Here is a 548,657-nt window from a genome sequence, read left to right as displayed (position 1 = left end):
GAGTCTTAGCCAGTAATAACTGAGTTAACAGTCAAAGCCAAGAAAACCCAGGAGGGTGGCCGCCTCACAGTCAGTGATTTGAATAACAAAGGGTGCAGAGCAGCCCCTGGGAGGACTGAGGAAGCCTTGATGGTTTTTGAAAGAACGGCCTGGACACTCACTGGCCCCCGGGGAACTCCTTCTAATTTATCAGCAGAAAAAGAAAAGCACAAAAATAGAGGGGAAGTATTTGATGCATTCTTTGTTCTAAGATGCAGCACTTATTTGCCATTATAACTCACATGTGCTAAAATATAGCATAAAATCAATGTTTTCCTAATTTTGAGTTTTATTTCCAGATCGAGTCCCAATCAGACCTGACCCTCACTTTTTGATCCGCTCTTCGGGAAGTCGCTTAAACTAACTTTGTCTTAAGGAGCCTTTGCCTGGTCCCAGGTGGAAAAGACCCTGATGCTGGGAAAGATTGAGGGCAGGAGGAGAAGGAGGCGACAGAGGATGAGCTGGTTGGATGGCATCATTGACTTAATGCATGTGGGTTTGAGCAAACTTGGAGAGATGGTGAAGGACAGGGAGGCCTGGCGTGCTGCAGTCCACGGGGTCACAAAGAGCCGGGCTTGGCTGAGCAACTGAACAGCGCTAACAACAAAGGCCGCCCTGGGGGCGGGGCCTCCTTGGGCGGGAGTCCACGCTCACTGTGGGGCCGGAGGGTTTAGCAGGATTCAGATGCCCACTCTGTCATCTCGGGCACCTGTCTTTCCTCTCCTGGCCCCTCTTTCCCATCTCTAAAGTGGGATATAAATGAACTAGTCTCACGGGATGGCTCAGAGGGGGCCGTGTATGGCGGGAACGTGGTCACTTCCACGCCCCAGGAGTCCAGCTATCAGGGTGGGTGGTGCTGACTTTCCAGCTCCTGCTGGTCCCTTGGCTCTGGGGACATCGTGGCTCTGCCCCTGCCCTGGGCTTCAGTCTGACCCGGGTCCCCACCCAGGACCATATCCCAGCCCTGCTCTCTGGCTGACTTTCTGCACAAGCCAGCCTCCTGACCACATCTGTGTGCACTCCGTCTCCCCAACCTGTCAGGCTCCTGCCCCCTAGGGGAGCTGCCTGTCCAAGCCAGGGATGGACCCCATGAGGCTGTAGGGGCTGTCTTCCCCCTGAATACTGCCCCCCCAGCTCTGTCACCGGGAGGGGTACACGGGGCGGCATACTTCACCACCAGCAGTTTGCAGGTTCTCCAACGGAGCATGGGCAAGCGAACAGGTCCAGCACTGACTGGTGGGGCTTTGCAGAGGCCACCTCCTCCTGCATGCTGGACATCAGTACCTGCGGGGGCAATGGGGCAGTGAACGCTGGGGCCATGGCCCTGCCCCACTCCCATGGAGAAATGGTGTCCAGGTGGGCAGAGGGATGGGGAAAGCCTGGCTTTGGCCCCTGGAGATGGAGAGCCCTGGGGGTGGGGTGGGGCTGAGGGCAGAAAGGCTTCTCTTTGGCCCTGCCTGAGCTCTCTTCTGCAGACCCAGTTCCCCTCTCGGAGCCAAGGCGCCGTCTTGTGTCCCATCTCTGGCTGCTAAGCTGCCTGCTGCAGGGAGCCCTTGGCAGTTACCCCAGGAGGCCCTCCCATCCCTCTTCATTCCCCTTGGCTGGCTCCAGGGCACAGCTGCCCAGTCACATTGGCTCCTTACTGCATCCCAAGTGCCCATCCAGTCTACACCTGCACCCTGGGCCCTGCCTGCCCCCTGCTCAGCTCAGTCCTGGCCAGCTCTAGCGCACCTCCTCCTGGAAGTCTTTTCTGATCCTTCTGCCTTCAGGGAACTGAGTCCCCTTGTCTCTGTCCACACATCCTCCCACACCTACTTCCTTGAAATAGCCACCTTCAGATAAGCACATCGCATTTCGCCAAATACGTTGAAGAGCCTTATGAGGTAAGCGGGCAATATATGTGGGTTAAGGCAGTGAATAATAGATGTGGTGATGTGGGTGTGTGGCTGTTATCGGTTATGGTTGTTTTGTTGCTAACTGTGGCTGTGTTGTTGGTGGTGGCTGTGGTGGAGTTGGAGCTAGTGATGAAGGTGACGGTGACTGTCTTGGTGGTGTGGATATTGATGGTGATGTTGATGGTGTTGGTGGTGGGGATGGTGCTGGTGCTGGTGGTGGGGATGGTGATGGTGATGGGGAGAGTGATGGTGTTGGGGATGGTGATGGCGGTGGGGATAGTGATGGTGGTGGGGATGGTGATGGTGGTGGGGATGGTGATGGTGATGGGGATGGTGATGGTGATGGTGGTGGTGATGGTGATGGTGGTGGGGATGGTGATGGTGATGGGGAGAGTGATGGTGTTGGGGATGGTGATGGTGGTGGGGATAGTGATGGTGGTGGTGATGGTGGTGGTGATGGTGATGGTGGTGGGGATGGTGATGGTGATGGTGGTGGGGATAGTGATGGTGGTGGTGATGGTGGTGGTGATGGTGATGGTGGTGGGGATGGTGATGGTGATGGTGGTGGGGATAGTGATGGTGGTGGTGATGGTGGTGGTGATGGTGATGGTGGTGGGGATGGTGATGGTGATGGTGGTGGTGATGGTGATGGTGATGGTGGTGGTGATGGTGATGGTGATGGTGGTGGTGATGGTGGTGGGGATAGTGATGGTGATGGTGATGGTGGTGGGGATAGTGATGGTGATGGTGGTGGTGATGGTGGTGGGGATAGTGATGGTGGTGGTGATGGTGGTGGTGATGGTGGTGGTGATGGTGATGGTGGTGGGGATGGTGATGGTGATGGGGAGAGTGATGGTGTTGGGGATGGTGATGGTGGTGGGGATAGTGATGGTGGTGGTGATGGTGGTGGTGATGGTGATGGTGATGGTGGTGGTGGTGGTGGTGGTGGTGGTGGGGATGGTGATGGTGGTGGGAATGGTGATGGTGGTGGTGGTGGTGATGGTGGTGGTGATGGTGATGGTGGTGGGGATAGTGATGGTGGTGGTGGTGATGGTGGGGATGGTGGTGGTGGTGGGGATGGTGGTGGTGATGGTGTGGATGGTGATGGTGGGGGTGGTGGGGGTGGTGGTGGTGGTGGGGATGGTGGTGGTGGTGGGGATGGTGATGGTGGTGTGCATGGTGGTGGTGGCGGTGATAGTGATGGAGATGGTGGTGGTGATGGTGGTGGTGATGGTGGTTGTGATGGTGGTGGTGGTGGTGATAGTGATGGAGATGGTGGTGGTGATGGTGGTGGTGATGGTGGTTGTGATGGTGGGGATGGTGGGGATGGTGATGGGGATGGTGATGGTGGTGGGGGGGGGATGGTGATGGTGATAGTGGTGGTGGTGTGGATGGTGATGGTGGGGATGGTGATGGTGGGGATGGTGATGGTGGTGATGGTGATGGTGGTGGTGATGGTGGTGGCGGTGGTAGGGATGGTGATGGTGGTGGGGATGGTGATAGTGATGGTGGTGGTGGTGATGGTGGTGGTGGTGGGGATGGTGATGGTGGTGGGGATGGTGATGGTGGTGGGGATGGTGGTGGTGGTGGGGATGGTGATGGAGATGGTGGTGGTGATGGTGGTGGTGATGGTGGTGGTGATGGTGGTGATGGTGGTGGTGATGGTGGTGGTGGTGGGGATGGGGATGGTGGGGGGGATGGGGATGGTGGTGGTGATGGGGATGGTGGTGGTGGTGGGGATGGGGATGGTGGTGGGGATGGGGATGGTGGTGGTGGTGGTGATGGTGGTGATGGTGGTGGTGATGGTGGTGGTGGTGGGGATGGGGATGGTGGTGGTGATGGGGATGGTGGTGGTGGTGGGGATGGTGGTGGGGGGGGATGGTGATGGTGATGGTGGTGGTGGTGTGGATGGTGATGGTGGGGATGGTGATGGTGATGGTGATGGTGGTGGCGGTCGTAGGGATGGTGATGGTGGTGGTGGTGGGGATGGTGGTGGGGATCGTGGTGGGGATAGTGCTGGTAGGTTTGATGCTGATAATTACGGTGATAATGGTAATTATGATGCCAGTGATGGTAGAGATTGCGAAGGTGATAGTGATGTTGATGCTGGTGTTTTGACGTTATGAGTCTGTTGATGGGGGTGGTGCTGGAGTGGATAGGGGTGATGCTAGTGACAATTTAGATAAAACATCAGTAGATGTCCTTTCCTGGGTCATACCTCACACTCTGGGTCACAACAACAGCATGTCACCTCTACGGTCAGTGTCTTTTGGGCTTCCTTGTGGCCATTTATCTTGGCCACCTTTTTGAGTTCCTGAAGCATTTGATCTGGTTTGCCTATGATAATCAGCCATCAGGCGGATTCTGGCAGCCACCTGTTAAAGAAGCAGGTGCTGACTGGGTCTTTGCTTTCTTTGTTCAGACTGGTGGCCAGGTGCCCAGGTCGGGTGGGGAGGGGGTGGTGGGCAGCAGGCCCTCTGGCTACAGCAGGGGTGGGGAGAAGGCAGCTGCTTCTCCCTCTGTCCTGCTAATGCCAAGCTGGGAAGTCCCTGATGGTCGCAGAATAAGGATAAGTCCCAACGCCTGGCCACCTTCTCCACCAGCCGCCACTCCCTGCCACCCCATCTAGCTTCCCTGCTGCCAGGAGCATGCCCGCCCAAGCCCCACATTCAGTCAGTGCCCAGGTGACTGGACATGGGGTGATTCTAGGGCCATTTCTGTGACAGAAAGCTTGTATCATGCTGAATTAAACACACACACACACATTTAAAACATCCCCAGCCAGAACCAAGTGGTTTTATAAAAGTAGTCAGCTTCTTTCCAGCCTCAGGGGCAGATGGACAGGGAGAAGTATCTCCCTGGTGAAAGGGTCCAGAGTTCTCCCGGCCCACAGGAGCTCAGCTGGGTTCACGGGGAAGCTAAGAAGAATTTCTGGAGGCAGTATGTCATGGTTAGAAGAGCCAGCCCACCCGGGGATACAAATCCTGCCTCTGGCACAAAACAGTGGTGTGGCTTTGGGCAAGCCACGGAACCTCTGAGGGCCTCAGCCCCTCATCTGCAAGTAGCAGTAATAACATCTTCCTTCCTCATTAGAGGACGTGTTGATGGGCCTCCATTGTGGCCCAGTGGTTAAGACTCTGCTTTTCCACTGCAGGGGTTGCGGGTTCAATCTTTGGTCCGGGAACTAATATCCTTCCCCACAAATAAAAGCAAACAGGTGATTTAAATGACACATTAAAAAAAGCAGTGTTGATGGACATCTACTGTTGCAAAGAGCTCCTGGGACACACCCAGTCAGTGTGATCAGGGTGGCTTACTCAGTGTAACTACGGAACAGTCTTCTTCCTTTCTTCCTGGTCCGGTTGATACAATAAATCTCCACATTGTCAGCGACTTCTGGTCTATTTTATTTTCCGACGGATCCCCAGTGCCTAAAGCCAAGTCTAGCACAGAGCAGGAGCACAATAAACATTTGAGAATGAGTGAATGTGTCCTTATCCTCCTCTACCTGCCCACAGCAGACCAGCTCGGCTCTGGCCCATGGGCACAAGAGAACTTATAAGGACAGGAATTTGTGATTATTCCCCTGTGTCTCTTCCTCCAGTCCCCACCCGCGCAGGTATTTTCAGACCTCAGAGATTTTCGAAGCATCAGAAATAGTAACGATAATAACTTTCCATATCCAATGCCTGACTTGGATGTCTGCAAGCTGGGCAAGTGCTGTGAAGCAGTGAGGCTGGTGGGTGTGGGGAGCTGGTGTCAGTGTGAGTAAAGGATGGAGCCCTCAGCCTTGGGCCAGCGGGCTGAGCTGGAGGGAACCTCGGACCCCTGGCTGAAATGCCTACCCCAAAACTCTGAGCCTCCACAACGTCTCTCCCAGTGGGGTCTGACCACATCACTCTCTTCCAGGGTCTCGGCATCTTGGGAGCCATGGCCAGCCAGAAAGGCAGGGGTGAGGGGCACCCTCTTGGATTCCCCTCCCGCTTCTCCCCAAGGGAAAAGGCCCCACACTGTACTGACCAGGATATCGGGAAGATGACAAAGAAAGGCACCGACACGGCCAGCTGGAGGGTTCGCCAGTCCTGCAGGGTGAAGGCCAGGCCACCCACGGCCATCTGGCAGATGCTGTAGGTGGACCCCAGATCGCCATGGTGACAGCCCTCGTGCTGGTCGTGGTCCACTCCACCAATGAAGGGCGGTGCAGACACGCAGGTGAGGGCCCTGTGAGGTGGGCCCTCAGGCCCCCTCTTCCCCACTGCACCCCATCCCCACACCGTGGCTGGGGCCGGCGATCAAGAGACTCACTGAATATGGCGGAGGTCAGGAGGATGCTAGACAACCCCAGAGCGCTCAGAAACCGGAGGCCACAGTAGACAGGGAAACGGGGCAGCGACGGTGCTGATGCTGGTTGCGGCCACCCACGGGCAGCACCAGCTCAGAACTGGCTTCCGCCCAAACCTGTTCTGGGGAGACAAGCATGGTGGGCACCTGGAGAGGGGCCTGGGGACTTGGGCACAGAGGCAAGGGCTTGCCGCCAGAAGGCTGAAGGGGATCCTGCTGGAGCCTCCCCCAGGTGCAGGCAGGCAGCACCTCCTCAGATCTCCAGGGACCACGTTCAGGGTGTGTTTGTTATAAAAATGGCAGACGTCTTGCTCTCGTGGGGCAGTGTAGCCTCATGGTCCAGAATAGACTGGCATTGGATGCTTGGGTCTGAGCCCAGCTCTGCCCTTCCTGGGTGACCTTGGACACCTGGCTGGGTGTCTGCGGGCCACGATCTCTCTGTCTGTAAAATGTAGGCATTCATGATGAGATGCTGAACAAGGGGTAGCATCGCAGGCGGCTCGGGGCCTGTGGCCTTGGGGAGCCTGGCGACACACTGGAGCCCACACGCTCATGGTGCTGCTGCCACCCCGAGGTCAGTCCAGCCCGAACCACGCAGGCATTGAGCTGAAGTCTGTGTCAGGCCGGGGCCTTTCCTGGTGGCTCAGCGGTAAAGAATCCGCCTGCCAAGGCAGGAGAAGCAGGTTCGATCCCTGGGTTGGGAAGATCCCCTGGAGGAGGAAATGGCAATCACTCCAGGATTCTTGCCTGGAGAATCCCATGGACAGAGGAGCCTGGGGGGCTACGGTCCATAGGGTCACAAAGAGTCGGACACGACTGAAGCAGCTGAGCATGCACACACGTGTTGGTCAGACTGGAGAGACGCGGGCCAACGTCAGCCTCGCCTGTCTGGGCAGTGCCCAGAAGCAGGAACACGCACCCCAGATCTCAGGGTGAGACCAGGAGGCTGAAGCCTGGCGCTGACCCCAGGCTCACCAGGCGGCCGGAGATGGATTGCGATGTGGCTCCCGGTGTGGGCGGCCCCTGGGGAAGGAACGGTGGCTGCCGGGTGCCCAGTCCTCTGAGAGTGCAAACTGGAGGAACTCCTCCGGTGCTCGGGCTCCCCACTGCGCTCGGGATAAGGTAATGTAAGGCCCACGAAGAGCCGCCACTGTGTCGGCCCAGCCCGGGCTCTGCATGTGACTAACTCACTTCATCATCGCAGTCCCCTGGGCAGGTGGTAGGGTGCCCACTGACAGGAGGAAACCAAGGCACAGAGAAATAACACACCCATCTTCTAAGAAGCTGGGGCTCAGGACGCCCCAGAGCCCGAGCTGCTGGGCATAGCGGGGGCTCCATTTGTGCCTTCAGCATATTAGGGGTAGTAAGCTGTGTGCTGGGCACCAAGGATGTGACCCCAAGGCCTCTGCCTCCTTGGAGCTATGGTCTTGTGGGGACATACAGAATCAATGAGCTAACGAGAGCCGGGCACTGGCAGAGAGCCAGGAGCTGTGAGCGGACAGCTGCCAGGGCCGTGGGACCTGTGGGCCCGAAGCTGGGAAGGCCTCTGCAAGGAGCTGCCTGGAGCAGAGTGACCTGCATGCTGGGCACAAAGGGGCCATGAGTGGAAACCTCTAGGCGAGGTGAGGGCTGGGTGGGAGCAGGGCTGCTCCAGGAGGGGCTGGCGAGGCCACCAGCTAGAAGCCAAGTGCTGAGCAGGGGTGGCGGGGTGGGTGGGGACTGTCCTCGGCGTGGGGGCCCAGGGGACCTCAGGCTGGGCAGTGACAAGATCCACACACAAGCCTTTGCCGAGTCACTCTGAGTGCTGCGGCAGAACGGAAGGCCCAGTGGAGGCAGGAGACCCCAGAGGAGGCTGTGGCCAGCCCAGGCCAGAGAGGGTGGTGGTTTGGGCAAGGGGGTGGCATGTAAGGCAGGGCCCTGGGCTGGGAGCTGTGCTTTGGAGGAGCCCTGTGAGCGTGGAGGCTGAGGGAGGGAACATGGGGCTGGCTCCTAGGGAGGTTGTCCTCCAGGATGGAGTCTGGTGGGCAGGGCTTGGGCTGGGTGGGGGTGGAGGTTCAGGGGTGCAGCAGGGGCCGTGGTAACTGTGAGGTGCATCCAAGTGGAGACTCCAGGCCGGCAGTTGGGTTTGCAAGCTGAGGGGGTGCGACGTGGGCGTTTTCAGCACTGGACAGCGGCGCCTGGGGCAGGACCTGAGCACAGACTGAGCAAGGTTCCCAGAGAGGGTCCTGGGCGCTCCACCTCAGGAGAGGCGTGGAGAAGAGGGGAGGGGGCACTCAGGGAGGGGCAAGGGGGGTGGATCTCTTTCATTACACTTCACGTTGTTGTTGTTGAGTCACTCAGTCATGTCCAACTCTTTTGCGACCCCATGGACTGTAGCCCGCCAGGCTCTTCTGTCCATGGGATCTTACAGGCAAGAATACTGGAGCAGGTTGCCATTTCCTCCTCCAAGGGATCTTCCTGACCCAGGGATTAAACCTGAGTCTTCTGCCTTGGCAGGTGGATTCTTTACTGCTGAGCCACCAGGGAAGCCCTGGTCAAAAGAAAGAGGGTTCTGTCTCTCTCCAGAGAGCCCTCAGCTCCCCGAGGGCAGGGACTGTGCACACAGTAGGTGCTCAGTAAAGTTTGGTGCAAACGCTGAAGAGGAGAGTGAATGTTCAGGGTGATTTCTCAGCTCAGCCCAGCATCAAGGTTCAGACGGTGGGTTCTCAGCCCCCTGGGAACTTGGGGCTCAGACTCCAGATGGGGGAGACTCTCTCCTAAGAAGCACGAACGTCCACTGCACATTCCTCACCTCTGTCCTCACAACGCTCATTCTGCTTTGAAGGAGCTGGAGGGGAGGAGAGGAGATACTCACCGGTGGGAGAGGAAGCCACAGACGATGCATCCCACCATGGCCCCAGCCATGCAGATGGACTGGCCTAGGGGCTTCAGGCCTTGATGGTCACACACCAAGTCCCACTGGAAGAAGAGGAGGGTGTGTCAGCCTGGCTCAGGGGGTGTGGAATAGTGGCGTCAGGGTGGCAGAGGAAGGTCCAGAACCCCCAGAGGGGATCTGGCCTCCCCCAGTGGGGTCCCCAGAATCTTAAGTCCAGACAACCATGGGGGAAGGGGTATGTGGGCAGCGGGCCTCACCGCTGACCCCTGCCCCACTTATGATCAGCAGGGCAGGACACATGGGACATGGTTCTGGGTCTAATGGCGGGACAGGCCCCTCCTAGTGGACAGTGGTGGGTGATGGTTAAACCACAAGGCTCAAATTTCGAGTCAGCTGATGACTGACCAGCTGGTGACCCCAGCTGTGTTCCTGCACCTGGCTGAGCCAGTCTCCTCCAGGAACAGGGCTGTATGGCTGCCTCTCTTACAGAATGGTGAAGATGAGCACATGTCATTGTGAATTTTTCCTGCCATCTGCTGGGGACCAAGCAGCCATTGCCTGAACATCGCCCTCACCGCTCCCCCCCCAAAGTCTGCCCTTCCCTTCACCAAGGCCTGCCTGCCTTGCCCACGGCTCTGCCTATTTCTACCTCTGCTGTCTGAACCACTGCAGGTGGAGCGCTCCCCCCACCCCCAAACACACACACACATTGCAGGGCATTCTCCACCCTGCAAAGTCATCTCTTGAAAATGCAGATCAGATCACAGCACTGTCTTGTTCCAAAGCTTCTGGGGACTTTTCTTTGCACTTAAGGAAAAGCCAGGCTCCTTCCACATGGGCCTGTCCATCTCCTGACCCCTTACCCTCTGTGCCAAGTGCTGCTCTCTCAACACCCAGACACACTCCCACCTCTGTCCTGACCCGGCTCTTCCCCAGCCTGCATGTGACTGATTCCTCTGCTTATAATCCAAGTGTCATCTGAAATGTCGCCTCTTCCCTGCCTGCTCTCCTTTCCCTACTTGCGGAAGATGCTTTCTCCCTTGTGCTCACTGATGACGCAGGGGCCTTGAGCCTCAAGGCAGGACAGAAAGTGAGGGAGATGTTCCGGCACCTGGATCCCTGGGTTGAATTAGAGTACACTTCAGCTGTGTGTCCTGGGGCAAGTTACTTAACCTCTGTGGGCTTCTGTTTCGTCACTTATTAAACGGGGTCAATCATAAGACCCACCTCAAGAGATTGCTGTGAAATAGTGACGACAGGGAAAGCATCAGAGCGGTGGCTGCTGCTTTAAGGGCACAAGGTGTGGACTCCACTGTTATTCCTGGCTTGAAGGCTGACTGGTTCTGGATTCTCCTGCAGAATGTAAGCTCCCCGAAGCTACCTGTAACCCTAGCCCCACATGGGAATCCTGGCCATCCCAAGCCATCAGTAATTAATGTCGAGGGAGTGCACGTCATTTAACAGCGCTGATGGAGGCGTTCTAAACCTCTCAGTCATTGGGAGACTGGGAAGGGGGAAGAAATGGTGGGCGTGGTGGTGGGGGGACCCTCACCTCGGTCACATTGGGGGAGGTGAAGGTGCTGCGGTCGTAGGCCCAGCTGTCCATGCACAGCTCCGTGTCGGCCTCGCTCCAGTTGGTGGCCGTGGCGTTGGGGTCCAGGAGCTGCCACTGTGGGTGGCGGAAGCAGAGACACTGGTGGGGCCCACGATTGGGGCCCGGTGTAATGGAGACTGGCAGGAGGGCCTTGGGGCTGAGGTTGGCGGGGGCCCCGGAGCCATTGTCCAGCAGGTCAGCCCAGCAGGGGTGGCCTGGGACAGCGGCTGAAAAGTTCTCTACGACTTACTGGAAGGGCACCCAGACCAAGAAGAGGAAGAAGGTGAGGATCTGGAGGGCCTGGAAGAGCCCCATGCCCCCCCTGCCTGCTCCAAGAGCTCAGTGAACACCATGGACAGAGCTGCGGCCCCCAGGGTGGGTCTCCTGGGCATCGGGGAGCTGGTGAGCACCCGGCCTGCTGCCCAGAACCACGGGCAGGCGCAGGATCGCCGGATCTTCTACCTCCGCTCGCCGCTCCGCCCCACGGGGGCAGGCCAGCAAGTCCAGTCTGTCCTAAGATGCCCGGGAGACTTTGAAGAAACCCCTCATCCTCCCCCTATTTCTAAGAATGACTGCTCGGATGCCCCTCTGGTCTGGAGTGGAGACAAAACTCACAGGGGCATCTGGGGCATCCAACACCTGAGAGTGGAAGGTCAAGAAAATTAACAAAAAATGAGTCAGTGCTGCGATGTTACTGAATTACAGCTGCAGGACGAACATCACCCAGGCTGTGGCTTCATTGCTCGGGTTAAAGTTAAATCCCAAAGAGGAATTCCAGGGAAGAAAGGTGGGCTCAGCCTCTCAGGAAGGCCTCAGCGTCTCCCTGCGGGCCGTGTGATGGCATCCTCCAATCTAACTTCTTTTTCACTTGCTCTGGATCTCCGTTGTGTTGTGCAGGCTTTCTCTAGCTGCAGCGAGTGGGGGCTCCTCTCCCCTGCGGCACGTGGGCTTTGTGTTGCGGGGCTGCTCCCTGCTGCGGAGCACGGGCTCCAGGTGCCTGGGCTTCCATAGTTGCGGCACACAGGTGGGCTCTCAGACTGACGGGCTTCAGTTGCTGCGACGCACGGTCTTAGTGGATCCCAGGCCAGGGACCGAACCTTTGTCCCTGATATTGGCAGGCAGATTCCTAAGCACTGTACCGCTGGGAAAGTCCCCAGCATGCTTCAGTCTGAACTGTCAGAACTCTCTGCATGTGTCCCTTTGAATCGGGAGACTGTTGGCCCAACTTTCACCCATCCTGGGCCATTTCATTTCATTTTGCTAAAGCAGAGTGCGGATTGAGCAGCACCCGCCCACTGCCCCACCAGCTGGGGTCCAAGGCCCTGAGGTTGCAGGGAGGCTGGGGGAGGTGGGGTGGGGTGGGTGTGCAGAGGACCCAGGCCTGGGCTGTTTCCCTCCCTACCACGCATCTCCTACCAGACCGCCTGGGAGACCAGCTCGCAGACGCACTATTTCGGGAAGTTTCTATTTCGAGGTTCCAGGTTGCCTTTATTAGATTGTAAGCTCCCCCAGGGTGGAAACCATGGCTACCATTTCCTGGCATCCCTGAGAAAGCCCTCGTGGGCCTTGGAGCTGAGCAGGTGTGCAGACTGGGGAAGTGAGTAAAGTCAAGCCTGCCCGACCCAGTGTCTGATGGCAGCCTGGGTGTGAGGAGATGGGGAGGCCGCACCCCAGCACCCCGCCCTGTGCTGTGCCTCCTAGTAACAGCTGCTCCTGGCACCTAGGGCTCGCTGTGTGCTCAGCTCTATGCTGACCACGCTGCCTGCAGGCTCTCGCTCATGCCTCATAGCAGCCCAGGAGAGAAGCAGTGCTGACTCCCCCAGACAAGGAAACCAAGGCTGAGAGGGCAGGCAGCTTGCCCAAGGGTCACACAGCATAGCCAGGATTCGAACCAGACACCGCAACCCACACTCTCTCTGATGCCCCTGGCCAGCTGCTAGTTGGCCTCTAGCCTGTCATGGACCAAGTGCTAGCTAAAGGCTGGAATTCAGAATTTGGGTCAGAATCAGGGCCAGTCACTCCCAGGATGCGAGAAGAATTGGCTGAGTCAGTTCTGGAGAGAAGTCTGAAGCTTGCTGGAAGTATGGGTGGGTGAGGTGTGGGTGGGCGTCTGGACCCTAAACTTCCCAGAAGCTCCCCAGAGGGCTTGGGGAACTCAGCCAAGATGGCGCCCAGCCAGCACACTGGGAGTCAGGGCTCTGGGCCTGGATTTCAAAGTCTGGGCCGCTGCCTCTCTGGTAGGGACTCATTACGAATTTTAAAATAGCAAGTGGAGAGACGTGGGGAGATAGGCAGCTCAAACGAAAGCCCAAGGAGGCCAGGAGAGAAGGGCTGATTGGGAGCAGCCCCCTCTAGAACAGCCCCGAACTGAATCTGAATTTTGCATGAAAGAACTGTGCTTCATGCTTGGGTTTGTGCAAACACCATCCTCACAAGGGAAGGCTGTGACCTTGAGCAGTGACCTCCCCTCTCTGGACCCCCATTTTCTGACCCGGAAAAGGAAGTGTTGCCCTGTTGGTACTTCCAACCTTAGCAGGGATCAGAAACCACAGGGGTGCTGGTGAAAATGCAGATCCCCAGTGAGCCCAGGGATCTGCATTTAAAAGCACGCCCCCAGGGGCTTCCCTGGCGGCCCACTGAAGGTGACAGAGGTTCCGTCCGTGGTCTGGAAGCTGGGAAGCAACTAAGCTTGTGCACCACAAACACTGACGCCCACTCCCTGCAGCCCAAGCTCTGCAGCAGCAGAAGCCACCGCAATGGGAAGCCCAGGCACCACAGCCAGCGATCATCCCCTGCTCCCCGCAGCTAGAGAAAGCCCGCTTGCAAAGACCCAGTGCAGCCAAAAATAATAAAGTAACTAATTAAAAAATATATAGCCACTCTAGCCTTCTTTCAAAAAACAAAAACAAAACAAACAAAAAAAAAGCCCCCAGGTGATTCCGCTGCACTCGGACCCAGGCTCCCTCAGACAGTGGCTGAGCAGAGGTGGCTGCTGAAATCCCAGGGTTCCCGAGAGAATTCTTTTCTCCTTCTCCCTTCTCCCTCCATATGGTTTAAACAATGTTCTCTTCCTCCCTGCCCTTTGCCTGTCATGGACGCCCCTAGGCTTTGCTTACAACAGAAGGTCAAACCTCCTGGATTTGCCAGAAGGCTCCCGGAATCTCCAACTGACTTTCCGCTTCCAGGCCAAGGAATTTTTAATTTGTTTTTTTCTGTTTTTCTGGGGCTGCTGGGGGCAGGGCTGGGTGCGGCAACGGCGCCACCTGGTGGTCACACCCGGGACTGCGGCATGCCCAGCTTCACCCTCATTCTCACTTAGGTGCCCATCCCCCAGGAGTTCCCGAGACCAGGTGCGAAGAGCGAAGAAGAGCGTGGCTTCGGGGTGGGATGCAAGCAGCCTCAGACTGTAGCCGCCACGCCCGCCAGAACGTCTCATTAAATTAATCCATGTAAAGTGAACCCCTGGGTCTCATAGAACCAGAATTGCCCTTAGGGTTGACTTTTCTAGCCAAGAGCTCCATCAGTTAAAGCCAAGGCCAAACCTGGCTGCCAAATGATCTTAGACAACCCACTTCCCTTCCCTGAGCTCCAGGTTCTCCAAATCTCTAAGGTGGAGGCCTTCTGCTTCTAGTGAGATTAGACGAGCTTGTGAGTGTCCTGATGGTGGGTATTAGCCACCGCCATCATCACCAGCACCACGCTTCTTCTTCCCTTGCTCTGATCTCTTCTTTTGCTTCTTTTCCAGTTGAAATCACAGCATTCGGATCCAGCTGGGCACCCTGGATTTGGCCCCTCCCTGCACTCCTAGAAGAACCTGGGACAGGGAGGTGAGGGTCTCTCCTGGGCTCACACAGCAGGGCAGAGGTAGGGCCTTGTCACAGACAAAAGGGGGAACAGAATGAAAGCCTCTTCTCTGACATTCTGACTCCAACACCCTCACTTCCCCAAGGAACTCACTCAAATGCTTTTGTCTATGTTTTCACAAATACATCAACATTAATAATTAGCTGTCTTTGGGAAGTTGTATGTGTACACAGCAATCGACCCAATGGCCCAGAAGTTCATAAAATGATAAAAGTCCATTTCCCCCCACCACCCTCATGAGCCCATGAAGTGGAAAGTCAGCCACCAACAATGTATATTCTTCCAGAAAAAAAATTTTTAGAGCATCTTCAAATATATGCATCAAAATTTAAAACTGTTGAATAGTCAAGCTGAAACGTCACAACTCCAACTGGGACTTGAACCCATGGGTCAGGACTCAGACTCAGCCAAGACTCAGACTGGGACTTGAACCCACTGTCTTTTATTGAGATTGAACCCCTGGTGTCAGGACTTAATGAAGCTCATCGCAGAAACAACTGGACAAGAGAAAAAGTGATAGATAAGCCGCTGGATTTATTTAGTGAGATACACATTCCATAGACAGAATGTGATCCGTCTCCAAAGGCAAGAGTGGCCCCAGGGCAGGGGTCATCTTGGAGAGCCACAGCAGCTATGGGAGAAACGCACTGCACACTGTGAGCCATCTCAGAAGGAGAGAGGCCCCAAATATGAGCTGCTTGGTTTTAATTGGCTGGGTAATTTCATAGTCTAGTGAGCAGGAGAATTTTTCCAACTATTTTGGGGAAGGGCAGAGACTTCCAGGAATCTGGGCCACTGCCCACCTTTGGACCTTTCGTGGTTAGCCTCGGAACTGTCATGGCACCTGCGGGTCTGCCATTCAGCATATGCTAATATATCACAATGAGTGCACGCGGGCTCAGTCACTTCAGTCGTGTCCGACTCTCTGCGACCCCATGGACCGTGGCCTGCCAGGCCCTCTGTCCATGGGAGTCTCCAGGCGAGAATACTGGAGTGGGTTACCGTTTCTTTCTCCAGTGAAAAAGTATGAAGTGAGTGAAGAGAGTGAAGTCGCTCAGTCGTCTCCGACTCTGTGCGACCCCGTGGACTGTAGCCTACCAGGCTCTTCCGTCCACGGGATTTTCTAGGCAAGAGTACTGGAGTGCATAATAAGGCTCGAAGTCCAGAGGAAGTCAAATCTTCCAGCATCTTGGATCTGTTCGTTCTAACAAGCTTTTGCCCCCGTCCGCTATGTCACTCTTTTAAAGGCTGTACCCTGCTTCCCTCCCTCCCTGTTTGACATTCACGTAGTTCAAACTAGAAAATGTGAAAAAGAGAAACAATGAAAAGGCTCTCTCTCCCATCTCCCTCTTTCCACAGAGTTCCCACTTGCCACCCCCCACCCTCCAGCAGCCTTTTTTAGTTTCCTATGCATCCTTTCAGATTTTCTTCCTAAAACATAAGCAAGGACAACTGTGCATTCTTACTCTGTTCCCTTTTTGCAGAAGGTAATTCTGTACTTTGTGTTTATATCCCCACCACGGTATCCCTTATGCATCTGAGAATATCCTGCTTCGTTTTCACAGTTGCATAGTATTCTATTGCGTGGATTTCCATAATCTAACTGGTTTCCTGTAGATGGACAGCTGGATTTCAACTAGTATTTTGATATCACAGAAAATGTTGAAATGACGTCTTTTGAATGCTACTGTATCTGTAGAATAACATTCTCACAGTGGGATTATGAAATTGCTCTGTCAGTAAGCTGGTGGCTTTGGGAGGCAGCCCCAGTGCCCTCCCCAGGGACACCCTCATGTACACTGCCTCCAGCTTCCTAACACACGGCGCTGAAAGTGAAATCCACTCAGTCGTGTCCGACTCTTTGCAACCCCATGGACTACACAGTCCATGGAGTTCTCCAGGCCAGAATTCTGGAGTGGGTAACTGTTCCCTTCTCCAGGGCATGTTCCCAATCCAAGGATCAAACCTAGGTCTCCCACATTGCTGGTGGGTTCTTTACCAGCTGAGCCACAAGGGAAGCCCAGGAATACTGGAGTGGGTAGCCTATCCTTTCTCCAGGGGAACTTCCAGACCCAGGAATCGAACCAGGGTCTCCTGCATTGCAGGCGGATTCTTTACCCGCTGAGCTAACACGAAAGACTGACACACGGCAGCATGACCACACTTGTAGGGTTTTGCCAATATCTTGGGCAACGTGTAATAATTCAATGCGGTTTTATCTTTATTTTCTTATGAGTGAGGTTGAACATCTTTTAAAATATTTAAGATGTATTTGTATTTCTTTTTCTATGAACTGTTTCTTCATATCCTTGGTCTATTTTTTTAATTACAGTCTGTGGCTTCCTTATAATTTCTACAAGCTTCTTATATGTTAGGTTTTATCTCTGACTAAGGAGTACGTCAAGGCTGTATATTGTCACCCTGCTTATTTAACTTATATGCAGAGTACATCATGAGACATGCTGGGATGGATGAAGCACAAGCTGGAATGAAGATTGCTGGGAGAAATATCAATAACCTCAGATATGCAGATGACACCACCCTTATGGCAGAAAGTGAAGAAGAACTAAAGAGCCTCTTGATGAAAGTGAAAGAGGAGAGTGAAAAAGTTGGCTTAAAACTCAACATTCAGAAAACTGAGATCATGGCATCTGGTCCCATCACTTCATGGGAAATAGATGGGGGAAAACTGGAAACAGTGTCAGACTTTATTTTTGGGGGGCTTCAAAATCCCTGCAGATGGTAACTGCAGCCATGAAATTAAAAGACGCTTACTCCTTGGAAGGAAAGGTATGACCAACCTAGACAGCATATTAAAAAGCAGAGACATTGCTTTGCCAACAAAGGTCCATCTAATCAAGGCTATGGTTTTTCCAGTAGTCATGTATGGTTGTGAGAGTTGGACTATAAAGAAAGCTGAGCACCAAAGAATTGATCTTTTGAGCTGTGGTGTTGGAGAAGACTCTTGAGAGTCCCTTGGACTGCAAGGAGATCCTAAAGGAGATCAGTCCTGAATGTTCATTGGAAGGATTGATGTTGAAGCTGAAACTCCAATACTTTGGCCACCTGATGTGTAGAGCTGACTCATTTGAAAAGACCCTGATGCTGGGAAAGATTGAAGGTGGGAGGAGAAGGGGACAACAGAGGATGAGTTGGTTGGATGGCATCGCTGACTCAATGTACATGAGTTTGGGTAAACTCCAGGGGTTGGTGATGGACAGGGAGGCCTGATGCGCTGCAGTCCATGGGGTTGCAAAGAGTCGGACACAACTGAGCAACTGAACTGAACTGATGATAAAAGTTAGGACTGTTTCCCCCAGTTTCTTTGGACTTGGTCATCATGCTATTTTATTGGTCTTTCTGCATGGAAAGATTTTTTTGTAATTGAATTTTCAATCTTTTCTTTTTTGGCTTTTGGATTTTCATGTCATAATCAGAAAAGCCTTTTCTACTCCATAGTGATGAAGGAATTTTTTTCATGGTTTGCCTTCTTAAACCAAGGATTGTTGAGTTTTGTCACATGTCTTTTCAATACCTATGGAGTTGACAGTATGACTTCTTGTTAAATCAACTAATATGATGAATAATTTTAATAAATTTCCTGAATTATATGAATGAGTTTTCCAAAGAATGCTGAACCATCCTTTCATTCCAGAAGTGAATCTACTGAGACAAAGGGTATTATTCCCTCAATGTGTAACTAGATTCTGCTCGTTAATGTTTCAGAGTTTTCCACGAATCTTCACATGTGAGATTGGACTGTGGTCCCCTCCCTCCCTCCTTCCTTTCCTTCCTTCTTTTCTTCTTTCCTTCCTACAATCTTTGTTAGGTTTTGGTATCAACGTGATATGCCATTAAAAATATTTTGGTCATTTTCTCTCGCCCTTGATGAGGGTGAAGGAGGAGAGTGAAAGAGCCGGCTTAAGACTAAATATTTAAAAAAACTAACATCATGGCATCCACCCTCATTACTGCATGGCAAATAGAAGGGGAAAAGTTGGGAGTAGTGACAGAGTTCCTCTTCTTGGGCTCCAAAATCACTGAGGATGGTGAGTGCAGCCGTAAAATCAGAAGACGACTGCTTCTTGGCAGGAAAGCGATGACAAACCTGGAAAGGGTGTTGAAAAGCAGAGATGTTAGTCTGCTGACAAAGGTCCGTAGAGTCAAGGCTATGGTCTCCCCAGTGATCACGTGCAGTTGTGAGAGAGAGACTGTAAAGAAGGCAGAATGCCAAAGAATTGCTGCCTTCGAACTGTGGTGCTGGAGAAGACTCCTGAAAATCCCCTGGACAGCAAGGAGATCAAACCAGTCAATCTTAAGGGAGATCAACCCTGAATATTCACTAGAAGGACTGATCCTGAAGCTGAAGTTCCAATATTTTGGTCATCTGATGTGAACAGACAACTCATTGGAAAAGTCCCTGATCCTGGGAAAGGGTGAGGGCAGAAGGAGAAGAGGGCGTCAGAGAATGAGATGGCTGGATGGCATCACCGATGCAATGACCGTGGACTTGGGCAAACTCTGGGGGATGGTGAGGGACAGGGAGGCCTGGCGTGCTGCAGTCCATGGGGTTGCAAAGAGTCAGACATGTCTGGGCGACTGACCAACAGTCTCTCGCCCAACCTCAGTTTACACAGTGGAAGGCTCTTACTCCAGCCTCAGTGTGTTGGAAGGCCAAGAAACAGGAGGCTCTGGGACCAGGGAAAAGAGATGGGAGAAGAGGGTCTGAGCTGTGCCTGCAGGTTCCAGAAGGCAGAATTTAACGAGATACTCCATGTCTGAGCTTGACCTCCCCAGATGACTCCAGGCTGCCAAGTGCTCATGTTCAGAGGCTCTCCTCTCCAGTGAACCCTCACCCCTGAGGCCCCCTCCCCATGCCACCCCTATTTGTGCTTTGATCAGATGCAAGAACTGAGATATCTGGAAACTGCTGGAATTGTCCCACAGCCCTGGGCCTTGTCCACTGGCCTGTCTCAAAGCCGGTGGCCTGCGATTGGGTTTTCCCTGCAGCCCTTGCTCTTTGCCCTCAGCTTACTTCCTGGTGGGGAAGGGCACCATGGCCTTCTCTTCTTGTACCTTCTGACGGCCCTGCTGTGCGCACCCGAGGGTGTTCTCCAGCTGCAGGAGCTGGAGGGGGCCACGTGGGGCAAGCTAGAAGCTTCAGATATATGGCCCCCAGAGCAGCTTCCAGCCCGGAGCTGGCGTGTCCACCCCAAGCTTCCCCGGCCCCAGTGCCGCGAAGGTAGCTGGCCTGACACCATCCCCTGTGGGCCTTCTTCTCTTCCCTGTCTCTCTTCTCCTCCTGAGATCACCTCCAGATTAACGGTTTACACTCAGACCTTTACAGGAACCCAACTGAAGGTGGGGGGCCCCAACCCTCTTTTGTGAGACAGCTGGTCAGCAGGGCCCCTGGGACTGTGTGCAGATGCTGGGCTGATGTCTCGGCCGCAATCCAGATGGCTGCAGAGGTGGGTGACTGAGGAGTGAAGGAGGCTTAGAGACGGCGGATGATGCCTGAGGCCTCAGAGGGTTACCGGGGTGCTGAGCCCCACTTCCAACCCCACCCCATTCCTCCGGGGTGTCTGCTGCATTCGCCAGTAGACCAAAGGGACCCAGGACAGAGACTTAGAGACGGAAGGGTCCTGAGATGCATCCTCCCCTCGTCTTGCCACAGTGGAGAAGGGCCTGGGAGATGTCAGTGCTGGCCAGGGTGGAGGGGTGACGGGCGACGGGTACAGGTGTCCCCGCTCCTTTCTCTCCACACCAGCCTCTGGGGAAGGACCGTGCAGTCGCTGGCCACGCAGGCTCTTCCTGCCTGGACGGACCCACTCCCAGCTGTTAGGAGACCCACTCTTGCATTTGTCTCAAAGGGGCTGGAATCCACCCCATTCCACACTCTAAGTGGCTGAATAGTAGCCCCCAAAGTGATACATCCACGCTCGCCCCTCTAGAACCTGTGGGTGTGACCTGATTTGGCAAAAAAGCTCTTCTCAGATGAGATGAAGCAAGGAGTCGGAGGTAAGGACATCTTGGAGTACCCTAAATCCAATGACAAGTGGATTTAAGAGACACACAGAGCAGAGGAGTCAGGTGACGACAGAGCGGAGTGATGCTGCCACGGAGCCCCGGAAACTGGAAGCTGCGTGGAAAGATGGCCCTAGAGCCGGTGGAGGGCCGTGGCCCTGCAGACACCTTGACTTTGGACTTCTGGCCTTCGGAACTGTGAGACACTAAATGCTCGGGGCTGTTAGCCACCTGGTGTGTGGTGTTTGGCTACTGCAAGCCTAGGAAACTCGTACACACATTTATTTTTTCCACTTGACTCTTTAAATTGTTTCCCAGCAATTCCCCTCCACCTGCCAAGACTCAGATCCCAAAGGCTGTGAAAGAACGCATCGTCACTTCAGTTCTGCAGAGACGTATTAGACGCCCACCGAGTGTCAGGCCCCACACCGGGCCCTGGGGACCCAAGGCGAGTCAGCAAGGAGGTACATTCAGTGGGGAGATGGAGGGAAAGCGTCATCAGGACACGGATCACAGGATGTCAGAGGGGCAAAGTGGAGGATGTTAACGGTTGGCGACCATGCTTGGAAAGAACCGAGAGAAGGTGCAGGTGTGAGGCGGGGGGTGGGGGTGGGGGTGGATATTTGCTGAAGGAGAACAGCACGTGCAAAGGTCCTGAGGCTGATGGGGGGTGGTAAGAAGAGAGAGTTTGGGCCCCGGGAGGATGTGTACAGATGGAGGGCAGCAACACTGGAGCAGTGGGGCCCTGAGCACAGAGCCCACCCTCTGGCTCTGCCCCCACGGGTGACAAGCTGGTTCAAGCAAGGGAGCATGCTTATGGTCACCGTTTTAAGAGATCTCCTTGGCCAGGGTGGGGATGGACTTGGACAAGACGGGACTCAAAAGAGGAAAAGCAGCAGAATGCTTTCTGCCAGGTCCCACCTGACTCAGCTGGTACAGGAACTGCCTGCAATGCAGGAGGCCCCAGGTTTGATGCCTGGGCGGGGAAGATCCCCTGGAGAAGGGCATGGCAACCCACTCCAGTATTCTTGCCTGGAGAGTTCCATGGACAGAGGAGCCTGGGGTGGGCTACAGTCCACGGGGGTCACAAAAAGTCATACACGGCTGAGCGACTGACAGACAGTTCCTTGCTTCCTTGCCCGTACCAGGCTTGGTGAGAGTGTCCACAGACCGCAGCATCCTTGCCACCTGGGAGCGTGTCGGTTTGTAGAACCTCAGGCCTCGCACAGACCTCCCGATTCAGAATCAGCTCTTACCAAGATCCCCAACGAATGTGTGTGCCTGTCCAAGGTCAAGAGGCACTGGTTTAGACTGTTCTCCAGAGCCCCTGATGGTTCAACCCTTCCACTTCCTCCAAGGGCTTTCAAGGACGGCTTTTGTTATTTATCTGACTGCCTCCTCTTCAAACATAATCTCTTCAGGAATCTTGCCTCGTCCTTAACCTCCCCAGCACCCAAGCCTGCCTGTGCCGAGGTGTTTGCTGTGTGAAGGAGGGAACCTGCTCAGGAAGCTGCTGGAGTCCAGCTTCTTACCCAACGCTTTATTTTATAACTAGCATCTCATAGAGAGCACTCATGACTGTCCTTCCTTTTCTTCCTTTTCTTCTCTCAGTTCAGGTCAGTCGCTCAGTCGTGTCCGACTCTTTGCGACCCCATGAATCGCAGCACACCAGGCCTCCCTGTCCATCACCAACTCGCAGAGTTCACCCGGATTCACGTCCATCGAGTCAGTGATGCCATCCAGCCATCTCATCCTCGGTCGTCCCCTTCTCCTCCTGCCCCCAATCCCTCCCAGCATCAGAGTCTTTTCCAATGAGTCAACTCTTCGCATGAGGTGGCCAAAGTACTGGAGTTTCAGCTTTAGCATCAGTCCTTCCAAAGAAATCCCAGGGCTGATCTCCTTCAGAATGGACTGGTTGGATCTCCCTGCAGTCCCAGGGACTCTCAAGAGTCTTCTCCAACACCACAGTTCAAAAGCATCCATTCTTCGGCGCTCAGCCTTCTTCACAGTCCAACTCTCACATCCATACACGACCACAGGAAAAATCATAGCCTTGACTAGACGGACCTTAGTCGGCAAAGTAATGTCTCTGCTTTTGAATATGTTATCTAGGTTGGTCATAACTTTCCTTCCAAGGAGTAAGCATCTTTTAATTTCATGGCTGCAGTCACCATCTGCAGTGATTTTGGAGCCCCCCCCAAAATAAAGTATGACACTGTTTTCACTTTTTCCCCATCTATTTGCTATGAAGTGATGGGACCAGATGCCATGATCTTTGTTTTCTAAATGTTGAGCTTTAAGCCAACTTTTTCACTCTCCTCTTTCACTTTCATCAAGAGGCTCCTTAGTTCCTCTTCACTTTCTGCCATAAAGGTGGTGTCATCTGCATATCTGAGGTTATTGATATTTCTCCCGGCAATCTTGATTCCAGCTTGTGCTTCTTCCAGCCCAGCGTTTCTCATGATGTACTCTGCATATAAGCTAAATAAGCAGGGTGACAATATAGAGCCTTGACGCACTCCTTTTCCTATTTGGAATCAGTCTGGTGTTCCATGTCCAGTTCTAACTGTTGTTTCCTGACCTGCATGCAGATTCCCAAGAGGCAGGTCAGGTGGTCTGGTATTCCCATCTCTTTCAGAATTTTCCACAGTTTATTGTGATCCACACAGTCAAAGGCTTTGGCATAGTCAATAAAGCAGAAATAGATGTTTTTCTGGAACTCTCTTGCTTTTTCCATGATCCAGCGGATGTTGGCAATTTGATCTCTGGTTCCTCTGCCTTTTCTAAAACCAGCTTGAACATCTGGAAGTTCACGGTTCACGTATTGCTGAAGCCTGGCTTGGAGAATTTTGAGCATTACTTTACTAGCGTGTGAGATGAGTGCAATTGTGCAGTAGTTAGAGCATTCTTTGGCATTGCCTTTCTTTGGGATTGGGATGAAAAATGACCTTTTCCAGTCCTGTGGCCACTGCTGAGTTTTCCAAATTTGCTGGCATATTGAGTGCGGCACTTTCACAGCATCATCTTTCAGGATTTGAAACAGCTCAACTGGAATTCCATCACCTCCACTAGCTTTGTTCCTAGTGATGCTTCCTAAGGCCCACTTGACTTCACATTCCAGGATTTCTGGCTCTAGGTGAGTGATCACACCATCGTGATTATCTGGGTTGTGAAGATCTTTTTTGTACAGTTCTTCTGTATATTCTTGCCACCTCTTCTTAATATCTTCTGCTTCTGTTAGATCCATACCATTTCTGTCCTTTATTGAGCCCATCCTTGCATGAAATGGTCCCTTGGTATCTCTAATTTTCTTGAAGAGATCTCTAGTCTTTCCCATTCTGTTGTTTTCCTCTATTTCTTTGCATTGATCACTGAGAAAGGTTTTCTTATCTCTTCTTACTATTCTTTGGAACTCTGCATTCAGATGCTTATATCTTTCCTTTTCTCCTTTGCTTTCCACCTCTCTTCTTTTCACAGCTATTTGTAAGGCCTCCTCAGACAGCCATTTTGCTTTTTTGCATTTCTTTTCCATGGGGACGGTCTTGATCCCTGTCTCCTGTACAATGTCACGAACCTCCGTCCATAGTTCATCAGGCACTCTATCTATCAGATCTAGGCCCTTAAATCTATTCCTCACTTCTACTGTATAATCATAAGGGATTTGATTTAGGTCATGCCTGAATGGTCTAGTGGTTTTCCCTACTTTCTTCAGTTTAAGTCTGAATTTGGCAATAAGGAGTTCATGATCTGAGCCACAGTTGGTGCCTGGGCTTGTTTTTGTTGACTGTATAGAGCTTCTCCATCTTTGGCTGCAAAGAATATAATCTATCTGATTTTGATGTTGACCATCTGGTGATATCCATGTGTAGAGTCTTCTCTTGTGTTGTTGGAAGAGGGTGTTTGCTATGACCAGTGCCTTCTCTTGGCAGAACTCTATTCGCCTTTGCCCTGCTTCATTCCGCATTCCAAGGCCAAGTTTGCCTGTTACTCCAGGCATTTCTTGACTTCCCTGGCGGCTCAGACGGTAAAGTGTCTGCCTATAATGTGGGAGACCCAGGTTCGATCCCTGGGTTGAGAGGATCCCCTGGAGAAGGAAATGGCAACTCACTCCAGTATTCTTGCCTGGAAAATCCCATGGACAGAGGATCCTGGCAGGCCCCAGTCCTTGGGGTGGTAAAGAGTTGGACACGACTGAGCGACTTCACTTCACTTTCTTCTCTAGCCCTGATTAATTCTTTCTCCAAGGCAAACTTTAAAATTATTTTGTCAGATTGTAAAAGAAAGCATTTTTGGGTCAGAATTAGATTTTTAACCTTTATTTTTAGTGGAAAAAAATGTATTTCTATAGACTACTTAATAGGTAATTTTAGGAAGTGATTAAAAATTATTACATACTGCAGTGCATTTATGAAGTTCGTGTATCTTTTTTTAGAATACAGGGAGTTTAGGAGCCTGGACAGCTGGTGAAGGCGATGGAAGGCGTGGACCACACCAGCACTGGGCTGGAATTTCTGCTTTGCACACAGAACCACAGAGACACCTGGGGATGTGTGTTCCCCATCCCCTTTCCCGGTCTGCCCTTGGCAGCAGGTAGATCCCAAACTCTCCTCTGTGTTGGTCGCAGCCCAGCCTCCAAGGGACCTCACACAGTCACGGCCTCCCCAGCTATGGAACCTGCCATTAAAGAACCCACTGGGTGCCCTGACCCAGGGGATGGGGGTGGCCTGTGGCCCTGCTTCACACAGGTCTTCTGAGCTCTGTATCTGGTTTCCCCGGGTGATGTGGGCGGGCATAGGGTTCAAGATAACCTGCAGAAAACTTGCTCATCTTCCTTTCCCTAGATTCAAGCGGATTGAGAGGGCTGGCAAAAGGCAAAGGAGGAAAGGAATATATGTAGGATACAAAGACCGGGGAGCGACAGACAAGGAGACCCCACCTCACACAGGAGGGGAACGGGGAGCTCTTAGGAGCAGAACGGTGCCATGTGGAGGCGGGGGAGGGGAGGAGCAGTTGGGTGATCAATAGGAGTATCAGCAGAGTCAGTCATGTGAGCGCCCCTCCCTACCTCCCCTTAGCCACAGACTCCAGTGTTTCCCAGGGCCAAAGCCTCAGAGACCCATAAAAGGGATTCAGAAACCTGGTGCTAGGTCCAGAGAACAAGGACAGCACCCCAGCAATGCAAGGGTCCCACATCATCGTGGAGCCCTTTACTCCAAAATTCCTGTCTACTCACTCCACGTGCCTATGGGCCCTGACCAGTGGCCCCTGCCCGCAAGGACCACAGCCAAGGCTCCGACAGTCAGAGGTCTCACTCGTGGCTAGGCGGTAGGAATTCCCACTGGGCCTGTGGAAGGATGTTTTAGTAACCAACAATCTTGTCCAGACTGTCTTCTTCAAATGTGAATGAACAACCCAGAGACACCAACACTTAACTGAAAGAGAGACACCGGATCAACCAACAGAAGAACCAGCTCAGGAGGTAAGTGAAGCAATGCAGGAAATAGACGGAAAATCTAAAGGAACTATAGTTTATATTTTCAGAGAAATTTGAGGACATCTGTTTTCTAAAAACAGACTGCTGTGAAAAGGAAGCATTTTCAGCATTTTGGAAATTGCAAACATGACCGACAAATTCTGAAACTGTCAATGAACTGGTTGAACAGTGAAGTGGATGCAATGACCTGGGAGATCCTGCTCAGGGAATTTCCCAGAACACAGTGCAAAAGGACAAAGAGATTAAAAATACAAACAAAAAGTTGCAAGTTGTACAAGTTAGGGTTTTCAACATCTAATAGGTGCTGGAGAAAACACTTAACACAGGATTTGAGATAATAGAAAAAGAGGAGAAAATGTCTCTGAGCTGACTGGTTTAGACTGCTGAGCAGAAATAAAGGGAAAAACGACACACACTTGGTGAAATGTCTAAACTTCAAGAATAAAGGTTGGTTTATACATCAAATTCCCACCATGACTATATGACTCCTGCAACATATAGGTGACCTTGGCCATCATTCATTATTTCCATCAAAACTCTTTATCAATGATCTGAGCACTGTGCCAATTACAGGTATTCCCCCCCTTTAAAAGTTCACCTTATGCCAGTTCACTTTTGCAAAGAGCTACATTAGCACCTGTTTTAATTAATTTTAAAAAATCCAAAGAGGATTTTCGCTTTTATGGGGAAAAAAAAATGAGACTAGCAATCAGGACTTGTTTTGCAGTGAGCCCTTATGCACCCCAGGGAGTGGCTGGGCCTCCTTGTGGGGTCCTGGGGCCCTGAAGGTGAGTGCGAGTCGCTCTAAGGAGGTTTCCGGCCCAGGTTCATTTTGGCCAGCACCGCCGCCTCCTCACCAGGGCCAGGGCCTCCCTGTCCACTTTGCTCATGGAAGGACAGCAGGCCAGCTTCCCAGGGTCCTGGGCTTGTCACATCCTGTCTGGGTGATGCTGACAAGGCTGGCGGTGGCACTGGTGCCTGGAGGCACAGCCCTGGCACTCTGGATGCTTCACACCTCATTACAGAGCTCTGCGCATCCACGTCCTGACTTCTTTTCAGGACATCAGTTTCTCAGCCCCAAGGCCAAGGGCCAGGGCCAATCTGTGGGCCAGGAGGGCCCTGACAGATGGAGGGGGTGGGGGAGGGGCTGTTCCACTCATCTGGAATCCTGGCAAGGGATGCGCTGCCTCTTGGACTCTCAGTGGAAACACAAAGAGAGTCAGGGCATCTGGGCACAGGCAGCCAGGAGAAGGGGCTTGAGGTCAAGTTCTCCCCCGAGGGCCAGTCCTTGGGACACAGGATCGGAGGTGGTGGGGAAATGCCACCTCTGGACGGGGTCTCCAGAAGTGAGGCTTGACTCTGGATCTCATGAGGCCCCAAGAAAAAGACAAACCCTGGCTGACTTGACAACTCTTTTCTTCTCTTGGAGGGTGCTGCTTCCTGCTTCTGGAACAGTGAATACAAAAGGCAAACGTGGCTCCCAAGCAGCTAGGCTTGAGGTCAGGGGGCAGGCAGCCCCGAGGCTCTAGGCCAGCCCAGGGACAGGCAGGTCCCACGATGCACAGATGATCTGAACGCCCCCACGGCGGTCTTGGGTCACTGACTGCAGCTCTCCCGGGACAGACCATGACCCGCAGCCCAGGGGAGAGCTAGACCCCGGAGCCTGTCCTGAGACCAAGGACATTTCCTGGTCCGTGGGGACTCCAGCACCTCTGGGATTTCTCTGTGACCTCCAAGGAGCCCCTGCCCCATGATTTTGTCACCAGGACTTGCCCTTCTTTTTCCCTTGGGGTCCTACTCACCGTCCTCCACGCGTCTTGGATGGTACCTAGCGATGGAAGAAGTTTCAAGAAGGAGGAAAGACACTAGACCGGCCACAGCAAGAAGGACGCAGTAAAGGGTGTGCAGGAGGGAGGGAAAGCGCCTCTTGACACCTTCAGGACTCGGGCCAGGCTGCTCCCCAGGCCCACTCCCCTGCAGTGGGAAGTTGGAGCATCCTCCAGCACCGCCCTCCCCAGCCTGAAGGGGAGCCCGCCGTGACCTGTGCTCAGTAACCAGCTCTCCCCTAACTCTGCCCCAGAAAGACAGACAGACAGAAAGACAAATGACCACTCTTACTGCTGTCAGCTTTCCCCAAGTGGGGGACACCAGCCGAAGGAGTGGTGACTGTCGCCTAAAGAGAGGGTTTCCACCCAAACCCTCTGAGTCTTCCCCAGTTTCCGAAACACAGGGGGCCCCTTAATGCGGCGGCCCTAGTGCACCTCTGCAAGAGGCCTGGCGACGGACCTGCATTTCTGCAGAGCATCCTCTGCCCAGAAACACCTTTGAAAACCTGGGAACCAAGCTGTCACGCCGACACTGAGCTGCTGCGCGAGGGCTAGGAAGCCGGGACCCCATGAGAGTTCACAGCACAGACTCTGGAGCCAACCCTGTGTGCGCGCGCCTGCTCAGTCGCTTCAGTCGTGTCCACCTCTTTGAGACCCCATGGACTGTAGCCACCAGGCTCCTCCGTCCATGGGATTGCCCGGGCAAGAATACTGGAGTGGGTTGCCATGCCCTCCTCCAGGGGGTCTTCCCAACCCAGGGATTGAACTCGCATCTCCTGTGTCTTCTGCATTGGGAGATGGGTTCTTTACCACTAGTGCCCATTGGGAAGCTCAGAGCCAACCATATTGGGTTCAAATCCCAGCTCTGACCTTTGCACAGTTAACGAACCTCCCCGCATCACAGTTTCTTCATGTGAAATGGGACAGTGGTACTGATCTCATAAGCTGTGAGGATGAAATGAGATACACTGGTAACGCACATCGAACAGTGCATAGCCTCACAGAAAAGCCTGGCACGTGTTTAATAAAGAAACACTTGATCCGGGTTTCCGTAATCCTTGAGACCCAGGTTCAAGCGTCAAAAAAGAAAGAAAAAGACACAGTACTAAAATGAGTTTCTGATCCAGCAGGTGATCACCATCTTGCTTCAGAGCCCTGTTTTTTCCAGCTTGAGTAATTTACACGTCTTCCTGACTTCTGTCGCATGCTCAGTCCCCTTGTACGATTATTTATTTATGCTTTTCTTTCAGTCAACAGACTTCTAAATAATTTATCTTCTGTGGGATGTTTGTCAACTACCATAACTGGAAAACCACTATCACTTGTCACCAATAGAAAGAAACTGTAAAAACACATCCTGAGGAAACAAAACAAACAGTATGATGTTTCTAGCTGGACCCTTTTGCCAGCCGAGGGCTCCGAGCTGTCTCTGTTTTTAAGAATAAAGCATCAGCAAGGGTTAAGAAGATTCTCGCGTCAGCCCATCAGCGGGGCAGAAAAGGGAAGTGATTGGGGAATCAACTTCTTACCCCGGGAAAGGCGTATTTACCCACGCTGGGACACCGCCTAGAATGATCCCTTCCCCGCGGAGCGCGCGCCCCCACGGTGGATGGAGCGATCCGCCGCAGCGATTTCCAACCAGCACGGCCAACGCTCCCGGCGGGCGGCCCAGAACAGGTGGGGCGGCCGCCGCTCGGGGCTGGGTTTGCCTATCTTGCGCCCTCTGGCGGCTGCTTCTTTGGGCAGGAGGAGCACGTGCGCTCCGGGTCCGGGTGGAGGACCTGCCTAAACAGCTGGGCTTCCTCCCGGGACCCGCTGGACACCCCAAGATATGAAGTCATCGAGCGCCCACGGGGATGCCCGCTCGCCTCGCCTTCATGGTCACCTCGTGACCGTGGCCAGCACGGGCCGACCTCTGGCGCCCAGACCCCCTTGGGAGTCCTCGCAGCTCCCAGCGAATCAACCGGGCTCTACCCTTGGCATCACAGTCCATTCTTTCCTACCAAGCAGGAACAACAGACGGGAGCCACTACCAGTTGGCCAGCTGCAAGTGGAAGGAGCGGCTGCCGCTCAGGGGTAGGGCGAGGGTGCCCCGCCTGCCCTGAGCGCACAACGGGGAGCTCAGGCAGCAGGTTTGCAGGCGGCCTGTTGCCCTTGGCGGAGCCCTGTGGCTCCCCCACAGCCTGCAGGGCCGCGGGAAGCGGGTGCAGACAGCCTCAGGGCACCCCAGCTACCACCAACCCCACGGAAAGGGAGGAGCCGGGCACCAGGCAAGCTCAGGGCGCTGTGGATCGTGAGAAACTAGTGTACACTCCCACCAAGGCCAGACCACGTATAAAAATAGCACCCAGCGCCAGCCGCAGCGAACCTGCCAAACTTCAGCTTCTGCAGCATCAATCCCAAAGAGACAGAACTCGCTCAGTAACTACCAGTGGCCCCTGTGTTTTCTGCTCTCTAACTTAGGAGCTACCAGAGAAAGCCAAACCTTCTCCCCTGATCACATAGGATCGGGGGAGACAAATTAGCCCGCCTCCAGCTTTCCCATGCTGACAACCTCCAGTCCTGGCACGCCTGACGCCTCCCCTATGAAGGACGTGTGATGGGGAGCAGATGGTGTGAGACAGAGCGAGAAGGGCTCAAGGCCCCCAGGTCTATGCCCTCCCTGGCTGGTGGCCCTGGGGTCCCTGCATGGTCCTCCTCCCTGGGAGCAGGCAGAGCGCTGGGATGAACTCTACGCTCATCCGTTCCTTCCTGTTTTTCTTGGGTGGCCTCAGCCTGCAGCGGCTTGAAGCCGGATTTCAGTTCCCGGCCAGAGGCTGAGGTCAGGCTGCAGCACTGAATCCTAGCCACTAGACCAGTGGTCGGTGACAAGGACCCAGGCCCTTCACCTTTGCAGAGAAGAATTCCCACAAAGACAGAAAGGAGTGAAACAAGTTTATTAGGAGGAAAAGAGCATGGAACTTGTGGACCGACACAGAGGCGGACTCAGAGAGTCACACCCTCCCGGTAGTCTCAATCACTTTTATGGGCATCTCTTCCGGGTTTCCTCTGGCCGATTATTTTGATTTGCGTGGTTCTGGGTCCATTCGTGGTGTATCTCAGAATCCTCCCATGTGTGCCCATGCATCTCTCAGCCAAGATGGATTCCAGTGAAGAGGCCTCTGGGTAGCCTTGGCATCACTCCTCTTTTGACCTCCAAGGAGCGTTCTAGTCAACAAGGTCTCCTTGACTTCGAGAATGAGAGATACGTGGTCTCTTATTTTTTATCTCCTCTCTCCATTGTCCTGCTGTTGATATTTTGGAGCTTCTCTCCACAGGAAATGAACTCCAGTTGTTCACCCAGGGGATATAGGGGAGGGCATCTACCTCCGGCCTCAGTTTATTCATTCAACAGACATCTCCTGTTGGGTAACAAATGGCCTAAGATGGTTAGATAGCATCACTGACCAAATGGACATGAATGTGAGCAAATTCCGGGAGACAGTGGAAGACAGAAGATGCTGGCAGGCTACAGTCCATGGGGTTGCAAAGAGTCAGACATGACTTATAGAACGTGCAATGCTTCAGTCACGTCCAACTCTTTGCAACCCTGTGGACTGTAGCCCACAAGACTCGTCTGTTCACAGGGTTCTCCAGGCAAGAATACTGGAATGGGTTACCATGTCCTTCTCCAGGGGATCTTCCCTATTCAAAGATCAAACCCGCGTCTCTTAAGTCTCCTGCATTGGCAGGCAGGTTCTTTACCACTAGGACCACCTGGGAAGCCCCTAGACACAATTTAGTGACTAAACACACACATACACACAGAAAGACAGCTATGGCCTAAGGCTATGCACCTAAGACTCCATCTCTCAGAGCCTCCATGCCAGCAGAGGACGAAAGACAGCACCGACTCAAAAATAACACTTGGACGGGGAATGCCTCTAACTCCAGGGATGGAAAGCCTCTCTGAAGGGTAGTGTGGCATTCTTCCTCCTTGCTTAGGGCAACTGGGGAGAACTAGGGGACTGTGCCCCTCTGTGCTGCGTGGCAGCCCCTCTCTGCTCCCCTGGGCTGGGCAGCATCTCCCAGCTGCTGTCCAGGACAGCTGCTTTGCAGCCCGCTTCAGCCGCGTGCTTTGTTCCCGAGACACGGGAAGGACAGACCCGCAGCCAGCATCAACCCATGGGACAGCAGAGCCCATGAGGCTGCAGCCCCTTCCGGAACTGGGTGCTTTGGGGGACCCCATAAGAAATAGCAACATACCAGCCCAAATGTGTTTGATGTCTTACTGTCCATAAGGAAAGGAATATGGTTCAGCTTTGGATAGCTCAGTTGGTAAAGAATCCACCTGCAATGCAGGAGACCCCAGTTCAGTTCCTGCGTTGGGAAGATCCCCTGGAGAAGGGATAGGCTACCCACTCCAGTATTCTTGGGCTTCCCTTGTGGCTAAGCTGGTAAAGAATCTGCCTGCAAGGTGGGAGACATGGGTTCAATTCCTGGGTTGGGAAGATCCCCTGGAGAAGGGAACGGCTACCCACTGCAATATTCTGGCCTGGAGAATTCCATGGACTGTATAGCCCATGGGGTCACAAAGAGTTGGACATGACCCAGCAACTTTCACTTTCACTTCACTTGGAAAGAGAGAGAGCTAGGTGGAAACTTGCTTTGTCACTGTGTGACATGAAATTATTTAACCTCTTTACTAAGCCTCACTTTCAGCACCTGGAAACTGAGATGCAGAAAGCAGCCCATTCACGGGGCTGTTGTGAGGTTTCTGTGAGCTAATCTATGTGAAGCCCAGAGCACAGAGCCTGGTGCTGGAAAATCCCCAACTGACAGTGAACTACTGAGCCTGTGCTAACCTGGCGTCCAGCGAGCCCAGGGCTTAAGGGCTGGGCAGTGTTCGCTCCCAACAAGGAAACTGAGGCTGGAGAGCTTAACACGGCCCCTGTGAAGACCTGGAGCAGGGCTCTGTGGCTCCTTTTCCAGCTCGCTTCCCTACCTATGCAGGGGTCTGACCTGTTGTGGGTGTGTGTGTGCCTGCTCAGTCACTCACTCGTGTCTAGCTCTTTGCAACCCCATGGACTGTATGCACAGACAGGTTTCTCTGTCTATGGGACTTTCCTGGCAATAATACAGGGAGTGGGTCACCATTTCCTTTTCCAGGGGATCTTCCCAACCCAAGGATTGAACCCGCATTTCCTGCATTGGCAGATGGATTCTTTACCACTGAGCCACCAGGAAGCCCATCTGAACATATACAGCTTCCTAATTCTTTAAGCCCAAGTGATAGCCCCCTGTATGGATGTATGCAATTTATTTGCCACAGGCGTGTATATTGGTAGGTAAATTCCCAGAAGATGAGTGGCCAACTTGGAAGTGTGTGTGTGTAATCCTGAAGCTGCCACCGTCGTGACGGATGACCTGCCTCCCTTGCCATCACTAGCCCCTGCTCTCACATTGTGGATCTTGGAAAACATGATGGGGGGAAACTGGTATTTCAGGATTCTTTTGACATGTGTCCCACTTATGATGAGTGAGCATATTTCACATGTTCAATGGCCATTTATAGTTAATTTCTGTGACTCTCCTCTGCCCAGCCTCTCCCCTCCCCCAATTGGACTGTTAGTTGTTTTCTTGTTGATTTGTAAATGCTCTTTATATTTTAGGGAAATTAACCCTTGGCTCTGGTGTGAGTTACAAATACTATCCCTAAGCTGTCCTTCAGAGCAGCACTTCTAACCTCTCTGCTAGAAACCATATCCTATGCACTCTCTTTTTAAAAATCCGCCCCCAGCATCTAGCATAGTTCTTTGCCTATGGTAGATAATTAATAAATGCTTGACAGTTAGACTAGTGGGGTAAAAATGTTCTTTACTCATCATCTTCATTAAGTGAAAAGTTTAAAGCATTGGTCTCATCATTTCATGTTTTTTGCTTTTTTTTTAAGTCACTCAGCTGTGTCCAACTCTTTTGCTACCCATGGACTATAGCCAGCTGGGCTCCTTTGTCCACGGATTTCCCAGGCAAGAATACTGGAGCGGGTTGCCATTTCCTTCTCCAGGGGATCTTCCCAACCCAGGGATCAAACCCACATCTCCTGCGTTGGCAGGTGGGTTCTTTACCACTGAGTCACCAGGAAAGCTGAATTTCATGTTATCCAGTTGTAGATGTATACTTAAACTTCTAATACTTAAAGCTAATATAAAAGATATTAAAGAAGCAGACATTTAAAAGAATGAGCTAAAAATAAATACAAACGGGAGTTCTGATATTTCTTTCCTTACCCCAACAGATTGATTGTCTTGTGCCTCCCCGAGAAGCAGGTCAGTGCCCTTTGGAGATCTCTGGATCACACTTTGTTGCCTGTGAACTTCAGCTTAACTGCAATGTGAATTGGTGTGGCCTCTGGGGTTGGTTGTGAAATGTTTGGCTTGTCTCCCCTGATATAACAGCAGGCATTCCTGAGAAGTCAGGGGAACCAGACCACGCCTGCCAGGAGTGCAGGAAGCAGGTGGAGACGGTGAGGTCCTGGAGGCGCCAGTCTGGCATGCAGTAGCCTAGGGTCCCCGGCGGTCTGAGGCTCACCGGTAGTGACAGGTGATGATGGCCACCACTGTGGTTCAGCCCCAGTGTGCAATCCACTCCACCTCAGCAAGGAAACCTGCAGGGGAGGCTGCACTAGGGACTGGCAGATGAAGAAAGGGACCCACAGCCAGGCCCCAGTGTGTGCCGCCTGCAGACTTACAGAGGCTCTGAGCTCATTCCCACGCTAGCCACGCCCACTGACAATGGTACCACGGTCCGGCTAGGGAACCCTGCACCAATGACTGGGACAGGTGCCAAGATGTCCTCCCCTAAACACTGAGATGTCAGCAGCTCTCTGGGGAAGAGGAGGGACTGAAATCTCCCCAGGCCCCTCACTCGGTCCAAGGGGTCAGCAAGGGCCGTGGGCCGCCCCCCCCTCCGCCGAGCAGAGCGGCAGCATCACAGGGAACCAAGGTCAAGAACGTGCTCGCTGCTGGCGTACCTGTTTCCTTCTGCTGCTGGGACGGTGACCACCAATGTGGCGGCTTAAAACCACACGCTGCTTCTCTGACAGCCTGGAGTCCAGCAGTCACAGTCAGTGTCTTCCTGGGCTGAAATCAGGAGGACGGCAGGGACTTGCTCCCTCCAGAGGTTCATAGAAAAATCTTCCTCTTTGCCCTTTCTAGCTTCCGGAGCTCGATGTCTTGCGCTTGGGAGCGTAGCCTCCTGCTTCAGGACTCTATTGCCACCTCTTCTCAGCAAATCTCTCTCTGCCTCTCTTACGATGACATTTGTGATCACATTTAGGGCCCACCCAGATAATCCAGGATAATACTCCTTAATCACAGAAACCTTAATTCCATCACACCTGTAAAGTCTCTTTTGTCATTTAAGGTAATACTTACAGATTGCAGAGTTTAAGACCCGGATATCTTTAGGGGTGGCATTATTCTGTCCATCAGGGCTTCTCTGGTGGCTCAGACAGTAAAGAATCTGCCTGCAATGCAGGAAACCTGGGTTCGATTCCTGGGTTGGGAAGATCCCCTGGAGAAGGGAATGGCAACTCACTCTAGTATTCTTGCCTGGAGAATTCCATGGACACGGGAGCCTGGCCGGCTACAGTCTATGGATGACAAAGAGTCAGACAGGACTGAGCAACTAACACACAGACAAACATATTCTGCCCACCACAGAGGGCAACGCCAAGCAGACAAGAGGCTTTGAAGACCAGAGGGTGTCAGGGGGTGTCCAGGCTCATTTCTCACAGAGACTGTGAGGCACAGGGCCTGGGACACCTGGTGACCCCAGGTCTCTGCAGATCCTAGAGGCTGCTTTGGGGGAGTATCTCCGAATTGGGGATGGAGAGAGGAAGGTGGGAGCCTGGATCCAGGGCTCACATCACCCCCTCGTCAGCACCACCTCCCAGACCTATTGCCCCATTGGTCCAGGATGTTGGCTGGGCAGGTGGCTGCTGAGTCATCGCCCCTCCAGCTTCCTTCTGGTCCCAACCCATGGATTTTTCTGACATGTTTGAGGGCAGTTCTGGGCAGAGAAAAGACTTTCAGAAATACTTTGGTTTTTAAGTCCCAGTTCTTCACTGAGCTTTTAAATGCAATTTACAAATCTTATTCTATGAATAGATCCAGCCAATTTTAACAATCATTTTTAAGGAAAACTTGATTAATGTTTGCAGCATTTACCTACTTAGTTAATTAAACTCCTTTAAACATTTTAAGCTGCAATCAAAGTGTATTGTATTTCGTTTTCTAAGTTTTTCAATTATCTGACTAACAAATCTTCCCAAGTCCTTAAGTGATCCTTATCAATCAGGTATATTAAACTTATAATTATGGCGATTTTTAAATATTCAAAAACTGTTTACCACTTCATAAGATTTAAACTTTACAATCACAGGTCGAAACCAATGACTCAAGAGCACATTTAAAATTAGAATCACAAGTCTGATGTTAACACTCAAATCTGCTCAATTTGCTTAAACTTTCTAAGTTCTAAAAATGCCAAAGATACAAACAGATTTCTGATCCCAACACGAAAAGATAAATGCTATCGTTTTTATTTGCTTCATCATCTAAGTTCAATTCTAAGTTCCCGTAGTTTAAAAGTGTTCCCCAAACAGATCTGGTATTTCCTTCTTAGCTGGAGGAGGGTTCTCAATCCCCAATTGATGTACAAAGAGCCAATTCTAACACGAACTTTCCATTTTGTGAATAGTCCACAGAGTCCATTTCACCGAGAGGGACATTAGGATGCTTTCAAGTTTGGGGCTCTTGTGAACGAGGCTGCTCTGGGGCCTCCTGCAACATCTCAGTGGGACGCACGCTCATTTTGGTTGTGTCTACAGGATGGACCTCTGGGGCCTCGTGTAACATCTCAGTGGGATGCACGCTCATTTCGGTTGTCTACAGGGTGGACCTGCTGAACAGAGCGGGAGCACCTGCCTAGTTTTCCTAGACATTGTCAAGCACTTGCCCGAAGAATGCACCACCAGTCTCCCCTGTTCTCGAGAAAGAAAGTCCTGAACAGAAAGAACCATTTCCCATCCGTCCGCCTTGGCCTCAGGCCCCCTCGCAGCTCCCAGACCTCTCGGTTCATTGTTTCTGAGTTTCTAACTGCCCCTCAAACCCCTGCCACATCCACCATCTGGGGGCAGCTGTGTGCTGGGCACTGTGCCAACCCAGAGGGCCCAGCTGAGCCAGGCCGGGCCTTCAACAGGAGCTCACAGGGATGGGGAGGCAGGCAAGAATCCAGCCACCAAGGATGCGATGTGGTCAGTGCCAGGACTGGTGTGCGTTCCCACAGGAGCTCCAGGCCCATGCTGGTGGCCAGAGAGGGCGGCATAGACTCGGGCAGTGTCCCCACGTGTCCACAGTCCTTTTCCATTGTGACGGCATCAGCCCTTTGGGGACCACCCCTCCCGTTTGTGTGGACCAGACTGAATTCATTTCTGTGGCATCCTCAGGATCCTGGCCTATCCCCAAGTATCCCTAGGAGGTGACAGTCAAGCTGGGTTCCGAAGGATGAATGAAAAGTGAACGTGAAAGTCATTCAGTGGTGTCCGACTCTTTGTGACACCAGGACTACACAGTCCATGGACTTCTCCAGGCCAGAATGCTGGAGTGGGTGCTCATTCACTTCTCCAGGGGATCTTCCCAACCCAGGGATCAAACCCAGGTCTCCTGCATTGCAGGCAGGTTCTTTACCAGCTGAGCCACCGGGGAAGGATGAATGGGAGTTGGCAGATGAAGGATAAGAAGAAGGTCCTCAGGCAGAAGGAACCACACCGATGAAGGTGAAGAGGCAAGAATCAGCCTGGAACAACGGGAGAAAGGCAATTCTCTCCACAGCCTGGGAGATGAAGCGAGAATGAGCACCAGGTCCTGGAGAGGGGACTGCAAGGCTGGGGATGTGGGACTTCATCCTAAAATGTAACCCAGAGCTGTCAGCAGGATTTTCAGCTGAGTGACTCACCCAGATCTCCACCTTGGAAAGCTTACTCTGGCTGCAATGCTGGGGCCAGATGGAGGTGGAAGACCAGCCAAGAGGCAGTTGGGATGGAGAGGGGCCAGGTGGAGCAGGGGGAGGGGAGAGGCCTGACAGGGAACAGGCTTGTAATAGGGGCGGGGCAGGTGCGGTCTGTAGCAGCAGCTCAGCCATTGGTCAGCACGCCCCTTCTTGTTCCTCTATATAGAAGCCTGAATTTGGACTAGGACAAGATGGTTCTTTGAGACGCTAGTCTACACCTTCTTGGTCTGCTAGCTTTCTGATTAAAGTCATTATTCCTTGACCCAACAACTCATCTCCCATTATCGGCCTGTTGTGTGGCAAACAGAGCAGGCCTGGGCTTGGATCACAGGCTGAGGACCCTCCAGACCCAGATCACAACAAAGCTGAGCTGACAGCTATGCCCCGAGTCTAATGAGCCTTTCTGGAAAGTTCCCAGCTCCTCTGCCCTGCCCCCAGAGCCCTTCCTGCCCACCCCTCCATCCGCCACTTCCCACAAGGAGAATAAGCTGCGGCCCTTCCCCTGGGACAACAAGGAGTGATACTTGCTCCTAATCCCCGGGATCTGTAATGATACCTTATGGGCAAGAGATTTTGCAGACGTGACTAAATTAAGGATCTTAAAATGGGGAGATTATCCTGGATTATTCCTGGTGGGCCTGATGTAATCAGTTGACATGAAGACAGAAGCAGAGAGGGATTTGACGATGCTACACTGCTGGCATAGAACACGGAGGTGCAGCCTCTAGAAGCTGGAAGAGGCAAGGAGTACTCTCTCCAGGAGCCTCCAGGAGGAACCGGCCCTATTGATACCTTGATTTGAGCCCATTAAGACCCATTTCAGATTGGGTTTTCTACTTGCAACCATATACACTCATACCGCTTCTGTTCCTGAATGAATAGCAGTTCAGTGAACAAAACGGCCTATCAGAAATAACAGTGCATCATATTCACTCCGAATATGAGTGAAAGAGCAGGAGTGTCCTTAGCAATAGTTCCAGGACAAGTGGCTACAATATGGGAAGGAAAGTTGGATCCATGCCTTGCATCACACATGAAAATAAATTGCACATGAATTAAAGAAGAGAAAAAAACAAACCCCAGAAATCTAGAGGAGACTAAACATTTATCAATGGAAAGCAATCAATAAAGATAAAGCACAGATCAAGTAGACTGTGTTTGGTGGTCGGAGGGCACAGTGGGCATGCCCCCATCACAGGGGTTTTTCATCCCATATTAATATGACCCTAACCCCTGCAAGAATGAACACTCATACACTTAATACCAGACCATCAAAATATGTGAAGCAAAAACTTATAGAATTGAAGGCAGAAGTAGACAATTCTACAATAATAATTGGAGACCTCAATATCCCACTCTCAATAATGGATAGAACAACCAGATGGAAGATAAGTAAGGAAACAGGATTTAACACAATGATCCAACTAGATTCAATGGACATATACAGAACACTCCACCCCACAACAATGGCATCCATGTTCTTCTCAAATGCACAAGGGACATTTTCCAGACTAGACCATATGTAAACGAATTCTGAATCCAATTTCAATTTAAGGGGGGGTCAGAGGTTCCCTCCACATCACTAAGCTATTCTCCAGAAACCTGCTGGGTGTATTGCCACTCAACTCAATCCTGCCTACCTGGAGTAGCATGAGATCCCACAGATAAAGGGCTCACTGGGTCCCATGAGACACTTTCTCTTCCCCCATTTCAGACGCAAGTCACAGACCCAGGTTGTCACCTGTGCTCCTGACCAACTAGCTATAGATTGGAGGTTCTAGTGACCCCCTGCTTGGACTTCCAGGTCGTGACTTCATGGATTCAGCCTTTCCAGGGCCTGATTGCTGTTGTTTGGTCTCTAAGTCATGTCTGACTCTTTGCAACCCCACAGACTGCAATACCCCAGGCTTCCCCGTCCTTTACTATCTACTGGAGTGTGCTCAAACTCATGTCCTTTGAGTTGATGATGCCATCCAACCATCTCATTCTCTGTTGCCCCCTTCTCCTCTTGCCTTCGATACTTCCCAGCATCAGGGTCTTTTCCAATGAGTTGACTCTGCCTATCAGGTGGCCAAAGTATTGGAACTTCAGCTTCAGTGTCAGTCCTTCCAGTGAATATTCAGGGTTGATTTCCTTTAGGACTGACTGGCTTGATCTCCTTGCTGTCCAAGGGACTCTCAAGAGTCTTCTCCAGCACCACAGTTTGAAAGCATCAGCGCTTAGCCTTCAGCACGTAGCCTTCCTTTATGGTCCAACTCTCACATCTGATGACCTGAAGGGGTGGGAAAAGTAAACAGGTAAGTACAGATGATGGAGATAAAGCAAAACTGAAGTCTGAGACCTGGAGCAATATAGTGTTTTATTTATTTGTCTTTTTAAAGAAAAAAAGTCTTTGAAGTGGCCCAGAGAGTGCTGACCACAGTGCTGAGTCAAAGTCTGTGTCACAGGTCATATAGAGGTCAGGGATTAGGAGGGAAACACCAGAGAGATTCCCTGGAGAAGTGGTACATCAAAAGAAGACATTTTTTAAAAAATAGAATGACCAACTTGAGTTCGGGAAGGGAACAGTTGAAGATGTCCAGTTAGTTGACTCAAGCCATTTTCGACATTCTCACATAAAAAGATTTCCGTGCATAGAGATTCCTTTGAGCTTATGAATTTCTCTTGGAAAATGTAAAGGATCTTTAAGGGTCAATTCTTCGAGCTGCTCCTATTTAAATTCCTCTCAATAGCAGAGACCCACTGGGAGAGGACTTGATTGGGATCAGGGAAATGGGATCTTTGATCAGGGACAGTTCATATAGTTGGAAGTTAAGGACTGAGACAGGAGACTGAGGTTCTCAGGATGCAGGATGGGAAATGGGGAGCAAAGACCCAGAAGGTGGGAGCAAAGGATCTGGATGAATTGGTGGGAGAATGGCCCAAACCCAGGCCACCCACTTTGCAGTGTCCATCCCTGCGGTGAACCCCTTCAGGTGGCAGTGTATACACTTAGAAGCACACAAAACATCATGACCCATAATGTCCCATTGGTTTCTCTTTCTTTCTACAGCTACCAACATAGCCAAGGTGAATTTTAATCTTAATCATCACAAACTCTGAAAATGTCCCTGAGGGTCCCAGAGTACACATAATTTGAGTGTCCACTAGTTTAATCATAGAACAATCTTTTGGGTCATTCCTGCTCCAGTGATTGAACCACCACCTAAGTAACTCAGCAGTAGGCTGAGCCCCATAGGCCCCCAGAGCAAGCAGGTTGACGTCATCCACAAAGACAACCTGAGAACAGAAAGAGAAGAGGTATCAGGAAATATTAACATCTCCCCATAGTGTCCTATTGGGCAAACAAGGTTCAGGCAAAGGATTAAATTACTTTCTTGTTGAGTAACTAGGTGGAAAGTGATGGTTTCTCTTCCAATCAAGAACACTGTCCCTTTGCATCCATACTTTTAAGGAGTAGGGAGACATTCTCATTACTAACCTTCATAGGTTAATAGTGTAAGACTCCTTAATCCTCTTACACAATTTATTTCTCAATATATCTTGTCTTTTCTTCCTTGTACAATGTCAATACATTAAAACAGATGAGAAAGGTGTGATTTCAAAATGAGTACAACTTTTGAGTGGTGAGGGTGAAGGTGAGAAGGGTTCTTTGCAGAGGAACACAGATGAGTCAGTGGATAGCGGAGCTGTTAAAAGGCCTGGATGAGCAGGCAGCCAACTCTGCTGAAGGTAAAAAATTCCCCAGATGAATATCCTACTTTTAATTCAAAGGGCAGCTGCTTGTTTTGAATGTCAAGTTGTCCAATACACATACAAATATGACCACAATTTTAGGAAAACTTCTAAATCAAAGTTTGTGATTTTAAAAACTGTTCACAAAGCACTCAAGCTCAAGAATAGTTGTCTTGTTGTTGTTTTGACCACAGATGTATACTGAACAGGACCTTTGTGGTGCTATGTAGATAGTAACAGAGGACAATCTCTTGCCCAAAGAGGGACCCAAAACTCCCTTTATTCTTTTGTCCCATTTTGACATGAAAATATTCTCAGTTTGAGGTGCTGTAGTTGGTGCTGTGAAGTTAATCAGAGGCTTGTAAGTTTCCTTGTTAAGTTAATCACAAAAAAATTCTATCAATATGTTACAGAAAATAATAAAGTGAGCCATACTTGGAGTTGTGCTTTGACATTTCAAAATAAACACTAAACATCTTTGTTGACAGACTCAAATTTAACCTTTAAGGGTCATAAAAATGTGAAAAGAGATAGAATCTTTGGGAATGACCATCACCATGTCAGCAGTGTCTCTATGTGTCCAGGGCATGTATACAGCTTCTCAGATATCCATAACCACCATTCAGAGTGCAGATCCTTCTTAACATGAAGTCATGGGACTTGGAGGTTAAGAAACTTGCTTAAGGTCTCAGAGATGAGGCAAGATTTTGACTGCCGTTTGTTTTTCCCCAAATCAGTGTCTTTTTAAATATACCTTATTGTCTTTTCACTTATATATCAAGTTGAAAAGATAATCAGTAAAAGAATGACAAGTAGGTTGAAAGCATACTTATCACCAGCTACAGCAGAAGCCAGAAGCCAGTGTAATAATGTTTTCCAAGCGCCACTAACGTGAAATAATGATTTTACGAACAGACAGTAATTGAGAGTTTACCAGCAACAGATACCAACCAAAGGGGGTTCTGAAGGAGGTACTTCAGGAAGAAGGAAAATAATCATATATGAAAAGGTCTGAGATGGAAGAAAAAATGGTGGGCAAATCAATGAGTAAGCATGCAATATGGCAAGCCTACACTAATATCGACTCATTTCAAGAGATTAGAAAACAAAGGCAAGGCACTTTTCTGTAGCCACTGTAGTTTGCTGCCCGACTGTAACATGGAAGAGGATGGACTGAAGTGTGCAAAAGCCACTGAAGCAAACAGGTCAGTAATGAAACTGTTATCTCAGCTCCAAATCAGCCCTCTCTATTTGGCTTTGTGATCCCACGGCTGGAACTCTGCTGACGCTTCTGCTCTGTCAGCACGGTCCATGTTAGGTTCTGCTCAGAGCGGGCACTAGAGAGACACTGCAAAGCTAGAGGAAGAAGAGAGGGCTAAATACTTCCTGTTTGCTTCCTGTTCTGGAGAACTTCATCCTAGCAAATCTTCAGCTCAGCAGCAGCAGTTCCCACCTACAGCAGCAGTGGGATCCAGGACGCAGTTGTGAAAATTAATAAACAGAAACTTCATTTGAAACAGAGTCAGGTGGTCAGAAGGGGTAGCTCTCATACCCTGCCACTTGACCTCAGTTGCAGACCTAGCAGGAAGAAAGTTGTTACTTTCCACCCATCAGGAGAAGGGAAGAATTTCTTTCTGCCTGGCAACAGCCCAACCAATGAGAGGCTGCCACACTCAGCCAATGAAAAGTCACTACACTCTGAGCTCCCAGTTTCCTCCAATGGACTCTCTGTTTATAATAGCCCCGCCCAGAGCCCTCTTCTCTATAAAAAAGCATTCCTCTTGTTTGTTCTTAGACGTTCGTGTCATTCATAGTAGGTTGTGTGTGTGAGTTGCAATGTTTTGCTGTTCCCAAGTAAACTCATTCTGCTGGTAAAATAACGGGCTGTTTTGTTTTAGGACAACAGTTTTTCCTAGCACTTGCAAACCAACTCCATGCTTTCACTTTACCCCTCAGAGACACCAGGGTAGCCAACAACTCTCAGAGGCGTGGGTCCCAGGTCTAGAGGAGGGGCCCTCCTCTGAGCTTCTGAGGGAGGGACCTTCTTCTGAGTTTAATAATTCCAGTCTCTACTCTGTGTTCCTTCAGCCCTGGGAGGTTTAGCTGCTTCCTGTGGTTGTTAATCACCCAGTACCTTAAGTCCTCTCTTTACTTTGTCTGTTACCGAGTTAACAATTTTGGATGTCTAGTTAAGAAATCTTTATACTAAATTCTCCCTGTTCAAATAACTAGAGTGGTTTCTGTCTCCTGACTGCTCTAACTGATACAGTTTTAGAAATCAGAAGTTTGTATCATATAATGTTGGAAATATATGAAAACAAAACACTTCTTAAGGAAAAAGCACTTGAGTAAACTATGGGAGAATTATTTTATAATTTGGGAATGGGGAAGAATTCCCAGATACAACACAAATTTAAAAGCCATGAAACATACCAAAAAATGAATAAATGTGACTACATAAATTAAAACATTTCTGGGTGGGAAAAAATGACTGTTAGTAAAATTTTAAAAAGAAAGCCGAACTGGGGAAAATATGTATAATTCACATTACAGCCAAATCCTAATATATAAAGAACTCCTACAAATAAACAAAAAGATTTACAACAACAACAACAAAAAATTGACAGAGGAGATAGCCAAACTCTTCATTAGAAAAATAAATACAATAACTTTTCACAGTTAAACATGTTATCTAGGAATAATTTTAGAGATACAGAAAAGTTGCAAATGTAGTCCAATACTGCATTTAGCTTGCTGCTCATATAGTTCCAGATTTGGCCACTGGGAGCTTTTTCAGTTGGCTCCTGCGACTCTTTGACAGTCCCCTATTATTGTAGGTTGTTTGGATTTTTGTTTGTCGGTTAAGCACTTCTTTAATTCTGACACTACAAGATGCTCCAGGCTTGTCTTGCATCTTCCCTGTCCCAGGGAATCAGCCCTTTATCCAAGGAGTGCTAATTTCTTTTAATGGAGAATAGCATTTAGAAACCAAGATCCATGTGAACAACTTTAGAACATATAGAAGTTGCTCTACTTTATTCAAAATAAGAGAAACTCAGGTTAAAGTGAAAATATACCATTATTCACTCATAGATCAACAGAACAAAAATTTGGTAGCATACTGTTGGCAAAACAAAGAGGTGAATAGAACTTCATGCTTCTGTGTGTATAAATGGGAACAGCCTCAAAGAAAAGCATTTGGCAGTAGCTATCAAAATTGAGATGCACATACACTTGACCCAGCAGTTCTACTTCTAGTGATACACTTGCCCAGTGTGAAACAATCTCTGTGAAAAGAGGTGTTCTTTTTTAAGGCAACAGTTTATCAGTTTGAAAAGCCATAGACAACATAAATGAAAATCAGTAGAGAACCAAATTGGGTTTAGAAAATGGTATGTGTTTAAATGATGGAATACTACACAGCTGTGAAAACAAATGAAGATGCTCTTACATACTGATGTGGAACAATCCTTAATATATATTGTTAAGGACAAACTAAAGCACATTTCAGAACTAAAGGCATAGGATTTGTCTAAGAAGGGGGAAAGGAATATATGTTTATATGCTCATCTACACACACTTTGAGCTATACCTGAGATATAAACTCAGTTAATGACAAATATTAGTCGCTTATGGGTGTCTGACTGAGGGGAACGGGGAAAAAGGGGTAGTTTTTCTTATAGACCTTTTAGGCCTTTTGGATTTTGAAACTTTGACTGCACTGCCTATCTCCCAACTAGAAAAGAAAAGAAAACAAAACTTTTTGACCCTATACCTCTACATCATTTTTGAGTCAATGGAGAAATAATAATGGAAATTTTAAAATAAATAGAACCGAATAGTAGAAAACATGGGTGGAATGCAACTAAAGCCTTACTTGTAGGGAACTTCAGAACCATAAATGCATTTATTAACAGAGAACAAAGGCAGAAAATGGATGAGCATTTCAAATGAGGTCACCAAAGGGAGAGGGGTCTCGGAAGTTTGCGGAATCTGTCTGATAACTACTGTTACATAGACAAACTCCTTAAAAAGAATTTCCTCATTGTTTTCAAGTCTTCCTGTATTTCCATTTTAGTAGTTAACTTCTTTTTCTTTTTTTGCCATGCCACAGGGCTGTGGAATCTTAGTTCCTAGACCAGCGATGGAACCCATGTCCAGCCGGAGCCCTAACCACTGGGTGGCCAGGAAACCCCATAAATAAACTTGATCCCATCTCCAAGTAGTTTTTAAAGCTTAAAGGGTCTTTAAGGTTGGCCAGTAGGACCACTCACTCTTGGCTGGAGACTTGGGGTGGGAGAGGCCGGTGGGAATTTCCTGGTGGTCCAGTGGTTAGGACTTGATGCTTTCACTGCCAGGGGGATTCAATCCTGCAAGCCTAAGAAGGCCAGGGGGAGTTTGGAGACAATCCGGGCTCATGTCCCCACCTTCTTCTACCTCTGTCGTGGGACCTCCATACTTGCCCATACCCACACACTCCCCCCCACCCCACCCCCCGCCCCCAGCCCTGCATGCGCATCCCTGTGGAATGATGCTCTTGGAAGGGTCTGAGATACTCGACATTCAGGAATACGGTTAACCAGGCCATAGACATTGCCCGGCATTCAGGAATACGGTTAACCAGGCCATAGACATTGCCCGGCTCGAGGAAACTGCACTCCAAGGACAGTGAGCTCAAGCTGGGACAGAGACATTTCTGGCAAGTGGAGGGGCCGCTTTCCTTGAGGAACAGGGAGCAGGGACCGGCAAGAGGGTCTGACCGGTTAATAGGTGGAGGGCACTGCAGCGGGGTGCCCAGAATCACAGCCACTTGTCCACCGCTCAGCCCGGGTCCCTCCCCAGCTGGGGCACTTCTGAGTCTTAGAGAGGAAGCCTGAACAGCCGTCCCTGAAATCTCCTGGGCTCAGAGGGCTCAGTGGCAGCATCAAACCCCTTCTGCAGACCAGGGAGGAGGGCCCTTCTCCCCAACCCGCCTCCTGGAACACTGGGAGGGCAGAAGCCGGGAGGCCAGGGCAAGGGAAGGGACCGCTGTGTACTGTGTACTGGGACCGCTGTGTAGCAGGTGCTGGAATGCTAACTGGTGCTGGTGCTCAGCAGAAGCCGGCTGGTAGCTCCCTGGGGTAAGCCCAATGAGCTACCCAGGAGTATCGGGGGGATGCACACTGAGAGAACAGTGCAGCTGGCTGCGACCCCCAACAAGGGTGAAGCCACAACCCATTACAGGTTTTACTAGATCCATGACATCAGGCGCCCCAGGTGCCCCTGATGCCCACAGCTGCAGAGGCCTGGGGTGGTGCCGGACCCTCTAGCAGATGTTTCAAGCCTCTACAGCCCAGAGAACAGCTTTGGAGCCCTTCAAACCACACAACCAGCAATTCCAATCTCATGAAAACATGGAGCAACTGAGACCTGCTCAAAGAACAGAGAATAAAACACTTTGTGATTTACAGTATGGACAAGATTGCACATAAAAGGTTACTTTCGTCCTGGATTTAAAATTTACACTGGTTCTAAAAAGTACACATTTGCAAGTATTTTCAATTTAGAATATTGCAAAAACAATTTCCCAAGGACTTAAAAGATTCTGATTTTGAATTACAGAAGGAAAAGTGGAAGAAGCTGCTATGGGAAAATTGGAATAAATGTCAACAGAATGGTGAAAATAGCAGAGCCATGATTTTATGGGCAAAACAGATTTCTTAAAGCAATATCAAAGGCCTGAGTTGAGTAGTTACTTTGAATATCCTAATTTCAAAGGAATTTGCCTCCTCTCTGCCAAAACACTTTGCCTTGTCAGAACACATGAGCACAAAGACACTTCACAACAAGCATATTATTAAGCAAATAGTCTTTTGTTTGATGCCGATAAATCTGCCACACCAACTGCCAGCAAATTGACTGAGCCTTTCTCGCCTGGGATGAGCAAGACACCAACCCCAGGTTGGAGCCAGCCTTGTTCCCAGGGGCAGGTTGGGGCCGGCATGCATCTTCCCAGAGGGGACAGCCAGGGCATCAAGCTGGTCCTGAGGATGCCCCCACAGGCAGGAACAATTTGCTGTCAGCTGGACAGAGGAGCCTGGTGGGCTATTTTCCATAGGGTCACAAAGAGTCGGACACGACTTAGCATGCGTGCACGCAGGCTGCCCCTGCAGCCTTTATATACAAGGGGCTTCTTGCAGCAGAAATAAGGGGTTCACTCCAAAAACATCCTGGCTGAGGGATGACTGAAAGAAGCTTTGGGAAACCACGCTCCCACTAACACCAAGACCAGCCAAAGAGGATGCTTGTTTCTGAGAAGGCAGCTGTGGCCGAGGGGGCATCTGGTTTGGGGGTGAATTTGAGGGCTAGGAGTCAGTTCCTCTGTCTCAACAGGGACCCTTATGTTTGCTGCTCAAGGTGCAAACTGGTACCTTGGTTTGGAGAAAAGTTTGGCCAGACCTGAGAAAAGAAAGACGCACTTACCAGTGTCCTAAGTCCCCCAACTGGGGCTGCCCCTCAAAATGGACACACACACACACAAAGACACACACACACACAAATGCGTGCTCACGTTTTAGTGAACTAGGAAACACTTGGAATGTCCATCAATAGGAGATTAATATGGAAATTAATGTAAATGTAAACAATGGGATACTGAGCGCTCAAGGAAAATGAACACATTACAGCAGCCTCCTTCAACATGGGGGAATCTCAGACAGATCATGCTGAGCGGGAAAAGCGCACTGTTGCGTATATCATATAATGCTGTTTCTACAAAATTCAAAAATGTACAAGACAATACCATATACTCCTTCCTGTGGCCAAGTTGCACCCCTGCTGGGATGGATAGTACTCATGGAAGAGAAAGAACCACCCTGGAGGAGAAGGCAGGTAGGGACACATGTCATGTCAGTACACAGTGTCAAGCGGCTGTCCAGGGGTGTCCATTATCTTATTGTTGCTACTTCTTTCTGCATACTTGAAATATTTAATTAAAAGAGCAACAACAGGCAGAAGACAGAAACAACTCAAACATCCTCAACTGTCCACCAATGGATGGATGGATGGATAAATAAAATGTAATTTTATGAAAACACGCCTTGGACTTGTTTTAATCAGGTTTGGTAAGACCCTCAGACTCAGAAATGATTGTCATGAAGGAAGAGCTTTCTACTCACAGATCCCTAAAAATAGGAGGTGTGAAACTCCATAAAGGGCCTTGTGGGGAAGCACCAGGGTTCAGCCGGAAGGCAGAAGAGAAAAGAAAAGGAAGAGCATGGCCCTGAGCCTTTATTGGGGTTTCTGTGGGAGGCATTGGGAGGAGGGGGGGTCCCTTGAGTCAGCTTAAGGTTGGATAGTTTGAATAATTTCAGCAGGATATGGGCTGTAAAGGTGATCCTGAGTTATCCAGCACCTGGCCTTGGGGTGATTTAGGGCAGGGAGAGTATTGGCTTGGTGTGAGAGCTTGATGAAGGAGGTGGTTGCGGGTGTGGTTCCTGGCTTGGTGGTTTGTGCATCAAAGGTGCACTCACAGAGGTGTTGTTCTCTGTCTCCAGGAATCAGTGAGCCCTGGGAGAGGCAAACTTTCCAGGATCAAGACCCCAGATGCCAGAGTACCAAGAATATGGGATACATGAGAAGATAGTCGATACAGTGTTATCAACATGCAATGGACTATCATTTGGCCTTAAAAAGGAAGGAGATGCCGACAGGCTACAACACTGATGAACTTAAAGGCATTATCCCAAGGGATAAGCCAGTCACAGAAGGACAGAGACTATATGATTCCATGCATATGAGGTCCCTAGAGTCAAATTCATGGAAGCAGGAAGTAGAAGGGTGGTTATCAGGGGCTGAGAAAGGGAAAATGGGGAGCTGTTGTTTAGTGGGTACTGAGTTTCTGAATACATTTAATGTCCCTCAATGGTTAAAAAGTTAACTTTAATGTTATGTATATTTTGCCCAATTTAAAAAACCTGCAGTGTCGAAAGACCTCTTTTACATACATAAATGTATGTGATCCTTTTGGTTGACCTTTTTATACGTAGGTGGGATATTTTCTGAGATTATAGAAATTTTCAGACTATACTCGCTCGATTAAACAAAACCAAAATGACAACATAGTGCGTTACAAGGCTTACTCTCAAAGGTCAGGAGGGCCCATCTGATCTAGGGTCCTGGCTGAGATTTTATCTTTTCCTTCGTAAAGACATCTTCCAGACACCAGATAAGGACGTGCTGTCACATTTTGAGCTGCAGGGACACGCACGCAGAGAAGCTAGAGTCCATTCCCCCCACCCTGGCCTGCACGCGTCAGTCAGGGCTGGGCTCTGTTCCAGGGGAGAGTGAAGTGGATCAGGCCTGGCTGCTGCCCTCAGAGGACAAAGGACATAGGTCAGGTCTGCCAAAAAGTATTCCAGAACGACGGGATTCGCTGAAGGCTCGTGGAGGCTGAACACAGAGCACAGAGGGAATACAGAGGAGAAATATGGTACTTCCAGGCGGGAGGGCTGGGGAGACGGCGAGGGGGAGGCACTTGGAAGGGCTCCCGAGATATAGATGCTGGCGCCAGCACTCAGCAGTGGGGACAGGGAGGCCCGCTAACTGGGTCACACAGCAGCATCTGGGCAGAAACGCACTCAGCCTGCTCAGGGCAGAGAATATCTTAGCAAGAGATGAAGATGGACAATGGCAGGCTACAGGCAGGAGGACCCCATTTCTGGTTAAGGCCCCTGCACTCCATTCAGGAGCTTTGGGGACCAATGCACCAGGCAGGCACAGATCAGTCACAGTGTGTCTGTGGGAGCTCGTTTCCCCATCAGGCACAGAGGAACAGGGGAGAGGGGTTAATGGCAAACAAAACCCACCGAATCATACACACAGGTGTAAACTGACAACCGCGGCCGTTGTTCCCACAGAGGGTGAAGTTCGCAGGGTGAGGTATGCAGGGGGGATTTGATGTGGTTGCAGAGGTCAGCTTCCCCAGAGGAAGCCATGCCCAAGCCAAGGGTTTAGGTGAGGAGCAGAGGCAAGATGCTCCCAGCAGACAAGCAGCATATGCCAAGGCCCTGAGGCAGGATGGAGCGTGGGGCATTCTGGGAGATGTGCAGCCAGATCAGAGCAAGGGGAAGAGCAGAGAGAGGTCAGCGGGGTCCTTCAGTAAAAGACGCACCGTCACTGGTCTGACCAGTCACCTCCGGATATGCCAACCATGCCCTGACGGCTCCCAGGTGTGCACCTCCAAGCCAGAAGCCAAACTCACACCAACTTTGACAGCTGACGTGGGCACTGGGCTGCCTAACAGGGCTCTCAAACTTAACTGGCCCCATCCTGGATCCTCCCCGGGTCTTCCTCCATCTCAGTACTGCCAGCAGCATCCGCTTGGATGTGGTAACCTTGGTGCCATCCTCCTCTCCTCCTTTTCTTCTCCCCTCTTGCCACGAACACTGCCCCTGCTCACCGGATGCCCTCTGACTCTCTTGCCTCGTTGTGTGCCCCTCCCCCAGCCACTGCGAGCTTCCTTCCTGGGCAGGGGCTGCCATTTTCTCCAGCTCCTGGAGCCACTTTAATTGAATATCCCCTGATTGCACCTTGGCTGGCTTCATCTCCCTATTCTGCTTCTCTCGCCCTCCTAGCTTCTCCTGGTAGTGCTTCCTCAATCATGGGCCCCATGGCCCAATCTGCATCTATGTGCACCTCATCTAAACACCCCTCATTCAATCTATTACCCAATCCTGCTGTCCACCTCTGACGCTTCTCCTCATCTCTCTGGCTACCCGCTAATGCAGGGAACTATCAGCTCTCAGCTAACCGAGTACAGTAGCCTCCTAGCTGCTCTCCCTGAGATCTCTCTTATCCCCCCACCTTCTCCACACAAATCATATCACTGCCTGAGGAAACCCATCACTGTCCTCTTGGAGTAGCCAGGAGTATCTTCTCAGGCTCCAGCACACACATACACACACCAGCCAGGACAGAGATGAATTGCCCTGGCACTGACATTTACCAGCTGTGTGATCACAGGCAAGTTGCTTAGCCTCTCTGGGCCTAGGGTTACTTGTTTGTAAAGCGAATTTATTAAATCTTTCTTCAAGAGTCATTGAAAGAAGGTAAGGTACTTGTTGGCACAATGCCTAGCCCAGAGTAAATCTTCAATAAGCACTAGCCAGTCTTCATTCATTCAATTCAACCAGCAAAAATCCATCAAGTGCCTGCTATGTGACAGACACTGTTGTAGATGCTGAGGATGTGTCCAGAAAAAAATAGAAAAGGTCACTGCTCTCCTGGAGCTCACAGTCTAGCAGGGGAGACCGGCAGTAACAATAGATAAAACAGAGAAATGACCTAGGACGCTGAGGGTGAGAGGCACTAAGAGCAAAGACAAAGCAGGGTGGTGCGAGGGGGATTAGGGTGATCAGACTGCGATTTTAGGTAGGATGGTCAAGGCTGGCATCAGCAAAAGGTGGTATGTGAGCAGAGACTTAGAGGTGAAGAAATAAGGCGCTCAGACGTCTGGGAAATGCATTCGAGGCAGAGAGAAGAGTAGTGCAGAGGTCTTGGGATGGGAGATGGGGTTGACGAAGTCCAAGGGTACACGGATGAGACGATGAAGTCATGAGCAGTGGTAAGAGATACGATTACAGAGTCTATAAGCCATGCCGTAAACAGAATAAAATGGAAAGACATGCATAATTAACTTTTTTCCTTTTTGTATATTTTCCAGTTTCTTTAATGGACATTTAAAAACCTGTTTTTAAAGTCATACATTACAAAATTTTCAAAGCTTGGAAAAGGGACTCTTTTTACAATAAAGAAAGCTCTAGAGTTGTAGGGAAGGAACAAAGCGGACATTGTCCTTGGACATCTTCCCTTTAGTTCTCAGAAGAATCTACAACCTGGGGCCATTTGGGGCATTAGGGTGACGTGGGTGCAGACTCCTAGGCTCTTGGAGATGCTACTTCCCTTCTCCCCCCCCCCAGGCACGCTTTGGGCGCCATTTTGGATCCTCAGTCTACGGAGCAGGCGTCAAGGACCACGTGACCCAAGTCCACCAATCAGAGGGCTTGGTCCCGGACACCAGCTTGTGAGTCAGCCCTAGATCGCTGTGAGCGGAGGCTAGGGAGAAACCGGGATAAAGGGGCGGATTCACCGGCAAGGGGAGGTGGTCAGAGTTGGTGGGACTGGGTGTTTCTTTGAATGAGGTCACTATATCTGGGTCTGACTTAGTTGGGAAGTTCTTCGTATCTTCTCTGGTGCGTTACCACAGTGATTTGTCACTAGAAGAAAACCGTAAGGGGATTTCCCTCCAAGAATGCTGTATTCTGCTGAAATTGCAAAATACCTTTGATAATTAATCAACCTGTACTTCCTAACATCTCTGTTCTGAGCTTCTCCTGCCCAGATCGCCAGCCTATTCCTATCATCGTCCCACGCTTTCCTCTTTGGGCAAAGACTTTTAGTGCTTTCCGGCTCCCAGCCAGTACATCGCTGTCGGTGTTGGCAGGAGACCCGCAGCCTCAGGGACAAGGGCAGCTCGGGCCCCTCAGTGCCCTTGGCCCCGCCCTGAGAAGTAACCTCGAGGAGAGAACAGATCTTCCTGCAGCCACCTCCCCCAACCTTCCCTCCTCAGCTCGAAGTGGCCCCTGATTCCTTCTGTTGTCTTTTTTCAGGAACCTGTTCTTTCCCATGGAGGCAGGAAAGACGGCTGGGCCTGAGGCAAAAGATAGATGGGCCCCAGGCTAGACATTTACAACCAAATTCTTGTTAATCCCAGGTGGCCCAGTGGTAAAGAATCCTCCGATTCTTGCAGGAGATGTAGGAGATGTGGGCTCAAGCCCTGGGTAGGAAAGATCCCCTGGAGGAGAAGGAAATGGCAACCAACTCTAGTCCATGCCTGTGGTGTCCCAAAGAACCAGACACGACTGAGGACACATGCGCCCTGTTCTCTCTTGTTAGTGCTTAGAAATACCTTCTGTCTCTTTGTCAAATTCCTTTTTTCTTTTTTTCCAAGGCAGACAAGAGCCAGGGCCCCAATTCCAGCCACTGGCCCTTGTGGTCTAGTGGTTAGGATTCAGCACTGTCCCCACCACCACCAGGGTTCAATCCCCCGTCACGGCACTAAGATCTTGCTTCAAGCTGCTTCTCACTGCTGTCTGCCCAAAATAAGGCATTAGGCAGAAGGCAAAGCCTCTTCTTTGCTTTGCCCTTAATGAGGCCATGACACGTGGAGGAATGGCATCTGAAACAGATACCTTGTAGCCTCTGAACAAGAAACTCTTGACCGTGAAAATAGTGGAGGACATGCAATAGAAATGCACAGGCTGCTGAGGACCCCGTATGCCCTTCTTTGTGTGGTGCTCAACTAGTAAGGGGAACCACGGGAAAAACAGCTCTTAGGGTGCACACACTGTGGCTACAGGAGACAAATGCATAAGGCTGGGGGACTGACGCAGCCTGGTACGATCCAGGCCATACCTTCCCCTCAATGAATGTTCCACCCTAATCGAAAAGGCCTCAACCCATTCAAAGGGCTAAAAATACGATTTTAAAAAAGCCTGCGGGGGCACCCCTCACTCGTGAGGATGCCCACGCACTTCTCGGAGTGTGTCCTTTCACGCTTGCCACAATAAACTGCTTCTTTGTTCTCTTTGCTCCTCAGCCTCCGTGTGTTTTTTTTATCCCCCTTTGTGCTCCTCACCCAGATTCTTTTTGGATGAGTTGAACAAGAACTTGTACCTGTTTTTTTTTTTTTTAGTCTTTATTGAATTTGTTACAATACTGCTTCTGTTTTATGCTCTGGATTTTTGGCCCTGAGGCCAAGATGTGGATCTTAGCTCCACACCTCCTGGATCAGAGGGCAAAGTGTTAACCACTGGATTGCCAGGGAAGCCCCCAACTTGGACTTTTGATAAAGCTTTTCCGGTATCAACATAATAGTTGATGTGCATATATTTACTTGTTTTCTTATCTATCGTCTGTCTCCCCACCCCACCACACACACACCCAGGCCGTCCGCTTTACGGAGCAGGACTATGACTGCCCCACCGCACACTCTGAACCATGGCAGGCACGGCTCTGGATGTGTTTTATGAACAAATGGCCACGGGCATCTTCTCTCACTGAGAAAGGTGAGGGAGTGCCTTTTCCTCCTTTAATCAGGCCCTTCCCAGGCTTTCTCTGTTCTACATCCTTCCCTAGTGAGCTGAGGAGAACTCTGGCCTTACACGTGTAATAAGGAAGAATCTTTGCATTCTATTACAAGTTAATAACCAAAAGGATATTGCCTATAAACTTAAATTATACATAATGGCCCATCTCTAAGATCTCTACCTCCCAGGTAACCTCTGCCTCCTTAGGTAACCAGGTAACCTAAAATAGCTTTGTTTAGCTCACAGGAAACATCCTAACCAGGCCCACCTGTGAGTGGCTGTTGGAAGAAGAAATTAACACAACTCCTCCAGAGTCTGGCTGAAACCAGGACTTTATCCCCTCCCTCCTTTTAACAACAACAACAACAACAACAACACGTATTTATTTATTTGGCTGTGACGGGTGTTAGTTGCAGCACGTGCGGTCTTTGATCGTCGTTGTAGCATGCAAGATCTTTAGTGCAGCGTGTGAACTCTTAGTTGAGGCCTGTGGGATCTAGTTCCCTGACCAGGGATTGAACCTGGGCCCCGTGCATTGAGAGTATGGAGTCTTAGACACTGGACTACCAGGAAAGTCCCATCCCCTCTCCTTTTAGTATAAAAGAACCCTGAATTCTAACTCAGAGAAGATGGTTCTTTGGGACAGTAGTCCACCATCTTCTCAGTCTGCTAGCTTTCCAGATAAAATCACTATTCTTGGCCCCAACAATCCGTCTCTCCATTGGCCTGTTGAGTGGTGAGCGGTACAAGCTTAGACTTGGTGACACAAAGGCTGAGATTCCCCAGTTGCCAGAGCTGCCAAAGCCAGGGGTCCTGTCTGCAGAGAAGCCTGATGAGCACTGTTGTTTCCAAGGCTGTGACCCACTTTGCTCCACAATCCAAGCCACAGCTTTATAAAAGCCCCACAGTGGTGGCAAGGTCCGCAGGCAGTCAGAAGAGCTGGTACCACTCACACTGTCAGCCTAAGAGCTGGTACCCAGCATTGTATCATGCTCTAAACCCGGCTCTCAACCTGGAGAACCAGAAACACAGATGGTAGTGAGTTCATGGAGGCATCTGTATCCATCACAGTGACTGGGTGGAGGCCTGCGATGGGCAAGAATCACCCCTTCAATCCTTCAAGACTTCCAAAGGTCCCAGGACTGGATTTTCAAACATTTTAAATCATTATAAATGTTCTGTGGTTTTTCAATGTTACAGAATTATAATTCCAAAATTAATTTTTATTATAAGGCTGTTTATAATTATTCAGCAGCTAAAACCTAACATCATTTTATGTGGAGTTTTTTTTACCTAAACACTTGATTTTTCAGCACTGCAACTATCATGTAAAATGCTGGAAAACTGTGCTGCGTTGTGTTCTGATTTTTACCGAGGTTTGGTCACCAGTTTGGGAGCCCATGTCAGAAGCAGCAGCAACAGTGTTTCTGATCGTTAAAGTCACCGAAACAGCACACCTGTGTCTCTCAGCACCTGTCACCTCTGAGGGGCATGGGGCAACTCAGTGGTAGACAGGTTACCGAGAAGAGGTTGATCAGATAAGTAAAATATGAAGAATACCAGCAGTCCAGGTTCTCACTGTCAGAGAAGGAGCTGCAAATATTGAAAGGGAAAAAACTGGCAGGAACCCTGTGTGTTAGAGATGTGAACCCATGGTTTTCAGCACTCATGGACAGATATGAAGTGGGTATAGACATAAATGTGTGTACGCACGCACATCTGCCCTAGTTTTACCCACCGACAAGGTCTGGCAGCAATAGCAACCGGCCTGCCCAGCACCCAGAGCTTCTCCCCTATCAGGAACCAGGGCTTCTTGGGAAAATGGCCAATTTGAAGATAGAGGCAGGAAAAGTACAGGATGAGCCTATAACATCTTTTGTGTCAGAAAATAAGGATGTGTGCAGAAATTGATGGGGATAAAACAAAAGGACAGGGGAGCCAGCTCTGAGGGGCTCCCACTGGCTCTGAAACAACTGAAGACGGAAATAAATAATGAAAGTAACAGGTTGAAACCTATGGAATGAACCAGAAAAGCACACAGCTAAAGATGAATGAACAAATACATGGGAAGAAGGGAGAACTGTTTACACTACAATGCCAACTCATGGACTTGCCTGGTGGCGTGGTGGATAAGAATCCACCTGCCACTGCAGGGGCCGTGGGTTCAATCCCTGGTCCAGGAAGATTCTGCATGCCGTGGAGCAACTAAGCCCCACGCACCACAACTACTGAGCCCGGGCTCTAGCGCCTGTGAGCAGCAACTATTGAAGCCTGTGTGCCTAGATCTTGTGCTCTGCAACACGAGAAGCCACTGCAAGTGCGGGCCCGCGCACTGCAATGAAGAGAAGCCCCTGCTTGCCACCACTAGAGAAGGCCCACGTGCAGCAATGAAGATCCGCCACAGCCAAAAATAAATAGACAAAAATCAAGTAACTGGTGATATCTCTAAAAGGTAAAATGCCAACTAATAAATGCAGCAGGAATGATGAGATTAGAAAATGGTCACTTGGCAGCCTCCAGAGTTATTAACAATTTAGCCTAGAAGTGTCAATAGATGCTAAAACCCAAGGGGTAAAAGGGTCTGGGAGTTCTCCCTCACAAAACGTTCATAATTACAAAAAGAGAACCTCCACAGTGGAGACACCTGGCAGACACCACCTTAGTCAAGTGATCAAAGTCACAGTGTCACACCGCCCGTCATGGGACAAATTAAAGTTGTGTTCTGATCACACACAAACTGGGAAACATAACACAAAGCCTGTGAGGCTGCAGCCAAAAATGCTTCACCTGAATCTAATCGAAAGGGAACAAACAAATCCTGGAGGGACATCCTGCAAAGTAGCTGACCTCTACTCTGAAAGTGTCAAGCTCATGGACATCAGGGAAAGACTGAGAGACCACCACGGACCGCAGGAGAATGTTCTGGTTCGCAGGGAACGCACTGAAGTATCTGAGAGGATGGGGCAGCAGCTTGGCCATGCATTCTTGAATGGTTGCCGGGGGAGCTATTTGTACCGTTCTGTACTATTATAATCTTCTATAAGGACGAAATCACTTCAAAATTAAAATTATCTTTAGCATTAACAAATATGAAGGAACGACGGGGGACTTCCCAGGTGACCCAGTGGTTAAGAATCCACCTTCCAGTGGAGGGACATGGGTTCAATACGTGGTCAGGGAACTAAGATTCCAGATGCTATGGGGGCAACTAAACCCATGTGCCGCTACTACAGAGATGGCGAACAGTGAGTGAAAAAAGAGTCCCACCTCCCGTCCCACCGCCGAAAAGCCATGCACTGCAACGGAGATCCTGTGTGCCGCAACTCAGACCCGGTGCCGCTAAGTAAGTAAATAATATTCTAAAAGAAAACAATACAAAGAAAGAACTATGAGCAGAGAAATTGGTAATTATGTGGGCAAATCCATGTACTGACTATGAAACAATAATAGCAATGTCTAATTTTACGGGTTACAAAGAAAGGTTAAAAGACAAAAGAGAAGGCAAGCCCTCGAGCCACTACTATGCTGCAAAAAGACTCAGTGCAGCCAGAATTTAAAAATTTTTAATTAAAAAAATCAAAGCACTAACTAGAAAAAAAAAGCCACTATGTTATGAAGAAAATGAAATTGTTGGGAACTTGAGTCCAGGAAACAGCATGGCAGCTAAATATAAACAAAAACTATTAGAAATGGTAGAACTTGAGAGAGATATATGTATGTATACATATACATACCCATATAGTAATCAATATATATACATACACTTGTATACACATATATGCAAGTGTAGCAGAAAACGTCAATAAATATGATAAATGCAATAAAACTCTTTATTTAAGGAAAGTATGAGCTTTGATGGTGGCTCAGACGATAAATAACCTGCCTGGAATGCAGGAGACCCTGGTTTGATCCCTGGGTCAGGAAGACCCCCTGGGGAGGGGAAGAGCTACCTACTCCAGTATCCTGGCCTGAAGAATCCCATGGACAGAGGAGCCTGGCAGGCTACAGTCCACGGGGTGGCAAAGAGTCGGAGATGACGGAGTGACTAACACTTTAAGAGAACGGTAGGTCTTCCCTGGTGGTTTAGTGGTTAAGAATCAGCCTGCCAGTGCAGGGAACATAGGTTCAATCCCCGGTCCAGGAAGATCCCACATGCCAAGGAGCAACTGAGCCCCTGAGCCACAACTACTGAAGCCCTAGGGCCTGTGCTCCACAAGAAAAGAAGCCACAGCAATGAGCCCAGGGACCGCAATGAGGAGTAGCTCCTGCTCACCGCAGGTAGAGAAAGCCCACACGGCCAAAAATAAATACATAAATCTGTTTGTCTCTTAAAGAGAGAAAGATAAATCTAGAAGTTTATACCACCTGAGTGGTGTGACAGGACATGCCCATAGGACAAGTTGAGAATATTTTAAAAGTAGAGATTTAAGACCACATCTTCTAAACATGATCCAAAATGATTAGGAAAAGTTAATAGAGAGATGACTCAAAACATTCATGACTTTGAAATTGAGACATGTTCCTAGTTTACACTTAGCTCAAAGAAGAAAAAAACACCAGTAACATACTCTCTTGAAAACAAAGAAAAAGAGGACATTTCATCTCAAAATCTCTATGAATCCTCAATAAAAGACACCCAGAAGGAAGTTTATTACTTTAAATGCATATACTATTCAAGTAGGATGATGAGTGAAAGAATTAATATCTTATATGCATCATGATAAATTAGGAAAGAAAAAAACACTGAAAAGAAACCAAGGGAGAAGAGGAATTCGCTGGCAGTCCAGTGGTTAGATTCTGGGCTTTCTGCCAGGGGCCTGGGTTTGACCCCTGATCAGGGAACTAAGATCCTGCAAGCCATGCGGCATGGCCAAAAGAAAGAAGCCAAGAGAAGAAATCAGCAAAGGTGAACAGCTGTTGCTAGAGGGAGGCATGGGCAGGCCACTTGAGGAAGGTCTGTGTATTTACCTCCATCCTTGGGGCACGGAGTAGCCACTGAACAAGGCGATGCGATCTTAAGGTGGTTCCTTAAAAATGGCTGTGGCTGCAGGGCGGAGGGTGGATGCAGGAGAGGGCAGATAGGGACACACAAGAGTGCAGGTGGCCCGAGCAAGCCAGATCACGCGGATGGTGGTGGTGAGGGCATGCGAGAGGGCACTGATGGCCCCTCTCCAGGAAGGCTCGCAGAGATTGGATTTAGCAGGAAGGCTCCCAGAGATTGGATTTAGCAGGGCTCAGGTGTATTCAAAAGCAGAGACATTACTTTGCCAACAAAGGTCCGTCTAGTCAAGGCTATGGTTTTTCCTGTGGTCATGTATGGATGTGAGAGTTGGACTGTGAAGAAGGCTGAGCACCGAAGAATTGATGCTTTTGAACTGTGGTGTTGGAGAAGACTCTTGAGAGTCCCTTGGACTGCAAGGAGATCCAACCAGTCCATTCTGAAGGAGATCAGCCCTGGGATTTCTTTGGAAGGAATGATGCAAACGCTGAAACTCCAGTACTTTGGCCACCTCATGTGAAGAAATGACTCATTGGAAAAGACCCTGATGCGGGGAGGGATTGGGGGCAGGAGGAGAAGGGGACGACAGTGCATGGGATGGCTCGATGGCATCACTGACTCGATGGACGTGAGTCTGGGTGAACTCCGGGAGTTGGTGATGGACAGGGAGGCCTGGCGTGCTGTGGTTCATGGGGTCGCAAAGAGTCGGACACAACTGAGCGACTGAACTGAACTCAGGTTCCTGCTGAATCCTGCACTCGGTGACCTGAATCACTCAGGATCCTGAAAGTGTGTTTTTCAACAAGATCCCTTGCAGGATTCCCTCAGAGCCACAAATTGCTAAATTTACACAGGTTACTACACAGCTGTGTAAATAGATGGCTGTAGAGCACAGAACAGACCAGAGGAATCACAGGAGCTGAGGCCCAGGATTTTATGAGTGTGTAAGGTGTGTGCATGATCATGCATGTGGTCAGGGGTGTGTGTGTGTGTGTGTGTGTGTGTGTGCACGCGCGCATGTAGCTTCTAGGAGATGATCAAAGAATGGAACACCCATCAGGCAGGTGCCTTGGTCATTAAGCAGAAATATAACCATCATTTTTGAAAACGCACTGCTCTCTGGACGCATGTATCAGATGTCCCAGTGTCCAATACTGGCCAGTGTGAGGGTGAAGTAAGACCTCAGCATCAATGCGCCAAGTTGAGGTACCAGGAAAGGAGGGCAGAGGAGACTTCTCCTTGATCTAAAGCCTGTAGGGCCACGGGCTCGCTCTGAGTCACTGCGAAGAGGGATTCGGTCTCTCCAGTTTGGGAGATACCCTGGGGCGGGTCCCAGAAACTCCGAGTAAGTGCGGCCAACTTCATTGGACACCCAGATGCTGTCGGACCATCTCACGGAGGTTGAGCCAGGAAAGAGCTCGTCCATTCTTCCGCCTTGATATCCAGTGGTTCCTTCCGGGGCAGTTTATTAACAGAGGTCTCCTAAAAGGCTGAAGCTGAACTGAAGGCCTAAAACCTGCAAAGCCCGTCAGCCCTGAGACCCTGCTCTGGCGGGTGGCCACGAGTATCCATGGCAACCATGGAGGACCACAGAGGTGAGTGCAGACCTCCGTGGAAACAAATCCAGCGGGAACGTGGATCCGGCTTGCGTGGGGCGCCCCCAAGTGGTGAATCGCGGCAGAAGCGCTCGTGCTTCCTGGAGACAGAGAACCAGGAGTCTAGGATAAAGTGGCCAAAGCTGGGCTTTTCCCGAGCTCGCGGCCACGGAAGAGGTGAGTTTGCCACACTGCCGCCCCCACCAACCCCCGCCCCACCTTGGCACCCAGCAGTGTAAGTCATTCTCTGTCTTTGTTCATTTATCCTCTACTCTCTGGACCCCGGGGACCCAGAGATGACACAACTCGTCAAGTCCCTGCCCTGGAGGAAAGTGTGTGACGGCCGAGTGAGTGTATCTAGCTCGCTGGGGTGAAAGCGTTCGAGTTGTCATTTTCCATTGTTATCATAAAACGAAATAGAGTTTCTGGAGTAGCATGAACAATGCCTAAGAATTTTCCAGGTAAAACAAGAGACTGTCAAGCAGTTTCACACTTGGGAGGGCTGTTTTCAGCTCCTTCTCAGGGGTGTGTGTTAGTCCTCTGTTCTGAGGATGTGTCTGTGCGAACATTTGAAAAGAGTGAGGCAGGCTTTAGAATCCGAAAGACCTGAGATCACGCCTCAGCTCTGCCTGTAACCAACCAGCTGTGTGTCCCTGGGTGGGCTGCTCAATCTCTCTGAGCCTGTGGCCTCATCTACAAAGTGGAGCTTTTATCTCTTTCCCACAAGACAAAGAAACACATTCCTAAACTTCTTAGGAATTTCAGATTATAGTTGACTCTTGTTTTTCAAGGCAGTTACGTTCTATAAAGGGCTTCCCAGGTGGTGCTAGCGGTAAAGAACCCACCGCCAATGCAGGTGACATTAAGAGACACAGATTCGATCCCTGGGTCGGGAAGATCTCCTGGAGGAGGGCATGGCAATCCACTCCAGTACTGTTGCCTGGAGAATCCCATGACAGAGGAGCCTGGTGGGCTATAGTCCATAGGGTCACGAAGAGTCAGACACGGCTGAAGCCACATGCACACACACACATTTGCTCTATAAAATCAGCACAAGAACTGAATTATCAAAACCCAACCAGCGGGCTTCTGTCACAATGCAGGGGACAGCGGTTCAACCCCTGGTCCAGGAAGATCCCACATGCCGCAGGGCATCTAAGTCTGTGAGCCACAACTACTGAAGCTGGTGCGCTCTCTGCAACAAGAGAAGATCGGCTCGCCATAACTAGAGAAAGCCTGCCTGCGGCAACAAAGGCCCAGCGCAGCCAAAAATAAATAATCAATTTTTTAAAAAATTTCAAAAATAAAGAAACCCAACCATTGCCCATAGGGGAAATACAACAGTAGGTTCTCCTGGCAGCCTCTGGTCCCCACATTTTGTCAACCCGCCACTAACATAACCTTGTTTTATGCGTGTTTTTGTTTTGTTTGAAAACACCTTATTTAATATACATTGTTGGCTCAATATTGAGCTCACAGCCCAAAGTGTATGCTTAAAGCTTCCCTAACACAAATGTTTTCTCCCCAAGTCACATCCCAATCTTTTCGTGCATGGCAACAGCAGACAGCCTTTCAGCGCTACCTCGGGAGTCATTTTAAACGATAATATCACTGAGAAAAAGCACAAAGGTGCAAAAACTCGGCAGTAAGTAGACTTTGAAAAGGATACCTGTTTACAGTGTGAGGAGTGAAGCCCAGAAGGCAGAAGTCGCCCTGTTGGGCCTCAGCTGGGAGCTTGAACTTCAGGCAGCTCAGAAGTTCACGCTGCTTTTCGCATGACCTCAAAAACACAGCAAATACTGATTTGGGGCTGCAAAAAAAAAATCTATTGTTTTACTTTTTTTTAAACTGTTTATTTTGTATTGGAGTATAGCCAATGAACGGGTCTTCCCTGCTGGCTCAGGGGTAGAGACTCTGCCTGCCAGCGCAGGAGATGCAGGTTCTATCCCTGGGTCGGGAAAATCCCCTGGTGAAGGAAATGGCTACCCACTCCAGTATTCTTACCTGGGAATTCCCAGGAACATAGGAGCCTGCGGGCTACATTCATGGAGTCACAAAGAATTGGACACGACTGAGCAACTGAGCACACACACACACACACACACACACACACACACAACCAATCAACAATGTTTTGATAGTTTCAGATGAACAATAAAGGGACTAAGACATGCAGGCACATATACCCATTCTCCCCAAAACCCTTTTCCCATCCAGCCTGCCACACAGCACTGAGCAGAGTTCCATGTGCTACACAGTAGGTCCTTGTTGGTTATCCATTCTAAATATGCTGCTGCTGCCCTGTCGCGTTAGTTGCGCCTGGTGGACTGGGGCCCACCAGGCTCCTCTGTCCATGGGATTCTCCAGGCAAGAGTACTGGAGTGGGTTGCCATGCTCTCATCCAGGGGATCTTCCCGACCCAGGGGTTGAACCTGCATCTCTTATGTCTCCTGAATTGGCAGGCAGATTCTTTACCACTAGCACCACCTGGGAAGCCCCCCTTTAAATAGAGCAGGCTACAAATCAATCTTTACAAGTAGGCAGATTTGCAAATATTGAATCCGTAAGTAATGAGGCTCAGCTGTGTCTGCATTTGGGTGGGGTAGGGGTGGGGGTCCATCAGCTGTCACCGTTTGGAACACCAAACATTTTGTAGTCTTGCTTTGGGGTGGGGGGAGGTGTTGTCCCTGGACTGGGACTGCCGGTACAGGCTTCTCACAGAGCTCACTCAGGGGCAGGCCTGCCGCAGGCTCACATCAACCTTGGCAAAGCCATGATGGAACACCAAGGGCTTGATTTTCCTTTTGTCTTCATGGGGCTTAGAGCAGGCTGCCCCCAGACATGCTACAATGGCTTATTGATTATTTTGAATTAAAGTTACTTGAGAAATAGCCAGTGGGGAAAAATGATATAAAAAACCACTCTGACCTTCCCCAACTCTTTTCCCCCTGAAAGCGAGAAATAAATCTCCCACGTGAAGGTACCCTCCATAGGCCAGGATAGAAAGCCTCCTTATCACCAGAGTTAGGGAAGTCAAGCTAAGAAAGCTATATAGACAGACACTGTTACTTCATTATCCTGCTACTCCAAGCACCAGTTCTTTTGTGGTGTTAAATCTTTACAAGTAACTGTTTGTATAAAAATGATATGTAGGGACTTCCCTGGTGGCCCAGTGGCTGAGACTCTGTGCTCCTAATGCAAGGGCCCAGGTTCGATCCCTGGTCAGGGTATTAGATCCCACATGCCGAAACGGGAAGGTAGCACAAGCCGCAATAAAGATCGAAGATCCCTCATGCTGCGACTAAGACCCAGCACAGCCAAATAAATAAATTAGATAATGTTTTAAATAATAAATAAAATGATTTTAAATAAATAAGATGATATATAAATGGTCCACACTGGTCACTTCAAGGGTCCCATTTCTATGAGACTTTCTTAAGTAAGAAGACCTTCTTAAGTAAGAATTGTTTTTTCTTTTCCCTCCTGTTGCTCTGTCTTGTGTCAATTTAATTATCGGACCAGCCCAAGAGAACTCAGGCGGGGTGGTGGGGAAGTCTCCCCCTCCCCTCCACACTCAGCCTGAGGATCACTTAGGTGATCTTCACTCCTAGGTCTTCTCTCTTCGATTTTTCTCTCTAATGAGAAAAGCAATAAAAAGAGATCAAAGTCCACCACTGGAGCCTGTGCTCATCCGTGTTCTAGAGAGACACCAGGGAGCTTGGTCCCCATCATGTGGGAGGCATGGTTTCCTGATCCAGAGCAGAGAATATACCAGCTAAACCCCATCCCCCATGCACCCAAGCCCCCCTTGCCCAGAGCTACTTCTAAACAGCCCCCGACACCAACCTCAGCGAATTCCTCAAAGCAGGATCAGCTATGTAATTTGTGCGATCCAGGCAAAATGAAAATGCAGGACCCCAGTTCCAAATTATTAAGAATTTCAAAGAGCATTAGACCAAGTCCAGGCCCCTTTAAGTGTAGGGATCCTGCCTCAAAGTCCCAGTCCCCCAGGCCCTTCTGCCCAACTCCTACCACCCTGGTGGTCCTTGCTGCCCTGTCCAGCACCCCAGTCCATTCCCCAGGGGCAGGGGAAGGGGCAGGACCCAGGTCTCCAGTGGGAGATAAGTCCTTGGTCTGGTAACCACTCCTTCTCTGCCTCCCCTTCCCACTCCTGGGTAGGATGGGCTTGTTAACTATATCGGAATCTGAGCCTGAATGTGGTGTGGCTATGGGGGGAGTATGGGTGTTGGGGAGTAGCTACCAGACCATAAAGAAGGCTGAGCCCCGAAGAATTGATGCCTTCGAACAACGTGTGGTGTTGGAGAAGACTCTTGAGAGTCCCTTGGACAGCAAGGAGATCAAATCAGTCAATCCTAATGGAAATCAATCCTGCATACTCATTGGAAAGACTGATGCTGAAGCTGAAACTCCAGTACTTTGGCCACCTGATGCGAAGAACTGACTCACTGGAAAAGACCCTGATGCTGGGAAAGATTGAGGGCAGGAGGAGAAGGGGGCAACAAAGAATGAGACGGTTGGATGGCATCACCGACCCAATGGACATGAGTTTGAGCAAACTCTGGTAGATAGTGAAGGACAGGGAAGCCTGGAGCACTGCAGTCCATGGGTGGCAAAGAGTCGGACATGACTTAGTGATTTAACAGCAACAACCAGGAAACGAATGGTCTTCCCAGTGGCTCAGTGGTATAGAATCCGCCTGCCAATGCATAAGACACAAGAGACGCGGGTTGATCCCTGGGCCGGGAAGATCCACTGAAGAAGGAAACAGCAACCCATTCCAGTATTCTTATCTGGAAAATTTCATGGACAGAGGAGCCCAGTGGGCTACAGTCCCTGGGGTGGCAAAGAGTCAGATAGAACTGAGCACGCACACACGCAGGAAACTAACACACCCACTAAAGAAATTGGAGTCAGGCAGTGATGGGCAAAAATAAAGCTGCTTTCTGATGCCTACCGGCTGACTCAATCAGCAAAACAGTCAACTGCAGCCTCGTGTTTCATCTTTGAAGTCTCCAAGGCCTTGCCAGGCCCATTCGTAGAAGAACTCCAAGCTCAACGTAGGAGAACTCCAAATTCTCAAAAGTCTGAAGCAGGCCTGCCGAGCACAAAGCCCAGCTCTGCAGTGTTCCTTTGCTGTCCAACCCAGGGCCTCCCAGGCTCTCCTTATCAGCCTGTCTTGAGGGTTGATCTCCACATTTGGATTCAGTTCATCGATTGGTATAATCTAAGATGCCCAGGCTTAAACAAGAGCCCTTGATTCTAATTAAAATCTCGCCAGCCGCAGAGCTGCTGTGACTCCTGGGAAATGCCCACCTCACACCACACTTTCTTATCTCAGGGGTCAGTGGGTCACTGGCTTCTTTTCTCATTCATTTGTGCTGGTTTTCTGTGCATTTTTAACTCCAGATCTTGTTGGCCCGAGGCAATCAGCCCAATGGGAGACCCTTCCAAACACCCATTTGGGCTCAGATCTCCCTGAGAAACATTTAAGGCAGCTCACTGACATCAGCAACGGCTGGATGACTAACACCCACAACAAGGAAGCATTGCCAGCAGCCTAGCGCGTCAGGGTCTACAGTGTCAGCCTTGTGCACAGATTCTAAGTCAGAAGTCTTTCAATGAAATGATTAGAGCCCAGAGCAAATGAAAATGGGTGTGAATTCCACAGTTCCCTGGTGGCTCAGATGATAAAGGATCTGCCTGCAATGCAGGAGATCTGAGTTTGATCCCTGGTTTGGGAAGATCCCTAGGAGAAGGAAATGGCTAACCCACCCCAGTACTGTTGCCTGAAGAATCCCATGGACAGAGGAGCCTGGTGGGCTACAGTCCATGGGGTAGCAAAGAGTCGGACATGACTGAGCGACTAACACTTTCACCGTTTTCTGTTTCAATCTGTACTGACTCTCTTTTTACAGATATCAGTGGTGCAGATTCTGTGTCTATTTCTTTCTTGCTTCATTTTGTTTTTATTTTGAATGTTCATAATGCCTTTCGTTTATGGCCCAGACAGCAGGGACATCCCCATTTTGTAGATACGGCCCGTTTCAGCTACTGCTTAGGAAGCCAAACTTTGCAAAACCTCCAGGCTCTCATCGAAAACTCAAGGCTTTGTCCCCTGTGTTGCTTCTTCCTAAAGCTAATGAATGAAAATTTGCAGTCAAAGGACCTCGAGAGTCCACTTATTGGAATCTCTCTGGAAAACTGGTCAGAATCTATGAACTGGAAGATTCCTTGCATCAAGGCTGGTAAAATGATCCAAGGAGAATTCCTCCTCCCTCCCAAAGGAGCGGGACTCTGGGGGAGAGAATCCCCTGGTGATGTCTGTCACTTCTCCCAAGCCAGTTTAACAGACACACAGCCTGTGTTTGTGACTCGCCAGCTCCTGGAGGGTTCCCGGTGTGGACTGCACGGATCACAGTGCTTACACTCAGTCCCCAGCCCCTGCCAGAGGCCTGGCTCTCGGAGAGAGGGACAGTTCTCTCGCTTCTGTGGGCTGAATTGTGACCCACCCCTGAATTTTCATGTCTGAGCCCTAACCCCCAGGACCTCAGAATGTGACTGTATCTGAAGACGGGGCCTGTAAAGAGCTGATTAAGGTAAAATGAGGCCCCTGGGGTGGGCCTAATGTACCTAATGTCCTTATAAGAAGAAAATTTGGACCCCAGGGAGGCCCACTCACAGAAGGCCATGTGAGGATACAACTGGAAGATGGTCACGTACAAGCCAAAAGAGAGGACTCAGTTGAAACCCGCCCTGCCGGCAACTGGATCTTGCTCTGCTCGCCTCCAGAACTGCGAGGAAGAAAATGTCCGTTGTTTAAGCCATCTAGTCTGTGGCTCTTTGTTACGGCAGCCCAAGCCGACTAATACACTCACTGCCGGGGTCATTTGACCTTAGGTTTCTGATCTGACATAGGGATGGGTTTCTGCCCTCTCCCCCTCACATGGTCAGTGTTGAGGCTGTGGACACAAAAACCCTTTGTAAGTCACAAAGCACTGGACACCCAGAAGACTGGAGGGTGTGTGCCCGTGGACACCACATCCAAGGCTGGGGCCAGGGAAAGCTGGGGTCAGACTTTCCCGAAGCATCTGCCTCTGGCTTGAAATGAGCTTGCAAAGCCAGTGTGGGACTTTCAGAGGCCGATTGGTTCAAAAACCCTGAAAATATGCATTGCCTTAGGCTCAATAATTCCACCTCTAGGAGAGAAGCAAACAAATGAACTGACATAATGGAAAAAAGATGTTCATCTCAGAATTGTTTATGGTAGGAAAAAAAACTCCAGCAGAAAATGAGGGGGAAAAAAACATATGACAGGATAATTTGCATCTGTTAAAAACCACGCAGTATAAAGAAAAATGCACTAGGAGAAAAATTATCAGCCTTTAAACATGGTGATGATAGATTGCTATCAGGAAAAAGCTACCTGACAACAGAACCATATGTAAAAACTAACTACTTTTGTAAGACTCTACCTGTATCTACCTGAAAAAAAAAAAAAATATATATATATATACATATAAAGAAAAAGTAGGAAATACATCAAATGCTAGCAATGGGCAGGTGATTATGATTTAGGGATGTACTTTTCTTAAACTTCTTTGTGTGTGTGGCTGCACCATATGGCATGCAGGATCTTAGCTCCCCAGCCGGGGACTGAACCCATCCCCCCTGCAGTAGAAGCATGGAGTTCTAACCACTGGACCACCAGGGAATTCCCCTGAAGCTTTTCTATGTTCTTCAATTTCTTTTGCATTGAACAAGCAGTATTTTTGTTTCTTAAAAAATGTAGTAACCAGTATTTTAAAATAAATATATAAGTAGCACCTAGAGTCCAGAAAGCAAGTCTCAAGATTATATGGATGATTTGCATATGTAATAATAAGAGTGGTTTTGATGAAACTTAAGAAGATTCCGTGTAGACCTGGGGTAGGTATGGGGCAAAGGATCCTCTTACAAACTGCTGGTGGGGGTTGTAAAGTGATATAATCTTTCTGGAAAGTTATTCAGCAGGATATATTAACAGTTTAATATGCATCCCCTTTTGTGCAAGAGAAATGTATCCCCTGCAAATCAAGGCAGCAGCATGCAGGGATATGTGGCCGGGAGGATGGGCAGTGAAAATACCTGGGACACGCTGAAAGTCCAGCTCACAGGGTGAGTGAGGGGGAGCAGAACCTCATCATGGGCTTCTGTGCAACAGCAAAAGAGCGAGCAGCATATACAGGTGGCTTGGAGGAGTTCTGTGATGCATGAAGTGAGGCAAGCAGAATGCAGAGAAGTGCATATGATGTGGCTCCAATATCAAGATGTTAATCACGGATTCTGTCGAAAGCCTCTCTAAGGTCTATACATGGTGACTTTGGGCATGATTATGAATGTGGAAGGAAAGTTTTACTACTGAGTACCTGGGATGGGAGAAGAAGGAGGTATGGGGGAAAACTATGAAAAAATTAACACAAAGAGGAATCGACAACAAAAAGCAACATGTTTAATATGATCCACCATAAGTAGAATATGAGAGTGATGCATAGAAAAATGTATAGAAGGGCACACTACAAACATCCATGGTGGTAGCACTGAGGTGGCGGGATTTCACGTGATCTTTACTTTGTTCTTTATATTTTTCTGTAATGTTTGATATATTTACAATAAGCATGTATTTTTAGTAAAATCGTGACAATATAATAAAGGTCATATATCTGGGTGAAAAAAGCAACCCCTCCATTCCCACCTCTCTCCTAACAAGTCTGATTTTGAACTAAGTTTTAGAGTGAGACTATGGGGGTATATTGGAGAAGGCAGTGGCACCCCACTCCAGTACTCTTGCCTGGAAAATCCATGGACGGAGGAGCCTGGTGGGCTGCAGTCTATGGGGTCGTGACTAAGCAACTTCACTTTCACTTTTCACTTTCATGCATTGGAGAAGGAAATGGCAACCCACTCCAGTATTCTTGCCTGGAGAATCCCAGGGACGGTGGCGCCTGGTGGGCTGCCATCTATGTCACACAGAGTCAGACACGACCGAAGCAACTTAGCAGCAGCAGCATGGGGGTATATATATATGGCATCACTGACTCAGACATGAGTTTGAGCAAGCTCTGGGAGTTGGTGATGGACAGGGAAGCATGGCATGCTGCAGTCCATGGGGTCACAAAGAGTTGGAATGACTGAGCAACTGAACTGATGGGGGTATATCAGAATTTGGAAGGCTTCAACCTCTCTCCATCTCCTCTTGGTCCTCTTAGCTCAGGAAAAACACAATTTATTTCTCAATTTAGCTATTTTAAATTAATCTGTTAAATAAAACCTTTATATTTTCTCAAAAATGAATATTATTTTCATATGGCTTACATGAATATGTGATCCAGGGAAATATTTAGACCTTGATTATATACCTTGGTAATGCTACGCTCTCTAATCTGAACAAGACCCAGCACCTTTGGTGACACATGCCTGAAGTTGGAACAACCATGGTTCTGAGAGTCGACACTTAGAATAAGACAGAAGAAGAGTGTTTAGGGCCCTGTGCCCAACCATTTGCTCTTGACCATCAGTCCTTAGCTTGACAGCCTGCACTGACCTGGGGATCACAAAGGAGGAAAAGTAAGGGCCAGAAGTGGCCAGCAGGAGCGTGGGCCAGTCTGGGGAGCCATAGGCTAGGTGCCCAGCAGCCTCTGGCCCGCATTCAGGCTTGACCTAGTAATGGCTGCCATCTGGGCGTGAACTTGGCTTGTTGTCCACCACTGAAAGGAAGAATCTAAACACGGGATGATGTGGTGTCATTCCGAAGGACCCAGGGAGGAGATTTCAGGGTGAAAGATGGGTCCCAAGCAAGGACTTACGGAGAATTAGAGCGGTGACAGGTGCTCTGTTAGGTTATTAGGGTTGTCATAACAGATGCCATCAACTGGGGAGCTTAAAATAACAGAATTATATCATCTCATAGCTCTGGGGGCTGGAAGTCCAGAATCAAGGTGTTGGCAGGGCTGACTCTTCTGAGGGTGTAAGGAAGAATCTGTCTGATGCCTCTCCACTAGTTTCTGGTGGTTTGCTAGACTTCCTTGCTATGTCTTGACTCAGATGCATCATCCCCATCTCTGCCTTCATCCCCATATGATGCTTTCCCTTTGTGTCTGTCTCTGTGTCCAAATTTCCCCTTTTTATAAGGACACAGTCCTATTGGACTAGGGCATGTCCTAATGACTTCATCTTAACTTGACTACCTCTGCAAAGACCTTATTTCCAAATAAGGTCACATTCCCTGGTGGCTCAGCTGGTAAAGAATCTGCCTGCAATGCAGGAGACCTGGATTCCATCCCTGGGTTGGGAAGATTCCCTGGAGAAGGGAACAGCTACCCACTCCAGTATTCTGGCCTGGAGAATTCCATGGACTGTATAGTCCATGGGGTCGCAAAGAGCTGGACACGACTGAGCAACTTTCACTTTTCTAGGACTTAGGACTCAATACAGCTTTTGGAGGCAGGACACAGCTCATCCACAACAGATGCTATTCCAGGCAGTTTCCGACGGGAATCACAGGACACAGAGGCAGGAAGGCAAGAGCAAAGGCGCAGGTGTCCAAGAGCACGAAACAGGCCCATAAGCGCAGCACCAGATTCTGCTCCTTCCTGCAGCCATGCCACCAAATTGCTGAAAACCACTCACATGTAAGGAGACTCACTTCAACCTTCCATCGTGCCAGGACCAGTCTGGTTCAAGGGCCACCTCCCCTGATGCACATAGGTGCTCAGTCACTAAGTCATGTCCAGCTCTTTGGGATCCCGTGGACTGCAGCCTTCCAGGCTCCTCTGTTCATGGGATTTTCCAGGCAAGAATACTGGAGTGGATGGCCATTCCTCCTCCAGGGAATCTTCCTGACCCAGGTGTCGAACCCACATGTCCTGCGTCTCCTGCATTGGCAGGTGGATTCTTTACCACCATGCCACCTGGGGAGCCCTAGCCCTCTTGACACTGACGTTAAATTCCCTGATATAAGATATAGTGAGTCAACTTGCAGATAATCAGGAAACTGAGGACATGGATCAAGACCTAAAGATGGAGAATTTGTCCCACTCTGTGCATGCTTGTTCCCCATAGATGCCAAGGGAGCTCTGTACTGCTATCCATATCAATCAATTTTGTTAGCATCTTTTGTGGACTCAGCACCATATAGACAGTGACCGGTGCAATCCTGCTAAGGAAAAAGCCTATTAGTGGCTCTCATGCAGGGATGGGATACCCTCCACTCCCCCTGGAGGTGTTGGAAAACATGCTGCCATTCTGCCCATCAGTTGACTGAGAACGGAAATCCCTGAGCCTGCTTTATGGGCTTACAGAGCAATGAAGCCCCTGTTGGAGAAACCCTGAAGAACAGTGGAGGAGGGAAGTCTTCCCACTGGGCAAAAGGATATTTTGGAGGAGAATATGATCATCCACTGTGCCTGGAAGGAGAGACGGCCGGAAGTATAGATCTGCACTGGCTCCTGGACAGAAGCTCATGATTTTCCTGGATAGACAGTCAGTCAGAGATTTTTATCTTCCTGACACCAAATGTGTGGGATTTTTTTTTTCTTACACTAACTGCAGGGGACTGAGTATGTCTCTCCATATTCATATGCTGAAACCCTAATCCCAGTGTGATGGTATTAGTACTTAGAGGTGGGGCCTTTAGGAGGTCATTAAGTCACGAGGAGGAGCTCGCGTGAGTGGGGTCTTGCCCCGGTAAGAAGAGACCACCTGAGGGTGCGATGGTTCCAGACTGCAACCGGGAGAGGGCTCTCACCAGATCCCAGCCCAGGCCGGCGCCTTGAGCTCGGGTCTTCAGACTCCTGACGGACAAGAGACCGAGTTCCATTGTTTATAAGCCATCCAGTCTATGGTTCTTTGTTACCTCCGCCCAAACTAAGACATCAACCAATTCTCTGATGCCAACCAGGTGTCCAGCCATTCAATTCAATCCTAACACCGTCTACCTGGAGTTAGCATCAGATCCCACAAGACTGTCCCCTCAGACTCCAGTTTCAAGTTCACCCCCATTTCTGATGGTGTGCGTAAGTCACTTCAGTCATGTCCGACTCATTACTGGAGCGGGTTGCCATTTCCTTCTCCAGGGATCTTCCTGACTCAGGGGTCGAACTCGTCTCTTATGTCTCCTCCATTTCTGATGGATTGGTTATAAATTGAAGATTTCCACAAGTTCCTTCTTAGATGTGACAATTTGCTAGAACAACCCACAGAATTCAGAAAGTTACTTTATTTACCATTATTACTTTATCATAAAGGACATAAAGTAAGGGAGAGCCAAATGGAAGAAATGGTGTGCGTGTGTGTGTATGTGTGTGTGTGTGTTTGTGTGTGTGCGCACAAGCTTCCATGCCCTCTCCAAGGAAGTCACCTTCCTGGCACCTTGTGTTCATCAACCTGGAAGCTCCCCAACCCTGTCACTTAGAGGATTTTAATGGAGGCGTCACCATATGGACATAATCAATTATTAACTCAATTTCCTGCCTCTCTAAGGGCTTCCCAAGTGGCTCAGTGGTAAACAGTCTGCCTGCCAATACCAGAGATGTAAGAGACGCAAGAGGTGAGGGTTCGATCCCTGGGTCAGGAAGGTCCCCTAGAGGAGGAAATGGCAACCCACTCCAGTCCTTTTGCCTGGAGAATCCCATGGACAGAGGAGCCTGGGGGGCTGCAGTCCATGGGGTCGCACAGAGTCGGACTTGACTGAGCACGCACGCATGCACCTGCCCCTCTCCTCCCAGAGGCCATGGAGGGTGGGGGATGAAAGTTCCCACTTAACAGTTTTTATTCATTTGTTTTATCTAGCTATGCCAGGTCTTACTTGCAGCACGCAGGGTCTTGCACCTTTGTGATGGGCTTGTGGAATCTTTGGTTGCAGCTTGTGTGATTTTTAATTGCAGTATGTGAACTCTTAGTTGTGGCATATGGGATCTAGTTCATTGGCTAGGGATCGAACCTGGGCCCCCTGCTTTGGGAGCCTGAATTCTTAGCCACTGGACCACCAGGGAAGTCCGGAAAGTTCCAACTTTCTAATTGGGGTTTGGTCCACCTGGTGACCAGCCTCCATGATGAAGTGACCTAGGAGTCCAGCAAGAGTTACCTGTTTAAAACAAAGGATGCTCTTATCACCCAGGAAACTCCAAGGGATTCAGGGGCTCTGTGTCAGGAACTGGGCCTCCACGGTGGCTCAATCTGTAAAGAATCCATCTGCAATATGGGAGACCTGGGTTCGATCCCTGGGTTGGGAAGATCCCCTGGAGGAGGGAATGGCAACCCACTCCAGTGTTCCTGCCTGGAGATTGCCCACGGACAGAGGAGCCTGACAGGCTCAAGTCCATGGGGTTGCAAAGAGGTGAACATGACTGAGCAAATAAGCACAGCACAGTGGCAGGAACTAGGAATCAAGAACAAACATATATTTCTCATTATGCCACAGCCGAGGAGGCAGGGAAAGAACAAGAGTGGATCACTGGTATCAAGGACATCTGGGAAAGGGGTACATGGGTGGGTCTCTGGGAGTGGACACAGACAGAGGATGCTGTGACCCATGCAGATGGTCACTAAAGGGCAGTCATCGCAGTGCAGGCTCTCAGGGATCAGGTAGGAAAGTTGGCAGCCGAGTAAGTTGTTTCTCACACGGGTGAACTTTATAGCACACTCCAAGAGTTGCTGAGCAGGGAACTTATCTGTGTGATACGTTTACGGAGTCTTCCAAACAACTCCAGCTGGTTTAGCCAGCTGGTTTAATTTATAGTAAAATTCCAATTAGCTGATAACAGGATTTATTATTCAGTGAAAATTTTGGTGTGATTATCCATTTGGAAAGAAATAAAGTTGGATGTCCACTTCACACCATACACACAAAAATTCCTAATCAAGTCAACATTCATGCACACACACACACACACACACATATACATAAGTTACATGAAACATAAGAAGGTGTATTTATAAGTTTGGGGTGGGTAGGGGCTCTTTCTAAACACAGCACATAAACCCAGAAGTCCAAAAAGAAAAGGCTCACATATTTGATTACACTACAATTTTAATTTCAGTGCAGCAAAAGACATAACTATAGTAAAAAGATAAGGGGCAGATAGGAGAAAACCTTTGGAGCACATTTATCAGTCAAGAAACATTTAGTGAGTACTATGTCCCAGACACAATGCTAGCTACTCATAAAATTATTCAGAAAATATTCACAATTTGCATTTTTATTCCAATTTTTAATGTATGTATGACTAAGCAAAGCATTTATATCCAAAATATGTGGACTGATACTCCTAAAATAAATCGACATTGAAAATAAACAATAAAATAAAAATAAATAAAATAGAACAACAAAAATTGAAAATGAAGGCACATACGCAAAATATATATCTGACATATGCTAGAATTAGTTTCGGCTATCCATGACAAGTCAAAACAGCAGTGACTTAAATGCAGTAAAAGTGCATTTCTCTCTCACATAAAAAGGTGCAGATGAAGACCATCCAGAAATAGTACAAGAGCCCCACTGTCAACAGGGACCCAGCATTAAACCTTCTTTCTGTTCCACTATTCCAGTACGTGGTGCAACCCTCAAGGCAACTTCATATTCCAAGATGGCTGCCAGAGTTCCAGCCATCCAATCAGCAACCCAGGTAGCCGAAATGGGAAAGGGAAACAGAACAAAAGGGTGTCATCCCTGCTAGACTGATTGCCTTCAAGCAGCCTTTCTGTTCTGCCAACATCTCAAGGGCCACACCCTACTGCAAGAAAGGCTATTTAGTAAATGCACCTTTTGGTGCATTTTCACCAAAAACACAACTGGGGTCTGCTACTAAAAAAGAATGGGAAAATTAATACTGCATGGCAACTAGAAACCTCTGCCACACTAGAGAAATACTAACCAAGGAAAGCTGGCCTGGCAAAAAGAAAATAAGAATTTATGGCGGAAAGCATTATTAGGCATATATAAATAAATATACAACATAATGACCAAGTGTTGAGTTCAGTTTAGTCACTCAGTCGTGTCCGATTCTTTGTGACCCCATGAATCACAGCACGCCAGGCCTCCCTGTCCATCACCAGCTCCTGGAGTTGACTCAGACTCACGTCCATAGAGTCCGTGCTGCCATCCAGCCATCTCATCCTCGGTCATCCCCTTCTCCTCCTGCCCCCAATCCCTCCCAGCCTCAGAGTCTTTTCCAATGAGTCAACTCTTCGCATGAGGTGTCCAAAGTACTGGAGCTTCAGCTTTAGCATCATTCCTTCCAAAGAAATCCCAGGGTTGATCTCCTTCAGAATGGGCTGGCTGGATCTCCTTGCAGTCCAAGGGACTCTCAAGAGTCTTCTCCAACACCACAGCTCAAAAGCATCAATTCTTCGGCACTCAGCCTTCTTCACAGTCCAACTCTCACATCCATACATGACCACAGGAAAAACCATAGCCTTGACTAGACAGACCTTTGTTGGCAAAGTAATGTCTCTGCTTTTAAATATGCTATCTATGTTGGTCATAACTTTTCTTCCAAGGAGGAAGCGTCTTTTAATTTCATGGCTGCAGTCACCATCTGCAGTGATTTTGGAGCCCCCCAAAATATAGTCTGATATTGTTTCTACTGTTTTCCCATCTATTTCCCATGAAGTGATGGGACCAGATGCCATGATCTTAGTTTCCTGAATGTTGAGCTTTAGGCCAACTTTTTCACTCTCCTCTTTCACTTTCATCAAGAGGCTTTTTAGTTCCTCTTCACTTTCTGCCATAAGTGTACTATCATCCAAATCATGAATATGCATGCACCTATCAATATAACTTCAACATTCCCAAAGCAAAAAAAACTCATTTATAATAAGAAATTATAAAGTCACAGGCATGAGGAAGACTTTGAAACTCATCTATCAAAAACTAATAGATTAGCCAGATACAAAATGTAATACTTTATAATGTCTGAACAACATAATACACAGGCTTGATCTACTTTATATATTTAGACCCAGTAGATAGTATTTATTCTTTTTAAGCACACACTGAACACATGTAAAAATTGACCATTTGCAAGGTCACAGAGGAAGTCTTAAGAAATGTCAAAGAATCTGTATCTTATAGACAACAATCTTTGAATACAAGGCAGTTAAACTGGAGAGCCTCTATTTAAAAATCTTTTAAAAATCTCACTCATTTCAAAATAATAAATTAGCCTTAAATAACTATAGACTATAAAGGTACCTAGAAACAAATGACAAAATATTGAGAACTACATATCGACAGAAGTAATGCTTTTCAAAGCTTGTAGGATGCAGTTAAAGTGCAGTGATGCTTAGTTTTAAGTTTATACTTTTAACTGTATTATCTTTTTTAGAAACAATGAATATTGAAAACAATTATTGAAAGCACTCAAGAAGCTAGAAAAATATTAAAGGAAAAAAAAAAGAAATTAGCAGGAATGACATTCAGTTCAGTTCAGTTCAGTCCAGTCGCTCAGTCGTGTCTGACTCTTTGCAACCCCATGAATCGCAGCACGCCAGGCCTCCCTGTCCATCACCAACTCCCTGCTTCCTCCCTGCTTCTAAAGGAGTTCACCCAGACTCACGTCCATTGAGTCAGTGATGCCATCCAGCCATCTCATCCTCTGTCGTCCCCTTCTCCTCCTGCCCCCAATCCCTCCCCGCATCAGAGTCTTTTCCAATGAGTCGGCTCTTCGCATGAGGTGGCCAAAGTACTGGAGTTTCAGCTTTAGCATCATTCCTTCCAAAGAAATCCCCAGGGCTGATCTCCTTCAGAATGGACTGGTTGGATCTCCTTGCAGTCCAAGGGACTCTCAAGAGTCTTCTCCAACACTACAGTTCAAAAGCATCAGTTCCTCAGTGCTCAGCTTTCTTCATGGTCCAACTCTCACATCCATACATGACCACTGGAAAAACCATAGCCTTGATTAGACAGACCTTAGTCGGCAAAGTAATGTCTCTGCTTTTGAATATGCTAGTATAAACGAAAACCTAATGAAATAGGTACTTTTAAATATCGGAGACAATTAGTGTCAGGGGAGACTGTTTATCCCTTACTTCCTCCCTGCTTCTGAAGGAGGAATATGGCAGCCCTCTCTCCTCCCCGTTCACCTCGTACTTCCTGGAGGGCCGGAGCAGGCCTCCTACCTAGGCACAGACACTCAGCACGTGTGAATCTGCCTCTCCCCTCTTCCCTCTTGCCCTCTGTCTCCCTGTCTCTGTCTTTCTCTCTCCCCATCTCCCCACGCCAGTCAAGAGTGTGTTCACAGAGCTTCCCTGGTGGCTCAGTGGTAAAGAATCCATTTGCCAACGCAGGGAACATGCATTTGACCCCTAGTGTGGGAAGATCCCACAAGCCGAGGAGCAGCTAAGCCGGCGCACCATCGCTATTCAGCCTGCACTCTGGAGCCTGGGCACGTCAACTACTGAGCCTGTGTGCCCTAGAGTTCACGCTCCGCAACAAGGGAAGCCTCCGCAATGAGAAGCCCTTGCACCACCACCAGAAAGTGGCTCCTGGTCGCTGCAAATAGAGAGAAGCAACAAAGATCCAGCACAGCCAAAAACACTTAAAATTTAAAAAACAAACAAACACACACACATTTTCACTACTCTTCTTGACCACAGAGTAAGTTGAGCATAAAAACCCACGGAGTCTGCCTCACTCCAGGGTTCAGTCCTAGTAATACCTTTGCCCGCATATGTACATTTCATTCCATATCAAACTCATCAATAATAAAGATGATACTGATAATTTGGTGCTTTCCTTTTGTGCCTAATTTCTCAAGTGATCATAAATTCCGGAAGAAGGACAGATATTATTTATTGTATCAACAAACATCAAGGGCTTTCCTGGTGGCTCAGCTGGTAAAGAATCCACCTGCAATGTGGGAGACCTGGATTCGATCCCTAGGTTGGGAAGATCCCCTGTAGAAGGGAATGGCTACCCACTCCAGTATTCTGGCCTGGAGAATTCCATGGACTACAATCCATGGGGTCACAAAGAGTCGGACACAACTGAGCGGTTTTCACTTTCATCTGCTAAGAACTCATTGCAAATTATTTACTTAATGTGAAAATATTAAAAGCATTACCAGCAAAATTCAGAAATAAAATAAGAATGCCACCAATCGCTCCTCTTTCAACATTGTACTGAAGATGCTAGCAAATTCAGTAAGACAAGAAAAAGAAATAAACAGTATAATAATAGGAAACAAAAAGCCCGAACATTGTAGATCACATGTAGATTTCATAATGATTGTCTATATACAGACTCCAGAGCTTCTACAAAGTTTGAGAAGTAATTAAGTCCCAGCAGGACTGCCAGATACAAGTTTATTATAAGGGATAAATAATATCTTTGTCCATGGAATTCTCCAGGCAACAATACTGGAGCGAGTATCCATTTCCTTCTCGAGGGGATCTTCCCAGCCCAGGGATCAAACCCAGGTCTCCACATTGCAGGCAGTTTTGTTTCCTTTTTTTAACCATCTGAGCCACAGAGAAGCCCAGTAATATCCTAGACCCAACAATAACCAATCAGAAAATGTAATATAAGACGGCATCATTCACAATAGCAAAAGCCAATAGGAATTGCAATTAAAGGGAGACCTTACGGGAGAAATTATAAAATATTACTGCAGAACACAAGAAATATGAGCAAATAAAGATAAATGACGTGTTTGTGGATAGAAAGACAACATCATCAGCATAACATTTCTTCCTAAATTAATCCATAAAGTGAATGTAATTCCAATCAAATTCTGAATAGGCCTTTTCAGGGAACTTGACAACTAATTCTGACATGCAAATAAAATACTAAGAGATCAAGAACAGCCAAAACAATTTTGAAGGAGAAGTAGAGGTAAGGGGAAGGATTTCCCTACCAGGTATCAAGATTCATAAGGCTATGATGATTAAAACAATGGGGTAAGGACCCAGGGATATACAAATACACCCAAAAAGTGAACCCAGAAATTTGATATAATAAAAGTAATAAGAAAATGGGTGGACTATTGAATAAATTGTACTGGTCGTCCACTTGAAATGAAACAAACATAGCTTCCAGCCTTACGCTGCCATGCCCACAGAGGTGTCCTGCCCTTCACACTCTTGATGCAGACATAGAAAGGTGCCCACCTGCAAACACCTCTGAGACCCAGGGGCTTCACACAGTCTGCAAGAAGAGCAAGCTGGAAGGGCAGGCTGAGTTAGTGCCCCAGGAATGATGCTCTGGTGGTGATGGGCAGAGTTAAAGGATAAATACCACACTTCCTCACCACTCAAGCAGGACAATTGTGAGGCAGGTTCTACACCATCTCCCCAAGGTCTCAGGAGGTGTTTGTTCATCAGCATTCCCTTCCTTGGCTTTCTCCCTGCCCCTTCCCATTCAGTTCAGTTCAGTCGCTCAGTCGTGTCCAGTTCTTTATGAGCCCATGAACTGCAGCACGCCAGGCCTCCCTATCCATCACCAGCTCCGGAGTCCACCCAGACCCATATCCATTGAGTCGGTGATGCCATCCAACCATCTCATCCTCTGTTGTCCCCTTCTCCTTCTGCCCTCAATCTTTCCCAGCATCAGGGTCTTTTCAAATGAGTCAGCTCTTCACATCAGGTGGCCAAAGTATTGGAGTTTCAGTTTCAACATCAGTCCTACCAATGAATACCCAGGACTGATCTCCTATAGGATGGACTGGTTGGATCTCCTTGCAGTCCAAGGGACTCTCAAAAGTCTTCTCCAACATCACAGTTCAAAAGCATCAATTCTTCAGTGCTCAGCTTTCTTTATGGTCCAACTCTCACATCCACACATGACCACTGGAAAAACCATAGCCTTGACTAGACATTACTTTGTTGACAAAGTAATATCAAATTTCTGGGTTCACTTTTTGGGTGTATTTGTATATCCCTGGGTTCTTACCCCATTGTTTTAATCATCATAGCTTTATGAATCTTGATACCTGGTAGGGAAATCCTTCCCCTTACCTCTACTTCTCCTTCAAAATTGTTTTGGCTGTTCTTGACCTCTTACTATTTAATTTGCATGTCAGAATTAGTTGTCAAGTTCCCTGAAAAGGCCTATTCTGAATTACTTTGTTAACAAAGTAATGCCTCTGCTTTTTAATATGCTGTCTAGGTTGGTCATAACTTTTCTTCCAAGGAGTAAGCGTCTTTTAATTTCATGGCTGCAATCACCATCTGCAGTGATTTTGGAGCCCAGAAAAATAAAGTCTGACACTGTTTCCACCGTTTCCCCATCTATTTGCCATGAAGTGATGGGACCGGATGCCATGATCTTCGTTTTCTGAATGTTGAGCTTTAAGCCAACTTTTTCACTCTCCTCTTTCACTTTCATCAAGAGGCTCTTTAGCTCCTCTTCACTTTCTGCCATAAGGGTGGTGTCATCTGCATATCTGAGATTATTGATATTTCTCCCGGCAACCTTGATTCCAGCTTCTGCCCTTCCCATTGCTTGCACTCAAATCTTTCAGGTGGGCTCCTAGAGAAACCAAACTTAATATAACACCAAACCAAAAAAGTAAACCAGGTACGTAAGGGGCCCAAATATGAAAAGATGAAAAGCAAAGTTTTTAAAAATTCCTAAGAAGAATATATAGTAGAACCTGTTTTACGACTTCTTCATGGGTGAAGAACTTCTTAAGCAAGTTGCAAAAAGCATATTAAAAAGGAAAAGATTGATAAATGTGATGTCAGAATGTAGTATTTCTGTTCAACAAATGACCATAAACAAAGTGAAAATGCAAACTACTGATTAGGAAAAGATATTTGAATCACGCTAAAGGATCGTGACTGGAATACATAGGAATATTCTAGAAAGAATAAAGATAAGACAAAATTGGAAAGATGAACCAAGGATAGAAATAGGAAGTCTACAAAATAAAAAACAGAAGTGATCAAGAGGCATTAAAATATGTTCTACCTAAATAATGCATAAGGAAATGCAAATTAAAACAATGAGAGAATCTTATTTTATCCACCAGGTTGGCAAAATTTTAGAAGATGGAAACTTCTAGTTGGGAGAAGGACAGGCTTGGGAGAACAATTTAGTGATGCCTGCAAACATTTGAAATGCTTATCCCTTGTGACCCAGCCATCCCACTTTGCGAAATGTATCCTACAGAAATTAATAGCATGAGTATATTAAAAATATTTAAAGGGTGTGTTTTTCTGCATTGTTAGTAAATAGAATTGTTTGTAAAAATTTTAAAGGAAACCTAAATGTCTCTCAATACAGAATTTTTTAGTAAATGAAACTATATACCACTCCATCATTAGAAGCAAGGGAAGAAGTGTGGTTACATACACAATGGAATACTCTCTGGCCTTAAAAAGAAAGGCAGTTCTGACACTTGCTACACCACGGATGAACCAGAGAGACATTAGGCTAAGTGAAAGAGCCAATCACGGAAGACAAGTGCTGTGTGATTCCACGTACACGAGGTCCCTAGAGTAGTCGGGTTCATAGGCACAGACAGCAGAAAGGCGGGTGTAGGGCTGGGGGGAGGAGGCGGATGGGGACTTCGTGTTTGATGGGGACAGAGTTTCAGGCTGGGACAGTGAAGACGTTCTGGGGGTAGATGATGGTGCCACTGAACTGTACCCTTAAAAGTGGTTCAAATGGGAAATGTTATGCCGTGTACATTTTATCACCACTTTTAAGGTAAGAGGCAGATAACACATACTGACCTAGAGAGAATTGCCCATTTGCTCAGTAAATACCGGGGCCGGCCGACTTCCAGTGGAAGAAACAGATGATAAATAAGTAAGCAAACAAAAAAATAAGTAAACAAGCATGGACATAAAATAATTTCAAGTTGTAAATGTGGCAGAAAAAGTACAGGCAATGAATGGGGGTGTGTGATGGTGAGGGGCCCTGCGAGATGGAGAGCGGGCGAGGGGAGGCTCAGGGAGAAGGGGGCCCCTGAGGCCTGAGCAGGGATGGCACGTCCTGCACTCCCCCTCCCCCGCTCTCACCCTCCAACGCTCTCAGTCCCATCCCCCGCCCCCACCCCCCCAGAGTCGAGAGGTGACTCCTCTCTGGACATCATGCTTGTCCATGAGAGAGGGAAAGCTTTGTAAATAAACCAGGTGGTTAAAAAGAGATGAAGCATTGAGCTGTTCACAGGGAAGAAAGTAAACATTATGCTAATGAAGTGGTGGCTTTCAGAGACACAGAGGATCTCAGGAAGGAAGTCAATGCCCCACGTAGCCCGTGCAGAGGAAGAGCAGGGCCTGGGCTGCAGCCCTGTGCCTTAGAGAATACATCATCCCCCAACTCCTATGAAAAACCTACAGCCAACAATAAACCTGACGGTGGAAACGTATAGATGTGGTCAGTCATATCTGACTCTTTGTGACCCCACGGTCCACGGAATTTTCCAGGCAAGAATACTGGAGCAGGTTGCCATTCCCTTCTCCAGGGGATCTTCCTGAGCCAGCAGGCAGATTGTTTACCACTGAGGGCCTAGAACAGTCTTGGAGAAGCAACTGCCACACCCAAGACCAGGTAATAGTCCACCGAAGCTGAAGCTCCAATACTTTGGTCACCTGATGCGAAGAGCTGACTCATTAGAAAAGACCCTGATGCTGGGAAAGATTGAAGGCAGAAGGAGAAGGGGATGACAGAGGATGAGATGGCTGAACGGCATCACCGACTCAATGGACATGAGTTTCGGCAAGGTCTGGGAGACAGTGAAGGACAGGGAAGCCTGGTGTGCTGCAGTCCATGGGGTCACAAAGAGTCGGACACGATTGAGCGGCTGAACGACAACATATCACTTAAGGCTGAGGCTTGGCCCTCAGCAAGCTCTTGGGCAGTGGGGGTGGGGGTTGTGTGTGTGTGTGCGTATGGGTGTCCGTCTGGGTGTGTGGCACGGGAGAAGGGGTTCTTACTTTCCATACACCACTTTTTAATTAAGGTGAAATTCCCATCCAAGTACTAACCAGGCCTGACCTTGCTTCTGAGATCGGGTGCGTTCTCAGATGAGATTGGGTGCGTTCAGGGTGGTATGGCCGTAGACTAAGATGAAATTCTGATAACATAAAGCTAATTGTTCTAAAGTATGCCTTTCTGTGGCTTTTAGTAACTCACAATGCCACACAACCACCACCTCTATCCAACTCCAAAGTCTTTCTGTTATTCAGAAGAAAGCCTTGTCCCCATTAAGATTGGGTTGGAGGACATGTGGTTTAGTAGGGCGCATGCTGCAGCAAAAGCTGGAAGGTGATGAGGGGGAGGGAAAATGGCAGAGCAGGGGTCCCAGCTCCAGCTGAACATGACCTGCTCTGGCCCCAGAGGGAAGGCCCTGCGGAAGACACAGCGATTAGGCCAGTGCTCCCACCCCCTCATACTCCATCTCTTGGGAGCTGGGGACCCCTGCCGGGCCTGAACACAGTGGCTGCCCTCCTTGGCCCACACTAGCATACCGAGCTGACTGAAACGCCAACCCACCTCCCCTCCCCTCCTCTCAGCTGGTTCCTGGGAGGCTCCCCCCAGATGGGAGCTGGCACGGGAAACTGGGCCACCTGTTCACGCACTCTGAGACCTTAGTGTGCCCAATCCACTTCCGTCTTAAAGGCCTGGCTTTGTCATCTGGTGGGTGATTCATCAGCCTGTGATGACAAGTTGAGGCCACTTGGTCTCAACAGTCTCAGCAGTGGCCAGTTGGTCACTGGATGCCCCCTAGTCAGGCGCTCAGTTCCTGCAGAGCTGATGGCACGCTAGGAGCCCTTCTCTGCTGGAGGCAGCCCAGCCTTGCTTCAGCTCCTGGGGAGTCTCCCATAGAGCGATTTTCCTATCACGGACACCCCTAGTCCCCTGGGGTCTGGGGGGGGGTGGGGTCACCTGTCCCACGCATGGATGCACACTTCACTGCAGCTCCGAACCAACAGCCTCTGTGTCACCTAAACAACGCGCCAAAGCAGTGCTGGACACGTACGAACACCCAGCAGCGACGCTGTCCCCCGAGCCACGGAGCCCCACCAGTACGACTGCTTCCTTCCTACTGGTGGGAGGTACTGGTGCAATAAGCTGACTCTCGCTTGGGAGGAGATGACCCGGCACACGGGCACTGCCTCGAGGGGCAGGGGCCTGAGTCTTGGTTTGCCTCCTTCCAGCCTCCAGGGCACACCTTCTCCCAAGGCTTGCCGCACGCCTGCCACTTGTCACTCCTTGGCTCTGACGATCATGCTGATGCCGCTGGACTGGACAACGGTGGCTGCCCAGACGGGTCAGTGCCTTTGAAATGGACCACGGTGGCTGTCCAGACAGGCCAGTCCCTTGGGATTATATCGTGTAGACAGCAGGAGAATGAATGCAGCCCTGGGGAAAAGCCAAGATGCATGTGTTGGCCAAATCAAGAGCCACATCGCATAACCCAGGATAATATTAACCCACTCTGGCAGAGACACAGTCCTTCACAGAAGCTGCACTGGGGACCACACCGTGGCTGAGCCTCTGGTCGTCCATTGTGGTCTGCCATGACACATCCGGTTTCTGCAGGGGCCAGTGGTGAATTCAGCAGGGGTGTGATGAAGACCCCTATCCCGCATCCTTTAAGTCTCTGAAGATGGCTCTAGTCTCTGTCATTCCTCCAGAAAAGCAATGTTGATTTGGATTTACTATCTTAGCCCGGATGGGGCGGGGAAAGGAGGATCAAGAAGGCTGTATCAGGGGCTGCCACGTGGTCTTTCCTAATACCGCTGCTCAGGCTCTGCAGCTCAAGGGACCGTCACGAAGGTTCTGCCAACTGCCGAGCACTGTATTTCATTCACAAGTTCAGGGAGACTGAGAAACTGACCACCCAGGGGGTCTCTGGATATGATAGGCTCATTGTGAGATGAACCTAGACCAGGCCTCTATTTATCACCTGATCCCTCTGCATTCTTCCTCTACTGTAACCATAAGGCCCTTGAATCCATGAGGGTCAATGCCAATTTGGCCCCTAAATCCGACAGCCCTCCAACAATCTCAGTGACCCATTGTGGCAGCCTGGGACACGTGCCACTCAGCTCTCCCTTCAAGAGAGAAGCCACGGGACTTTCCCAGTGATCTAATAAGCTAAGACTCCATGCTCCCAACACAGGGGGCCCAGGTTCCATCCCTGGTCAGGGAACTAGGCCCCACATGCCACAGCTAAGGGCCTGCATGCTGCAACTAAGACCCAGTACAGCCAAATAAATAATTTAAAGAGAGAGAGAGAGAGAGAAGCGACCACAAGGCAATGCACGCACGGCCTCCACGTGCAGCCACAATGTTGGAGCCAAGGCCAAGTCCTCCCCTGGCAACTCAAGGTCAGGGACCACACACAGCAGGGCCAGCAGGGCCTGGCATCCTCTCCCTAGTGAGGGACTCCTCTAAAGGGCAATTTTGGGGCTCTGGCTCCCTCAGAGCTGCACTATGATTGGGGCAGTTCTCCAGAGTGTCTCCCCGATAGCTTCACTGCAAGCCTCAGGGACCCCACCACTTTCCCTGGGGGCCCTAGCTTCAGAAAGGAGACTTCCCTAGGCTGGAAACTCAGTCTTCTCTGAAATTCTGTTACAGTTGAGTCCCACGTCTGTCTTTCTCCAGCTGCCCTCGGGCTGAAGAAGAGGTTTCCTTAAATGCTGCCAAAGAATCCTGATTTTGCTTTAAATGGGTGATCAGTGGCCTGAACTGTTGGGTTATTTCCTTCAAAGCATCAGTGGTCCCCAGCAACAGGCTCCCCACCCCATAGTCCACATGGTTACTCTCTGCCCCGCTGTCTCCCAAGCACCAGGGATACCCAGGGCGGCCCTGTCCACCTGAGTTCTGTCCGAAGTGTGGCCAAGCTGAGTGGCGGGGACCGTCAGCTCTCCACCCTCCACCAGTGATGGGGCTTCATCACGTCGGGCCAGCAAGGCATCCAGCGCAGCACCTCATCCTTGGAGTCAGCCTCCGAGGGCCACTCCGATACCACCTGCCTTCAGGAGCAGGAAGCAGAGCCAGAGACCAGGTTTCAGGAGCAGGGATTTCCTAGAGGGAGATTGTCAGGACCAGCCTGTCTGAGAGTGAGGGGAACAGGGTGGGGAAGAGGGAAGGCTATGGCCAGCCTCGGCGGGCCTGATGCACAAACTGCACCCTTGTCCATAGGTGAGGGGACAGCCTCTCACTCTCTGTAGCAGCTAGCCATTGGCTCTGGCCATCCCCTAACCTTCCAGGCATTGTGGCTCCGACAGCTGAGGGCACTTCTCCAGGGAAGGGGGCAGGGGCACCAGCCCAGGAGAGGAGGTCTGGTCAGGACACTGCAGCATCCACCAGAAGGACAGCCCTCTCTTCTGCCTCAGGCTGACTCACTAGGCAGGCACCACCATTTCAGGGTCTCCGGTGGAAGTCAGTTGCCCACCCAAGCTACAGGGGGCACAGACCAACCCCTCCAAGCGGATGTGTGGGTGCCTCTCCACAGCCCCTTGAGATAAGGTGGGTGGGGGCACCACTGGCCACACGGTTCTGTTCTACAGAAAATCCCCTCAAACTCCCACTGCACTCACAGCCTCTCTGACCTCTTTGAGAAGTTGGACAGCCAGTGCTTATCTAGGAGTCCCAACGCCAGTTATCCATGACCAACTCTGCAAGAATGGGCGACTTGTTGGCCTGTTACCTTAAATGGAGCCGGAAACTCTGACGTTAACACCCCGTTATCTTAGTGTGTGAGCTGCATCTGATTCCAGCTCTCCAGTCCCCACCCCTTACCGTCTGCATCTGGGCTCACTGCCCCCACCCCCCCCACCCCCCAATTCAGCAACAACGGGACAGAGCTCTGCCCCTCTGCCCACCGCCAGGAGGAACGCAGAGGAGGAGAGCGCCACCTAGTGGACGGCAGGGGAGGTGGCGTCTGCAGGTGGCTGAAGGGACTTGTGAGACAGTGTCCCGAGGCTGCTCAGTCGTGTCCGACCCTATGGACTGTAGCCCGCCAGGCTCCTCTGTCCATAGGGATTCTCAAGGCAAGGATACTGGAGTGGGTTGCCATTTCCTTCTGCAGGGGATCTTCCCGACCCCGGGATCGAACCTGCATCTGTCTCCTGCGTTGGCAGGCGGGTTCTTTACCACCAGCGCCACCTGGCCGACCCTGGATGCGCAGGACGGAAAGGGGAGGACCGGTACGTGGAGGAACCGAGGCGCTCCCACGCGAGCGCCAGGAGCCCTGGCCCAGCCCACCTCTGCCCACACAAGGGAGTGGATGGACCCACCCGGGGCCACGACCTGCAGCCTCTGCCCCACCCCTTGACTCCTGGGGGAAACTTCCTGAACATGCCAAGAAAGAGAAACTTAAAATCCATGTGAGTTGTGCTTGCATTATTCCACGAAAAGAGGAAAGGAAAATTCAGAAAGGGGAGAGGCTGTCCCCGCTGCATAGTGGACTGGGGGGCACTACTCCGCCCTCTCAGCAGTGAGCGAAGGGACGCCCAGAAGCGGAGCTGGAAGATGGGTCCTCCAGCCTTCCCCTCCAGACACCCCTGCAGGCAGAAAGGAGGCAGCCTCCACAGTTACAAGATACATGTTCTTCTCAGTACATGAAAGGGTCTGGAGGAAACTACCCAGCTGTTAATAGAGGCTCCGGGAGAGGGGAGTGGCATAGAAGGGGCAGGAGACGCTTTCACTTCTCAGTTTACACACTTCCCCAAAAATGTGGTGGGATCATGGGTGAACGGTCCACTTTCAGTTTGACCTCATTTTGTATTTTTCAAGTTAAAAAGCAATGGGACAGATAAACAACAAGGACTTACTGTACAGCATCAAGAATTATTTTCAATATCTTGTGTGTGTGTGTATGTCAGCCACTCAGCCGTGTCCAACTCTTTGCCACCCTATGGACTGTAGCCTGCCAGGCTCTTCTGTTCATGAGGTTCTCCCGGCAAGAATACTGGAGTGGGTTGCCATGCCCTCCTCCATGAGATCTTCTCGACCCAGGGATCCAACCTGCGTCTCTTAGGTCTCCTGCATTGGAAGGCAGATTCTTCACCACTAGCGCCATCTGAGAAGCATATCTTGTGAAAAGTGAAAGTTGCTCAGTCAATGTCCGACTCTTTGTGACCCCACGGACTGTACAGTCCTTGGAATTCTCCAGGCTGGAATACTGGAGTGGGTAGCCTTTCCCTTCTCCAGGGGATCTTTCCGACCCAGGAATCAAACCAGGGTCTTCTGCATGGCAGGCAGGTTCTTTACCAACTAAGCTATCAGGGAAGACCTGATATGAAACCATAATGGAAACCATAATAGAAAAGAATCTGAAAAAATAGATATAAACATATAAATAACTGAATTACTCTGCTGTACACCTGAAATTAACACAACATTATAAATCAACTGATTCAAAAAAGTTTTGTTAAGAAAAGTAATTGGATCATAAAGACAGAACGTATCACGATGGTTGCCAGGGGCTGGGGGAGAGGGGAGTGGTGAGCGAGTGTCTAATAGGCACAGTTCCTGTTTTACAAGATAAAAAGGTCTGTGGGATGGATGATAGTAATGGTTGCACAACAATGTCAGTGTGTCTAGTAACCACCGAACTGTACACTTAACATGGTTAAAAGGATACATTCTACGTTATGTGTATTTTATCACAATTTTTTAAAAAGAGGGAGGAAAACGTTGGAAACAATGGGACATGAATTGCCTCCTTAACCCAGTAGCGCCAAAGACGGGCTGAACCAAACCTGGACCTGACCGAGCCTTCGATCAAGAGTCTGTGAGCTGAGGCCCCAAGTCTGTGTACGTATTGTCTACACTGCTTGCGTGGTACAGTACAGGTTTGGGGAACTGCGACAGAACCCAAGCGGTACACGAAGCCTGAAATATTCACCATCTGGTTTTTAACAGAGAGCGTTTGCTACCACCCCCATCCCCGCTCTAGATTCAACCACCGAATTACAGGAAACACAGGGGCCAGAGGAACATGGCTAACGACGCCAGTGACACGCGACCTGCAAAGCCCAGACTGCAGGGAAACACAGGACAAGCCACTAGCTTCCTCAGTGTACAATTTGCAACAACAACAGAAAACAGAGCGGGCCTATGGGTGTGAAAAGGCCTGGGCAGTGACAGCTAATAGACTTGGAAAGTCTTTCTCTCCAAGTGGAGAGAAAGAACGTAAGACCTCGTTTTCCATGATAGCAAGTAAAGCGATATATCTAAAGCTGAAAACCAGGAATTAAAGTAAAACCACTTCATTGAGATGTGGTGATTTTAAAAAAAAGGAAACACCTATGAAAAAACTGAACACCTCAGGAGAGGTTGCAGGAATCAGAGAAATGAAGCCGAGAAATAATTTGTTTCAAAGTCCACTGATGGTGTTTGACTTTAAGTATGTGTATATTTAAATGCAAAATATTTAAATACAAATATTTACGTGAAAGAATAAGTTGAAAATTTTAAATTTAACATACAGGTGAACAGTTTTATACTCTTGGATTATAGTATGCCTTTCTAAACATGACTTGAACATCAGAAACAAGGACTGCCCTGATGGTCCAGCAGATAAGAATTCGTCTTCCGATGCAGGGGACACAGATTTGATCCCTGGTCGGGGAACTAAGATCCCACGTGCTGCAGGGCAACTGCTGAGCCTGTGTGCCTCAGTGAGGAGCCTGTGTGCTGCAACAAATACCCACACAGCCAAATAAATAAATCAATGTTATTTAAAAAGAAAATCAGAAACAATTATGCAAATGGTAGACCTATTTGCATAAGAATCTAAAATGTCTTTCTGGGAAAAGCTATTTTGTGTGTAAGGTTGCAAGATTCACCACAATCAGAAACGAAGATTTGCAACAGATGCTGTGGACAAAGGGTTAACGTCATGGTTAGGTTCTGTTTTTGTTCTGTGCAACAGAAAGTGATATTAGCTGATTTAAGCAGAAAAGGGGTGGATATTGAGTCCTGTACAGGCTCACTAGGAGGGCTGTTCTCCCAGACAGGAATGGCAGTTGGGCTATAGTGGGTCAGGGAACAATCGCATGCTTTCCCCCCATGTTGGGCATCAGCAGGGCCACGGGTCAGCTGCCATTGTTTCCATCCTTTGCAGAATTAAGTCTGCACAGTTCCGCTCCCTCCCATCACTAGTCCAACTGCATTTCTGAGAGGAGAGATTTGGATGGCAGAGTCTCAATCACAGGCCTGCATCCTTGCTCCAAGGTGGGGGCTGGAAGGCGAGCTCCTGACATTTAGAGTTTTCACTGCAGAAATTAGGGGATATTCCCAAGGGAGGAAGAGGAATCGGATGTCAGGAAGACAAGAATAATGGTAGATGGGCACTACAATTCATGATACATCAGAATACTTTATACATCATTATATAAAAGATGAAAACCTTGATAGAAAAAGAGGCAAAGTAACACAGGCAATTGACAAAAACTGCAATTAGTACATACATATATAAAAAGCTGTTTAGCCTCACTAACGTAGCAGGCACTGGTGGTCACCGATTCCAAACCAACTCCCTCCTTCTTCGTTGCTCACAAAACCGTGATGTTGTTCGGCTGTCACCTCCACCTCCAGACAACCCAGAGGAGAGAGCGGGCGATCCAGTTATGGTCAATGAGCTCTAGCAAGAGACTTCCAGGAAAGGTTTCCGAGTTAGCACAGGCTAGGTGCTATAACCGGAGAAGGCAATGGCACCCCACTCCAGTACTCTTGCCTGGAAAATCCCATGCATGGAGGAGCCTGGTAGGCTGCAGTCTATGAGGTCGCTAAGAGTCGGACACGACTGAGCAACTTCACATTGAATTTTCACTTTCATGCATTGGAGAAGGAAATGGCAACCCACTCCAGTGTTCTTGCCTGGAGAATCCCAGGGACTGGGGAGCCTGGTGGGCCCATCTATGGGGCCGTGCAGAGTCGGGCACGACTGGGGCGGCTTAAGAGCAGCAGCTCCTGCTGCTGCTATAACAATCATGCTCCACATCCCTATAGCTGACACAGCCAAAGCCTACTTCTTGCTCATGCAAAGTCCACCATGGGCCTTCCTGGTTGGGTACTCCTCTGCCCTTGCAGTTCTGCTCTGCGGAGTGATTTAGGCACCTAAGATCCTTCCATGGTGTGGTTTCACCATCCTGAGGCTATGCTCCCAGATCACTCCACCCATGACTCTTGCTCACATTCCATTGGTCACATGGTCACTAGGACCCACTCAGCTGCAGGGGATGCTGGGAACTGTAGTTTGTGTGCTGAAAAAAAGAAGCCATATTTAGGCACCCCAAGCACTGTCCTAGCCACTGTCCCTCTCTGGTCGTCACATATCCATTTGGCTCTCCCTCCCACATAAAGGGCGCTCCTGGATAGGGCCCTAGTCCTCTCTCAGGAAAGCTCTCTCTCCGGCACTCCTCACGGCCTCAGGGTCCTTCTGCCTTAACCTCCTTGCCCAGGACTGAAGTGGGGGCGGGCGGTGACGCCCACGTCGGGATCTGTGCAGCTTCTGCCTCTGTCTTTCTGCTCCTTCGGTGGAGGCCAGAGAATATTCCGTGCCCTCCCACAGCACGGCTCGGTGGAGGGTCCCACCAGCCTTCCGTCTACCGACCAGACACCCCGTGCTGCTTCGGGCGGACAGCCCCACCGGAGGGGGCTTCCTTCGCTCTCAGCGCCAAGAGAAGGGGCCTTAATGATACGGATGAGAACCACCAGGGAGATGCTCACAGCACTCAGAAAGGAGACAGTCAAGATCTCAAAACAGACACACATGCACACACGCAATGTCCAGAATTAAAATTTAATAGAGGAAGTGAAAAAAGGAAAGGTCCTCTGAGAGCAGAAGCTGTATTCTAGAAGATGAGATGGAAGGGCTCGCTCCCAGTACAGAGCCAAGACGCAAAGAAACCAACGTACAAATAGAATCATCAGAGCCGGGATCCCAAAGTGCGAGGAACAGGGTTTCTAGAAGGAGAGAAACGACAAAAGGAGATGTGGTAATTGAAGAAATAGTCAAGTGGAAGAGAGACACGAATCTTGAGATTTGAAAGGGCTGCAGACAAGAGGGATGAATAAAAAACACGCACTTAGACGCAGCCCGGTGAGACGTCTGAACTCCACAGATAAAGACTAAGCCTTCGGGGTTTCCAGACTGAAAAGTTCCTGACAGACAGAGAGGCAGGCTTCTCCTGTGGTCCCTGGAAGTGAGCGGAGAGGGATCCATCCACAAACTGGTGAGAGGAGACAGCAGACAGGAAAAGAAAGCCTCCTTCACCACCGAGGAGGGAGACAGACCAGGAAGCACTCTGACAAGTTGGAAATCAAAGAAGTCTTGAAAGAGTAGAAGACAGAAAATGCAAAAAACGGCAGTGAGCACAAAGCTTGCTTACTGTCACATTTCAGGGGATGGTGCTGTGCCTGAGAGACAGAATGTAATTGTTCAGGAAGGATTTTTTGAAAGCCAGGGAACAAGCTATAAGAGAAATCTTAATAACAAATAGCCTGAGACTGGAACTAAAATTTATAAATGACCAAATGTGGGCATGGAGGTGGTGGCAGTGACAAGGGAGCAAGAGAGGGAGAGCGAAGTGTCCCAGAAACTTCTTTTTGGGGGGTGTGGACAGAGTGAGCAAGTAGAACATTAGTGAGTAGGGTATTTTTAATACCGAGCGAGGTTGGCTGTGGCAAGAGGGAATTCCAGGTTCAAACAAGGTTATTTAGGATGGAAAGTTAACCACTAGTAGAATCCAGGAGCTCAGTGAAACTTCTAAATCGGGAGCAGAAGGGGTGGGGGAGAGCAGAAATAAAAACAAAGTTGTTCAAGCCAATGAAAATGAAAAAAAGAAAACAGCAACAGAGTCGAGTAACCAGGAAAGTCCCATCATTCCAAGCCCTCCTAGAGCTCCTTGCTGATGGCTCGAAGGTGAAATGCATTTCCCAGCCTTCCTGGCAGCTCAGTTCTGCCTGTGACCTTGCTTCCACCATGCAGACACAGCTGAGATGAGGGCCAAAGTGAGCCCAGGCCCCACTTCTCTTTCAGACAAACAGGGAACCAGCAAGTCCTTAGAAAGAGACATCAAAGCCCCCCAGATCCCTGTTCCAGGCTCCTTCCCACCTCCACCCAAGGGAAAATCTACTTCTTTTACTCCTGGACAGAAGACAGGACGTTTGGACTTAGACTCAACTTCTTTGATTGAACACTGAGTAGGCGCCTACTGCATGCACCACACCACCAGGTGTCTTTCCCTCCCCTCCCCACCTTCTGCACAGAGAAGCCAGATCTAACCATTTGCTTGGGTGGCTTGTCCCTCGTCACAGCGATGGCTCCCAGCAGCGTCCTGGGGCCTCTCAGGAGTTTGTGCCCCGCAGAGTCAGTCACTGTGATGAGATGTTGACCCAGACCAGGAGGTGCCCATTCCATCCTGTAGACTGAAGCGTTGGCACCAACCCACACCCTTGCTATGGCCTGGTTGTGGGTGAGGGCACTTTTCTGCTCCTTGGCTTTGAGGTTGTCCACGCCAATGGCAGTCGGCCGGGTCCTGAGAGGTCTCATGTGTCCTGCTCACCTCTGGTACCTCTGTCATAGAGATGCATGCCCGACTGGCCCACCAGCCCGAGAAGGATGAGAGGCACGTGAGGCTGATGGAGCTGACCCTCCAGTAAATGCAAGGCCTGAGCAGCACAGCACAGCTGGATTGGCCAAGCCAACCAATCCACAAAGTCATGAGAATAAGTCGTTGTTCAAAGCCACTGAGTTTGAGGATGATTTGTTACATGGCAGTAGCTGACCAATACATCCCGTCACTCAAGGACTATGTGATCAGGACCATGTGAGGCCGTAACAGCTGTTTCAGCCATTCAGAGAAGGGTGATATCAATGTGGAATAAGAATCTGGAAGCTTCCCAGAGAAGGTAGTTCTGTATATTGACAGCCTGCTCTGTGAGGTACTGTGTGTAGCCTCTCGTTTATCTTCATCACTGTCTCTGCAAGGTCCTGCTGGGGATGCTGAGCCTCTTCACTCCCACAAGACAACAGTCAGCTAGAGCTAAGCGGTGTGCCTGTCCCCTCCACAGGCCCCTCTTCCAGTTCACCATAGCCCCTTCCACTCCCTCGTGCCTCCCACAAGGCCCCGGTCACTCCTCTAAGTACCTGCTCAGCCCTTTCTGGCAGTTTGAGACCCCTTCTCTGCCAGGTCGCTGAGTCTCTACCAGCGCTGCAGTGAGTCACAATCTGTCTTTGCAGCAAGGGGACTGTTTCTGTGTTGAGAACTCACAACTCCCCAGGGGTATCAGCGCTCTCTGCAGAGAGCAGGGACAGCTGGAACTGTAGAGAAGGTGAAATGGTGAAGAGGCACCTGTGGAAGACAGCCAAGGGCAGATGGAGGGGACTCCCAGGGGAGGAAGTGAGGTCCCAGGCCCTCAGAAGAGAGACAGATGTCCAGAGGTCAAGAGAAGCCTTGTCTCCAGAGGGCAGGATGCTGCAGACGCTGCTGAGGGGCTAAGAAGAGGCCATCTCAGCAAAGACCCCACATCGGGCAGTAGGAGAGGGACCATGACCTCTGAGAAAACTGATTCTGCAGCATAATAAGCAAGGAGCCAGGCTGCAAAGGGTTTGGTTTTCTTGTTGTTTTTTAAGACCAGAAACCAGCTGCGTGAAGACTGATTGGACAAGGCTTCAGCTTTGTCTGCACACTGACTGGTGTACACCCAAAGATACTGTATTGAAAACAGGTTCTCCACTCCCTCCAGAAATGCTCCTAAAACCGGATTTTTTCCTCCATTTTCCCCCAGGTCACTCCATTCTGCTTTGTTCCATATTCTTTAGTACAAAAGAGGCTAATGTACATGAATAAAGTTGGGAGATTTCCCAGACTGAAAAAAAAGACAGAAACACTTTGGTTTCCATAGCTGTGAAAGTTTTGCTCCCTAAATACCTGGGTCCATCACCATTTGTCTAAACAAATCCCAGGAGAGTAAGCCAAAATGCCACCCAGACTTATCCCATTCTACTTCTACCCGGATACCCAACCCTGATGGAGCAGGGGGCATGAGTGGAGCCAAAGGTCAGACAAGACACAGCGTTCCGTCCAGTCCAGTCTCTGTGCTGGGCCAGACTCGTATTCCTGAAGTCATCAAAATAACCTCAGAAAATGACACTTCATGAAATCTCCTCTCTTGTTCTCTCACAGGTTGTCTATGTCCCAGGCCTCCCCGCTCGCTCTCCTCTCCTCTTCCTTCCTACCACCCCAAATCTCCCAAGTCCGCCAGGGCACCCCCCATCATCTCCTGGGGTCTCTTTCCCACCCTCTCAGTTTTACATCAGAGGGCCCAGGAACTGACGCGGCAGGGACAAGCTTCATCTTGAAGGACAAGAGCAGAGAAGGTGACCCAGCCAAGACAGAAGTCCCTTCAGGAGGCAGAAGGACAAGGGAGAACCGTCCAGCAGCACTCACATGCTGGAGAATTCTGCTCTTTAACAAAAATGAACTCTCATTGGTCCAGAGGGAGTGGCCTGGGGGCTGAAGTCCTGCCCTGGTAATACCCCACCCCAAGCAATATCAGTTAGGATGCCCTCAAGAAAATGGGGAAATGTAACCCAAAAGTCCAGAGGCAAAGTGTGCTCAGGTGAGCTAAAAGCACTCCCTTTCTAGCACTTCCCTGGCTAAGACTCTGTACTTCCACTGCAGTGGGCATCAGTTCACTCCCTGGCCAAGGAACTAAGATTCCACATGCTGCAAGGCACAGCCAGAAATATTTTTTTAAATTAAATTTTTAAAAAGCATGCTCTTTCAATTTTTCTGCTGTCTTCCAAGGCACTAGCTTCATCCTACCATCAGCCCCTCTGAGGGTCCTAGAGTGGCCACCAGCCGCAGCTGGGGCTGCCTGGCTCCTGGGTCCCAGTTGGTGGATCAGTGGGGTGCTGCTTAGCCAGCTCTCAGGGGCAAGGTTTGGTGGAGCTCTGATCTGCAACTTTCACTAATTGCTGTGGTGTAAATGCTCCCACTACAGTTGATTGCAAGCTACCAACTTGACAACATAATTGAGAAGAGATGTTCACAGTAGACTCTCGCAAGCCAGTCCTAACCGATGCATCCTTCCCTGGAAAATCCTCATAGACAGAGAATGGGATCACATGGATTGGTTTAGACCCTGGCATGGGAGCAGGGTCACCTCCACCCAAACCTTTTGGCAGCTGCACAGTGGGGGCTGGAAGAGGGAAGAGCAGATGTTGGGAGAGGCCACCGTGATGAATACCTCTCACCTTTCCAGAATTCCCTTCCCAACACTCCCACCCAGCCAGCATCTTGCAGCTTTCAGCAGGCCCCACCAAGGGTGGTGGTGGGCAGTGGCTGATTTCTGGTTTGCGGGACAATGAAGCCATGAGACAAGCAGACCAAAGACTTCAGGGATAACCAAGGACAGCAAAAGCCAATATCCCGTGAAAGTTCCAGGAATTGTGGCACGGATCTTCATCACGGCTGCATGGAGACAGGCTGCCTGCTGGACAGTAGAGACAGCCACTGCCCGGTGCAATCAGCCTGGTGATGGCCAGGCCAGAGGAGGCAACTGGGACCCCCTCACTCTCAGTCTGCAGGTTCTGGGTCTTTTGGACTATCTCTGAACCCACTTCAGGTGCAGAAAGGTTTGAAGCTGGTATCCCAACCACCTCTGCCATGATTTACGACCATATTGTCAGGCGGCTCATTTTTCTCTAAGCTGTGTCTGTGCCACTGGGAAGCCTGTTAGAATAATGGCTTGATAAGACGTCGACAGCCCAGCTCTAATATGGCCGCCCAAGCTGGAGGTTCCGGCACGCGGCGGGGGCTGAGCCTGCAGACCTGAAGCCCCCTTCCAGCACCCGCTGCCTGGCCCAGAGCGTGTGATGGGCTGGAAATGATTCTTCCCACATCATCTGTGCGGAAACCTGTTTCTCTTTGCTGCCAACAGAGCTAATTGCTGAGTTAATTGGCAATGTGTTGTTAGGTGAAAAAGAGCGAGTTACAAAACCGTATTTCACGTTTGACATTCTTGAGGGAAGGGAAATATATATGTGTCTGTGAGAATGTGTGTCTGTGTGCGTTTGTTGCAGGAGTGTCTGTGTGAATATAAATGGACAGAAGAAACAAGAACAGAGCAGGGGTTCTCACTAGGGGCGATTTCATCCCCCAGGGGACATTTGATAATGTCGAGACATTTTGGTTGTCATTCTGGGGGGAGGGGTGCCGCTGACTTCTAGTGAGTAGGGCCCAGGGATGGCTGAACATCCTGCAGCGCACAGAACAGGCCCACAACAGAGCTGTCAACAGTGCCAAGGCTGGGGGAGCCTGAGATGGAGCAGTGGGATCCTCGGAAGGGCAGGATCACCTGGGAACTCGTGAGAAATGCAGATTTTTGGCCCCACACCCCAGACCTCCTGAAGCAAACACTCTGGGGTGGGCCCAGGCCATCTGCATCTTCACAAGTGGTGCTAGTACACTCTCCAGCTTGGGAACCACTGGCCTGAGAAGATACATGTTTTATCTCTGGATGAGGGAACACTTTCTCTTTCTATTTCTTTTCCAAAATCTCTATATTTAGGTAGGTATTGCCTTTGTGACCAGGCAAACTATAATCTAAGGGCTTAACTAATCAGCAATGCTAAGGCTTTCTTGTTAGGGGAGGAGAGGACTGGGGGGGTGGGGGGGTGGCAGTGGTCCAAGAAGTGAAAGTGAAAGTGTTAGTTGCTCAGTCATGTCCTCCTGTTTGCGATCCCATGGACTGTAGCCTGCCAGGCTCCTCTGTCCGTGGAATTCTCCAGGCAAGAACACTGGAGTAGGTTGCCATTTCCTTCTCCAGGGGATCTTTCCAACCCAGAGATCAAATCCTGAGTCTCTTGCATTGCAGGCAGATTCTTTATTGTCTGAGCCACCAGGGAAGCCAAGATCGGATAGTAAATCCTGGCTCAGTTTAACAAATAGACTGCACCACCTTGAATGAGCAGGTGCCCCAAGCCTCAGCTTCCTCATCTGGAAAATGGGTAGAAATGGTCACGCTCTCTCAAGCCTATCGCAGGGAATGAGATAAAATATCTCAGGCAAAAGCACCCAGAATTGTTCCAGATTAGTGGGAGGTGACCAGCAATTCCCTGCCCCTTGCAAGGTATGAACAGTAGGAGGCTAGGGACAGGAGGAGTCCTTGAAGAAGAGGGTGGCAGCCCCTACACCCCCTCTTTGAGGGCAGGGTCTCTAAATGGAGGTCAGCAGGGTTTTGTTCGGTATTTCTGGCTCCCAAGTCCAGGGAGGAAACCAGGCATTAGCTCTCTTACCTCTGCAGGACACTGATTGGACCAAAGCTGAAGTTACCTGCAAACAGTTTCTTCCTGTAAAAGTCTAGACACAGGGAGATTACCTGGGAGTCCTGGAGGGGTGGGGGCAGAAGCAAAGACCCTGGAGCTGGGGAAGGGAGCACCGCCAGGTCCTCTGAGAAGGGGGCTCCCGGAGGCCCTGACTCCCAGAACCCAAGGAAGGGGGTGGCTGTGGTGTCCACAGAGAGCCTGGACCCTGACCCCACGGAGCCACAGAAATACGGGACTCCAGGAGACCACTGAGCATGGCAAAATGCATCTCCATGGTGACAGTGTAGGCCGGAGACTGGTCCTGAAAGCTGCGAGCTGTGCGAAGTCCCTGTGGCAGGGTCTGGCGAGGAGGGGCCATTGGCGGCTGGGACTGCATTCGCTCCCACCCTCTGCCGACTTCGCTGGACGTAAAGAGAGCCCTGACAGAGTGACACCCACTTAAGCTTGTGGCATCCGATTCTTCCAAGTCACCGCACACTCCATCTTCTGATGTGCATGTTCAGGGGGTTTTCTCTGGGGTGGGGGGTGCCTTCTCCATGGTCCAGTTTCTGCAGTTCGGGTGGTTTTTCCGCAGCCCCACTTTTGCAGCACATGGCAGCCAGCAGCCTCCAGTAGCCATCAGTTTCCACTGGCATCCACCCCGGGGTGGTTCTGTAGCGGACTGTGACCCTCCCTGTGAACAGCTTCCCACAGGCCCCTAGAGAGCTTGTGTGCTCTGCTGTGCTTGGTCGCTCAGTCGTGTCAGACTCTTTGAGACTCCATGGACTGTGGCCCGCCAGGCTCCTCTGTCCATGGGATTCTCCAGGCAAGAATACTGGAGTGGGTTGCCATGTCCTCCTGCAGGGGATCTTCCCAACCCAGGGATCGAACCCAGATCTCCCGCATGGAGGCAGATTCTTTACTGTCTGAGCCACCAGGGAGCAAAATTCCAGCAAATTCCGAGGTGGATTTCCAGCGAGTCCCACTGATGTGGCACCACAGCAACTTCTCTGCCAGGGCCGTGCCTCTCCAAGAAGGTCCAGACCTCTGAGCTCACCGGTCCTCTGGGTCTTCCTCCTCGGGTACCCAAGCCCCTCTGAGGGATGAATCCTTGTGCCCACTTGACAGATGACAGCAAGACTCGAGAGGCAGCTGCCCCATCTAAGGCCATACACGGGGCAGGCCTATGCCTGAGCCCATAATCCCCAGGCTGTATAGTCTCCAGCCTCAAGGAGGTGATGCTTCATGCCCAGCTCTTCCCATATGACCCTCTGAAGCTCCTCACCCACCAGCATCACCCAGGGGGCTCCCAGTGCCCCCAGCCCCTCCCAAGAAGGCCTCATTTGCAGAGACATGAAGACAAGTGGAAAGAGCTCCAGAGCAGCTCACACCACAGAGGGGTGCTTCCCAGAAGAGGAGAACCAGCCAGGGGGCAGAGGTCTGGGAGTCAGAAGACAGGTGTCTACCATTTACAACAGGGGACAAGGACTGGGAAGGTCATGGAAGCGGCAGAAATTTCCAGGAAGCCAGCATATGCAGCCCAAGGAGAGACGGCCCGCAGCAGGCCCAGGATCCCCGCACAGGGCGGAGACCACGTTGTCCTAAAGTGAACCAGGCCGCGCAGGGACAGGAGCCTCCCTGGGCCTCCCCGGGCCCCTCCCTCCTCCCCCAAGAGCCGGGACGGTGCAGCTGCTGTGGTTGAAGATACCCCCTCCCACGGCCTCGGGAGCCTGTTAGTGCTCCCGACACCACGTCAGTGGTCATGTGTGCTCCTGGTGATGAGGACATCGTGTGTAGGGACATTTCCTCCACGGAGCCACTGAGCTGGATGCTCTCAGGTACTATTGTAGAGCCCGCGAAGCCTGTCCAGCACTGAGGAAGCTGTCAAGGATGCAGGCCGGGCTCCACCACCCAGCACTTACTTGTGTGACCGCGCCCAGGCTGGGTCCACCGCGGCAGCGCCCACCTCCCCTCCCACCCCACACATGCTGGTACCCGTCTGAGCCACGGTCAGAACTCGGCACCACCCCGGGTTGTGTCACAAGCGGACCCTTATACACATTAATGATCAACTGAAAAATCCAGATACACGCAGTTAGAGATGAATAGGAACGCCCATCACCAGACCAGCTCCCAGCAGAGGGGACCTTGACAAGGGCAGCCGATCTGGAACCAATTCTACAGGTAGGCAGCAGCGGGTGCTTTAAGTGACCTTGGACAGGTGACCCGACCTTGCGGGGCTTCCATTCCTACCTCGGTAAAGGAGGGCGAAGACAGCGCCCCCTTCTGGGAGTTCTTGGGAGGATTCGTGAGATTACGTGCCTGCCGCTAAGCCTGGCGAGCTTCAGTCCATAGGCTCGCGAAGAGTCGGAGGTGCCTGAACCTACTGAGCACGCACAGCACAGCTCTGAGCCCACGAGGGAAGCGCGGGTGACATGGGGGCTCCTGGCAGCTCTTGCAAAGAGACCACCTCACCTCCAGCGATCACCGGTCACCAGACACTGCATCTGATGTCAGGTGTCCCTGACATTGCTTTTTTTTTTCTGGTGGATTCGAAACTCAGGCCTCCCATCCCTCCACTCCTGAACCAGGCTGGGCCCTCAGTCTCAAATCCTTGAAGATGAAGTCCCAGGGTGGACTCTGAGCAGAGACACCCTTGTTCCCCGAGCCCCAGGGAAGACAACTTTCCATGTACCCCTCACCCTAAACTAGGTTCTCCCCATGGCCCGAGGAGATCTGGAGGTAAGGAGGGAGCTTTGAGAAGAAAGGGAGGGTTTATGAGAGGCAGCCAGGACCCAGGGGAGGGAGCAGCCCCCCAGAGGCTCTCCAAGCCTCATCTCCTCTCTTGGGGACCCATTTGATGCTGTGCAAGTGTCTGAGCTGGCTTCAATGGTGACAGCATCTGGCTTTTAGCAGGGCAAAGAAATAATAATTCTCAAAGGACCTGATGGTTACCTTGTGGTTTCCTTGGAAACCAAGTCCCCTGCTCACCTTTCCTCGGCTTCTTCTTCCCCCTCTGCCGCCTTGATCTGGGCCATGAATTCAAGAAGGGCCAGGTGGCTGCTGTAAAAAAAAAAAAAAAAAAAAAAGGTGACCTTCCACCAATCGAGAGAAAAGAACCCCACAATTTCCCTGTCTTTCATGTAGGTTCCATACTTCGGGGTCACCAAGGAATGCTAGCTGCTGAAGGAAAGAATTCCTGCAAATAAATCTGGGACAAATGGTAGAATTAGAAAAGCACCTTTTCATAACTTCCAATAAAATACTGGATTCAGCCAGTAATCATCAATAGTTGAAACATTTTGAGGATAAGTCAGTGGGCGTTCCGGTCAATAACAAGCCATCCAAAGCACTGTGGCTGCAACAGCCATTCCATAGGCTGTCTCACAGTCGGAGTGGACCCGGCTCAGCTGTGTGGGGCTCACTCAGGGTCTCTCAGACATTTGGGGTCAGATGGAGGCTGGAACTGGAGTCATCTAGTCATCATCTTTATCCATCTTATGGTCTGATGCCTCAGCTGAGATAATGCTGCCAAAATCTTGGCCCTCTACATCAATGCCAAAAAGAAATACGGAGACAAGAGTTTTGGAGGAGAGAGAAAGAGTATCTTTATTTCTTTGCCAGGCAAAGAGGTAACACAGCAGGCTCAGAAACTGTGCCCCCATGGAGGAAGCAGTGAGGAGTTTTACAGTGTTCAAGGAGCAGGGTGTGATTAGTTCACGGACAATTTTCAGACTGGTTGGCATCACAGTGAAGTTTCAAGCTTCATCAACTTTCTGGTTTCAACCAGTCTAAGTCTATGTTCTTGTGGTCAGCAGTTGTCATCTGGAGGGGGTCTGCTTCCTGTAAAAACAGCTTAGGTATGTGTGTCAGGCCTTTGTCTTTATCTTTCAGGGAACTGTGAATTCAGAGATTGTGCTGTGTGGCAGATTTATAGTCTAAAGTTGTTACCAGTTCCCCAGACCAACAGCTATTCTTCGTTTCTATGTCTACACATTTTCCAGTCATTAACTCTTGAGACAGTATTCTGCTTCAGAAGACAAGGACACAGGGGCTTGTACACGGTTCCAAAGACAAGAACAGTGGGGACTGGTGGGGTATCCCTCTCGTCCACATGGCTAGCTTGGGCTTCCTCCCAGCATGGCAGACTCAGGGCAGCCAAGCTTCTTGCACAGCAGCCGGCTGCCCCCAGAGTGAGGTTCTGAAAGACCAGGGGGAAACCCCAAGGCTTCCTCGGAAATCACAGTGTTGCTCTCACTGCATCCTAGGGTCGATGACAAGGCTGAGAGCCAGCCAGATCTGAGGACTACAAAAAGAGGTAAACACTGGGAGTCAGCTGGGTGGGGGAGCATCATTGGAGACCAGCTGCCAAATGAGGGGCTTTACCACAGAGGGGACAACTGTCCCTCTCGGAGCCCACGAATCATTTTTTAGCATCACTGAAAGGGACAGGCTGATGCGCGTGCCTCCTGATGTGGGGCAGTGGAAACCGCAGCCCCACCATGGAGTGTTGGTTGAGCCCAGTTCCAATTGAGACCTTATTTCCCGGAAGTGCAGAGGTAAAGAGGTAGCAATACCGTGAGGGAGCAAAGGGGGATTCGAGAGGCGGAGCAATCCTCACGGATTGATTTGTAGACTAGGCTTCTACAGTAAGTCAGCAGCATTCAATTACAAGAGAGAAGGGAGGGAACCAGCCTTAGAATGGAAAGACTTTAAGAATCTTAGGGGCCTCACGGGTGGCTCAGTGGTAAAGAATCTGCCTGCCAGTGCAGGAGACACAGGTTTGATCCCTGATCCAGGAAGATCCCGCAGTGGGACGCTGCGGAGCCACTGAGCTCCTGCATCACAACGATTGAGCCTGTGCTGTAGAACCTGGGAGACACAACTACAGAAGCCCGCGCACGCTACAGCCCACGTGACGCAGCAAGAGAAACCACTGCGATGAGAAGGCCACTCACCACAACCAGGGAAAAGCCCGAGCAGCAGTGAAGACCCAGCACAGCCAGAAGTACATAAACAAATAAAATCTTTTTTTTTTTGTAAGAACCAGAAAGACAAAACCCTGCATACGGGGCTCTTCTGGATCCGGAATCCAAACAGACCAACCATAATATAAATAGACACTTTTGAGCCAAGCAGGGAAATTTGATTATAGACTGGGTATGGAATGACCCCAAGGGGTTATTATTCCTTTTGTTAGGTATGATCATGGTTTTGTGGTTATATAAGAATGTATGTGTCTATGTGTGTTAGAAAAATACATAGAAGTGAAGTCACGTTATGACTGAGGTTTTATTTTAAGTACTTCAGCAGAAAGAGAGAGAGGAGTAAGCAGATGAAGTAAATGTGGCAAAAAGCTTGCTAATGAGCCGCTCTAGCTGGGGATGGGCATATGGGGCTTTATTGTACTATGCTTTCCACTTGTGTGTACGTTGGAAATAGCTCAGAATAAAAAGGAAAGTTTAAAGGGGAGCCATTGAGAGGGAGCCTTTTATCCCTGCTGCTCCTGACAGCGCGGCCTCTCACTGAAATCATTTGTCACAGTAAAAGCTCGGCTGCCCAGACCTCGTCGGGAACACAGGCAGCCTTTCAAAGTCACCTTTCGCAGAGCCAGAGGCCGAGTTTCTGAGCTCCTGCCTTCGCCCCTCCTATTGTTCAAGGAGGCTCTGCTCAGCCAGACTCAGCCAGACGGCAGGTTTTACCTCCTAAGGAACAGCGGGGTCCCCCCAGCATGGCCTGTCCCCAGTGTTCTCTCCCCACTGTGGGGGGTGGGGGGCGGGGAGTGACGCAGGCGTCACATGGATCCTGCAGGTCACACGCAGCATCAGGGAAGAAGGTCAAACACTTGGCATGTGCAAGCTCGTGTGTGCACGTCCTTCCCAACACACACGACCAGGAGGGCGTAGGGTGCAGAGAGGCACTCAGTGCGAACTCGCTAGAAGGGGCCAGTCCTTCCTCAGGCTGGGTGATGCTTCTTCCTCTGTTAAAAGAGGGGTATGAACTTCCCTGGTGGCCCAGCGGATAAGAATCTGCCTGCTGATACAGGAGACACAGGTTCGATCCCTGGTCTGCAAAGATCTCACATGCCATGGGGCAGCTAAGCCCGTGTGCCACAGCTGCTAAGCCTGAGCTCTAGGGCCGTCACACCACAACTACGGAGCCCACGTGCTGAAACTTCTGAAGCCTGTGCACCCTAGAGCCTGTGCTCGGAAACAAGAGGAGCCATCGCAATGAGAAGCCCACACATCACAAGGAAGAGTAGCCCCCGCTCGCTGAAACAAGAGAAAGCCAGCAAGCGGCAATGAAAACTCAGATGACATAGATAAATTCCTACAAAGACACACACTGCTGCTACTGCTGCTGCTAAGTCGCTTCAGTCATGTCCGACTCTGTGCGACCCCATAGACAGCAGCCCACCAGGCTCCCCCATCCCTGGGATTCTCTAGGCAAGAATACTGCAGTGGGTTACCATTTCCTTCTCCAATGCATGAAAGTGAAAAGTGAAAGTCAAGTCGCTCAGTCGTGTCCGACTCTTAGCGACCCCATGGACTGCAGCCTACCAGGCTCCTCTATCCATGGGATTTTCCAGGCAAGAGTACTGGAGTGGGGTGCCATTGCCTTCTCCAATGACACACACTACCAAAACCAACTCAAGAAGAAATAGAAAACCTAAATACACCTATAACAAGTAAAGATGTTGAATCAGAAAACTGTCCTCAGATTTCTCTGGTGGCTCAGTGGTAAAGAATCCACCTGCCAATGAAGGGAACGTGAGTTCGATCCCTGGTCCAGGAAGATCCCGCGTGCTGCAGAGTAGCTAAGCCCTTATGCCACAACTCCTAAGCCTGTGCCGTAGAGCCTGGGAACAGCAGCTACTGAAGTCCACACGCCCGAGGTGGAGCCTGCGCTCTGCAGCGAGAAAAGCCGCAGCAATGAGAAGCGTGCACACCACTGGATAAAGAAAGCCAGTGCAGCAATGAAAACCTGGCTCAGTCAAAACAATTGATTTCTTTTTAATTCAACAAACTAGGAATAAAAGGGAATTCTCACAACTGAACAAAAGTATCTAGGAAAGTCTCTCAGTGAACATCATACTCACTGTCGAGAGACTGGAGGCTTTTTCATAAGATCAGAAACAAGACAAGGATGTCTGCTCTCAACATTTCCATTCAATGTTACTGGATTTCTAGCCAGGACAACTGGCAAGAGAATTAAACAAAAGATGTTTATACTGCAGAGAAAGAAAACTATTTCTGTTTGATGATGACATGACCTTGTATATAAAAAATCCTAAGAAATCCACTAAAAAGCTGTTAGAACCAATAAACAAGTTCAGCAAATTTGCAGACTACATGATCACCAACAAAAATCAATAGTACTTCTATACATTTTCAATTAACAATTCAAAAGTGAAACTTACCCAAGAATTTACAATAGCATCAAGTAGAATAAAATATTTCATAATAAATTTAGGAAAGGAAGCATAAAACATATACTATGGAAACTACAAAATATTATTGAAAGAAATTAAAGAACTAAGTAAACGGAAAGACACTCATGTTCGTGGACTGGAAGATTTAACACTGTTAAAATGACAATACTCTCCAAGTTGACCTACAGATTCAATGCTATCTCTATCAAATCTCAACCTGTATATTTTCAAAAATCAATAAGTTGATTTTAAAATTACTGTGGAAACTTAAGGGACTCAGAATAGCCAAAACAACTCTCAGAAAGAAGAAAAAAATTCAAGAACTCACGCTTCTTAGTGTCAAAACTCACTGCAAAGTAACAGTATTCAGGACAGGGCACTGTCATAAGGATAGACATAAGAGCAATGGAACAGAATTGAGAGTCCAGAAATAAATCCTCACATTTATGGCCAGTTGATTTTCAACGAGGATGGCAGTACAATTCAGTAAGAAAAAAAAAAATAATCATCTCAACAAATGGTGCTGGGACCACTGGATATCCACCTGCAAAAGAATTACATCATATACAAAAGTTTATTCAAAATGGATCGAAGACCTAAATGTAAGCACTAAAACTATTAAACACTTAGAAGAAGACATATAGTCTCATAACATTTTAAAAATAATTTTATTTACTTATTTTTGGCTGCGCTCGGTCTTCATTGCCACATAGGATTTTCCTGCATTGCAAAAAGTGGGCGGCTACTTGCTAGTTACGGGGCACAGGCTTCTCATTGCAGTGGCTTCTCTTGTGGTGTGCAGGCTCCAGGCCGTGTGGACCTTAGTAGCTGCAGCTTGTGGACTTCAGCAGTTGAGGCTTTTGGGCTCAAGAGCACAGGCTCAATAACTGTGGTGCACAGGCTTAGTTGCTTGCTCCACGGCACGTGGGGTCTTCCTGGATTAAGGATCAAATCTGTGCCTCCTGCGTTGGCAGGAGGATTCTTTACCACTGAGCCACCAGGGAAGCCCTCTGATAACATTTTCTTAAAAAAAAGAAGAAGAAAACACAGGCATAAATCTTCATGACCCCAGGTTAGGCAATGATTTTTTGATATGACACAAAATTACAATCTATAAAAGAGAAAAGGCAGATACATTAGACATAATCGAAATTAAAACCATTTGTGCTTCAGAGAATGCCACCTAAGAAGTAAAAAGACTGTCCACATAATAGAAAAACATAAGAAAATTTTTGCAGATCATATATTCCATGAAGGGCTGGCCAGGATATATAAAGAACACTTACAACTTAATAATAAAAAGACAAGTAACCCAAATAAAAACTGGGCAAAGGGGCTCAATGTACATTTCTCCAAAGACTATATACAAATGGTCAGCAAAGATGAAAAAAACACTCTTGACATTATTAGCCATTAAGAAAATGCTACTAAAATCACCATGAGATACTATTTCACTCCCACTAGGAGGACTTATAGGAGAAGGCAATGGCACCCCACTCCAGTACTCTTGCCTGGAAAATCCCATGGGCGGAGGAGCCTGGTGGGCTGCAGTCCACAGGGCCGCTAAGACTCGAACATGACCAGCGACTTGACTTTCACTTTTCACTTTCACGCATTGGAAAAGGAAATGGCAACCCGCTCCAGTGTTCTTGCCTGGAGAATCCCAAGACGGGGGAGCCTGATGGGCTGCCATCTTTGGGGTATCACAGAGTCGGGCACTACTGGGGCGACTTAGCAGCAGCAGCAGCAGCAGGAGGAGGACTTATGAAAATAATCATAACAGTAACAGTGTTGGCAAAGACGTGGAGAAATCGGAACCTTTGTATTCCACTGGTAGACATGTAAAATGATGCAGCCAAAAAGAAAATCTGGAAGTTTCTCAAAAGGTTAAACATAGAGTTACCGTGCGTGTGTGTGTGCCAAACCGCTTCAATCACATCCAGTTCTTTGCAAGCCTGCGGGGTGTAGCCCGCCAGGCTCCTCTGTCCATGGGATTCTCCAGGCAAGAAAACTGGAGTAGGTTGCCATGTCCTCCTCCAGGGAAATCTTCCCCACCCAGGGATCACATTTCTTGTGTCTCCTGCATTAGCAGGCCTGTTATTTACCACCAGCTCTATCTGGGAAGCTCATAGAGTTACCATGTATGTATGTATGTGAAAGCTACTCAGTCATGTCCAGCTCTTTGCAACCCCGTGGACTATACAGTCTGTGGAATTCTCCAAGCCAGAATGCTGGAGTAGGTAGCCTTTCCCTTCTCCAGGGGATCTTCCCCACCCAGGGATCGCATTTCTTATGTCTCCTGCATTAGCAGGCTGTTATTTACCGCTAGCTCTACCTGGGAAGCTCACAGAGCTACCATATAATCCAGCAATAATTTTTCTCAGTATACCCAAGAGAAATGAATACATCCACACTAATTAGCTTCCATTCAAAGGGAAGCATCATCCGACCTACCCAGACTCTAAGTAACAGCCTCACCTCAGGCAGGCCAAACCCTTCAATGGTCAGAGATCTAACAGGACTTGGAGCTGCAACTGGGACAAGACTGGCAACTTCAAGAATGTTCCAGGTCTTTTATCCTTGGCTTCCAAAGGACAGCGTCCATCCTTCAAGACACAACTCTTTGCTCAGGAGCCATTAACCTCACAGCCTCTTCCAGAAACGGATCTCTCTCTTCCTTCCATGACCACTAAACCTGCCCATCTTCCTGTACACTCTTTCCCTGTGCTTGGCACTTGGTATCTATTTTCTCATGTTCTCCTACACTAATCCTGGGAGATTAGTGTTTTTATAGATCCACAGATCTTGCTCCAAAAGCCCTGAGGCTGGAAGGATTGCAGAAATCAGATTTCTTCAAATTAGAAAGGTAATGTGAGGCATACACTGTGTATTATGAAATACCCCCAGGGGAGCCTGGGCAGTGCCCTGTAATCAGACATATTAATATTTCCATAGTGAGATGTATGAATATTCACATTGAGTGAAATGAATAAAAGCTATAAATAGCCTTTCACCAGCTCAGATCACATTTTACAGGGTCATATTTCTAACCTGGTCTGTCTGCTTTGAAACCGCTGCCCTCATTCGCTGCAGTAACCGCCCCCTAAACACACACACACACACACACACACACACGCCTGTAAAAATTCTGCCACATTCATGTCCTTTCTCCATCTTTCCACACAAAAGCCAGCCTTTGCTATATTCTGGGGCCCCAACCTATGTGTCCAGTCCTAGGGGACTGAAGAAATTTGATGCTTAGAGTCCATCAGATAATAAACAAATAAATGTATAACATAATGTCAGGTGGTAAAAAGGATCATGAAGAAAAATAAAACAGGATAAGCATATAAAGAGAAAATGGGGGACTTCAGGTTCAATCCCTGGTCCAGAAAGATCCCACATGCCTCGAAGCAGCTAAGCCCGGGTTCCGCTACTGCTAAGCCTGCTCTAGAGCCCACGGGCCTCTGCTATGGAAGCCCACGTACTCTAGAGCCTGTGCTGAGCAACAAGAGACGCCACCGCAATGAGGCTCCCAGGCACCACAACTAGAGAGCAGCCCCTGCCCGCCGCAACTAGAGAAAGCCCGTGAGCAAGAACAAACTTTGCTGTCACAACTGAAACTGAGCAGGACGCTGTGGGGCTCCTGGCTCCAGGCCCTTTCTATGTCCCTTGTTTCTTGTTTGTAGGGAATAGACTTCAGCCTCCGTGACCTTCCCTGAGATCCAAAAGGCAGGTTCAAGCAGTCGCTAATCAGGGAAGAGAGGGGATGGAAAGACAAAGGAGGAGCAGCCAAGAGACAGTTGTGCAGGGACTGCCCTGGAAGTCCAGTGGTTAGGACTCCTCACTTCCAATGCTGGGGGCATGGGTTCCATCCCTGATCGGGGAACTAAGACCCCACAAGCGACAGAAACAGCACAGCCTCGGGACAGGGTCTTGGTTCCACCACAAGGGATACATGTAACAATATCTTCAAGTTCTTCTGCAGAACTAAAACCCCCAACAAATGTTAGATGTTAACTACTTGATGTTAACTACTTTATTTTCTTGTCTCCAAAATCACTGCAGATGGTGACTGCAGCCATGAAATTAAAAGATGCTTGCTCCTTGGAAGGAAAGCTGTGACAAACCTAGACAGCATATTAAAAAGCAGAGACAGTACTTTGCTGACAAATGTCCGTATAGTCAAAGCTATAGTTTTTCTGGTAGTCGTGATGGATGTGAGAGTTGGACCATAAAGAAAGCTGAATGCCAAAGAATTGATGCTTTTGAACTGTGGAATTGGAGAAGACTCTTGAGAGTCCTTTGGACTGCAAAGAGATCAAACCAGTCAATCCTAAAGAAAATCAGTCCTGAATATTCATTAGAAGGCCTGATGCTGAAGCTGAAGCGCCAATACTTTGACCACCTGATGCAAAGAGCTAACTCATTAGAAAAGACTCTGATGCTGGGAAAGATTGAAGGCAAGAGGAGAAGGGGACAACAGAGAATGAGATGGCATCACTGGCTCGATGGACATGAGTTTGAGCAAACTCCAGGAGCTGGTGATGGACAGGGAAGCCTGGTGTGCTGCAGTCCATGGGGTCTCCAAGAATCGAACATGACTGAGGAACTGAACTGAACTGAACTGAATTACTTGATGAAGCGTTCTTTATTCCAGAAGATCAGTTTGATAACCTCAAGACCCACAGAAGCTCATCAGGAAACCACCTGAGTTCAGATTAAAGGAATACATACACCCTGATCCTTATCATCAACCTTGCCCTTTGAACCTGAGCTATAAAAATCCTTACCAAATCCCCTGGGTGGGGACACGCAGTTTTTGAGGTCATGAGCCCACTGTGTCCCCCTTTGCCTGGCAAAGTGATAAAGATATTCTTTTCTACTTCACCCAGAACTCTGTCTTCGAGATTCAGTTCAGCACTGAGGATGCAGAGAGGTGCAGAGAGGATCCAGAGAGGATGACTTTCTGGCATCATGACCACTCTGTTTTGATCACTCAACAAACCCAGCAAAAGCTGATGGATGATGTAGTTACACTGCATCGGCCTTGTGGGAGTCTGTCTTCCGAGCCTCCTCTCCTGGCTCTGGCTGATCATTCTTTCTCAAAATGTGGCTCCCGGGGCTCATCCCGATGGTGTCTGAGCAGCTCAGAGCAGTGGCCCGGTCCCTCTCAGATCTAAGTGTCACACAATCACTCAAAAGCTTCCTGAAACTTGGGGGCCTCTGCTCTCTGGCACCCTCACAGTCTGGAACATGGAAACCTCCCACACAGCTAGAGAAGAATGTCTCTGGGGACCAAAAGACGTCATCATGAGTCCACGCTCTGAGGCTTGGGAACCTGACCCTGAGGACAGCCTTCTAGCCTCCTCAGAGCCAAATTAAACATCTTAACCTACAACCTAAGGAGCCTGATGATATGGCTGCCGAGTCCACAGCAGACCCAAAGGAGCAAATTCGAGCTGAATGGCCAGGCCAGGCAATGAGGCTGAGTCAAGGGAAAAAACAATAGATTCTGCAGGCCAGACGGTGCCAGTGTGTTAGTCGCTCAGTCATGTCCGACTCTTTGTGACCCTGTGGACTGTAGCCCGCCAGGCTCCTCTGTCCACGGGATTCCCCAGGCGAGAATACTGAAGCGGGCTGCCACTTCCTACTCCAGGGGATCTTCCTCACCCAGGGATCGAACCTAGGCCTCCTGCATTGCAGGCAGATTCCCAGGCACGACCCAACTCACAACCGCTCTGCAGGAGCAGTATTTACATGCCCATTTTACAGGAGAGGGAACTGAGGTTCAGATAGATCAGTAATTTGCTAAATTCACAGGCTTGTCAGTAAGGATCCAAACTGGCATGTAGTATGGACTCTGTGGACAGTAGATCCTGATGCTGATGTTGACCTTGGTGTTGTTTGTAGGTAAAATAGAAAGAATCAGGGAGAGATTAAAGGGTAACTATAGATTTTCATGGGGTGATGTCCCAGGTGAAGGGGAATCATCTAAAGAGGAGGGCACTGGGAGGAAGGGGCACCTGAGAGCCCAGGAAACCGTCCCCACCTCAGCGAGGCCCTGCCGTGAACAGGCTGCCCCTGCCCTGCTCCTCCAGAGACCAGCGTGGCCGACCCTGCACTGTCTCTCCTGGGCTCAGGCAGGCTCTCTCATGTCTGGCTGCCGAGGCCGAGGGTTCTGTACGGACTAGGACGTATGTACAGGACCAGGTCGGATGTCAACCTTGGTTTGTTGCTGAGAAAGCCAGACTGGAGAACTCTCTCATCCTTCTGAACCTAGCTTGCCAGGCAAGATGCAGGCCCCTGACGAGTGGTCCCTGGGGGCTGCCCCCGGGGGAGAGGAGACTGGTGCCGCCTATACGTGAAGACCCAAGAGTCACAGAGACTAGGGCCTGGGGACCCCTGCTCCCCCTCCTTCTGCCAGGCCCCGTGATGCTCTGGGTCCTGTCTCCTCCTGACCCAAGGAGAAGGGCAGAGGCGCCCTGTTCCCTCCGAGGAGGTGGAGGGGACCCGCGTCCCCCTGGGTGAAGTGGTCCATGGGCACAGGGAGCTGAGAGAAGCAGCTGGGGATGCACGCTCCGTCTGGAGACCCGGCCAAGACCAGACAACGCTGGAACTTTGGAAGCCTCCCCCTCCCATGGTGGATTTAATTTTTTTTATTATTATGGTAAATAGACATAACATTAAATGTACCATTTCAAATATTTTGAAGTGTATAGTTCAGTGTGTATTTTGGCCTCCTGATGTGAAAAGCTGACTCATTGGAAAAGACCCTGATGCTGGGAAAGATTGAAGGCAGGAGGAGAAGGGGACGACAGACAATGAGATGGTTGGATGGCATCACCGACTCAATGGACATGAGTTTGCGCAAACTCCGAGAGATGGTGAAGGACAGGGAAGCCCGGTGTGCTGCAGTCCGTGGGGCCGCAAAGAATCAGACACAAATGAGAAACCAAACAATGGCAACATGGTTCAGCGGCGTTAAGTATACTCACGTTGGTATATAGCCATCACCAGCATCCACCTTCAAACTTTTTCCGTTTTCCCAAGCTGAGACTTTGCACGTGTTAGACTTTGCACGTGTTAGACTCTGCCTTCCCATTTCCCCTCCCCCCTCCTCTGACACCTGCCCTTCCGCTTCCTGTCGCTGTGGATCTGACGGCTCTTAGGGGCTCGTCAAGTGGACTCGTACGGTGCTTGTCTTTCTGTGTGGCTGTCTTATGTCACTTAGCCTTCCTGGCGTTATTTCACTCAGTTCTTCAAGGTTCAGCCTTGTGTGTTTCAGAATTTCCTTTCTTTTTAAGGCTGAACAAAATTCTATCATATGAATAGACCACACTGTTTCTCCACCCATCTGTTGATGGACACGGGGTTGCTTTTGCCTTTTGGCTTTTGTGAGTATAAGTATCTCTCTGAGACCCTGTTTTCGAATCTCTCGGGTATATAACCAGCAGAGGAATTCTTGCATCATATGGTAATTCTGTGCTGAATTCTTTGAGGAACCACGAAACCATGTTCCACAGTGGCTGCATCATTTCACATTCACATCAGCAGTGCACAAAGATTTCCATTTCTCCACATCCTTGCCAACAGATGTTACCTTCTTTTTCTTTCTATTTTTTTTTTTTTAAGTAATGGGATACTAATGGGTGTGAAGTGGTATCTCATTGTGGCTTTGATTCACACTTTCCTAATGATTAGTGATACTGAGCATCTTTTCATTTGCTTATTAGCCATTTGTACATTATCTTCAGAGAAATGTCTGCTCAAGTAATTGCCCATATTTTGATTGGATGGTTTGTTTCTTTGTTGTTCAGTTGTAGGATTTCTTTTTATATACTAGATGTTAACCCCTTAGTATCTAGAATTGAGACTTTTGAATTGTGGTGCTGGAGAAGACTCTTGAGAGTCCCTTGGACAGCAAGGAGATCAAACCAGTCCATCCTAAAGAAAATCAACCCAGGATATTCATTGGAAGGACTGACGTTGAAGCTGAAGCTCCAATACTTTGGGCACCTGATGCGAAGAAACAACTCATTGGAAAAGACCCTGATGCTGGGGGAAATTGAGGGCAGGAGGAGAAGGGGACGACAGAGGATGAGATGGCTGGATGGCATCACCGACTCAATGGACATGAGTTTGAGCAAATTCTGGGAGAGAGTGAAGGACTGTGAAGCCTGGCGTGCTGCCACGGTCGCAAAGAGTCGGACACGACTTAGTGACTGAACAACAATTAGCCTCTTATCAGATATACGGTTTGCACATATTTTCTCCCATTCAATGAGCTGACTTTTCACTTTGTTGATAGTGTCCTTTGATGCGCAAAAGCTTTTAACTTCAATGTCCAGTTTATCTCGTTTTCTTTTCTTTTGCCTGTGCTTTTGGTGTCACGTCCATGAATCATTGCCAGATCCAATGCCCTGAAGCTTTCCCCCTATGCTTCTTTCCAAGAGTTTTATAGTTTTAGCCATTAAGTTTAGGTCTCTGCTCCATTTTGAGTTCATTTTTGTCTGTGGTCTAAAGTAAGTGTCCAACGTCATTGTTTTGAATGTGGCTATCCAGTTTTCCCAATGCCATTTGTTGAACAAATTCTTTTTATACAAACAAAAAAAGCTATGTTTACCGTTCTGACAGAACTGTAAGCCACAGTGAATATACAAATGAAACACAAACAAAACCAGCAACCAGTAAAATTCAAACAGCACTAAATTAACACAAGAGATGATGTTATTTTGCTGAAACAAAATCCCCGTTGCTCAGCAAGAGCACAGCAGGTTCAGCTGAACGGCTCACCACGGTTCTCCACTGGAACCACTGCCTGAATACATCTGCCCTACATTGCTCCACCTCTTCTGTTCCCATCAGCTGTGACATTTAATACTCCAATATGGTCACAAACACACACGGTGATCACGAAACCACATGGCCATGTGCACTCACACGTGGTCGTGCAGGTGAACCAGAATCGAGTGTTTAAGCTATTGTTAACGTGAAACCCTAAATTAAGAATCCTTGTTTAAAAAACTCATGAATCTCAGACATAAAGAAAAGACTGGTGGTTGCCAAGGGGGAGGGATTTGGGGGAGCGATGGAGTGGGAGGTTGGGATTAGCAGATGTAATCTTGTATGTATAGAATGGATAAATGACAAGGTCTTACTATAGAGCACAGAGTTCAGTTCAGTTCAGCCGCTCAATCGTGTCCAACTCTTTGAGACACCGCGGACTACAGCACGCCAAGCTTCCCTGTCCATCATCAACTCCCGGAGCCTGCTCAAACTCATGTCCATCGAGGTGGTGATACCATCCCACCATCTCATCCTCTGTCATCCCCTTCTCCTCCTGCCTTCAATCTTTCCCAGCATCAGCATCTTTTCCAGTGAGTCAGTTCTTCGCATCAGATGGCCAAAGTATTGGAGTTTCAGCTTCAGCATCAGTCCTTCTAATGAATATTCAGGACTGATTTCCTTTAGGATTGACTGGTTTGATCTCCTTGCTGTCCAAAGGACTCTCAAGAGTCTTCTCCAGCACCACAGTTCAAAAGCATCAATTCTTTGGTGTTCAGCCAGGAGAAATATATTCAAAATTCTATGATAAATCATAATAGAAAAGAGTATTTTAAAAAGAATGTATATATGTTTAAGTGAATCACTTTGCTGTATAGCAGAAACTAACACATTATTAATCAACTATATTTCAATAAATTAATAAGTAAGAACTCATGAATCTTGAATGTTTGTCCAGGACCTCAGTGAGCCCGTGGACTCCAGGTTAGAAACGTGTTAAGTGGAGGCAGCTCAAAAGCTTCTGGAATAGAGAGGTGGCTTTTCTATGGCATCTAAAGGGTTCTGTTTGCAAATGTAAATGATTAACTTTCCAGGGAGCAGAGCTGCATCTCTGCAGGTTATGCTCGCTGAAGACAAAAGTGTCTTTTCTAAATCTGGATTCCTGGGATCATTTCAGGTGGGCCGATGGTGCTGCCCGGCTCTACTGCCCTGGTGGGGGAAAACCCTCTTCCCACCCAGTGGCTACTTCATCCTTCCCTCCCTTCCTTTCAGCCTGCCCCCTTGCTTCCTTTTTCACTGAGAACTTCTCAGCACCCACCTGCACATCCTCGCAGCCTTCTCTCCCAGTCCTCGGAGGATCTGTCTGTCCTCCAGAGCCTGTCCCCTCTCTCGGGCTCAAGGACATCCTTCTGGTAAGTCTCCCCTTCCTTCAGCATCCACGTCTGTCCTCTCTGTTCAAGCATTCTCGTCAGCAGCTCACCCTCCCGCCTTGCGTTCTAAAGATTCCTCTTGATCTCCCTCCCTCTTCAAGTGCCAGCTTATTTCTCTCCTCCCTTCCCTCAAAGCCCCTCGGAGGCTTGGTCTCTGCCCTCTCCTAAACCCGCTCCAGGCGGGCTCAGAAGCCCAGCTGCTATTCAAGGTCGCTCCATCAATCCCACGTTAGCAAGCCGATAGTCAGCCCTGTGGGATCACACCTCCAGCTCCTTCCTGATCCCTCTCCCGTCCTGAACGGCCCCCTCCGCTGGGCCTCCAGGTTGCTGCTCAGCTGGGTTTCCTCCTTCCTCACGGCCCAGCCTCCGCTGCGGGTGCCCCTGCTGCGTCTTGTGGCTTCAGTGCCACCATACGCTGATCACATCCCAGTTGACACCTCAGCCCAGGCCTCCCCCTGCACGCCTGCCTCACAGCCAGCTGCCAGTCCCACGGCTCCACTGGGGCTCAAGCAGGTACATAAAGTTTAACCTGTCAAAATGAGCTCGCTTCCCACCGCCTTCACAGTCTCACTTATCGACAGTTCCACACTCTTGTTATTCAGACCCTGACTTTGGCTCCACTCATGACCAAAAAGCACAAGAAAGGATACTCAGGCATCATTAGTCATCAGGGAAATGCAAGTCAAGTCCACAATGAGATACCCTTTCACGCCCACTAGGGCGGCTATCATGTAAACAGGCAACAGACAATAACAAGTGTTGGCGAGGATGCGGAGAAAGTGGAACCCTCACACACTGCTGATGGGATTGCAAAAGGGCACAGCCACGGTGGAAAAAGAGTTCGGCAGTTCCTCAGCAAGTTAAGCATAGAGTTACCATACGACCCAGCAATTCCACATCTAGGAATATACCCAAAAGAATGGAAAACAGTGCTCTAACAAAAATTTGTACATAAGTGTTCATAGAAGTGCTGTGCACAGGAGCCAAAATGTGGAAGCAACTCAGATGTCCATCAATAGATGAATGGATAGACAAAATGCAGTATAACCGTACAATGGTGTGTTACTCAGCTTTAAAAACGAAGGAAATTGTAGGAACTTCTCTGGCAGTCCAGTGGCTGAGCTTCTGTGCTTCCAGTACAGGGGGGCATCGGTTCGATTCCTGGTCTGGGAACTAAGATCTGAACATGGGCAGCGGGGCCAGAAACAAGGAACGGGAGGGGAAAGGAAATTATGACGCGGGCTACAGCACAGATAAACCTGGAGGACATCATGCTGAGTGACATAAGCCGGACACGAAGGCCAGCCCACTGATCGCACGAATAAGAAACACCCAGAACAGATGAATCCATAGATAGAGAAAGCAGGAGCTGAGGGAGGGAGCGCGGGGGGTGATTGCTTAATGCAGACAGGGTTTTCCTTTCGGGATAAGGAGGATGATTTGGAACGAGATCTGGGTGATGACTGTACAACACTGTGAATGTACTAAAGGCCGCTGAGTCACAACCTGGAAAATGCTTGACTATATTGTTGTTTAGTTGCTAAGTCATGCCCTACTCTTTGCGACCCATGGACTGTAGCCCGCCAGGCTCCTCTGTCCATGGGATTCTCCAGGCAAAAATACTGGATTGGGTCGCCATCTCCTTCTCTAGGGGATCTTCCCAACCCCAGGATTGAACCTGAGTCTCCTGCATTGGCAGGTGGATTCGTTACCATTGAGCCACCAGGGAATACCCATTTAATTTTATACTGTGAATTTTGCCTCAGTAAACAAGCTTCACTCCTTCCCCTTATCCTGCACCCCACATCCAAGCGCCATCAAGATCTGTCCCCCCACCCCTGTCCTAGCCACTGTCCCCTCTCACCAGAGGACCCTGCTAAGTCACTTCAGTCATGTCCGACTCTGTGCGACCCCATAGACGGCAGCCCACCAGGCTCCCCCGTCCCTGGGACTCTTTCAGGCAAGAACGCTGGAGTAGGTTGCCGTTTATTTCTCCAATGCATGAAAGTGAAAAGCGAAAGTGAAGTCACTTAGTCGTGTCCGACCCTCAGCGACCCCATGGACTGCAGCCTACCAGGCTCCTCCGTCCGTGGGATTTTCCAGGCAAGAGTACTGGAGTGGGGTGCCATTGCCTTCTAGGGCCCTCCTAATGCCTAGCTTTGGCCTGCGCTCCTCACAGCATCCAGGGATCCTGTTAAAACACAAGTCAGATCACGTCCCGCCTCTGCTCTAAACTCTCCCCAGGGCCAGCATCACACCCAGAGTCAAAGCCAAAGTCCTCTTTCATGCTCAGCGAGGTAAGTCAGACAGAAAGACAAATATCATATGATACCGTTTATATGTGGAATATTTTTTAAAAGGTTACAGATGAACTGATCTACAAAACAGAAGTAGAGTTGCAGATGTGAAAAACAAGCTTAAGGTGACCAGGAAATGGGGGACAAGTTGAGATTGGGGCTGACACGTTCACACTACTGTATAGAAAGTACGTGACTAATAAGAACCTGCCATTTAGCACCGGGAACTCTACTGAACACCCTGTAATGGCCTCTATGGGAAAAGAATCTAAAAAAAAAAAGAGTGGATGTATGTATATGTATGACCGATCCACTTCGCTGTACAGCTGAAGCTAACAGAACCTTGGAATTCAGCTACAGTTCAATTAAAATTTTTTTAAAAGCCAAAATCCTCATGGAAATCCAAGGCCCACATAGCTTTCTGCCCCTGTTTCCCCTTACCTCTGCTATTTCAGCCCTGCCAGCCCCCTGCTACCCCTGCCCGTGCCTGCCACTCCCCCCAGCCCTGCAGAGACCCTGCCCTCTCCCTGCAGCCTGTGCCCCTGCTGTCTGCCTGGCTAGCCCACGGCCCTCCTCCATCACTTCCCTTCCTCTCAGCACCACGCAGCCAGCAGCTGCACCCCCTTCTCTAATGAGGCTTTATCTTTATCACTTACTATTGTCTCACCTATAATACAGTTTACCTCTTAACCTTGTATTCAGTCTGTCTCCTCCACTGAAATATAAGCTTGGGCGGCAGGGGGCAGGGTGGGGGGTGGGGAGGAGGGAGGAAATTCCCTTGAGAACACGCCCAGTAGATATTTGTCAAATGAATGAAAGGGTTCAAATTCATCTGACCCATCTATTTGTATTTGTTTTATAGAGGGTGTGTGTGTGTGAAACTGTTGCTTGTAGGAATTTGGTAAGAAACCAACAATGCAAAGCTGGGAAGACTTGCCACCAAAGAGGGAAGGATGTAAAAGGAAACGGATTGGCTTAGCATGTCCCTTATGGGATGTGACTCAAAAGCAGATTACTCAGACTCAGGGAATGTTCCACGCCAGTGACATGTGCTGACATCAGCTGCCCTGAAGGAAGCAGACATTCTCACCGTCATCCTGAGACAGGCAGAGCCTGGGCAAAACGCTGAGGGCCTTTGTCTGGGGTGAGGCCACATGGAGGGAAGGGGCCTCTTGGCAGGTGGGCCTCTGAACGTGTTCGTTTATCCCTCTTTTAGTCTGACTCTCTGCAGCCGGATGGATGGCGGCACGCCAGGCTTCCTTGTCCGTCACTGTCTCCTGGAGTTTGCTCAAGCTTGGGGCTATTGAGTCGATGATGCCATCCAACCATCTCATCTTCTGTCACCCCCTTCTCCTCTCTCCCAGCATCAGGGCCTTTTCCACACTTGATCTTAGCCAAAAGGCCGAGAAGCGATAGGGCCTTTTCCAAACAGTCAGCTCTTCACATGGGTACCTCCTTGAATTCCTTCCTTCTCAACCCCTCATTTACCTCACCCTAACCCCGCACTACCCACCCTTCCACCACCAGAGCTTCCTTTCTGCCAGTTCCCAGGTAAGTTAAACCTGTGAGCCAAGCTAAGGTGTCAATTTCATTTCAGAAGCCCTGCACGACTCTCCAGAAAGGATGTTTTCCTGGACAGATGTTTCATGGCAGCAACTTGAGAAAGGCTCATGTTTCTTAGGCAGCTGGTCCTCCTCTCCCCCCCAGCTTGCAGAGGTCGAGGGATGTGGGGTACCTGCAGAGCTAATCATGAGATCTGTCAGTCAGAGGACACAGGTTATGGATGATTTATATCAAACTCAGTGGTCAGAGAGCAGGCGTATGTGGCCTCATCCAGCCTTGGTCCAGATGGGATTCAAGGTGGCTTAATGAGAATGTATAAACTACAGCTAGAGAATATAAGTTGGAAAAGGTTGTGAATGAAAATAACTGAATACATGGAATGAGCCAGGGAAATGGGAAGAGTGTACAAGAATAGAGAGAGGGACACCCAACCATCCTGAAAGTGGGGAAGGCTTCCTGGAGGAAGTGGTACCCAGGCAGACTCTTGAAGTGTCGTCGTTGTTGTTATTCAGTCACTAAGTCACATCTGATTCTTTGCAACCCCATGGACTATAGCCCTCCAGGCTCCTCTGTCCTCCACTGTCTCCCAAAGTTTGCTCAGACTCGTGTCCATTGAGTCAGTGGTGCCATCCAACCATCTCATCCTCCTTCGCCCCCTTCGCTTCTAGCCTTCAATCTTTCCCAGCATCAGAGTCTTTTCCAACGAATCGACTCTTCACATCAAGTGGCCAAAGCACTGGAGCTTCAGCTTCAGCAACAGTCCTTCCAATAAATATTCAGGGTTGATTTTCTTTAGGATTAACTGGTTTGATCTCCCTGCAGTCCAAAGGACTCTCAAGAGTCTTCTCCAGCACCACAGTTTGAAAGCATCAATTCTTCGGCATTCAGCTTTCTTTATGGTCCAGCTCTCACATCCATACATGACTACCGGAAAAACCACAGCTTTGACTAGATGGACCTTTGTTGGCCAAGTGATGTCTGTGCTTATGGGTCAACAGAAGTTTAATAAGCCAAGACCTGGAGGAAGGGCCCTCTAGGCTGAAGGGCTAGAGTGTACAAAGTGTGAGAGAGTGACAGCCCAGTGGGTCATGGGACCCCCTACAGGTGAGACTCCACTCCCTGCTCACAAAGTCCTAGAGAGACGCCTTTGACCTGGCTTCTCAGGGAGTCATCCTGTACAGCCTGGTTCCCCAGGGCCAGTACCACACACTAAAAGATGGGGGTCTGCTCCCACCCGTCCTTGAACCTGCCTGAACCCCAGGAAATCAGCCTGCACCACCGGCCTGTGAAGACAAGGCTCGATTCAGAGGTGCTGGCAGAGACCCTTGACTCCACAGTCCAGAAGCTACCAAGTTCCACTAAAAAGCTCTGAGACTCACTTGGGTCCCTGGGTCGGTTCTCAGAGCGGAAGTGATGCTGAGTGATTTCAGTGACCTCTCCCTCTCTGCACAGTGACTCACAGGGACTGGGATTCTGGTGCCCCAGTACCACATGGAAGGGACCCTGTTCTGGTCATCCATAGGCCTTGAGTCTGCACAGAATGTGACTGGCATTTATGACAGTCACTGCTGATATGGGAGGGTGTGCCAGGGCAGATAATGTCAGGTGGAATAAGGAAGGATTCAGGAGGAAAGAGAAAAACCACATATGGGGAAAGGGTTTCATTTTAGGACAGGTCGAGACTTGTCCAGGAACTCTGCAAGCACAGACAGAACCCTGGGCTAAGATAGAGCTCAGGCTTGAGTGAGCGGCAGCTGACCTCTAGGGACAAAGTTTTATGGAGACACAGGCCCCAAGAGGCAGTTGGAATAAGTGGATTTTCGCTTGCACATTTGTCTGTTTTCCCTTTTCGTTCAGTTTCTAAGCCAGCTCACTCAACACAACTGGAATTTCAGTTGTGCAAGCTCTAGGGACTTTGGCCATGGGAAAAAGCGGGATTCATCCTGACGTCAACAGCCCCCTCCCTTGAGCACCCCCTTCCAAATGCCAGGGAGGGGCTTTGGGGAGCTAGCATTTGCAGCCTGAACCTCACTCAACGTGGGGCTGGGGGTATCCTTAGAAAAAGAATGCAGAAGTGTGAGTACAGATTGCTCGGGTTTGGGGGCAGGAGGGGAAGGATGAAAATCAGCAAAGGAAATAGGCATGTAGGGCAAGATCAAAGAGAAACCTGGTGCAAGCTTCCAGCTGTCTTTCCCCAGTGAAGAATTTAATGGGGTGCAAACTGGAGAAAAGACAGTGTTGAATTCTCCCAGTAACAACCTGGGGCAACATCTGAAGTATTGCCAAGCAGGGAGCTCACCGAGCCTTGAGAGCTGTACTGGGGGTCAGTCCTGCAAGCAGGCAGCACCCCCATGGCTGAAGTTAACCACTCATGCACAGCCTCCTGAGAACCCAGACTGATACAGTGTGGCCAGGGCCCCAGGTGAACAAAAACAGCCACCAAAAACGTTGCTGGCAGAAACGAGCTAGCAGGCCTGAGACCCCAGATGAACAAAGATACTCTGTCAGGAAGGATAGTCCGAGGACCCAAGGATTAGCCCCCAGGAGCTGGTCAAGGCCAGTTCTCTCTCTGGCTCAGGCAGGCTTGGAGCAGCCCTCTCCTGCTCTTCTGCTGAGTTAAACCTTTATTGCACAGACCCCTGCTATGTAGGCGGAGTTAACATGCTGGAAAAAACCACGACTGGGCCCAGCACTATTGCAGAAAGGAACAGCTGCTGCTGGGATGAAGGGTTTGTGGGGGCGATGTTCACAGGGACAAGAGGGAGCAAGAGCCTTCCTCCTCCAGCCTCGTAGTCACTCCCTCCAACATTCCCAGAAGGACCAGAGTCCCAGCCCGGGCATCACATCATAGATGAGTACTAAAGGGTAGATACGAAGCTGAAAGGCGCTAACTTGATGAGTGACGTCTACCTTTTGCCTATTCGGCATCCATATACACTCCCTGTTCACATTTGAACTTCCTTACAACAACAAAAAATAACTCTCTGTTAACATACCAAGGTGAAACGATCCTTCATGCAAGCTCATCCTCTCCCCTAAACGGGAGGACGAAAATGCTAACAGACACCATGTTCATCGCCAAAGGCAAGCACACTCTCAGTCTCCAGGACTTGCTAATTTCTCCTCCAGGACTTGCTAATTTCTTGCTAATTTGGTTGCAACCCCATCTAAAAATTCTGCAAATAAATTAGAAAATTAACCTTGTTGTTATTGCTGCTCAGTCTCTAAGTTGTGTCCTACTCTGCAACCCCATGGGGTGCAGCACACCAGCCTTCCCTGTCCTTCACTACCTCCTGGAGCTTGCTCAAACTCATGTCCATTGAGTCGATGATACCATCCAACCATCTCACCCTCTGTTGCCCCCTTCTCCTCCCACCTTCAATCATTCCCAGCATCAGGGTCTTTTTCAATGAGTTGGCTCTTTGCATAGGTGGCCAAAGTATTGGAGCTTCAGCTTCAACCTCAGTCCTTTCAGTGAATATTTAGGGTTGACTTCCTTTAGGATTGACTGGTTTGATCTCCTTGCTGTCCAAGGGACTCTCAAGACTCTTCTGCAGCGCCGCAATTCGAAAGCATCAAAATTAACCTCCAGCTTGTCAAACAATGATAAAATCAGGAAAAGGGGGAGAAAGAACAAAGAAGAAATGTGTATTACAGAGCAGAACCCCAGTTTCCCCTTGGTGGTCAGGCTCAGTAACCCCAGGAGCAGAGTAACTAACCCCCTTTGTCTGTTGGTTAGTAGGAGAGGAGTCCAGGGGGGCCAACTCAGTTCACTAATTGCATTCCCTGAAAGAAGCAGTCCGTCCTTGGGAACTAAAGACTCCAAACCAGCAGAATTCAGAGTTGTTGGAAGGAGAAGGAAAAAAAAAAAAATCCGAGTGGGATATTAGGGGTGATGAAAACTGTTCTCACTCCATCCTTTGATTCCTGGACCCTTGTATTCCAGCCATGGAAAAACAACCCCCGTAGTGGGTCCCGGGGTCAGTTAGATACAGCATCCTGTAAGGAAGAGCTCCATCCTCTCAGGGTGACGTGAGTCTTCAGAGACCATCCCACCAGGCAGCGGCTTCTGGGTGGTAATGTTTTTGGTAAGACCAGAGAGCCCCCATGAGCATAAGGCCATTGCCACCTTTCTTTTGCCATGAAACAAATTCTATGTTTCATGTTTCATGAGTAATCCTGTACCACGGCAGTAGATGAAGTACCTGCAGAGTCCACAGTGTTGGCGCTGGCAGAAGCAGGATGGCCAAGAAGGCAAATCCATCTCCAAAACGTGTATCTCTCCCAGAGGAAACACCATTGCCACATGAATGTGCTCTGTGTGAGCAGGCACTGACTAGGGGGAAAAGACGCTGGACATCCACAGAAAAACCCTTTCCTTCCGTCCCATGTCATTCCATCCACCTGACTCCTGAGAGCCTCGTCGGCAGTAGGGGCACCCCTTGGGAGCTGTCAGGGTAGTTTGCTCATCCTGAAAAGTCCCGCCACTGATTTCCTACCCAGACCGCCTTGTTTTTTGGCTGCACTGGGTCTTCTTGGGGCACGTGGGCTCTCTAGCTGTGGCGCACAGGCTCAGCTGCTCATGGCATGTGGGATCTTCGTTCCCTGACTCGGGATAGAACCGGTGTCTCCTCCTGGAAGGCGATTCTTAACCACTGCACCACCAGGGAAGTCCCTCTCTCACCTCTTCACCACCCATCTTCCAGTTCTTTCCAAAGCCCTGGTCATTCCGCTGGAGCAGGGGCTAGCAGACTTTTTCTACGAAGTTATAAACACTTCAGGCTTTGTGGGCCAGAAGTTCTCTGTCACCACTACTCAGCTGTGTCGTAATGACATGAAAGAAAGCAGCAGAGACAGAAAGCAAGCAAACGGGTGTGGCTGTGCTCCGATAAAACGTGGTTTACAAAATCAGACGCTGGCCGGATTGGGCCTCCTGGAACTAAACCATTAGCAGCTGCCCATGAAGAACTCTAGGTCCAGAGTTCTGGCTTCCCATCAGTCCAAAACAAAAGCGGAAAACTCAGTGTTTTGCTTGAATGTCTGCCACCCAGAAGGATTTCCTTTCACCATGTTCTTCAGGGCAACCCTGGACGGGGCCACAGTGCGGCAGGCATTCGCTTCCAGTCATTGTCAGAACATGAGGCAGAATCATCCAGCTTCCCCGGCGGCTCAGTGGCAAAGAATCTGCCTGCAGTGCAGGAGACATGGGAGATGTGGGTTCGATCCCTGAGTCAAGAAGATCCCCTGGAGGAGGAAATGGCAACCCACTCCAGTATTCTTGCCAGGAAAATTCCACAGACAGAAAAGCCCGGTGGGCTACAGTCCACAGGGTCGCAAAGAATTGGACATGACTGACCACGCAGCACGCAGATGTGTAAACCAGGTTCACAGATATTTTCTCCACAATCAGATGTTCATAAGGCCACAGGTGCAGATCGGGGGAGACTGAATCTGGAGTCAACATGGAAGCAGACAGATCACATGCTCATCCAGTATCCTTATGCTGAGCACATCCCCACTTGGGAGCTGGTCCTGCCGCAAGTGCTCCCTCTTGGTTCAGTGGGTCCAAGGACACCCGATTTCCACTTGGATGCTTTAGAAGATGCTGAGCTATTCAACAAGGCCCCTACCTCCAGGACTGATTCCTCTGTTCCCCAGCCACAGGGACAGTGCTTACTAATTAATAGCTCACAGCTAAGTCAGCAGCAGCAGCAGCAAGTCTGTCCAGGACTGGCCTCCACCCAAGGACATGACTTCACCCTGGAGGAAGCCTGAAGCTGATGGCCAGGCCAGTGGAGGGGACGATGGCCCAGCTCCCCTGCCTCACTGTGGGACCTCGCTGAAAGGTCAGCCCAGTTCCAGAGCTGCCCTGGGCCTGGCTGAGCCTTCTGTTGCTGCTTCATTGTAGTTCAACCTCTTGTTGCTGGTTAATCAGTCAGTCCTGTCTGACTCTTTGTGACCCCATGGACCGCAGCACACCAGGCTTCTCTATCTTCACCATCTCCTGGAGTTTCCTCAAACTCATGTCCATTGAGTCAGTAGTGTCATCCAACCATCTCATCCTTTGCCACTGTCTTCTCCTCCTGCCCTCAATCTTTCCCAGCATCAGGGTCTTCTCCAGTGAGTCGGCTTTTCACATCAAGTGGCCAAAGTACTGGAGCTTCAGCTTCAGCATCAGTCTTTCCAGAGCGTATTCAGGGTTGATTTCCTTTAGGATTGACTAGAGAAAGGAATGGCCCCATGAACCCCACGAACTGTAGGAAAATTTCAGCATTTCCCTCTGCCCGATTTCACCTTCCTCACTGCCATAACATGGCTTCTTTCGTCTTCTTTTTTTTAAATATTTATTTATCTATTTAACATGGCTGTACCGGGTCTTGGTTGTAGCACAAAGGATCTTTTTTTAGTTGTTGGCATGCTAACTCTTGGCTGTGATATGTGATATGTGGGAGCTTAGTTTCCCAACCAGGGATTGAACCCGGGCCCTCTGCATTGACAGCACAGAGTTTCAGCCCCTGGACCACCAGGGAAGTCCCCAGGGGGTATTCCTAAGAGTACTCCCCAAGAAACCTCCTGCCCACAAATCTCTGCCCCAAAGTCTGTTTCAGGGGCCCCTGGCCTGAGACAGAAGCCCAGCCGTGTGGCCATGTGATGCCCAGTGTTCAGCCTCTGTCCAGCCCTCAGACACCAGGGGATGCTTAAAGGAGAACAGGAAGTGCTGGAAGAGGGCTTGGGTTTGCTCCCAGGTCCTGGGGGCCTGCGCCATGGCTCTCCTGCCAAGGTTTGCCAGCAGCTCCGGCAGCGTTCCGCTCCTCACACGCACTCGGAGTGCCGTGGGTGGGCTGGGACTTAAGCCCCACGCAGAGCAGCTTACAGTGCAGTCTGGACTTGCCGCCGAGTCTTCTGATCTGGTCCCCATGCAAAATGGACACCTCCAGGCTCACTGAGTAAACAATCAGCATAACTCAAAAGTGGTAATGTCATCTCCAGATTCAACAAAGAAAATCTCCATCCCAGAGGGGTAGGCCAGGCTGGGAGGTGGGAGGGAGGTTCAAGACGGAGAGGACATAGGTATACCTATGTGTAATTCATGCAGATGTATGGCTGAAACCAACAGAGTATTGTAAAGCAATTATGCTTCAATTAAAAATAAATAAACAGCATACGAAAACAGAGAAAGAAAGAAAGCAAATCTCCATCCTTTTTGTGGTGGGTGGTGCAAAATGCAGCAACTTGCCTTTCACCTTGGAAGGATCCTGACCCCTGGATCCCAAGAAACCTCACTGAGGCAGCTGGCCCCTGAATTTTTATGGGGTTGGTCTCTTCCCTCTCACCTGCATATGTCTTACTCATGCATCTAAGAAGCCCTTGCTTCCGGGCCCAAGCAGCACACTAGCCAGCATCCAGGTAGCAGACCAGCGTCATGTTCTTCGGGTTGTTAGAGATGGAGGTCTCTGCCGACCACACTGTGGCAGACAGCAGGAGAGTTGGGGGCTTCCCTGGTGGCTCAGTGGAAAAGAATCCACCTGCCAACGCAGGAGACACAGGTTTGATCCCTGGTCTGGGAAGACCCCACATGCCACGGAGCAAATAAATTCGTGCGGCCCAACTATTGAGCCTGTGCCCTAGAGCCCGGGAGCCGCAACTTCCAAGCCCACGTGCTGCAACTACTGAAGCCCACCTGGCTAAGAGCCTGTGCTCTGCAACAGGAGAAGCCGCCACATCGAGAGGCCGGCTCGCCACAACTAGAGAAAAGCCCGCCCAGCAACGAGGACCTAGCACAGCCAATAAATAAATAAAACTATCTTTAAAAAAAAAAGAAAAAGAAGAAAGCAGGAGAGCTGATCTGACCCTGAGGCAAGCCTGGGAAGGGGGCAGGTAAGAGCAAACTGCCACTGGCGAGCCTTGGAAATCCGTAGAGAGAAACAAAGTGTCTGGCAGGTCCAGTGCTGCTTTCAGGGACCAGGGGCGAGCTGCTTTGCTCTGTGAAAACTCTACCTGGAAAAGCACCTGTATTTGGAGTCACCACCTGATGAAGTTCACCCAGAGATTCCCCAAGATCCACCCACCTTCGGTGCAGAGCGACAGACAAGGTAAATGGAGTGCACAAGGAATCACTTCCTCTGTAACCCTCAAGCCTTTGATCTTGAAAACTGCCCAGGGATCCACACTAATCTGGTTTACTATTCATTCCAGGGGGTGGAGAGGAAGCTCCAGAAACTCCTACTTTGCCCTCCATCCTCTCGTCTCTTTCTTCAGAAGCCAGAGGGGCTAGGTGAGGAGTCTGCCTGTCCCCAAGAATGTTTCCTCCAACTGTACATTCAGGAGCTAGGGAAGTAACCTCGGGAGGAGTCCATGGGTCCACCATGACTGGAACTCAGACCCAAACTCTATCTATCACTTGACCTACTTTAACTGGGGGTCCGTAATAAAGAAAATAATTTTTTTAAAAGGAAGGCTCTGTAACACAACAAAGAGTGTAAGACTAGGCAAACAAGGAAAAGAAAGGACCAAGTTGGTTTTGATGTTTAAAATCCTCCCTAAACCCACAGAAAAGCCCCAGTTCTCAATTCCAGCTGCTCCACGCATCTGAGAACTTTACTAAGACACTGATACGCTCCCTGCATCCCATCCCAGATGGATTTATCACAGTCACCCAAAGAGGGACCTGAGCATTGGTGTAATTGTGATTTCAATTGCTTCCAGAGTTGGGAACGTCAGTGGGAAGGAACCTTGGGTGGAAATAGACTCTGGAAGCCTGACCTTCTGCTGCAGGCATGGGAGGGGCAGAAAGGAAGGTTTCTGCAGTCCCTATATAAATAACCCGCATTGCTCAAATCCTAGAAAATTCAGTGCAGGCATACTAAGCCACTTCAGTCGTGTCTGACTCTTTGAGACCCAATCTACTGTAGCCCACCAAGTTCCTCTGTCCATGGGATTCTCCAGGCAAGAACACTGGAGTGGGTTGCCATGCCCTTCTCTGGGGGACCTTCCCAACCCAGGGATCGAACCCTCATCTCTCTTGTCTCCTGCATTGGCAGGTGGATTCTTTACCACTAGTGCCACCTGGGAAACCCCAGAGAATTCAGACACTCATGGGAAAAGGTACATTCCAGCCCCAGGGCCTCTGGGAACACCAGGATTCGAATGCTGCTTTGGATCAGGCACATATTCCATGGTGATCCTTCAGCTGAGACACCTGTGGGACATGGTCCCCCAGACCTGGGATGCTCAGGTCTGGGGGATTCCTGGGTGAGCGCAGCTGCTTTGGAGCCTTGCAGTAGGATCTCCAAATGAGACAGGAGGCCCTGTTCTCTGGGAATGATTTAATGAAGCTCAATCCCCATTTGGTGCTTCCTGTGTGATCTCCACTGGTCAGAGATAGAAGGGAGCAAGAGAAGAGGAAGGAATGAATGGCTCGGGATTCCCTGGTGATCCAGTGACTAAGGCTCCACTTCCAGTGCAGAGGGGTTCCATCCCTGTTCAGGGAACCAGATCCCACATGCTGCACTTAGGGCTGGCTAGCTGGGGGTGGGACTTAGGGCTGAATAGCCGGGGGTGGGGGGTGGGCTGACTGGGTAATAAGAGATCAGTCTGTCAAGGAAAGAAGGCAGATAGTGTCAGCTCACTCAAACCTCCTTTTCCCTGACTTCCTCTATTAGAGACCCTGCAAACTAGAGGCAAGCCTTCCCAGACTCCCTTGCAGCTTGACTGGCCATAGGGGCCAAACCGACCCACCAGACAAGGAGGTCTGTAGGAGATTTCTGAGAAAATAACCTTTCCTTTCTTCATCCAAGAGTCACTAGGGGTAATATACAGGATTCAGTCACCGGCTGATCAGAATGCCACTTGGGAACAGAGTCTCTGAGCCCCAGCCGTGCCTGGAATTAATCCTATCATTACCAAGTAGTGAGGAAATGGTTGGGTGTCCTCAAGGGCAGAAGAGGAGCGCTGGGGTTAGCAGCTCTTTGCCAGCTGATCAGAGATGTTTCAACATCAAAGCAACCAGAGGATGGGTCCCACCAGAAGGTACTTGCTGAATCTCAGCCTTGGCACTGCTCCTGCCAACCCTGGCCCTTCTCCCTTCTTCTTACCTTAAACACACACGTGGTGTGACCCTTTTAAAGGTAGGAGGAGGGACTTCCCTGGGGGTCCAGTGATTAAGAATCCACCTTGTAATGCAGGGGACACAGCTTCCATCCCTCCCTGGTCTGGAAAGATTCCATATGTCTCAGAGCAACTAAGCCCACGGGCCACAACTACTAAAGCCTGTGCCCTAGAGCCTGTGCTCCACAAAAAGAGAAGCCACCGCAGTGAGAATCCCGAGTACCGCAGCTAGAGAACAGACCCCGCTCACTGCAGCTAGAAAGAGCCTGAACACAGCAGTGAAGACCCAGGGCAGTCGAAACCGAATTAATTAATTAATTATTATTTTTTAAAAAAAAGGTAAGAGATGGGGAGGGATGAGTCTCACCATCCTGCCTGGACCACTCCAGCGGGGAGGGGGATAGGGCCATTCCTGATGGCAGGGATGAGGGTCTGGTGGCCACGCTGATTGTATTCCCGGCAGGTTGAGCTGGAGATGGCTGTAGGGCATCCTGAGGTGGGGAGTATGTCCACAGTAGGAGGGTGGACTCCCAGGTTGGAGTCCATTCGTGGAGTTGGGGCTGGAGGTACAGACTGAGGTGGCATCTGTGTCAAGGGGACATTGAAATCATAAGAATGCGTGAGGCTCCATGCTAAAGCTGCAAGAGAATGCGGTTTGCCAGATTTCTCCTTGCTGTGCTGGAGGAGTCCAGAGCCCACATCGGGGTGCATTTAAGCTGAGTCACTCTGGGCGCCATGGAACGACATTTGTCACTTTGGCCACACCCTACCCATCTCTGGGGCATCCCTCACCATGAAGGTTGGATAAGAGTCAGACACTACCATCCTCTCTAGAAGCAGAGAAGCAGCCCCTCACTCTCCCAGCCTCCATCCCTCCCTGGCCCGGCCTCAACCAGCACACACACCTGCCCTAAACTGAATCAAGACAGTGATGATCAAGGACAGTGGGGGCTGCAGGGTCAGGGTGGTACCTGGGCACAAGCAGGGCCAGATGTGGTGCCCTGTGTTCAGCGGTGGCCTCAGCAGACAGGTCCTGTGCGTGATTTTTCCTGGGTCCTGGAGCCCCCATTTCTGGTGCCTGGTTCTCCAGCCTTCTTACTTATACCCAGAAGAATCCCTTCCAGCCCATCGGTGAGGTCAGGTGCCCCCCTCCTGGTGCTCCCTAGGACCACTTCCCTCTCTGTCCTCTCTTTGTTCCCCCACCAGACTAACAGCCCCCAAAGCAGGGAGCATGCCTTTGTTCACTTCTCTGCCTCAGCCCCCAGCCCCCAACCCAAGAAAGGCTTCTATTTTTGAATGAATGTCTGACTCTTTGGGAACAGAAACAGCCTGGGAGTGTGTTGACCCGAAGGCCCCATCCTGCAGGGATGCTCAAGGGATGAAGGGTGCAGGCTTTGAGAGTCCCCCAGACCCAGCACTGCAGAGGCAGGGCTCAGGAAATCAGGAACCAGATCAGTGAAGGCCTTTCTAAGACCTGCCTGAGATTCGGGGGCCTCTGTCCCCTCTGCATCACCCAGTGAGCTGTAAGAACCACACAGAAGCAAGAGTTTGGGGATAACAGTCTCTCTCACATAAAGAAATCCTAAGAAGCAGAGTAGTGAATAGTGAAAGTTGCTCAGTCGTGTCCAACTTTTTGCAGCCCCATGGACTGTAGCCCGCCAGACTCCTTTGTCTGTGGGAGTCTCCAGGCAAGAATACTGGAGTGGGTTGCTATTCCGTTCTCCAGGTAATCTTCCCAACCCAGGGATCAAACCCAGGTTTCCTGCATTGCAGGCAGATTCTTTACTGTCTGAGCCACCAGCAAAGCCCCCACGAAGCAGAGGAATGACAACTGTTTCCAAAGGGAAGGCCGGTCTCCCAAGCTTGTGGGGGAGGGGAGGACTGGCCAGGACCTAAGCAGCATGGGATGGTGATGCACTTGGGCCCTGGGGTCCAACAGGGTTTTTACAGAGCCTCAGCCCTGACCCAGGCCACAGGAGATGAAACCTCCCTGCCCCCATCTGTAAATGGGGCTTGTGTGAGGCTCACCGCGGGCTGAAAGCAGGTAACACCTGTGAGGTGTGTGGCATACAGCAGGTGCTCCTACTGCTTCTTGCCTGCCAGTCACCACGAGGTTCCCAGACGGTGCCACCTGAGGATGGCTATGTAGGGAAATCCCGCCAGGAGGAGTCTGTTTAGCCACTGCCTGCCTAGGAAGAAGCAGACTTGACTGGAGAACACCAACCCCCTATCTCCTCCTCGAGCTCCCCCAGCCAACTTCTGAGCCCTCCCTGGCCTCTGCATTCAATTCACCGCCAGGAGGGACCGCCTCAGGCAAATTGCTGCCATCGATCGATTAGGTGGACAGAGATAGCTGCCCTGCAGATTAATGAATTGGCTCGCAAGCCCATAAATCACCTCCAGTGACAAGCTTGGCCTGTTCCCAAGAAAATGTAGAGCCTCAGAGTGAGCCACCTCCTGTGCAGTTTCTCAAACCTCATTCCAGGGAACCCTGGTACCTTACAGGCGTTCCTGGGTGTTGGGGTGGTGGGGGGGCGCGTGGTGGGAAACTCTGAGTCAAACAGGCGTTGTGGTGCAGGACTTATCAGATCCTTGAATGTACTAATAAACTTCATGACTTTCAAAAGAGGGGGCAAAGTAGACAGGACGACAAAAGCTCTGCACAGAGTATCTATTATTTCTTACAAATACCTTGAGCTTCACGGAACACAGTTTGCAAAGCGTTCACTGAGGGAAGTTTCCCACATTGTTCTTGTTGAGGACACTGAAGGCCCACCTCCTGCTGGGAGCAGTGGGAGGTGAGGGGGTTGGCCAGCTGTCCCCAAGCTGGGGCTTTCCCAGTGACATGAAATCTCAGAGCCCACTGAGCCAAAATGCAGGCTTGGGGTGTAAACGGGCCTCTGCCTCCTCCTCTGGGCCCTCCTCTGCACCCCCTTAGCTCCAGCCAGGCCACCGAGCCAAAGAAGCCCCCGGGCTCCACAGCCACCCACTGACATTCTGCTTCCTTCCAGCCAAGACTCTCTCCATCCTTGCCTTGCCCCCTGCCTGCCACAGGAAGGCCCCTCTGCAGCACTCACTGAAGATAAATGGAGAAGCTCAGCCCCCTCCGGGAAGCCCCAACACCTTTCCTGCTCATCACACCTGAGGCTGGGAGTGGGGCGCAGGGGAAGGCATCCAGCCCCACCCCCGGCCGTCAGCTGTCTTCTGCAACTCCAGGCCTCTGGGCTGGCCGGTGCTCACATCCTATCCCCCAACCGGGCCAAGCTGCCTTGGGACCTTTGCCATCGCCGAGCCTACTCCCTCTGCCAGCCACACACACACCTGCCCAGATGGGACTTTTTGTTTACGGTCGTAATGTGTCTAGGGGCCATAGACTGCGTTGGGGTCGTGTGCTTCCTTGGCTATGACTGGTGGAAACCTGGGACTGTGTATTCCATGCACTGTGACTTTGGCCAAGGAGTGACCGAGAATGGGCTTAGACTGCGGAGGGATGGAGTGGATGCCTGCAAGAAAATCAGTCTTTTTTAAGGAGGTGTAAGTGGGAGACAAGGACGCTGAGTAAGCTGTACGTGCTAAATGAAATCACATCTCAAAGGCGCTTGGTGCTGTGCCAGGCTGACAGTTGATGCTCACAGATAAGTAACACTTTTATTCTATTTAAACACATATTTGGCTAATAGTGAGTCTATCTTCCTTTGATGCCAATAGTTTGGAGGGTGGTAGAACATGATAAAAATCCCTAATTTATTTTCTTTTAATCAGTGATCAATCATTGTCTGCCTCATCACAAATAAGACCCAACCATGAGGATTTCCCTGGTGGTCCAGTGGCTAAGACTCCACGCTCCCAAAGCTGGAGGCCTGAGTTCAATCCCTGGTTAAGGTACTAGATCCCACATGCTTCAGCTAAGAGCTTGCATGCCAAAACTAAGACCCAGTGCAAAAAAATAAATCAACATTTCTTTAAAAAAGACCCCACCTTTGATTCTCCATCTGCGAAAATGAGCATTAAAGTAATTCAGAGAAGAGATCAGACTTTATAAACTGCAAGAGGTTAGCTGTTATGCTTCTGACTTCACTGTGTATTTCAGATCCTTATTATGAGCATCAGTTGGCAAAGGGATGTTTCTGAGGACTGAGTCCTTTGGCAAATGCTACGCTAGACAGAGCTACTTGGGCTGAGGTAGAGGGTTTTGCTTTAAAAATAAAAGTGGTATATACCTTTAAATCCATTCAGTTGAATTGCCAATTCAATAAGCAAATATAGAACAGACGGAGAAAATTTACAAGCTCCAAGACAGCAAAGAAGGCTGTGAACTTCAAGGATGTCAACGGAGCAGTTGCTGAAACCACCTTTGCCAAGGGGGTAAGTCTCTACCAGGTCATAAGAAGGCTGCCACACTGGGAGCCTGGCAGGATTTATGACGTTAATTAAGTTCACCCGATTCCAACTCCCAGTATAACCTACTCAGCTGTCTAAGGCTATAAATGAAGTCTCATCCATACCCATATCTAAACTGCCAAGCATCTTAGCGCCCAGCTGTACACTCGCAGGGACATGGCCCATCTTAGCGCCTTCTTGTGAGTTTTGCAAGTGCTCAGGTATAAGCCCCAAACTGTCCACCTCCTTGGCCTCATCCTGTGTCTCCTGCTCCAGCTGACCCATCCTCCAGGAAAGCAGCCTCCCGCTGCTGGCCATCGGGATCCCTCTCCACCACTTCTGTGATGCAAGGCTGCTGGCAGGCCAGGCAGGGGCTGGGGCGGACATGCAAAGCTCTGTGCCCTTCCCAGAGCTGTGCCAGGCCTGGAGGGGACACTGCCCAGGCCCAGAGGCTCACACCTCTCCCAGAAACAGTTCCACAGATCTCTAGCCCCAAGCCCTCCCCTGCCCACCCATCATGCTCCATCGTTCTTGCCTCCTCTTCCTCTCTTGAGTCCTTCTACACCAAACGTCTTCATTCTCCCCTTCCAGTTCTAAGAGATGAAACCACATGGGTATCTGTTCCTACAAAGAGGACCAGGCTGACACAAGCCCGCAGGCCTGCAAACTATAGGCTCTGCTTCCTGGTATACACAGCTAATGGATACCCCCCTACATCTGTATCGAACTCCTCTTTATTCATGAAGAGAGGTGGGAAATTGGTATCAGTTAAGAACTGCACTTGGTGATAAGTTACAGTAGCTGGAATAAGAAAGAGATTAAACTTTTCTTACATGTAAAAAGAAATCTAGAGGCAGCCAGTCCAGGGTTAATATAACAGCGCCGTAGCCCATCCATGACAGTCCCCTCTATCCTGCTCCCTGCCACCATTAACACGAGGACCCTGTCCTTGAGGTCACCTCATGATCCCGGTGTATTTACTGTAGCTCCAGACATCACATCCAAATTCCAGGCAGCAGGGAGTAGAAATGGGGCACAGGCAAAAGGGCATGCCTCGCAACTAAGTCAGCCTGCTTCAAAGAGCCTTCCCAGAAACCTCACCCAATAACTTTTGCTTACATCTTCTTGGCTTCTTTCTGAGCGGCAAGGAAATGTGGTATTGTAAAAAGTCCATTGACCCACCTGACACTTTGAGTTTTCTATTGCTAAGGAAGACAGGGGTGTGAATTTTGGATAAGCAAATAGCAGCCCTGGACACTCTTTCTTGAAAGTTAAGTGAAAATCAAACTAAGTTCTTACCTAGTTTCTTGTGGAGGGCCATAGATGAGTATAAGTCCATAAGCAATGATTATAGCATCAAAAAAGGAGGCTGTGCAGGGTATTCTCAGCCCATTCTACACTTGAGATGGGACACTGTTTTGTGGTGCTCACCTTGACAATTCCACTACCATATTCCCCTGATAAACAGGTGTTTAAAACAGGAGCTAACCTGCTAACGCTCAGCTGGTGGCCTGCTAGGACCTCGGGGTCTCTGTCTCCTAAACTTTTCAGAATTCGCTCCACCTCGTCCATCTTTCGTTCACGTGGTTTGCTCTTCTCCTTGAAACAACCTACTCGAGAATCCTGTTTCTAGTCTTTCTGGACCACAGTCTTCACATTGCGGTACCAAGTTGTTGATCAGGATGGAAAACTGAGCTCAGATAAGGGATGCGGCAAAGTCATGTGATGCGCAGCATGATTTATTTTTAAAAGGGCCGCCGCCGTATCTGTCTTTCTGAGCTGTCACACCTGTCTCCAATAAAGAAAGTCCAGGCTCTTCAGGCTCTACGAACTGAGGCAAGAACCAGACTCTGGGTGCAAAGAAAGCTAAAACTTTTAGACAGGGGAGCAAATAACCACATATCTTTTAGGGGGAAATGTCTTAAAGGCCAGAGATAACTTTGGAAGACAGGTTGACATTATGATTAAGACCTCAGTACAGAAAGCTGGGTTCCAGGGCCAGCACCCCTGGATGCAATTGTGTGACTTTAGACAGTCTGCCTCTCTGAGCCTCATTTTCCTCATCTATAAAATGGAACAATAACAGACAATTACAATAATGTAAAATCTATTCATGAGATGAAATCATCCATGCACAGTACCTGGGCCAGTGCCTGGCTTCTAGTACAGGGCAAGTGCCCAAAACATCAGCGATTACTATCATAATAATGTTGTCTAACAACATTATCAGTGATAATAAGGGTGTTGACTTGTCCTGTATGGCATGAACGATTTTAGCACAGGGTCTTGCCTGTAAATCTTGATAAATGGGTTCAGCATCAGTGTTGTCCTTGTTGGTGATGGAGGAAATATCCAGAAAGTGTTTCCTCTTTCCACAGGCAACAAACGACAGCGCCTCCCAGACTTCTGTGGTGGTCCAGCGGTTAGGACTCCACACTTCCTCTGCAAGGGATGCAGGTTCAGTTCCTGGTCAGGGAACTAAGATTCCACACATTGTGTGACACAGCCCCAAAAAACAAGAGACACCACCTCTGGATCTGGTTACCTCCAACAAGAAGAACCTTCCGGTGTGAGACTCCAAGCCTCAGGCTGGGAGAAGCAGGACATGGCAGCCCCTGCAGGGAAGCTTGAGGAATGCTGAGCTGCAAAGTCCCCTTGACATCTGCAACTCCCACCCTCCGTCCCTCTGCAGACCCGGCAGTGCCCATCTGGGTTCATGGCCTCAAAGGCAGCTTCTCCCCACTCGCTTCTGTGTCCAGCATCCTCCCGAAGCCTGCTTTGTGACAGGGTTTCAGGGACACAGTCAGCGAGCAAGCCCTATTGGCATCTGATGGGCAGAAAAGTAACTTACATAGAGGATCTGGGGGTGGGGGCAGGGGCACGGCAGACACCCCTATACCCCAAGGATACCCTCCTTCCAGTAGAGCTGTGATGGCCTGAATCTCTGGTAGAGGATACTGGTTTCTGAGAGCTCCTGCCATAAAATTGATCTGTGTCCCTACAGAAAATTCCACATTACAGAAAGCACGCCCGATGAGGCAGGAAACTTGAGCTGGGAGCATCAAGAGACCCAGCTTTGCCCCTCTGCAGCCCCATGGCTGTAGCCAAGTCTCTTCCCCTCTAGATGCCTCGGTCTCCCCATCAGGAAAGTTTAGGGGGTGATCGGATCCGCACTCTAGATTTAGATTCAGCTCTAAAAGCTGAACATGCAAAATAAAAAAAATTAAAAATTAAAAAAAAAAAAAGCTGAACATGCATCAGGGAAGCTTGTTACAAAAGCGGATTACAAGACCCAATCCTATAAATTCAGATTCAGCTGGACACCCTGGGCCCAGGAAAGCACCCAAGCCCACTCCCAAGGGACAGGGCATCTCCGGCTGCCACTCAGCGGGTAGTTTCAGGCATCCCAGAGGCTCACTCTGAGCACAGCTGTCTCCCAGGCCCCAGGGAGAATCAGAGGGAGTGGAGGGTCTAAGAGGGGAGCAGTGAGGGGGCAGAGGTCCCCAGAGGCCCTGGCCTGGTGACTGTTGTCTGCACGTCACCCACAGCAAAGCCTGGCCAGGTACTCCCAGCCCACCTTCCCTGGCACCATTAGGGCAGCTGCAGGCACCCCTGGAAGATGCACCTTATGGAAATTGGTCTCCTTGCCTTTCCTGCAGAAAAGTCCTTACCTTTGAGGTTTTTAGAAATCTGAAAAGAACAGCTATCTGGACTCCATCTGCCCTTAAAGCAAGAAGCAAGGGTTTTCTTTCAAGGGAGATATGGTGCAAGCCCACACTCACAAGCAGGCGTGCACTGTCCTGTGGGAGCCAGCCTGGGTCACTGGCTTGGACAGCAGCAACCTCCCGGCCTGGCCCCCAGGGACCATCCTGCCCTCTGCCACCCATCCAACCCCGACTCTGCTCCGTCACCTGCATTGAGTGCTGCCTTGGAGGTATTCTACGGGCTTTGCATGTTTCACCCCATCTAATCCCCACAACAAGCCCTTGAGGTAGCTGGTATCATTGTCCCCATTTCACAGATAAGGTAACTGAGGTGCAGAGAGGTTCAGTAATTTGCCCCAGGTGACCCAGCTAAGAATTGGTGGAGCTGGGCTTTGCAGTCCACCAGTGAGGCTCCCGGAGGCTGAGCTCTGAGACCGCGTGCCCTCAAGCTCTCACGTCTGCAGCCCCACCCAGGACCATGAAACCATTCATCCTGGTCCAGGTTGAAATCCCACACACCCCTGTTATTAATAAAGCACATCCAGGAATCTGGTGTGGGCGGGGGGAGGTGGTGACAAATAGGAAAAATAAGGTATTTGCTGCAAAGCTTCTTCCCAGAGGCTCTGTGCCTCCCTCAGAGAGCCCAGTGTGTACACACTCATACACACTCACACACACATATATGTGCACACTCTCACTCACATATACTCAAACTCACCCAACACATGTTTTGCTCACACGTGCATACACATTCACACCCTCACACTCAAACACACTGACAGCACAGTCATGGTGCACAAGACACACGCACACGTGCAGACACGCTTGCACACATTCATATGCTCTCAGGAGACACACCTCCTCTCACAGTCACATACACTCACATTCAGACACAAATCCTCATGCTCACACACATATGTCCTCACACACACAGTCCTGTACTCACACGCACGCGGGTGTGTTCCCAACCATCACCCACGCCCAGATGGTTGGTCTGTTCTCAAGCTGCTGACAGCGCGTCAGTGAGGAGAGCTGAGAGCCGGACTCGCGCTGGAGGGTGAGCGGCAGAGGAGGGGCGCCCATCTGGTTCCCACACCTCGGGGAGGCGGGGATGCCATCAGTGCTGGTAGAAGCTAGAAGGAGGATGGGAAGAGCGTGCCCGCTGTCTTGCCAGGACATGGGTCCCTGTCCCGGGCATGCCTGAGCCGGTCCTCATCTTCCCAGGGTTCTCTTCATTTCTTTCCAGCCAAGCTGCTGTTTGTGGAGGGCTCACAGTGTGCCCAGCGTCTCCCCAGGGGCCCTGCCAGCTGCCTTGCAGCTCTCCATGGTGGGCGCAGCTCTGGTCCTGCTTCACCCAGTCAGCAGTGGAGACCCAGCCTGGTGAATGGCTCCTTGGTGTCCCAGCCACGTCCTGCCAGCCCTCACCATTCACCAACTCCCCCAGACTCCCAGGGGTTCACTGCCAACCTCTCCACCCAGACACCCCAGCCCATCCCTGCCTGGAGGGGAGAAGGAGGGGCTTCGCACCATCCCGCTCCATGGCCTTGTGCCCCCACCACCACAACCCAGCCAGCCTGCAAGCAGAGGAGAGAAGGGCCCCCTGGTGACCTCCAGGAGCTCTGCCAAGAAAAACGCGGGCGGGCAAGGACACACTCAGTTGCTGAGACGCGTCGTTTCATTTTCAAGGAGACAGCGGGTACTGGATCTTGCCCACGCTGCTGCAAGCCATATAAAATGATAGGATCTCTCTGAAGGGTAGTTGGCTCATGTATATAGAGGCCTTTAAAGTGTGCAAGCAAGGGCATATCCTTTAGCCTGTTAATTCCACTTCGAGGAAACGTATCCTAAGGAAATATCTGGATAGTTGAGCAGAGACGTAGTACAAGGATGTTCATTGCAGCACGGCTTAAAACAGCGAGGAATTGAGAACAGTCCAAGTAGCCAAAAATAGAGAACAGCTTAAGTAAATCATAATATAATCACACAACAGAATATTATATGACTACAAAATTTTTTTTCATGTAATTATTGATGTAGAGGTTCACAATCTATTTCTGAGTTTAAGACAGGCTATAACAACTTATTTAGATTTGATACCATTTCCTTTAAAAATTTCTATCCAGAGACTTCCCTGGTGGTCCAGCGGTTAAGAATCTGCCTTTCAATGCAGAGGACTCGGTGAACTAAGATCTCATAGGCTACAGGGATACGAAGCCCACAAGCCACAACAAGGATTGCACATGCTGCCGCTAAGATCTGATGCAGCCAAATAAATACACATTTTTTAAAATAATTATCAATAAAGAAAAATCAGGAAGTGAATACATCAAAATGTTAGCTAACACGGGTTCTCCATGGAGAGTCATGCCACCAGTAATGAGTTTCATTTTTTCCTTTTTGCATTTTCTGATTTTTTTCTAAAATTGACATTCAATGAAGGTGAATTTTTTCAATCATATGTACATATTACTACATTGGTTTGACTATACATGAACTATTACTGAAAGACTGCATAAGAACTGGCAACACTGGGGCCCCTGGTAACAAAAGGTTGATGGCAAAGGGTCAGGACATAGGGAAGGAAATTTTTTTCACTATCTACCTTCGTAACCTTTGAATTTTGAATCATACGAGTTGATGTCTTTTTACAAATATAAACTATATTTAAATTTTGGAGCCAACAAATGAAAGATTTAAGGGGCATCTTCGACATTTCACAAAGCCCCTTTTTGCTGCACAAAAAAAAACGTGGAAGGAGATTATTCATATTGGAATTGCTAACTCAGATGCCTAGAGGGCTCAGAAAGATAAATGAGGGATGCAGCTGGTGTGAGCAATAAAGAGTGGCGGGGACTGGGGCAAACCAGAAAGTGGGGGCCCTCTCTATGAGGCAAAACAATTCTGCTCCAGCTAATCAGGCCATCAGCAAAAGTCAAATATCCAGGCTTTCACATGCATTTTCTCATTTTAAAACATGTGCTGTCCCCTCCCCCCCAAAAAAATAAGCCTCTATAGGCCAGGTACTGGCATCAGTTTGCAATCCCTACTACATTTCGGGGGCGGGGGGGTTTGCTGGGTCTTCATTGCTGAGTGTGGGCTTTCTCCAGCAAGTCGAGCAGGGGGCCACTCCCTAGCTGTGGTGTGCGGGCCTCTCACTGTGGCAGTCTCTCTTGTTGCAGGGTACAGGCTCTGGAGCACACGCTTCAGGAGTTGTAGTCATGGGCTTAGTAGCCTTGCGGCGTGTGGGATCTTCCCGAACCGGGGACTGAACCCGTGTCCCTTGCATTGGCAGGCAGCTTCTTTAACATTGAGCCATCGGGAAAGCCCTGGCAGGCAGATTCTTAACGACTGGACCACCAGGGAACTCCCTTACTACATTATTGTGGAATATTCTTATTGAGAGACGCAAGGAACATTAAGGAGGGGCCAAATGGTGTGTGGGGGGCACAGACTAAAAGCCAGCGCCCCAACTTCAGTTTTACCAGCTGTTGATTAACAGTCACTTGGAAGCAGGTGAACGTTTACGGGCTCCCAAGCCTTCTCAGAGACATCAGGATTTTAACAGAACTGGGAGCTCAAGCTTGCTCTCAGAGGCCATATAAGAGTGAAACGTGAAACTAGGGGACCTCCCAGGTGGTCCAGTGGTTAAGAATCCCCCTTCCAGTGCAAGGGACAAGGGTTCAATCCCTGGTCGGGTAACTCAGATACTATATGCCATGAGACAACTAAGCCTGGGGCAGCTAAGCCCATGTGCCACAACTAGAGAGAAGCCCACACCCGCAGTGAAAGATCCTGAGTGCCCCAGTTAAGACCTGAAGCAGCCAAATAAATTGTTCAGTTGCTAAAGTCATGTCCAACTCTTTGCGACCCCATATACTGCAGCACACTGGGCTTCCCTGTAGATATAGAAAAAGAATGGAATTATAAGTCTGGTGTAGAAAGGTGAGCCCTTCTAGCTCTCTAGGAAGAGACAGCCTCCACATAAGGCTGACCTGGTCAGAAGCCAAAGTCAAGGCCAAAGTGAAGGTGCAGAAGCAGGCTGCCAGACCGCAGGCCTCGATCACTCGCCTTTGAGCTCCCCACCTCTCTGCTGGGGCCGCCCTCTCCCCGCCCACTCTGCTGGCTCACACCCAAGTCTCCCGTCTGCCCTGCTGACTCCCTGACCACGTGGGGCGGAGGCAGGACTCAAACCTGCTCATGCCTCTGAGCCCCAGCACTTTTCATCCAACAGGCTCCCTCCTTGGGCTTACTCCCATCCTGAGTCCCATGAAATGAGGCTAGGGAGACCTCTTTCTTAAGTTGACTGTGAGTTGTGTGAGGCGAATGGTAAGGAAGCTGAAGATAACGACTATATTTTTATGCCTCAAAGTAGCAAAGGTTTTATCACTGAGTGATAACACTCCAGGCTCATGAGCATATAATGGGACGTTTTTATACCCTGCTTCTGAGACTGTATGCCAGTACATTTGCGAATGGCTGTTTGAAAGTATATTTCAAAGTATATATCAAAGTATGTAGTCAAATCTACAAAACAAGGGTAGATGGATGGCTGCCTAGGGCTGGAAGATGGAGGGGAGAGAGAATGACTGCCAGTGGGTACCAAGTTCATTTTGAAGGTGAAAAAAGTGTCCTAGAACTAGGTTGCAGTGATAGATGTACAACTCTGACTATTCTAAAAATCACTAGGGAATTCCTTGGCAGTCCAGTGCTTAGGACTTGGCAACTTCACTGCCAGGGCCTGGGCTCAAACCCTGGTCAAGGAACCAAGATTCCACAAGCCATGAGCCAGTGTCAAAAAAAAAAAAAAAATTGTTGAATTGTGCTCTCAAATGGCTGAATAATATGGTATATGAATTGTATCTCAATTTAAAATTATATATCAATACATTTCTTTTTCTTTTTGCCAAACCTCGTAGCTTGCAGCATCTGATTAATAGTTCCCTGACCAGGGATTGAATCCAGGCCCCAGTAGTGAAAGCACCAAGTCCTAACCCCTGGACCATCGGGGAATTCCCTCAATAAAGCTATTTTTTTTAATGCACAGGTTTATGTACAAACTTGTCTCTGCATAATTTATGAGAGAAACAAAGTTTTAAACAATCCAAACATCCAGCTTTGGGGTAATATTAAAGCCCATCCTCACTGCAGAACTCCTATGGTTGAGGGGAGTCTGGAATTGGACCACTGGGATGGAAGGCACAATTAGGTCAGTGACCTTGAGCAAGCTGTTGACCTTCACTGAGGTTCACTTTTCTCATCTCTTGAAGGGAAATGGTGCTTTCTTCATCAGCGAGCTGCGGGGAGACAAGGAGATCACCCGTGCCGAGTGTTCAGTGTGGTCCCTGCGCACTGGAAGACCTCAGTCAATCTCAGTAAATGCTGATGATCAAATGACCCCACCTGCACACAGTCTCTAGTTCAGGAGTCCCCAGCCTCTGGGCCAGGGACCAGCACCCGTCCATGGCCTGGTTAGGAGCAGGGCCACACAGCAGTGGGTGATCAGCAGGCAAAACCGAAACCTTCCCTACCCTAACCCTGGTCCATGGAAAAACTGTCTTCCAGGAAATTGGTCCCCTTTCCTGCCAAAAAGTTTGGGGACCACTGCTCTGGTTCATCCTAACAGTCACATGACTCCCTTTTGACAAATGGGGAAGCCTGGGGGTGTTAGGTGGCTTACTCAAGTTACACAGTCCGTAAAAACAAGAGTCAGAATTAAGAGTGTCTTCCCCTCCCTTCCCTAAGCCTTTCTCCTGGGCCCCTCCCTCTTCCTTCAGACCCATAGGATGGGGTACAGTTGTGTGTCCTCACACCCCCAATGACCCTTGATCCACACCCATGAGGTCCCACCTACCCACCAGGCTCACTCAGCTTTACCCTGACTTCAGCATCAGTGGGGTCCCAGCACCCATCCCCATGCCTCTAGTTACCTCCTTCTCTAAGGGGCAAACTTCAGAAAGGGAAGGGAAAGGTCCAGCCTGAGATGACCCCACTGGGTGGCTATGGGGAGAGAAGGCCTGACGCAGCCCAAGCAGGTGGGGGCTCTCAGGATAGCTGTGCCATGTGGACAAATAGCCCTGCCCTGGGGGGCACAGAGGTGCTCGGGCCAAACTGCCCTACAGCTACAGCCACCCAGCAGGGATCACACAGGGGCAGTCTCGGTCCTCCTGAGAGGACCACACTCTGATCACTACCAGGGCCATGGGTATGAGCTGCTTTTCTGCTCCTCTCCCTCCCTGACAGGCACCAAGCCCTGTCCGACTGACCTCTCTCTAAGGACCACCAAGGGATGGTCTTCCCCATGAGCTTGCAGGGGGGAATCCACGACCCAGGTCTAAGCCAATCAGCACTGCAGCCCAGGCCACAGTGACTGATTCAGGGTAAGCCTCTGACCTCCCAGAGTACCGGGATCCAATCAGACTACATCTCAGGATTCCTGCTGGGAATAAAGATTCTCTTTATTACCAGATCTCAGTTTGTAGCAACCTGGAGCACCTGCCCCCCATCTTGGGGCCGAAAAGGGACTCTTTCAGTCTGTAGCAACCACCAAAACACACGCACACAGAACAGAAAGCTGAGATTGGGAAACTAAGTCCTGATCATATGCTTACATCCCGATCAGTTCAGTCCCAGGGTCGGGAAGATCCCCCAGAGGAAGGCACAGCACCCATTCCAGTATCCTTGCCTGAGAATCCCGTGGGCAGAGGAGCCTGGCAGGCTACAGGGTGTGAGGCTGTGGAGTCAGAGAGGACTAAGCAACTAGCATGCTCACTCTCCCTTCTCCACTCACAGGCCTTGCCTGAAGCTGCCCCTGGATTGCGCAGTTCAGAAAGCCTAAAACTCCCTTTCCGCTGAAGCAAGTTTAAGCTGGGTTTTCCTCTACTTACAACCAGGAGAATCCTAAATGATACATGGCAGAGCTGTCAGATAAACACCTAAAATGACTGTTTGACCCTCATGTCAAAAGCCAAGAACAGACACACAGATGGCAACAAACACATGAAAAGATGCTCAACATTGCTTCTTATTGTTGTTCAGTCACTAAGTCATGTCCAGCTCGTTGCAGCCCCATGGACTGCAGCAAGGCAGGCTTCCCTGTCCTTCACTACCTCCTGGAGTTTGCTCAAACTCATGTCCATTGAGTCAGTGATACCATCCAACCATCTCATCCTCTGTCCCCCACTTCTCTTGCCCTCAATCTTTCCCAACATTGGTATCTTTTCCAGTGAGTTGGCTCTTCATATCAGCTGGCCAAAATATTGGAGCTTTAGCTTCAGCATCCATTGTTCCAGTGAATATTCAGGGTTTATTTCCTTTAGGACTGACTGGTTTGATCTCCTTGCTGTTCAAAGGAGAACTGCAAGTCAAAACTATAATGAGGTATTATTTCACACTAGTTAGAATGGCCATCATCAAAAAATCTACAACAAATAAATGCTGGAGAAGATGTGGAAAAAAGGGAAACCTCTTGCTCTGTTGGTGGGAAAACCACTATGGAGAACAGTATAGAGATTCCTTTTAAAAAAAAAAAAACTAGGAATAAAACTACCATACGACCCAGCAATCCCACTTGGGCATATGCCCTGAGAAAACCATAATTCACAAAGTCACGTGTATGCCAGTGTTCCCTGTAGCACTATTTACAACAGTCAGGATATGGAAGCAACCCAGGAGTCCATCAGCAGATGAATGCATAAAGTTGTGGTACATATATACAGTGGAGTAGTACTCAGTCATAAAAAGGAACAAACCTGAGTCAGTTGTAGAGAGGTGGACGGACCTAGGGTCTGACATACAGCGTGAAGTCAGAAAAATACCGTATAGTAATGTATATATATGGAGTCTAGAAAAATGGTACTGATGAACCTATTTGCAGGGCAGGAATAGAGATGCAGATGTGAAGAGCAGACCCATGGACACAGTGGGGGAGGGAGAGGGTGGGATAAATTGAGAAAGGAGCATTGACGTCTGTGTACACATCACCACGTGTAAAGCAGAGAGCTAATGGGAAGCTGCTCTATAACACAGGGGGCTCAGCTCACCGCTCTGGGATGACCTAGTGGGGTGGGATGTTGAAAGGGTAGGAGAGAGGCTCAAGAGGGAGGGGATATACGTATACATATGGTTGGTTCATGCTGTTGTACAGAGAAACCAGCACAAATTGTAAAGCAATTATCCTCCAAATAAAAATAAATTTAAAAAACACCAAGGACAAAGGGTATCATCTTATCCAGAAGGGTCTGCTCTGTCCCTCCACTTTGAGGCCCAAGGGCCAACGCCTGGAAGTGAACCCCAAGACCTCTGCCCCCACACCCCCCACACATACACACACAGATGCCACACAGCACTGAGTAGACTTTTATTTTAAAGTCAAAGGCACAGCCTGGATGGGCGGAGGCAGTGACTGTGGAAGCCCAGCCCGGAACCCCAAGGCCCCACCCCCCAGCTAGGGGCAGCTGTGCCAAAGGGGAGGGGACGGATGAGAAGGGGGCAGCCCCTTTTGGGGGGGTCGCCTACCTCCTAACTTAGCCCCAGTAGGGGGAAGCAAGTGACATAAAGTGAGGCAGAAATGCTTCAGGGGGTCCCCCAGGGCCTCTCGCTGAGCAGCCCCCCAACACAGGTCTTTGGTGGACGTAATTGCACAGACAGTCCATAAAGTGACAGCTTGAGAGGTGCCCCCTCCCAAGAGCAGGTCCTCAGGGGAGGGCAGGGGAGAGGTCCCAGTTTCTCCCTGTGGCAACTCAGTGCTTAGAAATGGAGGAGCCCTTCCCAACCGGGGCAGCCCCTTGGGGTAGAAGGGCCTTCCACCAGATGAGGCAGTATCTTGGCAGAGGGCCCCACACCCCACTCCCCAGCAGGCCCCCTTCTTCCCTGCATCTATAACTCTAATCTGGTAAGACATTTTTTAAAAAAGAATTCTCTGCTTATAAAAATACTTCTGCTCTGTCTGGGGGTAGGGAGGGGGAAAGGGGGGGAGAAGGGTAACAGTCCTGGGGAGGGGGCCAGCGCCGATGCAGGAGACAGTGAGCCGGCCTCCTAGATCACAGACACGACGGGGGGAGGCGGGGGTCACAGGGGCAGGGGCTAGGAGGGGGGTAGGGGGCCATTGGCTCGTCGGGGGGCTCCCTTGGCGGCCGGGGCCCGGCCCGGGGCGGCGGGCGCGGGGGAGACGCGGCGGGACGTGGCGGCGCTCCGCAGCTTCTGTTTCCGCCGCTTGGCCAGCGGCGCGTTTTCCACGCTCTTCAGGAAGAAACCCTCGCGTTTGCCCCGGTTGAACGCCTGGCGGAAAGGAAATGGTGACTCCCACGGGACCGGCCTCGACTTCCAGATCCCGGCTTTGGCCCCGTCCCAGGCCCTCCTTCCCATCCCACTAGGTCAGGGCCAACAGGTCTTTGGGCTCCACAGCCTCTCAGAAGCTCAGGGCCCCGGCAGGTCACGGGTCTGGACTCCGCAGAACTCAACGGGGCAGGACTCCGCGGAGTCGCCTCCCCGAGGCCCCGCCCCCACGCTCAGGCCCCGCCCCTCACCATGAAGGTGGCGTTGAGCCCGGAGCGCACAGCGGACCCCGAGGACTCCAGCACGTCCGGCGTCCGCAGCGGAGGCGAGGAGCGCGCGCTGCCGTCCTGCAGCCACGAGCTGCCCCGCAGCCCCTCGAGCTTCAGCCGCTTGGCGGGATCCACAGTTAGGAGCCCTGGAGGCGGGCGGGGGAGTTTTGGCGGGCCGCGTGTAGAGGCTGCACCCACTCAGAGAGGGCAGCCCCACTCCCCTCCCCGAAAAGCCTCCCACCGAGACACCTGACCCGGGGGCACTCCTTGCCCCATCACGACCCCATGGCCTCCCCCTCCCCAACCGTAACCTGTGACCTCCGGCTCCGCACCTCGGACCAGCTCCTTGGCTTCCTCAGACACGCCTTCCCAGGCCTCTCCGTCAAGAGAGAAGCGCCCCTCGCGGATCTTGCGCATGATCTCCGCCGCCTGGCTCTGCCCGCCCTGGCCTGAGGCCCCCTGGAAGGGGACCTGGCCCGACAGCATCATGTACTAGGGGTGGAGGTGGGAGGGACAGGTGAAAAGTGAGACCAGCCCAGACTAGGGGCCAATGGAGGCCAGGAGACTGATTCAACCCACCACAGAACCATGCACTGTCTCCAAGAGGCTAACTCCTGAGGTCCATGGGTGATGGACTCTACCCCTCAAACTAGGGTGCCCAGACCCCAGCACCAGAGCGACCCCGCCTATGTATCAGGACATCTTATCCCAGCCTCAGACCAAATCCTGCCACCCCCACCAAGAGGACTGCTGTCCCCAGGCTCGGAGGACCCTGACATCCGCTCAGAGAGGCCGTCCCCATACCAGAATAACGCCGAGGCTCCAGAGGTCGCAGGACTCGTCGTAGCCCTGCTGGGCCAGCAGCTCGGGGGCGGCGTACTGCAGCGTGAAGCAGGGAGTCTGCATGGGCCCCGCGGGGCTCTGCGGGCGCAGGCGCGCGAACCCGAAGTCGATGATCTTCACCGGGGCCCCGGGCGTGTCATCGGCGTACAGGATGTTCTACGAGGGAGGCGAGGCGGCCGTCAGAACCTGGCCCTCCGCGCCGAGGCCCTCCCGATGCGCTGAGGCCGTGCGCTCACCTCGGGCTTCAGGTCGCGGTGCACTACGCCCGCCTCCTCGTGCATGAAGCTCACTGCCGACACGAGGCTGCGCAGGATCTGGCTCGCCTCGGACTCGCTGAAGTGCCGCTTCTTGCGGATGTGCTCCAGCAGCTCCCCGCCCTGCAGGAGCTCCAGGACCAGGTACGTGTGCAGCTGCGGGCAGCGCGACGGGCCGGGGTCACCGCCTACTGAGACCCCGCCCGCCCGCCGGATCCCGCCCTGAGGTCACCATCGAGCCCCGCCCCCAGTTTCAGGCTCCTACCACATTCAAACCTGACCTCAAGACTATCACCACGCCCCTCCAAGAACCATCTTAGGACTCGCTTGCCGTTCTACCCCGTACTGTTCCTTCCCAGTGGCGCTAGTGGTAAAGAACCCGCCTGCCAATGCAAGCGAGGTAACAGATGCGGGTTGGATCCCTGGGTGGGGAAAATCCCCTGGAGAAGGGCATGGCAATCCACTCCAATGTTCTTGGGCCTGAGAATCCTATGGACAGAGGACGTGGCTGGCTTCGGTCCACAGGGTCGCAAAGAGTTGGACATGACTGAAGCGACTTAGCAGCAGCAGCAGTCCCTTTGGCCACCTTGAAGTTCAGTTCAGTCCCTCAGTCGTGTCCGACTCTTTGTGACCCCATGGACTGCAGCACTACCAGGCTTCCCTGTCCATCACCAACTCCTGCAGTCTGCTCAAACTCATGTCCATCAAATCAGTGATGCCATCCAACCATCTCATCCTCTGTCCTTCCCTTCTCCCCTTGCCTTCAATCTTTCCAGCATCAGGGTCTTTTCCAATGAGTCACTTCTTCGAATCAGGTAGCCAAAGGATTGGAACTTCAGCTTCAGCATCAGTCTTTCCAATGAATATTCAGGACTGATTTCCTTTAGGATTGACAAGTTTGTCTCCTTGCAGTCCAAGGGACTCTGAAGAGTCTTCTCCAACACCATAGTTCAAAAGCATCAACTCTTCGGTGCTCAGCTTTCTTTATAGTCCAACTCTCACATCCATACATTACTACTGGAAAAATCATAGCTTTAACTAGATGGACCTTTGTCAGCAAAGTAATATCTGCTTTTTAATATGCTGTTTAGGTTTGTCGTAGCTTTTCTTCCAAGGAGCAAGCGTCTGTTAATTTCATGGCTGCAGTCACCATCTGCAGTGATTTTGGAGCCCAAGAAAATAAAGTCTGTCATGTTTCCATTGTTTCCCCATCTATGTGCCATGAAGTGATGGGACCCGATGCCATTATCTTCATTTTTTGAATGTTGAGTTTTAAGCCTGCTTTTTTCACTCTCCTCTTTCACTTTCATGAAGAGGCTCCTCAGTTTTCGCTTTCTGCCATAAGGGTGGTATTATCTGCATATCTGAGGTTATTGATATTTCTCCCAGCAATCCTGATTCCAGCTTGTGCTTCATCCAGCCCGCATTTTGCATGATGTACTCTGCATATAAGTTAAATAAACAGGATGACAATATATAGCTTTGATGTACTCCTTTCCCAATTTGGAACCAGTCCGTTGTTCCATGTCCGATTCTGTTGTTTCTTGACCTGCATACAGATTTCTCAGGAGGCAGGTAAGGTGGTTTGGTACTCCCCTCTCTGTTGTGGCCACCTTAAAACCCACCCGCAAAAATTGTCTCCCTGCCCTGTTCCTTTGTCCATTCCCATATCTGCCTTTGAGTCCTCAGGCCCTCCTAGGTGCTTAGTCCCTCAGTCGTGTCTGACTCTTTATACATATGTAGCTTGTAGCCTGCCAGGCTCCTCTGTCCATGGGGATTTTCCAGGCAAGAATACTGGAGTGGGATGCCCTCTTCCAGGGGATCTTCCCAACCCAGGAATCAAACCCAGGTCTCCCACATTGCAGGCGGATTCTTTACTGTCTGAGCCACCAGGGAAGCCCAAGAACGCTGCGGTAGCCTATCCCTTCTCCGAGGAATCTGTTGAGTTGCTGAGCTACCATAATCCCGCCTCCCTCACCTCCAGGTCCTCAGGCCCCTCCCGCGGCGCGCTCAGGCCCCGCCTCCTGTCCGCCTCCCCGCCCCCTTCCCGCCCTCCTCGGGCAGCCTCCAGCGCCCCTGCGCTCCGCCCCAGCCCAGGAAGGGGTCACCTGGTCATGATGCACTTCGTACAGCTTCACCACGTTGGGATGCGACTGGCACAGCCGCAGGGCAGCCACTTCGCGCTGCGTGTTCTCCTCCAGCCTGGGGGCAGGGCAGGCGGGGTCAGAACAGCCGACCTCCGGCCCCACCCTCCCCGAGTCCGCTCTGCCGGACTCCGCCCGCCCCGGGCCCGCCCACCTGCGACTGAGGATCTTGACAGCGAACTCTTGGCCGCTCTGTAGCTGGCGGCAGCGGCGGCACACGGAGAAACTACCCTGGCCCAACGCGGGTTCCCGCAGGTCCAGTTCGTACTGCTGGAAGAAGGGCGAGTCCTGGGGGCAAAAGAGAAGCGTCAGAGGTCCTAGCGGGAGCCTTGCGGCTATGCCACGCCCCACCTCGGAGAGGCTCCGGGCCTCACCGAAGCCACCATGTGCGCCGGCTGAAGACAGGTCTGGAGTCCCCACGCCCACTTCTCCCCACCCTGGCCCAATCCACCTGCATCATGACGCTCCTGGCCAGCGCCGCCGGGCCGGGCCGGTCTCCAGCGCCAGACGCTTCCAGCACATCGGTCATCACCGCGTTGTTGCGGTCAAACAAGATGGATGGCGCCACGAAGGAGTATCCCTGATGGAGGAGGGGCTAGTCAGGGATGGATGGGCATCGGGGGCTGGAGGTGCAGAAGGAGCCCCTGAAGGCCCAGACCCAGCCGGAAGGGCAGGGGGCAGAGGAAAGGCCTTGCAGTAGGGAGTTGGGGGTGTTGCTTTTGCATCCCGGTGTACACAGGCTGTTGTGGACATTTTTATTCCACCTTGGTCTGTGATCCCTTGGAACCATGTCTATCCCCTCAGCAGTCCGGGACTCCACCTTTCTCGTCACAGCGGTCCCCCAAGTGCCAAGGCCATCATCTGGCACAACATAGTGGCCCAGAATATGATGGCCTGAACGAATAAAAGAACTGTGGCCTGGTATCACACGCTTAGCTTAGGAGAATTCAGCTCTACCCATCTCAGGACAAAAAGTCTTCATTACTTTCAAATCAAACTTTGGCCTCCTCTGCAAGGGGGGGCTACTGAGGAAATGTAAAGAGAAATCAAAGTTAATCTTTTTGCCTTTCCTAAGGATCCATGTCCTGGCAAGTCAAGGAATTCTCAAGGGTAATTTTAAGGATGTGTTGTTTTCTCCTAAAAATGCAGCGCCACTGTATGCAGAGCTAACTAGGATGCACACAGGTGGGATTTTTGTCTATTAAGTTTGTTGATATGTCCCCAGTACCCAAGTCAGTGCCTGGCACGTTGAAGGCACTCAGTACATATTTTTGAATCATTAAATGAATGAATGAAAGTAACCATTGATCCACAAGAAAACTTGCTCATTAGGACTGTGAGATCAAAGATAGATCCCAGTAGATTGAGGGATATTCAAGCACAGAGCTGTCACTTGTGTGAGCTTCACAGAGGGGACTGATCCATCCATAGTTGATACTGGCCTATTATTTACTATTTATGGACTGCGTCCTACCCTGCCATGACCCCCAGCTGGACTTAGGGATGCAGAAATTAAACACATAGTCCCTGCCCTCTGAGAATTTCAGACCAGGTGAGGTGGTCTCCATCAGTGTCAGTATACAACCTGACAAACTGCTCAGAAGGAGGTTTTGTCTTCAGAGGGCTGGTGCACAAGAAAAGGGCAACCCAGGGCCAGAGGAGCAGGGAAGTCTTCACACAGGGCAGCGCTGGACAACAAGGCTTGAATTTTGCCAGGTGGCCAACTGTAGGGAAAGAACTCCAAGTGGGGGAAACTGCATGTGCAAAGGTATAGAAGTATGTTCTGGAACCTCTGAGAAGTTCCAAGGTGCTGGAGCACCAGGGGAAATAAGAGAGTACTGAGCAAAGACCACATCATATACAAATGAACTGATTTACACAACAGAAACAGGCTCACGGACTTAGTGAATGAACATCTGATTACCAGCGGGGAAGGGTGGGAAAAAGGGATAGTTAGGAAAAAACTGACACAGAACAACGGACTGGTTCAGACTTGGGAGAGAAGTACGTCAAGGCTGTATATTGTTACCCTGTTTATTTATATGTAGAGTACATCATGCAAAATGCCAGGCTGGATGAATCAAAAGCTGGAATCAAGATTGCATGGCAAAATATCAACAACATCAGATATGCAGATGATACCGCCCTAACGGCAGAAAGAAACGAGGAACTAAAGAGCCGCTTGAAAAAGGTAAAAGAGAATGAAAAAACTGGCTTAAAACTCAACATTCAGAAAACTAAGATCATGGCATCTGGTCCCATCACTTCATGGAAAATAAATGGGGAAAATATGGAAACAGTGACAGATTTCATTTTCTTGAGCTCCAAAATCACTGCAGATGGTGACTGCAGCCATGAAATTAACAGACACTTGCTCCTTGGAAGAAAAACTATGACAAACCTAGACAGCGTATTAAAAGCAGAGATATCACTTTGCCAACAAAGGTCCATATAGTCAGCTATGGTTTTTCCAGTAGTCATGTACAGATGTGAGAGTTGGACCATAAGGAAGGCTGAGCACCCAAGAATTGATACTTTCAAACTGTGGTGCTAGAGAAGACTTGAGAGTCCCTTGGACAGAAGGGAGATCAAAACCAGTCAATCCTAAAGAAAATTCATTGGCAGGACTGATGCTGAAGCTGAAACTCCAATACTTTGGGTTCCTGATGCAAAAAGCCGACTTGTTAGAAAAGACCCTGATGCTGAGAAAGATTGAAGGCAGGAAGAGAAGGGGGCAACAGAGGATGAGATGGCTGTTGGTGCCACCAACTCAATGGACATGAGTTTGAGCACACTCCAAGAGATAGTGGAGGACAGGGAAGCCTGGTGTGTTGCAGTCCATGGAGTTGCAAAGAGTCAGACACGATTTAGCGACTGAGCAACAACATGGGAGTTTGAAATTGATATGTATATAATGCTATATTTTAAATGGGTAACCAACAAGGACCTACTGTTTAGCACAGGGAACTCTGCTCAATGTTAGGTGGCAGCCTGGATGGGAGGGGAGTTTGGGGGAGAATGGATACAGGCATATGTATGGCTGAGTCCCTTTGCTGTCCACCTGAAACTATCACAACATTGTTATATGGGTATATTCCAATATAAAAGAAAAGAAAAAGTTAAAAAAAAAAAAAAGACCACATCATGCAAGGCCTTGTATACCAAGCAAAGGAGCTTGGACTTGTCCAACAGGCCCAAGCTTCTAAAACTGGGTAGAGGGGGCCTGTGTCCCCAGGAAATGATATGGCATGCCACAGTATAAACAAAGCATCTCTTCGTAGGTGTCCCCTTAAAACAACAGTTTTACCTAACAATAAAGAGAGATGATGGAGAAGGGAAATCAGCATGAAACTTCAAGATAAACCAAGAAATTCAAAGTCATGTCCTGCCAAGGCAGTCTCGATGACTGACAATTCCAAGTTCGTCATGAATGGAGAGCAAGGGAGCTGCTGAGTCCCCCTCAGGACACAGGGCTATGTGGTGTCCACAGGTCAGCCGGGGCTGAGGCTGGCAGCAGCACCCCACTTCCTCTGCATCTCTGGTTCCATGAGCTCTCACTCACCTGGAATATGCGAGGGTCCCCAGGTGGGGGGCTGCCTGGGGGTGAGTAGACAGGCTCCAGTCGGGTAAATTCCTCTGCAAAGTTGCCCACATCCAGCTCTGAGCGGATCTGGGGTCGGAATGGGGCTGGAATCTTCCTAGCAGCCAGAGCAGCCCAGTCCAGACCCTGGAGAAAAGGAATGAAAGATAAGGGATCAAAGGGCAGAAAGTGGAAACACTGTCCACTCGGGCCACCCTCACTGGGCAGCTCCTCAGTGAGGCAAAGGTCTCGCTGGCAGCTGTGTGCAAAGCTGTTCTTCCTGCCTCCCCAGCTTCTGTTTCCCTTCCTCTGATAACAGGATCCCTGTTTCCCTTGGAGAACCACCCCTCTACCACACTCAGCCAATTCTGGGACTTTTAATAGAACTGGTATGCAAAAAAAGAAAAAAAATCTCTTTCTTCTACTGGACTTAAATCTGGGAGGATATGGGTCTGGAACTGCTGAGGCCCCCTCAGTGTCTAGTGATGAAATGCCCAGGCAGAAAAGCAGAAGCAAGAGACAAAGTGAGAAATTCCTAATAACACAGGCTCAGCACCTAGATCCATCCTTGCCTGAAATCAGGACGTTTTTCCTGACTTTTCATTTATGGTAGCTAAAACATTCCTTTTTATGTTTAAACTAGTATGGCATAGCTTGTTCTTGTTGCCTGTCCGACACCCATTCTCTCTGTCATTCTTAGTACTATAGCCCCTATTTTATTTCAGGAACCAATGTACAAATACTGAAAAATAGTATTTTACAAACCTCCTTGCAGTTAGCAGTGACCAGCTACTTGTAAGCAAAAATTATGTGGGAGGAATCCAGAGAAAGAGCCTGAAGAAGAGGGTGAGCCGTTGTTAAGTACCCTTTTTGCCCTTCCCTCCTTCTTCCTCATGTTTCCCACCTGGAGAGCAACCTAGACAGCAAGAGGTCTAGCAGTCATTTTGATACCAGGAGGCAACCGTGGGAATGCAGGCTGTAGCGTAGTGTTAGTTGCTTAGGCATGTCAGACTCTTGTGACCCATGGACTATAGCCCACTCGGCTCCTCTATCCACTGGATTCTCCAGGCAAAAATACTGGAGTGGATTGCCATGCCCTCCTCCAGGGGATCTTTCTGACCTAGGGATTGAACCCTCATCTCTTGTCTCCTGCATTGGAAGAGGGGCTCTTTACCACTAGCGCCACCTGGAAAGCCCTGGGAATGGAGGCTACGTGCTAAAAATGAAGGAGCATTTAAAAAGAAAAAATCAAGCTTGGCTCCTTGAAGACACCACAGCAGCCCTAGACTGCTGAACCTCTGCATTTCTTTTATGTAGATAGATAGACAGACAGACAGATAGATATAGATCTCTAGCTTTTTTAGACTACCATTCATTTCAATCTCTGTTCTTAGAAGCCAGACTCTATTCCACAGATATCACCGTCTTCAGTGCACTTTTTGTCACATGCAGCCTAGAGGCATGGCTTGGGCTTAAAGGCCCTAGTTCTGGCACCAGGGACCTCAGCATTGCTATCAGCAAAGAGATTGTCTCGAGAGAAGGGGAAATAGCATCAGGCCTCAAAGACCTTGGGGGGTGCGGGCGCTCTCTAGTCTGACAACTGGTTCACCTGCTCCCAAGCACCCAGGGCCCAGGATCCACTCAGGGTGGGCTGAGGGATTCACTTAAGGACACTGACCCTGCTCAGTCACTCTGCCCATAACGGAACATCTTCACCACGGAGGCTTAAGAATCCTGTCTGAGAAAGTTTCTCTGAGGGCCCTTCCAGGCAGAACTTGCTGGGAAGATTCAAGGAGGTAGTATTCATAGCAAGGGTAACTGGGTGCCCGGCCTACAGTAAGTGCCCATAAATGGATGCTTTTGTTACTACATCAGACAAGGCAAATTTAATACCCACGTGTAAACAGAACATGACACTTCAGAGCATGGGCCTTCAGGCCACCTAGACCTGAGCTCTATCACTTCGCTCACTGATCTTGGGCAAATTACCTAACCTCTCTGCCCATGGACTGTATAGTCCATGAGGTCACAAAGAGTCAGACACGACTGAGCAACTTTCACTTTTTCCGAACCTGTTTCCTCATCTGTGAAAATAAGGATAATTAGGTTGGTTCTGAGGCTTACATGAAATTATGCAAGCAAGGGGCCAAGACACATTCACTGTTACAGGGTCCTGCTAGGCAACGGGGGCTTCCCAGGTGGCTCAGTGGTAAAGAATCCGCCTGCTAATGCAGGAGACACAGGTTCAGTCCTTGGGTCGGGAAGATTCCCTGGAGCAGGAAATGTCAGCCCACTGCCATGGACAGAGAAGCCTGGTGGGCTAGAGTCCAAGGGATCGCAAAGAGTTGGACCTGACTAAGCACCTGAGCACGCACACTGCTGTGCAATGACTCTGGCCACACATCGTGCCCAAACCAGCGAGGCTCACAAGGACAGAATTCACCCTGCACTGCACCCTAACACGCGTGCAAGTAGCTTAGGACAGATCCCACGTGGCTGATCAGACACGTCCATCTGAAGTACAGGCATACCGACTGTACAGGTAGACCAAAACCCTGAGCAGATGCTAACAGTCATGGGACTGGGGCCGAGAGCAGACCTGGGGCCTGTTCCCAGCTCTACATTTTTACTGTGTGATCTCTGGCAGATCACCACGCCTCTCTGAACTGTCCAGTGAAGAGCCCATTCTCAAGTCCCTGCCAGCCCTGCCAGGCAATGAACCTAGAATTCTTTCCCACGAGAGCAAATTTTAATAGAGATGAATGAGAAGACAAGCCTGCTTTCTTTACCTGCAAAGTTTCCTAAATCAAGTGAAACTGGCCAGTCTCAGACCATCCCTCCAGTGTCCCCCAACCCAGAGCAGTAGCCCAGCCCTGGTGTGTGCAGAGAGCTATGGGGGTGAGCCAGGAGCCTCACCTGGAAGAAGGGGTGGTCCTTAACTTCCTGTGCCCCCTGGGGTCCTGCACCCAGTCGCTTCCTGGGGTCCTTGCAAAGTAGCCGCTGCAGTAGGTCCTGTGCCACTGGCCCGATCCGGGGGGGGAAGGGAGGGGAGCACTTCAGGATCCGTCTGGGAGGATTGGGGGGGGCGTCAGGGGCAGCGAGCCCCTCCTCCAGCCCTGCCCAGGCTCCTCAGCCGCCCTCTGCTTCCAGCCCTGCTCACCGAGACACCTCTGCCTGCGTGTTCCTCTCGCCCTCCAGGGTGAAGGGGGAGGCCCCCGTCAGCAGCTCGAAGAGCAGGATGCCAAGGCTCCACCAGTCCACAGCCTGCCGGGCACAGCCAGGGTGAGAGCCTGCAGCCACCCCCACGTCACCCCACACCACTCCCGGGCCAACCCACCTTGCCATGGCCCGACTTGCTGCGGATGATTTCAGGGGCCATGTACTCGATGGTGCCGCAGAAGGAAAAGGTCCGCTCTTTCTGGGAAGAGAAGAGGACCCATTTTGACATCCAGCCCCACCCCCTGCCCCACGGCCCAGAGTAAGACTTGCTGGACTTGTGAGAGTCGGAGCAGTGGGAACTTCCTGAAGGCAGAGCTACTGCACCCCTCCCAGAAATGCAGAGCCAGGCATGGAGCTGCAGCCGGGGGTTCAGGAGGCTGAGACCACCCTTCGCTCACCTCCTCTGTCAGGAACTCCTTGCTAAGCCCAAAGTCGGTGAGGACAATGTGACCCTCGGAGTCCAGCAGCACATTCTCCAGCTTCAGATCTCGGTAGATGATGCCCAGCTGGCAGGAGGGAAGAGGGCACTGAGCGTCCCTCCTCCGACACCCCCACCCCCGGCTCCTATGGCTCCTGTTCCGCACCAGATCCCTGGGGCAGGGGATCTCCAGTGGAGTGGGGGGCACGATGAGACTGGCCCATTGGACGGGAGAAGCCACTTAAGATTCACCAGCATAGGGACTTCCCTGGTGGTCTAGTGGTTAAGAATCCGCCTGCCAATACAGGGGACATGGCTTCCAGCCCTGGTCCCGGAAGGTGCCACATGCCGTGGAGAGCAACTAAGCCCGTGGTCCACAACTACTGAGTCCGCAGCAAGAGAAACCCCCGCAATGAGAACCCCGAGCACCGCAACAAAGGGTAGCCCCTGAGTGCAGCAGCAAAGACCCAGCACAGCCATCAATCAATCGATCAATTTCCAAAAAGCATGGAAGGGGCGGGGAAACACCACAGAGAGACCCCCAGGAGGAAAGCCGTGTGAGGAGCCCCAAATCACGACAGCTCTGGGAACCAAGGCATGAGGTCTCCGTTTGAGGAAGTTCTGTGAACGTGGCCCCAGGAAGCAGCCTGTGAGAGTTCCCTGTGAGAGGAAAGCCCCCTCGAGGAGGCGCCAGCGGAGGAGACCCCAGAAGGCCTTCCTCCCAGGAGGCTAGGGGAAGTGGATCCAGTCCCCCCAACCCCCGTGGCCACCCCCTTCCAGGAAGCCCGAGGCTGCCAGGTTCACGGGCCCCTCCGGGGCCGGGACCTGGTGCCCAGGGCCACAGCCAGGCGGCCGGGTCCTCACCCACCTTGTGCAGATGCTCCAGGGCAAGCACGATCTCGCCCCCATACAAGCGCACCTCGGCCTCCTTGAAGTACTGGCGCTGGTAGAGGTGGGTGAACATTTCGCCGCCGTTCACATAGTCTTGGGGAGGTGGGAGTGGAAGTTGGGAAGCAGCCCCCATGGGTGGCCCCCCCACCCCCACAGGCCTGCCCTTACCCAGGATGAGGTGCAGCTTGGCGTCAGTCTGGAAGGCGTAGTGCAGCGTGACCAGGAAGGGGGCCTGGCGCACCAGCTCTAGCACGGAGCGCTCGGTGCGCGTGTGCTCCTGTGTCTTGGCACGCTGCACCAAGGCTGCCTTGCGCAGCACCTTCATGGCATACAGCTTGCCCGCGTCGTGCCCGCCCACCTTGCGCACCAGGAACACCTTCCCGTAGGCTGTGGGGGCAGTGAGTGGGTGGAAGGTAGGCCATGAGCAGAAGGGTGGGTGGAATGGGGGGGTAGCAACGCCCACCCAGGAGGGTGTGCAAGGTGGGGGAAGGAGCTGGGCCGGAGAGGCAGGTGTGCACAAAGCTGGCAGCGCTTTCTAAAGCAAAGATGTGCACACCCCCAGGAGGGTGCTCAGCAAACCTAGGGAGGGGATGTGCAAACCAGGCTGGGGGGGGGCACGCAACTCTCAGGAGGCCTGCAGCACAGGGTGGGGGCGGGGTGCGTGCAAACCTGGGGAAGGTATAGAGGATGCAAAGCTGGGGAGGGGATGCAGAGGGGTGGCAGACGGAAGGGCAGTCAGCCCCGAGGCGGGGAGTTTGCACAGTGGAGGAAGACGGCTCTCATATCTCGCAAGGTGGGGGGAGCTGTGAAATCACACGGCGGGGGGTGGGGGGGGGCTGCAAGCCCACAAGAGTGTTGGCACCTGGGAGGAGTGCTCAATGTGGAGCAGCCCTGGAAGTGGGCATGCCAACCCCGGCAGGGCAGGGCCAAGCAGGCAAGGCGGGCTATGCCGGGAGAGGGTGGGGGGCATTACTGGTGGCCTGGCCCAACCCAGGCGGGTGTGCCCGCGCGGCAGGCCCAGAGCACCCTGCGGGGGGGAGGACACTTGCCGGTGGATAGGGGTCCTCACCTCCCGTGCCCAGCACCTTGAGCAGCTGGAAGTTCTCCACGCCTACCTTCTCCTCGTGCCCCGTCAGGTTGGCTGTGGGCACAGGGGGCAAATGAACCCAGCCAGTGCATGAACCCTCCCCCGCCCGCCTGGGCAGCCATCACCCAGCCAGCACCCCGGGCCACCCTCTGCCCCACCTTCGGTGATCTGCAGCTCCACGGCACAGCCCTCGTCCTCATCCTCGTCCCCCATGGCCGGCGGGTCGCTGGGGCCCGCGCGGCTCGGCTCGGGGCGGGCGGCGCCGGTTACATGGCGGCTCCGGCCGGGGCGGGAGCTTCCTGGTGCCGCCTCTGGGGCCGAGGCGGGCGCCGGCGCCGCCTCCCGGCTCCCCAGCTCCCCGCCCCGCGCGGCCTGAGTCAGGCGCTGGAACGTGACAGCGCCCGGGCTGCGAGTGGGCGAGGGCGGTCTGGTCTCCCGCGGGCGCAGGGTGCTGCCGCCAGGAGTGTGCGCTCTGGGACCCCGGGCGACCCTCCGGGGGACCTGGGAGTGCCCCTTGGGAGCCATGCCTGGGGTTTGTGGATAACCCGGAGCCTCTGTGGGGCACACACTCCCCAGCTAGGTATCGGCCCCAGGGCGGTAAGTCCACCACAGGCTGTGCCCCAAGGGAGTGGGAGTCCCACTCAGGTGCTTTAGAGCTGCCTTCCTCGCCAGGGTGCCAGCCCTAAGGGCAGCCAGGCAGCTCTGTCCAATTCTTAGCCACCAGTGAAAGTGAGGAACTTCATACAGATCACAACATTCTTGCCTGGTTCTTCTTGATCACTTCTTGACTGCAGCAAATAGGGGAGGGGATCTGTCAGTCCCCTTGACGGATGAGCAGTGTGAGGCCACAGGCCACTTCATCCAGCTCTTGCCTCCATAGCCCCAGCCCTGCACGCCTCACTCGGTGTGTCTCTTTGCTCTTGGTGCTGGGCAGGCTAAGAGGGTCCCAGAAGCCACGTGGCCCAGCCCAGCTTCCTGTCTGTATTCCCTGCCACTGGCGAAGCCCTCTTCCCTGTGGACTTGACTTTGCAGGGGAGGCCTGGTGGGGGGAAGGCACCCTGAGGGCCGGGCCTTGTCTCTGGGCTCCCCCTACCCATGAGGGTGCCTACAGGAGGCACTGAGAGGGAGCCCAGCCCGGCCTCCAGCAGACATGGGCGGCCTGTTTTCTGACCGAATTTCTCTAGAGCGAGCAGACCTTTAAAAGCACCTCAGGGAACTCCCTGGTGGTCCAGTGGTTAGGGTGTGGCTCTGCCCCTGTTGTCCCCAAGCCTGGTACAGAGTGGACCCCAAAAAGGGGTGTCAGAGCCACATAGGGATGCCCTCCCCCACCATCAGACTCAGCGCCCCTGGCCAGCCGGTCCTCCAGAGCCTCATCTCCCTCCCTGACAGCTGACAGGGGCCACCAACGGTGGGGCGGCCATCAGAGCCCCCACCCGGAGGCCCTATGGGAATGGGGCTTCCAGCTGCTCAGACCCCCTGGAGGCCACGGGGTGTCCACTCCCATGCCACCGACCTCAGAAACTCAGTCTGACGAGGGCAGAGCAGCGGGTGAGCCCCAAGGGGAGGGTTGTGGAAACCCAGTGAGTCAGGCTACATAGGTCACCCTGGGGAGGCAGGCCTGGTCACCCCTCCCAGCTCTTGCCACCCCCAGATTCAGGCTGCCTCACCTCAGCCGGGCAGCCCCACCCTACTTGGGGCGGCCCCAGGTGCCCTGACTCACGTCCTGTGGCCCTGTCGCCCAGCCCAGTTGCTCCCCTCCCAGGCATCAGTCATCCAAGAGGCCCTGGTCAGAGACCCCCGGCATCCTTCCCAGCTCCACAATAGCGCCTCACTGCCCCCAGGCTGTAAACTCCCTGGGGAGGGGCTCAGCCCCAAAGGGGTGGAGATGAGAGGATGAGGAGGCAGGAAGCAGTAAAAGGAGAGAAGGGGGTGCAGGACAGGGTGGGCGCAGGCCCTCTGAGTATTTCACTGCCCCCTCTCAGGAGCCCAGGCCCAGACCCCCACCCACTGCTGGCCGCTCAGAGCCTCCCCACCAGCCCAACTGGCCCCTCCCCTGAGGAAAGCCCTTTGCTGCCCCATGCAGGGCAAGGAAGCCAATAGCTACCAGGCCCCTGTCAGCAGAGAACTCCAGGCCCCACGTCCCTGGCAGCGAGTGGCTCCTGGCTGTGGCCGGTAGACACAGAGCGCAGAGTAAGTGGTTGCATCCCAGTTTTATTCTCCTGTCCCTCACATCTGAGCCAAGGTTCAGAAATGGACCGAGGTCACCGTCCTCAGGGAATGGTCCTTGGCTCCCCTCCTGGGCCGGGCTGGGGGCTCTCTTGCCCACTCCTGCCTGCCTCCCTCAGCTGAGAGCTTCCCCGGGGACCGCCTCCTCAGGGATGGCTGCAGGGCCGAGCCCCAACAGTGAGCTGTTTGTGGGGGCCAGCCGTCCCCCCTGTCCACAAATTCATCCCAGCTCCAGCTCCGGCCCCCAGTGCAGGCCGTGGAGGATCCGGGGGCCCAGGTCTCCTTGTCTAAGGACTCGCCGTGAGTGCCCTGCCTCCCCACATTATTGGGCTGCCTGGGGTCCCCACCGAGACTCCAGTGCTGAGAACACTCCGCTCCCAAGCTCTCCATCCATGCGGTGTCACTGGCTGAGAGAAGGGGCGAGAGTTCGCTTCTCCGGTTCCTGTACCTCGAGGCCTGGAGGGAAAAGCTCAGCTCAGGCTTACCCTCTCCAAGGGGCTCCCAGCCGCCTGGCCGAGCCTCGAACATACCATGCCTTCGCTTCAGCTCTTCCCTCTGCCAGGAACTCAATTCCCCAGACACACGGACAGGACACACCCTCACCTCCAAGCCTTTGCTTCAGCTTCACCTCCTCTCGGAGGCCTGCCCTGAGCTCCCTACCTGACCTCGCCACCTGCCCACCCGGGGCTCCTGATCTCACCCACCTTGCTCTCCTTTTTTTCCCCAGGACACTGTCACCTCCTAATACTGTAGGGCTGAGCTCCCCAGGACAGGACTGGGCACCTGAGATGTGGCCAGTCTGAACTGCAGTGTGCTTGGGTGTAAAATACCACTGGACTTCAGACTTAGTGTGAAAAAAGTGAACTATCTCATTAAGGATTTTTTACACTGACTACATGTCTAAAATGGTAATAGTTTAGGCATACTGAGTTAAACAAAATATATTACTATTCTAATATTAATATGTGCTGTGATATTGAAATGTATTAATATATAATATCAATATTAATATGTATTAATAGAGTATGTTGGTGTGTTGATGTATAATTTATTAAATGTATTAAATATATATAATATATAGTATATTAAATATATACCATATATTTATATATTAATATGCTGCTACTGCTGCTGCTAAGTTGCTTCAGTCGTGTCCGACTCTGTGCGACCCCATAGACGGCAGCCCACCAGGCCCTCCCCGTCCCTGGGATTCTCCAGGCAAGAACACTGGAGTGGGTTACCATTTCCTTCTCCAATTAATATGCTAATATTAATTAATTTTACATGTCTCATTACTTCCTCTGATGGGGGTTTCCCTGGTGGCTCAGGTGGTAAAGAGTCTGCCTGCAATGCGGGAGACCCAGGTTTGATCCCTGGGCCAGGAAGATCCCCTGGAAAAGGAAATGGCAACCTATGCCAGTATCCTTGCCTGGGAAATCCCATGGACGGAGGACGCTGGCAGACTACAGTCCATGGGGGTCGCAAAGATCCTCTGATGAGGCTACCTAAACATTTTAAACCACACATGGAGCTCACGTCATAGTTCTATTGGACAAGCTACTGTAGATAATTATTTTTATGCATATCATGAGCTGTCTCCCAGCTCCCCATACCAGAACGTTCTCTGTTATATTCCCAAGTAACACGTCACCTGGCATTCCAGAAAGGCTCATGGTCAAATGAGTGAATGGGTGAATGAGGCCTGCCAGGGGCCCAGGAAGGGCAAACACCCGCCTTCCTCCCAGGCCCTCACTCACTCTCTCTGTTGGCATCTGCTTCGTGTTCCGCCAGGGTCTCGATGGAGCCGCCCCATCCCACGCCAGGTCCTGGGGGCACAAGGTGGCCACTGGGCCATGAGGGCCAGAACAGAGGCAGCAGGATGGGAGACACAGGAGCCAGGAGGGAAGCCCCCTCCCCCAGGGAGCCAGAGGGCCCCCAGCGACCCTTCTCCCTCACCTTTGCCATGGGAGCCAGGTGCCCCCAGGGGCCCTGGGCGCCGCTGTCGGAATCGCTGCCGGGGGGTATCCCCAGGACTGAATGACTCAGAGCTTCGCCCCACGGGGAATCTTGAGCTGAGTTTCCGCCGCTGCCCACCCGCCAGTGTCTCATCCCGCAGACACAGGGAGCTCTGTGCCCGGCGCATGGGTGCCGGTGAGGGGGACCCTGCAAGAGGCACGGGTGGGGGGAGGTGTCCGAGCAGTGCTGGGAGAGCTGGGGGGGCGGGGGGGGCGGGACTGTCAGGAGGAAGCCGCGTGGGCGCCACAGGGGACACGAGGCTGCAGAGATGGGGGCTGGGAGTGGGGGCAGGCAAGGTTGAATGGATGGAGGTGGCGACTGGAGGCAGGACCCTGTGCTGGCTCTGACACTAACTCACTGTGTGACCTTGGGCAAGGTGCTTCCCCTCCCTGGGCCTCGGCTTCCTCGTCTGCTGTCTGGGATAAGTGATCTCTGACTAAAGTCCCTGCTGCTCCGAGGTCCTAGGCACCGCTCTGGATGGGTAGGACCGGGTGGGTAGCAGTGCGGGCGGGAGGGAGGTGCCAGCCGAGAGGGACACAGCAGGGACCCAGGGCAGAGAGTCACCAGAACCATCTGATGGGGGGAGGGCGGCGGGGGGGGGGGAGCTGCAGCAGGAAAGGCCAGTAGGGAACACATGCGCAAGCCACACAGGAAGACCAGGGGCACTGGCAAGCCCCTGGGGACAGCGGGACCCCAGACCCACCTGTCCCATCCGCCTCCCTGCCCTCGGGGAGCTCCGTCTCTGGGGGGCCCCCCAGGCTCTCAGTGCTGCCAGCCCCATCGGCCCCCAGGCGCGGCCCCCCATGGGGGCCCCCCTCCCGCCGGGGCCGCATCAGCCTCTTCACCTTGTCTGCCAGCCAGCTGCCCTTCCTGGGGGCAAGAGGGCACAAGAGGTGGGGTCAGGCCAAGGAGGAAGGAGGACAAGAGGGCCATGTCGGGGGTGGCAGAGGCCAGGCCAACCCTCACTTGGGCCTGGACCCGGGCTAGGCCAGGGCTCAGAGGGCAGGGCAGGGCAGGGGCGAGGTAGGGAACACCTCGGGCCCTCCAGGGTGGAGCGGCCTGCTCACTTGGTCCGGGGCAGGGGCCCAGGCTCCAGCACGCGGTACTGGTCCATGATTTTTTCCACCAGCTTCTGCTTCTCCCGGCGCAGGGCGTTGAGCTGGTCCCTGGGAGCATGGGGAAGGAGGAGGTGGACTTGAGGCCTGGGCATGAACGCAAGGTACACCCCTGCTGGTTAAACAGCAACATGCCCCAGGATGGGTTGATACACCGTGCTACCCGAGCCCCCGGGAGGTTCAGCCTCCTCTTTCCCCCAGGCCTTCCCAGGGAATCGCCCATAGAGGTCCCAAGGGGCAGCCACACCGGCCCCTGCAGCCCCTCACAGGTACTCGCGCTGCTCGCGATGCAGGTGGTCCCGGCTCTCCAGGCTGCGCTCCAGGAGCTCCCGGTTCTCCCTGCTCAGCGCCTGCACCTCGGCCAGCAGCTGCCGGTTCTCCTCTTCCTGGGCGCTCCGGAGCTCTGTCAACAGCTGTCACAGGCAGACGGCAGGACAAACAAGCGGGGGCGGTGGGGGACGCTTAACCGGGCTCAGGGCAGCTGCCTTCCACCCGATTCTGGGTCTTTCCAACCCCACCCTCCCCTGCAGCCGCTCTCCCTCCCCTGCCACCCACCCCTCACCACACCTCGCACTGTGTGGTCAGCCGGCAGGCACTCAAGTCCAGCTGCTGGTTGGACTCCCGCAGTCGCTGGCTCTGGGCCTCCAGCTGTGCCCGCTCCAGCTCCAGCCTCGCCAGCCGGCCCCGCAGCTCCCCGCGTTCCCCCTGTAACTCCCCGCGCTCCCGGGACACCTCCGCCAGCATCATCTGAGCCCTGCAGAGGCAGGGAGACCTGCTTTCCAAGAGGAACACCCCACCCCCCCGGCCCACCTCAACTGGGCCATTCATGATGGCAGAGGAACCAAAACGAGGAGAGGAGGCAAAGCGGGACCCCGTGGGGAAAGGGACTAAATCACCATCAACCCACTTCGCAGATGGGAACACTGAGAACTGGCCGAGGAGGGGAGGGGCTATGCCCAGGCTGGTACCTGTCATGCTCGCTCTGCAGCCTCCGGAGCTCCTCCTCCAGGCCCCGCTGCCGATGCCCATCCTGCACCAGGCGTTCACGCTCTGCCAGCAGGGCCACCTCCTGCGCCTCCACGTTGGCCTTCTGGGCCTGCAGCTGTTCGTGCCTGCGATGAATCAGGGGCTCAGGGGGCTGCAAGGACCGGGGCCAGGGCAAGCAGGCAGCTGGACCATCTGGAAGTCCTCCATCTCCTAAGCATAGGCCCCAGGGGGCAAAGCCACGGGGCAGAATGCTGTGCTGGGTGCCCACCACTCCGGACCACCGATGAAGCTCCAGGGTGATCCCACCCTGGAAGTGCAAAGAGCCCTGCCGCACAAGAGGGCACAGCCAGGGAGAGGGGCCTGCTGGTGGTTCCCAGGGAACAGGGAGCCTGCTCTGGGCGGACAAGGGGCACCCGGGAGAGGAGCTGCGAGCTTGGAGGGGGCTGCTCACCGGCCCTGCAGCTCCCGATGGGCCAGCTCCAGCGCCCGCATGTTGGCCTTGAGGTCGCGGTGCCGGGCCAGCAGCCCCTCCAGCTCAGCCTCCTGCCGCCGCTGCAGCTGCGCCAGGGCCTCGTGGTCCCGCAGCAGGGCCTGCTGCTGCCCGCGGGTCTCCTCCTGGGAGCGCCGCGCTGCCTGCACCTCCTCCTCCAGCAGCCCCAGCTTCCTGTGCAGCTCCTGGCCCTGGGTCTCCAGTACAGACTTCTCGGCCTAGGCCAGAGGGGAGAGCGGGGTGAGGGGCTGCTGTGGGGGGCCATCCCAGACTGGCAAGGGGGGTAAGGGACAGGGGGCAGAAGGCAGAGGGCGGAGGAAAGGAGAGAGAACCATCGGGTGGGGGCCAAGGGCCAGTGGCACAAGGCTAGGACGGGACAGATGGGGCTGGGGTCGGGGCAGGGAAAGCCAGAGGGACGGATGGCCGGCCGTGGAGGGGAGGGCTCCTGGAGAGGGGGTGAAAGGGGCACTGATGGGGGGCTGGAGGCCGGCAGGCGTAGGAGCAGGGGTCAGGTGGAGGGCCGTGGGCGGGATGGGATGGGGGGCCGGGCCCACCTGCAGCCGGCTGCTGTTCTCCTGGGCCCTCTGACTCTGCAGCAGCAGCTCCTGGGCGCGTTCCTGCAGGCTCCCCAGCTGCCCCTCCAGGTGCTGCAGCTGGCCCTGCAGAGCAGCCTTCTCAGCTGCCAGCGTGGCATTCTGTTGGGGGGTTGGAGGGAGGTGATTAGCAGGGGCCCGGGTCTCTGGGGCACTGCCCCCTGCCCCCCCAGCCCCGCGCCCACCACAGCCTGACACTCACACTGCGCTCCACCTCGATGAGCCGCACGCTCTGGGCCTCCGTGCCCTTGAGCTCCGTTTGCTCCTGGGGCCCCAATCCCGCGGCACCCTGGCGCAGCTGTAAAGAGAGACCCTGGGAGGTCACACGAGGGCATCGCAGGGGTCTGGGGGCAGCCCAACAAACCTCCCCTGGCAATCCCACAGCTGCCGGCTGGGCGGTCTGCTGGGGGCCCACTGGCTATGTTCTTGTCTCCTTCCCAAGTGGACAGCGAGCCCCCCGAGGGCAGTGGCAGCCTGGTACGGGGCCCGCACCACACCAGGGCCAAGCCGGTGTGCAACAAGAGAGTCAGAAATGATCCCTAATTTATGACTGTTGGCGCTGAGCTCAGGAAGTGGTGGGGCCCCCGCAGGAGAGACACAGCAGGTGCCTCAGAGTCAAGCAGCCAGGCTCAGTCAGGTTGAAGAATGGAAGCAACAAGGCCTGGGCAGAGCTACCTGGCTCCCAGCACAGCACTTCTTCCTAGAGACCCTGAAAGGGCGCGCAAGGCAAGCGACTGGCCAAGAACTGAGGGGCAAGACAAGAGGGGGGCCCTGAAATACCTACCCGAGGATGGAGACAGGGGTGGGCTCAGGCCCCAGGAACCCGGGCGATGGCCTCACCTTGAACAGCTCGTCCTCCAACAGCAGGGCCCTCTTTCTGAGCTCCATCAGCGCCTCCTCCTTGCTGGTGGCCGCCGCCTGCAGCTCAGCTTCCAGCCGCTGCTCCAGGCCCTGGTACCTGCCGGGAGAAGTCTTAGCACCCAGCCCTCCCCAAGTCTTTACCTGCCCCTCTCTGCCCCTTGGAGAGTGCTCCACCTCTGGTGCTGGAACTCCTGTTCCCGCAGAAATTCCTGGCGTTCCAGGGCTGCCCGTTCCAGCTCATTCTGCAGACGCTCCAGTCGGGCCCCCAGCTCCCGGCCCCGCACCACGGCCTTCTCCAGCTCCTGAGGGCAGGCAGAGCAGACTCAGGGCCAGAAGGGTAGACCTCCACCCTCACCAGGCCTGAGCGTCAGGAGACCTGGCCTTCTGTCCTTGATCTGTCACCCTGAGCAAATATCTTTAACTCTCTGGGCCTCTACGCCCTGATCTGTAAAATGGGAGCAAAGCCTGATGGCCTTGCAGACGGGGTATGAGAGAGCCGGGGATTATAAGCCTGCCAGGGAGTGAGGGGAGCCCGTGGGCCAGGGCTCAGAGACGCTCGCTGGGCACATGTCTTCACCTCTTTGAATCCATGGTTCCTCATGTGCCCAGTGACAGCTGGATGCTCCCTGCGTGCTGAGGCCACACGGGGCAGGTGAGGGGAAGAGGTGCTCAGAGGCGGCGGGTCTGGAGAGTACTCTCAGCCACAGGGGGATGGCCACAAAGGGCAGGAACCTGGTAAAGGCCAGGCCTAACCACAGTGGGAGCTGGGAAGGGGAGGGCCAGGATGCTTGCTGCTGGCCAGGCCTGTGGCGGTTGGGCCATACCATTGAGGAAGTGGGTGGGAGACCCGCTCTGGCCTGTGGCCCCCGCCCCCAGAGTGGTAGATTGAACCATTCTGAGGTTCAGGGTGGGGGTGGAGGGGCTCCAGCAGGACGAAACCATGGGGAAGGGCCAACCATGACAACCGCCCACCAAGTCCTGCCCTTGGAAATGGAGCCTACCCATCTTTGCTCTGATCTTCCTGGCTTAGCAACTCCACCCGGGCCAGCCCCTACGGTCACTGCACTTCCAGGTGGCTACTGCCTCTCGCTGAAAAACTAAAAGTCCCACTAAACTTTGATGCCCACAGCCCCCAGCCACAAGAGCCCCAGGACGGAAAACAGGGATGCCCACGAAGACCCGCATCTCAGGCGGGACCCCTGCCCTGCCCCCTCCAGGCCCCGGCCACAGCCCCCAGGGCTCCAGCCACTGTGCCTCCGCCCCCACCGACCCCTGCAGTGGGGAGGCCCACTCGGACAACCCCCTTGGCCCCTGGTTCCCTCACCTTCCTCCCCTGGCCAGCCACCTCCCCCTGCACCACACACAGTCATCACCAGGAACGGCTCCTCCAGGAAATCTCACAAAATTCCCCTTTGTCCTTAATGTCTTCCACCCTCTTGGTCCTCAGAGCCAGCTCTTTTGGCCAGCCAGCCCTGCCAGCTCTTCCCCACCCACTGGCTGGCATTCCCTCTCCACTGATTAAGCCCATACTGAGTGCCAGGCGCTGCCCCAAGCATTCTGCGTTCATTATCTTACAGGATCTTGTGACACAGGTATCATTTTTATTCTGGTTTTACAAGTAAGGAAACGGAGACTCAGAGAGGAGTAACTGGCCCCAAGCCACACAGCTGAGTAGGGGAGCTGAGTTATAACCCAGATCTATCTGCCAGCATCTCTCAGCTCCTACAGAGTGGACCCCAGAGACAAGCTCTTGGCCTTACCCTCTCACCCACACTCTCAATTCTCACATGCCCCAGACCAAGCCAACAGCATGTTCCTGACTCCTCACCATCAGGAGGTGTCTCAGAGCAAATAACTTCTCCTCTCTGAACCTCAGTGTCCTGCTCTGTGTAACAAGGAACCTGCTCAGCTTCCAGAAGATCTGATACTTCCCAAGTGGTACCAATGGTAAAGAATCTGCTGCCAATGGAGGAGATGCAAGAGATGCAGGTTTAATCCCTGAGTCGGGAAGATCCCCTGGAGTAGGAAGTGGCAACCCACTCCAGTATTCTTGCCTGGAAGCTTCCATGGACAGAAGAGCCTGGCGAGCTACAGTCCGTGGGGTCACAAAAGGTCAGACGTGACTGAACACGCGCGCGTGCTGCAGCATACCCTCGCCCCAGCCCTGGGCCGCACTGGCCCGGACACCCATCCCCTTGCCTCACGGTCTCTTCCGCTTCCCCTGAGGGGCCTCCAGACCTGCAGATCTGGCCACTCTGCTCACATTATACCCTCCACTGACTCCTCGTCTTCCTCGTGAAAACAGCTGCAACTCCTCCCTTTGCTCAGAAGGAAGATGAAGCCTTGCCCAATAGGACACCTGCTTAAGGAAGTCTTCATGTCACCTCGCTCCACTCCCTGCCTCACACTCCACCCCTGCAAACGGGCCTGCTCCTCTTCCTGGCTCATTGCCACTCTCTCTACTCCTCCAGGAAGCCTTCCCTGATGAGCCCCAGCCTGAGTCCAGCGTGCTTCCTAGACCCCTACGGCTCCCCGCAGAGTCCTGTCTCCACCCCAGATGGTGAGGGTGAGTGTCTCCCAGAGGCTGCGAGTGCTGGCTGCCTAGTACAGGGCCTGGTGCCAAGAAGATGCCTGCAAACATGCTCGAATGAATGAATACAGGGGTTTCCAGGTTTTCTCTCTTCTCCAACCCCCATCCCAGCTCTGGCCAGCCACACCTGCCACTTCTTTTTCTTTCTTTTTTTGCCACGCCATGAAACTTGCAGGATCTGAGTTCCCTGACCAGGGATTGAACCTCTGCTCCCTGTACTGCAGGCACAGAGTCCACTGGACCACCAGGGAATTCTCTCACCTGCCACCTTGACCACGGGCACTGCCTTCCTACGGCCCCAGGTCCCCTTGTACACCAAGGTGACTCTCCCCAAATGCAGCATCACATAGGTCGGCTCACACCCTTGGGTGAATTTCCCCGTCTGGGGATGAAGTACCAATACCCACAAAACTGGCCTGACACACTTCTCCACCTACCCCCATGTTGCCCGGGCCCCTGAGCATCTCTAATACCTTCAAGTCTTTGCACTTGCTGTTCCCCCTGGATGAAATATCCTTCCCCACCTAGTGAGATCTCGATCTTTCCTTAGAACCCTCCCCGAAGCCTCCCTGCCCCGACCCTGGCATCAGTTCCCATTCCCATGGATTGCAAAGCACTCTGCCCGTGACAACCAATGTATCTTGAGCCTTTGCCCACCATGAACTAGACTCTTCACACCACTGTTTCCATTGGCCTTCCAAAGCCCCAGGAAGGCAACTATGAAGAGCACCCCCATTTTACAGAGGCAGGCACTGGGGTGCAACTGAGTAAACTGCCACAGTCAGAGAGTCAGGATTTTCACCCAGGCCATCTAGTTCCACGCCCACCACCTCCTACAGCCACCCATCAAAGGCAGGGGACATCTGCCCTAGTCCCAGGCCAGGTGCGCATTTGGGAAGTGGGAGTGGACTTTGCCCTTACCTCTCCAGACCCAGCTCAGTGCTGGGTACTCAGTGGCTGCCAATGAAATTAATAACCCCCAAACCCCGGCACCTGGCCTGGAACCCTGTCTTCTGGCCATGACCCCCACCATACCTCCTGGAGGGCCTGCCTCTCCTGGCGCTGTGTCTCAGCCTCCTCCAGGTGCTGGCGGCCCTCACCCTCCAGCATGTGCAGCCGCTCCTCGGCCTCCTCGGCCCGGGCCCGCAGCCTGGGCGCCTCTCGCTCCCACTGCCTCCGCTCGCGGCCAGCTGCTGCCAGCGCCTCCGCCAGTGCCTCTCGCTCCCGCGATGCAGCCTCCAGCTCCCGGGCAGAAGACTCCACTGCCTCCCGCAACCGGGCTAGCTCCCGGGCCTGGACCTCCACCTCCCGGTGGGCCTCAGCCTCTGCCCTCCGGGCCTGAGCCAGCTCCTCCGAGAGGCGGGCAGCCTCCGTGCCTCGGGCCTCCAGCCTCCGGGCTTGGGCCTCCAGCTCTGCTCGAAGTGCCTCAGCCTCTCGCTTCAGCCGCGCTGCCTCCTCCTGGAGGGCCTCCCGCTCGGGGACACCACTGACCAGGATCTCCTCGGGGGCCTGTGCCTCCCGGGTCCGGACTTCAGGAGCCCCTTCCAGTTTCTTCTGTGACTTTCGTTGGGTTGCATCCCCGACCAACCCCCCCAACCTCTGTTCATGCTCTCTGGCCTCTGTTTGCCCCTCGGGTAGGTCCAGCCTCTGGTCTAGGGTCCCCTGCTCCTCCAACTGCACACACAGGCTGGTCTCCGAGGGTCCCGGCTTGCTCTCTGGGTCCTCCTGTCTCACCCTCAGGGCCTCTGGCACCGACTCCCCAGTCTCTCCTCCCAGAGACAGCTGGGCCTGAATGTTAACCTCAGGACCCTGAGGTAGGGTCACAGAGGCAGGGGTCCGGAGAGGGGCTCCCAGGCCCGCCTTCTTCGGGAACTCCTGTGCCTCTGCGTCTGGGTCTGACTCGTGGGGCATGGAGTCTGCAGAGACCACGACATCTGTCTGGAGAGGCCTCTCCACCACCTGTGGGTCCAGATCAGATGCCGACCCCTCGAGGGCTGACTCAAACTCCAGGGGAGCGGGGTCCGAAGCCTGGGAGCCTTCATCTGCTGCCTGAGCAGCCAAGGCCTGGGGGCCAGGGTCTGAGGCCAGGCAAGTCTGCGGAGCTGATTCCGGCTCTCGAATCACCGAGTCTTCATTCTGCTCCTCCAGTAGGCGGGGCTGAGGGCACATGAGTTCAGTTCAGTCACTCGGTCGTGTCTGACTCTTTGCAACCCCATGGACTGCAGCACGCAGGGCCTCCCTGTCCATCACCAACTCCCAGAGTTTACTCAAACTCACGTCCATTGAGTCGGTGATGCCACCCAACCATCTCATCCTCTGTCATCCCCTTCTCCTCCCACCTTCAATCTTTCCCAGCATCAGGGTCTTTTCAAATGAGAGCACAGGGTCTTTTCATGAGATCACATGAGAGGGATGGTCAAACCCAGAGGAGGTGGCCAGGAAGGGCCTGCTGATGGTTGGAGGGGACTCACCTGGCCACCTGGCTGCCTCTGCAGCACCCGGAGCAGGCCTCGAAGCTCCTGATTCTCCCGCTCCAGGGTCCGCAGCCGCCCAGCCTCTGCCTCCCTCACTTCATCATGTAGCGAGGGAGCCACTCCGGGCAGGGGTTCTATGGTGTGGGAGATGAGGTCAGCAAAGTCCACTCTGCTCCCTTGGGACTCCTCACATACACCCCCGCCCCTGACACCAGACCTGGGGGAAGGGGATGGAACCAGAAGCCAATCCCACTATGAAGCAAAAGAGGGAAAGTGTTAGTTGCTCAGTCGTGTCTGACTCTGTGACCCCTTGGTCTGTCGCCCACCAGGCTCCTGTGTCCACAGGATGCTCCAGGTAAGGATACTGGAGTGGGTAGCCATTTCCTCCTCCAGGGGATCTCCCCAGCCTCGGGAATGAACCTGGGTTTCTTGCACTGCAGACATTCTTTGCTGTCTGAGCCAGCAGGGAAGCCTCAATAGCTACAGGAAACAGAGGCAGCTCCCACCTGCAGCCCTGCCGCTTGGGGCCCTGCTCACCTTCCCCAGGGGAGCCCGGGGGGTGCTCCAGGCACCGCTGAAGCTCCAGTTCCAGCTCCACATTCTCTTCTGCAAGCTGGTCCACCTGATGCCGCAGGGAGTCCAGCTCCTAGAAGGGAGAGCAGGGTCAGGCAAGCCCTCCCCGCTACGGAGAAGCCCACTGTGGGCGCTAGAGAGTCACTGGAAGGAAATGGCAACCCACTGCAGTATTCTTGCCTGGAGAATCCCATGGACAGAGGAGCCTGGCAGGCTAGAGTCTGTGGGGTCGCACGGAGTCGGACATGACTGAGTGCGCACACACACATACACAGAGGAAACAGGGAGTAGGAGTCAGTGACCACCAAAGAACCCTGGGGCCTCTGAGGTCACGGATCACTGAGTGACCGGGGGTCTCACCGCGTGGGCCTCGCCCAGCCGGGTCCGCAGCAGCAGGTTCTCGCGCTGGGTCTCGTGCAGCCGAGCACAGCGCTCCTGAGCGGCCTCCAGCTGCTCCTCCAGCAGCGCCTTGGAGGCCTCCAGAGCCCCCGAGAGCACCCGCTCCTCCTGGTGGGGAGCAGAGAGCCAGTGGCGGGATGCCCGCCCCTCCCCTCACTCCAGGCTCCCCTCCCCAACTGACCCTACACCCTAGTGGCTCTCCAGGCCCCGCCTCTCCCCTCCATCTGCCCCTCCGCCTCCAAGTTCTCTCCAGGGACCACTTCCCCAGCACCAGGCCCCGCCCTTCTCCTGGGTAGGCCCTGCCTCTTCTCAAAAACGGCCTTCCAAGGTGGCATCCTTCTAGGCCCCCACTTAGCCTAGTGTTTTAGACGTTGCCTAGGTGCTGGGGAAGTGGTGCTTCCCCAGCTTTAGACGCTGCCTCCCCTACCGCTCCCACCCTCCTCTCCAGGACCTAGCCTTGCCTAACACCTCCACCTTGCCTACCGCTCCCCTCTACCTGCCCCATCCTTCAAAGGGCCTATCCTCAGACACCCCTTCACCCCGTTATCCTAGCAACACCTGGGGCCTCCACTAAGGCCTGACTCTCGGCCAAACTCTCTCCTCTCTTGGCCCACCCTGTCCCCAGCGGCCACGCCCACCCTGTCCCTCAGAGGCCACGCCCACCCTATCCCCAGCCCCGCAGCCCGACCTCCCGCCTCACCTCTAGCCGGCCCTTGCAGGCCTCGGCCGCCTGGAGGCGCTCTCGGCAGCGTCGCAGTTCCTCCTGCAGGCGGGGCAGGCGGCCCGCCCGTTCCCGCAGCGCCTCTGCCTCCTCGCGGTACAGCTCCGCCCGCTTGGCCTGTCCCGTCAGCGCCTGGGCCTGAGCCAGACGGGTGCGGAGTTAGGACCGGCCACCCGCCAACCAGAGGGATTGGGACGGGAAGGAACCAGGTTGGAGGAGGCAGGAGGACGGGGAAGGTGCGGGGAAGGGGTTAAGAAATGCGCGACCATGCCTGGGGACATCTGAGCGCACCTCCTGGCGGAGCCTTCGGATTTCGGCCTCCAAGCCCTGCACCTCCGCTTGGGAATCCAGCAGCAGCTCCGCTTTCTCCTCGCTAGAGGGAAGGCACGCAGGAGGGGTCTGGGGACCTGCCCCTTCCAGCCTTTTTCCTCCAGCCCTGATCCCAACTGGGACCCCATCCTGCCGCCTGCCCCCCAGGTCCCTCCCAGCACTCACAGCTCCTGCCGGAGGCGCCGCAGCTGGGCCTTGGCATTGGCCAGCTGCAGGGCCAAGTGGTGCGAGGCCCCCTCCGAGGAAATCCTGGCGGGAGCCTCAGGCAACAAGGGGGCAGGCTCACGGTCCAGCAGCAGTTCGGCCAGCCGCTGTGGGAGGTCAAGGGTCAGGAGCAGCCCTTCCCAGGACCCCCACATCTGCTCCCAATTACCCAAGCTGAATCTGGCTGTTGCAGCCCTTCGGACCCAAGACCCACAGCCCCAGCCCCACATCTGGACCCCAGTGCCCCCTTCCCCACATGTCTGGATCCCATGGTCCTCCTGTTCCTTGACCTGCCGCCGCCTACCTGGGCCCCCAGGTCGCGCTCCCGTGCCAGCTTCAGCAGGGTCCCCATCAGGCTCCGGGACAGCATCTCCAGCTCCGGAGGCGCCAGCTCCCCAGGCTCTGGCCCAGTTAGCACCAGCACCAAGCCCGCCCCTGGCTGGGTCACCTGGAACCCAGGGAGAGCAGTTCAGCCAAAGAAGAAGGGGGCCAGGTGTCCCAGAGGGCAGCCCAAGTCATGGTACCTCCTGGATGGCAGCAGCCAGCTCGCTCTGGACCTCCAGACTGAGGCCCTGGATGTGGCGGATGAACAGTTCCCGGTGCTCGCACTGCAGGAGGGTGAGGAGAGGGGCGATGAGACTGGCTCCAGAGGGCACCCCGCCCCCTCTGCAGCCAGAGCTGGACCCTGCCCTGCCTTGCGCTGCTCACCTGCACTGACGCCCCCAGCAGTAGCCTAAGTATGCCTTCCAGCTCCTCCACCGCCTCCTCTGCAGGGCGCAAGCCACAAGGGGTTAACGGGGAGGGACAGTGGGTAGAAGCAGGAAGGGGTGGAGGGGTGGTGGGGGAGAGCACCTGAGAAGGGGTCAAAGCCCAGCATCTGGAGGTCTGGGGGCGGCGACAGGATCAGCAGCTGCAGCTCCTCCTGGGGTGGAGGGGGCGGGTGATAAGAGATGGGCCTCCCCCAGGGAACAGCCTCCCCCTGCCGACCCCTCACCTGGTAGAAGTCCCTCAGTCGGCCCCACAGGTGGTTGAGGTTCCGCACCCTCCAGGCTGTGGGGTCGTCACGGCCTCTGACCATTCGAGGGCCCCCTCGGGAACTGGGAGCTCTGTGTGCACAGGGGCAATCGGTGGAAGGGAAGACTGAGGACCTGCCTCCCCTGAAGCAGGCTCTGCCAACCACCCCTCAGGCTCCTCCCCCCAGGAGGCCTGGCCCCCTCCCCTCACGGCCCACCCCACCCCAGGTCATCCTCTGATGCCCCTTACATGATCCCCAGCACCCGCAGGAGCAGGGCCCCATCGCTGAGACGCAAGAACCTCTTCTCCGGACACAGAGGCCCCTCTCCTTCCTCCTCCTCCTCCCCTTCTGGTTCCTCCGCCTCCCCCACCAGCCCGGCTAGTCCCAGCGCCTGTGGGAACACAAAGGAGTCATCTGGCCTGCCCAGGTGCAGGGGGTGGAGACCCTCACCATCAGAGTGAATCCTGAGCCCCTCTGACCTGCCACCCTGCGCCCTGCGCCCTCCTCACCAGTTCCCTGAATGCCAGTGGCCCTGGGTCTGGACTCCTTTTCCTGCCCACAGCTGCCTGGACTTCTCTGTCCCCACTTGAGCCCACCCCTCCCCTCAGTCCCTTTCCCACCCCCAACGCCCCACTCTGCCCTCTCTCCCCCCACCGCCACACCAGCCCCTCCCTGCTGCTCGTTTCCTCTCCCCAGACCCCCCTCCCACTGCCCTCTCACCCAGGTGGCCAGGCTGCCACTCAGGAAGTCTCTGATCCTGGGCCCCTTGCCCCCATCCATGACGGGGTCAGGGTGTTGGTCCTACTGCGGCAGCTACACCTGCCCTGAGAGGAAGAGGAAGTCCCCGAGTGGGGGATCCCAGGCCCAGCCACAGACACCCTGTGCCGCTTCCTCCTTCCGGGTGCTGGCGGGCCTATGCACCCCCAGAGTCCTGCCGCAGCCCCTCTTTCGCCACTCCACATCCTCCCAGCATCTCGGGCAGGGCCGGCCCAGAGGTCAGCCGGGGAAGGTGGAGTCAGGGCCACCCAGGAGCAAGGCCCACCACTCCCCTGCCTCCATGGACAATGGCGGTTGAGTCCTCCCTTTATCTGGGCCTTGGTTGCCCAACTTGAAACCGAAGAGAGTGACCTCAGCCCTGCATCTTCCAGGGCCCCAGAAAGGGTTCCAGGCCTTATGTGGTGACTCTAGGCACCCGCAGTGCATCTTCCAACTTGCCTGGCTTTCCTTTCTCAAACTTACCAAACCACCCTCCCAACCTGTGACTCTTGGGAGGGGCCGCCTCCCATGTCAAGCCTCCTCTGAATCCCCACCAGAAGTGAGTACCCCTCCTCAGACCCCACCCTCCCCCAGCCTCTTTATACACCAGACTGAGACAGGACGTCTGCTCCATGTGCTAGTGACCTCGCAAGCCTTGATTTCCCATCTGTAAAAGAAGTGGGTTAGAGTCCAGCATCTGAGGGACGCAGTTCAATGCAGAGACCAGTGGCGTGTCTTGGGGATAAACCAGAATACCCCAGTTTCCCCACTGCTCACTAGAGGGCGCCGTGTGGCACACTGCTGGGTACCGAGATGTAGTAAAAAGTCACATTGTCCCCCCCCTGTCACGCTGGGGAGACAGCTATGCAGAAAGTCGCACACACACCCAAAAGGTAATGTTGCAGCTGTGCTACATGCTCTGACAGGGAAGGGATTTGACTTCAGTGGGATGATCAGGAGACACATGGTGGGGAGGAGGCCAGGGACAGTGCAGCTGAGATCAGGGATGACTGGGATAAGCAGGTGACATGAGGATTAAGGAAGGGCATTCCCAGAGTCCCAACCAGAATGTGCGAGGGTTCTGTGGCAGCTGGAAGTGTGGAGTCCAGAAATTATTCATGTTTCACTGATTTCCAAACACTTTATTTCTCACATTTCAATCTCTAAAGTCAGGTTACATGGTAGAGTCACTGGCTAGCTGGCAGCAGTCCTGATATCATTGTCATTGCCTGCACGTGCCTACACTTCAAAAGCATCCAACCCTGCAGAAAGGGCGTCAGCAGCCTGGAAGAAAACCCCAGAGACAAGAGCAGAGCACTCTTAACGCCAGGCTCCAAATAGTGGGGGCTCCCAGTGGAGGGGAACCAGACTTGTCAGCAGCACTCCCAAAGCAGGAATCCAGAGTCAGCCTGCTCTGCAGTCCTGCATGGCTGCCTTAGGACTCCAGTGGCTACTGGTGGGTTTCTGCCTGCAATGCAGAAGATGGGGGTTCAGTCCCCGGGTCAGGAAGATCCCCTGGGGAAGGGAATGGCAACCCACTCCAGTACTCTTGCCTAGAGAATCCCGTGGACAAAGGAGCCTGGTGGGCTACAGTCCATGGGGTCTCAGAGAGTCGGACAGGTCTGAGAGACTAACGCTTTCACACTTTCACTTATGAATTAGGGGGTGGTGGTGGGGAACAGTGCTCTCTCAATTCTGGATACCTCACAGGAGGGGCTGACAGGGAACCGCACAGACATCCCGCCTCTGCCAGATTCCAAATGTGAAGGAGTTTCCTGAACACCATAAACTATTTTGCTTCTATTTTCCTTTTTATGTGTGCATTCGAATTATGTATGATGAGGATCTATGTCTAAGGCAAAAAGAGCTCCTTCGGGAGGTATAAAATAAAGAGTCTAGTGATAAAAGAGCCATGGGACATAGTTAACTGTCAGCATTCCTCTTTTCTTTAGTGGCAGCTTTTACAGTTGTTGACATTCTGGATTTGCGGGGCCATAGTGAAAACACGGGCTTATCACCAGCCAGTCCTGATTACAAGTATTTTATGATTACTGACTTATTTGCATAGGACTAGGTTATGAAACAAGGATTGTGGATTATCTCCAATTCACAGAGGAGGAAAGCGAGACTCAGAGAGGTTAATAACTTGCCCAAAGTCACACAGCTCTCAGGCTGTAGTCTGACTGGGCAATGGGAAACTGCTTGGAGTTGTTAGCAGAAGAGAACATCTAGTTGTTTAAGCCTCCCTAGAGGCATCTGGAAATGCAGATAATCCGCTCAGAGGGCCCTTAACGAGGATTCCACGAGCTGGTGCCCAGCCTAAGTGTTCATTAAACGGTCCCTGGTGTGATTATTATCTTTAGTGTTAATAATATCAAGTATCCATCCAGATTTGACCCTCTGCGAATCTTACACCTATTTGCATCCCTCAGGGATTCCAGCCCAGGAATCTCTCCGAAGCGCCTGCTCTGGGTTAGCCAAGCGTGGTAACGTGGTAACGGGGCGCCCGCAGCCAAGGGCCCCTGCCTTGCTCAACACTCTGAGTCACACCCTTCTTCCAGCCGCCTTGGAGGCCTGGGCCGTGTCGCCCCATTGCTCTTGCTGATTGCTCTCACATTCATCACCCCAGACATGCCTGGCTGCACCTCAATCTCTGTCTGGCTCTATGACTTGGTTCAGCTGAGTCAGCCAGAGGGAGGGTCCTGGGGGAGGAAGAAAGTTCATCAGCAGACAACAAGATCCTGGGATTTCAAGGCTTAATTAACCCCTGAGAGATGCTCATCAGAGGCTGGCTATCCTCATCCTTAGGCTAGATTCTTCCTTTAAAAAATTGTTCAGGAACTTCCCTGTGGTCCAGTGGTTAAGAATCAGCCTTGCGATGCAGGGGACATGGGTTCAATCCTTCTTTGGGGAACTAGGATCCCACATGCCCTGGAGCAACTAAGCCCATGCGCCACAACTAAGAATTGATGCAGGCAAATAATATTCTTTTAATGTTTTTTAAAACAGTGTTCAGGTGCATGATCAAAATGTAAAGAAGGATTTCCCTGGTAGGCCAGCAGCTAAGACTCCATGCTCCCAATGCAGGGGACCTGGCTTTCAATCCCTGGTCAGGGAACTAGATCCCACATGCCACAACTAAAGAGTTCACATGCAGCAAATAAAGATCCTTCATGGGGCAAAGAAGGCAGAAGATCCTTGCGTGTGCAACTAAGACCTGGTGCAGCCATATATATATATATATATATATATATATATATATATATATATATATATATGCGATGTTGCAGGAGGATTCTTTACCATCTGAGCCTCCAGGGAAACCCCCATTAAATAGATATAGATATAAATGTGTATATATGTATGTGTACAATGTCACGAACATTCAGAAAACTAAGATCATGGCATCCAGTCCCATCACTTCATGGGAAGTAGATGGGGAAACAGTGGAAACAGTGTCAGACTTTATTTCTTTGGGCTCCAAAATCACTGCAGATGATGATTGCAGCCATGAAATTAAAAGACACTTACTCCTTGGAAGAAAAGTTATGACCAACCTAGACAGCATATTCAAAAGCAGAGACATTACTTAGCCAACTAAGGTCCGTCTAGACAAGGCTATGGTTTTTCCTGTGGTCATGTATGGATGTGAGAGTTGGACTGTGAAGAAGGCTGAGCGCCAAAGAACGGATGCTTTTGAACTCTAGTGTTGGAGAAGACTCTTGAGAGTCCCTTGGACTGCAAGGAGATCCAGCCAGCCCATTCTGAAGGAGATCAACCCTGGGATTTCTTTGGAAGGAATGATGCTAAAGCTGAAGCTCCAGTACTTTGGACACCTCATGCGAAGAGTTGACTCATTGGAAAAGACTCTGAGGCTGGGAGGGATTGGGGGCAGGAGGAGAAGGGGATGACCGAGGATGAGATGGCTGGATGGCATCACTGACTCGATGGACGTGAGTCTGAGTGAACTCCGGGAGATGGTGATGTACAGGGAGGCCTGGTGTGCTGCGATTCATGGGGTCGCAAAGAGTCGGACACGACTGAGTGACTGAACTGAACTGATGTGTATGTGTGTATATATGTGGTATATACGAGTTTATATGTTTGTATGTATGTGTGTGTATATGTGAATAAGTGTGTATATACGTGTATATGTATATATGTGTGTATATGTGTCTGTGAGTATATGTGAGGTATATATGTGCTTATGTCTGTACATATGTATATGTGTGTATACATGTATGTGGTTTTAGGTGTGGATGTGTGGATGTGTGTATATGTGTGTAATGCGTGTGTGTATATGTGTGTATATCTATATATGTGTGTACATATATATATATCAAGAATACATTAGTATATGGAGAAAAAAATTAAGTCATTCTCCCCCTCATCACTCCTAACCCCACTCCCCAGGGCCCCGTTAGCATTTTCTGTGTTCTTTCGGAGAGGCAGCTGCCCAAGTCCGTCTATCAGAGGTGGTTGCAACCACACGTGGCTGTGCACCTCCACGCTTTGAAATATATTTCCCAATCTGCTTCTCTTCTGTTCAGAACTATCGGCCTTGGTCTTTTGAATGGCTGCATAGTATTCCATAATGTTATCCCGTCATCATTTCAGCTATCTCTTTCCGTCATCATTTCAACTCTCTTTTTTAAATTAATTTTTACTGGAGCATAGTAGCTTTACAGTGTTGTATTAGTTCCTGCTGTACAGTGAAGTGAATCAACCATACGTGTGCAAAGATCCCCTCTTTTTCGGATTTCCTTCCCGTTTAGGTCACCACAGAGCGCTGAGTAGAGTTCCCTGAGCTATACAGTAGATTCTCATTAGTTATCTATTTTATACACAGCAGGGCATATATGTCAATCCAATCTCCAAAGTCCTCCCATCCCCCACTGTCCCCCTTGGTCTCTATTTCTGCTTTGCAAATAAGTTCATCTGTATCATTTTTCTAGTCAACTGTCTCTTATTGACAAAGATTTTAAATATTTGCATCTTTGGGGCCATAATGACTGCTCTTCTCAAATATCTTTTTCTGGAGGTTTTTAAGGGTGCTCACTGCTGCCAACATGTGGACCCAAGAGACAGGCAAGAAGCAGAGACAGACAGATGCATGAATGGACAACATCTTCTATGCCTGCAACCTCCTCCCTCGGAACTCAGCTTCCCCAGCTGCACAGAGAAGGACTCCCACTTCCCTCTGGCTTTGAATTCTCTGGGTATCCCTGGTCCAACCCCAAAGGCCAGAGACAGGAGCGTTCTGGAGCTCTGGGAAGTAGAGGCCAGGGAGGCCAGGGCAGCTGGCAGCCAGGTTCTGCCAGAGCCCAGGACTGACCAGGGCTGAGTCAGAGAGCAGTTTTTCTCCCTGCCTGTGGCAGCCCCAGTGCCCTGCCTGGCACCCCAGTGGCTTGGCTGGGGCCCAGCTCCCTAGCCAGATGGTAAGGGCCCCAGGCTCAGGAACTAAAATCCTAAGTCAACCTCCAGGGACTTCTGGGCACCTGGCCCTCCGGTGTGGGATCTGAGGGATGCCCTCCTCCTCACCCAAGTATCTAGGAAGGGGTGGTTTTCCCACTCCCCATTTAGGAGTGGAAATAGCCAGAGCTGGACAAGAGCAGAAATGCATAGGGCCGTGGCCCAAACGAGCTGCCCAGGTGGGAGGAGGCAATGGGAAGCCAGAGCCAGAGAGGTGAGGTCCAGGGCCACCTGCCAAGCACAGGCCAGGTGCCCAGGGACTCGGGGTGTGGCCCCAGCACTGAAGAGGGCCTGGTGCAGCCCAGCCCCCACTGCCTAACCCTCAGACAGCTCTCCCTGCTCTCCCCAGGGTGCCCGCCCCCACCTGGGGGCCCTGCCTTGCCCCAAGCCTCTCACCAAGCCTGGCTCCCTGACACCAGACCTCCTGGTAGACTCCACCTGTGCCCAAGGAGCCGCTGGGAAACACTGACCGGCTCATGAGCCTTCCGCTGGACTCGGAGTCCATTTCCAGAGTCTCACCATGACCTCTGAGGCCCTGCTAAACAGCCCCAGTTCTCCACCTGAACCCCCGACCCCTACCTCCTCAGCCGCACACCTGCTCCAGCTTCCTCAGTCTCTCTCTCACCCCCAGCACCTTTGAGTTTGCTGTTCCCCTAAAGAATCCGCCTGCCATGCAGGAGACCCTGGTTCGATTCCTGGGTTGGGAAGATCCTCTGGAGAAGGGATAGGCTGCCCACTCCAGTATCCCTGGGCTTCCCTTGTGGCTCAGCTGGTAAAGAATCTGCCTGCTAATGCAGAAGACATGGGTTCGATCCCTGGGTTGGGAAGATCCCCCTGAGAAGGGAAAGGCTACCCACTCCAGTGTTCTGGCCTGGAGAATTCCATGGACTGTATAGTCCCTGGGGTCTCAAAGAGTCAGACACGACTCAGTGACTTTCACTCTCACTTTTCAGCCTGGAACAACCCTGTCTGCCCAACACCTGTGCACACCGTCTGCCTTCCCTGTCTAGCTCCTTACAACCCTACTTGCGTCCCTAATGGCCTCTTTCTCAGAAAAGATCTTCCACTCGTAAAGGAGACACCAGTCTTTCGGCGAGGCCTTCTCTTTGCAGTGGTGTCTCTTGTTGCAGAGCAGATTCTAGGCGCACAGGCTTTGATAGTTGTGGTGCACGGGCTTAGTTGCCCTGTAGCCTGTGGAATCTTCCCAGACCAAGGACTGAAGCCCCGCCTTGCCAGGTGATTCTTAACCACTGGGCCACCGGGAAGTCCCCCCCTCGTAGCCTTCCTGCACTGCATCTGTCCTTGTTTGCTCCATCTACTCCCCACTAGAACAGAAGCGTCCAAGGCCAGGCACGCCATGGGGCTGTCCAAGGCGGTGACAGAGTATGCTGGCAACTTGCCCAGATCTGTCCTTCATACGTGTTCATCAGTGTGAACACACATGATGTGTTCAAGCCCCTCTACAGCCATAAAATACAGATCCTATTATCACCATCCCCCTTTTATGAAGAAACCGAACACCAAGAAGGTAAGTCACTTGCTTCAGGCCATGCAGCCAGCAAGTGGTTTTGAACAAATGAACTCCTGTTTCAGAGATGTGGAAAGTGAGGCTCAGAGGGGTGTGAGAGTCAGTAGGGTGGCTGAGGGTAAGCCCAAGGCCTCACTCTGGGAGCTGCTGCTTCTCCCCACCACCACCACCACACTGCCATCCACATTGCCTTGTTGCTGCCTGGTGGGAGGGCAAGGCTGGAGCCCAGAGCCCGGTTAGTGAGCGCAGGGAGGCCCAGCACCAATTACGAGGTTGCCTCGTAATTAAAGACGCACGCATTGAAGACAGCGCCAAGGTACAATTAAATATTCATTAAACAAGGAAAAAATAAATCCAGAAGGTAAAATGGGTTGGCGCACTGTGAGGAGAGGAACACAAGAACACGTCCCCACAAGACAAGTAACTGGCTCTTAAAACAGCCTCGGGGTTTCCAGACACCAGTAAAACCATCAGCACCCTTTGACCCAAGCGCTCTCGGCATCTGGGAACATGCCCCCAGGAAGGAGCCCAGGAGGAAACAAAATCGGGAACGTGTGTGACGTTGCCCTAACCAAATCCCGGAGACGCGCAGATGTCCACCAAGAAAACCCAGCCGTGCTTGTGGACAGAATCCCCTCACCTGGGCTGCTCAGTCCAGGACTCTCTCACCTGCCTCACCTTTAACCTTTACACAGGCTGTTCCCGCCACCTGGAAAGCCGGTTCCACCTCTGCTCACCTGGCTATCGCCTAACCATTTGTTTAAAAGGAGAATTCCATTTTTTATTCTATTCGTTGTATTCTGGGTTGCGCTGGGTCTTCTTTGCTGCGCTCTGGCTTTCTCTAGTTGCGGTGAGCAGGGTCTACTCTTCGTCAAGGTGCACAGGCTTCTCGCTGCGGTGGCTTCTCTTGTGGAATACGGGCTCTAGGCGGTGGGCCTCTTGGGCCCGCTTCTTGGGCAGCTCTTGGGCCCTAGGGCTTAGGCTCAGTAGTTGTGGTACATGTGCTTTAGCTGGTTCGTGGCACGTGGGATCTTTCACACCAGGAATCGAACCCACGTCTCCTGCATTGGCAGGTGGAGTCTCATCCAAGGTAACACCAAGCAAGTCCGCCTAGTCATCTCTTGGCTGCAGCTAGAAGTCCTTCTCTCCCTTCCTCTCCCCCGTGGGAAGGGCAGCTAATGGGCAGGGTCCTTCTGTGACACCCCAAACCACCCGACCGGTGCTGCCCCCTAGAAGCTTGACCACACTGATGGTAAGCACTCTCCCTCTCCAAGACTGTAAGCGCATGGAGGTGGGAACCAGAGCTGCCCGGGTGCTGCCAAGACCAAGAGACCTGTGCTGGGAGTCGTGTCTGGCAGTGGTGCCCGCAGGGCTCAAGCCCGGCATATTCACTACTGTGTCCCGGAGCCCCACACGGTGCCCAGTGCGGAGATGGCTCTCAACAAACAGTGGCTGGATGCAAGGTACTGATGTGACGCTGGGGGTTCACCTGGGCAAGCGGAACCCCTGAAAGTCCAGACCTGCTTTCATAAGTACACAGAGACACACACGCACTGCGATGCTCAGCAAGATAAGCATCAGCTTCATCTTGGGCGAAGTCACTGAGATTAAAAACCCGTCTCAGTAGCGGTGATGGCTGAACAACTTGGTGAGCAGATTGAAAACCACTGACTTGTTCATTTTTAAAGGGTGAATTTTACGATGTGTGAATTATACGTCAAAAAAAGCTTCATCTGTCGACTTCTCTGCTGGTCCAATGGTTAAGATTCCGAGCTTCTGCTGCAGAGGGGCTTGAGTTCAGTCCCTAGGACAGCTTAGTACATGCCCTTGCCAAGGCTGATGGAAGCACCCAGAAAGTGACTCTGTCCACTGTGAGGCCATGAAGCCGCTAACGTCTCTGCTCAGAGGCAATCGCCCCATGTGGCCCACACTGTTTTTTGTCCACTTCAAATCCTTTCTCCCTGAATAACAGAATCATGGCCTTTTTAGTTAGACACAAGGCAGTGTGGAATAAAATCAATGTTTCCCATGTGACTAAGTTCTGGCCAATGAGATTTCAGCATAAATAATACATGGCAGCTTCCAGGAAAACTTTTCTTTTTTAAATGTATTTATTTTTGGCTAGGCAGGGTCTTCCTCGCTGTATGGGCCTTCCTCTAGCTGCGGTGCATGGTGCCTGGGCTTCTCGTTGCAGCGGCTTATTTCAGAACACAGACTTTACAGCACGGGGGCTTCAGTAGTTGTAGTACATGGGCCCAACCGTTGTGGCTTAGTTGCTTCATGGTATATGGGCTCTTCCTGGATCAGGGATCAAACCCATGTCTCCTGCATTGGCAGGCAGATTCCTTACCAGTGAGCCACCAGAGAAGCCCCAGAAGAATTTCTTAAAAGACAGCTGCGGCAACTACAAATTGGCACTTGACGTGGGTGCTTGCCACCTACCTCTACAAGGATTAAATCCTGTGCTGCTGCAGCTGCTGACCTTTAACATCCCCTGAAAGGAGTTTAGGGTGGAGAGCAGAAATGAGACACTCTGTGCTTGGGGGGAAATGCTGGCAGGACAGGTCTCCAGATGGTTAAGATATTTTCAGGAGCTGATTTTATGAGCCCAATTCTCCTATCTCCTCATATCTAGAAAAGCACTAAAATCCTTCATGATGATGACTGTTTATCGTGGCGGGAAAGCTTCATCAGACTAGCAGAAACCTTCTAGAAAAAATATGTGTTTGATTGCACGTACTCTTCCTTCATCAGAATCACATATATACTGTCCTTCCCTCCTACCTCTTTGGAGCAGTTTCTCAGAGCTATCTGAGGTACCGTCTCCTGGGCCACAGTCCTCATTTTGCCCCAGATAAAACTTAACTCGCAACTCTCACATTTTGCAATTTTTTTTTAAGTCGACAGCTAGTAGGGGCCTTTTATCTCCTGTTCCCCATCTCCTCCATCCTGCTGGCTGGATTTTGACTGTGATAGCTGGAACTCAAGCAGCCACCTTGGATTGTGAGGTAGAAGTCCCTTGTTAAATTTGGCAGAGCAACAAGATAGAATTAGCACAGGGTGGGAATAATCATGGAGCTGCCCGATGTTATCAGCCTTCCCACTGGGTGTCTGTGAGCTAAGCCTCTATGTTAAGTCACTGGTATTTACATCACTCTCAAGAAAGTCTAGTTCTAATTCAGAACCACAGTAGTCAAATGTGCTTCCCTCGTGGCTCAGGAGGTAAAGAATCTGCCTGCAATGCAGGAGACCTGTGTTCAATCCCTGGGTTAGGAAGATCCCCCTGGAGGAAGGCAGGGCAACTCACTCCAGTATTCTTGCCTGGAGAATCCCATGGACAGAGGAGGGTGGTGGGCTCCAGTCCATGGCGTTGCAGAGTCGGACATAATTGAACGACTGAGCACAGCACAGCACATAGTCAAGTTTATGCTGAAACAGTGGCGACCAATATCCGAGAAGCTGAAGAGAAGATAGCTTTCTCTCTCCCTCCCTGCACTTCTTCCCAAAACACGTTAAGCAGGTTATCTTATCTGTGTTAAATTTAAAAAAAAAAAAAAAAAAACCCAAGCTCAAACGGGAAGAGTTGGTGCTAATATTAATAACACAGCAGGGGATTCCACGGCAGTCAGTAGTTCAGGCTCATCTGCTTCCCCTGCAAGGGGCACGGGTTCAGTCCCTGGTCAGGGAACTAAGATCCTACATGTTGTGCAGTGCATCCTACATAAGCGGAAAAAAAAAAAACGTAGCAGACAATATGCATGTTTGTGAACACCACAAAAGCTGTGCATTTACGCAGATGGTACTCAAACTGGTCTAGAAGTTACAGACACACATGTACATACACACACACGTACATGCTCTCCTCTGTCACTCCTTGATGCCTGTGCAGCTAAACCCCAACCAAGATCAGCAGGGTGTGTTCCCCTGGGGCCAGTAGCCTCCAGGGCTCCCAATCACGGTGGCTGCATGGCTGCAGCCCAAGCCTACTCTAGGCTAGAGATGCTGGGACCCCCTCCAACCCTCTCTTGATATCAGAAGCTCAGGTTTGATTCTCTAAGAGATGACAAAGACTCCCCCCAGAGATATCGTCCCAGCTCCTTCAAGTGAGCCTTCGAGTGCCAGGCAACCTAAGGAGAATACTGGGGGCCTTGCCCTAACAGCATCACTAGCCCCATTATACTGATGAGGAAACTGAGGCCCAGGGAGCCACAGAAAGTAATCACCAAGGACAGGTCTGGGATTTGGCCTCTCTGCTACCGCCCAGCTCTTTCCCTACCAACATGCAGGCTGAACGGTGCACAGCAGGGGTTCTTTTTCGTTTTACAATCATTCATTGAGCACTTACTGTGTACTAAGCACTGTACCAAACGCTTTACGTAAACCGTCTCATGTGTTCCCCACAATGACCCTACGAGGTCAGTTGGATTATTTCCACTCTAAAGATAAGGGAAGTAGGGTCAGGACTTCCTTGGTGGTCCAGCAGTTAAGAATCCGCCTGCCAATGCAGGGCACACGGGTTCAATCCCTGGTCTGGGAAGATTCCACATGCTGCCGCAACTACTGAGCCTGTGCTCTCGAGCACAGAAAACGCAACTGCTGAAGCCTGCACACCCTAGAGCCCGTGCTCCGCAACAAGAGAAGCCACCATGATGAGAAGCCTGAGAACCACAACGAGAGCGCAGCCCCGGCTTGCCGCAACTGGAGAGAAGCCTGCGAGTAGCAACAGAGACCCAGTGCAGCCAAGAAGGCTGCTGCCGCTGCTGAGTCGCTTCAGTCGTGTCCGACCCCATAGATGGCAGCCCACCAGGCTCCTCCGTCCCTGGGGTTCTCCAGGCAAGAACACTGGAGTGGGTTGCCATTGCCTTCTCCAACAGCCAAGAAGAAATTAACTTTAAAAAAAGATGAGAGAAGTGGGGGTCAAGGAAAACTAAATAGCCTCCCCAAGGTCCCCAGCTTCTCAGTAGCAGGCCAGGATTCACAGGTGGTCTGAGCCCGAAGTCTGCTGACCCACTCTGCTAGGATGCTTCCCGGGTCAGGGAGGGGGCTCATCTGGAAATCTGGTAGGACCATAGGGGTTCCTTGAAACTTTTAAAGAGCATGTAGGTGTCCACGTGTGTACACACACGTTCAGATGTGTGCTTTGTAAGGAAAGAGGCATTGCTTTTAGCAATACTTCAAAGGAATTTTTGGCCCAGAAAAGGCTCAGAATCGCTGGTATTGAGCAATATTCTTGACCATCTAGATTTTACTTACCAATATGCCAGTCCTCCACAGGTACCCAGGGATGGCTGAACTTGCCTCTCTACTTGTACACGTAAAAGGAATAATTAGGGTAAACAGGCTTTCCTTGTAGGTCAGTTGGTAAAGAATCTGCCTGCAAGACAGGAGACCTGGGTTTGATTCCTGGGTTGGGAAGATACCCTGGAGAAGGAAATGGCAACCCACTGTAGTATTCTTGCCTGGAGAATCCCATGGACAGGGGGGCCTGGCAGTCTACAGTCTATGGGGTCACAAGAGTCGAACACAATTTAGCGCCTAAACCGGCACCACCATGTCCGGTGGACGTTGGAGGTCTGGCTGACTGACTTTAACATTGGCCCCTTGACCACCAACAGCCCAGGGGGCTCACACCCACTGCTGTCAGGTGGGCTTGAGCAGTTGTGGCACGGGGGCTTAGTCGCCCCGCGGCATGTGGGGTCCTCCTGGACCAGGGGTCAAACCCGTGTCCCCTGCATTGGCAGGCGGATTCGCACACCATGAGATGGCTGATCTCAAGCAGTCCTGCACCTGGAGCAGCGCACAAGACACCCCCAGCCCCCCGGCCAGCAGCCAGGGCCACTGAGACCGAAGGCCCACTTCCACCCACACCCAACTCCCATCATGCTGTCCAAAGGGGTCACCTTGGCCCTAGAAGACCCCTCACCCTGCCGTAAAGGCCCAGCCAGTGGCAACGGGATCCTGGAGGGGACGCTTCCTTTCGGAGGCCTCACTGGACCTCAGCCTGTCCAGACATGAGGTCAGGAGTGGAGGCACAGAGGCAGCTGAGTGGCATCGATGGAGACTGGGCTTGCCCTGATGGTGAGGAGCTGCCAGGGTGGCCTGAGGTCTGCTGGGAAGAGGAATAGGGTGCCGGCCCGCAGGGGCCCCACTTGGCCAGCAGACTCCAGGCTCCGAGAGCCCAGCTGCCAGCTCAGACACTCACTTCTCTCTCGGGCTTGTGGAGCCTCCAGACCACTCACAGGGTGCACACAGTGACGTCTACATACACCTCTGTGTCCTCATCTGTACAAGAGAATTGAGAGATGGTGTCTGGAAAGAAAGGGACTTCCTGCCATCCAAGCCAGGACAGTGCTGTGACCTAGGGCTTGGTGGGGACAGGTCACAAGGGCTTAGGAAGCTGGAGGGGTGGTCAGCCCTCTGTCCTGCCCCAACCCAGGACTCCTGAGCGGTGACAGGTTGTGGAAGAGAACTGAGGAGACAAAGGTCAGTGGGTGAGCTGGCTCAGGCAGGCTGAGCAGCTGGGACCCCTGCAGGGAGGCTGGCCCCCTCCCGAGGACCCTCCTCTCCCACCCCTTAGACCTCCAGCCAAGCACCCCCGGGACTCACCCTTCCAACACCCCCAGGTCGCCTGTACCAGCCCCCACCTCCTGGACACTCAGTCATCAATCCTGCCGCACACTGGCCTCTCCTCGGCCTCCCGCCTGCCCCTCTCCAGCTCTACCTGCACAGAGGAGTCCAGGTATGACTCTGACCTGTCACTGCCCTACAGACATCCTTCGCTGGTCTGAAGGGCCCGCAGAGTGAAATGTAAGCAGCTTACAGGGCTTCAAAAGCCTCCCTGCCCTCACTCAGATGCTCCACCACCTTGGAGCTCTTCTGCCCTCTGTAACTATGGCCACATTGTTCCCGCCGCCAGGCGCACCAGCCCCACTGCCTCAAGGACTGTGTCCTTCAAGATGCCTTTCCTTGATCTTTCCTGAGATCTCTCAGCCTGCTTTAGCCAGCTCTGAGCTGCCCTGAGCCTCCCCAGATGGCCTGGAAGGGCAGGGAGAACCCCTTGGAGCCTGGTGCTGACGGGGCCCAGGGCGGGGCTGTAAAGCTCCCCGAGGCCAACTGACTGGCTCAAATCCAAACTCCTCTTACGTGGCTGGAGGAGCCAGGTCCACTTGTTTAACCTCTCTGTGGTATAACAGTTCTCACCGCCCAGGATCGTGTGAGGATTTTTAGCATACCTCAAGCATCTGCCTCCCTTAGACTATGAGCTCTTTAACACAGCTGGTGCCTAATAAGCCTGCTTCCAAGCACAGGGCTTTCTGAGGACAAGAGGCAGAGGCCCAAGGGCAAGGCCTGCAGACAGAATGCTCCTCAGCCTCAAGCCCTGCTGGCCTCCCTGACTCTCGGCCCCTAACAACATACAACACACTCACTGCAGGGCCAGCCTTACTAGTGTCTCCTCTCTTCCACAGCTTACCTAGACTTTGCCCACGGGACACTGCACCACCCATCACCTCCCACCCCTGGGGCTGAACCAGCACTGGCTCTGCCAATGGAGCCCTTTTTGCCCATCAGATGGTCCCAAGGTGCCATGGGCCCTTCTTGGGATGTGGGTGCTCCCAAAAGGGGGGGATGAGGGGGGGATGCCTTGGGCCAGTTTCTACCCTGAGGTCTGCAGTCAAAATGAGATCGGCTATCATCCAGATATCAAATGCAAAAGGTCACGGGCCCTAGCCAAGCTCGGGTCTATCCAGAGCCTTTCCCGAGGAGCTCCCTCAGCAGGACCGCTCCTTCCCTCACTCTTCAGACCGCTGGCCCTTTCTCAGCTTGTAGATGGATGCTTCATGAAACCTCCCTCAAGAGGCCTTCTCTGACTAAGTTAAATCAGAGTCCTTTATGAGTCCCCACTTCAGCCTCTGCCCACTACCCTAACAGCTGGACTGTCAGTGAGGCCTGGCTTGGGCAAAGCAGCAATTCAAAACCAAGAAGACAGATATAAACCAGAAGTGTTTATTGCAGAAATTTGGCCAAGATTTCAGCTGAGTGATCACAGGCTAGGCTGGGGCCCTCTGCCCAGGACTGGGCAGGTGAAACAGGAAAGTGCCGGAGGAGGATATCTGGGCTCCAAGCCTCAGAGCTGTGAGAGGATGTTGGGAGCCAGGGTGCAGGTGAGGCCTGTGCCATCTGGCTCCACATTCAGGAATGTGACGATGCCATCCTCTATCACCATGGAGAACCTGCCAGAAAGAAGGGCCGGGCCACGTCAAACAGCCTGGGCCTGGAGGCTGGCAATGGAGTCAGGCGGGGTAGCAAGCAAACCCCCAAGGGGGACCCTCCCACTTTTACCTCTTCAGTCGGTGATTCCCAAAGAGAAACACCAGTGAATCATCAAGTAACAAATCTGTCTCCTGAAAGGAGAAGCAGAGGAAAGGTCAGGAACCCCCAGAACAGGCCAGGTCCCCTGGCTGCTCCCCATACCGGCCGTGTCCCTCCAAGTCCCTGCTTCCAGGATGGAAGCTGGGAGTGCACTCACCTTCCCAAAGGTCCCATTGGGGTCTGCCAGGAGCCGAACCTGAGGAGAAAGCAAAAGTCACAAAAAAACCTCCACCTTGGCCCCAGATCCCCTGCAGGATCCACAGCTCACCTTGCCCTCTGCCTTGTGGGCACGTCCCCACTCTTCAGTCACAAAGACATCATTAACGGTCAGACATGCCACCACCTGGATCCCCTTGGCCTTCAGAGCGCCAGCCTGCTCCACAAACCCTGGCAGGTGGGTCTGGGGAGGAGAACCAGAGAGTCAGCAGGTAGGTAACAGCCTCTGCTCCTCAGCCTACCCTTCGTCTCCAAGCCCTCCTCATTTCCCAATGCCAACAGCTTTGATCAGACAATGAAAATTGGGTAAGCCACAGTTCCTTTTTGCTTCCCTGGTGGCTCAACAGTAAAGAATCCACCTGCCAACACAGGAAACGCAGGTTCGATCCTTCCATCAGGAAGATCCCCTGGAGAAGGAAACGGCAACCCGCCCCAGTCTTCTTGTCTGGGAAATCTCATGGACAGAGGAGCCTAGCGCGCTACAGTCCATGGGGTTGCAGAGAGTTGGCACGACTTAGTGACTAAACAGCAACAACTAAGCTCGGATCCAAATTAAAGTGTTCCTTGCTCAACACTATGAACGTCCCGTGAGCAGGACCGTCTCATTTACCCGGGTCCCAAGTCCCTTCCACAGCCCCGTCACCCAGCAGGATCGATGAGAGCTGTTGCACCACCTTTTCTCCTACATCCCTACACTCAGTCACCACTTATTTCTTAAAAGCCTGATAAGCTTCTTTAACTGTCGTATCACCTACGTCCCATTGGTACAAGCGGTCCCGGGACCATGCGGGACTCGTGAACAACATAAACATGCACATAAGATCCCAACTGCGCAGGCCTCACCTTGGAACAGCCAGGGGTAAAGGCACCAGGGAGCCCAAACAGCACTCCCTTCTTGCCTTTGAACAGCTCCGCCAGGTTCACCTTGTTCCCGGGCTCCTTTTCAAATACCTCCACCGACGGAATGGCATCTCCCACCTAGAAGGAAGGACTCCAAGGTAAGGGCAGGGGCAGGGCCGCAACAGCGGGGTGGGGGTGCCCACTGAGGGCTGAGCAGCCCTGCCTGGTCCTGTGGAGCCAGGCTTTACACCCGGCAGGGAAGTCCACCGCTGTCAGAGATTCCAGTGGCCCCTTTCCTGCGACCGCCTGGTTACCCCACATCCTCCAAGTTTCAAGGTGGCCCTATTCCTCTTAAGGGCCAATCTGTGACCACAGGAAAAAGGAGAGACGGCCTCTCTGGGTGTCACAAGAGGTTGAGTAAACAAGGTGAGTTACAGGAAAGAAGTGGGACAGAGGGGCAGGAGGAGGCCCTGACAACACGGAGGGAGAGGACGCCGGGCACAGCTGAGCGTCCCACACTCAAGACGAGACAATGGGAGGGCAGCAGAAGGTGGGACAGTTGGGGAGCATGAGTACAGAAGGACTCCCTTCAAGGGAGAGGGATCAGCGTTCCTGGGAGTGTGTGCAGGCTTCACGGGCCAGAAAAAGTAGACAAAGGGGGCAAAGGCAGGAGTGAGGGAGAGCCTGGAGAAACACAGCAGTGGGTTGTAGGATGAAGTAGGAGGAGGGGCTCTCAGAAGACTGTGAAGCAAGGGGGAGCCCCAAGGAGCTGGGGATGGTTCCAGAAGATAAAAGGGCTGAAAAACTCAGCAGAAGGGTGCAGTGGGAGAGACAAAACAGGGTTCTAAGAGACGTCGTCACCTGTTTCAAAGGATGGGGTGAGAGTAATACCCAGTAACTTGACAAAAGCAGCGGAAGGGCGTGTAGACGAGCACGTATAGGGGTTAAAAAGGGTAAAGGAGATGGTTCCATAGGTGGGGGAAGCCATGGCACGCCACCTGAAAATGGTGGAGACTGGTCACAGGTGTCCAGAGTGGGTGCGGCAGGGAGACGAGGGGAAGGCCCCAAAGCCTTGAGAACTGTAGAGGAGATGGGGCACGAGACCCCTAAAACTGGCGATATCGTTGCAGCTACCGGGGTCTTGTTGAAGGAAACAAGAGGAACGGACGGCGGGAGGAGCCTCTATGGCAGAGGGAAGGTAAGAAAGACGGTGACTCTCCCAGAGACAAGCGGAACGAAGGGGCGTGCAGAAATGAGTGGAGTCGGGGAGGCAAAGAAGTCAGGCCTGGCTGGGCCCGCGGTCACCTTGATAGGGGCCATGGCTACAGCAGCGCTTCTGAAACCTCGGACCCCGCCAAAAGTCCAGTCGAGGATTCCTTCCAGGCACCCTCGGGCTCCCGCCGCTGTCGCTGACGCACCCTCAACGATGGTCGCCCGGGACACCACCGAGCCCGGTCTGCAGCCCAGGACTCGTAACCACCGCAGACTCATGCCGAGTCATAGAGTCAGAACAGCCCCGCCCACACCTCGAGGCAGAGGTAGTACGCTGGGCGGAACCGGAGCGTTAAGACGCAATCCTGCGAAAGACAGGGCAAAAAGTAGAACGGCGCACGTTACCTGGCCACCGCGCAGGCGTGGACGGCGCACGAATGGGCGGGGCTTCCGACCAGCTCCGTATTAGGGGTGGATCACCGGCGCGCGTGCGAGCGGGCGGGGCTTATTTGCATACAAGGCCGGGTTGCCGCTATTTCGATTGTGTAATTTACGGATTGGGGCAGTATTTCCATTTCTTAACAGCAAGCAAGTGGCAGGAGACGGTGGTGTTAGGCGCCTGGGTAAATAAGTAAAGCGTACTTATTTTGCATTACACGAAGGCCTTTGCATTATAGCAGTGTTACGTATAATTTACATTGTACATGATTTGTAGCATTAGCTCAGCCAAAACCACTGGGCCTGCGCCTTTGCAATCTCCTGCCGAGACGCTTCCAGGAGCTGCGCATGATACCAACCAACCTCGGCTCCGGCGAGGACCGGAAGTCCGGAAGGTTCGCCGTTTCCGCTCCTCCCAGGCGTCCAATAGGATAGAGCGGGACAGCCCCGGAAATGATGTAGAGAGAGACCACTGTCCTTCCGGCTCCGGCTGTGCGGGAGCGCGCAGCGCAGACATGAGGCTGCTCACCCACAACTTGCTGAGCTCGCACGTGCGAGGGGTGGGGCCTCGTGGCTTCCCCCTGCGTCTCCAGGTACTGGCCGTCTCGGGCACCTCTCCCGGGGGCGAGGGTAGGAGAATCAGGATCCGGTCCTTGCCTAACTAAATCTCTGCGCCCCTCAGGCCACGGAAGTCCGTATCAACCCTGTGGAGTTCAACCCCGACTTCATAGTGCGTATGATACCGAAAGTGGAGTGGGCGGCGCTTCTGGAGGCTGCGGACAACGTGAGGACCCACCTCCCCAGCCCCGTGCACACCGTGGGTGGCGGGGGGTTGGGGGGATAGTCTTAACTGCAGCCCTTTACACCAGCCATCAAGGCGAGCGTCTGGGAAGCCGAGATGATTTAAGCCTCTTGCCCACAGCTGCATCTCATCGAGGTGCCTAAAGAGCCGATTCAGGGATATGAGCATAACGAGGAATTTCTGAGAAAGATGCACCACGTGCTGCTGGAGGTGAGAACCGACCCGTCGCTTGCTTCCTGGCTGTACACCCACACCTGACAACTGCCAGTGCTCAGTTCTGGTCCCCTCTTCCCGCAGGTGGAGGTCTTGGAGGGCACCCTGCAATGCCCAGAGTCGGGACGTGTGTTCCCCATCAGCCGTGGGATCCCCAATATGCTGCTGAGTGATGAGGAAACTGAGACTTAAACTATGCCAGGCGCCGGTTTTTCCCTCTGGTTGGTTGTGTGAATCTTTGTTTACACGTTATCTTGTTTGTTAGCCCTATCCTATGTGTCTCTAACCCTTGACCCAGTGACACGCCACACACAGTGTTTCTGAGCTCGATAGTATATATATTTTTTTCTCATTAAAGGTTCAAAACCAAAAGCGGTTTCTCTTTGCAGCAAATATACATTAAAATAGAGTCTCTGTACAGCCACGGGCTCTGGGCCCTGGCTTGCCCCATATCCCTGCGCCTCCCTGGCCAAACCCAAAAATAAATATAGTGTTATTGCTCTGCAGGGCATAGAGGCAGTGCTCCCCCTGCCCCCTGAGGAGACTGGGTGGAGCTGATGGGGGGCCCTGGCCACCCCAGGGGTCCAGGGGCTGGAGCCTGCTTGGAGTTATTGCTTCAAGGTGGGGGGGGGCAGTAACGCCCAATGCAAATGATGAGAGAGGAGCAAAGGGAGCAGGAGCCTTTGCTCTCCAAATCCCCCTCCGATCTGGAGAGGAAGTCGGATTAAGCAGCAGCAAAAGCATCACCCACTGGGAGACTGTGGCCTCCACTCCCTTCCCTCCCTGAGATCAGGCTTCTGCCCACCGACCCCCCCCAACACACACATGTCCCCTGCAGCCCCCTATGGCTTCCGCAAGGCCCCCTACACCCTGGGGGCACGTTATGGCTTGCGAGGGGCAGCACTGTGCCCAGAGCCTGGGCGCACATGTTCCCAGCTTCTAACACCCCCAAGGAGGGGGGAGGGGAGGGTGTAGGGCCTGCTCCCAGGGGCTGATGGTGTTGCCCTGGCCCTGCCAGCAGGCTGTGGCACTACCCAGACCCCAGCTCTGCCCTCTTGGGGCTGACCCCTTGCTGGGCGGGTCCTGCCAGCACCCCCACCCATGCCCACCCCTTGCCTCAGTCCATCATGGCCTCGAGCATTTCCAAAAACAGCTTGTGCATGGGCACCTTGCCCTCCAGCTTCACCCCATAGAAATGGGCCAGCACTTTGCCCGCTGTCTGGCGAAGGAGCGGTAGTGTGAGCAGCAGCCTGCCTGCCCGCCTCCGCTCAGCGCCCCCTCCGGGGCCTGCCCGGCCAGCTTCGTACTCCAGCAGGGCCTCGTGTAGAGCTTCTCGTAGCTGCTCCACCGCTTCAGCATCTTCAATGTGCACAGAGTCTGCAAGGCAAGATGACAGAACTGTTGACATGGGCCATCTCCAGAAGGGGCAGAGCCACATCAACCTGGGCACTGCCAGGTAGGGGCCCAAGAAGGAGCCACACCAAGATTTGCTGAAGCACTACTCACTGCTCCTGCCCATGAGCCAGGGCCCACTCCTCCTTCCTCAGCTATGGCCACCTCTGGTCCCCTTCCCCTTCCCTCCCACTAAGTGGATCACCTGTCTACAAAACCACAGGCACTAGGGCTCAGAATTCAGCATGCATTTCCTGGACCTGTCCTCGCCTGGCTTCGTGACTTTCAGCAAGTCACTGTTCTTGCCTAAGCCTGTATTCCCTGTCTGCAAAGTGGGAGCGTGCCACCATCACAGTTAAAAAACCAAAGCGCCTTATAGAGAAACCCATCAGTACAAGCCCCAAACTCACCTGAATTGGCGAGGGCCAGGGCCTTCAGCAGAACATACTCCTCGCGCTCCAACCGCAGGGCCTGCAGTCGCCGCACCAGCTGCAGCAGGGCAGCCCCCAGTTCCCCCAGGCCAGCGGCTCGCGCCCCCTCTTCATCCAGGACCAGGTCCTCGGCAAAGGCCAGCTCATCCTGCAGTGGCAGGGAACGCTGGGCCACACCCAACACCAGTACTTCCATCCACACGCTCTGCAGCACTGACATCTGGTCAGATAGTGACAGTGACGAGAAGCCTGGGGGGCAGGGGGCCAGAGCCGGCTAAGCAACTGCACCAGAGCCAGGCAGGGCCCAGCCTACCCAGGGGAACCCCACATTGCCTGGGCCCTTTACCTGGGATGCTCTTGGCCCAGCTGATGGTGACCACGATCTCTCGGTCAAAGAGGTCACAGAGGGTGGCCACAGCTGGGAGGTGTCCGTCGGGGCCCGCTGGGTCGGGCATGGCATACAGCTTCTCAGGTTCAACCACCAGCAGATGGGACACCAGTGCGTTCACTGGGGCTGTAGCGACAGTTGGAAGAGGCACGCATTCATCCCTCTGCCAGCCCTTCAGGGTCAAACATCTTCCCAGAGTCACTCCCCCTGTGGCCTTCCTCAATAGCCACTGGCCAGCCTGGCTCGGACACCTCTCTCCGGGAAACACCGCACTATCTCCTAGGGAAAGCGTCTGTCTGTGGACAGGTTCTGAACGTTAGAAAACCTTCCATGCTCCCAGCTGTACTGCTCGAGGTCTGACACACAAAAGGGTATTTTCGTAAATACTTCTTGAGGGAATTGTGTGAACAAACAGATGAAGGGAAGACATGGGTCCCAGCACCCAAGATAACTACTGTCCCGTGTGAATGACGTCAGACAGACTGCCCACCCTGACCCCAGAGCCCCAAGGACCCCACTGCGCTCTCACCTGTCTTCCGAGGGCCTCCAGCTACTGCCAGAGGTCCAGCAGGGAAGGGGCCTGGGAAGGGCAGTGGGTCCACCTCTGGCCGCCGCTTGTACTTCTGTCGCCCACCGCGGACGCGGTCCAGACGTACCCCTTGAATTGCAGGACAGCGCTGTGTCCACGGGGCCTGCTCTCCAGAGCCCGCCTGCCCAGCCCGGTCAGCCAGGACTTCCCAGGCCTCACCCGGCCCGACCCCATGCACCCAGCTCCCCAGCCTCATCCAGGCCCCCGCCAGCGCTCACCCTCCTTGAGCATGCCCACCCGCAGGCACTTGGTGAAGCGACAGGCCTGGCAGGCCTTGCGTCTCCGCTTGGTGATCTCGCATTCGTTGGAGGCCGGACAGCTGTACTCGATGCTGCCTGCCAGGGAAGAGGCAGGGCTCCAGTGGCGGCCTCCTGGGGCCCAGAGGGGGCCTAGCCAGTGGGGAGAGCCCTGCCATTCCAGGCAAACACAGGTCTGAGGAGAGCGGGAGTGCTGTGAATGGGGCAGGGAAATCGGGGCACTGAGGGGAAAGGTGGCTGGGCTGGGAATCCCGGCCTGGGCAAGGGAGGGGCTGGGACCAGGGGAGTCAGGCGGCAACCGGCCCCAGCCTCCGGTCCAGTCACACCTCTGGGCTGTGCTGCCCTCATCTGTTCTCATCAAGGGCCACAGTGGCCTCCACACTGCTACATCCAGCGGTCAGTTCTCGTCCCTCTATTACTAACATCTAACACTGCTGATCCCTCCTAGAAACAAACACTTTTCTTCTTTTGCTTCTAGGACACCACACTCTGGGTTTTCCTCCTACGTCACTGCTATTTTGTGGCTTCTGTGCATCTGCCTACACTCCTTCCATTGAAGACCCCCTGGGCGGCCCTCCAACCTGTCTCCTCTGACTCATTCCCATGCTGATCTCACCCAGGCTTTCATATCTGTACCTCTAGCCTAGACCTGTCTGAACTCTAGACACATCCCACTGCCTCCTCGGCATCCTGCGTGTCCAGAAGGCACTACAAACTTATCTTGTCCTAGATGGAGCCCCCGACTTACCCCTCCAAAACCTGCAATCTCATTTGTCCAGCTGCTCAAGCAGAAATCTTTTTATAATTCCTTTCCCACCCCAAATCTAAGCCACTGACAGGTCCTGGTGGGCTTTACCTCCTAAAACATTCAGAAGCCCACCCGTTCCTCCCCTGGCAACTGTTTCTACCCTTGACCAGAGTCACTGTCACCTCCCTTCCTGCTGTCTTTGTCACCTTCGGTTACTATCAACACAGAGGCATCCTCTTAAACCTAAGACAGGGAACTCCCTGGTGGTCCAGTGGCTAGGACTCCACACTTTCACTGCTGAGGGACTGGGCTCCATCCTGGTCAAGGAACTAAAGCCAAAAAAACCCCCTAAGACTGATCATGACCCTTCCCTACTTAAAACTCTCCAGGTGTCGGGGAGGGAGGCTCAAGAAGGAGATACATGTATGGTTACGGCAGATTCACATTGTTGTACAGCAGAAACCAACACAACACTGCAAAGCAATTATCTTCCAATTAAAAATAAATTTTAAAAACCCTCCAGGCGAACCCCATGGCCTATGAGACCTGCATCCCAGCTCCTCGCCACCTTTCTGACCTCATCCCCTTTGCCCTCTGTCCGGCTCTGTTGGCCTACTCAATGTTCCTCAAACAGGCCCTGCCTCAGGGTGCATGGCTCCCTTACCTCCTTCAGATCTCTGCTTCCTGGGGAGGCCTTCCCAGCCACTAGATAAGAATGGCAAGAGCCCCTCCACAGACACCTCTGGTCACTTGCCCCTGCTGTGTATTTCCTGCCCTTGCTTTATGGTTTCTCGAGAGCTCTTAGCACCGTTTAATATGCAACATCTGTACATATTTATCTTCTTCGTTACGTCTACCCATTTTAGTGCCAGTTCCCTGGGGGCCAGGACTGTGCCCAGTGCTAGGAACAGGGTCTGGCTGAATGAATGCACGGTGGCCCTCCCAGCTCCTGGGCTACCACAGGACTGAAAGGCTCAACCGGCCAACATACCCAAAGTGAATTTCTCCTCACAATCTGCTCTCTCCTCCACCCTACCTGGGCTTCTTCAGCTTAAGACGCCTCCTCAGGGAGGCCCTCCAGCATCTCAGGCCCAGCCAGATTCCCTGGCACACCCTGCTCCTGACCCCCCAGCACTTACCACAGCTGTTAGTAACAACTGTGCTCAGGTCACTGTTTTCCCTTCTCCTCTGCTGGGATGTGAACTGAGGACAGGAGCGACCCCTAGTCCCAGCTGTGTCCCCGCACCTGGAACAGTGGCCAGGGCAGCAGAGCACAAGTTCATGAGGAGGGAGGATCCTGGAGGCTGCCACTTACCAAGTGGGTGACCTTGGGCAAGCCCCACAACTACGCCTTCGACCCTCAGTTTTCCCATCTGTAACACTGGGATGAGTAAAAACTACTTCCTACAAAGGTGGGTTGTGAGAACAAAATGGGATAATCGAGGTTAAGACATTTAGCAGGCTCCAGCACCTAGATATTCCATAATGATCACTGTGTATGGCTAATGCTCGACAAATACTTGTCAACAGAGAACCAAGTGTTCCAGGGTGGGTAGGAGACATTTGAACCCGGACCTGTTGGCTCAGGTCTGCAGGGCCAGAAGCGAGCACAGAGCTTTTAGACCAGCGGGTCTCAGCCAAGTCAAAACTTGCTAGAATGTCACAACCAGACATGAAGCATCTGCCCAGAGTTATTTGTAATAAGCAGAGGCAACAGTCTGGCCTTTATGAGCTTAGCTCTAGACCGCAATCGACCCAAGTTCAAATCTTGTTGCTGCCATTTTCTACCCATGGGACCTGAACCAAGTTTCAAAAACCTCTCTGGGCCTCAGTTATAATAGTGCTAGTACCTTAGAGACTGCTGTGGGGGGTAACAGAGCTTAAATGTAATAGGGCACGGTGCCTGACAGTCAAGAAACACTCTGAAAAAGCCTACGTATTATAGCCCCAGAGTAACCACTGGTTTATATAAAAATATAAGTAACAGGTACATCCAAAATAATGCTTCTTACATCGCCATCTTGCTCACTCATATTTTGATATGCTTTCCTGAGTGGAAAAATTCACTGAGTACTATTGGCAGGGATGCCTAATCTTTTTTTTTTTCCTGACCACACCATGTGGCTTCTGGGATCTTAGTTCCCTGACCAGGGTTTGAACCTGGGCTCTTGGCAGTAAGAGTGAGGAGTCCTAACCACTGGACTGCCAGGGAATTCCCTGCCTAAGTCTTTTTAAAGGTAGATGCTGAAATATGATGTAGCCCCCTCTCAGTTAACCATAAAAACCTGCCTTGTGCTGGGGCTGCTTCAGGAAATCAACACAAAAAAGGGCATGTTCTCTGCTGGGGAGAGGATAGCAGCGGCCAGAAGACTCAAGCTTAGAAGCAGGCAGGGGCTGCTGTAGAAGGTGCTGGGCCTGGGTACCAGAAACCTAGGAGGCATCCTGAGTCCCACTCTCACATCCCACATCTGATCCATCAACACATTCTGGCGGCTTTATTTAACTCTTAAGGGAAAGGGCATTCCTGGGACATAGGAGGACCTGGGAACTCCAGGCCGCCAACCCCAAGTGGTACCACGGCACCCAGCAGTGCACCAGTTAGGCAGCCCCAGGCCCAGAGGACAAAGGGCACAGGAACGGGGTGGGGGCTCACCCTGGATGGTCCTCTTGAAGAAGGCTTTGCAGGCCTCACAGGATGCCACACCATAGTGGTAGCCGGAGGCCACGTCCCCACAGACCAGGCAGAGGCGTTTGGGCAGGGAGCTGAGCACCAGCTTCCCACCACCCTGCTCCCCAGGCCCAGCCCCCTCCCCATCCTCCTCTTCCTTGTGGCCTGGGAGGCAGCGGGTGGGAGCTGGGCCAGGAGCCAGAGCCACGGGGGGCTCAGTCTCAGTCTCCGAGGAACCCTTTGGGCTGTCAGGGCTGGCTGGCTCTGCCTTGATGTAGAGAGGCTCAATGCCCACCACCTGGCTGGACATGGCGCTGGTCACCTGCGGGAAGAGACCCGTCAGGTCACAGGGAGGAGCTGGGATGGGGGATGGAGACACCCTGTCACCCTGGTTGCCCAACCCCAGGCCTAGGCAGGCTTCCAGGCTTAGCCAGAGGGTGGAGGGGGGACAGAGTCCAAGGAAGGCTGCCCATGAAGAGGGCCCCCCATCTGTTGCCATAGCAACAGTCTCCAGCGCCTCCAGGGCCAGTAACTAACAGCAGATCTCCCACTTGGGAACCTACAGGAGGTTTGGAAAACCCCTACCCCACCCAGGCTAGGCAATAGGGAAAGCTTACCCCCAGGCACTCTTCAACCCTATCTGGAATCCTCAGCCAAGAGTGGGATACCTCTCAGTTTTCTCCAGATGCTGGTGATCTCAGCGGTCTCCCCCACACAGGACCTCCCCTGGGGATCCTCCACTCAAAAGCCAAGACACAGACATACACACCAAAGGGCAGTCCATGTGCTCACACAAGGGTGCGTATACCCTCACCCTCCCACTCACTTGGGTCTTCAGATGTCCTCACCTGCACACACACACTCACGTGCCCACTCAAGTGTTCACACACAGTCACTCTACCGAGCAGGTTCACACTCACATGGCCTTCTCAAACCCCAGTTCTCATTCATGCTCCCATTTGCCTTCACACACTCCTCAAGTGCATACTACATAACAAAGTCACACTCAAGGTTCATAATCACACTCTCGCTCACAAATATGCTTACACTCTCTCCATGATCTCCCCCCCCCCCCACACACACACACAGGCATAGACCCTTATGGAAAGATATTCAGAACCTCTCACACCTGACACTTGCCCTCTGGCCCCAGGCACACCCGCTGGCGCGGCTCCACCTCCTTGCACACTTCCTCACATTCGCTCCTACACTCCTGCTGCCGCAGAATCCTACACCATGGGGCGCCCAGCGCGCCCCCCCAACCTGCGCGCACCTACGGGAAGTTGCCTAAAGTTACTGCGTCTCCCCTCCCCCTCCGCCCGCGGGGGCCCTCTATCAGGTTATCAGGAAGTAATGGGGGAGCGCCAAGGAGGAGGAAGCTCTCCCCAGCCAGTGCGATGACCTTTGACCCAGAGAGAAGGGTGGCCCGAGGCCCCTTCGAGCGCCCCCACGTGGTCTTCAAAGCCCCTTCCCCGACCGGGAACCCTTCCCATCTTCCACCCTGGCCCGCCCCCGGGACTCCGGCATGCTCCAGGTGCCGGATTGAACCCTGCCCTGGGATTGGATCCGAAGCCCGAGCCCGACCCTGGCCAGAACCTGCAGCCCGAGTAAGAACCGGCCTCGGGTCTCGGGCCGGGGCCTTAAGCCCTGGGCGCCAGATCCCGCCCGCACCCTCACCCCGTCTGGCTTTCGACAGGGTGTCGACCGTGACCTGGGCCGGACCCAGAGTCGGACCCCGCCTGGAGCCCGCCCCCCGCCCCCCGCCCCCAGCCCGCCTCCCAGCCGCGCTCGCACATGGCCCCCGCGCCCCGCCCGCCCGCCCACCCCACAGCGGCGCTCCCCTCCGCCCCCGGACCTGGGGCTCCGGCAGGGCGGGCGGGCAGGCATGGGGGCCGAGCGGCCCAGAGCGCCGGGTGAGCCGGGGGCCGCGCGCGGCCCCTCCTCCGCCGCCTCCTCGGGCCGCGCCGCCCCGCCGCGCCGAGTCCCCTCACTCGGCGGCGCCGCCGGCGGCTTGTAGGACACAAAAGGACATCGCGGCCGCTTCCTACTCCGCTTCCTCCAGCTGACAGCGGGGGCGGGGCTGGCCGTGCGCATGCAAAGCAGGGGGCGTGGCCCAGCGCCCTATGCTAATCAGGCAAGTGGGGCGGGCAGCGCCTGCGCGCTGGAACGTGCCGGGGCGGAGCCAACGAAGCCGGAGGACCGGCCTTCGTGCAAGTCCGGGCCGCGCCGCCGCCGAGCTCCGGCGGCGCACCTGCTTGCGTAGGAAGCGGCCGAGGGGGCGTGCCCATAGGAGACGCGGAGAGGCTCCGGGGAGGGGGTGGGGCCAGGAGCCTTCTTACGTAAAGGGGGAGGCGGGGCGCGCTGTTCGCGAGAGGAGTTGGAGAGGTCGTTGAGTGGCCGCCGCTGAGGGGGGAGACTTCATACATATGTAAATAGGAGGGCGGGGCGAGCGCCGGGGCTGGTGTATCTGCATATGCATGAGAGGCGGGGTCTAGCGCGCCTAAGTTAGAAGGGAGGTGCTGCCCCTTTCCTTTTCCCCTTTTCCCCCAAGATAACACTAACGGGCACTAGCACCGCACACCCCATATTCCCGCAAAGCTGCTGAACCCGGAGTGGGAGAAGCTGACCTAAGACATGAAATAAGTCCTGGATTTCGAGTCCTGGGAAGGCGGAGCCCATAGGGCCCGAACGCTCAAGGTCACTGCGGTGACCGAGTGAAGGTCACAGGGAAAGGCGGGGCCACGTGCGTCCGCCTCTAGCGGGCAGCCACGCATTGACTCACGGACCTTGTACAGATTCTTTTATTTCTCTAAGGGCTCAAATTCCACGTGGGCAGGGTCGGGCTTGGATCTGGGGACTGGACAGGGACCAGGGCTGGAGTCGCTGGAACCCGAGGCGGTGCTCTCAGATCGCCAAGACTTGCAGCCTCCTGTTCCGGCGCCTTTTGAGCCCCTCGATGTATCGCTGCAGCTGTTTGGTCAGGGTATGGCCCCGGCCGATCTCTGATTGGTAACCTGGAGGGCAGAGCTGTATTCAGGGCAGTGAGCAGGGGCATGGCCTCCCCATCAGCCAGTCTATATTAGTTCGGGAAACTCTGGATCTTCAGGGTACTGGAACCTGGTGGTTTTGTTTCAAATGGTCAAGTCAGAGACCTGTGCTCCAAACAGACGGGAGATTCAGAGTGGGATGGAGTGCTGAGGTGGAGGATGGATGAGGAAGGCAAATGTAGAGAAGATGTTGCCGGCCTGAATTAGGCCACTGAGAGCAGGAAGCTTTGGGGACACCTCTTGGACCACCCCCTCTAAGTCATTAGCTCTTAGCCCTCCCCACCCCACCCTGACTTTCATAAAGTAAGCAGGGAGACCAAAGGAAATTTACTCCAATAATCCACTGTCCAAAGGCTCTGGGAAGGGGCCAAGGCCACACAAAGGCTGTCATTCCCAATAGGCAAGGGGAGAAATGGCCTTAGAAAAGCCATAGCAGGTTAAGAGGGACTGCACTGCAGCTACAGCCCAGTCCTGACAGTCACTCCACACTCTGTCCTTTGGGTCTCCCTGTGCCCAGCCTCCTAACTTTTTACTTTTCCTAAAGCTTCTGGAATATTTGTGGGTGGTAAGGGAATCTGACAAGGCAGATCCATCCTGAAACCCCACTCCTATAGGATCAAGGCCTGCAAAATCCCCCCAGGGTCTCTTGTGGAAGTTGAGGGCAAGAGGAGGGGTGCGCGGGAAGTAGGGGGCGGGGAGGCTCACTCCGGAGGGCTTCGGTGAGTATTTCCAGAGCTTCATTCTCCATCAGTTCAGTCAGGGGCAGGGGCAGCTAGAGAGGCAGCAAGAGACTCAGATGAACAAGGGACCCCAGCTCTGCCCACAGCTGAAATGCCCCAGCTATGCCCTCCAGTTCCCCAATTGACCTGCCTGCCCCTCCACCCTACAAAGCACCCCCACCCTCTCACCCTCCACCCCCCACTATACTCCCAGTTTCCTTGGTGCCTCCAACCCTGCTCTGCTGTTCCACCCAGTAGGCTCGATGGGGTGTGTGCCTCGAGATATCGAGCGATGACACTGAGGAAGGCTTTTCTGGGAGAAGAGAAAAGAGGGATTAGTCATCTGTAGACTGCTCGGGCTTCGCTGGAGCAGAGAAGATGTAGGGGTAGGCTGAGGGTCAGAGGGCTCCAGAGACCAGCTCCAGATACCACCTGAGTGGGAAACAGGATGGGATAGTGGTTTACAAGCCTGGGCTTTGTTGTCCCACCCTCCGAGGTGCCAGTTCGGACTACCCCACTTTGTGAGACTTAAGGCCAGTGACTGACTTTCTGACCTTCAATTTCTTCATCTGTACAATGGGATAATAAGACTGGCCCCTTAATGGAGGTTGTGAAGTTTAAAGGCGATCATGCAAGGGAAGCTGAGTGCCTGGCACAACAGCAAGTGCTCAATAAATAGCATATTGTTGTCTGCTCCAATTCCGTGATGAAGGCCTGGAGAGTGGAGGTGGCAGGGAGAAGGGCATGCCCCAAACAGCCCGGTAAATAGTATTTACTAATGGAAGTAAACAGTATAAAAACTGTAACCAGTGACAATAAATAAAAGGCAGGCACCCCCTCGAATAGCTAAAAATCTACAGAAAAGGCATTAACTCCCTCCTTTCAACTATTCTGTGATTCCATGGAAAACACTCCGTGCGGCCCGTCTCTGTGGCCCCAGGACCTTGTGCGACTCCTGCCCGGTAGGGGGCGTTCCTAGAATGTCTTGTTGCTTTAAAGCGAGAAAGATTAGCGTGGGGCGCCCCTTCCAGGGAATCCTAGAAACTTGGGTCCTACTGTTTCCCCCCATTTTACTGCAATAGAAATTGAGGCTCTGGCCAGGCCCCTGTCCGGTGGGCGCCCACAGCCCGGTGAGGCCACACACCGTTGTCGGTCTTGGAGTCGTCCTCCTCTAAACGGCTTCCCTGGGAGCTATCGCCGCCAAGCTCCAGCTCCTCTGGCTCTTCTGGCTTGAAGCGGTCCTTGTCCTCTCCGCCATCGGATGCTTCCCAGCCACCCTCTGCGTCGTGGCCAGCCTTCTCGTCGAACCAGAGAGTCTTAGCGCTTACGCTAACCTCCTCCAGTTCCGAGTCCTCACGGACCGTGGGCAGCTGCACATTCAGCTTCGGCTGAGACAGAGTAGCCGTGGTCCACATGTTCCGGATATCCTGCAGGCTCGACCCGCCCGAGCCATGGTGGCTCGAAGACTTGGCCGACGCCTGTGGGCCACACACAACGAGGGAAGCCGAGGGTCGTGGGGAATCGGGAGGGGAAGGAGAGCAGGCTGGGAGTAGGGATCCTGAACCCAACCAGGGCCGACACTCCCCTGCTGAGGGGTGGGGGGAGATGGGGGGCGTGGGGGTGATTGTTGGGAGCTGCCCTGAGCCAGGGCTGAATGAGAGGACAGTCAGGGGCCCAGGGTGAGCCTGGGGGCTGGCAGGGTGAGGAGGACCAGGAAGAGTTCTTACTTTTAAAGGCTTTCCCTCCATGCTTCTGCCCCAACGGACCCAGTTGCCACAGGCCTCCGGGCGAGGAGGGTGGGGGAGGGGGTTCACGCTCCAGGAAGGGGGAGGGGCAGGGTCCCGTTGGGAACGGCCCATGGGAGTCTCGCGGGCAGAGAGTTCAAGCTACAAGCCTCCGCACCTAGATGCCCTTCTGTCTCCCCATCCCCTGCCGCATAGCCGCACGGGGGATGGACGCCCCGCGCATCCAGGCTGATTCCCACGCCAGACCCTACCGGCAACCTCCAGGCAGAAACACCGGTCCAAGTACCCCTGAGAGTGCGGTCCCTTGACCGACGGGAGGGGCAGGGGTTCGGCCTGGGGACCCTGGCGGGAGGAGAAGGAGGGAGCAGGGCCTGACTTGCCCGGGAGGTGGCCGACGACGCAAGCACTCGCACACCCTCTCGCGTTCCCGCAGCTCCACGCCCGCAGCCGTGCAGACTGTTTCCGTTTATTGATGCGGGCTTTGAGGCACAGTCGTGAGGTGTTGTGAGGGACAGGCCCGGCCGGGACAGCGAGACAGAAAGCCGTGGGAGTCTGAAAATGGATGAAGTGACAGGGCCAGGAGCAGGGGGTGGGAGACAAGCAGCCCGTGGCCTCCTCCCCAGGTTTCGGTCCGGTCGGTCGAGAGAGGGCTCTTTGGTTAGACAAGCAGAGCATGCCGGGGTGAGAGGGCGAGAACGAAGCCCTTTGAGAGGCCGGGGCCGGGGTCCTCCCTCTACGCGGGCACGCCTTTGTCCCGGGGGCGCCCCGGGCCGCGGGGCCGCGACGGTTTCCTGGGGGGATTGAGGGGGCGGCGGCGACCCCGTGGCGCGCGGGGCAGCGCGCAGCCGCGCTCGCTCTGCGTGTCCGAGGACTCGTCGATGAAGGCCAGATTCTCGCTGGGGTAGTCCAGCGCGGAGGCCGTGGGCGGCGTGGGCGGCGTGGGCGGCGTGGGCGGGGAGGACGGCTCGGTCTTCTCCGGGGCAGTAGGGGACAGGGGCCTGCTGGCGGGCTGCGCCGGGCAAGGCGGTGGAGGCAGGGGTGGCCGCTCCTTCTCCGACGGCGGTGGTGCCGTGGGCCCAACTCGCTGGGTCACCCGCGCGGTCACCGTGCCCGTCCAGCTGGCGGCCTGCGCCGTGAGGCCACCCATCTGCGCGGGGAGGAAAGGCAGTCCTCTACCAGGGATCCTCGACCGTCTCTCCGCAACCCCGGGAGCCTGCGCCGTCACCCGTCAGGCATGGCCCCTCTTTTTCGCCTGGTCCTCCTGCCTCAGGAGTGGGAAAAGGCCGGAGGAGGGAGGACAAAGCTCATCACCAGCCACATCCTCTCCTTTCCTCCGCCTGCACTGAAATGCTCCCTTCTCCAGGAAAGACCCGAGGTTTTGTATCAGCTCTCCTGGGTCCCCAGAGACCTTTGTGCCTCCACCTACTCCACGGCCAGGAGAGGGGGTTACAAAATACAGCAATAAATAAAACTACAAAGACGAAACGCAGCAACAAATAAAATTTTAGTATAAGTATGTCCCACGCCGCATTTGAGACATACTTGTACTCAGATAATATTTGCAATTTATCCGAAATTCATATCCAACTAGGATTCCTTCATCTTTATTGGCTAAATCTGGTAACCTTTAACCATGAGAGTAGAGACTGGAGTCAACTGCAAACCTGTCCGAGCTTATCCCTTTGATCCCAACCGGTGCACACAGTGGCTCCCTCAGTCCCCATCTTGGGGAGCCCACACTCTGGAAGGGAAGGCGGGGTGGTCCACCGGCTGCTGGGGAACAGCGCGTCAGCACCAGGGCGCAGGCGCAGGCGCGGCGTCGAAGCAGGGGCGCCTACCTCTGCGCGAGTGCGGCGGGACACGACTCGCAGCCAGTTCCCGATGGTGGTGAGCACTGAAGCGAAGTAGGCCAGGCCGAGCAGGATCCAGAACCACACCAGCGGCTGGTAGGCTGCAAAGTTCTGGTTGGGACTGGCCCCTGGGACACCGCCAGGGAGGGGAGAAAGAAGTTGATTGAGACATGCCTTGAGCCCATGACTCTCGGGTTCACTGTCCTCAACTCCTGGAGAGGATCCGCCCTCCCCAGGGCCAAGGGTCTGAGCTAGAGTGAGTGGATGCAAGGAGACAGACTGGGAGTGACTTTAAGGTGTCCAAGAGAAGAGTAAGTGGAGGTGCTCAGGCGCAAGAATGTGAACATGTGTGAGGGGTGCACATGTACAAGAATGTGGCACGTGTGAAGGGGTCACTTAATACACGTGTGAGCATGCATGGGGGTGCAGGCATGCAAGACCGTAAGTAGGCAGGAGGTGTCGCAGCCCTGCCAAAACGTGAGGGTGCATTCAGTGAGCGGATGTAGGGCGTGGAGCAAGCGCGTGTGAGCGCACAAGCGCCCTGTGGGAGGGGAAGAGCAACCCAAGAAAGGTGGCCTCACCGGCCACGTAGTCCCCGAAGCCCACCGTGGTGAGTGTCACCACCACGAAGTAGATGGCCTCCAGCTTGCTCCAGCCCTCCATGTAGCAGAACACGAACGTGGGCGTAAGGACAAAGAGTAGGCAGCCGATCAGCAGGAAGAGCACCGCGGATAGAATTCTCACCAGCCCCGGTGGCACGTGCCACTTCTGCAGGGAGGGGCCGAGGAGTCACCAAAACCTCCACGCTCACACTCCACACCCCCTCTTCTCGGAACCAGCGTTCGAGGTTCGCGGGATTCAGGCGCCCCGCCCCTGCTCACATGCCGGGGCTGGGCCGGACGGACGTAGGAAAGGGTATCCCGAACCCAACGCCAGGGCGCACAGGGCGTGGAGCAGCTCACCAGAAAGATGGCTTCGATGTGACCGATGCCGCGGCGCAGGGAAGAGCCCAGCCGGTCCCCGACCCCGGCCAGCAGTATCCCAAACAGCGGGATCCCCACCAGCGCATAAAAGATGCAGAAGAGACGCCCAGCATCTGTGCGCAGGGCTGCGTTGCCATAGCCTGGGCAGAGGGGCCGTGCAGCAGGTCTAGGGGCTACCTGGCACACACACACACACACACACACACACACACACACCCCAGCTCTCCCTGCACCTTCCCCCATGAGAAAGCCCAGCCACCCCTTGCCCCCTCTCCATGCCCAATCCCTTCCCCCACCGATGGTTGTGATGATGGTGCCTGAGAAAAAGAAGGCACTGCCCAGGTCCCAGGCTGAATGGTTGCTGTTACTGGTTGAGTTGGTGTCAGGGTTCGCGCCCCCTCCCAGGGCATCAGCCACATCCTGCAGGACAAGGCACAGAAGGAGGAACCTCAGTCCTTGCCTTCTATCCTGGCCAACCCCTGGCCCTCCAGTCTCTGAGTGCTTCCCTCCTTAGCCCTCCCAGCTCTCCCCTACCCTCTGGTCTTCTTGAAGGCAGTCCCTTAGAGCAGACATTGCAGATTGGGCAGCCCAATTTTGTTGTTTGACCAACACATTGTTGTAGAGACGTTTGAGTTATCAGCCCCTTAATTTCGCATAACAGATTTCCAGTTTTACAGTGGTCGGGAGCACAGACTCTGGGACCAGACTGCGTGGTCGGGAGCACAGACTCTGGGACCAGACTGCCTGGGTTCACATCTCGGTGCTAACTGAAGCTGAACTGTGCTTCCATTTCTGCATGTCAGTTGGGGGTGGTGATAATAGTACCTTCCTCAAAGAGTTATTGTGAAGAGTTAAAGCATTCACAACAAAGCAAGCACTGTGTATTTGTTAAATGATTACCCATGTAGACAGCATGCTCAAGTTCAGCTTTCCATGAACCCCACCACCTCTACTTCCCCTTAGGAAGCTGACTTTGAGTCAGTCTCTTGCCTTCAAAAATATGATGAAAGTTAGGGACCCTCCCTCCAGGAAGGTTCACATACCAACAAATTTTGCATCCAGTTTGGGGAGGGTCATGGACAGACAAACCCTTCCCCACCCTGCTGAAGTCCAAACCAAATCCTGTGCTACACAGTAGATGCTCACTGAAGGTGAAAGTGAAAGTCACTCAGTCGTGTCCGACTCTTTGTGACCCCATGGACTATACAGTCCATGGAGGTCTCCAGGCCAGAATCCTGGAGTGGATAGCCTTTTCCTTCTCCAGGGGATCTTCCCAACCCAGGGATCGAACCCAGGTCTCCCGCATTGCAGGCAGATTCTTTACCAGATGAGCCACAAGGGAAGCCCAGATGCATATTAAATACGATTACATTTGTGAAATGGCCATGTGTCTGCCCATCTTGCCAGCCAGTTGGCCTTCCTCCCAAGGCGGAGTCTGTGTTTTGAAAGTGCCTGCCCTAAGTGATGGAGGTCAGAGCACAGTGAGGAGAGAGCGCAGAGGACCCTTCCCTAAGCAGCACCAAGCCAGGACACACAGGCGGTAGTGTGAAGGAGGTCATAAACCACCTTCTTTCTCTCTGACTGCAGTCCTCATTAGCAAGACACAGTCCAAATTAATCTTCCTAAAGTGACAGCCCCAAATCTTCTATCCCTCTCTGCTATCTGCAGAATAGAGTCTGAATTTCCGAGCCCAGCCTGTAAGCCCCTTCTCCATGTGGTCCCAACCTCCTTTTCCCGAGTCTTCTCTCTTGGGACTTCCATTTTGGAGCCCAAGTTACAGTGACCTTATCCCCAGATTTTGAGACGATTACATTTCCTGTAATAATCTCTTCATGAAGCCAAGAAGTGAAGTGTATGATTAAAAGTTATTTAATTTTATTTTGCAACACTTTTCCAATAAATTCACAACTTGGAAAAAAATCCTTTGTCATTCTGGGTGTTCTAATTTTTGCTTCAAATGACTAGGCATCTGCTAAATCCGAGAACTGCAAAACACTGAGCTTTCCAGTTTCCACGCCTTTTTCCATGCTGTTCCTCTGCCCGAGAGTCTCTTGCAACCCAATCACACATCTCTAAATTCTACCCATCTCATCTGCTTCATCAATTACCAGCTCTTCCCAAAGACCCCGGGGCATGTCCCTTCTTGCCATCACCCTCACCCTGCACTTAGGCCAGGGCTCAGCATACAGCTGGCAGTTAACAAAGAAGGAAGTAAGGAAAGCTCCCCTTCTACTAAATCCTACAGTGAACTTTCCCTGGAATCAGTGCCTTCGCCTAGATGTGACATCCTCTAGGCTACAGCCTGCATCTGTCCATCCCAATATCAATTTCCCTGCTCACCCTATCCTGGACAGCATGGCACCTAGCACACAGTAGGTGCACAATTGCTGCATGACTGGCTAATTATAGGAGAGAAATAAAGCAGCTGTTGCCCGCCTTGCATGGTTCTGCCCTTCCTTTTCTTCTTTTTTCATATCCAGGAAAAAAGCAATTCCTTTGTGAAGATAAAATAGGTCAGGTTCCCTCTCTCCTCCTGCCCTGTTGTGTGGTCAACACTCTCCTACCCAGAGTATCAGAGAGCCTTTCTGGGCATTCTCTGGGTCAGAGACAATGTCAAGCTGCCTGTGTCCTGGCCCCACCCCACCCTCAACTCTGCTTCAGGTCCTGCCACTTTGGGAATCAGCTGGAACACTGAGTCCCCATGCTGATGCCTCCTCCTTCCATAAGAACAGGCAGGAAAGGAAAGTGGGGGGGGGGGTAGCTTTTCAATAACATAATACACATTAATGTAATCAAGTGAAATGTTAGGTGTTTTTATTTATTTTTTTAATATGACAGTGGCTCAGAAATCAGAGAGAGAGCAGAGGCGCTTGCCTGACAATAGCATGAAAGGCTGCGGCCCACTCTTCCTTGAGTCACTGGACCAAAGCCCACCCCATCCCTGACTTGCACTCCCTCTAGCTTTCACTTCACAAGCATGTGTCCTGGCAGGAAGGTGTGCTCAACCTGGCATCCATGATGGCATGGATTGGCTTAGGGGAGCCTGGAACCCTCCGAAATCAAGGGTATGTGTTTATATGTGCACTTTTCTGGAGGTAGGGGGTGGGGAAGTGTTCACAATGTTCTTAGGCTTCTCTGAGGCATCTGTGACTCCAAAGAAGCACAAGAACTAGTGTAGAAATGCCAGATTTAGCAAATAAAAATACTGCATGGGACAAATTTGTATTTTAAAAGTATTCATCCTGGAGCTGAAATTTACATTTAACTGGGTGTTCCAGCCTTCATCTGGTAACCCTAAACCTGTGAGTTAGACCTGGGAAGACATAACATATCTCATACGCTACAGCCGTTTATTCATTTCTTCCCTCATGGGTTCCTTCACACAATCACTATCACACGCGGGGATGAGAACCCAATCCCGGGTGCAGCAAGGAAAGCAAATGCAGCCCCTGGCCACCATATTGAAAACACAAGAGACCTGGATGCCAGCCTCTGCCCTGCACCCCTCCAGCTGCACCCTGCCTTCAGGGGTATAGGCCAGGAAGCAGCCCTCCAGAACAGGGCCCCAGCGGCATGCAGCTAGTGTCAGGGGGTCCCAGGCGACTGCTGCGGGGTCTCCCCCCACCCACGCACCTTGATGAAGAGCCCCAGGTCATGGTCGCTCACACTTGGATGGGCCCTCAGGAACTTCTCTCGCGCCTCCCCCAGCTCCCTTTGGGCCTGCTGCTCATGGGGCTGCTCCAAGGCCTGGAACACCAGGGCACCAGACACCAGGTAGAGCAGGACCAGGGCCAGCAGTGCTAGTAGTGTGGTGCTGCGCATGGCGCGCCCAGGGGCCCGGCCAACTCCACTGCCCGCCTGGGGAGGCTGGGCAGGGGGTTCCTGGGGAGCTGCAGTCACTGCGGGCAGAACCAGGGATGCCGGGGTCAATCACCTGGCCTGACACCCCTACACCCTCCTTCTCCAGCCCCTACACACCCAAAGGTCCTGGGAGCCCCAGGCCCTACTACCTGCAGAGGGTCTCTCCTCACACCCCTCTGATCAACCCGACTCCTGGTACCAGGACACACCCAGTGCCCAACCCACCCCACCCCCACCTCGGTCCTCCCCCTTACCTCCACTGCCCGGCCCTCAGCCCCAGTCCGGGACTCCAAGGTGTGAGAAGAGGGCACAGGGAAGGGAAAAGACGGAGAGTGGAAGGTGGAAACAGAGACAGCCTGCCCAGGGAGAGGCGGGGCCAGAGAGGAGATGCTGGGGGCCTGGAGGGGGACCCCGCCTTCCAGCTGGGGGCTGAGGGGGCGCAGAGGACCACGCCGGACGGGGACGGGGATGGCGGTCCGGCTCGTCCGCCGAGGTTGCAGCAGCATCTTCGCGGCTTCTCCCTCCCCTCCTGCCTCTCCTTGCTCGGCTTCTAGAGGTGATAGGCTGGGCAGGGAGCCCCCAGGGTCCCCAGCGCCCCGCTGGGCTTTCGAGGAACCCAGGGGCGGGTCCCAGTCGCTGCGCAGAGGCGAGGCAGGGTGGCGGGGAAGGGAGGGTACCGGGTTCCGGGAAGGAGCGGGATGGGAGCGACGAGGGCTGGACCAGCGCGGCATCCCCCAGGACAGCTGCCGGCTCCCCCGGGACAGCGCGCGGCGACGCCCACGCGCACACACGCGGGCACAAAGACCCGCGCGCCCACGCTCCGCCCTGCGGCTCCAGGCGGCCTCGCTGCCCCGGTTGCACGCACACCGTCCACATGCACACACCCCGGACTCCCGGGCACACCGGACCTTCAGGGCCGTGCGCGCCAGGCCAAGGCCCCCAGAGGCCCACACACATGTGTGCACAGACTCACGTCCACGCACACCCAGATCGCGGGGCCACCGCGCAGCGCCCGCCGCCCAGACACTGCACACCCGCCACTCGCTCCCACCGCCTCCCCGCGTCTTCACGCCGACGCCTCGGAGCGTGACTGGCGGCGGGCGGGACGCACGGCTGCAGGACTCCCGGAGGTGGGCCCCCTCCCGGCCGGTCTCCCCCTGCGCGCCCCAGCCCGGGAGCCCGGCCTGCGGCCCCTGCCGTCCCGCACGCCCGCCCCGTGCCCGCGCGCCCGCCCGCTCCGCCCCGCACTCACTGTCGGCCCCGATGCGGCTGCGGCTGCGGCTGTGGCCCGGGCTCCCGTGCGGCCTCGCCGGTGCCGGCGGGGCCGCGGAGGCGGCGGCAGGGGCGGAGCGGGCGGGCGCTGGTGCTGAGACCCCCCTCCTGCCGCCAGAAGCCCCCCTCCTTCCGTGTTTAACCCCTCCAGCACCGCGCTTCCCTCGGTGCCTCGCCCTCGCCTCCGGCTCGGCTCTCCGCAGCCCCTTACCTGAGGTTGCCCAGCCCCCCAAACCCAGCCCGTCCAGGGAGGTGAGTGGCAGAGGAGCCCGAGAGGGGTCGCCGCTGGGTCAGGCCTGGAATCTCAGACTGGGGCCCTGGTACTGCCCTGTGGGCCAGCCAGTGTGGCCAGCGGCACGGCCCCAACTTGGACATCAGCCGGCTCACTTCTCCGGGCCGGCTCCACGCTAATTTCCCAGCATCTTCCAGGCCCACTACCAGATCAGAAGGGCCCTCAACTCCCCGCCCCGAGGGACAGTCTGGCCCTTGGGCTCTGCACTCCTGAGGGAGAGACCCCAGGGGACAAAGGGGCGGGGGATCCACAGAGGAAACCTGGAATTGGCCGAGGTAGGGTTGGGACCAAGCTCTGAGAAATCAAGCTGGGCACCACCTGCCTCTACTCCTGTATCCCCATCGCTCACTCCTCAGTTCCATGCCCATCCCAGCCTGGAAGGGGTACCAGCACTCCCTCCCCCACTGTCTGAAAAGCAGGGCCCTGAACTTAGCTCCCCTCTTCTCTTGCTTGCTTCTTAGCAACTCTCATCTTGCCAAAGATCCTTCCCTCCTCTGGGGTCCTCAGCCTTCACTTGGGTGGTTTTAAGTATGGGCTCTAGGGCTGACCACCACCAAACAGTAGGGGGCCTAGACTGGTGACCAGACTCTCCAGGCCTCCCAGTCCCACTTACAGAAAAGGGATGACTAATTATCACCTCAGGATGCTGTGCTGAGCATTAATGAGGTCGGTATTTGTAAATGCTCGAAACGCAGCCTGGCACTCACAATTGAGTGCCCTACAAATGTCAGCAATTTCCCTTTCAACTGAAAGTGATTGTTCAGCTTTGAGCTGCTTCCCTTGAGTCTGAGGCCTGTCTCTGGAGGTACTGAGGCTTGGGGCTCAGGACAGTCCCAGGTGAAGGGTTTCAAGGTAGGCTCAGTGCTAGGCCCCAGGAACTCCAAGGAGCTGGACCAAATGGCCAGATACATGGGCGAGATAAATGACTCTCTGATAAGTGACTCCCAGCCATGGGACAGAGGACAGATCTGTAAGGCCTGCGATTACAGAGGGCAGCGACTGCACTATCAGGGACAGTCAGGGAAGGGGCTCCCCAGGCAGACTCTGTGGGGGCAGCCTGGCCAAATCCACACAGGGTAGGGAGAGGGGGGCTGCTTTTCCTCCACCAGTCCTGGACTAACTCCTGGACCTGAAGGCCAGGTTGGGCATAATGACAGGGAAACAGGGTCTTTAGAAATCCCGATCCACTGAGGGTAAGAGGCATAGCAGCCATGCAGTCACAGTGCCAAGGGACCTGGGGTGGGGTGGGGAGGGACAGTTCCCTGACCTGGAAATGGCAGGGTTCATAAAGGAGACGACATTTGAGGCAGTTCCCGAAGAAAGAACAGAAATTGTTCAAGCAGGGAGGGGACTGGAGTGGGGGCTGGATTCTTCTGGTCTCTCTTTCTTCTTTGGACTGCAGGCTCATCCCTCTCCTTACCCACCAGCCTTGGGGGAGGTAAATGGCCCCAGCCCAGCCCAGTAGCCCCTTCGAGGGCCAGTGTCCAATCAGCTTTAGACCGAAAAGATGATGGTGTGAGAAACACAAGCAGACAACTGACGGACAGCGAATGGACTTGGGGCACAGACACTGTTTATTGAGTGGCAGACGCAGGAGAGGTAGCTGGCTCTGGCGTGGAAGCGGAGGCGGTGGGGTGGGTTGTGCCAGGGTGCCGTGAGCATCTGGCAGCCAGGGCCATGCCCCCCCATCCTAGGGGACAGCACAAGCTCACTGCATCAGGAGTAGCAAGGGGCCGGCCTGGGGAAGAGGCAGCCATAGCCCCCGGGACCCTGGGCAAGAAGCAGCAGATGAACTTGGCACAGGGGTCTGGGGTGGGAGGGGCTTGGGTCTGGGTGTTCTGCGGGGAGATGAAGGGGGATCACGTCTGTGGGGTAGAGTAGAGACTGTGGTGGTGGCCGCCTGGTCCCAGAACCTGGGAGAAGAGCAGGGGCGTTGTCCGAGTCTGGCTGCCTCCGTACCAGCCTGGTTCCCGCCCGATGGTACCATACCAGCTACTGGAGCCTAGGCTCCCTGACATGCTGCAGGCAGAGAAACAGGGTCAGTCCCCCAGCAGTCTCGAGGACCAGTCACCAGAGTTGGGGAAGGAGAGAGACTGACAGAACAGAGCTCAGTGACCCAGACTTCTCTGACTATGGCAAACTGCATCTTGGGCGGTGAGGTGGGGACTTTAGCAACAGTAAACCAGAGAGGACCTCACCCATTACAGACCATGGCATGGGCAGGGGTGGGTGGCAAGACCCAGCTCTAGGGCCCTGCGGCTTGGTGGAGCAACCTGGGAGCCCAGGGGTCCTCAGGTGGGCCCGGGACTCCTACCTGGTGCTCTCGCCCCGGCTGTGTTCCCAAGAGCAGCCCTCATCCTCGCAGTGTGCCCGGTCGAAGAAGTAGGAACGGGAGCCAAAGACCTGCCCGTTGAGGATGCGGCTGGTGCTCTAGGGAAGGGAGCCACCATTGATGCTTCCTTCTGCCCCCCCCACTGGCCTCCCACACCCCCAGAACCCGGCCCAGGGACCGCCAGTGCTGCCCCTCTCCACTGGCCCTCACCAGGTCCTGTGGGGGCCGATGCACCCGGAAGAAGCCCACCAGCAGGGTGGTAGGCAGCAGCTCCCACACAAAGAGGATGAGGCCAAACACCAGGTAGCCTTTGTTCCCCAGGTCGTTCACCAGGTCCGCCTGTGGGGAGGCAGGGGCTGTGCCAATCTGCAGTCATACCAATGGGGCTCACAGACAGGACCCAGCCTAGCTGGGGTCCAAGAGTAACAGCTACTGGGGAGGCAGCAGATGTGTCGAATGCCCACCTGATCAGAGACGTTGTACCAGTCGTAATCGAAGGCATCCAGCCGGCTCCGAGGGGCCAAGGCCAGGGCCGCCAGGTTGTAGCAGGCCCGGCTGGCATAGAGCAGGACCATGGCGCCACCCATTGCAGCTGCCTGGCACACACTGGTCCCCTGGCACAGATGACAACAGGGGACCCTTATGGAGGGGAGGTTCCAGCTTTCTCTCTACTCTGAAGACCCCAAACGCCCCAAAGACACCCAGGCATCAGCGCCTGTGGCCCTACCTTGGCCTCCAGGTAGATGCTGGTGGAGGGGGCCCGCCGGGCCACAAGGCAGAGGCAGGCGGCAAGAGAGAGTGCGCAGATAACAAACAGGGAGTCGCTCACCAGGACACGCACCAGCAGGAGGGCCCAGGGCTGTGCCCGGCGCCGGCGGGACAGCACTGCGCACAGCACATTCACCAGCAGAAAGAGCAGCGAGGCCCCCACGAAGGCCCCTCGGACAGCCAGCCTGCGGCCCACAGCACAGTCAGCCCCAGGTGGGCACCCTTGCCACTCCCCAACCACCCAACCCTTCCCAGGAGACCCAAATGTCAGTCAGAACCTCAGGCCACGCAGTCTGAACCCCACTCCTCCAGTCTTACAGATGAGGAAACTGAGGCTAAAGAGGTCAGAATATGACTGACAGCTGTGGTACAGCAGAAAGAGCACTGGATTGGGAGTCAGAAGTCTGGGTTTAAGCCCTGGCTCTACCTCCTGCCAGGTGTGCGACCTTGAACATGTTGCTTAGCCTTGCAGGGCCTCAGTGTCTTCATCTCTCAAATGGGGATACATCAGCTTCGAAGGTAAGTTGTAAATATTAAAGATGTCTGTGAAAGCTCTTAATAAACTGCAAGATGTTGTACAAAGGACAGGAGTTACCACTGCCCAAGGTCACCCAGAAGTGCCCTTTGGAGCTGCCGAGGACTGGAGCCTCCAGCTCTTCCTCCATCATGGATGACATTGGTACCCTCTCCCTTCACCATATTTCAGCGGTTTTTATTACAGTCGAGCTTCACATATGTAACACCTCTACGGAGCCATCTGCACCAGACGCCTAATGTTCCCCAGCCGTCCCCAGGCATCCTGGGCTGTACTCCCCTCAGCCCTACCAGGGAGAAGGAATGGACACTGGGCTTCTCCCTGCCCCTGACCTGGGGACTGAACCCACCAGTACTTACAAGCCTCGGCTCATCTCTGGCCGACGCTTTGCCTTGGCTTTGAACACCACCTGGGGGCAGAGAGGCCCATTATTCTTTGGGGCCCTGGGGCTTGCTACCCCACGGGCCCACCCTCACCCATCACCATGGTTACCTGAGCAAAGTAGAGGTTCATGAGCGTCAGTGTGAAGAACTGCAGGCAGACAGGACAGCAGTAGAGAAGCCAGAAGGGCAGGGGCCCCAGGTGGTTGGCTCGGGGTGTGTCTCGAAAGTAGAAGGAGAAGAGGGTGGTACGCAGGGCAGCCCAGAGCAGACAGAGCGCCAGGAACACCGTCTGATAGCTGAGACGCTTGTGCCCATACAGGAGCACCAGCCAGAGCTGGGCATAGACGGAGAAGAAGAGCAGGGCATACAGGGTGGTGTAGGCTGCAGTCAGCCCCAGGGTCACGGCGGGCGGCAGCGCAGGTACCAGCCCAGCAGCAGGCACCAAGCCAGACAGGTTACTCTCCATGTCAGGGAGGGAGGCCTGAACCTGAAGACAGAGATGGAGGGGCCGGCAGGGGGCCAAGGAAATAAATACGGAGGGGTGGGAGTTGTAGGGTGCTCAGGCGGAAAGAAGTGGTGGTTGGCCGGGCCCTCCCGCCCTCGACAGAGGGCCCCTTGCCTTTGCGGGGCACAGGCAACCTGGGTCCCTCACTACGGGGTGTGGAAAAGACAGCTCTTCCTCTCCAGGGCACAGGCGGGTGGGGAAGTGGGGAGTACTCCTCTCCGGGCCAGGCTCAAAGCCGGGGATGGGGGGATGGGGGTGAAGAAGCCAAAGGAGTGGGGGTCCCTGGCCTCGGTCGCTGAAGTCGTCCCGGCAGGAGGGGGAGAGCCGGCCAACGCGTCTGTTCAGAGCAGCGGCCGCTGCTGGGGACGCTCAACGTCTGGCTCTCCCCCTCCCCAAACTGGAGGGCTCTCTCCCCTCCAACAATCCGGATGGGGAGGGCCTCTGCCTTCCGTCCTTGGATTCCGGACGCTGGCCCACCCCACCCCCCACTGCGTCCACTCTCCAACTGCGGGGGGGCGGGAGGAGGCCGACGCCCGGTCCTCAGGCCGCGGCTAGGGGAGCCGGCTCCGGTCGCTGGGACCCGGGGCTCCGGCTCCCCGGCTCCCGCTGCTCCGCCCCCTCCTGCGCCTGCGCGGCCGCCGTTCGCTACGCAAATTGCTCAGGGTCCAGTCCTGACTACGCAGGCCCGCGCCGCGCCCGGCGCGGAGCTGTTCGAGAATTGGCGCAACTTGCGCCACCGCCGGGTGCCAAGGGTTATAAGAGGCGGCGAGCGGCCTTGACTTTCCGGCTGCGCAGCATCCGGCCGGCGCCCTGGTGGGCATTGCCCAGAGCTACAGGCCCTCGCTTCCATGGGAAGCTGGCGATTCCCATGCTTCTCTTCCCCATTCCCAAATCGAGATTGTGCCGCCCGACCTGGGGCGGTAACGACTTCCCTTCACTCGGTCTCTGAGGGAAACTTCCGCCCTCAGCCAAGATGGCCTCCGGGCCCCGCCCCCCGGGCCTTTACCCGCGGGGGCCCCCCGCGTCCCGCGCAAGCCCGCCCGCCCATTCCTTGGCTGGCTGCGTTTCCCGCTCACCTGGCCTGCCGTCTGCCAGGCGCGAGGTCTCCGCAAGTCCTATTGTCACCCTCCTAGGGGCCCCTTTCCCTTCTGCGCCGGGACAGTCATCCTGCCCCGGGTGGAGGCTCCCTCGCTTATCTCTAGTGCCCCCGAGTTGGTGCGGGGAGTGGCGCCCCTGACGCGGGCGGTGCGAGGTTTCCACCGCGAGGAGGAGGGAGGGGCGCTTCCCGAGCCGGTCACCCGGTTCGGATGGAGCAGTGACAACAGCAACAACAGTTGCCTCCGACGGCTGAACTTCGATTACGGCTTTGCAAAGTGCTTTCACCCACAGTAATCACCGCCCAGTTTACAAGGATCACTGACTCCTGAAAGAGGTGTCATTATCCCCATTTTACAGGAGTGGGAATTAAGTCCCAGAGGGGCTGAAGGATTTGTCAGCAGGAGCTGCCTTCCAAATGGGGACCCCGGAGAATCCCTCAGCGGCTCCCACAACGCCCAAGGCATAAGGAAGTCAAGAGCTGAGCATCCGGAGACGTAGAAGAGAATCAGAAGGAAGGCAGTGGGCGGGGCCCCGGGGAGTGGCCCCGCCTGCTGGCCAGCTAGTGACATCTCAAGAGCTGATTGGGCCGGGCCGGTGACAGTTTCCGTTACCCAGGCAACTAGGGCCGGGCTCTCTTTTTGCTAGAGGGACGCGGCGGGCCCGGGTCAGGGGCCTCGTTATCGGGCTTGGGGTGAGATCTGTGTGCCGTTACCGCGGGCGGGTCTGGCTGAAGCCTGGGCAGGGGCCTGAGGCTTCTCTCCAGCCCTAGAGCTCTGAGAGTTTTAGATCCTGGGTGGATAAGTCGAGCTTCTTGCCGGGCCAGACTCAACGGATAGATGTGCGCCAGGGAGGCAGGGTGGACCTGGGGTGCTGAGGTGGGAGAGGGAGCCAGGGACACCCGCGCCCCCAACCCTGCCAGCCACCCTTAGCTCCTGCTGTTCTCTAATTACTTGTCATCTTGCCCCCCTGCAGCCCAGAGCATGTTCCAGATCCCAGAGTTTGAGCAGAGTGAGCAGGAAGACTCCAGCCCTGCAGATAGGGGCCTGGGCCCCAGCCCCACAGGGGACAGGCCCCCAGGTCTCAGCAAGCACTGGCTAACAGCCCCGGGCCTCCTGGGGGAAGCTGGTCACCAGCAGGGGCAGCCGGCCGGCAGCAGCCACCATGGAGGTAGGCAACCCCCACCCCCCCGCCCAACAACCACCTGCCTGTCCAGCTTGCCTCCAGCCCAGTAGTTCTCTGCACCCCAGCCACATCCACATTCTGGGGGGCTTTGAGTAAGTCCCTCACCGCTCTGCACCTCAGTTTCCTCTTCTGTAAAACAGCAATTCATCACCACCCTGGTAGTGCTGTGGGAAAGATTAACAAGCATACCTTAGAAGCACTTAATTATAGAGCTGGTGTTTAGTAAATGCTCCAAGTATGTAGCTCTTAGCTTAGGACCAGGAGAGAATCACTGAGAGGCCAGAAAGGGGAAATGACTTGCCTAAGGTCACACTCACTTGGCATTTCCTTTGGGCTAGAAGATTCTGTGGTGCCTTGCCTCAGGCTAGTGCTTTCCTTAAGATCTGGATCCAGTTCCCAGCTCTGTTCTTTCCCGCCCTGTGGCTCACACCCACACAGGGCTGTCCTTAACATTGCCAGGGCCAGGTAATCCCAAGAGGCAGATGGCCCTACCAGGCAGCAGGTCTGTGTGGGACTGGGAAAGCATCAGCTGTCCTCTGTATCTACTGAGGGAGACCCAGCGGAGATGGAAGGATGGGCCCTGGAGGGCAGCGGCCACGTCTTAGTAGTCCCTACCACCTGGGTGCCCAGTACAAGCCTTGGCACCTGGAACAACCACAGACATCTTCTGAAAACAAAACTCATGTCCCTTAACTGCTGCCAATGTGACACCCTTCCATTTTCAGGAGCAGGAAGGCTTATTAATGCCCCCACCCCAGGGAGTTCCCTGGTGGTCCAGTGGTTAACGCTCAGTGCTTTCACTACCAAGGACCCCGGGGTTCAATGCCTGGTCAGGGAATTAGGATTACAGTTAAGAAAGAAAGAAAAAAGGTTGATATTCAGTTATTAGGGATACAATCTCTAAAAAAAAACAAAATTAAAAGAAAAAAGGCCCCACCCCCACCACCCAGCCTGCTGTATGTCACACTGAACTCCACAGGCTTTAACTTCGAGATTTTTGCACTTGGAGTTCTGCTTGAAACTTGCTTTCCACCCTGTATCTGGCTGTCCCCATCTTCTGTGTCAAGTGCTGAATGTGTGTACCAGCTGCCAGGGGTTCATCAGGGACTAGAAGAGAAGCTCTTGCCCTTGTGGTTGCCTACATTCTGGAAGATAGGGGGAGACAAGTCATAAACAAAGAAACAAACAAACTAGTCAGTGATACGGTACCTTAGCAGGTGATGCCTTAGGTGACATACCCTTGACTTTCTCTTTGGAATCCAGAGTGCTTGGGGGCTCGATGGAGTGATTTGAACTGAGGTGGTCAGGGTGGGCCTTGGTGGTGGTGGTTTAGTTGCTAAGGCATGTCTGACTCTTGCGACACCATGGACTGTAGCCCTCCAGGCTCCTCTGTCCATGGATTTCCCAGGCAAGAATACTGGAGTGGATTGCCATTTCCTTCTCCAGGGGATCTTTCTGACCCAGGGATCGAACTCACGTCTCCTGCACTGCAGGTGATTCTTTACCAGCTGAGCTACTAGGGCCTTGGTAAGAAGCAACATTTGAGCCAAGGCTAGAATCTGATGAGGGCTGAGCCAGACAGAGATCTGTGGGAAGACAGATGCTGGCAGGGATGCCCGCAGACAGAGGGCAGTGTTAGTCACTCAATCAAGTCCAACTCTTTGTGACCTCATGGACTGTAGCCCACCAGGGTCCTCTGTCCATGGAATTTTCCAGGCAAGAATACTGGTGTGGGTTGCCCTTTCCTTCACGAAGGGGAAGGCAGGGCAAATGCAAAGACCCTGAGGGTGCTGAGGGGAGGGGCTTAGAGACTTCTCCAGAGTTCAGGGAAGGGGAGGGGCTGATGGGCAGGGCCTTGAAGGCCCAGGTCAGGGGTCTGGCTTTCAGGTTGAGCAAAACCCTGGAGGACTTTGACCTGGTTTGGACCTCAAGAGAATCACCAGGGCCCCTGGGTGGAGACGGGTCTCCAATGGGCAAAGGTAGGGGTGGTGCCACGGGGGAGGATGGTAGCTGGTGTGAGTGTGGTGGTGATGGAAGTGGTAAGTATTAGAGCTGGGCTCTGGGTTTCTTTTGAAGGTCGAGCTGGTGGAGTTTGCTGATAGACAGATGTGTGAGGCCCAAAGAGGGACCTAGAGGGATGGAGTCGCTCTTAACTGAGGTGGAACTGAGAAGGTGTGGGGTGAGATCAGGAGCCCTGCTTGGGCCAGGTCAGGTTAGAGGTGCCTTTTGGGCATCCAGTTGGAGATTTCTAGTAGGGATAGATCCATGTAGGAGTTGGTCATTGCTGATGAAGTGTTCTGTGGGCCCTGGGAGACAGTGTAGACAGGGTAGGGCTTGGGCTGAGTCTGGAGCTCTAGGCTGCAGAGGGCAGCAGAAGCAGAGCAGCCCACACTGGCGTCTGAGAAGGAAGGAGCCACCTGGTAGGGAGAGGGGTGTTGAACTGGGCGATGCTCCTTTGAGCGCTGCTGGAGGAGGGCTGGGAGTAGAGTGCTGGACTGGACTTAGGGTCGAGGCAGCTTGGGTGGAGAGTGGGGAGGGATGATGGGAAAAGAATTGGAGGTTGAAAGGAGAGCCCAGTCTTGGCAGCTGAGCTCTGGCAAAGAGGAACAGAGGAGCCAATGGCACCGGAAAGCCCAAGGAGAGTCAAGGAAGGATTGTTTTATTACTTAAGATAAAAAGGACAAAGAAAAAAGAGGTTCTTTTCTTTTTTGGCTGTACCATGTGGCTTGTGCGGTCATAATTCCCTGACCAGGAATCAAACCCATGCTCCCTGCAGTGGAAGCATGGAGTCTTAACCACCAAGGAATTCCCAAAAGAGCATGTTTATAAGTTGATGGAGTAATCCAATTAGGAAAATCCTGGAGGATGCAGGGGAGAAAGGAAGCTTACTTGAGTAGGAGAGAGTGGTCCCCTGGTGTTCAGGGGAGGGGCAGCTCAGCTGAGTGCAGTGGAGGGGTGGAGGAGGGCAGGGAGATATCTCATGGGAACTAGTAGATGTTTCTCTCGTGGATGCTTCCAATTTCTTGGTGAAAGGAAGCCAGGTCTTGAGCCAGAAGTGAAGGTGGGGAGAGGGATGGAGGTTGAGGCCGAGAGAGGGAAGAGCACGTTTGAAGTAGTTGTCTGGCCCAGAGGATGGAGCTGGAAGGTGTGCTGGGCAACTCGCGGGGCCACTGGGTCTTATGGCTGTGAATTTGAACAGAGGCGGCACGGCTGTGCTTTTCTCCAGCCATGTTGGCTACCCGGGTGCCTATGGAAACTGGCAGGGAGTTGGCCTTAACCAGAGCTGTGTTGGTATCAGCCCAGTGAGGGAGGCTTGGCTCGTATGCAGTGGAAGCTGGCCAAGTGTGAGGAGCCCGGCATCATCAGAGCTGGGGTGCCAAGGCAGGGAGCTGGAAAGGACCATTTCTGTGCTATGAATGAATGAAATAGGAGCGGCAAAACCTCCTGCACCCACTAGGGGCCCATCCTGCGGGGGGGGGGGGGCACCTGAGGCCCCAAGGGGGAGAGGTGGCACAGCCCAAGAAACTAGATTTGGGGAGGAGGGAGGGAGAATAGACTTGTTAGGTAGGTAGAATAGGGAAACGGAGTCCAAAATGGCGGTGGCTAAAAAACAAGGAAGGTCAAAGGAAGGTCTGAGGACCAGAGTGAATACTTCAGGTAGAACAAACAGCGCTCCTGGCTAAGCCCAGTTTGCATCGGGCAGGCCCAGGGGGAGGCAGGCCCAGGGGAAGGGAAACATACAAAAGGAGGAGCCAAAGTGCGCGCTCTTCCTCGTCCTCTCCTGCGTGCATGCGCTCTTTCTCTCTCTCTCTCTCTTCCTCTCTCTCTCTCCCACGTGCTCCTCCACTCTCTTCTCTTCAAGTCTTTGGGTTGGCATGCCCTCACGCTTCGAGGATGTATTCTGCTATCTTCTAAATAAAATAGAGCTGTAACACTGATTTGCCTAAGAGCTATAACACAGACAGTTTGTCCAAGACCCGAAAGCTGTGACGCGCCGAGGGCTTTAATGTCTGTTGCTCCAAATCTTTGTTGTGACGAGACAAAGAACTGAGGAACATATACTCACGTGACAGGCTGAAGCAGCAATAAGCCAAGGGGATGCCTACCCCAGCTCCAGGCCCAGCCATGAGAAGGCCTGCAAGGGATGGAAGAGACCCGCCCTGGATTCCTTTTGACTTAGTTTTCAACATCTAAAAAGCAAGTGGTTTTCCATGAAAGACCTGCAGGTGCCGATAACCTGCCAGAGCCACCGGGCCTGCCGCCCTCCGCATGGGCAGGGCACTGTCACTCTTCCTGTTCCCTGCCTCCAAGCCCCTGCCGCGGCGAACTGTGTGTGTCTCCAGGGCAGGCCTGCGGCCACTCGTGTGCCGTGACAGCTCCAGTGCGTAGCTGGGTGCCTGGAGCGGCTGGTGTGTGAATGGTAGAGAAGGGAGGAGGAACACACAGTGAGCAAAGCAGCCCAGTGCCAGGCCCCGGGCCAGACTGCAGGCTTCAAACCCAGCTTTTTTCTTTTAACTGAAGTATAGCTGATTTATGTGCTCAGTCGTGTCCGACTCTTTGTGGCCGCCATGGACTATAGTCTGCCAGGCTCCTCTGCTCATGGAATTTTGTAGGCAGGAATACTGGAGCCGGTTGCCATTCCCTTCTCCAGGGGATCTTCCTGACCCAGGGATCGAACCCAGGTCTCTTGCATTGCAGGCAGATTCTTTACCACTAGTGCCCAGTGGTAACTATGGGAAGCCCATAGTTGATTTGTGAAAATGAAAGTGTTAGTCTGTCAGTCGTGTCTGACTCCGTGACCCTACGGACTGTAGCCCACCAGAATCCTCTGTCCAGGCAAGAATCCTGGAGGGGGTTGCCATGACCTTCTCCAGATTGATTTATAATGATATGTTAGTTTCAGGTGTACAGCACAGTAAGTCAGTTATATATATATACATATTCCTTTTCAATTCTTTTCTATAATAGGTTATTACAAGATATTCAGTGTAGTTCCCAGTGCTGAACAGTAATCCTTGTAGTTTATCTACTTTATATATAGTTCAGTTCAGTCACTCTGTCGTGTCCGACTCTTAGCGATCCCATGAACCGCCAGGCCTCCCTGTCCATCACCAACTCCCAGAGTCCACCAAACCCATGTCCATTGAGTCGGTGATGCCATCTAACCATCTCATCCTCTGTCATTCCCCTCTCCTCCTTCCCTCAATCTTTCCCAGCATTAGGGTCTTTTCAAATGAGTCAGCTCTTCGCATCAGGTGGCCAGAGTATTGGAGTTTCAGCTTCAACATCAGTCCTTCCAGTGAACACCCAGGACTGATCTCCTTTAGGATGGACTGGTTGGATCTTGGACTGTCAAGAGTCTTCTCTAACACCACAGTTCAAAAGCATCAATTCTTTGGCACTCAGCCCTCTTTAGAGTCCAACTCTCACATCTATACATGACCACAGGAAAAACCATAGCCTTGACTAGACAGACCTTTGTTGACAAAGTAATGTCTCTGCTTTTGAATATGCTGTCTAGGTTGGTCATAACTTTCCTTCCAAGGAGTAAGCGTCTTTTAATTTCATGGCTGCAGTCACCATTTGCCGTGATTTTGGAGCCCAGATAAATAAAGTCAGCCAGTTTCCACTGTTTCCCCATCTATTTGCCATGAAGTGATCGGACCAGATGCCATGATCTTAGTTTTCTGAATGTTGAGCTTTAAGCCAACTTTTTCACTCTCCTCTTTCACTTTCATCAAGAGGCTCTTTAGTTCTTCACTTTCTGCCATAGGGTGGTGTCATCTGTGTGTACTTATCAATCCCAAAGTCCAGAATTCTCTGGTGGTCCAGTGGTTAGGACTTAGCGCTTTCACTGACATGGCCTAGGTTCGATCCCTGGTTGGGGAATTGAGATCTCCTAAGCCATGCAGTGCTGCCAAAAAAAAAAAAAAAAAGAGCAATCCCAAAGCCCACATTAATCCTCCCCACCCCCACTCCCCTTTTTTCCCCTGTGGTAATCATAAATTTGTTTTCCATGTCTGAGTCTATTTCTGTTTTGTAAGTAAGCTCATTTGTATCATTTTTTGTTTGTCTTGTTTTGTTTTTGGCAGCACCAGGAGGCAGTTTGTTTTCTATGTCTGTGAGTCTATTTCTATTTTGTAAATAAGTTGATTTGTATCATTTTTTTGTTTGTCTCAGTTTTGTTTTTGGCCACACCAGGAGGCCTATGGAATCTTAGTTCCCCCACTAGGGATCAAACCTATGCCCCCTGCACTGAATGTGTGGAGTTTTAACCACTGGACCACCAAGGAAGTCTCCTGTATCGTTTTTTATTTTCCCTGTATCATTTTTTAGATTCCCTATCTGTCTGACTTACTTCACTTAGTATGATAATCTCCAGGTCCATCCTTGTTGCTGCAAATGGCATTATTTCACTTTTTAAAAAATGGCTGAGTAGTATTTCATTGTTTATATATACCACATCTTCTTTGTTCATGGAATTCTCCAGACAAGAATACTAGAGTGGGTTGCCATTTCCTTCTCCAAGGAATCTTCCTGACCCAGAGATCGAACCCAGGTCTCCTGTGTTGCCAGGCAGATTCTTTACCATCTGAGCCACCAGGGAAACCTTTATCCATTCTTCTGTTGGACATTTAGGTTGCTTCCGTATCTTGGCTATTGTAAATAGTGCTGCCATAAATATTGGGTGCCTCAGTTTTTTTATCCCAGTAAAATGGGACTAGAAGTAGTCCCACCTCATTGCGTTGCCATGAGACTCTGATGCGTTAATACAGGAAAAATGCTTAGAAACAGTGCCTAGCACGGAGGAGGGTCTGCTATTCTTATTATTACTGCAGTTGTTGTTGCAGTGAGTTGGCCCAGGCCCTGAGCAGACCTGGGGATTGCCATTCATTTAGAGGGACTAGAGAGACATGAATAACCAATGCCCCTCTCATGGCAGACAAGGGAGTGCAGGCTGGAAGTTAAGAATCTAAGGGCCCTGAAGGCCATGCCCAGGAGTTTGGAGTTTATCTCATAGGCAACTGGGAGCCATTGAAGGTTTTAGGCAGAGGACAGACATAGTTGGGTTTAGAGCAGAGGTTTGGCAAACCACATCCAAAGGCTAAATCCCTCTGTTGTATAGCCCATGAGCTAAGAATGACACTTTTTTGTGTGTGACACTTTTAAACAGTTGACAAAACTCCAAAGAACAGTATTTTATGTCAGTGTTCCAAATACAGCTTTCGTGGAACACAGCAGTGCACAAGCCCTTGGATGGTGTTTATGGCTTCTTTCAAGCCATGGCCACGGTGTTGAGTAGTTGTTACAGACTTTGTGGCCTTCAATGCCCCAAACATTTCCTCTCTGACCCTTTACAGAAAACATTTGCGAGCCTCTGCTTTAGCGTGTTTTCTGCCTATTTCTGAGCAGGGTGGAAGTATGTTCTCTACAGGCCAGTAAGGGGCTTTCGTACTCCAAATGGCTTTAGTGGACACAGGAACCCTGGGCTGAGACAGGACAGGACGCATGCCTGCTCCGGGTGGAGTGCCGAGCCGCTCTCCTGCTGAAGCAACATGTGAACCACCCACGTGGTAGAGCAGCATCCAAAACCCAACCACCCCCCGCCACCCCCCACCCCCCACCCCCACCCCATGGCACAGCCTCACTGCCTCCAGCTGTCTGGAACTGCACTGTTTTAGTGAAGTGTGCAAGGATGCTCACAGGAGCGGGAATGTGGATGTGTTCAGCCCCATCCACTTACCTAGAAAGCCAATGAGTAAAGAACGTTAAGCTTGGAGCTCGGAGCTCCGACACCTCCAGCCGTAGGCCCCTCCCACTTCCCCACCCAGCCCCAGGCAGGCACTCTGGAACGATGGTGAGAGAGCATGCTCACAACCAGAAGCCACACCTCCTCCCTCCTTTCCTTCCCAAGACTGGGAGAGGTCGCCTCTGCACAGTATAGGGGCATGAAGGAGTGACCGCTGATTGAAGATTGGATGGATGGAGTGGGTAGGCATGTCTGCTCCCCGCCCAGGGAGTTCACAGAAAAGTACTCAGACTTTTTTCCTAGTAAATGAGTTCAGTTCAGTTCAGTCGCTCAGTCGTGTCCGACTCTTTGCGACCCCATGAATCGCAGCACACCAGGCCTCCCTGTACAACATGAACTCCCGGAGTTCACTCAGATTCATGTCCATCGAGTCAGTGATGCCATCCAGCCATCTCATCCTCTGTCATCCCCTTCTCCTCCTGCCCCCAATCCCTCCCAGCATCAGAGTCTTTTCCAATGAGTCAACTCTTCACATGAGGTGGCCAAAGTACTGGAGTTTCAGCTTTAGCATCATTCCTTCCAAAGAAATCCCAGGGTTGATCTCCTTCAGAATGGGCTGGTTGGATCTCCTTGCAGTCCAAGGGACTCACAAGAGTCTTCTCCAACACCACAGCTCAAAAGCATCAATTCTTTGGGGCTCAGCCTTCTTCACAGTCCAATTCTCACATCCATACATGACTACTGGAAAAACCATAGCCTTGACTAGACGAACCTTAGCCGGCAAAGTAATGTCTCTGCTTTTGAATATGCTGTCTAGGTTGGTCATAACTTTTCTTCCAAGGAGTAAGCATCTTTTAATTTCATGGCTGCAGTCACCATCTGCAGTGATTTTGGAGCCCCCAAAATAAAGTATGACAGTTTCCACTGTTTCCCCATCTATTTCCCATGAAATGATGGGACCGGATGCCATGATCTTCGTTTTCTGAATGTTGAGCTTTAAGCCAACTTTTTCACTCTCCTCTTTCACTTTCATCAAGAGGCTTTTTAGTTCCTCTTCACTTTCTGCCATAAGGGTGGTGTCATCTGCATATCTGCATATTCCTAGTAAATAGGACACTTTAAATGTTAAGTTTACACATTTGAGTGTCATTTTGACAATGGCTGGCTTGGCATTGCTTAATTCATGGCTTCGGTAAAAATCCCCACTCCAAGGGTAGGCTCCTAGCAGAGCTGGCATTTACATTAGGCCTAGGGTTGCCTTTCCTGACCTGAGCCCCCAGGGGGGCCCATGGTGCTGCTGAAGGGAGCCTGGGGCATGAGAGTTAAATACACAGACCCAGGAGCCAGACTGGTTGGGTTGGAATCTGTCACCTACTAGCTGTGTGACTTTGGGGAAGTTACTTACCCTCTGTATGCCTTAGTTTTCTCCTCTGTAACATGGGGACAGTGAGTAACCTCCCTCACGAGATGTGGTTGGGACCTGAGGAATTAATATACATGACGCGCACTGCCAGCCTCACACAGGCAGTGCTGCTGTTCTGCTGGTTCTGATTCCCAGGCAGGAGGGCAAGGCCCAGGCCAAGTGCCTGCCTACTGCTCACTTGCCTTCTGACCACTGGGCCCTGCATCTGTCAAGTGAGGAGGTTGTGTGGGCTCTTAGTGCTAGTAAAGTAGAATAATAGCTGATAGTTCCTGAGCATTTAAATGACCAAGCAGAGTGTGCCAGCTGTGTGACCCTGGGCAAGTTCCTAACTTCTCTGTGCTTCTATTTCTTCATGTGTAAAATAGGGAGAACTTGGTCTCTCACTGGGAAAATGGGAGGCTTCAGGACATGAAAAATGCAGAGCAGGGTTCTTTCTGTGTCATTTGTCCTCATGGGGGTACTGGGGGCTACTCCCATTTCACAGAGGACAACACCGAGGCCCTAAAGGATTAAAAAGAAAGGGCCCAAGGTCACAAAGCAGGAATGTGGTGGAGGTGGGGACTTGATGCCCATGCCCCATGGAACCGGACAGTCCTCTGCAGACAGGCCTGTTCTCATCAGGGCTCTTGCTGCTCTCAGCTCCTTAGCCCCAGCCCCAATCAGGACTGCTGACTTAGCTGCCTGTTCCCCACTGCCACCTCGTTCCTCAAAGGCTTTATGGTGTCCCAGCCTACCTGAGCCCAGGCTTTGGTGAAGTTTAGGAATTCCAGCCACCCTCTTAGCCTAGGCCTTTCTGGATCCAGCCCCTTCTTTTCTTGGCTTTCCCAGCCCTGTGTTTGGAGCTGGGACCCTTGGAGGCCCCAGCCCTGGAGCTGGCCCACAGGCGTTCCGGAGAGGATGAGACAGTTTACCCCTGGCTTTAAGACCTGGCCTAGATCATACTTTCTCCAGAACGCCTCCCTGACAGACGTACCTTGCTGTGGATGGTGTCCCCCTGCACTTGTTCCATGCCTGTCTTTCAATCCAGCTCTGGATTTGTGCTCCTGGGAGTGTTGTAGGTCTTTGTTGGTCTGGGTATGGGGGTGGGGTTGACAGGAATTCTGGGGATGGGGGGATGGAACACTGGCACAAGGCAGACAAACTCAGGACACACCTCTTTGAATAATGATCCATCACACTTTCAGCTTACAAAGGACTTTCACGCTGTTTATGTGAGGCAAGTCACTGGCATTAAGAACTAGGTTTATCCCCATAAAGAGGTGAAGACACAGGCTCAGGGAGTTGAAGGGTGGTTGGATAAAGGAAGACGTGTAGCTCAATGGATTATCACTGGACTCCGGATTCCAACAAACCTGTAGGGACTTCAAATCTAAGAACTTCCCAGCTGTGTCACTCAGGGCAAGTCTTAACCTCTCCAAGCCTCTGTCTTTTCATCTACACCGTGGAAGCAATACTAGTACTTACCTCCTGGCATGTTTAGGACAATGAGGTAATGCCCAGGACCTAGTAAGTGCTCCATAAGTGTTACCATAAAAAGTCAACAGAACTTTCTGGAGTTTGTTCAAAGTGGGTGCTGTGGGAGGTACAGATATGCTGACAGATTCTTGTTCTCAAAGGGCTCCTAGGTCTTCTGTAGGTCACAACAGTGAAACAAATGGGCCCCAGCAGGTCACCTATGGAGGTGGAGTTCAACACTGTCTGGCTTGGTTGGGGTACCTCCTCAACCAGGAGACTGATTTCCTCCGCAGGGGACTGGAGGTGATGAAAGAGTTAACCTCCCAGGGAGTTGCTGGGAAGCCCCTGGATCTTACACTCACAGCTATAACTACTATTTATGCTCTTATTCTGTACCAAGCACAGAGGTTAAGTCATTCTATAAACCGAAAGGTCTGGCCCGTTGAAAGTGTTACCCGCTCAATTGTGTCGGACTCTGCCACCCCACAGGAGTGTGGCCCGCCAGGCTCCTCTGTCCGCGGGATTCTCCAGGCAAGAATACTGGAGTGGGTAGCCTTTCCCTTCTCCAATGGATCTTCCCCACCCACGGATCGAACCCAGATCTCCGCAATGCAGGCAGATTCTTTACCATCTGAGCCAAAGGGTCTGGCCCATTATTGGGGCTCAATTAAGATTTGTGGGATTAATGAGAAGTTAATTCGAAACTTCACTAACACTGCTGCAGGGCTGGGGGTTCGAGAGGAGCTGAGATTCACGTCATCCCCACCGTCTGATCTTCTCTGCAGGCACTGGGGCTGTGGAGACCCGGAGTCGTCACAGCTCCTACCCCGCGGGGCCAGAGGATGACGAAGGGACGGAGGAGGAGGATCTCGGCCCCTTTAGGGGCCGCTCGCGTTCGGCGCCCCCCAACCTCTGGGCTGCACAGCGATATGGCCGCGAGCTCCGAAGGATGAGCGACGAGTTTCACGTCTCCTTCAAGGTGAGGGCTGGCTGAAGTGCCCCGCAGTCCCGGACCACGCCGGGACCTGTGCTCCAGGACCTCCTCCCACTGGGCTGTCCCAGTGCACGTCGGGATTTGCAGTTTCAGGACTCCTCTCCTGCAGCCAAGCCCTTCCCGAGTCCCAGGGTATTCGGGGACCTGACCCTGCTCCAGCAGGCCAGGGCTCCTGGGCTCCCCAAATCCCCGGAGCGCGAGGCATTTGTGCTCCTGGCCGACTCATTTCGGATATCCGGGTTCTTGGCCTCAAATTCCGAACCACTTCTTTCATTTTCAAATTATGGTCCCATCTTCCAGGTGCTAAGTCTCCGGCTCTGGCGCTTACAGGATCGTAGGCCTCCTTTCTTTCTGCTAGCAACGTGGAGGGACCATGCTTAGTAGTCAGGAGTCTCTCCGTACGAGTCCTGTTAGGATCTACGGTCTTTTATCTCCTGTGGGATCTCACTTGGTGGTGGGATTCTGTAAGCGGAGGGGCCTTGATTCAGGCTGCCAGGATAAGCTAACTCATTCTACCCTTTCTTCTTCCCACCCTGAAGGGGCTTCCTCGCCCGAAGAGCGCGGGCACGGCAACGCAAATGCGACAAAGCCCTAGCTGGACGCGCTTCCTCCAGTCCTGGTTGAGCCGGAACTTGGGGAGAGGAGGCTCCGCCCCCTCCCAGTGACCGTCCGCCCCGCAACCAATCGGTGCTGGTGGCCATCTTGGGAGCGGGCGGAAGTCTTTTCTGCAGGCCTTACGCAAAAGGAGGCTCGGATTCGTTCCTTTCGGAAGACTGAGGTCTGACCCAGAGTCTGATCCCCTTCCGGTGTGTGCGAGGACCACGGAGGGGCTCGGCCCCCATCGGAAGTTGGGAGTTTTTTCTCCCTTACCTGCCGGAAGCGGCCCCGTGACCCCGCCCCACGCGCCTGCGCCAGTTGCGAGCCGAGATTAACCCTAACTTCGCCGGAACCCTTTCCTCCGCGGTAACGCTGCGGACCTACGCCCGATACTAAAATGCTAATAAAGCCCACGTCTGTGCCGCGGAGTCTCCTCTGTCTGTCGCCTGGGGCTTCCAGGGCGGAGAGAGCGCTAGCACTGACAAGAGTTTCAAACGATGTCCCCGCCTTACATATGAGGGAAACTGAGGCACCTGGGGCCGGCATCAGGGAGGCGTTGAGGCGGCGAGCAGAGCTACGGCCGCCTGGACTCCGGGAGGCGGAGCGCGATCGGACTTCGGGACATCCAGGTCCTTATCTCTAATATGGTAATTGAGAACTGCAGGCTGGCTGGCCGCTGGAATTCTGCGCACTGCAAACCGTGCCGCCGTCCCCCAGGGAGGGTCATTTGCTCCTATTTGGGTCAGTCCTTTTGAGCAGCTACTGTGTGGCCGGCCTGGGGCCAGCGCTCCTCAGGGGACTGGCAGGACACATTGGACGGGGGAGGGGACGGAAGGCTCGGCCCAGGGCTGTGAGTAGAGGGATCGCTAGGGAACCAGAGAAGCTTCACCAGGCCCTGGGAGCCGAGCTGAGAGCTCAATTCCAGAAAGGTTTGTTGGCGCCCCCTACAGACTAGCCAGCGCTTTATACTAGGTACACAGACCTGGATTGCGCCACAGCCCCTGTTATTCCTAGCTTCCTGGCGAAGGAGGCTCTCAGTGAGGAGTTAACGCCAGCCCGGTGCTCTAACAGGGGCCTGGAACCAGGGTGAAGGCGGCTCCCTCCAGCAGAGGAAAGTCAGAGAGGGCTTCAGGGAGGAGGTGAGCTAGACCTGGGACTTGAAGACAGGAGGAGGGTGCTGTCATTTCCAGTAGAGGAAATAGCGGACCCATGGAAGGATGGGGGAGCTACAGAGACCAGGCTTTTCAAGAGTTGGAATGTCATACCCAGGAATTTGGAGTTTAACCTGGTCTTTGAGGACCTGGGGACTGACATGCAGTGTTTTATGTGTGAAGTCAGGAAGATGGGAATTGCCTGCTGAGGGGCCTAGATGGGGCAGATGTGGAGCTAGGACAAGGCCTGACTGCAGAAACAGGGAAGGCCTGGGCACTGGTACTGACCCAAAGGGAGTGGGGCCCAAAGCAGAGGTCCCCAGCTCTGGGAAGGCCTTGCTCTGGAAGCCCTGTTCTCTGGGCTCCCCACCCTATCTGTTTGCCTGAGGCTGCAGCAAAAACAAAGAAAGAAAACAACTCAATTGGCAGGAGATAAGCCCAGATAAGAGGCTGCCTTCCTGCGGAGGAGGCAGGCAGTCAGCCCGGGAAGTGCCAGGAAGCTGGGAGAGGCCTTGAAGACATGCCAGCCTGACCCTGCTGTAGAACCCAGCCGCACCCTCACTGTGGGGTCTCTGCCACTCCACGCTGTCCCAGAGCAGGAGGGGGAGGCATGGAGCAGGTCCTCCAGGCTGGCCGAAGACAGTCTGCCCTAGAGGGTCCATGCCCCCCCTGCCTCCAGGTCAGGATGTCTTGACTTAGATGTGACCTCAGTTTCCTCATCTGCAAAACAGGCATAACATCTCCCTCACAGGGAGGAGGGGGATGCCGCGTCTCCCCTGCACATGCTGTGACCATCAGCGCCTCTTTTCCCAAGGGTCACTTCCAGGCCCATCTATTTCCTGCCCATCGCTGAGAGCCCAGGTGCCCTGAGGTTGGGCAGGTTTTGAGCTGCCCACCTGCACCCCAGCAGGTCTATCCCCTGATAACGGAACCAACTGCCTGTGTGGCCAAGAGCAGCCTTGGCGGAAGATGCTGGGTGCCTGGGTCATATCAGACTACAGGAAGAGGGGGAGGGGAGGCTTCCTGAAGCAGAGGCCTGAGCCTCTATGAAGGGAGGACAAGAAGAGCCCAGGAGGGAGAAAAGTAACCAGAGTAAGGGGCGGGGGAAGCAGAGTGAGAGCCCAGGGCAGAGGGCAGAGAGGCGGGAGAGCCTGAGGGAGGCCAGAGGGCCTCTGATGTCAGGCCACTGGCAAGACCTCCAGGCAGTTCCTGGGCAAGGAGGTCTCAAAACCCTTTGTTGGGGGCCTGACCCACAATGCCCACAAGCCCATTTTATAGATGAGAAAACTGAGGCTCCAGAAAAAGCAGAACCAGATCTAGGGCCCAGAATCCTCTCTAGCACTGCCCCAAACCACACTGCACACAGGGTCCCTGAAATCCACATTTATTCACATAAAAAAAAAAATCCCCAAAGGAAAGAGAAAGAATGTGACTTCCCGGAGCTCGAAGGCTCCACCCACTGTTCCCTGGGGAAGTGAGGGAGACAACTCCCACTCTAGGGTGTGGGTGTCATGGGGGCGAGGCCCTTCTGGCCAGTGTGACCCACCTAGCACCTTCCCTAGGACTGAGGGCAGGAAGGAGGGGCTGGGGAATGGGGTCCCTGGGGGGTAAAAGGAGGGAGTTAGTGTGGGGTGCTTGCCCTGGTTTAAAAAAATAAAATTTCTAAAGATAAAAAGTTTAAAAAAAAAAAAAGAGCATTTAGTGTCTTAGCCTCCTGCCCTCCTCCCAGCACCCACCCTGGCCTGGTGGCCACCTCTTGCTCAGCCAGTTCAGAGCTTTGTAGTCTCCTCCTGGCTCTCTGAGTCAGCGCCAGGCAGGTGCCCGCTGCTCCCAGGCGCGTGACCGTTGCTGGCACAGGCGACCAGATGCCCGTCCCCCAGTCCCTCCGGTGTCTCGCCCAGCAGGCTCCAGCGGATCTCCTGGGGCAGCCTCTCCCGCTGCTCCTGACACTCCTGGACCAGCTGGGCCAGCAGCTGCAGGAGGAGCAGCGTCAGAGAGGCCAGGCCAGGCTACCCAGTGCTCTGCCCACCTGCCACCTGCCTGCCCCTCACCAATGGCCTCACCTTGGGCTCCTCTTCTGCTAGCTGTTGGAGGACCTGCTGCTGCCCGGCCACAAGGCGTTCCTGCCGCTGCTTCTGGGCCTCCTCCAGCTGTGTGTGGGGGACAAGGGCTCACACAAGGGTCTCTAAGGGAGGGGCCTGGGCCCCGGGGCTCTGTGGGGGCAGAGAAGTCAGGCAGACCCTCTTTCTGAGCAAGAAGGCGAAGGTTCCCGGGGCTGTGTGACCAGGGTCCTGAGATGACTCTAAACAGCAGACTCACAGAGAAAGGATCTAAAGTTCCTCTAGGGTGACGGAACAGCAGGTTGGCACCCAAGATACCAGTTTAGGACGACTGAAGGAACAGGGGTGGGCTAGGGCGGCACCTGAGCTTCACTCACCCGACGGATGGAGTTGACTGACTCAGTGATGTGCCGCCGGTTAATTTCTGTCAGTTCCCTGCACGAAAGCAAGGAGGATGGGCTCAGCGCCCAGGTACGCGCCTGGCCTGCCCAGCACACAACTGGCTCCCAGCCCTGACGCCCTTACGCCTCCTTCTTGTGTTTCTCCCTGGTCTTGGCCTCTGAGATACTGTTGTGGCGCTTCCTGTCCAGGATCTTCTGCAGTTCCTTCTTCTCCCTGGAGGAGCCAGTGGGAGAACAGGCAGGGTCAACGGCAGGACAGGGGTGTGTGTGTGGACACGTGCTTGCCCACCTCGTGGCACCAGGGAGTACCCCCCTCTCCGTGCACGCGTGCGTGTGTATCTGTGTGTGTGTGTATGTCTGTCTCTGCCCACCTCGTGGCACCAGGGAGTACCCCCCTCTCCACGTGTGTGTCTGTGTCTGAGTGTGTGTGTGTCTCTGCCCACCTCGTGGCATCAAGGAGTAGTAGCCCCTCTCCGCGTGTGTGTGTCTGTGTGTGTCTCTGCCCACCTTGTGGCACCAGGGAGTACGCCCCCCCACCCCATCCCGCCCACGAGATCCCCAGCCTTCACCTCTCGTTTATCTCCTTCAGTTTCTTCAACTGAGTCATGTGAGCGTCCAGGACAACCTCCCTGAGCTTCAGCTGAGCCTACAGACACAGGTGGCCGACAGGTGACCCGGGCTGTGACAGGCCTGTCCCAGAGGCAGGTTCCCCCCGCCCCCCACCACATGCCACCCCCCACCTGCTGCAGATGCTCCAGCCTCCGCTCCGCTTCCGTGTCCACCTGGGCCTCCCTCAGCTCCAGCAGACACTGCACCTGTTTCTTCTGGAACTCTTGATACCTGCTAACCTCTTCCTCTTCTGCCCTCTCGTCCTCCCCGCTTCTGTGGGGAGAACCCCTCTGGGTAGTACTCAGGTTGTCACGTGGACCTGGGCCGGGAGGGCCAGGGGACAGGGCAGATGCCCTCCGACCAGCCCGGAGAGGTGGGATCGGTTCCAAGGAGGAGGCCTGTTAGCTCCACACAAATGTTAGGAGCCTCTCTGGGCAACAGTCCCTGGAAACACGCTCTTATGGGGACTTCAAAAAAGGTATCCCTCCTGGTGGAAAGGGGCTTCCCTTGTGGCTCAGCTGGTAAAGAATCCACCTGTAATGTGGGAGACCTGGGTTCAATCCCTGGGTTGGGAAGATCCCCTGGAGAAGGGAAAGGCTACCCACTCCAGTATTCTGGCCTGGAGAATTCCATGGACTGCATAGTCCACGGGGTCGCAAAGAGGGTGGGACCCAGAGTCCTCTGTCTTCCTTGCAGCAAACCTCCTTCCTGGGGGTCAAAAGGGCAGCCCTGGGCCATCCATCTATGCCCACCTAGTGCAGAAGCCCTCATATTCATATTCACATTCACATCCACGCTCAAAGCACATGGGCAGGCGGGACACTCACAGGACACCGGGCCGCTGTCGGCACCTGCTCCCCGCGCGGGCCTGGGCCAGGTTGTCGAGCAACCGGCGCGTGAGGGCAACAGCCTTCCGCTGATGTTTCTTGTACAGCTCCCGGAAGTCTCGCTCTTGCCGGCTCCGGAGCTTCACCAGGGCCTTGTGGCCTCGGAGCTCATCCAGCGGGGCCGGGGCCACCTCTGTGGACAGCAAAGGCGGGCTGGGCTGGGCTGGGGCAGACCAGCCCTGCTGGGGTACCAGTTCCCTCCAGAAGTAGCCCTGCCCCCAGGACAGGCCCGCCCCCTACCTGAGAGGATGCTGGCGATGAGATCATCGCGCTGACCTGGAAAGCAGAGGCAGGGCTGACTGTGAGAAGCTGGAGAAGGGCAGAGCTTTTCCCTCTCTCCGCCTACCGCCAGGCCACCCCTTACCTGGGCTGCTGATGGAGGAGCTGATGGAGGAGCTGGTCGGGGAGGTGGCGGGGCCTGGGGGCCGGCGCGGGGAGGCATCCAGTGGGCTGGGCGTGGGGTGTGGGTTCAGTTGGTACCCCAGCTGCTGAGTCTGGGTCTCCTGGCTTGTCTCCGGGCCAGACTGAGCCTGCGAGGGTGGGGTGGAGAAAGTAGAATGCTCTATGCTCCTTCCAGAAATGCTACTCTCTCCAGACCCTTCTTTTATTTTTTTAAATATTTTGGGGGGAGGGAGCCACACCACGAGAATTGTGGAGAACCTTAGCTCCCCAACCAGGGATCAAACCCGGGCCCTTGGCAGTGCAAGTGCAGAGTCCTAACCACTGGACCACCAGGGAATTCCCCCTCTCTAGACCCTTCCATCCTTTACAACCTCCCTCAGCCCATGGCCCTGGACTCCTCTCATCTGTCATGTGGGGGCTGTAAGAATACCTCCATGAGAACAAGACACGCATTTCTAACCCCTTTTTGCACGTGGGGCATGGGGAAGAGAACGTGAGATCGTGTCTCTAGGATGCAAGGCCTCACTGCATATGGTTAGGAACTTCTAGATTGTTCTGGAAAGCCCTGGCCCAGCCCCAAGTTCCCTCCTGTCTCTGAGTCCCCCCTCCACCCTTGCCCACAGCTGCTCATCTTCCTCAATGCTTAGCTCCTGATTAAATCAACGAAGGAAGTGACCGCAGAGGGGGCACTAGTCTCTCCCGCTAATAACTCCAGGCAGCCGGCTCTCTTCCCTGCTGCCGCAGGCCCCCAGGGGACCGGGCCTAGATGTGCGGCCAGCCTCTGCTCCTGACCCCTCCCCGCAGAAGCCACGGCCGTCTCATGGCTCCCAGGACCACGCTTGAAAAGCTTTTAGGGCTTCCAACTGCCCTGATGAAGCGGCTGAACTCTGCACCCTGGCTTTGAGCCTGCCAGCAGCCAACAGAATTCTAGCCCTGGACAGTCCTAAAGGCCTTTCTCATGCAGAAGGGATTTCCACCTCCTTAGAACGTGTGGAGTAACCCCAGGCAGCTGAGCCTCCTGAACGAGAGAGTCCAGAAGCCCCAGCCGTGCAGCGTGGTGGAAGGGCGCTGAAGGCAGAGCCCAGGGCTGGAGGGACAGTGTCGGTGAACCCATGAAGCTGGCATCAGCAGCAAGCAGGGTACAGGCCCCTCGGGGAGAAGCGTCCTACCGCCAGCTGGGACTGGCATGGGCAGTGCAGACGGAGGAGAGCGGAGAAAGCGGCAGGGTGCTTCCCCGCCAGGGCTGGGCCCAGGGGTCAGCTCTGACCACTCCCCCACCCTGACCCCCAGGATCCAGGTGAGCCTGGGCCCTGCTGCCTCCTGCCTGTCAAGAGCACAGGCAGACAGACCCCTCCAGGCATCACTGTGCCTGCCCCTGACCTGCCCGGGCTCACCTCGCTCTCCCCAATGAGGGCAGCCAGCTGCTTGGCCCTCTGGTCCATCAGGCTGACATGCTTGATGGGGTTGATCAGGGCCTCTGCATAGTCTGGGGGTGAAGGGGCAGAGGGCAAGGGTCTCAGAGACAGAACCCCGGGGACCCACACCCTCCCCAGCTCTGGTCTCATGCAGGGACCACAAAACCACCCTCAGATCTGTTTACCACCCACTTGGAGCCACCAGTCCCAGCCACTCCCAGGCCCTGGTGGTGTCCTTGTCCCCACCCTGCCTGGCCTGGCCTGCCCCAGCCCCGTGCGGCTCACCCTGGTGGTCATCAGGGATGTAGTCGGAGGCCTCGGTGTAGATGAGCAGGGCTGGCAGGCACAGTGGCTGGTTGGCCTCATTCCGCAGGCAGATGTAATGGTACCCTGGAAGGGCAGGAGGGAAGGGGGCTGAGCACAGGTCCCCACACACTGTGCCCCCGCAATTGCCCAGAGCCCAGATGGTCTCACCTGAGCGGATGGCGGAGACAGGCAGGATCCGGTGCCCCACGAACTTGCCCCCCTCCTCAAAGGCCGCGATGCGCAGCGAAGCCAGCGTGGGCAGCACCACCTGAGGGCCCAGACTGGTCTGAGCCACGGCTGACCATGGCCAGCAAGTCCGCCACCCAGAGTGGGCCCCTGGACCACATGATCCAACCACAGACCATCAGTCACCATCGCCACTGAGCCAATGGTGGACCCGCACCTCCGCAGCCTGGCCAGAGGTGGCCAGCGTTCCCCAGAGCCCTGAGTCCAGAAAACAGGCAGACAGACCCCTCTAGGCATCATTATGGCGGGACGGGTCTGGTCACTGCCGGCTTAGCACCTAGAGCGAGCCATGCATGAGACAGGCCGCATCCTTGGCAGGCCCATCCATCTGGGAGGCGGGGAGAAGTTGGGGTGAGCGTCCAGCGAGTCCCTCCTGCCTGGGAGAGGAGGTGGGCTATGCCCCCAGGGGGCTATGGGACCTCCTGCCATTTCAGCTTCCTGTCCCCACACCCTGACCCCACAGAGGACAGGGAGCTCCAGCCTGACGTGGGGACAGGCAGGACCTGGGTGACAGGCCTAGCCTCAGCACCCCTGCCTCTGACCCCCGACCATACGGTGCTCCTGTTTCCCCACCAGGAGAGCCCAGCAGGTCTGGGGTGACAGCCCTAGCCTCGGCACCCCCGTCTCTGACCCCCGACCACCCGGTGCTCCTGCTCCCCCACCAAGGGAGTCTGGCAGGTCTGGGGCTCACCTTGGGGAAGTCGAATGGCTCCTCATCCCACACGGGGTTGAACGAGTTCCCCTGTGAGGTCCGCGTGCGGTACTTGCGCCGTGTGTCAACAGGGAGCCCGAACATGTCCACCTCCACGTAGATGCCCACCTTCCTGTCGGACAGGAACTGCCCCGAGATCACCTGGGGGGCCAGGAGGGTGAGGAGGCTGCTCAAAAGTCCCACCCCCAGGACACCCTGGCCTGCGCCCTTCCCGGCCCCACCTTGACCCGCACGGCATTGGCCACGATGCCGTCCACGATGACTTCGGTGAAGGGGTCAAAGGACTTGTCCGGCCGCCGCATGAACTCAGGCTTGAGTAGGTAGCCACTGCGCCCATTGTACTCAAACACCCCGGCGTTGAGCTGCATCGGCACATCTGGGCGGGGGGGGTGCACGACATGGGGAGGGCGAGGGTCAGCAGATGGAACAGGGTCAGGGGTCAGGAAGGACACTGCTGTGCAGAGCAGTGGAGAAACCAGGGGTCATTCAGGTCAGATCAGATGGCATCCAGGATCCAGACTCCAAGAATACTGGACAAGGGACCAGGTCTAGCATCTGCCAAGGTCAGGGGTTAGGGTCAGCCGAGGTCTTGGTTGGATTTGGGGATCTGGGATTAGATAGAGTCAGAGGTCCCTGTAGTCAAGATTCACAGAGTCAGGGGGCAGAAGTTAGTGAGGCTGGGGGCCAGAGGTCAAAGGTCAAGGCAGGGCAGTGCTCACCCAGGGTCTGGAAGTTGAGTGCAACGAGCTGGCAGCCCACGTTCCAGAAGAGCTGGGGCATGTAGTTGGACGAGTCCACGCGGGTGCCCTTGGGGTAGATGCGGCTGAGCTGCTGCTTGTTGTATCTGAAGTTGGCAGTCAGGGACCACAGGCAGGTACCGGCCCCGCATTCTGCCTTGAGCCCAGTGCTCCAGGCCCATCCTCGGCTCCTGTGAACACACCTCCCGGCCTTGGCTCAAGCTGCCCTGCAGTCCCCCACTTCTCAGCTTAGGCCCTGGGCAGTCTCCCAGACCCGCTCCCAACCCAGACAGGGGTGCTCGAGAGTCAGGAGTGGCAGAACCACCCGAGCCTGCCTCCCAGGGAGCAGCCCCACCCTGGCCCGCCAGACCGCCAGCGTGGAAGGATACTCCACAAACTCCATGGGGCTCTTGGTCAGTTGCTCCATGGCCTTGGTCTCCACGAAGGATGACATCTCGAAGCACTTGTTCCTCTCTGGGGGGTGGAGGTGGGAGGGGATCAGAGGCAGAGCCCGACTGCCTCCCCCTCCCCCACCCCTCCCCCCACTCACTTCGAGCAGCCTCGAAGGACTTGAACTTGACAGGCTCAATGTAGTTGACGAGTGTGGACATTTCCTCAGTGGCGTTGACCTCACTGCTGGCAGTGCCCTGCGGCCCCCAGTCGCAGGGTCAGCGGTTCCGTGCCCCCCAGCCGGGACTTGGAAGCTCCCTCACCTGCCCCCGCACCACAGAGGAAGCGCTGACCCTCCTCCCAGCCCGGCCACAGCCTGTCCATCATAGTCCCATGCGCCCCACAACCTTCTCTCTGGGCCTTGCTGACCGGGCCCTGGACCCCACCTTCCCGGTCTGCCTCCTGCCCTGCTGATCCTTGGAAGCTGGAACTCCTCAGCCAACCTCAGGGGTTCAATTATTCACATGAGGGTGAGCCCCCAAATTCCCACCCCTACTCTCATTTCCAGCCACCACCTTGCCACCTTTTCCTGGTTACCTCACAAGATTCCCCAAGCCTTGCGACCTGAGCTTACTCACCTCTGCCCACACCCATCCCCACTCTGGGCCTCTCCCAAACCCAGTCTCAGCACTGACCTTTCCTGTCACCGCCTTTCCCCAGAACTCAGTGCCCCTCCCTCCTCCACACTCTCTGGCCCTGCCACAGGGCCTTGGCACAGCCCCCCTTCCTCAGTCTGCTCACCCAATGTCCTCGAAGAGGTCTGACTCCCCACTCCTCACCCCGGTTCTGCACCCTAACTCACCCCTCCCAGCCCATATCCCAAACACAGTTTTACACTCGTTTCCACACCTGTCTACCTAAGACCCTCCCCCACTCCACACACACCCCCCCATGCGTGAACTGTGGGAGGGCAGGTGGACCCAGTGCTCAGGGCTGTGCCTGGCACAGTCAGGGCTCAGCCCACTTGGGAAGTGAAGGCATGCCGCCACCCCCCATCCCACTCGCAGGCCTGACCTCATCCGTGGTCGGCTTTTTGGGGTCCGTCTGTTCCTCCTCTTCCTCGTCCTCCTCCTCATCCTCCCGGTAGGCAGGTCCAAGAGCATCAGGGCCCCGCTGCAAACCCTCCTCCCCCAGAGACTTCCGAGGCTCCAGGCTGGGCTTCTCGAGGCCCGCCTCCTCCCCATTGCTCAGGCCTGGGCAGCTGTCAGAGCTGGGGGACCCTGCAGAGGACAAGGCCATGGGGTCAGGGGTCAGGGCACACAGTCGCTCAGGAGCCAGGAAGGGTTGGGCCCGGGGGGTGCAGAGCTGCCTCACGGAGTCAGGAGTTGAATGGGATCAAAACCAGTCATAGTGTAGAGGAATCAAAGGTCAAAGGTCAGGGTGCATCTGGAGAGATGTAACTAAGGGAGATAGGTAGGGTGGCTCAGAAGGCTGAGAACTGGGATACAACAGCCTTGACAGTAGCGGGGGGGAGGATGACAAGGTGAGGTGTCAAGTCAGGGGTCAGTTAGGGCCACACCCCATGAAGGGGCTTAGGGAGGTGAGCAGTCAGGGGTCAGATGGAAGAGGGACCTCAATAAAGTGAGAGGTCAGGGTGAGCTGAAGAGGACCCGCTGGGAGGGTATACTCAGAAGGGGTCTCAGGAGAGAGATGGTTCACTGAGGTCAGAGGTCAGAGGTCTGAGTCACAACCTGGTTGAGGGGAAACACCTCTGTGAGGTGCTAGCTGGAGGCTGAGACTGAAGGGTCAGAAGGTGGATGGAACCACATCCCTGGCGGCAAGTGGCTCAGAGAGGGGAGAGGTCAGGCTGGGAGCAGAAGGCACATCTCCAGGGAGGGCTGGGCTCAGAGAAGTGGAGACTTAGGGTCGGGACTGGGGTTGGAGGTCAGGCCAGAATCTCACCAAGCTGGGGCGAAGAGGGCTCGGTGGTGGCAGAGCTCTCGCTCAGGGCCGAGTTGCTCTGCTCCAGCGGCCGCTTGCGCACAGAGCTGTCAGGGACGCCGCTGCCAAGCCGGTGCCGCTTCTTGTTCTTCACCAGGATGCGGCCCATCAGGTCCTGGGGGCTGGGCAGGGGGACGCCCGGGGCCAGCTGGTGGGCATGGACAGGTCAGTGTCTGCTGGGCGCCCTAACGCCCACGCTCCACCCCGGCTCTGAGCCCCATACCGGGTACTTGTCCAGGGGGTCGATGAGCAGAGCATCCCCAAAGATGGAGCGGCAGTACTCGGCCATCTTGGCCTGCTGTTTCGCCCTGTGGGGCCAAGGTCAGAGGTCAGAGGTTCCTGGGGTGAAGCTGAAGTCCCCAGAGTGGGTCACAGGCTGGCAAGATCACTGAAAGGGTCACCCTCTCCCAGGGTCAGAGGTCATAGGAGCAATCCAACAGTGCCATGGTGAGTGGCTGTCCCTGGGTCAACAGGAACTCCCCTCGGTTGAGATCGGGGTCCCACTCACGAGTCCACGTGGTTCTCAAAGGAGAGGATGACGGGGTAGGGCGAGGTCTTAAAGGCGGTCTCCGCGATGGCCTCGAGCACGTCTCTCAGCGGCACCTCCGTGGTCATGGTGAAACCATGTGTGATGAACGGCTCCTCCTCGGGCGGCCGCCCCTTCCACACGTCTAGCTCCACGCAGCGGCAGCCCCACAAAAGCGCCTGCCGGTACATCTCCACCGACGAGGTTCCGGCCAACTGTCCCGCTGGAGGCCAGGCTCCATCACCACCAGTCCCCAGCCAGCCTGGCTCCTCACCCTCCTCCCCAGGCCTGCGCTGAGCTGGGTGGGGCCGTGCCGGGGACGCAGAGCCCTGTGGTGGCCTGGCCTGGGCTTGCTTTGTCTGGCCAGCTGCTGATCACTCCTTGATTCACTGTGGAACCGGCATCACCTCTCCCCAAAGCCCCAAAGCCAGGCAGAGTCAGCATCCACCGGCACTGGCTGACAGGTGGGGCCCTCCACCTCCAGGTCTCACCCTCTCTCAGATGAACTCCCATCACCCCCATCCCACTGGCCTGAACTGGGAGTTGTCCCCAGCACCCCCACGGCCCCCTGCTTCCCTTTCTTCCCTCCACGGTGGCTGCCCTGGAACAGCCTCTGTCACCTCCTCCTGGGGACAGCAGGCTCCTCCCTGCCTCCCATCCAATCTCTGTGGAGCACTGGGCGTCATCCTTCTAAAAACATACCAGGTCACATCACCTCCCCCTGCTCAACACCTTGCAAGAAGCCTTCCCATTCACTCAGGATCAGGGCAAATTCCTTCCATTCTTTCCGTGCCTCCAGGGCCCCTCTCGTGGATACCTGCCCCACCTCACCCCACCCCGCCCCACCCCACCTCTTGGCCTCCTTTCAGCTTAAGAGCACCAGGTGGTCCCCAGTTCCAGCCCCCCACCCCCCCAATATACAGGCTGTCCTTCACAGGGCAGGTGCAGGCCTCAGCCCTTCCCCTGGGGAAGCCTCCTAGACCCCCGGGGAAACCCATGCAGAGAAGCCTGCTCCCCAGGACAGGCTTGCTATTTCTGGCTTGCTTCCGCAGCATGGGCCACCCCAAAGGGAGGGAGGCATCTAAGGACCAGAGGGCAGAGGTCACGCTAGGATGGGCACACTCACCCGTGAGATAGGTGTTATGTGAGGAATTGATGAAGTAGGCACTGAGCGGCTGGGTCATGTCTGCGCTCAGATCCAAGGCCTCAAGCGGCAGGATGCCGTTCTCCTCACCTCCCAGGTAGCGGCTGAAGCCCTCCATGGACATCTGGTCTGGGGGGCAGGGTGGGGTCAGCAGGGTCAGTGGGGCCCCTCCCGCCTTGCCCCCAGCTCCCACACTGGCTCACCTCGCTCCAGGAACTGCTTGTTGGGCTCATACTTCTCGATGAGCAGCCGGGCCTGGGAGGGCCGCAGAGGCGGGTACAACACTTCGTTGAGCCGTGGGTCCCGCTGCTTCTGGTTGATGAAATCCATGAGCTGCTCCAGTGTCAGGTAAGGTTTGCCCTTGGCGCCTCTGGAGGGGACGGGATGCTGGGTTAGGCTGCAGCCTCACCAGCCCCTGCTTCAAACCCTCACCTGGGGAGGAGTCAGAAAGTCGGTGCCTAGTTCCAGAGCCCTCTGATGGGGACGGGGGCCAGTCTCAGCCCCTCCGGGCCTGTTTCCCCATCCACTCTCCTGACCACTTGGTGCCGAAGCTGGTATCAATAAGAGCTTTGGAAGCCACCAAGGGCTTGGCCCACCACGCCGTGCCTGCCTGCAGTTCCTGAGCCCAACCTCAGCTCCAGGGTCACCCACAACACATCTGAGCCAATGCATTCTGGTCCCCAGCGCGGGGGACCTCCTGCTGTCTCAGGAGCATCCCTGGCCAAGAAAGGTCAACACAGAACTGTCCACAGCAGAGCCCCAGGCAGCCTTGAGCACAGCCACAGCCCAGCATGCAGAGACCCCCGAGAGCTCCACCTCCCCTCCCGGGACTGGAAGGAACGCTGCTGCCGGCAGAGGCCAGACGCAGCACACGGGGGCCAGTGGGCAGGTCAGCCCTGCTCACATCTCCAGCAGGATCTTGTCAATGTCCGGCCGCAGACACAGCTTGTTCAGGAACCGCTCGAAGATTTCCAAGGAAAACTCGTCAGGCCGGATGGACTCGCTCTAGGGGCCAGGAGTGGAGAGTCAGAACCCAGGGTCAGTCAGCCCTCAAAGGGCAGGTGCCCGCTGTGACACCCACCCAACCCCTGGCCCCAGGCCCCTCACTCGGTTGAAATTGAGGCCACAGGATTCCAGTGCAGTTTCTACCCGCTTCTTGTCTGCTGAGAACATCTTCAGGATGCTGAGCAGATGGGAGGAGTTAGGGTCAGTGGGGCAAAGGTCACCAAGGTCAGAACAGCAGAGGAGGTGCTGAGGAGGGAAAGGGGTGCTCACTTCTTGACTGGAATCCGTCCATCCTGGTTTACCTGCAGCTTCAGCTTCGTGTATCTGGGGAGACAGGTGGGAGGGTCACGCCCTGGGACAACAGCCTCCTGGACCCCCCACCATGCACTCCTGCCCCGCGCTTCCCCAGGGCAGGCCCAGGGCTCACGCTTTGCGCAAGAAGGTGTTCCGGGAGGCGTTCTGAGCCAGGATGTTCATAGCCAACTTGAAGAGCTCCTCGGACCAGACCTGAGGGGTCAGGATCCAGGAGCAGGGAGTGAATGGGGGACAGAGGGGCTGGCTCAGCCACTGTCGGATACACAGGAAATGCTTAAAAACCGCTTTGTCAGAGGATGATTAGAAAAAGGGGCAGAGAACAGCCTAGTACACAGCAGGTGCCTATTAAGTGATGGCCAACTCAGCAATGAGGCGGTAGCTCCCCCAGGCCCAGCCATCGATCCCAGCCCACCTTGGCTGTATCGTCCTGCACGGCCATGAAGTTCAAGAATGTTGTATTCACTGGGTCTGGCCCAGCCACCACTGTCATCAGCTTCTCCTCCAACCGGGCATCAGGGCCCCCGAAGCCCAACACCTCCCGGATCTTGGGGTCCTGAGTAAGTGAGAGCCACGGGTGAAGAGGGCTGTCCCCTTCCCCTACTGCCTCACTCCCATCCATAACCTGGGCCCCATCACTCACCTTGGGCAGGCGGGCATAACGGCCCGTCCTGGTGTCCCTGATGGAACTGATGTCGAGTGTGTCCACCTCCTGCGGAAACCAGATGCCACGGTGGGTCTGAGAGGCTCCAGGATGAGAGCCGGAAGCCCCCAAGCTCCCCACCCGGGCCAGGGAGTGCTCACCCCCTGCTTTAGCCCCAGTCTTAGCCCCCACCCATAGCACTTCCTGTCCAGGGAACTGTGGGAGAGGTCAGGCAGCAGCGAGGCCCCACCCCCAAGGGCAGGGGCAGGGAATGATTTCGGGGGGTCTGGGGCAGGGGCCCTAGACCCAAGCAAGCTGTGCCAGCGCCGCCCTCACCATGTTGGGTCCCGTCCAATACAGGAAGAAGCCATTGGAGTCCACACGCAGGGTTACCAGGTTCCGACTGGAGGCCTCCTGGGGACGAGATGGATGGCAGGGGTCAGGGAGTGAGGGCTGCTGCCCAGGTTTGGGCCCTGGCAACCCAGGCCCATCCACTCCAATCTTTCTGCAGTGAGCGAAGATGATGGCGCAGCCAGGCCACCGGCCCTTTGTGGCTCCTTTCAGTCCTCAGGACAAAGCTGAGTTCCCAGGCCCCTCCCAGCCCCACCTCCTTGCCCTAAGACTCTGTCCCACGGACCACTAACTGTCCACACCCCGTCCCCAGGTTTTGCATCGTTGTTCCCGTGCAGGGATATCTTCCTTTCTTTCTTTACCCATGAAATCTGATCTGCCTCCTTGGAGAGGCCTCCCCAGACCCCAACCCTGGGCTGTTTCCTCAGAAGGTCTGAGAGGTCCCTGGTGGCTGAAGCCCCCACAGCCCCCTTGGGAATATTTATGGAATGAAAGAAGAGGGTTTGGAAGCCTGACCCTCATGGTCCTCTGTGTCCCTCAGGTCCCCAGGACAGCCAGCCACCCCTTACATTGGCCTCAAAATCCATTACCCCCCACTCTGCACCCCACTGGAGTCCCACAGCTTCGAGGCTCCCCCCACCCATCTTACAGCACAGACTAAGTCTCCTTGGACAGGTACTCATCCTGCCCTCAGGCCTGGACAGTGAATTCAGCCCTCACTCAAACAGCCTGGTGGGAGGGCAGCAAAAGGGTGCACTGGCTCCATTTCTGAGAAGAGCCACCCTGTGTGACTCAGGACCAGCAGCAGTGGGGAGGGGGTGGTGTCATCAGCAGCTAAGACTCAGCCAGGGCCCAAGTGACCAAGTGGCCACAGGCAGAACTCTCCTGTGGCTGTTTAGCTGCTAAGTGGTGCCCGAGTCTTTGCGACCCCTTGGATTGTAGCCTCTCAGGCTCCTCCGTCCGTGGGATTTTCTAGCCCAGAATGCTGGAGTGAGTTGCCATTTCCTTCTCCAGGAGATCTTCCTGGAGGGGAGTTTGAACCCAGGGATCAAACTCGCATCTCCTGCATTAGCAGGCACTGGCAAGCGGATTCTTTACCACTGAGCCAGGAGGGAAGCCCAGAACTCTCTTGCCCCTGCCTCACCCTGGTGCCACTCCCAAGTTACTGCTCACTGGTGGTCAGTACAACAGCTCACCCTCCCTTCTGCTTGCCGGGTACAGGTCTAAGCACTCGTTATCTAGGGGCTCACTTGGTTCTCTAAACATCCTATGAGGTTTGCGCTACTGTTCTTCTCATTTTACATTTGAGAAGACTAAGGCACAGAAAGACTATGCAGCTTTCCCAAGGCCAAGGAAAGGAGCCAGGATGTGCACGCAGGCAGTATGGCTCCAGGGCTTCCCTGGTAGCTCAGACGGTAAAGAATCTGCCTGAAATGCAGGAGACCCAGGTACAGTCCCTGGGTCAGGAAGATCCCCTGGAGGAGGAAACAGCAACCCACGCCAGTATTCTTGCCTGCAGAATTCCACGGACAGACGAGCCTGGTGGGCTACAGTCCATGGGTTCACAAAGAGTCTGGCATGACTGACCGACATTACTAGCATGGTTCCAGAGGCTTTCCTGGTGACTCAGCGGTAAAGAATCCACCTGCTAATGCAGGGAATGTGAGTTCGATCCCTGGATCGGGAAGATCCCCTAGAGGTGGAAAGAGCAATGCACTCCAGTATTCCTGCCTGGGAAACCCCTTGCCTGGCAGGCTTCAGTCCATGGAGGGTTCAACAAGACTGAGCAATTGAACAACAATAACAAGTGTGGCTCCCGAGTCCCAAGGTTTGGGAAGCAGGGAACCAGGACCTCTGCCAGACTCCCAGCTGCTGGCCTCAGCCGCCACCCCACCGTGGGGCCTGGGATCAAGTCTCTGTTCTCCAGACTCAGTTTCCATCTGCAGGAGGATGGGGACTGCACTGCTGCTGCTGCTAAGTCACTTCAGTTGTGTCCGACTCTGTGTGACCCCATAGACGGCAGCCCACCAGGCTCCCCCGTCCCTGGGATTTTCCAGGCAAGAACACTGGAGTGGGTTGTCATTTCCTTCTCCAATGCATGAAAGTGAAAAGTCAAAGTGAAGTCGCTCAGTCATGTCTGACTCTTCGCAACCCCATGGACTGCAGCCTACCAGGCTCCTCTGTCCATGGGATTTTCCAGGCAAGAGTATTGCAGTGGGGTGCCATTGCCTTCTCTGGGGACTGCACTAGCCCCGCCCATCTTAGGCTTTGCTTAGGAAAGATGGGAGACTGAGCTGGAGGCAGAGGGGACGGCAGCTTGGGAACTTTTGGGGTGCTTGGGCCTCCCCACCTCACTGGGCTGACACCTACCCTCAGCCTTCTCTGGGACTACCAACCCTGCCCTGGGGCTCAGGGGCCCCCAGTAGTGTGAAGAGGGGCTAGTCCTGTGGGCACTGCCTCCAGAGCCTCCCTCTAACCCTCCTCAGGGGCCCGGTCTTCAAAGGCAGCCGGAACCCCAGCCTCTCAGGCCCCAAGTCCTTGTCAGCAACCCCCACCCCACCCCCAGGGCCCTCTCCCTGTTCCCACTTCCTTATTTGGGTTTATCACACTGGAAGGAAAAGGAGAAACTTTTCCCTTCAAGCCGGCCTGGGGGGAGGGGTCTACCCTAGTCCCAGGGGCGCCGGGACACCCTCTAGGGCACACCTGTTACCTCAGGCCACGCCCCCAGCCCCTCCCCCAGCTCTCACGCCTACCCGCCCCACCCAGCCGGAAAGGAGCCGGGAGTCTTCCAGGCCTCCGGCCTGGCTGGGAAGGAGCAGCAAGGAAGCTCAGGCCGGCGAGGAGGGGCCCAGGGGGCAGGGGCGGGGGCGCTGTGGAATCGAGCGTGAGGGGCAGGACCCGTCGCCGAGCCGCAGGTGGGAGCGGGGCCTCGGGGATGCAGCAGGGGCAAGTCAGATAAAGGGGGGCCAGGATTTATTGGGCTTCAAAGTCCCGGTGCTAAGGAGTGGTGAGCAAAGTTCCCCCGAGGTGGAAGAACTTGGGGGGCAAAGTCTGCACGTGGGGTGACTTGGTACTCCCACCAGAGCGAGGAGCTGGGCTGGGATCTAGAAGCAGGGCAAACGGGTGCCAGCCAGAACAGGGTGAAAAAGTGATGAATGGAGAAGAATGTTCAAACTAGGGTAAGAGGAAGAGCAGGGTCCCAGAGGCACCCAGTCAGAATGGGGGTACGCTAAGCCAGAGTGGGGGCCATGGTTCTTGAGCCAGACCGTCCAGTGCCGGGCAGGGGTCTGGTGACCAGGCCAGGCTGGGGGAACGAGAATTAGACAGGCAGGGAGAGGTGAGAAGGACGAGTGAAAACGCGGGGGCTAGGATTTATTGGGGTTCGAAATCTCCGAGCCAAGGAATAAATGTCAAATTTTCCGCAGATGAGGGGCTGGACTGGCGGGTGGGGGACAAAGTCTTCCTTACGGGGACGATTGGGGACTCAAGTTTCCGGAGCGCAGCCAGGCTGGGATGGGGGTGGCGCGGTGATCAGGCCAGTCTGGGCCGGGGGTCCCCGGCGTCTGACGGAGCAGGCGTGACAGAGTCCCCGGATCTGGGAGGAGCAGGGGGCCCCTGCACTCACCTCGTCCCATTTGATGAACTTACTCCCGCGCCGCAGGGTCTCCACGACGGTGGGCGGCTCCAGCTGCAGCGCGTGGACGCCGGGCCTGGCGCCCGCCATAGCCAGGCCGGGGGCGGGTCGGGGACCCGCGGAGCCCCGACGGGGACCCGACGGCGCCGCTGTTCCCTCCGCGCGCTCCCGCACGGCCCGCTCCGGCCCGGCGGCGTCTGCGCCCGCCCGCCAGCCAGTCTGTCCCGGACAGACCAGAGAATCGGCGGGGCCCGGCCGGGGCGGGGCGGGGGCGGGGCCGCAGCGGGACCGCCCCCTCCCACAGCGTCCGGCCGGCCCGCTTCGCGTCGGCTCCCCCTGGCGGCCGGGGCGGCGACTGCAGCCAGAGGAGGGATGGGACCCCGGGCGCGCCTGGACTGAGGCACTTCTGGGGGAACTCAGCTGAACCGGCTCGGGGTAGAGGGAGGGCGCTTAGGGATCGGGGTGTAGCTAGGGGGACTGGGTGTAGAGGGCGCTGCTGAAGACCGGCGCTGGGGTCAGCCCACTGTTTCTGAGGGGCAGGGGCGGGGATATTACCAGAGAGCAGTACTTGGGCCTGGGGGAGAAGAGACCTGCTTGCCTTCCAACGACTCCTGCAGCATTTAGCTAAGTGCTGGAAAAGCCACTCCCACCCCCCCTCTCTGCCCTCACATAGCCTCACCCCCTCCACCAGCAGCTCGGTCCCCCTCCCTGAGAGCAATTAGCAAGCTAATGGGCCTCCCGCCGCAGGCGCCCTCCCCCCGTCCCTAGCCCGGGGAGGCCCGGCGCCTGCCGCCTCCTTTGAGGACCCAAGCACCCTGGCTTTGTAGAGCGAGCCCTGGAACAGCGCCCTTCTTGTTTCGCAGAACCCACTCCCAACCCCCACATCCCCAGCTCAGCCTGGAACCTGTCCCTGTGGGGCTCCCAACTGCAAACTGAGAAGGGGACAGCTGGTCGTTTTGCCTGGAGGGGTCAGAAGCCTCCTGGGTGTCCATGAACTAGGAGGGTTGAGGAGGGGCTCTGCCACGGCTGGCCCATAGCAGGTGCCCTGGAATCTGCGGCGTGCCAGGGACCTGAGCTGGAAGGCACATGGGCACTGAGATGGGTGGGGGCTGCAGCCCCTCCCGCAGGGCTTGGCTGGGGGGGCTCCTGCCTGGGGGCCCCTGTGGGAGCCCCTCCAATACAGAGGCAGTAGCAGCAGCAGGTTTAAAGTAGAACTCATCCAGAGGGGCCAGCCAAGTCACCTAGAAACCCAGAAAGAGACGGAGCTGTTTCTGGGGAAGGAGGGGTCAGTCAAGAAGGAGGCAGCCCTACAGGCTGCCTTTGCCCCAGGCTCTCAGACCCCCAAGGGGAACTCTGCCTGGCACTGGCCATCCTCAAAAATCCCCACCATGTTGGGCACCAACTCTAACCTAACAGATCTCCTAGCCTTTGGCCTAGGCCCTGTGGGTGCGATTATTATCTCAACTTGAGGCCCAGAGAGGGGAAAGGACTCACCCAAGGTCACACAGCTTGGTAGGAGGATTGCAGCCCTCTGTCTTGAAGGCTAGCTTCTGTCCTTTCTTCACTCCTTGCTCTTGAAGAGACAAAGAAAGCAGGACTGGACTTGTGATCCTTGTCCTCTCTTATCAGAGCAACAGAGCCGTACCCCTCAGAGACTCAGGGACCACGAGGTCTCACTGGGTAGCCATGCAGGGTAGAGATGGGCCTCTCCTCCCCCTAGCCTGGGTGCAGGTCTACCAGCCAAACCCAGTCTTTGTACTTCCGTCACCTTGCCCAGAAGCTGGAGGTTGTCAGAGGATGAAGTAGGCAAATGGGTATGAGATGATCCCTGGGTACTGGATATCTAAGGAAAGGACAGCAGATTGTGGAGATGCCAGGGAGCAGAGTGGAAAGGACATGGGTCAGCTCTGGGCCAGGGGGCCTGCCAGCCAGTGCCAGGGCCAGCAGGGCCTGGTGCCGTGGCCTGAGCTTAGGGGTAGAAGCTCTAGGCAGCAGCTTCTTGAAAAACAAGATGGGAGCCTGTTTCCTGGGCCTGAGGCCCTCCCCACCCACCGTGTCTCCGGAGGCCAGGGCAACCCCCATTAGAGGGCTTCTTCCTCCTTGCACACTTTCTTCCTGCCTTGGTAATGGTAATAGGGTTTCTCGGCAAGCCGTAATGGTGGAAGGAACGCAGTCTTTCCGGCCTCTACCCTTGATTAAGGGAGCCGTCTCAGCCACAGGACCCTCCCTAGGGCCTCTGCTTTAGGAAGTGCTGAAAGCAGCCTCAGCTGCTCTCTGGGGGAGAGGGGCCAGGACCCCAGGAGAGGTGGGGCTGGGGAGGCTACAGCCTGTGGCTGGAAGGATGAGGAGGACAGGAGGCTAAGGGCTGGGATATGGTCTTGGAGCACCGACCTCAGCCACAAATCACCAGAAGTCAGCGGAATCAGCCCCTTTGAAGAGGCTCAGGGTAGGTAGGTGACTGGCCCAGGGCCTCTCAGCCTAGGGCAGAGGCAGGATTTGCACCCAGTTATTCCACTCCAAGATTTTGTGCTAGGCGGTCAAGCCTCCAAGGCAGCTGCAAGCCATCATGGCCCTCTATGCTAACATAGAGTAGGTGGCCATGGGGAGGGACTGGACAGATAGGGGAGTCAGCCTGAGGAATCTGGGAGTGTCCTGGGGGTGGCACAGAAAGTGGAGAGAGGGATTCAGGAAGAGCAGCCCTGGCTCTGTCTTCCCTGTTCAGCCTAGAGACCCCTCAGGGGACACCATGAAATTTGGAAATGTCAGGAGACCTTCACACTAGCCTTGAGGGGAGGAGGGACAGGAAGATCACTGCTCAGGGTCATAGCATCTGGAGGGACAGAGCTGGGACTGGTCCCCAAGTCTTCACCACCTATAGGTTTCATTCTCACAGCAAACTATAATATTATAGCCTCCCTTTTTACTGCAAGCCTCCCCTACCCCCACCACCCCCAGGCCTGAATCAGTGCTCCAGTTTAAAAAGAGCAAACCCACCCCAATGGGGTAAGGTGGGGCATGGTGGGGAATTTGGATCTGGTAAATGGCTTCGCCCATCAGGTCAAGTTCAGAGTCAGAAGCCAGGCTGGGGATGGGACTTTCTTAGAAAGGGTGGGTCCTGCCTAAACCACAGGAGAAGGGTCAGCCCTTCCCTGGCCCCTGAGGCTGGCTGAAGAGAGACTAAGGCCTGAGGGGGGCTGGGGAGGGAGAAGGTATCAGCCTATCACTGAGCCACATGAGTCATGTGCCCCCTGCTCAGGCCTTCAGGGAGAAGCCCACTGGCATGAGTCCTACCACCACCACCACCACACACGCCATTCTCAGCCACTGCCTTCTCCTTGTCTGTACTCTCCAACCTCAAGGTAAGCCTAAAGTCCTGGGCTTCGGTGTGTGTGCAACTGCTGTCTCTGGGGTCGCAGAGTCAGCACGACTGAAGCGACTTAGCAGCAGCAGCAGCAGCATCACGCCAGCTGTATGAACCTGGACCAGTGTCAACCTCTGTCTGAACCCCATCTGCTGCAGAGGGTGTCTCTGGCATCCAGAGGGGCTTGGACTTAGTGTCTCTAGGACCTGGAGACTCTGCTTGGGACTGCAGAGGGTGAGCCTGTCCTCTGTGTTCTGTGGAAGCATCTGAAACAGAGTTGCACAATCTTGTGAGGCAGAAGGAGCAGTGACTTTGTGTCAGGGGGCCTGCGTAGACAAGCTGAGCTCCATTGCTGTCTGGGTGTGTGACTTAACCTCTGTGGTGCAATCACTGAAACTTCCACGTCCTCTCCTATTTAATCTTTGCCACAACCTTCGGAGGAAATGGAGGCACACAGGAAGCCTTTCATTCGGTCATTTGTTCAACCAATTAAACACCAACTATGAGGCTGACCTAGGTGCTGAGAGTTCAGCAAGGCAGCTAATTTGCCAGATCCATGTGGTCTGAAGCTGAGCGGGTCCACTCAATCATGGGTATCAGCAGTAAACAAGGGCCAGACAGGTCTCAGCCTCACAGAACTCATAGCTGAGAAATGCGAGGCGGACAATGAACCAGTGAATGAGAGACACTATTTAAAAATATAAAAAATCAAACTGGCTGCGGGAACAAGGCACAGGGTCTACTAAAGAGAGGTGGGTCCGGTAAGGTCCTTGTGAGATCTGAAGGATAGAGGAAGCAGTAGGGCTGGGATCTACCGGAGAGCTTTGAGGTGCCCTCACGCTAGAACCGACTATGGGGAACTCGTATTAGGGTCAGCAGTTATTATTATCTTTATTATCCTGAGTACTGGCTCCTCCACTTCCCAGTTCTTTAAGCCTCAGTTTGCACACAAGAGATTGCGGGGTGCAGAAGACCGCGCCCTGTGGAGACCAGCCCTACGAGGGCGCTCCGAACAAGTTTTCCCCGCCCGGGCTCCGCTGCGGGGGAGGGGCGGCCATGCGGGGCAGGACTCTGTGAACTACATTTCCCACAATCCCAGCCTCAACCGCCATCTTGGCCGGTGGGCGGTGGCTGCCTGGGGTCTGGCCCTTCAGGGCGCTCGGCCGTCTCGGCTCACCCCCAACCTAGGCCTCCATCATGGGGTGCGCGGAACCCCAAGGAGGGGGGCGTCCAGTGACCTAGGCAGCGCCTGTCCGTCTTCTCCACCCCTCCACCCCCGGGAGCCCGGTCCACGTGTCTGTCAGCGCGAAGACGCCTCTTGTCCCCCGCTGGCCGAGGGCCGGAGGACCCAGAAGGGAGGGGGGTGGCGCTCCCAGGTCTCCTCCTCGGACCTCTGTCCTGTATACAGTGCCCATTCCCCTCCATTCTCAGGCGGCCCCTGTTTTCCTCCACTGAGGACAGAAGACTAGGTTCCCCATTGGAGCGCAAATCCTCGCACCGGGTGCTTAGAACGCCTAGGGGTAGGGCAGGAAGGTGAAAAGGGAGAGAGGACAGCTAGGCCCAAACCTCGAAGAACTAGATCCTCCCCTATCCCCTGTCCGGGGGCGGGGTAGGGGTGAGGGGCAAGCCGCAGGACTGGCCCTTTAAGGGGGTGTGGTCGGGGGGGCGGGGGAAGCGATCCAGACAGAGAAAGCGGCTTCGGCTGCGGCGGCTCGGGCGGCGGCCGCGGGGGACAAAGGGCGGGCGGATCGGTGGGGAGGGGGCGGGGCGCGGCCAGGCCAGGCCCGGGGGCTCCGCATGCTGCAGCTGCCCCCGGGCACCCCCGCCGCCGCCCTCGCCGCGGAGCCGCGCGGAGCTGAGCTCACGAGCTAACCCGAGCCAGCGGCCCGGAGCCAGCCGGCGGGCGTCCGGGAGGCGGCGGCGCAGGGAGGGGCCCGACGCGCGCACGTGGCCCCGGCGGCCGCCATGGCGGACAGCGGCCCCGCGGGGGGCGCGGCGTTGGCGGCCCCGGCCCCCGGACCGGGGAGTGGCGGCCCAGGGCCCCGCGTCTACTTTCAGAGCCCCCCTGGGGCTGCAGGCGAGGGCCCGGGCGGCGCGGACGACGAGGGCCCAGTGAGGCGCCAAGGGAAGGTCACGGTCAAGTACGACCGCAAGGAGCTACGGAAGCGCCTCAACCTGGAGGAGTGGATCCTGGAGCAGCTCACTCGCCTCTACGACTGCCAGGTGTGTCCCCCACCCTGCGCCGACACCCTAAAACCGGTTCCGATTCGGGCCTCCTGGAAACCCCACCTTGAGCCCGCCTGTCACCCGGAGTCAGTGGGCACCCTGCTTAAGCGCGCTCCTCTGCTCTCTGTGCTCCCCGCCCCCCATGTATGCTCTTTCTTGTCTGATCTAAGTCACTTCTTTCTTATTCGCTGCCTTGGACAAGAGACCTGGGACTAGTCTAGGCTGGCTGGGGAAGGAGAGCTACCTATTGCTTGCTAGCCTAGACCAATTTAAGGCACTAGCCAACCCAGTTTTTGGGGTTTATGTGTCTTGCCTGTTTCTAATGGGCTAATTTGGAGTCCATCTTGGCATGGGGGGCAAGCTAGCCCACTCTCTGGGTTCTGGTTCTCCACCCTGTGACTCTTTCCTTGCTCAAGTGGTGACTCAGGCCCCGGGGGCCAGGGTGGAGGAGTGGGCTTGCCCTGTGCTGCCTACCCTAGCCCAGCCCTGGAATGCAGTTGGCTCCAGACAGGAGAGATGCTTCCTCGGGGAGGAGGGGTGGCAGGCACCCCCTCCCTCGGCAAAGCATGGGCTCTTTGTTTCCCCTTTACCAGGCCTGGGTCCTTCCCACTGACCCCTCACCCTTCACTTCCTCCCCACTCCTGGGAAGCTGTGACAGGTGTTTGGGGGAGGGGAAGGGGGCTGTGATGAGTTGGGGCAGCTGGCCCCATTTGTGCTCTGGTTGAGATGGGGGGCATGGAAGTTGGGGAGACACATCTGCAGGGTTCCCAGGCTAGGATCCCCACCCCTAGCCGTCTGGCACCCAGGGTGCCCAACTGGCAGGGACAGGAAGCTCCCCCCCACATTGGGCAGTTTGCCTTGGCACAGGCCTGATCTGTTTTCTTCCTCGGAGCAGCTGCCGCTGTCTGCTGGGCAAAGAGGGCTGGCTCCCGTCTGCAGTAGGGCAGGGGCCTCAGCCAGAGCCCCTCTCTCCCAACTCAGGCCCTTGTCTCTCCCTCCTCCCCCACCCCACCCCAGGAAGAGGAGATCCCAGAGCTGGAAATCGATGTGGATGAACTCCTGGACATGGAGAGCGATGATACCCGGGCTGCCAGGGTCAAGGTAAGAGGGCCTGGAGGGCAGCAGGGCCAGGTCAGGGGAGCAGAGGCTTGAGGGCTGCAGGGAGGCAGTCTGCCCATTGTTGGGTCGGCAAGCCCCCCTTGATCTTCGGCAGTCAGCTCTGTGATCTTCCTGGACTCAGCTTCAGCCTCCACCAAATGGGGCCAGTGGTACTTGCCAAGCTGTTCAGTAGCCGTGGCATCTCCAGTGCCTTGAAAGAGGGAGTGGGTGAATTCTAAGTCCGTGTTGCAGAGACTCAGTTATCCTTTCTCCCCATGCCCCACTAGGAGCTGCTGGTTGACTGTTACAAACCCACTGAGGTAAGAAGTTGTTTCCCCAGAGGGTGGGGTGAGGAGCCTAGGGTCCTGTCCTCCTGGGGTCTGGTCTCCTTAATGTCCTCCCTCCCTCCAGGCCTTCATCTCTGGCCTGCTGGACAAGATCCGGGGCATGCAGAAGCTGAGCACACCCCAGAAGAAGTAAGGGTCCTCGACCCAGCTGAACGGTGGCTCCACAGGACAATCGCTGCCCGCTGACCTCGTAGCAACAGCAATACCAGGGGGCCCTGCGGCCAGGCCTGGTGCCACGAGCAGGGCTCCCCGTGCCCCTGGCCCAGGGGCCTCTTCCCTGCCCCCTCAGTTTTCCATTTTTGGGGTTTTTTATTATTATTAAACTGATGGGACTTTTTGTGTTTTTATATTGACTGCGGCGCGGGCCCTTTAATAAAGCTAGGATACGCCTTTGGTGCAGTTCACAGGCTCGCCTGGTCTCTTTTAGGGGGGACACACTGCTCTCCAACTGCTGCCAGCTCAGCTTCTCCCCAGGTGACCGCAGGCCTTCCTGAGGGCCACGTAGCCATGGCGATAGCCCAGTGCTGGCTCCCAGACTAGGAGCTGGAAGTGGCTGGGGAGCTGGGGAGGAGCCATGCTACTGCCGGCAGGCAGGAATACTCTTTTACCTTCTGGACAAGGGCCACCATACCACCCAGGGCTTGGCCATTGTGACCTCCATGCTACTGAGCCTACTACACCCTAAGGTTCTGTAGCCTGGAAAGGAGAGTGAAGGATGGGAGGGGGCCGAGGGAGAGAGGAGGCTGAAGCTGCGGTTTCTAAGTCTCTCAGGGCCCACAAAGAAACACAGGCTCACTTCATGGGTTTTAAGTTTTTTTTTTCTTTAAACAGTCTGGTCCCTGATGGGGGCCTCTCCACCGCCCCTCTCCAATTTGGCTACAGTTCTGAACGTCGCTCGATTTTGAGCAGTTCCACCTCGAACACCAAGGTTGCACCACCTGCAGGGGAGAGGTGGGAGCAGAATGAGAACTAGGGCCACCTGGAGATGGAATGGATGAAGCAGATGGGGAGGGGGGCAGAAAGGTCTATTACCTGGAATCTTTGGGGGCGCTCCCCGCTCTCCATACCCTGCCAAGATAACACAAAGAAACAGAATGAGCTGTGGACAGGCAGAGTGAGGTGTTCTGCAGACATCCAGGCTGACGCTAAGCCTCTACCCATCCTAGCACTAGGCCAGAAATGGAGATGGGAAAAAAAAGCAAGGGAAAGTTAGTCGTTCAGTCGTGTTTGACTCTTTGCAATCCCATGAACTGTACCCTGCCAGGCTCCTCTGTCCATGGAATTCTCCAGGCCAGAATACTGGAGAGGGTTGCCAATTCCTTCTCCAGGGGATCTTCCCAACCCAGGGACTGAACCTGGGTCTCCTGCATTGCAGGCATCTTCTCTACCATTTGAGCCACCAGGGAGATGGGAGGGGGCTTGCAAAAGGTCAGAGAGTTGGCACCAGAGCCAAGTGTCCCAGTGGTCTTGCCCTGTCCTCACTGCTGGACAAGGCTAGACTTGGAAATGGCATGGATTGAATGAATAGAGTGGAGATGGATGCAGAGACTAAATCAGCCTTCACCCTTACATGGATAATACACCCTGAACGCCCTATCCCCACTCCGAAAGAGCCTCTTACCCAGCTCTGATGGAATCACCAGCTTCCGCTTTTCCCCCTCACACATCCTGCAGGATAATACACATTCAGCATGTGGTAACAACCAGGCTCCTTGCTCCCTCCCCCCAACCCTGGGGCTTGCCTCCCAGGGTTTACCTCCTGGACCACAGCCATGGCCCCACGACTCACCCTAGCAGCCCCTGGTCCCAGCCCTTGATGACCTGGCCTGTGCCCAAGGAGAAGACAAAGGGCTGGTTCTGGGGCAGGCTGCTGTCAAACTCTGTTCCATCTTCTAGTTTCCCCTGTGAGACCATGGGAAGGCCAGTGAGGAGGGCGGTCTGCTCTGACACCCCCACCCCCAGTGCTCTTCCCATCAAGGTGGCACCCCACAGCTTTGGTGGCCACAGTCCTAGCAGGAGACAGAACGTTGGGCAGCTCACAGTACACTGTCACTGCTTGCTGATGCCAACCCGGGAGTAGACAGTGAAAAGCAAGACAGAACCATGCACAGCAGATAAGAAGACTTGCCCAAGAGATCCACCTTTTGGCAGAGAAACTTGGCTCCCGGTTCCTTTCAGGTCCCCAAAAGCCCCGCCCCCCAAAGCTCCACCCCTTCACCCACCGTATAGTGCATGTGCAGGACGTCCCCTTTCCGCGATTTGATGGGACAGTGGTCTACCCGTTTCTTGACTCCGATCTGCAGCTTCCGTTTGCCCTCGGTCCCTGTGGCCGTGACCAGGGCGCTCAGGCAGATGGACAGTACTGTCAAGACCCAGCTCAGCCTCATCTCTCTGTGGGAACAGACCCCGACCAACCAACCGGGGGAGAGGAACGGGAGGGCATGGAATACCGGCAGGTACCCGGAGGATTCCACCCCACCGTGGACCCTGCCTGCCCCTGGGGATCCCCTTGTTCGGGATCACCGCCCCCTCCCCCAGGCTCCACGGCCACACTTACCAGTCCAGTGAGAAGGGGGCTTGCCCGAGGACCCCAGCAGCGGGGAGAGGGGGTCAGGGGAGGCCACAGCAGCCAGGGTCCCGCCCCTTTGCTCACCCCCTGCCCTTCCGTCCCTCCCGATTCCCAGCTCTGCTCTTCAATTCCCACCCGTCCCCTTCCGCAAAGTCCAGACCCTATCTGGCTGCAGAGCGGTTGCCCCGACCGGGCGACCCCATTCACGCCACACCCAGTTGCCTCCCACCCAGCACACCCACACATCTGCGGCTGCCGCAGGGGGTCGGCCCCGAGGCACCCACACGTCGCCACTGGGTGGCTCCGGGGAGCTCTTGTCCTCCGGGGGTACCCCCCAGGCTGGCCCTGTGCCTCCGCCCGAGGCGCCGCCCCAACTCTGAGCCCTCGGGGGCCTGCGGGGCACCCAGACTGGTCCCGTGTCGGGTGGCCGCCGAGCCCGCTCCACCCACACCACCTCTCCCGGGGGAGTTCTAGGCCTACCGCGTCCCCAGGCACGGCCACCGCGGAGACCGCCCCCGCGTGGAAGCCCCGGGCCATTACCTGGGCCTACCCCTTCGCTAGGCTCCTTGGCCCCACCTTTTAGAGGGTGCGGTTCCGCCCCCGACCCTGTAGCTCCGCCCCCGACAGAACTAGACCCCTTTTCCTGGACCGTAGCCGCGCCACTCACCGGCTGAAGCCCCGCCCCCAGCGCCTGGGTTCCTTCTTCCTCGGCCTCCAAACCCGAGGCTCCTCCTTCCGCCTCTTCTAGCTCCTCCTCCAAGGGCCAGTCTCCACCCCGCACCGGTCCTGGCCCCGCCCCCAGGCCTCGAGCCCCGCCTCCCACCGGCACCAGCTGAGAGGTTCCACCCGCTGCCGTTCGACTTCCCGCCCCAACTCCCGGAGCCCCGCCCCGTGAGGCGTGAGAACCCTCCCCCTGCGGCATCCCCGGACAGCGCGGAGCCCCCCAACAGTCAAATTCCTCGTGACCTATCCCTCGTTGACACTCGGAGCCCCAGCCCGCTCCTGCCCCGCCTGATCCAGCCTTCCCTCTTGTACCCCGGCTCCCCCCAGCCCGGGCTGTGGCCCCCGCTCACCTCCTCGCCGCGCCCCCGGAGTCAACCCCAGTCGTGCCGCCGTCTCTGCGCAGGCGCGTCATCGTCGCCACCAGACCTGGCCACGCCGCCCGCCCTCATTGGACCGTGCAAAACCCGCGGCCAGACGCCCACTGGGGTGGTTTCTTCCCTAGCCACGCCCCTTCTGCACCATGTGACCTATACGTCACGTCCGGTGGCTTTGTAGTCCTTAAGGTGAGGTGAAGTGACTTCCGAAAGGACCGAAGGCACTTCCGTTTGAGGTGAAATTAAGGTCAAGCGGGCGCGGGTTCCCGGAGGGGGTCTCGAGACGCCATTTTATGTCGCCCCCAGCTTGACGCTCCTGATTGCCCTTGGGCCTCTTCTGACCCATAGTCCTCAGTTGCTGTGGAGAGCCTAGCTTCAGAGTGAGCCTTGGGTTTGACTCCTGGGTCTGCCACTCATTGACTGTGTGACCTTGAACAAGCTTCTTGGCCTGGTGACTCTTGGGCTTGATAACATCCACCCCACAGGGCCCCTGTGGGAGTCCCCCAGTAATGTGCACAGCTAGGCCCACAGCAAATGCTCTTAGCTTTTTTCTCTTCCAGCATCCAGGCCTGCTCCTACCCGCGGCACAGTAACCCTGGGTCATGACTGTAGCGGTCTGACTGGGTCCATTCCCCATACAGACTTATTTCCAGTCACTTCAGCACCCAGGAATAAACGTGTGTGCTTAGTTGCTCAGTTGTGTCCGACTCTTTGTGACCCCGTGGACTATCGCCCACCAGGCTCCTCTGTCCATGGGATTTCCCAGGCAAGAATACTGGAGTGGGATGCCATTTCCTACTTAAAGGGATCTAACCTGCACCTCCTGCGTTGGCAGGTGGATTCTTTATCACCGATACACCTGGGAAGTCCCACTGAAGTAATGAACCTGCAGTTGTGCTTAGTGGCTCAGTCATGTCCGACTCTTTGTGACCTCATGGACTGCAGCCCGCCAGGCTCCTTGGTCCATGGGGATTCTCCAGGCAAGAACACTGGAGTGGGTTGCCATGCCCTCCTCCAGGGGATCTTCCCAGGGATTGAACCCAGGTCTCCCACCTTGCAGGCAGACTAAACCTGCAATTGAGAGGCAGCGAAACCTAAGTTTAATGTCAGGGAGACGGATGATCTGAGGCCAAATCCTCAGGTCAATCAGCTTTTCCGAGTTTATCTCCTCAACTGAAGAAGGAAGATAATCCCAACACTGACCTCAGAATTGAGGGCTAGGTGAGAAGACGCACATGAAGCACATGCTCATTGGACAAGCTAAATGGGTTTGGGAGGTAGTAGCTAACGGCCCTAACCCTCATCTGTCTCACTCTAATTGAACTCTCACACTTTTGGTAACAGCATAGCTGAGAAAATGATTTGAATGTAGCAATCACTTGTCAGAAACCGTCTCTTCTGGTTTAACGCCACTCTTGGTTTGAGCCTAACAAGATCACTACCCCTTCCTCTATGACTTCAGAGAAGGCCTCCATTAGGTAGCTGCTTTGGGTTAAACTCTGCCCTGAATGTTCTGCCCTGATGGGGCAAAGTACAGGTACCCAAGGTTGCCTTTCAGTTCACCCCCTCCCCTCACCACTGAGCCCTACGGGCACTAGAGGGTGCAAGCAGAAAGCTGACCACTGAGTTTGGGCTGGGTCAGATAAACGTCAGGAGAATACCAAGTAGAGCATGGGGAGGGAAGCCCAAGGTGCAAGGGAGGCAAGAGTGAAGACTGCAGTTGAAAAAATTTGGAGTTAAGCTACATGAAGCAAAAAGTTGCAAACAGAGTGTAGCCTGGTAGGGAAGATGAGTGTTCTTTTCTATTACATTACTCTTAACTTTCTTGGCACCCAAGGGCCCAGACCACAATGATCATCTGCTCCCTCTGTGTGAACGTGAGGCTCAGGATGAGGGGCAGTGACAGCTGAGGGCATTCGGCAGAGCTGAGTCCCACCTCAAGCTCACTGGCCATCTCCTTCCAGAAAGGAACCCTTGTGATGGACACAGGGGCAGGACCCATTAGCGCAACATGAAAGTGAAGGATGCACGTTTCTGTCACTGTGACCTGTTGTGGGGAGGTCTTTGGACCTCATCTCCTCCAAGCTCCGTGTCTAGGAGGCAGAACAACACAGACATTCATGTCCAAACCAGCCAGCCTGGACAGTGACAGACAGTGACACAGGCAGGGACAGTTCCTTCCATCTCTTTTATCAGGACTGGGGTTCACAGTTCCTGCGCTGAAGCCCAACTCCCACATTTTTGTAGCGGATCGGGGTCTTCTTAGTGAGCGGACAGAGGAGCCAGCTGTTAGATGCTCACTTGTACAAGGTGGTTAAAATCTGAGTCGGGACCCCATTCTCTTCCAGGTTGGTATGTGACCCCCTTGGTCTCCTCATCCAACTCTGTCCACATTGTTGGATGGCAGCCTTGGGGAGACAAGGGACAGCTGGAAGGCCCTCCGAGAGGCCCAGGTCCCAGAGGAGCTTCTGCCCAGGCTGAGGTCTTGGGGACTGGACGGTTCTCACCAGGCTGCGCTCCTGCCCTCTCTGGGGGGAGGGCTGTGAGGCTAGGGGCCCCACTGAGTCTGAAAAGCAGTTTGTCACCTTCGCAGCTTCCGGCACCTGAGAAGGGAAGAAGGGGTCTGTTCATGCTGGCACCAAAGCTCAGCCCATTTCTCTAGACGCACCCGTGTGTTACCCTCTGTGAACCCCATCCTCCCCTAACACTCCTGAGAAGCCCCAGCTGGCCCGGCCCACACAATGCCACCCCATGACCCCGCTGTGGAAGGGAGGAGTGGTGAGAAGTGCCTTGGACGAGGCTGGACCAGGGTTCCACTACATCTCCTGGCCTCCTGGAGCCCGTAAGGTAGAGCATCAACGTCTGCTATAGGTGTTTCTGAGATGGTTCAGAGCCGGAAGGCTGTCTTCCCATTGCCACTCCTGGCGATGTTACCTCTTCCAGGACATCTCTAGCCTCTCAAAGACAATGTCAGGTACCGCTCACCACAGCCCTTGACATCCTCTGTTGGCATCACATGTCTGACTCCTGCATTAGAACAGGAGCCCTGTTTTTGCTGACCCCAGTGCCAACTAGGTGCTGGGTCAATATTTGTTCAACCCGGTCAAAGCTTCCCTTTCCCTGGCTCTTCTCCCACTGGCTGGCTCACCTGGACCTGCTCCAGGAAGGGCCTGGACACCACTCCCGACTCCTCACCTGCAGGTGTCTGGGTTGAGCTCTAAGCCCCGCCCTTGACAACGGAGGAAGCTGCGGCGTCGGCAGCGGCAGTGGCAGGTCCGGGGGTCAGGGCGCTGGCGGCGCTGGGGGCAGCGTGGGCAGAGGGGCCTGGGGCTGGAGTGGGATGGGTGATGTCAGCTGGGGAGGGTGCTCCAGGGGCAGGGTCCCAGCCCGGAACAGAGCGGGGCTGGGGACGGTGGTGGGGAGTGGAAGCCCTAGGAGGAGAAGCAACATGTCTCGGGTGGGAAGGAAGTCTTCCCAGGGGCTGGGGTCAGGGAACAGCACAGAGTCCTGGGGAGCAGAGAAAAAGGGGAGGAGGGTGGGGACAGACCGGGGGAGAAGAAGGAGGGGAGGGGACCACAGCTTCCTGACACACCCTAACACCCCCTGCCCCAGCCACATGTGACTTTCTGGGCACGGAGCCTGGGCTCCAACCCCAGCCCAGCAAGAGCCCGAGACTCACCTGTCTGGCTTCACAGCACTCTCTCGTTTTTTTGGTCTGAAAAGTAAGAGAGACGGACAGAGACAAGGACAGAGAGGATCAGGAAGCCCAGCATTCTCCACTCTCTCGCCCTCGATCCCAGGCCTGCCTGGCTCCACCCTCGGAAACCTTGTCCCCGCTGCGGTGCACCGCCACACCCAGCGCCCCCCAAGCCTGATCTCTGCGAACTCCGAGGTGGGGCCTCCCTGGCACCTGCATTCGCACTGGCTGTGTTCTTCCAGGGACATCTCCCCCAGCTGACTGCTTGGGTACTGGATCATGAGGATCTGGGCTCAGGAGAACAGGGAGAGACACAGTGAGAGAGGGCTGGAGGGGTGAGAACACCTTGCCCACTGCCCAGGGCTCTGGCCGCCACCCCCTCACTCCCCAGAATGCCAGCATCCAGCCAGGCACACTCCCCCGGCCCCCTACCTGCATTCGGACTTGGTGCTGCCCAGTGGGCACGCACTCCAGGCCATCGTCAGGGCAGCAGCCGCCACAGCGCTGCACTGTCACACAGCTGGGCACCAGTTGCTTGGCCACAGTGCCCATGAGCTCCATGTTCAGGGGCACCACCACCTCCCGCGGCTGGCAGGTGGCACGAGCATACACGTCTATCCATGACACCACTAGGGGTAGATGCGTAAGGGTTAAGTGGCCCCAGGGTTTCCCGCAGCTGCCCCCTGGCTCCTACCCCTGCGTCCAGAAGCTGTTCTCCTTAGTTCCCCCGTCACAGCCACCCTCCCCTAGCCCCTGCTTCTGCCCACCCAATCTGTCTTCCTTGCCCTGTTCATCCAGATGCCAGGCATCCCACTGCCTCAATCTGCTCTTCTGTGAAATGGGCAGAATTAAAGAGTTTGCATCTTCCAGAGAGGCTGTGATTACACAAGATGAGAAATACATGGAGTCTGCAATCAGGGCTGGAAGCAAATGTTCTGAGCGCCAGCTGGTGCAAAGTTCTGTTACTATTACCTTTCTTCTGGTGACCAGGGGCATCAGGCTGGGAGACGGGAGCCTGTAGGAGAGAAGAAACCTAGACCAAGATGCACTCCAGGAAAGGCTGGCAATGTCTTTCTCCCCAGGGCTCTGCCCTTGCAGTCAGGAGACTTCAACTCCCCTCTGACAGTTTTCTGAACTGCTCTGTTCCTGGGGTCACTCTAACTTTACCTGACCTCTCCACACTACCTGGGACCTGCCCCGGCTACTACCCACCAGGCCCACTCTGGCAGCAGCCTCGAATCTCCAAGCCTGGGGTCCGGGCTAGTTCTCCAGGCTCCAGATCAGGAAGGGGCACAGTGGGCGCCGAACCTCGTCCGCCAGGCACCGAGGCGGCCCCGCCCCCGGCTGCGCCCAGGGGACGGGGTGGGGCGGGGGAGTGGCCCCGGAGTCGGGCGGGCGGGCGAGGAGGGACTCCTCCCGGGGGATGCCCGGGCTGGGCTCCCGAGACGCCCCCGTGGATCCCCAAGAACCCCGCGTCTTCCCACTTCCGCCAACCTTGAGAGAGGGCACGGCGCGCGGGCGGGATGTCGCGGACGCACGTACCTGGGCGGGGGCCAGCTGCAGGAGCACGGCGAGCAGCAGGCGGCGGAGCAGGGGGCTCATGGTGCCCGCGGGGGCCGCGCGCCGGGGGCGCCCGCATCGCCCTAGCCGGGCGGCGCGGGAGGCGGCGGCAGCCAGAGCCCCATGGCGCGGGCCCGGGCGCGGAGGGCGGGGGCCGGGCGCGGGGGGCGGCTCCTCCGCGGCCCCCTCCCGAGCCCTGGGCGCAGGCAGCGCAACGCAACGCAGCGGCGGCGGCGGCGGCGGCGGCCGGAGGAGCCGAGCGGGCGGGCGGCCGGTGGTGGCGGCGGGCGGCGGGGACGGCGGGGGCGGCGGGGGGCCGGGCCCGGGCTGGCGGGCGGGCGGCTCATGTGACCCAGACACGCGCTCCCCACCGGGCCGCGGGGCGGGGGCGGGGCGGGGGAGGGGGGGCGAGGCCGCCGGCGGGGCCCGCCCCCTCCGCACACACACACCCCCCCGCCCCACTCCTCCCGCCGCTGCAGGGGAAAGGGGATGCACCGCCCAGGGGGCCGGGCTCCCGGGTTGCCGCCACCAAAGCCCGGAGGGCGGGGCCGGGGCGGGGGGCGCTGGGCCTGTAGGAGGGAGCCAGACGAGAGCTCTGAGAATCACTTTATTGCACGCGTTTTGGGGCGTGGGGCGTCCCATAAGGGGGCACCCTGCAGGCCCCATCCAAGGAGAGCTCTCCAAGGTGAGCCGCTCAGGGGCCCGGGGGCACGATCCCGGGGCCTTGGGGCGGCCCGGGTGGTGGCTGCAGCTGCTGCCTCTGCCGCTGCTCCTGCAGGAGTCTGGCTCTGTTGGCCCTGCAGGAAGAGCACCTGGGTGGTCGGGACTGGGATCCTGGGAGGTGGTGCCGGCACAGGGAAGGGAGGGCAGGAAAGAGCTAGGACAGACCTGGCCCGGGCCCGAGTGTCGTTGTAGATGGCTGTGATGATCCTATCCTTCTCATCCATGAAGCTACGATGCAACTGCTCCAGCTTCCTGCAAAGGGGTTACAAAGAACACTGGGACCCCCAATCTCTGCTGTCCCCCAAGTCTCACTCCCCTCCCCTCCACTCCAGAGTCGCATAGCTTTACACCTGTGGGGACCGCAGCCGAACTGCCCGTGCTAGGTGAGGAGACGGGCACAGAGTGGTCGGGACTTGTCCAGGGTGACCCAGGTCCCTGACTGTCATGACAGCAGCTCTGAACGTCAGAGAGGTCCTTGAAGGAGACTAGAAAGGTTTGTTCTAACTCGACCACTGAACTAGGCACACTGCTAGCAGTAGGCACTGGCCTTTAGGTGTCTCTACTGTTGAAGCTCAGTGGCATGGCATGCGTGAGAGGGTGGCAGGAACGAATGAGGGCAGTTGCTGGCAAGGCCCAGCTCGACCCGTTTCCTTCTTGTGCAGGCTTTCCAGTTGGCTCCAGCACTCTGGCGATCAGCACCAAAGATTTAAATTCAAATGATAAAAAACTGAAGTGACACGAGCTCTTAGTGCACAGCTGCCTTTGCCAAGTCAGAAGGGGGCTCTGGAGGAGACCAATTTCATGCAGTTCTTGGCTTGGGACACACAAGGGTGCAGGTCACAGGGGTGGTGGGGTTAGGTGGCTGACAGGGCTTCGCCCACCCTCCTGCCCCCTGCCCGTCTCCCTAGGGAGACACGCACCTGAAGGCGACGTAGTGCAGGCCCATCCCGGCCAGCATGATCAGGAGGCAGTACCCTAGCACTCGCCGGTTGTGTTTGTGCTGCTGCTGCCTGGACTCTGGCCCCTGAGGCCTCACTTTATGAAACTGGGCCCAGTATTGTTCATTGGGGGGGGCCCCAGAACTGCTTGGAGGAAGAAGGGACAGTGTAAGGACGAGCCCATCCAGACAGGCCTCCTGGCTCCTGCTCCCCAGCCTTGTCTCACCCCGCCACTCCCTTCATCTCTCTTTTCACGCCCCTTCCTGGGACTCATCCTGATAATGTCCATACCCAAGGGCTCACCACTTGGGGGTGGTGAGCTGGGGGCTGCACTACTGTACCTGTGTGCCTGGTGAGCAGACCTGGGGTGGGCTGCGGTTCCTGGAGACTTTGGGGAAGCTGCCGAGCGGAGCTGGTGGTCATAGCTGCGGCGGCTCTGCTCACGGCTCAGCACTTGGTATGCTTCACTCAGCTCCACAAAGCGACTGTGCAGGGCTGGGTTCCCGGGGTCCCGGTCAGGGTGCAGCTGGGGTAGAGCAAGACTCCCCTCATCTCTCTTTCCATGCCCCTTCCCAGGACCCATCCTGATAATGTCCACCCCCAAGGGCTCATGTCCTTCCTAGAGGCCCTGCCTGGGGAGTGACCCTCACTCTCAGGCCTGCCCATCCCTGTAAACCACCACAGTCAGGAAGCACAGACTTCTGCCTCCTCCCCTTGTATAAGTCCTTCTCAACCTGCTGCCTGGCTCTCACTGTAAGTCCTGGATCCAACTTTCTCAAGAGCAGGCAGGCCAAGAGAACCAAGCCCAGCCCATCAGACAGGCCTCCTGGCTCCTGCCCCCCAGCCTTTCCTCCCATGTGGGCAGATCTCTCCCTGTGGGGCACCTCCCCGTCCCTGTGAATGCTGAGGGAATGTGCACCAGCCAGCGTGAGCTTCTCAGCCCCGTTTCTGAGAATTTGAAGCATACCCCATCTGGCTCAGACTTCCCTTCCCCCTCTCCACTTAAAACCACTGGTACCTCTTTGGACTTGGAGAAGAAAGCTCGTTTAACTTCTTCAGCGCTGGCACCAGGCTGCACTCCCAAGAGTTCGTAGTAGTTACTGGGGCCAGACCTGTGGAGAGAGGCCCAATCCTGCCAGGGCTAAGGAAGACACAGGGATACCCCTTCCCTACCCACTTGGGCCACCCTTTGACTCAGCATTCTGGTGCTCAGGGTTGAGCCAGGTACCAAGGATAGTCTGTAAATCATCCCTCCCTATTTGAGTGTTCCAGGTATGGGGCAGATCAAAATGTCTCCAAGTGTAGTTTTCAGACTCCTTGCATCAGAAACACCTGAAAATTATATTTTGTTTTTGGTTTTGATCATGTTTTTTAAAATAAATTCTTGGGACTTCCCTGGCAGTCCAGTAGCGACGACTCAGGGCTTCCACCGCAAGGAGCCTGAGTTCCATCCCTGGTCAGGGGAACTAAGATCCCGCATGCCCTGCAGTGCACCCAAAAGAAAAAAAGAAAATTCTTGAGCCCCACCTCATTCCTGCAAATCAGAATCTCCAAGTAGGGCCCAGGAATCTGCAATTTTGTAAGCGCCACCCCCCACCCCCAGCGCCGCCCCCTGCAGCCCTCCTGTGTTATGCACAGTGATGCTTAACAACACCTGAGTTGTAGGAAGGGCACTGGGTTTGACTTGGGTTCAAAATTTTGGATCTGTATGACCTTGGGGGTTATTCCTTAATCTCTGATACTGTGTCTTCAGCAGTGAAGGTGAGAGTAACCCGACAAATCTGTAAGGCGCCTGACACAGAGCTTCCCTAGCACCTAGCGAAGCGCCTAGAATCGGGCGGGCCAGCAACAAGAACCTAATGAACGACCGGGCCCGATCCCGGGGGCCCGACTCACCGCTGCCGGGCGGCCGCTGCGAAGAACCACATGGGAGGGTTGAGGGGCCACAGCCGGCATAGGCGCAGGGGCAGCATGGCGGCAGGAGGGCAGCTGGTAAAAAGAGACCACAAAGAGGAGAGGGATGGGACCCCCTGAATCGGAGGGAATGGGGAGCGGGGTGTACTGGCCCTGTTTAGACGCGAACGAAAACTGAAGCAAGCCCGGGGGGCTCAGGGGCGTTTGGAGCCTCCTTGCTGAAGACCAGACCTGGTTCTGGCCCCGTCCCCGCCTCTGCCCCGTGCGTCCAAGGACGCCCTCTACTTTCGTCTGGGTGTCTGGACCACTAGCCCGGGACGCGGAGACCCCCTCCCCACCCTGGGAGTATTGGGGGGGCGGGTGCAGGAGGAGCCACACCAAGCCCCGCCCTCATTGCACTCACGGACTCCGCCGCGGCCGCCGTTTCCTGCTCTTACCCAGGCCCCGCCCCCGCACTCTTATTGGCTTAGACACCCAGACACGCCCACAGACCAGAAGGGGCGTCCCTGCGGCGAAGCCCCGCCCCCGAGCGCCTATTGGCGTTTGATGCCTCGCCCAGGCCGGAGGGCTTGCAGAGAGGCGCCGGTGCCCACCCGGGAGCCGGCGGGACTGGTCCTGCTCTGAGTGAGGCTTTCAGCTCAGCCTCTGTTGATCACTCCTTCGGACGTAACTGTTACTCCACTCTGCACCGAGACGCATTTCACAAAGCAGTTTCCACCCCGTAAAGTGAAGTGTGAAAATAAGTCGCTCAGTCGTGTCCGACTCATCGCGACCCCGCGCGTAGCCCGCTAGGCTCCTCTGTCCATAGGACTGTCCAGGCAAGAATAGCCATTTCCTTCTCCAGGGGATCTACCCGGCCCAAGGATCAAATCCGGGTCTCCTGCATTGCAGGCAGATTCGGGAAACCCTTCCACCCCATAGTCAGCCTGGAACCTCACTGGAACCTGGCAAAGGGGCACGGCCCTCAGCTTGCAGAGGGGAAAACTGAGGCTGGGCCTTTTTTTAACCCAAGTCACTTGTCCTGTCTCTCTCATCCACCTTGGGCTCTCCCAGTGGCCCCCTCTGTCTCATGGAAACAGCAGATGCCAAAGGAATCCAAGAATAAAGTCCTTTATTGTCTTCCGAGCTGTGGTGATAGGGCTGGGGACTCCAGGAGACTCAGGTGGAACTTCCCTGGACCCGGTTGTAGAGGAAGATGGCACCTTTGGCTGAGGGGCAGAGCTCAGCCCACATTTCAGTCTCCTGCAACCTCTGCATACTCTGTGGGGAGAGACAGTGAGACCCAGACATCTCAGAGTCAGGTTTCTTGTGGGAGCTGTGCCCACAGTTCCTGAGCCTCAGAGCCTCATGTTAAGGGAGCTGAGCAGGTCCCTGGCACTCTCCTTTGGGCTGAAGGCAACCCCATGAGGACTTCTGGCTCTAGAGAGAAACTCTGAGACCTGGGAGCCCCGTCTGACTCAGGCCTGGGAGACAGACGTGCATCACCAGGCCTCTGCAAGCCCCAACCCAGCTGCTTATCCAAATGACACACTTTACCACCTCGAACCTGTTTCTCCACAAAGATGATTCCTGTGGATTCGTGGGCCTCAGGTCCCCCACTCATGTAGTGTCTCCTCACCTGCTCAGAAGTCAGGCTGCACCTGGACAGGATGTGAGAGTGGCCTGGTGAGTGCTTAGCCCCTGGAGGGTCCCTGTGGAGCACCAGCTCCCTCAGCCATGCCCCTCAACCACCCACCTACTCCAGGACCCAGGATTCTGTCCCCCAGAGATCACTCACTGGACGTAGAACTCAGCACTGGCACGGCCGGCACTGGTCTCATTGCAGGCGATGCCCAACAGCAGCGGCTGGCTCAGGGTGAGTGGCGGCACATTCACCTGGGGCCAGGGGTACCACCTGTCAGTGCCCAATTCCCACATCCCTGCCCCCTCAATGAAGAACAGCATGTTACCCTAGTACAGCATTTTACAGTTTGTAGTTCAAGTGCTGAAAGTCACAGAAAGTCCGATCTTGGGCACGTTCATTTCATGTGGGAAAACGAACTGGAGAGATGGAACAGTTTGCCCAGAGTCACCCAAGGGAAGTTGCTTTAGTAACTGGGACTCCTATTTATTCCTCTTTCAACAAACCTGGTGGGGAAGTAGGCAAGACATTTATCATTATCCCCACTGTAGGGAGGAAAACCCTGAGGCACACAGAGGCAAGGGTTAGAATTCCACTTCAAGTGTGCCTAGCTGCAAAGCCAAGCTCTTTGCTCAATGCTGGATGCCTAGGACTTCCCTGACAGTCCAGCAGTTAGGAGTCCTGTACTCTCACTGCCAAAGCCCTAGGTTCAATCCCTGGTCAGGAAACTAAGATCCCACAAGCCGTGTGCCAGTCTGGAGCTGTGGAATTCTGGCTTGTTCTACCTCCTCCCTGCTTGCCCACAGCTCTGTTCCGCCTGCCCCTCACTCACCTCATCACAGATTTCCTGGAGGACACTGGAGAAGAGCTCATGCACCACCAGCTCCCCAGGGAGGTCCTTGTGCAGGGGGCTGTCACCTGGGCACAGGGCCTGTGAGAGGTCAAGCTCAGTCTCTGCTCCCCTCTTTCCGCCCTACTTTTCCCCCACATTCCCTGGCCCTGAGGGCCACTTTCTCTGACCCCAGCCCCCTTTTTCCAGATGCGAAACTACAGGTTCAGCTAGGTTCTCAGTCCCCACCCCCAACCCCACCCCCAGTTCCCTAGCTTCCCATGGGTCTGGGGCAGGATTCAGCGGAGAGGCTGAGAGGCTACCCCTAAGAAGAGACTTTGGAGAAGCACCAGGCCAACTCCCCTTTTAAGAGATGAGGAAGACAATGCTGAGCTTTGTGGCTCTTTGTGCCTCTGCACCCAGCCTGGCATCTCACCTGAGGCTCAGGATGCCCACCGGGCACGTCCACCAGCCCAGGTGCCTCAGCCACCTGGCCAGATCGGCGCAGGAAGACAAGGAAGTCATCAGCAGTGGCCAGTGTAGCGCCCACGCCCAGGGGGTCCGCCAGGTAGGCTTGCTTGTCACCCCAGTCGGTGGCCCCCTGCTGTCGCAGCCAGGCAGCTGAGCTGGCCCAGTTGGTCCCCAGGAAGTCTTGATAGGAAGTAAGGCCCAGGCGCAGGAGCAGCTGTGGCCCTGGCGAGCCAGTGGGCACCAGTGTGGCGGAGTGCAGGCGGAACTTGGGGGCATTAAAGAGCCAGGGCTGGGCCTGAAGCCGGCTCTCCCAGATGGCGGTGATGGCCTTGTCCCCTCCTGGCAGTGGGCGACGATCATAGGCTGGGCTCAGCTCAGCCCGAACCTGCTTCTCAGGCAGCCCCCCGAGGGGGCACTGCAGCAGCAGGGACACCTCAGGGTCCATGGCCTGGAGAGGGCAGTTCTGGGGATGACACAGCCAAGACTGTCACCTCGGGGGGCCCACAGCCTCCCTTGGGCGCGGCAGCTGGCCCCCTCTGTCACAGACTTCCTGAGGGTACCCAACCCCCCGCCCCCCAGCCCTTCTGCACTCCCCTGACCACTCCCTAGGCAGTAAAATGTCTTATCATCCCAGCAAGAGCTCCGAGGCTCCTGCTACCAGACATCCCTTAGACTCCCTGGCATCCTTACAACCCAGAGGTCCTGGGTCCTGTCTCCCCCGCCAGTGCCCCTGTCTCCCCAAACCAAAGGTCTTGCCTCCCCCCAGTGCCCCTGTCTCCGCAAACCAAAGGTCCTGGCTCCAACTCTAGACACGCCGGGACCCCTCCCACCGTCTGGAAGCTCCAGCTTCCAGCCGGCACTCACCGGCCCACTCTCCCGCAGGCTCCGCCCCTTTCCTCGGAACGGAAGTGCCTGCCTACTTCTTTCTCGGCTTCTCATTGGCCGGTCCCGGCGCTCAGGGCCCCGCCGGATCAGCTGCCCGGCACCCCGAGTCGGTGAGCCTTCCTGTCTGTCCCCGCTCCGTCTGTCTGGCCGGCCCAAACAATTCCGCCCGTTAGCCTGGATGCCGGCCGCGCCTCCCGAGGCGCGCCTTGCGGAGCAGACCAGCGAGCCTAGATCAGGGGGGCTCAGCTTCCCTGGGACCCGTGGCTGACATAGTGTGACCTTGGGAAGTTTTGCCTGCTGGGCCTCAGTTTCCCTATCGGCTCCAGGGAGTTGGGGGTGGGAAGTGAATTTAGTGATCTGAATATCCCCCTCCCAGCTCTCACATCTTGAGGCTCTTTGACACGGGGCAGCATGGGGATGTGGGAGGGTCCTTAACAGTCTCCATGTTACTGCTCCCCACAGGTCTTGGCCATGAACTCCACTGGAGGAAGGAGGAGGGAAGCAGCTGGGCCCAAGGGTAGAAGGGCTCACAGACCCCCCCGGGACCAGGTGCTCCCCTCTCCACCCTCACCCCTGCTCCCAGTGTGGGAGGGCAGGGGAGAGCAGCTCTGAGCCCTGCTCCCTGGGAAATGCTGATGGCATGGGAGCGGGAGCTGCTGGTTCATACTGTTCCCAGGAGCACAGGGACTGCTGTCCCTCTGGTCTCCTTCTGCGGCAGGTCACTCAGATTTCAGGGTGAGCAGCTGGGAAGGCAGGGTCACCACTGAGACTGAGGGTCAGCGCTGGGCTCTTTCAGGACCGAGACGTCCAGCTGTCCAAGGCTCTGTCCTACGCCCTGCGCCATGGGGCCCTGAAGCTGGGCCTTCCCATGGGGGCCGGTAAGTGGACGTCTTAGGGGATGGGCCCAGGAGTGCTTAGAGCCCAGGGAGTAGAGTGAGCCGGTCGGTAATCGCCTTCCGCCATGGTTCCTACCACAGTCCTCCGGGCCAGCACAGTAGGTACAGGGAAGGCTGAGGCCCAGAGCCCAGGATCATGTCCAGGGCGGACTGGGAGAGGAGCCTGTGTCTGGCCAGGCCTGGTGATAGCTCCAGCCCAGTGGCCCAATAAACACACCGAGATTGGGCACTAGGGGTGTTGGGGCAACGGATGTTTATTGAGTGTCCACTCTGGGCTGGGTTCTGTCCTCAAAAAGGTCCATTGATCTTTGTGACCCTCTGTGAGACAGGCGGGACCTGTCTCTCCGTGAGACAGAGCCTATTTCATGTAAGGTAAGGGACTGAGGCCCAGAAAGGGGGGGACTTTCTAAAGGTCACATGGGCTCTGGTCTTGCGGTTTGAGGCTCCTCCTGTAAACTCTGGCCCAGGCCGGAGCAAGGTCAATTCCTTACCACCCTGCCTTCCCACAGATGGTTTCGTGCCCCTGGACGCCCTCCTGCAGCTGCCCCAGTTCCGCAGCTTCTCAGCTGAAGATGTTCAACGCGTGGTGGACACCAATGTGAAGCAGCGCTTTGCCCTGCAGCCAGGGGACCCCAGCACCAGCCCCCTCATCCGGGCCAATCAGGGTCACTCCCTACAGGTGGGTACTAAGGGGACAAGTGGCAGAGCCATGTGCGACCCCTGCCTGTGAGGGGAGGTTCACTGCCGCCCTTCCCCCCGCATCCATCCCAGGTGCCTGAGTTGGAGCTGGAGCCCCTGGAGACCCCGCAGGCCTTGCCCCTGATGCTTGTCCATGGCACATTCCGGCAGCACTGGCCGTCCATCCTGCTCAAGGGCCTATCCTGCCGAGGAAGGACACACATCCACCTGGCCCCAGGGCTGCCTGGGGACCCTGGTGTCATCAGTGGTCAGTGCCCCTCCCCCAAGCTACTCCTACACAATCTGTCCTTCCAGGTCCCCCTCCGAGGGTCATAGCCTCTTGTCTAGGGCCAGCCCATACGCTGCATGCAGGAACAAACCCCTTCCCCACCCACTGAAATGAGCCCAGGACCCCAGCCCACCCAGGTTTGATAACTACAATCCAGACACCCCAGGCCCCAGCTCCAATTGTCCACTCAGGCATGCGGCCAAATTGTGAAGTGGCTGTGTTCATCAATGGGCCCCTGGCCCTGGCAGGTGAGTCTGGACACAGGAGGGACCACCCCAGGCCTTCTGAGAGGGCTTGAGTCACAGGTCTGGCTTTGTCTGCAGATGGAATCCCCTTCTTTCGCTCTGCCAATGGTGTGATCCTGACTCCAGGGAATGCTGACGGCGTCCTGCCTCCCAAGTATTTCAAGGAGGCCCTGCAGCTGCGCCCTACCCGTAAGAACTACCACCCCAGCCAGCCTGTTCTTTGTGCCTGAAGCCTGTGCTCTCTGCCCTCACCTCTTTCCCAGCTTGCAACCTCAGACTGACTTAGCTCTCCCTTCTCTAACCAACTCTCCTCTCTGTCTCAGGAAAGCCCCTCTCCTTGGCCGGTAATGAAGAAACAGAGCATCAGAGAGACCCCGCGCATGGCTCCAGAGGAAGAGGGATGACCCAACAATAAAATATTTATTTTTTAAAAAATGTATGAAACTCTGAGTTATCATCCTGTGGCTGCAGCCAGTCTTCCTCGTGTGCTCAGGGACTTCAGCTGGGTCAGAGGTGTTGGTCCTGGCCACTCAGACAAGGGAAGGGCGGGTGCTGTGCAAATGAGGGCCCACCCTCCCGGAGGATGGCAGGGTCTGACCCAGCCAGGACCCTGGTCTACACAAAACCAGTGACAGTGAGTGAATGGGTCCAGCTCGGTCGTTGCATGTCTGGAGAGGGTGTGGATGGTGAGTCCCAGTGGGTGTGGACTTAGGAGTGGTCATGGCAGGTGGTGAGCAGGCGGGGGCAGTGAGACAGTCTTCAAAAGGCCTCGTGGCCTCCCGTGAGCTGCAGGAAGAGGTCCTCATCCAGCTCCTCCCCCCGGGCCCTCTCCCGCGTGGACAGGAAGATGTAGCCCCCAATGTACTCATGCACAATGCGGCAGCTGGCGGACACGCAGCTGAAAGCCACGTTGATGTGCTCATCAAACTCGATGGCCACCTGTGGGGCGGGCGGTCAGAGGGCTGGTGCCTTACCCCTGGCTGGGTCCAGCCCAGTCCCAGGTCCCTCCCCCGACCCTCACTCCAGGCCCACCTGCCGGATGTCCCAGTTGACATTCCACTGGCGCATGTTGCTGAAGCGCCAGGTCTTGACCACGTCGCCCACGGACAAGTCAATGCGGATCAGCCGGTTGTTGGCGATGCCCAGGATCTCATCTTTCCTGCTGCCCTTGAACCTGGTACCCAAGTGGAGAGTGTGAGGGGGAAACCCCCGACTCTGCATGGCCCTGGAACCCACCCAGAGAGCCTGGTGTAGCACTCAGGAGCAAGCTGGCAAGTTAGTCCTTTAGTTTCTCTGGGTCTCAAGTTCCTCATGGAAAATGGGGCTTCACTGATGTAATCACTATGATAGCATTTAGCAGCATCAGCCAAATAGTCCATGCCTTTCAATAGGAACATTTTTTTTTTTAGCATCATCCTCAGCTTGTTCCTGCCTACAGGCTCGGAAAGTGGGCAGTCAAAGGGGGTGCTCCCTTCACAGCAGCCACTCAACCTTGTCCTATAGACCAGCTGCCCAAGGCCCAGAGAGAGAACGGTGTGTGGCACGGCTGGGATGGGTGCAGGGGGCCACCCACTCTCGGCCTGATCGCCGTCTAATGTGTGCTGCACAGCTGCAGGATGGAGGGGGTGTACATGGGCTGCCCTCAGTAAGGTCTACCCTCCGAGGACAGGAAGGAAGGCTTCACATGGTGCCCCCAGGCAGCAGGGGAGGGCTGTGTCTAATTGAGCAGGCTGGGGTGGGGCTCCTACCTGACCACAACATAGGAGATGCCGAAGTCGGGGAGGGACTGCCAGGCCTGGATGAAACGCAGCTGGGCCTCAGACAATGAGAGCTGGGCCACGTTCTGGTGGGCTTCCAGGATCCGTGGAGTGAGCTGCAGGACCATGCTGGTGAGGGGCTGCCAAGGTCCCTGAGACCCCCCTGCCTGTCCCCATCAAGGAGACAGGATGTAGAGCCTGGGGTGGGGACAGTGCCGAGCCTGGGGTGGGGAGTGCCCGGCGTGGGGCCACTGGCGTGCACCCTGTCTGCATTCAGCCGCGTGAGCTGAGCCAGACCCTGAGGAGGACGGGGCAGCTGGACTGTGACCCCTCCCAGAGGGTTACACCCAGTCTCAGGACCCAGGAAGGAGAAGGATCGAGTGAGGGCGTGCATTTCCAGGGGAAGGCTCTGTGGAGATCCAGAGGTCGAGGCTGGCCAGGTAAACCCTCTGGTCATTCCCACCACCCACTCTCCCTGGCACCTGTTTGGCCTTGAACTTTCTCTGGAAGCGTGGGGCCACAAGGCCATAAGGGTTGAGGCCCTCAGCGGAGGCATCGGGACCCTGGGGATGGTTGCCGGAGCCCCCACCGCCGCCGCCTGTCCGCTGCAGGCTGAGGAAGGCCAGGATGGCCTGCACCTCGCTGGAGTAGCTGCTGTCCGCCATGGTGCGGCCCTTGGAGGCCAGTCGGCAGCCAGCCATCCAGCGGGCATACTGCTGTTCCTGGGGTGGGATGGGCGGGAAGAGAGGTGAGGACCCTGGTCTGACCCTGACCCTTGCCCCTTGCCTGGCCCCGTCTCGTGCCCCTGGCTTGGCCCCGCCCAGCACCCATTTAGCTCCAGCCTCCAGGGGCCCTGGTCCCGGCCCTTCACGCACATCCTGGCACCGCAGGTAGATCTCACTCATGCCCTCAGGGGAGGGCACCAGGAGTTTGATGCAGAACTTCTGGCCCGAGACGTTGACATCGGGGACCACTTCACAGCCTGGAGGAAGAAGGGATGGGCTAGGAGGCTGGGGAGAGGAGCCCTGGTGCAAGGGCCCTGGGTGAATGCCAGCCCTGCACAGCGGCCTCGGGTCAGAGGGCATCTTCCGGCCCCTAGTTGGAAACAGGTGAGAGCATTCACCTGGCCAGTCCCAGGTGGGTCAGATGAGGCCCCTGCATGCCCCTGCCCCACCCCTGCCCTTGTCCCGCAGACCGCCATCACTCACCCTTGAGGTTGAGCTGCTGGATGGGGTCCCCGGGGGCCTCTTCCTGGCTCTTGTAGTAGGACAGGGTGGTCTCCTTGAACACCACCCAGTGCTGGCGGTACCCCTTCAGAGTCAGTTTCCGGGGCCTGAGGGTGTGGCGGGAGGTTCAGGACAGGCCACCTCCCTCCCCACCATCCTCTCTCCGCACTGGGCCTGCCTCCAGCAGGGCTGCCAAGGCTGGACCCAGACTCACCGGAAGATCCGGAGATGGTCCTTGAGTTCTGGGATGGTGGTGAGGCTGTCCTGGGGAGAAGAGGTGTCAGGGGGGGGCACCCAGACCCTGCGCTCAGCCCTGACCCCAGCCCTTGACTGGAGCCCCTCCTCACCAGCATGTCCGTGGGTGCCGACCCCTCCAGCTTCACCTCCAGGTTGCTCAGGGCTGCATCCAGGTCGTCCAGCCCTGAGTCTGTGCCCGCCGGTTCGTCCACCTCCCCGCTCTGGGACAGCTTGTTGATGTGGTACTGGAGGGGGCACGTGGCCAGGGACGGCTGAGCCGGCAGCTCATTTGCCCAACAGGGCTTCCCCTGATGCAGGGTTCCCGCTGGAAGACCCTGCCCTGGGCCTGGCCTGCACCCAGCCCCCAGGGGCCCTCCCGGCCTGCCCGGTACCTGTAGGGCTGCAAACACCATCATCTCCTCCTCGGTGCAGTCAATCTCTTCCAGCAGCAGGTCCCACCGAGCCTGCTCGTACAACTGGGTCAGCCGCACTGGGTCTGTCTGGAGGAAGGGGCAGGCTGGGTTGGTTGGGTGACATCTGTCCTGAGCACCCCATGCACCCAGCTCCCCACAAGCCTCCGGCCTCAGCCCGGCCTATGCTGTGCAAGCTCATGGAGTGGTTCCACATGGGCAGCAGACCCCAACCCCAGCCTGCCAACCCCATCTGCCCAGGCAGGCGGCAGCTTCTTCCCTCTAAACCTTTCTGGGCCGATATTGACTATTTGTCTACTGTGTGCCCTGCGTGAAGGGACAAGGCTGGGGCTGAGTAAATCTCTCAATAAATAAGTGATTCAAAGCGATAAAGGAAGTAACTTCCAAAGCAGGGGCTCACTCGTGTGCTCAGGCAAGAAGCCCACAAGTTTGATGGTGATGAGAAAGAATGGAACCAGGGTGTGGGGGTGGGGGGGCTGCTACTCCCCAGAAGGAAGCATTCCGGGAAGGCTTCCCTGGGGAGGTGGCTTGCTGTGCTGACACCTGGGAATGACAAGGAGCCACTGACGAGAAGAGTGGTAGGAAGGACATTCCAGAGAGAAGGAGCAGGGACCTCAAAGGGGCAACCCCAGTTGCCCATGGAAGTAAGACTAAGCCCACACTCCCTCTGAAACCCACCAACATCAATAGCAAAGGCATAACAAGGATAAAGGCAAAAGAACTAAGAAGAGAGAGGGGACTAAAGCAGGTTGAGAGATACTAACAAAATTTTGGAAGACGAAAAGCACAAACATGGACAGGGACTGAGTTGCAGGGACAGAGAGCTGGGTTCTCACACTCTTTTCCCTCTCTTGTTCTATGGCAAAGGCACTAATGAGTTTGGAAAAATCAGAAAGCAAACAGCAAAAAGAACTAAGACCTGAACAGAGGCATCCCAGTTCATGTCGTAGACAGGCTCAGGTCTGGGAGGTGAAGGTGTTAGTCGCTCAGTCGTGTCCTACTCTTTGCAACCCCATGGATTGTAGCCCTCCAGACACCTCTGTCCATGGAATTCTCCAGGCAAGACTACTGGAGTGGGTTGCCTCGCCCTTCTCCAAGGGATCTTCCCAACCCAAGGATTGAACCCTCGTCCCCTACATTGCAGGTGGATTCTTTACTGTCTGAGCCACCAGGGAAGCCTTTCTGTGAGGCAAGGGTGGGCTCAAATGAGGACCATAGAAAGTCTGTAAATGGAACAGTCCCTCCCTACTTCCTGCAGCTGAGTGACTCCCTGCTCCCAGCTGGCACCTGGTAGAAACCAGAGATTTACTCTCTCAAGATGCTGAGCCAGTGCATCTGGCACTCCCGGCACAGCTGGGTGGGAGTACGTGGTACTGAAAACAGCTGAATGAGGAGAAAGTTGGCATTTTGAAAGATGAGATACCCTCAGCCCTTCTCCATTTGCCATCAAAGACATTGGCAATGAGCCTTCTATTCCCCAGTCAGGAGATCAGAGCTTTCACTGCTGAGAAGCCAAAGAGAAATCCCCCAAAATGAGGGGCATTCCTGCCCCATTTTCCCCAGGAAACCCTCCCAAATGCCAAGCCCTATTTATCCACTCAGGTTTCTAATTGGCTTCTTAGAGCCTTACTAAGTATGAAAGAGCAGGCAGGGATTATCCACATTTAACTAAAACTGCTGGCATGAACTATAGTCAGGGGGAAAAAGAACTTGGAGGAAATAAAGACAATGTAGAGAGCAGAAAAAAGCTTTAAACACTAGTTGAAATCCTTACAGAGACAAAATTCTGTGCTCATAAAACAAGAACAGGAAGCTATTTTGAAAAGGAATGTAATCATAAAGGTATAGTAATTAAGACAACATGGTATTGACAGAGACAAATTGATCAGTGGAATCAAAAAGAGTTAGAGGCAGGGACTTTGCTGGTGGTCCAGTGGCTGAAACTCTGTGCTCCCAGTGCCGGGGGCCCAGGTTCCATCCCTAGATCCCACACGCTGCAACTAAGAGTTAACATGCCGCAAATAGTCTCCCGTACTACAAGGAAGATCAAAGGTCCTGCATGTTGCAAACTAACGCCCGACACTCCCAAACAATTCTTAAAAAATATCTAAAAAGAGAGTCAGAGAGAGACTCATGTATGTTCACCTTGGGGCAAGGGAAATCTCGCCATCACTGGGGAAAGGATGTTCTTTTCAATAAATGGACCTGGGTCAATTGGATACCCATATGATTAAAAAAAAATTTTTTTTTAACTAAAAAAAATGTAAAGTATTTGTATCTCTGCCTCTTACGACATACAAGCTCCAGTTGAGTTGCAGATCTGAATAGCAAAGTGAAAACAGTAAAATCTTTAGAGAAAAATAGGACTACATCTGTGCAATTTTAGAATAAAAGGTTTCTTAAACAGGATGTAAAATATATTAATCATGAAACAAAAATATGACTCAGACTATATTAAAATTAGGAGCTCGTGTTTCTCAAAATAAACTACTAAGAGAACGAAAAGGCAAAGTATTCTGTGCTTTGTGAAAATATATTCACAATATATTTATCTGTCAAAGTACTCTGCACAGAATATATGAAGTACTCCTACAAGGCTATACGAAAAAGATAAGTACCTCAGTGTAGAAACTGGTAAAACATTGGACAGCAGCTTCACAAAAGAGGATATCCAAAGGGCTGATAGTCATGTGAAAAAGTTCCCAACTTGATTAGTCATCAGGGAAATGTACATTAAACCCACATAGGAAAGCAAATCAGTGGTTGCCTGGGTGTGGAAGAAGGAATGACTACGAATGGGCACTAGAGAACTTTCTGGGGTGATGGAAATGTTCTAAAATTGGATTGTGGTGATGGTTGCATAGCTGTATCTTACTACAAATAAACTGCTTACAGCGGGTGGTTTTTATGGTATATAAGTCATATCTCAGTAAAACTGCTTGAATAAACAGACAAAATACCATATGAGATACTATTACACACCCACCTGAATAGCTAAGATGGGAAAGGTAGGAAATACCATGCACTGGTGAATCTGTGGAGCAGCTGAAACTCTCATCACTGCTGGTAGGGGTATATGGGGTGTGGTTATCTACTACAGCTAGACCAGTGCCTGCCCCATAACCCCTGGTGGCTCAGAGGGTAAAGAATCTGCCTGCAATGCAGGGGACCTGGGTTCACTCCCTGGGTTGGGAAGATCCCCTGGAGAAGGAAATGGCTACCCACCCCAGTATTCTTGCCTGGAGAATTCCATGGACAGAAGAGCCTGGTGGGCTATAGTTCATGGCGTCAAAAGAATAGGGCACACTTTCACTTTTCAAACTAGTGCATGCCCTGCAACCCAGCAATTCCACCTCTTGGTGTATACCTTACAGATACTATGGTATATGTTCACCAAAAGACATATGCTGGAATGTTCATAGTGTTTCTATTCATAATAGCCCAATCTAAAAACTGTACAATGCCCATCAACAAGAGAATGGAGGACTTGCCTGGTGTGCTGGGTAAGAGACCTCCTGCCAATGCAAGGGACACGAATTCAATCCCTGGTCTGGGAAGATTTCATGTGCCATGGAGCAACTAAGCTCATGCTCCACAACTGCTGAGCCCACAAGCCTGCACACGGCAGTGAAGAGCTGGTGCAGCCAAAAATTAATAATAACAAACAATAGAATGGAGAAATTAAAATCAACTGTGGTGTATTGACAGCCTGAAATATTACACACCAGTGAGAAATATGCTACCCTATATGCAACATGGATGAATCATACAAGCATAATGCTGAGTGAAAAAAATAGACATAAAAGAGTACATAGAATGTGTGATTTCCTTTATGTAAATTTCAAATATGGGCAAAACTAATCTATGGTGTTAGCAGTAACATTAATGGTTCCCCCTGTGGGAGATACTGCTTGGCTTCTGAATGCTGGTAAAGTTCTATTGCTTGATGTGTTGGTGACATTTGTGAGTATTTCTAAATGTATATGACACTAAGAAATAAAATAAAAAACACTAAAAAGGGACAGTCAGAAAATAAGAGCTCTTAAAATTTAAAAAGACAGTTGCAGAAATTATAAAGTCAATCGATCATTTGGAAGATCAGTCAAGGAACTTTCCAGAAAGTAGAACAAAAAGACAAAAAACATGAAAAAGGAAAAGAAAAGATAAATATCTAATTTTTTCTTGTGAAAATAAATCCAGGAGGTGTAATATATACTAAGTTCCAAGAGGGGAAAAAAAAAAAAACACAGAAAAATGGAAGGCAGTAAATTATTAAAGAGTTTGTATTTCCAGAACTCAAGGACCCAGGCTTCTGATCTGAAAGGGCTCAGCAAGTGTGTGGGACAATCAAAGAAGAAAGATTCACATGAGGACATACTATTGAGAGATTTTTTTTAAACATCAAGAGATAAGGAAAAGATTCTTTTGTGTCTTGTTTTTGTTTTGGCTGTGCTGTGTGGCTTGTAAGATCTCAGTTTCCTGATGTGGAATTGAACCCAGGTTATGGCAGTGAAATTGCTGAATCCTAACCACTAGATCACCAGGCAACTCCCAAGAAGATTCTTAAGTTTCTGGGGCCTCTCCTACTCCTCCAAGAAAAATTGAAAGGGTCACATATGGAAGGGCTGAAAATTAAATGGAGTTAGATTCTTCAACAGAAACACTACAAACTCGAGGACAATGAGAGGTTGCTTCACAATTTGGCAGGAAAATGTTTCAAACCTAGAATTATGCAAACTTTCATGTGAGGACAGACCAGCGACCTTTTCAAACACACAGGATTTCAAACCACTTAGGGAAAGCTATTACCAGTTTGCCATTTTAGGGCAAGTCATTGAAACAGAAGCTCCATTGAGATGAGGGAGTCAGGAATCAAGAAGTCAACTATAGGAATTACCAGGAAATAGTGAAGGGAAGTTCAAGGACAGCAGTCAACCAATGGGTCTAGATTGCTGCCATTCCACGGTTCTCTCCAAGATGTAACACTGGTTGATACCCTAAAGTAACCAATCATTTTGAAAGGGGCATTGTGCTCCAGCTGCAGTGTTGGAGGGACTGGGTTATGTTGGAGGAACATCCCACCTCATCACTCTGAAGAGCTCTCATGGCAGGCCACAGATTCACGGAGAGTGTCCAGAGAGACTTTTGGCATCTCACTTCTAATTGTGCACAGATAGGCAATTAACAGATGGTAAAGAATCTGCCTGCAATGCGGGAAACCTGGGTTAGGAAGAACCCCTGGAGGAGGGCATGGAAACCCACTCCAGTATTCTTGCCTGGAGAATCTCCACAGACAGAGGATCCTGGAGACAGTCTATGGGGTTGCAAAAAGTCGGACACGACTGAGCAACTAAGCACAGCACAGACAGTTAACAGAAAATAAATAAACCATGAAAGGAAGTATAGTCACTCTGTGGCTTAGCTCAGAACGCTATTTATATGTGTTACCATTTACAACTGCGCTCATGTTGTTTTAACCAAAAACTACAACATAGCTCAGTTGGGAAGATGCAAAAGAGGTGTATGTTGTAGGGGAAGGAGGGAGGATATAATACAGCTAAATTTTCATCTTTCATACAAAGTGAATAGATAATGCATGGAATGAAAAAAATCAAGGGAATAGACATATCTAAGCTTGTCATATAGAGACAAACACTAGAATAAAAAGCTAAAGACTTAAAACCTACAGTCTCTAGGGATCAGAAATCTGGGATAAGAAGAGGTAGAAAGGAAGTGTTTTTCTGTTGTTGTTATTACTATTGGGACTATTCAACTCCTTAAGCTGTTATTTTGATTAAAAATAAAATTTAAGGGATTTTCCTAGTGGTGCAGTGGTTAAGACTCTGTGCTTCCACTGGTGGGGTACGGATTTGATCCCTGCTCAGGGAACTAAGATCCCACATACCACAGGTGCAGCCAAAACACAAAACAAAACAAAACAAAACATTTAATTTACAAAACAAAGAAAACAGGAAAACCAAATGGATTTTAGATAGTGGATAACAGACCACCCTGAACAGCAACCACTAATTGCTATGAAACAAGTGAATGAATGGTGAGATTTCCCCAGCTTGCTGCCTGGAGCAAGTGTGAGTGCTGCAGGCGAGAGGAGGACCCCAAATGGAGCCCAGCATATTCCCCAAGGTGAGAGGTGAGCAGGTGCAGCTGAGAATTTGGCGAGTCTAAGGCAGCTAGAATTCACAGGGCAGAGGGCTGCAGAGGAGAGAACTGCACAGAGAGAACGTTCTGCATGGAATCAGCAGAGGGCTCCTTTTGAGTCTTTAGCTGATGAATGAGTGTGTAAGAAAACAAGCCCAGGCTGATGGAAGAAAACGTGGACATTTGCCAGAGCTCACACCAGGGTGGGAAGAGCTCATACTCCCAACAGAGACTGGAGAAACCTCATCATATGTATACAACATCAGAATACTCAGGAGGCTCTTGCCTCAGTAATAGGGTAAATTTTTGTCCGGTCTAATTAATAATTGCCTTTGCCTTTGCGCATGCTCAGTTGTGTCCAACTCTTTGTGACTCCATGGACTACAGTCCACCAGGTTCCCCTGTCTGTGGAATTTTCTAGGCAAGAATACTAGAGTGGGTTGCCATTTCCTACTCCAGGGGATCTTCCTGACCCAGGGTTTGAACCTACATCTCTCATCTCTCTCTCTATCGTGTCTCCTACATTGGTAGGCAGATTCTTTACCAATTGGCCACCTGGGAAGTCCTAACTAATTATTATAAATTACAATTATTAATGTTCAAAGCAAACCTTAGAAGGATCAAACTGTTTCCAAGTGCCTTAACTTTATCCCCAAATAAGATTTTAAAGTGTTTAAAAAACCCAGCACGTAAGAGCATAGGATTTGTAGTGTCTGGTATCAAATTAAAAATTATCAGGCATGAAAAGAAGCAGAAAAATACAACTCATAATTAGGAGATAGTCAGTAGAAGTAGATCCAGAAATGACACAGACAATAGAATTAGTAGACAAAAACACTAAAAAGGTTTTATTTTTTTGGCCTTGCTGCATGTGCGATCTTACTTCCCCACCCAGGGATGGTTTAGTCTTAACCACTGGACTGCTAGGGAAGTTCCTAAAATGTTATTTTAAATATATCTCGTATGTTCAAGAAGATAGAGGAAAGCATGACCATGTTAAGGAGAGATGGAAAATGTTGAAAAGGTCAAAACTGAACTTCTAGGCAGGGTAATAATGGCAGATTAGACAAGGGAGAAGAAAAGATTCGTAAACTTGAAGATAGAGCAATAGAACTATCCAAAATGAAACACAGGAAAATCAGGCTGGGGGAAAGAAAAAACTGAACAGAGCTTGTGTGAACTGTGGGACGATTTTCAGTGTCTAATCATCATGTAATCAGACTCCCATAAAACGGAGGCACAGAAAAGATACATGAAGAAATAAAGGTCAAAGATTTTCCAAATCTGATGAAAACTACAAACTCAGATTCCAGAGGCTCAATGGACCCCAAGCATGAGTAACTTGAAGCAAACTAAGGCATAGGATCATCATTCTTTAAAGCCAGTGGTAAAGAGAAAACCGTTTAACAGCAGTCAGAAAAAGACACATTACCTACAAAGGAACAAGCCACAAGACTGTGAGGCAGTATTTTTAAGGAAAAAAAAATACTGACCGAGAACACTACATCAAAGAACAGTATTTTTCAAAATCAAGGGCAAAATAATGACTTACAGAGACAAACAAAAACTGAAAGAATTCATCACCAGTAGGTCAGCTTGAAAAGAAATGTTAAAGGAAGTCCTTCAGGCAGACAGAAAATGATACCAGCTGGAAATCTGAACCTATACACTGGGATAAAGAGCGTAGGAAATGGTGTGTGTGTAGGCAGAGAGGAAAGACTGCTTTCTATATTTTAAAAAATGGATTTGCAGGACAATTGACTGAGGGAACTGTCTTGTGTCTTGACTGTATCAGGTCAAGGTCCTGATCATGATACTGGTTGGGGGTAACTGGGTAACCAGTGGGATCTGATGTATTAGTTCTTATAACTGTCTGTGAGTCTACAGTTACCTCAAAACCAAAAGTTTAATAAAAAATAATGGACTGGCTATTAAAGTTTAAATAATTACAATGGGACTTCCCTGGTAGCGCAGTGGATAAGAATCTGCTTATTGATGCTGGAGACATGGGTTCAATCCCTGGTCCAGAAAGATTCCACATGGTGCAACTAAGCTTGAGCACCACAACTACTGAGCCTGTGCTCTAGAGCCTGGGAGCCACAACAAGAGACGTGTAAGTGCAGGGTTTTTGCCATGAGTCCGTGGTAGGAGGAAGCACTGGGCAGACAGGGAATCAAGAGTTTTGTTTCAAACAGAAGTTGAGATGCCTGTTAGGTGCCAGAGCAGAGATGGCCAGTTGGATATGAGAGTCTAGGGCTTGGACACAAGAGTCTAGAGCTCAAGGAGGAAGATCTGGGGTGGAGGTGGTAAAACTGAGAGCTTCAAGAGCACAGAGATGATCCTGAAACCCAGGAGGCTGGAGCTTCCTGGGAGAGAGGGTGGAGAGAGGAGCCTGGAGAGGGAGCCCTGGGGCCCGCAACTCCCAGAGGCTGTGGAGATAGGAGGAAGGGCAGAGAGGGGCAGGGCAGCTGTAGACCCCTGAGCAGCGCGTGGGGATCCTAAGCAGTCAAGTAAGAAGTGGACTGGGGCACTTCCCTGGTAGGCCAGTGGTTAAGACTCCATGCTTCCACTGCAGGGGCCACAAGTTCCATCCGTGGTCGGGAACTAAGATCCCGCATGCCCTCCATGCGGTACAGACAAAACCAAAACAGCATGGAGGGCTTGGTCACCTCAACAGGACGGGGAAGAAAGACTCCAGGATGGAGTTGGCTGAGGAGAGAGAGGGCATCAAGGAGTACCCACTGGAAAGGCTTCTGGGGAGCAAAGACACGGCACCCCAGGGTTCTGTAGACAACGATGCTTACAAGCTTTGCAGGGAAGTGGGGACAGAGAAGTGGGGCTTTTGAGCCTGTTTGTTGCCATGCCGACGGCAGGCAGGTAGGGAGCTATACAGGCGTCTGCCTGCAAAGCTTCACCCCTCACCTGCCCTGGTTCCTGCCGGTCCCAGTGCCGCTGCCTACAGAAGGCCTTCCCTGAGCCCAGGTGCGGGCGTCTTTCACTTGAGCAGGCTTCCCAGCATCTACCACGGTCTACACTGAGCTGTCTCTCCCTGTCGACCCTTGAGGAACAGGCCTTGGCATCCACGGGGGCCCAGCACCATGTTGGTGGAGCTAACCAACGGGGGTGTGGACCGACAGACAGCTGGACAGACTCCCACAGGTGTCTAACCTTCGCGGAGCCCAGACCTCTGACACAAGGTCCCCCGCGTCCCACTGGCCCAGCCTCCCTTCTCCCTGACCCGGCCCACCTTGGGATCCAGGTCAAAGAAGCTGTAGTACTTGAAGCGCAGCCAGAGTGTATCCCCAGCCTTGACGCCCTGCTGCATGAGGCACCGCGAGGAATCCAGCCACCTGGACCAGAGCACAGGCCGGGGGTCAGGGCCGAGCCAGGGGCAGCGGGGCGGTGCAGGGGGCCGGGCTGGCTCGGGGGCAAGCACGCACATACAGGAAAGGGGGCCTGCGGACGAGACCGAGCAGGCCACAGGGGAGGGGGTGGGCTCTGGGAGCAGGACACGTGGCGTGGGGCACCAGGGCGCGTGCAGACCTGGGGGGCCGCGCACCTGCTGTGGAGCTGGGTTTTGTCCAAGAGGGAGCTGGGCCGAGGCAGGCGCTGCAGCAGAAGGGGGTCCGGCGGAGGCTGCGGCCGGCTCAGCATGTGGTAGCAGGCCTCCGTCTGGGCACTGTCTGAGAAGTGGGCTGGCATCCCCCGGAACGACGCAGGGGCCACGCCTGAAGTGCGGGTGGGGGTCAGTCAGGCCCGGTACGCCTCACCCACTCACCCAGGCCTCTCCCAGGTGGCCCCCTCCCCAGCAGCATCCCTGGGCTGCCCCAGCCTGCGCTTACCCCCGACCAGGACGACCTTGGTCAGGTCATACACCTCCTCCTCCGGCTCCTTTTCTTTCTTCTTCTTCTTCTCCTTCTCGGGAGCCCGGAGCAGAGACAGCTCCTCAGGGTGCCGGATACCTGAGGGGAGCCGGGGCCTCAAGGGGGGGCCAGGGTCCTGCCCTGTGACCTCCCGCCCCACCCATGGGCAGTTTGGGGTGGGTCCCAGCCCCCCAAGCTGGAGGGGGAACAACAGCTCGGCACGGATGAGGTGACAGTGGCTGGGCCTGGCAAGGGAGGGGACCTTCCCCCGGGCTGGACCCTGGCAGGGGGCAGCGTGGGTGCCACCCGGGGACTCACTGAGGAGCCGGCAGATGGCCACCATGGCCTGGAAGAGGGGCTGGGAGAAGCTGGCGCGGAGGCGCAGCGCCCGGCGGTTGGGCAGCCGCAGGATGACGGGCCGGTGCTGGGGCCCGAAGAAGAGACGGGCGTCGGCCAGGATCCCGTATTTGTCCAGCGTCCAGTGGGTCTGCAGCAGCCACTGCCTTTTCTGTTCCCACCAAATGGCATGGTCTGACCAGTCCTGCTTGCGTTCTGTGGGGCCACAGGCAAGGGCGACCATGTCAGGCTAGGTGGGCCCTGTCCCCAGCGCTGAGCACAAGCCTGGGATCCAGAGGTGGTAAACACCCACTCCCCGGCCCAGGCCAGGAGCAGGGCCAGGCTGGAGGCCTAGGACTGAGGTCGTGGCAGGACGGTTGTTTGCTGGCTAACCTGCAGGTCCCCTGGCGGGTGGAAGGTTTCTGACACAGGCACGTGGCCGCGCCGGTACAGAGCACGCGCTTTCGGTTAGAGGTGCGAGCACCTCGAGGTCTCATGCAGCCAGTGACAGAAGACGCGCACTCCCCTCTTGATCCTCCCCCAGGAGCCTGAACCGGTGCCAGGTGATGTCCCCTAGTGTCAGAGCCCTTCCTGGGGAGTGGTCCCATCTCCGGCCCCAACTCCACCTCCTTCCAGCCTCCTCCTGCCCAGAAGCACCCGCTGCGCCTTCACTGTTCTTGGTTTTGCGGTACCCACTCCTGTCTCCTCATGGCCCTCTGCCCTTGTTCTCTCTCGCTGACCCCTCTCCAGGCCGGCCCCTGCCCATCCCCATTGGTTCAGGAAGAGGACCCTCTTCCCTCTGGCCATGCCTTTTCCCAGGGTGAGGGGGAGCCGGTCTCATCTAATCTATGGCTTCATCTTTCTGCTGTGAGCCCCAGGCCAGAAACCCACTGGCTAAGGGGCACATCCATTGGCTTCGATCATTCCAGAAACCCTTGTTCGCCTGCCTGCACGCCCAGCTCTGGGGCTATGAATGCAGCAGTCCTGAGTGCCAGCCCCCCAGGGGCTCCTCTTAACCTTGCTCTGCCTGACTCGGTGGGGGGGGGGGGGGCGGGGAGGTGGCGCTTCCCAGGTGGTGCTAGTGGTAAAGAATCCACCTGCCAGTTCAGGAGACATAAAGAGACACAGGTTCAACCCCTGGGTCTGCCCCTGGAAGAGGAAATGGCAACCACTCCACTATTCTTGCCTGGAGAACCCCTTGGACAATGGAACCTGGCAGGCTACAGTCCATGGGTTGCAAAGAGTCGGACACGACTTAGTGGACAGAGGTGCCCCCTCCCCTCATCAGCTCCCTGTAGACCCTGGGGACGGGGTGACAAGGGCCCTCCTGCTAGGCTGCCTCCCATTCACCTTCAGCCACATTTCATCCACGGCAGTCCCGCCTCCACACTCTACCTCCTGTCCAGCCTTACTGCCTCCAGCCCGCCCTGTTGGGAGGGGCCTGCCTTAGCCCAACAGCCTCCGCTGGGAACCTTTCCTGCTGCTCTCCACCTCCAGGATGGAATCCCAAACAGCCGACAGAACAGTCCCCCAGCCTTGTTCCTTGTCACACTCCAGGAGTCCTCCCTTGAGCCCCCCACGCTCACCCTGTTCAGAACACGCCCCGTGCCCCAGTGTCTTGCCTAGCTCCTCCCTGTTTGCAGCCCCCTCTCGGGATTCATGGGCTTCCCTTGTGGCTCAGCTGGTAAGAATCTGCAATGTGGGAGACCTGGGTTCGATCCCTGGGTTGGGAAGATCCCCCAGAGAAGGGAAAGGCTTCCCACGCCAGTATTCTGGCCTGGAGAATTCCACGGACCATACAGTCCATGGGGTCGCAGAGTCGGACACAACTGAGCGACTTCCACTTCACTTCACTCAGGATTCACACTGTCCCAGGCTGGGTGCGACCTTCATGCTGGCTTCCCCTGTGCAGCAGCCCACCCTGGCCCTGAGCTGGCCCCTAAAGGTCGGTCTCACCTGCCCAGCTGTTCTCCAGGCCCCAGGTTGGCACTGCCGGCTTGGCTGGGCATCAGTGACTCTGACGCCCTAAGAAAGGAGTGGGAGTCGGTGGAGTGGGGACAGTATTTGCTGGGCGGGGGACAGGAGGAGCAGGAGGGACTCGACTCTGGGGGCCCAGCAGCCTGTGGAGGAGTGTCAACCACTCCAGTACTCTTGCTGGGAGAATCCCTTGGACAGAGGAACCTGGCAGGCTACAGTCCATGGGGTTGCAAAGAGTTGGACGTGACTTAGCACGCACGCAGGCCTGACTCTGGACTCGACAAGGAGCACCAGGCTCCTTGCTGAGGCCTCTTGCTTTGCCATGGACCGTCCCCTGGGGCCAGCTGGGCCTTCTCTCTGGGCACCTGGTCTTCACCCTCTCTGTCTTGCTCGGCCGGGCCTGCCTGAGTCTCTTCACCCAGTCTCCTGAGGGACCCTCTGCTGCCCACTTCTGCTTTCACAACCTCCTGGGGCCCTGCCTTCTGGAGGCTCCCCTCACTACCTCAGCCTTGTGGCCGGGCTGTCCGGGGGGGCCCCACACTCTCCACAAGCCACTGACCTCCCTCCTGGGCTGCACGTGGCGGGGTGGGGGCTGGATGGGCCTGAGGCAGCCCGCCCCCGCCCCGCACCCGCAGGGGCCCAGGTCGTGGGGTGGATGGGCCTATCGTGGGCCTGTCTTCCGGCTCTGGTTATCAGAGCCAGCCCGTCGCCCTCCCAGGAAGGGGCAGCCCCCACCCCAGCAGGGAGAGGCGATGAGAAGCCCCCTGTCGCCGGCCCTGCTCCCCTCCAGGGCTGATACCACAGGAGGCTCTGCTGTAACTTCCTGTGGGGGCAGGGCAGTCCCACCCAGGCTGGGGCCTGTCACCAGCATGCTGAGGGCTTCCGCCCAGGGACAGGGCGTGGGCGCAGGTCCCCGAGTCACCAGGAGCCCCCTCTGGCCTCCCCTTGGCCCCCAGAATGGGACCTCAGCTTCAGCCCAGGCAAGGCCTCTCCTGGCCCAGAGGACCGTGGCCGGGTCTGGTCCTTGGGGATCTTAGCAGAACCAGCTGGCATGGAGGAAGGGCGGACGACAGTGGGAGGGAGGGGAAGTTGACTTGGGGAAACGTCTTTTTTGGAACCAAATGATTAAGCTGGCGCCTGAGTCACTATGACTCCATTATCGAGGGCCACGCAGCAGGGCCGGCCCGGAAGCCCCGGGGGAGCCGGTGGGCGGCAGGGGTCGTGGGCACTCACTGATCTCCTCCACAATCTTCAGGAGCACGCCACCGATGTGTGACTCCCCTGTGACGCGGAGGGTGAGCGACTCGGCCTCCGGGTCCTCCTCGCCTATGAACACGCGCAGCTCCCAGGACGAGTCGATGTAGTCCCCGGTGGCTGTCTTCATGCCTGCCATGGCTGTGGTGGCGCTGAGGAGAGGATGGGAAGGAGGCGACTGGGCAGCTGGGAGGTGGCCTGTGGTGCCGGGGACAGCAAGGGGCCAGAGGGCAAGCCTGCAGGTTAGAGCGCCGCGGCAGCAGCAAGACCCGGGAAGCTGGGTTGTTCCAGGTGAGAGACTCAGACCCCTCTCTCCATCACAATGGTTGAGTTTCACAAGGGCCCCTCAAGAGACCACATTGCCCAGCCCTCTCCCTTTGTGCAGATGGGAAGATAAGGCCCCCAAGAGTAGGAAGGGGCTCCCCAACACCACCCAGCTCAGTACCAGAGCTGGGCCCAACGTCCACCTGCTTGCCCAGCCGATAGCCCAGCCCAAGCCCGCCCCGGCAGCTGCCCACCCTAGAAATGGTGAACCCAGGTCAAAAAACAGTCCCCATCAGACCCAAAGCTCCACCCCAAAGCCACTGACGCCTCTCAAGGGCCGTGGAAAGTCCAGGTTGCCGCACGGAGAGAGGCGTGCTGGGCAGAGAGGGCTGCCAGAGGGCGAGGACGAGGAGGGTCCTTGGGCCTCCAGCTGCCCACCGGCTTACCTTGCCTGCAAGGGGCTGGGGCTGCAGGTGTGTGTGTGGGGCGGAGGTCGGCGCGTCAGCCACTCCTGGCCGTGGCCCACACACCTGCAGACCGCTGTGTGCTTCCTCCCTCTCCGCTTTCTCTTTGGAGTTTCCTTCAGAGGGCAGCCCTCACTTATCAGGAGCAGGGCGGGCTCGGCCCCTCCCCAGGGCGGGCGGGCGCTGGGTGCAGGAAGCAACTGCCAACACAGCCCTGCCTCTGCTACCAGTGAGCACAGGAAGCAAATGGGGCTTGTGGACCTAACACCCCACAAAGGGTCCCCTCATTTGGAGGGAGGCTCGATGCAAACTAGAAAAGCCACCAGTTCGGGTTCCCTTGTAGGAAGCCATCCTTCTCTGGCCGGCTATGAGGTGGGGTCTTCCGGCTGCCAAGAGCGAGAGCGGATGCATTGAAAGGATGGGTTATTTAGGGACCTGATAGGTCAAGCCAGAGGTTTCCCAGGTGGTGCAGCAGCAAAGAATCCACCTGCAATGCAAGAGACGTGCATTCAATCTCTGGGTTGGGAAGTTCCCATGGAGAAGGAAATGGCAACTCACTCCAGGATTCTTGCCTGGAAAATTCCATGGAGAGAGCCTGGTGGGCCACAGCCCATGGGGGTCGCAGAGTCAGATACAATTGAGCACACACGCAGGTCAATTCAGCTCAATCCCAAGAATGCCTTTTATCACCACAAAGTAGATCATTAAAGGCCCCAAGGGAAGCAACTTTCTTAAGTCTTTCTTGTTCCCAGTAAGGGACTATTTTCCTGCCAACCTCAGAGCTGCCCAGGGGAATAGCTGAACAGAAAGTGAAAGTCAAGTTGCTTAGTCGTGTCCAACTCTTTGCAACCCCATGGACTGTAGCCTACCAGGCTTCTCGGTCCACGGGATTTTCCAGGCAAGAGGACGGGAGCGGGTTGCCATTTCCTTCTCCAGGGCATCTTCCCAATCCAGGGATCGAGCCCAGGTCTCCTGCATTGCAGGCAGACGCTTTACCCTCTGAGCCAGTGGGCCCCTAACGTTTCATGGCCTGACTACCCCCACGCCTTGAAGTCTCAAGTCTTCAGACTCACCACCTCCCTCTGTCCCTCTACCTGCATCATGCCCATCTGGGGCCAGTGCCCACGAGGCTCACTCCTGTTCTGCCCTTATGCAAACATGACTTGGAGGGCCCCTGGTGGCCTGTCTTCCTGGTGCATCAGGATGTAAGCTTCAGGAGAGCAGGGCCTTATATTCACCCCTGGCTCCCACAGAAATTCAGCCTTTCTAGGCAATCAATTTGGGGATGGAAATTGACCAGAACCTGGAAACCATAGTACCAAAGGTGCTACAGAATCCCTGTGGAGGGTTGTGCCACACAGTCGGGGGAGGCCACCAGCAGGGCTGGGAGGGGGGTAGGGGCAATTCCTGGGTAACACCAGCTTCAACTTGTGCAAAGTCAAGGCAGCAGGAAGTACAGCCAGCTGCAGGCCTCAGCAGGTTGCTAGCCCCAAAGCTTCACTTTTGGAGCAAATGAGGAAGTTTTAGTCCAGCCCCAGAAGCCACCCCAGTCCAAGACGAGGGTTTTTAGAGAATTTCCTGCAGCTGTGGAAAAGTGTAATTAAAACCTACTTTAAGCTCAGTTCAGAGCAGAACTCACACACACCAGCTGAAGGCTTTTGAGCTCTCCAGTAGGGAAATCTGAAGCATCTCCTGCAATGAAAATTGGTTTTGGTTCTTGGATGGGACCCACTGTTCTCTGATCAAACTGGCTTCTGGCTTTGAGTGTGGAGAACTGACAGCATGGGAATCACCTGGAAGTTCATGGGACCCTCTGGAGCTGGGTCGGGCCATCTTCCAAGTTGTCCACTGGGCGACAGCACCACCTAGTGGCCACGTCGAGAGGCAGTGAGTCACTCAGGCGTGTCCGACTCTGCCACAGGCTCCCCTGTCCATCAGATTCTCCATGCAAGAATACTGGAGTGGGTCGTCACTCACTTCTCTAGGGGATCCTCCCAACCCAGGGATGAAACCTGGGTCTCCCTCACTGCAGGCAGGTATTTTACTGTCTGAGGCACCAGGCAAGGCGGTGGAACCGAGAAAAGCTCACACCCACCCCACCATTTAGGAAGAGAGAGACAAGAGTGTGCCTGGTTCCTAGTAGTCAGCTGGCACTCACACCTCTTCCAACGCAGGCTGTGACTCCTGCAGGACAGCTGCTTCAGTCTTTTGGTAAAAAAAAAAAAAAAAAAAATCACTTGGAGACAACAATGTATAACCACGCCTGACTGGCTTGTTTTATTGGAGAAGAGGACGTGGAGTTAACAATGTGAATGAAGACAGTTGGGACTTGAGGTTGGGAAGAACACCCTCCCCTCCCCATACAAGCCCACTGCCCCAAATAAAAAATAATCAACTATGGGAGAGCAGCTGAGACAGCGACTGGGGGGCAGGGGAAGGACCATGCGTGTGCTGGGAGGGCCCAGAGGCAGCAGCTGCACGAATACGCGAGTATAAGTCTCTGAATCTTCCATGTAGGTCTGTATAAATATATAGATATGCTGTTCGCTTGTCTCCCCTTCTCTTCCCTCTGCTCCATGCTGCGTGCCGCGGTCCCAGCTCCTCTTTCCACATGAGGGCGAAGGGAAGGGGATGATGGGCAAGTCATCACCGGATGGCTATCAGACCCACATCCATCAGCTTCTGGATCTTCTGTGCTATCACAGGATTCTTTAAGTGTCTGACAAAGAGGCAAAGTTATTTGAAATGAGACTTAACCCCTAAAAATTTTTACCTGCTTGCAGACAGAGCAAGCCCCAGTGCAACCTGCCCTGGACACTACCAGCAAGAGGTGGTGAGGGGAGTCCTGGTGGAAACTGCCCTGCGGGAGAACCGCACAGGCCTCCTCTGCCAGTGGCCAGAACCTGACCGCTCTCACTGGACACGAGCCCACGGACACAGTAAACTGAGACCTCTCCCCAGCAACACTGGTCTTTCTAACTAACCACTTAGGCCATTATCGCCAACAAACAAAGCCCTTCCAGCTCACCACCACCTGCCAACCTTTTAACTGAGAATTAGACTATACACGCTCCACTTAGGCGGATCACACTGTTGCCAAAGTTGTGCATTCTCACTGTTTCTGTCCACCTTTTCCCTCCAAGGCCGTCAGCCCCCAGCTCAACTCACTCGCTGAGCGCCTGCGGGTCCTTCTGCATCTGCTCCAGGATGAGCCGCATGGCCGGGTCACTCATTATTTGCTGCACCTCCGGGTCGGCCATGGCCCGCCGCTTCACATCCTCAGGGCTGTCGTGTCGGTTGTACTGGGCCATCATGCAGCGCTGGTAACCATCTGCGGCCTCCTGCATTCCGGCAAGGCCAGAAGGGGAGAGCGTTAGCCTGGCTCACTGCTGTAGCAGGCCCACGGTAACAGGGGTCATGGAAGGGGAAGGCAAGAGGGAAGATCAGAGAAAGGAGGCAGGGCAGGAATCCCTACAGGCCAGGGCGGCCCCACCTTGCAGCTGGAGTCCAGGTCGAGCGCTTTCTGGTAGACGTCCATGGCTTTTGTGTAGTCCTTCATCGCCTCCAGGGCGGCTGCCTTCCGGGTATAACCCTTGACTGGAGACAGGAAGGGAGAGAGGTGAGGCATCACCCAGAACACACTTCCAAAGCCCGCTCTCACCTCCTCTGAACACCGTCACTCCTCAGCCCAACACTAGCTTCAAAGCGTTACAACCTCCCAAGACACACAGGCAGAGTGTGCTCTCTCTTCTCAACCCTCTGGCCAGACAGGGGGCAGAAGAGCAGCACAGGAAGACACTCACTGAAGGTCGGCTCCAGCTGGATGCACTCCTCGCAGTCCTAGGAAGGAAACGCAGGACCGTCAGGCTCATTCCTTTCGAGGCGCTCCCCACAGCTGACTCATCACCTGGATCACAAGCCCAACTGCTCACCCAGGGCCATTACAGAGCGCTCCCCTTTTGTTCTAGTGCTTCTTTTACTTATTTTTGGCTGCACGGGGTTTTCATTGCTGCGGCTTCTCTTCTCACAGAGCACGGGCTCTAAGGCGCGTGGGCTCAGCAGCTGTGGTTTCTGGGCTCTAGGACACAGGCTCAGTGGCTGTGGTGCGCTGGCCGAGGCGCTCTGCAGCGTGTGGGGCCTCCTGGGCCAGGGGCTGACTCCACAGCTCCTGCTTTGGCAAGCGGTTTCTTTACCACTGAGCCACCAGGGAAGCCCCTTGTTTTATTTTTAAAACTTTATTAAAGTACAGTTGATTTACAATGTTGGGTTAGTTTCACGTATACAGCAAGGTGAATTAGTTACACATATACATATAATCGCTGTTTCTAAGATTCTTTCCCCATATAGGCCGTTATAGAGTATGGACTGGAGTTTCTTGCGTTTCACAGACGATCCTTATTAGTTATTTTATATATAATAGTGTGTATGTGCCAGTCCCAATCTTCCAATTTACCCCCCCACCCCAGTACTTCCGTTAACTCTGGCCTCAAGGTGATTCAATAGCAGGCTCAGAGAAAGAACAAAAAGAGAGCAGAGAAGCAAAGCAAAGAGAACTTCAAGACACAACAAACCAGATCCCAAACCATCTCACAAGGCAAGGGGTCTGGACTCCTTAGAAGGCTGATGTCTCTGAGGGAAAAAACCCCGAAATGTAGGGAAACTTCTACTTTGAAAAATTAAAGAGGACAATGATCACCAGAGGCAATGAATCGACCCTGATACTGACAACTCCATAACTCTGTTCTTAGACCAGTAAGGAAATCTGAATATACACATATTCAGATGACATTATGGCTTTAGCTTTGCTACTATCAGGTGCTAATAATGTTGCGAATAGACAGAGAGAGTCATTTCAGGAGATGTATGCGCAAACACCTATGAGGTCAAGTGTCAAAATGTATCATTTCCTTTTACAAACAGTTTTAGCAAGCGTCAGTGCTTACTGTTAAAAAACGAAGGAAAACACAGGTATTCTGTATACCTGTTTGACGTGTCTTCAAAACATAAAATTACGGGACAAAGAACGCGATGCAGTGTGCCGTGTGCACTGCAGCCCAACCAACAGCTGCCAAGAAGCCCCAAGACCAGAAGCAATCCTGCTCATTCCTTCCTCTATCTGCAGTTTGGGAAAAGTCCTAGGCTACCTCTCAGATGATTAACAATGTTATTCTTTGCTTTGCAAACCAACTTGGTTTTTTTGACATGGCCCTTGTGCAGTCCTACCAGCAGCAGTGATGTCTCTAGGCCGGACAGACCCAAAAGATCTGGGTCATCAAACAAAACCATCGTGGACCCAGGTACTGGGGTCTCTAGACAGATCCAACTGCCAAGATGCACACAAGAGCTCATGTTCAAGGGCGTGACGGAGAGCAACTCCTCCACTGCTGAATATTAGCATACCTGACCATATGCGATGTGACTTACAACAGCAGACCTGTATCACTGAGTACCGAGGAAAGGAAGGATGGTAAAGTTCCTACAGAAAGCAAGGCAGTTCACCCCTCCCCCAAATCAAACACAGAACTGCAATACCTCCATTGCTGCGTGCAACACCTGGAAGGACCGATACGAGGGACAGACAGACATCTGTACACCCCCGTTCACAGCAGCGCCGCCCGAAGCGGAACAACCCCCACTGATGGGTGAACCGACAAACAGTGTGGTCCATCCAAACAACAGAATACCATTCAGCCACGAGAAGAAAACACCGACATGCTACAACATGAACCTCGAAGACACTATGCTAAGTGACGTGAGCCAGGCACAAAAGGTCAATGCTGTATGATCCCACTTACAGGAGGTCCCCAGTGATCAAATTCAAAGACAGAAAACAGAACACTGGTTGCTAGGGGCTGGAGGAGAGGAATGGGGAGTTTAGTGTTCAGAAGATGCAGTTCCACTTGGGAAGATGGAAAAGCTCTGCAGCAGAGGGTGGCGATGGCTGCACAACAGTGTGTGCGGACTCGATGCCACTCAACTGTGCAATCAAAACGTCAGAAAGGCCAAACAGTTAACACATGGAGAGAGGCAACAGGAAGGGAAAAGGGTCTTCTTTCCCAGGCACTTCCCACGTGCCAAGTAACACTACACGGGCCAGGACAGGGCACACAGGCCCTGCACTTCACAATCTCATACATGCACCATCACCTTGAATCTATGATCAAAATAAGAACGTCAAACTGATGCTAATGAGCACATGAAAAGAGGAAGACACATTCCTCATGGACAGGCTGCCCTGCCCTCACCTTGAGCGCCAGCTGGAACTCCAGGAGCTTGGTGTAGCAGGCAGCTCGGTTGCTGTACAGCTTGGCATCTTTGGGGTTCCGTTTAATGGCTTCTGTGTAGTGCTTCATGGCCTGGGGGTAGTCCCCTTTCTGGAAACACTCATTGCCTTTATTCTTCTCCTCCAAGGCCAGGTCAGGGTTTATGTAGGCCAGCCGCTCTTGCTCCTTCAAGATTTTCTCTGCCTAAAAAAGGTTCTTTAAATAGTCATTTAAACTCTCGTAACACTGGGCTAATAAACAGTCTTATCAGAATTTCAGTTTTCAGAAAGTACTGCTTGGCGGTGGTGGTTTAGTCACTGTCGTGTCCGACTCTTGCGACCTCACGGACTGCAGCCTGCCAGGCTCTTCTGTCCATGGAATTCTCCAGGCAAGAACCCCAGAGTGGGCTGCCATGTCCTTCTCCAGGGGGTCTTCCTAACCCAGGAATTGAGCCTGGGTTTCCTGCACTGCAGGCAGATTCTTTACTGACTGAACTGTGAGGTACTGCTGGTGAGATTTAATTTTGGGATTAATAATTTTACAGTCCTTACACTATGTACAAACTACAAAGATAAACTGTACAGCACAGAGAATATAGCCAATATTTTATAACTTTAAATAGTTTTGAGTTGCTGTTGTATGACTGAAATAATGTAAATCAACCTTACGTCAATTAAAGAAATGAATTTCACATTTCTCATTATCAAGATGTATATACTATGAAACAGAACCACCGGTATTGACATACACTTGGTACAAAGATATGCCTTATATGGAAATGACGGATTAACAGCTCTTATTTTTCCGACCAATCTTTCTGTGAATAAAATCATCCCCCTACATACTTTGGTTGTATAAAGTAAGAAAACATTTCAGTTCGATTCAGTCGCTCAGTTGTGTCCGACTCTTTATGACCCCGTGGACTGCAGCACGTCAGGCCTCCCTGTCCATCATCAACTCCTGGAGTCTACCCAAACTCGTGTCCATCGAGTCGGTAATGCCATCCAACCATCTCATCCTGTCGTCCCCTTCTCCTCCCGCCTTCAATCTTTCCCAGCATCAGAGTCTTAATTTACAATAAAAGCCACAACGCTGTCAGTGCACTGACCCTCAACAAATTTAAGGTCAAAACCCTGGTCGACTGAAAAAGACAGCAGAAAAACTGGGTTATTTCTATGTGTTCTCATCATTAACAGGGGACGCATCATACAAAATAACCGAAGACAACAAATTCATTACTAAATAAATGACTACAATAAATCGAATTAAGAAAACATCCCTCATTCCCTACCCACCTGTTGGCATCTCTTGAGCACATCTGGGGTTCGGTGCTCTGCCAGAGACTTGTTGTAGAAATGGATGGCATCCTTGTACTTTTCTTCTTTGAAATAAGAGTTGCCAATTCGTGCGTAAGCTCTGACAAAGACCCAAGGAAAAAGAATTTGCTAAGGGCAGAGCACAGACAAGGTCAGCCTCTCCAGAGGAAAGACATCTAGACACAAGCCCGCATCGCTGGGCCCCGTACCACGCCCTTCTAACGCCTTCTGTCTCAGCCCCCGCAGCCTCCTTTCCGGCCCCCCCATGCAGACACGGGACCCTCCCCACTACCCAAGGCACTCCAGGGCAAGCGTACTTGGCAATCTGCCGGTAGTCTTCTCGGTTTTCTCGCCCCACTTCAATGGCCTTCTCACAGAGCTCCCGGCACTGACCGTAGTCACCCTTTTCGAAGTACACGGCTGCCAAGCAGAAGGTCAAGAAGGAAGCGTCAGCCCTTGCCTCTTCCCCGGGGCCTTGGGAGCGCTCCCGCGCCCGGGCCCAGGCCTCACCTGCTTGGTTGGTTATGTACGTCATGTTGGTGGGATCCAGGTCCTTGGCTCTGTCGTAGTGCTTCAAGGCTGTGTCAAAGTCCTTCTTCTTATAGGCTTCATTCCCCAGCTCTTTTTCTTTCAGCGCCTAGAGGAAGTGCCAAAGAAAGAGGGCTGAGCACACCTAACCCAGACGGCAAAGGGAGCCAGCGCCTGGGATGTCACAGGCACGCGCAGCACACACACCCAACGATGCTACGGGAAGCAGGTTCTCCACACCCAGAGAGGACTATCAGCTGTTAGGATGGAAAACTGGTTTCCTCTCTGCTTCCTCCGAGACACTCCCTTATCCCACCTACTCTCCTGGACCTTCGTCTGAAAGTGAGGGCTTCCTCAGAGAAGGGGAAATCCCCTCAGCTTGAAAGAGTGGGCAACACAGCTCTGTGCTGGGTTTAACTCTGATAGGCTGAGTAAGTTCGCTCTCTCTCACACGCAGTCTCTGGGTCCAAGCCACCAGGGAACATCGGCAGAGGGGTGAGGAGGAGAGGGAGGGGCTGTCCTGGTGGCAGGAGTCTTCAGCAGACTCACGACCACCCACACCGTAGGGCCTTTTTCCAGCTCTGAGACACCATGAGCAACCAACGCTTACCCATTTAACGGTACTAAATTTGGCAACAATCTGCTGTTCCCATTTATAAGAAGGGAAATAAAACCGTTCAGCACAGGCCTGCTGCTCTGAAAGACTGAAAGTTGTCTGCTAAGCCAGGAAACAAGCATATGAGCTGACAGACAACATTCTTCTGGATCACAAGAACAAGGACCACACAGTCTTCGGGCTGGCCCTGGCTGATTTCCACACTGCCAGAGCCAGGAGCCAGAGCCACAGTGGCCATGGGACCCCGGGGCAGACTCTGAGACGCACGATGCCTATGCAACTGCTCGTTACATGGACCTTTTAATACCCTGAACATTTTAATTACTGAGAACAGTAATTTGACCACACACTGGGGACTCAAAAAACCACCACAACCATCCGAAGTCTGAAGATGGTCCTACCTGACACACATTTCCGGCTACTGGGCAGGTTCTAGATGCATGACAGTTAAGGGTTCCAGAGCGACACACACACACACCAACCTGCTTCTTATTCTCCGGAAGATCTTCTTCCATTGGCTCTGGTTTTGTCTCCTTTTTGGGAGGAGGTGGTGGCGGAGGTGTTGCAACCTCCTCCTCTTCATCCATACTGCCCAGATCAACTCCGAGCAGGACGCTAAGAGTAGTCATGATCCGGGGATCTTGCAGTTTCCTAGTATTGGTTAAAAAAATGAAGAACAGCACTTAGTCTTCTCCACAACTGACCTTAAACCCCACTTACTGCTAAAGCTCAGATTACTGTATTCTCACCCATGGGAAGGTTGCTAGATTCTGTACTACCCATGAGTTACAACTGTGGAATGCTCAACCCCTAAAAAATCCATATAAAATATGAGGTAATGCAGATGGGATTTGTTTCTCGAGGCCAGCAGACACACACGGAGTGAGTTAGAGGTACACTCTGTCTGATCTCAGGAGTCAGAGGCACCCAGGCAGTCACAGACACCAGCACAAGATTTAGAGAGCCCATCTTTAGATCTGATGTGCTTTCAACCGTGAGTTTCCACTCCAACACACCAATAGAGGGCTACGCTGTGTTCTCACTATCAAGGTACACGTACCATGAAACAGAATCAATGGCATTGACATACACTCGGCACAAAAACACGCCTCATGTGAAAATGTATGCCTGTGTATACAGAAAGGACGGAGCTGACGCCAGGTCAGCAAGGTAAAAGTGCCGTGAAGGTGGGGAGGGGCAGAACAAGCCCTCCAGATTACTCTAATATGTGATCCCCCTGGCCCTTTCTAAAAATACAAATAAACAATAAAGCAGCAAACTCTGACTGCTCTTTGGAGGAAAAAAATAAAGGCAGAAACCCCAGTCTGGTCTAGGGAACCCCTACCACAGGGTCCTAGGAAGAAACCACAGCAGTTGTGTTTGTTTCTAGAGACAAACCTGCCGCCTTGAACTTACGTGCCCAGGTCGGACGGCTTGTTCCGCAGCTGCTCGATCAGTTCCCGGTAGGTAGGATCTGCGAGCAGAGTCTTGGTCCTGGGATCACTCTCCAACTTCTGGTACAGATTAGGCATGTTGAAAGGGTTCATGAATTTCCTTTCTGTTTTGAATAAAGGAAAGCGCACCACCAGGAAGTCGGTTACTGTGCCCCCGCAGACTACTAAACCAACATTGGGGGGTGGGGGGAGCCTCACCACCACCCAACTGTAAAACAACAGTCAATGAAAGGGGCAGGGCAATGTTCTGGAGCTTACCTGCCAACCGGGCCTCCATATTCTGGAAACCTTCTTTGAGCTGAGGATTGTTTGCTTCATGTTTTAAACCCTCCTCATAGGTTTGCTTGGCTTCTTCAAATCGGTTTAAGAATTCAAGAGCCGCTGCTTTTCGTGAATAGCCCTTAAACCAGCAAAGAAAGATAAAAAATAAAAGACACCCAGAGGTAAATTCCAAAGATGAACTCAAAACAATCTACTTTACAATTCAGGGAACAAAATGGGTCCTCACGTGAAGGCCACAAAACAAACCAACAAACAGAGAGAGGACCAGGACACAACGGTGGCATCTAGTGACCCTGAGGAGCACGGCCGCTCCAGCCCAGTCCATCTTATGACGCCGAGTGTTGCTAGTTTCTTGAGCAGTTTTCTCTTAGTACAGAAAATAAAACAAGTCTTAACTAATAGTACCTCAGATTTGACAAAACATGTCACCACTCTGAGGAACATTCTCAAACAGGTAGGAGGACTGGGGAGAGGGCACTAGCCATCTATGAGTCTCTCAGAACAGGTGACCAGGCAGGCCAGAGCTACCCCCCGAGGAGCTTCTGGGCACCCCCATTCGCGCACGGCTTACCTTGCCCCAGTCAGGCTTCAGGTCAACGGTTTTGCAGCCGTCCTCGTAAGCCTTCTGGTAGTCTCCTTTCTTGGCATAGGCCGCGGAGCGATTGCTGTAGAGCACGTGGTTCTGGGGGTCTAACTTGATGGCTTCGGAGTAGCACTGGAGCGCATCGTCAATGTTGCCAGCACTCAGGGCCTTGTTGCCCTTCTCTTTGAGCTCATTTACCTGAGAAGAGAGGAACCAACAGAGTTTCTCCCCATGAAATTCTTTAGTTCCTATTTCTTAAGTAACACCCATTCCTTTCTGTAGCTGTTAACAAACTAGTTACTTTACGTACCAGAAAAAACAAATCATAGATTAACTAATTTACAGTTCCCACACCTGTGTGAAACAGCAAGGAAAAAATAAAATAACAAGGAAGAAGTGGCCTGTCTCTGCTCTTTGCTGGCTCCCTTGGGCATTTACACTCCAGCCACTCTTCCAAAAGTCTCAACTTCGAGCTGAAGAAGCCACTCTAGGACATATGCGTGAATTCCTTTTGTGGAAAAAGAAATTTCTTTGCCTTGGATTTCCAGAGTTCCAATGATAAACTGAACACAGGCCTAGTTGAAGAGGGAGCCTCCTCACTGAAGAGGGAGCCAAGAACAAAGAGGACTGAGCACGCACTGGTACATGCTCCAGCAACCCGCCGGTGCCAGGAGGGCTTCAGGAGCATCAGGATGCTCACCTGGCCTCAGAGAACAATCAGTTTCCACTGGATGTCACAGCATGGCAGATTGTGGCTGTTTCTTAACCCAGTAAAAATGAAGCTAGGATAAAAATCAATTTTTGTCATGTGTAAGTATTAAACATACTTAAACAAATGAAAGGGCTACCCTGGTGACTCAGTGGTAAAGAATCCACCTGCAACGCAGGAGAGGAGGATTCCATCCGTGGGTGAAGAAGATCCCCTGAAGAAAGAAATGGCAACCCACTCCAGCAGTCTTGCCTGGAGAAGCCTATGGACAGAAGAGCCTGGCCGGCTACAGTCCATGGGGGGCAAGAGAGTCGGACATGATTTAGCGACTAAACAGCAACAAAACAGATGGAAGAAGGATAAAGCAACACTACTGCAGTTCCACCCCCTACTCTCTCAAATACCCAGAACAAAAACAGCACGAACACACCAAAAGGTTTATCTGGTGTGAAATGGACCTTGGCCATATCAGAACAGGGTTCTAATTAAAAGGCTTCTCCAAATCAGGGAGCCCAACAAGAGGGGAGGGCCACCCCTCAAACGCCCACACATTGGTCACAACAGCTGTGTCACTCAGGATACAACCCATTCTTTCTTGGTATGCCCATCCAGTGTACTGATGCAAGAAAGAACTGCTGTGAGAAATGACTTCAGAATCCTGAGGCACACCAAATGGGACCCTCCACTAGCCAGAAAAATCTTAAGACAACCTCCAAGAGGAAAAAGGAAGACTACCAAACTTAACCAGCAAGGAAAAAAATCTTAGAATATAGAATGCAAGCCAGAAGGTGAGAAGTTAAAAAACTCAGATAGTTTCACAAGGCAGCTGAGAATACGTTGGTGACATTCTTGCCTATCCTACAGAACATTTTCCAAACTGAGCGCACCTTTCCTGCAAGCAGGAAATCAGCACTTGAAAACATCAAGTGGATGGAGAAGGAAATGGCAACTCCAATCCAGTATTCTTACCTGAAAAACCCCACGGACAAAGGAGCCTGTCAGGCAACACTCCATGGGGTTACAGAGAGTCGGATGCGACTTGGCGACTAAGCAAGATGATTGTGTGCTAAAAATTTGTGCGTGCATTTGAACTGATAAAATAAATTTATATCAACTGACACATAATTTATCCAGTTCTATGCCTGCCTGTATGTGGTCAAATTTTAAGTTTTATCACTGTGAGATTTTATTTGAAAGGTACTTAAGTTTAAAAAAACAATTTTACACACTCAAAATTTCTCCAATTTGAGTATTTCCTAAAACTGAAACATGCATCTAAGAGGGAAAGAAAGGTTACATGTTGAATGGATGCAGGACAGTGGGTTTCAGCACACCTGGCCATCTTGCACAATGGCCCTGGTAAACATGCAGTCCCTGAGCTCACTCACTCGGTCTACCTGCATGTACACTTCTACTATGGGCAACTGGGATAAAACAAGATTTTTTTCCCGTATTTTGATAACTTCAGTTTGAGATCTCTGCTTGAATTTAAAACCAGTTTCTTGTCTATATCACAGCCTATTCAATCCCAGACACAATTTAGTTATCATGAGGGTGCAAAATGTTTAAACTCTCACTTTCCACTCTTAATTTTTTAAAAATTTAGCAAAGAAGTTCCACATTTGGCTAAAGGGAGCAATAGGTATACAAAGGTAAAAGATTCCGTTTTGTAGATCACACCAATAAAAACTCCGAGCTGTTCCTCCTCCTCTCCCCAATCAACCATTACAGCCCAATAACAGGTTCCAATTCAATAAACCTCTCTAGGCGTCTCACAACCCTCAGGCCACAGAGGACACAATTAACTCACAGAGAGTAACCCACAACAGCCTCAAACTCAGCCTCCCAATAACGCTGAAAGGAATCAAACAACTTACTTCTCGCTGCTTAACTATATACTTTAAATTTTCTAACGCAACTAACTCCTCCTCGTGCAATTAAAAACCCACGTTTTAGAAGAACCAGTCCTCGGTTAATTCTTGAATCACACACACAAAGAAAAAACGAAGACGGGGAGGTGCTGCACATATGATTTGTAAAACCCTGGCAGAGATGAAATTCATTCCAAGGACTTCTGTTGCACCCTCTCGTTTCCCGAATCAGGCTAAGAAGTCGGCCTGCTGCTCATCATACCTTCACTCAACACTCTTCCACCCCGGCCTGCCATGCAGAGAAATAGGGTTTCCCCGCAACTGGTTACCGAGTCCATCAGCTACTTGCAGTGTAATCCCGTCCCCGCGTTCCTCCAAGTTAACTGGGGCCAAGTCCTGGGTAACAACCTCTTTGCAATCTCTGATCTCTCTCCCAAAAGACGAATTCCCAGAGGTTGACCTGATCCCTCTCGCCCTTCGCAAGGCCCCTCGCCCACCTCCAGCCCTCCGAACGCCGCGGGCGCCATCCCCTTGCTCAGCCTGGACCCACGTCCTGGGAGGCCTCAGGGGCCCAGCCGCGGCTCCTCTTCCCGCCGCGGGCCAGACTTAAGCCGAACCGGTGCGTCCCCCGGCCCATCTCGCCGAGTTGACTGGCGACGGGCACTGAGGCGACCCCGCGCTCCCCGCCGCCAGGCCTCGCTCCCCGTCCGCCCGCCGCGGCCCTCACGCCCTCGCCCTCCCCGCGGTTCCGCCGACCCAGGCCCCCGCCCCGGCCACAACAATCGGGCGCCCGCCCCGCCCCTCCACCCACCGCCCGGCTTTGGCGGGTCCCAGAGCGGCCACGGGCCTCTGCCCGCCCCTCCCCCTTCACCTGCTCCATAGCCCGGTCCGGAACCCCGTTGAATAGACTCCGTCGGCTCCGCGTTCCCAACCGCACGCGCCGCCTTCTGGAACCTACTAGAAGCTGCCGGGACCCCCAGATCCCGCCTCTTCCTCGCCGGCTCACTGGTCGCTTTCCTCTAGGGGGCTTTCTAAGGTTTCCTACCATTGGCTCCAAGTCTAGCCCATCATCTTTGCTTCTCTCTCATTGGACAGTGGGGAGAGTCCTGCCTCCCCCGCGTTTCGAGACTGGACGTTGCTCTGAAAGCCCCACCCATCATATACTCTATGATTGGAGGGAGGGGCGGACCTCTGCGGCACCGATTGGTCACTTATCCCGCCAATCATGGCCGCGCTGGCCGCGCCCATTGGTTCTGTTCTTTCTGGAAATTTCCACCTCTCCCATTGGGCTGACAGACTCCGTGACAGAACCGCCTTCAGATTTAAAAAAATTTCAATTGGTCGGTGGTTGCAGACACTTTGCTCTGGTAGGTTTAAATTGCTGCCCTTCAAAGAGCAGGGTAGGCTTTTTACAGCATTGGTGGCTTATGGGAGTCCGAGGCCACAGACACCCTCTGCAGTGGTGGTTTCTGAGGGTGTGGGTTTGGTGGGTCCGCCCGGGCCGCTTCTTCCGTTGGTCTGCGGCGAGTCAGTCTGAAGCAGTTCGCTTCTCTCCGGCGGCATTGAGTCTTGGTCCTTCGCCGGAGTGTCAGGGTCCCAGCCAGTGGGGGTGACCGTTTGGATCGGCCTCGGGAGCGCACCCTGGCCCGTCCCTGAGTCCCAATATTGGGTTCTGGGTGTCCCCAAATCCCGCGTGATGGTGAAGGCGCTGGGGCTCGGGTAGGACAGGCTCTGAATTATATCTTGGCCAATCTCCTCGGTGGAGACGCACACCCTCGCTGAACCTCTCGGGTAGAGGGCCGTGGCGTGGGATCGTTCACATTCGTGCAGTAGAGTTTTTAGCAGTTAATGAAGGGGCTCTGCCTCCGTTATTCGGAGGTAAAGGGATGAAGGAAACAAAAGACCTCACTGAGGTGCTTGATCACCTACTGGAGGGCGGCGGCGGCGTCCTGGGCGGTTCTTAAAATTGTTGCCCTCTTGCGAAAGGCAGGACAGGTACTTGCAGAGAAACAGAAAGGGCCAGAGCGTCAGAGAGAAATGATCTCATTCTGGGCCAGTGCGTGGTTCACGGAACAAAGGCCCTGTATGTCTGGGGTCTAGAGGGAGCTTGAGTGAGGGTCTTAGGCACTGCTGTGCCCGCCCCACCTCCCCACCCCCAGCTGGGTAATGCCATCCCTTCCCTGTGTTTTAGCTGCCCTTTATGCCAATAGGTTGTCACAGGGTCCTCTTCCATCCCAGCTCTGTGACCCCTTTCTCAGACATTGCAACCTAGGTCGCTGCAGATCGCATGCCTCCCTTGATAACCCCCTTCCTTGCTTGGACCTTTGGAAGCTTTAGACGGGATCAGGGCCTACCTGACGGGCCTACTTTTCCCATCTGTTCTTTGCCTGTCCTCCACCTTCAGCACCAAACTCCAGGCGCACTCTCGTCTGTTCCTTGAGCTACGTGGGCGCCTTTATTTTGGGCCTGCCTGCAAGATGTTTCCTCTGCTGGCATCCCCCTTCCGCCAACTCTACCAGGTCTTGCAGGCTGATAAGAGTTGTCAAGGTTCTCTGGCGATCTGCTTGCAAACAGCTCACTCATTTCTGTCCACCAATTCATTTGCTGTCACTACTCCATGGGCCACGCGTGTCCAATTACAGCAGCAACTTTGGTATACATGCATGGCATATTTTGTAGGGCCTACAAGGGCCTTGTGTCTATTTCTGTTTATATCCTTGTCTTCCAGGTAGGTTACACAGTGTCTTGCACCTAGCTTAATTAATCAAATATGCCCTGTAGTGTTTTAGGTATAATGTGGGCACTGGGGAAGTGCAGTGAGGAATTAAAAAAATCACTGTTTTGTAGTGCTCATTTTAGTAAGAGAGATAAGCTCAAAAAAAAAAAAAAGTTTGCACGTAGAATCTGCAGTAGAGATAGAGCACTGGGCAAGTGGGTAGTGTTGCATTTTCAGCAGGGGGACCAGATCAGACCCCAGTGAGAAGCTAATACTTGAGAAAAAACCTGAGGAAGTGAAAGAGTGAGATTCATGGGACTCCTAGGGAAGAAGCTTGCCCGTCAGAGGGAAGGTCAAATGCAAAGGCCTTGGGGTACCCAGAATGGCAGGGGTAGGAAGGAGGGGGGACTAGAGGAACTAGGGGTGGGAAGGAGACCCTGCATGAGACGCCATTGTGTTCACTTTGGAACATGCCAGCGGATTTTAAGCAGGAAAGTGATCTGACAGGTTTATCAGGATCCCCCTGACTGCTGTATCAGTGAAGAAGATGAAAGCCTAGGGGACCTCCTAGTTGGCGGTGGCAGGATTCCAGGAAAGCTGTGATGGTGCGGTGGGCCAGGTGGGAGCAGAATTTGGGTGAAAAAAGTGGGATTAGGAGTGCATTTTGGAGGTGCTGACAGGGTCTGTTCATGTAATGGATGCAGGGCATAAAGGAAGGAGGTTAACTCCAAGGCGTTTGCCCGCCTACCTGCTAAGTTAAATCTGTCAACAAGATCTTGCCTTTCTTGGCGTGGTGCCCAGACCACCACACTCCTGCTGGTCCCAATGCTGCCCCCCAGCCCGGCTCGTCCTCCACCGCTTGAGGCCCTTCGAGGCCTTCCATCATCTCCCCCACAGCCTCTCTCCAGGCTTCTCTCCCATCCCTCCTTCTCTGTGACCTGGCCTTTGCTGTCTCATATCCTGTTTGTACGATTGTGTGTGTGGCACACTGCTCTGGGTACAGGGGCTCTAGAGTGAGCAGGGCAGGCCTCAGCTGCAGGCTCTGCACAGGTGAATCTTATCTTCCAGTGGGGGAGACAGGTGGTACTCTAACACCAGCTGTGTGACTTTTGGCAGTCTGCTTAACCTCTCCATACTTCAGTTGCTTTCATTTTAAAATGTGGATGAACAAGTTTCAGTGTCAGAGTAGTGAGGACTGAATGATTTCATATTTATAAAGCACTGACAACAGTGCCTGATGACTATAATAAGTACTATAAACATTTGTTAAATAAAAGTAAACGCACTCACAATCGCACTCATCTCACATGCTAGTAAAGTAATGCTCAAAATTCTCCAAGCCAGGCTTCAGCAATACGTGAACCGTGAACTCCCTGACGTTCAAGCTGGTTTTAGAAAAGGCAGAGGAACCAGAGATCAAATTGCCAACATCCGCTGGATCATGGAAAAAGCAAGAGAGTTCCAGAAAAACATCTATTTCTGTTTTATTGACTATGCCAAAGCCTTTGACTGTGTGGATCACAATAAACTGTGGAAAATTCTGAAAGAGATGGGAATACCAGACCACCTGACCTGCCTCTTGAGAAATCTGTATGCAGGTCAGGAAGCAACAGTTAGAACTGGACATGGAACAACAGACTGGTTCCAAATAGGAAAAGGAGTACATCAAGGCTGTATATTGTCACCCTGCTTATTTAACTTATATGCAGAGTACATCATGAGAAATGCTAGGCTGGAAGAAGCACAAGCTGGAATCAAGATTGGCGGGAGAAATATCAATCACCTCAGATATGCAGATGACACCACCCTTATGGCAGAAAGTGAAGAGGAACTCAAAAGCCTCTTGATGAAAGTGAAAGAGGAGAGTGAAAAAGTTGGCCTAAAGCTCAACATTCAGAAAACGAAGATCATGGCATCCGGTCCCATCACTTCATGGGAAATAGATGGGAAACAGTGGAAACGGTGTCAGACTTTATTTTTTTGGGCTCCAGAATCACTGCAGATGGTGATTGCAGCCATGAAATTAAAAGACGCTTACTCCTTGGAAGAAAAGTTATGACCAACCTAGATAGCATATTCAAAACCAGAGACATTACTTTGCTGACTAAGGTCCATCTAGTCAAGGCTATGGTTTTCCCAGTGGTCATGTATGGATGTGAGAGTTGGACTGTGAAGAAGGCTGAGCGCCGAAGAATTGATGCTTTTGAACTGTGGTGTTGGAGAAGACTCTTGAGAGTCCCTTGGACTGCAAGGAGGTCTAACCAGTCCACTCTGAAGGAGATCAACCCTGGGATTTCTTTGGAAGGAATGATGCTAAAGCTGAAACTCCAGTCTTTTGGCCACCTCATGCGAAGAGTTGACTCATTGGAAAAGACTCTGATGCTGGGAGGGATCGGGCAGGAGGAGAAGGGGACAACTGAGGATGAGATGGCTGGATGGCATCATGGACTCGATGGACACGAGTCTGAGTGAACTCCGGGAGATGGTGATGAACAGGGAGGCCTAGCGTGCTGCGCCCAATTCATGGGGTCGCAAAGAGTCAGACACGACTGAGCAACTGAACTGAACTGAACTGAACTGCATAAATGAAGATAATTCTGGAGTGATGAATGCTATGTAAGGAAAACAAAAAGTAAAGATAAAGAGTAGTTACCAGGGTGGCAGGGAAGGAGTGCCCAGCAGTTGGTGGTTAGTAAAAGCCCCAAGCCAGGGACAGAGTTCATGACAGGGCAATAGGAAGTGCAAAGGCCCTGAGGCTGAAACAAATCTGGGATTTTCCAGGAACCCAAGGAAGGCTTTCTTATGCTCTCATATCCTTGTCTGTAAATGGAGAAGACATGCCAATGATTTCCCAAGGTTATAATGAGAATTAAACAAAATTAACCCATGCTTGTTTTCTCAGACCTGAAACATAAAACTTTGAGAGCCCTCTTTCAGAAAAGAAAAATAAAATACGGTAAAAAAAAGAAGTACAGAACTTTAGAAGGGGTGCAAATGAGGGACCCTGAGGTCCTTATCAGTGTCTTGGTAAAGCCATTCTGAACATAAACATTTCCACTAGTTCGGGCTTCAAATTTCTTAGTGAACTCCGCTCTCCCCCAGGGCCCAGGAGGCAGTGATGGGGGCCAGCTGGCCAGGGTCCCCTTCCCCAGGTCCCTGGAACTCAAGCAGAAGCTCCACCACAGCAGGCGTCCTGGCCCTTGACGACAATGCCCGATGCTTCAGTGACTCAGGCTGCTATTTTTGGTGCTGCTGCTCTCAAGGTGGGGAGCAAGATGGCAAGGGCTGAATTTGGAGTCAACGCTGAGGCTGTAAATCCTGCAGCGAACGAGAGACAGAAGGAGTCACCGTGTACAACCAAATTCTCTGCAGAGCAAATTCTTAGTTTTAAAGTTCTCCCAGAGAACTTGCCTGGTGGTGCTGGGGTTAAGACTCCACACTTTCACTGCAGCTCAAGTTGGTTCCATCCCTGGTTGCAAACCTAAGATAACACATACCGTGAGGTGCAGCCAACAAAAAAGTTCTCCCAGTATCAGAAAAAGAAAGCAGCTGGAGGACAGGAAGCTTAGGCATGGGAGTGAGGAGTGGAGGTCAGGGGCAGGTCTTGGCTCTGAATTCTGGGGTCTATAGAATATGGAAGTTTCGTTTTTATAAGAACTTTCGCTGTTGGAGTGGAAACTTAAGACAACTTTGAGTTTCCTTCTCCACGGGAGAGTGAAGTTCCATTCTGGGTTCTGAGAAATTCCTAAAGAATATGTTCATTTCCCATTTAACTGAGTGATGTCTACTTTCAGCTACCCACTAACACAAGTCCTGAATAGCAGGAAAAGCGTGGGGAGAATAAAGTGCTATAGAGTTCTGCTGAATTCAGTGAACTCGTAGAGCCAGGAATTGTGCCAGACACTTCAAGGAATAAAATGATGGTAATTATTATCTAATAAGTATTCGTCAGAGAGCCCCAGAGCCCAGTCCTGGACCTCGCTGTCCACGGGCCATCCCAGGGTCAGCTCCGCCAGCCTCATGGCTATAAATACCATCTTGGATGACTCCCACGTTTCTATCTTCAGATCAGATCTGTTCCCAGTTCCAGACTTGTCTACCCAGCTGCCTCCTCGACGTCTCTGCTTGGATGGCAAATGGACTTCGCAATGTGTTCAAATCAGCTCCCAATATGCTCCCCTGAAGCTGTTCTTCCCTTGACTTCCCTCTTGTCTGTGGCCTTGCTATTCTTGGGCTGGTTCACGCTGAAAACGTTGGAGGCGTCCTTGACTCCCGTCTTTTACAGCCACGTCCGTTTCAGCAAAGTTCGTCAGGGTTCGACAGGGACCTTTCTGCAAGTTCCCATCCGTCTCCTGGCTTTGGGAAAGGGAAGGGCGTGTTGGCTTCCTGAGCAGGTAGGTGGCCAGAGGCAAAAGGGACCGCTGGCCAGGGCGCCCAGGTCATATCCAGGCCTCCCACATGAGAGGCTGCTTCCAGTGGGCGGGGCCTATGATTGGTCGCTGCCATGGGCACTCAGGCCTAGGACCTAGCCCATGCGTGTAAGTTTGGTGAGTGAGTTAACGGAGCTGATCATCTGTCTACTTCCTCATGGGGCCCTCAGCCCCTCCCAGGGAGGCTCTCTGGCCTTGCCCCCTCTAGGCTTCCTTGCTCCTGATTCTCTCACCCTTCTCTAGGTCCAGTGGGTCTGTTCATATTCAAACATGCCGGTCCCACTATCTTCTTTCCAACATCTGTTTCTTGAGAAATAACAAGTGGTGCAGAGTGTGAGCATGGGGAAACCAGCCCTCTCATATCCTACTGATGGGAAGTCACACTGAGAAGCATCTATTTAAAGTACAGAAAGCAACTCCAGGCTTACAGATTTCTCCCACCTGGGTCTAGCCTGGTGGCCCAAGGAAATATTTTGTCCTTCAGTCACCAAGTCCTGTCCGACTCTTTGCTGCCCCCTGGACTGCAGCACACCAGGCTTCCCTGTCCCCCACCATCTCCCAGAGATTGCCCAAGTTCATGTCCACTGAATCAGTGATGCCATCCAACCGTCTCATCCTCTGTCACCCCTTCTCCTCCTGCCCTCAATCTTTCCCAGCATCAGGGTCTTTGCCAACAAGTTGGCTGTTTACATCAGGTGGCCAAAGTATTGGTGCTTCAGCTTCAGTATCAGTCCTTCCAATGAGTATTCAGAGTTGATTTCCTTTAGAATGGGTTTCCCTGGTAGCTCAGCTGGTGAAAAAACTTGCTTGCAATGCAGGAGACCCTGGTTTGATTCCTGGGTTGGGAAGATCCCCTGGAGAAGGGATAGGCTACCCACTCCAGTATTCTAGGGCTTCCGTGGTGACTCAGCTGCTAAAGAATCTGCATGCAGGAGACGGGTTTGATCCCTGGGTTGGGAAGATCCCCTGGAGAGGGGAATGGCTACGCACTCCAGTATTCTGGCCTGGAGAACTCCATGGACTATCCATGTGGCAGCAAAGAGTCGGACACGACTGAGCGACTTTCACTTTCTCTCCTTTAGGATTGCCTGGTTGGGTCTCCTTGCCGTCCAAGGGACTCTGAAGAGTCTTCTCCAGCACCACAGTTCAAAAGCATCACTTCTTCGGCACTCAGCCTTCTTGATGGTGCGGTCCTATTTGTCACGGCAAAGGGAGCAGCACCTGACCCCCGTATACCCGAGGAGGATACCGGGAACCACGGTGTTGCCACCTTAGGATGGAGTATTAGTAGTCTTCAAAAGAACAATCTGGTGGATACTGACACAAGAACATGCCCATGATGTACCGTGGAACAACGGAAGTTAGTCATGGAGCGGTGTGTATGAGAAAAAAGAAGGTGTGTATCTTCATATACATGGGATATGCACAGGAAAAGTCTAGATGGATACACAGCTAACTGCTCAAGTTTTGCTCCTGTGGATGGGGAATGGGGAGGGGTGCTAGATTCGTTTGGTAGGGCTACCATAACTAAATACCGAAGATTTGGTGGCTTGAACCACAGAAATTTTCTCAGTTCTGGAAGTCCAAGACCAAGGTGCTGGTAGACCTGGTTTCTTCTGAGGTCCCTCCCCTTGACCTGCAGACAACCGGCTTCTCACTGTTTTCCTCATGTGGTCTTTTCCTCTGTGCAAGCATGCACTCGGGTGTATGTCCACCTTTCCTTTCTTTTTGGCTGCACCACGTGGCTTGTGGGATCTCAGTTCCCCAACCAGGGGTTGAACCTGGGCCAAGGCAGTGAAAGCCCAGAATCCTAACCACTAGGCTACCGGGGAACTCCCCAACTGTCCTTTTCTGATAAGGATACCAATCAGATTAGACCAGGGCCCACCCTGAGGGTCTCATTTTAATTTCACCACCCCTTTAAAAACTGTCTCCAAATACTGTCTCATTGTGAGATATTGAGCGTTGGGAATTTAAAATGTGAATTTGGAGAGGGGACATAATTCAGCCCATAACAGGGGTTTTCAATTTTTATTATGGTGTTAAAATTTGTTACAATGAATACTACTATTGAAGGGTTTTGTATATTTCAAGACAAATGTCCCCAGAGCACCAACCCCCTTCCAGGCCTTCTCTGAAGTTAGAGGGGGGCAGCCAGTGCCCTCCCCCAGCCAGCTCCAGGACTCCAGCTCCAGGGCTCTCTGAGGCCCGTCCCTGAGGAAGACAGGGTGAGCCCCTCTGGATCACTGGCCAGGTCCTCAGACCCACCCTGAGAGGAGGCATGCGGAGAGGCCTCTGCCAGGCAGGCCTATAGTTTACACGTACATACTTCGGACATGTAATACCTTGTAACCCATCCTTCCCCTCACACCTCTCAATAGAATAACTATACAATATTGGCCACTGAAGCAGAGAGTAAAGTGAAACTCGGCAGGTTATAAAATATGAAGACCGCATGACCACCTGGAGGAAGGGAGGTGCAGCACTGTGGTCACACAGCGAAGATGTTAGGGGGACCCGGGAGGTGCAGGGGTTCATCTACCTGAATGAGGCAGATGAAGAAGAAAGATGGCGAGGTGAGATGGGGTAGGGCTTTAAAATCAAGCCTCTGGGGAGAAGCGTGTGCTGCCTTGGAGGCCTGTTTACTTCTGGCAGTTCTCCTGGGTTCTGCTCTGGTCTTAAATCTCAGACCAGAAGCAGGAAACTCTCTCACTGTCCTGTGGTCCTGCACCTCGCTGCATGTTCAGCCCTGCTGAGGTGGGGACTCTGCCCCTCTGGGGAGCTTTGCAATCCTGCACAGGGTGGAAGCCAGGAAAGCGAGCCCAGAACCTTGGTGCCAGTTTAGGAAGTTCTGTCATCACTGTGCAAATACCCGAGTGTTTATCAAGTGTTTTGAAACACTTTAGTCAACCTGCCCATTTGTGACTCTCATCAGAGAGGAATGGGTGGGAGACAGCTTGCAGTGATGGCTGTAACAGTGCCTCCTGTCACCGCAGTGTTCTTGCCTGGACAATCTGATGGGCAGAGGAGCCTGGCAGGCTACAGTCTAAGGGGTCGCAAGAGTCAGACACGACTGAGCGACTAAGCACACGTCCCAGTGTACCCATCCTTGACAATGGGGTTTAGCTACTTCTCCCATGAGGAAGTGAAGTCCGTTTCTCCACTTCTTGGATTCTGGGCTGGTCTTGTGACGTGTTGAACGCCGCAGCCGTGTGAATTCTGTGCGACAGAATGTGGTGAGAGCAAGGCAGTATGACTTCGGAGTCGGACCTCAAGAGGCATTTTGCAGCCTCCGTTGTGTCCTCTAGGAGCAGGGCCTTGAGACCAGTGTGCTGTGAAGGTGCCCAGTCTGGCCTAGTGGAGGCCAAGTGGGGCAGAACCAAGGGAACTTGCTGACTGCCAGCACTGACTGCCAGTCACGTGAACGACACCATCCTGGACCCCCAGCCCCAGGTGGGGCCCCAGATGACTGTGGCCGCAGAAGTGACCCAGGCAAGACCAGCAGATGAACCTTCCTGCTTATCCTAGCCCAAACTGCTGATTCAAAGGCCTGGTGGTTATTTTAAGGCAATAAGTTTTCACTGGTTTATTGAGGCAGCAAAAGATAACTGAGACAGTATATAAACGAATCTAAGTTCATAAACAGCGTTTGAATATTTAAGGGAACTGATTTACCATATTTATACATTTAATCTATTAGTGGATAAAAACTGCTAACTAGGAAAAAATATGCTTGGCTTGGGAGTGGGGAATAAAGTGGGGGATGAAGGCCTCTTTACCCTCTACTCCCTCCTTGTTTGTAAAGAAAAAAAGAACAAAAAAGAAAAAATATGCTTGTTAGATGTGTGAGTCTCTTATGCTGAGTTTGAGGCATTTGAGAGGACCAGCTATTTCAACTCTGTAAAATGTAGTTTAAAATCTATTAGGGAATTTAATTACCTATGTTTGTAATTGGCATTCATTTTTAGAATTTAATCTGTTGAACCTGTGAGTTAATTAAATATTCATCAAAGACTAAGTGAAAGTAATTATTCTTATTTTAATACAAAAATTAGATTTATAAATAGAAAACTAGATTTGCAAGTTGCATTTGGATGCTTAAGAAAAGCTAGTTCTTTTAATTTATAAGTTTAATAAATACAATATTCATTTAAATACAAGCAGCAGTAGGTAGCTTTTCTCTGCAGGAAAGCCCCTTCTCCAATATTAAAAGTCCTCAACAGACAACACCAGGTGTTAGGACCCCCACCGGAAGAGTCGGCATTCCAGACTTGCATGTCTTTGCTTCTTTGCTTCTGTGAGTCCCTGGGCCTGGAATGCTCTTGACACACACACAGATCTTTGGTACCTGGCGAGATTTTACCTTTTCTTTTTTAAAAAAATAGTAACTTGTTTATTTTTGACTGTGCCGGGTCCTCATTGCTGCGCAGGCCTTTCTTCAGTTGTGAGCTGGGGCTACTCTCTAGTTATGGGGCAGGGGCTTCACTGTGGCAGCCTCTCTTGTTGGGGAGCACGGGCTCTCGAGCACATGGGCTTCAGTAGTTGGGGCACCTGGGCTTAGTTGCTCCGAGGCAACTAAGGTCTTCCTGGATCAGGGACTGAACCCACATCTCCTGCACTGGCAGGTGGATTCTTTACCACTGAGCCACCAAGGAAGTCTCAGATTTTACCTTTTCTAAAAGGTCCAGCTGAAACTCTGTGACGAGGTCCTTCCTTGCCAAGTCAGAATCACGCTTCCCTGCCTAGACCTGTCCAGGCCTCTTTTAGGCCAAACCCTGGTGGGCTGTTGGCTGGGACGTTCTCTATCCTGGCTGCCGTATGAGAACAGAGCTAAAGCCGAGCAAAAACAGGACTAGTTCCGATGCCCAGGGTGTCTGGGGTGCTTCTGTGGCCTGGCTGTGGGGGACGTGGGTTTCTGGCTCTGTGCAGAAGGCAGCTGAGACTTTCGATGCCTGGGTCCCTGCTTCTCTCTTGTTCTGCTCTCCAGACTTTGCCGGGAAGGGTGTAGTCCGCAGGATCATGCCCCTCCCACCACCAAAGATGTCCACGTCCTAATCCTTGGAGCATGTGAATGTGTTACCTTACATGGCCAAGGGGCGTTAAGGTTGTAGATAGAATTATGATTGCCCATCAGCAGACTTTCAATGGGATGTCATCCTGGGTCATCCCATTCAGTGGAATCACAAGGGTCCTTGAAAACAGAAGGAAGCAGAAGAGAGTCAGAGCGAAAGGCCACCAAGGAAGACTGGTGAGATGCAACATTGCAGGCTTTGAAGATGGAGGAAGGGGCCCACAAACCAAGGAACATGGGCGGTCTCTGGCGGCTGGTGCAGACACCTTGGTTTTTTAGCCCAGTGAGACCCACGTCAGACTCCTATCCTACAGAACTTTAAGGAAATGAATTGTTTATTCTCTGAGCTGCTAAATTTATGGGAATTTGTTATAGCAACAATAGGAAACTGATACACAGGGTCACTCACAGGCTTCATTGCTTGGATCAGTGACATCTGTGTGATCACTTTCCGGACCACAGATGGGAACTGAACAACCTTGACTCAAGCCTGGCCTCTGACCCCCACACACCTTGTTGACCTTGGGCCAGTCCAGGCTTCTCATCTAACCCTGGGGCAGCGCGTGGCAGCACTTACTGAGTTTACAGAAGTAGATTAAAGGGCGTAGAGGGCTTAACTCAGCGCCAGCTAAGACCTAGTCCCCTGTGAGTCGCTGCCATCCTGGAGGTTGTTGGCAAGGCCCGTCTGGCACTACTGAGTTATTGGAGAAGCAGCAAGTGGTGAGGTGACCTCAGGCCTGACACCTGCATCCTGAACTCATCTTGCTGAACATTTTTGGGAAAGGTGCAGGCCTTGTTGGTGGTCCTGGAGTGTTGGGGGCCCTCGGCCCTTCCTTCGGGTCCCCTGGCTTCTGATTTACTCTCTGCCCGCAGGTCTCCCTCTGATCCGCTCGGGCACCGCAGTGGTGCCAACTGCATCTGCAGGAGGGTTTGGTGCTGCTCCTCACAGCCCTGTGAAGAGTTATTACCACACTCAGCGCCAGAGAGGCCTGGAACACAGGGCGGGTTTGTAAGCAGTCAGACCTGAGCACTGACTTCTTAATTTACGGTTCACGAAGCAAGTCACAGGGGGCCAGTGTAGCCCAGTAAGAAGGAGCAAAGTTGGTACTGAAACCTTCCTAGAAACCCTGGCTCTTTGTTTGAGGTTATAAAAATACCCACTATGGGAAGTTCCCTGGAAGTCCATCAGTTCAGTTCAGTTCAGTCACTGAGTTGTGTCTGACTCTACGACCCCATAGACTGCAGCACACCAGGCTTCCCTGTCCATCACCAATCCCCGGAGTTTGCTCAAACTCAACATCTATCCAGTCGGTGATGCCATCCAACCATCTCATCCTCTGTCATCCCCTTCTCCTCCTGCCTTCAACCTTTCCAGACATCAGGGTCTTTTCCAGTGAGTCAGTTCTTCGCATCAAGTGGCCAAAGGATTGCACCTTCAGCTTCAGCATCAGTCCTTCCAATGAGTATTTAGTCCATCCTTTAGGATGGACTAGTTGAATCTCCTTGCAGTCCAAGGGACTCTCAAGAGTCTTCTCCAACACCACAGTTCAAAAGCATCAATGCTTAGGCACTCAGCTTTCTTTATAGTCCAACTCACACGTCCAAATGTGACTACTGGAAAAACCATAGCTTTGACAAGACGGACATTTGTCAGCAAGGCAATGTCTCTGCTTTTTAATATGCTGTCTAGGTTTGTCATAGCTTTTCTTCCAAGGAGCAAGTGCCTGTTAATTTCATGGTTGCAGTCACCATCTGCAGTGATTTTGGAGCCCAAGAAAATAAAGTTTGTCACTATTTCCATTGTTTTCCCATCTATGTGCCATGAAATGATGGGACAAGATGCCATGATCTTCATTTTCTGAATGTTGAATTTTAAGCCAACTTTTTCATTCTCCTCTTTCACTTTCATCAAGAGGCTCTTTAATTCTTTTTCGCTTTCTGCCATAAGGGTGGTGTCATCTGTGTATGTGAGGTTATTGATATATCTCTTGGCAATCTTGATTCCAGCTTGTGCTTCATCCGCCCAGCATTTCACATGAAATACTCTGCATATAAGTTAAATAAGCAGGATGACAATACACAGCCTTGATGGAAGTCCATCACTTCAAGGCACATAGATGGGGAAACAATGGAAACAGTGACAGACTTTATTTTCTTGGGCTCCAAAATCACTGCAGATAGTGACTACAGCCATGAAATTAAAAGACGCTTGCTCCTTGGAGGAAAAGCTATGATAAACCTAGACAGCATATTAAAAAGCAGAGACATTGCCTTGCCGACAAACATCCGTCGTCAAAGCTATGGTTTTTCCAGTAGTCACATATGGACGTGTGAGTTGGACTATAAAGAAAGCTGAGTGCCTAAGCATTGATGCTTTTGAACTGTGGTGTTGGAGAAGACTCTTGAGAGTCCCTTGGACTGCAAGGAGATTCAACTAGTCCATCCTAAAGGATGGACTAAATACTCATTGGAAGGACTGATGCTGAAGCTGAAGGTGCAATCCTTTGGCCACTTGATGCGAAGAACTGACTCACTGGAAAAGACCCTGATGTCGGGAAAGGTTGAAGGCAGGAGAAGGGACTGACAGAGGATGAGATGGTTGGATGGCATCACCAACTAGATAGACATGAGTTTGAGCAAGCTTCCAGGAGTTGGTGAAGGACAGGGAAGCCTGGTGTGCTGCAGTCCATGCGGTGGCAAAGAGTTGGACACGACTGAGCAACTGAACTGAACTGGAAGTCCAGTGGTTAGGGCTCTGCGCTTTCACTACCGTGAACCCAGAATTCAATCCCTGGTCTGGGAACTAAGATCCTGCAAGCCCCGGTCAAAAACAAGCCAAACCCCGCCCCTCCCCAAAAACTATCATATTTATAACATAATAAAATGTTATAGAAAGATATTAACATGTTTATGTTAAAAAAACAACTCCATCCTTAGACTCCTTGTAAAAAAATATAGGAAAAATATAAAGAAAAACACCACCCCAATTCTTACACCGAGAACGCCGCTTGGAATTCTCATTTTCTGTCTTCAAATTCCAGGACTTCTATCCTTGCCTCCCGAGTTACTCTAGATTCGGTTCCAGTCGCGGCCCCGCCCGCCCCTGGGGCTAAGAGGCAGAGGCTCAGCGGCCTGGGTAATAGTCGCCCAACCGGCCCTACCCGTTCGCCTCATCTGCCCCGGCCGGCGGGGACGCGCGGCTCCCAGGGACTGCGGGTAGGGTGGGGCCCGGGTGACCGGTGAGGAGTTACACTCTCCTCTGTGCACTCGTCTGGAGGGGCGGAGACGGAGACAGGGTCGGAGGCCAGGGGCGTCTCCCACCAGGAAGTTGGAAGTTGCCAACTTCCAGCCCCGACGGGAGGAGCACGGCAGGAGCGCGACCGTCCGAGAGCCGGGCTCCAGGGCTGTGCGACTCGGCTGGCTGGGCGGGGCGCGCACGTGTTTACGAGTGCGGGGGCCTGTCTGAGGCCGGGACTACAAGTTCCAGGGTGCCCAGCGGCGCGCCTGGGTTTTCTGGCCGCGCGGCCCGCTGGCTCCCAAGCAGGTCGCCTCGGGCTGGCACGCGCCACCTGGTCCCCAAGTAAATAAGGGAGAGACTCCCTGAGCACGGTAAAGAGAGTCGAAGTGGGCGGGGAGCCGCCCCGCGCCGCCTGCTCATGTTTCTGCAGAGCCGAGCGTCCCGCCTCCTGGCACAGCTGCGCGCGGCGGGGCAGCTGCTCGGCGCCCCGCGCCCCTGGCCCGGCCCCTCGCCGGGTGCCACGAGGACCCGCAGTAGTGCGTGCGGTCCCCTGGCGTCCCTGAGCGCGCACCACCCGTGCGCGCGGACCTCAGCGGGAGTTGGGGCTTGGGGGGCGGCGGCGGTGGGGCGGAGAGCCGGGGTGCGCGCCTGGGCCCCCCTGGCCATGGCGGCGAAGGTGGACCTGAGCACCTCCACCGACTGGAGGGAGGCAAAATGTAAGTGTGAGCAGGAGGGGGGCGCGAGGGCGGCCCTTCGTGGGCACTCTCCGGCTGGACAGCACCCCGCTAGCCGCCTCGTCCACCCCAGAAAACTGGGGAAGTTAAGGTCCCATTTGCCTGGTATGGACGCCCCCCCCCCCCCCATTAACAGCCACGCCCCACATGTGCCCAGCCCCGGAAACTACTTCCCCCGGACCAGGTCCAGGGCCCAGTCGGAGGCAGTGTGAGGAGGGTGGCCTCACCCCACTGAAAGGGGTCGCGGGGCTCCCCCAGAGAGCACCCGGGACCTCGCACCTAAATCTGTTGTGCATGAGGGAAACTGAGGCCCGGCGCCTGCGCCGAGTAGCCCAAGGTCACTTGGAATTTGCTTCAGATCTCTCAGTAGGCTCTCAACTCCCCCGGCTTCGCAATACTGGGGTTTCTCAAGTGGTGACATTTTAGAGTGGCAGGGAATGGGCTATGGGGCTGGCATCCCACCTGGTGGAATCAGATAGCCACAAGGAACGGGCCTCCCTGGGCAGGCCGGTCACACCTCCCCCCATACCCCCCGGGGCCTTCCTCTCTGGGCACGTGGTCTGTTGCCCTTTAGCCCTTCTCGTTGGCCTCTGGACACTTGTGAGCTCTCTGCCTCATTCCTGGGGGACACAGGGCGGAGGAGGGGGGCGGGGCAGGGCCGAGAGGGGAGGTTGTGTCTCTGAGAACAGTGACACCCCTGCTCCCCACACCCAGGAATCAAGCCATTTCCTCCGGCTGGGGCCGCGGGGGGGTCGGGGAGGGGGGCGGCGCGGGCCATGAGTCCTGGTGGGCATGAGTCCCAGGGCTGGCCTCTGGGCCAGAACAGAGGAGGGAAGTCAGGCAACCTGACCTGCAGAGCCTGAAATAGCCCCGGCTGCCAGTCCAGCTGCCCCTGCCCTTCAGGGCATGCTCCTTGGCCTCTTGTGACCATTCCCGGCTGGATCGCCTTTCAAAAGGGCAGGGACGGCAGCTCATTGGCTGGGACTTGCGGTGGCGAGGGTTCAGCCAATGGGGCTGGGGAGGCAGGCCTGGGGCGGGCCGCGGTTGAGGGTTAGAGGAGGCGTCCTCTGGGATTGGAGGTAGAGTTCGAGATGAACTACTCTTGTCGTTGAGTTGTGATGCCTTCGCTGGGATCTTAAAGCACCAGCCGGAAGCACTTGACTTTGCTCCCGGGGCAAAAGGAATGCTTGTCACCCCTTCAAGCCCTGGCCCCAGAACATCCAGGGTCAGGGTGGGGAGTGGCTCCCTGGCACGGGGACTGTCCCCACAGGGAGCCCTGATTTCCCTTCTTCGTCAGAGAACAGCATCTCAGGGTGGTGGGAAGGAGAGCTTGGAAGGCTGGAGGCCCAGACACCTGTTCCTGGGTCTGCTGCTTTCTGTAGGACCCAGCTCTCCGCCCCTCACACTCCTTGCCGGCGCTGAAAACTTCCAGACCTCTTGAAGCTAATGGACCAGGAATTCCCAGGCTGCTGTGGTGTCTGTCTGCTAGGATCTGGGATTTCCATTCATTTGGTCCGTTTTTATCCAGCGCCTTCCGTGTGGCCAGCACTGCTATGCTGGGGAGACAGGTGGGGACCCTCCCCTCACAGAGCTTAGGTGAAGAAGCAGGGGGATGTGTTAGGGCAATGAGACAACGCCTGGTAAAGGTCGGTGCTTCAAGAAGCCGAGACGGGCAGGGCTGCCTGAGCTCCTGAGTTTGTCCAGGCAGGGGCAGTGTGGGGAGGCTGGGCTTGCCCCAGGAACCCCAGACCTAGGTGGAAGCCCACCCCACCAGTAGCCATTAGGTGGTAGTTTGTGGGGGTGATACAGAAAGATCCGTGTTTTAGTTATCTATTGCAGCTTAGTAACAGACTACCAGGACACTTAGTGGCTTGAAACAGCAAACGTTTCTATTATCTCTCAGTCCCTGAAGGTCTGGAAGCTGGGAGTAGCTTAGCGGGGTGGCCAGGCTCAGGGTTTCTCAGGAGGCGGGGATTTGGTTAGAGATAGAGAGGGCCCTTCCCAGGTGGCTGGCTCCTGTGAAGTGGCTGCTGGCTTAATGCCTCTGGTCCACATTCAAGGGGAGGGAAATTAGTTTCCACCTTTGGAAGGGAAGAAGATCAAAGAATTGGGGGCATATTTTTAAAACCACCACACCGGGAGACTGCCTCAAGTAGCTTCTGCCTCTGGCTGGGGTTCAAGCTTTGATCTGTTATTTATTTATTTGACCGTGCTGCTCAACTTGCAAGATGTCAGTTCCACAACCAGGGACTGAACCCAGGACATGGTAGTGAAAGCCCAGAATCCTAACCAATAGGCCACGAGGGAACTCCCAAAGAAGCTTTGATCCTGGAAGATCCCCACACTATTTCTTCATTACATTCATATACATGTTCAGCTGAGTTATACTGTATAGTAAAGTACATCAAGTGTACAGACCTCAAGTGTACAGTTGGTGTACTCTATTTTTTGGCTGCATGGCCTGTGAGATCTTAGTTCCCTGACCAGGGATTGAACCCGGGTCTATGGCAGTGAAAGAGCCACGTCTTAACCACTGGCGTGTGTGCGTGCTAAGTTGCTCAGTTGTGTCCGACTCTTAGTGACCCCATGAACTGTAGCCCACCAGGCTCCTCTGTCCATGATGATGCTCCAGGCAAGAATACTGGAGTGGGTTGCCATGCCCTCTAGGGGATCTTCCTGACGCAGGGATCGAACCCACACCTCCTGCAGCTCCTGCACTGCAGGCAGATTCTTCACCGCTGAGCCACTGGGGAAGCCCCTGACCACTGGCTTGCCAGGGAATTGCTGCAGCCAGTGTACTTTTACGTAGGTATCCAGCTGTGCAACCGCCACTCTGGTCAGTAGGTAGAACACTGCCATTGCCCCAGAAGGTTCCTTTGAGCCTCTTTCCAATCAGTATCCCTTACAGCTAATCTTTCTTCTATCTCTTCATTTTGTTTTCTCTTGAACTTCGTATCATCAGAGGCATACACACAGTGTGTACAGTTACTTTTACTCAACGTCTGTGTGATTCATCCATGTTATCGGGTGTACCCACAGTTCGCTCTTTCTTATTGCTGGGTGATAGTCCATGGTGTGCCACAGTTTGTCCGCGCAGTCTCCTTGTTGTGGTCATTTGGTTTCCAGTTTGGGACATTTGGGAATAAAGCTGCTCTGAATATCCTTGCACGTGTCTTTGATGGACACATTCTCGCCTTTCAGTTGGGGATATACCTACAAGGGCGGCTCAACTCTTGTCTGTGCCTGAGATGACCCTCTCTCAAAGACTGGCACATAGTAACCAAACTCACAGGAGACTAATGTGTAGTTCAGAGGGTTGAGGTGCAGTTCATGGTGGGAAATATAATAGCACCGGATCTGGAAATGTGCGCCTGGGCAGGGCCTCCTCTCCCTGTGGAAGAGCCCTTGTTGTTCAGTGGCTAAGTCGTGTCCGACTCTTTGCGACCCCATGGACTGCAGCACACCAGGCTTCCCTGTCTGTCACTGTCACCTGGAGTTTGCTCAAATTCACGTCCATGGAGTTGGTGATGCTATCTAGCTATCTCATCCTCTGCCACCCTCTTCTTCTGCCCTCAGTCTTCCCAGCATCAGTGTCTTTTCCAGTGAGTTGGCTCTGGAACTCACTGGAATTAACCATCAGGTGGTCAAAGCTCAGCTTCAGCTTCAGCATCCATCCTTCCAGTGAATATCCAGGTTTGATTTCCTTTAGGATTGACTGGTTGGATCTCCTCGCAATCCAAAGGATTCTCAAGAGTCTTCTCCAGCCCCACAATGTTAGAAGCCAAGTTGTAGTCTTAGGTTTGTTCAGCAGCATGTGTTCTCAACTAGGGAGATGGTTGACTGATTTGGAAGCGGATCCCGTTGTCCTGAGCACACCTCCCCACTTCCTTGGGCGGTTGTTCAGTGTTTCAGTCCAAACGCAGAGCTGAGCCCTCTGGGCCCCGAGTGCAGCAGCCTCAGTTCATGGTAGAGTGCTGGACAGATGGCCACATTCTGCCTGGGTTCTGTGCATTTCTTTGTTCTGGCTTTAGGCTGACAGCCCACTTGTAGGGACCTGTTTTCCCTCTAGGTAAGTAAATACCATCAGGCTGGATCTTCCTGCCCAGGAGACATTCAGTCTCTTTGAGAGACCTCTGCAGTATCTGATTTCACTGGCCAGGGGTTAATTCCTTTAGCTTAATTCTCTCAGTTCTAGGATGCCTCATTACCCCCACCCCAGGTTATGCCTTTTCATCAGAAAGAGTATGGAAACAGTCCTTCTATAAGGCCTGTCGGTGTGAGGGGCATTAAGGTCAGGCAGTGGGGGCTTTGTCATCACAGGAGGGGCCTGGTCTCCAGAAGAATGGCAGGTCCCTTCTGGCCTGCAGTAGGGGTGGAGCTGTGTGCTAAAAAGAGAATGAACATTGGTGTTATCAGACATGGCAAGCCCCAGCACCACTGCTTCCATGCTCCCTGAGCCTCAGTTTCCTCATCTGTAAAATGGGACCAACAGCACCCGATTTGTAAGTTGTGCTAGGATCACATTAGAAACGTTTTGTACGCAGTAGCCAAAGGGTCCCCAGCAGCCCCCCTTCCTTGTCACCCCTCAGGTCTGTCTCCTCTCTCTGTTCTCTTCTGGCCCTGGAGACCCAGGGCTCATGTAAACTTGTATCCGCCATGGTCTCGAGTGCTAGAGCCCTGACCCGCTCCCTCTCCCTGGGAGCCTGTCTGCCCAGGGCAGGGCGAAAGCCCACCCCTGTGGGGTTTCACGCAGAGCAGATGATTCATCTGATTTGACTGCTGAACCGGGAAAATTTCCAGGCACACCTGGGACTTGGGGGGCTTCTCCCACCTGTCTTCTGGGAAAGCAGCCTTGGCACATCCCAGCGCAGGGGCCGGCAGGGGGCCTGGGAGGGTAGACAACCTCCAGGGTGCCTCGTGCTGTCTCCCCGTGGCTCGTGCCACAGGCTTTGACGAGCACCTGCTCTCCGGGGATGGGGAGCCTGGGTGACTAATGCCCCTGCCTCAGGGTTCCAAGACCCAACCCTTATCAGCCCTGCCCACCTGGCCTTCTCCAGAAGAGAAGGTACTCACCAGCCCACCCTCAACCTTTCCGAACACCGTCAGGAAGCGCCATAAAGACACTTCTTAAAACACATCATTGAATTCCTGTTCACCCACTGCACTTTATGGTTCTGGCACAACCTGCTTCCTCCAGCCGTGCCTGGGAGCTGCTGAAAGCTTCGTCTGGGGTCAGACCTCCCCATCAAACTTTACTGCAAACATCTTTTTTCCAGCACCTGTCTCACTGAGCTGTGAAATACTCTCACCTCTCCAAAACAGAAAGAAAATTAAAGCGTATGTTGTACATCTTTTCTAAGAAAAATAAAACTCACTTGTGCTTTAAGTCTGCACCTGTGCTTCTGGCAGAGGGAGGTAGTGCGTGTCAGAAATGCGTGGGGCAGGACTTCCCTGGTGGCCGAGTGGGTAAGACTTCTCCCTCCCAATGCAGGGGACCTGGGTTTGATCTTTGGGCAGGGAACTAGATCCCACATGCCGCAACAAAGACCCGGCACAGCCAAATAAATGAAAATATTTATTTAAAAAAAGACATGCGTGGGGCACATGCCCACCCTGGGGTCCTGCTTCTCCTCCTGGAGCTAGTGGGGGAGCCTGGGGGCAGCCCCGCGGCAGGTGAAGCTGAGGCCCTAAAGGCTCGGGTCTTCAGCTGGCTTCTCTCCCACAAATCAGACTAGCACTGCCTGTAGCTCTTCCGGGTCGCCACTTTGCTCTGGAGATGAACGAGGACTTGGCACCCCACACACCGGCCCTAGGAGGTGTGCACTTGGGGGTCACAGACTGGAAGGGCAGGCTGACAGGTGTCCCCAGGGCCAGCACCTCGACCGCTGGTGGCCATATAGGCAGCTCTGGCGGTCTTCCTTGGCCATCTCTGGGAAGTAGAGCCGTGTTTTGGTCTTTGCTGGAGAGAAGGGGGCTGTCGGGGCTGGGAGTCTCTCAGAGCAGGCCCCGGGTCCTGGGGGGGACAGTACAGGACAGAGCCCTGGGCCGGCTCCTGCCCTGGGTTCCTTCTGCTTGCCGGTCACAGGGCCGATTGCTCAGCTGCTTTTGTAAAGCAAAGTGGTGGTCTCTGCCAGATGGTGTCTGCTAGGGGACCTGAGCCATCTCTGGGTGCCTGGGGCTGCCCCAGCTCAAGGAACTCCGCTGTGGGAGTCCTGGGGGTCGCCTTGGACCAGCCCCTCCGGTGTCACAGCATGGGCTTTCATTGGCCACAGTCCAGCTGGCTGTGAGCACTGGTTCTCGAGCATCCTGAGGCCTCGGGGTGGGGGTGGGTCTTTGGTCACAGCTGTGCAAGAGGACAAACATGGGGACCCAGATAACTTAAAAGGGCTTTCCTGGTGGCTCGGATGGTGAAGAACCTGCCTGCAGTACAGGAGACTTGGCTTCGATTCCTGGGTCAGGGAGGTCCCCTGGAGGAGGGAATGGCAACCCACTCCAGTATTCTTGCCTGAGAAGTCCATGGACAGAGGAGCCTGGTGGGCTGCAGTCCATGGGGTCGCAAGGAGTCAGACAGGACTTAGCGCCTGAGCAGCAACAACAGATCTCACTCCCAGGAAGGAGTGAGTGTGTCTGATGCGTGGATGGTACCGACGGCTTCCTCTGCGTTTTCATAGCTACCTTCTCGCTCACAGCAAGCTCGGGTGCTGGGGAGGGCCTTCCTTGCCCCTATTCTAGAGATGAGAAAACGGAGGCTGAGAGGGTGAGTGCCTTGCCCATGAACACGACAGTCGGGGGGCATGAGCCCAGACCTGGGGGACCGAGGAGCAAGAGCGGAGTGGAAACCCCTGCACAGCTGGGCGCTGGGCTAGCATGGGCCTCGGACAAGCTGGGGAGGCACCCAGAGCCTAGCGTTTGCTCCCCAGTCCAGCTGCTCTAGATCTCGCTCCATTCCCCACGCAAATGCTCTCTCCTACATCAAGGCTTTTGAACGTGCTGCTCCCTCCTCCCAGAAGACCCTGTCCTTTCAGCAAACTTGCCCTCAGCCTTCAGGTCTCAGATCCTTGGTGCACTGATTCACCCCAGGGACCCCCACATGTGCCCTATGCTGTGCCCGGTGCTGGGAATCCAGCATAAATACGACCAGCCTGCATACAGCCAGGGTCAAGCAGAACACAGATGGTAGGGCAGGCAGCTATTCTGGGGAGGGGGAGGGCCAGGAGGAGGGGCAGTAAAGGAAGACCAGGCGGGAGGTACAGCAGGCGCAAAGGCCCTGAGGCAGGCAACAGCTTGGCTGCTGGGGGAACTGGAAGGCTCAGGGTTGAAGTGCAGTGGGCAGGGTAGCCCGGGAGGAGATTGCGGAAAGAGGTGGGCTCTCCAAGCATGAGTAAGGACCTGGAGTTTGAGCTGAGCTTTGCACCGAGAGACTGCTTCTGACTTCTGTTCCTGAGATCTCTGGGCTGCTGTGTCAGTGTGGGCACCAAAAGTCAGCTGGGAGTGGGGGCTTCCAGAGGGCACTGCTGCTGCTGCTGCTAGGGAGCAGTTAATGATGGAGGCTTGGCCCTGGGGGGGATAAGCAGAAGGCCTGGCTTCCATGGTGGTGTGGGGATAAATCTGACAGTCTGCAGATGGATAGAAGGGGGAAGGAAGAGAAAGGAAAGACTGGGCAAAGTCTGGGGCCACCCACTGAGAAGGTAGGAAGGACGGAGGGGTCTGAGGTTCAGTTCTGCACGCAGAGAGTTTGGGGATGAGAGCAGGCTGCAGGCCTTTGGGGGCAGATGCTCAGAAGAGATGAGAGCTGGAGGTGCAGCCCGGGATTTGGGATGCATGGAACTGATGTGAAGACCATGGAGAGAGACTTCCCTGGTGGTCCAGCGGTTGGGACTTCGCCTTCCAGTGCAGGGGTGTGTGTGGGTTCCATCCTTGAGCTAAGATCTCACATTCCCTAGGGCCAGAAAGCCAAAACATTTTTCAAAAAAGCCGGAAACGATTTTGTAACAAACTCAGCAGAGACTTTAAACGTGATCTACATAAGAAAAAAAAAAATCTTTAAAAGAAAAAGAAAGGAGGATGTGGATTAAGGAAGTAGGGAGGCCACAAGGAGGCTGTGGAGGGCCAGGGAGCGGCCTGGGGCCAGGAGGCGGGGTCCAGAGAGGGAAGAAGGGGTCGGGGGTGCTGAGCACACAGGGGAGGCCAGGAAGGGCCACTGAGTGAGTTCAAGCGGCCAGCGTGGTGCCTCTGACCTTGGCCTTGACGGAGAGGTGGGGTTGGGGGGAGGAGGACGTGAAGACAGAAAGAACGTAGGCGGTGGAGGAGAGAAGCAGAGAGAGGAGGCCACAGCTACAGTGCATGGCATGCGGGGTCGAGGGAGGGTTCTGTTTTCGTAGAGTGGGTACAGGAGAAGGTGTTTGAGGGCAGCCTGGTGGAGGGGGAGCGCAGGAGGAGTCCTCGGGAGGTGAGCTGGGCAGTGTCGGCTGGGAGGATGGACCTTCGTGCCCACTGACCCGAGAGAAGGAGAACGCGATGTGGGCAGGTGTGTGTGTGGAGGGGAGGCAGCACCCTGTAGCTGTCTGACTGGGAGGACGAGTGGAGGAGGCTTGGAGAGGGAGAAGGGGGAGGGGAGACTCACTTCCAAAGCAGCAGCTGCCTTGGCCACCTGGGGGAGTTGGAGAGCTTAGAGGGGGCCTCTGCTCGGTTGGTGGGAGTTTTCTCCAGTGGTTTGCAGCTCTTGGGGCAGACTGGAGACATTGGGGGTACCTCTTCCAGGAGGCTGGTCCAGCCTCCCCTCTGCTCGGTCAGGCCCCAGACCTCACTTGCCTCCCAGGCTTGGTGCGTGGTTCGTGCGTGCGTGCTAAGCTGCTTCAGTCGAGTCTGACTCTTTGTGACCCCGTGGACTGTAGCCCACGAGGCTCCTCTGTCCATGGGATTCTCCAGGCACGAATACTGGAGTGGGTTGCTATTTCCTTCTCCAGGGGGTCTTTCTGACCCAGGGATCGAACCTGTGTCTCTTATGTCTCCTGCCTTGGGTTCTTCACCACTGGCGCCACCTTGGAAGCCTTGGTGCGTGGTGGGAGCTCAGTAAATGCCTGTTAACTGACTGATGTGTGTTCGGACTGCCAGGGAGAGGCAGAGCCTGGATGGAGTGGTGCAGGGGAGCGGGTCGACGGAGCCTGGCTGCCCTGGTGGCCTGGGGCCGGCAGGGGGAGCCCACGAGCCGCAAGCCTGGACCGCTGCTCCCCTGCCTGGTGCGGCCCAAAGGGAAGACCAGGCCCAGCAAGGGGAACCAGCCTGGGTGGACCCAGAGTCTGTGAGCGGATGAGGAGGGCCTAGCTTCCCACACAAATCACTAGCCGTCTGACCACAGGTGGCCTCCGAACCTTCCTGGGACCATTTGCTCATCTGTAAAATGGGGAGGATTCCAGCCACGCCCTTGATTCAAGCTGGGGACACCCCAGCGGGGCATCTGTGGGTGGGGAGCCCTCTGGCAATGCAGGGGGCCTGCGGCAAACAGGCACCACACCTGCTTGGTTCTGCCGGTCTGTGAGGAGGACGGTTGTCCTGGTTCCCTGTGTCCTGCTGCCTACACATAACAGCAATGATGATGTAACTGATTGATGATGTAACTGATTCAGTGCCACCAACCTGCCTGGCCTTAGCATGTATGAGTAAGCTTGAAATCACTGTGCAAGGGCTGTCTTAATCCCCATTCTATACATGAGGATGCTAGGGGCTCAGAGGTGTGGAAGCAGCTGGCAATTGGCAGAGTTTAATTCTGAACCCCTGAGGCACCCTCCACCTCCATGAGCCTCAATTTCCCTTCCTAACAAAGGGGGCGGGACAAGATCTTCCAGGGGACCCTCCTTCCACATGCCCTCCCTGTGAGCTTTCGGAAGGGTGAATGCACAGGGCTGCTTTGCATCCTTGGACAGAGTGAGCCGTCCCTGGAAGTGGACAGGAGACCCGTGGGCGGTGGGGAGGCCCCTGGGCTGCTCCCCTCCCCGCCCGCCTGACTCCTGCCCCATCCCGCTGCAGCGTTTCTGAAGGGCCTTAGTGACAAACAACGGGAGGAGCATTACTTCTGCCGGGACTTCGTCAGGCTGAAGAAGATCCCGACGTGGAAGGAGACGGCGAAAGGTAGGCCCTGCGCTGGGGACCCAGCTGGCTGAGTGTGGTGTGGTCCCTTCAGACCCTTGTCTGGGGAGCATCGTCCAGACAAGGCCAAAGAGAAGAAGGGTGGCGGCATTTATGAGTGCTTGCTCTGTACCGGGCACTTTGAAGTATCACCTCTTTTCAGCCTGAGGTAGGTTTGGTAGTTTGTTGAAAAATGATTTCTTTCTTTCTTAAAAGAATATTTATTTGTTTGGCTGCACCAGGTCTTCGTTGCGGCCTGGGGGATCTTTGGTTTTGGCTTTAGTGCAGAATCTTAGTGGCAGCATTCGAGATCTAGGTCCCTGATTAGGGATGGAACCTGGGCCCCCTGCACTGGATGTGTGGCGTCTTAGCCACCGGAACCCCAGGGAAGTCCTTGGTTTGGCTCTTATCCCCGTTATGTCATTGGGAAACTGAGCCTTAGACGCGCAATGCCGTGGCTGCTGGAGCGGGGAGTTGCTGGCCTGGTGCAGTGGCCTGCAGGGCAGCGTCCTCATGAGGACCTTGGCCCCGCACGTTGCAGGACTGGTGACCGGGACCCCGGGCCAAGTCACGAAATGCTCCCGAGCCTCAGTTGTTTGATGTTGTTTAGTTGCTGAGTCGTGCCCGACTCGTTTGCGACCCCATGGGCTGTAGCCCACCAGTCCAGGGCTCCTCTGTCCATGGGGTTGTCCAGGCAAGAATGCTGGAGTGGGTTGCCATTTCCTTCTCCAGGGGATCTTCCCGACCCAGGGATTGGACCCTCCTCTCCTGCGCTGGCAGGCAGATTCTTTACCACTGAGCCACCTGGGAAGCCTCAGGTCTGGGTGACCCAGTGTGTAAAACGGGGATGGATGGCATGGCTTCTCTACCTGTGTGGAGCATTGCTGTGACGATTCAAGGAGATGAGTGTGTGCTGCACATAGTAGGTGCTTGGTCGGTGTGGGCTGTCCTCAATCGCGTCATTGGTCCCCGCGAGGCACCCTGCCTCTGGCAGCAGAGGGCGGTTGATGGGGGCTTGCCTGACCAGGGTCCCTGGTGGCTTGCTCCACCGTGGGGGCCTCCCTGTGACCACCCCTCGGCCTCTGCTTGTTCCAGGGGTGACCGTGAAGGTGGAGGAGCCCAAATACAAGAAGGACAAGCAGCTCAACGAGAAGATCTCCCTGTTCCGAGGTGACATCACCAAGCTGGAGGTGGACGCCATCGTCAACGCCGGTGAGTGGGGCCTTCAGGCTGGGCCTGAGTCCAAGACCCGGGCGGCCGCCTCATCCCTGTGCCAGGCCCACCCGGACGCCACCTGGCTCCAGTGAGGCTCTGGTGGCCGGTTGAGGGTGGCCCGCTGGCGCCGCGGACGCCTCTCCCCGTGGAAAGCCTGACCTGCCGTGTCAGGGACGCCTTGGCTGAGCTGCCTCGAAGCTCTGACACCCATTAGCGGCCGGGAGGGGAGAGAGCTGGGCTGGAATTGCGCCGGGCGGCCCTGCCAGGAAGGCAGAGGCCAGAGGGGGTGGTCCGACCTCGGGGGCTGCAGATGGTCCCGAGCACGGCTTTCCTTCTTCCGCCTCCTGCCCACCTGGCCCCGCTCTGAACGGGGGGCGGGCGAGGGAGCATGTCGGGGAGCGTGTCGGGGGAAGGGTTGGGGGGCAGAGGCTGCTGCGCCCATGCTTGGCTTCCTGCAGCAGCCATTTCTTGTGATGTGTTGAGGAGTCTGCTGTTTCTCTCCCCTCTCGGGAGCGGGAGAAAGGTGGTTGTAATCCTTCCAGGTGGTGGTTGTCTGGCCGAGGTCAGGAGTGGGCTGTCAGGGACTGTCAAGTCCAGCGGGTGCTCACATGGTTCAGGGGACAAGGGCAAGTGGGAGCTGTACCCCCCTCCTCGCCACTGTGGGTACCAGGCGGCACAGGAAGGAGCCTCCTTGTTAGAGAGAGGTTCGCAGACCTGGGCAGACCCTCTTGTCTTGGACTTCGACTCATAGGGAACCTCTGCTGTGCGAGCCCCCCCGGCCCAGCTGCGCAGTCTCGGGCACCCCAGGAGCGTCTCGAATCTCCTTTGTCTCACCCTTGGGCTTGCAGCCATTGGTGGACCCCAGAGCTGGCCGAGGTGGAATGGCCGCGTGACTCTGGTTCTGGGCAGTGCCCATGCTGCGCTGGCTAAGTGACAGGGCTCAAGAGACCCGGGGAGAGGGGCAGCTCGGCCCCTCGGCGCCTGCGTGTCGGTGGCCGGGGCTGTCCTTCCGGCATTGCTGTGTGTCTCCTCGCTGATGTTCGCAGACCTGTGTGGCCACAGGGGTGTTCCTTCTCCCCACATTGCCTGTCTCAGAGCACAGGTGACCAGTCACGGGAAGGCAGGAGTTCTGACTCAGAGCAGAGGAGGTGGGGTTTCTGCTCTTGTGTTTCTCTCGGGCCACTTGGATGGTGGGTGGCAGGGAGGTCTCCATATGGGGGACTCAGGGCTAAGACAAGTCATAGTGGCCCAGAGGAGAAGGGTCTTTTTGCTGCCTGGACCCTGGAGGGCTGGCCTGGGGTGGAAGGACCAAGCTGAGGGGCCCCGGCTGAGGGGACAGTGCCACAGGCCTGTGAGGCTGCCCCTCCTGGTGCCCCTGGCCCTGCAGTCACTGGCAAGGGTGTGCGAGGTGCCCCGCTGATGTTCTGGTTCCGTCACTATGCCGTGTCCAACTCTTTGCGACCCCATGGACTGCAGCACGCCAGGCTTCCCTGTCCTTCACTGCCCAGATAGGTGGGCCAAAAACTGAGTTTTTCCTTAACATTGTATGGAAAAGCCCGAGAGAACTTTTTGGCCAACACCATGCCTTTCTTTCTGATCTGCAAAGCAGCCAGAGGGACAAGTGGGACGTCTTATCAGCTCCTTCACAGCCAGGTAGATGGTTGGCGGCGGGAGGGAGGGTGTGGGGACCGAGGCAGGGTGTTGGTGGGAGGCAGATAGAGCGGGCTGGGGGCTCTGGAGTCTGCCCGAGGTTGTAGGAATGATTAATGGCTCTTCCTGAGCACCCCCGTGCCTGGCCAGACTCCGAGGGCAGCTTGGAGGGCAGGCTCTGTCGGCCTTTCGTGCTCTCTGGAAAGCACTGTGGCCCTGGCTTCGTTTGATTCTCCAGGACTGGGGGCCGGCCGTGTTTGCCACACCTGTCTGGGGACTCGCCTTCTCCGTGGGCTTGCCTGGGCTTGCATGATGGTGCAGGTGGTGGGAACCTGGTTAGGAGCTGATCCTCATGAACTGGGATGCTCACGCAGCAGAGCTTCCACACAGAGCCGGCGTCCCCTGCAGACCCTCCCTTCAGGTCTTTCCGACCAGGTGGTTGAGTGGCCTTGACTCTGATTGAATCTCAGGGGTCCTTGGTAGTTTGGGGACCCTCCAGCATCCTCCCTGAGCCTTGGCTCAGCCTGCGGCTGCCGCCCACCAGGGGGCAGCAGAGATCACGGTTCCCGCGCCCCCCAGAGCCCGTAAATCAGCCTGTTTATTAGCGGAATAAAAGTCGCGGCAACGCGGGGCTTTTCGGGGCTGCATAAATCTGGTCTGTGCCTCGTGAAAACCATATGTGCTTAATTCATATGTAAAGTTTCAAGCAGGAAGAGAATACGTGTCCATTAAATTCTATTTGACTTGATTATACTCATTAGCCGTGAATAATTGCTTCTCAGCGCCGACCGCCGAGCCGCCACAATGAGCAGAAGGAGCCCAGCAATTATCTCGGGGTGGGAATTTTTAAATTTTTATTTTTGAAGTCAAGGGAAGCGTTGACCCCGCTGGGTTCGGTGGCCCATGGGGAGCTGTGTGGGTCGGACAGGGCTGGGGGCTTGAGGTCTGCTGTGGAGCTTCTGGATTTTTTGCGGGGGTGGGGGTAGGGTGGGGGGGCATCTCTCTTTGTACCCGGGACCAGATGGGGAAGGGTGGGGAAGATGCCATCCTGCCTGGGCCTGGCTCCAGCTGCAGGGACCGTGGAGGCGGAGGCCTGCAGGCCGCTGGAAAGGGCCTGTGAGAGAAAGAGGTCTGCACCCCCGGAGCCCCATCCATCCTGGAGAGCTGGGGCTGGGGGGAGTGTCTCCAGACCATCCCTAGGGGGGGCCCTGGGTGTCCTCCCTGCCTGCCCTCTTCACTCCTCCCCTCCCCGCAGAGGGTCTCCACCCACGGCCTCTCTCAGGACTTCGGCGACTCAGGCTGTTTCGCAGAGGTTCCCCTGGCATCTGAAGTCCAGGACTGGTTTTCACTCCGCTCTGCTGGTGTCTGATGTGTGACTGGGGTGTTTGCTGTGTGTGCGCCTGTGACAGTATGCACATGTGTGGTCTGTTCTGGGTATCACATTCTTGTGTGTTATGTGGTAGATGGAGGGGGCTGGGGCTGAGTAGAAGGGGGTGTGCCTGGCGGGTGGCAGGGCATGAGGTCCCAGGGGACGGGACCAAAGCCCCTCAACCCCGCTTAGTGCAGTGCAGGCCCCCAGGCCCTCCTGGGACTTGCCCCAGTGGCTGCCGGCCGAGGCCACTTGCTCAGGCAGAGCCTGGAGAGAGTCTGGGGCTCCGGCCATCTGCTCTGGCTGTGGCTCCTGCCCACAGGGGCACACGGCATCCATCTTAATTAAATTGGGCTGCCACGCTGCCCAGATAAGCCAGAGAGCTCCTGCAGCCCCCATTCTGCGGGGCAGCGCCTGCCTCTCCAGCTTGGTCCACGTCTCTCCTTGCGTGTGGGGAGAACCAGGCTGGTATCTCCTCTGGAGAAAGCTCAGGTCTAGGGGTTCCCCCCGGGGAGTGAGGTGCATCAGCTTCTGGAGTGTTCATGTCTTTCCTTTGCCACGAGATAGGAGAGGACTGTGAGAGGAGGCATCGTGACCTTGAGAGGGTCCCTTCCGTGCCCTTGAAGTTCCCAGCAAACCAAGCCGGTGCTTATGGGCCCCTACTTCCTGACAGACAGCCGCATCTCAGACAGAAGTGTCCTGGCACACAGGAAGACCCCTCTCTGGGTCCTTCCAGGGTCCGATTGCTAGCTTTGGCCTTCAGGACATGATGGGACCGAGCTGCCCCCAGACATGCCCAGCTCTCCCAGGCTGGTGTGCCAGGGCCGTGGGCACGGAGGCCAGGAGCTAGCTGGGAATCCTAACTTTGCCGTCAGCCATGCTGCGGCCTCCGGTCCAGCGTCTCCAAGCCTCTGTTTCCCCATCTGAAAAATGGAGCGTCGTTGGCCCCACCCCAGAGAGTGGGGCTGAGGGTGACATGCACTCAGGCCCGTCCGGCCCTGGGCCGAGGGCCCAGCACGAAGCGAGGCCCCATAAATTAGTATTGGAAAGTCAGCATGAGAGCAGCTAAGTAGAATATAATGTGACAAAGCAGTGGAAGCGCGGTCTGAACAGAGCGCCACGCGTCGCCTCAGGGACCAATTAATTCTGCAAGGAGGTGGCGGGAGGCGCAGGGGGTCAGGGGAGCCTTTGAGGGGCCCAGGCACGCGGGCCCTGGGCCCTGCGGAACGGGTGGGAAGCCATGTTTCAGAGCGACAAGCTGGCCGCTCTGGGAGGTTTTTAAGCTGCTTATTTATTTAAAATAAGGCATGAAGTGGTGCTCTGTTTCCTTAAGTCTTGGGGCTTTGATTTGTGAGAATTTGCCAGCTGCTTCCATCACCCTCCTCCCCCCAAGCCAGCCAGAGCCCTCCCTTCATTCCTGCTGCTGTCTGGAGGGCCCGGAGGAGCCCGGCCCCCGGCTGTCCCTGGGCCACCGCTCCGAGCCAGTGATTTAGAGACCGCCTTGATGGACTAGCAAGCAGGGGGGCTGAGGGATGCCGACTGCCTTGTGGGAAGTGATCTGACGCTAAACTGTCGCCGTAAATCGCTTTATCTGTCACTTCAGATTTAAATGTGTTTGCTGAGGCTTGCCGGCCAGCCTGGCCTCCGCAGCCGCCCGCCTTCAGCAGCAACTTCCCCGCGGTGGGCATGGAGGGCAGGCAGGAACCTGTGAGCCTTGGAGACCTCACTGGGCCCTGGCCCCTGGGGAGCGCAGGTGAGACAGGCCTCACCCTCCATGTTGACCGCTTGGCATCCCCACAAAGCAGGGGATGATCCCCATCTTCAGTGATCAAACTGAGGCTCAGAGGACGAGATAACATGCCCCAGCTGGGCAGGTGACCGAGCTGGAATTTGAACTCCTGTGTAGCTTTTCATTCACTCATTCAGCAGACAGACACGGCAGGCCTGTTGTATACCAGGCACTGGGGTAAGCCCTGGGCTACGAAAGACTCAATCTCAGTCCTCAAATACAGAGTGGAACGTGCGAATGGAATGGAAACAGATAGCAGAGTTTGAGGGATGGGAGTCACACCTGCAGGGGTGGAAGGCAACCTGGAAGGCTGCCTGGAGGAGGCGGCGCTTGAGCTGAGAAGTGGGGATCTGAGTCAGAAGTCAGATAAGGATATAACAAGGGGAGAAAGGGAGAGCACTTGCAGGGAGGGGTGAGGAGGTGGGACTCAGAGGAAACTCTGGGGGCTAGGAATGAGCCACGGTGGGTTCTGAGCTGAGGGTTTCTTCCGCTGGTATATCCATACCCCATGCTACGTCTCCTGGCCTCTTGGTTTTATTATATCAGCCCCATGGTGTTGATGAGAAGCTGGAGGTTCAGAGACTTGAAGCCACTTGCCTGATGCCACACAGTTAAACAGGAGTGGCACAGATAGGGGAGGTTTGCCAGACTCCAGAGCCTCCAGGAAGTGCTTCCCCACACACACACCTTTTTAAAGAGTAGCTAGGACGACCTTCTCTTTGTCCCTTTTTCTTTTCTGGTTTGAAAATCTGAGCCCCCAGGTTGGGTGTGTTGTCATCTGTCCTCCCTGCAGGGACGTAGAGAAGTGGGGCAGAAATGGGGCGTGGTGGGTGGTCAGTGCAGCAAAGAAGGATCCGGGTTCATTGGCCCCTCGAGGCCTTGTGGTGGGCTGCAACTCCTGTGGCTTCCCTGTCCTGTGGCCCAGTGCCTGCCCCGAGCGCCCCCCGCCAAGCCCTGCTTCTGGGCTGGAGGCAGTGAGCCTTTGCCTGTTCCCCCTGGGCCGGGGGCTGCCCCCACACTGCACATATCATCTCATTTCTGAGGCTGGCACTCGTGTTCCCCCAGCTTACAGACGAGGAGACGGAGGCACGCGTGGGACGCAGCGCTTGGTAAAAAGGCCGAGCCAGGAATTAAACCCTCATCTTTCGATCTTGGGGTTTGAGAGGGACGTCATCAAACTTGCATTTTCAGAAGCTCCCTTTGGGTCCAGTCTAGGGGTGAGGGGCTGAGTGGCCAACAGAGAGGCATGGACTGCAGGTAGCCCCCTCCCCCACATTAGAAAGCCCAGGACACTGGAGACAGTGCCAAGGCCTGATTTCCACCACTGCAGGAGGAGGGCGGCTCGTTTCCACAAGGTCGAGAAGCGGTTACGTAAATTCATAAATGATGGATCTCTCCTGAATTATTGAGATTCCCTCGAGGGCTCGCAGGGCCTGGTCCAGTGAGCCAAGCTCTGGCCAACGGGCAGGACTTCAGGATCCCGGCAGGTCCTTTCCCCCCAAGCTCTTCTGCCAAGTTTCCCTTTAACGGTCAGATTGTTCTGTCTTTCCAGAGGGAACGTGATGGTGGGCTGTGGACCTTGGACCGGTTGACTCTTTGTGCTGAGACTCAGTAAACGTTTGTTGAGTGAATGAGTGACTGCATGTCCTTGAGAGTTGGTGTGACAGCAGGAGGGACCAGAGGAACCAGTGATTTCCCCCCTGGGCTGCGGGGACGTCAGCTGCCCCAGCCCAGGCCCTGCGCAGCCCCTCTGGTCGTAGAAGTCGGCGGGAAGGGACTAAAGCCTCGTGTAGGTGAGGATGCTGCTGGTGAGGTTCCTGGCTCAGTGTGAGGCTCAGTGACCTTGGCCTGCCGCCAAGACTGTCGTAGGGAAACCCAGAGAGGGACAGTGACCTGCTCAGGGTCACTCTTTAGCATGCCCGTCCTCCTGCGTCTTTTTCTCCCCATCACCAGGAGCAATTGGTCAGGAAATAGGGGTGGGGGCAGGGCTCCGCTGCCCACCACCCCCTGCCGAGGGGCCCCAAGCCTCTTCCTCCCGGCTCCTCTTGTCCTTGAGGACGCCTGGCCTCACCCACACCTGTGTGCCCGTCTGTGTCCCCAGCGTGCTCTCCACCTTGGGCACTGAGCTGAGGAGGCCGGAGCTTGTGGGAATGTGTGTGTTTTGAAATTAATGGGGACCATTAAATTGGCCAAGCATGAAAAGGGCTGGATCTGCAGGCCTTGGCTCGCTCTCCCCGAATGATCCGCCAGCGCCTTGGCAAAGGGCTGCCCGGTCAACTTTGGGCCTCCCCAGGAGGCTGTGGCTTGCCTGCCATTTAACGCATGGGTGCCCTGTGTCCCTAGGAGGTGAAGCGGCTGTGAGAGCCAGAGGTCCCTCTGGAAACTGGGGGCCTCTTCCCTGTCTCTCAACAGGCAGCTCTGCAGACAGTGCTGTTTGCAGGGATGTTGAGATGAATCTGTTTTCTCTAGACCGGTGGGCTTCGCTGGTGGTTCAGATGGTCAAGAATCTGCCTGCAGTGCAGGAGACTCGAGTTCGATCCCTGGGTCGAGAAGTCCCCTCGAGAAGAGAATGGCAACCCACCCCAGTATTCTTGCCTAGAGAATCTGAGAGGGTAACGGGCAGGAAGGCCAAGGGTCTCCAAATGGAGGAAATAGGCTGCAAGTGTCTCGTAAAATTCTGTGTTGCTATAACGACACCTGGTTCCACCTGAACGTAACTTTTCTCAAACCTTGAGCTAACCGATGCATGTTTTGTTTTGTTTTTTTCCTTATGGAAATGTTTTTCTTAAGCTATGTATTTGCTTTGGAATTTGCCTTTCTTCAAAATGGTTCCACCTAGGACTAACTTTTTTCCTTTTCTCAAACCTTGGGCTGATAATAGCTCCACAAACCAGTATTCATATCAATTGTTTCACGGCTGGGGGATGACACGCCTCATGCCATCCTCTCTCAAAAATGCGTATTGTGGGAGAGGGGCCTGGGGAAACTCCCTCAGCCTTGAGGTGTCTCTCTTATCTGATTAATAGCTTTCTAACAGACGTAAAACAGCTTGCTGAAACTAGCAGGGGGCACTCTCCATCCCCTTTCTGATGTCTGTGTCAGAAGCTTTCTGTGTCCCTTTTTTACTTTAATAAAACTCTGCTACACAGAAGCTCTTGAGTGATCAAGAGCTGGTCCCTGGTCCCGAAACCAGATCTTCTTCAGAGATCACGAATCCCACACTGTTCACTGTAAGCCATCAAATCCCATGGACAGAAGACCCTGGCGGGTTACAGTCCATGGAGTCTCAGAGTCGGATATGACTGAGCAACTAACGCTTTCACGCTTTCACCAGACCCCTAGGGTGGGCTCACACACATGTCAGAGTCTGACTTTGGGGGCTCCTGGGTGAGACCTGGCCTGGTCCCAGCTTGGGGTGGCCTTTAGGATATGTTGTTATTCAGTTGTTGAATTGTGCCTGATTCTTTAAGACCCCATAGACTGTAGCATGCCAGGCTCCTCTGTCCTCCACTATCTCCCAGAGTTTGCTCAGACTCATGTTGATTAAGTCAGTGATGCTATCTAACCATCTCATCCTCTGCTGCCCCCTTCTCCTTTTGCCTTCAGTCTTTCCCAGCTTCAGGCTCTTTTCCAATGAGTCGGCTCTTTGCAATCAGGTGGCCAAATTATTGGAGCTTCAGCTTCAGCATCAGCCCTTAGAATGAGTATGACCTAGAAGAGAGTCAGAGGACGCAGCGCCCCCACCCCTGCCCCCCGCCCTCTTATGTCCCACTCTCTAGACAGCCCCATTAGCTCTGGAGTCTCCAACTCAGGACATTGCGGTTGGAGAGTCCTGGGCATGAGTCCTGGCTCCACTGTGCACCGGCTGTGTGGCTTCAGGCAAGCTCCTTCACCTTTCTGAGCCTCAGTTTTCTTTCTGTGAAATGGGGATATAAGTGTTCCAGGACCGGGTGTCCTGGATTGTTGTGAGTTTGAAAGGAGACAGTTTGTAGGGGGCACTCAGCATGGTGACGTCTGGGATAGAGGAAGCCCAGGAAGTGCCGGCTCTGTGCCCGCTGCAGTGGCGGCTTCCGTGGAGCCGGGCCTGCTGTGCACCAGCACCTTCCTGGCCTCCCTGTGGTGGGCTGAGCACTTGCTGGGCCCAAGGCAGCTGAGGAGGGCCCTTCCTGACTGCCAGGAAGGACTTGGGGTCTCTGGACCATGAACACGCAGGGCAGGTGGGCTGGCCCCCCTCCCCTCTGCTCTGTTTTTGTTGGGACTGGTGTGTGTCACATGGGAACAGCCCTGGCCGGGGGCTGTCCCCTTCCCGGGGGTGGGGTGGAGTGTTGACTGAAGCTCTCTTTTTAGCACTTGGCGGACTCTGCTGAACTGGAAGAACTGAAGCCACCTCCCCTCCTCTCTCCTCCTTGGGGTCTTCTTGCATTTCAGAAGCTCACCTTTGGGGCTCATTTAGTTACTTTGTAAATTATTTGTGCTGATGTTTTCTCAGGCCCTGCTGGCAGCAGTGACCCCATCACTGGTTCCCTTTCCCTGCAATCTTATTATTATTTTTTTGACCACACCGAGCAACCTGTGGGATCTTAGTTCCCCAACCAAGAATTGAACCCTCACCCCATCAGTGAAAGCAAGGAGTCCCAACCATTGGACCACCAGGGAAATTACACTCCACCCCCCGCCGCCCCACAGTCTTGATTTATCACTGATAGAAAGGGTGCAGCTGTCCTAGTGGGGGTGGGGGCAGGCCTGGAGGGCCCCCACAGGTGCAGCACTGGCTGTCCTTGGAGGCTGCTCACAAAATATCGAAAGACTGGGATAAAATCTGCTTCCACCTGCTGCTCCTCCAGGTCTGTTTCCAGTGTGCACCCCAGGGGAAGACTGAGAGGAGAAAGTGCCTTGGGCACTGGAGGGGTGAGTAAATGCTGAGTACTGTTCTTGCGAGAGAAGCATCTCACTGTACCACCCACTAGACTGGAGCCCCTGGAGGGCAGCGGCAGGGCCCACTGACCCCAGGTCTCCATCCGTGGACAGGGCGGGCACATGGCTGGTGCCCATCTGTGGAGGCGGGGCGCCTGAGAATATCTGCAGAGCACGTCCCCAGAGGGGACAGAAAAGGACGGGAACTAACGATGCATCTCGGCGAGGGCTGTTGGGTGGAAGCAGTCCTGCCCACTGGGCACAGCCGTGGAGGAGGGGCTCCCCTGCCTTGCTTACTGGGCAGGGGAGGGACTGCAGCTTTTTATGTCCTTGCGGAAGTGTCCGAAGCCAGTGAGGACTTGGAAGCCAGGAGCTTGGGCTGTAGCTCCCGGGGGAGATCACGTACTTGGTTGTGGACCTGGGTGGCCCCAGTGGGGCTGGGTGGCCCCGAGAGGGTGGCGGCAAGGGGTGGGCATGGCCGGTTGGCATCACCTGCTTTCGTTCGTTGAATCCCCATCAGATCACCCACACCCAAAGGCAACAAGTGGTCCTTGTACAGTGGTACCCACCCTCCTCCTCCGCATTGCCGCTTCCTCCCCCTCTTCGGACATTGTAATTGCTGTAAAAATAGGAGCTGAGCTGCGGTGGCTGCTGCGGAGCGTGTGGGAAGAGAGAGGCCCGGCAGTCAGCCGTCCCCCTGCCGGCAGGGGCCCGCGTCTGTTTCATTGTCGCCGCCTGGCTGTATTTCACGTAGGTTTAAACATCATCAAACGCCACATCCCTTTTGAGAAGCAAGAGCTGCCTTGTTGAGGAGAAACAGGAACATTGAAATCTGCGAAGCAAATGGCCCAGAATTGACATTTGCGACGGGAGCTTTACAGCTCCGTCAAAGGCACTAAGGCCAGCCTGGCAGCCGGCGGAGAACCTGCTGGTGAGGCTCACGGGTCACGGGAAGCTGGGGTGGTTCCAGCTGAAGCCTTGGGGTTTGGCAGAGAAGGGACCAGAGTAATGCAGGCAGGGCTGGGGTGGGGGGTGATGGAACTCTGTGGATCACTGACCACCTCTCAGCCTCCCCAGCTTTGACCTTGACTCAGCCTCGTCTCCCTCCTAACAAGGCAGATGGAAGCCCTGTTTGGTTCGTGGAGCAGGGTGCTGGGCTCTGGGGCTCGGGGTGGGAGTGGGGACACGCCAGGGACTAGGGCTGCCGCAGCTGGTTTCAAGCCCCTGTGACCTTGCGCAGCATACGCCTCCCCTCTGAGCCTCGGTTTCCTCGTCTGTAAACCCGGGAGAGTGACGCCCTCTCTGAAGGTGGTTTGGGGGATGGAGATGCATGCAAATACCTGGCAAGTCATTGGAACTCAATAAATGGTGACTGTTACCGCCGAGCAAGTAGGCGTTTGAACTGGAATTGATTTTTTTTTTTAAGAATGTTTAAGCTACCTATTTCCACTGAAAAACAGGTATAATAAAACCGAGGAACCATTAAAACAGGAATAAAAAGAAGTGACAAGGAGGATGCTGGCCTGGGCATTGATAGAAATGTGCCCTGTGCTCCTGGCCACACCTGGAACCCTCTGGCCTGAATGCTCTTGGCACGTGCTGTCTGACCTGCCAGCCTCTTGCCTCGTTCCCGGGTCTTCTCAGCCCGTGGAATGCTGGTGCCTGCTCGAACCAGGGCCCACGGTTCATACCTGCCCTTGTATTTTATGCTCTTGGTGGCTGCTTGGGCAGCTTGGCTCCTGGTATTTACCTTGGCCCCATCCAGAAGACACCTCAAAACTAGGCCTCTGTAACAACTCTATTTCTACTGTGTACGAAAAGTGGCCATGAACCTCCCTGGTGGTCCAGTGGTTAAGAATCCACCTGCCGATGCAGGAAACATGGATTCGATCCCTGGTCTGGGAAGATTCCACATGCCGCAGAGCAGCTAAAGACCATGTCCCATGGCTGCTGAGGCCCGCGTGTCCTAGAGCCCACACTTTGCAACAAGAGAATCCACCGCAATGAGAAGTCCGTGCACGGCAATGAAGAGTAGCCTCCGCTAGCTACAACTAGAGAAAGTTGTACAACAAGGGCAGCAGTGAAGACCTAGCACCACCAAAAATAAATCATAAATACATTTTTTAAGAAGGAAAATGGCTTTGAGCTTCCTGGCAGCCATAGCAAAATGGGAAATAAGATTTTGGTTCTGTGACTCTAAACTTGGAAATCTACCTGTATTTCAGCTTCATGCCTCTTTCTCCTACTTTCTCCTCTCCTTCTGCCACCCTTGCCAGCTATTCTTTATCTGCCTACGGTTGCTTCACCCCTTGCTCCAGACCCCGTCTCTAAGTGCACCCCCCCTTGCAGCTTTGCTCCCGACTTGGGAGGACCCTCTGCCCTCTTATTTGTCGCCTTCCATTCCCTGTCAGCGGCCTGGCCTCTGGGCCTCTTGCCTCGCGTAGGCGCACTGGGTCTGCCAGTGTGATTTCTCTCAGATGAGCCAGTGACTAATAAGGGTTGCCCCCAGGGGGCCGGCAAAATCTTTCCCTCCTTAATATCGGAGTTTAAAAATGTGTCACCATCGATTTGAAGGAAGGACTTGTTCCTGCTGAGAAAAGTGGCCTGGAGATTCGTCTCGCCTTAGGAATTACACCCAGGCAGCTGCATACATTCCAGAGCCAGAGGCTCTCCATGCAAATGCCACCTCTCAGCCCCACAGCCAGCCTGGAGAGCCCCCGGAGCTGGCACCCCGTCTGCGCACCTCACGTGTTCCCACAGGTACTCTGGGGGCCCCGTTGCGGGGGGGCATCCTTGATGAGAAGAGCCTTATTTCTCTCCACCTCTTTGTGGTGAAGCTGGAGGCTGAGCCCGTAACTAATTCCATATCGTAATGTGCTTTAACCCTGGAGAAGGAGGAGGAGTGAGGTCCCCACAGCCCTGGGAGGGGTCCCTCCTTCACCCTTGCATGTGGATCTGTTGGCTGCACATAGATTTGTCCCGAGGGTGGCATTAAAAAAAATAGGGCCTGGAAGCCTCGTCTCCTGACCCTGTTTCATCCTTGCATGGAAAGGACTTATTGGGGTCATTTTGTCTATCCCCCTGTCTCCAGACAGGCTCCCTCCCCTCTGGCTGGCAGGCCTGCCCCTGGCACTTTGCCCTCATCCTGGCCCAGCCTCCTGCCCCACAGCTCCAGACCATGGTCCTCTGCTGGTCCAGCTGACCAGGGTAATCAGCGTAACAATGACCTGGCGGGTCGCTTTTCAGCCTGGAAAGCTGGTGACTAATCTCCAGCCAGGAAGCTTGAACCAGATCCTGGGTACTTTCCACTGGGTCACGTCACCCTTGAATGAGTGAGTGAGTGAGGGCAGTGGGCCCATGGTAACCCCATGTAGTTCTAGGTGTCTGTGAGTGCGCACGGCGTCAGCCCAGGATGGGGTGTTTGGAGAGCTTGGGGGAGGTTAGGGCACCCCATCCCCCTTCTCTTACGTGGAGGTTGTGGCAGCTTTGTCCTCCTGGGAGGTTCACCCAAGCATGGCGCAGAGCAGAGGGGTGGCCTTGGCCGGCACCAGGACGGTGGCCTGCAATCTGTGGTCTGGCTCTTCTGCCGGAAGCTTAGTGACAGGTGGGAGAGGGGTGGCCCCAGGGTGCCGGTGCGCTCTCTCTGGTTTTGGGGGCCGTCAGGGTAAAGGTGAGCAGGAGGTTTGCAGCCTCCCAGGCGCAAACCCGGGTGGTCGTTTGCCACCTGGTATAGGGATGTCTGCAGGCTGGTCCCGGTGCCTGCCACCCCAGCTACAGAAAGGGCCCTGCCAGGGCTCTTGGCAGCCGTTACCCCTGGGAAGGAGGGACTTTATTCTTCCGGGCTAAATGTTATCGCCTTTATAGACTTTGGAAATCAGTTTTATGGCCTGCTATGTTTGTCCGCTGAAATACGGAAAGTGCTGGAGGGGAGTGAACCACAGGGTTGCTTCTGGCCCTGAAAGGTCAGGTGGCCGAGGGTGAAGGGCCAGGGCTCAACTCTGTCCACGCCTGGGTCACTCTTTGTTGACTGTCTTGGCTGGAAGGGGCTTCTCTGGTGGTGTAGTGGTAAAGAATCTGCCTGCCAGTGCAAGGGATGCAGGTTTGATCCCTGGATCAAGAAGATCCTCTAGCAACTTGCTGGGGAAGTGACTGGTACACACCCAGGCCTCAGAATCTCTCCTGCCATTTCTTTAAAAAAAAATGATTTTATTTATTTATTTATGGCTGTGCTGGGTCTTTGTCGCTGCGTAGGCTTTTTCTCTAGTTGCAGCAAGTGGGAGCCGCTCTCTAGTCGAGGTGTGTGAATTTCTCATTGCAGTGCCTTCTCTTGTTGAGGAGCATGGGCCCTAGGGCACACAGGCTCAGCAGCTGTGGTGCCAGTACTGGCAACTTGCTCTAGTATTCTTGCCTGAAAATTCCATGGACAGAGGAGCCTGGTGGGCTACAGTCCATGGATTGCAAAGAGTTGGACATGACTGAGCGACTGAACATGTACACACACATAGCTGGAAGCGGGGCAGGGATGGTGTGCACCAGAGAGGGCCCTGGAATTCTGTCGGGAGGGTCGGCCTGAGGCTTCAGGGCCTGACCCCTTTGTCAACTGGTTCCCACTGAACTGGGCTGGCTACTGATAGTTATCGCTTCTTCCTTGACATCCCTCTATACCAGCTGCCTCCTCTCGGGTGCCATCCAGGGCACCTCGCCAGCCACGGGGCAGTGTAGTAAAAAAAAAAAATCAATCCTCTGGGTTTTGCCAGCTGCAATGCCAGCCTGGCAGGGGCTCCCACCTGCAGAAGGTGCTTCGTCTCCGAGCAGAGTTGGTCCGCCGGGAGCTGGATGAGGTGTACAGATGCAGTGGGACCCCCCCCTTCAAGTCCTCCTCCCTTTCCTGGGCCCAGGACCCTTAAGGGAAGCCCTGAGGGTCTGCCCCAGGAGAAGGCTGCTTCTCTGCTCCTCTCTTGATGTGCAAAGAGCTCCTACACATCAATAAGAAAAATGAGCAAAAGATGTGGACAGGCAATTCCCAGTCAGAGAAAAACAAATGGCCAGTAAACAAGTGAAAAGATGCAGAACTTCGCCAGGAATCAGGAAAAGGCTAATTGCAATAAGACATATCACTTTCCACGGCTGGAGAAGAGGCGGAGGCTGGAATTGCCGATACGCGCAGGTTTGGTCCCTGGAGGAGGGAAAAGCAGCAGAAAACCGGCCTTTGCTGGACCCACCCCTGTGGCTCGCATGGCCGGCGCAAGTCTTGGAAAGACTTGCTTTGTCCCAGAAAGCACGGAGACCTTCTCTTTGCTCACAGGGAGTCTCAGCAGGACCACTGCTGCCCTTGTGACCCCCAGTTTGCCACGCCCACCGCTGGAGATGCTCCTGGGGGGATTGGCGCCCGGCCTCATTCCCACGCTCAGCTCCCTTGGCCGTGGTCTTTCTGGGCCTGGCCTCTTATGGGGTGGATGCCGCTTCCTGCTGGGCAGTGCCTCTGGGTTTCCGCCCTCTCTGCAAACTCATGGCTGGTGCTGGAGCTGCGCTGCACAACTAGGGGGAGAGGGTATTCGTCGAGGCCACAGGGGAGACGGGGCCCTCAGTGTTGGGCAGCCCTGGCTCGCATCACAGCTTCTTCCTCCATCCCTGGGATCCTTGATTTAGGGAAGTCTTGCTCAGATAGTGGCCTTGACTCTCTGGGCGTCGTGACGGGTGCACCACATCATCTGGCCTCAGAATCTCTCCGGCCATTTCTTTCTTTAAAAAATGGATTTATTTATTTATTTATTTATGGCTGTGCTGGGTCTCCATGACTGCTAGGCTTTTCTCTAGTTGCAGCAAGTGGGAGCCGCTCTCTAGCTGCGGCGTGTGAATTTCTCGCTGCGGCGCCGGCTCTTGCTGAGGAGCGTGGGCCCTCGGGCACGCAGGCTCAGCAGCTGTGGAGCATGGGCTCAGCAGCTGTCACATCTTCCTGAACCAGGGGTTGAGCCTGTGTCTCCTGCCCTGGCAGGTGGATCCCTTACCACTGAGCCCTCGGGGAAGCCCCCTTCCTGCCATCTCTGGCTCCCTCTCTGACTCTCTCCAGTCCAGACCACCTGAATGATTTGGGGCCCCTCACCTCCTAACCATTGCACCCTCTCTTCCCATTTTCATGCGTCTGACTCTGGTCATTCATGCTCCAGGTCCCGGCTTGGATGTCATTTCCTCCAGCAGCCTGCCCCGACCTCCCACCTGCTCCATAGCACAGCTGTCCATTCGTTGAGCAGGTGCTGGGCTCTGAGGCTGCAAGGACAAGCAACAGAGATGTGGTTCCAGGCAACTGGACACCCTGGGGAGCTACACCGTCGCCTGCAAAGATGTGACCCTGGAGGCAGACCTGTCAGGAGGGTCAGGAAGAGGGGTGGAGGGAGCATCCCAGACAGAGGCCTGAGGTGGCTCCCTGGGGGTGTCTCAGCTTTTTTCCCCCAGGAGCAGGGAAGGCAGAAGGAGGCTGGGGTGGTTGGCGGCTGCTCCTGGAAGCCCAGTCGCCCTTTTTCTGCCTGCCCCAAGAGGGCGGCCCTTATCTGCAAAGCCCACAGCAGAGCTGCCTTTGATGCAGAGCTCAAGGGAGAGCACAAGTCTTACTTCAAAGGGCTTCAGTCCTGGGGAATCTGGGTCTCCAAGTCCTTGAATCATCCTGCCCCTTCTGTCCAGCCAGGAGAGCACCGGCCTGGGGGAGACCTGAGCCTGGAGCTCCTAGGCTCCTGGGGTCCCAGGCAGCCTCCCCTTGTGGCTCCCTCCTTCCTGTCCTCCAGCCCCCAAGGCCCAGCCTCCTGCGAGCCTTCCCTTTTCTGGACCTCCATCCTGGATGGAGGAGGGCACAGCCCACCTCCCTTCATTCGAGAGTATGAAATGAGGGAGGCCCAGCCCTTGCCTCTAAAAGACACTCAGTGTAGAGTGGGAGCAGTGGGCACAGCACAGGGTATGAGTCTAACTAAGGGGATCCAAGGTAATGGGGATTGGTCAGGGAAGACTTCCTGGAGGAGGCCTGCCTCAGGAGGCTTACCTCCCTGCAGCGATATCTGGTGGGGGCTGGCCTGTGCCTGTGCCTTTCTCTCCAAGTTCACAGATCCCAGTCAGGCTCCTTAACTGGCCTAGGACCTGGTTCACACACGACCTCTGTCACTATAGCCTTGGGCAAGCTCCTTAGGCCCGGGCCTCAGTTTACCTGCTTGAAAGTAGAGATGAGCGAGGATGGAACACGGTGAGAGATGTCTGGTGCCTGGCACCATCGGGCCGCACTGCCTTGCCTCTCACAGATGGAAGTCCCCCTCAATCATGAGGTGCCAGATGTGGGCCGTCCCACGGGGAGGACACACAGCCATTGTAAGACCCCAGGGTGCCGCCCGGCCGTGCCAAGCGTCTCTCCGTGCCAGCTCCTGAGGACCGAGGCCTCGCTGAGAGCATGTCTCCTGCGGCTTCCCGGTGACAGGTTCCATCTGCCAGCCCCTGGGGAGCTGCCATCCCTGCTGATGGGCCCTCGGCCCCTCACCCCGGGCTTGTAATCTCAGCTCTAAGGGACTGCAATCCCTTTCTCTAGCCCCACCACAACTAATCCATTCGCCAGGGCCCCGATCCAAGAGAAAGCTAATTAAAGAATTTCTGCTCTTGGCTCAGCCTGGGCTTTGAAGATTCCCCTTGGTCTTCCCGAGTATCTGAAAACAGGTGGAGAAAGGGGGCCTCAGAAAGGGTGTTGGATAAGCCCCCGGAGCCTCAGTAATAGGCTTAATCCCCACAAAGCCGGCAGGCGTCAAACAGTTCCCCCACCCAGCACTGCTGAGAAGGTGCTCAGGGCTTGTGACCCCTTGGGCCCCAGACCGCACGGTTCCCTGTCCCGGGTTTTCTGTGACCGTGAGGCCGTGTGTTTCCCCGGGAGGGTCCAGGCTGTGGCAGGGGAGGGCGCAGGCCCCTGGCTGCACCGTCTGCAGAGCAGTGAGTGGCACTGTGGCGCTGAACCTTCTCATCTGTGACGCGGAGGTCCCAGCTGGGAGGATGGCTGTGACCCCTGGCGCAGACCCGATGTCCCATCAGGTGGGCTCGCTTCCTCCTGCTCCTCCGTCCAGAGCCCCCCATGTTTCTTTTGAGAGCTTGTGTGCCTTTTGGGGATTTTAATCAACCAACCACAACCACATAGCGTTATTCAACACTGTGAGCAGAGCGTGCAAGCCATAGGGAGAGGGGTCTTTAGGGTCCTGCTCACTTGCTGTCTGGGGACCTGGCACACAGTAGGTGCTCAATAAAGACTTGTTGATCGCGTGGTTGGTAGACCGGTCCTGAGAGGGGTGGTGTTTGCTCTCACAGGACTTACACTACCATTGCTGTCTTCAGAAAATGCCTGCAGGGTCTTTGGGGGAATCACTGAGACCCTGAATGTGGGGTCGGGAGGATCTTAGAGTCAGCCCTCCTCAACATTCTGAGCCAAGCCTGGTATAACACCTGGAGAGAATCGGGGTGTCGGTTGCCAGGCCCCCTCCCAGGCCGCTGCTCCCCCATTTCCCTTGCAGTCCTGGGGGTGCAGGGAGCATTTAGACCCGCTGTCCCCCATGCAGGGGCCCCTTGGGTCCGCATCACGGAAATAAAAATGATAAAAAAAACCGTCACTGAATTCTGGGTGGCAGTAAATTACTTACCACCTGAAACGGGTTGAAATGTGGCCACTGCGGCTTTTAATAAGCCCATCTCCAGTGCCGCCACTTCCATGGGGAGCCGGCCGGCCTCTTCTCGCGGCATAATTTCTTCGTGTCCCAGGCTTGGCAGCGGTGCAAATAAGATTTCACGTCCCCTGTAAATCTCCGCGGGGGGAGCGCCGGGTTTTCATTTGTGCTGTCAGTTAGTGGCTTGAGGGAGCCTATTTACTCCGCCTCGGAAGGAGAGGGTCCCTCAGAGGTGCCGGTGCCAGGCCTGGGGGCGGCGGGCCATGCAGAGGCCGGTGCTGACCGGGAACAAGAGGGCTGCGGAGGACGGGAGGGGAGGCGGGCGGGCCGGGGGTGCCTGAAAGTGATTCGCGACCTCCTCCCAGCCCCTGGGAGGCAGCGTTTCGGGGGCTCTGTCTGGGGCCTTGTACTCGGGTGCGGGGTGGGATTGGGGTTGTTAGGGCCCTCCCAGGTTTGGTTGCTTCTTCTCCAGGATGTTTGGTGAGGCCGAGACCCCTCCTGGGAAGTAGGGGCAGGAGGACAGAAGCTTCTGGAACCTGGTAGTGGCCAGGTAAGAGCAGAGATGGGATGGCAGCCACCCTTTATCCTACTTGAACTGACTGACCAGGAGGAGCTGGGTACCAGCAGCAGGGGCCTTGGGCTTTAGGATGTCCCTTAGTGGCTGAGCAGCTATTTGGGGGCTTACTCCGCTCATGTCCATAACCTCAGTGATACGTGAGACCTGAGATTTCTTTGCGAAGGAAAGGTCTGGAAACTGCTTGGCTGGAGCGGGGCTGCAGCAGGGGAAGTCCTGGGTCTCCGGGGAGACCAGCCTGTCCCCCAGGGGCTATCAGAAGACATGATGGGGTGACCAGGGCTCTTCGTTGCCAGCCTGTCACCTCCACCACCCAGAACTCACGGTCCCGCAAGGGGCCTGCCTGCTCTGCTTGCTGTCCTGTGAGGACGGGCTCAGGACCACTCAGACCATCTTCTGCTGTTCAGAAAGGGTCCGTTGTGTTTGGAGGGTCTTCTTTCCATTGACCTGGAATGCAGGTCCTGGGATCTCCCCCATGGTCCCTGATGATTTCCTCCTGTGGGCCCATCCCTGTGGGCCTCCAACTGCAACCCGCCCCCTGCCCAACCCACCCAGGGCATTTACTAAAACCTAAGATGCCCTCATCCCCACCCCTGTTCTCCGGAGGCGGAAAGCTCGGGTCAGCCTGAGAGCCCCTCTAGCAGCTTTGGGGAGCAGGCCGTAGACCTCGGGTGGGGTCGGGGTGGTGTGGGGAGCAGGCTGCCTCTGCTCTGTGCAGACCCGGGGGCTGTTGTGGAGACACCTGGGCCTCCCTGGGGGATGTGCCAGCCAGCTCAGTGCCCATACCTGGGAGCCAGGGGTGCTGGGTAAACCCCGAGGGCACTGGGCACAGGGCCTGTGCTCCCTGGACAAGTGGGGGCGTGGGTGGATGCCACGCTCCAGCCCTCTCACGGGGCCCCTGTACACGCAGGAGCAGGGTCGGCACTGTGCTGGTGGGAGAATCGAGAGCCATGAACCGTCCTCACGCACAGGCTTCACAGACGCACAGGGAGTAGGCGATGGGGCCTGCGGGTCTCACCCAGCTCTGAGGCCCTGCCTGGGGAGCCCCCAGGACAGGCATTAACCTGGTGGTTCCCAGTCTGTGAGCCCTTCCTGGGCAGAACTTCTGTTAGCTCTCAGGGACTGAGGAACACAGCCCCCAAACCCAGCTCTCCTCCTGCTCCTGCTTGAAGAGGGGCCGGGGGCACCTGGTTTGGGGCCCTGCTGTCGGTCGTGTAGAGGGTCCAATGAGCTGGGTCAGTGCCCCCCTCGGGGCTACGGGTCGGGGCGGGGAGTAAGACCGCATGCTGACCGGTGCCAGTCTTGGAAAGTCATCCTCCTTGGGTCCCGCCCTGATGGAGTGACCTGTTGGTCGATCAATTTGCTGGTGTTAATTGACCGTTCACATTGGCCATGCCTCTGGGGTCTGAAAAGGGGAGGAAGGCAAGACGTGCCCGCCAGGGGCCCTAGTGAGCATGGTTCTGGGACTCGTCACCCGTGCAGGTGAGAACCAGCAGGTGTGGCCTGGTGGGCATGGCCTCACCAGAGACGAGGCCTGAGTGGAACCTTCAGTGGCCCTTGAGGGCATCAGGCCAGGAAGTCGGGGTCAGGGCCTGCCGGGGAGTGAACAGTAGCCGGTGTGGCCAGGGTCCTTCTCGTCTAAGGAAATACCCTCAGTGGAGACATGGCTCCCGGAGAGCCTCCCCACGCCGCCTCGCCCGTGAGCATCCTTTCCCCACCTCCATGAGGCTGGAAGGAGGCCCCACCCCCACCACACAGTAGGCCGTCAGTAAACATCTGCTGACTGGCTGGTGGATCATGTTCTTAAAAGACGAGTCTTGGGTGAGGGAGGAGCAGGCAGCCCTGTGTGCTGGGTGGGGCTTCGGACAAGGTCAGGGAAGCCGTCTGTCCCTTCCCCAAGGCCCACATCTCTGGGGTGCCCCCCTGCACCCCCGCCCAGGGGGCCAGCACTGAGGACTAAGAGGGTGGGGGGAAGGGCACCTACAGGGTCAGAGCCCCCCATGTCACCCCAGCCAGGCCACTTGCCAGCAAGGCACATCCAGAAATAACCTTGCTTCCTTGGAATATAAGGGAAAAAGCTCATTAACCCGTTTCCAGATGTGGAATCAGATCTAAGGCAGAAGTAATGAGCTCTTATTTTATGTTAAATTTAGCAGAAACTGCTATTGTTCTCATGGAAAATAGTTTTTTTCCTTCCCCCCCTTCGAGGTGTGACATATCAGAATAGGCCTGCAAAGTCGTGAAATCGGCGGGTGCATCTTGGGGATAAAGGGTGTTGGGGGTGGGGGGACTCGGGCCAGCGGAAGGACAGCCGTGTCCCCAGCGCCTGAGCAGTTCCAGGCTTATCTGGGCGCCCACACGGCTGCTGGAGCCTCTTACAAGATAACCCATGGCTCCTATTAATACCTCTCCTCGTGGAAACCCTCTTGGAATCGGCCTTTAGCTGGCAGTCACCTTCCCCGGAGCCCGTGGGATGGGGTCGGACGTCTCCTCTCCATCCTGCAGCAGGATCACGGCTTTGGTTCTGGTGGTGCCTGGGGAATGTGCTAACCCAGAGTCTCCTTCCCACCCAGCCACCACCTCTGTGCCGGTGGGTCCTGACAGCTGGGCTGACCCTCGGAGGGCAGCCTGGGGAGGGGACGTGGGCGACCGAGACCCCCCTGGGCGACAGATCCTGGCCCCGGGCACGCTGGGCCGCCAAGCCGGGAGTCAGCAGCCAAGAGGCCTGTAAAAGTTAAATCTTTCTATTTATTTCAAGAAAAGGACAAGGAAAGTGGACTTGGACATTTTATATGAAAAGAGACAAACAGAAATAGGACCAAATAAGTTCATCACATTCGTCTCAACATTGAAGTTTCAAGGCACCTACAGGAAGGAGGCCCAAGGGCAGTTCGCAGTGCACTTTGGTTTGTGTTGGCGTCGTGATGGGTGTTCGTGTGTCCAGTGGTGAGGCTGGGAGGGGGACAGGTGGGCCCCGGGGCCAGGCCGGGTCAGCCAGCCAGGAGTCAGACGGCAGCAGGCAGCGGCGGGAGCAGTCCCACCACTCAGACCCCCGAGACTGCTCTGCCCTTTGGAGGGAAATGAAGAAGATGGGGGTGGCCAGGGGCTGATTCTGCAGGGGGTGAAGTGCAGGGGCTCGAGGGAAGCGGGGGTGCCCCGGCTGCGGTCTCTCAGATGGCAGAAGGGACCTTGGTTGCAGCCCCGCCCTCCCCGGGCCATGGGCTGGCCAGGCATCCGCCTTCTGCGGCAGAGGGACCCGCTTCATTTACCAGGCTCTGCCCAAGGACCCCTCCCTGCTGTCTTCCTCCCCAGGCTGTGGGGGAGGGATTCTACTGAGTCCCCCGGCCACCCCCAAGCCCACCAGTGCGTTATCATACCACACCTCATGAGATACGGTAACCTTTGAACATTGGGAGGGGAGATTGCAGTTGGTGGCTCTTAAAAACATTTGCTCTGCAGGGCGTTCGCATGGGGTTTCCTTAGTTTACTCTTCTCCTTCCTGTCCCTGTTCACACCCGCCTGGGGATGTTCGGAATTAGGGGGCGCCCGCCCCAGCCAGCAGAGTGGCGCAACCGCACTGTCTCTCTGGCTCGCCCGTGGTCGCAGCTCCGCAGCCGTCCCCAGCCTTCCACTCCATCTGCCCCCTTCTCTGCCTCTCAGATGGCAAACTTCTATCGCTGGGCACTTCTGCTTCCTTCCCGGGGCTCTCAGTATCTCCTGGACGCTAGGTGGCCTTCTCAGCTGAGGCTGCTGGCCTGCGGGCAGGTGGTGTGCCGGGCTGGGTTAAAAAAAAAAATCTAAGCTAGGTCCAGGGTTTTGTGTGTCTTCTTCCTGGGTTCTCAGGACCTTTTGAAAATGGGACCAGCGGAGGTGGGTGGTCTCTGGGACCCTCTGCAGGCATGTCCTCCACACAGGGCACTGAGGAGTGCCCTGGACCACTGGCTTCCCAGAGATGAGCAGGTGGCAGCCCTGCTGTGTCTTTCATCGCTGGCTTGGGTTGCATTTGTTTTCCTCCGTCTTGAGGAGAGCCCGGTTGGGTCATCCAGGTGGGCGGCTCGGATGTGGGGACTCTTGACGGGAGCGTCAGACAAGGCAGGACACCCAGTTCTCTGCCCTCCTCATCAGCCACCTGAGGCTTGGCTCAGAGAGGGGGAACCGGGTCCCCCAGGCGGGCAGCTGGGTCTCACCCGTGGCTGGATTTCCCCAACAGGCTCGCGGCTGCTGATCGCTGGGTGCAAGGGAGGGTGGAGTGCGATTTTGGGGGAGGAGGATCCCCGCTAAGGCTGCCAGCGGCGTGGGTACAGTTTCCATCACACCTGCCCAGGCCCTTTGCACTGAAACCGGGGACTCGCGAGGATGGAGGAAGAGGAGGGGGACACCCTGCATGTCAGGCGCTGTCCCGGGCCTCGGTGACCCCGCGTGGAGGAGCACGGGGACCTGGCATCTTGCCTGAGTGGCCGTCCACCCTGATAGCCATAAAAGAGATTTAGGGGCAGTGACCGCAAAGACCTTCCCGCAAGGATGCCCTGGGCTTGGACGTTCGGGCTTTCAGGTGTGGGGGCGGCATGGGTGGGTGTGGGAGGGACAGGGGCCCTGGCACCAGGGTGGCTCTGAAGGCCTCAGTGCCTCAGAGACTGGCTCTGCCAGGAAGTGGGGGCCAGGCCAGCCCCCCCCCACAGGACCCCCAGTGCCCTCGTATGTCCGCACTGCTCTCTCAGCACGAGAAACAGGGTGGGGGGTAGTGACAGTGGTCCCAAGAAGCCCCTGGCCTGGCAGGCTCTCCCACGGGGAGCAGTGCATCCGCTCTGCTGATCAGCAAGGCATCAGGCAGGTAAAGATCTGCTTGCCCTGGGCACGATGCCTGCAGAGGGGACCTGGGCAAAGGCGGGCTTTGCCCCTGCAAAACTGGAGATGGGGTTTTTGGGCAATCCTGCAAATCACATTAATATGAGAAAATGGGCCTGGCCCCAGCGATAATAGAATTTCTGAAACTAGAGAAAAACAGTGTATTAAAAATGCAAACGGAGGGCGGAAGAAAAGGGAGGGAAAATCAAGAGCCAAGGGAATCTTCTTGAGTGTTTTTAAAGAAGCAAATGTGGGTATTTCAGGCAACTACTTAGAACATTTCAAAAGAAATGGTAAATGCTTAAAAACGGAGAGTGAAAAGCGCCCCAGGCAGCCGTCAACCTGGCTGGGACGGAGGCACTGAGCCGGCAGCCTCGAGCATGTTGCTGGGGGAGCAGCCAGTGGGATGGGAGCTTCAGTGCCCAGGAGGCAGCCCCCTAGATGCTCCAGGAGAGCCAGCCCAGGTGGCAGGCCACCCTCTGGGCTCCCGACTCCGAGACAGGACGGCACGTGTCTAGACTTCCTCTCTGGGTGTCTCTTAGACACTGAGGATGGGGATTCTGCAGGCTGTCTGGTGTCTAAGCAGCCCTCTGCCATGGCTAGGTGGCCTGGCTGTGGGATGGCCCTGACCTGCGATTTTCAGGGGACACGTGTCATTTTGAGCAATCTCCTGATATCTTTCTTAGACGGTCCTCAGGGATGGTAAAGTAAGAGTAAGAGCCGAGATTTTCTCGTCCAAGAACCAGGTGCTGGTATAGGCAGGAAAGTACCTGCCACGTCCCCATCAAGTGCTTGAATGCTCCCAGTGACAGGGCGCTCACTGCCTCTCTCTGCTGGGCCAGCTCTCTCTTCCCTGACCTTCAGTTCTCTCTCTACAGTTGGCCCCACTTCCCCTTCAGTGGCTGCAGGGAAGGGATCAGAGACAGACCTGCCCTGGAACAGAAAGGAAGCAGAAAGGCTCATGGCTTTACAGTCCTGCTCACAAAGGTCCCCTAGCTTTTCACCCTGAAGGCAGATGGGATCTAGAGGGTGGTAGGGGCGAATAGAGTCTTTGCTGGGGGCCAGGAGAGCCCCCCATCCCACGGCACTTGATGGAAGCAAACCTGCTTTCCCCTCCAGGCTCTGTCCACCTCAGCGTATCCCGAGTGCTGGAGCAGGCGTGGGGCCAGCCTTCAGAGATCCTCGGCTCCCCGCGAGCCAGGCCCAGCCAACCTGCACTCTGCCTACGACCACTGGGAGCAGGTTCATAAAATGCAAAAAATCCCCCTTTCCCTTCACCTCCAAGGAGTTTAATCTTTCCTAATCAATTTAGCAGACTTGCTTGGTTGTAAATGGTAATGATTTGCATTTTTGAGCCTTTTTATCCCTCCTTAGGAAAAAAGATGCCTCCTCTGCCTGCATTCTGGAAGGCCTGAGCTGGGCTGTGAATGGCTCGTTAGCATTCACCCTGGCGCAGATCCAGTGCCAGGCATCCGCTCCCATCGCCTGCACAGATCTGAGTGTAGGGGGGCGGTACGGCCACCCGGCTGACCCTGAGCCCCTGAGAACGCAGTCTGGCCCTCGGGGTTTCAGCCACTGTGCGCCCTGAGGCCCTGCCTTCCTCCAAGTGCCCCAGCTCTCCCCCGGCTGCCTTCTCAGCTCCGTCGCTCCCTGTCTGCCGCATCCAATTTTTCTTGTTGTATTTTTCATAAGCGCGAGGCTCAGAAGCCCCATCCTCCCTGGCACGTTCAGCAGGAAGCAGATTTCTGGAGGGGCTTGGCTTTGGGACTTGAGCTGCCATTGGAGGCAGGTGGCGGTGTCCTCTGCTCCCTCTGCAGCCCTGAGGGGGTGAAGGAGGGGGCTCAGACGCAGTCTCGGCATGTTGCCCGGCCGCCCCTTCCCTTCTCGAGGCCCCAGTCAGCCCCCTCAGCCCCCCAGGACCCCTCACCCGGCCAGGCCCTCGCACTCTGGGCCTCCATCACCTGCCGTGGGCCAACTAGAACCTTCCAGAGTCAGCAGACAAGGGTGGGGCAGGGGGAGTGGGCGCCTCTTTTCTGCCCGTGGTGCACCCAGCTTTTCTGGATGGAGCCAGACCCGGCCTCAGCCCATCCCTGCTTTACAGAAGGGGAAACAGAGGCTGTGGATTCGCAAAGCCGGCTTTCCCTGACCCCGCCTGGAAACCTCCCTGTCTTTTCGTGCTCTGCTGCTTGCTGGGGCAGTCGGGCTTCCCGGGACCCACAGGGGACTGTGGGGGTAGCTTGGTGCCCATCAAGGAAGGCGGAGGCACAGGCAGGCGTGGGCTTCGGACTTAGGGAGCGGAAGCCTGGGCCCCCCAGTCGTGCCATCTTCCCAGCCTCTGTCACCTCCCCTGCCAGTGTCACCCAAAGCGGGAAGGAGCCGGCGCCCCAGCTCCTGTCCCCAAGCCCAGAGGCCCCCTGAGTGGCCACGCAGCTTGCCATGTTAGTGGGGGGCGGTCCAGGACGCAGGAGCCAACCGAGAGAAGGTGGAGGCTTCCTCGGGAGGCCACAGGAAGAGGGAAGAAAAGGAGCTTCTGGTGCACATCATGTCTGCGGAATTGAGTATGACTAATTAATAGATTTTATTCTTAGTAATCTCTTAAGCATTCCATACGTTGGGCCCCACGCCTGAGCTGAGCTTACAAGAGGCCTCATTCGCAAAATGCAAATGACTCGCCTGGCCCCGCTGCCTGCTTTCCTCGCCTTCTCTCTTTCCTTTTTTTTAGGGGAAATTTAAAGGAAAATTGCCATGTAATAGAAAAGAGATTCCAATCACTACACCTAATTACCACGAAGGGTAAACCACTTAACCAAAGAAGTGTCACGGGCTTTTTTTTTTTTTTTTTAAACTTGAAACCTGCCTTAAATACCACGAGATACACTCATCAGGGCTGAGGCCACAGAGGTTTGTTCTGGCTAGTTAAGAGGCTGCAAAGGTCAGGTGGGCCGCCCACAAGAGGGAGATTCTAGACAGAAGTGGTGGCCCAGGCCCTGTGTCCTCACGTGCTTCTCGGAGCTGGGGGAGGCTGGGCGCCCTGGCACACCTTTTCTTGTTAAGTTACCTGGCTGGCCAGGGGGAACCTGGACCAGGAGGGGATGGGGCTTCAGAGTGGACCCGGCTTCAGGGCCCTGTCCCTGGCCTGGGGGTGCCGGGAGACAGCTGACATTTGGAGGCTTGTTCTCAGAAGGGGTTCTGGAGAGGTGCTGAGATGCTGAGAAAAGATGAGAGGTGGCCTGTGGGGCCTGGCTGGGCTGAGTCTCCACTGCCTCCAGCACTTTTAAACCGGCAGGAGGATGCCTTCAGCAAGAACCTGGCTTCCCCTCGGGGTGAGGTGGGCCCATGCCCCTGAGTGCAGGAGCTGGGAGGAGGAGACTGATATGTCCTCAGGCTGGGGCGGGGGCGGGGGACCTGGGCCTGCTTTGCACGAGGAGGAGGGTGGTCATCTCCCGGGCCTGGCTTGGAGGGCGCTGCTGGCACAGGCAGGCTCTCAGAGCTGCCAGTACTCCCGTAGCCTCGCTATGTAGGATCTCCTGCGGTTCCCCAAATGCCTTCCCACTCAGCCTCTAAGGGGATGATCTGACCTCTCAGTTGGCTCTGGGAAAGGAGGACATATGTGGAGGGAGAGCAGGGGACCCAGCATGTTGGTGGCTGGGATGGGGGTTTGGCAGCGGGGAGGCTGGGCTGGCACATTGGCCAGAGACTGGAGTGGTGCCCTTAGGGAGAAGACCGCATTCAGGGAACAGCAGAGACCTTGAACTTCTGACCCCTGGCCAGTGCCCCTTCTCCTCCTGGACACTGCTTCGGGGGCCCCCTGCCCCTCCCTGAGCCACAGGGAAGGGGCCTGTGTCTGGGGCGGGGGAAGGAGAGGGAGGGCGACCTTCACCCAGATATGAGACTGACGCTCGGAAGCCTTTCTCTCCTGACTTCATTGTAGAAGAAAACGCTTCAGGTGGGAAAAGGAAAAAAGCTCGAATCTAGAATGAAATGTGTTGGTGACCCTCGGCCTCTCCCTCGAGCTGGGGGTCGAGGATCCCCGCTCGGTGAGACCATCCTCCCCGCCCGGCGATGAGCGCTGCGCCTCTCGTCCACCTCACTCACGCGGCCGTCGGGTCCGTTCCTTTCAACCCCGGCCTCTTCGCTGAAGGGCCAGCGGCCTCCTTTCATGTTGAGCGAGCAGCTGGGCCCCGGGCCTGTCCTCGCAGCCCGGTGACTCCTGTTTGTCTTCCTCTTCCTGCCTTTGGCTTTTGTCAGAGCAGTCGAGGTCTTTTGAAAACGCCACGGCCAGAGGCTGGACCCCTTCTCATCCTCTCTGCCCTCAGGCCAGCGCCTCTCCTTTTGATATCGCCCTTCCTGGGTGCAGGACAGCTGGCACCTTGACAAACAGTGACCCCCCAGCTCCCCGAGTGCTGGAACGCCGTGGACATCAGAACCCCAGGCCCCTCTCCTCTCTTCTTCCCAGATTCGCTGTCATTAGTTCATCATCGTTTTAATCTCATGGCTCGCCAAACAGCGCTGTCAGCTGATGAATGATGGCAGCATTGATTCCAGAGGGAGGGAAAAAAAAAAAATCTCAACTCTTCTGAGGGCTCCGGTCAGTATCCTTTTGGAGGCTGGCATTTTTAGAGAGATCTGGCCTTCCTTCTCCAGAGCGGAGACCCCCGGGGTGGGCACGGCTGAGTGTGTTCTATATTCTTGGAAGGGGGGTTGGGGCTCGGCTGCTGTCTCCTAGGGCTTTTCTGAGAATTGACATGTCTTTTTCTGGGCTTTGTTTGAGCAGCCATGGAAACCATTAGGTCTAATCAGCTGATATTGGGGAAAAAAAAAAAATCCCTGCACCAATTACCTGTCTTGGAGGAAGCACATTGCACACAAAGTAGCTCTTGATATGCCTGCGTTTGTGGCGCAGGGAGAGAGATGAGGACGCGGGCGGCCCAAAAAAGCTCTTCCTGACGTCAGAAAGGAGCTCGGCCCAGCCCCGGCCACCCTGAGATAGGACTGAGCTGAAACACCGCTCGCCCAGGGTCTCCCCAGCCACCCGGCCAGGACAGACATGCCTCCGCCTTTAGGAACGGCACTGTCCCCCACCCCCCTCCCATCCTCAGCACAGTCCACGTACTCAGTGGTGTTAGGAGAAAGCAACATCTTCACGACTCTATTGTCTCAGGACATTGTACGAACTGACCCAAGCAGGACGGTAAGGACTGTATACGTGGCTGTATCTACCCATCTGTATACAGAAACATCCCATCAACATAGACGGGTCGAGAGACGCACCCCCAGGTGGCTGGGAAAGCCACAGCCTCCATGGGGCTCCCGTGATTCCTATGCTGCATGGAATTGAGGAGGGCTCCAGTATAGGAAAAAGGAAGCTTGCTTTTTAATCTACTACACCGTTGTTCAAAGAGTGCCATGAAAGACACGCTCTTTTCTGCCAATCTGTAAGGGGAGAAGGCATGGAAAGAACCAGGGAAGAGATTTCAGGACAATATCTCCATAGCAAAAGATCCTTTTCTTCCCCTCTCCTTTGTGAGAAGCCTGAAAACCTTCCATCATGTCATCTCTCCAGTGAGCAGCCAGCCGCGAGGGCTGGGTGAAGGGCTTCGTGCCAGCGGCTTCTGAAACGGCTCCTCTGTGACGGCTGTGCGCGGAGCGTGAGACGCACAAGTAGTCTCTTCCCAGCTCAGGGGGGAAAAAAAAAGCCCCGACCCAACCCTTCCTGCCACATTATTTTCAGTCTTTCCCTCCCCACCTGGCATAATTTGGTATAAATTATGTCTTCAGCAACGTCAAACCTCCCTCCTGCCTTCTATTCTTTAAAAAAAAAAAAATTTTTTTCCCACTGTTGTGTCCTACAAAACTGTCAACCCTCCCCAAACTCTGCTTTCCACCGGGAAAGTCAGCGTGGAGTTTCTTTGCCTGGTTCCCGTCGGATGGCAGCCAGCTGGTTATAGCGCCGCCGCGGCAGCCACGCCGGGAGGCAGGGGAGGGGCGCTGCCTCAGGTGTAGGAGTAGTCTATGTCAGGGATGCCCCCGTCGCGATAGCCCCGTGTGGTGCCATAGCCGATGGTATGTGTGCCCTTGCAGAGGCTGCTGCCGTTGGAGGGGAAGATGGTGTGGACCACATACTCCTCTTTGGCCCGGTAAGGGTTGATGGGCAGCATCTGCAACCCGGGGCCGCGGATCTCCAAGATGGAGTTATCCTTCTTGGTCCCCGACTCCAGATAGTCATCCTTTTTCCGGCTGCCCCGGTTGTAGGCCCGCTCCCGGGTCAGCAGCTCGCTGGCCCGGTGCACGTACCAGCAGATGGCCCCGAGGACCAGGAAGAGGAAGACGAGGGCCACGGCGCCACCGATGATGCCCGCCAGGGGCAGGCCTGCCATGGGGTCGGCGTTCTGCTCCTGGTTGAGGGTGGTGGCAGGGCCGGAGCTGTCGGCCGTCTCCGCCTTGGCGCACACGGGCGTCTCGTCGGCCACGTAGGCGTTGCCCGTCTCCATGGTGACCATGCAGATGATGTAGGTGGACTTGGGCTCCAGGGCCGTCAGCAGGTACTCTGTCTTGTCGCCCTGCACTAGGGTCTCTGTGATGGAGCCCACAGCCGGGCTGTGGCCCAGGCGCAGCCAGCTGAGCCGGAAGGAGGAGGCGGGCAGCGAGGCCTTCCACGTGATGCGGATGGAGTCCGCCGTCAGGGGCTTCACATGGATGGCCAGGGTCTTGGCGCTATCGCCCGTGGCCATGGGGTAGTCGAGGCTGGAGTCGGGGAGGCGCAGCCCCGGCCTCTTGGCCTTGAGGGTGAAGAGAGAGCCCTGGGGCGTGGTGACAGAGGCATGGTCACTGGTGTGCGTGGTCTTGGCAGCAGCGTTGACTGCGCCGCCCTGCGCCCCCGCCTCGAAGCACTCGTCCATCTCGCTGGTGATGTCCTTGATGGCCATGCCCCGGACCTTCTCCGGGCCCTGGCACATGAGGCCACGCACGTTGACCACGGCCGCCCGCGCCTTCACCCAGTCCCGCAGCCACAGGAGGTTACAGCCGCAGAACCAAGGGTTGTTCCGGAGCAGCAGCTGGGCTAGGTTCTCCAGGTCGTCGAACAGGCCGCGGGGGAGCGTGGTCAGGTTGTTGTTGGACAGGTCCAGGCGCTCCAGCTCGCGCATCTTGGCCAGTGTGTTGTAGGGCACGTGGCTGATGGCGTTGTCCTGCAGGTACAGCTTCTGCAGGCGGGCGCTGGGCAGGTTGAGGGGCGGGGCGGCCAGCGAGTTGCGCACCAGCGAGAGCTCAGTCAGGTTCTGCAGACGGCTGAAGGTGTCGTCAGCGATGCGCTGGTTGGCCAGCAGGTTGCCATCCAGCACCAGGCGCCGCAGGCTGCTGAGGCCCTTGAAGGCGTGCAGCGGGATGGTGGAGATGCGGTTGTCGTCCAGCCGCAGCTCCTCCAGCGTGCGGGGCAGCCCCGAGGGAATGCTGCTCAGGTGATTCCTGCTCAGGAAGAGCAGCTTGAGCTGCTTGCTGTCGGCGAAGGCGTCCTCCTCGATGCTGACGGTGGACACGGAGTTGTCATCCAGGTGCAGCTTCTCCAGCAGCGGGATGCGGGCCAGTGAGTCCCGGGCGATGGTGCGCACGTTGTTGTCCTGCAGGTGCAGCTCCCGCAGGGAGCGGGGCAGGTTGACGGGGAACTCGTCCAGGTCGTTCTCGTACAGGTAGATGACCTGCACGTTGACCTTGGTCTTGAGGTCCTGGGGGATGCCGGCGTTGTTGATCTGGTTGTTCTGCAGGTAGAGGGTGGTGGCGTCGTCGGGGATGTCGGCGGGGATGGACGTGAGCCCCCGGTCATTGCAGTAGATGAAGCCGTTGTCGCAGCGGCACACGGAGGGGCACGTGGTGCTGTCGATGGCCTCCGTTAGGAAGGCGATGAGCCCGTAGCAGAGGAAAAGCCAGTCCCGCAGGTCCATGGTGGCCGTGGTCATCACGACGGTGGCCGTGACGGTGGCGGCGGGCGTGGCGGTGGTGGTGGCGGCGGCGGTGGGGTGTGCCACCACCATGATGGACGGCTGGCGGAGCCGGGCCCCCCTCCCCCGACTTGCAGCCTCTACACCTGCAAGGAGCACAAGACACGTGCGGTGAGAGCGAGCCCGGCGCCCACCCAGCCTGCCGCCGAGGCGCGGCTATAGGCAGGGCCGTGGAGCAGAGGTCAGGCCTCGAGGTGCACGCCCCCCGGCCCTTCTGAATGCCAAGTTTACATCTCAGGTGCTCGCTCAGGCTGCGGTCAGCCTCTAAGGACATCTGGCTAACGTTAATCTCAGCGGGAGCAAAGATGCTGCCGTTGAATGAAACAGACGTGGCCTTGGCCTTCTTGGACTGTGACCCTGGGCTGCGCGTGAGGTTGATCTAGTGGGAGCTGGGCTGCAGGTTTGATCTTTTCTGTCAAGATCCCCACACTCGGCCCGTCTTTATGGCTGATGCTGAAAGGCTGGTCGGTGTCGGTGGGATGACTTTGGAGCCCCCATTTCTCATGAAACGGGGAACCCACATCCCTCTCTGGCTCGGAACCAGGCTCTGAAGGGAAAGTTTATTTCCGCAAGGCCTGTGAGCTCAGTGGGGGCGGGGGGCATCACTAGAACCTGCAAAAAGAATCTGCCAGCGTCGCCACTGGCGAGCAGGAGAAAGTGAGGAGCTTCATCGAATGGTGTTAAAACAACATGTCCTGTTTGTCACTTGTGCATCTTACAGAAAGAACGGCGTCAACAGAACCGCCTTCTCGTGTATTTACAGAAACCTCCTTCTAGCAGAGGTGCCCTCCCTACCGCGTTCCATGTAATGTGAGAAATTATTCCTCGCTTTGCCCCCTTCCCAAACCAGAAAACTTTCAGCTCTCTTGAAAAATACATATATCTGTTTTCTAGCATTTAAAGTCAGGAAACACAGTAAGAGGAGGGAGGGGTCCACACTCCAAGGGAATTGTCTGCAAAGTGTAATTTCGGTTTTCACAAATGGAAAAATTGCAGTGTAGATTTTTTTTCTCATATTACTTTACTGTTTGTGGTGGTAAAAAATCAATTAAAGAGAAATTATCTTTCAGCCTCGGTGGGGAAGGTGTGTTCGTGCAGCCGGCAAAGATCTGCTTTATTACTCCAGGTTCACTTTCGGTGTGAGACATGATGGCCTCAAGCAGTCTGAACCGAGGCCGCAGCCTGAGGGGATGGCCCTGGGGTGCAGAGCAGAATCAGGACCCACTCACTGAATGAGACGGTGGGGACCGCACTCCCATGCCCCAGGGACCCCGTGTCTCCATTTCTCAACCGCATGCACATCCTTCTTCCTTCTGTTCCTCTCTGTTCCTCTAGTCTCTATTCCTCTCTGTCCAGCAAACTGCTCGTCACCCTTCGGGACCGTGCTCAAAAGCCTCCTCCCCTGCGAGGTCCTCCTGATGTCATATAGAGCTTTCCTCTGCTACATCCACTCATTTGCCCATTCATCCACCCACCCACCTATTTACCCACCCGTCTATCCACGTACTTGAGCAAACTCTGGGATATAGTGAAGGACAGGGAAGCCTGGTGTGCTGCAGCCCATGGGGTCGCAAAGAGTCAGACACAGCTTAGTGACTGAACAGCAGCTATCCATGTACCCACCTGTGCATCCATCCATCCACTCATCTGTTTACCCGTCCATCTATCCATGCACTCAGCCATCCACCCATCCATTCCATCCACCCACCCACTCAGCCACCCATCCATCCACCCGCCCTCCCACCCACCTACTCAGCCATCCAGCCATCCACCCACCCTCCCACCCACTCACCCATCCACCCACCCACTCAGCCATCCACCCCCCCACCCATCCATCCACCCACCCACTCAGCCATCCACCCATCCATCCATCCACCCAGCCACTCAGCCATCCACCCATCCATCCATCCACCCACCCACTCAGCCATCCATCCATCCACCCATCCATCCATCCACCCACCCACTCAGCCATCCATCCATCCACCCACCCACTCAGCCATCTATCCATCCACCCACCCACTCAGCCATCCACCCATCCATCCATCCATCCACCCACCCACTCAGCCATCCACCCATCCATCCATCCATCCACCCACCCACCCACCCACCCATCCATCCACCCACCCACCCATCCACCCATCCATCCATCCACCCACCCACTCAGTCATCCATCCATCCATCCATCCACCAACCCCCCAACTCAGCCATCCATCTATCCTTCCATCCACCTACCCACTCAGCCACCCATCCATCCATCCATCCATCCACCCACCCACTCAGCCATCCATCCATGGATCTGTCCATCCAGCCATTCAGCGTATCTTTCTTGAGCAGCTGCTATGTGCCAACCTATGTTCTAGCCACTTGAGATTCTCTTCTAGTTGGATAGTGGCTCACACTATAATAAAGCTCATCTAGAATTTTATGAATATTTAAGTCGTTTAATCTTCCCAGCAAATGTCAGGTCAGGGCCCTGGTTATTCCCATATAACAGATGAAAACACTGAAGCTTGGAGATGTCAAGTTAAGCTGGGCCACTTGAGAAGTGGTGAGGAAGAACCTAGGGGAGGTCTTGACCACTAGGCTTGTGGGCTGCAGGTCAGGCTGTATGGTGCCCAGTGTTTTAAGGTCCCCTGACTAAATTTCGGGTGCTCAAGGGCAGAGACTGTGGGCTGTGTGGGCCTGGTGTGACTTGGCACCTGTGACCACTCAAGGACAGAGGGAGCCGGCCAAAGTGCTGAGAAAGGCTGGAATGCCTCTACCCCGCCCGCTGCGGCCCCCTCAGCGCATGCCCTGTTTGCATTACAGAGGCTTTGCCGAGGCTGCTGGCAGCTCCAAGGCCTTCTGGAGGAAGCTTGGGCTTTGCCCGTGGCTAACGCACTAACTCCACTCCGGGCTTGCTAGTGGAATGAAGCTTTGTCCATGAGGTGGACCCAAGGCAAGGTGAGGGCCTGCCGAGGACACCTGGGTGGAAGCACGTGGGGGTGGGGGAGGGTGCATGAGGTCTGCACGTGGAGTCGGAGAGGGATGAGGTCCTGAGGGCAGAAGAGGGACTGGCGAGACTGTGACCGACGCTCTGGGCCTCTTCCCGGCCGCCCCGCTGGCCTGAGGGGCTGAGGACATTTGCCTGCTCACTCCTGATGTTTCTGTGGAGGTTGCCCCTGGTCTGTGGATCCTGATCGCACTCATACCCCTGCCCCTGGGCACTTGGAGCTGGTCTGTGCTCATGGTCCTCGGTGAGTTTGGACGGGGCTAACCCAGGCCCTGCCCAGCCCCTCACAAGTATGTGTTTGGATCCGTGCCCACCTGTCACATACACATGAGTCCGCTTTACAGCTGAGCAGAGAGGCTGAGGCTCAGAGAAGTGAGGGACTCATCCAAGGTCACGGCCAGCCCACGTTTCCAGCTGCACCTCTGTCCCTTCCTTGGCGTGGAGCCAGAACCATGAAGGTCAGGGAACCTGGAAGTACCGTCTCAAGAGGCAGGTACAAGGCGGGTGCTGGGGACAGGGAGGCTCAGGCCCGCTCCAGGCCACCTTGCCTCAGTCTCAACGGTCAGTCTGAGCCCAGGTCCCCAGCATCTGGCCAGCGGATGCTGGGGACCTCCCCAGCATCCCCAGCATCTGCGCACCCTCCCTGACCTGTCAGCTGCTGAGTTCTGGCACTCAGGAATGCTGGTGGCCCCGGCGCTCAGGGATTCCGGAGCAGTGCCCTGAGCAGGGAGCAGACTTGTTAAGGCCAAAGCCAAGGCCAGACCACCTTCTCTGGCATGAACATCAGTTCCCCTGCCTGCTCAGCTCATGGCCACAGCCCTCAGCCTCCAGAGGCCCCGGCATCATAATAGAGTCTAAATTGCACCTTTCAGAGATGTCTGATGGATAACCAAGAAGCATTTGGGAGGCAGGGACCCAAGGCCTTTCCGTTCCCCTGTCTTCAGGCCTCATCCATCTTGGCTGAGTCTCCCTAGCCACCCCCTTCCCCCAAGGCCTCCTGATGCTGAGCCCTCTGGCTCCAGGAAGGCATGGTGAGATGTGGAGTGGGGAGATGGGGAGGAAGACACCTTGCCCAAGGAGCCCTTTAATTGTCCGGGTGCCACGAGGACTTTTTATTCCCTTGTTCTGTGTTTGACGGTTTATGTGGCCATCAAATTAAACCCAGTAGATAGCCCATCTTTTACGGGGGTCACTTGTCATCGTTTCGAGAATCTCGCAGACTTCAGTGTGGTGTGAGTTACGACCTGCCGTCGCCATGACTGACAGCAGGCTCCTTGGTGTGCAGGGGAGGTGGGGGAGGGGATGGCTCGGGCTAGGGGCATCCAGACCTCCGCTAGCCCAGGGCTGACCCAGGGCATTGTCCTCACTATCCTCCCATCAGCTGCTAGCGCCTGCCGTCTCGGATAGAGAAGCCTTGGTTCGGGTGCTGCCACTTCCAGGCCGTGAGATCTTGAGCAAGTTACCTGCCCTCTCTGAGCTTTAGTTTCCACATCTATAAATGGAGTCAAGTTCCTCTTAGCGGAGGGACTCACTACTGAGCATCCAGTGAGGTAGTACATGGCAAAGTACCCCCACAGACATGCAGCCTGTGTGTCCCGATGCCTGAAGTTTAAAAGCTGCTCTGAGTGTGAGCAAACTCCGGGAGATGGAGAGGGACAGGGAAGCCTGGCATGCCGCAGTCCATGCGGTAGCAACTGTTGTTCAGATACCACCTAGTGACTGAACAACAACAATTATTCTCTGACTGCCCCAGGCACACCGGTTTAGCCTCTGTGTTAACTGTCTGTCTCTTTTCTCTGCAATCCAGAGGCCCCTTCTTCACTCCCTTGCCCCCGCCGTGCTCCAGGGTAGACTGGGAACAGGTAGGCCAGGCTGCTTCCTGACACAGACTTCCTGTCAGTTGCCGTGATGCTGGGCCTCCCAGACTCACACTGTGCATCCTCAGCCCGGCCTTCCCACCCCGCAAGCTGGAGTGGAAACACTGACCCCAAGCCTGCTCTCTCCCCCTCGTGCTGCCTCTGGGCCTTTGCACGTGCTGTTCCTGCTTCTTAAACACCAACACGCGTCCCCTACTCAACCCTCGCCAGGTCAGCTTCCACTCACCCCCTTGCCCCCAGGCCTCGGCTTGGGCACCTGCTCCTTGACGCTGCCCCTGGTTGTGCCTGGCTCTGCCTCCCACACCCACTCGACTGGTGGTGCAGAGTAACGTCTTTAAACACGTGCCATCTGGCTGGAGGCACCTCCCAGGCGGAGACCCCTGGTTTCTTGGTGTCTTTCCTTGTTTTCTTTCCCAAACCTTATGAAACTGGGGCCACCAGAGGCCCAGGGCCCTCTAGGGGGTCTTCCTGGGGAGTCGGTGACAGCAGCATGTGGGCGAGGGAGCTGCGGGACCCCAGGCCTGGCACAGGCCCTGGCATGCTGGATGGGACATGGCACCCAGGCTCCTGGGACGGGGGCACAGTTAGACATGAGCACACTGCCAGGCTGAGCAGTGGTGGGGGTCATTTCTGGAGGGAGCTGGGGGGTCTCAGGCAGGAGCGGTAACTCTGGATAGGGCTCCCCCTGCCTCCCAGCCTGGCCTTCCTTCCTGTTCGCCAGTGAAGGCTGTCCACGTGGGCACGTCCTGAGGCTGGGTCCACCACAGTGCCAGGCTTAGTCCCCATCCCCACTTTAGGAACCAGAGAGTTCCAGGTGGCCCTGACTCCAAGAAGGAGGTGTGTGAACTAGGGGCCGGGAGGGCACACCAGGGCTAGGTTGCAGTATGACCTTGGACCTCAGCTGTGTGACCTGCAGCAATATTCTCTGGGCCTCGGGTGGCTGAGAACCCCACCCTCTAGGAAGCCGATGAGGAGGGCGCGGCACAGGCCTGGAGGGTTTGGAAAGAAGGGCCGCCCCATCCTGGCCCTGGGAGGGACCCCGCGGTCCTCCTATGACCTACTTAGGGGGGTTGCCTCCAGTCTTGGCTGAGCTTCAGAGAGGTGGAGGGCGGACCCCGGGGTTGGGGGGCAAGGGGGCCACAGCTCAGACAGAAGGAAGCCCCTCCCCCTCCCCCTTCCTGTGCCCCCTCCCAGCCCCTCCCTTCAGCAAGAACAATTCACCGTGTTTTCCCTAAACCTTGCCAGGCCCTCAGGTCCTTACTGGCAGAGCAGGGCCCGAGGCAGGAGAGGTAGGCAGGGCAGACTGGGGGGTGGAAGCAGTTTCTTGGCTCCGGAAGGACCTCTACCCCACAGGAAGCTGTGACCTCCCCACTGGGGAGGCTGGGAGCTCCGCCAAAGCAGCGTCAGCCCCATACCTGTGATGTGTCCTCGGTAAACCTCAGTATAAATTAACGCGGGATCCTGCATTTTTCTCCCCCACCTCTCTGGGCTCAGCTGCAAGCATCATGGAGGGAAGAGGGCCTAGAGGCAGGGAGGCCCCCCTCTCCCTGAGGATGCCCTGCCTCAGCTCAGTCCAGGCCCCACAGACGGAACGTGGCCTTGGGTCTCAGGCGTTCATCTGTAAAATGGGACCATAAACTGCCCTGGGTTCTTGTGAGGATAAACTACTGAAACAGAGGGCCTGCTGTGGGTCGAGGACACGTGAACTGTGGGCAGAAGGGGGACTCAGGACCACTCCTGCTCAGGCCAGTCTAGGCCCACCTGAGGCCTCTTCTTCAGGCAGGGGGCTGGGAACCCTGACCTCCAGGCCCTTCCAACCCTGCACGGCTCAACTTTGCCCCTGACCTCGGCTAATGGTGCCAGCTGAGAACTTGTAACGCGTCGGGGGAAGGGGTGGGATTCTTCTAAAACCTAAAGTTAATTATTTTTCTAATTTCATGCGGCATGCATTATGCATCAGTTGTTATCACTGGCAGTGATTACCGACAGGTATGCAAATCCACTCAAAATGTACCTCAAGTTCACCTCACCGCGTGGGCCGACTGGGCGGCGCGGGGCGGCGCGGTGTCCTGAACTTCAGAGGATACAAACTGCTTTAAAAAACAAGACTTTAAAATTGTGCCTTAGAGGTTAATTATATTGATAACAGTGTTCGATATTAAACTATTCAGGGCCAGGAGGGGGTGGGGGATGAAAGGAGCCACGTGTAGTTTTGTTTCTTTCTCTGCATTATTTAATAAGATGTTCCTGCACCTAATATTTCTGTCTGTCTGTGTGCGTTTTTAGTAAAACCGCCCAGACTGAGGCGTAATTCCTTGGGGAAGGAAAAAAGGAAAGGTTGGGATTTTTTAGAAGGTAGGAAAGGGGCCTGAGGCCTGTCATTCTGGGAAGTGGGGGGCAGCCCAAAGAACAGGGCAGGGGCCTTAGGTCTGCATTGCTGGGTTTCTCAGCAGCCAGTGGGATCCTGGCAGCCAGGGGCCGGAAAAGGAGACAGATGACCTGGGAAGACTGGGAAGGGTGATGTCTACTGATAATAAGGCAGAGGCTTGGGTGGGGATGGGATCTCCCCTAGGAGGTGAGTGGGATCCCCCATATGCAGGCCCTGTTCTCAGGGAGACCCCTCCCCTGCCCCACTCGTTTGTCACAAGTTGACCGTCAACCCCTCCCACTATGGCGTAAACTCCTGTCAGTCAGAATATGTTCCATCTTGTCCATTGGCCTAGTGAGTATACAGCCTGGCACGGGAGTGTTCATAAACACCTGTTCAATGAATGAATGGGGATGCTAAAGGGAAGCCCCAGAATCTGAAATGCAGGACAGGGCAGTAGGAGAGATGGGAGAGGCTGGCCTGCTGTCAGCCCCGCAACCCTGGGAGGTAATAATGGACAGATGCTCTCACCCCAGCTTCCCAGGTGGCACTAGAGGTAAAAAACCCGCCTGCCAATGCAGGAGACATAAGAGACGCGGGTCCATCCCCGGGACAGGAAGATCCCCTGGAGAAGGGCATGGCAACCCACTCTTATTCTTGCCTGGAGAATCCCATGGACAGAGGAGCCTGGTGGGCTGTAGTCCATAGGGTCACAAAGAAGTGACTATGATGGAAGCGACTTAGCACGCCCTCACCACGGCTGCCCAGAGGGGCAAAGGGCCTGGTCTGATTGTGCAGCAGGTGGTGGAAGAGCTGGACACAAACTCGGGCCTTCCTTTCCCAGGTGTCTTCCCTGCCCCTCTCAGCTGCCCAGCGCGGCCACCCCAGGCTAAAACCCCTGGATGTGTCCTCTCGTCTCTCCTGACCTGAGGTGGCCCACCTGGCCCTGTCCGGCTGCAGGTTTGCTTCCAGGCGTAGAGGCTGGCCCTGCTTTCTTAGAGATGGCCCCCTCCCTCCCACTCCTACAGATATACACAAGGGTGGAACTCAGCTCAGGACTCTGGATTCGGGGAGATAGAGGACCTGGGAAAAACTGAGTCCCAGAGAGGAGAAGGGGTGGCTCCAGGGCAGAGAGAACCCTCTAGCAGCCGTGGACAGCCTTCTCCCTTGCCTATAAACCTCTGGCCCCTTCACTGAACTCCCAAACCCTTTCCCATTGGGTTGGCATGGAATGGATGATGGTGGACAGTGTCCAACTCAAGCAGGATCTAATGGGGGCTGCCTCTCACACTAGGGCCACCCCTCTAGCTCTCTGGGGTTAGTCCCATGGATAGCAGTAGCTGGCAAAGCCCTGCACAAACTCCTCTCCCTTCCAGCTGGTCACAGCCCTGCGGAGCCCCCGACCTCACTGCACAAAGGGGAGCACGCTCAGGGAGGGGAAGGGACATCCCCAAGGTCACACTGCTCCCAGCTGCAACCAACCTCTGTCTGGCCCCACAGCCCAGTAAGTTGGTCTTTCCTCTCCTGCCATGCATGGGATGGAGCCAGGCCAGCTCAGAGCAGATGGGGTGCAGGCCTGCTGCTGCCCCACTCCGGCTTGGCCTCGGCCCCAGGAATTACCCCCTGGTCTCTCCTAGGGGATAGGAGGCGAATAGGGACCAGTGACGGTGGTACCTCAGGATGGGGGACAGGAGGCAGGCTGGGCAGGGGCCGAGCGCAGGCTCCAGCGAGCTCACGACGCCTCACGCCCTGCTGCCGGGCTGGCACGCCTTTATAATAAATAACAGCAAATAGCCGATCCGCAGGGCATCTTTCACGCTGGTGGCTAATAACACGGCTATTAATGCCCCCGCAGACGGCGTGCGCACCGAGCGGCGCTGACGAATGTCCCCGGCCCCGGTGCGGCCATAAATCAGCCCCTCTCCTGGGGAAGAGCGCGGGGAAGTGTCATTTTCCATCTTGGTAATGAATTGGGGCTTCCCTGCCCTGCCCAGGGCGGCAGCTGCTGAGAGAGGTTGCCTGGGATTTGTGTTTGGGGAGGCAAGAACCCGCCCTCCGGGCCTCTGAGAAGCCAGAAGGAGTAGGCCCCGCCCCCTATGCTTCCGGGCCAAACTGGGGCCGCCAGGGAGCAATGCTCACCATCTGCTGTGTGACCTTAGGGCACTTACTGCCTGTCTCTGGGCCGCATCAAGCCACTCTAACCAACAAAAGGGCTCGAACTAGAGGCCAGAGCAGAGGACGCCTAAGGGCCAGCAGGCACAGGACCTTGGATCAACCCCACCCTGGGTCCTCTTGGCCAGGGCAGGGCCAGGCCTTGGATGGAGGGGACTTGGGGACCCTCTCCAGTTGGAGGGCAGCAGGTGCCATGGCCGGCAGCTAGGTCACCAAAAATTCTGCCTCTCCAAGGCCTTGCAGCCGCCCCCTCTCTGATCAGAACTCAGAAGGGCTCAAAGCGAGGCCTCTCCCAGGGGCAGGAGTTTACTCCAGGAAAGGTCACTCCCTTACACTCTGGACCACCTACCCTGGGGCAGAACCCAGCAGCACAGGGGCCACCAGGGAGCCAGTGACCCCTGCCCTGGCAGGCAGGTGCCACTGGTTGCTTCAGCTGCACGTGTCGGGTGGGTGGGGTGGAGTTGCAGAGCCCCAACCCAGCCCCAGGAGAACAGGCCCCGGCCATCTGGTGCCCTCTCTGGGCACAAGGAGCCTCTGGGCCTTCCTGGGCCTCTGGAGCCCATCTGCACCCGCCTTACCTCCTTCGCTGCAGCCTGGGAGCCTGCCGCCCTGGATGCTGCGTTTCCGTTGAGGTGGGCCTGGGCCACGCCTACATCCCAGCCCACCAGCCTTGGCACCCGGGGTGCGGATCACAGGCCTGGGGTGTTGGGTGGCGCTGGGGGGCGCCCGGGGCTCAGGGAGGAGACCCTGCGCTTCGCTCTGCCGGGCTCCTCACGTTCAGACGTGGCCGCAGTCAGGAGCGGTGTCTCGTCACACCCCAGGCTGCGGACGCTGCCAGCTTCTCCTCCCGGAGTGAGGGGCTCGAATGAGGGGCCTGCGGGGGCGCCCCCCACAGCCCCGGGGCTCCCGTGCGCAGCCTGAGGATGTTCCGGGCCCCTGCTCCCCAGGCATGCCCTAGGGCCCGGCGCCTGTCCCCGGGAGGGTGGCCTCACTGCCCCCTTTCAACTTTCGCCCTTTTGTCTGTTGGCCGCCACCTCTTCTGAAAGGCTTCTGCGTGGCTTTTACCCCTTTTTCTTTACCAAGTTTTTTTTTTTTTTTAATCCCTTTAAGTCACTTGGCAGAATGGGCTGTGGTGCAGAGAGCGTTCTTGCGTGACAGAGCTGAGAGGGAGCCACTCTCCAAAGGATCGGTGTTGCTGCCACTCAGGCTGTGTCTCTGGGGGGGAAGGAGGGGGTCCATTACCCTGCTGAGGAGTTCAGATGTTCGCCGCGGGGCTGCAGCTGCTGGCAGGCGCCGCTGAGCTGTCAGGCCTCACATGCCCCCTCTCTGGGAAGAGGTTTGGTGGGGGCCGGGGGGGTGCTCGGTCCTGCTTGGCCGCTCCTGTTTGTGGAAAGGTTTCCTTGCTGGGGAGGTGAGGGGACGGGTTATTCCTGCTTTCAGCTCCTTCTCGGATGTCCACCAGGGAGTCCTCCTCACCCACTCCCTGCCTCCTCACCTGTCAAAAGACAATGCGCATGATTAAGCCCAGGGAAATTGGGAAACGCACAGGGACAGGCCACCGCTCCCCCCAGCCCTCAGGAGCGTGTTTTCGCAAACACCACCTTCCCGTGATCCGTGAGTCGGGAGGAGGCTGGGATTATTCCCTGCCATCTCCCTTCTCTTTTCAAACCAGATAACAAACAGCTGGCCGCACGAAGCACCCTTCCTGGCAGTTCCCTAGCTTTCTGTTTTTCTGGGTGGGGGGCGGGGGTGGGAGGACTAGGAAGAGAAAAAATGAGGTTCCGTGAGCTCCTGGCCACGCAGGGGCCGCCCGCCTGGCCCAGCGCTGGCTCCGCTTCCCCCAGCACCTGCTCCTCTTGCTAAATGTCACTCAGAGGATCCAACTGGGCCTCCAGGGCCTCGGCTTCCAGAATAAGCACTGCCTTTCCCCGCCGTGGGAAACAGGAGCGTCACGGAACTAGAAGAGCCGGCCTCCAGGCCTCCCTCTGAGGCCGGGCCCCGTGCCGCACTCCTGGTTGCCCTCCGCGGCCGCCTTCCCCTTCCACAGAGACCTGGGGGCAGGGCCGGCTGCTCCCCCAGATCCCAAACAACCCCGAGCCGGCCAGATCGCCTCTCATTAGCGTGGCGTGCTGAAGGCCCACGCTGCCCCGGCGTCCGTATTCCCCCTGCAGGAGCCCCTCTTTGGAAGAGGGCTTTTATTACACATCTGAGAGCGTGAGCTCTGGTTTGAAATCGGATCCAGATGGGCTCGGCTGCATCTGGGCACTTGCCTTTGTAGGGCCGAAGGTGGCTGATTTGAGAAACATGTGTTGTCTGGGGTTGTCGCAAATAAAAACCAGGATATTTGGGGTGCATGTCTAGAGCCCATACTGGGGGAGAGGGTCTGGGCACTCACCGGGCACCCCACCTGGCAGGGACTCCATGTGGAAGCGGGGCAGGTGCTGGCCAGGTGGAGGGCGGGCAGAGGCTGATGGGTGGACGGGAGAAGTGGAGAGGCCGTGGGACAAGCTTCCCCAGGAGCAAGGAGGGTTAAGAAACAGCGAGGTTTAAGAGCCCACGGGACGTCACCCCCGGATGGCCAGGAGCTGGCAAATACTCACGGTGTAAGCAGGCAGGTGGGGGGCAGCCCCCTGGCAAGGGGTTGGGTGGGGGCTGGACAGGAGGGAAGATGAGGACAAAGTCCCCACGTAAGGGGTGACTGCTGGGCTCCAGCCCGGCTCTTATTGCTGTTACACCCGCGTGATTTCATCCAATTATAAATTGTAATTTCTCTATGAAAGCGAGAGATGGAAAGAGTCCAATGAGGTCATCCGCCTCCCTGGCCGGGGTGAGGAAATTGTTTTCTACCTTGGGGGGGTGGGAGCAGAGGCTCCTGGGCCTCCGTATTTAGAGAGGGTGGTGACAGCATCCTCTGGACCGAGAGCCATGGCCGGCTGACCCCCCACGACAGAGCTCTGCTCTTGAAATTATGAACCCAGGAAGGCAGCTGCGTTCGGCTGGCTCAGACCCTTCCCAGAGCCCTCAGGATAAAGGCGACATTGCCAAAGCAGCCTCCAAGGCCCCACAAGGCCTGGCCCCCTGGCCTCCATGCCCACCACCTGCCCTAACTCCCCGAGCTGGCCCCCGCCCCTCCCCATGCTGCCCCCCTTTCTGAAAGAGTCTGTTCACCGTCACCCCTCACCTCCTCTCCGCCTGCGGGGTTGAACAAACCATGATGGCAATGACATCATGTCTCGCAAGGAATTATCTTCCTGGTTCAAGGAAGAGACCACATCTGCTCATCGGAGGCTGATCTCCTAGCGCCTGAGTCAGTGCCTTGCACACAGTAGGTCCTTAATAAATACACTTTACACTGAGAGAACCAAGAGTACAAGCAAGGCTCTCAGCAGGCCTGTCCAGCCTTGTGCATTCGGGGTCACTTCCCCCTGCCTCCCCTGTCCCTGTGTGTGGTCCTTCTGGGAGCCGGGCAGCAATGCCTGGCCCAGGCCCCACAGGGAATGTGGGCTCCTTGAGTGCTTCTGGGTGATGGGTGCCTCTCGAGAGTCAGGGAGGATGTGTGCACCGAGGGCAGCCCGGACGCGGTGCTGGCAAGGTGAGAGTGCTTTGCGTCCACGTGTGGTGCACGGTAATGATTCCTGCAGCCACCTGCATGCGCTGGGCCCACGCACACCTCCTAAACGAGCCCTCCTGGCATACACCGCCCGTCAAGCTGTGCAGTCCCCAGTGGGCACACACACTGTAACCTAGCACAGGCAGAGCAAGCCACGCCAGCGGGTGTACGTGCACCTCCCACACGGCCAGTCCAGCTGACCAAAGACAAAGCGAATCTGCACGGTCTCAGGGTCTCAAAGCGGGAGCCCGGCCCTGGGCCAGCTGCGGGTACTCCAACCACACGACATCCTCTGCTCACCCTCCTCGCCTCTGCTGTCTCCCCTTCCCATAGGTCTGGTCCCTGCACTCCAGTGCCAAGGGCCCATTTTTCGGGTCAACACGATAAAAGCTTCCTCAGCAAGTACTTGAGATGCTTACACCGTTTTAGTTTTTATTATAAATAACAACATCATAACTGTAGCAAAAGAAATACGGAAGGAGGAAAGAAAGCCAAGTGCATGATCCCACGTCTCTCCAGCACTCTCTGCACCTTGGCTGGATCCGTCTGCCTGACATAGACGCCGTTTACAAGGGGACGATGTCCCTTATCCTTTCCCAGGTCATTTGTGCTTTACCGTCTCCCCTGAGCCTGGGGCCAGCCCAGCACAGCTGGCCGGGCAGGGAGGACTGTCCCCACTGTGCAGATGCAGACACTGAGAAGGTGGGAGCTTGTCAAGTCTGTACTTGCATGGAAGCCAGGAACTTGAACTTTGGGCCAGTTCCCTCCTCCCTGCACGACACTAAGTCTCAGTGCAACAGAAACACAAAGAGGCCCTTAGGCCCACGCACCTAGAGACCTTGGGCTTCTCCCGAGTCCCTCTCATGCAGTTATTTGTCAGTTCATCTGTCTTTCCATCCATCCCGTAACCATCCTTCCATGCACCTATCGGACTTTCCATCTCTCCATCCATCCATCTGTACAGCTCTCTCCCACCCTCTGTTTCTCCACTCATCCATCTACCTGCCCATCTTTCCATCTGTCATCCATTTTTCCATCTCTCAGTTCAGTTCAGTCACTCAATTGTGTCCGACTCTTTGCAACCCCATGGACTGCAGCATGCCAGGGTTCCCTGTCCATCACCAACTCTCGGAGCTTGCTCAAACTCAGTCCCTCGAGTCGGTGATGCCATCCAACCATCTCATCCTCTGTCGCCCCCTTCTCCTCCCCGCTTCACTCTTTCCCAGCATCAGGGTCTTTTCCAGTGACTCACTTGTTTGCATCAGGTGGCCGAAGTATTGGAGTTTCAGCATCAGCATCAGTCCTTCCAATGAATATTCAGGACTGATTTCCTTTAGGAAATTTCCTTTCCTTTCCATCCATCTGGCAAGCATGTTTTGAGACCCACTGCTGTGCAGGATGCATGGACCCAAAGAGGAGCCCCTGACCCCTAGGAGCTCGTGGTCCCGTGAGGGAGGTCACTGGTTTGCAGCGGGTCAGTGTGAGACACACACGGGGTGCTGGCAGAGTCAAAGCCACTCCTTGCCCAGCTTGGGCGTGGAGGGCGAGTAGCTGGGTCACAGAGGGCTTTCTGGGGAAGGTGATGCCATGCTGTGGTTCTGGGGTCCTCTAGACTCCCACGTCATGATAGTCACCTGGGTTCAGTGGCAAGCTGGAGTGGAGCGGTGTGGTCATGGTTCCCCCATCCACCTTTCAGGGTCGCTGCCCCACCTTTGGACCTCAAGCCTCCACCTGAAATGGAAACACTCTTCAACTTTACAAGCTCCCACCTGCCTTGAAGATAGGAACGCACTAACATTAATTCCTATATTAGCAATTAGCCCTCCTGCTTCTTTCCAACCTATGACTCTTTGGGATGGATTTTTATGTGTGTGTCATTAATCAGACGCCTGTATGTGCTGCTGGAAACCCAGGTGGGCTTTATGGCCGGTGACTTAGCCAAGTGGCGTTCTAAATGAACAACATGCCAGCGCCCCTCCCTGGGCAGAGCTGCCCTGTGGCAGAGAGGGCAGAGTTTAGATCTTTGTAAGCAGGTCAAAGCTGGCATGAGCTAGCAGACCCAGGGTGTTCTTTCATTTCAGACTTGCAGGCTGAGGTCAACATCTGTATACGACCTTTAGAGATGAAAAAGGCTCTTTGTGGCTCAAAGCTGGAGTTTGTTCCATGGCTGCCGACTTCCTCCCACAAGGACAGGCATCCACAGGGCCTGTCCCTTCTCCCCCACCGCAGTGTGGGTCACCCCCGCTCCCGCCGGCATGGACCTGGGCGCTGCCACAGTCACGCTGCTTCTTTCTGGGGGGCAGAGGGCTGGGGGCCAGGGCCACGGGGCAGGGAGAGCTCTTCCCTTAGGGGGTGTGGACTGCTCCTGTAACAGAGTCAGCCCTATAGGGGCTAGGCCGGAAGGGTATTTCAGGCTGAGGGAACAGTGTATGCAAAGGCTCAGAGGCAAGAGGGCTTGGTGAGTGGGAAGGCTGGTGTCCCGAAGCTCTGAGTTAGGAGGGCTGTGATCTAAGCAGAAGTGGGAGGTGGGATTCTTGGAGGGAATTTTGAATGCTCTGCTGAGGGGCCTGGTTTTCATTTTGAGGGTGGTGGGGAGCCAGTGAGGGCACCCAGGCAGGAAGGGGCATGACCAGACCTCCTTGGAGAATTGGAGGGCACCAGGGTGCATGGGAGCAGACCAGTGAGAGGCTGGGACAGCGTCTTCAGGAGCAGGGGTGGGGAGCAGGGGTGCTGAGACGGAGGGGCTGACTTAGAGGCCTCCCTGAAGACAGGCCTGGGGCGAATGGGTTCCCTCCTCCTCTTCCTCCTCCTCCTCCTTGCTGGAGGGTGGCTGAGGGCTCCTGTGACCCCACAGAGCAGCAGCATGGGCAGCTGGTCCCCAGGGGCTCCGAGCCTGGTTCTGGGCACCCAGGGAGGGCTCCAGAGGGGCAGGAGCTGGAGGCGCCTCTGCAGGAGAGGCACCCCCACCCCCTTCTCACTCACTCTGGCCCCCCAGCTTGGCACGGTAGCATGGCACCCGCACAGCTACGCGGGTGAGAAGGGGAGGATGTGCGAGAGCCTGCGTTCGGGCGTGAACCCTCCCAGCCTCCGCTCTGCTAATTAAACTGTTTCCTAACAAAACCCAGACTTTCAGGGACGGGCGTGTGAACAAGCGTGCAAGCCAATCTGTGGCTGCAGGGGCCCACGCCACCTGGCCAGTGCCCACCCTTGGAGACAGACGACTGGGGAGCCGGCTGGGCAGTGCCTGGAGCAGAGAAGCCACCGACTCCAGGCTCCCAGCTACTGTACCAGTTCAGGGTGCTGCCCCAGCAAGGTGGCTGAGCAGCGGGGACCTAGAGAGGCCGCCGAGTGGGCACCGTTGTCCCCAGGGTGTGCCGAGCCAGGAGCGTGGGCGGGTGCCTGAAGAGGCCTCCTGCGCCTGGAGGGCTCTTGTGCCTTTGAAATCACCTCCGAGCCAGCGGGCGGCAGGAGGCACTCCGGGCAGGGGCCAGCCACGGGCAGCTGTGCTCAGCCGGGCTCATGACCGCTGCTCTCAGCCTCTGGGAGAGCCCCTTGAGGGGGCTGTGTATGGCCCTGCTGTTAGGGGGCAGAGGGAACAGTGAGGGTACCAGGGCCCCCAAGGCTTGCTCCCCTGCCTGCATACCAGGAGACAGTCCCCTGCGTGCCCACGGTGGGCCATTTGTGGCCTGTGCCCTCTGCCCGTGGCTCCCCGGAAGGAGCTGCCTGCTGGTCAGGTCTACCTCACAGGGCTTGTTGAAACCCAGTTTCCGCACACAAAGGTCTGTGTCCAGCCCAGGGAGCCCAGTGAGGATGAGTCTGGTGCAACAGCGAAGGCCAGGCCTTTCTCAGGAAATTGGCCTGCTCTGCGGGCAGAACAGTGCCTGTGTGTTTCCCGACCACGTCCCACTGTGAGCTTTTGGCTGGGCGGGTCCCTCCGTGGATTCGGGCAGTGGGCGTCCTGGGCAGAAGATCCAGTCCCCTCCCGGTCGCTGGCCTCCGTCTCCTCTTACCTGGGCCCCTGGCCACCCCGGTCACAAGATGGGCCCTGTCCAGTCTACATGCCATAGGTCTTTCGAGACTTTTTTTTAATAGATTTATATTTATATTGTTTATTTTGGCTGTGCTGGGTCTTAGTTGCAGCATGGGGGATCCTTTTTCGTCATTGTTGTTGCGGCATGCAAACTCTTAGCTGCAGCATGCAGAATCTGGCTTCCCGACCAGGGATTGAGCCCAGGCCCCCTGGACTAGGAACCTGGAGTTTTAGCCTCTGGAAATTGGGGAAGTTCCTCAAGCAGATGTTTGAAGCAAGACTTTACTGGTATGTCTGGGAGGCTCAGGGGTTTCCCAGGTGGCGCTAGTGGTTAAGAACTCACCTGCCAATGCAGGAGACGTAAGAGACGCGGGTTCGATCCCTGGGTCGGGAAGACCCCCTGGAGGAGGAAATGGCAACCCACTCCAGTATTCTTGCCTAGAGAATCCCATGGACAGAGGAGCTCAGCGGGCTACAGTCCATGGGATCACAAAGAGTTGTAAACGACTGAAGCGATTTAGCAAGCACGGATGCTGGGAGGAGGCTCAGGGACTATGGGGGTCTCTCAGGGAGCAGGCCAAGGAGCTTTCAGAACCCAGGCTCTGCTCGCTGGGTCTGAGCTCCCCTCATCCCCAGCTCCTTCCCCTCACTGCAGCCTCACAATCCTCCAGTAATCTGAACCCTGTGGGCACAGGCACCCTGGGGACCATCAGCTGCACCGCCCCCCACACCCCTGCCCAGCTACTGAATTCAAAATGCCGCTCCTCCCTAGACCTCCCCTACTGACCACCCTCAGAGCCATGAGCTCGGTATTCCGACCACGCACCTGCATTTACTCAGGTGCAGCTGGTGGAAGCTGCCCTTTCTTCCAGAAGTACCCACGTGCCTCTCGCCAGCTGTGCCAGGCCCCCTAACCCTCGGGGACAGGCGCCTTCAAGCCTGGCTCCCCCAGCCCACTCTTCAGTTCCCCTGCACCAGCAGAAGCCTGTGCCAAGGGGTTTTCGGCTGAGTGTTGGAAATCTCTCACCCCCTCCCGTCCTTCCCGTAAACTCACTCTCCGGCAGGGAGCAATGCCGAGCGCCCAGGCCAGGCGGCCAGACTTTGTTAATATTTGCAGTGAGTGGCTCAGGAAGCTATTAGCTTCCTTTTCTTGTTGTTAATTGAAAGAGGAGAAAATGGTTGTAACACTTCAAAAGGACTTAAAGTGCAGCCTGAGAGACTGGCTGAGTCGGGAGGAAGGGAAAAGAGACTGTTTAAAATAAAGAAAGGAAGCCCACACCCCCACGCGATGGGGGCGTGGCGCTCCTTCCCAGCTCTGCAGCCGCCTGGCTTTCCTCCGAGGTTTCCTCATGGCTGCTCGTTGTGTATTTTCCTTTTCATTTGGGAATCTGCCTTAAGGATAGAAGGAGGAAGAAAAAGCCTTCACGGTGCACTTTACTAATAACGGAGCTCTTTGAAGCTGGGGCTAAGGAGGCCCCTGGTACCTTCACTCCTGGAGCACAAGGGCTGGCCTCGCCTGGAGGCTGCTTCCCTGTCCTGGAGCACCCCAAACCCCGGCTCTCGCCTCCCAGGATGCAGGCCCAGACAGGGGGCACTGGGCTAATTCCCGGGCCCCTGACCTGGGTGTGGGGTCTTGGGCCTCAGAATCCCCCCACCCCTCGTGGACTCCAGGGACAGCTAAGGATGCCAGTGGTCATGGTGGGTTGGGGGACTTTCTGAATCCTGGCAGACAAGGAGCTGGGGGCCCAGCATTGCCAGATCTCTGGCCTCTGTGGCCAGCCTCCCCCAGCCACATTTCCTAGAGATAAATGATCCCTCCAGTGATACCTGAATAGTTAGCTTCTGGAGTCTGACCTACAATGTAAGCAACCAAACAACTCTGCCAGTTTCCCTGTGGCCAGACAGGGCAGACTGGGTGACTCAGAAGGTCTCTGCTCTGGGAGCCTGCCATTTGGTTCTGGCTGATGAGTGCCCCTTCCTCCAGGAAGCCTTCCCTGACTGTCCCTTGTCCCTAGCCTGCTTTAGCATGGCCTCTCGGGCTCCCTGACACCCTACTGTGTATTAGACTGGCCTTCTCTGTGTCTGCAGAACAAGATGACCGACTCTCCAGACATGGGGGTTTCCAACTCATGGTTCTAGAGGGCTGCATTAAAGGAGGGACCTGCATCGCAGGAGGGCCTCTCCACCTGCTCCCTCCCTGCTTCTGCCCTGGTCAGTCTAGATGGGGAACCTCGTTCAGTTTGGGCCCTGCCAGAGGCACGGCCACACTGCAGGGCAGGAGGCCCAGAGGAAAAGCTAGGGCCATGACGGAGGTGGGGGGTAGGTGGGACAGTTCGGGGAAGACAGCTGGTCCCTGGTCTTCCCAGACGTACAAGCTGACCTGGGAGAAGGAAGACCACCATGCTCTGGGAGGCCCAAGAACTAGATGGACAGGAGGGATTCAGTTAAGAAGTCTGTGACGGGTGGAGATACCCAAAGATGGACCAGACTTCCAGTGCTAGGGGTGCCGAGGCCCAGGCTGGATGGCCACTTAACAGTGAGGCTGGACCAGGGAGACTGCGTCAGGTGGGGGCCTAGCCAACCCAGGCTTCCTTCCCCAAGCTGTGCTATTGAAGCCATGCCATTGTTCCTTCCGGCTGCTACCTCCCCAAAGCCCTGGCCCCGTGCTCTCCACCCTGGATTCTGTAAATAACTGTCTTTAACCCCGGGCTGTGACCCCTTTAGGGCATGGACTGTGTCAGCAACGCGACAGCCGCCATCGCTAACTAGACTTCTGCCTACGGCCCAGCACACAGAGCTAAGTGGATAATAATAATACAGTAACAACAGCAACAGGAGCAACCCCGTATTAAGTCTGAGGCGGGCACCATCCTTCCAGCACCTCACTGGACCCACAGGCACTATCATTACCGTTTCAATTTTCCACCTGAGGAAACAGAGAGATTCAGCAGCCTGCCCAAGGTCACACAGTGGGCCCACAGTGGGGCCCGGACACGAACCCGCTCTTGGCTCTGTGCCCACAGCACACTTCCTGGGCGGCCAGGACTGGAGGGCAGTGCTCCGCAACCCGGTTCATGGGGCACCTCAGTCATTAAAGGCTCTGAGAAGTCCCGTCTCAAAGGTACTGATTTAACGCCGTTCACGCCGGCGGTCACCTGTTAACTGCGCAGGATTTGCACGTTCTTCGGAACACGCTCTGGGCAGCAGAGTCTGCTGTGTGCTGAGTGTCCGGTGTGTGCTCGGCGGTCGGGGGGTGGGCCTAGCACGTCCCTGCCCTTAGCCCCCCAGCTTGGTGCCTAGCACACAGGAGGTGCACACATCAGCAAATGAGGGCCGAATGAGAGAGGGGATGGATGTGTAGATGAACCAGGCTGGGGCCACGGGAAGCCACAGGTCCTGGGCAGACCCACTCTCTGTTCTGAGCCTCCCTCATCTCCACCACCCCCAGCCTTGGACCCAATGCAGCCACCCACCCCACCCCCCAGCCACCCCCAGCCTCATCCTTCCCCCTGGCGGCCAGGCAAAGCCCCACCGTGCCTCCTGGGCAGATCCGAGCCTTCTGCCCCCACCCAAGGGCCCCCACCAGGCACGGGCATCTCTTCCCTTACCTTCCTGCTCTGTGGCTCTGGCCTTGACATTCTGATCACATCCCCTAGCGCTGCCTAGAATGCTAATTTTCCCAAGATGAAACCATCCGTGTTTAATTTTTGTAAGAGCCAGGCAGAAAGAAAAAACAATGGGGCCCTCCTGGAGGCTGTGTTCAGAGCTTCCCGGACGGCTGGCCGTGAGAATGTGGGGTGCCACCCCCGACCCTCCGTGGTCACACGGCCCCTGAGGAGGACCAGGAGGGGGTCCCCCCGTGCAGTCCTCCCGCTGTCCTAGGACCACCTTGTGTGTGTGCTTCAGCCGTGCCCAACTCTTTGTGACCCTATGGACTGTAGCTCGCCAGGTTCCTCTGTCCATGGGATTCTCCAGGTAAGAATACTGGCGTGGGTTGCCATGCCCACCTCCAGAAAATCTTCCCAACCCAGGGGTCAAACCTGTGTCTCTTTAATCTCCTGCATTGGCAGGCGGGTTCTTTACCACTAGCACCACTTGGGAAGTCCCAGGACCACCTTGCTGCCCCTAAAATAGGCCCAGCAGGGAGGTGACCAGTTTTCCAGTGGGTGGGGGACAAGGCAGGGGCCCAGGCTGGCCTTCTGAACACACCAGGGCATGCTTCTGGGCTTGGCTTGGGAGGGTGGTTTTTTGGGACCTTCAAGAGGAAGCCCCCTTGGGCTTCCTGGTGGTCCAGTGATTGAGGATCTGCCTGCAATGCAGAGGATACCGGTTCAGTCCCTGAGCCAGAAAGGTCCCAAATGCCATGGGGCAGCTGAGCCCATGCACTACAGCTACTGAGCTGGCCCTCTGGAGCCCGAGAGGCGACACCACTGAGCCCAGGCACCACGGCCACTGAAGCCCACGCACCTAGGCCTGTGCTCCGCAGTAAGAGGAGCCCCCGCGAGGCGAAGCCATCGTGTTGCAACCAGAGAGGAGCCCCTGGCTCACCACAACTAGAGAAAGCCCGTGTGCAGCGATGGAGGCCCAGCACAGCCAACTATAAACAACACATAAGCACCGACAAAAGAGAGCGCCCCTTAATTAAGCGTGGGCAGTCAGGTTATGCCTGTCCCCTCATTTGCCAACTGTTTGCCCATTGTTTGCCGATTAGGTTTCTGCCGGAAAAGGAGCCCGGGATCTCTCGCTGATCAGCTGGGGTCACACTGGGGATAGAGTGAGAGGGCTGGCAGGCAGGGGCCCCCTGAGAATGCCGATAGTGGGCACAGGGAAGAGGGACGAGGGAAGTGTTGCTGGACTGGAGGACCTTGGATGAGTCCTTGACCTGCCAGGGCCTCAGCTGCCTCCTGGGGGCACTGGGATGTGACTGCAGGGCTAGGAGGGCACAGGAGACGCACGATGCGGGTTCGATCCCTGGGTCGGGAACATCCTGTGGAGTAGGAATGACAACCCACTCTAGTATTCTTGCCTGGAAAATCCCATGGACAGAGGAGCCTGGTGGGCAACAGTCCACCGGCTTACAAAGTAGTTCGACATGACTCAGCGACTGAGGACACACCGGAAGAAAAGGTGGTTAACAGCCTGGAGTCAGAGATCGGAACTGTGTAGCTTCAAAAGCTGTGTTTCTTGGGTCTCTGAGCATTTCCGTATCTATGAGATGGAGTATGACGGAAGCACCCTCATGGGTTGGTGGTGGCGATCAAAGGTGGTACCCTGCAGATGCCCTAAGGACCAGCCTGGCACTCCAGCCACATACAGAAGCCAGCAATTATTATTATCATAACCCTCGAGACAGGTGCTCTCGCTAAAGCCCTTCCCTCGGCGTCCTGTGCTGACCAGACTGCCCGCCTGGGAGACCCACTCCCTCCCACAGCCCCCGTCGAGTCAGAGCAGCAGCTTCCCCCTGTGTCTGACTCCCCTCGCGCCCGCCTGGCCCCAGGACACGAGCTTGACTCAGTGCCGCCCCCCACACACACCCCAGTTTCACGCCCCCGAGTCCCCAGAGGGAAGAGTGAGATTGTCATGGCGGCAAACACGACAGAACCCGAGAGGTGATGAAATCAGCGACGTAAATCGTGAAATCCAAATCACAGCCCCTCTCCTGCTGCAGCAGGGTAGACTGGCAGAGGCCCTGCGGGCTGGGGACCCCCGTGGTGGAGGCCTCCAGGCCCCCAGACCCCTTGCCGGGCGCTGTGAGTGGGTGGCTGCTGGTGGTTCCAGCTGCCCCGCCAGCCACTCATGTCCTCTCCCCGGAGGCCACTGACTGGCCAGCCAGGACGCAGCGAGACACCACCCTGCGATTTCGGCTCCGGAGCCCCCCGGCCACCGTGGATCACATCCTGGCCAGGACCACCGCTGGGCTCCTCCCTTCCCCTGCCCTCTCCCGTTCACATCCCCCCGCCTAGGTTTCTCCCGAGGTCTCAGGCACGGGACCCCTGTCTGAGGCCCCACTCTCCTGGGGTCCCACCTGAGGCAAACCCCAGACCACTCCTTGGAGAGACCCACTGCTGTCCCCTTGACCCATTTTAGCTCTGCCCCAGAACGTGGGCCCGATCGGAGGTCGGGGACAAGCAGGGGCCGGGTAGCACCCTGGCTGCCTGCTCCCCTCTGCCCTCCTCCAGCAAAGCCCCTGCAGCCAGCGCCCACGAGCCGCCCTTCTGCCCCCTCCCTCGTGTGGGGCCGGGGGCCTCCCTCCCCAGCCCCCAGCTTCGCCGTCACAGCCACCTGCTAGTGCAGAGCTGGTACAAGGAGGGCGACTCCAACCTAACGTGTTTTTTTGGCCACCTCCCCTCTGCTGCGGGGGCTGCGTCGTAAATTATTATCGACCTGCAGCCGGCCCGGGCTGGAGACGAGATGGGGAAATAAAGCACTGGGCTCGATAATGGTGCCCTGCTGCCTGAATTTACTTATTTGTGGCTTTCCTACCCACAAGGAAACGCAGCGATAAATAACTGCTGACTATTAGGCTCCCGGTCGGGAACAACACCCTTGGATCCGTTTCTTGAGGACGGGCGAGGACTGGAGACCCGCACGCCCATCCCACCCGCCTGCCGGGTCTGATTCGATTTTCCCAGGCCCACTCGCCCGGGGAGAAGGCTGCTTCTCCCGCTTACAGACAAGGAAACTGAGGCTCAGAGATGTGAGGTACCTCAGCGCAGGTCCCAGGTAACCCACAGATCCTTCCTTCCTTCCTTCCTTTCTTTTTCTGGCTGTTCTGGGTCTAGTTGCACCATGTGGGGCCTAGTTCCCTGACCAGGGATTGAACCCAGGCCCCCTGCATTGGGAGTGTGGAGTCTTAGCCACTGGACCACCAGGGAAAACCCCAGATCTTTTTTTGCCTGGGATTTTTCCCGTTTGGGCTTCCCTGGTGGCTCAGACAGTAAAGAATCTCTCTGCAATGCAGAAGACCCAGGTTCGATCCCTGAGTGAGGAAGATCCCTGGAGAAGGGAATGGCAACCCACTCCAGTATTCTTGCCTGGAGAATCCCATGGACAGAGGAGCCCGGCAGGCTACAGTCCATCGACTTTTAGTACAAATCCTAGGCAGCCCGAGAGAGCCGCTCACCCTATGCTGGTCTCACAGCAGAGTCAAGGCTGGGACCCTGCTCTTTCTGACCCAGGGCTGTGGGTGCTCTTAACCTACGTGAAAGGTCTTCAGCGTCGCCCGCCTGCCTCCTGCGGGACTCTGCGAGGCTGTGCACGCTCTCCTTCCAGGCCCTCTGCAGCCTGCTCCGGGCCAGGAGGCTGTGGTCGCCAGCGAGCTCCTCGGACCCTCGTGGTGACGCTCGCCACTGTCGCCAGCCAGAGAGCCTCCCCTTCCCGAGTGGTCTCCCCAGCCCCGTCACAGCCTTGTGAACACCCACTCTGGCACACCCTGACCCCCTGCCAAGTGATCACACAACGGCCACTTCCACTTCCCGAGGGCCTCCCGTGAGCCACGCACATTCAGAGTCTTCCACTGTCTGCTGACTCGTTTCCTGCCCCTAATGATCCCGTGAGGAGGATGAGACAACTGACACCCAGAGGGGATAGGTGACTTGCCAGGGGCCACACAGCTGATAGGGGCTGCCTGGCTCTGAGTCTGTGTGGATGGAAAACCTGAAACCCAGAGAGGACAACAAACTGGAAAGGGCGGTGCAACTTGGCACCACAGGGACGCGGGAGGAGCCATCGGGGGCTGCCAGGTGGAGAGGGCGCCCCTCACGGGCATCCTGGCACGTGTGACATGGCACCAGGATGGACCCTGTGGGTACCTGTGAAAGGGATGCCGTGGATGGGGTGGGGAGGCCGGGGGCCTGGAGGTGGAAAGGTCCTCACAGGGAGCGCGGAGCTGGGCTCTGTGCCCAGGAGAGCACAGGGACGAGGGTGTCTCATGTGCTCGGCCACGGCTGCCAGGTGCAGGGGAGAGTAGAGGCGAGCAGGGGAGCGCCCGCCTTCTCTACTGGTGCTCACCTTCACAGCGCACCCTACAGGGAGCACAGTGGTGCCTCCCTCTCACAGGTGAGGAACCCGAGGCTCCCAGAGCCCCCTGTCCCAGGTTCCCTAGCTTCAGAGGGGGCAGAGCTGGGGCTGGACCCGGGCTCCCTCCCTCCAAGTCCCTGCTGCACTCCTCAGCCCTGCCTGGCAGCTGAGGCCCCTTCATCTCCTGGTTACGGCTCCCCAGGGTGCCCACCTGGTCTCTCCCCAGGGGACGCAGCGGCTTTAATCGACTCAACCGGAGGAGTCTCCAGGTGGCTCAACTTTTTTTCTGTAAGCATGGTCTGAGTAACAGAGTCCCCAGGGCCCTGGGCTGGGGGCAGGAGACTCACGGGGTCCAAGTGTCTATGGGAAGAGCCAGAGGAGGAGGCTGGGAGGGGCAGATGGTGACCGGGGAGCAGTGCTAATGTGGGAACCCGTGTGTCTAGCCACGCTGGAGTGGGTGACCTCAGGCAGGGTCCTCCCTGGGTCTCCAAACAGCTGAGCCCTGGTCTCCCTTCCTGACATAGCCCAGCCCTCTCCAGCCTCTCCCTCACCCCAGAAGCTGGGGGGTGTGGTGGCTAAGCCATCACCTGCCCTCGCCTGCCAGGGAAGTGGTGGATGGACCCCGTGGTGCAGAGACGCTGGGCCAGGCACCCGCCTCCAGCTGTCCACATCTAGGCTCTGGGGCATGAGGTCAGCAGGATGCTGGCTCCAGCTGTGCCCCTTCCTTGGACCACGTCAGCTCGGGGTATCCATGACAGTGCCTAGCAAGCAGCCTGGGACCTGAGTGCCAGTCTCCTAGCCCAGAGCTCCAGCAGGGATGGTGAGGGATGCACCAGCTTGACCTGGCCCCTTGTAGTGCCCAGAGCCTGCGTGGGCAGAGCCACACCCCCCAGCCCCCTCCCTTGGCCTAGGTGCTCTTGATACCCAGGGCAAGGGACTTGGGTTGCGGGGAGCCGGCCTGACCTACAGCCCAGGGGTGGGGTGGTGCACAGGCGATAGAGGAGGGAGGTCTGGGTGGCGAGCCCGTGGAGGGGCTCCCCTGCCCTGCCCCCCACAACACGCCCTCCCCAGGGCAGCAGCAGAAGCAGGATGCCCGTGTGGCCTGCTCTCACAGAGGGCAGCAGCCAGCTTGTCTCCCTCCTTAGGTTCCGGGGTCCTTCCAGAAGGCCCCAGTTCCAGGCACCAACATGGGGCGGGGGCCCCAGGAGAGCAGGAGGACCGCTTGCCTGGGCTTCCTTCCGGGCTATGCAGGTGTGTTTCTGCCAGACCCACAAATCCCCGGCCTCGCTCGACGGGGAAACTTCATCTACGTCAGCGCGTTTGTGATCCACGTTTGGGCGTGGGTGAAGCACGGCCCCGCGGTGTTTACGGGTGGGGGTGTTAACTGTGTGCTCTGATGCCAGACAAAGGAGCGTCCGGGGGTGTGGACGAGGGGGCAGCCGCCCGGGAGATGGCCGCCGTGTGGAGAGACGCCAGCAGAGCGAGGTCCGAGGGCCCAGGGGTCGTGAAGGGCGGGGAGCCAGGCATCCTGAGCGTATCAGGGCCCAGTGTGTTCTGGGGTTGTCAGCCAGGAGATGCTGGGGGCCAGGGAAGGGATCTGAATGTGAAAAAGACTTCTCTGGTTTTCCTCTCGTACCGCTGCCCTGGAGGCGAGGGGACAGCATCGGCCCTGCTGGGTCAGGAAGGGCTGGCAGGCCCCCTCCTCCCACGGTTTCCAGGGCGGCTTGCAGGTGCCACGGGGTGGGGAGGAAAGGAGCGCAAAGTCAGAGTCCCGCTGACCTCGGCTGCGCCAGCCACCGCCTGGGGGTCCATCTGGCGAGTCCCAGACCCCTCGGAGCTCTCACCTGTGCTGCGGGCATGGTGACCCCCCTCCTTCCTTCTCTCCCTACTTTCTTCCCTGAACGTGAGCCGCCGTGTACAGGATGACGCCTCAAGCGCAGCCCTCGAGTCAGCAGTGGGGAGAAGGCTGGCTGGGAGAGGTCCTGAGGGAAGCCTCCTGGGGAGGGGGTGGTCTGTCTGCACATCACCCTGAGGGCAGCTGGGTGCCCGGGAAGGGCAGAGCGGGGAGGGGCAGGTTGACACTGAGAGTAGGAAGCTGGGGCAGAGGAGGTCGGGGTGGCCCAGGAATGATCTGTCCTGCGAGCTGGGGGCAATGCGCACAGGTGAAACTCCCCTGAGTCGGCACTTCAGTGGGCGCACCTTACACCTCTATAAACGACAAACGCACAGCTAAGCGAAGCTTCCCTTGGCTCTGCACAGAGGGCTTCAGGCAGGGGGACCGAGCTCCCCACCCAACTCCTAGGGCTCCCATGGCATCCCCAGGGGCAGCCCCCTCCCCCCCGCCCCCCTCTCTCTCCCCCCCGCCCCCCTCTCTCTCCCCCCCTGCCCCCGGCACTCCAGGGGGAGGGGCCAGAGCAAGCAGGCCCCTGGGTCTTCCCAGGTTGCTCCTACAGCGGCCACCCTCGCCCCTCCCCGTTTGGGCACAAGGCCACCCCGTTGTCTGCTGGACGAAGGTGCCGTGGGGACAGGAAGCGGCCCCCAGCCCACCCCTCTGACAGCGCAGGTTGGCGGTGCCCCCAGAGGAGCCCATCTCTGTTGCCCCCAGGGTGTCATCTGCGTCCTTCCTTATTCCCCATACCTCCTACAGGGAATGCTATGACCTCCCCTTGACACTGCACAGCTGAGCAAACAGGCTCAGAGAAGCTAGGAGACCCACCTCCTGTCCAGGAAGGAGCTGTGATCTGAACAGGACCCTTCTGACAGCAGGGTCACCCACAGCTCCACTGGGTCCCTGGCCCAGGCCTTCAGGGCCCCCAGCTGGTGACTCCAAGCTTCTGCCTGGGACAGCCAGGCAGGGCCCTCGGCCAACCCCAGCAGCCAGTGCCTAGCAGGACCTCCAGGCCTGTCCATGCACGACTGTCCCCTCTCCCCAGGGCAGGCCAGACCCTACTGCCCTGCAGCCACATGGAGCACTGGACAAAGCTATCCCTGTGCTGGCCCAGGCTGAGGCCTGTGGTGGACCTGGCTGGAGGCAGGGGATGGACTTGGAAGATTTATGAGCCGGGTTAAAATTTAATTTGGGTGGAAGATCCCGGCCAGCCAAGCTGGCTGCCCCAGACAAATGGCCTCATCCCCGCCAGCACCCGCCCGCCCACCACGGGGTTGGGCCTGGCCCCCGTGCCAGCCTCCCCCGCTCTCCTTCCCCGGAAGGCTGGCCGCCGCCCACAGAGAAATCACAGCACCGAATTCGATTTGGGGCAGGAGCACTGGGTGCTGAGCCTTGTTTGCACTTCAGCTCGAAATTGAACAGGACAGACAGGGCTTTGGATGGGAACTGCCTCCGCCAGGGCCCCCTTTGGGGCCGGGGCCCTGCCGAGCCCACCAGCTGCCTCATCGGGGGCATGGCCCTGGACACCTCACCTGTCACTCCATGTTCCACCCAGCTGCCCTCTGTCCCCAAGCCCTGTCTTCTGCCCAGCACCCCACTGCTCCCTGGGCCCTGACTGGGCCGGAACCCCAGGCTAGGCGATCTCATGCAAGCCGCTGAGCCTCCGGGGATCTGTTTCCTTGTCTGCGAAACGGGACCTGTTGTTATTAGCTGATGTCATACCGTAACCACAGCCCTGCGTGGAGCATCCTGTCTGTCACACGGCAGCACCCAGGCTGGGAGTGGGGGATTTGCTGAGCCAAGGAGGGTCTTTGACTTTCCAGGAGTTTTGTGGTCTTGCTCCCCACGGGGCCAGAGCATCACCTTATTGGACCTACAGGTGCCAACAGTGTAAGGGACGATGCTGGGGTCCTCCTGGCATGGGGCGTGGAGGCCAAGGCTGGACTCCAGCAGCAGGAGCATGTGGGCCCCATGGACAGCTCCTCCAGGCTGATCCCTGTCGCCATTCGCACCCCATTGCCATGCGCTGGGACCCTCTTAGGTGCTTTCCCAAGTGGGCGCTGTCCACCCATTTTACAGATAAGGAAAATGAGGCTCAGAGAGGTGAAGAAACCGCCGCCTGCAACTTCTCTGCTGCCTCCCAGCTCCTGTCCAAGATGGGGGACAAAGGGAAGCTGGGCTGGCTCAGATAAGGGGACCAAGACAATACCCTTCCCTGGAACAAACACACAACACACACATACACACACACACACACAGATGTGCCACCACTGGCAGGAATCCAGGCCCAGAAATAGCCATGCCACCTTCCGAGGCTGAGTCCTTGCTCTGCCTGGGACCAGGGAGGAGGCCGACGGGCGAGAGAATCCTGTGCACCCAGGACTGCACAAGGCGAGTGAGTGGGCATACACCCTCCCACCCCCCACACCTGCTCACATATGCACAGACTCACACATGCACACAGGGTGGGAGGGACAAGCTTCAGATGCCATCGTCCCGGCCTCCCAAGGGACCAGGGAAGACTAGGCTTGAACCTGTCTTCTCCAGCTGGAATGAGACCCTTCGCATGGCCTCGAAGCGGTATCTGGGGGGTGGGGGTCTGCCCTGAAGAGTGCGCAGAGGCCAGCTCCTGGCCAATGCTGGACCTTCGCTGGGGCTGCCCACACCCTCACACACAGAGCTGGGGCCAAGGTGTTGAGGGCAGGGGGACACAGGGTCCCCTTAGGGGGGTCTCTTTTATCCTCCAGTCCCCTGTCCCCCCCACCGCCAGGGATCCGAGTTCTTTCTTTCAGAAGCCTGGGGATCTGAGGGCCGGGACTCAGCTTCTCCCAGCAGCAGTGGCCAGTCCCACTCTCTGCTCCAGTCTGGCTGGAGGGCCCTGTGGCCTCTTGCTTGGGGACTCAGCTCTGTCCCTTGCAAGTGCTGGGCTAATCCTCCCAGTGGCTCCCAGGGGTGGAGGGATTAAATATGTCAACATATTTGCATTCTAAGAGGAGCATCAGGGGCTTGGCTCTGAGAAGTGATCAGCGTGGTGAGAAGCCAGACTGCTGCTCCATAAACTCCCAAACCCTGCACGTGCATTCCCCACCCCCAGTGGGTGCTGCATGTCAGCCCCAACTTACCCTTGACCTTGGGAGACCCAGCCTTGAGGCTGGCGCAGGACACACACACACACACACACACACACACACACACAAGGGCCCGGAAATAGCCCTGTCCGTGCAACACTCCAAGCTCTGACCTGGTGTCACCTTCCCCCCGCGGCCTCTCATTATTTTCCTATGTGTTTATTTATTCCCATCTCGTCCCAAATGATTTGCAGCAGCTTACAGAAATACAACTTGATAATAATTGTTGAGAATCAAGAGGAGGGAGTGGGCTGGGAGACCCCACCTCTGCAGCAGACAGGCTCCTGCTCACATCCTGCTCTTTGTTTACTTAGTTTGCTCTGGAGTCACTTCCCCTCCTGGGGCCTCTTTCCTCCCCTGTGAAATGCCCATAGTAATGCCCACCCCCGGGGGTCCAGGGGGGATTGCTAAGGGGATGGAGTGAGAAAACGCCAGGGGAGGCTGAGCGAGCAGGTGCTTGGCACAGGGGAGGAGCGCGTTCATTCGTGGTCAAGAGAGAAGGTGAAGGAGACAGAAGTGAGCACAGGACGGACGGGGGTGAAGAGCCAGAGCAACAGGGTGCGGGGGGTGAAGAGCCAGAGAAAGCAGGGCGCGGCCAGTCTCTGAATTCGAGGACCTCCTGGGTCCAAAGCTGCAGGAAAGCAGCCTGGGAGGGGGTCTCAACACTCTCGAATGCTGAGGTCCAGGCGTTCCCCTCAGACTCTTCTCAGAGAGGAACCCCACCACCGCTCCACCAGCCCCTCTTGGGGGGCCTCGAGTCTGCAGCAAGGAGAGGTCTGGGTTTCCAGACAACTAGTGCCTGCATGCAGAGGGTAGGGTCTTAAGCTCCTGGCCCCTGAACCCCCTTCAGCCTTGAGCTCTGACTCCCACGGCCTTGGTTCAGCCCCCAGACCAGCTCTTGGCCCCAGCTTGGCCTTCAGGCCCTTGGCCCGGCCCCAGTTGCCCCACCCTCCTGGTCACCACCGTCACCTCCTCCAGGGGGACTTCCCAGCCTGGCATGAGCATGGCCCAGCTTCTCCCAAGCCATCAGCTGCTCCAGGCCCGCCATCCTGTCTTTTATGGCTTCCCCTAAATCTTACTCCTGGGGGCTCCATGGCTGGCAGCAAGGAGAGGTTTGGAGAGCTGGGCACAGGCCTCCTGATCCACAGCCAGCCAGGCTGTTCTAGGGGCACACAAGGCAGGCAGTGGTCCTCCCGACCCCACTTCCAGCCAGGATCCTAGAGCTCTCCTATGTTATAATCCTGTTCTGGGAGGCAGCTGCCTAAGCTGCAAATGGCCAGCTTGTGGACACAGCCGTGGGGACTGAACGGAACGCCTACTAGAAACACCAGGAGGAAAGCAGCACTCAGGAGAGAGCCTGGGGCGTCCAGTGCAGAACCCCCCACCGCTGAACCCCCAGCTCCGCCATCCAGCAGCCCCCGGACCCGTGGCCTTAGTCTTTCCGTCTGTGAGTTGGGAGAATGGACCCATCCTCTCTCTGGCTTCTTAGCTGCTCTGGAAGGAGGCAGATGGGGAGGGGCATGTACCTGCCCAGCTCAGCTTAGGACTTCAAGGGCAGGAGTGCTGGGCAGCCCCCTGCTTGTAGGAGCAGACTCCAGCCACCCCCTCACCTCCTGGGTTCAAGTGGAGAAGCCTTTTTGGGGCCAGAACAATCACCAGACACAGTCCACATCCTGAATGGTCCAGGCTCCATGACCATGGTGCTGTGATGCCCCCGAGCATGCTCGACAAGCTGGGATAAACTTGAGATAAACTGGCTCACAGTAACTGATCTTAAAAGAATTACAAAGTGTAGGTAGGCCTTTCAGAGGAAGATGGCAGAGGGTCCCTTCATTAAACAGACTCCAATAATGTCAGCGTGGGGACTTCAGGAGAGCCCGGATCCCCACTAAGTTCTCCCCTGTGGGCTGCAGGCTGTGACCACCGGCGATGACCACACAATGCTCTTCACTTCCCTGTTCCGAAAGTCCTCCTGTCACTGTCACCCCGGGCCACACCGGGGAGCTCGCCACACCAGGGAGCTCACCTAGCCGTAAAGTGAAGTGAAAGTGAAGTCGCTCAGTTGTGTCCGACTCTTTGCGACTCCATGGACTGTAGCCTATCAGGCTCCTCTGTCCATGGGATTTTCCAGGCAAGAGTGCTGGAGTGGATTGCCATTTCCTTCTCCAGGGGATCTTCCCGACCCAGGAATCAAACCCAGGTCTCCCACATTGCAGGCAGACGCTTTACCATCTGAGCCACCAGGGAAGCCACACGGACCCCACACACACCCTCTCCTGCTTCCTATTTTACCACTCTCAGTTCTGGTTGTCCTCGGTAGTCTGGGTCTGTGCAGTGGGCGCGTGGAGGGAAAAGTTCTACAGGGAAGGGTGAAATGGGACACAGGAAAAGGCCCTTTTCTGCATCGTAAACGTAACCTTCCCTTGCCAAACACACAGTCTCCTATTCAGCCCTCACCACCTCCCTTTGACTTGGGTCCCCATTTTACAGATGACAAACCTGAAGCTTCTTTTTGGGGTGAGGAAAGTCTTCTGGAATTAAATAGAAGCCATGGTTGCACAACTTTGTGAAGACATGAAAAATCACTGAATCCTTAAAAGGCGAATTTTTATCTTATGTGAATTATACGTATATTTTAAGAGTTTGAACTTTATAAAGAAGCAAAAAAAGAAAAACAGACTTAGGTCCAGAGAGGGAAAGAACTTGCTCAAGGTCTCAAAGGAACAAATAACAAGCTGAGGTTGGAACCCAGGTCATTTTAGCACTTCCCTCGATGTATCCCTGCTTCCCTCATTTATGGTCAAAGACAAGCTTTGATCTTGCTGCTCCCTCACTCAAGAACTTTCACGGGCTCCCTACTGCTCCTTCCTCAGGCCCAAGAGCTCCCCAGGCTTTCTGTCCCTCCTGCACGCATGCCCAGCCGTGTCTGACTCTCTGCGACCCTGTGGACTGTAGCCTGCCCGGCTCCTCTGTCCATGGGATTTTCCAAGCAAGAATCCTGGAGTGGGTTGCCATTTCCTTCTCCAAGGGATCTTTCCAACCCAGGGATCGACTCTGCACCTCCTGTATTGACAGGCAGATTCTTTACCACTGAGCCACCTGGGAGGCCTGGCTATACCTCCAGACAGAAGTGCCTTCTTCCGCCTCCTCACCCTACCCCATGTTCCCTGCTCCCACATCCACTGCCCCGTTCTGCCTGTGCCCAGCCCACCCACCTCACCTATCCCTTCCCTCCAGGGGTCTCGGCCCCTCTAGGCTTTGTTTCGGCCTGAAAGGGCCTCTGGGCCCCAACTCTGCCTGTCTGTCCAGCCCATCTCCCAGCCCAGGCCCCTCCATCTCTGTCCCAGCGTCACTGGACTGCTCTGTCCCATGGCAGCGGATACGTCTCCCACTGCCCAGCCATGGCACTGGCTGGTCCCTCCACTTGGGACACTTCTCCTGCCTGACTCCCCCCAGCCGCCCTGGCTGACTTGTGCTCATCCCCTAGGTCTTGGCTGACACCCACTGCCCCCTACACATGCCCTCATAGCTGACCCTTCCAGCCTGTAAGCGCTGCCTCCAAATGTGTACCTCCCTTTAACCACAACCTCTCCAAGGGCAGACCCAGAGGCACCCACAGCCCCTGCGCTGGGGCGCACACAGCTAAGGTGGGAGAGCCCCCCGGACCCTAAAGCACCACGTGGGCAGCTGTTTGGGTGGGAGCAGGGAGAGGCCACTCCAGTGTCTCTGCCTGGAAAATCCCATGGACCGAGGAGCCTGGTGGGCTGAAGTCCACGAGGTCCCAAAAGTCGCGCACGACTGAGCGACTAACAGAGGAGGGAGAGGCCACGGGGCGCCCCCCCACCCCCGCCGGACCCCCCACCCTCTACAAGCCCTTTCAGAAGCGACTGGATCCAACCACTTCTCTCAGGTCCACCTGTCCACCCTGCGCTCCCACCCTTCCCTAAGCATCGCCTCTGCCCCGGGCCACGGTGGCCTCTCCCTGCCCCTGCACAGCGGCAGGGCCCTCCCCCCGCCACCCCCCAAACTAAATCCCATCACAGCTCTCCTTTTAGAACAAATCCAAGTTCTTTACCAGGGTCCACCAGGTCTCCGCCTCCCCCCTCCCCACCCTCTGGCACGCTGGCTTCCTCTAGGTCCTGGAACCAGTCCAAACCCTGCGCTCCCAGCTCCTGCTGTTCCCTCTGCGGGACTGCCTCCCACGTCAGCCTCTGCTGCAGCTCTCCTCCTTGGAGGGGCTCGCTCCCCGCTGCCACTCATCCTGTATTTACCCCTGGCCTGTCTCCCGGCTTGGCTACCTCCCTTCCTTCTCTCCTGGGTCCCCCTGCCCAGACCGGCTCCTCCTTGCACTCAGTAAATATTTGTAGGATGCTGGGGACAGGCTCTCCTGCGGTGCTGTGGGCCGCTAGCTAGGAGCTTCCACAGCCCCGTGGCTTCCCCACCAGCAGGAGCCGCAGGAGCCTAGCGCGCCAGGCACATGGCCCCGGGCCCATCGCCCCAGAGACGGGCGGGACCCCAAGGGGCACAGGGCCACGTGCTGCCCACCCAGACAGCCACCCCTCCTGGGCATCCCTCTGGGGCTGCCGAGGGAGCCCAGGGCAGAATAACCAGATTAGCCTAAACGGCTCCTCTTGTTTCTTGGTGTAATTGGATTGAGGCCATGTTTCGGCGCAGCTGCATTTAATATCCTAACTCCAAGGCCGCCTCCCGACCCTGAGCGCATCCGCGGTGGAGGGACAGGGAACTGGACTGGGTGGGGGCTTCTGCACAGAAAAGTCGCCGGGCAGGGGTCTCCCACTTCCCACCTCTGCAGAGGGCGAGCATGCTCATCTCCCTGGGGGTGGGGGCAGGGTCCTTCTGAGCAAGGGACACGGCCTGTTCTTCCAGTTTCTCTGGGCTGGGCATGGGGCTGGACCCCAGGGAGGAAGCGCAGGGTGGTGTCCTAAACATGCAAGGTCTATTCATATCTGTGGACCAAGGGCAGAACTCTTAAAGGGGCAGACTATTCACAGAGCCAAGGCCTGGGGTGTGAGGAGGGCCCCTGGGACCCTGACTGAGGCCACAATGGTCTCCTGAAGCCCACCCATTGCCATGGGAGGCCCTTGGCCCAAGTGTCTGGGCAGCAGCCTCTCCAGGCTCCTAGATGGCCAGAGACCCAGGCTGGCAGTGGGGTCCTCTGTCAGAAATGCCAGCCCAATGCGAGGCGACCACGTGGTGATGGGCAGTGACACCAGCTGGGTGCCCCCACCCACCAGCCTGTACTTACATGTTAGGGCCTCCAGAGACCACAGGGTGTTTGCACGCTGTGTGTGCCCATCGGTGTGTCTGGGCTGACCCTGCGTGCATGCATGTTGAGGGCAAGGAGCCCCCACGGCCCCCACCTTCCCATCTGCAGCCTGAAGCCCAGCTATGTCCCCACAAATGCCCATCAGCTCCTGGCTCCTGAGATCGGTCAGGCTGATGGGTGTTTAAAAAGCCAAGAAAAGCTTAAAGACAAAATCAAGAAAGGGGCATGGCTGGAGGGGGAAGGGGCAGGGTGGCCTTGTCACAGGGTCCTTGATTCCCAGACACCCCTCCCCTAGGCACAGCCCCAGTCCCATCTGAGGTGGACCCTTCCGGCTTCCCGGTAGGGCACCTGTTGGGCAGGTGAGTCACTTGGCCTGGCGTGGCCAGTGCCTGTCCAGTTGGCTCCTCCTGGAGGCTCAAGCTCAGCTCTGAAGATCTCAGGCGCAGAGCAGCTTCCCCTCCCAGCAATGAGAAGGGGCTGAAACCCACTTGGGTCTGGGGAGTCACCCAAGGGTTGAGGGCACTGGCTGGGGTCTGTGGACCCCTCACCAGGCCCCATCCCCCTCCCTCACTCCCACCCCTGCTCCCCACGGCTGGAGGGCCTGGCGACAGCTCCCATCCATCACTCAGCCCTATTTTTAGGAGGTGATAACCCAGCTGTGAAAATTCACTCCATGCACATCCCTTCCACGTGAGGGAGTCTGAGCCCCAAGCTGGAGAGATGAGTGTGGGTGGGAGTAGGGGAAGGGGAGGGGTGTTGGAGGGGAGGTTAGAGAGGAGAACCTCTGGCTGGTTTGTGGTTTGTGGCTTGCAGCAGGCACCTAGCAGAGAGCACGGGGGAGTTCTGTCAAGCTGTAGGGATGCGACTGGGGGATGCTGGGGTTGTAATCACTGGCCTGGCTTCCTGGGACAACTCACAGAGCATGAGGGCTCTCTTAGGTCCAGAGCCCGGGTCCTCTCTTAGCTTTCTCAATAACAAGGCCCTGCCTGTTCTGGACCTCAGTTTCCCCATCTGTAAAGTGGGCTATAATCTCATATTACAGCCTGGCTGTAACCCCCCGGGGTCCTTTCTGTCTCTTCTTTGTAGGGCTGGCAGATAAAATACAGGAACCCACTTGCATGCACGCATGCTAAGTCGCTTCAGTTGTGTCCAACTCTGTGCGACCCCACTGACAGCAGCCCACCAGGCTCCCCTGTCCACGGATTCTGCAGGCAAGAATACTGTAGTGGGTTGCCATTTCCTTCTCTATAGGAACCCACTTAAATGTGTGTTAATACTTCAGATGAGACTGGGCGCATTCAGAGTGGTATGGCTGTAGACTTAAATCCATTTTTTCAGACAAACAACCAGTACTTTTTTTTGGTATAAGTAAGCCCCAAAGATCACCTGGGGTGTGCTTAATACTACAGAATTTATTGGTTATTTCTCTGAAATTGAAATTTAATTGGTCATCTGGGATTTTTATTTGCTAAATCTAAACTCTCTGTCCTTTTATCAAGTCTCTCTCCACCCCTCTGCCTGAGCCAGTCCGGCTGCTAAAGGGGAGTGGCCAGAGGTATTGGTTCCCTCCTGGCTGCACTGCCCCCTGCTCCTGCCCCTCTCACCGAGGGGGCAGCTGTCACACCCTCGTCTCTGGTGCCTTAAACTACCCAAGTCATCCCAGCATTTGCTGGGAGCAGACCTCCAGCTCCTGAAGACAGACAGGGAGGGCCCATGTTTTCCCAGCCACGTGAGTTTGGATGATTTCACCAACCCCCTGTGCCTCAATTTCCTCCTCTGGAAAATGAGGATAATAGTGTCTACCACATAAGGGTGGTATGAGGATTAAGTGAGCCAACACTGAACTGAGGGCTTAGAGCAGTGACATCAAAGTTGGCCATCTCTAGATCATAAGTGCCTGCACAGAGGACATTCATCCAGAAGATAAGGAGGGCCTGTGACATGCCAGGCACTGCTCTGGGCACTGGTCACAGATCAGGGATCAGCACTAGGCTGCTCCGGGCAGCCAGGAGCCTCCAGACCTGTCCTGCGCTCAGGGCTGCTGAACCAGGGTGCAGAGAAGGGGGTGTCTAATCCAGGAGGTACCTCAGTGGGGGGTGCCTGATGAGGGGTCAGAGGGCCTTGCTTGGGAAGTAGAAACCTGCAGGGTGATATGAAGGGGGGTGGGGAGCATGCGGCACAGCTCAGCTGAGCAAAGGCGGGGGGAGGGGTGATGGAGAGGGGGTGGGGGAGAGCTGGGAAGGTCGCTGGGTCACCAGGACCCCAGGGCCAGGCAGGTGACTGGCAGGGTAAGACTGGGTTTTAGAGAGATGCCTATGGTTGTCTCTAAATGGGGGCGGGGGGGCAGGGACCACTGAGGAGGCAGCAGAAAAGAGAGAACAACGTGGAGCGGGCCCCCTGGCCGGTTGCCTCCAGCTTCTGTCCCCCCACGGCCAGGTTCAGGGTCTCCCTCCACCTCCTCAGGAAAAGTGTGCATTATCACTTCAAATGATGAGGGAGCAAGACAAGAACGCAGCCTCCGAGGGCAGGGTCAGCAGGGCCTGGTAATCTGTCCGCCTCTGCCTGAGCCTCAATTTGAGCCTGTATGCGGCTCTGCCACCTACCAGCTGGGTGGCTTTGAACAAGTTACTTAGCCTCTCTGAGCCTCAATTTCCCCATCTGTAAAATGGGAATAACAGTGGGTTGTGATAAGGATCCAAAGAAGTTATGTGTTTAAAGTGCCAGGCTTGGGACTTCCCTGGCCCGTCCAGTGGTTAAAACCCCTCGCTTCCACTGCAGGGAGCATGGGTTCAATCCCTGGTCATCAAACTGGAATACCACATGCCATGCGATGTGGCCAAAAAGAAGTGCTCTTTTAAAAATAAATAAGGACTTCCCTAGTGGCCCAGTGGTTAAGAATCCCCCTGCCAATGCAGGAGACACAGGTTCAATCCCTGGTCCAGGAAGATTCCACATGCCACGGGGCACCTAAGCCCATAAATAAGGACTTCCCAAGTGGTCCAGTGGTTAAGAATCCCCCTGCCAATGCAGGGGACACAGGTTCAATCCCTGGTCCAGGAAGATTCCACGTGCCACAGGGCACCTAAGCCCGTGTGCCACAACTCCTGAGCCCATGCTCCCTAAAGCCCGTGCTTTGCAACAAGAGAAGCCACTGTGATGAGAAGCCCGCACACCCCAACTGGAGAGCAGCCCCCTATCACCGCAATGAGAGAAAGCCCGAACGCAGCAAGGAAGACCCAGTTCAGCCAAAAAGTTAAATAGATAAATAAAGTTTGGGGCTTTAGATGGTGCCCGGGGAGTGGTTCAGACCTAGGAGGGGCTCTTGCAGGTGGGGAAGTTCTGTCCAGTTGGGGTGATGAGGGGTCACCCAGAGAGCCAAGTGGGTCCCAGCCTGTCTAGATGGGGCCGAGGCTTCCTGGGGAGAGTCCTCGTAAGCCACCTGCAGGGTCAGCCACACTGCCCGTCTTTTCTGAGCAGGAGAGGCCCAGAGAAGATAGAATGCTTCCAGGGGCCATAGCAGAGGCCAGCCTCCTTGAGGCTGACATGCCCCGGTCCCCACACCTTCCCGTCCTGCAGGTGATGGGCTAGGGTGTTGGATCCCTGACCTCCCTTTTCAACCCTGGGGAAGTCAGGAGGGAACAACCCTTCTGGGGCCAGAGTGGCGTCTCCTCAACCAAGCAGGAGACTCCCAGATGGAAAGAGCGTGTTCAGGTCAGAGATGACAGGGGCACTCAGCCTTGCCCAGTCCCCAAGCTCCAGGAATGTGGAGATCTGATAATCTGCTCGCTGTGAGTGAGGGCCTCCAGGGCAGCAGCTCAGAGGCCCACAGGGCTGACTAATGGGGTCTGGCTCCAGGGAAAAGGGGGGTTTGACTATCCAGAGGGATTCCCAGGTGGCGCTAGTGGTAAACGACCCCCCTGCCAATGCAGGACATTTGAGAAATGTGGGTTGGGTCCCTGGATCGGGAAGATTCCCTGCAGTAGGAAATGGCAACCCACTCCAGTATTCTTGTCTGGAAAACTCCATGGACAGAGGAGCCTGGCAGGCTACAGTCTATGGACTATCTGGACACACTGGAAGGTGTGGGCCCTCCCTTAAGGAGCCTGGTTCATTGATGGGAGAAGGGCTACAGAGGAGGGCATGCAGAGAGGGAGGTCAAGGACACAGAGAGGCATTGCTTGTCCACGCCGTATTTGCTGTGTGACCTTGGTCCAGAAACTCAACCTCTCTGAGCTCGTTTCCTCCTCTGTAATATGCAGACAAGCCCTCCCTCTCAGGGTTGGTCCTAGAGTCTTGTGGGATCCAGGGTGGCGCACTCACTAGGGCTCAGTACAGAAACCTGTGATTACAGACCTCAGAGGAGAGAGGGCAGGGGTCAGGAAAGTTCTCCCAGAGCCGGGGCCTTGAAGGATGCATAGGAGTTCAGGGAGTAGAAAATGTGAGGGAACTTCCCATATAAGCCTTACCCCTGCCCCAGTAGAGAGAAGAGAGAACCCCACAAATAGGCTTCAAGGGCCTTGGGGAAACCCTTCCTTTCTCTGTGCCTCAGTTTCCCCATCATAAAGGGAGGCCATTGCCGTGATCCAGCCTCAGGTCTAGTTGTGACATTCAGGTGACATTCCTTGGGGGAAGGCAGGACTAGGGTGAGAAGGGGGCAGCCCCACAACCTCCCTCTTGACCAGCTAGGCTGACAGGTGGCCTGTGCTGTGGACATCCTGGGGGTGGGTTGGCAAGATACCTCCCCCATCTTCCCGTGCCTGGACCACCCAAGGCACCCCCAGCGGCCAGGGCCCCAGCCCCCCTCCCCTGCACTCTCAGTCTAGCCAGGGTTCCAACCCCACAGCCCGGCTCTGACCCCTGCAAAGTTCCAGGGACACTTGGAGGCCAGTTTCTCCACAGGAAGCTGCAGTGTTTACCCTGCAGAGGCCCAGCTTTTACTCCTTGAGGAGTGTGTTTAGGAGGCGAGAACCCACGCGCGCACACACACTCACACACCATCTGACGCGCCAGACCACACAGGCTTCCCGCCCAGCCACAGCCGTGCAGCCCCAGTGCCGTCTACGGGCTGCGCCCACTGAACCACGGCCAGAGCCGGGCGGCCGGGGCTCTGCGGGAACTGGCACTGATTCTGAATTAATAAGTTAACAAGGGCCACACATGACCTCAGTCAGTCCTTCCCCAAGCCTCCCAGCTTCGTTCTGTCCATCTTACAGATGCCCAAACTGAGCCTCTGGGCAGCTAGGTAACCTGGCCAGAGCCGTAGCTGGAAAGTGGCCAGTGGGGCTCAGAGGCAGACCTGTGGGACCTGGGGTCGGTGTTGGCTGCCTCAGGAAGGAGCCATGATAGGCGGGGGGCAGCAGGGGTCTACAAAGACCACAGGACAATGGCCTGGGGACAGCACGCTGGTTACAACCAGGCACCATGTATCCAGCATCAGGCAGCCCTGGGGGTCTGAGCCTGGGGCCCCATGGCCCTCAGAACCTTGCAGTGGGGGAGGGATTCTGGGAGGGTCTCTGGGGGGGGGGTGTCTCTGGCCCCCTGCCCTGGCTCCCTGCATCCTTTTAACCATCAGCACCCTCTTGGCCTGCCAGCTCGACCTTGGCTGATCACAGGTGGGGCTCTACGCTTCCCTGTGCTGTGTTTAGTCGCTCAGTCGTGTCTGACTCTTTGCAGCCCACCAGGCTCCTCTGTCCATGGGAATTCTCCAGGAAAGAATAATGGAGTGGGTTGCCATGGGAATCTTCGCAACCCAGGGATTGAACCCAGGTGTCCCCCAGTTCAGGCGGATTCTTTACCATCTGAGCCATCAGGGAGGCCCACCCCTGGGCCACAGGACCCCTTATAAAATGGGGCAGTTGGAGCAGACCAGGGGTCTTTACTCTCAGGGGGCTCACCTTGAGAATCTGATCCTGTTCCTGGAATATGAACCCTCTCCCTGAGATATTCAGGTTTACCAGGGAGTCTTGGGGCTCACAGACCCTCAAAAGATCAGGTGAGGGGCCCCTGGGCCACACGTGGAGTGAAACTGCAACGGGAAGCAACGAAAGAAATCCCAGATTCGACGGGGAGCAGTTGCCCTTTCCTGCGCTCCGAGTGCTTTCAAAATCTGAACTCATTTCATCCTCGGAACAACCCGATCGCCAGGGTGGCGGGGGTTGCCCTTTATTACCCCACCTTACGGTTGTGCAGACTAAGGCACCAAGAGGTGAGGCTACGTGTCTAGGGCCACACAGCGGGAAGCGGCAGAGCCGGTATTTTAACCCAGCAGTCTGGGCATTTAACCGCTGGGCTTAATTTGCATGGTGGGTTCAAGAGTGTATGGTTTATCATTATGCTTCCTGACTTACAGAGATGCCACGTGTTATTTTGTGTGTGTGTATGTGATGTTATGTAATTATTTTAATTAAAAACAAAAGAGCTGGATCAGCTGACCTCCTAATTTTAGCTTCTGGGATTCCTGCACTTTTGACGTCGGAAGCCTCCTCCGGGTGCCGCCCCTAAAAGTCTGCGGTCCGAGGCCTGCCTCCCGATGCCCCGCCCAGCGGGGGGCAGGACTGCCCCTCCTCGCCGGCGCCCCGGCCCCGCCCCCCGGCCTCCAGGCCGCCGCCCCGCCCACTCCTCTGGCTGCCGGCGGGGCAGGGCCGCGGGGGTTTTGAGTTCCGCAGTCGATTCGGGCGCACATCATCTTGTCTGGCGGGAGGATTTAGTGCGCGGTCGGTCAATAGTGCGTTTGTTTTGTTATCGACCTGCCGGCACAGCGCAGGAGCCGGCTCGTCCCCCTCGCGCCACTGGGCGGGTTGAGGGGCTCCTTGTGGCGCCCTCCCAGGCCTCCCACCACTCCCAAACCCCCGTGTTCAGCCTGCCCTGGTGAGTCCCGACTCAGGGCCTCCCACAGGCCCAGTCTCCTGCCTCGCCTAACACTTGGGTCTCCTGCTGGACAAAGGGCACCGGTCCCGTGGAGACCCCGCCAACCCCTTCGCAGATGGGGAAGCTGAGGTCCAGAGAGGTGCCGTGGGAGGAGCAGGAGCTGCCGGGAACAGGTGCCCCGGGTCTGGGGAAGGCCCCGGGTTGGACCCAGCCCAGTTGGCAAAGGGACTCTGTTCTTGCCCTCAGCCTGGCCCTGGCCGTACCGGGTTACAGGGAAAGGTAGACACCGGGTCTCCGGCCGTGACCTTCCCTCATGCATGCATTCAACACTTACTGCCAGCAGCTACTCTGTGCTGGGTAGAAATTGAGAGCTGGTGCTAATGGGGGGGTGTAGAGGAGTGGGTTCCCTGGTAGCCCAGACGGTAAAGAGTCTGCCTACAGTGCAGGAGACCCGGGTTCAGTCCCTGGGGGGAAAGATCCCCTGGAGAAGGGAATGGCAACCCGCTCCAGTACTCTTGCCGGGAGAATCCTATGGACGGAGGAGCCTGGCAGGTTACAGTCTATGGGGTAGCAAAGAGTCGGACACGACAGAGCCACTTCACTTTCACTGTTGCTCCCATGGGAGTCAGGGGGCCGGGGGTGGGGGCTGGAAGGCTGCTTTGAGCTAGGGAGCCTGGAAGGAGTTTTCTGAGGGGCCTCCGAGGGATGAGTAGAACTTTGACCAAGGCAGAAAGGCACTCCAGGCAGAGGGCCCCCGCAGGGCAAAGGCCTGGTGTCCCACACAGGAGCTCAGGGAGAACCCAGGGCCGACTGTGGCCGGCACGCGAAGTGGGAAGCTTTGACGAAGTACATCTGCTCTTGGCAGCAGGGACTACAGACCGCCCTCAGCGTAGGGAGGAGTGCAGCCCCTCAAGGACGCGGACCCCAGCATCCCCTTCCCCAAGTGTCCCAGACGGGCAGCCCCCGCCCCCCACTCCTCCTCCCCGTCTCCCCCCCAGAATGACAAAGAACAACAACAAAAAACTGTGATTGTTCACGCCTCATCTCCCGCCAAAGTTATTAAATTTCATTCCACGAACAAATAAATCCATTTTTATTGCAGCGGGAGGAGCGGGCAGCGGTTTGCTGTTTGACATTTTTTTATTTTTCAAAGTCCTGTTAAATCTGCCCCGATCAGGTGGGCGGCCCCATGGCCCCAGCATGCCAAGTTAGTTATGGTGTTTCCTTCTCACCGCTGCAGCGCAGAACTTTCCCCCAAGCAGCTGGCGGGGCAGATCCTGCCAGACCTGCCACTGGCCCTCAGGTGACCCTCCATTCACCTGCAAGCAGGGTGGGGAAGCTTCCGGAAGCCTCTTATGTGTCTGGCATTTTATAATTTTTCAGACACTTCCCACGCATTTCCTCCCCATGCCTAGCCCAGGCATTTCACAGGAGAGGAAACCCCAGCTCAGAAAGGCTCTGGGGCTTGCCCAAGGCCAGGAGAATCCTAGCCCTCTGTTGCAGCTCTGTGGGTCTCTGGGTTTCAGTCACCTCACGGTGCAGTAGGAATTCAGTTCCCATCTCTGGCAGCCATCAGCTGTGTGGGCATTTCAGTGGCCACATGTGTAGAAGGGATATAATAATAGCATCTCCTCCCTAAGGCCACCGTGAGGACCAAGATGCCGGGAGCCCTTAGCGGAGAGTTTGGTACCTGCCTACACCTCTCCCCCAGCCCCCCAGCTTCCAACAGGTCTCCCCCCAACACCACTCTGCTCCCCTGCAAAAGGACCTAGATCCTGCGCCAGAGGAAGGTGGGGGTCAGGGGAGCACGTGTCTTCATCGCTGAGGTCTGGGATGGGCGCCCAAGATAAATCCTCGTCATGGCTATTTTTTCTCCCGAAACCATTTGCTAAAGACTTAATGATTGTCAATAAGTAGCTTGTTGCATCGGCAGCACCGTGAGTTCGCAGAGGTTCACGGTGAAGCATTGAGGGGACGCAGCTGCCCAGACCAGGCGCAGGGGTGCCACCACGCCCCCTCCCACATGGGCGGCCTGCTCTGCACGTGTCTCTATAGGGAGTGCCTCCCGCTGCCCAGGTTAGGGGTCCAGCCACTGCAGCCCCACCCCACACACTGGCCCCACATCTGGGAGCGCTGCTTGGGGGGGTTGACGACCCCCACCTCCCCACCCAGGCTGTGCTCACCCAAGACCCACCCCCGCCTGGAGCAGACCAGGGGGGCCGCCCGCCCCACCAGGCACAGACAGCGGAGAGGCTGCACTTCGGCCAGGCCTGGCAGCGCCTTCCCCTCCTGGTTCAGAGCTGTCTTGGGTGTCAGATGGGCTGTGATTCCAGGTGAAGACATCCACCGCGCCCCCCCAGCTCGCGTGCCCCACAGCTCGCGTGCACACACAGCTCGCGTGCACACACACACCCAGTGCCTTCTTGCTCTCCCTGCCTCCCTCTTCTGCCCCTCCCTCCGGCTGGGGGAGGGGGTTGCCTGCATTCTCACGCTCCCACCACCTCCCATCTGTTCCCTGGGGATTGCCCCTTCTCTTCCTTCCCAGATTGATTAGCTGGTGGCACTATCAAGAAAGGCAGCTCCAGATAAGTTTCCCAAGGCTGCATGTCAGCACCTGGGGCCGCTCCAGCGTGGAGAAAAGAGGGGGTTACCATCTCCCACCAAGTCCCCTACAGTTCTGAGCACCTCCAGCTAAGCCCAGAGGCTGACCCTGGCCAGGCTGGGAGGGCTGCTTGGCGGTGTAGGCCCAGAGTGGAGGACGGCGTGCCCATCAGGGGATGCGGCCCAGACCTGAGCACCAGGCTGGCAGCCAGCCCAGCCCCAGCTCCTCCATCCTCAGCGGGGAGAGAAACAGAGAGACACAGCCAGGGAAGTGAAACCAGGACCCTCCATGCAGGCTGGAAGAGATGGAGGCAAAAGCCCCTCAGCATGCAGAGCCCTTCCTGTTTCTGCCTGTTGCCTCCCTGGCCTCAGTTTACTTGTGAGTCGAATGGGAACACTGGCCTTGCAGGGCGATCTGAGACTCACTCAGCAGTAAATACATGTGACAGTGATAACAGCCTCCATCGTCATCCCAGGCTCCACGCTGCACCAGGCCTTACATGCCCAATATCCCTTAGTTCCTGATGCCAGCTGGCAACACAGGTGTGATGGACACATCCATTTTAAAAGGTTGGGGCATGATGAAAGCTGGGCCAGCAGCAGGGAGTGAACCAGCCAGGGTATCTGCCAGGGCTGGTAGGTGTAAGTGTCCCCCAAGGTGGAAGGGTGGGCCTGGCAGGATGCTGGGTGTGGTCGGGGCCACCTCACCCCCAGCTGGCCAACACCTGGCACAGAAAGGGTTTCTGGCACTGCCCGGAGGCTCCACGTCACCTGAACAGAAGGCAGGGCCCCTGCCAACACTCCCCTCGCATGACTCCTGCCAATTCAAACGCTGTATCTCAACACCATTAATTTACATTTTGATTCGACTTTCTTAATTTTACTCTAACTTCGCACAACTCTAGTTTGAGAATCATTTTAATGTATTTATCTGTGAGGCAATTTGTTAAATAACCCCCAAGACTTGGTGGTTTTCCGTTCTGAGCTTTTATTGCCAGGCTGTTTTAAATTAAATTAGTTGTCAGGGTCCCTGAGTGCATTGTAACAGGGATGAGTTCACTGCCAGCCCCCTCGTAAAAGTCGAGCGAATGTGGGCTGCGTGGATGGGAGCAGGAAGTGGGCCGCTCAGCTCCTCCGGGACCCCCTCAGTGCCCATTTTGGGGGTGCCGGGGGTGGTAAGCCACCCACAGTCTACAAAGCAAACAGCTCCGGTGTGTGTGCATATGTGTCCGACTCTGCAACCCTACAGACGGTAGCCCGCAGGCTCCTCTGTCCATGGGGTTCTCCAGGCAAGAATACTGGAGTGGGTTGCCATGCCCTCCTCCAGGGGATCTTCCCAACCCAGGGATCAAACTGGTGTCTCATCCATCTCTTGCTTTGGTAGGCGGGTTCTTTACCACTAGTACCACCTGGGAAGCCCAACATCTCTGGAGCCATCCCCAATTACCAGGTGGGGTCACGCCTGCCTGCCAGGCCCCCAAGGGCCGACTGGGTCCGATGCTGCAGACTGGGGCAGCTCCTTTCCTGGGCTTGTGCTGGGGACACCAGGTGATGTGTGTGCAAGAGCCACCGGCCATCACCCCCTGAGGGCAGCAGGGAGCCAGAGCCTGGTCTCTGCTTTGGGTCCCCAGCCCCAGGGAGAACTGTTGGCGACTTGGTGGGGAGCTGAGGTCTGCCCTCCCTTGTTCTGTTGTCTGAGCTGGCGTCTGTGCTGGCTGTCACCTGGGCCGGGGGCACGATTTGTGAGCCGAAAGGCACAGGTATTGAATCTATATTTCATTTTCACATCAGTAGCTGCTATTTGCCTGATAACAGACTCCCACTCACCGCTCTCCAGGGCAGACCGAGGAGCAAGGAGGAGGCCCAGTGTCCTGTTGACGAAGCTGCTGTGCCCATCGGGCTGGCGGGTGCCCATTGGGCCGGCGGGTGCCCAGCAAGGCTCTCCCCGCCCATGTCCTAGTGCTGCCTGCCCCTAAGGTGGGCACCCTGGCCTCCCACCCACCACCATCCAGCCTGCTTCACCCCCAGCTGCGTTCAGCCAAGCCAGTCCCAGCTCAGGAGGAAACGAGACTCAGATTCTGCCCTTTAAACCTGACATACCACGGGAAGCTGCCAGCTCCTGGCAAATGGACCAGGACACTGGTCACTGGGAGTCACTGGACTCCCCACTGGTCTCCCCAGGGTCCGCCCAGCGTGGGGGAAGGGCTGGGATTTTGGTGACGCTCCGGCCCCTCCCTAGCAGTGCCTGGCAGGGATGGACACAGCAGGGTCCTGTGCACGGGATAGCAGGGCTTCTGGTTATCAGTGTGGGCACTGCCACCAGATGCCTGGGTCTGAATCCCGGCTCTGCTGCTCTCCAGCTGAGTGATCTCAGGCCGTCTGCTTTGCAGGCAAGCAGCCCTTCTGTAAGATGCGTCCTCAGAGGAGCCTTGTGAGGATGAAGTGGCTCCAAGTGTGCAGAAGCACCTGGAAGCAGTCTGCTTCCCCGTGCTCTCACGCTTCCTAGGGGCAGACATCTCCCCAAGAGAGTAACTCTTTAAATACACCTTTAGAGCCACTTGGCAAACTCCTGTTCATCCATCAATGCCCACTCAGAGGTCGCCTCCTCTGGGAAGCCTTCCTGAGGCAGGATGAGTACTGCTCTCGTGGTACTGCAGTGAACCTTAGCACATCCTCTCCCACCAGCTGGTTTTGCACCGAGGGATGGTGGAATCTTCTTCATCTTTTAAACCTTCTCTAACTCGGGACACAGAGAAGGCAATGGCACCCCACTCCAGTACTGTTGCCTGGAAAATCCCACAGACAGAGGAGCCTGGTAGGCTGCAGTCCATGGGGTCTTGAAGAGTTGGACACAACTGAGTGACTTCACTTTCACTTTTCACTCATGCATTGGAGAAGGAAATGGCAACCCACTCCAGTGTTCTTGCCTGGAGAATCCCAGGGGCGGGGGAGCCTGGTGGGCTGCCGTCTATGGGGTCGCACAGTCGGACACGACTGAAGTGACTTAGCAGCAGCAGCAACTCCAAGCACACACTCTGCCACATTCATGAATGTTGGGTTTGGGAGGGGAAGAAGGAGAGGAGGGAACGCTTAAAAGGCAGATCTGACCACGTCAGTCCCTGCTTACAGCCCTCCAAGCCCCCAGCCACCTCTGGACAAAGCTCAGTCTCCTGCACACAGCCTGCCACCACCCTGCCCCAGCCTGCTCCCCTCCGCCTCACCTCTCACGCTCAGCGTTCCCCCAGCTCTTGACCTCTGCCCCTTCACCCCTGAGCCTCTCCTACCCTGTCCCTGCTCCTGAAATGCTGTCCTGCAGCCCTTTCTTCGGCCAGCACCACCGCCACACCTCCAGATCCACGTCCAGCCCACTTCTGCTCTGGAAAGCCTTTCCAAGGCCCCCCACGCCGGGCGCCTGTTATGGTTTCCTTCATGACAGTCCATGTCCCCAGCCTCATCACTGCCCCATGTCTGGCCTGTCCCCCCACTAGACTGCACTGGGTGGGGGGGGGGGGACAGGACCCAAATCCATCTCAGGGACCACGGTGTCCCTCCTGCCTGGCTGGCGTGTCCTAGGTGGGCTCTGGAGGCACTCGGTGAATGAAGGAGATGAAGGAAGGAAAGAACAAACACATGACTGATTAAGGTCTCAGTGAAACTCTGGGCTCCTGGCCACTGAGCACCCCGGGTGTTGTCTGGCGGCCCCCTCTGCCAGCCTCCACTGGGAATGGGTGTCAGGCCTCGCTGCCTTCTGGTGAGGCAGGGGAGAGGGGAGCGGGCAGCTGAGAATGCTCTCTACTCTGGACTGTTCCATGTCTGGCCAGAGGCCGCACCCTCTGCCCCTGCTCTTGACGCTGTCGGGACGCGCTCTGGGTTTTCACGGGGCTGGAGAGGAGATGCCACAACCAGCAGGCAGGTCTCTGGCCTGTGTGTCACGCACGCACACACACCCGGCCTCACAGGCCCAGCCAGGGCAGGCCTGAGGCCTGAGGGCTCTGGCAACTTGGCCAAGAGAAAACAAGAGACCGCTTGCTCCAGGTGCAGAAGGCCAAAGTTGAGGAGTCAGGTCCCCGGGGCCCCGGCCCCACTGTGGACACGAATTAGCCTCCCAGGCCCCAGGCCCCCTCCCTGTGGAGCCAGAGGCACTGGACACGTCTACCCAGAACAACCAGACCCTCCCTGGGTGAGACACCCTCCCCCCCGGCATCCACAGGGCTGCACACGGAGCTGGCATCGCTTGCTTGCTTTCTGTCCTACAAAGATCCAGCGAGATGTGCTCTCTCCCCGCGGCCGCCTGACAACAAGGGGCGCCGTCACTGGCATGCGATTCATTGTCACCTCTTCGTCTATCACCGGTTCCTTTTCAAACCTCTCCACAGCTCGCTGGGGAGGGCCCGGCTCGTCCCCTGCCCTCTGCCACCCTCTCTGGGGCCAGGGAGGAAGCAGGAGGCTTTGTCTGTGCTAATTGCATTGTTAGACCGAAGGTGCTTATGCTCGGCTGTCTAATTTGGGGCCTTTATTAAACATGATTGCTGGCTGACAGGCAGCCGAGAGAACCAGCCTCGCTGCCCGTGCAGGGGGAGCTGGATTCAGCACACGGTGAGGCCTGTCCCTGCTACCCGCCACTTCCCGCCCCCTCCGGCACACACACCCATGTCACCCACCCCTCACTCGTCTCCACGGGGGTTTATTCCCACAAGGGTTTCAGCAAGCAGAGGGGAAGGAGCTGCTAGGAGGGTCACTGGCCAGTAATGGGGGCTTTTGGGGGGCCTGGAGACTGACTGCCCTCCTCTCACCCCTTGATGAACTCCTGTTCATCCTTCAGGAAGAAGCACAACGTCCCCTCCCCTGCAAGTCTTCCTCCTCTCCCTTCATTCCTTGGGCGGCCCTGACATCTGCTATAGATGCGGGGTGTTTTTAGTTGACGCACGAGTGGCACTTCCAATGAACAGGCAGTCTTCCAGGTGTTTGATAACTGTTAACTCCTGCGGGCAATATTAACCCTAGGAGGAACACACTCTCCACGATGCTCGGATGAGGAAACACGCACAGAGTGGTTCAGCCACCAGCCCGAGGGCACACAGAGCCTGAGTCCGCCCTGCTCCTGCGTCTGTGCCCGTGACCACTCAGCCGTGGCCTTTCCATTGTCCACGTTGCACTGAAAGGCTCTATTCGGAAGGAGACACCACAGCGACTGAGCTTCTGAGCAGGAGGGAGGGCAGGAGGTGGGGCCTTGTCCCCTTGTGGCTGGGGTGTCCCATGTGTCAGTCTCATTGAATGTCAGCTTGTCAGTGTGGCTCCCCGCCCCCATGCCTGGAACCCAGCCTGCACAGGGTGGGTGTTCAGGAAGTGCTGACCGAGAGAGAGAGAGAACCTCACTCTCACCCCAGTGTGGGTGCCAGTGTGCAGGAGGAGGCTGGGCTGGAGCCTGTGACATTTCCTTCAACCTCATATGCGGTGGGATGTGCCCTGTCCACATCCAGGTGGTCCCAGGGTGTGGGCAGAGGACTTGGCAGATAGGAGACCTGGGATTCGGGATAAGCCCAGTCCCAAGTCGGCCCACAAACTCGGGGCTCCCTCTAGGAGGCACCCAAGGCTCATCACTTGTTCAGTGATGCCCACACTTCACATTGATTGAGCACCTACTGCATGCCAGGCACTGTGCAGGGTGCAGGGGGCTGCTTGGAGAAGCAAGGGGAAGGCAGGCCTTCACAGGGTGGCAGGACCAGGCGCTTGTGTAGGAAGACAACTGTATGCCCTGCCGGAGGAGTGAAGAGGAGGGACTCCTGTCTAGGGAAGTTTGAGAAGGCTTTACTTAAGAAGGGGCCTTTGAGCAAGGCCAGGCGGTCATCCAGGTAGAGAAGGGGCCAAGGCATGCCACGCAGAGGCTTGGACAGAGTCTCAGAGGCATGAGCAAGGCGGTATTTGGAAAATTAGCCAATAGAAGGAATGGAAAGAAGGGGTGGTGGGGTGGCCAGGTACCTGGGTGTGTTGGTTACTCCTTTGAAAAGTAAACTGGACTTGATATTCCACTAAGGGATGCTGGCTGGGGGTGGGGGTGGGGGGGCAAGTGTCCTGGCTGCCTTTTTAAAATGCAGATTATACCACCCACAGATAATCCAATCCTGCAGATTGGCGGGGGTGGGGGTGGGGGGCGACACCCAGGACCATGCATTTCGAACAAGGCCCTGGCTACTGTTAGAGGCAGACGACTTAGAAAGCCCGAGCCGGCGCACAGAGTGACCCGAGGCTCCGGAGGCTGGCCTGGCGTCGCAGCAGGCCAGGCCTGCTCCTCTCCACTAGCAGAAGGGCCCTCACCTCCAGCTGGGGGCGGGACGGAGGCCTAGCGTGAAGGAAGGGCAGACGGCAGCAAAGTCAGCGCGCGGCGCATCCATCTGCCCTGACAGCCAGCAATTACACCGCGTGATCGCCAGATTACTCCAAATGCATTTATTACAGGGGTTAGAAGCGGGGGACTTATTTACTGGCAAATCCATACTCATTACAAGACTCAGCCTAGCCTAGACTGAAAACAGCTCAACTGAAACAAATAATTACCAAAGTCCTTCCAGCACGAGGCTCTCAGGTGGTTGGGGAGAGCGGTGGAGGGGCGCCGGGCACTCTCCATGAAGAAGAGGGAGGAACGGACCTGGGTAAAGGATACCCCGCCGCCCGCCGGGAGACGATGCGATGCGCATGCCCGCCCAGGGTATGAATATGCAAATAAGCCCCGCAGGGTGGGTGGGCTGACACGCTGGGTGCCGAGGGCTCGGGTCCGCCGCCCACACCCGCCGTGGCCGAGAGGCGTGGGGAAGGGGAGCGACGGGGGCAGCGTTCCAAGACCCGGCCTTGGAGATGCAGCGCACGTCCTGAATTGTCCCAGTAAAGATACACTGGGCGGGGCACAGAGATCAAGTCCCCAAGCTGAATGAATGAAAGGATAGCCTAGACAGTCCTTGCCTGGATCTCACAGGCCTGGGGGCGGCTGGGGGGTGTGGAGGGGCCACCTCCCAGCGTGTCGCGGGGCTGGGGCCTTCTCCGGGTACTCCTACCAGGCGCAGACCTTGTAGCCACACCGCTGAAAGACACTGGGCGTCCTGGGCGCTGTGAACTTAGGGATAGCACATTGGGGTCTCAGGCCTTCCGCACCCACTTGGAACTATGGGATTCCAGAAAAAAGAAAAATCAAGGATTTTTTTTTTTAAGGACTGGACTCCTGCTCCCATTTGACAGATGAGAAAATTGAGGCGGGGCCGGCCACAGTCTGCTTGCACGGGAGTGCAGCCACTGGGCCTCCTGGGTGGCGGTATCCGCGATCGGTGCCCTGCGTGGAGAGCTGTCAGGACGATTGAAATGTGGGCTCGGCCTTTCTGCCCGCTGGGCAGATGCTGGCACCGCCACCCGCGCCTTAAATATTCATTCACTTGACAGAACACTAATTAAACAAAGTAAGGTGCATTATTACTTGATTAAAATTTTTATTGGCAGCTTAATTGGTCTGTTAGTTGCCCCTTAGGGAGTTGGTCACCCGCTTCCCCCTCCCCACGCCGTGTGGGAGGGGGCCCCTAGCCATCCTTGCGCCTCCTAGCCCTTCCCGGCCTGTGGGGCCACCCGGGAGCCCCGCCTCCCCCCCCCCTACCCCAGGCCCCCAGTACCCCAGCAGCAGTCGGGGCGGGGTGGGGGGGCCTCGAGCCCCGCCCCAAGGCCCCAGAGTGGGGAGGTAACCAATCAGCGCCTAGGGGTGGGCCTCTGGCCGGCAAGGTCGGGGCTGCGCCTCCGAACACGCATCCCAAACACCTTGGAGGGGAAGGCCTCAGTTTGATGGGCCTGGAGCGGCCGGGTGACCTTCCCATCTCCGGGCCTCGACCTCGGGTTCCCTATGTACTCCACCGCTGGGCTGCCCCCACATGCCCTCTATCCAGACACCTCCCTGCCCACGGCCTCTGTTCCCCCAGTCAGAGTGGGGGTGCCTTGCAGGCAGGTATGGCTGGGGGACCCAGACCTCACCTGGCCCAGCTGCGGAAGGCCCTGGGAATGCCCCCCCAGAACAGGTCCAGTCTCCCACCCCCTATACAAGTACCCCTCTTGGTGCCACCCCGCTTGGGGGCTTACCACCTCTGGAGTCAGTGGCTGGACACACCCACCCTAAGTGGAGCTGGAACCTGCGTGTTCCCTCTTCACAAACCACACCTCATAAGTGCTTCTCCCAACTCCCGCTCAGGGTGATGGTGGTCTGGAGCCAACCTTTGCCCCTCTCAAACCAGCTGCCCTTTCCCTCTCTCTTCTCCCAGGTCTATCTTCTGGAGGGCTCACGTCAGAGAAGGACCAGGGGCTACTCCACACCTTTAGCACCAGTCAAACCCCTGGGTGAGCCTCAGTTTACATGCTAAGTCACTTTGGTCGTGTCCGAGTCTTTGCAACCCCCTGGACTGTAGCCCCGCCAGGCTCCTCTGTCTGTGGGATTCTCCAGCCGAGAATACTGGAGTGGGTAGCCGTGCCCTTCCTCCAGGGGATCTTCCCTACAGGGATCGAACGTGCGTCTCTTATGTCTCCTGCATTGGCAGCCGGGTTCTTTACCACTAGTGCCACCTGGGAAGCCCGGAGTCTCAGTTTACCCCACTGCAAAATGGGTGCCCGAACTCATCCAACAGGCATGGCTCGACTGTGGGGCGCCGAGGCAGGAAATCGCCCTCTCCACTCTGAGCTCTCATCTCACCTGCTGCCAGGGCACTGCCTCCATCACCCCACCTTACAGATAAGACAGTGACATGTTCGGGGTCGTTTGGGGTGGGGGGCGCCCAGGAGAAAGAGAAAGCAGGCTAGGCGGTGGACTGGCAAGACTAGGGGATGCTACTGGTAAGGCAGGGGTGGGTGGGCAAAGCTCTGTCTGCTCTGTTCACATGCCGGCGCGCCAGCTCCTTAGCCCATTCAGCAAACGGTGAACCCACTCTGGGGGTGGGGCCGGAAAAGAAATGGGCCTTCCCAGGATGGCCTGGGTCTGGGTCACACCCCGACCTTCACCATGCCCGCTACTGCCACCATCCCCATTGCTGGCCCCACTCACCCTGCTGTGGCCCTCTCCAAACCCACCTGCATGCTCTCCAGAGACGATCCAGGCCTGGCCGATGACAGAGGAATCGTCTGGCAGCCCCAGAAGCCGCCGCTGGCGAGCAGGAGGCGAGGTAATTGGCATCGCCGGCTGCGGGAGCAGGAAATGACCGGCCGCAGCCCGTGTGGAGCGGGAAGCTGTTCAGTGTCATCGGCCTTATCTGGGAACAGGCTGCCCAATTACAGGGCCCTGCCCGCTACACTCAGCAGCTGCCGGCTCCCTCCCCGCTGTCCTCACAGCATCTCGGGGCCTGGGGGGCATCTGCTGCCCCTGCCAGAAAGGACCAGGCAGCTGCCCAGGGAGAGGCCTGCCCTGATAGCCACCATCCAGGTACGCAGCACAGGTGTGCCCCCACCCCCGGCCAGGCCTGGCACACAGGGCAGCAGTCTCCAGGTCCGGCCCGCCTCACCTCTAGCTGACTGTCCAGGCCGAGCCCTGCCCAGGGCTGCCTCTTCTCCTAAGTGTCAGGAGTACTCAGGCCAGGAGCCGAGATGAAAAAAGAGGGGCACACAGTTGGGTCCCCCGCCGCCCCTTCTCAGGGTTCCCTCACGGGAGAATGAGCGGGTCACCCCGCTCAGCTGCCTCGCCCCCTCTGCCAGCCACTGAAGGAGAGGATTCATAACTCTGTGGGTGGACAGTGCTCAGAAACGCAGCGCCACTGGGGGCTGTGATAGTCTGTCATATATTAGGAAAACAGGACGCTAATGGGCTTGCAAGTGCCACAGCGCAGCCCGATATTAGCAGATCACGCTGTGGCTCACAGGCCGGGGAGGGGACAGCTGGCCCAGGAGGGCCAGGCTGCCCTTCCAGACCAGCGATGGGGCGGGCGTTGGGGGGAGCCTGGCCGTGCCTCGTGCGCCCCAGAGGCCCAGGGGTGGCACGCGGGAACGAGAAACTGGCTCTGGAATTGGACCCGACTTCAGTTCAAATCCTGTGCCTTCACCAGTTTGGCCCTCCACTTCTGCATCTGGCCGTGTGGTCGTGAGAACTCAGCGGGCTCCTGGACCGAAGGCTCAGACAGCGCTGAGCTTGGAGTCAATGCCCAACAAGTGATGGTCCCCACCCCCCTCCTCCTGCGAGCGCTCCAGCATCCCTGCGTGTCAGGCCCTCCTTTCTGGAAAGGTCTCTGCCAGACCTGCAGATGGAAAAGGGGACCCTGCCTGAGGGACACCATCCCACAGCCCCCCTCCTCCGTGGCCCTCGGCGTGATGGGTGCCTTAAGGACACACACTTAATTGCCCTCTGGGGCTCCCCGAGTTGCATAAGAGTCCCCTTCCTTCATGTAAGCGTCTCTGTCCTTTATGTGAGAGTCCCCTTCCCTTCTCCAGACAGAAAGGGGCCAGATGGCCTCAGGATCTTGCCCTTCCGCCCCTCTCTCTTCGCCTGAAAAGAGGCCAGGACGGTCTGTTTGGCCCCAGAGAGCCCTGACTCCCCCCGGGAGCTTCCCCTGGACTGGGATGGGGGGTCTATCTGGCTCCTCTCTCTGTCCTAGAGCTGGCACCAAGTGTTCACTTCCCACAAGCTCTGATTCCCCCTCATGAAACTGCTTATCAAGCCGGAGCTGTGCACGAACAGGGCAGATGAGGGTCCTGCCAGTCCTCTGGCTTGAGCACAGGAACCTCACTTTCTCAGTCCACAGATGGGGGGAACTAGGAGGAACCGCAGTAGGCTGTCCCCTCCCCTAAATTCAGCCTCCAGCCAGCTCGCCCCAGAGACCTGCCAGCCTTATAAACTAGCAGCTCGCTGAGGCCAAGAGTGGCACAGGGGGGACCAAGGGTCACCTGATGGGCATGCTGAGCGCAGGCTTAGTGATAACCAGTGTGGTGCAGCCTGGCTTGCAGGGAGAGGCCTGGTGGCAGGGTGACCACGGGAGGCTTCTTGGCGGAAGTGGCATGGGAGCAGAGACCAGAAGGAAGGCCCGGCAGGCCTGAGGCTGGGCAGGGGTGCTGGGAAGGCTGGGCCTGTCCCTGAGGCAGTGCCTCTGGAGTGTGGACCAGCTACAAGCCTGGAGCCCTGAGTCTGGGAGCATAGACATGATTTATAAGACAGACTGGGAACCTCCGCAGGGGGCGGGACAGGCCCCTCACTCAGTGCCTCAGCCGGTTCATACCTCCCCAGCACCAAGTCATGGAGACCCCAGGGTTGGCCAAGTACCCCCACTGTGTTCTCAGTTGTCCCCAGTGGTCAACTGGGGCCCTGGGGCCCTCCTGTCCCTCAACCTGTTGGCATCTTCACCACAACCAGCCCGGCCACTGCCACCACATTCAGGACCCCCCCCAGAACCCCACGAGGGCTGGGCGGGGGGCTGGGCGGGGCTGGTGGCCCACCTGGCCCCCAGCTGTCACTCACAGATGGAGACCCGGGCTCCGTCTCCCCGTCCGTCTGTCCACTCTCTCGTGGAGCCTCCTGTTTGTGCAGCTGCTCCCCGTTCCTCACCACCCTCCTCCCTGCAGACAGCTTGGTTGGACTGTGGGTGTGAATTTCCACTAGGAGGGAGGGGCCGTTCCTTCTGTTGCTGAAGCCTGGGGAGGGAGCAGGAAGCCATGCGGAGGGAGGGCTGGGGAAGGGCAGAGGGTTTCGCGGGGAGGTGGAGGGGGTCCTGCAGAACAGGGCTGAGATCCAGCTCCCTCTGCCCCTTCTGTGAAGCCAAACAGGTGGGGGCACCCAGGGCTGGATGGCCCCAGGCTGAGAGCAAAGCGGGCTGTGGCCCCTTTAGTCCTCTAATGCATCCGTCTGGCAATCCTTCCCCACAGGGAGGACAAGCTGTGGTCCCATTTTGTGGATGGGCGGCCCAAGACCCGGGGAGGATTGATAATGTCTCCTGGGGACCCAGTTGTTCACAGAGCTCCCAAGTGCCCGACCCCCCGTGGCTGTCGGCGGGAGCCAGCGTGTCCCCACTCAGCTGCATCCAGGCTGCTCCAGGGGTACAGGAGCACACCCCAGCAGTCACGAGCCAGGCCTGGTGCTAAGAACTGACCCAGAGCAGTGCTCTGTGTATGGAGAGGGGGCTGAAGCAGTGCAGGGGAGCGGGGAACAGACCCACCCTCCAGCCATCCGTCCTCCGTGGACATTTACTGCTGGTCTAACGTGCCAGGCCCTGGGGACCAGGAGAGAGCTGGGGCTCCTTCCTCTGCAGAGCTCGCTGCCCGGCGGGGACAGACAATAGGTAGGAGCCGCGCTATAGATAGAAAATGTCACTTTGTGCCCGGTGCTGGGCAAGGACACAGGCGAGGTGCTCCCCAGCGCCTCCTGGACCCTATGCAGGGGGCCATGTGCAATGGGGACAGGCAGACCCTGAGCTGCCTGCTCCCACCCCAGCTCAGGCTCCGCCTCCCCTCCCCACCCCCGGGCTGTGCAAAGCTCCTGTCCCCTGTGGTTCCTGCTAATGAAGCGCAACTCCACCCACCCAGAAACCAGGCTGCTTTCAGCTGGTATTTAAAGAGGTGTCTCTGAGTGTGATGATGGCGCTTGTTCCTGGTCCTGTCTTTCGCCCACCCTGCGGTGTCCCTCTCAAGGTAAACGAGACAACGGAGGACAGAGCTACTGGCTGCCCTGCGCCCCTGCTCTGGTCCCAGCGGAGCACCGCACCCAGGCCAGGCTCCCTGTTGGGGGCACAGCAGATTCGGGGGCAGCTAAGGCCTAAGGCTGCTCTCAGGTCACATCAGTTGGCTGTGAATGAGGGTCAACTTCTGGATCAGGACTAGGGAAGCAGGGAAGGCTTCCTGGAAGAGGCAATGTCAGCACAGAACAGAAAGAGCAGGTGGCGGCCAGACTTCAGTGCACTGGGAAGTAGCAGGTGGGAGATTCATCAACTGTTTCAAGAAATTCAGCTGTGAGGGGGAAGAGAGAAAGAAGGCTGCAGCTAGAGGGAAAGAGGGGGTTCAGGGAGGGTTTTTTTAATGTTTATTTATTTGGCTGTGTTGGGTCTTAGTTGCGGCACATGAGATCTTCATTGCATCATACAGGGTGTTTCATGGGCTCTCTAGTTGGGGCGCCTGGGCTCAGCAGCTCAGTGGCATGTGGGATCTTAGTTCCCCCACCAGGGACTGAACTCACATCCCCTGTATTGCAAGGTGGATTCCTAACCACCAGACCACCAGGGAAGTCCCAGGGAGAATGTTTTTAACAGGAGGCACTCGAAGTCCTTAAAAGCTGCCCGGAAAATGCTATCTGAGGAGGGCTGGCCACTCAAGAAAAGAGGAATTTCAAAGGGAAGACCCCTCAAGGTAGGAAGGAAAGGGCTGGCCAGGCAGGGGTGGAGACCAGGAGCAAGAAAGTTTAGAGACTGGGTAGGTAGCAAGAAGAGGGGAATTTCTATCTTTCCTGAGAAGTGACAGACGAGGTCATCTTTCTCCCCAGGAAGGACTTGCCCATTTAAAAGATGAGGAAACTGAGGCCCAGGAAGGTTCCAAGGCTTGGCCTTGGCCCAAAGACTCTCTGGCACTCATTGGCTGGCTACCAGCCTGTACCCTGTCAGGCATCTCTGGCCTGAGAGGGGATGAAAGGGGTGAGGGCCCGAGGGCACCCTCCAGGGAGCCCAGCGCCCCCTCTGTTGATATCTGCTGGAAACACCGCCCCGGCATTTGTAGGGCAGCATGTTTCCCAAAGCTCTCAGATCATCAAGCTTGCTGCTGAGCGCAGCCTCCTGGGGAAGTGGCAGCTGCCTTCTTCACAAACTTGTTAATAATCCCTGCTGTCAGGAGGTCCTTCCTCTGTCTAACCTAAATCTCTCCTGTCGTGGCTGAGCCAGCGGGTCTCTACACGGCTTGGCCGTCCTGGAGTGGCTGCTATCGCCCCACTCTGGAGGCCCACACTGCCCTGTGCCCTCGGCTGTGGGCGCTAACGGCAGATGTGCACTGAGGCCGCACCCTCCCCACACCGGTGGGGGACCGTCTCCCCGGGTGCCTGTCTCCCTGGTCTCTTCCCAGAGCTCCTCTCTGAGCTGACACCTGCCCTCTGAGCCCAGCTACCACCCAGCTCCTCTCTCCTGCCTGGTAGGGGAAGGCCGGGCCGTTCACAGGCTGGAGCACCTCCTGCCACCCGGGGCCAGCTCTCCCTTCCTGAACCCGGCTGGAGATAAGAGTCAGGGGCACCACCTGGGTGGAGACTCAAGCGGTGCCCAGTGGGCAGGAGGCACCTGGTGAGGATGGCCCCCCCAGGCCATGGGTGAGATGGGCAGGATGGTGTGGAAGGACCCCAGGATGTGGCTTCACGTCTCAGCCCTGTTGCTAGCTCCCAGGTGACCCTGAGCAGAACCTTCCCTTCTCCCTCTCCTTCCTCACCTGCAGGCAAGTGAGGGGCTCTGGAGCTGACGGCTGTAGGGCCAGGCCGGGAGCAGGCTGTAGGGCCAGGCCAGGAGCAGCCAGAGAGGGACTCCAGTTCCCCCGAACCCCCGTCCCCAGGCAGTCACGCCTGCTGGGGACCCACTAAGCAAACATCCCCCATGGATCCCCTAGGCAGGATCCCTGCATTCCCCCAACCTGATCCAGCTCTGGGGCCATGTGTGCCGAGGCATCTGGATCCAGAAGCACCCGTGTGGCCTCAGACCAGCCCTGCCTGCCCGCCCCCATCCAGGCCTGGGTTCCTGGCCACACTCCCACAGGGCGCACGGACATCCCTGACCCCGCATCTCAGCCCCCAGGACCGCAGGCCTGGCTCGGCAGCCACCTCCAGATCCCAACCTGCAGGAAGCCGTGGGCTGTGACAGCCCCGTCTGCAGAGCCCAGCCTGGTTAATCTGCTTCATTAAAGACACTAATTAATTGGCTTAATTAAAAGGGTAACCTGGAAGCCCGCAGAACTACCTCCTAACAAGGCACGAAGCTACACAGAGGCAGCCCTAGCGCTGAGGAGGGGAGCCCCCCCAGCCCCCCAGCATGCCCATCCTAGGGCCCAGCCCCGGAGAATAGCCCGGACACTATCCCCAGCCTACCTCGGCCTGGTGACTGCTGTTCAGCGACACCCCCCACTCTGCACCCCACACACCCCGCAGTCAGGCCCAGTGTGCCAGGCGGGAGTCAAAAGTCCCACATCCATATGCACCACCTGGCTGCAGCTAAGAGCCCAGAATGTAAGTGGGCCGTAATTAGAGGCACAGGCAGGCTGCAGCCGATAAAGGTCAGCAGGCCGGGAGGGAGGGATGTCCGCGGTAGAGAGGCCGAGCCTGGCCACTCCATGCCTGGCCCATGGGGAGCTGGGCAGGCTCGAGCCAGGGCTGTTGGCACCGTGGCAGAATGCCACCTGGGCAAGGAGCCTGTGGACCACCAGCTCCCACGATCATGAAGCTTCTGGGGTCAAAACAACTGGGTTTAGGTCCCACCTCTGGGGACTGGGTGATTGTGGCATTCATTCTTATTTATTTATTCCTCTGTGCTGGGTCTTAGTTGCGGCATGTAGGATCTTTTTTTAAATATTAATTCATTAATTGGCTGCGCCGGGTCTTAATGCGGCACACTGGGTCTTTGTTGCACAGCGTGGGGTCTTTCACTGTGCACCGACCCTCTAGTTGTGACATGCTGGGCCCAGTAGTTGCGGCGCTCTGGTTGAGTTGCTCTGCGGCACGTGGGATCGTAGTTTCCTGACCAGGGATCAAACCCGTGTCCACTGTATAGCAAGCTAGATTCTCGTTCACTCGGTTCCCAGGATCTTTTCTCAGTTACAGAATGCGAACTCTTAGTTGAGGCATGTGGGATCTAGTTCCCTGAGCAGGGATCGAACTTGGATCCTCCTGCATTCCCAGGGAAGTCCCTGAACCCTCATTCTTCATCCACAGAACACCTGCCAGGGATGCCTGGCAACTTGCCCTCGCAGGAAGGAAGGCCCTCTCCAGCTCAGCAGAGAGTGCTGAGATTGATTAGCCATGTCTGCCCAGGGCAGTGGGTGAGAAGAGGAGGCTTGCATGCCACTCTGATCCCAACCATCCTGCCAGCCTCCAAAGAGGTTAATCTCTTGTGTCAACATTTCAGACCTTGCCCACAGTCAGAAAACAATTCTCATAACTCCTAGAATATATGGCACCAATGCCGGAAATGGTTTTTACCAGTCTTCATTCATGTGAGTCAGACACAACTTAGCAAGTAAACAAAGACAAATTCATCTGAGCTTCCCGCCGCCCTTTGAGATTTGGAATCGAGCATCCCTGGTTCAGAACTGAGGCTCCGGTGGCCTGTCTGGAGCCATCCCCTGGCCTGAAGTGTACTCTTTCTCACTGGAAGAAGGTGGGGTGGGGCATCGCCAAGGAAGGAATTTGCACTGGTGTGGAGACCCTGCTTTCCTCCCCCAAACGCTGCCCGAGAGGCCAGCCAAATTCACGAGCAGCCCCTACCTCTTTCTCAAGCAGAAATGGCATAAACACCATAACACGGTGCATGGGGACCAAGTGGCCTTGGAATATTCACTCACTGCCTTTCTCGAAGCCCCCAAGAGAGGACAGACAGGACTTTGGGATGGGGTAGGGCTGGCCCCCAAGATCCAAAGGACCCCAGTTAGGCCCCAGATTCCCTGGGGGATGGGAAGGGAGTAAGATCAGAGGCCAGGGGTCCTCTGTCCATCAGTTTAGGATGTGGAAGTGTTCGTGGGGGTGGGAGGGAGCCCCTTGAGGGTCCATGGCCCTAGCCCTGCCCATGTGATGGACAGGGCTTAAAGGCAGTCTGGCCAGCCCACTGTGCGGGGAGGAAATCACCAACCTTGGCCCCATGGACCAACCTTGGCACTCAAGGACCCTGAACTCAGAGAGCAGAGTCAAAATTTAGGTCCAGGTCCAGGCGCACAGGGGCATCAGCTCACAGCCCTCGCCCACACTGAAGCTGCAGGGTGGGGGCTCAGGGCCCCCGGACAGATTTAGTCTCCATACAAACAGCTGTTAGCCTGCTCAGCCGACAGTTCTGCCACCGGCCCAGGAGCCAGAAGCGAGGTTCCAGCGAGGGTGCCCCTGCCCAGCAGGGATGAGGCTCCATCAGAGCCAGGCCCCAGGGAGGCCGCTCAGCTCTCACTACCAATGGTGTCAGGCCAAGCTGCCAGAGTCCCCGCCCCCTCCCCAGCTAGAAGTCACTCCCCCATCACCCACGTGGGTGTCCACGGGGCTGTCAGTGCTGGCGTCTTCCCAGAGCTGCTTCACCCGGGGGGCCCAGCCCCTTCCCTTTCCTGACCAGGCACCCACAAGAGGCGAGCTTCTGTCCACATACTCCCGTCCCGGCAGCCCTGGCCCCATGTTACAGATGAGGAAGTTGAGGCCTAGAAAGGAGGCCAGGTGAGCAGATAGAGGAACTCCAACCTGGGACTCTGGAGCTGCACCCACATGCAGGCCTCCATGGGGTCTCCTCCCTCCCCAGGTGGGCGCAGTACCTGGGCCCAGACCCCTGAAATGCATGGTGGGGGACATCGGGCTGTCCCAGGCGAGGCTGAGCGAGGAGGGGACATTTAAGGCCACCCACAGCAGGAAGGCCTGGAGGCTGGACAAGACCCAGGCTGTGGGTACGGGAGGTCCAGTTCAAAAATCGGGACAGAGGAGAGTCAGCCTCGGCTCTCAGGGCCCCCTGGTTCCCGCTGTGAGTCAGAACCCTGTCTGAGGCCAGGGACCCTCCTGCACACTGAACCACAGGCCTGCCCCCACTCCTGCCCCAGCAGGTGGCTGGGGTTTGTCCCAGATGATGCAAGTCTGTCCTTCCTGGGTGGGAGTCCTCAGGTGCAGGGCAGGAGGGGGGCTGGACCACTTAGAACCCAGCACGGTTCGGCCGAAAGCCACCTGCTCAGTCTAACAGTTGGGTGACCCCATCAATGTTGTGTGGCCTTCACTGCACCCAGCCCTGGGAGGGGGGACTGTCCTCCCTGGGGACCCCTAGGAGTGGGGGTCACACAGGGCGGGAGTGGGCCCAGACGCATCCACAGCTACACGGTCAGGGAGAAGCGGGCTGGGAGCACCATGTCCTCCCAAGTGCTGCCTGCGACTCTGCCCACGGGGCAGCAGCCACCCCCCGGGCGGCAGACCAGCTACCCTCCGTGGGCAGGCAGGGAGAGCACTGGACTCAGAGTCACGTCATGCGACCGCGCCCTGGCCTGGCCTCATGGGAGCTGAGTGTCCTCTGGGACCGCCTGTCTCTCTAGGACGAGGGTCCCTCACAGGCTGGTGTGAGTCCTGGAAGGAGCTAGCAGGGTTGACGTGGAGCCCGGCAACTGGCTCCCCTGCGGGGTTGCCCACGCCTGCCCGAGAGCCTGACTGCCCATCCTTGGGAGCAAGCCCAAGGGAAGAGCAGACGATCACCCTCACCATTTCACCAGGCCGCTCGTTATGAATATTAATAGCATTAATTATTTCTAATCTGGCATCCAGGCCCAGGCTGGCTGTGAGTGATCCCCAGACCCCCGCCTCCAGGGGAGGCTCAGCCCCCTCCCCAAGGCTGTGGGATCTGAGTCTGGGGCACAATTCCAGGGGCAGCACTGGGGGCAGTGAGGAGAGGCCCAGCCCAGCCCTAGTGACGAAGGGGCCTACAGACAGGATACTGCCTGGGGAGCCCCTAGGAAGGCGCCATGCAGGCTCAGCGCCCATTTCACAGATGGGAAAACTAAGTCAGCTCGGGATGAGAAGGCGGCAGGTTCGGCCGCAGGGGAAGCCCAAATAGATGCCACCTGCCCCTCACCAGCCAGATACCCACACATCTCCCGGAACGGATTTCCTGGGCCCTAAGAGGGGGTGACGGGGCATCCCTCACAAGGGGCTGCAGTGCAGCTCGAGGTCGAGGGCTTGGAACTCTGCGGGGTGGGCAGCGGCTCTTCCTCCGTGCACCGTCTCGGCCGTTCCAGTGCTCGGCAAAAATGCACTTAAGAGCGGGCTCTGGCTCGGGTCCCAGTGCCACCCCAAGAGCTATGTGACGGGCAGCAAATGCCACCTTCACAGAGCCTCAGTTTCCTCATCTCTAAAATGGGGCAAATAACCATCCGCAACCTGTAGGGCTGCACTGAGTCAAGGAGACAGCACACATACACGCCGACCCCAGACGCAGTCTGAACTCTATGAACAGCCTAGCTCTTGTCATTATTACTGTGATTATCATTGTTGTTGTTTTTAATTAACCCACCAGCTTCCATGCCTCCTCCCCAAGCCTGAGTCAGGCCAGGGGCCAGCACCCGCCAAGGCCAGGTCTGGGAAGAGTTCCTGGGTCTGGGCAAGACTGACCACACCCATCCCCGGCTATCCGAGGGTCCAGGGCAGCCCCTTCCCGCAGAGACCCCAGCCTCCTGCAGACAAGAGCCTCTGTCCTGCTGACCCCAGGTCAAGGCAGGGGCACTGTGTTGGCACAAAGGCTGGGCTCTGTCTATGCCTGCGGCGGGGGCAGCTGCCCATGGAGGGCCCTCCCGCCACAATGAGGCCTTTGAGCAGCTACCGGCAAGAGCTGAGCTCTCCTTGAAGGCCCCCGGCTCTCACAAGTCTTGTCTGTCTGTGAGGCCACCGGGCCAGCAGGCAGCTGCCGTGGGGGAGGAGGGCCCATGCCCACCCTGCTGCTGGGCACACCACCTCCCCGGCCTCTTCTCCCCTGGAGGATGCCCGGCCAAGGCTGGCTGCAGCCTGAGAGCCAGCTTGGGCGTCGGGGGGATGCAGGGGAGGCCTGGCCCACCTCCCTGCTCTCAATTGACACTTCCAGGCTGGGCACACTGAACACGGGAAAAACCCCGTGCCTCCCACCCCACGCTCTCAGGAAGGCACTGCGGGGCTGGGGCTCAGCCTCCAGGCCTCCCTTCCTCTTAGCCTCAATTTTCCCAGCTATAGAATGGAACTTGCAAGTGCAGTCCCCACCTCCATCCCCAGAGCATCTGTGAGAATCAAATGAGACCCACATTTAAGGCTTCACCCAGCGCCCAGCAGGTACGAGACACAGAGACAACCCACCTAGTCATGACCATCACAACTCCTACCTGGGACCCAGCTTCAGCCCCAGCTCAGCCTGGGAACCCTGGCCTGGAGACTGAACCTTCCTGAGTCTCTGGTTTCTCTTTTATAAGATGGGCCAATGCCACCCACTCTCAGGGCTGCTGTGAAGGGAAAGCCATTTATCAACCAGCCTCAGGCTCAGGAAGTCTTGCTTGGATGAATTAACGAATCCCAGATTCCACTCCTGAGTTACGTTACAGGGAGGCCTGCCCGGCACTGGGGGATGGGAGGCAGGAAGGGCTGGTTCCTGCAGGCAGTCAGGGGCGGCTTTCCGCAGGAGGTGGCCAGTCACCCAAAGTGGGGATTGAGGGTGGCCTTCTGGACCCAAGGAACAGCTGAAGTGTGAGTTACGTCGTCCACAGGCCTCGTGGGGGAGGGTCTGGAGGACCCTCCCCCAGGCTGGTAGGCCGGGAAGGTCTGAAATGCCAGGCTTTGGTCAATGTTTCAGGACACAAGGAGCCACGGATGATCTCAAAGCCAGTGAGTGACTGGATTGAGTGTGAATTCTTAACTGTCTGGGGGTATCTCTGCCAGAGGGCAGGGATGGGGGGCGTTTAGAGCCAGCTGGTCAACAGTGTGTGAGAAGGGGGCTTGGGGCCAAGCAGAGCCGTCCGGAGCCTGACCCTTTGTGGGTCCTAGTCCCAAAGCCAGCACTGCCCAGGGCTACCCTGATGCGCCCCTGTGGGCGGCCCTGCGCCCTGCTCAGGGGTTGCAGAGCCTGGGTTCAAATCCCGCTCTGCCCTGACTTGGTACGAACGACACTGCCCCTCTGAGCCTCTGTCTCCATGTCTGTGAGGCAGGAAAGGATGTCTGAGCCCCACGGTGGCCCTGGGAACCATTAAGTTCAACACTCGAAGGCGTCAGCGGGAGGGGACCCCTGTTGCCTCCTCTGGGGCACCCTCACCTTGGAAGAGGGGAACCTGGGGACCAAGGGGGACCCGGGTCTCTGTGGGGCCCCGACCAGGAGCAGTAACCGCCAGTGTTCAGATCCCACCTCTGCCTCCCGGGAGCTCTGTGGTCTCGACCCTCCGTGCCTCAGTTTCCTCACGTGTAATAAGACAGTGGACACTCTGCGGCACAGAGATGCTCTGAGGACCACATGAGACGTGCCTGGGGAGCTCTGGGCCTAGAGTGAGGACCCAGTCACTGCTGCTGTTTCCACGTGGTTGAATCCCCTCCCATCCCCTTATAGAGGCCAAGGCCGCTTCCTGTCTTGGGGTGTCCAGGGGTGCAGGGACTTGGGGAATCACACAGTTGATGGCCGCAGGGGTGTGGGGCCCCCAGTCACCCCTCCCAGCAGCCGGCTCCCCCTCCCCTCCCGGGAGACCCCTGGAGCCGTCTCTGGACTCTACGTCCTCAGGACCCAGCCAGGAGGCCATGGCACCCACTCATGCCAAAATCAGGGCAGAAGGTGTTCAGCCGCACCCCAGTCCACACTAAGTCTGGAGCTGAACGATGCTGTCCCGAGTGCCCCCTCTGCCCGTCAGGGCCCCAGAAACACGGCCTGCTCCTCTCCCAGTCTAGGCCACCCGGTCAGCCAGGTCCGGCCGCACCTGGTCCAACAGGTCCCGTCCTCGCCGGGCCAGTCTCCCCCGACCTCCTGAGTTGGAGAGTGGGGCGCCCCTCCTCCAGCTGCCCCTCGAAAAGGGCCTCGCTGCAGAAAGCTGGCTGAGTAAATAATGACATTTCCTCCTCTCTCCTGCACTCTTCGCCCCTTTCCCTTCCACAAATAAATTATCAACATGCCCAGGTCCCGGCGGAGCGGAGCATATCGCTGGGAACAATGAAAAAGCTTTTAATAGGATTCCAGGAGCTGCAGCCACACGCTCGGGGCCCTAATGGAGATTGTTCCATGACCGCAGGCCGCCCGTGCCCGCGCCCCCCCGCGCCGCCAGCTCCTCCCTGCCCGGCGGGCAGCGAGGCCCCGCGGGCTGCCCACTGACGTCACGGGCAGCGTCTGGCTCCAGAGAAGCCGGAGGAGGGGGCGGCACGTGCCGCCACCCCGCGGGTCCACTGCCAGCGATCAGGCCGACCCCGCGCCCCGGGAGGCCAACCTGGCCAGGAGGGCCCCGCCTGGCCCTGCCCCCCGCAGGGCTCCTGGTACCTCCGCCAGCCTCCCCTGGTCCTCACACCCCACTAGGGTTAAGGGGCAGACTGCGGCTGGACATGGCGGGGCCTCAGGGAGGGCAGATGAATGCAGGGGAGGGCGGCGGCCTAGAGGGGGCTCTGAACCCAGAGGACACAGCCTAGGAGGGGCCAGGTAGAGAGGGGGGCAGGGAAGATGAACCTCCCTGCCTCAGCTTCCCATCTGAGGGCATCTGTAAGGGCCAAGGGTGCCTTGACGGTTGCCCTTCCTTGGTGTGACCTTGGGTGACTCACTTCAGCTGTGTCTCAGTCTCCCGGGGTAAGATCAGGATAATAATAGCCCACCTCAGAGGCGTGTTGGGGGACAAACCAGTTAATACCGCCGGCTGGGTAGCAAGTGCAGTCTGTGGGCTGCGACCTCTAGGACCACCATCTCCCATATGTGCTGGGGCTAAGGGGTAAGAGGCCCTGTCCTGGCTGTGAGATTTGGTCCAGTCACTTTGTCTGTGCCTCGGTTTTCTGTTTGATAAAACCGGTTGTTGTGACGCCTCAAGGAGTCCTGGCCTAGGGCTTCGCGGCATGCGGCGTAAACAGTAAGCAGTCAGTAAAGGCAGCTGTGATGGGCTCGCTGCTGCCCTCCCGGGAGGGATCTAGTTACCAGTACCTGTGCCTGGCCTCCACCCGAGGCCTGGCACACAGGAGGTGCCCAGGAAGTAAATAACCAAGGGGAACCCACCTGACCCCATACCAGGGGACTCACCTGGGCAGACGGTGACATTACAGCCCCACGCTCTGCCTTTTCACAACTGGGCCCTGACCCCTCTCACTGCTACCACCCCCCAACCCTACTGCTTCCTGGAGAACTTGGGGTCTCAGTTCTCCCCAATCCCCCTAGAGGTACCCACATTCCAACCTGCCCCTCATCACAGCTGAGTGGTCTGGGTGCCCTCCTTTCCCCCCATCTATCCACCTGCTACTTACCTGGGCTGCAGACATCAGAGGCCAACCTCTGCCCCGTGAGCCTACCAGCCAAGATGGGCAAGAGGCTAGGTAGTGCAGCCCCCCAACTTCCAGATCCCCCAGCAGGGCCAGCATCCCAGCCCTGAAGCTGGCAGGACCTGACCTATTGCTGAAGTGCAGTAACTGCTGGTTCCTACAGAGCCCATTTTGGACACTGTCACCCTGTATCTTCACACTGACCTGGGGAAGTGTGCTCTGTTGGCCCATTTCACAGGTGTGGAGACTGAGGCACAGAGAAGGGAAGTGAGGTGTCCAGGGGCACCCAGCCGATAAGTAACAGGTAGGATTGGAACCCAGGTCACCAGCCTCCAGAGCCAGGGCACTTTCACTCTACAGTCCCGCTGCCTCCTGGTGGATCCTGACTTCCACCTGGCCTTGGACAAGGCATTTCTCCACTCTGTGCCTCAGCCTCCCTAGGCACAGTGGGAAGAAAATGAGCCAGGCAGAGCAAGGGTGTGGTACCGCCCAGCCCCCTCAACAGCCAAGTCTAGAGGTGTCTCAGGGCTCAGAGTCCCAGCGCCATGATGCTCTTGGGTCCTTTGGGACCTAGTGGTCCAACCCCATGATCAACAGTAGTGGGGAAACTGAGGCATACAGAGAGGCCTAGGCTCTGGCTGGGGGTTGGGGAGTAGGGGAATGTGTGTGGTCTGCCTCCCTGAGACAGGTGGGCAGTCTCTAGCAGGTACAGTCTCCATAAGGAGGGGAACGGCTTCCAAGACCATTGCCACCCTCTCTCTGCTGGGAACCGTCTCTCTGTTCACTGGCCAGCCCTGCCCAGGGGGCCAGCAGGTGGCCCCGCCGAGTGCCGTGCCAGCCTGTGTGCTCGGCTCCCTCCTGGGGTCAGAGGTCAGGCTGCAAGGCTGACAGTCTCCAGGCCTCGTCAGCTGGGGAGGGCCTGTGGAGGGGCTGTCACCCCCGCTTCTCTCTTTTGCATCCAGCCCCCCCCCAGAGAGCTGTCGCTGCTGTTCAGTCACTAAGTCTCGTCCCATTCTTTGTGACCGCGTGGACTGCAGCACCCCAGGCTTCCCTGTCCTTCACCATCTCCCGGAGCTTGCTCAAACTCATGTCCATTGAGTCAGTGATGCCATCCAACCGTCTCATCTTCTGTCGTTCCCTTCTCTTCCTGCTCTCAATCTTTCCCAGCATCAGGGTCTTTCCTAGAGTCAGCTCTTTGCATCAGGTAGCCAAAGTATTCGAACTTCAGCTTCAACATCAGTCCTTCCAATGAGTATTCAGGGTTGATTTCCTTTAGGATCAACTGGTTTGATCTCCTTGTAGTCCAAGAGACTCTCAAGAGTCTTCTCCAGTGCAACAGTTCGAAAGCATCAATTCTTCGGCACTCAGCCTTCTTTACGGTCCAACTCTCACATCCATACATGACTCCCAGGGCCCAGGGAAAGCACAGGCCGCTCTGTCTACATGGGCAAGAGGAACAGGGGCTGCACAGGAGGAGGCCCTGGGCGGGCTGGGTGGCAGCCACTCAAGGCTTTTCTTAGCAGAGGGGTCTTGGGTGGGGTGGGGGCGGCTGTGGGGTTCATTCCGAGATCCCGGCTCAGCCTGGCTCAGGCCACAGGTTAAGAGGGACGGGTGTGAGCCTTGTGTGCAGGAGTGTGAGTGTGTGTGGATGTCCTTTCTCCTGTCCTGGCCTGACTCTGCCATGACTGGGACTCTGCATAACTCATCCGTGGTAGGCTCCGGGCCTGGCCTGCCCTGGGCAGCCTCTCTGAGCCTCCCTACCCCCACTGAACCTAAGCCCCCTACTCAGGGCAGGGACAGCCCAGCCCAGCCTAGGAGCCCAGTGGGCCTGCCAGGAGCCAGATTCCCTGAGCCGGAACCAGGCCCCTCCGGTCTGACCACAGCAGAGCGTGTTTTAAATCCAGCTCATCCCAGGAAAGCCAGGGGGCAGCTCCTTCGAGGGCTTGTGAGAACATCCTTGACCCAGGACCCAGGGGGTAAGCCCTCGAGGGGCAGCTCAGTCCGGCGGATTTCATCCCCAGGAGGTCCAGCTGGCAGGTTGGACCTTCCGCTGCCACCACACCAGCTCCCAAGGCATTTCAGCCACAGCTTCATCTTTCACTCACCCATTCATCCACCTGCACCACACTGCACACCTACTGTGTGCCGCGCCCCCCTGCCAGGACTGGGGATGCACCAGTGAGCAAGACAGACAGACATAACCCCCACCCGTAGGCATCCCAGCCACACAGGGCCTCCATCCCAATCCCTGGTCCCCACCGCCCACCACCCAGCCCCAGCCCAGCCGGGCATTCCCCACCCGGAGCGGCCTGTGCGCCAGCACCCCCAGGGTCCTCTGAAAACTCAGCTCTCCTCTCTGTTCCACCAGGCAGCCCTTGGCAGCCCGCCCCCAGGAGAAGCCCATCCTGGCGCCAGCGCCCAGCAGCGTTTGTCGGGACTTGTTCCCGCAGCCCTTCCCAGGCAGGCGTCGCTGGAGGTGGAGGCTGGAGGGGTGACGGGCCGATGAGAGCGATTTGCTTCTGTAGATAAATGCCGACGCCTGTCCTCTCCGCCCGAACTCAGTCCCCCTTTCCTCGCTCGCGCGCTCTCTCCGTTTTTTTTTTTTTTTACAGTTTGCTAAAGCTGTTGTAATCTGGTGCCAACGATTAATTCAGGCAGAGGGAGGGAACGGGAGCAAAATGAAGCTGCCACAGAGCTGCTTCTCAAGAGCCGTGCAGATAGGAGCGGCCAGGACCAGCGTCTCCGTCACCCCACTTTTAATCTCAGTTTTAATTAAGTACAAAGCCGTCCCCCAAAGGCTCAGCCACTGCCTCCCTGCTAGCGAACCCCCACCCCCGCCCCAACCCTGTACACAGAGCCTGCACACTGGGCCAGTCTGCCCTCCGGAAGCCTGGGTCTGGTGCTCTGCCTGGGAGGCAGTGTCCCCTAGTGGTTAGCTGAGCTGCATACAGCTGGGGCCTGGAGCCTCCAGGAAGCCCCACCTATGCTCCCCTCTTCCCCAGCCCCACTCTGAGGGATGTTCCGAGCCAGGGGAGGAGACACCCTTCATCACTAGCAGTCCTCAGTCTACACCGGGGTCCGCCACCCCCATCAGAAACAAGCCCAGAAATTCCCCTCCTGGCCCATCAGAGACTGCCCCCGCAGGTGGACACACAGCTCTCTCGGGAACAGGGGACCACCCTGCGCCCAGGAAGCCCACCCTTCCAGGGGCTCCTCGCCCAGGAGGACTAGGCAGCCAGTTGTTTTCAAGGCTGGCCCAGGAGTCCTGAGAGATGGAGATGGACCGGTCAGCAGGACTCAGGGAGACAGGACCCAGGCTCCCAACAGACCCAGAGGCTGCCCCCCACCCGCAGGCTCCTCACACCTGCACACATGGCCCCTTCTGCGGGCTCTGTCCTCCAGGCCCCTTCCTCCTGCCCCTTCTCCTCACCGACTCCTGTTCCACCCTCACCCCCTTGGCTGAAGCACCCGCTCCACTCATCCCAGGCCCCAGCAGGCTCCCCGGCCACCTCGACCTCTCAGGGCTGCCTTCAGCACGCCCAAGGCTCCGAGGTGGGAGAGGAAGCATCCGATCTCGGTCTGACCCCCATTCCCAGCTGTAGCTCCCTGAGGGTAAGACTTGTAGCAGCTCTGGTTTCCCTCTCCCCAAGCCTCCCCCCACCCCCCGGAGCCCAGCCCGGAGCCTGGCCACAGCTGGTGCTCAGCACGGAATGAATGAACGGATGAATGGGCAGGAATGGAGGGAAGGAGGAAGGGAGAGAAAGACAGGAGAGCCAGGGGTCCCGTGTGAGCCAGCCCCCCCACCGCCACAGCAGTGTCTATGCCCACCCCCCAGGTCCCCGCCATCCTCACATCCCCACCTTCGCTGGGTGGGAGGCCGCATGTGCAAGGCCACCGTGGGAGACTCAAACCCCAGGCCTGCACTGGATCCATCAAACAGCTTCCACGAGGCGAGGCGAGGCCCCCAAATGCTGACATCATCCGCAGAGCCGCTGACCCCAGGGAGCGGCTGGGCTCTGGGGGCCGCAGGCGGGCGGTGGTAAACAGACATCCACCCGCCGCTCAGGCAGACAGGCCTGCACAGACACGGCCCTCTCTGCTCCGGCTGATGTTGCGGGGTGCCAGGCTGACTGGGGTCGCATGGCATGGCAGGAGCACCCTGGGGTCACACAGTCCGTTCACCTGTCTTTTCCTCTGGCCGTCTGTCCCCCTCCCTCCTGGCCTTCTTGGGGTGACTGCCTCGGGGCAGAGGACAGAATACAGCTGCCTCGTGCCTGGTACAAGCCGGAGCAGGCCTGAACTTTGTCTCGGGGAGAACAACCCAGGTGCTGGGGAGGGGAACCCCCAAACCCACACATCAAAGGCAGCAAGCAGGCCCAAGGCCCACGCCAGCCCCACCCTTCCAGAGCCCTTGAGGCCCCTCTGGGTGGTGAGCACCCTGGGGCAACCCTCCACTGCAGGCATTTGGGACCTCAGCCATGCCCACACACCCCTATACCCCTCCTGGTCCAAACCCTCACAGCCTATATGCCCCATCCCACGAGGGCTCGGAGACGAAAACCCCTCAGCCTCACCCCTTAGCTCCTGGACGCTCCCACTGGCACTGGCGCTGCCAGCCCCCAGCCCACTGAGATGAGATCCCACCCAGAATGGACTTTGCTGGCTGGGGTGGGAGGACCCGGGGCAGTCCTTCCTGCTCCTCCAAGGCCTGAAGAAGCTGAAAGCCCTCAGCCCAGTGTGAGCCAGGGGTGGGGACCCCAGGGCGCACCACCCCGCTAGGCGTAAACTCTGCTAAATGCTTCAGATGCATCGTCTCACGAGGGGTTCCCCTATGGAGGGTACTGCTCTTGTCCCACTTTACACATGAGGATATCGGGGCCCAGTGAGATACAGTCACTTGCCTGAGGTCAGCAGGCCAGGCGGAGAACCCTCCTCAGGAACCACAACCCTCCCCGAGGACCCTGGGAGAGGAAGAGTGGGCCCCGCCGAACCCCCGCAATAGCCCCAGACAGGCCCCACCTCTGAGACGGGGCCGTTGCTCAGCCCTGACTCCGGGGCAGCCTGGCTGGCTGGGGAGCTGGCGGCCAGCAGGTCCCCAGTTGCCAGAGGGCACGTGGTGGGGCCATCCCCCTCTCGGCGCAGGGCCTTCACCCACTCCCTGGCACTCCTGAGCCTCCTGCCCCTTCCCAGCACTGCCTCCCTGCCCGCTGCCTCTGTCCCACCTGACTGGGCAGAGGTGGCTGTGCCCAGCCGGCCTCAGGGGCCTCATCCCCCTCCCCCGACACCAGGGCAGCCGCTTCTTGACACCTGCTGCTGCGCTGGGCCTCGGCAGGCAGTCAGCCGGTTCTGGGCCTGCCTCTCTCCCCTGACACCTGCCGTGTGAGGTCCCCCTGGAGCGCCCATCCATCTCTCAGCTGACATGGAAGCGGGTACACACACGCCCTGCCGTCCCACTCTCAGGGTGCCCACCCATTCTCCCAGGGTGGGGGAGCCGCTATATCCCCCTGTGCAGGCAAGGACACGGGTCGCCAGAGGGGCAGGCCCAGGGCCACCCCTGGGTGATGGGCTCAGCCACCAGCCCTCAGTCTGCACAGAGCGGAGTCTCGCAGGCCAGTGACCTGCACGCAGAGCCCTGGCAGCAGGTAATGCAATGGGGTGGCAGCTCCCATCGCCTCCTTAGAGCCCAGCTGAGGGGACCTCCCAGGAGCTGAAGAGGAGGAGGTGCCGGCGGGGGTGGGGGACACACACGCCAACACTGTCTACCATCACCCCGCCGCCTTTGGGGAATCTGACCCCCTTGGCCATCCAAGGCCTCTGCAGGTGCCCGGAGCCCTTGGGGACCCCTTCAACCCTGGAGCAAGACATCTGTCCACCTCGCCCTACGATGTAATGCATCCTGTCCCTCCCTGCTCCCCCAAGCTCAGCCTCAGGGCTGAGTACACCCAGCAAGGCAAAGTGAGATTCAGAGAAGCAGGGACTTTCAGCCAGTAAGTGGAAGAGCGAAGGCCCGCAGGCCGGGGTTTAGGGGAACTCCTGCAGGCTCCAGCCGCCCCGGGGTACGCCTGCCTTAAACTCATGGCCGGGGAGACTTTTTACAGAAGTGTCCAGCCCCAGCTGCCTGTGAGATCACGGAGTCAGGGGCGCACACATAACCCCCTCCCCCCACCACCCCCCCACACACTCTCTGCCCTCCTCTCTCCTGCTCTCAGCCCGCAGCTGACCCCTCAGCCAGGATATGACAGCTTCCTTCTGCCCCTCACCCGTACCAGGGCCTCCTCTCTGCCTGCTTAGTACCCTCTCCTGGGCAGGGACCCTGGCTGGCAGCTCAGACCATTTCCATTTAAACCTCCGAGGAAGCCCTGCACAGTCGCCCACGGAGTCGGCTCCAGCTGACAGGTGATGTTTGCGCCTCTCCTCCTGGGGCTGGCAGGAAGACATGCTGTTGGCTTTCACTCCAGAAATCGGAGCCCGGAGCCCCTGAGCGTGGCCACCTTGCCCATGGCTGCTGAGCAGAGAGGGACATGCCCCAGCCCACCTTCCTCTGCCAGTGGCATCCTGCATTCTACCGGCTCCGTGTGCCCACACAGGCAGCCTGCTCCTCAGCTCCTAAGCTCACCTGGGGAGGGAAATCGGAGAGACTGGTCCCTGTTGTCCCTGAGGATGCAGGGGCCAGACTAGGGCAGGGTAGGACCCAGCTGCCCTCACCTCTGCCCCCAGCCCAGGCTTCATTTATTCACATCAGCGCTCTGGCTTGAGCCACAAGGGCCTCACACAGCCCAGTTGGGCTGTGTTTGAAGCCACACACGCCCCAGAGAGCCTCAGAGCCCTCCGGGGCGCCGGGAAGCCTGGGGCAGCTCCCTGATGTCAACCATACCACAACTTTCTCCTCCTCAGGGAGCTCTGATCAGCCAGCGCTCACTGTAGCTGGGCAACGACACTCCCCAACCTTCCGGCCCTGAGCCTCCAGTCCCCGGGAGGAGAGGCGGGCCCCCGGCCTCTGGCTTGGGGGTGGGGGCACCGCCCGCCCCCAGCCTCCAGCCCGGAGGTCCCATCCTTCCAGCCGCCAGGTGCACCGCCCTGGTCCCCTGCCCCGAGCAAGGCTGACAGTCCACCGCGCGCTCGGGGAGGGAAGTTGGAGGCTGCTTAAGCCCCCCTTGAAGTCGTTTTAAAAATAAAACCTCGCTCCAGCCGTGACTCACGAGGCTGGTGGGGACCGGAGCGAGGCGCCGGGGCCGGCAAGCTGCCTCTCTTTGCGCGCCCCAAGCCCTTCGGCTTGGAGAGCCGGCACCGTCCGGCTCAGCTGGGGACCCTCGCGGGCAGGGCCGTCTCCCTGGGGGCGCAGCGAGGGCTCGGGTTGGGGCTCCCGCTGAGCCCCCGCCCTTTCCAGCCTCTGCTGGAGAGTGGAGCCTCCGGCCGCGCACCCCGCGCCTCCCCGCGGCGGAGCCAGCGCCATGGGTCCTCAGCTGTCGACTCGGGTTGGGGGGGACCCCCTCCCCAAATCCCAAAGGCTGCACGGTCCCCGCGGCCGGGCAAAGCCGGGCAGCGGGATCCTGCAGCGCCTCCCTGCACTCGCCCTCCCCGCCCCGCTGGCCCCGGCGCCCCGTCCGGCACGCGCGGACCCCGGCCCCCGCCCCGGACATCCATCCTTACCTGCGCAGCGGCCGGGGAGGCGGGTCTCCTCGGGAAACTTTGCGGCGACGGCTGGAGCCTCAGGGGTTATTCCAAGGAGCGGGCGGAAACTGGAGCCGGAGGGCGCCCAGGGGCGCCCGGGAAAGGAGCCCCCGGCGCGCGGCGGGGCGCGGTGGCGGGCCCAGGGCGGGGGGCGCGCGGCGGCGCATCTGCCTGGCTCCGGCGCCCGGCGGAGCCGCGGGGGGCGTGCGCGGGGCGGGGTGGGGGTGCGCCCGGCGGCCGGGGTGGGTGCGCTCGGCCGGGCGAGGGCTAGCAGCGGTGCTTGCGCGAGCGGAGGCGGCGGCGGCGGCGAGCAGGGCGCGGGGAACCAGGCTGTGCGGCGGCGGCGGCGGCGGGGGCCGTGCGTGCAGGCGCGGAGCGGGGCGGGAGGGGAGGGCGGGGAGGAGGCGACGGGGGCGGGGGCGCCGCGCTGCGCACTGGCCGGCGGGACCTGGAGCGGGAGGCTGCGCCGCCGCGCGGGGACTCGGGCCCAACCCGGGAGACTCGGCCTCCGCGTCCCCCTCCTCCTGCCCTCGGCTAAAATGGTTGGGGAGGTTGGGGTGTCGGTCCCCAGTGGAGGGGGGGAGGCTGAGGAGGGAGGCTCCCAGAGCCAGCCTCCAGCGCGGGGGGTGAGGGGGCGGGGAGAGAGAATCGGGTTCTCGCTCACGTGCGCCTCCCCTTACACCCCTCCTCTCTGCACTCATTCATTCATCCTTCCAACCAACCATCCATTCATTCATTCACAAACAGCTACCCGTCATCTACTGTGCGTGCCAAGGTAACCCCTTCCTCCCTGCCTGGCGCCCCTTCCCCCTCGCTTGCTTCCCTCTCTTTGCTCTGCCAAGCTGCCTGAGCGGGCAGGGCCCCCAGCCCAGCCTTGCCCCTCACCAGCTGACTGTGACCTTGAGTCAGTTACTTAACCTCTCCAAATCTCAGTGTCCCCTGTTGTAAAAATGGGAGCGTGAACAGCCTACCTCCAAGGGTTAACAGGAAGGTTGGAGGAGTAGGAAGGTGCCCAGGGCGGTGCCTGGCACACACGAGGGACTTAGGAAGTGTCTGCACCTGTTGTGTGGGGTCTAGTGTGAGGGTGGGGGTGGAACAGACCCCCCTCCTCTGAGCCTGGAAAGTCCCTGTGTTCTTGGCCTTCTCTGGGACACTAAGGAGGACCCCCTCCGTCTGTCCGTGCCTCCCCTGGCCAGACCTTGTCACCAAGCTCAGTCATCTGGTCCCGCAACCCTTCCTCCTGGAGGGCTGTTCTGAGCAAGTCCTCAACCTCTTCCTGGAGCCCCACCACCTCCACGTGGGCCCCACAGCTTGCCGGTCCATGCCCAGAATCCCCAGTCTGGCTGGGACCCCTTCCGCCAGGTCCATCCCGGCCCCTTAGCGCAGCCTACCCTGTGCTTTGCTGTCCTTCGGTGCCTGGCCAGCCGCCTCCCTGGGACACCTCCCTGGCTTCTCCCTGGGAGCAGGTTGCTGTCAGGGATGCTGGTGCCTGTCTCCCCCACGTCCTGTGCTCGCCCACCCGTCTCGCCACCCCCCAGCCCAGAGCCAGCCCCTCTCTCTGGATCCCTCTGCCCGGGGCCCTCTTTCCTTTCCCTCCCTATTTATCCCCTATCTCCCTTTCTCCCTTCCTCTGCTTTATACTCAATTCACCAAACAGCTATTTCTTTCCTCCCAATTTTTATTTATTGTCCAAACAGCATTATCCCAACAATAAAGGAAAGAAAAAGAGCCCACAACGCCACCACCCTGTGGCGTCAACAGCCTCGGTTCCTCCATCAGCCTCAGTCAGCCGCTGTTCCCTTCCAGGCTTGTCCACGCACTGTCGGCTGTAATTTTTACAGAGCCATGGTTTCCGTTCCTCCGTTCCCTTCCAGGCTTGTCCACACACTGTCGGCTGTAATTTTTACAGAGCTATGGTTTCCGTTCCGCCTCCCCAGACCCCCAGATGGACGTGGGGGCCCTGGGGCTCTGTCTTCCCTCTGTCGTGGCACTTAACAGGTTGCTCAAGAATTATGTCTGTCTCCCTCCTCCTCTAAACTGAATCCCTTGAAAGAGGGACCCCTTTCTGTCCCTCCCACCCCCATGCCAAGCACAGGGCTGACACAGAGCAGGCACTCAGAGCCTCAGAGTGGAGTGGATGGTATGGATATAGCTCTTTTTTCCCTTTTTTAAATATTTACTTATTTGGCTGCGCCGGGGCTTAGTTGCAGCACGTGGGATCTTTCCTCTTCACTCCAGTGTGGGGGAGCTTTTACTTGCGACATGCAGTACCTTTTAGTTGTGGCGTGTGGGATCTAGTTCCCTGACCAGGGGTCGAACCCCAGACCCCCTGCAATGGGAGTCTTAGCCACTGGACCCCCAGGGAAGTCCCCGTAATAGGGTAATGGCTGCATAACAGTCCATCAAGCTGATGTTCCCAGTAGTGACATACAGTTCAGGGAACGTGGAAGTCCACTGTGCCGGCTGTTTTTGGGTACCCAGAACCAAAGGGAATCAGGCCCTGCTAGACTCCGCCCTGGCAAAGCTGGAAATCCAGCAGCGGGGTGGACACCTCAATAGTCACAGCTTAGCAGGATCTTCCTGAAACAGATGTTGTCACCACGTGACCCCAGGACACAGGGGCCAAGTCAACTGCAATGTCAGGGACAGCTTTCCAGGGGAGGTGGCCCTTGAGCTGGTCTTGGAGGGTCAGGAGGAATGTTCTGGGCAGACCCCAGAAGCTCATTTCAGCTTGTTGTCAGGGCATGAAAGAGCCTGGGGTTTGGCAGTCTGGCATTCTTGGTTGGAGTTGAGGGGTCACGGTCAAGGGGGCCCATGGTGGAAGATGAGGTGACTGATGTCATCCAGGCTAGGTGTCCATATAGGGCCTTGGACAAGTCTGGAGAGTCTGGCCTTTGTCTCGGAAGGGGCAGGGTGCCAGAGAGTGTGGGTACAGCAGAGGCGCTGTTGGCCGTGAGGTTCAGAAAGATCACTCGTTCATTCAGCACACACCTGCTGAGTTGAGCCCCTGGGTGCTGCGGGGCTCCCCAAGGGGCATGGGCTGCTGGGACCCCGGCCCAGGAGGACTGAGCTGGTCTTCGAGCCAGGCACTCACAGAGATGCTGTCTGCACGAGGCAGCTCGGATCACACAGGGACAGTTTCAGCCTTGGGCTCACCAAAGCCCCGGCTCCCCAGGCCCCAGGGCGACAGTAACCCAGGCGGTGTCTGGCACCCAGGTGCAGTGGGTCCTACTGCCGGGCAGCCGGGGTCACGCTGGCCCTGCCTCCTGCCGCCTGCCTGCCCTCTCGGGAGTTCTCAGATGTGGACTCTGCTCACCCCACCACCGCTTACCCGCTGCTGACCCTGGCCCTCCACCAGCCTCCCTGTCCCTTATCTCAGCGGGGTCACCACGCCCCTCCCGAGGCTGCCGCGACAGTGACGAGGCCCCGAGAGGGAGATGCCTTGTGTACTGTGAAGTGCGGCAACAGCGCAGCTCATCCTGCTAACTCGTTGACAGGTGAGGTTGTGCCGCTCTCGGCCCTGCCGAGGCTTGCTCTGGGCTGGGCTGGGAGCAGCAGGAAGCTACCTGACCCATGAGAAGGGTAGGGTCTGCCCCGCTGGATGGTCAGTGGGCATCACCAGGGACCCCTCGTCCTCAGGCTCGGTGCTGGGTGTCCAGCAACGAAGCCCCCTGAGGGAGTGGTCAGGCGTCAGCACCCCTAAAAAGGCTGAACTATTGTTCAGAGGGCATGACCTTGGGCCAGCTGCCCAAAAGTCAGAGGCTTAGCCTGACCCCCAGACCCCAGCTTAGACATCGCCTCCAGGGAGGGTAGACCTCCAGCTCCTCACCTGGAGCCAGAGAGCCTCCTGGTGGCCCCACCTGTGGGTTCATGGTCTTGAAGATCACTGTCCTCCGAGACCCCAGGGTGCCCTGCCTCTGGGGGCACGTGATGGGGCGTGGGGGCGAGCCTCCACCACACACCTGGCCATCCCGGACTGTGGTCTCCTGGTGACACCTAGGTGTCACCGGTTACAGTTCCGTGAATCACGGGCATGGAGCCTGCGGGTAGGCTGGCGGTGCATACCTGGCTGGGCACACCAGTTCTCACCAGAAAGTTGGAGCAACTTCTCTGATCCAACTCCTAGCCCCACCACGCCGTCCCTTCCGTTCCGCCTCTGCGCACTAAACCTCGGCATCCCACACAGCACAGAGGGCTGGGGCCCAGGACGGGTGGGGGTTGGGCCCCAGGGCAGAATTTCAGGGGCAACAAGGCCCCAGCTCAGGAGGAAGTCCTAGAGAGGGTGCTCCAGGGAGCGGGCACAGCAGGGGCAAAGTTAGGTCGTTCAAAGCCAGCAACTCCCGAGGACAGGTGCTGGGGGCCGTCGGGAAGGGTGGGCAGGGCAGCCTGTGGCCGGGCTGGGAGCCCACCCGCTCCAGCTGCTCTCTGCCACTGGGTGCAGTCTTGTGCACAGCACTGAATCGGGTCCTGCCACCCTGCCCTCTCCCACCTCTCTGGACCAAGTCAGCTCCTCCTGACCCCTCAGCCCAGGGCTTGACCATCCCGTCCTTTGAGAGGCCTTCCGGAACCCATTTTCCCCAATGAGGTCATTTGCTCTCTCTTCCCCCTTGTCTTCGGAAGTGCGTAGCTCAGTCTATATATTTTTTTATAATTTTACGTATGTATTTATGGCTGTCCTGGGTCTTCTTTGCTGCAGGCGGGCTTTCTCTAGTGGAGGTGAGCGGGAACTGCTCCTCCTTGTGTGCAGGCTTCTCACTGTGTGGCTTCTCCTGTTGCAGAGGCAGGCTCTAGGGCACGCGGGCTCAGCAGGTGCAGCTCACGGGCTCAGCAGGTGCGGCTCCAGACTAGAGCACAGGCTCAGTGGTGGCGCTCGGGGTTAGTTGCTCCGGGGCATGTGGGATCTTCCTGGACCAGAGATGGAACTCGTGTCCCCTGCTCTGGCTGGCGGATTCTTTACCACCATCCGAGCCGCCCAGAAAGCCCCGTTTTGTGTGATTTGTGTGACCCTGTTTCTCATCTCCGGGACCAAACTTCCACGTCTCTGAGATCGGGGCGTGGCCGGCAGTGCGTTTTCTTTCCCAGTTATGCGTGAAGCTTTGGTGAGACTCAGGCCTGCTGGAGCCCATGTTTGTGGTGTGTTTTGTTAGTGTCTGTCCCTCCCAGTAGACTTGTGCCCTTGAGGGCACATGCTGGGCCTCTCGTGGTCCCTGCGTGTCCCCAGCACCTGCTGCAGCGCCAGGCACCCGGGGAGAGGTCAGGCGCTGCTGAAACAGCCCTGCAGGCACCCGAGACCGAGCTGCCCGAAGCCAGCTGTGATTCCTCAAAATGCCCCGAGATGATGGCCCCAGGGGCTCAGAGGGGAGCCACACACTTTTGGGAGTATGGCAGGTGGGGTCCTGGAGTGTGTGTATGGGTGGGGGTGATGGGGGGTGAAGGATGGAGATCCGGACTGACAGCTACCACTCAAGCCCCTGGTGGGTGGGGAGAAAGACGCCAAACGGCAGAGGCAGGACCGTACCACCCCCGGGCCCAGGGTTCCCTGCCAGCCCACGCTCCCTGGCCCTGGCTGGACTGAGGCTCCTGTCTCTGATGGGCCCTCCTGTCCCTCCTCGTCCCCCCACAAATGACATCATCACCACCCCATTTCCCCACCTCCTCCAGGCACCCGGGGCTGCCTCTTGCTCCTCCCTACCCCCCTCACTCCTGAGCCCTTGTTCCCAGCAAAAGCAGTGCTCCTGATGACAACTCAAGCATTTCTTGACTCTGGCTATCGTGCACCTGTTACACACATCCCAAGTCAGGTTCAGGAAGGGAGACGTGAGCTGTGTCTTAAGAGGACAGCCTGAGTGGAGGGGTCAGCCCGTGCCGAGGCCCAGAGGGCGGGGAGCAGCAGCTGGTGGGCAGAAGGCTGTGGGACCTGGGAGATAGAGGAGAGGCTCGAAGTACAGGCCTGATCAGGAAGGAAGTTGGAGGGAGGAAAAGAGAGGGCACGTACCCAGATGTCGGGGAGCCAGGAAGCAGGGTCCCCCGACTGCCCAAGGCGGGAGAAGTGGAGGGCAGGGTGGAGGATGGTGGGGGGTGGAAAATTCGAGGTTTCAAGACTGGAGGCTCAGAGACTTGCTAGAGCCCCACCTCCACAGACAACCCCTCCACCTCACTGCCACCTCTTCTCAACCCCCCCCGCAGACGCCACCTCTTCTCAACCCCCTGCAAACGCTACCTCTTCTCAACCCCCCGCAGACCTTCAGGGCTCAAAATCCTCCCCACCTCCTCCCGCTCCCACGCCTGCCCCAGTTTGCTGCCTCGGTCTCCACCACCACCCAGGGGCTCTTGAGGCCCAGTGCCCCGAGTAGGCCACCTCCCCAGGGGACTCAATTCCTGGGCCTTTCCCCTTGGGTCCTTTCTGTTCCCCCAACAAGCTCCAATACCCCGGGGCAGCTGAAGCCATTGAGGCTGGGGGTGGAGCCGTGGGTATATGCAGGTGGGGTGTCCTGAGCCGGGGTCCCCAGCCCGAGTCCTGGTGGAGCAGAGCTGTGGTCCAGGGCCGGGGTTGGGTGGGGTCACTCAAGGCACCCCAATCTGCCCAGCACAGGGGCAGCCAGGCCTGGCAGGTTCTGAGCTAAGTAATCCTCTGCGATGGGGCACTGGGAGGACCCAGAGAGGAGGGGGCACAGGAGAAGGGGGAGGGTCCCGGTGATGGTGGGGGATGGGGTTGCCCAGCAACCACTAGATGAGGAGGGATCCTTAAAGAGCTGAGCGGAAAGGCTGGGCCTCGGAGGGGCTGAAGCACCGCCTCGCATACCAATGGCTGCCAGGAGTGCCGCTCCAGCTGGGAGGCCTGGGAGCAGGGGCGCCCAGCCCAGGGCCACCTGAAGCCGCTGGGCTGGAACCAGGCTGGGGTCCTGTCTGGTCCCCACAGGACACAACATGGGAGGGGCCAGAAGGCCGCCGTGAGACCCTCAGGGAGAGGGCACCCTGAGCTTCCGGACCCCGGGGCCTGGGACAGGAGGGAACTGGAGCTTCTCAGCCCCACCTCTGGCCCTCCCGACAAAGGAGCACTTAGGTGAGTGACCTCTTGTCCAGTGGCTCAGTGGTAAAGAGCAATGCAGGAGCCGCAGGGGACACAAGTTCGATCCCTGGGTTGGGAAGATCCCCTGGATCCCCCTCCTGGAGGAGGGCATGGCAACCCACTCCAGTAGTCTTGCCTGGAAAATCCCATGGACAGAGGAGCCTGGTGGGGCTACAGTCCGTGGGGCGCAAAGGGCCAGACTCTACTGAAGCAACTGGGCATGCAGGAACGAGAGTGACCTCGTCCTGGCCGAGTGACCTTGAATGAGCCACCTCCCCAGCCTTGTGCGCTGAGAGCCCCTGACAGGACTGCCCGGAGGAGGCAGCCAGAGAAGGCTGGGTCTGGTGGGTGGAGTTTCTATGCAGGTCCTTCCTGGTGTCTGACTTAGGTTCCCTGCACCTCACACAGGCTTGCCGCCTTTCCTCAGTCTTTATCGGGAAGAAGGATGTCTGTTTGGTCTCAGTACCACACCTCATATTCCAAAAGCAACAATGAGGCTGAGATTCAGCCATGCGATCTTCCAGCTCCTTTCCTATTAGGGCCTCTGCTTCCCCGTCCATACACAGAGGGGCTGGACTAGCTCGAGGGGGCCTTGCCAGGATCTCTACCCGCTTCTCAGCATCCTGGGGAGAGCTCCCTCCCAGCTTCCTGCAGTGGTGGGTGGTGGAAGGTGGGGGCCGGGCATCGCAGAGGCCAGAACCCCGCCGTTCCCTCACACCAGGGTGCTCCTTCCATCGACTGGGTTGTGCCACATTTGGAGCGAATCTCATGCCCTAGTTGGTCCCTGTGGATTTGGCATCACCTCTCATCCTGGCCCTCCATCAGCCCGTCCTCGGCCACCACCGTCCCCCCAGCCCCCACCTCCAGGTCCCCTCCCTTCAGTAGGTTCCCCCTCAGCTCTGACAAGCCGCCTTCCCCGCCCCGTTTTATTTATTTATTTCTTTATGGCTATGCTGGGCCTTCCTTGCCGCTCAGGCCCTTCTCTCGTGGTGAGCAGGGCCTGGCCTGCAGTGGCAGCGGCGGGCTTCTCGCTGTAGTGGCTGCTCTGGGTGGAGCACAGGCTCTCGGGCGCTTGGGCGCCAGTAGCTGCCGCTCGTGGGCTCCGCAGTTGTGGCGCACGCGCTTAGTGCTCCACGGCATGTGGGATCTCTCCGGACCAGGGATCGACCCGTGTCTCCTGCTTTGCAAGTGGATTTTCTACCCATGAGCCACCAGGGAGGCCCCGGAGCTGCTTCCTAAAGTGCTAGCCTGACCCTGACGGAGAAGGCAATGGCACCCCACTGCAGTACTCTTGCTTGGAAAATCCCATGGGCGGAGGAGCCTGGTGGGCTGCAGTCCGTGGGGTCGCTAAGAGTCCGACATGACTGAGCAACTTCACTTTCACTTTTCACTTTCATGCACTGGAGAAGGAAATGGCAACCCACTCCAGTGTTCTTGCCTGGAGAATCCCAGGGACGGGGGAGCCTGGTAGGCTGCCGTCTATGGGGTCGCACAGAGTCGGACACGACTGAAGCGACTTAGCAGCAGCAGCAGCAGCAGCAGCAGCAGCCTGACCCTGATGCTGCCTCACTCTAGCACCCTCCTTGGCTCCCCACGGCCATGGGAGAAGGTTCAAGGCCCCACGGTCCTGGCTGCCCCTCTGCCCTCAACTCAGCATGACTCTCCTCTGGACATTCCAACCAGATGGGGCTGCATCAACACCTGTTGAATGAATGAATGACACGGAGAGCAGATCTTCGGTGCCAGCCATGCTGGCCTCCAGGACGCAGGAATGACCTAGGCAGACCAGGCCCTCTTACAGGCTGCCATGCTGGTAAGCGAAGTCGCTCAGTCGTGTCTGACTCTTTGCGACCCCATGGACTGTAGCCCACCAGGCTCCTCCATCCATGGAATTTTCTAGGCAAGAGTACTGGAGTGGGTTGCCATTTCCTTCTCCAGGGGATCTTCCCGACTCGGGGATCGAACCCGGGTCTCTCGCATTGCAGGCAGATGCTTTACCATCTGAGCCACCATGCTGGTAATGAACCAGCAAATAAATGAGAGGATGGGATCACTCCAGAACCATGCCGTGTCTTCCTGAGGAACTAAGGGTGATAAGAGGAACAGGGCGGGAGGCACTTCAGGGGGAGGCCTTTCAGAAGAGGCAACGTTTTCACCGAAGACCTGGAAGATGAGCAGGAGCCAGTTTGGAAAAAGCTGGACAGAGAGTGTGCCAGGCAGAGGCGGGGCAGTACGTGCAAAGGTCCTGAGGCAGGAGAGAGCCAGATCTATCCGAGGAAGAGAAAGAAGTCCAGGAGACCAGAGAGAATGGAGCATGGGCTGCAGCCATGCATTTGTGGAGCAGAATATAGATTTTATTCTAAGTTTAATAGCAAGCTATTTGAGAGTTTCAAGCAGGGAAGTGACATGATCTAATTTATATTTTAAAACGATCATCTGAACAATTGCTTTGGAGAACAATTTGGCAGTAACTAGTCAAGTTAAAAGATGTTCATATACCACAACCCAGCAGTCCCGTTCCCAGGCATACAGGAAATAAATTCTGGACCTGGGCTCATGGCCGTGTGCAAGATGCTACTTTGGCTGGGTTTGCAAGAGAGAAAGTAAGCACGTTTGATGGTGGGTGGGAGGACAGGTGGATATGCGTGGGACTGTCCCAGCCTGGAATATTACACCCCAGTGGAAGCAGAGAGACCAGAGCAGCCCGGGCCTGCCGGAGGAGCCACCCAAGCCTCGCTGTGAAGGGTAGCAGCCCATCCCAGGAGCTCTGCTTTCCAAGACATGAGGACCTGGGTAATAGCCTGTTGAGGGACGTACAGAGTAAAACTCTAAAGAGAAATGCATGGAGGGCTTCCCTGGTGGCTCAGTGGTAAAGAGTCTGCCTACCAACGTAGGAAATGCTGGTTCCATCCCTGGTCTGGGAAGACCTCATGGGGAGCAACTAAGCCGGTGACCACAACTACTGAGCCTGCGCTCTGGAGCCCGGCCCAAGGGCTGTACCTAGAGCTCATGTTCCGAACCGAGAGAAGCCCTGCAGCGAGGAGCCGGCGCAATAACTTTTTTACATTGTTAGAAAGAAAGTAGTATAGTAGTAATGGTAGTCTCCCAGTCATCTCCGACTCTTTGCGACCCCACAAACTGTAGCCCGCCAGGCTCCTCTGTCCATGGGATTCTCCAGGCAAGAATACTGGAGTGGGTTGCCATTCCCTTCCCCAGAGGATCTTCCTGACCCAGGGATCGAACCCGGGTCTCCTGCATTGCAGGCAGATTCTCTGCCATCTGAGCTACAGGGAAGATGTTACAAAGAAAACACATGCCAAATTCAGAGTGGTGGGTTCTTCTGCCGGGGAGGGAGGGTGGGCTTCATTTCTATGACATTATATTTGTTGGGCTGTTGGGGTCGAGGGACCGTGTGTGTGTGTGTGTGTGTGCACGTGTGCACACGTGCTGCTTTCATCAGTAGAAAAGGAGCGCCCGTTGCCGGACAGGATGGAGGGGCACTGTCTGCTGGACAGGGCCAGCGCCGGAGCGGTCCCGGTGGGAGGAGACGGTGGCCGGACCTCATGGGGAAATTGGCAGCGCAACCACCGACCTGCCCAGGTGTTCAGAACCAGCAGTCTTTCCTCCTCCCAATCCGTGGTTAGTTTTCTGCTCAATTAGCCCCCGGTTCTCAGGCTCCTCTGTCCATGGGATTCTCCAGGCAAGAATACTGGAGTGGGTAGCCGTTCCCATCTCCAGGGGATCTTGCTGAGCCAGGGATCCAAGCCGGGTCTCCTGCATTGCAGGCAGATTCTTTACCGTCTGAGCCGTCAGGGAAGCCCCAACTTTTCTTCCCCTTTTTCTGGAAAAAAAGTGAAGCTCAGAGAGGGCAAGGGGCTGCTTGAGACCACCCAGCAAGCTGGGGGCAGAGGAACCTGTGACCCTCCCTTAGGGGCAGTGGGCCTCTCTGGCCAAGAGGGACTGAGCAGGAAGTCAAGGCTGCCTTCAGGACCCACCGACAGCGCCCCGGGCGCAGGGGACAAGCGGCCTCTCAGGCCCCTCCCCCAGAACATATTCCCCTCATTGTCCAGTCCCTCCCGACTCCGCGGGGCTCCCCTGGGCCCCAGCCCCTCGTTCCTGCACAGCTGGAGACTGCGCCGCCCGGCTGGCTGGGGCCCAAGTCATCTCTTGTAATTGGGTTTCAGGGCTGCTCGTGGTTATGCTAATGGTGGGACGCTGGGACCCCTGGCTCCCGGGGGCAGGGAGGCCCAGGCTGCAGCCAGAGCCCCACAGCGCTGCCGACTCAGCACTGCCTTAGAAATCAGTCTGCCTGATTCAAAGCCTGGCTTCCTTGCACGAATCATGTTAACCTCTCTGAACATCTATTTCCTCATCTGTTAAGTGAGAAAAATAATAGTACCCACTCATTAGGCTCTCCAGGGAGGGAAGGGTAAAATGAAAGAATCCACTGGAAATGCTTGGCCCAGCGCCTAGCACAAAGAATTTGCTCGATAAATGTGTTATTAAGTATTTTTTATTTTTGTTTAACGTCTAAAATTTCCTCCAGGAACATGTGAACAGGGGCTAGCCGAATCTGTGTGATGAGCTAATGGGTGACTCACTTTTCTTTTGCTTTTTTTGTATATTATCCAACTGGGGGCAATGAACACAATTTCTTGAATTTCTTGCAACACAAAATGCCAATAAGTGGAAGGTGTCTGGGTAGATTGGAGAGTGGGTGTTGAGGGTGGGTGGGGTCCAAGGGCTTGGGATCTGGCTTGGGGGCCCCTGGCTTGGGACGCTAGGTTTTCAGGGGCAGAGTCCAGGCAGGAGGGGATGAGGAGGGGCCTAGAACCACAGCAGGAACCACAGCCAGGTCACCTGCTCTGAGCCTCAGTGGCTGACTGGGTGGCTTTTGTAGGGAAAGACATGGGGCTGGGATGCCTGGGGTAGACCAGGGAGCGGCCTGCAGATTTGGGCTGGGCATGGGTGAACGGGGAGGCCCATCTGAGGTTCAAGATAGCAGAGGAATGAGAGCCTGGCCCAGGGCCAGTGGGAAGGAGGAAGCTGAGGGGGGAGATTTCAGAAGTGGGGCCCAGCTGCTCTCTCCAATGAGAGAAAAGCTCACACAGCAATGAAGACCCAGCACAGCTGAAAATTCCCAACAGATTTAGGGAATCTCAGGGCTCTGTTCAGAGAACAGGGAGTGAGAGGCTCGATCCTGGAGGCAAGCAAGCCGAATCTGGCTGAGCAGCATGCTGAAAGGGCCAGGCTCCAGAGTCAGAGCAATGGGATTGGAATTCTATCTCCACCACCCTCAGTGAGTGGCCTCACACCAGACACTTACCTGAGCCTCAGTCTCCCCGTCTGTAAAATGGAGCTGTGCGTCCAGCCAGTCCCCACGCCTCTCCCTAGGAGGCTGGTGAACAAGCCTTGATGAGCAGAAACTGCTGTCATTACTGTTGCTGTTATTTAAAATTTTATCTGTTTGTTCCTTCTTGGCGGCGCTGGGTCTTCCCATTGCTGCACTCCGGCTTTGTCTCGTTGCGGTGATTGGGGGTGCTCTGCAGTTGCGGTGTGCGGGCTTCTCACTGCGGTGGCTTCTCTTGTTGCAGAGCAAGGGTTCTAGGCACGAGGGCTTAGTTGCCCCAAGGCACGTGGGATCTACCAGGACCAGGGATGGAACCAGTGTTCTCTGCATTGGCAGGCAGATTCTTAACCACTGGACCACCAGGGACCTTGTTATTATTAAGGTCTCCTCCTTCCTCCTGGCTGACTGGGGAGAGCGGGGACCTCACTGCTGCACCCAGTGTCACCGCGAAGCTCTGTGATGCTGTGGCGGTTTTACAGGCTTTTTAAACTTTATCCTCCATGCCCCGGAGACCTTCACTTAACTGACCTCTCTATCACGGCTGGGAGTTACAGGACCAGGCCTTGCAAAGCACAAGGATGTTGCCTCCCCCGAAGTGGATTATGGGTTTGGACTTTGCCTCTCTGGGCCTCGGTTTCCCCATCTGTAAACAGGGCGGGAAGGGGTGTGTATACACACGTACACACCTATTAAGATGATCAGCAGAAGTCCGTATGAAAGCCTGGTGCTGAGAAGTGTGAGCCTCGTGTCCCCCAGGAGGGGCCCCTCAAGCCTGGGGAATGTCCAGTAAGCCTCTCACTTTCCACCAGGCAGCCCCAGTCACAGGACTGTGACCTTGGCCTGGGGGAGGGAGCTTGTCAAGCACAGCAACTGCTCGCGCAGCTTGAGATGCCTTTGAAGCCTCTTGTTCTATCTTCAAAAATTCAGCACATTTCACATTTTATTCCACCTGTGGGGCATTTCTAATATAAAACGTGTTTTAAACAGCTTGCCCTCGAGTAACGCGGACACCCACCGCAGCCCTGCGGGGAGGCAATGGTGTTGATTTCCTGGGAACAGAATCCCCAGACCACCTAACCCTTCCTCCCCATGAGGCTGGGGCCACCATTCCACTGTCGGGGGGCAGGCAGGCAGTCAGTTGTCACCTCACAGGTACCAGGCGCTGTGCTAGAATCCAGGGCACGTCTGAGCGGTGGGGCTCGGGCGGGGCAAGTACCACAGGATGGACGGGGTTGTTTGGGGAGAGAACCAAGGAGGAGGTCTGGGAAGGGGTCACCTGGAAAGCGCGGTAGCCCCCGGGCCCTCTGACCTTCTCCCCTACTCTCCCCTAACTCACTCTGCTTCAGCCACAGAGGCCTCCTAACTTGCCTCCAACCTTCCAGGCAGGCCTCTGCCTCAGGGCCTTTGCACAGACCAGCCTCTGCCGGGTCCATGCTCTGCACAAACGGCCCTCTTTTCAGCAGGTCCTCGATTCCTCCTAGATGAGCCCCTCCACAGCTGCCTGCCACTCCCTCCTCCCTTCTCTACCCTCTTCGCAACTGTGGGCAATAATGCTAATGGTAATTCTCATTTGAATTTATTTTGTGGTTTCTCGACTGTTAGGTGATGAGCTCTGTGCCAGCCGTCTGGGTCCCAGAGCCTGGCACGTGTCCGGGCTGCTTTCGACTTTGTCAAGCGATAGAAAGCTGAGACCTGGCCTTATGAGGAGGGTGGAGCAAAGCAGGCCAGGCAGAGAGGCTGGGTGATTTCCGGGAGCAGGCCTCTCCCTGAGCCCGGCCCTGGAGGCCAGGACGAGGGCACATGGCAGTCACAGCCTCTGGGAAACACCCAGAGGGGCTGTGCTGGCTGCAAAGTCACCGCTGTGCCCGCTCACCCAGCTTCTCCCTGGCCCAGTAACCTGCTCAGCGCTTTCCTTGGGTCACCGAGTCTCCTCTGTGGAGGCCCAGCCCCGCACAGTGCCCCCTCCTCCCTCGGCTGGGCAGCTCCTACACGGCCTCCTGCCTCTGCCCTTGAACCAGCCCTGCCGCCTGCACGGCCCCCTCCCCCGTCCTGCCTGCTAGGGCCCCCCGGTGGGCTCTTCTGCAGGGCCCCATGATGAGAGCAGGACCCATGCAGCCTGGCCGGGTGACTGTCAGGTCACGGTCAGATTGGCTCAGCAAATTGTTAGTGGGCGCCTGCTGTGTACCAGTCTGTGTGCTCAGCGCCGGGACAAACTGCGGATCAGACACACGGCGCGAGGGTGGGGAGGCAGACGCTTACCTGGGAGGTGAGGATGCTGGAGGCAGTGATTCATGGCCCACGGGAGGGTGGGGAGGGTGCAGCCAGAGACCAGCTCCAGACCCGGGGAGCTGGGTGCTCTCCTGGCTCTTGGGGAGGGTCTCCTCCAGGCAGAGGGAACAGCCTCTGCGAAGGTCCTGGGGCTGGAGGAAATGGGGAATGTTTGAAGGGGGCGGAGAGGAGAAAGGTAAGGTGTCATGGGCCTGGGGTGGGGTGTGGGAGCAGCCAGTTTTTTGTCCTGAGAGCAAAAGGGATCTTTTGGACCTTTACCCAGGAAGCTGTGGTACCTTTACCCAGGAGTCGTTCAGGTTTGCATAGTGAGAAGATCCTTCTCCATGGCCCAGCTTGCTCATCTGTAAAATGGGTTAGTAATTATATCCTCCACAGAGGGTCAGGATCAAATGAGCCCATGTGAGTACAGATTTTACCTGGCCCCGGGCCCAGGCCCTCTGCCACTGGGGGCTCTTCCGCTATAAAAATATTAAAAGTTGATTGTATGACTTTGTTGGCATAAACACAATTTTATTAACATTTGATGGTATATATTTCCTATGTATATAACGTTATATATAACATTTTCTTCAACCTAAAAGCTCACTTCTTCCTTCTGATTCTCCTTTTCTGGCTGCACTGGGTCTTCGTTCTGGCACATCGCGCTCTCGTTGCTCCAGAGCCTGAGGGCTCAGCAGTTGCGGGGCACGGGCTTAGTTCAAGCACAGGGGGTCTCACTACCCCGACGAACCTGGGGTCCCTGCACTGGGAACACAGAGTCTTAGCCACTGGCCCACCAGGGAAGTCCCTTTTCTTCTCATTTTAAGGGAAATTACCTTTTCAGGGTCCCTAAAAGAATTATGAGTCCCAGGCACATGCCTACTGCTCCTCTCCTGAGCTCTCAAAGTGGGGGCTATTCTTCTCTGCTGGGGTGCTCCTCACAGGGCAGGAGGGGGTGGGTAGCGAGGGCAGTGGCGGGGAACAACCAGAAGAGGGGGAGGCATCCTTGGGCCCCTCCCCCTGCCCTCCCCCACCTTCCCTTCCCCACTCTCCCCTCCCTGCTCTGTCTCCCCTCTCCCCCGCCCTCTGCCTCCCCTCTCCCATCTTCCCCCACCCTCCTCCTCCCCCTGCCCTCTGCCTCCCCCTTCCCATTGCCCCTCCCCCACCCTCCTCTTCCCCACCATCTCCCTTCCCCCTCCCCCTCCTCCCTCCCCACCTTCCCCCTCCCCCCATCCCTGTCCTGCTGCTGCCCTGTTCCACCACATTCCGGCCCCTTTGATCCTCCCTGGGCCTGTGGAGAGCCAGGCAAAGCCCACCCTCCCCTTCCCCAGCACAGGCCCCTTGCAGCTGCCCATCTGACCAGGAGATGCCCAGGCTCACCTCCCTGCGTGCCCTCCTTCCCTCCAGGGTGTGCTGCCGCCTCCCCTGTGAAGCATACCCCCCCTGCCCGCCCCTTCTTCCTCCCTCACTGGGATGTTTACACACTCCTCCCCGCCCAACTTGGGCACCCTTGGTGGCCCCTGGCACACAGCTGGCACCCAATTAAAATGTTCTGTGCAGAGAGTGACGGGGAGGGGGGCACCACAGAGTGCCCCGCAGTAACGGTGACCAAGCCCTTCGTGTCCAGCCCTCCTCTCCCTTTCACCAGGCAGTGGCCACATGCCAGCCCCTGAACTGGGAACAAACTGGGGAGCGGCTCTGCCCACACAGGACAGCAGGCCCTGGGGGTTGAGCGAGGGGCCGCCCCCCAGATGGCCCAGGGCGGGCAGAGGGAGTGGGGTTAGGGGACTGCATTTTTGAGCAGCAGAGTGGGGGCAGGGAAGGGCAGCAGGCAGGAGCAAGGCGCCCCAGCACACCCTAGCCTGGTGGGCGGCTGTCAGGGGACAGAGGATTTGGCAGTGACTGGGGTGGACCTCATTTCCACCCCAAGGTCACAGGCTCAGCACTGAGGCTCGGAGCCAGTTAATTGTGTCCAGCTGAGCGTGGCACCGGCACGTCTCCGGGCGGGGGCCGCAGCCGGGCTGGACCACCTCACCCCGCAGAGGGGTGCCAACAGGCAGACTCAGATGCCAGGCGCTGGGCCAGGCACCTCACACACTCTGGCCAAGGAGCGCACGCCCCCGCGCCCCCAAAGACTGAAAAAACCTCAGGCCCCCCGACAAAGCTCAGGGCCAGGCCTGGGCCCTACTTCCTCACTCAGCCACTCGCAAGCTCAGTGGCCCTGCTTAGCTGGGCAGGTTCCGGCCCTCTGGGCAGGGCTGGGCCGTAGACTCTGGCTTGGGCCCGAAAGCCAGCGCTTGTCCTCACCTCCCTCGCCCACCTCCAGGCTCAGCAGGAAGACCCTTTCAAACAGAGGGAGTGTTCAGGGGTTAATAAAATGGACACTGACAACCAGACATCCTGGCTTAAGGCCCTTTCCCCCCATCCAACCTGGCACGCCAAGAGCCTCAGTTTCCTCATCAGAAAAATGGGCTAATGACCAGCTTTGATTTAGAGCCTCAAACCAAACTGAGGGGAGCATGGGGGCAGTGGTGTAGCAGAAAGGAGAGGCGCTGGAGACTCCAGCCCAGCGTCCAGGTGAGGCGGGCGGGCCAGCCTTGGCCAGGCAGCAGGAAGGCCTGGAACTGCCTCGCTTTGGGTGGGAGGCTGGGCAGCACACCCAGGGGACCGCCTGTGGTACCTTTGGCCCTACTCCCCATTCCCCATGTCCCACCCAAGCCTCCAGGTCATCCCCCCAGCTCTAAGTGCCTTGGACTCTGCATGACCGGACATCCAGGCCCCTGGGGAGAGGGGCCCGGGGGAGAGAGGGCAGGGGAAGGGTTTAGATCCCTGGGTTACTGCCCCTCCCCGAGTCCCCCCCCAACGGGGCTGCGGGGCACAGTGGGCTGGGGGATGGGGACTCTGTGGAGTAGCCTCCTGGGGTGCCCGATGAACTGGGGCTGCGTCCTCCGTGCAGCTTGAGTCTGAGCCCCCAGTGCTGGGCTGCACCTGTGCTCTCCCTCTTGTGGCAGGTGATGCCACCTGGCTACCGTGCCTCTTCCCCCAGCTCTGCCTCTGCCCCGAGCGCACCTCCCTCCTCAGCCCCTGGGTGTCCCCGGCCTGGTGGCCATCAGGCCAATTCACCCCAGCCCCCTCGCTCAGGCAGGGCCACATGCGGTGGGATTTCGGGGGCTCTGGGCAGGTGAATGATGGCATCTCTTTCTGAAGGGGCCTTCGGAAACGCAGGTCGGCAACCCCTCCCCGCCCACCCCTTTGCGGCTCATTGCCAATCCATTTGGCATCCAGCCCTCCAAAAGCATAAGCCAGCTCATTTGCGGCCAGTGTTAATTAAGAGAGAGAGGTGATGGGGGGAGGCGGGGAAGGGCCATGGAGGGCAGCTTCCGACAGCCGCCAGGACTGCCCTGAGGGATTGGGGGTTGGGGGGCTGGACCCGCGCCCTCCTGAGATGCCCCGGCCTCCCGGCCTCCCCCGCGGGCTCCGGGGCAGACCGGTTCAGACATCCAAACCTTCATCTCTGCGGCCAACCTGCTGGGGTGGGGGCGGGTCCAGACTGCATCCCAGGGGCCTACTGTGTGCTCTGCCTGTAAGTGGAGGAGGCAGGCTCTGGTCCTGGCAGGGCGGGCTGGGGGGACCCTCCCTCTGGACTTTGAGGCCCACCTGCTCTGTGGCTTTGACATCAGACAGACCCAGTTTCGATCCCGCTATTGTGCAGCTCAACCTCTGGGCTTCGCTTTTCTTGTCTGTGAAATGGGAGCGATCGCACAGCACCCGTGGCTTTGCTGTGATAGTACCTGGAGCCAGTCTGCCTGGCAAAGAGCCCTCGCTCGGCCGCTGGCCACCTGCGCTCCTGGGGCAGAGCCCACAGCCCCAGCTTTGGTGAGCCCCGCCCCCGCGGCCTGCATGTCCGCCGGGGTCCATCTCCGACTCCGGCTGCCTCGCCCGCCTGCTCTGCCCGCCCGCACCGCCCCCCCTTTTTCCGGCGGCCCCCCACCCCTGCTCTGGGAGCACCCAGCCGCTCCTCGCCTCTCCATCTTAATTAGCTGCTTGTATTAATCTTGCAAGTAACGTGGCAACTTGCAGCCCTGGGTTTTCGGGCTGTGGAATTAATTATTCCCCAAGCGAAGAGCTGTCAGCTCTGGGAGACCAGCCACTCAGAGCCACCCAGCACCACTTAGCAGCCTCCACCCAGGGGCCTGTGGCCTGGCCGGCCTGGAAATGGCCCCACTCCTGGCCCGAGCCCTGTTCCATGAGTCCCCCTCCAGAGGGGCTGCAACAAGACCGGGGAAGGAAGGCCAGTAGGCCGGAGCGGTGTTACAGCCAAGGACTCCGAGGGCTGGGGGACCGAGGCACAGGAGGGCCACAGCCCCCGCCGGCAGCACCTGGGTGTGCAGGACGCACCGCCCCGAATCGCCTGGGACGAGCCCTGAGCACGGTGGTTCACACCCAAGCAGCTGTGCAGTCAGACGCTGGGGCCCGGGCTGGGAGGGGCACAGACCTTCGAGGCCCTGACATTCCAGCCAGGAGGCTGCCAGCTTCACTCTGCTCCATGGGGAGGCCGGAGTGGGCAGCCAGCCAGGCAGGGTGAGACGGCCAGGGCGGCCCTCAGTCCAGCTCTGGTCGAGGGAGGGGGCTGGCAGAGCAGGGAGAGCCCTGTTTCTTCCCTGACCTTCACACCGAGCCTATAAGGTGGCCTGTTCTCCCATTTCACATACAGGGAAACCGAGTCACAGAGCGCGGTGGCTCAAGTCACCCATCTCTTCCAGCTGGTTCCAGTCCCAGGCCCTGGCCCTTCCTGCACTGAGCCAGGGTGGGGCCCAGAACTCACTGGTGGGCGCTCTGGTCCGAGAGGCTCCCCACCCTGGTTCAAGGCTCTCACCCCGCACGCTCATGCCCCGGGCAGCCCTTCCCCCGACTGTGTCCCTGTGACCACAGGTCTGTGGCCCCTGCAGCCTGTGAGCCCCACCCCTCAGCACCGCGCTGGTAGGCGAGCCCTGGGCACCTCTGGGGAAGGAAGGATGCGTGTGGCCAAGGGTTGCCTGCCACGCCAGGCCCTGCACGCAGCTGCTTCCGGACCCTGGTGCCCCCCGACTCCCCGGCCACCCTACAAACTCCAGGCCCATCAGGAGCCTCAGAGGGAGAGGAAGCCCCAGCCCCCTGCACCCCCCGGTTATCCGCCTCTGCTTCAGAGAGCCCATGCCCGGGACCTGGGCTGGCACTCAGGCCCAGCTGGCAGCCCCTGGTCACCCCTCCACATAGCCGCCTGTCCCCCCAGCCTCTCCCCACTGACACCTTTGTCTCTCTCTCTCTTGCAGCCAACAGCTCCCTGCTCGGAGGTGGCGGCGGTGAGTAGACCCTTCCTGCGGGCTGGGGTACAGGGCTGGGTGGGTGGGGGTCCACCTCTCTCCTCCCAGCCCTCTCACCCACCTTCCGAGCCCAGCTGGCTGCCGTGCCTTCCCAAGGCTGCCCCCTCGTCCCCACCAGGCACCCCTCCCATCTCTCCACTCCGCCCTTCTTTACTGTCCCCCACGCCATCAGCCTTGCCTGGCCTCCAGTATCTGTAGGTGAAGCCGGACACCTGAACCACAGGCCTGGCTCCGGCATGGCTGGGTGACTAGGGTAGGTCCCTGCCCCCTGAACAGAGGCTGCCTGGTCTGTAACTGGGACTGGAAGGCCCCCTGAGGTTTCAGAGGGACTGGGCCTGGGTCATGGGGTTGTAGCACCGGTGTGGTGGGAAAACCCCAGCCCTGCCCCCTGATCCCCACACGCCCTGGGCAAGTTTGCCCACCTGTGAGGGCAAAATGAGTGTCTCCACTCTGCCCTGCAGCCTCGCAGGGCAGCTGTGTGTCAGGACACGATCTCATCAAGCCAGGGAGAACCCCAGCACCCGTTAAGCCCACGAGAAGGCGGGTGTGTGCACTGTTCTGAGACCCACCATGACCCAGGGTGCGGCAGGGCCAGGTGGGCAGGGCGTTGAGGTCAGAGCGGGCCCAGCCTCCAGGGATGCAGGGCCAGGTCAACCGCTGCCGGCGGGGAGGGCCGGGGGGACGGTCCCTGTACCCTCAGTGCCTGGCCAGCCTGGCCCAGGCCGGCCACGCCAGCCCCTCGGCCCCAGCCCCTGGGCCCTTTGCGGGCTGGCCTGCCTGCTGTCTGCTGGCGGCCCAATGATTGGTGAGCCAGGGGCCAGGGGTTAATGCGCCGTCGGATAAATCCCAGGGGCTGTGTTTACGGCGGCAGTGGCAGGGTCCAGGCCAGGTTTTAAAAGAGGGAAAAAATAAAAGGGGCATAGAAGGTCAGGAATAAATAAGAGCAGCGTTAAGAGCTGTCGGTGAGTGGCCAGGACGCAGGACAGGGACTCGGGGCGGGGGTGGGGGTCTGTTTGTGGTTGGAGATGTTTTACCTCCCTCCCCCGCTTCTCCTCCAGCCGTCCCTCAGGAGGTCACCGCTACACTGGAGGCCTCACAGGATGAGGGGGCTTCACTTGGCAGGGTGGTCTGTACCATGTGGGCGGCGGGCTCAATGAGGCACACTTGTCTGGACGTGGGGACCAGGGGGATGGGCAGGAAATAGTGAGTGGTGATGCGCAGTGGGAAGGGTGTGCTGGGCTGAGGGAACAGCACGGGTGTAGCCTGGAGTGAGGGAGACTCTGAAGATGGGAATGGTTAGAGCCCAGACAAGGCGAGGGGGACCGGGAGAGGACTCAGGGGCCTTGGAGACCATGTGAGGAGCTGGAGTTTTAGCCGTTCAGTTAGGAGGACAAGCTTCCCAGGTGGCTTCCCAGTGATGCAGGTTCGATCCCTGGGTTGGGAAGATCCCCTGGAGGAGAGCATGCCAATCCACTCCAGTGTTCCTGCCTGGAGAATCCCATGGACAGAGGAGCCTGGCGGGCTGTGGTCCACGAGGTCACAAAGAGTCAGACAAAACTGCAGCAACTAAGCACACACACACGTAGGAAGACAAAGGATTACAGAAGCTGTGGGACCTAAGTCAGGTCATCAGCCCTCTTCTGCTCAGAACTCTTCTGGGGCTCTCACCTCACTTCCTTCCACGGCCCACAAGGCCTCCAGCCACCCATCAGACTCCCCACCACACTGCCTGGCCCTCTGCACTCCATGCCAGCCACACCGCCTCCTTGGAGCTCCTGGAACGCAGCCAGCCCACGTGTACCACAGGGCCTTTGCACTGGCTCTTGCCGCTGCCCCAGATGCTCTCCGCAGTCACGGCCGTCCCCTTCACCGCCTGGGAGTGTTTCCTCGAAGGCCCTCTGCTCTTGAGGGCCACTCTGACCTCGGAATTGCAGCTGCTGCCCTGACCCCCGCTCCGCCTGACACTCCCTGGGCCCCTCACGCCGCTCTAGTCTATTTCCCTCCGACCGCCTCTCTCCTGCAGCGGCGCGTCACTTACTTGTCCTGTTCGTTTGTTGTCTGTTTCCCCATTGAGAACAGTAGCTGCAGGAGGCTCGCTCCGCTTAGAAGTTGTCTGGCGCATACAGTCAGCGCTCAATGCATGGCTGATGAGTGAACGAACGAACCGTAGACAGTCAGGGGTGGCCTTCCGGGTCATCCAGAGGGCTTGCCTGACTCCTGTCCATGAGGACAGTGGGAGCCACTGCGGCTTCCTGCAGAGTGGGGAGAGTGGCTCACCGGTGGCCTGGGGGCCTCGCTCTGGGAGGCCAAAGGGCAGCTGCCCGGGCCAGAATGAGCGGCGGGGCCCGGTGGGGTCCCCTGCGCTCGCTTTCCTGCAGCACTGAGGGCGAGGGGAGGCTGGAGCCGGCCCCAGCACAGCCTGACTGACGCAGAGATGGATGGGGTGGGCCAGGACCCGGGAGGAAGTGGGCCCGGAGTCCAGCCTTTTAACGCCGGCCGAGATTTATGGAGCCGCCGCCAGGGCTCACTGGGCTGCCGCTCTGCTGATGGGATTGGGACAAGGCGGAGGTGGCGGGGAGCGGACTGGGGTTGGGGGAGGCGAGGTGGGGGCTGAGGGGGGCCTGGCGCCCGCCTGGGGCGGAAATGGACATGGGGCCCGGACCCCCAGGACATCCTCTGAGCTCACATCTGCCACCTGTGCCCTCCTTTGCCCCTGGTCCATCCAGCCAGCCTTAACCCCCAACCTGCCAGAAGGGAGGGCACAGGCAGGGGCAGCCTGGGCTAGGGGCCCCCATCTGACTGCCTGGACCCTGGTCTCCCCTGGTGCCCTGTCTCCCGGGTCCAGCCCTGAAGGGGTTCAGGCCGCTCCGCACCCTCCCGTCACCACCCCTTTAGCTGTCCACCCACCACCCATGCGTTTAACAAGCACTGGTCCCCCACTCTGCCCCCCACCCCCAGCCCACCTTGCTGACCTCCCCTTGTGCCAGTTCCCGGAGCCTGGCTCCCCTTTCAACCTGCGGGTGTTTGTGTTATTCCTTCCCCCAGGAAAACATACTCTCCCCAGGAACAGAGTTCAGGGGATTCCAGGCCCCTGGATCAGCCTTTCTGGGGTGGTTAGTTGCGCCCCTGTGTGCAGGTGCACCTAGGAATTGGGGACCAATAGCCCCACCCCGGGGTCCACATCCGGCAGCCATCAGCTCAGAAAGGGGGCACCTAAAGCGGGGCCAGGGCCGGCCGCAGGGCTTTGGTGCAGTGAACCCGCATCGTTTACAGCAAGCCTGTTGGGGAGGGTGTCGGCTGGCACCTCAAACCTCAGTGGGAACTCCCAGGGGCTGCTCGAGCCCCTGGGCCTGCCTCACCCTGAGGTTGGGCCCCCACCAGGCCCTGAGGCCAAGGTCAGTGGTTCTGACAACACAGCGAAGGGCCCCTACCCCCCACAGCTCCCGGTGCTCTTTCTGAGAGTAGGGGCAGGCAGGGGAGGACACCTGTGTCAGACCCTCCGACTTGGGACTTGACTCTGCCCTCAAAGAGGCTCACTTTGGTAGAAGTCTTCCAACAGAGAGAGGGCATTTGACTTGGGCCCCAAGGCTGCATAGGAGTTCATCAGGTACAGAGGGACGGAGGGGCCCACCAGGCAGAGGACCCAGCGTCTGCAGTGGGGGCTGCCTGGCCCACTCGTGCTCCTGCCTCCTTCCTGGACAGCCTTTTACTGGCTCGATAAAAATTTTAAAAAAAACAACCACTCTGCTATTGTATGGTAAGAAGGGAGGCGGGCCCTAAATCAGGACCAGAATCGACAGGGCCCTGACGCGTGTCTCTCCTGTTTATTAGGACTGAAATGTTTACTCGGCGATAAGGAGCCGGCTTTCTCGTGGAGATTTGTGCGCTCTTTTTCAATTACCCCTCGTCTTTCTCTGCCACTTTCGCACTAAAGGGATAATAAATGTATCGGAGCGTTTCAATTATTCATCTAAATCATGACTGCGCCTGCCACGGCCAAGCTTTAGTGACAGATTAATTCAGGGCCGCCTTCCTCCGCTTGCAGCACCATCTCTGCGTCCGCCTGGCTGGGGCCCCGAGGGCCGGCCCAAGGATGGGCGCAGGGCGGGTTGGAGCTTCGTCCACACACGCAGCCCCTGCCAAGGGCCCTCACTTCCAGAGGTTAGCCGGCGCCCCAGCACCGGTAGGCGTGTGAGGGTGCAGCCGCCCTGCCCTCCCGCCCGATGGCTCTGCACAGCCCTGTTCCCGGGCCCAGCCCGCAAGTCCGTGTCCGTGTCCCTTGCACTGCTGGGCCTCAGGCATCTCACACCAGGGAGAAGCCAGCATGGCTTGGCTCCTGGCATAGCCCTCTCCAGGCACAGGGCCTTTGCACATGCTGTTCCCAAGCTCGGGGACTCCTCTGCCCTCCCACCACACCTTCCCGCCTAGTTATCTCCATGTCAGGACAGCCCCTCCAACAAGCAGTCCCCCAACACACAGAGACACGCACACACACACACACACACACACACACACACACACACACTCACACTCACTCCTCACTCACTGCTCTGTCTCTCTGTCCACCAAGGGGCCTGCCAGCACTGGGGAACGGCAGACCCTGTCCCTCTTGGAAATCCGACTCGTGTTTGTGTAATTAAGTATCAACTGCCCCCCATCAGTGAAGTCACTGAGTCGTGTCCAACTCTCAGTCACTTCCCTTTCACTTTTCACTTTCATGCGTTGGAGAAGGAAATGGCAACCCACTCCAGTGTTCTTGCCTGGAGAATCCCAGGGACGGGGGAGCCTGGTGGGCTGCCATCTATGGGGTCGCACAGAGTCGGATACGACTAAAGCGACTTAGCAGCAGCAGCAGCCCCCCATCAGACCCCCTGCACTCAGGGGTGAGCACAAGTGTCTGTCTCTCCGCCTCCCAGCAAAAAGCAGGTGCCCAGTGCAGGCCTGCTGATGCCCGGGGGCATGTGCCCTCAGCCCAGCTGTCGTGGCACAGGCAGAACCCAGCACCAGGGCCCACCCTCTCCTCCACGTGGGCACCCGCTACCGTCCTTCTGTCTCTGAGTCCCCCTCGGTCCCCCTCGGTCTGTCTCTTGACGTCTCACTCTAGTTTCCTCTCCATCTCTCCCCCCTGGCACGTGCCATCTCTCCTTCGCGCCTGCTCACTCGCTTGCCTTCCTTTGTCTGTAGACTGGCATGCCCGGGAGGATTAACAAGGCCTCTCAGGATTCAGGCCTCGGCTTCCGCCTGGCTTCGCTTGCCATCCCGCGCACCCCGGGCCTGGCCCTATCTCCCATCACGCCGCACTGCTAATCCGTGATTGCTCCCTGCTCTGCTCCGACCGGCTGGGGCCTGGCACAGCGGGCAGACCCTCTCCAGGCCAGGCTGGGTGGGGTCCGACCAGCCCGTCTTTTCTTTTTTTATAATTGTTTATTTACTCAGCTGCACTGGGTCTTAGTTGCGGTACAGGGGACCTTCCGTTTTTTGCTGTAGCATGTGGCCTCTAGTTCCCTGACCAGGGACTGAACCTGGGCCCCCTGCACTTGGAGCTTGGAGTCTTAGCCAGTGGGCCACCACCAGGTCCCAGCCATGCTTGAGCACGGCTCTGTGCCAGGCCAGGGCCAGTGGGTGAACTCGGCAGGTGTAACCAGAAGCTGTCTGGGGCAGGGGGCTCTGCTGGGCGCAGAAGGGAAGGGCATTCCTGGCCGCAGGCACAGCAGAGGCCATCTCGACCACACCCCTCCCTTGCTGGAACCTTCCCACTGCAGTGGCTCTCGGGGGCACAGCTCACCCCTCCCACCTCTCTCCCTGTCACCCTGCTGAGCCCTCTGCTTGGACCCCTCCTCCTCCGACCTCCCCCCAAAGCCTATATCACTCAGAGCTCTGCTCAGATGCCACCTCCTTGGAGGCACCTTCCCAACCTGAAACCAACCTGAAAGCCTCCCCCTCCCGGCTCCCTTGCTGCTCTGGAGTCTTTCCTTCAGCTGTTTCACGGGGGTGGTGATGTGAGAGCTTCGCCTCCTTTGCACCGGGCGTGGTGGGCCCACCTCCTTCTGTCCAATGCACCGGAGGTGGGAGGTTGCAGCAAGCAGAGGCCGGCTGTCATCTAAGGTGGAGGCTAGAGGGAGCCCCAGCGCTGCTCGGCGTTGATGCTTTTATTTCATGGACTCATGGGAGCCACGAGAGGTTTCGTGAGCAGGAGGGGGACACGGTCTCCTCAAGTACAGGCCCCAGCTGAGGAGCAGGACTGAGGTGCTATCAGCGCTCCCCGTGTGGATGCTGGGCCTGGCTGAGCTCTCCCCACAGGCTCTCGCGTACCCGTCACAGCATCCTGGGACATACGTACCCTTAGCATCTCCATTTTGCAGATGAGAAAACTGAGGCACCAAGTCGCTTGAGCTGAACCGCATTCCCCACCCCCATCCCTCAGCCCACCCTCCCTGAGGGGCAGAGAGAATGGTGGAGCCCGTGCCCCGCCCCACCCTGTGGGCAAGATGCTGCCAAGCCCCTGCCTGCAGCTGCCACGGGGATTTTTAATAACGGGAGTGATTTTTGCATGATGAATGAGGTGCTGCTGTTGTGTACATAATGAAGCCCTAATGTTTTCAAATCCCCATTTAAGGAGCTGATCTCACCCCATAATGAATTTCAGATCACATCGCCAAGCTGTCGTCCATCCGTCTTCTCCCGGGGGTACCCACCCACCTTGGCATCTCGAGGGTGAGGCCTGGCGAGGGTGGGCTCTGCTTCCCCCGACAGTGGGCTGAGCCCAAGCCGGGGCTGGGACGCGTCTGTTGAGTGAATGAGTGACTGGGAGGGTGTGGGCAGAAGCCGAGGCAGTTTTGGCCACGGGGATCACGTGAAGTCGAGGCTCCCAAGTCTCAACCTGTGAGGAAAACGGAGGCCAGAGAGGAAGAGAGTAGGGAGGACTGGAGAGAAGGGGGCCTGAGGCCGCCGGCTGAGTCACTTGGCCAGAACTTATGGCTAGGCCTGCGCTCTGCAGGTCATGGGCCTGGGGCGCAGAGACTCAGGCTTCTGGCTCCTTTCAGCCCAGGCGGTGGGCGTTTGTGCAGGGGCTGGGATGGGCTACACCTGCCTGGTCAGAGTGGGCAGGATCTATAAGGTGAGCCGTCTAAATGGGAAGTGATGGAGAGGGCTCACCCCCAGGTGCCTTCCAGGGCTTGAGAGGTACACCCCTCCCCTGGCCCCTCGGGCCTCAAGCTCACTCCTCTGCCTCTGCAGCCCTCTCCCTGCCAGGGCTTTCTGGGAGACATCTCCACTAGCAGTGTGTCCTGTCCCTTGGGCGAAGGGACCCCAAGAGCATTTGGGACAGAGGCGTCTTTTGCCTATGGAGTCCGTGGCTGTGCCTCGGTCTCCTCGTCTATAAAATGGGACGACAGGTGATAACACTTTGGTACCGTCTCGCACTGAACCCTCAGGCCAAACGCAGTGGGAGGCGCTGTTGCCTTGTACAGGTGAAGCTGAGCAAAGAGGTGAAATGACCGGCAGTGGGGTGGGAGAGCTGGGGGAGGAGGCCTTGGGTCTCCCGGGGCCGGGTCTGCTCCTGAGCCACACAGCCCCAGTGAGCTCATCTCAGAGGCTCTGACACTCGGCACCTGGGAAGGCACGGGGGGCCCACAGGAGCCCCGGGCAGGGCAGGGCAGGGCAGGGCAGGGCAGGGCGGAGGGCTGCCCAGACAAGACCTCACCACCCACAGCTGCTGAGAGCAGCTCCGCCCCTGTGAGCCTCGTCCCTGCTGGGGAAAGGTGGGGGCCAGCGCAGCTCGGAGCATCTGCTATCCTGTAACTGAGACCTCAGACGCGTCACTAAATCATCCTGGCCCTGAGCCTCCCTTCCTCTGGCCACCTCGCCACAAACCTGACCTCCCCCCAAATTTTCTGAGGCTCGGAGAGGTTAAGTGACTGGCCCAAAGCTGCCAACAAGCTTGCGGGCAAGATTTCTGGGAAGAGAAATGCCAGAAAGAGGCGAGCAGGGGGCCAGACCCACAGGACGTGGAGGCGGGTGGAGAAGAGAGGGGAAACGGAGGGGCAGGCCCAGGGCTAGCCAGGGTCCCCTGTCCTCTCTCAGGGCACAGCTGCCCTCCTCTCCCCCAGGCCACAGCCTTCCTTGTGTTCCTGTAAATAATTAATTAGCCCCTGCTTGCTTGTTTGTTTAGAATGAGGAATGCTCCCCCACTGAGATGCATTTATTGCTGAATAAATTTAAATATCTAATCTTCCCTTCATGAATATTACAGCACCCTAAATAGCAGCCAACATATCCTAAGCGCCTTGGCAAATGGCCCCCACGGGAGCCTGCCTGCTTCGCCGCCGCTGGCTCCACCGAGGCCCGGCTCCAGCCCCTGCCCTCTTTGGATGCCCTGCCGGCCCCGGCCTTGCTAGGAAGGCCCTGAGTCTGAGCTGATGCTCCTGAAGGCTGAGAACAGGGCTGTGGAGGCCACAACAATGGCAGGAGGCTGGGGTGGGCTTCCAGGCAGGGGTGACAGGCCTTCTCTGGGGGATGTACCTGGACCTGGGTGGAGAGTCAGGGCTGGAACAGAAAAGAGACAGACGGGGTCTGCGGACAGCAGCGTCTGAGGAGATGGGGAAGGAGGCAGAAGAGATCAGGGAGGCAGGAGGATGAAGAGAGCAGGTCTCCTCAGCCTCCCTGCTGGGCTGGATGCAGACAGCCAGCAGTCAGCCTGTGCGTGCAGCTGAACGGTCTGCAAGGGGAGAGCCCCCAGACTGCCCAGCAACCAGAGGTCCTCTGAGCAGCCCCTCTGTTGGGAGAGGGATGGGCAGAGGTGGGGAGGGGCCAGGAGCCAGGCTGCTGGGGGCTGGTGGAGACAGCAGCTGCAGGCAGGACACCTTCCTGAAGTGTTTGAGTGAGGAGGGCACACAGCAGCCAGCCAGCGTGGAAGGGCAGCTCAGGGTAGGAACAGTGGGGACGGGTCCTGCCGTGGCTCTCGAGGAAGTAGAGCTGCCCAGCTGTGTGACCTTGGGCAAGTTTCTCACCCTCTCTGCGCCTCTGTGTCTTCTTTGCTAAAGCAAGAAAAGCAATGGCACAGCCAGGCTGTGAGGATCAAATGTGACGGTGGATGTATACGGCTCAGCGCCTTGCTCACTAAGAGGCTGAAATTAAGGAGCCGTGTCTGGGAGCTGGGGCTTCCCTGGCGGCTCCGTAGTAAAGAGTCTGCCTGTCAGTGCAGGAGATGCAGGTCTGATCCCTGGGTCGGGAAGATCCCCTGGAAGAGGAGATGGCAACCACTCCAGTCTTGCCTGGAAATTCCCAGGGACAGAGGAGCCTGGTGGGCCGTAGTCCATGGGGTCATGAAAGAGTCAGACACGACTTAGTGACTGAAGAAGAACAGCAATAAAAATCTGGGCGCTTAAACTGGAGGAGCGAGGAGGAGGCTGCAGAGGGAGGCGGCGCGGGCCTCAGGGCCGTCTCCTTGCAGGGGAAGGGCTCCGCCCAGACTGGTGGAGAGGCCCCCAAGGGAGGCCCTATCGCCCACATGGGCTCAGGCTCTGCAGCAGAGACCCCAGGGTTTCTGCTGTCTTGAAGTAGGGCAGGGTCAAGTAGGAGGTTTGGGGGAATGTGCCTGAGGGCGCCAGGAAGGGTTCTGAGGGTCAGTTGGTATGAACTGGGGACACCCCCCTACCAGGCAGGCCCAAGGCCCAGCTGCCCCACTGTCCTAATAACAGCCAATGATAGTCAGGTGGGGAGGAAGGGATGGGACCCCCAGAAGCCTCCTGCTTCCGGTCTCCAGGGCTCAGCTTAGCCCTACCTAATAGCCAGGGCAGGGCCTGGGGGTCGGAGCCAGGGGAGGGGCAGGTCATGGTGGGAGGCGTGAGAAGGGGCAGTCCTTTGCCCTGTAGCTAAGGCCAGTGGGGCTGGGGGCCTCCTCGGACGGGAGAGCCACAGCCCTGCCCTGTGGTTGGGAAAGGGGGACAGAAGGGGGCCAGGCTGGCTCTGGCTTGGGGGGATGGTGGGCAAGGGGGGAACCTCGAGCCTGACCCTCATCTCTGCTCTGGGTGAACGCCTCGCTGGGCGCTGTCATGGGAGTCATATGGCCCAGCCCTGTTCTGGATGCTGCGGGGGGTGGAGGGACTCCAGTCCAAGGGCTCTGTCAGCGCCAGTTCCTCCCGCCTCCTCCCACCTCATGCCCCCAGGTCAGCACCAAAGGCCTGGCTGCAGGCCTGTCCACTTCTGCAGGAAACATTAAGTCCCTGAAACAGATCTCGCTGAGCTCCACTTCCGCACGGCCCCCCACTGCGGGCCAAGGTCACCAGCAGGGTGGACAGCACTGGGAGATGGCAGGCAACTTGCTGCCAAGTGGATGAGACCACGATGGCAGGGCCGGGAGTTCCCGTGCTCACCCCATATGCCCTGGACGCCGCCTCCCACCGCACTCCCGGTGTACACGGGTCAGGTACAGGCCCATACAGCCTCAGTGTCCTAGTAACAGCCAATACTCAAGTCGCCTTCACTCATGCCAGGCACTGGCTTAAGCACATTACAGGAATTAATTTAAGCCTGCCAATATTCCTATGAAGTGGGTAGTCGTATTATCCATTTTACGGATGGGGCAGTTGAGGTCCAGGGAGGTTAACTGCCCTGGATCACACATCTGTGACTGGCAGAGTTTGAACCCAGGTTGCCCAGCTCCACAGCCCCCGCTGTTGCGCATGGCACTGGGTGGCTCTGTGGTGCCCCCCGCCCCCAGAACAGACACACCACAAGTAGACGATGTACGCTCACTGTGCCACACCACCCACCCTCCGCCCCCTCCCATGGGCTGCAGCTGCCCTCAGCCCTGCCCATGAGAGGGGATGGCAGGGGACCCAGTCCCAGATTCCCTCCCGGGGATCCCCCAGTTCCTCTACCCCTCGCCCCCACCCCAGCTCCTAGGATGCTCGGGAAATCACCTGCTACCATCTCTGGGTGAAGTCTCAGCATTAGGCTTAACTGGCCTCACAGGCACAAAAGAAAACAAGCCACGGGCCTGGTTCAGCTGCGGCCCTGGTCCTGAGTGCAGATTTTGAGGGTGGGGCTGTAATGAAGCAACTAGGCCTTCAGTTTGAGGTCTGTGAAATGGGGAAATGGTAGTACTTCCTGCTGCAGAGCATTGAGCTCAGTGTCCAAGAAGCCCCTGGCACAGGCCTAGGTGCAGCTGGAGCTGGAGACCTGCCGGAGGTGGGTGATACTCTCCCGGGGAATGGGGGCGGGGAGTGGTCACTGCCCCAGTATTTCTGATGAGGCAGAGTGCGCTCTGGGAAAGGGGAAAGGGCTTGCCAAGGCCCTGCAGCCAATGTGGGGGGAGGTCAGGGAGAAGAACCGTCTCTTCCACGCCTCCCGCCGCGCCCACGACGACTTGTTTATCTGGATCCGGGTCCCCAGGGTCGCTGGTGAGGCCCTAGAGCCGCCCTCGGATAAACAAGCCCAGGCCCGGCCCCAATTAAGCCGGATGCACTAACGAGCTTGGGTGCACGCCCGGAGACACCTGCGCGGCCCGGACTACCCTCCCGCGGTGCAGGAAGGAGCTGGAAGACCTAGCTCAAGGCCCCAGTGGGATCAGCCTCAATCTAGGTGGCTTCAGTGTCCGAGTCTGTAAAGTGAGTCTTGAGTGACTGAGTGAGTGAAGTCGCTCAGTCGTGTCCGACTTTTGCGACCCTATGGACGGTGGCTATCAGGCTCCTCCGTCCATGGGATTTTCCAGGCAAGAGTACTGGAGTGGGTTGCCATTTCCTTCGCCAGGGGATCTTCCCGACCCAGGGATCGAACCCAGGCCTCCTGCATTGCGGGCAGATGCCTTACCCTCTGAGCCACCGTCTTAAGAGTTTGTAAATGGCAACCCACTCCAGTAGTCTTCCCTGATAGCTCAGTTGTAAAAGAATCCACCTGCAATGCAGGAGACCCCGGTTGGATTCCTGGGTCGGGAAGATCCCCTGGAGAAGGAATAGGCTACCCACCCCAGTATTCTTGGACTTCCCCTGTGGCTCAGCTGTGCAGTCCGTGCGGTCGCAAAGAGTCAGACACGACTGAGCGACTTTCACTTCCCAGCTTTCTTGCCTAGAGAATCCCATGGACAGAGGAGCCTGGCGGGCCACAGTCCATGGGGTAGCAAGAGTCAGTCATGACTTAGCGACTAAACCACCACCAAGAGTTTGTAAAGCGGGTCCGAGAGGGCCTCGCCTTCGGAGGTCGGCGTTCGGATCCCAGGCTTCTCCCGCGAAGGTGGCGACCGGCAGCGGGCCCCGCGGCCGGGAGGGCGGATTTTCCCCCTTGTCCGGCTCTGGCTGCGGATCCTGTCGCTCGGACCCGCCTCCCGAGTCCCGGCGCCGCCTCTGACCCGGGAGACCCCAGCCCCGCCTGCGCCCCTAACGCGCGCCCAGGAAAGAGCAGGGCGGACGGGTCGCGCCCCCTGCCGGCGGGTCTGCGCCGGCTCCCGCCGCGGCCCGCTCTGGCCCCCGTCTACGCCTCGGTTTTCCCAGCTGTGAAACAAGAGTGGGACTGGGGGTGCCGGAAGAGGGTGGAGGGGTGAGGGACCATCTGGAGGCCGCGGGAGAAAGGCTCGGGGCCGGGTGAGTCCCGGCACAGCCCAGGGATTGGAGTCTTCCCTCCGTGGGCCTCGGCCTTCTCTGTAAAACGGACTCAGCTGGTGGCTGGGAGCCCCACCACTCACTGCCCGGTTCCCTGCAGTGGACGGCTGCATCCACCGGGCCGCCGGACCCCTGCTCACCGACGAGTGCCGGACCCTGCAGAACTGCGAGACCGGCAAGGCCAAGATCACCTGTGGCTATCGGCTGCCGGCCAAGTGTGAGTCCCCGACACCCCCACCCCGTGGGGTGCAGACGGGGCGCCTTGCGTAATTAGTGTAATTCGGGATTAGGGGTGCACCCCCGACAGAACTGCTGGAGGCCTCCTCCGGGGGCACTTAAGTGCCAGGACCTGGCCCCTCCTCTCAGATCCCAGGAAGCAGGTGTGCGGAGGGCATCCGCAGAGGCTGGGCGCGGCAAGGACGGAGTGAGGGGAATAGCTAAGGAGGCAACAACGGCCATTGTTTCAGCCTGGTCCAGACAGATGTGGCGTGGGGGCCTGCGTAGGCTGGCCTGTCTGTGCAGGTGTGAATTATGGGTGGGGTCCCTACCCGGGGAAGATCATAATTTGGGCAGGAGGGTGCTTGTTTCCTGTTCCCTCCAGGGCCCAGGGGCTTCCCTGGTGGCTCAGCTGGTAAAGAATGCGCCGGCAATGCGGGAGATCTGGGTTCGATCCCTGGGTTGGGAAGATCCCCTGGAGAAGGAAATGGCAACCCACCCCAGTCTTCTTGCCTGGAGAATCCCATGCACAGAGGAGCCTGGCGGGCTACAGTCCATGGGGTCACAGAGTCGGACACGACTTAGCGACTAAACCACCACCAGGGCCCAGGCCGGCAGGAGGGAAAGCCGAAGACCGCCGGGAGCTCCGGCCGGTCTGACCTCACCCCCTCCCACAGATGTCATCCACACGGTGGGACCCATCGCCCACGGAGAGCCGAGCGCCAGCCAGGCTGCCGAGCTCCGCAGCTGCTACCTGAGCAGCCTCGACCTGCTGCTGGAGCACCGGCTCCGCTCGGCGGTGAGGGGCGGCGGGGCGGGGTAGGGGGCGGCCTGGCGGGAGGCGGAGTGAAGAGTGACGCTGTCCCCAGTCCCTTCTCACTACCCCTCATTCCTAGGCGTTCCCCTGCATCTCCACTGGAGTGTTCGGTGAGTGAGAGGAAGGGCGCAGATGGGCGGGGCAGAACGGCGAGGGGCGGAGCTCGAGACTCACTGGGGCCCGCGGTCTGGTCTGCAGGCTACCCCAACGAGGCGGCGGCCGAGGTAGTGCTGACCGCTTTGCGCGAGTGGCTGGAGCAACACAAGGACAAGGTGAGGCCTGGGTCCGGCCGAAGGGAGCGGATGGAGGTGGGCGGCGGGGCGCATGTGACCAGCACCACCCGTCATCTCCAAGGAGTGTGCAGAGTGCCGGGCACTCAGGGCTCTAGCCTCACGCTTTCTGCGTTCTCTTTTACTCGGGGCCTGTTTTCCTCCTCTACGGCCAGGGCACAAGGCGCTTCAAGAAGGGGATAGCGGGGTTCACATCACACCACGAGCCCCTTCTGTAGCCCGAGCTCTAAACCCAGATTGAAGTGTGCCCCAAGGACAGGGCAGGGGAAACCCCACAGCGGCGAGGGTGGTGGTTAAGGCCCAGGAGCTGGGGAGCCAACCGCTGCCGCCCAGGCTCAGCAGGCCCTGATGCAGGTGGACCGGCTGATCATCTGCGTGTTCCTGGAGAAGGATGAGAACATCTACCGAGAACGCCTCCCCCACTACTTCCCGGTCGGTAGGTGCCTCCTGCCCCCACCATGCCCCCGCCAGCCCCTGTCCCGCCCCGTCCACCCAGGACAGGCTCTCACTGTCCTCTGCCTTCCAGCGTGATGCTGCCCACCCTGACCAGGACTGGTAAGCAGGGCCTGGCCCTTTGTGTGGCTGCCCACTAACCTCATGCCCACTAACACCTGCTCACCCCCACGCAGGGAAGGAAGCCAGGGAGGCAGCCTGGGAGGCCGGGGCAGCCCATGGGCCACTGCTCTGACCTCTCGTCTTTGCCTGCAGACTCCCCTGGGCCTGCCGGACCACGCTCCCAGCTCTAAGTCTCCGAAGCCTGCAGTGGGGCCTGGCGGGGCCACCCTATTCTTTCCCTACACCCCCTGCCCCGTCAGGAGCCTAATAAAGACTACTGCTGCAGCTCCGACTGTCCCAGCTCTGCTGGGGGTGAGGGAGGGAGCCCAGGTGCGGACAGCCGCTTTGGCATCAGGGGCTGGCGAGAGCTCTCGGTGAACCAGGCAGGGGGAGGCACGAGGTTGACAGCAGAGGTGGGCAGCAGCGCGTCACGTTTATTGAGGGCCTGCCCCCAAGAAGCTCACAGCCTGGGGGCTGAGACCCGACATGTGCTGGGGAGGGGGCGGGGGTGAGAAACGGGGTGAAGGCAGGAAGGAAGGTAGTGCAGCAGTGGGGTGCAAAGCAGGCACAGGCAGGGGGCCGAGGGGAGCAAAGCGGGAGGACGGGGGCCTGGAGCGCCCCGCTCCACCGGAGGCTGGGCCTGGGGACGGGACCACGCACAGGCTGGGGGACTGCCCCTCCCCCGCCTGGCTGGCACTGGCTGGGGCGCCCTGGGGCCCCCCCGCACCTCCGCCTGCCCTGAGCCAGGCTGCAGCACGACGTGGTCCCTCTCCACCCAGGACTCCACCACGCAGAGCCCTGACCGAAGGCAGGTGGAGGGGGCTCCGGCCAGGACAGCAGGGTGGGGGCAGGGCCCAGGAGGGAGCAGCTAGAAGCTTCTGTGCTCCTGGGTCCCCAGGGAAAGCCCTGGCCAGCTAAACAGGGAAGGGATGGCGGCCTGAAGGAAAGGAAGCAGGACCCCCATAACCAGGAAGGGTCCCCGAGAGGCCCAGACCCCTCAAAACTTCTCCTGGCGGGGAGGTTTGGGGGTGGACAGGTGAAAGGCCGAGAGGAACCCACCTGAGGGGAAGGGGGGCAGCCAGACACAGAGCAGCCAGGTGGGCAGCAGCCGAGCAGGGACACGCACACACGCGGCTCACCACCAGCGTCCCCTTTAATAAAACACGGGGGGTCGTGTGACAGGGAAGGGGTGGGGGAGTGAAGTATGACCATTTACAACCACAAGAAAACCTCTGTACACGTCTAGCGCCTGGCGGAGGGGCGGGCGGTGCGGCAGCGGCCGGCGGCCCTATTTGTAGAGAATGTCGTAGTGTCCAGGCCGGTAGAGCAGGTAGACCTTGGGCTCAGAGCCCTCGGGGAAGACGTGGGGGTTGGTGGTGCCGCCCTCGCCGCGGTCCATGTACTCCACCTGGATGGAGACGCTGAGCGCCTGGGCCAGCGCGATGATGTGGATGTGGTCGCTCTCCTTGCACATGGGCTCCACCTCCTGCGGCACAGCGCGGCTCAGGGGGCGCTCAGGGCCCCCACCACCTGGGCCCTCCCCGGGGCTCGAGGGAAAAGGGGCCCACGGCTGAGGAGCGGGGAGGGGCAGCACCTGCTGGCAGAACTCCTTGACGGTCCGCCCGCCCTCGATGAAGTGCTCGAAAAACTTGCTCTCGCGCTGCAGGTAGCCCGAGGTGAGCAGCCGCAGGTAGACCACCAGGTAGTCCGAGGTGCTCTGGTCGTTGAAAGAGGCCAGCAGGTCGGCCACGGGGGTCCGCTTCTCCACCTGCTCGATCAGGTCCATGAACTGCACCCGAGGGGGACACAGGGCGAGACAGGGGAGACAGGTCATCCCTGCCACCGCCAGGCCACCACCCGCCACCCTGGCCGACCCCGCGGCAGGGCAGCTGGCCTCACCGTGTTGTGGAAATCCTCAATTGTGAACTCAGTGAAGCCCTGGGACACCAGGTCCTCTTTGCTCTTGGCAGACACAGCCTTGAACCTGTGGACGGGTGGGAGAGAGGGCGCCACGGGCTCCTAGGCCGGCAGACCCGGCCCAGCAGGGCCCAGGCCATCACTGGGCCTCAAGGGGAACCGCACCTCCCAGCCACCAACAGGGAGGAGGGAGCCCACGCGCCCTTCACGGAACCTCCCCCGTGCCTCCTCACCGCTGCAATTCCTTGCTGTCGTCCAGCAACGCCTCCAAGTGGGAGAATCCGAAAGCACGATAGAAGCAGTTTCCATCAGGCCTGGTCTTGCGGATGTATGAGTACTTTTTGTGGAGGTCCTGCGGAGAGGCAGCCCCCACCCCACCACGTGCCCATCAACATCAGGCGGAAACCAGGGCAGGCCCAGGAAATGCCCCCAACAGAGGTCACCACAACAGCCTCCTGCCATCCTTGGCTGCTGACTCTGATAACGGGGGTCACTTGGCAACCCGCTGCTGGGAGCCCCAGAGCCTCAGGAACATGAATTATAGACACACTGGTTGCATCGGTCACCAACCAAAGTGGTCATCAGCCGCTAGGCATGCCATGCTGCTGGGCCTAAAGGGCTGTTGTTTCATAAAACCAGGCAACTGAATGGGTCCTTGACGGAAGCAGCTTTTCCAGTGAATAGCCTTTCAAACTCTGAGAGATCCAGGGCAAACAAGTGAGTGTACATGGCGCAGCGCCGCGCTGGGGGCCCCCACTGCACAGTCCTGGGGTGGGAAACAGCCCCCCTCACCTCCATCTAATCCCTGCCCTGCCCGCTCACAGGTACTGGTTCACTCTTTCCCAGTTTCCTCCCCAGCTCAATGGAGTTCCTCCTGTCTGTTCAATCTCCCCTCAGGAGTCGGGGGCTGGCCCTTGGTGCTGTCCGGCAACCTGGCCTCACTCCCCGGGCCTGAGCACCCTCCCCTTCCTCCTGACGCCTATTTCATGCCTTCTCCCCATATGTTAAGCCCCCAGCCAGTCATCTTCCCGATGACTGTGCTTCCTGAGGACTTCCACTAAGAAGCTGTCATCCCCACGGCACGCTACCGCCCCGGGGCCTCACTCTCCATCCCTGGAAGATCCGAGGCTGCTCCCAGAGCCATGTTCCCTTGGACTCAGGACACTGTTCCTGAAGTCTGCCCCCCGGCTCCCCAGCATCAGCTTCTCTCTCCAGACCCACTGGCCCCACCGCCTATAAACAAATGCTCTGCTCCCCATGAATTCCCTTGCAGCCACCTCCCCACCTCTCTGCTCTCCCGCAGGGCAGCACTGCTCCTGAAGCTGCCTGTGCCACTGTCTCCATTTCTTTTCTGCTGGGAACACAAGCCCAGCCGGCTTCTTCTCTAGTGAAAGTCACAGATGCCCTCCTAAGTCCAAGGGTCAAACCCACTCCCGCTAGACCGTTGCCGAGCAGCGTCCCCCTGCACCGCAGGTGTGGTGACGCAAACCCCCTTCTTCGCTCCTCCCCCACCCTCTCCATGCCCTCACCGCTGCCCCTCCTCACCTACCTGTAGTGGTCACAGCTGCCACCCAACCACACACCCCTCCTTCAAGGCCCATGTGTCCCCTGCCAGAAGTCTCACCAGGGACCATCCACAGCCCCTGCTGCGTGAACAGCACAAGCTGTTCAGGCCTGGGGCAGCCCGGCGTCAGCTGTCTCCTGACCTCCTGGGATTTAAACGTAATTCTTCATCCACCCACGTCTTCCCCCTCCACTCAACTGCCTGGGCTGCACCGCCTCTGAACTGCCCAGCCAACAGGCGGCTTCTGACCTCTGGCCTTCCCTGCCTTTCCTCAGCTCCCCACCTTTCAGCTGCAACCCTCCCAGCCGTGCGGACTCCGCCCTCAATGCCCCCAGCCACCCAGGGCAGACCCTGCCACTCTGCCTGCGTCCGTCTCTCCTCACGTGGGCTGTGCCGCTGCCCCGTCCAGCTCCATCTAGGGCCGGTTTCATCGCAAAGGCTTCCACACAGTCTCCCTGCCCGCACCTCACTCACTGCCCAGTCTCTCCCCACCACGGCACCAGCAACCACAGAAACCCAGTAAACGCGGCTCCCTCCAAATCCCTTCTCGGCTCCAAGCCCGGCGTCTCCCATCCACTCTGCTCCCGCCACGCCGGCCGCCCCCCGGCTCCGCCCAGATGGCCCCCCCCCCCCCCTTGCTCACTGGCCTCTTTCAGTTCATCAGACACCACCCTGGGTCAACCTGCAAATCCCTGCCCCCCATCTCCTCGGCCAGCTTCACTTTTGACTTTTCTCCACAGCACTCACCACCTCTGCCATACGTGTGAGTTGCCTTAACGGCTGTCTTTCCACTCTGAACCGCCATGGTGACTTGGCAGCTGTGGTCCTCACTATCTCCAGAGCCTAAAACTGCCTGGCCCCGTGTGTGCTCGTAAGTGTCAAAATGGGACAAAATGTGTACAAAGAGCCCAAATCCCTGCCGCGACCAGAACTGTTCTGAGCACTTACCCTGTGCCAGGCCCATTATCCTCCCACATGTTCCCCAGAGGCCCACTTCACAGAGGAGCCAGGGCACACAGGAGCCAGGGCCCTGCTGTCTGCACTTGGGCTCCTCCCAGGGAGCTAAGAGGGGCTCAGGCCCAGCCCCGGTGGGGTGTCAGGTGCCGGGGCAGGCCTCCTGTCCAGACAGCACACAGCTGACACTTGACCATCTGCCGACTGACTCGAGAAGAACCCGAGAGGCGTGGCCTGTCCGCCTTCCTGGGGTGGCCGTGTGTGACAGGCAGGCCTGAGCCCCGCCAGCCCACCACACGGAGAAGAGGAGGGACCCACCGCCTCCCAGGCGCTGGGCTCCACACCTGGCCACCGTCTTCTCCTGCAAGCCTTACGCCCACCCCACGAGACAGGCCTCCCCACGCAGAGCTGGCAGACCAACAGAGGCCCCAAGAAGGCCAGTGTGCTGCCCAAGGTCACACAGTGGGGGGAAGCCGGGACTCCACATCAGGTCTGTCGGGCCCCAGAGCCAGGGCCTTCTTCTCTCCAGAGGCCTCCAGGGTAAACCGTGAGCACCCTGAGCAGGGGCAGAGGGGCCCACAGGCCACACGCAGCGGGCTCTGGCCTGCACATGCGCTGTCTGGCCCACTTTAAATGTCAATCAGCTGCCAACTCTCAAGAGTCTGGAGATTTTACAACAAAATGATTTCTGGCTGGTCTAGGAAGCACTGATGGAGTGACAGGCACGGATGCTCCTATTCGCCCCATGAGGCTCCACCACCTGCTACTGGTGGAGCCGGGCTGCAGTGCCACTGTTCACCACCTGACCTGGCCACCTCCAGTCACCTGGGTTACCTGCCTCGCCCCTCAAATGGCTAACCCCAAAGGCCAATCTTGCAGGTGGAAGATTCTAAGCAGCTCTGATTTTGGGGGCGAGCGGGGAGGAGTAGCATTTACTAAACCCTCAGGCTGTGCCCCAGAGAAGGCACTGGCACCTTAATCCTCTTGCCTGGAAAATCCCATGGAAGGAGGAACCTGGTAGGCTGCGGTCCATGGGGTCGCTAAGAGTCAGGCACCACTGAGCGACTTCTCTTTCACTTTTCACTTTCATGCATTGGAGAAGGAAATGGCAACCAACTCCAGTGTTCTTGCCTAGAGAATCCCAGGGACGGGGGAGCCTGGTGGGCTGCCGTCTATGGGGTCGCACAGACTGCAGAGTCGGACACGACTGCAGTAACTCAGCAGCAGCAGCGGTGGGCTGTGCCCAGGAGACGCCGTGTACACACACAGTCTCACTGCAAACCCCCAGCTCAGAGAGAAGGGAGTGAGTGGTTAAGGGACTTACCTCAGTTTCTAAGAGAGGCAGCAGGGCCTTACACGAAGATCCAGGGGCCCCTCTCCCCAGTGCTGCCTGCCTCTCCACGGAAGCAGGGGGCAAGACTGTGTCTCCGCTGGCACCCTCCCCCGCTAGCCAGCCCCCGCCCACCAGCCCCACCATGAACACTGAGACCACCAGCTCCCCACAGCCAGCACCAGGCCCCCGAGGCATCGTCTCCCGCAACCTCACAAGCACCCTTGCTTTCATCACCCCGATTTCACAGCTGAGGTCTCCACACCTCTGAGACATCGAAGGAGCTGCTGAGGATACAGCTGCCATATGGCAGCGTCAGGATCTGAATCAAAGTCTTTTTGGTTCCAGACTCTGCCAACCTGTGAACCAGTGACCAGAGGGCTCCCCAACCGTCCACCCCTCTGAGGCCAGGCCCAGCCAAGCGCAGGTATCAAGTGGCCAGGCTCCTGCCCCCACCCGAGGGCTCTTCCTGTGCCCCCGGCCAGGCTCCCACCTTGATCTTCTGTTGATAGATGTTGTCATCCTCAGCATATTCTTTGTATAGGACAGAGAGCTCCAGCCGCTCCGAGACCAGTGGGTTCTGCACAGCAATCTGTGGGATGGGGAATCCATTACACTCTGGCAGGCAAATGGAGTGACCCACACCTGTCAGCCCGAACATCTAGCTGAGAGTGGCTGGGCCAGTCACCCAGCGGCACATGGACCTCACATTCTCCCCATAAAGGCATCTAGTATCAGCTCAGCCTGGGGAGGAGGGAGCTTCCACAGTAAAGACAAACGGTAGGCCTCAGTCCAACCAATGTATCCCCAAAGTAAGGCCACTGGCCACAGCCACTCACCTCTTGCTGAATTCGGTCCTGCTGAGCCATGATGGCTTCATCATAAGCAAGACAGTTAACACCTGGAAAAAGGAAGAAGGCCAAGTATTACAGTGGGCCCTGGCTCTCCGCACTCCAGGAAGCTGGGCCGAGGACAAGAACGGGCCAGGAGAGCAGACGTGCAATCTGGAAGCATGCATCATGCCCTGCTCCACCCCAACTGTGGGATCTTGGCAAAGTCCTTCCATTTCCTGGGCATGAGTTATCTCATCTTTAAAGGGAGGAGGCCAGGGACTTCCCTGGAGGTCCAGTGGCTAAGGCTCCGAGCTCCCAATGCAAGGGGGCCTGGGTGTTAGGTAAAAGACGACCAGGACACCAAAAGAGTGTCTAACAGGCTTTAATGGCGAAGCGCTCCCGGGCGGGGTTCCCGGACCCGCCCAGAACGTGTTAGAAGTTTGTTTATATATGCACGCTGCGAGGGATGGCCAGGTTAGTGGATGGGGGTTTGGATAGGTTGCCGGGCCAAGGCGTCACGGGCTGATACGTCCTTCTACGTGGCGGAGGTGGGGCAGCTTTAGCTGGCAAACTGTGCTGTCACTGGTCCCCGGGATCTGGGAGGCCCCTTCCTTAGGGACTTCCCCCCGCCGACAGGGGAGGGAAGGGGCGGCCCATCATGGCCCCCGGGGTCCGATCTTACACGGAGTTTGATCCTTGGTCTGGGAACTAGATCCCACATGCCATAACTGAGACCTGGCATAGCCAAATAAGTATAAATAAATGGTGGAAAATAAAGTAAGCAGGCCAAGGAGATCGCCCCCCAGGGTACACTCTTCCAGCTCGAACAAGCGCTCTCCCCCTGCTCTCTAACATCACTTCCGAGCAGCCCGGAAGGCCCCTGAGCCAGGTCTATTGAGGAAAGACAGATGAGGAAGCAGACCATCTTCGGCTAGATGAGCGCTTTGCTTTCCTCAGTCACACCATTCCTCCACCTGCCATCCTGGGTATTCGTAGTGGTGCCCATTTTACAAAGAACAAAAACGCAGACAGGTGAAATCACCTGCCCGAAGTCGCGACGAGGAAGACCTGTGGTCAAACCCAGGTTTGTCTAATTGCAAAGCCTGGGCTCTTTGCCACAATAACTCCCCTGGCACCTCACTGCAGAGGCTCATCATCAGCTGTGAACAGAGACAGATAGCACCACCTTCCTCCCTTCACTGTGATGCCCTGAGGAGATGGTACCTTAAGAGGTGTAGTTCAATACTCATCACTGAGTTGGGCGGGACCACCCTGTGGGCCCCATGCCAAGCAGCCACTGGTGAGGAGCCAGGAGACCTGAATCCTGGCTCTGGTTCTTTCTTAACTTACACGATCCTAAACCAGTCCCTTCGGGGATGGGGGGGGAGGGTCTAGGTCCCCAAAAGCTGTTTTTCAGTGTGCGGTTAGAGAGGGAGCTGTGTGCTAAATGACTTTTAAGGCCAATCCTTTTGATCTTGAGCAGCCCGGGGCCTCAGCTGGGCTTCCACCCACCCCCGACACTGCACTGCAACTGGGCCATCCCTCCCAACCCTAGTGACCTCCTCAGTCCCCAGTGTCTAACTCAGGGGTGAAAAGAAGAGGGTGGGACCGTTTTGAGAGGTCCAACTCTTCAGGGGTCTAAGGAAACTATGCCGAGACAGGAAGCAAGAGGCTGCGAGGCTAGGAGAGGGGACTCTACCGGAAACGAAGGGCGCTGCCCTCCTGGGCACACACCTACGGCCGCTCACAACCCCGGGCGGCCCGTAGCATCCCCAGCGGCCCGCCCAGTCCTTTGTGCTCCGCAGCCCGGCGTAATTCGACGCCCTACCGGGCTCGGGCCGCTCTGGAGGAGGCGGACTAGACGGGGCCGGACTAGGCCCGGGCCTGACTGCCAGGTCCGGGGCGGGAGAGCCGGGACCCGGGAGCCGGACGCCCAGCGGGGAGGGGGCTGGGCGGGGGGTGGGGGGGCGGAGCGGCCTAGGCCCCGCCCCAGGAGCGCGGGACAGGGAAGAGTCGCGGGCCGGAGGCCGGCCCGCTTTCTCTCCCGCCGCCCGGCCGGCCAGGGGTCGCGGCGGCGGCTCCTTCCATTGTGAGGGGGAGGGGAGGCGGCGGACGCGGGGGAAGGGGCCCTCCGCTCGCTTCGCCGCCAGCCGCCCCAGCCCTGGTTTCCTCGGGAGCCGGCCATCCGGCATCGCCCCCGCTAGCCCAGGCCGGGCGGCTCTCCCCTGGTCGGTACCTTCGGAGTCGCTGCCAAGCGGCTCCTGCTTCTGCTGCTGAGGTTCCTCCGCCGCCATCTTTAAACAGCGCCGCACTGCCGACCGCTTCCGGGTTACTAGTCGGCCTCCCCCCGGAAGACAGCCCCTCCTCGAGGCCCCTCCTTGGTAACGCCCCTAGCAACGGGATCCCCTCGGGCGTAGTCACCCGAGGGGCTCGCAGTCTCTTTCGGCGGCGGCGGAAGCCGGGGAAGTGAGGGCAATCCCCGCCCGCCCTCCTCCCGCACACTTGCTCGGTTCCATCTTTCCAGGCTCCCAATGTGCCAGGTGGTGATAAGAGCTTCCTGGGGCCACTTGAGTTTTCTTTTCACTAGAGTTTGAAACGCGGATTGTATTATTGAGATAAGCAGGAAAATGAAATTCAAATCACGGAAGGCAATTCCCGCTGCGGGCTCCAGAGCTCAAGACAGGCGAATGCAATGAGGATCACTTGGCCGAGGAGACCGGGAATTCTGCTAATATCCGAGCTCTGGGAATTCACCGCCCCCCTCCACCGAGTCTCGGTTCCGAGCGGGCTTTGGTGTCCTGCTTCTGACCGAGAGACCACGTCCCTCGGGGTCGACCTAACTTTGGACTACCTGCCCTTGTGGTTATGAGAAAATCAGGATTTTTTTTTTTTTTTAAGATAGAAGTTGACAACAATGAAAAACAGATTCGTGGTTCCCAAGGGTTGAGTCAGAGTAAGGAGGGAAGTGGATGTGGTTATAAAAATGAAACAGAAGTATCCTTGTGGAGACAGAAGTGCTCTTTATCTTGAATATATATGGAGATCCTGGAATATGCTGTACTGTAGCTTCAAACGCAAGATGTTACCAGTGGGGGAAAGTGGGTAAAGGATACCCAGGATCTTTCTGTGTACTCTGTTAAAATCACCTGTGAATTATCTAAAAATAAAACTTAAAAAGTGTCAAGGCCTTGGATGCTGAAGATGCAGTTATTTAGAGAAGTCACCTTCAGGGGTACTGTTCCTTTGCCTTTCTCTATGGAGGGCCTTTTCCATGATATGACAGTGGTCTCTTAGCACTTGAGGAGGCCGTGTCTGAGCCCCAATCAGATCCCTCCGTTCATGATAATACAGGTGCAGAATAGGATGAATATCTTCATGAGCTACATCCAGTCCTGGAGTAGGGACGGTTGGTGCCTGGGCTCACCACACTGCCCACAGTGGCGCTCTCACAGCAACGCTACACATGCCAAGTCTTTGCCCCAGCAACATGGCAAATTACTATTTCCTAGGTCACCACCAATCCTTGTGTTTGCTTCGAAATTCAAGGAAGCAAAGGGGCTACCCATTTGGATCCCACTCCTACCACACTGGGCTTCTCGGGCGACACTAGTGGGAAAGAGGAGCCTGGCAGGCTGTCTATCGCCCAGAGTCACAGAGTCAGGCATGACTAAAGCCGCTTAGCGCAACACACACCCAGAGTACACACGCTGTTCATTCCTTTTCCCAGTTTTGCCAGTGCAACCTGGAACTGCCAGTTGGAGCTTCAGTTAGTAGCTTGTGCATGCCATGTTCAGGCGTGGCCGACTTTGCAACCCTGTGGACTGTATCTCGCTGGGCTCCTCTGTCCATGGGATTCTTCAGGCTAGGATACCGGAGTGGGTTGCCATTTTCTCCTCCAGGGGATCTTCCCGGCTCGGGGATCAAACGCGGGTCTCCTGCATCTTCTTCCTTGGCAGGTGGATTCTTTGCTGCTGAGCAACCTGGGAAGCCCTCAGTCAGTAGCACTGGTATTACCAAACGAGGAGCAGTCGGTGACAAAAGCGTGATTTCTATTTTGGCTTTACAAAATCCTGAGAATAGCTGTAAGACAACTCCACCTTTACCTCCTTACTTTGACTAGGGAGTCTGGTGGGTGGGGAGCACGCAAAGGGGAGCTGGATCGGGATTGGTGTGGGGACAGAGAATACAGTTGCTCTGGAGGGCGAGAAGGAATCCGTCTGTGGTCCAGTGCTGGACTGCGGCCATGCTGCCAACGCCAAATAAATGCCTCCCTCAACACAAGGGTCTGGGGCTGAAAGAACGGATCTCCACCCTCAGTGGATGCAGGGTGTGTAGCTGAGGGGCTCTCCTGCCTGCTGCCCACCCTCCCCCTCTCGTCAGGCCGGGGGAAGCTTTGGCTCTTAATCCAGTGTCAGGATGGTCAACTTTTGCCCTGCTCTTTTCCATGTCAATTTGGTGATAACTAACTATTCTCTTACCCTCATTCCTTGAGGGTAAGTATCTTTCTTGATACTTTTTTGATACTTTTTTACCATTTTCGAGTTTTGGTTCTCCATCCTGAAGAACCTAAGACCCAATAGCATATTTGCCAGGAATCACCAGCTCCAGATGTCCACCTCTGCCTTTCAATCTGCAAACCCAGAAATGAATGGCCACACAACACTGCTGGTCCCGCTTCCCGAGGCCCATCACGGAACAGGCAGCACTGCTGCTTGGGGTCAGGCTGCTGTTGGAAAGTCACAAAGGTGATGGGCAGGAGCCTAGGACTTCATGTTCCACAGACCCGACCTGGCACAGATGCCTCTTTAGAAGAGACCCCATGCAGAACCCAGGACTCTGTGACCTCAGCCAGAGACGAAGAGTTTTAGGACAGTACAGAGGCCCTAGAGAGCCACATGGCTTCCAGGCCCGCCCAGCTTCTCAGGGAAGGTGGCCAGGCAACAGGACGTGGCACAGGCCGCAATCCTCACAGAGGGATCGTGGGCAGGAGAAAGCCTCAAGGTGGGCGGGAGACGAGGCCCCGGCAATCCTTTCCAAGACAGGCTTAGGAGTTAGGCAGCTGCCCGGGTGGGAAGAGTAGGGGCATGCCCAGCCTGGAAATGGACCTCTGGAGATGCCACTGCGGGAATGTACAGCCGTGCACAGGCAGCCAGCTCCAAAATTATGGTCTAGCGAGGCTTTGATGGCGCAGCCAGGCTGATGAGGCTGAGCGGGGGCTGCCGGGTGTTACCTGTCTGCAGGGTTCACACCACCTAAGGCAGAAAGTGAGCAGAGGCAGAGGCTGCGTAGAGAGAGCCCCCACCCCCACCCAGACTCGCACCACCCATCGGACTCGCACCACCCGTGCTTGTTTGGACGCCTGTCTCCCGCAGATGTCTCACACTAAGATTCTCCTCAAGTCTGCAGAGGATCCAGTCGCCCAGGACCAGGACTCACAGCTCCTTACTGCGGTTGTTAACTAGTCACCAGTTAGTGGTTTAGAACAACGCAAATGATTAGTTCTGCAGTGTGAGAGGTCAGAGGTCTGGTGAGGGTTTCATCACACTGAAATCAAGGTTATCTGTAGGCTCTGTTCCCATCCAGGGATCTGAGGGAGAGTCTGCTTCCCACTCGCGCAGGCTGTTAGGATTCAGTGCCTTGCAGCTCTGGGTCTGAGGTCCTGTGTCCCTGCTGGCTGTAAACTGAGAACTCTTCCCAGCTTCTAGAGGCCACTGCGTTCCTTGGAACACAGCCCACCTTCTCCATCTTCAAAGCCCCAAGGCAGGCAGAGTCCGCAGGGGCATCTCTGCCTGTCCAGCTGAAGGACCCGTGTGACTACACTCAGCCTACGGGTTAATCTCCCACTTCTGCATGTCTGATTTTTATCACACCTTTTTCATGACGGTAACATAGTCACAAGGGTGCAGGGATTAGGGCATGGACATTTTGGGGAGGACACTTTCCTTCCTGCCACATCACCACCTTCACTTTAAGAGTCATGAAAACTGAGACCCAGAGAGGCTTGACTTGGCCAAGGTCAAGTGGTAAATGGCCAAGCCAGGCCTCAGACCCAGGCCTCCTGACTCCTGGTCCACTGTGCTTGATGTTATATTCTCTGGGATGACTGCACCCTTCCCTCCACACCCCGCCACCTGCTGCGTGCACACCAGGACACAGACCCCCACCCGGACCCAGGATCCGACAGAGATCTACAGACAGACAGAACATGCTGTTGGTGGGCACGGGGGTCCTTGCTTTTGCTACATAGACCGGCCCCTGGGCCTCTGACTTGGTTAGCAGTGAGAGGGACACAGAACGGCGACCAGGTTTAAGGCCCAGGGGCAGGGGCTACACTGAGGACAAGGGGAAGATGGGGTCCGAGCATGACAGCTCACGTCCTAAACCCTCCCATCCACTCCCAAGTCCATGACCCTGCCCACTCAGCTCACTGCTGTGCCCAGCAGGCGCAGGAGCACAAGGGCGGCAAGGACTGTTGGGCTTCCTAAGACCACGGTCCTGAAGATCCGGCCTGTAACCACTGGCTTCCCTTCAGTCCGAGGAGCGGTTCAAGACGCACAGCTTTGGGCCTTAGCCCTCCTGGGCCACGGGGACCACTGTGTCCCTTGGGGATCCAGCGGCACAAAAACAAGGGACACTGAAATCAACCGCTTGGCAGGGCAGTGGAGCACCACAGAAAGCCAAGGCTCCCAGCCTAACCTGTGCCCACAGCAACCAGGCATCACTGGACACCACGCAAGGCCAGGAAGACTAAATAAGGGAGGGCGAGCAGGGCCTCCCTGCAGCTCCTGTCAACATAAATCAGGAAACGAGCCCTGAGAAGGGGCTGGCGAGATGCCTGTTCTGACACCCAGGGCCTAAAGCACCCACGGCCCCTCCGCTTTCACCTGGCATCTCTGCCCACCATCCAGCAGCTCCACAAGGGACACTGAACCTGTGTCTGCTCAGAAATCATTCATCCCCAGCAAAGAGAAGAACTAAAGGGGTGGACCCAGCGGGTCACAGCCTTTCTTTCAGAAACTGGCAGGCAGAGTTCCAGCTCAGTGGGGCACGCTTCACATACCTGTCCCAGCTAAGGAGATGCCCCCAGGAAGAATCACGGAGGAAGGACCCTGGGAATGGATGGAGGAGCAGCAAATTCTCCAAGTCAAGGAGGGGAGGGTACATGGAGGCAGGCAGGGAGAACGAGGAAGCTGGTCAGTGCATAAGCATTTACAGATATGGGGCTAAAAGGGGCCCCAGGGTGACCTAACAATGCAAGATACTGTAACCTGGCCCAGCAGCACCCAGGAAGGGCAACGAGCACCTGGGAAACGGCCAGAGCCCAGGGACGGAAGACAGCTAGCCCACCAAGAAGGGTCTTCCAGCCAGAGCTGGCCCTGCTGGGAGAGACATTGAGACAGTCTCGGACTTGGCACAACCAAGGGAGCTAGAGGGGGAGCGAGAAAGTCTGCCAGACCACAACGGGGTGTGTCTTCCACAGAGGCCAGCAAATCTTTAAAGAAAGGAAAGCACCACTCTCAGGCATGGAGGAGTAAGGCTGAGCACACGTGACCTACCACAGCGCAATGGGCCAGCAGAGCTGTGCAACCTCTTCTCCACACCCATCCTCAACTCAAGGACTGAGGCAGGAGCCCAGGCTGAAGGCAAGGTGACTTTCTGAAGCGGCGTTTATTAATAATTTTGTTATTTTTTGGCCACACCGTGCAGCTTGCGGATCTTAGTTCCCCACCACGGGGTCGAACCCCCACCCCCACCCCCACCCGCTGTGAAAGCGCAGCATCCTACTGGACCACCAAGGGATTCCCCTTGAAGCACGCTTTAAATAGACTTTATTGTTACAAGGGAGGCCCTACTGAGCAGGGCCTTCTTCAGATACATGTGGTCCCAGAATGTCACCGTGGAGAAATCAAGACGTCGTGATTGCAGAAGAGGTCACTGTAACAGAAGGACATGGTCCACGGGAGGCCGGCCAGGAACGCAGCAGACGTGATTAGGACAGGCCGGGGCGGTCAGGTCTCGGGGTGAGGGAGAGGACAGCTCCCATCACTCCCGCTTCTTGTAGCTGTCCAGGTGTGTCAGGACCCAGCCCGAAGGCAGGAGGAAACACAGGAAGCAGGAGGTGAGCCCAATGGCGATATCCTACACAGAGCACAAGAGAAAAGGAACCCCCAGGGTAAGGTTTCCCTCAAGTTCCTCAGAGCCCGAGCAATCTTCCCAGACAGCAGAGAACTCGCTCCAGGAATCGAGATTCAGGCTCCAGGGGAGGGCCACTCTAGGTCTTAAGGTAAAGGATCAGATATGGCTGCAGGGGTCAGCCCAGGTTACAAAGTGAAGGGAGAGGGACAAGGATCTAATCTTGCTTCGAAGCTGGCCTGTTTCACACCAGGAACTTTGCACAGACCAATAACTCCAAAATACACCTCTCCTTCCTTGTCTTAAAAACCTCTCCCTAACCAACTTTTGGGGCTAGAGCTAAGACTTTTTACAGCCACTTGCATATCCCCCAAAGCAGTTAAGGAAGGCACGACTTGGAGTCATACTTTGTTCAAATTCCTTCTGTGCCACTGGAGGTGTGACTTTTGACAAGTCAATTGTTGTTGTTGTTCACGAACCAAGTGGTGTCCGACTCTTTGCGACCCCATGGACAGCAGCCCGCCAGGCTTCCCTCACCATCTCCTGGACTTTGCCCAAGTTCATGTCCACTGAATTGGTGTACACTGCTCCTAAATTTCAGCTCTCTCCGCCAGAAAATGGAGATAATGGCCCTCTCTCGAGGTGACTGGGAGGGCTCAAGGAGACCAGCGCAGCAGTCTTAGCACAGTGCCTGGCACACAGCAGGCACTCGACTGCAGTTACAGTCACTGTTTCCTCCACCGCTGCAGCGCTCTCTGGGCTCTTCGCCTAAATGGAAAGCCCACTAACCTGGATTCTGAAAACTCGCATTCAAGGCCGAGAACTGCCACTGAGGCAAACGCAGAAAAGACCCAAACAGGTGCAAGTCATTAAGGGTTAAACTCTCCCACGTTTCTTGGAACTACTAAAGCCTGCTGGGGTCCTCTTACCCACCCCCAAATATTACTAACAACGACAGTGCTGACAGCCCGCAGGCATCTCCCAATGAGCTGACGTGTAAACAGGCTCAGAGCGCTCGGGGCTGGGGGTGCTAAGGAAGCTTGCATAGCAAGGAAGCGACAGGGCAGCACTGACGTGGTCTGACCTGAGACCCTGGGGCAGACTGTCGCTCCCCAGACGCCCAGACCAGCCCAGCTGCTCCCCTTTACGCTGTGAGCCGCGAGGTGCAGAGCACCAGACTCGGCAGGCCCCCAACCTGCCGCGGGACCCTCAGTCCCGCCTGCAGCATCTCCCATGCCCTTCCCCGCCCGCTCCTCACCATGGTCCCGAGCTGCTCCCGCGGCGGCTTGGAATGTATCTGGGCACGCGGCACCGGGAGCCGCCGGGCAGGGCCTGTCAGGCCTCTCAACAGCAGCGGAGTTAGCACAGACATGACGGCACGGAGTAGACTGCAGGTAACGCGCAGCCGGACTCCAAGGTCGCGAAGTCAAAATGGCGGCCCTGGCCGGAAGTTCCGGAGTGATAGGGGCTTGGGAAAACAGCGACCCGGAAGTCCCTGGGAAGTGACGTAAGGAAACACCGCCCACCGCCCTTGTCAGTTTTTGGCGCCTTCCTCGAAACAGCCAATCGACGCCATCCTACCGCCGGTGGGCGGGGCACAGAGGGGCGTTGCTTTCGGATATGCCCCGCCTCCAAGGCAGCCTATCTTTGTTGAGTAACAACTGTAGCTACCCAATCACATAAGCCAGAAACCTGGGCGGTATTCTTGACTCCTCCCTCCATTCATACTTAAGTCTCTGTTTAGAAATCCCCTGTCCCCGCCAGGACTCTGACCGCCTGGCACTAATCGGAGCAGAGCCTGTATCTGGTTCACTACTGTCTTTGGCCACCTCATGAGAAGAGTTGACTCATTCGAAAAGACTCTGATGCTCGGAGGGATTGGGGGCAGGAGGAGAAAGGGACGACAGACGATGAGATGGATGGATGGCATCACCGACGCGATGGACATGAGTTTGAGTGAACCCCGGGAGTTGGTGATGGACAGGAAGGCCTGGCGTGCTGCAATTCATGGAGTCGCAAAGAGTGGGACACGACTGAGCGACTGAACTGAACTGAACTGGTCTCCAAAGAGCTACTAACCTCCTAAATGAACTCTTACAGTTTTCCTGTCCAATTCCAGTTTCCATGCAGTAGCAGCCAAGAGCTTCCTCCCTTCTCTTTAAATATAAATCTAACCAAGCCACTTGTTACCTAGTCGCTAGGTTGCATACCACTCTTTTGCGACCCCATGGACTGTTATCTGCTAGACTCCTCTGTCCATGGAATTTTCCAGGCAAGAATACTGGAGTAAGTTGCCATTTTCTTCTCCAGGGGATCTTCCCAACCCAGGGATCAAACCTGCATCTCCCGCATTGCATTGCATTGCAGGCTGATTCTTTACCACTGATCCACCACCAGGGAAGTCCTTAACCAAGTCATACGTGTGCATGCTCGTTGCTTAGTCGTTTTGGACTCTGTGACCCTATGGATTGTAGCCTGCAAGGCTCCTCTGTCCATGAGATTCTCCAAGCAAGGTTACTAGAGTGGGTTGCCATTTCCTTCTCCAGGGGATCTTCCCAACCCAGGGATCAAACCCACATCTCTGTGTATCCTACATTGCCAGGCATATTCTTTACCTCCAAGCCACCTGGGAAGCCCTCCTAACCAAGACATACACCTACTTTAAAATCTTTGCGGCTCCTCATTGTATACTAAACAAAGTCTCAATTTCTGGATGTCACTTTCCACCCTCATCTGGAAGTATTCCTCACCCTTCTTGCTCTCTGGTCCTCCCACCCAAAGCGTTTTGCTTCTTTGTATCTTAGGTTCTAATGAACACTTTTTCAACACTTAACCTAACTAGCCTTCCTTTTTCACCACTCCAACTTCTACTTCTGAAACAGGAGGGAAGGTGGCAGGGCACGACCTTTAAATAATGACATAGCCAGAGGACATGAGACAACCATTAGAACCAAATGGGTTCCAATATTGTGGACAAGTCAACTTCCACTAGACTTTGGGTATATGCTCATTGTAACACATCAGCAAGCTAAATGGCACAACCACAGGTGCCATGACTGTTTCAAGAACGTGAACGTGAAGTCGCTCAGTCGTGTCCGACTCTTCGCGACCCCATGGACTGTAGCCTACCAGGCTCCTCTGTCCATGGGATTTTCCAGGCAAGAGTACTGGAGTGGATTGCCATTTCCTTCTCCAAGGGATCTTTCCAACCCAGGGATCAAGCCCAGGTCTCCCACATCGTAGACAGACGCTTTACCATCTGAGCCACTAGGGAAGTCCCTATGAAGGTCAAAAAGCAGGTGTTAGTCCACTTTCTGGAAATCCCCACCCTTTCCCCAAGAGACACAGGTTTGATCCCTGGGTCAGGAAGATGCCCTGGAGGAGAAAATGGCAACCCACTGCAGTATTCTTGCCGGGAAAATTCCATGGACAAGAGGAACCTGGCAGGCTATAGTCCATGGGGTTGTAAAGAGTCAGACACGACTGAGCACACACATACATCCCCAAAATAGCTGGAATACCCCTCCCATTCATTAGCCTGTGAAATTACCCACTCCTATAAAACGACAACCGCATACCCGGGGGTCACCCTCTCCTTCTGAGATGGCCCACAGTTTGTTTATGGAGTGTTTTTCTCTCTAAATAAATCTACTTCTTACCTATCACTTTGTCTCTCACTTAATTCGTTCTGTGATGAGACACCAAGAACCTGAGCTTCATTAAACCCCGAAACCTGGTGTGTGATCTTAGTTACAAGATCATGGACTCAAGTCCCAGCCTGCATTTTGGCTGAGTTGGAGTCCCAACATGTGAGTTCAAGTCGCAATCTGTTGGGAGTCCCAGTTCACACACTTTCACTTCCAGGCCTCCACCTATGGACACAGCTTACTTTATTCAACAGTTTGCCAGCCCCTACTGTGTTTCAGGAACTGTTCTAGACACACAGCGAACAAAGTGAACAAGGACTCCCTTATCACAGAGCCGACATTCCGGAGGCAGACAAAAGACAAACACTTGATGAGAAGTTACTGAGAGTGCCGTGATGTGGAAGTGACAGGTGACCCTGCCGCAGGAAGCCTTCCCTGGCCACCCCAGGCTGATGCCACATCTGTGCCCAGCAGCCCCGTGACAGTACCGCCCACAGGAGCAGTCTTCGTTTCTACGGTGGGGGCCATCCGAGAGCAGAGCCTGTCTAGTTCACTACTGTCTCCAAAGGGCCTGGCACACACTTAGAGAATATTTATGAATTGCAATAGACTGAACAGAGGAGAACAGGAAAGAGGGTAAGGGGCCAGTCACTGAGTTGGGCCTTAACTGTATAATCTCATTCCACCTTCACAACAATGTCGCAACGGAGGTGCTATTATTATTTCAAATGTTTTACAAGTGAGAAAATAAGCCTGAAGAACTGGGTGACCTGCTCAAATACATAGGGCTCCAAGGCTGCCCAGCCAGGATTCCAGGGCGGGTCTCTCCATTTCAAAACCCATGCTTTTAAACCCATGAAAGCTGCTGTAAAAAAGAATTTCTAGAAGTCCCAGTTTTGATATCGGGGTCAATGGCATCAAAGATAGCAGCAGAGGATGGGGATGAAGTGAGGTGGCAAGAGGCCAGGAAAACACAGGCTTTGGAGGAGAAGCCTCAGCCCCATGTGAGCAGGGAGGGGTGCTCACAGAAAGGTGGGTTGGACCCAAAATGCCCCAGAGGGTAGGCTGTGCCTGAGCCTTTTCTGGAGACGTGGGCTCCCCGACCCTGAGCTCTCCAGGGCCCTTCTCCGCCCCTCCTCTCCCCCACCCTACACGTGGGTATTGTTAATGTCCAGCAGTCTCAGTCCAGCCTCCCCCCAGCTACCAGGCCCCATGCCCTTGTTCTGGCCTGCAACCTGGCAAACAGCCCAGGACACATGCTTCTAAGCACCTCCCCCACCACATCCCAAGGGACACAGCCTAAGAACACAGAGCTGGGAGGCCCAGGCCCCAGCTGCCTGCCCCTGGGAGGATGAAGGGACAGGGACCTCCCTGCGGCCCTACGGGGCTTTGTCAGCCCTTTGTCCAGTGAACAAAGCAATAACATCCAGATTACAGCACGGCCAGGCAAGAGGCCTGGAGAGGCTTTGGGAAGGGATGGACTTTCCTGTGGTCCCGTGGGTTACTCCCTTGAGGAATCTCATGTTCCTCTCCTCCACTGGCAGCTAGAGGGAAAGAGTGAACGTTTGTCAAGCAGGCACCTCTGTGCTCTGTTCCAGAGCTTTCCTCGTGGACCCTGTGATGTGACTTCTTTCAGAACCTCCATCAGAGAGAGGGAGAGTCTGGGAGAGGTAAGTAAGGCAGCTGAGTCACCATCCACAGTGATTTTAGAGCCCAAGAAAATAAAGTCTGTCTTTATTTCCATTGTTTCCCCATCTATTTGCTATGAAGTGATGGGACCAGATGCCATAATCTTAGTTTTCTGAATGTTGAGTTTTAAGCCAGCTTTTTCACTCTCCCCTTTCATTTTCATCAAGAGGCTCTTTAGTTCCTCTTCACTTTCTGCCATAAGATGTCAGCTGCATATCTGAGGTTATTGATATTTCTCTCAGCAATCTTGATTCCAGGGTGTGCTTCATCCAGCCCGGCATTTTGCATGATGTACGCTGCATGTAAATTACATAAGCAGGGTGACAATATACAGCCCTGATGTACTCCTTTCCCAATTTGGAACCAGTCTGTTTTTCCACGTCCAGTTCTGTTACTTCTTGACCTGCATACAGATTTCTCAGGAGGCAGGTAAGGTGGCCTGGTATTCCCATCTCTTTAAGAATTTTCCACATTTGTTGTAATCCACACAGTCAAAGGCTTTAGTGTAGTCAATGAAGCAGATGTTTTTCTGGAATTCTCTTGCTTTTTCTATGATCCAATGGATGGATGGCAATTTGATCTCTGGTTCCTTTGCCTTTTCTAAATCCAGCTTGAACATCTGGAAGTTCATGGTTCGTGTACTGTTGAAGCCTGGCTTGGAGAATTTTGAGCATTACTTTGCTAGCATTTGAAATGAGTGCGATTGTGCAGTAGTTTGAGCATTCTTTGGCATTGCTTTACTTTGGGATTGGAATGAAAACTGACCTTTCCCAGTCCTGTAGCCACTGCTGAGTTTTCCAAATTTGCTGGTATATTGCGGTGCAGCACTTTGACAGCATCATCTTTTAGGATTTGAAATAGCTCAGCTGTTACACTTCAGCAACCCACTCCAGTATTCTTGCCTGAAGAATCCCCAAGGACAGAGATGCTTGGTGGGTTACAGTTGATGGGGGTTGCAGATTCAGACACAACTGAGCAACTAAGCACGCTATAGCACAAGCTGATACTGATATTAGGTTACAATACCTGTTACGCTTCCGTTTTTAAAATTTTTTAAACAAATAAGAAGCAAAGAAAACATAAAGTGTGATAGGGGCTTGCTTTTCTAAAACAAAGGGAAAAATCCCTAGGGTTAGGAATATGCATAGGTAAAAGTCTGTTTGGACACACAATTGTGAATAGTGGTTCACACTAGTTCACGCAAGGGTTGAACAGTGGTTCAACACTCTAGATAGTGGGAAATGGTCCTTTTCTGCTGCAATCTTTTTTCAGGATTGCACGTTGGGCACTCTTCTTTTCGGCAGCGTGTGGCATCTTAGTTCCCAGGTCAGGGATCGAGCCTGCAGCCCCCGCAGTGGAGGCTCTTGGTAGTCCTGTGGTGCTTCTTTTGCCAGTACAATAAGCCAGCATGGAGAGGGGGCTCCCTGGCCCAGTGAGGGAAGTTTGCCTGTGAGTGACAGACTCTCTGGGAGGCACGGATCTCCTCTGACACCCTGGCAACTACCGTGCTGCCTGCACAGACGGGGCTCATTCCCAGGACTTCCCACTCTGCTCAGATTGCTAGGAATCTCTCCTGCATTGCAATGAGACCGAGAGATCCCAGCCTGAGTCCTGGCTCTGATCCAAGGGTCCAAGCTGTCCCTCCACCCCACCCGCTCCCCTGATTGGAGCAGTAAGAATAGATCCCAAGCCTTAGGGGCAGGTGGAAGAGCTGGTCCCTTCTCCTGAGACGTGTCCCCATCTGGGCCCCCAGTCCTGATGGTCATGTATGGGCTGGGAAGATCCCAGATGCCCCATCCCAGGGCTGACTCCAGACCCTACTGGCCATACTCAAGTTAGAGACACACTGAGAGGCCTCATCCCAGGCCTGGCCCCTGTCCATTAAAGGCTCTGGCCCAACAACTGCTCTCTCTAGCAGAGCTGCGAGTCCTGGGGAGGAGGTCAGGCCTCAGCCCTCTGGGGCAGCAGGCATAAATCCCTCAGCCGCCTGCCCCCCAAATATGCACAGCTCCAGCCACCCCAGTGACCTGAACTCCCCTCCTGGCACATCAAGTGAGGGCTGGGCTCTGAGCACGGGGGGTAGAGGGTAAAGGGACCCCCACCCCAGGGCTCTAGCTGAGGTCACCCCAGGGCTCTAGCTGAGGTCAGCGGTGGCCTCTCTACAGGCCTGTGGGGACTGTCTCCCTAGGGTGGGGGTAGCAGCAGGAGGCCTTTGTAGAGCTCAGGAAGGGCCCACTGTCCAAAGGAGGAGGGTCTGAGGAGAGGGAGGGCATTTAATTTTTATAATAAGTCAGCAAGGAATGCATGCCTACTTCTTTGCTGAGAAAGCAGGCACAGAGAGGTGAGGTAACTTGCAGGCTCACAGAGCACATGGGCAGGATTCTCAGACGTCTTCTAGCACCCTGTCTCTCCGCTCCCACCAGACAGCATGCGCCCGGAGTCAGAGGAGCTGTCCCACCTGCTTTATGTGCCGAGGGACACCCAGCACTCAGCGAACAGCAGGCACTCACTTCACACCTGCTGAATGAATCCTCCAAGACTCAAATCCAGGTCTGAACCCCAAAGTCCATGCTCCCTCCACTACATCACTGCAATGTACAGGACGCCTGTTGCTACAAAGGGTGATCTAAGTGCTGTTTCCACAGGCAGTTGTCAACTCCTCCCCTCGCTATTACTATCAAAGTGGTATCTCAGTGACTGCCAGTCCTAACAGTAGTTCTATGACTGCCAGGGGTCACACAGAGAAATTAAAAATGGGGGTTTTCACGCAAAAAAGGGTAGAAAGGACTCAGCCGTAAAACGAATGAAGTAATACCATTCGCAACATGGGTGCAACTCTAAGCCATCATACTAGTCAAGTAAGTTAGATCGAGAACGGCAAATACCGTACAATATCACTTCTACGTGGAATCTAAAATGTGACACCGTGAACCTGTCCACAAAACAGAAACAGACTCACAGACACGGACACTGGTGGCTGTCAAGAGGGAGGGGATGGGCTTGGAGTCCGGGGTGGATAGATGCCAATCACTGCATTTAGAATGGATAACCAGCAAGGTCCAGGGAACTATACTCAACATCCTGTGATAAACCACGATGGAAAAGACTATGAAAACAAATGTAGGATGTATACAACTGAGTCACTCCGCTGTACAGCAGAGGTTGGCACAACATTGTAAAGCAACTATACTTCAATTTTTAAAAAAAAGTTCTAATTGAAAAAAAAAGGTGGTGGGGAAGGGGTAGGAGGAGCCAGCTCTGGTCAGGGTTGCCCTCAACAAGGAGCAAGGAGCCCCCGGGCGGGGGTGGGACAGGGTACCGAAAGGGCATCTGCTCTTCCTGGGGCACAGCTGTCACTGGGCGCCAGACATCCAGGGCCAGGCCAGGACACAGCTGTCAGGGGCGGAGCAACATGGGGGCGGGGCAGGGGCGCTCCCCTCCCCCGGGGAGACACGGCTGTCCTGGCCCAGGCTCCTTGCAGCTGGTTGCACAGGTACAGCTGCCAAGACAAAAGGAGGCTGTGGGCTGGGGGGGGGGGGGGGGGGGCCACCCACAGTCAGCGGCCAAGAGTGAGTGATGAGCCAGCTGGTGTGTGGCAATGGTTCTGGCTTGGCGAAGGTCCCCCACACCTGTGCAGGCACGGCAGTCAGGTCATCAAGTCTGCCTGCCACCACCCCTGCCCTGTGGTACAGATGGGTAAACTGATACCCCCAGGGGGTAGGGCCACTGGGCTAGAGGCAACCCCCGCAAACACACCCAAGGCCTCCTTCCCCAGCTCCCTAGGACATCATGATGGACTTGGCCAGAAGGACTCATGTGGGCAAGAAGCCCGGAGCAAGCACAGCATCCTTTCGTTCAAGCACCCCACGGAGCACAACACCCCCACCTCGGACAACAGGGAGATCTGTGTGTGCCACAGCCTCCACAGCAAGCCGCATGTGGCCTGGGTGGAGCACCAGGCACTGCTCACCAATGTGTGTATGTGTGTGCCTCTAAGTATACACACATGGGCTGTGCTGCCGTGCACGCTCAGCTGTGTCTGACTCTTTGCGATCCCAGAAACTATGGCCCACCTGACTCCCCTGTCCATGAGATTTTCCAGGCAAGAATACTGGAAGCCCCACTCAACTCGAAGGTCAACAGCAAGCTGAGGACCGCCCAGGTCATATACAAGACACTGAACCTTCTGTCATGTAGGGGGCATCCGAGCCCTTGCTGAGGCTATGCCTCTGGCCACACCCATGGGGACCCCCAGGCTCACCCCTGCCACATGGCAACCCTGCATCCAGACCTCTCTGCCTGGACTTACTACTCCAAACCCTGGGCCTTCTCTCCTTCTCCAGACAGCTGACCTCCAGCTACAGCCCTGGGCAAGTCCCGAGTCTTTTCCTTGTTCTCCACACCCCATCTCACAGCCAGACCCCCAAAGACCCTGAGGCCCTGCACGAGAGCCCCCATCCCTGACACCCGCCCCCCCTGCTGCCATGTTCCCCACCCCTCCTGCTCCTTGGAGCCAACATTCAGAACATGGGCTGCCCTGGGAGTACAAGCCACTTCCTGGCGCCCCCTCCCCAGCTGTCTGAAGCCACTGTGCAACCCACCCCCAGGCTCACGCTGGGTCCCAGGGATGGCAGCACCCACAATGTGCCCACCTGAGGGCTATGTACTGCCCCTCGAAACCCAGCGCCTGGGCCAGGAGGGCTGGGACCCTACTGATACCCTCATGAAGATCCTTGCTGAGTGCAGCTACTGTTTCATCACCACTGGTGGGGGGTGGGGTGGTTGAACCCCCCTCCCCACCCCACCCCTCACAACAGCACCCTCCTGTGTCAGGCCAGGACCACCCTGCAGCACAGAACCCTGGTGTGGAGGAGGGCAGGCCACACCCGTGGCGGCTACAGCCACCCCCAGGTCAGCTGTCAGGCCTCGGCTCACGGCTGCAGCCCCAACCTCGTTCTGCTAGCAGCTCCAAGTCCTCTCACCTGGTCCCTTTGTAGGATCTCTTCTCTCCAAACTTGGGGTGTCCGACCCTGTGCACAGGGCAGCCCTTCTCCTGCCAACCTGTAGCAGACATCCGGCTTCTCAGGGCAGGGAGCCCCACAGCCCCAAGTGATGGTGTTCAGGGTTCACTTTGTCCACCATGGCACAGGCAGGAGCCGGGCGATGCAGAAATGCGGATGCCCCACAAGAGGGCCCCCACGGGTGCTATGCCCCCACCCTGGGCAGAGGGTCCGGGTTGGAGGGGGCTAACCTGGGCCGTGGATTTTGGAGCCCGGGCTCTGGCAGGAGATCACTCAGGGAACATTGAGGGAAACCTGGGGTCTCTGACCCTGGACTCTGAGCATGAGATGACTACGGCTGCTTCCCCTCCTCTGGAGGGCAGGTCATCACTGTTGGCCCTGGCCCTGTCCTAAGGCCCTCCTCCAGCCCTCCACTGGGGGTGATCCTGCCCCCGTAGGGCAGACATGCCTTGACACTGAACTTCTCAGCTCCAGTCCCCATCTTTCTAGGCAGCTCCCTGCACGGGACAAAAGGCAGGCCTCCCTCAGGAGACAGCGGCCCTACTGGCCAGGACCTGTAGGTGTCGGCTTTGCCAGACAGGGAGTCCACCAGGGCCAAGACAACCCACAACTCCATCGTGAAGCGTGACGTGCACACCCACAAGGATCTGCATGCCCACAGCATCTTGTCTGGGAGCACGGCCATGGACCAAGGCACACAGACAGATACAGACTCTGCTGGGCCCTCAGCACTGTGAAGACCAAGGGTGAGTGGCCGCTGGCATCCCGCGGGATCACCAGATGCCAGTTTCCTTCCCACCGTAGCCAAGCAACAGTGCGAGGGCATCAGGCTGTCCAGTCTCCGAGGTGCCTCGGCAGCATCTTCCCAATCGCCCTAGACCCTTGACCTCATGAGAAACAACCTGTTAATACTTTTGAAGAGGGAAAAGCAGAAAAAACTAGAATAAACCTGCCTGTTTGAAGCAGCCACTTTCAAAGCCTGGTGGTAGAAACCATCGGTGACCAGGTTTCACACACTGGGGAAACTTTCAGACCAGCTCAGGCTCTGCCTGAAATTGAGGACCTCTCATCCTGCAACTGTGCCTCTTGCTCTATCTGCTCACTGAAGTGGTGGCGGTGAGGGGGGATGGGCGCTCTAGCCGGTACCACTTGGAATGATGAAGTCTGAGCTGCAGGTGGAGGTAGGGGTGGGGGCAGCCGCCTCAGAGGACCAAAGAGGAAGCCCGGTTACTTAGGAAAGTGGTGTGGAGGGCAGACGGGGCAAGTGGCAGCAAAGGGAGGCCCCTCCAATTCTTCTAGATCTGGGCATTTACTCTGCAGCAAGGGTACAGTGACTCCAAGGAATTCCTGCCTGGGATTACAACAGCCTTCAAGGAACAAGGGCTTCCCCTGTGGCTCAGCTGGTAAAAAAATCCACCTGCAATGCAGGAGACCTAGGTTTGATCCCTGGGTTGGAAGATCCCCTGGAGAAGGCAAAGGTTACCCACTCCAGCATTCTGGCCTGGAGAATTCCATGGACTGTATAGCCCATGGGGTCGCTGAGTCGGACATGATTGAGTGACTTTCACTTTCAAGGAACAAAGAACTTGGGGGTAGGGGGTGGGGTGGCGGAGGCAGAATTCCATCTCTGGAGTGATGCTCCAGCATTTAAAATGCTCTCCTTCCCCAAGGGCTAGGATGCCTTCCTTCATGCCTCCAGGGTAAGGGAGCTGCACCCACCATCCCCAGCTGTGCCCCCACCCACAGGGCTGAGGCCCTAACATGGGGCATCTTCGAGACAGCTGTTGACTCTGCTCCTTTCCTCAGATCGCTGTCCCGCCAGACCGCAAAGACTTCGGCGGCTCAGGGCTCCACCCCGGCCGCCCTCTCCACCTTCCGGCAGAGGCGACCGCCGGGCAGCAACACGAGGAGGCTGGCCCTCAGCGTCCACGGGGAGCGCTCTGAGCCCTGGCTCCCGGCCCACTTCCTGCCCCTGCTCCCTGGGACAAGCTTCGGCGGGAGTCCGCCTGGGAGAAGCCGCACAGCTCCGTCTGCCACACTCAAGAGGCCTGAGCCTCCTCCAGCTCCTAATTCTCCTGCCCTGTCAGGCCTGACATGAGTTACTCTTCCTTTGGGCCTCTGTCTTTTCCTGAGTGAAGGGGGGACCGGGATCTTTTCTAGAGACGAAGAATATTCCGAGTACCCCAGTTAAGTCAAAGAAACACCAACGCACTCTTCTAGTCAACTCCCACACACACGTTCTGTCATTTATGTTTGCCTGCAGACGTTAGATGTCACAACACTTGGCCTGGGACTCTCTCCAGCGTGCAGAGCAGGCACCCTTCAGAAGACCTTTGACCTCTGCCCTGGGCTTCTGAGAAGTGGCACAAACATGCATTCGGTGGTCTGTTTCCACAACTGGCTCCTCACCACCAATGCCTTGGGCTTTTCCCTGCCCGAGGCTTCCTTCACAGGAAGAGGTGTGGGGCCATCACAGCTACGTGCCCCGAGAGTTTAGATCCAATGCTGGGTGGTCTGAGCCCTTACTGCTATGGTACCTCAGCACCAGGAAGCCGTCCCAGCAGCTGAACAAAGTGTCTTTTATTTGTGACACACAAACACAACCAATGCAAAAAAAAGATCACTTTTCCCTTTGATTCCAGTGATAACAAGTTGCTAAAGAAAAAAAAAATATATATATATATATATATCAAGAAGGCATTTTATCTCCAAAGTTTCCTCTAAAAAAACCAAAAAAAACAGGAAAGGTTAAAAAGAACCACACACGTCATGTATACATCTGACATTAATGAAAATAACCTGAAATAGAGTGGAAAACAACTAAAAAACAAGTCTCAAATTAATATTTTTTAACATGCCCCGAACAAACCACCAGGGATGGGGGAGCCTGGTGGGCTGCCATCTATGGGGTCGCAGGGTCGGACACGACTGAAGCGACTGGGCAGCAGCAAACAACAAACCAGAAAGCCTGGTACAAGACCTGCTGTTTCTTAAAACCAAGACCTTGCGGAAATGGAGACTGATGGCTGAGAACTGAACAGGCTCAATGGCAACAGGGTGACCTACAAGCCTCAGGCTCTGCCTCCCTGCCCAGCCTGACCCCCGTCCCCAGCAGCCTGTGGGTGGCGGCAGAGGCGGCTAGACAGGCATGGCCCACACCAGTGTCCACTGACCAACGGGGCTCAGTGCCAGGTGTCCAGTGAAGGGAGAGAGACATGGACGCTTCCCTCCCTTTATGTGGGATTTACACTGGGGTCCCTCTGGGGCCCTGTGAGTGGGAGGTTATCAGAAATCCATGTTCTAAAATGATGAATATTTATCATTCTGTGTGTCCTTTGACAGACAGCAGGGATCAAAGGAAAAGCTCTTTCTGAATATGCTTCCGTTGTTTCACGATTCTTGGAAGGAACCCTCTAACATCCTCCCAGCAATGAAAACCCTCCCCTTTGGGTAAAAACTGCTGGGAGCCAGCCGAGTGGGGCAAAGGTGGGTTTGCTCCAATGTGAAGGTACGGGGCCCTCTCCAAGGGAGTTCCATGTCCACCACTGGCCAGTCAAGAGCATCGCAGAGCACTCAGTGCGGAGGCTGTATGCCCCAGCCCCGCACACGTGGGAGCCTGGGAGAAGCCAGAGCAGCTTCGGGGAGACGGGCCTGCACAGGTGGCCTGAGCCAGGGCAGGGGCTGGGGTGTGAGTGGACTGAGGTCAGAAGCACTGACCAACCTCCTGGGAGCAACACTCTGCAGGCAGGACCTTTGGGATGCTCTGGAAGGCAGAGCTCCAGGCTGTCCCAGGGGAGGCAGCAGGTGCTTTTTCCTGGATAAGGATTTGGTCATTCTCTTCCCTGGACGGGGAGTAAGGTCTGGGGATGAGGGGTAGCCTGAGCTCTGACCCCATGCCCTGTCCACCCCACGAGAGAGGAAGGGGCTTCCCCGCCCACCTGCCATCATTGGCGGCACCAGGGAGAAGAGCAGCTGTGGGGCCGCGTCCTGTGCTGCCAGCCAGGGCGGGCCTCCCTGAGGGAGCAGGGGCCAGGCTGGGGGTGCAGGCAGGCCTGCTGCTGGCTGGGGGCTCTCTGAAGGCTGGGGGGGCAGGGGGGATGGCGGTGGGGAAGGAGACCCACCCTCAGAGAGCTAACAGCACCAAGATGAGAGGAAACAGCATTAAATATGGCAGGAACGAGGGGCCTTAAGGGGGAAGACGAGGGGCTCCCTGATGTTATTTCCCCCTTGAGAGTCAGATCGGGGCAGGGGGCAGGGGGCAGGCGGCAGGCGAGAGGCAGAGAGGCACCGAGGGGATGGAGATGAGAAGGCCGGGCTCCAGCTCCTTCCTATAGATAAAAACCTCAGGCCACCACCTTGAGATCACAGGGCCAAGCTCGGGATGCAGCCTGGTCAGAAGCCAGAGAAGCCCTAGTTCCCGCACAGGCCCCACTGACGCGGCTTCCCGGCCCCTCAGCATCTTGCTGACAACCACGGGCTCCCAGAGCCAGCTGGTCCCTGGGACAACGCCACTCTAATTGTGGATCCACAAAGGCACAGCCAGGAAGAGCACCCTTGCTCCCCAGAGTTGTGACACAAAAGGCCTTCCAGGGGTCTCCGTCAAGCGTCCCCTCCACCGAACAGGAGGAGCCACTCTGAAGCCTCTCTCGGCACAAGATCCTACGCTGAGCCCATTCCTCTTTGGAAACCAGCCAGACCCTGACCCAGGGCTCCAGGATTTTCACGAAGCTGTGAATAAACGCTCCATTCGTCCAGCTGTGTGTGTGGCGGGGAGGGGGCTTGTCAGGAATTCGGCGGCAGGGAGGTCACAGAGCCCCATGCTCAGGGCCGAGGGCCACGTGAGAAGGCAGCCACCGTGAGAGGACGTGCCGGGTGCCCGGCTCCTCGCTGCCCCTCCGGGCAGCCTGCCCTTCCAGGGGAAAGCAGGGGGGCAGGCGGACCACCCCTCCCCAGGGTTGGGGCTGAGGAGGCCGCCCGGCAAGTGGCGTGAGACCAGGGAGAGGACAGGCCTTGGAGAGCGCGTTCAGGCTTCGGATTCAGTGGCAGCAGCCGCCACAGTGCCCACTCGAATGGGAGTGCTGGCTGTCCCCAAACTTGGTCCTCCGGCTCAGGATCTCATAGGAGCAGTCCTCCCCACAGCAACCGGACATGCTTGGGGAAGAGTCATCGATTTCAAATCTGCAGGCAGGCAGGAGGAAAGGGTTGGTGGGGGGCGGCGGACTGCCTTTCACCCCAGGAGTCAGGGCTCAGGAGCAGGGCAGGGGACCAAGCCGGAGGCACGCCCACACCATCTCCCCCAGCCTCCGCCCCCTGGACCTCAGGCCCAGGAACTCCGTGTCAGGACGAGGGGGGCCAGGACAGGGAAAAAGACATGGGCCGGCAGCCGCCGCCGCCCAGAGGGTCCCCCACCAGGCCCAGCTCCTTACTGCAGCGCTTCTCTGAAGAACTGGTAGGCGCCATGATTGTGCTTAAATACCGTTAACATAACTTTCTTCATCTGTGTGCTGAGAAGGAAGCAGAGAGAACCTTCCAGAAGGAGAAACAGGTGCTAAATCACACATGCTCTCTCGTGTCTCCGCCTGCCGTCTCCCGCTTGCTCCTGGGAGTGCTCCTGAGCCCTGCTCAGTAGTCTCACTGCCGCCCTCTGAGACGAGGCTGCTCCCCACCTGACTGGCTTCTCCTCCGCGCCCCAGTGGAGATGCACAGAACAGGCCCTTGGGGTTGCTTGCTGCCCTGGGCCCACTGCACCAAACGTGGAGTCACGGCAGGGTGGGGAGGTTCCAGACCATTCCAGAACATTCCTGTGAGCCTTGTCCCCACCTCCCCTGCCAGGTGTACGGCAGAGGCAGCTCCTCCCGAGAGCGACACACACACAGCGGGGCCTGTTGGCCATGAGCTGCACAATCTGTATGGGGAACTCACACACACACACACCCCACCCCCTCCCTACCTGTTGGCCATGAGCTGCAGAATCTGTATGAGGAACTCTCACACACGCACAAGCACACACACACACAACTCTCTCACACACACAACTCACACACACATGTACACACATACACACACCCCCCACCCCCTCCCTACCTGTTGGCCATGAGCTGCAGAATCTGTATGAGGAACTTCCCCAGGCCTTTCCGCCGCACCTTGCTCTCCAACTGCACCTCGTAGCTGGGGGAGGAAAGCAGGGTGAGCCTGCAGGGGCCAGGAGGCCTGGCCCAGGCCCAGACATGCGTGTGGCCTCCGCCTCCTCCCCCTGCCCACCCCCGCACCGCAGCCCCTACCAGTACAGGACTTCATCACCGCACTCCACATCAAACCGGAAGTGAGAGAAGGCGACAGGCACCGATCGGTTTTCCCACGCAATGAGGTACCAGGCTCGGTCGTCCGTCATCTCCTCGCGCTTCTCTCGGTCCTTCCAGCCCCACTCGCTCTGCTCGTACCTGGGAGACAGCGGCAGTCAGGACAGCGACTCTGCAGGGCACAGCCGGCACCCCGCCCCCCGCCCCAGGTGTGCTTACATGGTCCGCATGTTGGTCTTGGTCAGGTCGAAGGCCCAGTCCACGGTGGCCGGCTCCAGGCCGGACACACGCTTACATTCAATAGAGACGTTCAACCTGCAAGATGAGAGGAGGCGTCTGGAGCCGGCGCCAGGCCCAGCACCGCCTGCTGCCCGGACAGCCTGACGCCGAGGTGCGCCTGGTCTCAGTTCATCTACAGGGAAAAGCTGAGCCCGGACGGGACTACAGAAGGTGCCTGTGAAGGAACGAAGCCGCTCAGGCTGAGATTAACGACTGTCATCACCGGCCTACCACCATCCTGAACACAAGCCCTGCTTCCTGCTGCCCCCCAACACCGTCCTTATCAGACTCAACACCCTGTCAACTCCTGCCCCTCTCGGCTACCTCTCTGCCCATTCTTCTCTACTTTGTTATAAACACCCGAGTCTTCTCTGGTCTCTTAGTTCCTGCCCTGAGGCCTTTTTCCTGTTGCTTTCATTTCTGAATCAAGTCCTCACTGGGCACCCGTGGGAGCCCTTCATTCTTATCTTCCAATCTTGCCTGCAAAAGTGGCTGGATGACCTCAGGCCCTTCAGGAAGACTGCAGCCCCCTCCCCCTGAGGAGTCCTGCCTGTTGCCTCCTCTGAGGCCACAGGGATGGTCTCGGCTGACCAACAGAATGCATCAGGGTTCAGGTTCACTCCAAGTTCTGTTTCCCTAAACTAATCAATGAGGCATTAAGGTATCAATCTATTTTGGGGGGGCCATGGCAGGCAGCTTGCAGGACCCTAGCTCCCTGACCAGGGCCTGAACATGGGCCACAGTAGTGAAATCTCTGAGTCCCAACCACCAGACTGCTAGGGAATTCCCTCGATCTGCTATTTACTTCTAGATGACTTAAGTAAATTACAGTTAAACTCTTTGGCATACTGTGAAATCACATTTTCCAGGAAGCGCCACATTCTAAAAGGACTGACTTGACTCCTCGGAGGACATCACCCCTGGAAGCCGCCGTCACCCCTGCTGACTGGCGCAGTGTATGAGCTACCTGTGTGCTCGGCCATGTGAATACAGGACTCCTGGCTCTGAAGAGCCTTCTTTCTTTGTACTACTGGCCATGTAGTGGTCAGAAATGACCCAGCACAGCACTGCATCTGTCTTAGCTATCAATTTTCCGAAGGCCGGTTGGAGAGTATTGATTCTCCACTAATCTGACTTCTTTAAGCACATGAAAGTACAGTCTTAGCCACACAAATCACACACAATTCCAGGCACCAAATGAGCCCACAGTCAACTGGCAGTGCCTGCTTCAGAGCTGGCCCGTGTTTCTGGAAGTCATGAGACTGCGGGGCGGGAACACTGAGATCACAGTAAGGAATCTCTGTTGGTGTTCAGTCGCTAAGTTGTGCCTGATTCTTTGCAACCTCGCAGACTGCAGCACTCCAGGTTCCTCTGTCCTTCACTATCTCCCAGTTTGCTCAAATTTATATCCATTGAGCCAGTGACGCTATCTAACCATCTCATCTTCATCGCCCCCCTTTCCTCCTGCCTTCAGTCTTTCCCAGCATCAGGGTCTTTTCCAATGAGTCGGCTCTTAGCATCAGGTGGCCAAAGTACTGGAGTTTCACCTTCAGCATCAGTCCTTCCAATGAATATTCAGGGTGGATCTCCTTTAGGATTCACTGGTTTGATCTCTTTGCTGTCCAAGGGACTCTTGAGTCTTCTCCAGCATCACAATTCGAAAGCATCAGTTCTTCCGTGCTCAGCCTTCTTTATGGTCCACCTCTCACATTTGTACATGACTATTGGAAAAAACTATAGCTTTGACTATACGGACCTTTGACTGTATCACTCTGGCAAAGTGACATCTCCGCTTTTTGATGCACTGCCTAGGTTTGTCACAGCCAAACTATGCCAAAGGACTTCCTGGAATCTGAATGATGATGCAGCTTTGGGAGGAGCTATACCGCATCTGATCACAGACAGGAAGAATACCTTAACGTGGTACTATGAAACTCAGACACAGCCATGCGAGGCAAACGCAGCGTTACCTACTAGAGCCTCTCCTCGCAACTCACGCATTTACACTTGTCTTATCCCATTCACTAGAATGCTGACACCAGCTCCTACTTACAGTGCTGGATATAGTCTCTGTGACCCTTAAAACCACCTTGCAAGTTTGGCATCATCATTCCATTTAACCAATAAAAAATAAGGCTCAAAGAGTATGTCGACTTAACCAAATACGGTTAATAAGAAGCATCATTATGATTCAAACCCATGGTGATGATTCTGTAAAATCATAGCCCCTTTTTCTTCTCGAGCCAATAGCATCTCTGGTACCTATTTTATAAGCCAAAGCAACAGAAAGGGGAGGGGAGCTTTAATCCAGCATCAGCAGTGAGCTGGATTAGGGAGGAGAACAGGAGTAATAACAGCTCCCTCCGGCCCAGCCTCAGTGTGTTCCGGGCACTGACACTGCACGCAATCCTTCCGATGACTCTGTGGGCAAAGCACCCATTTCGAAAACTCAGACACAGCGAAGGCAAGGAATTTGTCCAAGGTCACAAAGCCCTAAGTGGCTTTTAACCATTATACCATATGCTCAGGGAAGGAGCGCTGGAATGAGAGTGAAAAGTCCCCTCAGCCGCCAGGGAGAAGCTCCTCAAGCTCAGACTCTCATTTAGCCTCTCGGAGGCTCGGTCCTCTATCTAAAACGAGGGAATGAGCCCAGATGATTTCTCAAGTTCGTTTCCGCTCTGTGGTTCTCGGTCGGAGAGCACGGCCAAGTCCCACACAGACGTCAGTCTGAGATCAGGCCACCTGCACTCATCCACAGACCCCTCTGGTACTCTAACGGAGGGATCTGTATCAGCAGAATACTAGCCATCGTTTCTGCTTTTTCACTAACAAAGAAAAAGGAAGTCTGAGGACACCTACTCTGGAAAGGTGAATTCCTGAAGAGCAAGGAGAGGACGGGTAGGGACGCTGAACACTCACCCATTCCGGTCGTATTTCTTGAACACTGGGAAAGCCTCCAGCGGGTCTCCAAGCTGTGGAGGGAAAGAAAAGGGGAGTACACAGCACAAGCGTGGGCCTGGCCATCACCAGCTCCACCCTATGTGGACCCACATGGAGGCACTGCTCCCCGGCCCAGGAGCAGCCCTCACACGGACCCACCATCTGTCTTAGCTCTGAAGTCATGTGTAGGGCCGTAGCTTCATTTGACACGGGAAAGAAGAACCTTTTCTGCCTAACACTAAAACACTGGCCTCCGGGCCTAAAACCTGCTCAGTGCTCACCTGGGCCAAGAGAAGAGAGGTCCCCTGATCCACGCATGTCCTTCTATGAGGTCCTCAACTAACCTTCCCTGGTCAAAATCCAAGATGGACAATCATGTCCCTGGGCCACATCCTTGGAAGTATGACTGTTTACTGAGTGGACTAAAAGAATAACAAAACCTGGAACGTGAACTGCAGCAGGAAGGGTGACCCAAATCTCTCCTGGTTCATGGGAAAGCTGAGCTGCTCCCAGTCAGGCCCCCCAGGTGCTCAGAATCACGGCTACTCCTCCACTGACTGCGGCCCCTTGAAACCAGGCTGCCGCAACCCCAGTGCACACACAACCTGTGGCCCCTCCCAGGCAGGCAGTAAATGTCTGAAGGCAAGAATGAGAAGACTATACCATATTTTACTAGGGAGGCTTCCTCCCCAAGATGCAAAACCCTAGTAAAAACTTTTCCAGACGCTTTTCCAGTGGTAAGGAAACAGACCCACAAAGAGAAGCAGCCACCTTCTCTTGACTCCACACCTCCCTGCACGCCTGGGTCCATCCCTGGTCCTCCTCACAACTCTCCCAGGCTTCCAGCCAGGCTGGTCCAAAGCCCCACCCCAACCCCACCACAGCAAGGAGGCAGTAGAGGTGCGGATGCGTAGTAACTCCGTTTTGCCACAGGGGGGCGCCAAAAGAAGTCAAATTTAAAACCAAGCTCAAGTTGCAAGAGGAAGGGACTGGGAAAGAGGGGAGAGTTACCCTGTTGGCGGCGTCCACTTTGGCACAGACAGCATCCATGGCTGCTCGCTCCTCCAGCCGCTTCTGTTTCTTCTCTTTTGCTTTGCTTGACTTCCTCTGCAAGAGGGAAAAGCAGAGTGGGCTGGAAGGCAGTGACCCACGAAAGACGGGACTTGACTTTCCCTCTGGGGACCCTGAGGGCCGGTCCCTGATTCGCGTGCCTGGTCTCAGCAGCAGGAACTCAGGTCTGGCTGGAGACTTGAGCGTTTCCCAGTCATGAGACCATGGGAGCATCGTTAGACTTCTCCACTTCCCTACCAGGAAGAGGACTGACCACAGAACCACTGGGTCACCGGGAGGACTCAGTGAGAGCACAGGGCAATACCTGAAGCAGAGCCCCGCACCTCAGCAGCTGCCTAATAAATATTCATTTGTTCATTCCCTCCTAAGGCAGGAACAAGTAATTTTAGACACATTCAGGGCAGGTTTCAGGAAGGCAATGGCATCTGAGGCAGCTGCTGATAGCTGCTCTTAAGTATAAATTTATTCAAAGCCTTTTTAGTGTCTTCAGGCTTCAAGAAACAAAGATCTGCTCTGGGGACAGCCTCCTGGGGAGGTAGGTCCCTTTCTAAGCGAGGCCTGAGACACTCCAGCTTAAGGAGACTGAGCTGCTCCCAGAAATGGCTGCGCAGGCAAGGCCAGTGAGTGGCAGGCGCACTTAACACCCAGTGACGCCAAAGACAGAGTGAAGGGCCCCAAGGAGTTCACCTGGGGACAGAGGCCACACTGACACGTGGTCAGCAGAGCCAAGCTGCAGGGGCGGCTGTCCATACACAGAGAAACAAACCACGAACCGCCCCCCCCCGCCCCACCCCCCCCCCCCCCCGCCCCATACCTCCAAAAGGAGCACATCCGGTCTGGAGAGTCACATGAGGTTTTCTCAAGTCTACATGGACCCTCCCCTCTTACCCTGTGTAAAAACTGGTAGGCTTCCCTGGGGGTCCAGTGGTTGGGAGTCCACCTGCCAGTGCAGGGAAGGTGGGTTCCAGCCCTGCTCCGGCAGGATCCCATGTGCTGCAGAGCCCAGAAGAGAAGCCACCGCCACAAGAAGCCCAGGCACCGTGATGAAGAGGAGGCCCTGCTTCCCGAAACTACAAAGAGTCTACGCGCAGCAACGACGACCCACCACCGCCAAAGAACGATCCAACAAACAAACTGGAAACTTGGGGAAAAGAGCCCAAAGCTCAACAGCCCTTGTCCAAAGCCTCTTTCTACCATGTACTCCCTTCAGGTCTTAGGACAAGCCACAGCCATTCTTGGAGCCTCCTTCCCTCAACTGATGAGCACGGTCCTGAATACCTCCTTTAAAGTATTAAGCCCGTGAGGGTTACTGCGGCCTGTGACCAATAAGCGACACTTCCCATTCTCACTTCCAAGGAGGGGCAGAGCAGCACAGGCACCTCCTCAATCACCCCAAGGCACTGGGAAGACGGCTCAGCTTTTCACCAGCCACATGGCCTCGTCTGACCCCACCCCTCACTTCCTGACCTCACCAGTGAGACATTTTGCTACTTCCAATTCCACCTTAGCTGAGACACAGCCCAGGAAAGGGTGAGCTGGAAAACCCAGCTGCCAGATAAACTCTACCCTCGGTTCCTCCAGGAATGAGTGCTTAACTCCTGCGCAAGCAAGCAGGAGGCACGAGTTCCGATACCAGCTCACAGGGGTGGCTCTTCTAGGTTCAGCCTCGCCCAGCACCGGCTGTGGACCAGCTACAGGCTGGGCACTGCAGGAAGCCGGACTGGAGCCCCTTTCTCACCTCCCTGGAGGAAGGAACAAACAAGAGAGCAGACTGTCTTCATGACGCTGGGATCTGGGGATGAACTAGCCCCTCTCTACCACAGAGAGGTTTTAGAGCATCCTTTTTTTTTCCCCTCTGGGAATCTGAGTTTCAAGACAACACTGAGATACTCATCTTGCAGAACACTTTCACAAGAAGAAACTGAGGCTCAAAGGGATGTCGTGACTTGTTCAGAGTTCCCCAGAGAGCAAATGGCAAAGGGGAGACTCAATCCCAGGGGCTGGGCTGCAGAGTCAGCATCTGTCCCCCCAGCCAAGCTGTCTCCCACTGGGAGAGCCTACCCGTGGCCAAGACCTTCTCGGCTCTGTTCGGATAAGGTCAAGATGAGACCTCGGGAGCCCCCAAAGCAGCCGCTAGGTTGGTGATTCATTCCTCATTACCCTTCTGGCATGGTGGCAGCTGACGTGACATGCCCACACAGTACCACCCCAGACCCCACCTCCACACTGAGGTAGGGATAAAGAACAGGGAAACCTGAGGCCGAAGATCACCAGGGCGGTGCGATGGGGCAGAAAGGACATGCGCTTTGGCATCAAACAGGCCAGGCAACTGAGAAAGGAACTCCACCTCCAGGAAAATGGGGACTTGACTGCCGGCCTAACAGAACAGCTGCAAGGCTAGGCCAGAAGTCCACACACCTTCACCGTTGAGGCCAGCTCCCTGCCTTCACCCTGCACGCTAGCTCTCTCCCAGCGTGATACAGAGCTTAAGGATCAGAGGTACTGCACGTGTGACGCCCAGAACCCAGAAGGCAATGAAATCTAGGTTTCCTCCATAGTGTCTCATTCTTAAGCACCAAAAGTAAGCAATTCTTAAGCACAAGCAGCAGGAGGGCCAGGTCTGGGCCTCCAGATTTATGGGCTCATTCACACAGGGGAACAGGTGAGCCAGGTGGCTCTTGGAGCTTCAGGCCGCTGTGGCCCAAGACTGTGGATAAAGAAAGTGCCCCTTAAGTGCTTCGCTGCCTGCACACCAGGTATGAGACAGGCTACGGCAGGCTGGGCCAGACAGGCAGAGGCCCTCCCCCGAAACGAGCACATGCAAGGAAAAGTGGTCTCCTACTGTTCCAATTAGCTTTGTCCTGCCTTGTGGAGGTAAGACTATCCTGCGGGGACACAGGAAGTCTCCTAATTAAAATGGGAAATAAGCACAGTGAACAGTAAAGCTCCTTGTGGTTAAGTGTCTTTCCCAAGGGAGCTTTACATAATAAAGAGTGTGGGATTTTGAGTCAAGAGACCCAGATTTGATTCTCAGCCCTCCCACTTACTTAATAGCTGTGTGACTTTGGGCAAGTTATTTACTCTCTTTCCAACAAGTCACTCAGTTCCCCTGAACCACAGTTTCCTTATCAATCAGTTCAGTTCGGTTGCTCAGTTGTGTCTGACTCTTTGCAGCCCCATGGACTGCAGTACGCCAGGTCTCCCTCTCCATCACCAACTCCCAGAGTTTATCCATAAAACGGGGCTAACGATTCCTCTACCTCACGGGGTTGTTGAGATGGAAAAAAAGGATACACTATACCAGATACAAAAATTCTTTATTGTAAGGATTTCTGTTCACAAGTACCTAATACCCATAAACACCTGCTGAATAAATCCTCCAAGATTCAAAGCCAGGTCTGAACCCCAAAGTCCATGCTCCGTCCATCAATTAAACGTAAATGATGCTTGCTGTAATAAACTGATGCAAGTGCTGTTTTCACATGCAGCTGTCAAGCTCCTCCCCTTGCTATTTCTACCAAAGCAGTCTCTCTCTCTCTCTCTTTCGGCCACACCTTGCACCTTGTGGGATCTTAATCCCCTCACTAGGGCTTGAACCTGCACCCTTGTCAGTGAGAACACAGTCCTAACCACTGGACCACCTGTAAGTCCCTCAAAGTGGTATTTCTAAGACTGCTGGGCATAATAGTAGCTCTATGACTGTGAGGGGGTCACAGAGTAAAATTAAAAAACACCAACATGGGGGCAGGAGGCACCTTCCAGAAAACAGCCTTGGTACCCTTTAGGTTTTCAGTATTAAAGCTTCCATCCCACAAGGAATCCAGAAAAAAAACTTGTTTCTGGCAAAGAGAGTGAGTGAAAGTTGCTTAGTCGTGTCTGACGCTTTACAACTCCACGGACTATACAGTCCATGGAATTCTCCAGGCCGGAAGACTGGAGTGGGTAGCCGTTCCCGTCTCCTGGGGATCTTCCCAACCCAGGAGTCAAACCAGGGTCTCCTGCATTGCAGGTGGATTCTTTGCCAGCTGAGCCACCAGGGAAGCCCGAGACAGAGCTCTAAATTCTAATTCCTGAGACACCACCTGTGTGGCAGCAAGGGCGAGAGAACTATGAAGAGAACGGCGCCCCGCCTGAGGCCCCCCTCCCCCTCAGCCAGCAGCCAGACCGCCATATGCAGCAAGGCGCTTTGCTGGAGGGCAATGGCTAGGAACCATGACCCTTCCGACATGAGGTGGGGAGTCCACAGCCCCCCACTCATAAAGAATGAGGATAACAAGAGGGTTCTGGTTCTGCATCAGGGAGGAAAATTCAAATCTCTCTTTTGTAGTGAGCTTTAGGCCGGAAGAGACCAACCAGGTAGGGGCTGTTCTGAGAAACACATCTGTAACGTATGAGTAATAAGATTGGGGCCCTAGAGAAAGCAGCAGGATCTCAGGATCTCTGAGGCCGGCTGTTTCAACTCAGCCAATGAGGAAGTGTTGAACCAGAATGGCATGCTATGCTTGCTGCTTTCTGCTCAGTCTGGAATGGCTGATGCTGGGCAGATTCACCAAATAATACCAGGGACACAAGATTTTATTCAGTTTCAACAGAAGATGGGGCCTGGGACCTTTCACTAAAATCTAGGTTAAAGATGCCTAAGGCCTCCAAACTTGATTTTCTACACATGAAGCACAGTGTCCTAAAGTCCTTGCTGAAACACAATGAATAGGTTTTGACATGGATTACATAAAGTGCTCTGACATGGGTAAGACAACCATTTCTGTCTAACAAGTTGATTTATTCAGTCAATAACTATTTGAGTGGAGAGGATAAAAATCTAGGTTAATAACTGTAGGGACAAACCCAATGGGTTAAAAATAGCACAAATCTATTTTAGAAAACTGAAGGCTGAGAATACAGGGGAAAATAACAGCCCTTATTTAAGAGGCAGCCATGTGATTATTTACATTTACTATCTCATTTAATTCTCACATCTGTCTCAAAGGGAAGGTATCATCCTCATCACATCCATGAGGAAATTCAAATCCACAAAGGCCAGGTCACTGGCACAACATCATGCTGCCAGTAAAGGAAGATCAGGCTGGAACTGGAGTTTCTCTGGCTCCAAAGTGAAGACTCACTACAGGTGGTGGAAATTTCGTGTAAAAACTAAGATACGTGGTGCCAGGGAGGGCCAGTTACTTATTCAGGAGAGTGACCAGTGCTGCTCTAACTAGGACTTCAGGAAGGTGAACTCACAGAAACACGCGAGTAACTTCTGCCCAACCTTCTATCAGCGCATGCCCGGGAAAGGCATAAAACGCACCTCTAGACTGCCTTCTGCGGAACAGGTGGTCACTATCCATCCGGGGCTGGGGCCATCACCCGGGCCCTTCCACCGCCCCCTGCTCAGCTTCTTCACAGCTTCCCCATGCAAAACCACCTGCGGTGTGAATACCACTAGCAACCCAACTAATAAGACCCACTTGCGTGCATCTGGGAAGCCCCTAAGGCAAGCCTCTGTCGATAAAGAAAAGAATGTTTCTGGAGCAAGAGGAACCTGGTGGAGACATTCGAAAGATCCTGGGGAAACCAGCTTCGCCGAGTAGCGGGAAGCGCTGAGGCCGGGGATTCGAGAGCCCTGAGTCAGGGTCTGGCCCCCAGTCACTGTCTGTGACCTTGGCTGGGTGCCTCGTTTCCTTTGGGCCTCGGTTCCCTCCGAGCCAGTGCAGGCCTAGGATATAGGAAGCCACGAAGCTAGTGACAGCCGGATGATGGGTGACCCCCGGGGGCGTAGGGGATACCCAGGGACTGCTCGGGGATGGGGGGTGGGCGCCAAGAAGATAACAGATCCTAGAGGAAGGCAGGGGCGGGCGCGACGCGAGAGACGGGGGGCACCGTAGGGGGTGGGGCCCGGAGAGGGGGCTCCCCAGGAGATTTCCAGGGCTGGGCCGGGCGTGGGGACACTTCGACGGAGGTAGTCGAGTCATGTGGGGGCTGGGAGGGGGGGGTCACGTGAGGCCAGAGGGGGTCAGGGTCACGTGAGAGGGGGTTCAAGGAACAATGGGGGCGCAGGGGGGTGGCAAGGGGAACGGGGAGCCTTCCCAGCCCTGGCGTCTCCCCCCCTTGCCTCACTCACCCCCATGGCGACAACGGCGGCGGTGGGGCTCAGCTCCTCCTTCCCACACTTGCCGGCTGGGAGGCGGCGGTAGCGGCGACACTGGAGCGGCGGCGGGCCCTTACTGCGCATGCGCCTCGCGGGCTCCCCAGCGCGCCCCGGCGGGAACCGCGCCGGCGCAGAGCCCCGCGAAGGGACGGGCTGGGGTAAGGCGCGCAGGTGGAGAGCCTGGGAGGCGGGCCGAGGGTCTAGCACACCAGAAAGAGGCGGGAGGCTCGGAGCAAGCGTCGCGCTGGGAATGACGTAAGCCCGGGCCCGCCCCCTTCTCTCCAGGCTGTGTCTGTAACCATGGCAACGGCTTCACAGCCCGCGGGGCAGCGCGCTGCTGGACAGCCGGGTGGGTGGCAACGCTGCCCATGCGCTTGCCTGTGCGTTTCCTCCGCCTGACCCGGTCATCCGCTGAGCAGCCACCTTCCCAGCCGACCAAACGCGTCAAGACCTCTGAAATACCTGCCCCTCCTACAACCCTCGGGCATAGGAGAGGTGTTTGGAACATTTCCCACCTTCTAGATCGTGAACTCTTGAAATCCCTTTTCTAAGCAGAGTCATTCATCCATCTAACTTTTTTTTCTTTTTAATTCATCTGTATATCTATCTTCTAAGCATTCATTCATCCTCCATTCATTCGCTCTCTCAATAAACACTGACTAGGACCATACCGGAGAAGGCAATGGCAACACACTGCAGTACCCTTACCTGGAAAATCCCATGGATGGAGGAGCCTGGTAGATTGCAGTCCATGGGGTCGCAAAGAGACGGACATGACTGAACAACTTCACTTTCACTTTTCATTTTCATGCATTGGAGAAGGAAATGGCAACCCACTCCAGTGTTCTTGCCTGGAGAATCCCAGGGACGGGGGAGCCTGGTGGGCTGCGGTCTATGGGATCGCACAGAGTCGGACACGACTGAAGCGACTTAGCAGCAGCAGCAGCAGGACCATACCTGAGGGGGGCATGGCTACTCCCTCCAGTATTGCTGCCAGAGAATCTCCATGGACAGAGAACCCTGGCCGGCTATGGTCCATGGGGTCGCGAAGTATTGGACATGACTGAGCGACTAAGCACAGCACAGGACTATACTTAACTCTATGTGGAGCCCAGGGGATGCAGAAAGAAACAACGTGCCGTCCCAGTCAAGAACTTACACTTCAGAGGGGAGGCGGGCATGTTTACTGGGGAGTGGAAGGTAATGTGAAATTGAGGCATCCGGCGTCCTGGACTTCGTTCATTTCAGTCTATCCCAGCAGACCAGTGTGACCCCTGCTTGACCCGCATCACCGTCACCTGGGGAACCTGTGCACTGTGCAGGCCCTGGGGCCTACCCCAGAATCTCCAGGGCTGGAGCCAGAATATTTGCTTCTAAGAGCTCCCCAGATAGGGTCATACTCATGGAAATCAGAAAACCGCCACCCAAGACAAGCTTCATAGGCTTTGTCAGGTCTTACTCCCTGTCCTTCCCTCAGCACAGCACAGGGGTGGCCCCCAAACAGCCACTCAAGCAGCATTGGTTGAGTGCCCATCATGTGCTAGGCACTGTTGCAGGCAGCAAAGAAAACAACAAACAGAAAAGGCACTGCCCTCATAGAAACTGTATTCTAGAAGGAAAATTATAAACGAAATGAGTGAACCAGTAACATACATATCATGTTGGATGATACATGTTATATGCAGGAAAACGAAACAGGGAAGACAGACGTGGAAAGTCAAAATTTGTTTTTATTTTGTTTAATATTTATTTATTTGGCTGCATCGGGTTTTAGCTGTGGTACACGGGATCTTTAGTCCTGACTTGCAAGATCTTTAGTTGCAGCATGTGAACGCTTAGTGGGATCAAGTTCGATGACCAGGGGTGGAACCTGAGCCCCCTGCATTGGGAGCACAGAATCTTAGCCAGTGGACCAGCAGAGAAGTCCCCAGGTTTATAGTTTTAACTAAAACGTTCGGAGAAGGCAAACAAGAAGTGACATTCGAGTCAAGATCTGAAGGAGGGGAGGCAGAAAGTCCAGACGCCGTCTAGGGGAAGGGCATTCCAGGCTGGGGGTGCAGGTAGTCCAAAACTCCCCAGCAGGAGCACGATCGGAATGTTTGAGGAACTAACTACAAGCTGCACAGTGGGCTGGAGCAAAGCGGGCCAGCGGGAGAAGGGTGGGAAGTGAAAATCAGACAAGTTAGAGGTGGATTCTTTAGGGCTTGTAGGGTTTTTTTTAAGATAATGTTATTTATTTCTTTACTTTGGGCTATGCTGAGCCTTTTCGATTCTCAGGCTGTCCTCTAGTCGTGGCAAGCGGGGGCTACTCGCCAGTTGTGGTGCGCGGGCTTCTCACGGCAGTGGCTTCTCTCGTTGCAGAACATAGGCTCGAGGCACGCGGGCTTCAGGGGTTGCGGTTCCCCAGCTCTAGGGCAAAGGCTCGGTAGTTGTGCTGCATGGGTTTAGTTCCCTGAAGCATGTGGGAGCTTCCCAGATCAGGGCTCAAACCTGTGTCTCCTGCATTGGCAGGCAGATAGATTCTTGACTACTTAGCTACTAGGGAAGCCCAGGCTTGTAGATTTTAAAACACTTTGGCTGGAATTAGAGTGAGCTATTAGAGAGTCTGGAAGGAGTAGAAGGCCTGGGTTATGTGCTCATAGGACCACCTGGCTGCTGGGTTGAGAAGAGTGTAGGGGCCAGGTCAACGGCAGGGCAGTGCAGAGGCCACCGCTGTAATCCATACAAGAGTGATGGTGCTTGCCCCAGCTGAGTGGCAGTGGAGGTGGGAGAAGGGCTCAGGACATGGACGCATGTTAAAGGAAGATCCAAGGACTTCCCGATGGACTGGATATGGGTTGTGAGGGAAAGAGAAGAACCAAGACATCTTCAAGGTTTTTAGCTTGTGCTCCTGGAAAAATGGAGTGCCTTCGACTGAGATGCAGACAACTTTGAAAGGAGGAAGGTGGATGGGGAAGGGGAAGACCAGGACTTCAGTTTTGGCCACGTCAGGTTTGAGATGTCTTTTTAGACATTTACAAGGAGATGTGGAGTAATCAGAGGCTGGAACTCAGAGGAGAGGTCCAGCCTGGAGATATCAATTTCAGCGCGTCAGGTATGAATGGTATTTAAAGCTGGATGAGACTGGGTGAGACCATAGAGGGAATGTCAGTAAACTAGAATGAACAAATCTTAGGCCTGCATCCCATTCCTGGGTCAGAAAATCTGGTTTCTAGCACTCTAGGGACCAGAGAGGGAACTAAGGGTGGGAGGAAGGGTGGTCAAGGTAGATAGAGGGGGCTTCTGAACTTGCCCTTGAAGGAGGAGGAGGTAAGGAGGTTTCCGGGGGAGGAAAGAGTATTTGCCAGCCAAGGACGCATGCAGGGGTGGGGCAAGGGGATCCCCAGAGGGAGGAAGGGCAGAGTGCAACCCCCCAGCCTATTTTGGCTTCTCTGTGTCCTCACCCACATTGAACTTCATGGTCCGCTCTTTCAGGGATCCCTGCCACCATGATACCCCATGCCCTGTCTCTTTGGCCACTCCTCATTCTTGGGTCCATCCGCTCTAGGCTGCCGGAGATTGCTGGACACCAGACCAGGCCTGGGAGGTGGGCCCAGTAGTCCCTTGGGGAGGTGATATCACCTAGGCCCTCAGGAGGCCTGAGAAGGCCCGGTGCCCTATTCCTGCCCCACAGCAGTGTCCTTCTCCCCGGGGGCTGCCCCAATTATAGGCTCTCTCCTGCTCAGAGCTTCCTTGGTCTCCCTGGGTGGTGGACAGAGCTTGCTTTGGAATCGGACTGGCCTGGGTTTAAACATCCTCTCTGCTACTTCCATCTTTTGTGACTTTAGAAAGAAAGAAAGAAAAGTGAAGTCGCTCAGTCATGTCCAACTCTTTGCGACCCCATGGACTGTAGCATACCACGCTCCTCCATCCATGGGATTTTCCAGACAAGAGTACTGGAGTGGGTCGCCATTGCCTTCTCCAGAGGATCTTTCCAACCCAGGGATCGAACCTGGGTCTCCTGCATTGTAGGCAGATGCTTACCATCTGAGCCACCAGGGAAGTACAGTTGTGCAAGTTGAGAGTTGTGAATTAAGTTTTATTTGGGTCAAAATGAGGACTGCAACCCTGGAGGCAGCATCTTAGCTCTGAGAGGCTGCTCCATGGTGGCGGTGGGGAAGGTCAATATACAAGAGTTTGGTGAAGGGGGAATCAATACCATGAAGCACTCATTTTCAAAAGGTTTGTTGTTATTCATGAGGATCTGACGTCACCATGAGAGGATTTAGTGCTTCTCTAAATATGAGGAGACTGCGAGGATTGAGATCATAAAATCTGTTCCTAAAAACATCCAACTGTCTAAAGACCTGTCCCACCAGATTCCCTGGAGCACAGAGCGCCTCACTCCACCCTGAACTCCCTCGGGGGTTGTTGAAGGTCAACGGCTATACCAGCACAGGGTTCAGTCTCTGTAGAGGTATGTGTTAGTCGCTCAGTACGAGTCTGACTCTTTGCAACCGAGCGGACTGTAGCCCACCAGCCTTCTCTGTCCTTGGAGTTCTCCAGGCAAGAATACTGGAGTGGGTTGCCATTCCCTTCTCCAGAGGAACTTCCCGACCCAGGGATCGATTTCTGGTCTCCTGCATCGCAAGTAGATTCCTTACCGTTTGAGCTACAGGGATCTCTGTCGAGGCGGAGGGCAAATGCCTTTGTCCTTCGGTCACTGGCAATGCTCTTGGTAAGTGCCAATTGGTAGCTGACAGGTACAGTGACTCCAGTTTCCTTATTTATAAAGTGAGACCACCAACAGCAGTCATCTTCATCATCAACATCATCTTCCAGGGCTACTGGTGAGAATTAATGAGATTAAGCAAGATGAGAGGTTGCAAGGCATCTGGCATGGCCTGGGGCAAGAGAGGAATCGCCACAAAAGTCCATCTCTCCCAACCTCCTGCCCTTCACTGCCAAACCTCTGCCCCTAGGGACCAGGCTGTTGTCTAAGCTGTTAGTCACACCCTCCAGCTCTCACCAGGGAGCCTGGGCCACCTCCTCCACCCTCCTCTGACCTTCAGGATGGACGTACTGTCTCCCAGGCCCTGCACCCCTCCCACCTCCTTCCTGGACTCCCCTTCCTCCCAAGACAGCTACTTGCCCTCCTCACTTCACGACCCTCAGCTGCCCCCAGCTATTCATTCGCTCAGGTGCTTAGTGGAGGCTTGGGGGCTGCCCTAGACTGTAGTATTCCACGCTGGGGAACAGCCTTGGAAGACAGCCCTGCCCAGGGGGCAGCCGTCACAGCCCCCACAACCCAGTGGGAGATGGATGGGCAGACTTTGTACCTGGTGATCAGCTGGTCAAAGAGTTGTTGTTCAGTAGCTAAGTCAAATCCAGCTCTTTGCAACTCCGTGGACTGCAGCACGCCAGGCTTCCCTGTCCTTCACTAACTCTCAGAGTTTACTCAAACTCATGCCCACTGAGACGGTGATTTCATCCAACCATCTCATCCTCTATCACCCCCTTCTCCCCTTGCCCTCAATCTTTTCCAGCACCAAGGTCTTTCCCAATGAGTCAGCTTTTCGAATCAGTGGCCAAACTACTGGAGCTTCAGCTTCAGCATCAGTCCTTCCAATATTCAGGGTGTATTTCCTTTAGGATTGACTGGTTGGATCTCCCTGCTGTCCAAGGGACTCTCAAAAGTCTTCTCCAACACCACGGTTCGAAAGCATCAGTTCTTCGGCACTCAGCTTCTTTATGGTCCAAATTTCCCATCCCTACATGACTCCAGGGAAAACCATAGGTTTGACTGTATGGACCTTTGTTGGCAAAGTGATGTCTATGCTTTTAATAATGCTGTTGAGGTTTGTCATAGCTTTTCTTCCAAGGAGCAAGTGTCTTTTAATTTCATGGCTGCATTCTTCATCCACAGTGATTTTGGAGCCCAAGAAAATAAAGTCTGTCACTGTTTCCGTTTTTGTCCCCATCTATTTATTTACCCTGTCAAGGAGAATCTCTCATTTCCCCCCCGCCCCAAAAAAAGACCAGAAAAGAATCTGAAGGTGCTCCACCCTCCCCTCCCTGCCGCCTGAGAGCTGAGCCTCCTCCCCTCAGGGTCCTTCCCTTCAGTCACCCGTCCCTCCCCCAGCCCTCTTCAACCCTGCTCTCTGCCTCCCTCCACCCAAACACCTCCGCAGAAAGTGGCCTTCCCTGTCTCTACGTCTCCTCTCCTCACACTGCTCACTCTCCCTGTCACAGCCTGACTTCTGCTCCCGCCACCCCACGGAAGCCTCTCCCAGGGGACGTTTTCCAGCAGCCCTGCTATCTCCAAGCGACACGTCTCAGTCCTTATCTTGCTGGACGTCCAGGCAACATCTGGTGTATCCTTCACCCCCTCTCCTTGAAACACTCTTCTTTGGCATCTGTGCCACCACACATCACCCTTTAAAAACAAAAATGAGCAGCTGGTGGGCCAGTGAAAGCCCTTGGAGATGGCCATCTCCATGTTCAGCCAGGGTCCCCTTCTCCACCTGGGGAAACCCTCTCTTTTCCTCAGCCCGGGTCCCAGCTTGCAGGTGGGAAGGCTTCTCTCGCTGCCCTCACTCCTGCCGGCCCGGCGCACTCCCTGGGTCTCCTGATGCCTTGTTCTTCCCCGTTGCACCCTGCCATCTCCTCTATAAGATGGTAACTTCCTGCAGTTTGAAGGCTGGGCTTCTCTCCTCTGCTGCTGTCAGCGTTGCCAGATGCAATATGGGAGCAAACTTAAACTCACTCTGCATCTGAAATTCAGATTTCTGTGTGTTCCAGGTTTTCGCATGCTAAATTTGGCAACCTGAACTTGTGAACCTCTGGCACCCAGCTCAGTGCCTGATAGAGAGCAGGTGCTCAGTAAATGTTCATTGAAGGAATAATGGTACAGCGCTGGCGGCAGGCACAGGCGCCATGGGGCACAAAGGAGAGATAGCAGGCTCCCTAGAGGTGACACGTGAGCCAAAGCAGATGGAGCTACTAACTCATGGCATCAATCAGCCCCTCCGTGGAGAGGCCTCCTGTAGTGGGTTGAATGTGTGTGCTCAGGCACTCAGTCGTGTCTGACTCTGCGACCCCAAGGACTGTAGCCCGCCCCGCTCCTCTGTCCCTGGGATTCTCCAGGCAATAATACTGGAGTAAGCTGCCATTTCCTACTCCAAGGGATCTTCCCCGACCCAGGGATGGAATCTGCATCTCCTGCATTGTCAGGCGGATTCTTTACCACTGGACCACCTGGGAAGCGAAGTGCATCGAATAAAGTCCCCAAAAAGATGCATCCAAGTCCACTCCTAGCACCTGCGAATGTGACCCTGTTTGGAAATAGGATGTTTTCAGATGTAACGTAGTTAAAGATCTCAGGATGAGATCATCCTGGATTTAGGGTTGGCTCTAAATCCAAGGACTAGTGTCCTTGCAACAGAGAAGAGAGGAAGAGTTGAGGCGTACATACAGAGAGAAGATGCCCATACGAAGACAGAAGCAGAGAGCAGTGGGAAGCAGCTGCAAGCCAAAGGCACCAGAGGTTTCCAGGAGTCATCAGAAGCTGGAAGAGAGGTATGGGATGGATTCCCTCTCAGAGCCTCTAGTAGGAACCAACTGAGCCAACACCCTGATTTCAGACTTTTGGCCAAAAACCTTTTAACGTTTTAAATTTATTTCTTATTTATTTACTTATGGCTGCGTTGTGTGACTGAGCTACTTCACTTTGACTTTTCACTTTCATGCCTTGGAGAAGGAAATAGCAACCCACTCCAGTGTTCTTGCCTGGAGAATCTCAGGGATTGGGGAGCCTGGTGGGCTTCTGTCTATGGGGTCGCACAGAGTTGGACATGACTGAAGTGACTTAGCAGCAGCAGCAGCAGCGTTGCGTCTTTGCGGCTGGGTCCTGGCTTTCCCTAGTTGTGATGAGCAGGGCGCACTCTCCAGCTGAGGTGCAGGGGCTTCTCGTGTTGCTGAGCATGGGCTTCCGTAGTTGCGGCCCACGGACTTAATTACTCTGCAGCATGTGGAATCTTCCTTGACCAGGGATTGAATTTGTGTCTCCTGCATTGGCAGGCAGACTCCCAACCGCTGCACCACTAGGGAAGTCCCTGGCCAAAATCAACTGCTACTGTTTTTAAGCCAACCAGTTTGTGGTATGTGGGACACAAATGTACTCTCAAGGCTCCATCTTTCCCAAATTCAATCTGTAAGACTCTTCCTTCACATCCCTTTGCCCCCAGAATCCTGTCTAGTACCAGATCTCTTATCCTGCCAGGCACTCTGATGGCCCCGGTGATCCTTAGTAGCAGCAGTGTTAATAGCTCTGTTGTGTCCAACTCTTTGCAGCCCCATCCACTGCTGTCACCCACTAGGCTCCTCTGTCCATGGAATTTTCCAGGCAAGAATGCTGGAATGGGTAGCCATTCTCTTCTCCAGGGGATCTTCCCAACCCAAGGATCGAACCCAGGTCTCCTGCATTCCAGGCAGATTCTTAATTTGAGAGCCACCAGGGAAGCCCCTGGTGATCGTTACTTTCTCGTATTCATACCCTTACATAGGCCTCTCCAGCACTGAACTTCGGAAGTGACACTGTGTCATTCCCAAGACCAGGTTATGAAACTCAAGACCAAGCTTCTGCCTTGGCCTCTCGCATGGCTCCCTCTGGGGAGGCCAACCACCATGCTGTCGGGATGCTCAAGCAGTAACATGGAGGTGAGGAGCTGATGTTTCTCACCAACAGCCAACGCTCAGCTGCTGGGCAAGTGAGTGGGCCACCTTGAAGAGGATTGTCCCACACTAGTCAAGACTTCAGAAGACTGAAGTCCAGCCAACCTCTTGGTAGCAACCCCATGGGAGACCCAGAGTCAAAACCACCCAGTACAGTCAGTCACTTCTGAGGTTCTGACTCCCAGAAGCTTTGGGTCACTTGTTACACAGCACTATTGTGGCCTAATACAAGGCGGTTAAATGTCATGCTTGTCACTCTCAACTTTGAGGTCCACAGGCCCCACCCTTGGCATTAGAAGTCAACAAGAGGCAACAACTGGTAGCTAGATTTAAGGCTGGGAGAGGGCCAGGCAGTCATCAAGTTTTGATAGTCAAAGAGGCCAAGGCCAGAGAGGGGTGTACAGGTGGAAAGCGGGTGAGATGTCCTGACTTGGAGGCCTACAGCCTCTTCAGGTCTTTGTTGACACCTCTGAGCCCAGAGGCCATTGCCCCATGTAGCAGCTCTCCAAGGCTGCTGTAATAAGGCACCCCAGACTGGGTGGTTGAAATAACAGAAGTTTATTGTCTCACATTTCTGGAGGCCAGAAGTCCAAAATCAAGGTGTTGGCAGGGTTCATTTCTTCTTTTTAAAATAAAAAAAGAGATTTATTTATTTATTTATTTGGCTGTGCTGTGGACTCAGTTGCTGCATGTGGGACCCAGTTCCCTGATCAAGGATTGTACCCCATCCCCACGCATTGAGAGCGTGGAGCCTTAAGCACTGGACCACCAGGGATGTCCCAGAGTTAGTTGGTTCCTTCTGAGGACTGTGGTGTGAGAAGATGTCCAAGCCTCTCTCCCTTGTAGATGGCCATCTTCGTGATCACATGCTGTTCCTGTATGTGGCTATCTGTTCCAAATTCCCCATTCTTAACAAGGACACCAGTCATCTTGAATTAGAGCCCACCCTGTTGACCTCATTTTAATTTTTATCCATAATTTTATCATTTTATTTACTTTAATAAACCTTTTCTAGATGTTAATTTTTTAAATTATGAAAATATGATAACACATTTACAGGAGATTTGGAAAATACAGAACAAGGTTACATATAGTTCCGCTGTATATTACAATTATTTTTTAAGTAGATAAGATTTTTAGTTGGAGTTTCAATATCAAGCTCTCAAAAATTAGTAGAATGAATATACAGAGTAGTAGGAGGATATAGTCAAGATATATTGTCTTCCCATTGGTCATATACTGTCATGAGAGCTGGACCTGTAAAGAAGGCAGAATTCCAAAGAACCGATGCCTTCAAACTGTGGTGCTGGAGAGGACTCCTGAAAGTCCCCTGGAGAGCAAGGAGATCAAACCAGTCAATCTTAAGGGAAATCAGTCATGAATATTCACTGGAAGAACTGATGCTGAAGCTGAAGCTCCAAGATTTTGGTCATGTGATATAAACAGACAGCTCATTGGAAAAGTTCCTGATGCTGGGAAAAATTGAGGGCAGAGGGAGAAGAGGGCGTCAGAGGATGAGATGGCTGGATGGCATCAAATGCAATGAACATGAATTTGGGCAAACTCTGGAAGATGGTAAGGGACAGGGAGGCCTGGCGTGCTACAGTCCATGGGGTCACAAAGAGTCAGGCGCAGACAGGCAACTGAGCAACAAGAGAAGGATATAGTAAACCTGAAAATCACTATGAACCAATTTAACATAATTAAGATTTATACAATTTTCACACAACAGTAGGATACACATTCTATTCAAGTTCCCATAGATTATAGGAAACACTAGAACCCATTCAGGGACGTAAGACGAGGTGCAAAAATTTGAGTGTCTAAAGGTATTGAAATCATACAGAGACTGTTTCTTATCACGGTGGAGTTATGTTAGAGATCAATATCAAAAGACATTTGAAGATAACTCACATATTTTCAGGTGCAATGGACCTCATTTTGATTATTTCTATAAAGATACTGTGGCCTACCTGATGCAAAGAACTGAGTCATTGGAAAAGACCCTGATGCTAGGAAAGCCTGAGAACAGGAGAAGGGAACAACAGAGGATGAGACGGCTGGACAGCCTCACTGGCTCAGTGGACATGAGTTTGAGCAAACTCTGGGAAATGGTGAAAAGACAGGGAGGCCTGCTGTGCCGCAGTCCATGGGGTCACTAAGAGTCGGACACGACTTAGCAACTGAACAACAACTTAACCTATAGAGCCCTAGGGCCCCCTTTCCAGGGTTACACTCTTTCCATAATTCATTGTTTCCTGGACTCTCTCCTTCTCTCTGCGTCCCAGCCACCCATCCCGTGCCCATGGCAGACATTACTAATCCCTTCTGGGATCCTGTCTGTGCAGCCAGGCGTAGACTCAGAATCCTCATCAGCAGTTCCCAGACAACCTGGGCCAGTTAAGACTTTGCGGAGAAGGGAGAGTCAGAAGAGACGATGGACAATGAACACTTGCTGAATGCGTGATCGCACACATCTAACCTACAAACAGTTCAAAATCCATCAACTTGTCTGTCTGTTTCAGGTTATCCATCTCTGCTGACTCACCACTGGGTCCACTGACCCTGCTCTCCACCAGAACTACAGTCCTCTTTGCTTGTTTTCATCCTCAGAAATGCGGGCACCCAGAGGCTGTGACTTCAGGGCCATAATCCATCTCTGTTGCTGGGGAAGAGAACCGCAAGCCCCTCCTCCTTTTGCAGTTCTGAATGCTCCAAGGCACGGAGAGAGCTGTGTCTGGGGTATAGGGAGAGGGGCAGGGGGCGAGATTGCCTGTCCACCCAACAGCCATGCTTCCTTCTTTCTTGCTAACAGAGCCTGACTGCTGACTGCTGAGGTGATGGGTGGAGCTCTCTGGATCTCACGGCAGCTGTACCATGATGGGTACAAACATCATACACAAACGTGATGGGTCTGGTCCACGCATGGGACTCCTATGCCCCTTTGCCCAGGATTGGTTTAAGGGGCACAGGGCTGCTCAGGAATTCCTGAAAAAGGCTTTTCTCCCTGATAAAAGACACATGCCAAGGAGAAAGCCCCTGCTGTATGTCCCTCCCCTCCTTCTCTGGAAAGCATCCTCTGAGGGTGAGATGCCCGGAGCAGGTGCAGCCAGCTGGTGACCATAAGGGGAAATCCTCTGATGTGTGGAAGAGGCAAAGCTGAGGGATGAGAAACTCCTGAGGCCTTGGCAACCATTGAGTACTGTCAGTGGTGACACTGACCTCCACACTTCTTAGGAGAAGTAATAATAAAATATCTGCTTTGTTCAAACCCTCTTGCCAAGGCAGGAGACATAAGAGACATGGGTTCGATCCCTGGGTCTAGAAGAGCCCCTGGAGGAGGGCATGGCAACCCACTTCAGTACTCTTCACTGGAGAATCCCATGGACAGAGGAGCCTGGTGGGCTGCACTCCACAGGGTCGCAAAGCATTTGACACGACTGAAGCAACTTAGCGTTCATGCATGCACTACTTTGCTCAAAGCACTATTAAGTGGCGGGTCCCCCAGGCACAGCCAAATGCATGGTAACTGGAACGATGTGGACTCAGGGATATGAAAAACAGGGCTGCGGCATCAGTTGACTTGAAACCAGCCCCAGTTCTGCCACTTTCAAGCTGTGTGATCTTCTGAAGCCTCAGCTCCTTATCTGCAAAATGAAGATAATTAGAATACCTTCCTCATAGGGTTACTGTAGGGGAAAATGAGACAATTTAGACAAGCGTTTTGCACACGGTGGTTGGTACCAATGAGCATTCCATTTGTTTGTTATTCATCCACTAATTTATTCAACAATAGTTATCAAGAATCTACTATGTACTTGTAATCTAGGGTCTGGGGAATATAGCTGTGAAAATAGAAATAATAGGTACTCACAAAAGTTGGCGCTTTCTATTGTTATTTTAAATCTTTGCCTATAAGGGGCTCCTAATAGGTCGGTAAAATCAGGGGAAATTTGACAGGAGTGGTTTCTTGGGACCTGGCAGTGTAGGCACCTGTGCAGTGAGAGGGCCACAGGTGAGTAAGACAGATGCTCTGCCCTCTCAGGACTCGCAACCTCAAGGAGGGGACAGACAGGAAAACAGGTATGTGATTACATTAGAGTGTGATCAGTGCTGAGATGGGGAGGGGCAGATGACCTAGACTGGGTGAAATTGAGCTTCATTTTACAAGGCAAATGAGAATGAGTCAACAAGGAAAGAAGCAGCAAGCCTGGTGTCAGGACTCGAATCTACAGACTCCAAGGGAACTGCAGGTGGCTGGGCGTGGCTGGCGTGTAAGTCCAAGCAGGGTGATCTGGAGAGATGTGTTATTTCAGAAGCTGTGGTTGCAAGTGATGGGAAACTGAAATTGACCAGGCTCAGACAATCAAGGGAAGGTATTGGCTCGCGTGACTAAAAAGTTCAGCGGTTCCATGGCTTCAGGTGAAGTTGAAGTCACTGAGAAACCAGTTTTTCCCCATCTCTTCCTGGTGCCCTCTTGACTCAGCTTCCTGGCCTTCGTCCATATTTGTAACATGCTGTTTGGGCCAGCTTAGGTCTCTAGTCCACTTTGGAACCAATCATGATACCCAGGGATGACACTGGGGTGGGATCAACTCCACAGGACCACATGGATCCCCAAAGGAGAAAGGCAAAGGGGGAAGGGATGTCAGGAGGCCCGGTTTTGAAGGAGATTATCAAAGGATATGGAAAAGCAGAGGGCTGACTTGATTAGATTGGACTTGAGAAAGATTCAGTTCAGTTGCTCAGTCGTGTCCGACTCTTTGCGACCCCATGATCGCAGCACACCAGGCCTCCCTGTCCATCACCAGCTCCTGGAGTCCCCTCAGACTCACGTCTATCGAGTCCGTGATGCCATCCATCTATCTCATCCTCAGTCGTCCTCTTCTCCTCCTGCCCCCAATCCCTCCCAGCATCAGAGTCTTTTCCAATGAGTCAACTCTTCACATGAGGTGGCCAAAGTACTGGAGCTTTAGCTTTAGCATCATTCCTTCCAAAGAAATTCCAGGGCTGATCTTCAGAATGGACTGGTTGGATCTCCTTGCAGGCCAAGGGATTCTCAAGAATCTTCTCCAACACCACAGTTCAAATCTATTTTGGGCAGGTTGAACTTGTGGTGTCTAAGAGAAAACTGAGCCCAGAAGTCCAGAAGGAAGCTGGTAGGGTATGGGGTCCAGAGCCAGGGGCAGAGGCCAGGGCTAGAGATGGAGGTTGTAGTGTCCACAGCCCAGGGGGTTAAGGGTGTGGCCTGGGACCAAATGCTCACCAGCAAGGGTTTGGCAGCAGAGAGGATGGGAGTCAATTGGGAGCTCGTGTCCTCTCTGTCTGGCCCAGAGGTGGACTGAGTTCAGGCCCATCAAAGGTCCTTTGGATTTACAGGTGACAGCCACTAGTGACCTTGGCAGGAGCAGTCTCTGTGGAGTGGTCAAGGGGCACAGAACCCTGCAGCAGGCTGCGGATTGAGTGGGAGGTGAGGACAAGGATGGAGGGTTGTGAACGGCCTTTTTCAGGAAGCCCAGCTTTTAAAAGAGCAAAAAGGCAGCAATAGCTGAAAGTGAAAGTCACTCAGTCGTGTCCAACTCTTTGTGACCCCATTGACCATGCAGTCCAAGGAATTCTCTAGGCCAGAATACTGGAGTGGGTAGCCTTTCCCTTCTCCAGGGGATCTTCCCAATCCAGGGATTGAATCCAGGTCTCACACATTGCAGGCGGATTCTTTGCCAGCTGAGCCACCAGGGAAGCCCAGTTGAAGGTAGCTAAAGGTGAACTTGGGTTGAAGGGGTGATTGTGTGTTAGCATGTTGGTGTACATGGGCAATGGGAGTGTCTTGGGATGAAGGGCCTTAGCCCTATCCAATCCCCAGAACCTCCCAGAACCAAGTGGGGTGGAGCTGAAACCGTGAGGGCCAAATGAAACCTAGGCACAAGGCCCCAAGTATTCACAGGAGTGTGTTTGTATGTGTGTGTGTCTGGGAGATGCAGAGCCTGGGAGGCAGGCTGGCTTTGAAGGGGGAAGGCACACCAGCAACTGGAGGTCAGAGGGAAGGAGTAGAATCTTGGGGTACAAGGGCAAGGCCTTGGAGTGGGTTTCTCCCAGAGGCCTCAATGCCCTCTGGAAGCTGGAGGCCAGGTCATGGGCTAACAGCCATGCAGTGGCTGGGGTGGTGGAAGGGGAGCATGAACAGGGGAGGTTGAGCAGGGCAGGAGGGGTGCTCACAGCTAAGCCAGGAGCCCTGGATGGGCCATGTCAGAGCAGAGCTGGCCACCAGGAGCCAGCAGTTCTGAGGGACCGGCCAGGCAGGGGCTGTGCAAGTGAGTGGGCCAGGGTCTGCAGGGGGATGGGGTATTCTGGGTAGGGCTCAGCAAGTAATGAGCAGACCTGTTCAGCTGGATCAGATACAGGCTGGAAAGGCCTTGAGTACTGGGTTGGGAGAGAAGTTTCCACTTTGCCCAGAAGGCAATAGGGAACCATGGAAAGTTATTGAGCAAGAGTGGGGCCTGACCAAAGCAGTATTGGAGGATCTTTCTCCAGCTCTATTTCCATGGAGAGATCACATTGAAGGTAGGAATCTGGAACAGAAGAGCAGTCAGAGGGAGGCTGTCAAGGGTCAAATGTCACAGAGGAAGAGCTTTTAGTTCAGAGGCCTAGGAATGCCACATAGCAATGGCCTTCAGCTGGTCCACAGGGCACGGGCTGCCTCACAGAGCAGTGAAGGGCTTCTCCAGCTTGCTGGGGCCTGTTCAAGAGGGGACCCTTGTTTCAGAAGGAAACCAGCATTGATGGAGACTTGAATGACATGCCATCTGAGATGACGCTTGTTGGATCTTCCCAACAATCAGATGAGGTCAGAGTTACTGTCCTCAGAGAGATAGAGGACCTGAGGCTCAGAAAGGCCAAGTAACTCACCCCGGGCCACACAGCAAGCAAGAAGCAGAGCCAGGACTCACCCTGGGTCTGAGCTTCCTGGCTGGCAGGGAGCTCCTGCACTTTCCCTGCGATTTGCCTCTCCTCGGCCATTCCTCCAGGGGTTTCGGCTCCACCCCACTTTGTTCTGGGTGGTTCTAGGGGGTATGGGCCACGGGGAGGTCCTGGGGATTGGATAGAAAGCTCAGTCGGTCCTGGAGGATCTTAACCCCATGCCCTTGTACCCCGGAGAGTGGGCTTCTCAGGGGGCTGGTGTTCAGACTCCCTGGGAAGACATTTGTGGCCTGGCTGAGGTGGGCCCCCTTGGTCCACGCTGTCACCGCCAGAGGGCGCCAGCTGTGGCCCAGGTTAGGGTGAGGGGAGGAGGCTCCTTTCCTGGCTTCCAGAGGAACAGAGGTGGCTCCCAGGTCTGGAAGCTGCCCCCTCGTGGGTCCCATCGCCTGCTCTTGTCTCTCTGCTAAGGTCTCTCTGATCTTACACCCTCATTCCTGCTCTGCTTGGGGGGAGTCAGATTTCCTCGGCGCGGGTGTCAGGAAGCCTGGGGTCTCTCCTTGCTGACCTCCTGCCTGCTCCTGCTTCGGTGAGCGCCGCTCACAGATGCGCGGGCCCGGTCTCCTTTCCCTGCCCTCCTCACGCGGCCACAGTGCCGAGGCGGTGCCAAGCACCGGACTGTCACCTCTGTTACCTCCCAGTCTCTTCACAACCCCGGGTGGGAGTGTGGGCCTGTTCAGGGGGTTACTACCAGGACCGAGAGAGGAGGAGAGCAGTGCCTGGGGCACACAGCCTGCCAGTGGGCCCAGGGGGGCAAGGGGCCCCCTGGAAGGGACGGAGGAACCAAGATCCTGTCTGGGCAGGTTGAGGGGATGGGGGCCCTGGAGGGAGCCCTCCCCCACCCCCATGCTCCTTCAGCACTATAGCCCACCTTCTTCATTTCCCCAGCTTCATCTCCCTTGGCCTCCTGTCCAACTCCCCCGGCTGCTCAGCCAGGTTTTTCCTGAGATCTTGCCACCCTCCCTCCCCCACCCAAGGGCCCGCCTGCCTGCCACCCTCCCCAAGCGGAGCCCCTTGGCTGTGGCCACCGAGGGCCTGGCCAGGGTCCCAGGCACCACGCCGCAGCGGCCAGGCTGGCCTGGCCAGAGCTCAGGACAGTCCCAGTCTGTCTGGCAGGGCTAGGGGTTCGGGATTGGCTGGAGCCGCCCCCGCCTTTGGGAGGAGGGAGAGGGGAGGCTGATGGCTTGTTCAAGGTCACCCTCCTTTTCTTTCCCAGCATCCCGCTTCGACCTTTGTCCCCTCTGCCTCACCTCGAGGAGGAGGGAGAGGGTGAGATGCCTAACACGCAGAGGACAGAGGAACAGTGAAGAGGAAGGATTTGGGGGCTTCTGGCATTTATTCAGCAAATATTGAGTGCCTACTATATACCAGGCGCTGAGAACACAGCAGTGAACACAGGGGACCTAATCCCTGCCGGTGGCTCAGCAGGGAAACAGTGGAGAAATAAACAATCACGCAAATATTGTAAACTTGTATCCCTAGCAGTGTGGCAAAGGCTCTGGCTTCTTGGAGATCTCAGGGTGAGGAGCCTTATCTGGCCTGGGTGGGCGGCGGGAGGCCGCCTTCAGACACAGCCTGTGGCTTTAGTTTCGTGGAGGCCCCTGTGGGGGCTGTGCCAAGCCTCAGTTTCCTCAACTGGAAAACGCAAGAAACAAATGTGCCCAGATCAGATCACTGGGCTCCTGCCCAGCGGCCTGCAGGCCTCAAAATGCAAGCACCAGCATCCTCCCTGAGGAAGGGCTAGGGGAGCTCCCCGGCGGGGAGGGCACTCCAGGAGACGGGTGGCCCTCACAAAGCTCCGAGGTGGCCTCAGGGAGCCGAGGGACCCCAGTGCTGAGCTCCCCCAGCCCCTCTGCCTAAGGCAGGAGAGGAGGGGCTGGTCCCTGGCTGCCTCCTTGCTCCCCCTCCCACACCCCTGCGTTCTAAGCCACGTGGCACCTCGGTGCTCTGGGAGAGGAGGATTTCTCACCTGGGGCTGGGGGAGCCAGGGAAAAGTGGGCGGCATGTGGGGTACTGCTGAGACCAGGCTCCATTGGAGCACCCGCTCTATCGCACCCTACAGCCCCGGGGCAGGGAGGGGGTGCTGTCTCTTTAAGAGCCTTCTGGCTGCTGGGAGCAGATGGCCAGGCCGGCCGGGGCCCCTTGTCCTTTGTGTGGCTTTGCACAAAAGAGGGGGCCAGCTGGGGAGGGGGGGCGGCTGCAGCAGGTGGGAGGGTGGGGCCTTGCCCCTCCCCCTCCTAACCCTGCAAGGATGCCCCTTGGGGAGGTTTGCTCACTAGGAATGCACCTCCTCTCTGGACATCGTGGCCCCCACCATCATCCCCAAATTCCTAGGATACCCTTCCCATGTGGTGTCCCACCTCCTAGGCAGAAGCCTCATCACACCAGGGTCCGGAGACTCCCCCCCTCCTCTGCAACTCCAAGGCATAAGCCTTCTCTCCCTGCCCCCATCTCCAGAGTAGAATCTTCTCTGGCCCTGAGCACCAGGCTCCAGGGAGAAGTGAGAATACAGCTACCTCCTTATGGGGGGCAGGGTGCAAAGGATGGCAGGATGATGGTGGCTAGGGGTACCTGGGGCAGCCTGGGAGGAGGGAGGCCAGAAAGAGCATGATGCTGAGGTCTGGGGGTGAGGTGAGATGCTGGGCCCTGGACCCTGAGTACCAGTATGGAAAAGAGGCAAGGGGGAATTAGGGGACTCAGCCGAGGCCCTGCCTAATGGGGGGCTGCTATGGGCAAAATGGAAGACTCCATCATAGGAGAGAGCTGTGAGCAGCCCTGGCTGCCTGCCAGGCGGGAGGGGACAGAGAGGAGAGGCTCCCTAAAGATTGGAGGTGCTGGGGGTGGGGTGGCACCCTGCCACTCAGGAGGGCTTAGGCTGAGGAGGCTCTTTTCATTTGTAGGCTACCTCACAGCTCAGACCTGCCCTCGGCCTATTCGTTCTCCTCTATCCAGACCTCCCCACCCTGGGGCTTGGTGCCCAACCCATGATTTAAGAGGAGGAAAAAGGCCCCAGCGCTCTGGCCGGAGGTGTGGCGGGCAACGTGGCCGCCGGCTGGGTGGCCCCAGTTGTGGCCCGACAGCACCGCAGCCGGGTGGGGTCGGGCCTGCCTCTGCCCAGCCGCCCTCAGAAGCCCCCGGGACCTGGAGGCCCCGGCCGGGTCGTGGCCCGACCGCAGGACCCCGGCCGGCTGGCCGCAGGCAGCGTGTGGGGGCGGGGACCCCTGGCTGGGCCCGGGGTTGCTTCTAAATTTAGGAATCTGATTACAGAGTGGCCGAGGAAGGGAAGGGAAGGGAGAGGAGGGTGCGAGCGCCGGCTCGGCTCAGCCTGGGCACAGCGGGGTGTGCCCGGGCGGAGGTGCGTCTGGGAGTCCCGGGTTCGGGTGGGAGGGGCCGCGGGGGGGAGGGGGCCTCGGCCTGTGTGCGCCGCAGCACGTGCCTGGGTCGGCGGGGACGGGCACCGGCGCGGCTCGCAGGCTCCGAGCCGCCGCCGCCGGTGTGTGTGCTGGCTCTTTGTGTGCCTGGCAGGGTGGCTGGGTCTGGCTTTGAAAGTCTCTGCCCACCCCCTCCCCCCTCTCCGTCTGTGCCGCGCTACCCGCTTCCCGGTCTGTCACTCTGCCCGTGCTCGTCCTGGGGGAGGGGGCTCTCCTCCCAGCTGGGATGACAGTGAACTCGGGGCGGGCGTGGGAGGGGGCGGGGAGGACAGACCCCCAGCTTCCCCCCTACTCTGCAGTCCAGGTCTTCCCCTGCACTTCCCACGCCCCATCCCGCAACCCCATGGGCCACTGTTTTGGGGTGCGCACTGCAGCCGTTAAAGGGAACTGAGGTGACCCCTGGGGACCCACAGATGCACACCAGAAGCCAGGCTCCTTGGCCCGGTAGCTCTTGGAGGAATTCAATCCTCGCCTGTCCGGCCTCCCATCCGCTCTGGCCCCCAAGGGCGCATGATGTGTGTGTGCGTGGGGGGGTCCCCTCTGCGGAAGGGGGGGGCGGGGAGTTCCTTGGCAGGAAGGGAAATGGAAGGAAAAGCTGGGCTCCACCCGGGCGGGCGGGCGGGCAGGCGGCCTCAGGGCCCCCGGGGCAGGCGGCGGTAACCCGAGCCCGCTGCTGTGTGGGGCTGGTGTGCGCGTGGGTGGGGCTGACCCCTGGCTACTCCTGGGGGTGGGGTGGGGGGGGCAGAGGGTCTCCCCCTGGGGGGGCAAGTCTGCGAGTCCCGGGGGCAGGCAGAGGGAAGCGCGCGCCACCCGGGTCCTGACCCCACCCCCCGGAGGTCTAGCCCCGGCCCCCAGGCCCCGCCCCCCGGGCCCTGCCTCCCACCCCAGGGCCAGATGTTCAGCTGGCGGAGGCATCGGCTGGGGGAGGGGTGCTGAGGCCGCAGCCGGCACTACTTCCCTGCCAGCAGCTTCATTGTGTGCGCGAGGAGCGAGCGGCGGCGGAGAGCGGGCGGGCGAGCGAGCAGCCGGAGCGCGCCGGGGAGAGCGAGCGAGCGAGCGAGCGCGCCGGCTAGGGTGCGAGGCGGCGCCCGCGGCTGCGCTCCCCCGCCTCCCGGCAACTCTGCCCCAGCGCCGCGCGCCGTGCGCGCCGTCCCGCCGCCGCCGGCTGCCGTCGCAGGCGGGGGTCTGGTCCGGACAGGGGTCCCCGCCCGGGGACTGGGGCATCCTGGTGCAGCCGAGAGACGCGGAGCTCGCGGGGAGGGGCGGGGGCGGGCGGCAGTTGCGCCGCAGCGCCCGCTCGCTGAACTGCGTGGGCAGGCGGGCAATTGGGGCTCCACGGCGCCCCGAGGGCAGGTTGCCCCGACTTCTCCGGGGAGCCCCCAATTCCGTGGGGGCGTACAGAGCGAGCGCGCCGCAGCCGCACCGGACCTTGCGGCTCTTCCCCCGCGTACCCCACTTCTACACAAACTTTTCTGAAGCCCTCACCTCTGGGGGTCGCGGAGAGCGCCGGGCTGCCCGCTGGGCTTCTGCTCCGCCGGACCCTAGCCACGCTTGACCTCCTGGCTCTCGTAGCCTCAGTGGCGACCCCTCCAGGCCGGGCCGGGCGCGGCACTCCGGGCGAGCGCGGCAACCACCGCGGCTCTGCGAAGGCTCCCGCGCCCCCCGGGGCGGCTGGGCGGGGGTAATGCCCTCGGTGATGGAGAAGCCGAGCGCGGGCTCCGGGATCCTGTCCCGCAGCCGGGCCAAGACGGCGCCCAACGGCGGACAGCCGCACTCGGAGGATGACAGCAGCGAGGAGGAGCACTCGCACGGTGAGCCCGGCAGCCTGGGGTTAAAGGCGCACCGGCCCGGGGCGGGGGGAGGCGCGCGGGGGAGAGTTGCCGACCCCAGGGGTACTGTTAGGCATGGCTCCTGCCCTCCTTCAATAGGAGCCTCTGCTTTGCTCTCCCCAAGCCGGCACAGGGAATCTGGAGGCTGGGCCCCTAGCTGCCGGGGAGGCAGTCCTGCCTGCCCCCTCCCTGCCCTCAGCCCCTGAGGTACTCAGGCGTCCCTCCCTTTCACAGCTTAGGCTCCTCATACCTTACCACCTTGCAGAGGAGTGAGGTCTGGCCGGGGCAGGAGCTGGAAAGACACCTCCACACCAAGCCGTGAGGCTCATGTGGTGGGGAGGAGCCTTGGATTCCCTGCAGGGCTGTGGTCCAGGTCTAGGGGCAGCCCTCCAACCCCCCTCGCCCCCCCACTAAGTCAGAACAAAGGGCTCTGCTGGGCCTGGGCTTTAAAACTGGCCCGTATTCCGCGCGCCCCCCCCCCCCCCCCCCGCCCCAGGGCTATAGCTAGGCAAGGTCTCTCCCTTTTCCAGTTGCTTCTGTGACTGAGGGTAACTGAGGAGATGATCAGGGAAAAGTGAGCCTCCTGGAAGATGGGGGCCCTGGGTGGTCAGGAAGAACTCCAGGCCAGCCACCTCCCCCGCCACATCCTCCCATCCTCCCATCCTCCTTCCCTGGAGTCCTGACTGCCTCCCCCTGGCTCCACAGACAGCATGATCCGCGTTGGAACCAATTACCAGGCCGTAATTCCGGAGTGCAAGCCTGGTGAGTGGCAGGACAGGCTGTGAAGGGAGGGGACTTGGGGGCCCATGGCTTGGCCCTGGGCCCCACCTGAGGGAGCCCTTGACTGGCGCCCACTGGTGGGACAGGCGGGGGTGGGTGGCCGGCCCTGTGGCATGGCTAGTTTTCCTGCTCTGCCTTCCTGTCTGGTCCTCTGCGCCTCCTTCCCCTCTGGGCCTCACCTCACAGGCCTCACTCCGCTGCCCTCTGGCCTTGGGTCCAGGCCAGGGCCACCTGGGTGATGGTGTCCTCTGTCCTCTGCCTTTCAGAGAGCCCCGCACGCTACAGTAACAAGGAGCTGAAGGGGATGTTGGTGTGGTCCCCCAACCACTGTGTGTCAGATGCCAAGCGTGAGTGGGGTGGGATCCTGGGTTCATGCATACCCTTGGGAGCTGGGGGCCTGGTTCTCCTATCCGCTGCCGGCCGGCTCTTCTCAGAAGTGGGCTAGAGGCTGAGACATGTGGGTTCAACCCCTGCCCTGGGGCTCAGGGTCAGGGGCCTAGTCCCTGGGGGCATACCCCTGTCTGGACAGGCCTGGGTTAGGAGTTGTAACCCCTCCTCCAAGAGCTGGCTCCTCCCGCCTCTGCAGTTGACAAGTACATTGCGATGGCCAAGGAGAAGCACGGTTACAACATCGAGCAGGTGAGCCTCAGCCCCGCAGGGATTCGGGGAGGAGACAGCACGGTGCTGAGGGCGGCTGAGCCCGAGTCCTCCTCTCTCCTGGGCCAGGCACTGGGCATGCTTCTGTGGCATAAACATGACGTAGAGAAGTCGCTGGCTGACCTGGCCAACTTCACCCCATTCCCGGATGAGTGGACGGTGGAGGACAAGGTGCTGTTTGAACAGGCCTTTGGCTTCCATGGCAAGTGCTTCCAGCGGATCCAGCAGATGGTAAAGCCCTCCACCCCTGTCGGCGCTCCTCGGGCCCTTCTTTCTGATAAGCCTTCCCGGGGCCTGGAGTCTTAGGTGGGCTCCAGCCTCTGGCGTTGCCCCCTGCCCCCAGCTGCCTGACAAGCTGATTCCTAGCCTGGTGAAGTATTACTACTCTTGGAAGAAGACCCGCAGCCGGACCAGTGTGATGGACAGACAGGCTCGGCGGCTTGGGGGCCGAAAGGACAAGGAAGATAGGTCAGGGCCTGGGGAAGCTGTGGGTGGGGGTAGACAGCGCTCCTGCAGCCCCTAGTCCCTGCCTCACCCGCTCCTTGGCCCCCGTGTAAGCAGCGATGAACTTGAAGAGGGACGAGGAGCCGTGAGTGAGGGGGAGCCGGATGCTGGAGACCCCAAGAGAGAGGTGAGGGTGCAGAGCTCTGCTGGCCCGCCCGCTGGCCCACCCTCTCCTTGGGCTCTGCACCGCTCACCTCCTCTTTCTTCCCTGGCAGCCTCTGCCCTCTCGGCCCCTGAATGCCCGGCCGGGCCCAGGAAAGAAGGAGGCCCAGGGCTCCCAGTACCGCCACCATCCGCTGAGAACTCGGAGGCGCCCGCCCAAAGGCATGTACCTGAGCCCTGAGGGCCTCACCGCAGTGTCAGGGAGCCCGGACCTTGCCAACCTCACTCTTCGAGGCCTTGACTCCCAGCTCATCTCCCTCAAGCGCCAGGTAGGGGGCCCAGGGGAAGGAGGAGCTGTGAGAGGGGACAGTTGGCAGCTGGGGACTCTTAACTGGGGGCAGCTGAGCTGTAAGGGAGGTGGTTGTGTGGTTGCCAAGCCTGCATTTTCTCCATCCTCTGGGTTTCTGGGTAACTTGATGTTCTGTTTTGGTCACTAATAAATAAATAAATAACGCTGGTCTTTGAAAAGGGGCAAACCCCAGTGTCTCCCCTACTGAATGGTTGTGAGCGATGAGATGAGGTAGATGGCTGGGTGAGGGTTGCTATTGATGGCCTCCTGGCGTGGAGTTTGACGGCCCTCTCTTGACTTACCTTCCCAGGTGCAAAGCATGAAGCAGACCAATAGCAGCCTCCGCCAAGCCCTGGAGGGCGGTATTGATCCACTCCGCCCCCCGGAGGTGAGGCTGCTCTTTCAAGTTTGGGGGGCAGGAGGGACCCTGTCTGGTGGCAGAGCAAGAAAGGGGAGTTTTGTTTGGAGAGCAGGCCCTCTGTTCCCCCGTTTTTGAGTCTCAAGGATCCATCCCTTGCTCTGCAGGCCAATACCAAGTTCAACTCCCGCTGGACCACGGATGAGCAGCTCTTGGCCGTACAAGGTGGGTGAGGCTCTGGAGAGAACAGAGGGCCCCAGGAGTGTCTCCTTCCCCCCAGGGAGCTGGGGCAGAGGGGAAGGATCAGGGAAGTAACTAGATCTAAGGCGGTATTCACACTCTGCTGCCCTTTTGACCCTTGCAGCCATCCGTAGGTATGGCAAAGACTTTGGGGCTATTGCAGAGGTGATTGGGAACAAGACTCTGACCCAGGTGAAGACCTTCTTTGTGAGCTACCGGCGCCGCTTCAATCTGGAGGAGGTGCTGCAGGAGTGGGAGGCCGAGCAGGATGGGGCCCCTGGAGCCCCGGTCCCCATGGAGGAGGCTAGGAGAGGGGC

The 548,657-nt window shown here is 55.4% G+C and overlaps 24 protein-coding genes, 7 long non-coding RNA genes and 1 other non-coding gene across 63 annotated transcripts in view; 9 read left to right on the top strand and 23 right to left on the bottom strand.

Annotated features, from left to right (window-relative positions):
- SLC22A11 (solute carrier family 22 member 11) overlaps nucleotides 1–11,097 on the bottom strand; it is a 15,352-nt gene extending 4,255 nt beyond the window's left edge. Inside the window, 10 exon segments of the mRNA XM_069565372.1 lie at nucleotides 1,209–1,254; nucleotides 1,257–1,323; nucleotides 4,186–4,309; nucleotides 5,955–6,075; nucleotides 6,078–6,128; nucleotides 6,246–6,316; nucleotides 6,318–6,392; nucleotides 9,130–9,233; nucleotides 10,703–11,065; nucleotides 11,068–11,097. Of these exon segments, the coding sequence (XP_069421473.1) occupies nucleotides 1,209–1,254; nucleotides 1,257–1,323; nucleotides 4,186–4,309; nucleotides 5,955–6,075; nucleotides 6,078–6,128; nucleotides 6,246–6,316; nucleotides 6,318–6,392; nucleotides 9,130–9,233; nucleotides 10,703–11,065; nucleotides 11,068–11,097 (1,052 nt within the window).
- An 18,387-nt stretch (nucleotides 11,098–29,484) lies between these two features.
- Nucleotides 29,485–35,324, top strand: LOC138426632 (uncharacterized). Its single transcript, XR_011251719.1, has 3 exons — nucleotides 29,485–29,629; nucleotides 33,885–34,046; nucleotides 34,230–35,324. It is a non-coding gene; the product is annotated as an uncharacterized lncRNA (long non-coding RNA).
- On the bottom strand, nucleotides 30,870–35,081 carry LOC138426631 (uncharacterized). The gene is made up of 3 exons (XR_011251718.1): nucleotides 34,965–35,081; nucleotides 34,222–34,598; nucleotides 30,870–31,353 (listed from the first exon to the last, which is right to left on the bottom strand). It is a non-coding gene; the product is annotated as an uncharacterized lncRNA (long non-coding RNA).
- Nucleotides 35,325–147,784: 112,460 nt separating the features above from the next.
- RPS6KA4 (ribosomal protein S6 kinase A4) lies at nucleotides 147,785–161,819 on the bottom strand. Its single transcript, XM_069565416.1, has 17 exons — nucleotides 161,580–161,819; nucleotides 161,404–161,475; nucleotides 160,503–160,721; nucleotides 160,312–160,427; nucleotides 159,424–159,531; nucleotides 159,144–159,224; nucleotides 158,967–159,070; nucleotides 158,723–158,873; nucleotides 155,789–155,953; nucleotides 152,678–152,806; nucleotides 152,381–152,514; nucleotides 152,191–152,284; nucleotides 150,065–150,238; nucleotides 149,790–149,984; nucleotides 149,318–149,477; nucleotides 148,968–149,131; nucleotides 147,785–148,719 (listed from the first exon to the last, which is right to left on the bottom strand). Exons 1-17 carry the CDS (start codon nucleotides 161,632–161,634, stop codon nucleotides 148,525–148,527), a joined length of 2,316 nt encoding a protein of 771 aa, XP_069421517.1. The 5' UTR covers nucleotides 161,635–161,819; the 3' UTR covers nucleotides 147,785–148,524.
- Nucleotides 161,820–163,616: 1,797 nt separating this feature from the next.
- CCDC88B (coiled-coil domain containing 88B) lies at nucleotides 163,617–179,489 on the bottom strand. 3 transcript variants are annotated; one of them, XR_011251721.1, is made up of 27 exons: nucleotides 178,736–179,489; nucleotides 178,264–178,406; nucleotides 177,995–178,106; nucleotides 177,853–177,922; nucleotides 177,709–177,767; nucleotides 177,525–177,608; nucleotides 177,305–177,448; nucleotides 176,962–177,107; nucleotides 176,758–176,839; nucleotides 176,446–176,604; nucleotides 175,707–175,853; nucleotides 175,311–175,419; nucleotides 174,771–174,907; nucleotides 173,335–174,456; nucleotides 169,884–170,011; nucleotides 169,689–169,806; nucleotides 169,051–169,146; nucleotides 168,810–168,950; nucleotides 168,217–168,473; nucleotides 167,747–167,890; nucleotides 167,346–167,532; nucleotides 167,046–167,191; nucleotides 166,731–166,829; nucleotides 166,022–166,533; nucleotides 165,604–165,810; nucleotides 165,405–165,473; nucleotides 163,617–164,103 (listed from the first exon to the last, which is right to left on the bottom strand). XR_011251721.1 is itself a non-coding variant. In XM_069565414.1 (27 exons), exons 1-27 carry the CDS (start codon nucleotides 178,793–178,795, stop codon nucleotides 164,048–164,050), a joined length of 4,389 nt encoding a protein of 1,462 aa, XP_069421515.1. In that variant the 5' UTR covers nucleotides 178,796–179,489; the 3' UTR covers nucleotides 163,617–164,047. The 3 variants fall into 3 exon arrangements, 2 of the variants coding, with proteins under 2 accessions (XP_069421515.1, XP_069421516.1); XM_069565414.1 differs by having other exon boundaries at nucleotides 166,367–166,533; XM_069565415.1 differs by lacking the exons at nucleotides 177,709–177,767; nucleotides 177,853–177,922 and having other exon boundaries at nucleotides 166,367–166,533.
- A 14,272-nt stretch (nucleotides 179,490–193,761) lies between these two features.
- On the bottom strand, nucleotides 193,762–197,604 carry PRDX5 (peroxiredoxin 5). Its single transcript, XM_069565410.1, has 7 exons — nucleotides 197,211–197,604; nucleotides 196,503–196,774; nucleotides 195,201–195,335; nucleotides 194,410–194,541; nucleotides 194,299–194,337; nucleotides 194,112–194,173; nucleotides 193,762–194,002 (listed from the first exon to the last, which is right to left on the bottom strand). The coding sequence occupies exons 2-7, from the start codon at nucleotides 196,686–196,688 to the stop codon at nucleotides 193,897–193,899; spliced, it is 660 nt and encodes a 219-aa protein (XP_069421511.1). The 5' UTR covers nucleotides 196,689–196,774; nucleotides 197,211–197,604; the 3' UTR covers nucleotides 193,762–193,896.
- Nucleotides 195,426–198,234, top strand: TRMT112 (tRNA methyltransferase activator subunit 11-2). Of its 3 annotated transcripts, none has more exons than XM_069565413.1 (6): nucleotides 195,426–195,623; nucleotides 196,328–196,395; nucleotides 197,125–197,440; nucleotides 197,530–197,631; nucleotides 197,770–197,859; nucleotides 197,947–198,234. In XM_069565413.1, exons 2-6 carry the CDS (start codon nucleotides 196,382–196,384, stop codon nucleotides 198,052–198,054), a joined length of 630 nt encoding a protein of 209 aa, XP_069421514.1. In that variant the 5' UTR covers nucleotides 195,426–195,623; nucleotides 196,328–196,381; the 3' UTR covers nucleotides 198,055–198,234. The 3 variants fall into 3 exon arrangements, with proteins under 3 accessions (XP_069421514.1, XP_069421512.1, XP_069421513.1); XM_069565411.1 differs by having other exon boundaries at nucleotides 195,613–195,747; XM_069565412.1 differs by lacking the exon at nucleotides 195,426–195,623 and adding an exon at nucleotides 195,657–196,075.
- ESRRA (estrogen related receptor alpha) lies at nucleotides 198,180–206,599 on the bottom strand. Of its 4 annotated transcripts, none has more exons than XM_069565405.1 (7): nucleotides 206,191–206,599; nucleotides 204,321–204,657; nucleotides 200,881–200,997; nucleotides 200,603–200,731; nucleotides 200,032–200,199; nucleotides 199,665–199,934; nucleotides 198,180–199,239 (listed from the first exon to the last, which is right to left on the bottom strand). In XM_069565405.1, exons 2-7 carry the CDS (start codon nucleotides 204,643–204,645, stop codon nucleotides 198,980–198,982), a joined length of 1,269 nt encoding a protein of 422 aa, XP_069421506.1. In that variant the 5' UTR covers nucleotides 204,646–204,657; nucleotides 206,191–206,599; the 3' UTR covers nucleotides 198,180–198,979. The 4 variants fall into 4 exon arrangements, with proteins under 4 accessions (XP_069421506.1, XP_069421510.1, XP_069421508.1 ...); XM_069565409.1 differs by having other exon boundaries at nucleotides 200,032–200,369; nucleotides 206,191–206,405; XM_069565407.1 differs by lacking the exon at nucleotides 206,191–206,599 and adding an exon at nucleotides 204,953–206,019.
- Nucleotides 206,600–210,095: 3,496 nt separating this feature from the next.
- Nucleotides 210,096–216,573, bottom strand: KCNK4 (potassium two pore domain channel subfamily K member 4). Its single transcript, XM_069565404.1, has 6 exons — nucleotides 216,313–216,573; nucleotides 212,976–213,099; nucleotides 212,659–212,819; nucleotides 212,278–212,464; nucleotides 211,685–211,824; nucleotides 210,096–210,993 (listed from the first exon to the last, which is right to left on the bottom strand). The coding sequence occupies exons 1-6, from the start codon at nucleotides 216,499–216,501 to the stop codon at nucleotides 210,580–210,582; spliced, it is 1,215 nt and encodes a 404-aa protein (XP_069421505.1). The 5' UTR covers nucleotides 216,502–216,573; the 3' UTR covers nucleotides 210,096–210,579.
- Nucleotides 216,574–219,660: 3,087 nt separating this feature from the next.
- Nucleotides 219,661–224,209, bottom strand: GPR137 (G protein-coupled receptor 137). 4 transcript variants are annotated; one of them, XM_069566115.1, is made up of 8 exons: nucleotides 223,704–224,209; nucleotides 222,232–222,609; nucleotides 222,099–222,148; nucleotides 221,164–221,389; nucleotides 220,901–221,050; nucleotides 220,647–220,775; nucleotides 220,419–220,534; nucleotides 219,661–220,123 (listed from the first exon to the last, which is right to left on the bottom strand). In XM_069566115.1, the coding sequence occupies exons 2-8, from the start codon at nucleotides 222,586–222,588 to the stop codon at nucleotides 219,964–219,966; spliced, it is 1,188 nt and encodes a 395-aa protein (XP_069422216.1). In that variant the 5' UTR covers nucleotides 222,589–222,609; nucleotides 223,704–224,209; the 3' UTR covers nucleotides 219,661–219,963. The 4 variants fall into 4 exon arrangements, with proteins under 4 accessions (XP_069422216.1, XP_069422218.1, XP_069422215.1 ...); XM_069566117.1 differs by lacking the exon at nucleotides 220,419–220,534 and having other exon boundaries at nucleotides 223,704–224,199; XM_069566114.1 differs by lacking the exon at nucleotides 223,704–224,209 and having other exon boundaries at nucleotides 222,232–223,574.
- BAD (BCL2 associated agonist of cell death) lies at nucleotides 223,617–237,554 on the top strand. 4 transcript variants are annotated; one of them, XM_069566128.1, is made up of 5 exons: nucleotides 223,617–223,729; nucleotides 224,083–224,416; nucleotides 224,698–224,892; nucleotides 236,321–236,514; nucleotides 237,069–237,554. In XM_069566128.1, exons 3-5 carry the CDS (start codon nucleotides 224,706–224,708, stop codon nucleotides 237,192–237,194), a joined length of 507 nt encoding a protein of 168 aa, XP_069422229.1. In that variant the 5' UTR covers nucleotides 223,617–223,729; nucleotides 224,083–224,416; nucleotides 224,698–224,705; the 3' UTR covers nucleotides 237,195–237,554. The 4 variants fall into 4 exon arrangements, with proteins under 4 accessions (XP_069422229.1, XP_069422230.1, XP_069422231.1 ...); XM_069566129.1 differs by having other exon boundaries at nucleotides 223,660–224,416; XM_069566130.1 differs by lacking the exon at nucleotides 223,617–223,729 and having other exon boundaries at nucleotides 224,339–224,600.
- Nucleotides 232,092–237,156, bottom strand: LOC138427003 (uncharacterized). Its single transcript, XR_011251860.1, has 2 exons — nucleotides 235,545–237,156; nucleotides 232,092–233,758 (listed from the first exon to the last, which is right to left on the bottom strand). It is a non-coding gene; the product is annotated as an uncharacterized lncRNA (long non-coding RNA).
- Nucleotides 237,555–239,645: 2,091 nt separating the features above from the next.
- PLCB3 (phospholipase C beta 3) lies at nucleotides 239,646–256,376 on the bottom strand. The gene is made up of 31 exons (XM_069566103.1): nucleotides 256,050–256,376; nucleotides 252,410–252,487; nucleotides 252,074–252,142; nucleotides 251,846–251,986; nucleotides 251,546–251,625; nucleotides 251,389–251,442; nucleotides 251,221–251,296; nucleotides 251,018–251,118; nucleotides 250,317–250,483; nucleotides 250,096–250,242; nucleotides 248,952–249,192; nucleotides 248,667–248,751; nucleotides 248,405–248,591; nucleotides 247,517–247,722; nucleotides 246,603–246,699; nucleotides 246,442–246,526; nucleotides 246,035–246,159; nucleotides 245,537–245,691; nucleotides 245,295–245,456; nucleotides 244,526–244,625; nucleotides 244,337–244,441; nucleotides 244,031–244,122; nucleotides 242,599–242,764; nucleotides 242,475–242,510; nucleotides 242,175–242,367; nucleotides 241,479–241,620; nucleotides 241,308–241,384; nucleotides 240,863–240,952; nucleotides 240,715–240,772; nucleotides 240,341–240,427; nucleotides 239,646–240,250 (listed from the first exon to the last, which is right to left on the bottom strand). The coding sequence occupies exons 1-31, from the start codon at nucleotides 256,146–256,148 to the stop codon at nucleotides 240,047–240,049; spliced, it is 3,705 nt and encodes a 1,234-aa protein (XP_069422204.1). The 5' UTR covers nucleotides 256,149–256,376; the 3' UTR covers nucleotides 239,646–240,046.
- Nucleotides 242,900–242,972, bottom strand: TRNAA-UGC (transfer RNA alanine (anticodon UGC)). Its single transcript has one exon. It is a non-coding gene; the product is annotated as a tRNA-Ala (tRNA).
- A 3,301-nt stretch (nucleotides 256,377–259,677) lies between the features above and the next one.
- PPP1R14B (protein phosphatase 1 regulatory inhibitor subunit 14B) lies at nucleotides 259,678–263,494 on the top strand. Its single transcript, XM_069566139.1, has 4 exons — nucleotides 259,678–261,642; nucleotides 262,663–262,746; nucleotides 263,031–263,063; nucleotides 263,155–263,494. Exons 1-4 carry the CDS (start codon nucleotides 261,385–261,387, stop codon nucleotides 263,221–263,223), a joined length of 444 nt encoding a protein of 147 aa, XP_069422240.1. The 5' UTR covers nucleotides 259,678–261,384; the 3' UTR covers nucleotides 263,224–263,494.
- Nucleotides 263,495–263,890: 396 nt separating this feature from the next.
- On the bottom strand, nucleotides 263,891–268,187 carry FKBP2 (FKBP prolyl isomerase 2). Of its 6 annotated transcripts, none has more exons than XM_069566133.1 (6): nucleotides 266,733–268,187; nucleotides 265,313–265,481; nucleotides 264,880–264,992; nucleotides 264,712–264,758; nucleotides 264,123–264,158; nucleotides 263,891–264,028 (listed from the first exon to the last, which is right to left on the bottom strand). In XM_069566133.1, exons 1-6 carry the CDS (start codon nucleotides 266,792–266,794, stop codon nucleotides 263,967–263,969), a joined length of 489 nt encoding a protein of 162 aa, XP_069422234.1. In that variant the 5' UTR covers nucleotides 266,795–268,187; the 3' UTR covers nucleotides 263,891–263,966. The 6 variants fall into 6 exon arrangements, with proteins under 6 accessions (XP_069422234.1, XP_069422236.1, XP_069422238.1 ...); XM_069566135.1 differs by having other exon boundaries at nucleotides 265,648–266,862; XM_069566137.1 differs by having other exon boundaries at nucleotides 266,327–266,741.
- A 738-nt stretch (nucleotides 268,188–268,925) lies between these two features.
- VEGFB (vascular endothelial growth factor B) lies at nucleotides 268,926–276,090 on the bottom strand. 4 transcript variants are annotated; one of them, XM_069566110.1, is made up of 13 exons: nucleotides 275,992–276,090; nucleotides 275,571–275,663; nucleotides 274,693–274,786; nucleotides 274,016–274,200; nucleotides 273,657–273,818; nucleotides 272,902–272,988; nucleotides 271,996–272,810; nucleotides 271,426–271,468; nucleotides 270,886–271,082; nucleotides 270,667–270,740; nucleotides 270,436–270,471; nucleotides 269,952–270,187; nucleotides 268,926–269,359 (listed from the first exon to the last, which is right to left on the bottom strand). In XM_069566110.1, the coding sequence occupies exons 6-12, from the start codon at nucleotides 272,954–272,956 to the stop codon at nucleotides 269,974–269,976; spliced, it is 1,434 nt and encodes a 477-aa protein (XP_069422211.1). In that variant the 5' UTR covers nucleotides 272,957–272,988; nucleotides 273,657–273,818; nucleotides 274,016–274,200; nucleotides 274,693–274,786; nucleotides 275,571–275,663; nucleotides 275,992–276,090; the 3' UTR covers nucleotides 268,926–269,359; nucleotides 269,952–269,973. The 4 variants fall into 4 exon arrangements, with proteins under 4 accessions (XP_069422211.1, XP_069422214.1, XP_069422213.1 ...); XM_069566113.1 differs by having other exon boundaries at nucleotides 269,952–270,086; XM_069566112.1 differs by having other exon boundaries at nucleotides 273,657–273,821; nucleotides 275,992–276,051.
- On the bottom strand, nucleotides 273,641–275,647 carry DNAJC4 (DnaJ heat shock protein family (Hsp40) member C4). The gene is made up of 4 exons (XM_069565370.1): nucleotides 275,571–275,647; nucleotides 274,693–274,786; nucleotides 274,016–274,200; nucleotides 273,641–273,818 (listed from the first exon to the last, which is right to left on the bottom strand). Exons 1-4 carry the CDS (start codon nucleotides 275,645–275,647, stop codon nucleotides 273,641–273,643), a joined length of 534 nt encoding a protein of 177 aa, XP_069421471.1.
- Nucleotides 276,091–276,682: 592 nt separating the features above from the next.
- On the bottom strand, nucleotides 276,683–279,533 carry NUDT22 (nudix hydrolase 22). Of its 2 annotated transcripts, none has more exons than XM_069566123.1 (6): nucleotides 279,374–279,533; nucleotides 278,475–278,972; nucleotides 278,042–278,140; nucleotides 277,366–277,463; nucleotides 277,135–277,228; nucleotides 276,683–276,848 (listed from the first exon to the last, which is right to left on the bottom strand). In XM_069566123.1, the coding sequence occupies exons 1-6, from the start codon at nucleotides 279,446–279,448 to the stop codon at nucleotides 276,747–276,749; spliced, it is 966 nt and encodes a 321-aa protein (XP_069422224.1). In that variant the 5' UTR covers nucleotides 279,449–279,533; the 3' UTR covers nucleotides 276,683–276,746. The 2 variants fall into 2 exon arrangements, with proteins under 2 accessions (XP_069422224.1, XP_069422225.1); XM_069566124.1 differs by having other exon boundaries at nucleotides 279,295–279,383.
- On the top strand, nucleotides 279,398–281,937 carry TRPT1 (tRNA phosphotransferase 1). Of its 2 annotated transcripts, none has more exons than XM_069566126.1 (8): nucleotides 279,398–279,504; nucleotides 279,857–279,943; nucleotides 280,191–280,272; nucleotides 280,800–280,969; nucleotides 281,062–281,236; nucleotides 281,449–281,505; nucleotides 281,581–281,691; nucleotides 281,826–281,937. In XM_069566126.1, the coding sequence occupies exons 2-8, from the start codon at nucleotides 279,866–279,868 to the stop codon at nucleotides 281,915–281,917; spliced, it is 765 nt and encodes a 254-aa protein (XP_069422227.1). In that variant the 5' UTR covers nucleotides 279,398–279,504; nucleotides 279,857–279,865; the 3' UTR covers nucleotides 281,918–281,937. The 2 variants fall into 2 exon arrangements, with proteins under 2 accessions (XP_069422227.1, XP_069422228.1); XM_069566127.1 differs by having other exon boundaries at nucleotides 279,463–279,504; nucleotides 280,113–280,272.
- Nucleotides 281,904–299,829, bottom strand: FERMT3 (FERM domain containing kindlin 3). 3 transcript variants are annotated; one of them, XM_069566106.1, is made up of 15 exons: nucleotides 299,453–299,829; nucleotides 298,722–298,894; nucleotides 295,494–295,727; nucleotides 295,155–295,274; nucleotides 294,872–295,040; nucleotides 294,560–294,662; nucleotides 285,115–285,222; nucleotides 284,833–284,967; nucleotides 284,700–284,749; nucleotides 284,468–284,592; nucleotides 284,135–284,241; nucleotides 283,742–283,981; nucleotides 283,251–283,375; nucleotides 282,535–282,676; nucleotides 281,904–282,441 (listed from the first exon to the last, which is right to left on the bottom strand). In XM_069566106.1, exons 2-15 carry the CDS (start codon nucleotides 298,879–298,881, stop codon nucleotides 282,262–282,264), a joined length of 1,998 nt encoding a protein of 665 aa, XP_069422207.1. In that variant the 5' UTR covers nucleotides 298,882–298,894; nucleotides 299,453–299,829; the 3' UTR covers nucleotides 281,904–282,261. The 3 variants fall into 3 exon arrangements, with proteins under 3 accessions (XP_069422207.1, XP_069422208.1, XP_069422209.1); XM_069566107.1 differs by having other exon boundaries at nucleotides 298,722–298,940; nucleotides 299,453–299,644; XM_069566108.1 differs by having other exon boundaries at nucleotides 298,722–298,978; nucleotides 299,453–299,623.
- A 47-nt stretch (nucleotides 299,830–299,876) lies between these two features.
- On the bottom strand, nucleotides 299,877–301,350 carry LOC138427005 (uncharacterized). Its single transcript, XR_011251862.1, has 3 exons — nucleotides 301,264–301,350; nucleotides 301,116–301,162; nucleotides 299,877–299,957 (listed from the first exon to the last, which is right to left on the bottom strand). It is a non-coding gene; the product is annotated as an uncharacterized lncRNA (long non-coding RNA).
- Nucleotides 301,351–301,722: 372 nt separating this feature from the next.
- Nucleotides 301,723–314,094, bottom strand: STIP1 (stress induced phosphoprotein 1). Of its 2 annotated transcripts, XR_011251857.1 has the most exons (14): nucleotides 313,964–314,094; nucleotides 310,501–310,710; nucleotides 309,906–310,047; nucleotides 309,610–309,751; nucleotides 308,676–308,844; nucleotides 307,560–307,686; nucleotides 307,367–307,469; nucleotides 307,029–307,149; nucleotides 305,716–305,937; nucleotides 303,403–303,638; nucleotides 303,274–303,310; nucleotides 302,964–303,067; nucleotides 302,639–302,811; nucleotides 301,723–302,189 (listed from the first exon to the last, which is right to left on the bottom strand). XR_011251857.1 is itself a non-coding variant. In XM_069566109.1 (13 exons), the coding sequence occupies exons 1-13, from the start codon at nucleotides 313,970–313,972 to the stop codon at nucleotides 302,117–302,119; spliced, it is 1,632 nt and encodes a 543-aa protein (XP_069422210.1). In that variant the 5' UTR covers nucleotides 313,973–314,091; the 3' UTR covers nucleotides 301,723–302,116. The 2 variants fall into 2 exon arrangements, 1 of the variants encoding a protein (XP_069422210.1); XM_069566109.1 differs by lacking the exon at nucleotides 303,403–303,638 and having other exon boundaries at nucleotides 313,964–314,091.
- A 247-nt stretch (nucleotides 314,095–314,341) lies between these two features.
- LOC138427002 (uncharacterized) lies at nucleotides 314,342–324,256 on the top strand. The gene is made up of 2 exons (XR_011251859.1): nucleotides 314,342–314,459; nucleotides 321,321–324,256. It is a non-coding gene; the product is annotated as an uncharacterized lncRNA (long non-coding RNA).
- Nucleotides 324,257–324,327: 71 nt separating this feature from the next.
- LOC138427001 (uncharacterized) lies at nucleotides 324,328–328,724 on the bottom strand. Its single transcript, XR_011251858.1, has 2 exons — nucleotides 328,304–328,724; nucleotides 324,328–325,429 (listed from the first exon to the last, which is right to left on the bottom strand). It is a non-coding gene; the product is annotated as an uncharacterized lncRNA (long non-coding RNA).
- Nucleotides 328,584–482,863, top strand: MACROD1 (mono-ADP ribosylhydrolase 1). 4 transcript variants are annotated; one of them, XM_069566122.1, is made up of 11 exons: nucleotides 328,584–329,263; nucleotides 339,308–339,409; nucleotides 340,502–340,618; nucleotides 468,054–468,083; nucleotides 480,801–480,917; nucleotides 481,594–481,715; nucleotides 481,813–481,843; nucleotides 481,932–482,005; nucleotides 482,378–482,459; nucleotides 482,550–482,578; nucleotides 482,732–482,863. In XM_069566122.1, the coding sequence occupies exons 1-10, from the start codon at nucleotides 328,966–328,968 to the stop codon at nucleotides 482,552–482,554; spliced, it is 978 nt and encodes a 325-aa protein (XP_069422223.1). In that variant the 5' UTR covers nucleotides 328,584–328,965; the 3' UTR covers nucleotides 482,555–482,578; nucleotides 482,732–482,863. The 4 variants fall into 4 exon arrangements, with proteins under 4 accessions (XP_069422223.1, XP_069422222.1, XP_069422221.1 ...); XM_069566121.1 differs by having other exon boundaries at nucleotides 328,594–329,263; nucleotides 482,357–482,459; XM_069566120.1 differs by lacking the exon at nucleotides 482,550–482,578 and having other exon boundaries at nucleotides 328,594–329,263.
- LOC138427004 (uncharacterized) lies at nucleotides 350,273–351,745 on the top strand. Its single transcript, XR_011251861.1, has 2 exons — nucleotides 350,273–350,337; nucleotides 351,098–351,745. It is a non-coding gene; the product is annotated as an uncharacterized lncRNA (long non-coding RNA).
- FLRT1 (fibronectin leucine rich transmembrane protein 1) lies at nucleotides 368,346–382,652 on the bottom strand. Its single transcript, XM_069566104.1, has 2 exons — nucleotides 382,422–382,652; nucleotides 368,346–372,520 (listed from the first exon to the last, which is right to left on the bottom strand). Exon 2 carries the CDS (start codon nucleotides 372,465–372,467, stop codon nucleotides 370,434–370,436), a length of 2,034 nt encoding a protein of 677 aa, XP_069422205.1. The 5' UTR covers nucleotides 372,468–372,520; nucleotides 382,422–382,652; the 3' UTR covers nucleotides 368,346–370,433.
- An 850-nt stretch (nucleotides 482,864–483,713) lies between the features above and the next one.
- OTUB1 (OTU deubiquitinase, ubiquitin aldehyde binding 1) lies at nucleotides 483,714–491,626 on the bottom strand. The gene is made up of 7 exons (XM_069566125.1): nucleotides 491,413–491,626; nucleotides 489,183–489,244; nucleotides 488,837–488,935; nucleotides 484,729–484,847; nucleotides 484,478–484,562; nucleotides 484,173–484,367; nucleotides 483,714–484,064 (listed from the first exon to the last, which is right to left on the bottom strand). Exons 1-7 carry the CDS (start codon nucleotides 491,468–491,470, stop codon nucleotides 483,867–483,869), a joined length of 816 nt encoding a protein of 271 aa, XP_069422226.1. The 5' UTR covers nucleotides 491,471–491,626; the 3' UTR covers nucleotides 483,714–483,866.
- Nucleotides 491,627–496,825: 5,199 nt separating this feature from the next.
- Nucleotides 496,826–498,759, bottom strand: COX8A (cytochrome c oxidase subunit 8A). The gene is made up of 2 exons (XM_070289447.1): nucleotides 498,568–498,759; nucleotides 496,826–497,315 (listed from the first exon to the last, which is right to left on the bottom strand). Exons 1-2 carry the CDS (start codon nucleotides 498,679–498,681, stop codon nucleotides 497,220–497,222), a joined length of 210 nt encoding a protein of 69 aa, XP_070145548.1. The 5' UTR covers nucleotides 498,682–498,759; the 3' UTR covers nucleotides 496,826–497,219.
- An 11,472-nt stretch (nucleotides 498,760–510,231) lies between these two features.
- NAA40 (N-alpha-acetyltransferase 40, NatD catalytic subunit) lies at nucleotides 510,232–524,584 on the bottom strand. The gene is made up of 8 exons (XM_069566102.1): nucleotides 524,377–524,584; nucleotides 518,196–518,291; nucleotides 517,164–517,216; nucleotides 514,185–514,280; nucleotides 513,948–514,106; nucleotides 513,751–513,834; nucleotides 513,093–513,170; nucleotides 510,232–512,844 (listed from the first exon to the last, which is right to left on the bottom strand). Exons 1-8 carry the CDS (start codon nucleotides 524,485–524,487, stop codon nucleotides 512,703–512,705), a joined length of 819 nt encoding a protein of 272 aa, XP_069422203.1. The 5' UTR covers nucleotides 524,488–524,584; the 3' UTR covers nucleotides 510,232–512,702.
- Nucleotides 524,585–544,441: 19,857 nt separating this feature from the next.
- The window catches only part of RCOR2 (REST corepressor 2), a 5,292-nt gene continuing 1,076 nt past the window's right edge, over nucleotides 544,442–548,657 (top strand). The window contains exons 1-11 of one of the 3 annotated variants that reach the window (XM_069566099.1): nucleotides 544,442–545,332; nucleotides 546,056–546,112; nucleotides 546,397–546,477; nucleotides 546,717–546,769; nucleotides 546,857–547,018; nucleotides 547,131–547,255; nucleotides 547,349–547,418; nucleotides 547,507–547,722; nucleotides 548,053–548,130; nucleotides 548,268–548,325; nucleotides 548,465–548,657. The exon at nucleotides 548,465–548,657 is cut by the window's right edge and continues 37 nt beyond it. In XM_069566099.1, coding sequence (XP_069422200.1) covers nucleotides 545,206–545,332; nucleotides 546,056–546,112; nucleotides 546,397–546,477; nucleotides 546,717–546,769; nucleotides 546,857–547,018; nucleotides 547,131–547,255; nucleotides 547,349–547,418; nucleotides 547,507–547,722; nucleotides 548,053–548,130; nucleotides 548,268–548,325; nucleotides 548,465–548,657 — 1,220 coding nt within the window. In that variant the 5' untranslated portion in view covers nucleotides 544,442–545,205. Of the gene's footprint in view, nucleotides 545,333–545,880; nucleotides 546,113–546,396; nucleotides 546,478–546,716; nucleotides 546,770–546,856; nucleotides 547,019–547,130; nucleotides 547,256–547,348; nucleotides 547,419–547,506; nucleotides 547,723–548,052; nucleotides 548,131–548,267; nucleotides 548,326–548,464 lie in introns of all 3 variants that reach the window. The other 2 variants (XM_069566100.1, XM_069566101.1) reach the window with 2 other exon arrangements.

This window comes from Ovis canadensis, chromosome 21, assembly GCF_042477335.2.
Source record: "Ovis canadensis isolate MfBH-ARS-UI-01 breed Bighorn chromosome 21, ARS-UI_OviCan_v2, whole genome shotgun sequence".
NCBI classification, from domain to species: Eukaryota; Metazoa; Chordata; class Mammalia; order Artiodactyla; family Bovidae; genus Ovis; species Ovis canadensis.
Note: the sequence above shows the minus strand (reverse complement) of the source record. Positions and strands in the feature narration are given on the sequence as shown.

What these genes read in the sequence shown, in the direction of transcription:
- RPS6KA4 (XM_069565416.1), bottom strand. Translation starts at nt 161,634, where the DNA reads ATGGGGGACGAGGATGAGGACGAGGGCTGTGCCGTGGAGCTGCAGATC. An exon ending in GGAGCTGCAGATCACCGAAG is followed by an intron (nt 161,476 to 161,579) that starts GTGGGGCAGAGG and finishes CTGTGCCCACAG; the next exon opens with CCAACCTGACGGGGCACGAG. An exon ending in ACGAAGTGCATCATGACCAG is followed by an intron (nt 150,239 to 152,190) that starts GTGACCCCTTCC and finishes CGCTGCCCGCAG; the next exon opens with CTGCACACGTACCTGGTCCT.
- CCDC88B (XM_069565414.1), bottom strand. Translation starts at nt 178,795, where the DNA reads ATGGATGGGGGCAAGGGGCCCAGGATCAGAGACTTCCTGAGTGGCAGC. An exon ending in GGCTGGGCGAGGCCCACGCG is followed by an intron (nt 175,420 to 175,706) that starts GTGAGACCCCCG and finishes TCTCCCTTCTAG; the next exon opens with GAGCTGGACTCCCTGCGGCA. An exon ending in TCATCGAGGTGGAGCGCAGT is followed by an intron (nt 168,951 to 169,050) that starts GTGAGTGTCAGG and finishes ACCCCCCAACAG; the next exon opens with AATGCCACGCTGGCAGCTGA.
- TRMT112 (XM_069565413.1), top strand. An exon ending in GCTTCCCCCTGCGTCTCCAG is followed by an intron (nt 197,441 to 197,529) that starts GTACTGGCCGTC and finishes TGCGCCCCTCAG; the next exon opens with GCCACGGAAGTCCGTATCAA. An exon ending in TGCACCACGTGCTGCTGGAG is followed by an intron (nt 197,860 to 197,946) that starts GTGAGAACCGAC and finishes CTCTTCCCGCAG; the next exon opens with GTGGAGGTCTTGGAGGGCAC.
- PRDX5 (XM_069565410.1), bottom strand. Translation starts at nt 196,688, where the DNA reads ATGAGTCTGCGGTGGTTACGAGTCCTGGGCTGCAGACCGGGCTCGGTG. An exon ending in TTACCCCTGGCTGTTCCAAG is followed by an intron (nt 194,542 to 195,200) that starts GTGAGGCCTGCG and finishes TCTCCTCCCCAG; the next exon opens with ACCCACCTGCCAGGGTTTGT. An exon ending in CCAATGGGACCTTTGGGAAG is followed by an intron (nt 194,174 to 194,298) that starts GTGAGTGCACTC and finishes TTCTCCTTTCAG; the next exon opens with GAGACAGATTTGTTACTTGA.
- ESRRA (XM_069565405.1), bottom strand. Translation starts at nt 204,645, where the DNA reads ATGTCCAGCCAGGTGGTGGGCATTGAGCCTCTCTACATCAAGGCAGAG. An exon ending in GGTGGGCATGCTCAAGGAGG is followed by an intron (nt 200,732 to 200,880) that starts GTGAGCGCTGGC and finishes CTGCAATTCAAG; the next exon opens with GGGTACGTCTGGACCGCGTC. An exon ending in CCTGGCCCTCGCCAATTCAG is followed by an intron (nt 199,240 to 199,664) that starts GTGAGTTTGGGG and finishes CTTGCCTTGCAG; the next exon opens with ACTCTGTGCACATTGAAGAT.
- KCNK4 (XM_069565404.1), bottom strand. Translation starts at nt 216,501, where the DNA reads ATGCGCAGCACCACACTACTAGCACTGCTGGCCCTGGTCCTGCTCTAC. An exon ending in CTTCGGGGACTACGTGGCCG is followed by an intron (nt 211,825 to 212,277) that starts GTGAGGCCACCT and finishes GCGGTGTCCCAG; the next exon opens with GGGCCAGTCCCAACCAGAAC. An exon ending in CCCGCCGCACTCGCGCAGAG is followed by an intron (nt 210,994 to 211,684) that starts GTAGGCGCCCCT and finishes CTCCCCGCGCAG; the next exon opens with ATGGGTGGCCTCACGGCGCA.
- GPR137 (XM_069566115.1), bottom strand. Translation starts at nt 222,588, where the DNA reads ATGGAGAGTAACCTGTCTGGCTTGGTGCCTGCTGCTGGGCTGGTACCT. An exon ending in TGAACCTCTACTTTGCTCAG is followed by an intron (nt 222,149 to 222,231) that starts GTAACCATGGTG and finishes CTCTGCCCCCAG; the next exon opens with GTGGTGTTCAAAGCCAAGGC. An exon ending in ATCGGCCCCCACAGGACCTG is followed by an intron (nt 220,535 to 220,646) that starts GTGAGGGCCAGT and finishes TCCCTTCCCTAG; the next exon opens with AGCACCAGCCGCATCCTCAA.
- BAD (XM_069566128.1), top strand. Translation starts at nt 224,706, where the DNA reads ATGTTCCAGATCCCAGAGTTTGAGCAGAGTGAGCAGGAAGACTCCAGC. An exon ending in CGGCAGCAGCCACCATGGAG is followed by an intron (nt 224,893 to 236,320) that starts GTAGGCAACCCC and finishes TCTTCTCTGCAG; the next exon opens with GCACTGGGGCTGTGGAGACC. An exon ending in AGTTTCACGTCTCCTTCAAG is followed by an intron (nt 236,515 to 237,068) that starts GTGAGGGCTGGC and finishes CCCACCCTGAAG; the next exon opens with GGGCTTCCTCGCCCGAAGAG.
- PLCB3 (XM_069566103.1), bottom strand. Translation starts at nt 256,148, where the DNA reads ATGGCGGGCGCCAGGCCCGGCGTCCACGCGCTGCAGCTGGAGCCGCCC. An exon ending in GTTATGCCCGCCTGCCCAAG is followed by an intron (nt 251,987 to 252,073) that starts GTGAGTGATGGG and finishes TCACTTACTCAG; the next exon opens with GACCCCAAGATCCGGGAGGT. An exon ending in AGCCATTCGACTTCCCCAAG is followed by an intron (nt 244,626 to 245,294) that starts GTGAGCCCCAGA and finishes CTGGGCCCTCAG; the next exon opens with GTGGTGCTGCCCACGCTGGC.
- PPP1R14B (XM_069566139.1), top strand. Translation starts at nt 261,385, where the DNA reads ATGGCGGACAGCGGCCCCGCGGGGGGCGCGGCGTTGGCGGCCCCGGCC. An exon ending in CTCGCCTCTACGACTGCCAG is followed by an intron (nt 261,643 to 262,662) that starts GTGTGTCCCCCA and finishes ACCCCACCCCAG; the next exon opens with GAAGAGGAGATCCCAGAGCT. An exon ending in ACTGTTACAAACCCACTGAG is followed by an intron (nt 263,064 to 263,154) that starts GTAAGAAGTTGT and finishes CCCTCCCTCCAG; the next exon opens with GCCTTCATCTCTGGCCTGCT.
- FKBP2 (XM_069566138.1), bottom strand. Translation starts at nt 266,196, where the DNA reads ATGGCCCGGGGCTTCCACGCGGGGGCGGTCTCCGCGGTGGCCGTGCCT. An exon ending in CTAGAACTCCCCCGGGAGAG is followed by an intron (nt 265,482 to 266,113) that starts GTGGTGTGGGTG and finishes CTGTTCCCACAG; the next exon opens with AGAGATGAGGCTGAGCTGGG. An exon ending in TGGGACCAGGGGCTGCTAGG is followed by an intron (nt 264,759 to 264,879) that starts GTGAGTCGTGGG and finishes ATTATCCTGCAG; the next exon opens with GATGTGTGAGGGGGAAAAGC.
- VEGFB (XM_069566110.1), bottom strand. Translation starts at nt 272,956, where the DNA reads ATGAGAAGGATAGGATCATCACAGCCATCTACAACGACACTCGGGCCC. An exon ending in AGCACCAAGTCCGAATGCAG is followed by an intron (nt 270,741 to 270,885) that starts GTAGGGGGCCGG and finishes TCCTGAGCCCAG; the next exon opens with ATCCTCATGATCCAGTACCC. An exon ending in AGTGCTGTGAAGCCAGACAG is followed by an intron (nt 270,188 to 270,435) that starts GTGAGTCTCGGG and finishes TTCTCCTCCTAG; the next exon opens with GGCTTCCACTCCCCACCACC.
- DNAJC4 (XM_069565370.1), bottom strand. Translation starts at nt 275,647, where the DNA reads ATGCTGCCCCTGCGCCTATGCCGGCTGTGGCCCCTCAACCCTCCCATG. An exon ending in GCAGCGGCCGCCCGGCAGCG is followed by an intron (nt 274,787 to 275,570) that starts GTGAGTCGGGCC and finishes CTCTCTCCACAG; the next exon opens with GTCTGGCCCCAGTAACTACT. An exon ending in TCTTCTCCAAGTCCAAAGAG is followed by an intron (nt 274,201 to 274,692) that starts GTACCAGTGGTT and finishes GCTCTACCCCAG; the next exon opens with CTGCACCCTGACCGGGACCC.
- NUDT22 (XM_069566123.1), bottom strand. Translation starts at nt 279,448, where the DNA reads ATGAGAAGCCGAGAAAGAAGTAGGCAGGCACTTCCGTTCCGAGGAAAG. An exon ending in TCCAGGAAATCTGTGATGAG is followed by an intron (nt 277,464 to 278,041) that starts GTGAGTGAGGGG and finishes CCCTGGCCCCAG; the next exon opens with GTGAATGTGCCGCCACTCAC. An exon ending in TCATCTTTGTGGAGAAACAG is followed by an intron (nt 276,849 to 277,134) that starts GTTCGAGGTGGT and finishes CTCTCCCCACAG; the next exon opens with AGTATGCAGAGGTTGCAGGA.
- TRPT1 (XM_069566126.1), top strand. Translation starts at nt 279,866, where the DNA reads ATGAACTCCACTGGAGGAAGGAGGAGGGAAGCAGCTGGGCCCAAGGGT. An exon ending in GGGCCTTCCCATGGGGGCCG is followed by an intron (nt 280,273 to 280,799) that starts GTAAGTGGACGT and finishes GCCTTCCCACAG; the next exon opens with ATGGTTTCGTGCCCCTGGAC. An exon ending in TGGGCCCCTGGCCCTGGCAG is followed by an intron (nt 281,506 to 281,580) that starts GTGAGTCTGGAC and finishes CTTTGTCTGCAG; the next exon opens with ATGGAATCCCCTTCTTTCGC.
- FERMT3 (XM_069566106.1), bottom strand. Translation starts at nt 298,881, where the DNA reads ATGGCAGGCATGAAGACAGCCACCGGGGACTACATCGACTCGTCCTGG. An exon ending in GAAGATTGTGGAGGAGATCA is followed by an intron (nt 295,728 to 298,721) that starts GTGAGTGCCCAC and finishes GTGGCCCCACAG; the next exon opens with AACGCAAGCAGGACTGGTCA. An exon ending in AAAACCCAGCTCCACAGCAG is followed by an intron (nt 294,663 to 294,871) that starts GTGCGCGGCCCC and finishes GCTCTGGTCCAG; the next exon opens with GTGGCTGGATTCCTCGCGGT.
- STIP1 (XM_069566109.1), bottom strand. An exon ending in TATGGAGGCCCGGTTGGCAG is followed by an intron (nt 309,752 to 309,905) that starts GTAAGCTCCAGA and finishes TATTCAAAACAG; the next exon opens with AAAGGAAATTCATGAACCCT. An exon ending in AAGCCGTCCGACCTGGGCAC is followed by an intron (nt 308,845 to 309,609) that starts GTAAGTTCAAGG and finishes AACCAATACTAG; the next exon opens with GAAACTGCAAGATCCCCGGA.
- MACROD1 (XM_069566118.1), top strand. Translation starts at nt 328,966, where the DNA reads ATGTTTCTGCAGAGCCGAGCGTCCCGCCTCCTGGCACAGCTGCGCGCG. An exon ending in CCTGCTCGGAGGTGGCGGCG is followed by an intron (nt 468,084 to 480,800) that starts GTGAGTAGACCC and finishes GGTTCCCTGCAG; the next exon opens with TGGACGGCTGCATCCACCGG. An exon ending in TGGAGCAACACAAGGACAAG is followed by an intron (nt 482,006 to 482,356) that starts GTGAGGCCTGGG and finishes GCTGCCGCCCAG; the next exon opens with GCTCAGCAGGCCCTGATGCA.
- FLRT1 (XM_069566104.1), bottom strand. Translation starts at nt 372,467, where the DNA reads ATGGTGGTGGCACACCCCACCGCCGCCGCCACCACCACCGCCACGCCC.
- OTUB1 (XM_069566125.1), bottom strand. Translation starts at nt 491,470, where the DNA reads ATGGCGGCGGAGGAACCTCAGCAGCAGAAGCAGGAGCCGCTTGGCAGC. An exon ending in AGGACCGAATTCAGCAAGAG is followed by an intron (nt 488,936 to 489,182) that starts GTGAGTGGCTGT and finishes CCCATCCCACAG; the next exon opens with ATTGCTGTGCAGAACCCACT. An exon ending in TCTATCAACAGAAGATCAAG is followed by an intron (nt 484,848 to 488,836) that starts GTGGGAGCCTGG and finishes GCCTCTCCGCAG; the next exon opens with GACCTCCACAAAAAGTACTC.
- COX8A (XM_070289447.1), bottom strand. Translation starts at nt 498,681, where the DNA reads ATGTCTGTGCTAACTCCGCTGCTGTTGAGAGGCCTGACAGGCCCTGCC. An exon ending in GGGAGCAGCTCGGGACCATG is followed by an intron (nt 497,316 to 498,567) that starts GTGAGGAGCGGG and finishes TGCTCTGTGTAG; the next exon opens with GATATCGCCATTGGGCTCAC.
- NAA40 (XM_069566102.1), bottom strand. Translation starts at nt 524,487, where the DNA reads ATGCGCAGTAAGGGCCCGCCGCCGCTCCAGTGTCGCCGCTACCGCCGC. An exon ending in AAGAAATACGACCGGAATGG is followed by an intron (nt 514,281 to 517,163) that starts GTGAGTGTTCAG and finishes CTCATCTTGCAG; the next exon opens with GTTGAACGTCTCTATTGAAT. An exon ending in CTGCAGCTCATGGCCAACAG is followed by an intron (nt 513,171 to 513,750) that starts GTAGGGAGGGGG and finishes CTTCCTTCTCAG; the next exon opens with CACACAGATGAAGAAAGTTA.